Source organism: Vulpes lagopus, chromosome X, assembly GCF_018345385.1.
Source record: "Vulpes lagopus strain Blue_001 chromosome X, ASM1834538v1, whole genome shotgun sequence".
In the NCBI taxonomy this organism is placed as follows: domain Eukaryota; kingdom Metazoa; phylum Chordata; class Mammalia; order Carnivora; family Canidae; genus Vulpes; species Vulpes lagopus.
The window spans coordinates 17,026,849-17,603,564 of NC_054848.1; the positions used below are offsets into that span (position 1 = coordinate 17,026,849).

The following is a 576,716-nucleotide window of genomic DNA, read 5'->3' on the forward strand; positions in this document are numbered from 1 at the left end:
GTTCAATTCTCTCTCCCATAAGCAATTACTTGCAAGATCTTTGATAACCACATAGTTTTCTGGAAAGAGATTTCTAATTTCCAGTAATGGGAGACTTGGTTATTCTCACCAACCCGCCAGAAGAAAACAATGAAAAATATTCAGTGAAGACTTTTAAAAATCTCTTAAAAAGCAAAAAGAGCTGGGATGCCTGGGTGGCTCAGTGGTTGAGCTTCTGCTTTAGCTCAGGTTGTGATCCCAGGATCCTGGAATTGAGTCCCGAGTTGGGCTCTCCACAGGGAGCCTGCTACTCCCTCTGCCTGTATCTCTGCCTCTCTTTGTGTGTCTCTCATGAATAAATAAATACTAAAAAAAAAAAAAAGGCAAAAAGAGCTGACAAAAAGAAAATAAATCAGGAATTCAAACAGTTAAGTAAGCAAAGAAGTCAATTTTACCCTGGGGTCATTTACTCTTAATATATAAATGTTTATTCTGATGGTCTCACAGGACTAGGGGCATAGAGATCAAAGCCCAAGGCCCATAGAAGACAGGAAGTGTATTATGAGACTCTCCTCACAAAAAGCTATGACCTCAAAGAGCTGCACCCTCAAGGAAGGAATATGTGGTCTTTCAGACTAAAATCATGTCATTTTTGTGGTACAGGGAACTTAAAAACTGAACTTGGATTAAGGTGAACCTAGAGTGCTAGTAACTCCAGGCACCTGGTGAAAACAGATGCAAATTCTTTCCAAAGGAAGGTACTTTCATTCTATGATTTAAGTTATTCTTACAGATAATTTTAGTTACAATGACCAGCAAATATTCAGGGAAAACCAGGCACACAAGGGGAAAAGTACACATAAGCAAAACCCAGCAGAATCAATAAACAATAGAAATAGGCCCATAATAACTTTATATGTTGGAATTATCAAATATAGTCTATAAATAAACCATGTTTAACATAAAAATTAACAATATTTGACAAAGAAACAACTATGTTTCCATCTTTCTAGTCCCAACAATTATCAGTATTTTGTGCATAAGAGGCATTAAATGAATGGTTGTGGATTTAACTCAATAAACATCTAACCCTTTCCATGATATCAACTACTACACATTTTCATTCATTCTTATCCAAAAAGCATGATTGCTTATTCATGGACCACCATACAATAGTACACATTATGCATAAAGGGTGTTTGCTCTCAAAAATTTTCACATCTAGTGGGGAAGACATATACACAGACAGCCAAATATAATCTGGTAAGATTAGTACTCCCTCAAGGACTACAATAGGAGTAGATAATTAAATGTACTCACAAGACTCCAAGAGTCAGTCTTCCCAGTGCAGCTCCCCAGGTCCTTCTTATTCATCCAAAGATACAAAAGTTAGTATTATAAATCTTTGCAAACAGAGAACTCCATAAAAGTTTCCAGCAAATTCTTCTATGACCCTCTGGTCACATAACCACACCAGACTCTCTAACTGGTTATACCAGGTGTAAGGCATGAATAAATAGTCCCTAGATCAGGGACAAGACAAGGATGCTCACTCTCACCATTCATATTCAACATGGTACTAGAAGTTCTGGCAAGAGCAACCAGGCAAGGAAAAGAAACAAAAGGGATCAGAATCAAAAAGGAAGGAATAAAACTCTCCATTTGCAGATGACAACTTAAACCCTAAAGCTCCACCAAAAACTGTTAAGATTTGATTTTAAAAAATTCATTAAAGTTGCAGCATACAAATTCATCATTAAAAAGTCAGTAGTATTTCTACATTCTAGCAATGAATTATCTGAAAAAAGAAATAAAGAAAACAATGCCACTTATACTAGCATCGAAAACAATAAAATACTGACTTCCAGGTAAGATGGTGGTCTAGGAGGACCCTAAGCTCATCTTGTCCCATGTATACAACTAGATAACCCATCAATAACCCAGATAACCCAGAAAACAACCAGAAGACTGACTGAACAAACTACACAGCTAAATAGAGAGAAGAGGCCACATCAAGAGAGCAAAGATGTGGTCAGGAACTAAAGGTATCCATGGGACTCTCCGCAAGAGGGAGGGATGCTGTGGGCACAAAGAGGGAAGAGAAACAGATTTTCACACCAGCGTGCCCACATGGGGAGGACAAATCCCCATAACATTTGGGTTTGAAAATCAGCAGGGCCTAATTTCATAAGTCATAAAACATGGAACTTTAATATACACCAAGCTCTTGGGAGAGCCAGGAGGGTGAGAGGAAACTGAGTCCCTACCCTTAAAGAGATAGCACAAAAAAGAGACCTACAGAGATACAGCATAGAAGCAGCAGTTTGAAAACCACCTGAGATACATGAGAGGGAGATTTATTACAAATCACAGAGAGTGTGCTGGAGGGACAAGTATCCTTGGTAGACTTCTCCAGAACCAAGGAGCTGGTGGGAGCATTTCTCTCTCCTGCTCCCCCCCCCTCCAGCTTAGATACACGCACAGGAACTACTACTGTGCCAACACTCACTACCTAACTTACTAACAGTTCACCCCACCCCCATTTTCCTGCCACCACACCCCCTCCAGCTAGGCTTCAGCTCCAGGTCCCCTCCCCCACCAAACTTGTGCAAACCTTGCTATCACCTGGCATCCCATCCCTGTGCACTTCTATTAATCAGCTCCCCTCCAACCTAGCCTGCCTTGGTCCCTGGCACTACAGGTCTCCTGCTGCCAGCACACATCATACTGGCACAATGTACTCTACTCTTGTGTTCTTCTACTCTACTCTTGTGTTCTCCTACAGTTTGGTTCTACTGAACTTCTGGCAAACACCTGGTGTGACTCAACTTAAGCCCCAGAATGACCCACTAACAAAATAGGGACTAAACTCTGCCCACAACAGGCAAAGAGGGCATGACTAGATTGCATGCAGATGACTAGATTGAAGGAAAAAGTGGCTCAGCCACAGTAGTAGGGTGCACACAACACACATAGGAGACACTCCTGAAATGCCAGGTTCTGGTAAACAGGGGATATTGCACACAGAGCACTATAAGAACTCTTTTTCATAAGGCCACTGCTTTCAAGAGCAGGAGATGTAGGTGACTTTCCTAAAATACAGAAACAGAAACAGAGTCAGAAAAAACTGAGGAGACAGAGGAATATGTCCCAAATGAAAGAACAAGATAAAATCATGGTAAGAGAGCTAAACAAAATGGATGGAAGAAGTAATATGCCTTATAGAGTATTTAAAGTAATGGCTATAAAGATACAGGGATTGAGAAAAGGGTGGAGAACTTCAGTGAGACTCTCACAATGATACAGAAAAGATGAAAAGGAATCAATCAAACATGAAGAACTCAATACTGAATTTAAAAATATACTAGATGAAGTAAATAGTAGACTAGAAGAAGCAGAATAAAGGATCAGCAAACTGGAGGACAGAGCAATGGAAAATAATCAAGCTGAACAGGAGAGAGAAAAAATAAAAAATGCAAAGAGACTTAGGTAACTCAGTGACACCATCAAGCATAATAACATTTGCATTTCAGATTGTAGAAGGATAAGAGAGAAAAAATTAGGCAAATAATTTATTTGAAGAAATAATAGCTAAAAACTTCCTGAATCTGTGGAAGGAAACAGAAATCCAGATCCAGGAGGCAGAGAGAGCTCTCAAAAAAATCAAACCAAGGATGTCCAAGGCACACAGTAATTAAAATTGCAAAAAGTAGTGATAAAGAGAGAATTTTAAAAGCAGCAAGAGAAAAGAAAGGAGTTACATACAAGAGAAACCTATCAGCTGATCTTCAGTAGAAACTTTGCTTGCCAAAAGAAAGTGGCATGATATAATCAAGGCACGGAAAGGAAAAAATCTGCAGCCAAGAATATCTAGCAAGGCTATCACTCAGAATAGAGGGAGGGAGAACGCATTTCTCAGACAGAAGTTAAAGGATTCATGACCACTAAACTAGTACTACAAGAAATGATAAAAGCAGACTCTGAGTGGAAATAAAAGACAATAGAAATAAGAAAAGTAGGAAACACAAAAGCAGTAAAAATAAATATACCTATAAAGTCAATCAAGAAACTCATAATATAAAAGGATGTAAAGGATAACACCATATACCTAAAATGTGGGAGAAGAGGAGTAAAAAATGGGTTAAAACATAAGTAACCATCACCTAAATAAGATGACTAGATGCAAATGATGTTATATACAAATCAAACAGTAACCACAAATTAAAAACCAGTAATAGATGTGCAAACAATAAAGAGAAAGGAATCCAAGTAACTCATAAAAAGCCAACAAACCATGAGAAAAGAAAACAAGGGAAGGAAAGAACAGAACTACAAAAACTACAAAAACAGCCAGAAAACAAGTTTTAAAAATGGCAGTAAGTACATACCTATCAAGAATTACTTTGGATGTAAGGCAACCCACAGAATGGGAGAAGATATTTGCAAATGACACATCAGATAAAGGGCTAGTATCCAAGATCTATATAAAGAACTTATCAAACTGAACGCTCAAAACAAACAAACAAACAAACAAAACAAAACAATCCAGTCAAATGGGCAGAAGACCTGAACAGACATTTCTCCAAAGATCTATACAACAAGCACATGAAAAAAATGTTCCACATCACTTGTCATCAGAGAAATACAAATCAAATCACAATAAGATACCACTTTATACCAGTGAGAATGGCTAAAATTAACAAGACAGGAAGCAACAAATGTTTATGAGGATGTGGAGAAAGGGGAACTCTCTTACACTGTTGGTAGGAATGCAAGCTGGTATAGCCATTCTGGAAAACAGTGTGGAGGCTCCTCAAGAAGTTAAAAATAGAGCTACCCGACAATCCAGCAATTGTGCTATTGGGTAATTACCCTAAAGATACAAATGTAGTGAAAGGATGGGACACTGCACTCCAATGTTCATAGCAGCTATGTCCACAATAGCCAAACTGTGGAAGGAGCTAAGATGTCCATCAACAGATGAATGGTTAAAGATGTGGTATATATATGCAATGGAATATTACTCAGACATCAGAAAGGATGGACATCTACAATTTACATCAATGAGGATGGAACTGGAGGGTATCATGCTGAGTGAGATATGTCAATCAGAGAAAGACAATTAACATATGGTTTCACTCATATGTGGAATATAAGAAATAGTGAAAGGGATCATAAGAGAAGGGGGGACACTGTGGGGAAAAATTAGAGAGGAAGACAAACCGTGAGAGATCCCTAACTCTAGGAAACAAACAAATGGTTGCAGAAGGGGAAGTGGGTGGGGGGATAGGGTAACTGGATGATGGGCACTAAGGAGGGCACACAATGAGATGAGCATGGGCTATTATTCTATATGTTGCCATTGAATTTAAATTTTAAAAATGAGAAAAAATTACTTTAGATGTAAATGGATGAAATGGTCTAATCAAAAGACATCAGGTGACAGAATGAATAAAAAAAAACAAGACTCATCCATGTGCTGCTTACAAGAGACTCATGTCAGACCTAAAGACACATGCAGATTGAAAGTAAAGGGATAGAGAAGCATTTATCATGCAAATGGAAGTGAAAAGAAAGCAGGGGTAGCAATACTTATATTCAACAAAATAGATTTTACTTATTTTTAAAAAAAAATTATTTATTTGAGAGAGAGAAAGTAGGTACAAGGTAGGGGATGGGCAGTGGGAGAGAATCTTCAAGCAGACTCCCAGCTGACCTCAGAGCCAATGCAGGGCTCCATCCCATGACCCATAAGATCATGAAGTGAGCTGAAACCAAGAGTTAGATGCTTAACTGACTGAACAACCCAGGTGCCCCCAATAAAATTGACTTTAAAGACCATAACAAGAGACAAAGAAGGACACAATAATCATAATGGCAAAAAACCAACAAGAAGATGTAACAACTTATTTATGTACTCAGCATGGGAGCACCCAAATATATAAAGCAGCTATTAACAAACATAAAGGAGGGCACCTGGGTGGCTTACGCAGCATCCAACTCTTCATTTTGGATCAGGTCAGGATCTCAGAGTCAGGGGGTTAAAGCCTCACTTCAGCTCCTTCTTCATCAGGGAGTCTGCTGGAGATTCTCTCTCTTTCTGCCTTTCACCCACCCCTACTATCATGCACTCTCTCTCTCTCTCTAAAATAAATAAATAAATAAATAAATAAATAAATAAATAAATAAATAAATATTTAACACAAAACATAAAGGAGCAATCAATAGTGATACAATAATTATAGATGACTTTAACACCTCACTTAAATCAATAGATGGATTATCCAAATAGAAAGTCAACCAGGTAACAGTGGCTTTGAATGACACATTGGACCAGATGGCACTAACAGATATATTCAGAATATTCCATGCTAAAACAGCAGAATACACATTTTTTTTCAAGTGCACATGGAACATTCTGCAGAACAGATCACATGTTAAGCCACAGAATGAGTGTCAAAAGATTCAAATAGACTGGAATCATACCATGCATCTTTTTAAACCTATTAAAGTAGAAATCAACCACAAGAAAAAAATCTGGAAGCACAAATACATGGAGGTTAACTAACATGCTACTAAATAATGACAGAGTCAACTAAGAAACCAAGAAGAAATTAAAAAATACATGGAGACAAATGAAAATGAAAACACAATGGTCCAAAATCTTCAGAATGCAGCAAAAGCTGTTTTCAGAGGAAAGTTTATAGAAATACAGGCCTACGTAAAGGACAAAAAAAATCTCAAAGAAACAACTTAATCTTATACCTAAAGGAGCTAGAAAAAGAACAATCAAAAGCACAAATCAGTAAGAAGAAGGAAACAATAAAGATTACAGTAGGAAAAAAATGGAATAGAAACTAAAAAAATAATAGAACAGATCAATGAAACCAGGAACTGGATCATTGAGAAGATAAAAAAAACCCTGATAAACCTTTAGGTAGACTCAAATTCATCAAAGAGAGAGGAAGAGAGAGAGACAAAGGACTCAAATAAATAAAATCAGAAATGAAAGAGGAGAAATAACAACTGACACCACAGAAATACAATGGATAGTAAGAGAATATTAGGAAAATTATATGCCAAAAAACTGGACAATCTATAAGAAGTGGATAAATTCCTAGAAACATATAATCTCCCAAAATTGAATCAGGAAGACAGAAATTTTGAACATAACAACTACCAGTAATGAAATTGAATCAGGAATCAAAAAACTCCCAAAAAACAGAAGTCCAGGACCACACAGTTTCACAGGTGAATTCTACCAAACATTTAAAGAAGACTTTATACCAATTTTTTTCAAACTATTTCAAAAGATGAAGAGGAAGGAAAACTTCCGAATTAATTCTATGAGGACAGCATTACCCTGATGCCAAAAGCAGATAAAGACGATACAAAAAAGAGAACCATAAACCAATATCTCTGATGAACACAGATGCAAAAATCCTCAGTAATAATTAGCAAAAATCATTCACCACAATCAAGTGGGATTTATTCCTGGGATGCAAGGGTGGTTCAATATTTGCAAATAAATCAATGTGATATATAACATCAAAAAGAGAAAGGATAAAAACCATAGGATCATTTCAATAAACTCAAAAAAAGCATTTGACAAAGGACATCATCCATTCCTGATAAAAACCCTCAACAAAGTAGGTTTAGAGGGAACATACCTAAACATAATAAAGTCCTTATATAAAAAACCCACAGCTAACATCATTCTTAATGGGGAAAAACTGAGAGCTTTCCCCTAAGGTCAGGAACAAGATAAGGATATTCACTCTCACCACTTTTATTCAACATAGCACTGGAAGTCTTAGCCACAGTAATCAGACAACAAAAAGCAATAAAAAGCATCCAAACTGGTAAGGAAGAAGTACAATCTTCACAGTGGAGTTTCCTCAAAATGTTAAAAACAGAAGTATCTTATCATCCAGCAACTGCAGCACTGGGTATTTACCCAAATAATAGAAAAATACTACTACTAATAATAATAATAGAAAAATACTAATTCAAAGGGATTCGTGCACCTAAATGTTACAGCAGTATTATCTACAATAGCTAAATTATGGAAACAGCCCAAATGCTGAAGAGGGAGAGAGAATCTTAATCAGACTCCATGCTCAGTGCAGAACCCAATACAGGGCTCAATATCAACCCTGAGATCATTATGTGAGCTAAACCGCAGTCCAGTGCTTAACTGACTGAGCCACTTAGGCATTCCACAAAGCTACCTTTTAAAATGTCTTCTATGTGTTGGGTATTTAAGTGTGTTATTTAATTTTGACGATCACCCTGTGAGGTACCTATGTTATCTATGACTTGTAGATGAAGTACAGGCCCAGGGAGGCTACATAAGTTGGCTAATAAGAAGTAAGCACCAAATGCAGATCAACCTAACTCCATTGCCACTGCTCTACGACTATAGCAGATACTGTCAAGCCCCAGTCATATCCCTTCAGCACTTCTCAACTATTCCATGCACACCAATAACATTCCACTGTAAGGACCCATGATTCTTCATTTGCACAGGGCAACCAGGAGTACTAGGGATTTAACGTCCCAGCCAGGAAAGAGGAGAATGAAAGATAGATACCCCCTGCTTTCTTACCCCTTGGGCAGGACAATTCTGAAGCGTGTCCCAGAGGTTCCTAGTAAGACTCATATCACGCCTTTCCTATTGCTACTTCCTGGGATTACTTTCCCAATAAACCACTTGCATTTAAGTCCTGCAGGCAAGTCTTCTACTGGTGCAACCCAGCCTAGGGACCCTTGGTTTCCCTTCTAGCCTTAGTTCAGAAGCTTGGGTGGCTCAGCAGTTGAGTACCTGCTTTAGGCCCAAGGAGTGATCCTGGAGTCCCAGGGTTGAGTCCCACATCAGGTTCCCTGCATGGAACCTGCTTTTCTCTCTGCCTATGTCTCTGTCTCTCTTTGTGCGTGTCTCTCATGAATAAATAAATAAAATCTTTTTTTTTTAAAAGAAGTAATCTGAAAAGTAACCTTCAGTTCAGCCTTTCACTCACTGCAGTCTTCTATGATATCATTGACAGACAACCAACAAACTCTGCTTATAAATTTCTAGGAAAATAGTGCTGAATATCAGCATGACAATCTATTTTAACTGAGGATAGTGCTAGCTGTGAGCTAGTTCTTACTTTTATTGAGTAGACATACTCTTTCATGTAACCTAAAACTTCTCACTGCAGTTCAGCTCTCTAGAGCTAGGGCTAGGCTATTTCCTTTTCCACTTGCCAACCTTTTTCATATTCAAAGAGAGCTATCCAGTCCTCTGAAGTCTTCCCATTCTATTTTTTTCAATGTTTAATTGTGTAAAGTACCTGACTGAGAACCAAAATTCTGGAAACAACTTTTAAGAGGTATCCAACATAGTCACCCTTCTTAAAGCAAGGCTAGATCTAAATCATCAAAGACAGATGGTAAAACTATGCAAATCTGTGCTCAGTATAATTTTTTGCACTTTTTTTTCCTGGCTACTGTCCAGAATTATGTCCCCCTTTCCCCCACCCGCAGCTCTATTTCCTAAATATAAAGTAGAGAAAGAAGGCTAATTGGAATTCATCTATGGCATGGCAATTCACAGTAAAATATTAAAATTCATTTTTATGGGATTTTCAATTTTAGGGTTTGGCAATGATGAAAAGCACCCAGATCCCAGGAAAGAAAGAATGTGATTGCTATCTAATTCTAAGATCTTTCTAAGAGTAGAAAATGTATTTTTTCCTTTGAAAAAAACTATCCAAATTTGAAGAACTCAAAATTAACATGAAACTACTTCTTTCATAAGTGTTAGCATTATCAGCTTTCAAAAAAATGAACTACTCTCCATCATTATGTTCAAATTTACATCATTATGTAAATATCATCTATCCATCTCCTAAGCCTTTTACAACAAATTCATCTTTTATTCATCCTGTGATTGTGTACTGGGCATTGTGTGCCATGTCCAAGGTAGTCATTTTGGAGAAGGGTATCTTAAGAAATTTGCTTTCTTGGTTTTTTTATTAAGGTCTTGTAAAATTGCTGAACTTATCTCATGTAACTACAAAGTGTCCTTTTCATTAATTTTTCCAAGTATGTGTCTCTTAGGCTTATTCTAGCATCCGTCTTCTATTTATAAATAGATAAACTGTTAGCTTTTGATTAAGCTCAACCTGTAGTGGGATTGTAAAAATGTACCGAAATGTGCATATTCCCTCTAGAATGATACTCCCTTGTCCCATCATGTACATCAGGTACCTTCTTACTCTTCCCCTTCTCAACCATTCTTACTAAATTATCTTGTATGAACCACTTACATCTTAGACATAGTAAAAGAGAAAAACAAACTTTTATTTGATGTGAATTGAAAGGTCTTGTCCCCTGCCAAACGTATTTTAAAAATCAACTGAAAGATAGGGGAGATAGGTGGAGGCCCTCAAAATCACCTGTGATTAGTCAGACACATACACAGAATGCACATCCTGTTTTATAACTTTTATGAACCCTAGAAACCTCTAAGGATGTTCACAAGGCCAGTGTTGGCCTGACCATATCAGGATTAAGGGACTGTTTACAAAATCCAAATCTCTGGGATGCACAAGTGGAGATTCTGATTCTGTAGGTCTGGGTAAAGAATTAAGGCATGGAGAGAGGGAAGAAGAAAAGAAAGTTAACAAATAATTGTGATAAACTCTGGGTCCAATTTTTAGTGATGATGCATGGGTCAAACTTACGAAATTTCCTCTATCAAAGCCTACTCCACAAGTTTGTCTGCTTCTATAAAAGGCTGTGCAGAATACCAGAAGTCTCCTCATTATGAGGAGCATGCCTATTTGAGGGTGGAGGGTAGTAAGGATGAAAGAGTAATGTGATAATCATCCTGCATCACAGAAAGCCAAGTACAGTGTTACCCCAAGTCAGCTATCATTACAAGTCCAGTGGTTTCATATGAAACCTAGAATTCATAAAACGATCATAGCATTTAATTAAGACCCTGAGGATAGTTTTTAATCTTCATTCTCTCCCAAATGGACATTTGTTGAGGTTTCTCTGGAGCCTCACATCACATGGATTAGTTATAGTGCTATTGTTAAAGTATTTCCTAGATACTCTTGGAAAGGGGGAAAATGATTAGAAGACTGTAAAAAGTTTTTCAGTGGGGATCAAGGAAACGTTTTGCTATAAGAGAGCTGAAGTTTCAGGCCTAGTGGTCTTTCGTCCCTTTTGCTCCTGAGCTCCTTCCAGCCCTGCCTCATAGTCCCAACGAAGTATACACAAAGACATCCAACTAAAACCTTATAATTAGAGACATGGCATGATCCAAGGCCCATTTGTGTGTGTGAAGCACATGCTATCTTGCCTCTGACCCCACAGAGATGTTCCCCTGGTTCTGATGATTTAAATTGCTTCATACTCACAAATGTACTCTGTAAACTTCATCATTACCTTCTCCTCCTTGCCCTCCTCTTCCCTTAGTATTTTCCTCTTTGCACTTCTTTTTTTCTCTTTGCCCACTTGTGACTCTGTGTCTTTTTTTGTGACATTCTTGCAGCCTAATGCTGTCTCCTTACTCTTCATATACCTCTCATCCTTCACCCACACAAATATATCTCACATCTTCATATAACTCATTTTTCTTCCTCGGCCTTCCAGACTTTCCAAAAGGAATCACTCTCACAGCTGGGTGTCTGGCTGTTCTCTAATCTCTGGTTTTCCCTGTGAACATCTGATACAGGAGCCTGTTGTAACAATTTCATTCTGTGTAATTTAGTTGTACTATATTTTCTTAGAAAAAAGGCTCAAAACTCCATTATTCTACCTTGTTTCCTTTCTTTTTTCTCTACTTCTTTGATTAAATCAAAATGCATTTTAGAGCTTCTTTTCATTTTCTAATATTATAAACACAGAGGCAAAAAAAAAAAATAGTTTCCCTTGCTCCAAAAAGAATACAGAGCTGATAGCATGAGAGATTTAGTCCAATTTAAGTTCTATTGAAAGTACAGTGTAGGCTTGTGGTGTTCTATAAATAATAGCCACATTTCCCAAAGCTGTCTGTGGTTTATACAGAGGACCCCAATTAAACTCAAAACAGCTGAAAAAATAAACCTGTAAAACAAAATGCATTTATAGTGTACGAGTCAGGTTAGACTATGGAATAAGTCAAATTCTGATTTTCTTAAAGTCACTGAGCTTCCATGTTTTGCTGAGGTCAAATCCTAAATAATAAACCCATTTAATTTTACACACTCTTACAAAAAAGTTTTTGATTTTACAGGTACTTGGTGGTAATATTTTCATGAGATCACACATTTAGAACAATCAATTTGAATAAAATCTCGTCTCCGAAACCCTGAAAGTACAAATCCACCCTTTCAATCAACTCTTATTTAATAATTAATACATGAACCTCAACGCCGTATGTAAACCTTTGTAAGTTTCAAATACTGTATTAGGACCCAGGTCAAAAAGAGTGTGCTAAGTTTTCAACCCCTAATTCCCTGGTATATCTAGGTTAAACTGTGGAGAAGAGTGTTGGAAATTACCGTAATGAACACAGTGACTCTTGACTTTCATGAGCACGTTTATATTCTGGTTTACCAAGAGTAGAAGAGGAAATGTGGTAGCAGTGACTAGCTGACCTTTCAATGAAATTCAGCTAAGGCCAACATTAGCCTTAGTAGGCTAGGGTGTTCCTATTTAAGGAAGTGTCCTGATTTGACATATTAATTGCCAAATTAGTAACCAGTCTTTTTATAAATCTATCCCTTTTTCTAGTTCTGGTATAAGGAGTTTAAAAATTCTTTTGTGTCTCAGCAAAGAATGAATAAGAAAATTCTGTCTTTTAATTAACAGGACAAGTTCTCTGAATGATGTTCTATACAACAGTGTACTTGAATCATTCTTAGAGTTCTGAGTATGAGTCCTAGCGAATATTAGGCATTCACACTAGAACCCTCCCCTTCCTTTCCAATATAATCATCCCTTCCTCCATTTGCTTCCCTGGGTTTATCACCCCAAGAATATTGGCAATAAAGAGCTGGAAGTACTAAAATTGAATAGTTTTTTTTTTTCACTATCATCATGCCATCCATGCTACATCCATTTGCATGCCATGTTTTGTTTTGTTTTTTTTTTTTTTTTTTGTATGTCATCTTTTAAACCAACACTATTCTTTCGGGAAGGACACTGGACAATCTTCTAAATCTGATCTTGGATTTGTTCTAAGAGATTTCCCAAAATGACCTCAGAGATAGAATGGGTTGCCAATCCTTCCTATCCCTTAGTATTTGTGTTCAGTGTCCTGAAAAAAAATTGTCCATTTTGCCAAGTAGTTCACACTCATTTAGGCACATATCAGACAAGGAGAAAGATATCTTCTAATCCACTAGAGTTGAAGGACCAAAATGCAGTAAAATGCAAAAATGTAATAAAATTTAAGTTGTGAATATCTTGGAACTTGACGTGCAAATTATTTCTTAGTATTCATCACAGCAGTCTTCCCCAACATATTTAGTTGGTGAATAGCAGTCAGTGACACCTGGCCCTCTATGTCCATTTACATCATTTCATTAATTTGTTTCATCTAACTGTGCTTATCCCTTTCATTTTGGTTCTATTAGACTACTGAACTGTTTTCTTGCATTTTATCTAGCTTCCAGTCAATAGGCATTTATTCTTCATCCAATCAGCTTACTAGAAACTGGGATGGTATCTCTGCCTTCAACTTCCTTTTGAAACACTTATTACTTTTCCCCCTGTTTAAAATTGTGAAATATTCCTAATATACACATTTAGCCTGATGTAGATGAATGCAGTTCTGTAAAATAAAACAATGGACTGTGACAGTTCTTCAAAAAAAAAAAAGTCCTTTGAGATTAGCTCTCCTAGGAATCTATTCATTTTCATTCATATCTTTGGAATATTCTATATAAAACATAGTACACTGCTGATATGATCTCTGGATTGTTTTATTCTTTAATGAAAAAAAAACTAAAACTAAAGGAGAGAGATTATCCTACAGAGGTGACATTTGAGAGCATAGCTAAGATTTTAATTTCTGAGCACTGACAAGTTGCCTGTATATGGGGCAAGTAGTTTTTAATTCATTCAGTTATTCATAATGTTATTAAGCCCATATCTGAGCCAGATACTGTATGAGGCACTGAGGTACAGTTATTAAAGACAACCTTTCACTCAAGTAGCATCTATAGCCAGTACACGGAGAGACAAGAAAACAATTATAATGCCACATGTTGTTACAAGGTAAGAACAATCTAAGGACCAGGTGCCAGTTTTGGGGTTCGGAAAGGCCTTCTGAAGATTGAAGAAGTAGGAGTAAGGCAGGTAAGAGAGGAAGAATGATACTCTAAGCAAAGGGAACAGTATGTGCAAAGATATAGATGCTAACGGATAAATTTTATGTATGGGAGTAGTTAAATTTTAGGAAGGCCTCCATCCTCCAGGATGTTTAAAGTTGTAATTGGTGTGCTTGCTTCAGATTTCCCAAATAACTTACTTATGTTATGGATCAGTGTTAGAATTATGGATAACAAAATAGTATACCAAACAGGCTTTCTACTGTCTGCATATAAGGATAACTTTATATTTTCTACACCTGACTATTCTCAAGTGGTACTTGTTTGTAGATGCATTTAATGGGAATAAACAAGATGGTTATTTACCTGATAAACCAGGTTCTAATTATCAATACATGGGAGAAAAGATATATTCCTTAGGAAAATTATTCAGATAACACCATTGTCTTAGACTAGGGGTTCTCAAATTTGAACGTACACCAAAATTCCTTGGAGGCCTTGTTAAAATACAGACTGCCAAGCCCCAAACCGAGTTTTGATTCATCAGGTCTGGGTAGGGACTGAAAGTTTGCATTTCTAACAAGTTACCAGGTGATGCTGATGCTGCTGGCCCAAGACTACACTTGGAGAAACACTGGTCTACAGACTTCTTTGAAGACACTGAAGTCATAGGACTGAAAATATCAAATCACATGAACTATATGTTAACCATAAATCAGAGTTTAAAGCTCCCAAAATAACAGATTGCATCCAAGATGTTTTCCAACCTAAGCCTAGAGATGTTAAATCTCATTCACCTCCCAGGCCCCCACCTCCTTAGCTTTGTCCTCTGGGCTTCAGAAAGCAATGTGATTTAAATAATTTATTCCCATACTAAAAGCCTTGTTTTTTTGACAAGCACACTCTCTCCTGCACTCTGGTGCTTTCTGAAATATTCTGTTATGTAAGGAACAAATTACTCCCAAATTTAAGCAGATGTCAACAGCTATTACCCTTGTGAAAGCTGCTTGTGAAAGTGTGGAGAGTGATCTTTAATGTTTTCTCTTTCTGGTGAAGGGGAAATCAAGCAAAAGAAATGTCAGTGTGAGGGTCCAAATACTTGCAGTTGAATTTAAATAATGAAATAAAATGTCAATATTTTCAGGGAACATTTGTCTTAAGAAAAAAAGCTTTCTTTGCTTCCCAAGACATATATGGCATTTTGGTTAAATGAGCTTTTTGTTAGTATATCCACTGAGCACATTCACAGAAACCTTCAAACAAACCAAGGTTCAGAGTAGCCCTAGGTTTTTTTAAATGACAAAATGTCTGGGGTTAAACAAAACATAGGCAGTGAAGCTTCATTTTCACCTAGAAGAGTCTGTTCCCCACTTGCCTTATTATGAAACCCTGCTAGCTGAGGGAGCCTCTGGTACAATGACTCCGCAGTTATTTTAAGTAGCCGTGTGGGAGGAATGGGGGATGGGATGGACACAAGGTTGATAAATTCACTTACCCACCTCTAGAGGAGAGGAACTCTGGGCAGGATGCTGCCTTATTTACCAGGCAAAAAGTATAATCGATTAGATTTGGCCTAGGGAAAGATGGGAGGGAGGAGATAAAAGGAAAAAGAGAACACTAAATTGAAAGTATTTCCATTTGTCCATAGTTTTATTTTAAAGATTTTATTTATTTATTCATGAGAGACACACAAAGAGAGAGGCAGAGACATAGGCAGAGGGAGAAGCAGGCTCCCCTCAAGGAGCCCGATGTGGACCTCCATCCCGGATCCGGGGATCATGCCCTGAGCCGAAGACAGACACTCAACCACTGAGTACCCCCCAGGCATCCCTGTCCATAGTTTTTGAAGCAAAACCACAGAATAAGCAATAGAGTATTTTTTAAAAACCACTTTTAATGAATATATCACCACTTATTCATCTCTCTCCTGTTTCAGTGCTCTTGATAAATTGAACTGAAATATCTGTGTAGCTCTTATCATCTGTATGTAATTGGGGCTGTCAGAGGCATGATCAAGAGCACTCTGGGCCAAGCCAAGTTAAAAGCAACAGATTTCACATTGGGCCACATTTTCTTTTTACCTAGAAAACACTTACATACACAATCTGTGGATCTCTTGGTGAGGTGATTTCTCCTAAGAAAGGCCCATGCCAGAACTTCCCTGTGTCTACTTCCCTGTGTCCACTTGCCGAGGACTCCCCATTTCCTTGCTGCTGCCCCCATACCAGGTCATGAGCCTTGATAATCCCTGTAAGCCCTTCCAAGATCATTGGATTAGAGAAGGCAGGAAGAAACAAAAACAAATGAAATAGCCACCTTCTCAAATGTCAGGACCCTGACACTGGAATCATGAAATTTAAAAGTAGCCTCATTAATTTTAGATCCAAGCCATGGTGCCTAAAGAATACTATGATACTATAAATGTCATAATACTTAAAGAAAATGTCTCAGATAACAGAGAAGACATTTGTTAAATGTATAACATCAAAAATAAATGAAGTATATACAGATTAGTGTGAGTATCCACGCTATAGGGTTTAGGAGAATATAACCCCAATAATTATTTCTGTTTTTTAATATACTGCAAATTATCCATAACTAATGGCTTTATAGAATAAATTCTATGGCTATTAAACCACAATGATATCTATCGTATATCATAAATTTTAAGGTACAATATTTTACACATTTTTATGTCTAACAAATCAGGATGCATCTTACAGTGAATAGTGTATCATGATTTTATGGGCATTTAAAAAATTTAGTAGCACATAAAAAAACAATGCAGTTTATATTCAATGGTGTCTTTGATTTGGTAATATGTGTAATTACTTGTGACAGGGAAAAACTTTAGCATGAAGCATTTCAACTAACAAATCATATTCTGAGTGACTTACTACATTACAGAGTTAACAATATAGTAAGAGAGAGTCACAAATAAGTAAGCACAAAATTCAGTGTTATGGGAGCACAAAGGAAGTAGAAAGGCATCCTAATTCAGGGATCTGAGAAGGCTCATGGAGGAGGTGATTTTTGACATGAGTCTTGAAGGATGAGAAGGCTTCCATCATGCACATTTGATGCAGGTGGATATAGATGTAGAAGGTTGAAGAAGTAGGATCTAGCCTGGAGAAGAGGAGAAGCAAATCTGTACAGTATGGAAATTGTTTAGTAAATATCAGAGTTGTGATATCAACTGAATAACGAAACCAACTATCAAGCCCAGTTTGGGCAGGGGTGGGGGTGAGGGTGGGGTAAATTCAGATTGTTTGGGGGCAGAGTAAGGTTGAGGTATTTATATGATATAGTGGGCATTTGCTTTTTTTGAATGTTCATCCCATATTGAAGAATTTCCCCAAGAATTTTTTGTGTAAGTCTTGTTAGAAATAAGAGCCCATTTCCCAAAACAGAATCAAAAAGAGCTAAATATTGCTTGTGAGACCAGCCTTGGCCAAAAAAGACATGCCTGTCCTGGGGTTTGAATCTGAAGTCAGTGGTTCAAAAATACAAAGCCAGGGGAGAATTATTTTGCAGGTGATGGTAGTGGCAGGATCCAGTATCCATTAGAAATTGAAGTATTCACTATTCAGCATTCAGCAGTACTGCTGTCACCACACGGTTCTGCTGAATGATTTCAGCCAGAGTCCCAGCTACAAAACCTCCTTACAATCTTGCCATTTTTCCAACCCCGTTTTCCAGCTTTCCCAGGAATGCTGAGAGATAGACAATATATTTTTAATAGGTTGCTTTTCTACTTATATCCTTAAGACTTAGTTTCTGTGGTTTATAAAGAACCATAGGTACTACATACATCAGAAGATGTCTGACAAAGACTTGGAAAAGGAGCACAGAGCACAGGAGAGAAGTTGGCCTACAGAACTAAAGAGAGGAATCATTTGACTAGGACTGAAAACTAAAGGTAAGGGAGAAAATACAGATATAAACAGAGAAAACAGGGAGGAAGGGAATGTGGTTTTGGGGGGAGGATGGAGCAAGAGCATTTTGCATATGTGAGAGGGAAAAGAATAGGCAGAGAGTCACAGAAAGCACCTGTCCTGAGGGCCTACTATGTGTACTAAATATCTTGCATCTGCTAAGTTACTTAATATTTACAAATTTTGAGTTAGGTATTGCTATACTGACTTTACAGATGAGGAAAATGAGATGCATAGACATTTATTAAATAACTTTCTGAAAGTCCCATAAATTATAAGTGGTGTGATCAGGATTCAAACTCAGATTTGTCTGATTCCAACATCACATTGCCTCCATGCCAGAAGCAGAAAGTACTCTGGCATGGAAGCCAAAGATTAGGCCTTAGCACAAGAGTTCTCAACTCTGGTTTAGATAAGGAAACTGCTAACGCCTGAGTCCCATTCCAAGAATTTTCCATGTAATTGGCTTGAGGCATGGTCTAGGGATCTGGAATCTTAAAAGCTTCCCAAGTGATTCCAAAGTGCAGCCAAAGTTGAGAACCACTGTGGTAGGTGCTATTTCAGCAGAGAAGTGAAATGGGTTAAAGACTAAGTGAGAAATTAGGCTACAGGAGCAGCAAGCGATGACAGTGACATATTGCTAGAGAATAGTACAGTGAGAAGGAACAGGTTTGAAGGACGTGAGTTTCAAGTGGATTGAAAAGTAAATTGCAAGTAGACACAGAGAAAGTTAAGTGTAGACTATTCTTAAGCTATAAATATGGAGGTGAAAGGAGGTTGATAGATATGAGTAGCCCTTAGGAGGCCTATAGGAGAATATGCTTTGGGAAGATAAGAAGCAATCAGAACATCTGTAGGCTGAGAAAAAGGGGCCCTTAGGAAGTGAAAATTGCAGATAAAAGGGAGACGGTTGAAGTCCTGGAGGAGATGGGGTCTGGTATTGAAGAGGAGAGAAAGGTTAACTTTTGGAAAGGAAAAGACACTTTTTCCTTTAATAAAGGAAGAAAAGATACTTTTGTGTCTGAGGAGACTGAGATAGGTGGCAGGAAAGTAGTAGGGGGAGCTTGAGGGAAGTAAAAGCACAAGATTGGAATATGAGTATAAGGAACGGAATAGGGGAGTCAAAACAAAGGAATTGAATAGTATTCACCTAGAATGAGATAAAAGAATTTCGAGAGTAATTAATCATTAGGAACATGACTTTTGCAAACATACTTAAACATACTTGAGAGTTTTGAAAAGGTAAGAAAATGGATAAGGGAGTTTACTCAGAACTGGAGATTGCCCAGGCTCACTGGGTAGTCAAGAGAGTAAAGAACTCTGGGGTGCTACTGAGATCACATACAGATGTACATTTGAAATCTAAGCAAGACTTTTTACTTTTACATAAAATTTAGTATCTTAAAATTTACATGAGCCTCCATCCCTTAATTGGCACACAAAATATGCAAAATCCACACTATCACGTTGAAATCCAAAAGTATTCAATGATGGCAGATAATGATGACTCAGAGGAAAAAGCTGTGGTTTCAAATCATGAAATGATTAGAAATGATTAGACTAGTGGCCAGAGGCCGAAATAATTAATTTGGTAATTCGTCTTTCCTATTTTCAGATAGGCCACATATCGGGCACTGACCAAAACATACAAATTTAGATATAGATAAAAATCAGCCCAATAAATACAGAATGCTAATTCCATCAATTACGCCTTTTCTAATTCAACAAGGAAAGGAAGTTTCTCAAACATTGCTTAAACTGATACATCTGTTCCCTTCTCCTAATTCAGATCTCTTAAGGCTCAAACTTCCCAATTGTTTCTCAAATCTCATTCCAGCCACAAACCACTTCGCAATAAATGTTATTTGTGACAATGTTTTATTTAGTTTTTAAAGTAAGTTCTAAGCCTTATATGTGACAACATTTTAAAGAAATGTTCCTCCAGACAACCACGGTATTGAGCTTGATACTTAATATTCTTTGAAATGCTCTCTTTTGACTTCCAGGGATGATGGTGTAATAGGAGGACTCTAAGCTCACCTTGTCCCATGAATACAACTAGATAATACTCACATCAGTGTAAATAACCCAGAAAATGACCCAAAGACTGGCAGAACAAAGTCTCCACAGCTAAACAAATAAGAAGCCACATTGAAGTGGGTAGGAAGGGCGGAGACATGGTTGGGAGCCAAACAGAGCTGCAGGGCTCTCTGCCAGAAGGAGGGATACTGAGGGTGTGGAGTGGTTTAGAGAAATAGGTTATCACACTGAGGAACCCACATGGGAAAGATGAATCCCCATAACATTTGGCTTTGAAAACCAAATGGGCCAAATTTTGCACATTCTTACAATCAGCTGACTTAAAACCTAGAAATTTACAAATCAGTGGGCTCAACTCTGGGAGAGCCAGGAGGGTAAAAGGAAACTGAGTCCCCACCCATAAAGAGAAAGCACAACAAATAGCCCAGGGAGATACAGCATAGAAGCAGCAGTTTGAAATTTGCTGAGTTACTCTGGGGGGCGGAGGTGGGGGATTTGTTTGCTAATCTCAGATTGTATACAGGAGAGGCAGAAATAAAATCCATTTTCTCTTACATCAGCTCAATCTAGCTTCAACTGTGCCCTATCAGGTTCTCCAGCCTAGCAGGGCCTCCTCTCTGCCCACCTTGCCCTTGAAGTCCCTGGGTCCTAACTCAGTGCTTTGGATACATCAGCTAAGCTTTGTCCCTCAGGAGGCCAATGACCCAAGATTTTTCTGAAGAAAATTATTTAATCTGTTGCTCCAGAGAAGGAAGTTACTGAGAGTCATATTGCGGGGGGATGTCCCTTATATTTGGTATTACAAGTTTCACAGCCCATACTCTAGCAATATTTTGCCCTCTCCACCCCAACCTTGACATTTCTAACACTTTCTCCTACCCCAGAACCTCTGGCAGCTGTATTTATTCTCTTAGGATCCTACTATCTGTAGAGAAGGGGTGGACCCGGGTTTTGTGTAGCCCTGAAGCTTATATATTTAGGACCCTCTTTAAGAAAGAGGTACAAAACTACAAATACAGAATTAGGACCAGCATTGGTGGTATAGTGGTGAGCAAAGCAGTCTTCCGAAATTAAGCACGTGGCCTAAGAAAAAATCTATGCAGTTGAGGGGCCCTGAAGCTTACATTCTTTTCAGTAGATCCGCCTTTGCAATACGGACTATGGTACAATAGAAAGAATATAACAGAAAGAAAGAGTATTATATTTGGAGTAAGATTTCAAGCCCCCAATCTATTACTTGCCTGCCTAGAACATCTCCACAGTCAAAGAAGCTAGGGGAAATGTTAGATTCCAGAAACCTAGGGGCATAGGGACTTAGGTATCTCCACAAGAACACCATCCTTAGAAGGTTTGTTTGAGAATCTACTATGACAATTGATGTGAAGGGACTTAAACTGAAGAATGCTAATAAAATATCAATTGTGATTTTATCACACTCTACAAAGTCTGCTTCCATAGAAGTCTCTGTAGCTCCCTGGCCACTAGATAAGAGCTCAGAGAAGATGGTGGTGGACGTCAGGGGCACTGTCCTGCCCTCATGGCTGGACCATGGTGAGAGTCAAAGTCACCATTCTTACTTTTTTTCTTGATCCAGAATGATCTCTATACTAAGCAAATTTTAATTAAAAGGAAGTGGAATAGTAAGATATAATTTTTCACCTATAAAATTAGCATATAGGTGGGAGTATTACAGCTTTCTTGGAAAGCAATTTGAGAAACTGTTAAGAATTTAAAAGATGAACATGGATACCTATTTTAAGGAAATAATTAGGCCAATGAATATTTTGACAGAGTTATTTATCATTCTGAATAATTGGAAACCTAATTGTACAATGTCCAATATTGGGTGAATGAATAAATAATAGTATACTAAAATAATTACAGTGTATTCAGATAATGGGCTAATATGCATTCATTAAAATAATGCTTTAAAATATTCCTTTAAATGAATATTTTATAATGTTATAAAAAACTATGCACAGACTGAAATCTCAAGGTTGAAAGAAAATATAGTAAAAGATTAACACTGATTATCTGTAGGTATTGTTTTTTAAGTATTTACTTCCTTTTCTTTAATGTATTTTTCTAAACTTCTCACAATTTGATACATATCAGGATTATAACCAGGAAAAAATTAATTTAAAAACATGAAAAACTTGATCTGAAAATGGAGTTAACTATTGTTCATAAGAAGCTTGGTTTCAGATAGACTTCATTACCTGTATCAGTTAATAAGACTAAGACTTTGCTGGCAAGGGCCTGAGATCAGGTTTACTAGGATTTGAAAAAGGCCTCTGTCTGAGGGCAATAGACAGGAACAGCTTAGTTTTATAACACGGTAAAAGAACAGGCAAATGGAACCTGATTCTACCAGCCTGTCTGCATTTGAAATTGTGTGCTACTTGTATAACTGCTCATGCTTGGTTGACAGATCAAGGGGCACCCTGCAGGTCCTCACATGACAAGAACTTAGATGGTAATTTCAGGCCACAACAGATGGGAACTGCAAGCACAGGTTACTCAAAATATTAGTTGCTTTCTCTCTGTAGAGCTATGATGAGAGGGAAGAAGTTACAGACCTGCCGTAAGATAGTATTTGGTTTACTCTAGAATGCTCCTATCAGAGGAGGCTCAGAGGGCATAACACATACAAAGGCAGCTGTTCAATTAAGGCACTCACAAAAGACCATTGGGACCAAGGGCAGAAAATTACAGCCTGGCTAAAAGTTAAAGAAAAACATTGAGTTGGGGATTTCCATATAGATATACAATCAGAAGGCCCTATGAACACAAAATGTATATTGGGAAAAGCATGCTATACTATTGTTCTCCTTAGCAATTCAGGGCCTTAAATGACTAGGGATGAAATTTAAGTGGAAAACATTTAAAATATTGGTAGCATAATACTCAAAAGTCCTTAAATTTGACACTGAAAATTTCTTTAGGGATGAATTTTCCTTTTTACAACTAAGATGGTGCCAGATTTTATAGGCAACAAGAAAGAATATTTCAGTAGTGGAGTTAAAGTATGAAAAATGTTTTCCAGATCTTAATAAGATGATTGAATCTATGAATAGTATACTTTTAAATGAGTAAAAAGTGATGAAGTCATGAGATGTGAATTAAATTTAGAATACATGAAACCAATTGGGCTTTGAGGATCATGGCTCATATTTTTTCCCCTGAATTTAATGAAGACCTTTGAAATTTTCATACCTCTATCATTCAAAAGGCCTCTCAAAACATGCTTTATTATAGAAGGGTGACACATCGTAGTCATATAATTTATCAAGGTAAAGGAGAATAGTAACTGACAAATAGTAACTGACAAATGAGGGAAAAGAGAAGTCAAAATGAATCATTTAAAAGTTTGTAGATGCTTCTTTTTAATTTAGGATAAATTTGAAAAAGTTATTAAAGATAGATAGGTAAGGCTTTTATAAATAAGGATATTTACTCTTTGTATTTTTTAAACTTAATGTCTGATGTTTTGACATCTGCTGTCTGATCTTATAAATTAACTTTTTCTAAAAAATGATTTATTTTATATATAGAGAGAGGTGGGGGAGGGATAGAGGGAATGGGAGAGAGAGAGAGAGAGAAGCAGACTCTGCTGAGCCCAGAGCCCCATATGGGACTTGATTCCACAACCCTGAGATTATGAATTGAGCCAAAATCAAGAGTCAGACATTTAACCAACTGAGCCACCTACGCACCCCTAAATGGATCTTTCTTCTTTTAAAGATTTTATTTACTTACTTGACAGAGAGAGAGAGCACAAGCAGGGAGAGCAGCAGGCAGAGGGAGAGGGAGAAACAGGCTTCCCCCAGAGCAGGGAGCCTGATACAGGGCTCAATCCAAAGACCCTGGGATCATGACCCAAGCTGAAGGTAGATGCTTAACTGACTGACCCACCCAGGTGCCCCTAATTGGATGTTTCTTAAGCTTTAATTTGACTTATACAGAAAATCTTGAGTGTGGATATACTTTAAGCACTATACTTCACAAATTTGAAAGTTGGGACTTAGAAACTATATGGATTGCTCCCTTGAAGAAAGTAATTGTAAAACATTTTTTAGACTTGCCCTTTTTTTTTCAATTGCTCAAGCAGTTTAAGTGACACTTGTTTTGAGTGTGACACCAATACAGAGTCTGGACTGTGTACCTATGCTATGAAGTTGATTAGGGATACGGAGAATTTCTGAGCATGTTCCTTCTTTTAAAGTGTCTGTTTGATGTAGTAAATGTTTGTTTGGTACTATGTACCAAACACTAGAAGACTATGATGTATAAGACAGTCTACCCAAGTTGTTCATAGGTCATGTTCGCCTGCCTTACTCCCAATCCAGATACATAAGCAAAACGATAGTCTGCTTTGGTAATCATTGCCTCACTTCTTAATCCTCAACGTAATATCTTCCATGACTCAAACCCATGGCCATAGATGATTAGGCCACAGATGGATACATGGCCCAGACTGGGTGAACCAGTCAAATTCTATTCTGAGTATGAGAATTAAGACTCTGAATATTGAATCAATTAGGAATTGGGGGAACTTGAACCAAAAGGACATGTAAAATCAGAACTATAATCAACATCTTGGTAATTAAGCCTCTAGAATCAAGCCCAAAATTAATGATCTGACATTGCTTCCCACTAAGACATCTTCTCTAATCATGCTACTCCCACAAACAGCTATTCCCATTTATATCTATGGGTTTTTACTCATTTTTTTCTCCCATCACCTTTTCTTTTCTAAGTAAATAAAAAATTTTTCATCTTTCAAGAACAACCTGAAGCCCTACTTCTTGACCATTCTGGACAACTTATTTCTCAGAAACTCCAGTAGTAGTGGTAATGATAATTATAATAACAATGGCAATAATAGCCTGCCTTTATTGAGTATATACTATATTGAAGCACTGTTTCAAGTTCCATACATATATTACTTAATTTATAATAACCTCATGAGCTAGTACAATTATTATCACCATTTTATAGAAGAGAAAACTGAGGCAGAGAAAGTGAAGTAATTTGCCCACTAAGAGATGGTGCAGTACCTAAAGGCCACACATGTTAGATTTCATATACTGTCTCATCTTTACATATGCTCTCTCTTTTAATCCTTATAGCAACACTCATAAATAGGTTGTATTATCCTCATGCTGAAGATGAGAAAAATGAAACTCAGAGAAATAAAGGACATTATTCAAGGTTATACATAGGAGTATGCAGCACTTCAAAAGTAAAGCCTGGATAGCATACCTACACTCCCTTGATTCCTAAGCACTATATTACTTATAAGATTCTGACGATCAGGGCTACATCTTATCCTTTTGGATACAGTGCTCACAAAATAATTCAATAAACAGAAAATAAGATGCTCTAAAAACATTTTTTCTAACAAGGGACCTAAAAATAAATATTGGAATAAGTTAGCCAAAACAATAACTTATTTTTCTGCTTATGATGAAAATGAAAATTATACCTTCCTCTGAAACCATAAAGCTCCTAAAAGTTAATTAGCTTTGTGTTAATATTTTGATGCATCTCTGCACTTCTTAATCTAACTGCAAATTATTATTACATCAGCCATTCTGTCTGTGGCAAAATGAGGAAGGATAGCACAGCCCCCAAGGTTGCTTATCCTTGAAAGATTTTCAGCTTGATATGTTTCTTTCTGTCTTGGCTTATTTCAGCTAGGATAGAAAGAGAGGAATGATTATTGTGTGGGTGTTTTGCCTGATTTCCTTGCAGTAGAACCATATTTCATCCACCTATCGAGGGTTGAGAAACCTCAGCTTAGAAAAGGAGGTAAACACAACCCATTTTCAATAGAAAGGAAAGAGATCAAGTTATACCTGACATTCAAAGAGCCCAAGGGAGTCTACTCTCCACCAATTAGAAAAAATTGAGTCTAGTTCTTTCTGCAGCTATTCTAAAGAAAGGTTTAAGGGTGAAGTTTTCTGAACCTTCTGTTCTGTTGATGAATAATGGGAAGCCATTGTTTATATCAAGGGATTAGTGGAAATGAAGTATCGACTCTTGAGTTTGAATAGAAGTTGGCAGTCATTTAGGTTTAAATATCTTCCACAACTGGTCATTCCCTATACTTAAAATCATTCCAGAGAATACTTAGATTCCAGAGTTGGTTCATTCCATCTTTGGCATACTGGAGTGAAACATTTCTTCCCCTTTAGTCTCTCCATAGTAATAAATTATTACTCTTAATTTTGTCATAATTACTTGTTATCATTATATTTGTTACTATTTTATACACACATAAAATAATATAATAGTTGTATCTACTAACAAGATATTTGACAAATACTTCCCACACATATAAAACTATGATAATAGGTACTGTTTATTGAACCATGATGATGAGAGTTCATAAACATTAGTTATTTTATTTTTATTGAGCACTTAGGGGATTCTTGAGGCATAATACTAAGCATATTACAGATACTCATCAAATCATCACAATCATATTACAAGATAGATGTCATAATCTCTGTAATGCAGATGAGAAAACTGAGACTCAAAGAAATTCAGTCTTTCTCTGTCATATAGCTAAATAGTTGAGCCACGTCTCTTTAGGTCCTAAGTTGGTGCTCAAAATAAATAAGCAAGTCTGTACCACCTACCAAATCAATAGACTAGCTTTATACAAACTCTATATAAACTCTTTTGTTTATTGGAGTTCTGTCGACTCACAAGGCTTTACCTAGTATTGGACAGATTAACTGTGTATGTATTAAATGTTTGTGTATGTATGTCTAATAGTAGCTAAGTACTTAGAAAAAATATAAACCTCACATCACAAAAGCAGATATTTTGCCAATGCTGCTAGAAATCATTAGGGAGGTGTCCTCAGTTCATGCCATGTTGATGGACAGGAAAATGTCTGTTTTGTATGTCAACTACAATTTTTTAAAAAGAAGAAAGAAAATTCACAACCTTTATGACTGTAGTGAATATCCTTTCTTTCAGCTCAAGTACACCCCAAATCACTCTTTTATACTTTCTCTGTGCCAAGGTGCAGAGAGTCAATGATTTGACATTTAGTCAGCCCAATATATCTACCCAGAGTGGCATGTATCCTCATCACTACAAACAATAATATCTAAAGGTAAAAGAAAATAAGAAAAAGCTCATGTTCCATCAGATAGCACACAGACATACTTCAATTTTTTTCCTAGACTTTGAAACCCTATTAAATATGTAGTGATTCATTTTGATGTTGCTTCAGGTGTTCTTCCAGCCACTATGAGCATAATCTTGTCTCTACAGGAATCATATGTTTTAGTTTCCAATTCCACAAACCTGTAACCAGTGTTTTAAGTCAATGTTTTAAAATGTGATTACTTATTGTGTTACTATTTGGACCTCATTTGAAAAAGCTTGTTAGTTGTATGCTGTGATTGTTTGCTTGCAAATACACATAGCCTACTAAAAACCTTGCAAATTAAGGCAACTTCTTGGCAACAAAATTACTCACCAAGAATCTTGCAGATACAGAAAGGTTGTTTTTTTTTTTTTTTTTTTTTGTCTAGACATTATAGGAAAATTCCACCAACAGTCTATTCAGAGCTAAGGATTGAGCATAGTTTCCAAAAGTATGGTCCATCATCATTGTCTAGTGTCTAAGTTGCATAGAAAGTTGCTCCTGAACCACTTCACACCCATGATGATGGCTATACTAAAAACAATAGAAAATAACAAGTGTGGGAGAGGATTGGAGAAATTAGAGCCCTTGTATATTTCTGGAAGCATAAAATCATGCAGATGCTATGAAAAACTTGTAGTTTTTCAAAAAACTAAACACAGAATTACCATATGACCCAGCAATTCCACTCTTGTGTATAAACCCAAAGGAATTGAAAACAAGGACTAAAAAAGATACTGATACACTAATGTTCACTGCAACATTATCAACAATAGCCAAACGATGGAAGCAACCAAATGTCCATCACAGATGAATGGAGTGTATCCATACAATGGAATACTATTCAGCCTTAAAAAGGAATGAAGTACTAATACATGTTACAATACAGATGAACCTCAAAAACACGTTAAGTGAAACTAGCCAGAAACAAAAGGAGAAATACTGCATGATTCCATTATATGAGATATCTAGAATAGGCAAATTCATAGAGGCAGTAAGTAGATTAAGGATATTAACCTTAAGAGAAGGGGAAAGGGGAAAATAGGGAGTTATTACTTAATAATTTCAGAGATTGTCTTAGGAGTGATGAAAAGCTTTTGGAAATAAATCATGGCAAAAGTTGTACAACATTGTAAATGTAATTAATACTCAATTGTACATTTAGAAATGGTTAAAATTTTAATTTTTATGTTATATATATTGTATGTTATATATAATTTTACCACAGTTTAAAATATTAATAATGTACCCCAAACCATTGAATGGGTAAATTATATGGTGTGTGAATTATATCTCAATAAAGCTGTTAAAAAGAAAAAAATGCTACTGAATTAGCAATGGTAACTATGTTGACAATGACAAAGATGGTAATTCTAATAAAGGCAACAACTACCATTTGGCAAGCATCATGCAAGAGCATTACAAGGCTTTACTTCATAAGAGTTCCTTAAGTTAAACATAATGGTACTGTCTCTCTTCTCACATGAGGCACAGGGAGTTCAGGTAACTCATACAATTTGCTGAGGGTCAAGAGCTAATAGTGGTGAAGGGGATTTAAATTCAAAACTGTCTGAATCCAAAATTCCTTCTCAAACTTCCTCATGAGACCCATATTCCTTGAAATTTGGAGTATATGCTAAAATATGTTTCTATGACTCCCCATATTTGGGAGTCCCACTCTTTCACTCTAATAAAAGAAGTCTAATGCCTTCATGTGGGCATTTCAAGCTCCAGAATGATGTTGGTCTTGAGCCACATATATCTCTATGAGATAAAATCTGAGTAGGGATGAAAGATATGGGGATGACTATAGGCATGGTGGCCTAATAGGGATTAATTAGAGAGGAAGAATGTTGTTTAAGTTAAGAACTTGAGTTCTGTTGACAGATTGGGATTTCAATCATGCGTCTGCCACCTTCTAGCTGTGTAGTTTTATGCAAGTCACTAAACATCTTTAAGACTCAGTTATCTCATCTATAAAATGAAACTAATACCTCCACTTCTCAAGTCTGATGTGAGGATTAAGGCTAATAATGCCTATAAAGCATTTGGAACAGAGTCTGGCAGAGAATCCACACTCAATATATGGCACCTCTTGCTGTTACAGTAGATGATGGGATGGGTACTTCAGTAAAAGAGGCAGAAACTTTATTAGTGAGGTAAGACACAGAAATCAGAAGATGAGATAAAGTCAATATATTTTTTAAGATTTTTATTTATTTATTCATGTGAGACACAGAGAGAGAGGGAGAGAGGCAGAGACACAGGCAGAGGGAGAAGCAGGCTCCATGTAGGGAGCCCAATATGGGACTTGATCCCGGGACTCCAGGATCATGCCCTGGGCTGAAGGCAGGTGCTAAACTGCTGAGCCACCCAGGGATCCTCATAAAGTCAGTATTAAAAGAAAAAAAATATCCTGGTGTTTTTCTTGTGTTTTGCTGTAAAGAACAGAAAGAAATTAAAGTCTTTCTCCAGAGATACATAGGACTACAAGAATCTAAAGTTACCTTTGTGAATAGAAACAAAAACATGGTAGGAGAACAGTCAGGTGAAGAAACTGAGGGTACTTGTGGCAGGAGAAAAGGGGCAGAGGTGACAGATATAAGGGTAACTTTGTGTGGACTCTGGGACTTTATAGTAACAATACAAAATTGTTTTATCCCCACCTCTACACTCAGTGTATATGGAAGATAATTTTATAACTTTATCTCTCCCTGCCCCAATTTTTAATTTTTAGCAATGAACTGTATGTGCATGCCATTCCAGACATTATATACATAACTAAGATATCTAAGAGGTTACAAATATTATTATCATTAATAGTAGGAAGCACGTAGATTCCAAAGATGACTTAATCAGGAGTGAAAAATATATACTGGCCTCCTCAAGTCCTCCTCATGTCTCCTAGTAACAATCTAGGGATGAACTGAAGGGGTTTAGTAAGAACACTGGCAAACCCCATCCTGCCTTACTTTTTAAAATTACAAATATAACATTTACATATGGGAATAAAAATTCAAACCATAGAGAGGAAAATAAAAGGAAATCTTCATAATCTTTCTCCTTCCCATCTTTGTGCCACTCCCAATCGTAATCTCCAATTGTAATGGGCAGCTTTATGTTAATCTTTCTTTACTTCCCTTACTATATAAATCAGTGGTTCTCAAATTGCTGTCTACACAAATATTACCTGAAAAGCTTGCTGCTTGCTTAAAAAGAAGATTACAGGGCCTCACATTAAAAATTTCTGGGATATAGCCAAGGAACCTGAATTTATCAAAACTACCCACAGTGTGTTTGATTCAGGTATTTTATGGGATAAACTTTGAAAGAAAGTAAAAATATGAGAAAAAGAAAAAGTTGAGAAGATTGAACCATGCTAAATTCCTGGAAATAAGACAGGTATGAGGGTATAAAATTATGGAAAAAATGTAACATTTCCAAGAACTTTCTTTTTCTCCTTTATGTTATAGAAGATTTATTATTTTATTCCAGTCTTTTTATTCATTTTATAGTTTTGGCAATAATATTTTTAACCTCTATGTCACTCTTATTTGTGCTCTGATTACTCTTTTCTCTTAGCAGGTGAATTTTATTTTGTATATATAACCCCTTCTCAAATGTTTCTGAAGATAACTCATTAGAACTTTAAAAATATTTTTATTCTCTGAATTACTCGATTCTACTATAGACTAATTAGCTCTGTTTATTCACTTTTGTGCTGTTGATTTTCTCAAAAGTAGGATGATCTTTGGTGTCCTTTCATCATTCCCCAAAGCCACTTCTTTGAATAAGAGCTAACTAACAACCTACATTTGTGATTAGGACACCATAAATGGCAGCCCTCACTTCAGAGTACAGAAGCAAGGGGATAGACAAGTGGCCTGGATGCCAACACTCTTTCCTTTACCAAACCTCCTGATACCTTATAAACATTCACAGCTATCATTAGATACTCTCTCAAGATACACAATATACCTAAGTCACGCTTCATGCTTCATGCTTCATCATCACCATATACCTAAATCTATGTTTCAAATAGTCTATCAAATAAATTCAGGTGTTGACGTTCAGGAGAACATGATTAGATTGTCATTATATTTAATTCTTAGGAATTAACTTCTTAAATGGACATTTTTCTGGAAAAGCACAACCTACCAAAACTGGAACACGAAGAAATAGAAAACCCGAACAGGCTGATAACCAGGGAGGAAATTGAAGCAGTCATCAAAAACCTCCCAAGACACAAAAGTCCAGGGCCAGATGGCTTCCCAGGGGAATTCTATCAAACGTTTAAAGAAGAAACAATACTTATTCTACTAAAGCTGTTCCGAAAGATAGAAAGGGATGGAATACTTCCAAACTCGTTCTATGAGGCCAGCATCACCTTAATTCCAAAACCAGACAAAGACCCCACCAAAAAGGAGAATTATAGACCAATATCCCTGATGAACACAGATGCAAAAATTCTCAACAAGATACTAGCCAATAGGATCCAACAGTATATTAAGAAGATTATTCACCATGACCAAGTGGGATTTATCCCCAGGATGCAAAGCTGGTTCAATGCTCGTAAAGCAATCAACGTGATAGATCATATCAACAAGAGAAAACACAAGAACTATATGATCCTCTCAATAGATGCAGAGAAAGCATTTGACAAAATACAGCATCCATTCCCAATCAAAACTCTTCAGAGTGTAGGGATAAAGGGAACATTTCTTCAGCATCTTAAAAGCCATCTATGAAAAGCCCACAGCAAATATCATTCTCAATGGGGAAACACTGGGAGCCTTGACCCTAAGATCAGGAACAAGACAGGGATGTCCACTCTCACCACTGCTATTCAGCGTAGTACTAGAAGTCGCAGCCTCAGCAGTCAGGCAACAGAGAGAAATAAAAGGCATTCAAATTGGCAAAGAAGAAGTCAAACTCTCCCTCTTTGCAGATGACATGATACTCTACATAGAAAACCCAAAAGACTCCACCCCAAGATTGCTAGAACTCATACAGCAATTTGGCAGTGTGGCAGGATACAAAATCAATGACCAGAAGTCAGTGGCATTTCTATATGCTAACAATGAGACTGAAGAAAGAGAAATTAAGGAGTCAATCCCATTTACAATTGCACCCAAAAGCATAAGATACCTAGGAATAAACCTAACCAAAGAGGTAAAGGATGTATACCCTAAAAACTACAGAACACTTCTGAAAGAAATTGAGGAAGACCCAAAGAGATGGAAAAATATACCATGCTCATGGATTGGCAGAATTAATATTGTGAAAATGTCAATGCTACCCAGGGCAATTTACACGTTTAATGCAATCTCTATCAAAATACCATGGACTTTCTTCAGAGAGTTGGAACAAATCATCTTAAGATTTGTGTGGAATCAGAAAAGACCCCGAATAGCCAGGGTAATATTAAAACAGAAAACCATAGCTGGGGGCATCACAATGCCAGATTCCAGGTTGTACTACAAAGCTGTGATCATCAAGACAGTGCGGTACTGGCACAAAAAAAGACACATAGATCAATGGAACAGAGTAGCGAACCCAGAAATGGGCCCTCAACTCTATGGTCAACTAATATTCGACAAAGCAGGAAAGACTATCCACTGGAAAAAGGACAGTCTCCTCAGTAAATGGTGCTGGGAAAATTGGACATCCACATGCAGAAGAATGAAACTGGACCACTCTCTTTCACCATACACAAAGATAAACTCAAAATGGATGAGAGATCTAAATGTGAGACAAGATTCCATTAAAATCCTAGAGGAGAACACAGGCAACACCCTTTTTGAACTTGGCCACAGTAACTTCTTGCAAGATACATCTATGAAGGCAAGGGAAACAAAAGCAAAAATGAATTACTGGGACTTCATCAAGATGAAAAGCTTCTGCACAGCAAAAGAAACAGTCCACAAAACTAAAAGACAACCTACAGAATGGGAGAAGATATTTGCAAATGACCTATCAGATAAAGGGCTAGTATCCAAGATCTATAAAGAACTTATTCAACTCAACACCCAAGAAACAAACAATCCAATCATGAAATGGGCAAAAGACATGAACAGAAATCTCACAGAGGAAGACATAGACATGGCCAACAAGCACATGAGAAAATGCTCCACATCACTGGCCATCAGGGAAATACAAATCAAAACCACAATGAGATACCACCTCACACCAGTGAGAATGGGGAAAATTAACAAGGCAGGAAACAACACATGTTGGAGAGGATGTGGAGAAAGGGGAACCCTCTTGCACTGTTGGTGGGAATGTGAACTGGAGCAGCTACTCTGGAAAACTGTGTGGAGGTTCCTCAAAGAGTCAAAAATAGACCTGCCCTACGACCCAACAATTGCACTGCTGGGGATTTACCCCAAAGATACAAATGCAGTGAAAGACCAAGACACCTGCACCCCGATGTTTATAGCAGCAATGTCCACAGTAGCCAAACTGTGGAAGGAGCCTCAGTGTCCATCAAAAGATGAATGCATAAAGAAGTGTGGTCTATGCATACAATGGAATATTACTCAGCCATTATAAATGACAACTACCCATCATTTGCTTTGATGTGGATGGAATTGGAGGGTATTGTGCTGAGTGAAATAAGTCAGAGAAGGAAAAACATATGGTCTTATTCATTTGGGGAATATAAAAAATAGTGAAAGGGGATAAAGGGAAAAGGAGAGAAAATGAGTGAAAATATCAGTAAGGATGACAGAACATGAGAGACTCCTAACTATGGGAAACGAACAAGGGGTAGTGGAAAGGGAGGTGGGCAGGGGGTTGGGGTGACTGGGTGACGGGCACTGAGGGGAAAGGATGAGCACTGGGTGATATGCTATATGTTGGCAAATTGAACTCCAATAAAAAATTAACATTCTTGGTGTTGTTTTTTTATTAAATTCTTATTCTTCACAGAAATTTTAAGCTATTTGTTGATTTTTGTGAGGGTCACCTTTATTATGATTAATATAATAGAAATTATAATTAGAGCACATTTAAAACCATAAATTATCACATTATGCTGAAAATGAGCACATGCGTGAGGGCCTGTCTTAGTTTTGGCTCTCTCAGAAGCAGAGCCCAAGTAAAGGATCTGAGTGCAAGTAGTTTATTTGAGAAGTAATTCTAGAATGCTCAGTTAGAGAGAGGGGAGATAGGAAAGGGGAAAAAAAAACAATAAATGGTACATTATTGAGCAAGTTACTACTGTAGGTGGCTGGGACATAATTCTGCTGAAAAATCTTGGGGGACCATTACGTTATCCTTTAGCGTTATATACTATATGCTTCAGAGTGTCCACTCACTGATACTCTGGTTTTCCATTTCCCCTTCATTTATGAGGCCCAACAGTTTCCTTTACTAACCTGCAAACTTAGTTATGACTCTAAGGATGTTTGTAATGGTTTATTCAGATTTTTCAACTGTTAATGTTGTGGGAGAGTTTTGTTTATTTAATTTACCATATTGTCTAGTTCCACCCAAACAGAAATGTTAGGAAAGACCAAAAAAATCAACAAATTATATGAAAAGATATAAATATCTTAGAAGAATGCCTAGCATACTGTAAAAACCATCAAATGTTAGCAATTGCTAATACTGGAGACAGTAGTAATATAAGTCATAGAAATAGTGGAAGAAAAAGAAAAAAATTGATGGCGCTACTCTTGTTGCTGCTGAGAGGAAGAACAAGAAGGTTTGTTCCAACGGTATTCCATTTCATATTACTGCCACTGAAGCTCCATTCTCTGCAAACATCTCAGTTTGCATCATTGAACTTGACCAACACATACATATGAATTATGTGAGAAACCATTTTATCTCATTAGCAGGTGATATGAGAGTATCTTTGCAAGAAAAGAACAGTTTTATTAAAAGGGGCTTTGCTAAGCTCACTGTGAGGCAGAAGTAATTCTCAGATTGCTCAAGTTTCATCAGAAATGAGACAGGGTCACTGCATATTAAGTAAGAATAACTTTGGGAATTTCCTGGGGGAAAGATCAAGGAGATAAGGCCCTTGACTGTTGGAATGTCTGAAGAAAGATTTTTGAAAGAATCAAAGCACTGACTGGAGACTTACTTAAATATCCACAGTGTGTTGTGAACTAAAAATCCTCTCCCTAGCAGTCCCCTTTGAAATCCTTAATACAACTTACATTAGTCACTAACCATTTTATGTGAATGGAGTTTTAGTTTGGAGGAGATCAAAAAGAAATACTAAGGGATGGTTATATATCTGAGTAATGGTAGCAATTTCCCTCCTACTTGGGAGTAGAAGCAGTGGGATATTCTATGAGCTGCCCCTCCTAACTGAAAGATTAAACAGAGGGAAAAGGGCATTCTAGGGAGAAAGAGCAGCATGAGCATCTTCCTGGAACTAGGAGTAGATCAGTGAAGGTAGATCCCAGGCTACAGGGTGGTGGTTAGGCAAGAGGTATGACCAGAAGAAATGGCAGGAAAAAGATTACAAAGAGCTTTCAGTGCTGTCCCAAGGGTATAGAGTTTTTAATATAGATGATGAGGATTACCAAATAGTTTTCAAGCCCAAAATCTATTCCCATTTAATATTGTGGAATTAGTGACACAGTTTAGGATAATGCTTTGAGGGAACTAAGACCAAAAGCAGGCTAAGAAGCTAATTTGGGACTACTGCAGAGCCTCAGCCTGAGGAAAGTGAGAGTCTGGATAAAAGAAAGAGCAGCTGAGCTGAAGGTGATGGGAAGAATTTGAAAACTGTCTATAAGATAGAAATGACTAACTTTGGAATAGCAAGGTATTTGTTAGGTAAGCTAAGCTGTGGTAAATAATAGACCTGAATATATATAACAGTTCAAACAATATAAAAGTTTATTTCTTGCTCACACTGCTATCCAAGGAAGATGTTCCTTGACAGGTGGAGACTCCTTCATTTGGTGATTCAGGAATATGGGCTTCTTCAATCTTATGGTTCTACTCTCTAATAGAACTTCATGATAGCACAAGGGAAAACAGTGTGAAGAGGGAACACAACACATTCATTTTAATAGCTTTGGTCAGGAAATGGCTTAAAACACTTCCATACACATTCTATCCACTAGTACTTCATACCATGGCCACATCTTACTGTAGTGGAAGCTGAGAAATGCAGTATAGCTCCATACCCAGAGAGAAAAAGAAATGGATTTTGGAAAACATCAAGAAGTCTCAGTTCAATGAATAAGGGAAAGAAAGGACCTTGAAATAATTCTCAATATTCAGATTAGCTAACTGGATGAATGGTGATAACATTAAAGATTATAGGTTTGTTTGGAGAAAGATAGGGTAATGAGCTCAGTTTGGAACATGTTGAGTCAGAGAAGCCTATGAAATATCTGTTGGAGATATCCATTATATCTCTCTATGCATATCCATCCTAAGGATTAGAGACATACAACATTGGCAATTATGCTAATTTACTAAGTTTTATATAAGCTTTAAATGTGCACCCAACATATATAAGATTTATTTGAATCAAATCTCTGAAAGCTCTTCCATTGAATCCTTTGTTGGTCTACACTCACAGGCACAGATGGGGAAAACACAACTTAGTATTATTCCAAAGCAGGAAGCAAACTGATTTCCAATGAAAGCTAAACAATATGTCCTGGGCAGCCCAGGTGGCTCAGCAATTTAGCGCCGCCTTCAGTCCAGGTCGTGATCCTGGAGACCTGGGATCGAGTCCCATGTCGGGCTTCCTGCATGAAGCTTGCTTCTCCCTCTGCCTGTGTCTCTGCTTCTCTCTCTGTGTGTCTCTCATGAATAAATAAATAAAATCTTTTTGAAAAAAAAACAACAAAAAAACAATATGTCCTATTCAGAAGTGAATTATTACACACTGCACAGACATCCACAATAAAAAGAAAAGGTATTGGGAGCATTGTCCTGGTGTGGCTGTGCCTGATTACAAATCAGGGGGACCGGCAGAGTTGGGATACTTTGCTTACTTTTCATAGCTCTCCTTTTTAAAATATGCCCCATGTATCTGAGCAAGGTGAAGAGGAGCTATTAAAGTATCTGATGCTTGAGAACAGGCTCATCTCACTTCAGTTCTGATTTCTTCAAAGTAAATTGCCTCAACATGAAATGTAAGCCAACCATAAAGACAAATCTGAGTGTTATTAGGACAACTTGGTAAATCACTGAGATTTAAGTATCCTTTATGATTATCTTGTGGTTTGAAAGTGCTTTGTCACCTCCAAGTCAGAGGTTTTTCACTTGAATGATACAGGTGACTGGATGAATTAAAATATTTCCATCTTTCTTTTTTTAACTTTTAAGAAAATAATAAAGTGTATATATGTATTATTAATAAACCTAGATAATAACACTTAAATTGGGATTTTGTGTACCTTTGGTGAGTCAAACTTTGTTTCATTGTTGTGTGATAACAGCACAGGATGAGGGTGAAGTGGAGGCATTAAATGCCTTACTGGAATCATCACAAAACAGGCAGTTAAATAAGTCTACATGTTTCAACATATTCAGTCAAGGTCAGCTGGGATATATAATGTATTAATAAATGGCTATAAAACATGCTAAAGAATTACCCAAAATGTTATCATGTGAATTATAAAACAATAAGATCATGGGATCCCCGGGTGGCGCAGCGGTTTGGCGCCTGACTTTGGCCCAGGGCGCGATCCTGGAGACCCGGGATCGAATCCCACATCAGGCTCCCGGTGCATGGAGCCTGCTTCTCCCTCCGCCTGTGTCTCTGCCTCTCTCTCTCTCTGTGACTATCATAAAAAAAAAAAAAAAAGATCAAAAAAATCAACTATAAAATAAAAACCCTATGGAAACCTATATATCATAAAATATACCCAAGCAGTTGAGAGGGGAGGCAGGTGATAAGGAGAGGGGAAAGTATGTGTATATAATTCTTTTTGCTCTTAGGAAGAAAATCTCTGGCAGTGTAATAGTTTGAGTGTTAGAAAAGACAGCACAAACTGCCAAAATGATATAAATGAAAACACCTCTCTTGCTTTTCTTCACAGAACAAATATTTTTCTACTCGTACCAATGAAAACCCTAGACACTACAACAGCCAGCCAATCTGTGTTTACTTCTCCCTGTTATGTAACCTGTCTTTCCCCTAACTCTCATACTCCACAGGGGAGTCAGAGTTCTACAAACAGCCTAAGATGAAATCATCATTATTATGGCTTTTGCATGCCGAGTTGTGGCTTGGTCCCATAATTCCAAGGACTAAACCCATAGAGACAAAAAAGATTAGCAAAGGCTCTTTGCCACTCTAGCTGCAGGAGTCCACTTGGAGGGCTTCTCCACTGACTAACCCCCATGGAAACCCAGTGCCAGATTCTGTAGCGCTACAAAACACAAGGTTGCATTACATACTTCTTTATGTGGATGCCAGATGGAGCTGCCAGTAGGGGAAAACGACCAGATCTTGAATCTATATTTCTTCTAGGGTTTGAGGGAAAAAGGAAAACCCATCACATGTCAATTAATAACATGCCCTCAGTCCTTGTCCTTCTCCCACATTGGGAGTTCATTGCTCCAATTAATTTCTACCTCAATTAATATTCAACAAGTGTCTACAGTGACCTAGGCCCAGCTGGGGGTGGGGGACCAAATAAGGACAATCACTCCCTCTGTCCATGTTTCTAGTGTGGAATGTATTCATCAATATGGAAATTTCTAGCACCCCCACTGACCTTGAATAGCTGGTCTTCATGATCTCTTCAAAAGTAATTATTAAGCCATCTGCCTTATGTGGACATATATGACCCTAGAGGAATTCTAGTGCAAGTAAGAGGTACATCTGTCTGATACATCTGCCTTTGTCTGTGCCAAGGACCTTTTTATAGAGCTTTCTGTAATAAGATGTTTAGAGGATGTACAATCCTCTGAACAAAGTATAATCCTAACTATAGAAAAAAATGTATATTTAATTTTCCTTTGCAAAAAAGCAAAAAAGTAATAATGTTGACATTTAGAATGTATTCAGGCGAAAGTTTCAGATGAACAAGATTACCAAAAAAAAAAAAAAAAAGGCATAAAGAGATAGTCTAGTGTTCCCAGTTCTCTATGGGACAAAGCTAAGTTAAAGGATTTCTAAATATGAAGTGATGACAATTTTCTAAGTTTCCTTTGCTCTGAAATTTATTGCTTAATATTTCCCAGTGACAGGCACAGTGAGTGGTAGCCTCATGTATACTTTTCAAGATAACACAGCAAACCCAAATTAGCACTAGTCTGTTAGCTTTAGATCTATGTATGTAAATAAGGTTTTACCTGTATTTTCTATATTTGAAAACTTACCCATTGACAGGTAGATATGAAGATTGTTATAGAAGTCCACAACAAGTCTGAGGCATTTTTAAGCTCTTCTGAATCATTCTAAATTATTAATTTTGGCTTAAGTAATAAAAATTATCCACTCTCCACAGGAAATTAATTTTGTTACCTTTCTTAGGAATAAAAGCAAAGCTCTCTGGGATCTAGTGTTTTTGCTAGTACCTTCCAAAATGTCCATTGTTTACTCTGATTATCTCAAATTGAAAGTAAAAAGTTTGCATTACCAACAGCCCTTCTTCACAGTTAATGGGCAGCTCAATTTATCTTAAATAGCATACAATAGTATTCCACCTTTGCATAGTATTCCAGCCTTTATAGCCTGGCTATAACTAATTTGTTTACTGATATCTGGGGCTTAGAAAGTCAAATGTCCTTTCCTGGTATTTTAACTTGCAGATAAGCACAATACAGTAAAAGGTCAACGATTTGACATACTCTTATAGTCCACTACGTGTGGTTTCAGTGTGGGTTCCAGCAGAAAGAGATGACATTCTCAAACAGAGTAATTAAGGAGAATTTAAGGGTTGAACTATTTACAAAGGTGTGGGCCAAGTTTAGGAAAAGTAATATGGGATACTGCAGTGCCCCAGGGCTAGCAACATCAGGGACTCTAAGACCTAAAGAAACAAGGGAAGGGAGCCATTACTAGAAGCTGGGAACAGTATCTATATGCATTCAGCTGTGGCCTTCAGTTAAAGGGAAGCAGTAAACTGATGACCAGACAGAGGGAGCCAGGGAATAAACACTATCTCCTATTCTTCCTGCCTTCCTATTTTATGCAGGTGCCTCCATTGGCTAAATAGGAAGCCAAAGGACAAGAGAGCCTACTGAAGAGGCTCAGTAGGTCAGTAGCAGGCAGAGTGATACATGGATATGGGATAAAAAGGAGCACATGTAAGACATTCAGCCTAGAAGCCCTGCCTCACTGTTGGATGTTTTTGGACTCTGCTCTAATAATGCCAAGATCTCTTTATGTCACAGTGCGAAAGCCAAGATTATTACAGCATGTACTGTACTATGACTATAATAATTTAAGTAAACTATATAACAAATAGTATATCCTAAATGCAATCGTCTATAGTTATGATACACTAATAAACTGCTGTCTGAAAATTCATCATACCAGAGCTATATTGGTTCAATAGGTCAAAGGTATTTACCAATAACACATGAGAGATTCATGAAGTGAAATAATCCATTGTAGGAAATTAATGCGAAATTCTGAGGCTACACTAACGTATTCTGAGAAACTTAAATATATTTGTAACTTAATTTTTCATTCCTTATTTTTCCCAAAGTTACCCTGTATATGAAGTAATTATAACTCAAATTAAATGCATTGTTGATATTAACACAATTGGTTTAGTCCTGAATACAAAAAGTCATAATATGACAGAAATGTTCACTTAACTCTAGATCATATAGTTACCTGAATAATCAAATACTCCACTGGAATTTTTTTCTATAGAAATGATTCCAAATACTATCTATATGTATTATTTCTTCTGCAATAATGACTTTTGGACTTAACATATTCAACTAAGTCATGAGGTTTGGGTTAATTTACTCCTAAGCTTTCGTCTCTCTCTTCTATTTCTTGAGGCATCTCTGGGTAAATAACATTTTGAATAACTCATTCATCAGTTGGCTCTTCTACTATTATAATACCTCCATTAGTATCAGTTGATTCCCATTTCCTCTTATAAAACTGAATGAGGGGTCTCCATCTATAAAAGTCCAGCTATCCCTTGAAATCCTGTCCATTATAATAATCATTCAGTCTTCTCTGAAGAGTGCTAACTCTTCAAGTACTCCTCAAACAGAGCATTTGGCTGCTAATGTGATGCTACTCAGGGAGTCTTTAATGGCTGGCCAGGGAGCCAGCCCTCCTGACTGATACACTCTGCTGATCCACCACTGAAACTCCTCACAGAAATCTGTTTGTGTACTGAGGCAAAGCCCAGATGGTAGGTGGCCAGGACTTTGTAGTCCTTAAAAGGGTATTTCTCAGCCTTTTTTTTTTTTTTTTTTGATTACCACTCCTCACCTATGGAGACTTTTTAGACATATTTTTCGAAATAATATCTCCACATCAGGAAATTTTAATACCACAGATTCACTGTATATATTTATGTACTATGTGGCCCTTTGGAGGGTCACAAATCATATAATATCTAAGATGTTTTGGCCCCACCAAGAACCAATATGTACCTCCTTGGAAGTAAAAATCACCTCCATTGAGAAGGCATGCCTTACTTGGAGGTCTTGAAGGCCTCCACATTATAAGATATAGGTTTACTGGATTTCTACTTTATCTGGAAATGAAGGAAGAAGAGTGAGAATAATGGTGAAAAGAGATGAAAATAAAAGACTACCATGACTTTGACCTAAGGTCCTAATCAGTGAATGAATGATTTTTAAAAAGATTTTATTTATTTATTCATGGGAGACACAGAGAGAGACAGAGACATAGGCAGAGAGAGAAGCAGGGTCCATGCAGGGGGCCTGATGTGGGATTCAATCCCAGGACTCCAGGATCACGCCCTGGGCTGAAGGCATGGGCTCAACCACTGAGCCATCCAGGCGTCCCATGAATGAGAGATTTATTGGGTTTTGACTGTGCTGTATAGGTATGCAGATACAGGATAGGGGTAACTGAGTGGCTCATTTGGTTAACCGAAGGACTCTTGATTTTAGTTCACATCTTGATCTTAGGGTTGTGAGTTCAAGCCCTGCATTGGGCTCCACACTAGGCCTAGAGTCTACTTAAAAAAAAAAAAAAAACAGTGGGTGCCTGGGTGGCTTAGGTGGTTCAGCATCTGATTCTTGATTTCGGCTCAGGTCATGATCTCAGGATCATGAGATCGAGCCCCGTGTCAGGCGCTGGGCTCAGCAGGGAGTCTGCTGGAGATTTTCTTTCTCCCTTTCCCTCAGCCCATCTCCCCTGTTCTCTCCCTCTTTCTAAAATAAATAAAGCTTTAAAATAAATAAATATTTTTATAGATAAATAAATGATACAGGGTACAGTGTTTAAAAAAAGAGGTTCCATTCTTTAAACAACTATTCCATGTGCACAGGCCATCTTCTGATGTGCCCCATATATTTGCCATGAACTTCAATGTAATTAAACTAAGACCTCATTCTCTGGAGGACACTTCTGAAAAATACTTCTCTATATACAGATATGCTTACAAAGATGTGAAGAATCATAAAAATACAATGAAAACTCAGCCTTAGTCATTTTGCTAGAGTCAGAGGAAGGAATGCATGATCAGCTTTCTAAACAGGAGCTTCTAGGTTTGGTGCCAACCCAGGAAAAAGTAATTGCTACACCAGTAATACAATTCCCTTCATTTCCAATTTAGCAATATAAATATTCCTATTAATGCTTGCTCTGTCACCATAGTAACAATGAACTGTTCCTGGACCTGAATTTAAAATGAGTAACTAACAGCACTTGGAAAAGGAGATATGTCCTGGAAAAGTGATTCCCAGACACAGGTTAGTTGACCCTCCCACATCAGAATAACCTGCAGAGCCTGTCAAAACTACAGACCCAAAGGTTATAGCCAGACTTAGTAGAGAAGAATTTCCAGAAGTGAGGCCCAGGGATCAGCAATGTATTTTTCAAAAGCTTTTCAGTTGATTCTAATTCACAGCCAGATTTGGAAGGCACTGCGGGATAGTCGAAGGCATTCATTTGTTACAGAAACAAAGAAAAAAGCTAAACAGTGCTCTGATTCAGATTTTGCTAGTCATGAAATTTGTGATCTTGGGCCAAGCATTTAGAATCCCATTGACTTTACCCTCTTCTCTGTATATTTTCCAGCTTGTCCTTATTCTTAGCTTCCTCTCATCCATAAGTCCTTTACATTCAAGTTGCCTCAGGGCCTCTCTTAGACACCTTCTCTTTGTATATCTTTCAGCTTTTGCTGTCACTAACAATTTCCTTGCTCTTCCCTTTTGTTTCTTACTTCAAGTATCTGAGGGAAATTAAATTGATTCAATCCATCACTATCATCCCTGATGGATAATGTTCTCATAGGCCATTAGGACCACTAGGACCTTTATGCCACTGGACCACCAGACAGCCTGTAGTTCAGTTGGATGGTCTCCCCAGTCCAGACAGCTGATACTTGAGTTATTGGGATCACATGGTACAGAACAAGGTCATCTCAGTATCTAGAACTACTTAGGGCAATTTTCTTCAATAAACCTTATGTTTATGGTCATAGTTGCCAATCTGAGGCATTGCCTAAAATGATCCCTTCCTTCCTTAAAATTATATAATTTTTTTAATAAATAATATCCCAGCCAAGCACATAGATAATATGACAAGTATATACACCTTGATTCAGTGTTATAATTCTAAATAAGCCATATACTTCTTAAATGCCTTTAAGAAACCATAAGGCACCCAGTGTTATAATTCTAAATAAGCCATATACTTCTTAAATGCCTTTAAGAAACCATAAGGCACCCAGTGTTATAATTCTAAATAAGCCATATACTTCTTAAATGCCTTCAAGAAACCATAAGGCACCCATATTGGTTTTTTATTAGTTAAAGGCTGTCCTTGCTGTGTAGCAGTCTTTCTTACTTACTCCTTAATACATAAGATGTTATTGTGGTATCATTCATGAATATTTAAAACAATTACATTTACCTCTTTTTCTTTTGCTTCTGAAGAGGGGGATTCCATTACTATCCAAACCTTAACTCCTACACATGTGCCATGGATTTCACTTCCTCCTATCAGCTTTAGGACCTGAACTACCAATAATCTTTAACTATATTTATCTTTAACTTTTCTTTTCCCCTACTTCCTTCCTCTCAGCCTATACTCATGTACTATTCATTCCCATTTTCTTTATTTTTTTCATTCCCATTTTCAAAAGAGAACTTTCTTTAGACCAAAATTTCAATATGGCTGATGAGCCCATATTTCTTTCTTCATCCAGATTCTGAAAATAAGTGGTTTGCTCTCATGATGCTCCTCCCCAATTTTACACTCACTCTTTAATTCACTTTTGCCCCAACCATACATCTGAAAGTGACCACTGCCTGCCTATATTCTAAGCCCTTTGATTGCATTTTTTGTCCTTTTCTTACTTGAAATTTTACATTGCTGATTGGTCTTCTTAAAACTATCTCTTATTATGGCTTCCATGACATCATTCTTCCGTCAACAATATTTTGTTAACATTCAAAGTATTGTTTCAAGCAGTGATGTCTATCTCCTCTTACGTCTCCATTTCTAATGGATCACCTTTACAGACCATTCATATATGAGTCACTACCCTTTGACTACTATCTCTATTCATATCATAGTCTAGACACTGGTATTTCAACCAGATATTTCAAACTGTTTTGTGTAATATTTTTTCAACTTATATCTATGTCTTGACAAGAATTTAAAGATTCCACTTTGGGAGAATGTAGTTAGGGGCAGAGATTTCTTTTTTGCTTCCCCTTTCCTCCCAAGCACTTAGTCTCAGGTCAAATGCATCAACCAGATCCAGCACAAACTTGAAGACAGTTACTTGGATCCATTCCAAGTATAGTGGATTGTGTGTTGTTCCATTTAGATCCCTCTTCAGGACTGACAGTCCCATTCCCTCAGCTTCTGGTAATGCAGCTAAGAGACAGTCCTCAACTATTAGCCCTCTCCAAACTTGCCCTTGTTTGAAAAGAGCTGCTTCAATAAGGTCATGGGTATTTTCCAGGGGCAACGTGTATTCAATAAGCATAATGTGGAAGTATAAAGATATAGCCCCTTTGTTGCAGTAGTCCTATGGGGTTGGTTGAAGCCTCTTTGTGGAGTGTATTAACACTCAACTTCTCCCCGTCAGGTACGCTTTCTTCTCTGACCCTCCAGATATTGATCTGTAGAGCATCTTCCCTGAATAAACCCATTTTGCATGCTAATCTCTCTCTCTCTCTCTCAGGGTCTGCCTCACAGGGAAACCAACCTACAACTCTGAGTCATCTAGGCAGTCAATCTAATTGTTCACTATGTTCAGCTGATCAGCACTACATCTATACATATACTTTATGTTTCAACATCCCCTATGTTGCCAGGTCTCATAGAAGCCCACCTCCCACTTGGTTCCTTACAATTAAAAAGGTAAATAATAAAATTCAGTGCAGAGAGGCAATGTATGCAGAATACTTTGAAAAGTCATAAAAGAAACTTGAAAATATTCTAAGTGAATCAGGAAAGAAAATATATCAAAGAAAAGAAAGGCAAAGTGGTGTGCTCGCTTCGGCAGCACATATACCAAAGAAAAGAAAGGCAAAGTGGCATAAAGTTTTGAATTAAGGCAAGTTTTAGAAAGGAATAGCCCTCTACAACATCCTGTAGGTAGAATAAGCACATAGTGAATTTTTCAAGACAATTTCCATATTGGTAAAGCATGAGATAAAAGGGTGTTGACTGAAGAATCTTTATTCTACCTCAAACAGACTTTAAAGTGTAGGAAATCTACCATTAAGATAAACAAAAACAAAAACAAAAAAAAGGCCTAGCCTGTCTCTGATAGCCAGGAGACCTGGGACTTGCCCTTAAGAATGAATCCCTAGCTTTACAAAAGATTTAGTGCCAAATTTAAGGATGAAGAGATAGACAAATGTTCAAGCAGCTTCCAAATTGCCCTTGTTTCTTTTCTCTCTGCACAGTTGTGACCCAATCCTATTCACTCTCCAGGTACATCTATTTCCCAAGTCTCAGTTGTTGCCCTTGATTTCTCAGACCCTAAGAATCCTCCTTATAGCTTAATGCCATTGAAGATTGGTATTCCTATAACAGACTCTTTTTGACCCAGTTCCCAGAATCTCCCTCAAGAACAGTTATGACTTGTTTTAGGCTGTGCTGTTTGTTTAATCAGTTAAAAAGAAAAAAAAGAGTGTGGGTAAGATTATGCAGAGCACCACTCTACTAATGAAATATGCATGGATGAATGTTAACATTCATGTATTGTTTCAAGCAGTGATATCTATCTCCTCATGCTCATTTGCTTGAGTGTTGAAAAAAATGACCATCATAAGGCCAAAATCCAAATGCTAAAATAGCTCTTTGATTTGCAGCTGTGACCACTGTTTGCAGAATCACTTGGTTCTCCACCCTGCCGCTCAGAGACACGTTGTCCTCAAGCTATTGTTCAAACTGGGCTTTCCTGCACCCTCAAGATTTTTGCCAGCCCTGTCCAACAGCTGTTACTGTTTTCCAGCCATGCCCAACAATGTGGTCCTCTATAGCAGCTGTGATTCAGAGTATTTTTTAAAAAGCTTCCTCTGCCTTCTCAGTTTGTGGTCACTTCAGTTCTTCATTTAGTAGGGATTTGAGTATCCATTGCCTACCACTGTATAGTAAGACTGAGTTAGCACAAGCATTTCATCAATACATGGAGATTGACTGTTTTATGGCTTTTTAATTTATTTATGAAAGCTCTGGTTATGCATTAGTGCATAACTTGCTGGTATAAGCCACCAATTATAATTTATTATTACTATTATTATCTCTCATTTTTCTGGGGTTGACTTGGCTCAACTAGGTATTTCTTGCTCCGAGTTTCTCATTGGACTACATGCTAGTTTTTGGTCTCATCTCAATGTCTTCCTCACTCACATGTCTAGTAGTTTGTGGTGGCAGTTGACTGGGACCTCAACTGGAATTGTTAGCCGGGACAAGAACGTATGTCCCCTCCATATAGCAGTCAGATTCCAAGAGCAAGCATCCCAGAGACAGAGAGAGAGAGGAAGAGAGAGAGAGAGAGAGAGAGAGAGAGAGAGAGAGAGAGACATGAAAGCTCCACCATCTTTTATGACCTTGCCTTGAAAGTAACATGGCATCACTTTTGCTGTATCATTTTGGTCCATAGAGTCATAGAGGTCCACTCAGCTTCAGGAGGAGAACACATGGACTCCACTTCTCACTGAGACAGTGGTAAAATACATTGTAAGAAGAGAATGTAGAATGGGAGATATTGTTAAGGCCGCCATTGAAAAATAGAGTCCTTGACAATATATAACTTTTAAAAATTACACAATGATATTCACTGAATAATATTTTAGGGAATCCCTGGATGGCTCAGTGGTTTAGTGCCTGCCTTTGGCCCAGGGCATGGTCCCGGAGTCCTGGGATCGAGTCCCACATCAGGCTCCCTGCATGGAACCTGCTTCTCTCTCTGCCTATGTCTCTGTCGCTGTCTCTCTCTCTCTCTCTCTCTCTCTCTCTCTGTGTCTCCCATGAATAAATAAAATCTTTTAAAAAAAGAATAATATTTTAAAATACATATAATAATTACTGTTTAACATTAGACAGGACTTATAACCTGCTAAGGAAGATAAAAGCATGGTCAACTTTGGGTTGTTTCAAACCTATATGAAAATTGTTTTCTAATCCCATTGTTATGATCCACTGGTGTTTCTGCTGCTTTCCGATACAAAAAGCGGTCTGAGAGACAGTTTTAGTGCTTAAATTTGAGAATTTTGACATTTTGATGGTTAATGGAGGTTCAACAAGAAAAAATATGTAAAGCCAGAATGGTCTCAGAAAATTCACTGTGTGCTTATCCCACTTACAGAACGGTGTAGAGAACTGTTCCTTTCTAAAACTTCATTTAATACAGAGCTTTATTCCACTTTGCCTTTCTTACTTTTGATATATTTACCTTCCTGAAATACTTATAAGAACATTTTCAGAGTTGTAGAGTTGTTTTTATGCCTTTTCAAAGTGTTCTACATGTGTTGCCTCCATTTGATCCTCAGCAGTGCTGTCAGTCATTTGTAATGCCAAATAGAACAATTAAGTTACAGCTTTGTATTGTCATTGAAAATAATCATTTGCACACTAGCACCTGAGAAAATAAAAGATGGTAAATCAGTATCATGTAAAATCACAAGGCCATTAAAATGGCATCTAAAAATATGTATTACAAGGAAACGTGTACATAATATATTAAAATATACAAAACTATGTATATACACTGTAATGACTTTTGTTTCAATCACATACATATATTGGAAAAAAACTGCAAGAGGATATTAAGATTATGGTAATTTTATTTGCTTCTTTACACTATTCTGTATTTTCCAAGTTTTCTATAATGAACATATGTTCTAGTTTTAACTCAAAAATAAAAGTATACATTTAATTTTTTTAAGATTTTATTTATTTATTAATGAGAGACACAGAGAGAGAGGCAGAAACATAGGCAGAGGGAGAAACAGGCTCCACGCGAGGAGCCCAGTGTGGGACTCAATGCCGGACTCCAGGATCATGCCCTGAGCTGAAGACAGACGCTCAACCACTAAGCCTCCCAGGCATCCCAAAGTATACATTTTAAAGTGAAGATCAGAAAAAATAGTAAAGAAGAAACCCTCAATTGTGTACACTATTCATGGTGAGGTACCAGGTACCCTCGTCAGTCTTTTTTTTTTTTTTTTTTTTTTTTTTTTAAAGATATAATAGCTTTATTGCAAATTGAAACATCAAACATCTGCAAATTTTACATAAACATGTGGCCATGTGTACACATAATAAAAACCCAAGAGTGACACTTGTCTCAGTAAAAATGCAGACAGGTTCATGTTAAGCTTTAGCATTTATTTTTATGTCAAAGTTTTAAAATAAAGTAGCTCTCCTTTTATTCTCACTGAAGTCTTGTTTCAAGTTAGAATAAACAATTCATTGGCTTCAAACATTAACTTTTAGTTGTGTATTTTAAAACATACTCAGATAATTGTCAACTTTGGCCTCAAATGGAGGCTTTTTTTTTTTTTTTTTTAGGTTTATTTATTTATTTAAGAGAGAGAGAGAGAGCAGGGGAGGGGCAGATGGAGAGGAATAATCCTCAATCAGACTCCCAGCTGAGTGTGCAGCCTGACAGAGGTGAGGCTCAATCCCAGGGCCTGATCTGAAATTAGGAGTCAGCTGCTTAACTGACCCACTCAGGCACCCCCTGGTCAGTCTTTTTAATCTTAGTCATGAGAATAAATATAAGTGGTATCTTACTATAGCTTAAATTAGCACTTTACCCAATGAATTATGATGTTAAGCATCTTCTCATGTACTGACTTGCCATTGATACACTTTCTTTGAAGTGTCTGTTCAAATTTTCCCCCTTTCTACTGGATTGCTCGCTTTTTAAAGAGTTCTTCATATTTTTTACATATAGATCCTTTCTCAGATATATACTTTGTTAATATTTTGTGAATATTTTATCTCAGGGTGGCTCAGTGGTTAAGCTTCTACCTTTGGCTGGGTCATGATCCCAGAGTCCCGGGATCAAGCCCTGTATCATGTATCAGGCTCCCATGGGGAGTCTGCCTCTCCCTCTGCCTATGTCTCTGCCTCTCCCTTTCTGTCTCTCATGAATAAATAAATAAAATATTTAAAAAATATTGTTTATCCCAGTCTAGGGCTTATCTTTTCATTTTCTATCTTTCAAAAGAAAATGCTTTTTATCTTTTACGAAGTCCATTTTATTAATTAGTTGTTCTATGGATCAGGCATTTGGTGTTATATATAAGAAGCATTTGTCTAATCCAAGATCACAAGATTTTTCCTCTCTGTGTTCCTTTTTTTTTTTTAAAAGAGACTATTTTTAGAGCAGTTTTAATTCATAACAAAATTAAGAATACAGAAATTTCCCATACAGAATTCTCCCCTTTATTTGTACTTTTACTTTCTAAGGTTTCAATTACTCATGGTCAACCACAATTCAGAAGCAGGCAATCCTCCTTCTGATGTATCATCAGAAGATCAATAGTATTTGATTGAAATACTTATGAAACATATTTCTTAAATAATAAGACTTGAAAGTCAAAACAACTTCTTGATTCATAAGCTTCAGGATGGATGTTGTGTTAGCAGGGATGAAAATAACATTAATCTCATTGTACATCTCCATGAGAGCCCTTGTGTGACCAGATACATTATCAATGAGCAGCAATACTTTAAAAGAAATTTTTTCTGAACAGTAGGTCTCAACAGTGGGTTTAACATATTCAGTAAACTATGTTGTAAACTGATGTGTTGTCATCTAGGCTTTGTTGTTCCATTTGTAGAAAACAGTAGATTTAGCATAATTCCTAAAGGCACTAGGATTTAAAACAGTAAATGAGCATTGGCATCAACTTAAAGACACCAACTGCATTAGCCCCTAACAAGTGTCAGCCTGTCCTCTGAAACTTTGAATCCAGGCACTGACTTCTCCTCTCTAGCTAAGAAAGTCCCAGATGACATCCTTTTCCAATAGAAGGCTATTTGATTTGGACTAAAAATCTGTTATTTAGTGTAGCCACCTTTATTAGTTATCTTAGCTAGATTTTCTGGATCACTTGCTGCAGCTTCTAGATCAGCACTTGCTATTACACCTTATACTTTAATAATGTAGAAATGGCTTCTTTCCTTAAATCTCATGAACCAACCTTTGCTAGCTTCAAACTTTTCTTCTGCAGCTTCCTCCCCTCTCTCAGCCTTCACAGAATTGAAGAGTTAGGGCCTTGCTCTGGATTAGGCTTTGGCTTACAGGTATGTTGTGGCTGATTTGATCTTCTATCCAGACCACTTAAACTTTCTCCATATCAGCAATAAGGACTTTTTGTTTATCATTTGTGTATTCACTGTAGTAGGACTTTTAATTTCCTTTAAGAAGTTTTCTCTTTGGGGTGCCTAGGTGGCTCAGTAGATTAAGCATCTGCTTTAGGCTCAGGTCATGATCTCAGGGTCCTGGGATTGAGCCCTGCATTGGACTCCCTGCTCAGCAGGGAGTCTGCTTCTCCCTCTCCCTCTGTTGCTCCCCCAACTCATTCTCTCTCTCTCTCTCTCTCTCTCTCTCTCTCTGTCTCATTCTATCTCAAATAAATAAATAAAATCTTCAAAAAAAAAGAACTTTTCCCTTAATTCACAATTTGTCTAACAGTTTGGTGCAAGAAGCCTAGTTTTTGGCCAGTCTTGACTTTTGAGATGCCTTCCTCACTAAACTTAATCATATCTAGCTTTTGATTTAAGTAAAAGATGTGCAATTCCTCCTTTCACTTGAACACTTACATACAGGCCATTGTAGAGTCATTAATTGCCCTGATTCAATGTTGTTGTCTCTCGGGGAATACGGAAGCTCAAGAAGGAGACAGATGGGGGAAAGGTTGATTGTGGAGCAGCAAGAATACACCAACATTTACCAATTAAGTTCATTATCTTATATATCAGCATAGGTCAAATACCTTAAAATAATTACAATAATAACATCAAAGATCACTGATCAGGGGCACCTGGGTGGCTCAGTGGTTGAGTGTCTGCCCTTGGCTCAGGTCGTGATCCCAGGGTCCTGGGATCAAGTCCCACATCGGGCTCCCTGAGAGGAGCCTGTTTCTCCCTCTGCCTTTGTATTTGCCTCTCTCTCTGTGTCTCTCATGAATAAATAAAATCTTTTTAAAAAAGATCACTGATCACCATAACAAATATAATAATAATGAAAAAGTATGAAATATTGCAAGATTTACCAAAATGCTACATAAAGAAAGCAAATGCTGTTTGAAAAATGGCACCAATAGAGTCCCTTGACACAAAGTTGTCACAAAACTTCAGTGTGTAATAGAAAGCAGTATCTGTGAAACACAGTAAAATGAGGTGTGCCTGTTTAAGATAATACTATTGTATCAATGATAAATGTCCCCAGTTGTATAATTATATTGTTGCTATGTAAAAGAATGTCTTATTCCTGGGAGACACATGCTGAAGTACTTAGGGGGTGAAGAGATAGTATGTTTATAATTTCCTTGCAAATCATTCAGCAAATATAACAATTAAAACACAGATTAATTCATTCTTGCAATTTCTCTGTAGGTCTGAAATTTTTCAACATAAAAATTAAAAATTATAAAGTAAATAAAGGTACTAATCTTGAGAAACTTTCACACATGTGCGTCAGGAGATATGTACAAGTTTATAGCAGCAAATGTGCTCTTATATCATCAAAAAAAGTTAGACAACCCAAAAGTCCTTCAATAGTAAGAATAAACTATGGTACATGTGTTAAATGGAATACTACAGAGCAGTAAAAATGAATCCGCTTCAGTTAACACATAACGACGTAGATGAATCTCCAAAACATAATAACCAGAGAATGGAGGAAATAGCAAAAGATATTGTGCAGTATCATTCCAGTTATTTAAAGTTCAAAAACAGGCAAAACTAAACAACTATCAGGTAAAACTATAAGAAAAGCAAGGGCAAAAAGGTCATTTGTGTAATACAATAATCTATCATCTGAAAAAATTCAATAGCTTTATTTAAACTGAATATCTTGCTGCCCTTTACCAGTTGTGTTATTAACTCATTATAGGGCTGTGCTCAGTAAGCTTTAGAAATTTTGGTCTGGTCATTGCCTGTTTCAGCTCAGTTGTTGTTGTTGTTGTTGTTTTTCATTTGTTCCATATTCCAGTCATCTTAATGGGTGTTATAATTCATGAGAGTCAGGTGGCAAGACAGAAAAACCATAAACTATCCTGTTGACATCCCTGACTTCTATTCTGGATACACATATATTTGATCTTAGCCCTGGAAATAGGATATATGAGGTCAAAATAGCAATTTGTCCCTAGGGTCCTTAATTCTTTTTGCACTTACCTTCTCTTCTAGCACTATGCAAATTATAATGTGAAATATCTACCATTCACTGTCAAAACAGCGCCTCTCCCCAAGCAAAACCAGAAATGGCAGCACACTCACAGCCACAACTAAGATAGCCATTAATAAGCACCAGGAGACACACTTTGAGCTTGAAAATAGAGATAAACAGACTGGAGGTCAAGGTATCCAAACCATAACAAATGAGAAACATTTTAAAGAATTTGGCTATTAAACTGTATCTAGAGAAGGATGTGGGAACAAGATGCATTTGATAACTAAATTCAAATATCTAAAGAGATGTCACATGGAAGCTGGCTTTGATTTGTTCTTTAATACCCCAAGGGTCAGAACTTGGGCTGATGGGTGAAAGCTTCAAGAAAACAAATCTGAATCAATATAAGGGAGAGCCACCAGATATATAATAGCCTCTTAGGGAAATTAATTGGATATTTCAAGAAACATTCTAAAAGAGGTTAGCCAAGCAATACAATGAGATTTGTAGGGTAAAATGATTTGGTTTTGAGAGTCTGGCTTCTATGCAGATTCTAAGTAGGAGGATGTTGAACCTGAGTCACTTCCCTTGCTTGCCCACTAATTAGTTGTATAACCAGTATTTGGGGACTTACTTTTTTCTTCTTATAATGAGGCAAGAACTTGAGGAGAAGTTGATAGTAAAGTCACTGTCTTGATAGAGACGACAATCCCATATCAGGTTAGTTTACACTAATGAACGTTATGAAAGCAAATCCATTTCATTGAGGCCAATTTAATCTACTAACATTGGGACTCTCACACATATCAACAAGTTTTAGAGGATTTCTTCTCTGGGGAAACAAGAGTGAAAGAATAATGTACATATCACCACCTTGGAAATAAAAAACAGATTTAATCAAAGTGAAAGATTACATGGGAGCTATGCTTGATGCTCAAGGAAAATCAATTTGCCTTTAAGATGAATTACCCTCCAAGAGCAGCTTTATCTTTGCCTTCTATGAAATGTCAGTATATTACCTATAACTAAGTACTACATTTTCTTTTTTATTCATTTATTGTGTTACTAAAAAATACATAATGAGCAAAGTTAATTGGTCACATATTGCTCACATTCTGAGTCTTTAAAAGAGTACAGAGGAAACAGGGCACCTAGGTGGCTCAGTGGGTTAAGTGTCTGCCTTCAGTTCAGGTCATGATCTCAGGGTCCTGAGATCAAGGCCTGCACTGGGCTGCCCGCTCAGCAGGGAGTCTGCTTCACCCTCTCCCTTTGCCTCTCCCACTGAAGGCATGCGTGCTCACTTTCTCTTTCTCTCTCTCTCCCAATAAACAAAATCTTTAAAAAAGAGTACAGAGGAATAGCTTATGATATCCTTGATATCCCAGGAAGCAGAGAAGTCAGCTGTGTTTGTGTTACTGTTATAAATATTATAGAGGAAGAAAAATTCTTTTTCTAAGTATTAAGACTCAGGACTATGGACAATAAAGAAGCCATTTCCTGTCATACTGTTTCCATCATAATATTAGGAATAGAGTCACTCATATCTACTTTTCAGCTGCTTGGTAGTTTTTAGCAAATGGTTCTCATAGGAAATAGAATTCTAGTCAGATGATTCAATGAGGAGATTTTAATAAAGGACTACTTACAGATGTAAAGTAGGGTGAAGAGAAACAACAAGATAGGTTGAGACACCCAGACATGAGGCATAGCTGGAAGCCATTACCAACCCTAGGACTGAAAGGGAAAGGGAAGTAAAGAGTGTCAAAAAAACCAATAAGAGCTGGAACTATGAAGGAGGAGACATCCAGTGGAAGCTGTAGTCATGGAGAGACTGAACCACAGCCACAAACAAGGCATGAAGCAGTATCGAACAGGGAAGAGCTATCCCAATCTCTCTCTCTCTTCATGTCCTATAATCTCATGCTGGTGCCTTCCTTCAGCTGAACCAGTGAAGCAAACTCAGAAACTCAATACATGTTCAAAATTGTTTGTTGAATAACTATCTCCTAATTCCTATTTCAAATTTCTTCCCATAGTAGCATATTCTCATGTAGATGTGGTCTAGAAATGTTTGATGATGACTACCTAATCTGTAAATAATTTAGTCCATATGCCACTTGGGAGAGAAAAATGATCCATGGGATCACATTTATTATAATTTCATCTTCAGGAGCACCTGGCTCAATCAGTTAAGCATCTGCGTTTGGCTTAGATCATGATCCCAGGGTCCTGGGATTGAGCCCCACATTAAGTTCCCTGCTCAGTGGGGAGTCTGCTTCTCTCTTTACCTCTCTCCCCTGCTTGTGATCTCTCTCAAATACATAAATAGAATTTTTTTCATAAATAGAATTTTTAAAAATTAAAAGTTAAAAAATTAAAAATTAAAATTCATCTTCATTCCAAAATTAATTCAGCCTCTACTACCAGGTGCTGGAGACAGAAATGGTCTCAGATCTCATAGGTCTGGTCTTCTACAAATATTAAAATGTCCAGAGATATGCTCAGCAAAAAGAGGAGAATACAGACACTACATGCAGATATAAGCTTAACTATATATACATGTGTATTTAAGGTATGTGTGTATAGGTGTACATGTGTGTGCCTTTAGTGAGTATGCATATATATGTATATATGTTCTGGAATATCTCCATTTCCTTTCCCCAGTTGCTTCCCACAATTCACTCTCCACTATTCTCCACATGCTTTGCATCCTGGGAGGATGATCTATATAAATTACATCAATGGGTTTCCTCACTCTCTGCCTTCCGTTAAGTTCAGACAATGAGAAGAGCACTACCAGAAGATCAGAGGGCAGTAAAAGAGAAAGGCCAGGATATTTATTTGACTCCTTGTGAGGTCACTATGGGTGGCCATGTTCTCCATTAAAAATCACAATTCCTTTCTCTCCAGGTTCCAGTTACTGTTCTCTTCTCTTATTCCTTTAGTACTGATAGCACCTTGTTGTGAACATCTTCTGAGGTATTCCACTAACTCTGTGGTTTCCCTATACCTTGCCCCATATTGTAAATAGTACCTTCATTAAACTCTTTTCAGATTACCCAATTTGAATACTATCTGTTTCCAGCAGAGACCCTGACTAATACAACATGCCCTGACAACTAACAAGGATTAATAGTGTTCTTGCAGTCTATTACACCACTCTGGACTTTAAAAAAAAAACACATTTGTTTGGTAATAATCTAGGTCTATTAGACTAAGATCTTCAAGAGCAGGTATCATACCATATACATGATTGTAACATTTGCAAGCCTAAATAGCTCTTGCCCCATAGTTGGCACCCAACAATTATTCTGAGGAATTGAATTGAACTAAAATACAACATAGTTATTCCTAGGCTATGATCTTGAATGAATAAGATAAACATTATCTTAATCATGACATAAAAATCACATGATCCTAAAGAATGGAGGAATGTTAACTTGCTGAACATAATACCCATTTTAATGTCTTCTTCTTCATGCAGAAATAAATGGTGTTTAAGTGTATTATATAGCTTGCTGTGTAATTACATTAATCAGAGAGTGCCTCTTCTGTTGGTTCCTTTGTTGTTGCCATGGTAGCAACCACAGATTTGCAAGTAGAGAGTATACATAGAACCCATTCTTAATTACACGTGTAGCACTACATTTCAGAGAACACAATAAATATGGAGGTCATGGAGTATGTGGAAAAGAGATATGATGAAAAAAGATTTGCTCTCCAGTTTTTCTATCGCTTGATTATTCCTAAACCCTTTATTAGTATGACTCCCTATTACCCTTTCTCTTTCACTGCAGTAAAAAGGCCTATGCAGCCACCCACCAAATTATAATCCTTTACTCCTAAAATGATCCAGAACTGTCTCTGAAAAAAATGTCAATAGGAAATTAAATCCTGTCATAACAAAAATAGAGTGGAGTAAGTGTCCACTGATAGTTTTCTAAGAAAAATGACACCATTTCCCGTCTATTCATATCACAGCAAAGCATCAAAAGTCCTCCTTTCTAAACAGTCTTCGTATTACTAAGAGTTCTTATGTGTGCTTAAATACCTTGCTTGGCTATGTAGTGTGGGTAATAACATTCACTACTTACAAAGATATTGCCAAAATCAATTATGGCACATTTTAAAAAGAAACAAACCAAAAAGCAAAATACTGAGCTTAAAACAAGTTTTTCAATCAAAAGTTTTTCATTAAATCAAGACTAAATGATACCTTTCCTTTTTCTACTTCCACTTTTAAGATATTTCTTAAGACAACACATTCTTTGGAGGAACAAGAGGTGGTCTTTCCTTAATTCTAATTAAGTCTTTCCAAAGAAGAACTATATACTAATTCAACCTAGTTGAAAATATTTATTTAAGAGACAGCAAGAGAAAAAAAATAGACAGTGAGAGAGAGCACAAGCTGGAGTGGGGCATGCATGGCAGAGGAAAAGGAAGAAGCAGGCTCCCTATGCAGGGAGCCCTATGCAGGGCTTGATGATACCAGGACACTGAGATCATGACCTGAACTGAAGGCAGATGCTTAACTGACTGAGCCACCCAGCTGCCTCTGGTTTTATTTATTTTAAATAGTCCCATAGTTTAATCACATATTTTAGTATTACTTTTGTCCAATAAAAATTAGTCTTGGGACACCTGGGTGGCTCAGTGGTTGAGCGTCTGCCTTTGGCTCAGGTCGAGATCCTAGGATCCTGGGATACAGGTCCCACATCAGGCTCCCCAAGAGGAAGCATGCTTCTCCCTCTGCCTATGTCTCTGCCTCTCTCTGTGTCTCTCATGAATAAATAAATAAAATCTTTTTAAAAAATTAGTCTGATATGGGCAATAAATTGTCATTGTGCAACAACAGATTTGTTTTTGCCTCCTTTTGGTCTTCATCTCATCACTGTTGATCATTTGTTTATCCTTTTTATTAGGATTTTGCTAACAACTTAACCCTTTCCCAGACTCAAAGGATACTGAAATGAACAGTCCCAACTCTCCAAAAGCTCATGTCTATAATGCGATAGACTTAAAGTCAACTTGCAGGCCAGCTGTTTATGGCATATGAAAGTCTTAGTGGGAACCACTTAGCTCTGCTCCCTGTATTCGTTTATCCTCTAGCAGCCCAGCCTAAGATAGCTCTCATGGAACGGGTAGAGGAAGAAAAGGACAGGAAGTACATAAGGGCTCCTGAAGCCTAAGTTTTAAATTGGCCCACTGTATTTGTTGACCAAGGCAAATCACAAGGCCAAACCAGATTTAAGGGATAATTATATGGACTCCACCTCTTGATGAAAGTAGAGCAAAGTAACAGTGCAAAAGGTGTGGATGTAGGGAAGAGTGGACGAATGGGGCCATTTTTGCAACAGTACCAAATGCATAGTAAGACAACAAATACAACCTAGCAGGAATTGGAAAAGGGCAACTATAGTCTTAAAAGATGAGTAGAATTTGCCATAATAATGTATATTAAGAGACAAGTCAATACTAGTATAAAACAAGGAGTAAAAAACATACAATTGAGGAATATCTTGAGTCAAGTGTTTCCTTGTTACACGTCTCACTTAGCCACACCACTAAAAAGTAAAGTAAGACCTTTTTTCCTTGAGCTTTAGCTAAATTAAACTCTGATTAAAGTCAATTCAGGGGATGCCTGGGTGGATTAGTGGTTGAGCGGTTGACTTTGGCTCAGGGTGTGATCCTGGGGTTCTGGGATAGAGTCCCTGCAGGGAGTCTGCTTCTCCTTCTGCCTATGTCTCTGCCTCTCTCTGTGTGTCTCTCATGAATAAATAAATAAAATCCTTAAAAAAAATAAAGTCAATTCAGGTTTTATATTCCCAACCACTTTAGTACATAAAAGTTCTTACCTGTCAACAACTGAAGAACCACAAATATTCCAGAGATTAGCTTATAGGAAAGCCTCATTAGTATTTCTTTGCTGAACAAATTAATCAATTAATGAAAGATTTAATAAAATAACTTTCAAAGGCTTTAAAATTTTATTTATTTAAAACTTTATTAGGCCAGCTAGGGATTATGCCATAAAAACCTGCCCAACCTTGGGAGCCTCTTTATCCTCATAAGCTTGAAACTGATTTTCTTCTCCCATCAAGAGAAACCGAATAGCCTAGCCTTAGGGAACTCCATTTTTTCAGGCAGCAGGAGCAAAGAATCTCAGTGGAAATCTCAGTGGTACTAGATAAACTGAGCAGATCAAATAGCTGTAAAATCTCTGAAAACTAAACTGTCATTGGAACTGCAGACCACAAAAGTAGGCCAAGACCTGGGTGTCAAACCTAAACAGGATGAGTGCCTACTAAAAAAAAACAAAAGATTTAAATAGGATTCTTAGTTTCTGTACATAATAACAAAATGTGTAGGATAGTGTAAAAAAAAATCACCCATAATTCCAAGAAGTAACTTAAATGAGAAAAGAAAACCAACTAACACCAACCCCAGGATGAGTCAGAGGTTGGGATTATCAGAGAATGATGTTAAAGTAGCCATTAAAAAAGCTTCAACAATAAATTATAATTTCTCTTTTGAAAAATGAAAAAAGGGAAATCTTCAAAAAGAACCAAAAGTGGGGATCCCTGGGTGGCGCAGCGGTTTGGCGCCTGCCTTTGGCCCAGGGCGCGATCCTGGAGACCCGGGATCGAATCCCACGTCAGGCTCCCGGTGCATGGAGCCTGCTTCTCCCTCTGTCTGTGTCTCTGCCTCTCTCTCTCTCTCTGTGACTATCATAAAAAAAAAAAAACAATAAAAAAAAACCAAAAAGAACCGAAAGTTATAAATAACCAGATGTAAATACATAACTAATAAATACAATAACATTTTTTTACAAACCTTTTTGGGTGGGTTTAATAGTAAAGTTGAATGACATAGTGATAAAGTTGAATGACCTCAGTGAACTTGAGGTCAGATCAATAGAATTTACCTCATCTGAAAACAGAAAAATGAACAACCTCAGAGACTTGTGAGATAATGAGAAAAGATTCAAGACTGTTATTATCAGAGTCACAGAAAAGGAAAAGAAAAAGAAGGGGCTGAAAGAGTGTGAGAAAAAATAATGGCCGAAAATTTTCCCAATATGGCAAAAGACACAAAGGTACAGACTTAATAAATTCAGTACTGGGCAGCCTGGACGGCTCAGAGGTTTAGCGCCACCTTCAGCCCAGGGCATGATCCTGGAGTCCCGGGATCGAGTCCCATGTCAGGTTCCCTGCATGGAGCCTGCTTCTTCCTCTGCCTGTGTCTCTGCCTCTCCGTGTGTGTCTCTCATGAATAAATAAAATCTTTAAAAAAGAAAAGAAAAGAAAAAAAAGAAATTCAGTACTACCTAAGTAGGATAAATCCAAAAATATCTACACAAAGATGCATCGTGTTTAAACTTCTAGAAACTAGAGACAAAGAAAAAGTCTCTTGAAAATACACTAAGAGAAACAACAAATTACCTATATAGGACCTATATAGGACTACTTATTAAAAATCAATTAAAATCATTTAAAATTAAAATCTGAAATCATGAAAACCAGAAGAAAGTAGCAGACATTTTCTACATGCTAAAAGAAAAAAACTGTCAACTTCAAATTCTGTATCTGGTGAAAGTATCCTACAGGAATAAAGGGGAAATACAAATATCTCAGATGAAGGAAAACTAAAAGGATTTCTCATTAGTAAATCTATCTTTAAAGGATGGCTAAAGGATTGTTTCAAACAAAAAGGAAATTATAAAAGAAGGAATATTAGAGCATCAGGAAGAACGAAAAATAGAAAGAGTAAAATATGGTTATATAAAATAGATTATGCTCTGTAGACATTTTATAAATCATATATGAAATAACAACAAAAATTATAATACCTTCTGATACTCAAGACGATGGTATTTAAAAGTGGAGAGAGTAAGTGGAATGGTAAATGGAACAATAAATGGACATATGGTTTCATATTTCACTAGAAGTGATAAAATATTAATACCAGTGGATATTACGTATACATATATGTATACTCTAATACCCACATAAATTACTATAAAAACTAAAACATATACATTCAAAAATGATATAAATAAATCAAGATGAAATTTTAAGAAATATTCAAGTAACTCACAGGAAGGCAGGAAAGAAAAACAAAGAAAGAACTAGTGAAAACAAACAGAAAAAAATAATAAAATGGAATACTTAAGCTCTAAAATATGAATAATTATCTTACATGTACATAGTCTAAATAAACTGACCAAAAGACAGATTTACCAACGATATGTTTTTTACAAGAAACTGACTTCAAATTCAACAGCAAATGTAAGTTGAAAGTAAAAAGATGGAAAAAGATATACCATGCAAACATCAAAAACAAGAAGTGGCAATATGCATATCAGACAAAGTAGACTTCAAGCAAACAATACTACAAAAGACAAAGAGGGATACTACATAATGACATAATGACAAAATGATTACTACACCAGGAAGATAAAATGATATCAAATGTGAACATACCAAACAAGATAGTCTTACAATATATAAAGCAAAACTAATAGAGCTGAAAAGAAAAACAGACAATTCAAAATTATAGCTGGGTACATCAAAGCCTCCCTTTCAACAACAGAACTAATATAGAAAATCATCAAGGATGTAGAAAATCTGCACATCACATTCAATCAACAGGATCTAATTGACATATATAATATTCCATTCAACAACAGCAGAATATTCCACTTTTTTTTTCAAGCACCCATGTAATATTCAACAGATACATTATATCCTGGGCCAAAAAACAATCCTCAAAAAACTTCAAAAAAGTGAAACCATACAGACTGTTCTCTCACCATATAAAAATCAAGCTAGATAAAAGAAAGACAGCAGGAAAATATCTAAATACATAGAAATTCAATTAATCTAAGTTCCCACTGCAAGAAACTAGAAAAGGAAGAGCAAACTAAACCCAATGCAAACAAAGTTGGTACAGCCAGTCTAGAAAATCGTATGTGATATGAACAGAGAGATAGACACACAGATCAATGTAATCGAATAGGGAAAGTAGAAAAAAGGTCCCAAATCAATATGTTTAATTCATTTTTTTACAAAGGTACATAAGCAAAGCAATTCAAAACAGGAAAAATAGCTTTTTCAAGAAATGGTACTGAAGCAACTGGACACAAATGAGGGGGCAAACCCCTTGATTTAATTAGTCCTCAGACATAAAAATGTAACTCAAAACGGATAATGCATCTAAATGTAAAACTGTAAAACTTTTAGGGAAACACAAGAAAATCTTCAGAATCTAGGGCTAGGCAAAGAGTTCTTATACCTGATACCAAAAATACAATCCATAAAAGTAGAAACCTAATAAATTTATCCAAAACCCCACATCACATCAAGTACATGAAAAAATGTTCAACATCATTGATAAATGGGGAAATTCTCATTAAAATCATAATGAAGTACTATCATATACCCATTAGAATGACTAAAAAACAGTGACAACACCAGATGCCGGTGAGGATGTAGAGAAAATAGAATACTCACACATTGTTGGTATAAATGTAAAATGATACAACCACTCTAGAAAACAGTTTGGCAACTTCTTTGAAAAACTAAACATGTGATTACCATACAAGCCAGCAACTGCACTCTTAGGTATTCACCTCAGAGAAATAAAAACTTTTGTTCACCCAAAAACCTATACCCTAATGTTCATAGCAGCTTTATTCATAATAACCAGCAACTGGAAACAATGAAGATGTCTTTCAACAGGTAAGTGATTAAACAAACTATTGTATATCTGTACAATGAATACTACTCTGCAATAAGAAGGAATGGACTACTGATACACAAAACAACCTCAAAAAATTTCTAGGGAATTATGCTGAATAAAAAAAGCCAATCCTAAAAGGTTACATGCTACATAATTCAATTAATAACATTTTTAAATGATAAAATTATAGAAATGGAGAACAGAATATGTATCAGGATAGGGACTGAGTGGAATCCTTGTAGTGATCAAACTGGTTTTTTTTTTTCTTGACTTAAGTAGTGCTACATGAACACATGTGATAAAATTATATTGAACTAAATGTACACACACACACACACACACACACACACACACACACAGGAATGCTGGTAAAACTGGGGAAATCTGAATTAGACTAGTGGATTATTTCAATGTCAATATCCTCTGTGATACTGTAGTCTAGCTTTTCAAGATGTTACCATTTGGAGAAATTGGTAAAGAGTACACTGATTCCTCTGTACTATTCTTACAACTGCACGTAATGTACAATTGTCACAAAAAATATTTTTCGTTAAAAAAAGGATGCACAGGGCAGCCTGGGTGGCTCAGCGGTTTAGCGCCGCCTTAGGCCCAGGGCGTGATCCTGGAGACCTGGGATCGAGTTCGGCATGAGGCTCCCTGCATGGAGCCTGCTTCTCCCTCTGCCTGTGTCTCTGCCTCTCTCTCTCTCTCTCTCTCTCTCTCTCTCTCTCTCTCTCTGTCTCTCATGAATAAATGAATAAAATCTTAAAAAAAATTAAATCTAAAAAAGGCTACACAGAACTCACTGAGAGCAAGTAGAAAGTAATCTAGGCATTCTTTATCCTCCCTTAAACAAAGATTGGTATTTCTATTGGTATATATCCTCAGGACTTTCAAAACCTCTCATATTGCCACTTGTGTTTTGCCAACACATCCTCTATGAAGTAAAATGTACATAAGGCTTTGAAGTACTACGATTCTCAAGTAATATTAGCAGAAAGAAAAATATCTTCATATATCATGTCAGAGTAGAAAAAAGCTAAGGGTCTGAATCAATTGCCCATGGTTTCTCAGCAAAATATCAAACTCTTGAGGAACAGATTAGGCAGCAGTTTTAAAATAATTTTTTTCTTTTTCCTTTTTTCTTTTCCAAGATAATTTGATTCAGTGATTAAAACTGAGAATAAGGGAGGTGGGGCAAGATGGCAGAGGAGTAGGGTCCCCAAATCACCTGTCCCCACAAACTTACCTAGATAACTTTCAAATTATCCTGAAAACTTACGAATCTGACCTGAGATTTAAAGAGAGAACAGCCAGAACGCTACAGAAAGAAGAGTTTGCGCTTCTAACAAGTTAGAAAGGCAGAAGAAAAAAAAAAGAATCAAGTGGAGAAGGGGACCCCGCGAGCAGCCCAGCTAAGGGCTGCGGCGAAAGCTTCCAGGAGAGGAAAGCCCAGTCCCTGAGAAGCAGGAACTTTAAAAATCCGCACCGGATTGTTCCCGGACTGAGAGGCATTCACAGGGGCTCAGGCAGAACTGCAGGAGGGGCAGTGAGGCCTCTGGGTTCCCGGGGTCACTAACAGAGGGAGTGCGCCCAGAGGAGAGCGCAACACAGACTGTGGGCTCATCTCGGTAAAGGGATGGAGCGCGTGCCTGGCGGGGCCTCGGGAGCAACTCAGGCTGCGGCTCTGCCAGCTCTGCGTGGAGGGGGCTGTGGCCTGCTGCCCTCAGGAGCCTCAGCCCCGGGAGCACAATTCCAGCACCGCAGGCCCTGAATCCCAGGCCGCCGGGGGACACAGCCCAGTATCCGGCATTCCCCCCAGGACAGGCAGAGGCGGAGAGGCCACAGGACAGCGAGGATGCTCCTGCCGCAGGGCGCCGGCCACACTCAGAGCATCCAGGCCCCTGCAGACTGGGAGACTGCGGTAGTTACTGCTTGAGCTGACTCCAGGGCTGGAGAGCTGGCCGCAGCCAGTGTTGTTGCCCCTCCTGGTGTCACCCTGTGCCTGGGACGGAGCAGGGCCTCCAGGGAACAAGGGCTTCACAGGATAAACAGCTCCCACTGAGCCGTACACCTGGCAGCCGGCGGGGCAGCGCCCACAAGATGCACACACCTGAGAATCAGCAGAGGAGGCCCCTCCCAGAGAAGACCACCTGGAAGGACAGGGGAAGAGAAGGTTCTTGATCGAACAGCACTGGAAAGCTCCAGGGGAAGTTGAGTATATAGAACCAGAGGATACCCCTCCTTTTTTTTCCGACTACAACTCCTTTTTAGCCACTCTGCACTGAGCAAAATGACTAGAAAGAAGAACTCACCACAAAAGAAAGAATCAGAAACAGAACTCCCTCTCACAGAGTTACAGAATTTGGATTATAATTCGATGTCAGAAAGCCAATTCAGAAGCACAATTATAAAGCTACTGGTGGCTCTGGAAACAAGCATAAAGCATTCAAGAGACTTCATGACTGCAGAATTTAGATCTAATCAGGCCGAAATTAAAAATCAATTAAATGAGATGCAATCCAAACTGGAGGTCCTAACAATGAGAGTTAATGAGTTGGAAGAACGAGTGAGTGACATAGAAGACAAGTTGATGGCAAGGAAGGAAGTGGAGGAAAAAAGAGAAAAACAAAAGACCACGAGGAAAGGATAAGGGAAATAAATGATAGCCTCAGAAGGAAAAATCTACCTTTAATTGGGACTCCAGAGGGCGCCGAGAGGGACAGAGGAACAGAAAGCATATTTAAACAAATCATAGCTGAGAACTCCCTAACTTGGGGAGGGGAACAAGCATTCAGACCCAGGAGATACAGAGGTCCCCCCCAAAATCAATAAAAACCATTCAACACCTACACATTTAATAGTGAAACTTGCAAATTCCAAAGATAAAGAGAAAATCCTTAAAGCAGCAAGAGACAAGAGATCCCTAACTTATATGGGAAGAAATATCAGATTAATAGCAGACCTCTCCACAGAGACCTGGAAGGGCAGAAAAGGCTGGCAGGATATATTCAGGGTCCTAAATGAGAAGAACATGCAGCCAGGATACTTTATCCAGCAACCTCTCATTCAGAATAGAAGGAGAAATAAAGAGCTTCCAAGATAAGCAGAAGCTGAAAAAATACGTGACCACCAAACCAGCTCTGCAAGAGATATTAAGGGGGACTCTGTAAAAGAAAGAGGAAGCCCAAAGAAATAATCCACAAAAACAGGGACTGAATAGGTATTACAATGGCACTAAATTCATATCTTTCAACAGTAACTCTGAACGTGAACGGGCTTAGTGAATCCCATCAAAAGACACAGGGTTTCAGACTGCATAAAAAAGCAAGAATCATCTATTTGGTGTCTACAAGAGACTCATTTTAGACATAAGGACACTTCCAGCCTGAAAATAACAGGTTGGATGACCATTTACCATTCAAATGGTCCCCAGAAGAAAGCAGGGGTAGCAATCCTCATATCAGATAAATTAAAGTTTATCCCAAAGACTGTAGTAAGAGATGAAGACGGACACTATATCATACTTAAAGGATCCATCCAACAAAAGGACTTAACAATCATGAATATTTATGCCCCTGCTATGGGAACTACCAAGTATATCAATTAATAACCAAAGTAAAGACATACTTAGATAATAAGACACTAATACTGGGAGACTTCAACACGGCACTTTCTGCAAATGACAGATATTCAAAGCACAACATCTCCAAAGAAACAAGAACTTTAAATGATACACTGGACTAGGTGGATTTCACAGATATTTACAGAACTTTACATCCAAATGCAACTGAATACATATTCTTCTCAAGTGCACATGGAACTTTCTCCAGAATAGACCACACACTGGGTCACAAATCAGGTCTCAACTGATACCAAAAGATTGGGATTGTCCCCTGCATATTTTCAGACCATAATGCTTTGAAACTTGAACTCAGTCACAAGAAGAAATTTGGAAGAAACTCAAACACGTGGCAGTTAAAGAGCATCCTGCTAAAAGATGAAAGGGTCAACCAGGAAATTGGAGATGAATTAAAAAGATTCATGGAAACTAATGAGAATGAAGATACAACCATTCAAAATCTTTGGGATACATCAAAAGGAGTCCTGAGAGGGAAATACATAGCAATACAAGCATCCCTCAAAAAATTGGAAAAAAAACCTCAAATACACAAGCTAACCTTGCACCTAAAGGAACTGGAGAGAGAACAGCAAATAAAACCTACACCCAGCAGAATAAGAGTTAATAAAGATTTGAGCAGAACTCAATGAAATAGAGACCAGAAGAACTATGGAACAGATCAACAAAACCAGGAGCTGGTTCTTTGAAAGAATTATTTAGAAAGATAGATAAACCATTAGCCAGCCTTATTAAAAAAAAAAGATAAAAGCCTCTAATTAATGAAATCACAAATGAAAAAGGAGAGATCACAAGCAATACCAAGGAAATACAAATGATTTTAAAAACATGTTATGAGCAGCTATACGCCAATAAATTAGGCAATCTAGAAGAAATGGACTCATTTCTGGAAAACCACAAACTACGAAAACTGGAACAGGAAGAAACAGAAACCTGAACAGGCCGATAACCAGGGAGGAAATTGAAGCAGTCATCAAAAACCTCCCAAGACACAAAAGTCCAGGGCCAGATGGCTTCCCAGGGGAATTCTATCAAACGTTTCAAGAAGAAACCATACCTATTCTACTAAAGCTGTTCCGAAAGATAGAAAGGGATGGAATATTTCCAAACTCGTTCTATGAGGCCAGCATCACCTTAATTCCAAAACCAGACAAAGACCCCACCAAAAAGGAGAATTATAGACCAATATCCCTGATGAACACAGATGCAAAAATTCTCAACAAGATACTAGCCAATAGGATCCAACAATACATTAAGAAGATTATTCATCATGGCCAAGTGGGATTTATCCTCAGGATGCAAGCCTGGTTCAACACTCGTAAAGCAATCAACGTGATAGATCATATCAACAAGAGAAAACAAGAACCATATGATCCTCTCAATAGATGCAGAGAAAGCATTTGACAAAATACAGCATCCATTCCTGATCAAAACTCGTCAGAGTGTAGGGATAGAGGGAACATTCTTCAGCATCTTAAAAGCCATCTATGATAAGCCCACAGCAAATATCATTCTCAATGGGGAAACACTGGGAGCCTTGACCCTAAGATCAGGAACAAGACAGGGATGTCCACTGTCACCACTGCTATTCAACATAGTACTAGAAGTCGCAGCCTCAGCAGTCAGGCAACAGAGAGAAATAAAAGGCATTCAAATTGGCAAAGAAGAAGTCATACTCTCCCTCTTTGCAGATGACATGATACTCTACATAGAAAACCCAAAAGACTCCACCCCAAGATTGCTAGAACTCATACAGCAATTCAGCAGTGTGGCAGGATACAAAATCAATGCCCAGAAGTCAGTGGCATTTCTATACGCTAACAATGAGACTGAAGAAAGAGAAATTAAGGAGTCAATCCCATTTACAATTGCACCCAAAAGCATAAGATACCTAGGAATAAACCTAACCAAAGAGGTAAAGGATGTATACCCTAAAAACTACAGAACACTTCTGAAAGAAATTGAGGAGACACAAAGAGATGGAAAAATATTCCATGCTCATGGATTGGCAGAATTAGTATTGTGAAAATGTCAATGCTACCCAGGGCAATTTACACATTTAATGCAGTCCCTATCAAAATACCATGGACTTTCTTCAGAGAGTTGGAACAAATCATCTTAAGATTTGTGTGGAATCAGAAAAGACCCCGAATAGCCAGGGTAATATTAAAACAGAAAACCATAGCTGGGGGCATCACAATGCCAGATTCCAGGTTGTACTACAAAGCTGTGATCATCAAGACAGTGTGGTACTGGCACAAAAAAAGACACATAGATCAATGGATCAGAATAGAGAACCCAGAAATGGGCCCTCAACTCTATGGTCAACTAATATTCGACAAAGCAGGAAAGACTATCCACTGGAAAAAGGACAGTCTCTTCAGTAAATGGTGCCGGGAAAATTGGATAGCCACATGCAGAAGAATGAAACTAGACCATTCTCTTACACCATACACAAAGATAAACTCAAAATGAATGAAAGATCTAAATGTGAGACAAGATTCCATCAAAATCCTAGAGGAGAAAAAAAAATCCTAGAGGAGAACACAGGCAACACCCTTTTTGAACTTGGCCACAGTAACTTCTTGCAAGATACATCTATGAAGGCAAGGGAAACAAAAGCAAAAATGAATTACTGGGACTTCATCAAGATGAAAAGCTTCTGCACAGCAAAAGAAACAGTCCACAAAACTAAAAGACAACCTACAGAATGGGAGAAGATATTTGCAAATGACCTATCAGATAAAGGGCTAGTATCCAAGATCTATAAAGAACTTATTCAACTCAACACCCAAGAAACAAACAATCCAATCATGAAATGGGCAAAAGACATGAACAGAAATCTCACAGAGGAAGACATAGACATGGCCAACAAGCACATGAGAAAATGCTCCACATCCCTGGCCATCAGGGAAATACAAATCAAAACCACAATGAGATACCACCTCACACCAGTGAGAATGGGGAAAATTAATAAGATAGGAAACCACACATGTTGGAGAGGATGTGGGGAAAGGGGAACCCTCTTGCACTGTTGGTGGGAACGTGAACTGGAGCAGCCACTCTGGAAAACTGTGTGGAGGTTCCTCAAAGAGTTAAAAATAGAACTTCCCTATGACCCAGCAATTGCACTGCTGGGGATTTACCCCAAAGATACAGATGCAGTGAAACGACGGAACACCTGCACCCCGATGTTTACAGCAGCAATGTCCACCATAGCCAAACTGTGGAAGAAGACTCGGTGTCCATCAACAGATGAATGGATAAAGAAGCTGTGGTCTATGTATACAATGGAATATTCCTCAGCCATTAGAAACAACAAAGCCACCATTTGCTTCAACGTGGATGGAACTGGAGGGTATTATGCTGAGTGAAGTAAGTCAATTGGAAAAGGACAAACATTATATGGTCTCATTCATTTGGGGAATATAAAAAAATAGTGAAAGGGAATAAAGGGGAAAGAAGAGAAAATGAGTGGGAAATATCAGTGAGGGTGACAGAACATGAGAGACACCTAACTGGGAAATGAGCAAGGTGTTGTAGAGGGGAGATGGGCTGGGTGACAGGCACTGATGGGGGCATTTGACGGGATGAGGACTGGGTGTTATGCTATATGTTGGCAAATCAAACTCCAATAAAAATATACAAAAACATAAAATAAAATTGAAAATAAAAAAGTCAGGGGATCCCTGGGTGGCTCAGCGGTTTAGCACCTGCCTTCGGCCCAGGGCATGATCCTCGAGTCCCAGGATCGAGTCCCACATCAGGCTCACTGCATAGAGCCTGCTTCTCCCTCTGCCTGTGTCTCTGCCCCTCCCCCCCCTCTCATTAAATAAAATACAAAAATCAAAAGTTGAAAAGAGGTAGTAGACAGGCTCCTAGACTTAAGTGTCAAATCCACTGTTCTCTGTGTGAGTTTGGGCAGACCAACTCAATCTGTTTGCATCTCCATTTCCTGGTAAAAATTAAAGCATTACAGAAACCCCAAGATCCAGCTTGAAATTATTGTATGATCCTTTGAAATTTGAAATGTTGATGAAAGTAAAGCTAATGATGTTTCATCCCATTCCTTCATTAGACTTAATTTAATAAGGTTCTCCATGGTAACTTCAATTGGCAATCCAAGCATTCCCTTCAGCTGTGTAAATTATGCCCCTAATTCCAATATAACTGTTCAGGTTTCCTTACCAAGTCTCTAAGTGCAAATTAACTTTGAAGCAGCTTTCCAATACAGGCTCCATTACAATTCATACCAAACTGGTTCTATCGGCTTCAGATTTTTCTCCTTAATTTTTTTTCAGACACATGGAGTATAGTTTTACTGTTATTTTTATCCATTGCCTTTAGAGTTCTCTTTCTCATTCATTCCATCGAATGAAAGAATTTTAAAGTGTAAAGACACTGGAGAGAGGTTCAATCATATAGCAGCTTCAAGACTTAGGGGCTAATGCTTTTGGGGATCTTGCCTAATGGTATTCTGGGACTCACTATTGTCAAGATATGTGCAAAATGTCTTTGTTATATAACTCTTGCTTTAACAGACCACTCAGTTCCTTGAGAAAATCTAGACGAGGCAAACTCTCAGTGGTATTCATCTCTTCTTACAACCTGATACCTATCCTCTGCCAAAAACCTTAAGTACCTTATTGAATCTCCAAGTTAGAGCCTATTTTTCAAGGGGAAAACCTGGTTGTTGACCACAACTCAATGTATGGTGTCCATTCATGCCTTTGTGAGGTGCCTATTATGAAACTAGTCTGCTGTATTAGTCACGATTTCTACATTAATGTTTAACAAAGCAAATCCCTGCCCCTCCTCCATTTCTCAGTGGGTTACAACTATATAAATACAATTATCTATCCCTCTCTTATAGTTCTACAGATCAGCTGTTGGTCAAATGGACTGGACTACACTTGTCTAGCTTGGCTCCTGGCTGTGAGTGACTACATGTCTATTTTGCACATCTCTTTATTCTGTTAAACAGTTAATGTGTTTTTCACGGCAGAGGATAGGTTTGCAAGAGGGCTGGCAAGAACTTTCCATGTTTCTTTAAAGCCTGTAGCTGAGGGGCACCTGGATGGCTCAGCGGTTGAGTGTCTACCTTTGGCCCAGGTCGTGATCCCAGGGTCCAGGGACCACGTCCTACATTGGGCTCTGTGCATGGAGCCTGCTTCTCTTTCTGCCTATGTCTCTGCTTCTCTCTGTGTGTCTCTCATAAATAAATAAATAAATAAATAAATAAATAAATAAATAAAATCTTTAAAAAAAAAAAACCCTATAGCTGAAAACTGTCATACTCTCAATTCTGCCCACATTTTATTGACTAAAGCAAATCATATGACCAAGCCGAACATCAGTGCACAGAGGAAGTATATTCTATATATGGAGAATCCACGACAAGGACAGGGAGGGAAAGAAGAATTGTAAACAAATAATACCACAAGTCACTTCTGCTTACTAATTTAAAGAGAAAAAAAGTAAATTCAACTACTATTACTCCAATATGTTAAAGTTATTTCTTTTTCACATTTCTGTTAGTGAGAATCTGGGCTTTGGAAGAATACCCCCAGTTCCAGTGATCTTGTCATTCTTTCTTCCTGCCTAGACTCAGAGAGCCTAGTCCAACAGCCTGGGCTGACATTCTAGTGCTCCTAAGGTGTAAGGTGAGAAAGAGCCACTGACTTGGAGATCCAGTGAGGATATTTAGCTTTTGGGGCAGGGATGGGGGATCAGATCACGTGAGGAGATGAGTACCACTGAGAGTTTTCCTAGCCTTGATTTTCTCTAAAAACTGGGTGGTCTAATCAAGAGTCACAAAAAAGAAAATTTTGTAATGTATCAGGGTAACTCTTGAGAAGAGTGAGATGTGAGTCCCAGAAGAATATTGAGCAAGATCCCTCAAAAGTGCTAGCAGGTAAAAAACCTTGAAGCTGCTGTATGATTGATAAACTCTCTAATAAGGTGTCTACACCTTAAAATGAAAAATAGCTTTTCTGCACTCCTAGTTCCATTCCCTCCCATTCTCTCAACTGAGATTCAAAAAGACATAATTGTTTTCAGAGAATGTTAGGTCAGAGTTTGCACATATCTTTGGCTGAAGTGTGTCATTGACTACCAACACTTATCAGGCTCAGAACAGCCACTAAGGAATATTTTGGAAACTTGAGGGGGGATTTTTATTTTTCACAATGAATTGATGATAGCACAGGTATTTGGTAAGCCAGGGATGATAGATCTCTTACAATGAGCACTACACTGAACAACAACTATTCTATATTCTACATAAGTTTTTAATGTCTTATCAGTCTTATAGAAGAAAATCCCATTTGTAAGTATTTATACCTACAACCTAACTCCATGACACACAAAGTGTTTTTTGCAAGGTGTTAATTTGCACTTAATTTTCTAGAAATACAACTTTTGTATAAATTACAGTTAGACTGTATTTGTTTCCTGAGCTTTGTTTGAAACTTTACTAAGGGTTGTGTACCTTTCAGGAAACCCATGTCCCTAAGGCAATGCTGCATATATAGTTGAGTCATCAATACAACACACCTGCATCATTCTGCAGCTGTAGCTGGTATAGTCACATTGGTTATAATAAAGGATCCAAGCAATAAACATCATGTTTTAAAGTGTAGTCATGCCTAAATGCATATTGAAATATATTATAAATTTCATATTTCTATGTAGGGTATTATATTTAATAAAACATTGAAACTACTTTCCTTTTATTTCTCCTTTATATAACAGTTCATGTATTTTACTGCTTTTTAAAAACTTATCTACATAAGCATATTACATATGAATTACATTTCATGGTAATAAAGAGCATCTACAAAATTATTTGTTATAAAAAGGGAACAGGTTTTGATAGATTTGAGAACCCCCCTCTATGCCATCCTACTGTTTGTTTTCCCCCTATCTTTTCTTTTAAAATAATGCATAGTCACTGTCACTTTTTTGCATTTATTTTATTAATTATTAATTTCATGAGATTCACTCACTTTGTTTTGAATATTGGTAGTTTTTTTTAATATGGAATACTTCATGAATTTGCATGTCTTCCTTGCACAGGGGCCATGCTAATCTCTGTATCATTATAATTTTAGCATGTGTGCTACTGAAGCAAGAACTTGGCAATTTTTAATATTTTCATTCCCGTATGATATTCCACTGTAAAAAAAAACCTATAATTCACTTATCTATACTACTCTTATACCCCCAGTTTTAGTGAGAAATAATTAGCAAATATCACTGTGTAAATTTAAGGCTAACAACATGATGGTTTTCAGTGTCAGTTCTTGATTAACTATTTAGAATTATAAATTAATAAAATCAAATTTAATGAAGCAATCCTGATAAATGTCTAGGTTATCGTCAAGTCCAAAAATTCAAGTGTCAAGAATTTTTTTCTCTTAAGTATGTTTTGTACAAAATGTTTGTTTTTTTTAAATTTATTTATTTATGATAGTCACAAAGAAAGAGAGAGAGAGGCAGAGACACAGGCAGAGGGAGAAGCAGGCTCCATGCACCAGGAGCCCGATGTGGGACTCGATCCCGGGTCTCCAGGATTGCGCCCCGGGCCAAAGGCAGGCGCCAAACCACTGCGCCACCCAGGGATCCCTGTACAAAATGTTTTTGATCCCATTCCTTTTCTCCAGGTTTTCCCTTCTCTAAGTCATTATTATCTTACTTATGTCTTAGTCCTAATCAATATGTGTTAAAAGATCTTTCAGATGGCACCTGGGTGTCTCAGTTGGTTAAGCATCTGACTCTCAATTTCAGCTCAAGTCATGATCTCAAGGCTGTGAGATCAAGCCTCAAGTCCAGCTCTGCACTGGGCATGGAGCCTGCTTAAGATTCTCTCTCTGCCCCTCTTCTCATCTCTCTTGCCCCTCCCCCCCCAAGAAAGAACAAAACCACGAGTTAATCTGTATTTGATCCAATAGAAAATCATTCTATAATAATTTGAGTGCTTAAAACAGTCAAATTTTCTGGTTTCTTATTTCATTACTTCTGTCTTTAAAGTTATATCTGGGATCCCTGGGTGGCGCAGCGGTTTGGCGCCTGCCTTTGGCCCAGGGCGCGATCCTGGAGACCCGGGATCGAATCCCACGTCGGGCTCCCGGGGCATGGAGCCTGCTTCTCCCTCTGCCTGTGTCTCTGCCTCTCTCTCTCTCTCTCTGTGACTATCATAAATAAAAAAAATTAAAAAAAAAAAAATAAAAAAAAAAAAAAAAAAAAAAAATAAAGTTATATCTGACTTTTTTTGCCTATCTCTGAAAAGGTCCTATTCCTTTCTTAATGAATGTTTAATTTTTGTGATCTGGATTAAGATCATTGCTTTGGAAAGAAAGCATCTTTATTATATCTGATTCATCCTATATGAGTTTCATCCCAAATTATCTTCCTCTACACCAGCCAAACATATTACTATATGCTAGGCCAATTGTTAAATACTGGATATGAGGGAGGTAAAAAATTAATCTCCATTTCTGCTTTCAAGGAGCTTACCCTCATTGTTACATCAATTTGCATCCCCATTTCTTAACAAGAAATAGACGACAACTGTATTTGTATACATAGCAATATCATTAAAAGGCTACACACCAGCACATCAGTGTCTCACACATTGTTTAGTTCTTAGTATCATGGTTTGACATTTTCAGAACTCAGTAGAACCTGAAAAAAATAAGACTACAGAGTGTCTGTAAGTGTCCAAAGCCAGCACTTTAAAAAATGGAACTACATGTCATGAAAGTATTGTTGAATAAAATGAACTGCTTGTGCATGTCATTTAAATTGCCATTGCTTTCCTTCTCTATTTATTGTTCAATGATTATATATGAACCCAGGCCAAAGACGTAAGGTTCAAATAATTATTGCCTAGGAATGGGAGGGGATCTCAGTTTTGCAATAAAATAAATAATGGGTCTATAAAGATTACCCATATATTTGTATGTCTTTGTCTGGAACTTATGCTTTAGTCCAATTTATAAGCAAAAATTATGCCATCTTAACAGATGGCCCTACATGTAAATAACCCAAAGAACAGAAAGAATTGGTAGAGTATTACTAGGGATCTTCAGAAAGAAAGAATAGGGATGCTCAGAAAGAAAGAATAGGGAGCAACTATATAAACTCAGAGATTTATGCTAAGTATTTATTAGAATCACCTGCAGAGATTTAAATTTTTATACCAATGATTCAAATTTAGCTAATCTGGGGGAATGGCTTGGGTACTGGGATTTTTTAAAAGTTCCCCAGTAATTCCAAGATACAGCCAGTGTTGAGGCCTTCTGCACTAAACAAAACCTACAATACAACTCTATTACCAGTCATATTTAAGTGAATATTTAAGATCAATTATTTGAAAGATAATTTTCTCAAAGCAAAAAGCAATTCTGTCAGCATAAAAAACATTCTCCACACCTGTAGATAATACACAGTTTATTCCTGACTATTGATAACTCATTTTATCAAGATTATATTTCTTTTCACATTTTTAAAAAAATCTGACATAGACTAATTAAATGCAATAAAAACAGGTACTTCAAAATGTCAGTGAGGTGCTAAAGTTCCATTATTATGCTGTAACTCTAAGTATGCATTTTTCTAACTGCTAAAACTTTCATGGACATATTTTATGCTGAGAGTTTAGGCAGGGTTAGAGAGGACAACAAATAGTATCGTGGCTTTCCTCAAACTATTTAGATTACTGATATAATAATAAAAGCGTTTTTTTTGTTTTTGTCTCATTACCCAAATCTGTATCAGTTTAAAGATTAGTCATGTTAATAGCTAAGTAAAATCTTGATACAGGATGTCTAAAACAAAGGTCATTCCAATTGAGGGAGTGAAATAGTTGTGATGTATGCAATTCTACTTCAGCTCACCCCATTTGGAATCACTGAAAGCTAACTCCCTATAATTCTATGCTACTCATAATTGGGTCTGAAACAAGCAGCACAGGCAACATTTGGGAGTTTGTTAGAAATGCAGACTGTCAGGCCCCTCCCAGACCTACAGACTCAGAATTTGCTTTAACAAGATCCCCAAATGATGTACACTAAGGTTCCATGACCACTTTTGATGATTTGTATTCACATGAAAGTCTGCATGAATGACCACCTGCCCAAATTCTCTAAATTTGTCGAGTTACCAAAAAGCATATTTTAAGTAATAGTGTTGAATTTATCTAATTAATATAGTCAATACCTATATTCTTCTTAGCAGCATTTTAAGTAATGTATAGTTGGCCAAAAGCTAAAGGTCATTGAATAGTATAGTATTCTATGAACCTATTTTTAGCAACATATTTATAAGGAAGATAAATATGAATAAAATGACTTAATTATATTCTCAAATATAAGTATATTAATAAAGGATACGTTCATAAGTATATTCATTTAATGTATATTCTTAGTCTTTGAAAACAAATATTTTTTGGTAAATTGCTAAATTTGGAAAACTGGTCATTTGGTGAAATGCTCACTTAACAAATTAGGCTTTAGAGTAAATGGTATTTGGTACATTGATTTTCAGTGATCAGCCTCTTCCAGTGGGTAATACCTAGCATGGCAACTCTATTAGTTTTTGAACTATACTTCTCTTTTTTCACTGCGGTTTTAAAACCACATGAGTAAGCTGATTAATATTAAGGCAATATTAAGTAGGATTAAGAGCAGATCCGAGTTTGAGTACTCAATCCACTCCCTGTATGACCTTTATTAAATTATTTAACTCTCTAAGACTATGTTTCCCTAGTCCCCAGTACTGTTATAAAATTAATAATAATAAAAAAAAATTAATAATAATACAGAAATCCCTAGTGTGTATTATTTTCAAGTTTTTATTTAAATTCCAGTTAACATACAATGCGATATTAGTTTCAGGTGTAAAATTAACAACTCATCACTTCCATACAACACCCAGTGCTCATCACAAGTGCCCTCCTTAATCCTCATCACCTATTTAACCCATCTCCTTACCAACTTCCCCTCCAGCAACCCCATTTGTTCTCTATAGTTAAGAGTCTGTTTCCTGGTTTGACTCTCTTGATTTTTTTTTCCCTATGTTCATCTGTTTTGCAGCTGAAATTTCACATGAGTGAAGGCATAGAGTATTTGTCTTTCTCTGATTGACTTATGTTGCTTAGGATAATACTCTCTAGCTCCATCCATGTCATTGTAAATGGCAAGATTTCATTCTTTTTGATGGCTGAGTGATATCCCATTGTATATATACATACCACATCTTTATCCATTCATCAGTCGATGAACATTTGGCTCTTTGCATAATTTGGCTATTATTGATAATGCTGCTATAAATATTGGGGGGCACATGCCCCTTTGAATCTGTATTTTTTTTAACCTTTGGGTAAATACCTAGTAGTGCAATTGCTGGGTCATAGGGTAGTTCTATTTTTAATGTTGTGAGGAACCTCCATGCTGTTTTCCAGAGTGGCTGCACCAGTTTGCATTCCCAACAGTGTAAGAGGTTCCCCTTTCTCTGCATCTTTGCCAACACCTGTTGCTTCCTGTGTTGTTAATTTTAGCCATTCTGACTGTATGAGGTGCTATCTCATGATAGTTTTAATTTGTATTTCCCTAATGATGAGTGATGTTGAGCATCTTTTCATGTGTCTGTTAGCTATCTGTAGGTCTTCTTTGGAAAAATGTTTATAAATGTTTGCTGCCCATTTTTTAACTGAGTTATCTGGGTTTTTTTTTTTTTGGATATTGAGCTTTATAAATTTTTATATATTTTGGATACTAACCCTTTACTAGATATGTCATTTGCAAATATCTTCTCACATTCTATAGGTAGCCTTTTAGAGCTGTTGATTGTTTCTCCCTGTACAGAAGCTTTTTGTTTTGATGAAGTCCCAATAGTTTATTTTTGCTTTTGTTATCATTGCCTCAGACGACATATCTAATAAGAAGTTGCTATGGCCAATGTCAAAGAGGTTACTGCCTGTGTTATCCTCTATAGTTTTTATGTTTTTGGGTCTCACGTTTAGGTATTTAATCCATTTTGAATTTATTTTTGTGTATGGTGTAAAAAAGTGGTCCAGTTTCATTCTTTGACATGCTGCTGTCCAGTTTTCCAACGCCATTTGTTGAAGAGATTTTTTTTTCCAACAGATATTCTTTCCTGTTTTGTTGAAGATTAACTGACCATACAGTTGTGGGTTTGCTTCTTGGCTTTCTATTCTCTTCCATTGATCTATGTGTCTGTTTTTGTGCCAGTACGATACTCTCTTGATCATTACAGCTTTGTAATATAACCTGAAGTCCAGAATTCTGATGCCTCCAGCTTTGCTTTTCTTTTTCAAGGTGATTTTGGCTATTCAGGGTCTTTTGTAGTTCCATAAAAGTTTTAGGATTGTTTGCTCTAGCTCTGTAAAAAATGCTGGTGGTATTTTGATAGGAATTCTATTAAAAGTGTAGATTGCTTTGGGTAGTAGTATAGACATTTTAACAATATTTGTTCTTACAGTCCATGAGAATGGAACGCTTTTCCACTTCTTTGTGTTATCTTTAATTTCTTTCATCAGTGTTGTTTCCAGAGTACAAATATTTTACCTCTCTGTTTAAGTTTATTCCTAGGTATATTAAGGTTTTAGGTGCAATTATAAACGAGATTGAATCCTTGATATCTCCTTCTGTTGCTTTATTATTGATGTATAGAAATCCTACAGATTTCTGTACATTGATTTTGTATCCTAGGACTTTACTGAATTTGTATATCAGTTCTAATGGTTTTTTGGTGGAGTCTTTTGAGTTTTCTGTGGGAATATCATGTCATCTGCAAATAGTGACATTTTTATTTCTTCCTTGCCAATTTGGATGCCTTTTATTTCTTTTTGTTGTCTGATTACTGAGGCTAGGACTTCCATTACTACATTAAATAACAGTAGTAAGAGTGGGCATCCCTGTCTTGTCCTGACCAGAGAAGAAAAGCTCTCAATTTTTCCTCATTGAGGATGATATTAACTGTGGGTTTTTCATAGATGGCCTCTATTATGTTGAGATATGTTCCCTCTAAACCTACTTTGTTGAGAGTTTTTATCATGAATGGATGTTGAACTTTGTCAAATGCTTCTTTTGCATCTATTGAAAGGATCATGTGGTTCTTATCCTTTCTTTTATTAAAGTAGTATATCATATTGATTGATTTGTGAATGTTGAATCACTCTTGTAACTCAGGAATAAATCCCACTTGATTGTGGTGAATGATCCTTTTAATGTACTGTTGGATTCAATTTGCTAGTATTTTGTTGAGAATTTTTGCATCCATATTCATCAGGGATATTGGCCTGCAGTTCTCTTTTTTAGTGGAGTCTGGTTTTGGAATCAACAATGCTGGCTTTGTATAATGAGTTTGGAGGTTTAACTTCCATTTCTATTTTTGGAATAGTTTGAGAAGAATAGGTATTAACTCTTTTTTAAATGATTGGTAGAATTCCCCTGTGAAGCCATCTGGCGCTGAACTTTTGTTTGTTGGGAGATTTTTTTAAAAGATTTATTTATTTTAGAAAGGGAGGAAGAGAGAGAGCATGCACACAGGAGCAGGAGGAGCAGAGGGAGAGGGAGAGAGAATCTCAAGCAGAATCAACAAACAGAAAGAAATAGAAAACTTGAACAGACCAGTAATCAGGAAAGAATTGAATCAGTAATCAAAAATCTCTCAATCTTGGAACACCTGGGTGGCAATAAAATCTTTAAAAAAAATCTCCCAATCTGTGACTGGTTGTTGCAGTTGGTTTAGCATCTGACTCTTAGTTTCTGCTCGGGTCCTATCTCAGGGTGGTGAGATTAAGCCCCTCAATCAGGCTCTGTGCTCAGTGTTGATTCTGCTTGACCTTGTGGTCATGACATCCAGATAGTTTTGAATCTCAGTTGTTGCATTTTTTTTTCATTTCTGAATTGTTTTTCAATTCTTTTATCTCTGTGGTTAGGGTTTCCCTGATGTCTTTAATGCCCTTTTCTTTTCTCTTTTTTAAAGATTGTATTTATTTATTCATGAGAGACACAGAGAGAGAGGCAGGTACATAGGCAGAGAGAGAGAAGCAGGCTCCATGCAGGGAGCCTGATGTGGGACTCAATCCCGGGACTCTAAGATCACGCCCTGGGCCGAAGGCAGGCACTCAACCGCTGAGCCACCCAGGTGTCCCCCATGCCCTTTTCAAGCCCAGAAGAGTATGCTTATATTGTTGCTTTAAATTCTCCTTAAGACATGTTACTTATATCTATTTCAATCAATCTCTGGCCATCCCTTTTTCTTGTTTTTTCTTTTGGGATAAATTCCTCCATCTTGGCATTTTGTCTAGGTATCTGTCTGTTTCTCTGTGTTAGGAAAACCTGTTATACTTCCTGCCTCTGAGACTAATGGCTTTTTGAGAAAGAGGTCATATGGTGTCCACAGCCAGGCACTTCAGGGAGTCTTTGGTATGTATATGTAGTGCATGCATTCTGCTGCTGTCCTTTGGCTGCTTTATCCCTCAGGTCAGTCCTCTGCAGAAGCTCTCCTTGCCTGCAATGGGCAGTGTTTGGACCTAAGCTAGAGTGTGGCAAGTTTTAACCAGGTGTGCTCTTGTCTGCTTGTTAAATGAGACCTGATGCTACTTCCACTAGAACTGAAGAATTGCAGAACCCTATGGTCAGTAAATGTGGTGCACATGAGGGTTTCTGCTGCCCTTCTGGGGACGTGGCCTACTGTGCTGGTCTATAAGCATACTTGCTGAAGAAAAGCAGTACTAACAGAGTGCAGGAAGGTGGGACTTGTTGTAAGCAGAGTATGCAGCCAGTATTGGTGCTGTGCTATTTGCTGAAGTTTGTTAATACTGAGGGACAGGGGAGGGAAATGTGCCAGCCAGCTCCTTTGTCCCCAGACAGGGGACTTTGTGTTTTCTACTCTCAGGGAAGCACTCCCAGAAGAGTGAATAATTTCCCCTCATGTGTCCCAGGTGTTTTTCAGATCGCTATTTTCACACTATCTGCCTCTGGGTTGCTGACCTGCCTGGCACAGCACAGTACTCTTTGGGCTCTATCCCAGCCAAGCCTTCTGACATTTAAAAACTCTAAACTTTAGGGACCTGGTATGGCAGGGACCTGCACTGGTCTCGGGGATGTTCTCTCCATGCTGGGACTGATGCAGGTTTTACCTAGAAGGGTAACCATACCAGAGTGCAGGGGCAAGGGATTTAGAGCAAAGGAGACTAAACAGCCAGTATCTGGTTTAGCCACCCTCAGAAGGTGTCTCTGCATTTATGCTGAAGAGTAGGGGAGGGAAATGGTGCCCAGCAGCTGCTTCGTCCCTGGAGAGGTGTCTCTATGAATGCTACCTCTCACAGATGCAGGAAAAATGAATAGTCTCTCTTTCTGTACCTTATGCAATCCTCAGATTGTGCCATTTGCCCCATAGATGCTTGCCTGCCTTCTCTCCAAAAGTAGGGCAGTGCCCTTAGGGCTCTATCCCAGCCAACCCCACAGACCTCTAAATCTCCAGTCTTTGAGACCTGCTGGTTGCAAAAACTCACAAAAATCAGCCCTTCTCATTATCCCAGACAATGGCTTTGGGGAAGTATTCTCCTTGTGTGTATCCCAGTGTGCTCTATTTTCTCTCACCTTTCTCTGCAAACAGGGCCCCCTCCCCTCCACAGCACCCACAATCCATTTCTCCCCCAAACATGTCTCCACACTTCCTACCTTCCCCAACGTGGCCTCTTCTCTCCCATTAATTGTGAAGTTTGTTCTGTCAGTCCTCAGGTAGATTTCTTGGGTATTCCGAATGATATCTAGCTGTGTTTAAGAGACAAGGCAAGCCTAGGGCCCTCCTACTATACCACCATCTTAGCTCCTCTTGTGTGTATTAATAATAATATTAATAAGAAGAATACATATCCCATGTTAATCACTTTAATTCTTGTGTAATCATTCTGCCATCAAGGCATTTCATTTGTTTTTAGATGAAGAAAATAAAATGAGCAAAAAGTCACACTGATATTCTTCATCTTATTTCCTAACATGGAGAAGTGCTTGAATATCCATTTTCCCAGAAAAAATACTGGCAAAGATGATTGATGATCTGGGTCTTTTATCTTGTTTTTAATTTCCTCGGCTTGTATCTATGATCTCTGCTCCAGATGCAACATCTCTTTTCTAAGAGATTGTCAGTCATTCTAGGATGCAGAAAACAGTGCTATTTGCCTTTAGCACCCTCAGTACCCAATGACAGATTCTCCTACAGAATCTTAGCAAACAGAAGAATGGGGCCAAAAGAGATAAACAATTTGAGGCCAATGGTGTGACTAAGGTATGATTGGAGTACAAAAAAATTCTCAGGAAATTTCCATATCTAATTCAAATGAGAGGTAATTTTACCAGCTCTCATGCAGTTTAAAAGGGAAGAATTCAAGTAAAAAAGACAATTCAAGTTTCCATAACAATATATACTATAACCAATTCATTACCTGTGTTTTCTTAGGGAAAAAAGTGAAATGAGATTTCCTATCATGGGGAAATAAGAGTCTTACCCATCTTCAAATGATATGTCAAGATCAGCTCTGCTATTAGTTTTGAATTAAAAATAAATTATGTAGGCTCAGTGAACTGACTGACACCCTGTGTTAACATAATGCTTTCACCCTTTCTGATATCCATTCATCTTTTGATGGACACCGAGGCTCCTTCCACAGTTTGGCTATTGTGGACATTGCTGCTATAAACATTGGGGTGCAGGTGTCCTGCCGTTTCACTGCATCTGTATCTTTGGGGTAAATCCCCAGCAGTGCAATTGCTGGATCACAGGGTAGCTCTATTTTTAACTCTTGGAGGAACCTCCACACAGTTTTCCAGAGGGGCTGTACCAGTTCACATTCCCACCAACAGTGCAAGAGGGTTCCCCTTTCTCCACATCCTCTCCAACATTTGTTGTTTCCTGTGTTGTTAATTTTCCCCATTCTCACTGGTGTGAGGTGGTATCTCATTGAGGTTTTGATTTGTATTTTCCTGATGGCAAGTGATGTGGAGCATTTTCTCATGTGCTTGTTGGCCATGTCTGTGTCTTCTTTGGTGAAATTTCTGTTCATGTCTTTTGCCCATTTCATGATTGAATTGTTTGTTTCTTTACTGTTAAGTTTAATAAGTTCTTTACAGATCTTGGATACTAGCCCATTATCTGATATGTCATTTGCAAATATCTTCTCCCATTCTGTAGGTTATCTTTTAGTTTTGTGAGACTCCTAACTCTGGGAAATGAACAAGGGGTAGTGGAAGGGGAGGTGGGTGGGAGGATGAGGTGACTGGTGACAGGCACTGAGGGGGGCAATTGACAGGATGAGCACTGGGTGTTATGCTCTATGTTGGCAAATCAAGCTCCAATAAAAAATTACACAAAAAAAACTCATAAAGCTTTTACAATGTGCTACATCAAAGGCGGAGAAGGAAATTATCAAGTCATGTTTACTCTTTGCTGGGTACTTCACACAAGTTATATCATTTACCATAGCCCTGTGAGGCAGATGTTCTATCATTGATAAGAAATTAAGATTGAGGTTAAATGACTTGCCCCAAAACACAAAGCTGAAAAATGCAAAACTAAGCTCAAACAACAAGACTCTTTGCCTCTCAAGTTCATGTTCTTTGTAATGCTCTATGCAGCTCTCAGGGCCTAAAGTATACTGGAGAAAGCCCACCTGATTTCTTATGGCAAGAGGCGCAACCATAAGTTTTGGGCCATCAAAAACTAACATTACAATCACACAAATTATTTTACCTCTATTTCCTTATCTATAATATTAGAAGTTAGATTACAAGATTGTTAAGGCCTTCTGCCACTTCCAAAAGAATGTTATGTTATGTTACCTGGTACACAGAACAGTTTTATATACATGCCTTGCTCATTTATTTAATTGTTCATTCATTCATTCATTTAAAAACTTAATTTATTTAAAAATGCATTTAACAACTATATTTATTAAATATTCACTTCGTTTTCCTACATTGTTTCCATACCAATACTGTTTGTGCCTAAAGGATATTTTTTTTCTAAAGGATATTTTTTAAATCTTTAGGAAAATGCCAGCATAGATGGAGTCTGACCTGACATAGTCTCTAGCTACCAAATATACAAATAGCTATTTATATGAAGGTGGGTTGCTTATTAATCCTAGTACTAATGAAGTATTAATCCTGCTATTAATGAAGCTGAAATTTCTTCTCAGAATAATAATGGTAATAATAATAACAATAATAATAATAACTACCATTTATTCAAGATCTCTTTGGGAGAAGATGCTTTGTGTTCATTATGTCATTTTCATGGCTTATACATCAAATTCTTTTTGAGATATTTTATAAATATTGAATCAGCACAGGAATTTGATAAAAGTAATAAGATACAGAAGATGGGAAGTTTTACAGTCTCAAAATGTGCGGCAGATTCTGTCTTGTTCAGTGCCGAGTCAAGGCAGAAGTATTAGCTATATTATGATGACAAATGAAATGTCTATTTGTCAATGCTTTATGTTCATTGACAATTCTCTACTGATTCAAGTGTAAAATTTTCATGCATTTAATAGATGCATTTTGCCAGTAATATATAAAAACCATTAATAATTTACTTAATCCCTGCTCAGTTGAACCCCCAAAACCATAGCCCTGAGTAAATTTATTTCTAAGGAACAGACAGCCTTGGAATCAAGTGAAAAGAGTCACTATTGTATTATGTCAAAATATTTTAAGCTTGAAGCTGCCACCACATTCCTTTGATGAAATAGCAATCAGCCAGTTCCTGCCAAAAAGGAAAAGAATTAGTTGCATGCAGCAACCAACACAGCATTAAACACTACACATGGTAGAACTAATAGATTTGCTACTCATTGAGCCAGCAGAATGAGCTACATACCTGGGTTAGCAAATCTCAGGTTTTCAAAGTAATGATTAGAGCTGATTGAGTGTAACAAAAATGGATCCTCTGGTTATGAAACTTAAGGCAGGTACAAGAGATTTTTCTTTTATTCCCCCTGGAAAAAATAATTCATAAAAAGGAGGACATGATGTAGGAAAGGTTCTTTTAACAAAAACAGTTATTTATTTTCAATGGGAAATGTGCTATAGTGTGCACTTAATAGAACTTCAATATATTTCTCTTGTGTTTACCAAAATAATGGCCATTTGTACAGGGCTAGCTTGATATCTAAACAAAGCAGGCCTCACACCAGTGAGAATGGGGAAAATTAACAACACAGGAAACAACAAATGTTGGAGAGGATGTGGAGAAAGGGGAACCCTCTTGCACTGTTGGTGGGAATGTGAACTGGTGCAGCCACTCTGGAAAACAGTGTGGAGGTTCCTCAAAGAGTTAAAAATAGATCTGCCCTATGACCCAGCAATTGCACTGCTGGGGATTTACCCCAAAGATACAGATGCAGTGAAACACTGGGATACCTGCACCCCGATGTTTATAGCAGCAATGTCCACTGTGGAAGGACAATAGCCAAACTGTGGAAGGAGCCTCAGTGTCCATCGAAAGATGAATGGATAAAGAAGATGTGGTCTCTGTATACAATGGAATATTACTCAGCCATTAGAAACGGCAAATACCCACCATTTGCTTCGACGTGGATGGAACTGGAGGGTATTATGCTGAGTGAAATAAGTCAATAAGAGAAGGACAAACATTATATGGTCTCATTCACTTGGGGAATATAAAAAATAGTGAAAGGGAATATAGGGGAAAGGAGAGAAAATGAGTGGGAAATATCAGAGAGAGAGACAGAACATGAGAGACTCCTAACTCTAGGAAATGAACAAGGGGTGGTGGAAGGGGAGGTGGGCGAGGGGTGGGGGTGACTGGGTGACGGGCACTGAGGGGGGGCACTCGATGGGATGAGCACTGGGTGTTATGCTATATGTTGGCAAATTGAACTCAAATAAAAAAATAATAATAAACAAAGCAGGCAAGATCTTGTCGTGTTTCTCCCAACCATTGTTCCCACCAACCTAATAAAGGGCTTGAAATTGCACTAATTCTCCCTTTGAGTTAAGAAACATTATCTTAAAAAAAAAGTTATCTTCCACGGAATGCCTGTTAACATAAATTTAAAAGGTTGAAACATAAAAATCATCAATTGTCTTTAGTCCATAAACTCAAATAAATTCATGTGTTAATGTGTTAAATTGTTACAGTTACTGACATAGGACACAGAACAACTAATTCCGACAAGAAAAGGGCAAACAATGTATGAGGCCAAGTCCAAGGGCTACAAGTTAGAACAGTATAATTTAATGGGGAGACTGTGTCAGACAAGGGAAAGCACTGGTAAAAGAGAGGCATAGAAAGGAAGAAAGAAGGAAGACAGATGTGAACTGTGCCTATATTTCAATTTTGCCTTAGGAAAGCACTGGTAATTTTGTTTGGATGTATCCATATCACTATATTCTGCTTTGCATATTTTTTAAAATGTAAGCTTTCTCATTTGAAAATGATGGCCTTTCTGATTTTCCAGGATGAGATGCAGAATGAAAAACTCATCCTTATTTGACAATATGGGGAACTTCTGGTCCAAAAGAGAGAGGGCAAATAAAATAATATAGCTGCTGTTTAGAAAGAAGAGGTGAAGATGGCAATTGGGAGATTTGCCAATTATTATTATTTTCTTATTTTCTCCTGTCATTCGAGGGCACAAATGTGAATGCCTTTAGCTCTTGAGTAAGCCTTTGGGGCTCTCTATAAGCAGTTTTTAGTGGTGCACCATTGGGAACCATGAAAGACATATCGGATTCAGTTCTTGCTCTTAAAAACTTTTTCCCATACAGGACTTTGATATATCATTACAGATACAGAGCATTTGTCAGTTGATTACAGCTATTTTAAACTCACCTAAACAGTCTTGTTTGATTCTCATGGAAAGGTTTATTTGGTGTGCTTGGTTTTGAGTAGTTTTCTACTATAGGTGTAACATAAAGTGAGCCATGGTTTTAGCCATGGTTGCTTTTACTAGGGCACCCTGGCAAAACACAAGAAATTATGCTGGGAAAAAAGCATGTATGGTGGGAAAAAGTATGAAGGGTGGCAAGCAAGGGACAGTCAGAAATGTACCAAGATGAGGAGTAACTATCTTTTTTACAAAAAACAAAAAATCCATAGGTAATGAAAATATGAGTTTTGTAGAATATCTTCTGTTAAATCATTAATAAATCAATATCAATACCTGTTAAATCAATATCAACTGTTAAATCATTAATTTAAAAGGCACCGATTTAAAGTTATTAAGGATTCAGGATCTCAACAGTCCATGGTGCAAAGTCTCTGGCCTCCAGAGCAAAAAATTCTCCACAGTGACGACCTACCCTTTGCTTTTCTTTCTAAAAATGTGGGTTTTATCTGGTGTACATGAACTAAGGGTAGAGAATTTGGGAGATATATGGAATTGATAGTTCTATATTTTTTCTGCTAAATGTTTTTCAATCTTCTTGAACTAAGAATGTCAGTAAGGAGGCTCGGCCATTTCTTTGTCTCATGTAGAATGAGAATTCGGTATTTGCCAGTATGAGGGTTATTGGCCTAGAAAGCATCATGAGAAGGGCATTTCGGGTACACTTGTTACTATATGCCATTTTTATCTATTATGCAGTTCTCTTTTTACAAACCCTCGTATCAAGGACTGACTTTCAATAGATTGTAGCAAGGGAACTGCTCTACTACATACAAAACCCGACCCAGAAGCAAGTTGTTGGCAAATGGTTTTGCACAGGGTTCCCCATGAACATGCTTTGTGTGACTGGTAAGGGGGCAGCCCCCTTTCTGGCTAAACCCATTTCCCAGGAGGAGGGGCTCTTGGATCCGGCCACCTGGCAGGTGAGGATGAAGGGGGACAGCTATGAGGCCCCAAGGCACTGCCCTATTACTCTGCCTGGGAAGGATTCTGACTTAGAGGTGTTCAGTTATAATCCCACAGATGGATTTACCCATGTTTTAATTTACATTAAATCTTTCTGGAAGAAATCAGAAATGGGGGGAAATGAAGAAAAGAATAAAAAGAGAAAGGAAGCAGAGAGGAAAGGAGGCTGGTTCACAGGAAGGCAGGAAGGCTATAGTATTAACAGCTTAACCATTTTACCTATTTTTCAATACTGTAACTTTAGCTGGGAGAAGGAAGTTAAACAAGAGAGGATATTTCCAATGAAAAATAGTGTCCTAGGAATGCCTAGGTTGTTCAGTGGTTAAGCGTCTGCCTTCAGCTCAGGGCATGGTCCCGGAGTCAGGGGATTGAGTCCCACATTGGGATCCCCTCGAGGAGCCTGCTTCTCCCTCTGCTTATGTCTCTGCCTCTCTCTCTGTGTGTCTCTCATGAATAAATAAATAAAATCTTTTAAAACAAAAAGAAAGAAAAATAGTGTCCTAAATCAAAAAGGAAAGTAGGTTCTTCCTCTCTAATGTTAAAAAGAACTGCCCACTCTCCCATATCATTTGCAGTTGACCCATGTCTTAGATTAGGTTCCTAAAAGCAGCGCCTGAGATAGAAATTCTTGTGTAAGTGATTTATTGAGAGATTGCTCTCAGAAGGATCTTGTAAAAGGATAAAGGTGTAAAGATAGAGCAGAGGAAAAGCAAAGGGAAGATGTGGTGTCAGCTGGAGACTAACTTCAGCTTGATCCCCTAGAGAGTTCCAAACCTTGAATTTCATATTAAGACATGATGGCCAGGCTTTGGTACCTCAGTTTCTGTTAGTTATTGCCTGAAGACTGTCCTATGCCCCACAGGAAGGGGTGCTACTCTCCCAGGCAAGGCAGTTCCCCTCTCTCAAGGTCAGTTATTGCCAGAGAAGGGTGTGGCTGTGAGCCTTTAGCAGTTGACATTCACAGCAGCTAGCAAATGGATGCATTAGTTCAGTAAACAGGATCTGAGTGAGGCAGCATCTACTACCATCCCTTTAACTCTAAAACCAGAAAGCTAAATGGCACTAAGGGTTTAGAGCAGTAAAAACAGTATTATCATATGGATCCTTTTGGACTAGTGCTGCTACCTAATTTCCAGGGCTCTTATTTGAGTCCTTATATGGAAAAATTTCTCAGTCAATTATAGGAGCTATAATACAGCATTTTCCTATTAGCCATACCTCTGCAGCTCATGCTTTAGAAGAGATTCCTAATTGCAATCCCACAGGTATAATCTTAAAAATTAGAATATAGTTTGAATTACTCTCCAAAAGCCCTAATAGAGGAAAACTCAATAAGGATATAAAATTACACTTTGAGATCTCTTTTACACCAAGCTGTAAGAGCAAAAGATTTTGTTTTGTTTTGTTGTCTTTCTAACAGATTTTATTCTTGAAATAAGGGCTGTGTATTTATTATTCCCAGTTTGTATCATTTCTGGGAAGTCTTTTAACAAGATACTAAAACTAAGATTGTGATTTGATTTCTCTCCTTCAGCCCCTATACTGCCAATTCTGAGTCTTTCAATGAGAGTTCTATCCCCCCCATTCATTTGTCCCAATTGGCAGCTGTCACTAATCTCATACCTTCTCTACATTGGCTTTTTCTTATTTTCCATGTAAAATTTGAAGAAGAAAATGTTATATGACTATGAGAAAGGCAGGAGTAAGATTACCCTAACTTATTGAGTTGATCCCCCTTCTCGATTTCTAATAGTCTCAGATACTTGTCATGTTTTACTTAACCTATATTTTAATTTAAAAAAAAATGTCGATAGTACTTTTTTGTCTGAAATGATCCCTCTCCTGAAATGCTATATGCTAACTGTATTTCTGTCTTTAAAACTAATAAATAGGGGATCCCTGGGTGGCGCAGCGGTTTGGCGCCTGCCTTTGGCCCAGGGCGCGATCCTGGAGACCCGGGATCGAATCCCACATCAGGCTCCCGGTGCATGGAGCCTGCTTCTCCCTCCGCCTGTGTCTCTGCCTCTCTCTCTCTCTCTCTGTGACTATCATAAATAAATAAAAAATTAAAAAAAAATAAAAATTAAGATATTTAAATCTGTATATAAATTACATTTAAAAAAAAAAATAAATAAAACTAATAAATAAAAATGAGAACTAGTTGACCTTCGACTCCAAACCAGCTAGCCTAGGTAAAAAGGCCTTTCCATAAAAGTAATGTGGTAGGCAAACTTCTAAGATGATCCCAAATTATCCCTGCCTCCTCCACACTCTTGTGTAATCTTTTTCCCCCTTGAGAGTGGGCTGGACCTAGTGACTCACTTCTAATGAATAGAATATAACAAAAGCAACAGTATGTCACTTTTCAGATCAGGTTTCATAAAGATTCTGACTTCCATCTAGCTTTCCCTTTCTCATTCTCTTGCTTGTTTTCAGAGAAGATTGCTGCCATATTGTGAAATACTCTATTGAGAAGCTCATATGACAGGAACTAAGGGAGGCCCCTGGCCAACTGCCAGTGAGGAACTAAGTCTTTAGTCCAATGGCAAGAAACTAAATCCAAGATTGATGGGAAAATGACAGGAGGACCCTAACCTCATCCCACAGGTTCAACTAGATAATACTCACATCAATGTAAATAACCAAGAAAATGACCTTAATACTGGCAGAACAAACTCCCCAACTAAATGTAGAGAAGAAAACACATTTAAGAGTGTAGGAAGGGTGGAGATATAGTCACGAGCCAAACAGACCTGTGGGACTGTCTGCAGGAGGGAAGGACACCCTGATATAGAGAGGGGAGAGAAACAGACTGTCACACTGGGGAGCCTGCATAGGGAAGATGAATCCTCATAGCAGTTGGCTTTGAAAACCAGGAAGCTGAATTTCATGAGTTCTTACAACCAATGAGACATAAAACCTGGAATTTTAAAAATTAGTGTGGGATGCCTGGGTGGGTCAGTTGGTTAAGCCTCCTATTATTGATTTCACCTCAGGTCATGATCTCAGGGTTGTGAAATTAGCCCCGTGTTGGACTCCACACTCAGCAGAGAGTCTGCTTGAGATTTTCTCCCTTTCCCTCTGCCCTTCCTTGTGCGCTCTCTCTCTCTCTCTCTCTCTCTCTCTCTCTCTATGTAAATAAATCTTTTTTAAAAATTAGTGGGCTTTGTTCTGGGAGCACTCAGAGGGTGAGAGGAAACTGAGTCCCCACCCTTACACAGACAAGACGACAGTCTACAGAGAAAGAGCATAGAAGCAGCAGTTTGGAAAACAGCTGGGGAATATGGGAGTGAGAGTTTATTTATCTCAGAACATGTTCTGGAGGGACAGAGATCATTGTGGGACTGGTCCAGGAACAAAGGAACTGGCAGGCGTTATTTCCCTCCCCTGCTCCCCACCATAAACACACAGCCACCTACAGGAAACAGTGCAGCAACTACACTCCCCACCTAAGCTTGCTAGCCCTGCCCTCTGGGTGCTTTAGTGGATCTGCCCCCTCCAGCCAGGACTGCCTCAGGCTTGGTGATGAAGGTCCCCCCGCCCCCTGCAGAGGACCTGCACACAGACCTTATAAACACTGTGTGTCTCACCCCCATGCACCTTTTGAATCATCCTCCTCTTGACTAGAGCCCATCCAAAGGGGTACCACAAGCCTGGCAGTGTGCAATAAGCCCCCAAGAGTTGACAGAACCACTCCAAATAGATTTTTTTTCCCTGGAGAGAGAGAAAGATAACCACACATACCAGTCAGACTGCAGCCCCATCAATGGGCTGGGAGCAGATAGCTAGTCTGACTGCAGGCCCTGCCTACCAATGAAAGCTATTGCATCTTGCACATGCCTGGTCTGACTCAACTGTAGCCCAAGGCAACCCCAGACTGATCCACTAACAACACAAAGACTAAACACTGCCCACAACAGGCAAAGAGAGCCACTGCAGATCATTGAACAGAAGAAAAAAGTGGCTCAGCCACAATAGCATGGCATATACAACACACGTAAAAATACCTTTGAAGTGCCAAGTTCCAGTGAAGGGAGACATTGTACTACTGCAGGGCACTACAGGATCTCTTCTCCATGAGGCCACTACTTTCAAGAGCAAGAGATATAGATGACTCTCCTAACACACATAAAAAGACACAGAGAATTAGACAAAATGAGGAGACAGTGAATTATGTCTCAAATGAAAGAGGAGAAAAATCACAGAAAGACACCTAAGCCAAACGGAGATAAGTAACATGCCTGATAGAGAATTTAAAGTAATGATCTTTAAAATATTCATGGAAAAATGTAGAGGACTTCAGTGATAATTTTAACAAAGAGATAAAAAATAACCAATGAGAGATAAACACAATAAATGAAATTAAAAATACACTAGATGGAGGGGTGCCTGGGTGGCTCAGTCAATTAAATGGCCAGCTCTTGATATCAGTTCAGGTCATGACCTCAGGGTCCTAGAATTGAGGCCCATATTGGGCTTCATGCTCAGATAGGATTCTCTACCCCTCTCCTACTGCCCCTCCTCCACTCTCTCAAATAAATAATTTTTAAAAAAATAAATATACGAGTTGAAATAAATAGACTAGAGGAAGTAGAAGAATAGACCTGAAACCTGGAGGACAGAGCAGTAGAAAGTAATCAAGCCAATCAGGTGAGAGAAAAAAATATGCCAAATGACAACAGACTCAGGAAACTCAATGACACCATCAAGTGAAATAACATTTGCATTATAGGGACTCAAGAAGGAGAAGAAAAAGAAAAGGGGGCAGAAAAATTATTTGAAGAAATAATAGCTGATAACTTCCCTAATCTGGGGAAGAAAACAAATCCAGATACAGGAGGCACAGAGAACACCTAACAAAATCAACCTAAGGAAGTCTACACATAGTAGACTTACACACTTAATTACACATAGTAATTAAAATGGCAAACAAAAGAAGGAATAATAAAAGAGAATTTTAAAAGAAGCAAGAGAAAAGAAAACAGTTACACACAAGGGAAACCCCATAAGGTTATCAGCTGATTTTTCAGCAGAAACTTTATAAGCCAGGAGAGTGATATGATATATTCAGAGTGCCAGGGGGAAAAATCAGCAGCCAAGAAAACTTTATCTAGCAAGGCTATCATTCAGAATAGAAGGCTAGTTTCCCAGACAAACAAAATTTGAAGGAATTCATCACCACCAAACCAACTCTGTAAGAAACTTAAAGGAGAACCTTTGAGTTGAAAGACCAAAAGTACGGGTAGAAGCACAAAAGCAGTAAAAATAAGTATATCTGTAAAAACCAGTCAAGGCAGTCACAAAATAAATGGATGTAAAGGCCTTCCCAAAGTAAATTTACACAGTTATGGGGGAAACTGAGAGTTTTTCCTGCATCTGTTGGGTTTTTATTGCTTTTAACCTGAAATAATCTTTATGCCAAAGTGGCACATTTTGGAATGTCGCATCCTGTACCCCTTCACTTATATACATGTTCAGGTGCCTTCCTCCCTACTTCTTTATGCTTTTGGTTTGCCTAAATCTCCATAGCAAAACCAAAAGTTTTTAAGCCCCTTTCTGCAGTTCCAGAAGTACCATTTTCAACTCAGTTCTCTTGGCTCCCCATTTCCACTGTCTTCCTCATCCTGGCCCTATCTAGGCAGGGAAGCTTGGGTATGGAAAGACCAGGAGGAGCCCAAAGGCAAGCGACAAACTGGAACTTTCAAAGAACTTGTTTGTTTTGCATCAACATTTATTTATGTAGTCAACATCGGGATATCAGAGTAACTCTGCTGAGATCACATGGAGGTTCTTTGGAACTCAGTGCTCACTCACTATCAGCATAGGCCCTTTGTGCCCCTCTGACTTCTCACACCTCACAAGTTTATCTGTGACGTCACCTACTGTCATAGATAATGTTTATCTACCTTATGAAGAAGAAAATATTCCACACTGCTGAACCTTGGGTTTTCATACTACGGATGACATGACCCTCTCTGAACAGACCAGGAAGTCCCTTACTCCAAGCTAAGGACACAGTGTCTTATTGTTTTGTTGTTTTAAGTTGTGGTTAAAAAAGAGGCATCAACTATAATTTAAGAAATAATAATAATAAAAGAATGTAAAGTATAATAATACCATTTACCTAAAACACAGGGGAAGGAGGAGTAAATAATGGCTTCAAACTTAAGCAACCATCAACTTCATATAGATTGCTATATGCAGATGTTATATACAAACCAAACAGTAACCACAAATAAGAAATCAGTAATAGGCAAAAACTAAAGAGAAAGGAAACTAAGTATATCAATAAAGAAAGCCAACTAATCATGAGAGAAGATAGCAAGGGAAGAAAGGAAGAGAGAATACTATAAAAACACCCACTAAAAATGACAATAAACATATACTTATCAATAATTACTTTGAATGTAAATGAACTAAATGCTCTAATCAAAAGACACTGGATAACAGAATGAATAAAACTACAAGACTCAACTATGTGCTGTCTATGAGAGACTCATTTCAGATGTAAAGACACTGAGGATTCCAAGTGAAGGGATGGAAAACCATTTATCATGCAAAAGAAGTGAAATGAAAGCTGGGGTAGCAATACTTATATCCAAAAAATATATATTTTAAACAAAGATTATAACAAGAGACAAAGAAGGACACTATACAATAATAGACGGAACAATCCAACAAGAAGATATAACAATTTATTTATGCACCCAACATGGGAGCACCCAAATACATAAAGCAGCTATTAACAAACATAAAGGAAATAATCAATAGCAATACAGTATTAATAAGTGACTTTAACATCCCACTTAAATCAACGGATAGATACAAACAGAAAATGAACACAGAAACAGCGGCCTTGAATGACACACTGGACCAGATGGCACTAACATATATTCAGAACATTCCATCCTGGAACAGCAGAATACACATTCTTTCCAAGTGCACATGGAATGTTCTCCAAAATGGATCACTTGTTAGGCCACAGAACAAGTCATAACAGATTAAAGAAGATAGAAGTCATGCATCCTCTCTGATGACAATGTTGTGAAACTAGAAATCAATTATGAGAAAAAAATCTGGAAAAAACAAATAAATCAAGGTTAAATAACATGCTATTAAACAATGAATAAATCACCCAAGAAATCAAAGGGACAATCAAAAAACACATGAAAACAAATGAAGATGAAAATACAATGGTCCAAAATCTTTGGGATGCAGCAAAAGCTGTCCTATTGCATATGTTTATAGCAATACAGGCCTACTTCAAAAGCAAGAAAAATCTCAAAGAAACAACCTAACCTTATACTAAATGAACTAGAAAAAAGAACAAATAAAATCCCAAACCAGTAAAAGGAAGTTTAGAGCAAAAATAAACAAAATAGAAACTAATAAAATAAAAAATAACAGATCAATGAAGCCAGGAGCTGCTTCATTGAAAAGATCAACAAAATTGATAAATCATTACCCAGACTATCAAAAAAGAAAAAGAGAGACAGAGACTCAAACAAGCAAAATCACAAATGAAAGAGGAGAAATAACAACTGATACCACAGAAATACAAAGGATTGTAAGAGAATATTATAAAAAGTCATATGCCAACAAATTAGACAACCTAAAGGAAATGGATAAATGTAAGAAACATAAACTCCCAAAACTGAATCAGAAAGACATAGAAAATTTGAACAGACCAATTACCAGCAATGAAATGGAATCAGTCATCAAAAAACTCCTAACAAGCAGATGAATTCTACCAAACATTTAAAGCAGAATTAATACTGATTCTTCTCAAACTATTTAAAAAAAAATAGAAGAGGAAGGAAAACTTCCAAATTCATTCTACAAGACCAGCATTAACCTGATACCAAGACTAGATAAAGACACAACAAAAAGGGAAACTTACAGGTCAATGTCTCTGATATATATAGATGTGAAAATCTTCAACAAAATATTAGGAAACAGAATTCAATAATACAATGAAAATCATTCACTAACATCAAGTAGGATTTATTCCTGGGATGTAAAGGTGGTTCAATATTTGCAAATCAATCAATATGATACTCTGAAAACTATAAAACACTGATGAGGGACGCCTGGCTGGCTCAGCGATTGAGCGTCTGCCTTCCGCCCAGGGCGTGATCCTGAGGTCCCAGGATCGAGTCCCATGTTGGGCTTTCTGCATGGAGCCTGCTTCTCCCTCTGCCTGTGTCTCTGCCTCTCTCTTTCTCTGTATCTCTCATGAATAAATAAATAAAATATTTTTTAAAAAATAAAACACTGGTGAAAGAAATTGAAGATGACACAAACAAATGGGGAGACAGTCCATAATCAAGGATTGGAGGAACAAATATTGTTGAAATGTCCATACTACCCAAAGCAATGTAGAGATTTAATGCAATCCCTATCAAAATACCAGCAGCATTTTTCACAGAACTGGAACAAGTTATCCTAAAATTTGTATGGAACCACAAAAGACCTCATATAGCCAAAGCTACCTAGAAAAAGGAAGACAAAGGTGGAGATATCAGAATTCCAGATTTCAAGTTATACTACAAAGCTGTAGTAATCAAAACAGCATAGTAGTGGCACAAAAATGGACATATAATCAACAGAACAGAATAGAAAGCCCAAAAATAAACCTACCACTTAAGGTCAAATAATCTTAGACAAAGCAGTAAAGAATATGTAATGGAATAAAGATAATCTCTTCAACAAATGGTGTTGTCAAAACTGGACAGCTATATGAAAAAGAATGAAAATGGACGACTACCTCACATCATATACAAAAATAAATTCAAATGCATTAAAGACCTAAATGTGAGACCTAAAACCATAAAAATTCCACAAGAGAGCACAGGCAGTAATTTCCCTGACACTGGCCATAACATTTTTCTAGATATGCATCCTAAAACAGGGAAAACAAAATCAAATAAACAAACAAACAAACACCTACTGAGACTATATCAAAATAAGAAGTTTCTGCACAACAAAGGAACAAAACAAAATGTCAACAAAACAAAAAGACAGCCTACTGAATGGAAGAAGATATTCAAATGACATATCCAATAATGGGTTACCATCCAAAATACATAAAGAACTTATACAATTCAATACCCCAAAAACAAATAATCCAATTAAAGTCAGAAGAAGAACAGACATTTCTCCAAAGTATATATACAGATGACCAACAGATACATGAAAAGATGCTCATCATCACTAATCATCAGGGAAATGCAAATCAAAAACACAATAAACAATCATCTCACATCTGTCAGCATGGCTGAAATAAAAAAACACAGGGATCAACAAGTGTTGGCAAGAATGTGGAGAAAAAGGAACCCTTTTACACTATTGGTGGGAATGCAAATTAGTGCAGCCACTGTGGAAAACATGGAGATTCCCCAAAAAATTAAAGATAGAATTACATAGGGTCCAGTAAATCTACTACTAGGCATTTACTCAAAAAATATGAAAATGCTAATTCAAAAATATATATGCACTTCTATGTTTATTGCAGCATTATTTATAAGGGTCCATTATGGAAGAAGCTCAAGTATCCATGCATAGATAAATGCATAAAGAAGAACTGGAATATATATATATACACACACATATATATATGGAATATATATATATGAATATTACTCAGCCATAGAAGAGAATGAAATCTTATCATTTGCAACATCATCAATCAGAAGGACAAATATATGATATATGATTTCACTCATGTAGAAATGAACAAACATAGGAAGAAACAAAAGAAACAAACAGGAAAACAGAGACAAACCAAAATACAGACTCTTAACTATAGAGAACAAATAGATGGTTACCAGAGGGGAAGTAGGTGGTGGTGGGGATAGGTGAAATAGGTAAAGCAGATTAAGAGTACACTTTCTTGGGCAGCCCAGGTGGCTCAGCGGTTTAGCGCCGCCTTCAGTCCAGGGTGTGACCCTGGAGACCTGGGATGGAGTCCCACGTTGGGCTCCCTGCGTGGAGCCTGCTTCTCCCTCTGCCTGTTTCTCCTTCTGCCTCTCTCTCTCTGTCTCTCATGAATAAATAAATAAAATCTTTAAAAAAAAAGAGTACACTTCCTTGATGAGCACTGCATAATATATAGAATTCTTGAATCACTATATTGTACATACACCTGAAACTAATTTAAGACTGTTTATTAACTATACTAGAATTAAAATAAAATTTAAAAAATAAAAATAAAAGGAAGTATAAGGAAGAAAAAAAGAACTGTATCCTATCAACAACTACTTGAGTAAGCTTGAAAACATGTACTCACCTCCAGTTGAGCCTTAAGACAAATACAGCCCCTGCCAACACCTTGATTGCAGCCTTTTGAGAGACCCTGAGATAGAAAGCCCAACTATTACCAGATTCCTGACCCACAGAAACTATGAGATAATAAGTAATATTGTCTTGAGGCATCAATTTTAAGAGTAATTTGTTATGAAGCATAGGTAATTAATACACAAAACTTCAATAATTTTTTTCTATTGTAAATTTGTCTTACATCCTTCCTTCTATCCTTAAAATGAAGCATATAAGTTTTTCACAAGTATTTTTGGCAGGTAATGACATAAATGTTGACAGTGATTGACTATTTGGATTCAAATTACCATTACTATTTTCACAGGAAATATAGGAGCTTTATGTAAATGTAGAAAGAAAAAGCCTAAATTTGATATAGAACATTCCCAAAATGTGAACTGAGAGCTCTTTTGCTTAAAATACAGATAAAAGCAATGTTCTTATATGCTGTCTTAAATTTTAGTGACTTTTGTTTAAATTTTTACAAATTCTTGAGCACCAGTGATGATACATTCATTTTTTCTCAAAGACATCCTGATGAAGCACTAAGCATTTTCACAATGCCAAAAAAATTAAATATTGCTGAAAAAGAAAAGAAACAAAAAAAGGAATCTAAGAGGCTAAAAAGCAGAGTAGTAAGTAGAATATTTGCAAGTCTTATATAGTAACTATTTTTGTTGCCTATCATCATGTAGCAAATATATATGAGTCCTTGTGATATTTTAAAAATTATTTTTGAGAGACTTTTAAAGGCATGATTCATGAAAGTTAGCTTGATCCTTAATGATAATAAGTTTTTTTGAATTACTTTGGAATTTCTCTAATCCTGGTTTCAGCCATTCAAGAGTCAGATGTGGGTGAAGTCAACAATATACTCTAGCTACAGAACTCAGACTTAGCTTCTAGATTATTTATTCCTCTTCCTATACAGTCATTCTAAAATTAAACAAAATAAAATCCCTAACTTTTAAGAAAAGGATTCCAAATTTGAAAGTACTCATATAGGCTATCTCATTCTGGACCTTTAGGCATTACCTTCACTGGATTTCAAAGTCATGTATCTTTTTTGTGGCTTTCAAATGGCAAGAAATAGGCTTTAATTGGTAGCGTTATGATTAGTTATTTGAGACAAAATATCCTACCATAAAATGAAATAACCAAATAGGCAAACATTCTTGTACCATATTGGAAATTTTCTACAAATAGAGTGGGTGCATTCTGTTGAACACTATTATTTCTAGGCACTGAAATTACAAGGATGGATAAGATACTTGAATAGATAGCTACAATTTTAAGTATGCACAGATATGTACAATTACTTACACAACACAGAAGAGAAAGTCTTACTAAATGAGAAATAATTATCCAGGTAAATGTGTATGTGTTGGTTTGGGGAGGCGGTTGTTGAGACAATTCCAGAAAGAGGTGACAGCATGAGCTATGGTTCAAAAGCAAGAAACTGTATGTTATGTTCCAGGAATCTACACCAGACCAGAAAACACAAAATTCCCTAGCAACCCTGGCAAATAATTTTCACTCATTTCCAAGGAGGAACTAAAATATTGTACCAAAACCTCTCCCTTCTAGCCCCATACATCTGTTACAGTTGATTGTTTATGTTGAAATTTATTATATGAAGAAATATACATAAACCTCATGTAATTCAAAAGGTTTGATAATTTTCAACAATCTTTTTGCTATATCTATCAAGTCTTAAATTACAAAATACCTTCATAATTATAGATTTATATCTAGACTGGGTCAATCGTATTTGAATCTTCTAATTGTGAATAAGGAGCTGTTAGAGGGCCAGACCAGGTAAACATCAGAATACTTTTTCAGAAAAGGTTTTTTTTTTTCTGGGTGTGCTATAAGTTATCCAGGATTTTTGTAAGCATTTTCCTTATTCTACCCCAAATATAGCTACTCTACTCCAAGTATGCTTTTCTAAAGCAAATACTGCCAGTTATACCCAAAAGATATTTCCTTAGCTGCCTGATTATTTCTCTGCCACCATTTATTATTTATATCACAGCCTTTCAACTTTTAGGTCATACTTAGAAATGTTGTCATGGGGACAGACTCTCCTTGGCCTTGTATTTGGCCCAGACAATAATCTCATGCCAATAAACGTAAGACAGCAGTGAAAGATATAATGAAATATAATTAAAATCCCCCACATTGAATGTTTGTTTATAGTAATCGCCTTGATTATTTATCTGTTTATTTTTGTCACTGCCCCAAAACATTATTTGTAGCCAATTTAGTGAAAGAATGGTGGAGCACATTTTTTATTGTTCATGAACTTTCTAGTAACTCATTTTTCTGCTGTAGAAAGATTTTATCATTCCATTTTTTTTTGAGAGAGAGAGAGAAAGAGAGAAAGAGATGGAGGAGGGACAGAGGGAGGAGAGGCAGAATCTTAAGCAGTCTCCATGCCCAGTGTGGAGCTGGATGCAGGACTTAATCTCACAATCCTGAGATCATGACCTAAGCAGAAATCAAGAGTCAGAGGCTTAGCCAACTGAGCCACCCAGGTGTCCCTAAAGGTAATGTATTTTAAAAATGGGATTTTTTTCCTGCCTGGGATGTAATACTAAAACTACCAATGAAATGCTACAACAAATTATAGTTATATTTAATCAAGTCCTACTCTTAGATTTAATTTTTTAATTTCTCATTATAAACTCATTATTTTAGGTAGAGGAGAATCATTTAGCTAAAAATTGTAATCTCCTTCCTCTTTCCATTTGAGTTTTTATAAAAGAGGACTTAAGAATTTACTAGACTTCAAAGCAAAAATGTTAACAAAATAAGATTGTTTTCCATTATATTTAATTGCAAATTATGTGATTATGTATATGACAGATTATATAGACCTAATTATGTCCCAACCAAATTAATAAGGTGGATCTGAGCTCTGTCCCTTGACATCAATTTTATAAAGGGCTTCTACTGTATTTTATGGGAACCTTACTCAAAATTATACTTCACCCTTAAGACAAGTAGCATTGATCTCATTAGTCTCAGGTGAAAGTTTTTAAATTTCTTTTTAGATTTTATTTATTTATCTGAGAGAGCACAAGCAGGAGGAGTAACAGAGAGCATGGAAAAGCAGGTTCCCTGAGGAGCAGGGAGCCCAATGAGCAGAAAGCCGGATGTGGGGCTTGATCCCAGGACCTAGGATCATGATCTAAGCCAAAGGCAGACGCTTAACTGACTGAGCCATCTATGCAACCCTCAGGTGAAAGTTTTAATTTATACTATTCATTTGCATGACTAAAACTTTAAGTAGAAATGACCATATATTTCTTGGGAGGTCAAATGTACTATCAAATTACTGTAGACTGTACCATATGAGTGCATATTTGCACAATTCCTTTCTCAGAAACCCATAGAAATGAATAAAATAAACTAAAAATAAGAAGAAAATTCCATCCAAAATAAGGCAATGAACCCCATCCCCCACACACATTTCCCTTGAAACTGATCTTGGAGAAGTATCTGTCATATACAATAAAATTTGAATCAAATTAAAAGAGATCTCCAAGATTGATGCACAGTGAAGGATGAAGTTATCAGGTCATAAATGAGAGACTGTTGAAGAATCCTACCAAAATCTCTGAACCTGGAAATGAGGTCTGAGGAATGTTGGCAGGCCACAGTAGAAGCATTCATTCCACTACAAGCCAGTTTCCACACGGCAGTATTACAAGGGAGACAGAAGTAAAGTCTACCATGTGGTTAAATGACTTTTTTGTTTTTCCATATTTTGCCTTTGAGCCAATCAGGATAGCATGGAGATGAGGTGGGACACAAAAAATCTAGGAAATAGCAATGTACTAACCAGCTAAAATACAGTTAAGGCAAAAGGAGAAAAGAGTAGCTTTGTAGTCAAAATATACAGCTGCTTTAATAGAGTTCACTTAGTGAAGGTAAATAACACCAAATAAACAACAATGAAAGAAAGTATTTGAGCTTATAGTCCTTACACAAGAATCAAGAGAAACAATTAAAATTCTCTGTTTTCATCCCTCACCCCCCTCAAACATTGAATAATAATGTGGAACAGAGAGTAGAAAACCAAAAATTTGTGGGGAACCATTTAAATTACAGCAGGCAATTGTCTGTTGCCTCAGCTCACTAGCATTGCATTTCAAACAACTGAATGACAATACTGAAAAATATATGCCTTCCAGCTCAAGCTCTAACAGAATGATTCAAGTAGTGCCAGGAAAAAGATGGTAAGATTCAGCAGAATAAACATCCATATATTTTTCAGTGACTAAAATATTTGGATACCATTGTACGGATTACTAAAAAAATAATAAGCTGAAAAAAGCTAGAAAACCTTTACAAAAATACAAATCATATACCAATTAGAGGAAGGATTATTCAAGGAAAGTAAAAAAGTAGCCCAGAGCTATTTTTCACTGTTACAGAAATAAAAAATTCTTTGAAATAAGAAATCCAAAAAAGTACTAATTAAGACATTAACACAACTAGATTTTTTAAAAACTAATACATTTAAAGCAAAAGAAGAGAAAAATATCAATAAAGACTAAAAATCATATGACAAAAAATAATATACAAAAACAATAATAAATCATGAACAAATGAATTTGTCCTGTGAATAAAAGATTGGCTTAACATTAGAAAACTGACTAGAAGACTAAGGTTTAACTACAGAGTGTCATTGCAACTGATGTAGAAAGCACGGATGATAATATTCAATATCCATTCAGAATAAAATCTCTAAGCCAAAAGTTAAAAAATCTAAAAGTAGAAGGGAACTTAATGTGCTTAAAAAAAACTATAGTAAATATCATACTAAGTAGTAAAACATGAAATCATGCATAGGTTAAAAGTGAAAGGATGATATAAAAAATATCAGGGTAAATTGAGACCAACAACATTCATGATCAGATGACTCAAAATCTAAAATATTAATTCTCTTTATGTTGATGATCTATAAGCTCAATAAAATTTCAATCAATTAAAATTGTTTTTATTTGCAGAACATGAAAGTTTATTCTAAAATTGGTATGAAATAGAAAAGGGCTAAGATTAGTCCAAAAACAAAAAAAGGAAGAAAAACTCTTTTCAAAAAACACAATGGAGAATTTGCCCTACCAAATATCCATAATTCTTAAAAATCTATGCTAGGGGCGCCTGGGTGGCTCAGTCAGTTAAACATCTGCTTTTGGCTCAGGTCATGATCCCAGGGTCCTGGGATCCAGCTCTGCGCCAGGACTCCCTGCTCTTCGGGGAGCTTGCTTCATCCTTTCCCTCCACTGCTCCCTCTGCTTGTGCAAATAAAATCTTTTAAAAATGAAAATAAAATATAAAAAGCTACACTAATTTAAATATTGTAGCACTGGTTCAGAGACAGATACATAGAACCATATAATAGAACAGATCCTCACATACATAGAAACCTGATATTTGTCATCACAGCGGGAAAAAGAAGTTTTGAATAAATGGTGATGGGATAAATAGTTATTCATATGGGAAAAAAGAATTTAGATCTCTGATACAACATATCACACATAAATATCATTTCCAGGTAGGGTAAATATTTAAGAAAAAAATTAAACTTTTAGAAAAAATATGGGGATATATAACAACCTTGGGGTAAAGAAGAGTTTGTTAAACAACTAAAAAAAAGTAATAAACCATAAAGGAAAATTTAATAAATTTTATTACATCAAAATGAAACATCTCTTGCAAATCAAAACCACAATGAGATACCACCACAGATCTCTAAGGATGGCTAGTATCAAAAAGACAATAAATAATAAAATTTGGAATGGATGTGGAGAAAAGAAGACCCTGGTACACTGGTAGTGGGAATGTAAATTGGTACAGCCATTATGGAAAATAGTATGAAGTTTCCTCAAAAAATTAAAAATAGAACTACCATATGTTCTAGCAATTCCACTTTTAGGTAAAGAACTAAAATCAGGATTTCAAATAGACACTTGTGCACCCATGTTCATTGCAGCATTATTTACAAGAGCCAAAATGTGGAAACAACCTAAATGTCCATCAGCAGAAAAATTGGATAAGGAAAATGTGGTATGTACATACACTGGAATAGTATTCATCCTTTAAACAGAAAAAAATCCTGCCATTTTCAACAAGGATGAACCTGAAGTACATTATGCACACAAAGGAGGACAAATACTATACAATTACATGTGGAATCCAAAATATTTAAGCTTATGGAAACAGAGTAGAATGGCAGGTTGCCAGGGGCTGGGGAAGGGAGAATTGGGGAAGTGATCCTCAAAGGGGAAGAAAGTTTCAGTTATGCAAGATAAATAAGTTCTGGAGATCTACTATAATGCACAGTGCTTATATCTAACAATACCTAATTGAATACTAAAAATTTGGTAAAAATTTTGGTAAAAAAAAATTTGGTAAAAAAATTTGGTAAAAAAAAAGCAGATCTTTTGTTGTGTTCTTAACACACAAAGATATAACAATAATAAAAATAGTAAATGGGTTGGAGGAAACTTTGGGAGAAGACAAATACATTGAAGGCACTGATGGTGGTAATGGTTTCACAGGTTTACATTTATCTACAATCTCATGAGTTGCATACGTTAAATACATACTTCTCTTTATCTGTCGATCTTAACTCAATAAATTGACTAAAAAATAAAATAAACTATAATACTTATATAAAGAACCCTTAAAAATCAACAACAACCAACGACACTTGGTTGGATCAGTCTGTTAAGTATCTGCCTTGGGCTCAGGTCCTGATTTTGGGGTCCTGGGATGGAGCCCTGCATCAGGCTCGCTGCTCAATGGAGATTCTGCTTCTCCTTCTCCTCCCTTCTGCTCATGCTCACTCTCTCTCTCAAATAAATAAATAAATCATCTTTTAAAAATCAATAACCCAATAGAAAACAAGCAAAATTTTTAAGAGACATCTAACCAGAAGAATGTATGTAAAAAACAGGTCTCTCAATTGAATACTATATAAACCAAAATGATAAACTATTTCAGATTCAACACTGGCAAAAATTAATGTCTGACACATCAGGGATTGTAAGAGAAATGGAGAAAAGACAGTTTTTATACTCTACAGGCTGAAATGGAAATTGATATGATCATTCTGAAAAATAACGTTACCTTATCTGTAAACTAGAAGGTATACATACCCTATAATCCAACAATTCTACTCATACATAGATTCAACGGAGAAACTTTTATAAATTTGTATGAGGAAACATATACAAAGTTCTTTTTTTATCTTTTTTCTTTATTTTTTTATTTTTTTAATTAATTTTTTATTGGTGTTCAATTTACCAACATACAGAATAACACCCAGTGCTCATCCCGTCAAGTGTCCCCCTCAGTGTCCGTCACCCATTCACCCCCCCCCCCCCCCCGCCCTCCTCCCCCTCCACCACCCCTAGTTCATTTCCCAGAGTTAGGAGTCTTTATGTTCTGTCTCCCCTTCTGATATTTCCCATACATTTCCTCTCCCTTCCCTTACATTCCCTTTCACTATTATTTATATTCCCCAAATGAATGAGAACATACACTGTTTGTCCTTCTCTGATTGACTTACTTCACTCAGCATATACAAAGTTCATAACAACATTGTAATAGATAATTCAAATGTTGTACAGTAAAATGGACATACTCTGGTATACTTATACAATGGGATGAACTGCTACCACTGTAAACTTGAGTCAATGTAAAAAAAATGCCATTGAATGAAGAAAACTAAGATGCAAAAGGATACACAGTAAGTTATTATTTATTCAAAGTTCTAAAACCAGTAAAAATAAACATATTTTTCAGGATTTCATATATATATGATAAAACTATAATGAAAAAGTAGAGTAAAAAACTCACAATTCCGGGGATCCCTGGGTGGCGCAGCGGTTTGGCGCCTGCCTTTGGCCCAGGGCGCGATCCTGGAGACCCAGGATCGAATCCCACGTCAGGCTCCCGGTGCATGGAGCCTGCTTCTCCCTCTGCCTGTGTCTCTGCCTCTCTCTCTCTCTCTCTCTCTCTCTGTGACTATCATAAATAAATAAAAATTAAAAAAAAAAACTCACAATTCCTGGTAGTAGTTACTCTGGTTGGGGTTCTGGGTGAATAGGGGTTGTATTCAGAAAATGGCACAAATAGAGCTCCAAAGTACTGGTAATGCTGTTTCATAAGTTGGGAAGTCAGTATACTGATATCCATTTTACTATAATTCTTTAGGATTTATATATACTTTGTATATATTCTCTTATTATTTCATGACAAAAGTGAATTTTAAAAATCTATGGAGTTATTGAGAAACTTAATAAGGACTGTGCAAGATCTACATAACAAAACTATAAAACTACAGAGGGACAGAAGAAGGACTCAACAAATGAAGAGTCACATTTTTCCTGGGTAGAAATATTCAGTAATGAAAAGATGTTAATTGTGACCTTAAAAATCTAAGCATTTTATAAAAACCTATTCCCAAACTCTAAACAATTACAAAGTATACCTACAAAACAAACTTGTGAAAAGAACCAGGAATTTTAAGAATAATTATAAAATACATAAGGATGCACTTATTACACATCAGAATGTAAAATTTAATATATATCTTGGTAATTAAAGTAGCATGTTACTGATTAGGAATAGACCAAGAGATAAAATGAATAAATTGGTCAGGCCTAATATCTATGAAAATTTAGCACATGAACATGGTGGGATTTCAAGCTTGTAAGGAAAACATCAATTGTCAAAAAATGGAGTTGAAACTGGTTTGCCAAGTAGAAAAGAAAAATACATGTTAAAAGCAATTGTTAAACTGAAACAAACTTAAGATGAATAAAATATTTTAATATAAAGTATAAAACAAAAATATTAGAAGAATTTATAAAAGAATATTCTAATCTTCAGGTGATACTGATATGACACAGAAGCCATAGTAATTTTAAAAAACACTGATTTTTATGACCACAGGTTTAAAAGAGAAACAAGAAACAGAGCAAAATATTTGTAATGTGTATTTTTTTAAAAAGTACTTTGGCAAAATATAAGAAAATAAGAACAATAGCCAGTAATAATAGTATAAAAGACATGAACAGGTAATTTATCAGAGAAATGGATCGTAAAACCACATCAGTAATCAATGAACTAAATTAAGAGTTTTCTTTCATTTACTAGAATAACCAAAATTAAAATGTGCAATGACACCCAGTGATGACAAGGGTATGAGAATGAGGCACTCTCGGACACTGTTGTTAGGAGTGTAAATCAGTACATGTGTTGGGCAATAATTCAGAATTCTCTATTAGACTGTGAAATAAGAATTATTCATGACTCAGTAATTTCACTTTTAGAAATTTATTCTATAAAACTCTTGTGGAATTGCACAAAACATATGTACAATACATATTGCAGCATTGTTGTGATCGTGATAAGATATACTGAACCTACATGTCCATTAACAGGAAGGGGTAAATAAGTAACCAAACATCCATATAATGGAACATTATACCACCATAATAAAGAATGAGGTATAGCTACCTGTACTGATATGGAAAGCCATCCATGATACATTATAAATGGCACCAAAAATGCATTATATGCACCTGTATATGCTATATGCTATATACATGCATACATATATAAAGTCAAGTTGTTTACAACTGCAACAACTGCCTTGCCTCCACTAAGGGAAAACAGAGAGAATCTTAGGGAAACCAAATCAGAAACAAACAAAAAATCACGGAGACACTGAAATTTGGAAAAATCTCACCTCCAGACTTCTGATTATATGAGATAATAAATATCCTAATTAAGTCAATTTTAGTCAGGTCTCCTGCAACTTAGCCAGAAAGTTCATAACCATCGTAGGCGGTTTATCAACACAACTGTAAATCAATATTAGTACCATGATAATATAAAAGTAACTGATGCGGGCAGCCCCAATGGCTCAGCTGTTTAGCGCCTGCCTTTGGCCCGGGGCGCGATCCTGGAGCACGGAATCGAGTCCCGCGTCGGGATCCCTGCATGGAGCCTGCTTCTCCCTCTGCCTGTCTGTCTGTCTGTCTGTCTGTCTGTCTCTCTCTCTCTGCCTCTCATGAATAAATAAATAAAAATATTTAAAAAAATTAAAGTAACTGATGGGATATTTTGGTATTACATGCACATGGCCATTCCTAAGAAAGTCCAAGGGACAGAATGGAGAATGAATCTACCTGCATTTTTCATGGTTTCTTTTATGGAAATAAGATTAATAAATTAAGACAAATCTCTTAAATTCAGACATCAGGTAACATTATATATATTATAAATATAAATTTTAAAACATGAAGAGTTATTACTTCTAAAAAAATTACTTGTATAATTTGTTGAAAAGGATGAGAACTTTAGGAGGTATTTTTCCTTTCAAAGTCATTTTGCTTAATACCACACATCACACTTTATTAGTGATACTTTTAAATCTTTATGTCCCAGCTTGAATTCCTTAAAAAAAGCAATCTGATACAAGGGTTTACATGCAGGTGGTTTATTTTGAGGAAATGGAAAGGCTGAAATAGTGAAGAAAAGAAAGCCAATCGAAGAGTGCTTTATTGAGCTACCTAGTGCTGTTGGTAACTTGGGTCTGAAATCCACTGGGAACCCTGCCAGGAAATATGTAGAATGCACTGTATATTTGTATCCTCAAGGCCTTCCTGAGGCTTCGTGTCCTTCAACAGTAAAATGAGAATTTTTTCTTTCCATGAATCTCAAAATCACATACAGCTCTAAAATTTGTATTTATGTATAAACACAAATGCTGCTTTGACTGACCAAAAACAATATAACAAAATTCATTCAGTAAGCATGAGTAATTTATTCATGTATTTTGAAATAAATGCCAAACTCCTAGAATACTGTTGCATATAATAATGCACAAAGGGAAATACAGTCAAAAACAAAACAAAACCTTTAACTTGCCAGGTTTGGGGGCTTTTTTTTCTATTATAAAGTATCTTCTATGCCCAGACAGGGCTGGGAAATAAACCCAAGTGATGATTGTAGTAAGAGCTAAGAATAGTTTATTCTTCAGTTGAGGATGTTTTGGGATATTTTCACTCTGCCAATAAATATTTCATTATATTTTAAATATAAATTGATTCAGTCATAATAACTATGTGGAATCAAAGGAAAAGAAAAGAAATAGAAACTGCTATGTCTAAAATAAAAATTTGTTGATGCATCTGGTGGTTCAGTTGGTTAAGCATCTGTCTTCGGCTCAGGTCATGATCTCAGGGTCCTGGGATCAAGCCTTGCAATTCTCCTTCTCCCTCTGCCTGCCACTCTCCCGGATTGTGTGTGCCCTCTCTCTCTCTGTGTCAAATAAATAAAATATTAAGTAAATGAATGAGTGAATGTTTGTTACCGTGATTCCAATTTGAAAGAAGCTTTATCACAACTAACATTAAAGTATTTGGAAGTGTTTATTACAGTTGTTTATAACTGCTTTCTTTTTATGTATAAATGTTACATTATTATCTAATTATTTCAATCCACTGTTTCATGTTCATACTAACTTACTTTAATACTTACCATTCTACATGGGTATTTATTATAACTTTATAGGTTACAGTAATAGTACAATGTCTTCTAGCTTATTAATTCAATTTCATATCAAAAAATCATAAACTTTTTATTAATATGCTTATGAAAATTTCCTTTTCTTAAGAAACAAAGTAGTTTATATATATTCCCTACATTTTTGGCAATTACTTTTATATTCATAATTAAGAATGACTTATGGGAGCATTTAAGAAAATTTTATTTTTATATTTGAATAATGAGAGAAATTTCACAGTGCATACCATTTCTTTGGTCAGAATTTATCATATTACCTGATGATTCTGAATTGGTATTTATGTGTCTGTTAAGGTTAAAAAATGTTTTAAATTTCTGAGATTTTAATTTTCTTTAATGATATTAACTACTCCTCTATTTTTAAAAATATTTTACTTATTTATTTTGAGAGAGAGCACCTAGGCAGGCAGAGGCAGAGGCATAAGGAGAGAAAGAATCTCAAGCAGACTCCATGCCAAGTGCAGAGCCTAACTCAGGGCTTGATCCTACAACCTCAAAATCATAACCGAGCAGAAATCAAGAGTCAGACACTCAACTGACCAAGGTATCCAGGTACTTCAACTATTCCTATATTTTAATTATTGAAAGAAAATCTGTGAAATAATCTCCATAAAACTACCCAAGCAGATTTGATGTACTCTCTATATACTTACACTGTAACTGTTCTACTTATCATTGATCATAATCTATTATCTCCCAAATCATCTTGGAATTTAGTGGACATCTTGTATATTATAGATAAGGCCTGAGTAGCATGACCTAAAAAGAATTTTATTCTAATACCAACAGTCTTTACAGTGTTCAGGGTTTATTAATATTGCATGAAATTCTCTAATGTGAAAAGAATGTATTCTAGTATGTGGATACTTTTGAAGGTGAGTGTAAATCTTCTCTTAAGCAATGAAACAAACCAAAGATTTATATGTTCACTGTGATGTGTCTCACATTTTGCCCCATTAAAGTCCTTTCCCAGTGCTAATCTTTTCCTAATCCATAAGGTAATGCAAAGTAGTCTGTTTTTGTGTGCTGCTGAAAGGGCCTCATAACTGAACTCACAACAAAACTCAACTGTGGCAGAATTATTTTCATTTTTCTATAGATTTGTATTTTGGAGAAGTGTCACCTAGGGAATTTTGAAAAACAGCACAAGCATGAAACAGGAGTCTGCATCTCATTAAGAATTTGGGATTTTATATGAATTGTTTCTGACAAATGTTTGTCAGATGAACATTTATATGTGATGGTTAGGAGGAATCATGAAAGGAAAACAGCTGTGCTAGAAACCTCTTAGTCTCTAAACCACTGGAAAAACATAAAAATGTTTAGACTTTTAGCAATTCACTTTACAGCTCTATACAGATCAACACTTATATAGTCTAGGGTCTGAAAAAATGGAGACCCTCCCAGAAGTTTCTCTTTTTATCATGTAAGTTTTTCAATTAAAATAAATCTATTTAATGCAGTACTCTAATTTTCTTTTTAATTCTCCTCTCTACTTCAACAAATCTTGAATTATCCAATAAACAAATTAAGTATATGCTACGACACTAATACAAGAGCAGTATCCAAAAACCCTTTGTGAAAAAATCTGATATTTGATATCTGGGCCCACTCCCCTTGCATTAAAGTAGAATTGGCAAAGTTACAACTTTGATGGAATTCCTTCCTTTAGTATTAACACAATTTGTTTTTACGTATTTATCAGGGTGGGGCATCATATTCTTCTTTGTTTAGAACTTCTAATTGTTGTCTTCATTTTTAAAGTTTTCTTATAGATATTTTCAAACAGATACCAAAGTAGAGAGAATAGTACAATGAACCTACATATACTTATCACCCAGCTGCAACAATCTATAACTCTTGATAATTATTTCATCTATAATTTCACCCACTCTCACTCCCCACCCACCATTATGTAGCATATCTCACATATTATATCATTTTATTTGTAAATATTTAACTGTATATCTCTAAAAAATACTTTTTTGAAAAAATCAAATCTTCAGAAAAATTATAAAAATAGCGCAATGAATACCAGTATTTCTTTACTAAGATTACCAACTATTAATATTTTGCCATGTTTACTTTACCTTTTTCTATATAGTATATAAATATATATGTAAACGTATTCCAATTATCTGCTAAGTCATATATGAGTACATTCAAGTTGCAGATATCATAACCCTTTACCCTGAGAGTTCAGCATGTATCTCTTAAGAATAAGGATACTCACTCATATAACCATATTACAATGATCAAACTCAGAAAATGTAACATTGATACAACACTATTATTTAATTAATAGTTCACATTCAAATTTCTCCAATTTTCCCAAAAATGATCTTTCTAGTAAATATTTTCCAACCTTGATCTAATCCAGGATTGCATTTAGTTATGATATTCTTTTAATCTCCTTTAATTGGAAATAATTCCTTGGTCTTTTTATTTTTCATGACATTGACATTTTTGAAAAGATCAATTGTTCTGGGAATGTTCCTCAATTGTCTTACTATAGCATTGATATCAACCATCTTCACCCCTGTTCTCTTAGGCCTTTGACTTCTTTTGTGTTTGTGGATGCCATAGAGACAGATGAAAGTGTCTTCACTTAGAATCTCTTTGATGTGGAAAAATGAAATGTGTTTGGGTTTGTAGGGAAGCAGAAAGGCAATGTGGAGAAGGAAATAGGAGTGGATACTGTTAAGAGAATAAGCTCAAAGTCATTAAGATTTGAAGTCATTAAGATTCAAACACTTAATGTTTTCATTATAAGCTTTTTCAACTGCTTCTTTCTGTTACTATTTTTAGAACTTCACTCGACAAGTGCTCCAAAAAGAACATTTTAATAAGTAAGTGTGTGAATCGGATAAGATTTGGTGAACAGCTGAGACCATTGCTTGTAATACACTAGTTTGCCTTCTACTTGCCCTAGGCTGCCTTGGCCTCTTAAATCTATTCTTCCACTGCAGTCAGAGGAACTTGTTTAAAAACACAACCATGACTATGCTATTCCCCTGCTGAAACATCAAAAATGAGATAAAGTTCAAGCTTCATGGCATAGTACAAAAAATCTTTCATTATCTGATATATTCTAGCTACCATTCCAGTTTCTCATATTTCTTTCTGAACTTCCCAAAGAGGAATATATATGCCCAGAGGTATGAGACACTATGCCAGAGAGATCAGTATTAGTGCAGTTTCCTAGAACTTCAACTTTATATAGTGGTAAGGAATTGTGGCACACTGTATTTTCCAAAGATGGATGCCAAAATATGTCTCATCCTATACACTCTTCTTAAATGTGAAAGTTGACAATCTTCCCATCAAGAGATAGCTCTATGTTACTTTCCTGTGAAAGAAACAAGAGAATGAGAGAGTGTATGTGTGTGTGTGTGTGTGTGTGTGTGAATATCTTTCAGAATTATCATACCTACAAACTTAGTAAATCCAATTATGATTCTAGACCACTCCTTTTCAACATGAGAGGCACATACCCCAGGGGATTTTCAAGGCTATCCACTAGGATATTGAGGAAAATATTAGAATTTGTATATATACATATATACACACATATATATACACAAATTTATATATATTTATTTTACTGTTACGCATCTTTAATTTATAGTTTATATTTTTTAACTTTTTAAAATTATTTTTAAATTTTTAATGCAGGCTCCATGGCAGGTCATGGAGCCCAATGCAGGGCTTGAACTCGTGACCCTGAGATCAAGACCTGTGCTGAGATCAAGAGTCAGGCACTTAACTGACTGAGCCACCCAAGTGCCCCTATATTTTATATTTAAAAAATATAAAACTATAGTATCAGATACTGTAGCTATTAGTCACACATAGCTACTGAACACTTGAAATGTGACTACTCTGAACTAAGATGTTAAAAGTTCAAATATACACCAGATTTCAAACTTATTTAAAAATGTAAAATACCTCAGTATAATTTTATATTGATGTCATTTGAAATGATATTTTTGATATATTGGCTTAATTAAAACATTAAAATTAATTATTTTTATTTTCTTAATTTGGCTACTAGAAAAATTTTTTTAAAGATTTTATTTATTTATTCATGAGAGACACAGAGAGACAGAGACATAGGCAGAGGGAGAAGCAGGCTCCCTATGGGGAGCCTGGGATCATGACCTGAGCTGAAGGCAGATGCTTAACCACTGAGCTACGCAGGCACCCCAGCTACTAGAAAATTTAAAATTACATATGTAGTTCTCATTGTGTATATTTCTATTTGACAGTGCTGACATATAATAACAGTTTTACAGTTTAGGGGCCCAGGACAAGCCATCCCAAAATGTGCCACTTTAGTATATTGAGTATTTTGAATTAAAGTTACTTAAAGAAACAGCCAAATGTAGGAAGACCACTTTGACCCTCCTCTGTCTTCAGAAAGCAGGAAATAAATCTCCCAGGTGAAAGGTACTTTCCTATAATAGGAGGTAAAGAGACATTCTTATCATCAGGGGTATGGAATTCAAAGCCAAGAAGGCCGTGTGAACAAACCTTGTTACTTTTATTAATTTACTATCCCAGGCCACATACTGTTCAGAATTCCTCACTATTTGAAGCTCCTAAAGTTTTCTTTGTCCTATAAATTCCTCACAGATATGTTTGTCTAAAATGTATAAAAACTGCATGCCTTGGTCATTTCTTTGGGTCTCAATTTCATAACTAGGCCTCCATGTACACATAGTAAAACTTTAGCTTTTTCTTCTGTTAATCTGTCTCATATTACTTTAATTCTTAGACCAGCTAGAAGAATCTTGAAGGACAGAAAAACATTCCCTCCCCATCATTAGTAATGATATATATTTTTAAAGTAATAAACCTGTATTGGGGAGATCCATATTTATACATTTTTATGATAGGAGTAGGCAATTAGAGATGTTTGGGAAATACTGATCTAGAAAGCCAATTGGGAAATCCCTTTTTAATAATGTAGGATCCAAGGAACCAAAAGAAAAGAAACATCTATCTCCATCTTTTCACCTTTCCTTCTCACAAATCTTCCAAAAATATTCGTTATTCTATAAATCAATCCTCCCCTCCTAGGAAGGCCCTATTTGCAGTGCTTTCTACTCTATGGTTTGCTCCATGTATCCTACTGGTAAAGCTGTTAGTGTAGGTCTTTCTTACTAACCAGCTGTCTCATACAAAAGTTGTTCTCTTAGGTGACCTCAGTTCAGGAAATGGCTACTTATTTGGGGGGCCCAAAGCACAAGGAATGTAGGGCCCCTTGTTAAAAAATTATTAAACATTTAAAGAGAGTAGAAGCAAAGCATTAAATTAAGTGCAAGGCCCTTCTGAGCCCTTGACCCTGTCCAACTACATAGGTCACATGCCCATGAATCTGACGCTGCCTCAGGTCATATACTTTCTCAGAGCTTCCAGGTGTTCTTAGTTCTTTCATACCCCCCAGATAATTACTGTGAGGTGCTGAGAATTCCCCATCCTAATTTAGCAGGATGATTATAGGTCTTTATAATTATAGTTCCTGAAGTAAAGGCGCTGGTCTTTCATTAAGCTGCTAAAACCATATGTTTTCTTAAGTCTTCTCTTGAGTCTCTTGGACTGTCTCTGGACGGAGCATTCCTGGTCACAGCAAAGAGAAAGTTTTTATTGTCTTCACAAGAAATATATCTCATTCCCTTAGCATTCTTGGCAGTTATTTAATTAAATTTGAAGTAGAATGTTTTTTATATTGAGTATGAGACAATGTTTTAATGGTAATTATTTCTTCCCCACAATATAAGGCCTAAATGACCTAAGGAATTTTAAAAGAAATGTAGAGGGCTGTCATTCTCACTATTTCATTAAATTTAAGAAATACTAACAAATTTAATGTCATTATTATATGAAATTTTCATCCCAATTTAAAATATCATTATTATGTCAGCTGCTTAAGGATGATAAAAGGAAAGTACTGATGTTTCTCTTGAATTTAAAAAAGTGAGTTTTTATTAACAGAATACAAAAAATTGGTTCTAATTAACTTTGTGCAAATAAATCAGTCATGATTGCACTACAATAATATATATTGATAATTTTTGTTCATAAACTGACCTGCAATAAAGTATACCTTCTGAAAGTAAAGGAAGTTGAAAACTACACTTCTCATTGTGGAACAGAATAGCAGCTAGTGCAAGGGAATAAGTATGGATAATGGAGGTGTGAACATAGAAAAATGCTACCATAGCATGTTTCCTAACACTGTGGAAAAGCACGTGGTGAGGATGATGTCCATCTCAGGCGTAACATAAAGCAATTAAAATTCTGTGGAGTATCATGATTAACATGACTATTCCTTACACAAAGCATTATAAATAAATAAGATTAATCTGCATATATTGCCTAAGTAAATAATCCAACTTATCACTACAATTGAACTTCCAAGCTAAAGTGAATTAAGTAAAAAAAGAATGGGTCTTAGCAGGCTGCATTTTCTTTAGATAGATGACTCATTTTTCACATGGTGGTTGATTATTCTGTGACACATGGAAGACAGCAGGTGAATGTGAATGAGAAAGGTCACTCTGTCCAAAGTAGGAAAAATAGCTGTGATATGATTTTCATAACAGTCAATCATATTTATCCACAGAAATGTGGAAAGTGACAAAATCAAAATTAATATGAAACACTTCCCACTGGATATCTAGGGAAAAAGGAAAAAAAAAAAACCTTCTTCCTGAAGATCAATCCAGCATCTCCAGTGGCCATTTAGTTCTAATTCCAATAAATTGATCACAATCATCTTATTTTAGTTATGTATTATAAATGTGCTGAACATGGTTTGGGAGGAAAATCTATTTATCCAAAGGCATTCTATCACAATAGGTTAGATAGGGTGAATGAAATAGGTCTGATTTAATTATAGCACTCGAAGAATTGGTGTCTACTACTTGTTAAGCATTAGAAAAAATATATATACAATATGGTCTCTAATTTTATTCTAAATATTCATCTTCATTCTGAGTTCTGACATTACAATTTTTTTAAAGATTTCATTTATTCATGAGAGATACAGAGAGAGAGAGAGAGAGAGAGAGGTAGAGACACAGGCAGAGGGAGAAGCAGGTTCCATGCAGGGAGCCTTACATGGGTCTCGATCCCAGGTCTCTAGGATCAGGCCCTGGGCTTAAGGCGGCACTAAACCGCTGAGCCACCCGGGCTGCCCTGACATTACAATTTTTTCACTCCAAAATTCAGTTCCAAGGGACAAATTTTTAAGAGGTCAAGATCATGGTCCAAATGTTAGTACTTGGCACATATCATAATTCACAAAATACTAAAATGGAAGAGACAATAATGACTTTATTTATTTTATGACATATAGAAGGACACTAAGGCCTGAAGGGTTAAATTGACTACTAGAATATGTCAACAGCAGAGAAGAGCCTAAACTTGGGCCTCTGAGATCCTAATATACATTTTTTATATGAATTAGGTTGCTTTTGTTACTTTTGAAAGAAACATTACTATACTTTCTCCTTGTAGGACTTTGGTCAAGTCAGATAGACACTTGATTAAATCCTAAATTCTGATTTCTCTCCACCTTACACAGTAGCACTAACAACAACAAAAGCTAAGCTATAAAATATTTGATATCAACCAAAATCAACCTTTTCTTCCTTGATCCATTTCAATTTAGATTTTCGAATATTATTATCTCTGGAGCCTCATCTGAGAAGAGGTAAAAGAAGCAAGGCCTGGTTAGAGAACAATGGAGACCTACCTACATACAAGTCCACAAACCAGACCTACCTTCAAGTCCACAAACTCTCAGTCCTCCTAACTATTTTCCTGAGAAAAGGCCAAGAAATGTTGCAATTTCTCCTATGGTTTATACCAAAGCTACTCAAGACATCTATTTAGACTGATTCTTTGGCTATGTGGTTGTCATAAGTCGACTACAGGGTTTCACCAACAACTGTAAACACCACAATTACCATAGGGCCTCTTTTAGCTGCTACTTCTTGGCTCATGTATCATTTCTACACCATCAGTCTCTTTCCAGCAATTAACATCGAGCAAGTATTTTTTAACGTCTTTTGTGTGTCAGGAATTGTGCTGGCACTGAAGATATATGGATAAATAAGAAAAACAGGGATGCCTGGGTGGCTCAGCAGTTGGGCACCTGCCTTCGGCTCAGGTCGTGATCCTGGGACCAGGATCAAGTCCCACATTGGGCTCCTTGCAGGGAGCCTGCTTCTCCCTCTGCCTGTGTCTCTGCCTTTCTCTCTCAGTCTGTGTCTCTCATGAATAAATAAATAAATCTTAAAAAAAAAAAAAGAAAAATCAGGTACCATCTCCATGAAGCTAACATCCTAATCTGGCATGAAACAAAACAAGAAACTAAAAAGTAATATGACAGTGCCTGAATAAACTTCCAAAGGTGGCTTAATTGCAGTAAAGGGGTCAAGGAAAATATTTCTAAGAAGATCATATTTGAGCTAATCCCTAAAAGGTTAGGAAGTTGATGTGGCTGGCTTATAGAAAGTACAGTATTGTGACATGAAATGGAAGTAGGAGACAGAGGCAAGCCTGATCATGTAAAGCTTTAAAGGCTGTTGAAGGAGGTTCCTATTGGATTAGTGCAATAGAAAGCCACTGAAGGGGTTATGGAAGGATTGGCTTTTTATAATCTCAAAATACAAAACTGAACAAAACCATAGTTATTATTTTGTTTAAATATTTTATTATAGAGATAAGGAGAGGTAAGCCTATAAAGACAAAGTGACTAACAGAGTAAATCAATAACAAAGCAGAGCCTAAACTTGGGTCTCTGAGCTCTAGAGAAAGACAAAAAAAAGGTAAATGACAGGAAAAAGTGAAGAAGAGATATTTTTAGGTCATTATATAAAAGTAACAAGTAACCATGGGATAAATAAGATTCTTGAAGATTGCCTGAAAATGTTCAGGCAAAGCAATAGCTAAAGAGCTCAATCCCAAGGTCCGAGAAACTGTAGCACTTTTTCTCTGGCAAAGGCAACATGGACATTTGGTATTTTTAGCTCATCATGCTCCATAAAAAATCCTAGTTTCCCATAGTAATCCACTATGATTATAATAGATAAACTCTGCGCTATCTCCATACACTTTTAGCCATAACCATCTCTTATGATTCTGCTTCCAATGTTTGCTACCTACTACATATAACTCAACAGTGATATTAAATAAAGTTTGGAAGTTTTAATTTCTTAATTATTCTCAAACATGTTTCCAAATGCCAGAGTAAATTTATAATGATAAACATTAGTGGTTAATATTTGTTGACAGCTATCACTAAGTGCTGAAGAAAAAATATATTTTAAGTAATTGATTATTTCACATATTCTAAAGAAAACAAGGTTTAGTTCAACAGAAATTTATTTATTTATAAATTTACTTATTTTCCTAAAGCCCCTTTATGCTTTTAGCATGCTGGGCAATCATGTTTATTAGTTATTTCTCAAACAATACTTATAACTACTTTAGCACCCTACACATATTTTTATGTGAACTTTTTTAAAAATTCAAGTATAATTAACATAGAGTGTTCTATTAGTTTCAGGTGTACAATATGGTGATTCAACACTTCCATACATCACCCGGTGCTCATCACAAGTGCAATCCTTAATCCCCATCACCTATTTCACCCATCCACCCACCCACCTCTCCTCTGGTAACCATCAGCTTGTTCTCTATAGCTAAGAGTCTGTTTCTTTGTCTCTCTTTTTTTCCCCTTGCTTATCTGTTTTGTTTCTCAAATTCAATATATGAGTGAAATCATATGGTATTTGTCTTTCTCTGACTGGCTCATTTTGCATAATACTCTGTAGCCCCATCTATGCCATTGCAAATAGAAAGATTTCATTCTCTTTTATGGCTGAGCAATAGTCCATTGTGTGTGTGTATACACACATCTTCTTTACCCATTTATCAGTTGATCGACACTTGGACTGTTTCCATAATTTGGCTATTGTAGATAATGCTGCTATAAACATCAGGGTGCATGTATCCCTTTGAATTAGTATTTTTGTATTCTTTGGGTAAACACCTAATAATGCAATTGCTGGATCATAGGGCAGTTCTATATTTAACATTTTGAGGGACCTCCATATTGTTTTCCACAGTGCCTGTATCAGTTTGTGTTCCTACCAACAGTGCAAGAGTGTTCTTTTTTTTCCACTTCCTTACCAATACCTGTTGTTTTGTGTGTTGTTGATTTTAGCCATTCTGACAGGGGTATCCTACACATATTTTAGAAATAGAAGAGAATTATTAACAGGGACTGGAGTATAGGATGTCATCACTCTGAAATAACTAAGATAGACTAGAATTTTCTGAAAGCGAGAACAACCTTTGGTCCATAAATGCTACCTTAACACCCTAGAAAAAGCAAGCTTACTAGGCTTCCACAGCACAGAAGTGATCCACAACTTCTGACATATCCTTTCTTTGGGAGTAATCTGAGAAATAGGCAATTCTTACTCCAATTTTCTAGACAAGTCATTGTGTTTTATTTCTAGGCTGATGGAACATCTAAATTAGGGTATGTATGTACACTTTTATAATTTTTTTATGTAAAAATTATGCACTGAAAATATGTGTACATTTATCTTTATATATGTGTATGATTTTATTTGTGAGATAATTTCCTAGAATTGTCATTACTGAGGTCAATAGATAAAGTACTTGTTTTTAAATTTACAGTATATATTCCATAATGATTTAATAGTCACTTTACTGCTTTAATTGGTATGTAAGGTATCACAAGAATTGCTTTGTCTTCTATAATCAGCATTGTATTTCTGGTTTCCTACTAAGCAACAAGCAGTTGCAATAATTACCATCAAATAACCTTCAATATAAAGGAACAATTAAGTAAATAATGGTACATACACAAAGTGGAATATTGTGTAGTCATTTCAAAAATAGAGACTCTGAAAATGTCCAAGACACATTGTTTTTGAGTTACAAAATGGTGTGACCACACTCACACACACACACACACAAAAATTTTGATGGAAAAATATTAGAAGTATTTCTTACTAGGTAAGAGGATTATAGGCAATACTGCATTTCTACTAGATTACTGATGCTCTATGAGATATTCAGAAAGAGTTACTATATCTTTTTTTAAGTAAGCTCTACACTCAACGAACTCATGACCCTGAGATCGAGTCACGTGCTCTAGCAACTGAGCCAGCCACGCACCCCAAGAGTTACTACATCTCAATAATAAAATATAAGATTGTACATGTTGAAGGTTAAATTTGGTATGAATGGATTAAAATCCTACTTACTTAACAAAAAATACAAATAGGGGCATCTGGGTAGCTCAGTGGTTGAGCATCTGCCTTTGGCTCAGGTCGTGATCCTGGAATCCTGGGATTAAGTCCTGAATCAGGCTCCCCATAGGGAGCCTGCTTATTCCTCTCCCTATGTCTCTGCCTCTGTTTCTGTCTCTCATGAATAAATAAATAAACTCTTTTTTAAAAAACTACAAGTAAGAGGATTAAAATATAGAACTGAGAAAATCTAAGCAAAAAAAAAAAAAAGCATAAAAAAAGGAGACAAGAAAAAAAGAGAAGAAAATTAGACTTGGAGCTAGAAGTCTATTATCTGTGAATTAGGAAATCCAGAAATAGAGAAGGAGGATAATAGAAAAAAATGATTGAAGAAATAATACAAGAAAATTCACAATTAAAGAACACAAGGTTTCTTCAAGGACCCAAGGAGTGCTCAACACAGTGAATGAGAGACCAATATCAAAGCATGTTATAATGAAACTTCAGAACACCAAGCATAAAAGTATGATTCCAAGAGCTTCTGGAAAGAAAATACATCATATATATAAAACACCGGAAATTAGAATGCCAATGCACTTCTTAAAACAATGAGAAGCTAGAAGACAGACACTGCCTTCAAAATTCTGAACAAAAATGATTTCCAACTTAAAATATTATACATAGCCAATCAAATGTGACAGTTGTATAAAGATATTTTCAGACAGGTAAGAACTCAAAATAAAATATACCTTTCATGTCCCCCTTTTCCAAAAATTAATGGAGGATGTACACCACCAAAAGTGGAACAAATCAAGAAAGAAGACATGGGTTCCAAAAAAATAATGAAATCACTCCATACAGGAGGGGAGTGAAGGAAATTCCAAGGATGATGACTAAGGGAAGTTTCCAGAGAGGACTGGGCAGCAAACCCAGAAATCAAACAATCAGGAAGAGAAAGGACAGTGGGTTTCAAGAAGGGATCTCCAAAGGAAGAGAGATCCCCACATCTACCACCTCAATGATTGCCAACGTTAATTCAGATAATCTAGCTGGCTAGGGGCGTGTCCTCTTCCTCTTTCACTACTTCGTGTGTGTCCCTCTCAAAGCTGTGTCAATTGAAGAGGATGAACTTCCCCAATACAGGATGACCATTCTTCAGTCAAGTCACTGCATTCCCCTAGTGGAATCTCTGAAGAAGATCTCAAGTCCATTTGCAAAAGAGCATAAATAAGTTAGTGAAGTTTCCAAGACTCCAAATGAGGTACTGCATAGGTAGCAGTCTGCCTTTAGGAAAAAAAATTGCCTAATAAGAGAATTATTTTGTCAACCAAATGGCATTTACTTTGCTGTCAAATGTATGTTCTTCAAATGTTTTATTCTATGGTGAAAGATCTGGGGATTAAAAATGCAAAGCAACTTGTGCTTAGAGTTACCTACTTTGAAGGTTTGAAACACCGAATCCTTCACTGTCAGAGCTAAGGATCTTCCTGTAGTACTGCTAATTCAGTCCTACCACGGAACACTCAAAACAGAGTATTCTGCCTTGCCCTCAGAACGGACTGACCATGCTCATTGTTTTCAAGTGTGTTTTGTAAAGGGAAATACATGGGAAGAAAGGAAGGATGCTTGATCAACAGTTCTTATTCCACCCAGTGTCTATAAGAACTGTCCTTCAATTCTCAGCTTTAACAACTTAATTTTAAAATACAAATATATGTGTGAGTGTATGTGTACATATATACTTAAAACACAACAATATGACAAGCAGTGAACTACAGATATCAAAATACCCAAATAATCTATGCTAAAAGATTTTAGTCTAACGGAAAAAGTGATAATATATTATTATAAGATTGGTGAGTGTAATAAAAGAGCATATGACAAAAAGATTTAACTGAATCCAGCCACAAATACAAAACCTATTGCTATTCAGAGCTCTGTCCTTTTTTTGAGGGGGGTAGGGACAGAGAGAGAATTTTAAGTAGTCTCAACACCCAGCGCAGAGCCCAGGGCTCAATCTCACAACCCGGAGATCATGACCTGAACCTACATCAAGAGTCTGATGCTTAACCGACTAAGCCACCCAGGTACCCCTCACAGCTCTGTCTTCTCAAACAACATATCTACTTAAGCAAAAAGCATGCTGTGAGTCAACAAACAAGGCTACACTGCTTTCACTGCCTAGTTTAATCATCAGTAGGCCAGAAAACAAACATACAGACCCTTCAAAAATACACTATTTGTACACACTCCTAAGCAATTGTATTTACTAGACATAGATATATCCTAAGACCCAGTTTTTCTTTGCATATTCAAAATAATCAGTCTGGCCTAGAATTTTATACCTAGCCAATCAAATAAGAAAGCCATAAAAAATTTTCTACATGTCTAACTCCTAAAACCCAGATCTGTCTTTGTTGATGTGTCATATTTCACAGCTCCGCTGCATTACCATTTTAATTTGTGGCTATACGGTTTGATATTCTATTCATTGAAAAATATGTGAGAGAATAAATCTTTTTACTATAACTGACTTTAAATGGAATTAAGGTACACTGAGAGATGTGCTAATTTTGTAATGGACAGCATGTAGTCTGATTTATGACAACCATAAACCGAAAGAGTTTTTTTTTAATTTTTATTTATTTATGATAGTCACAGAGAGAGAGAGAGAGGCAGAGACATAGGCAGAGGGAGAAGCAGGCTCCATGCACCGGGAGCCCGATGTGGGATTTGATCCCGGGTGTCCAGGATCGCGCCCTGGGCCAAAGGCAGGTGTCAAACCACTGCATCACCCAGGGATCCCTGAAAGAGTTTTTTTTAAGGATTTATTTATTTATTCATGAGACACACACAGAGAGAGAGAGAAAGAGAGAGAGAGAGAGAGGCAGAGACATAGAGGGAGAAGCAGGCTCCTCACAGGGAGCCCAATACAGGATTTGATCCCAGATCCTGGTATCACACCCTGAGCTGAAGGCAGACGCTCAACCACTGAGCCACACAGGCATCCCCCAAAAGAGTTTAAATAGTCAATAATTGATATAAACAAATATTGTGATAGTACTGAACATCTCTCTGGCTCAGAAAATTTTCATTGAATCCAAATCTTAAATGAGTTTGAAAACCAGACAAATGATTTGACAATAAAGATTTGAGTTGTCTTTATTCTGAAAGCTAAAAAAAAATATTGAGAGTTCCTGTCTCAATATTTTCCACTCACATCAATGACCTTGATATCCAAGATAGAACTTAGGAAGATAAGAATAATGCTAAGGTAGTTCCCAAAATTAAAGAAATATATAGAGTAGTGATTTCTTAGAACAGTTAAACATCATTGCTATAATTCTATTATGACAGATACTTTATTTTCATCCTAAACTTATCATCCTGAATGAATGAATGAATGAATGAACAGATGGATGGTTAGAGTTTCTAGGGTAGATGGATGGAACACTAGCTACCCAATTAACCTCTTAACTTAAAAAGAACATCTTTGGGGAACCTGCATGGCTCATTTGGTTAAGCTTCTGACCAGTGAATTAGGCTCAGGTCATTATCTCAGGGTCATGAGATCAAGCACCATACTCAGTAGGGAGTTCTGCTTGAGGTTATCTCCCTCTGCCCCTCCCTCCACTCACTCTCATGCTCTCTCATGTGAAAACTGGGATTTAAGTTAATGTCAGAGTTAACTTCTTCCTGACAGTTTCTACTGGGTCCTAGACACTACAAGCTTTTGCCTTGTTAGTTGTATTAACATAGAAGGGGGACAGGAGATAAAGCCAAGATACCAAAGGTGTGAAATATGACAATAAACCCCCTCATAAAGATGGGATCCAAAGGTGTATAATAGGTAAGAAAGTCAAATCAAAACTAAACTAAAAAACTACATTTAGAAAGGACAGCAAAACAAAACAAAACAAACAAAAACACTTGTTAATCTTGGTAATCTTGACCCTGAAACTAGGTGGAATGGAAAAAAATCTCCCCTGAAAACTCATACATAACCATAAACTGGTTACCTCAAGAATTCGTAGTCTAAATTCATATTATCTGCAAGGCCAAAAAAATACGTTGAGCAAAGAATGTAATTTATTTTTTTATTTTTTAAAGAATGTAATTTAAAGTGACTCAGACATCCCCAATAAAGATGGCAGAGTACAAAGAATCTGAACTTCCCTTATCCAACAGATATACCAAGGCTGCAACTATCTATAGAGCAACTCTAAGAATGAGTTGAAGACTGGCAGAACAGCTCTTCCACACCCAAAGATATAAAGAAAAAACATATCAAGAAGGGTTAGAGGCAAATAGAAGTGATCTGATGGGGGCCCCTTCCCTGCACAGTGACCCACCTGTGGAAGAAATACCACAGTGGGGGAGGTCCTCCCTGAGGAGCAAGGGGTTCAAACTCAACATCAGGCAGCTCCTGCTGGGGTATCTGCACTGGGAAGATGAGCTCCCATAATGTCTAGTTTTGAAAAGTAGTGGTGCATAGCTTTAGGAAAGCCAAAGGGCTACAGGAAACCAAGACTTGGCTCTTAACAGACCCACACATACTCACTCACTCCAAGACCGTCATGTAGTCAGCAGTTTGAAAAGTATCAGGGCCATATCTAAAGGAGATTTATTGACTAATTTTGTGGCAAGTGCTGAAGGGGCAGGAATCTGTAGGAACTTTCTCTGGGAACAGAAGCACTGGCAGGTGCAATTTTTCTTGCCCCCTTCTGCCTAACTGGACTGACTCTGACAAGCATCGTATTTGACACTCCATCTACCCTGCTAGTACCCAATTGTCCCATAAATGCATTTCCCTGATCACCCCACCCAACACATCCACCCTGACAGGCATCCCTCCAAAGCAGCTCCCACCTCATCATACGTGGTGGACAGATTTGGCTGGGACTACCACCTCTCCAAAAGTTGCTGCTATACCACCACACCCTACAGGTAGCCTCAGCTAGAAATGGTACCTTTCTAAAGAGGCTCCTAGGGAAGTGGGGGAGGGGGAAGCCACTCACTAGGATATCTGCAACAGTGGCATCCAGGCCTTGTGGCCAGCCAGACTCGAGGCTAGATCCACCAACAAGTGAGCCTGTAGCACCCACAAATAGGCCTCTCAACCAGCTGCACTAAGGTGCCAGATTTACTGAGCAGCCTACCTACACCAGTTGCATCCCACCACAATAGGAAGGTACACACAGCCCTCAACGGGGACACCCTTGGAGGGCCTGGTTCTAGTGACAAGGGGAATGGTGCTTCTGAACCATACAAGACACATATTAAATAAGAACACTATTTCAAGACTAGGAGATGAAGTTGATCAACCTAATACATAGAAGCAAACAAAGAGAGGTGGGCTAAATAAGGAGACAGAGAAATATCTCTAAATGAAAGACCAAGACAAAACTTCAGAAAAAAAAAACTAAACAAAATGAAGATAGGGAATCTACCTAATAAATAATTCAAAGCAGTGGTCATGAAGATGCTCACCAAATTATGAATGAATGAACAGAGTGAGAACTTCAACAAATAGAATATATTAAAAAGAAGCAAAGTAGAAGAATACAATAACTGAAATGAAAAATACATGAGATGGAGTCAATAGCTGATTAGATAATGCAAAAGAATGGATTAGTGATCTAAAAGACAGGGTAATGGAAATCATCCAAGCCGAATAGCAAAAAGATAAATAATTTTTAAAATGAGGATAGTTAAGGGACCTCTAGGACAAAATCAAGTGTACTAACATTTGTATTACAGGCATCTCATGAGAAAAGAGAGAAGAAGGGGCAGAAAACTTATTTAAAGAAATAGAGGGGGAGGGGCAAGATGGCGGCAGAGTAGGGTCCCCAAATCACCTGTCCCCACCAAATTACCTAGATAACCTTCAAATCATCCTGAAAATCTACGAATTCGGCCTGAGATTTAAAGAGAGACGAGCTGGAATGCTACAGTGAGAAGAGTTCGCGCTTCTAGCAGGTAGGAAGACGGGAAAAAAGAAATAAAGACACAAAAGGCCTCCAAGGGGGAGGGGCCTGCGAGGAGCCGGGCTGAGGCCGGGGCAAGTGTCCCCAGGACAGGAGAGCCCCGTCCCCGGAGGAGCAGGAGCTGCACCAACCTTCCCCGCGGAAAGGCCTCCCGGGGAATTGGAGCAGGATCCCCAGAAAGGCGGGGATGCCCTCGGGCTCCCGGGGACAGTAACAGAGGAACTGCGCCCCGGGGAGAGTGCGCCGAGCTCCCTAAGGGCTGCAGCGCTCGGCGGGACCCGGAGCAGCTCGGAGGGGCTCGGGCGGCGGCTCCGCGGAGGGGGCTGCGCGGCTCCGGGAACAGCTCGGAGGGGCTCGGGCGGAGGAAGAAGCTCCGCGGAGGGGGCGGCGCGGCTCCGGGAACAGCTCGGAGGGGCTCGGGCGGCGGCTCCGCGGAGGGGGCTGCGGGGCGGGAGCGTTAATCCAACAGCGCAGGCCCCGGAGCACAGGGCACCAGGACACAGCCCAGGATCCGGCCTCCCCCGGGACAGGCAGAGGCCGGGAGGGCCCAGGACAGGGAGGACGCTCCTGCCCCGAGCTGAGCAGATCAGCGGCCCCGCCCGGGAGCCTCCAGGCCCTGCAGACGGAGAGCCCCGGGAGGGCCCAGGACAGGGAGGACGCTCCTGCCCCGAGCTGAGCAGATCAGCGGCCCCGCCCGGGAGCCTCCAGGCCCTGCAGACGGAGAGCCCCGGAGTGACTGTGGGAGCTGAATCCAGGTTTCCAGAGCTGCCGTAGCCACTGTGGCTTCCTCCCGGGCCCTCACGGGGTGAACAACCCCCACTGAGCCCTGCACCAGGCAGGGGCAGAGCAGCTCCCCCAAGTGCTAACACCTGAGAATCAGCACAGCAGGCCCCTCCCCCAGAAGACCAGGGAAACGGACCAGTTCCAGGGGAAGTCAAGGGACTTAAAGTATACAGAATCGGAAGATACTCCCCCGTGGTTTTTGTTTTTTTTTTCTTTCTTTTTGATTTCTGATTGCTTCCCCCACCCCTTTTTTTCACCTTTCTTTCTCTTTTTCTTCTCTTTTTTCCTTTTTTTCCTTCTTTTTCTTTTTTCTTTTTCTCTTTTCTTTCCTTCTCTCTCTCTTTTTCTCCTTTTCCCAATACAACTTGTTTTTGGCCACTCTGCACTGAGCAAAATGACTAGAAGGAAAACCTCACCTCAAAAGAAAGAATCAGAAACAGTCCTCTCTCCCACAGAGTTACAAAATTTGGATTACAATTCAATGTCAGAAAGCCAATTCAGAAGCACTATTATACAGCTACTGGTGGCTCTAGAAAAAAGCATAAAGGACTCAAGAGACTTCCTGACTGCAGAATTTAGATCCAATCAGGCAGAAATTAAAAATCAATTGAATGAGATGCAATCCAAACTAGAAGTCCTAACGACGAGGGTTAACGAGGTGGAAGAACGAGTGAGTGACATAGAAGACAAGTTGATGGCAAAGAGGGAAACTGAGGAAAAAAGAGAGACAAATAAAAGACCATGAAGACAGATTAAGGGAAATTAACGACAGCCTGAGGAAGAAAAACCTACCTTTAATTGGGGTTCCCGAGGGCACCAAAAGGGACAGAGGGCCAGAATATGTATTTGAACAAATCCTAGCTGAAAACTTTCCTAATCTGGGAAGAGAAACAGGCATTCAGATCCAGGAAATAGAGAGATTCCCCCCCTAAAATCAATAAAAACCGTTCAACACCTCGACATCTAATAGTGAAGCTTGCAAATTCCAAAGATAAGGAGAAGATCCTTAAAGCAGCAAAAGACAAAAAGTCCCTGACTTTTATGGGGAGGAGTATTAGGGTAACAGGAGACCTCTCCACAGAGACCTGGCAGGCCAGAAGGGGCTAGCAGGATATATTCAGGGTCCTAAATGAGAAGAACATGCAACCAAGAATACTTTATCCAGCAAGGCTCTCATTCAAAATGGAAGGAGAGATAAAGAGCTTCCAAGACAGGCAGGAACTGAAAGAATATGTGACCTCCAAACCAGCTCTGCAAGAAATTTTAAGGGGGACTCTTAAAATTCCCCTTTAAGAAGAAGTTCAGTGGAACAATCCATAAAAACAAGGACTGAATAGATATCATGATGACACTAAACTCGTATCTATCAATAGTAACTCTGAACGTGAACGGGCTTAATGACCCCATCAAAAGGCGCAGGGTTTCAGACTGGATAAAAAAGCAGGACCTATCTATTTGCTGTCTACAAGAGACTCGTTTTAGACAGAAGGACACCTACAACCTGAAAATAAAAGGTTGGAGAACCACTTAACATTCAAATGGTCCTCAAAAGAAAGCAGGGGTAGCCATCCTTATATCAGATAAACTAAAATTTACCCCGAAGACTATAGTGAGAGATGAAGAGGGACACTATATCATACTCAAATGATCTATCCAACAAGAGGACTTAACAATCCTCAATATATATGCCCTGAATGTGGGAGCTGCCAAATATTTAAACTGAGTAATAACCAAAGTGAAGAAATACTTAGATAATAATACACTTACACTTGGTGACTTCAATCTAGCTCTTTCTACCCTCAATAGGTCTTCTAAGCACAACATATCCAAAGAAACGAGAGCTTTAAATGATACACTGGACCAGATGGATTTCACAGATATCTACAGAACTTTACATCCAAACTCAACTGAATACACATTTTTCTCAAGTGCACATGGAACTTTCTCCAGAATAGACCACATACTGGGTCACAAATCGGGTCCGAACCGATACCAAAAGATTGGGATTGTCCCCTGCATATTCTCAGACCATAATGCCTTGAAATTAGAACTAAATCACAACAAGAAGTTTGGAAGGACCTCAAACACCTGGAGGTTAAGGACCATCCTGCTAAAAGATGAAAGGGTCAACCAGGAAATTAAGGAAGAATTAAAAAGATTCATGGAAACTAATGAGAATGAAGATACAACTGTTCAAAATCTTTGGGATGCAGCAAAAGCAGTCCTGAGGGGGAAATACATTGCAATACAAGCATCCATTCAAAAACTTGAAAGAACTCAAATACAAAAGCTCACCTTACACATAAAGGAACTAGAGAAAAAACAGCAAATGGACCCTACACCCAGCAGAAGAAGAGAGTTAATTAATATTCGAGCAGAACTCAACGACATCGAGACCAGAAGAACTGTGGAACAGATCAACAGAACCAGGAGTTGGTTCTTTGAAAGAATTAATAAGATAGATAAACCATTAGCCAGCCTTATTAAAAAGAAGAGAGAGAAGACTCAAATTAATAAAATCATGAATGAGAATGGAGAGATCACTACCAACACCAAGGAAATACAAACGATTTTAAAAACCTATTATGAACAGCTCTACACCAATACATTAGGCAACCTAGAAGAAATGGACGCATTCCTGGAAAGCCACAAACTACCAAAACTGGAACAGGAAGAAATAGAAAACCCGAAGAGGCCGATAACCAGGGAGGAAATTGAAGCAGTCATCAAAAACCTCCCAAGACACAAGAGTCCAGGGCCAGATGGCTTCCCAGGGGAATTCTATCACACGTTTAAAGAAGAAATCATACTATTCTACTAAAGCTGTTTGGAAAGATAGAACGAGATGGAGTACTTCCAAATTTGTTCTATGAGGACAGCGTCACCTTAATTCCAAAACCAAAGACCCCACCAAAAAGGAGAATTACAGACCAATATCCCTGATGAACATGGATGCAAAAATTCTCAATAAGATACTAGCAAATAGGATCCAACAACACAATAAGAAAATTATTCACCATGACCAAGTAGGATTTATCCCCGGGACACAAGGCTGGTTCAACACTCATAAAACAATCAATGTGATTCATCATTTCAGCAAGAGAAAAACCAAGAACCATATGATCTTCTCATTAGATGCAGAGAAAGCATTTGACAAAATACAGCATCCATTCCTGATCAAAACTCGTCAGAGTGTAGGGATAGAGGGAACTTTCCTCGACATCTTAAAAGCCATCTACGAAAGGCCCACAGCAAATATCATTCCTAATGGGGAAGCACTGGGAGCCTTTCCCCTAAGATCAGGAACAAGACAGGGATGTCCACTCTCACCACTGCTATTCAACATAGTATTGGAAGTCCTAGCCTCAGCAATCAGACAACAAAAAAACATTAAAGGCATTCAAATTGGCAAAGAAGAAGTCAAACTCTCCCTCTTCGCCGATGACGTGATACTCTACATAGAAAACCCAAAAGCCTCCACCCCAAGATTGCTAGAATTCATACAGCAATTTGGTAGCGTGGCAGGATAGAAAATCAATGCACAGAAATCAATGGCATTTGTATACACTAACAATGAGACTGAAGAAAGAGAAATTAAGGAGTCAATCCCATTTACAATTGCACCCAAAAGCATAAGATACCTAGGAATAAACCTAACCAAAGAGGTAAAGGATCTATACCCTAAAAACTATAGAACACTTCTGAAAGAAATTGAGGAAGACACAAAGAGATGGAAAAATATTCCATGCTCATGGATTGAAAGAATTAATATTGTGAAAATGTCAATGTTACCCAGGGCAATTTACACGTTTAATGCAATCCCTATCAAAATACCATGGGCTTTCTTCAGAGAGTTAGAACAAATTATTTTAAGATTTGTGTGGAATCAGAAAAGACCCCGAATAGCCAGGGCAATTTTAAAAAAGAAAACCATAGCTGGTGGCATCACAATGCCCGATTTCAGGTTGTACTACAAAGCTGTGGTCATCAAGACAGTGTGGTACTGGCACAAAAACAGACACAGAGATCAATGGAACAGAATAGAGAACTCAGAAGTGCACCCTGAACTTTATGGTCAACTAATATTCGATAAAGGAGGAAAGACTATCCCCTGGAAGAAAGACAGTCTCTTCAATAAATGGTGCTGGGAAAATTGGACATCCACATGTAGAAGAATGAAACTAGATCACTCTCTTTCACCATACACAAAGATAAACTCAAAATGGATGAAAGATCTAAATGTGAGACAAGATTCCATCAAAATCCTAGGGGAGAACACAGGCAACACCCTTTTTGAACTTGGCCACAGTAACTTCTTGCAAGATACATCCATGAAGGCAAAAGAAACAAAAGCAAAAATGAACTATTGGGACTTCATCAAGATAAGAAGCTTTTGCACAGCAAAGGATACAGTCAACAAAACTAAAAGACAACCTACAGAATGGGAGAAGATATCTGCAAATGACATATCAGATAAAGGGCTAGTTTCCAAAATCTATAAAGAACTTATTAAACTCAACACCAAAGAAACAAACAATCCAATCATGAAATGGGCAAAAGACACGAAGAGAAATCTCACAGAGGAAGACATGGACATGGCCAACATGCACATGAGAAAATGCTCTGCATCACTTGCCATCAGGGAAATACAAATCAAAACCACAATGAGATACCACCTCACACCAGTGAGAATGGGGAAAATTAACAAGGCAGGAAACAACACATGTTGGAGAGGATGTGGAGAAAGGGGAACCCTCTTGCACTGTTGGTGGGAATGTGAACTGGAGCAGCTACTCTGGAAAACTGTGTGGAGGTTCCTCAAAGAGTCAAAAATAGACCTGCCCTACGACCCAGCAATTGCACTGTTGGGGATTTACCCCAAAGATTCAGATGCAATGAAATGCCGGGACACCTGGACCCCGATGTTTCTAGCAGCAATGTCCACAATAGCCAAACCGTGGAAGGAGCCTCGGTGTCCATCGAAAGATGAATGGATAAAGAAGATGTGGTTTATGTATACAATGGAATATTACTCAGCCATTAGAAATGACAAATACCCACCATTTGTTTCGACGTCGATGGAATTGGAGGGTATTATGCTGAGTGAAGTAAGTCAATCGGAGAAGGACAAACAGTGTATGTTCTCATTCATTTGGGGAATATAAATAATAGTGAAAGGGAATGTAAGGGAAGGGAGAGGAAATGTATGGGAAATATCAGAAGGGGAGACAGAACATAAAGACTCCTAACTCTGGGAAATGAACTAGGGGTGGTGGAGAGGGAGGAGGGCGGGGGGTGGGGGTGAATGGGTGACGGGCACTGAGGGGGACACTTGATGGGATGAGCACTGGGTGTTATTCTATATGTTGGTAAATTGAACACCAATAAAAAATTAATTAAAAAAAAGAAAACTTATTTAAAGAAATATTAGCTAAAAACTTCCTGTTATAAGCTGGAGAAGGAAGCAGACATCCAAGTCCAGGAAGCACAGAGTCTCAAGATTAGAAGGTGAACCCCAAAATGTAAACAATAAGACATTTAAAAATTAAAATGTCAAAAATTAAAGATAAAGAATCTTAAAAGTAGCAAGAGACAATGACTATCTCGGTACAAGGGAACATATATAATATTATAAGCTAATTTTTTTTAGAGAAACTCTACAGGACAGAAGAGAAAATCATGATATATTCAAAGTGCTGAATAAAAAAGAAAAACTGCAATCACGAATACTCTATCAAGAAAAATTACCATTCACAATTAAAGGAGAGATAAGGTGTTTCCCAGAAAAACAAAAGATAAGAGTTCATTACCACTAAACTGACCTTAGAAGAAATGTTAAAGGGACATCTTTTTTTAAAAGATTTTATTTATTTATTCATGAGAGACACACAGAGAGAGAGAGAGACAGATACACAGGCAGAGGGAGAAGCAGGCTCCAGGCAAGGAGCCCAATGCAGGACTGGATCCAGGGGCTCCAGGATCACGCCCTGAGGCAAAGGCAGGTGCCAAACTGCTGAGCCACCCAGAGATCCCTAAAGGGACATCTTTAAGCAGAAAAGGCCATAAAGAGAAGTAAGGTTGTGATGAAAGAAGAAAATCTCACTGTTAAAAGCAAACCCATAGTAAAGGTAGTAGATCAATCACTTATAAATCTAGTATAAGGATTAAAAGAAAAGTAGTAAAATCAACTACATGTCCAATAATTAGTGGGATGCACAGAATAAAAAAGAGGCAACATATGAAATTAAATACATAAAATATGGGAGGAGTAATAAAAATGTAGTGCTTCTAGTATGTGTTTGAATGTAAGTGGCCCTCAATTTAATACAGACTGCTGTATAATCTTGAAAAAGAAGAAAAAAAAACCTGAAGGTATCATGGTCCCAGATTGCAAGATGTACTACAAAGCTTTGGTAATCAAAACAGTGTGGTACTGGCATAAAAATAGACATATAAATCAACATAACAGAATAGAGAGCCCAAAAATAAACCCACCATTATAAAGTCAATTATCTTAGACAAAACAGGAAAGAATATGCAATGAGAAAAAGATAGTCTCCTCAACCAAAGGTGTTGGGGAAACTGCTCAGCTACATGCAAAACAATGAAACTGGGCAAAACAATGAAGCTGGGCCACTTTCTCTCACCAAACACAAAAATAAATAAAAAAGGGATTAAAGACCTAAATATGATGGGATGCCTCAGTGACTCAGCAGTTGAGCGTCTGGCTACAGCTCAGAATGGATCCCAGGTCCAGGAATTGAGTCCCACTTCAGGCTCCCTTCAAGGAACCCCGCTTCTCCCTCTGTCTGTGTCTCTACCTCTCTCTCCATGTCTCTCAAAAATAAATAAATAAATTTTTAAAAAAAGACCTAAATGTGAAACCTGAAATCATAAAAATCCTAGAAGACAGCATATAGGTATTATCCCTCTCATTAGATGCAAGGAAAGCCATTTGACAAAATACAGCATCCATTCCTGATCAAAACTCGTCAGAGTGTAGGGATAGAGGGAACTTTCCTCGACATCTTAAAAGCCATCTACGAAAGGCCCACAGCAAATATCATTCCTAATGGGGAAGCACTGGGAGCCTTTCCCCTAAGATCAGGAACAAGACAGGGATGTCCACTCTCACCACTGCTATTCAACATAGTATTGGAAGTCCTAGCCTCAGCAATCAGACAACAAAAAAACATTAAAGGCATTCAAATTGGCAAAGAAGAAGTCAAACTCTCCCTCTTCGCCGATGACGTGATACTCTACATAGAAAACCCAAAAGCCTCCACCCCAAGATTGCTAGAATTCATACAGCAATTTGGTAGCGTGGCAGGATAGAAAATCAATGCACAGAAATCAATGGCATTTGTATACACTAACAATGAGACTGAAGAAAGAGAAATTAAGGAGTCAATCCCATTTACAATTGCACCCAAAAGCATAAGATACCTAGGAATAAACCTAACCAAAGAGGTAAAGGATCTATACCCTAAAAACTATAGAACACTTCTGAAAGAAATTGAGGAAGACACAAAGAGATGGAAAAATATTCCATGCTCATGGATTGCAAGAATTAATATTGTGAAAATGTCAATGTTACCCAGGGCAATTTACACGTTTAATGCAATCCCTATCAAAATACCATGGGCTTTCTTCAGAGAGTTAGAACAAATTATTTTAAGATTTGTGTGGAATCAGAAAAGACCCCGAATAGCCAGGGCAATTTTAAAAAAGAAAACCATAGCTGGTGGCATCACAATGCCCGATTTCAGGTTGTACTACAAAGCTGTGGTCATCAAGACAGTGTGGTACTGGCACAAAAACAGACACAGAGATCAATGGAACAGAATAGAGAACTCAGAAGTGCACCCTGAACTTTATGGTCAACTAATATTCGATAAAGGAGGAAAGACTATCCCCTGGAAGAAAGACAGTCTCTTCAATAAATGGTGCTGGGAAAATTGGACATCCACATGTAGAAGAATGAAACTAGATCACTCTCTTTCACCATACACAAAGACAAACTCAAAATGGATGAAAGATCTAAATGTGAGACAAGATTCCATCAAAATCCTAGGGGAGAACACAGGCAACACCCTTTTTGAACTTGGCCACAGTAACTTCTTGCAAGATACATCCACGAAGGCAAAAGAAACAAAAGCAAAAATGAACTATTGGGACTTCATCAAGATAAGAAGCTTTTGCACAGCAAAGGATACAGTCAACAAAACTAAAAGACAACCTACAGAATGGGAGAAGATATCTGCAAATGACATATCAGATAAAGGGCTAGTTTCCAAAATCTATAAAGAACTTATTAAACTCAACACCAAAGAAACAAACAATCCAATCATGAAATGGGCAAAAGACACGAAGAGAAATCTCACAGAGGAAGACATGGACATGGCCAACATGCACATGAGAAAATGCTCTGCATCACTTGCCATCAGGGAAATACAAATCAAAACCACAATGAGATACCACCTCACACCAGTGAGAATGGGGAAAATTAACAAGGCAGGAAACAACACATGTTGGAGAGGATGTGGAGAAAGGGGAACCCTCTTGCACTGTTGGTGGGAATGTGAACTGGAGCAGCTACTCTGGAAAACTGTGTGGAGGTTCCTCAAAGAGTCAAAAATAGACCTGCCCTACGACCCAGCAATTGCACTGTTGGGGATTTACCCCAAAGATTCAGATGCAATGAAATGCCGGGACACCTGGACCCCGATGTTTCTAGCAGCAATGTCCACAATAGCCAAACCGTGGAAGGAGCCTCGGTGTCCATCGAAAGATGAATGGATAAAGAAGCTGTGGTCTATGTATACAATGGAATATTACTCAGCCATTAGAAATGACAAATACCCACCATTTGTTTCGACGTCGATGGAATTGGAGGGTATTATGCTGAGTGAAGTAAGTCAATCGGAGAAGGACAAACAGTGTATGTTCTCATTCATTTGGGGAATATAAATAATAGTGAAAGGGAATGTAAGGGAAGGGAGAGGAAATGTATGGGAAATATCAGAAGGGGAGACAGAACATAAAGACTCCTAACTCTGGGAAATGAACTAGGGGTGGTGGAGAGGGAGGAGGGCGGGGGGTGGGGGTGAATGGGTGACGGGCACTGAGGGGGACACTTGATGGGATGAGCACTGGGTGTTATTCTATATGTTGGTAAATTGAACACCAATAAAAAATTAATTAAAAAAAAGAAAACTTATTTAAAGAAATATTAGCTAAAAACTTCCTGTTATAAGCTGGAGAAGGAAGCAGACATCCAAGTCCAGGAAGCACAGAGTCTCAAGATTAGAAGGTGAACCCCAAAATGTAAACAATAAGACATTTAAAAATTAAAATGTCAAAAATTAAAGATAAAGAATCTTAAAAGTAGCAAGAGACAATGACTATCTCGGTACAAGGGAACATATATAATATTATAAGCTAATTTTTTTTAGAGAAACTCTACAGGACAGAAGAGAAAATCATGATATATTCAAAGTGCTGAATAAAAAAGAAAAACTGCAATCACGAATACTCTATCAAGAAAAATTACCATTCACAATTAAAGGAGAGATAAGGTGTTTCCCAGAAAAACAAAAGATAAGAGTTCATTACCACTAAACTGACCTTAGAAGAAATGTTAAAGGGACATCTTTTTTTAAAGATTTTATTTATTTATTCATGAGAGACACACAGAGAGAGAGAGAGACAGATACACAGGCAGAGGGAGAAGCAGGCTCCAGGCAAGGAGCCCAATGCAGGACTGGATCCAGGGGCTCCAGGATCACGCCCTGAGGCAAAGGCAGGTGCCAAACTGCTGAGCCACCCAGAGATCCCTAAAGGGACATCTTTAAGCAGAAAAGGCCATAAAGAGAAGTAAGGTTGTGATGAAAGAAGAAAATCTCACTGTTAAAAGCAAACCCATAGTAAAGGTAGTAGATCAATCACTTATAAATCTAGTATAAGGATTAAAAGAAAAGTAGTAAAATCAACTACATGTCCAATAATTAGTGGGATGCACAGAATAAAAAAGAGGCAACATATGAAATTAAATACATAAAATATGGGAGGAGTAATAAAAATGTAGTGCTTCTAGTATGTGTTTGAATGTAAGTGGCCCTCAATTTAATACAGACTGCTGTATAATCTTGAAAAAGAAGAAAAAAAAACCTGAAGGTATCATGGTCCCAGATTGCAAGATGTACTACAAAGCTTTGGTAATCAAAACAGTGTGGTACTGGCATAAAAATAGACATATAAATCAACATAACAGAATAGAGAGCCCAAAAATAAACCCACCATTATAAAGTCAATTATCTTAGACAAAACAGGAAAGAATATGCAATGAGAAAAAGATAGTCTCCTCAACCAAAGGTGTTGGGGAAACTGCTCAGCTACATGCAAAACAATGAAACTGGGCAAAACAATGAAGCTGGGCCACTTTCTCTCACCAAACACAAAAATAAATAAAAAAGGGATTAAAGACCTAAATATGATGGGATGCCTCAGTGACTCAGCAGTTGAGCGTCTGGCTACAGCTCAGAATGGATCCCAGGTCCAGGAATTGAGTCCCACTTCAGGCTCCCTTCAAGGAACCCGCTTCTCCCTCTGTCTGTGTCTCTACCTCTCTCTCCATGTCTCTCAAAAATAAATAAATAAATTTTTAAAAAAAGACCTAAATGTGAAACCTGAAATCATAAAAATCCTAGAAGACAGCATATAGGTATTAATTTCTCTGACATCAGCCATAGCAACATTTTTCTACATATGTCTCCTGAGCCAAGGGAATAAGAACAAAAATAAATTACTGAGACAATATCAAAATTAAAAGTTTCAAATAAATAAATAGCTTCTGCACATAGGAAATAATGAACAAAATGAAAAGATATGAATGGGAGAAGGCATTTGCAAATGACATATTCAATAAAGGGTTAGTATCCAAAATAGATAAAGAACTTCCACAACATAACACCCAAAACATCAAATAATCCAATTAAAAAATGAGAAGACGTGAGCAAATTACAAGAGAGCAAGAGGAGAACAAAGGAAGAGAGAAGACTTCCAAAAACAACCAGAAAACAGTTTAAAAAATGAAATTAGCACATACCTATCAATAATTACTTTAAATATGGAAGCGCTAAATGCCTCAACCAAAAGACATAAGCTGACTGAATGGACATAATCAAAAATCCCAATAAACAAAAGTACAGGACCAGACAGCTTCATTGGTGATTCTATCAAATGTTCAAAGAAAATTTAATAACTATCCCTCTCAAACTCTTCCAAAATGCTAAAGAGGAGGGAATGATTCAAAGCTCATTTTACAAGGCCAGCATTACCTTCATACCAAAACCAGACAAGGATAGCAAGAAACTTACAGGCCAACATCCCTAATGAACAAAGTATTAGTAAATGGAATTCAATAGTACATTAAAAGGATCACAGGCCATAATCAATTGGGATTTATTCCAGGGGTGCAAGATGATTCAATATCCACAAATCAATCAATGTTATATACCCTATTAACAAAATAAAGGATAAAAATATGATGATGGTTTCAAGAGATGTACAAAAAGCATTTGACAAAAAAGTCAACATCCATTTATGATTTAAAACTCTCAACAAAGTGGATATAGGAATAATATACCTGAACATAATAAGGATTATATATGACAAACCCACAGCTAACACCATATTCAAGCTAAAAAGCTTTCCATGAGTTTTTCTCTAAGATCAGGAATAAGACATGAATGCCAACTCTTGTCACTTTTATTCAACATAGTAATGGAAGTCCTAGCCACAGTGGCCAAACAAGAAAAAGAAGGGGCATCCAAGAAGGAAGGAAAGTTATATTTCCAAATGACATAATACTATATATAGAAAACCTTAGGGGGGGGATCCCTGGGTGGCGCAGCGGTTTGGCGCCTGCCTTTGGCCCAGGGCGTGATCCTGGAGACCCGGGATCGAATCCCACGTCAGGCTCCCGGTGCATGGAGCCTGCTTCTCCCTCTGCCTGTGTCTCTGCCTCTCTCTCTCTCTCTCTCACTGTGTGCCTATCATAAATAAATAAAAGAAAAAAAAAGAAAAAAAAAGAAAACCTTAGGGGTGCCTCAGTGGCTCAGTTGGTTAAGCATCTGCCTAAAGCTCAGGCCATGATCTCAGGATCCTGAGATCGAGCCCCACTTGGGCTTCCTGCTCAGTAGGGAGCCTACTAGTCTCCCTCTCCCTCTGCCCCTCCTCCCTGATCATGCACTCTCTTTCTCTGTCTCAAATAAATAAATAAAATCTTTTTAAAAATGTAAAAACTCAACCAAAGAACTGTTAGAATGAATTCAGTAAAATTACAAAACACTAAATTCATATACAGAAATCTGCTGCATTTCTATGCACTACTAATAAACTGCTAGAAAAATTAAGAAAACAATCCCATTTACAATTGCATCAAAAAGAATAAAATACCCAGGAATAAATTTATCCAAGGAGTTGAAAGACCCATATTCTCAAAACTATAAGATAATGACAAAAGAAATTGAAGATGACATGAAAAAATGGAAAGATACACCATACTCATACACTGGAAGAATTAATATTGTGAAAATGTCCATACTATTGAAAGTAATCTACATATTCAGTGCAATCTCTATCACAATTCCAATGTCATTTTTCACAGAATTAGAACAAATAATACTAAAATTTCCATGGAACCCACAAAATACTCTAAATACCCAAATCTTTTTTTTTTTTTTTTTTTTTAATTTATGATAGTCACACAGAGAGAGAGAGAGAGAGAGGCAGAGACACAGGCAGAGGGAGAAGCAGGCTCCATGCACGGGGAGCCCGACGTGGGATTCGATCCTGGGTCTCCAGGATCGCGCCCTAGGGCAAAGGCAGGCGCTAAACCGCTGCGCCACCCAGGGATCCCTAAATACCCAAATCTTGAAGAAGAACAAAACTAGACATGTCACACTCCCAGATTTCAAACGACATTACAAAGCTACTAGTAAACAAAACAGTATGGTATTGGTGCAAAAAGAGACACATAGATCAATGGAACAAAAGAGAAAGCCCAGAAGTAAATCCATATTTCTATGCTCAGTTAATCTATAACAAGAGGCAAGAATATAAAATGGGGTAAATCCCCAGCATTGCAATTGCTGGGTCGTAGGGCAGGTCTCATTCATTTGGGGAATATAAAAAATAGTGAAAGGGAATAAAGGGGAAAGGAGAAAAAATGAGTGGGAAATATCAGAAAGGGAGACAGAACATGAAAGACTCCTAACTCTAGGAAACGAACTAGGGCTGGTGGAAGGGGAGGTGGGCGGGGGGTGGGAGTGACTGGGTGACGGGCACTGAGGTGGGCACTTGACGGGATGAGCACTGGGTGTTATTCTGTATGTTGGCAAATTGAACACCAATACAAAATAAATTTATAAATTTTTTAAAAGAATATAAAATGGGGAATTGACAGTCTCTTCAATAAATGGTGCTGGAAAAACTGAACAGCTACATGTAAAAGACTGAAAATTTCTTACACCAAATATAAAAATTAACTGAAAATGAATTAAAGACCTTTAACTGACATTGCTGTAGAATGCAGAGGCGTGAATATGCAGTGGTTCAGAGTTTATGGTAAATCGCAACACTTCAGCACTCCAAGCAAGGCAACCACTTCTCCCTGTGTGACCCTAGGGATTCTCAGTCTGCCCGCTGCTAGAGCTCAGCTCTGCTCCCCCACCAGGGCACTGCTCAGTTCCCCAGGCCTGAACCTGGCTATGTTTTAAACCTCTAATAAACCTCTAATACCTCAGAATCTGTGCTCTGCTGTCTACAGAAGACTGGCAGTAATGTAATTCTCTCCTTTACCCCCTGTTGATGGTTTTGAGCAATAGTTTTCTTTTGCAGTTCCCTGTGCACGTTTTCACTTTTTTTCCCCACTTTTGTTCTCTCTTCCCCCTCCCTTGCTACTCCCTCCTTGGTCAGGGCTCCCTCCCCTGGGGACTCCCCACCAGTTTTTTCTCCCATGGATCAATTTTCCACAGTTCCTACTTTCCGTAGGTCATTTTTCTAGTTTGTAGATGTGCAGCTTCATTCACCAAGACTTCAGATTGATTTCATAGGTTTCAGAATGATTTGATATTTATCTTGCTGTGTTCAAGTGAGGAGGCAGGCTTAGGGTCACTGTACTCCTCTACCATCTTACCTCTCCCCAATCAAGAACCTCAGCTTTAAGTTCATACCTATACAAAAGTGAACTCAAAATGTGTGATGGATCTAAATGCAAAATGTAAAACTATAAATATTTTTAGGAAAAAAAAAAACAGAAAATCTTTGGGATTTAGTTTAAGTAGAGAATTCTTAGACTTGATACTAAAAGCATGACACATAAACCATAAAACTGATAAATTGAACCTCATGAATAAAAACTTTTGATCTGTGAAAGACAACATGAAGAGAATGAAAAGACAAACGTATAGACTCAGAATGTGCAACACATATATCCAACAAAGGACTAATATCTAGAATGTATAAAGAATTCTCAAAAAAACTTTTCTTAAAAGTCAAAGGTATGAAAACAAACAATACAACTGGAATATGAGCAAAGATATAAATAAGTCAGAGTAAATCTTAAGTATTCTTAACTACCACCACAACAAGAAAATGGTAAGAATGTAAGATGATGGGTGTATTAACTAATCTTATTGTGGTAATTATTTTTCAGTACATACTTTTTTCACATCATCATGTTGTAAACCTTAACCTTACACAATGTTATATGTTAATTATATCTCAACAAAGCTGGGAAAAAATCAATGTAATTGACTGTATTGACAGACTAAAGAAGAAAAGTAACATATCTTAGTAGGTGCAGAAAAAGTATTTGACAAAATGTAATATCTATTAACAATAATAATAATAAAAAAAATACCAGGTTCAGCCCTGGTGGCTTAGCGGTTTAGCGCCACCTTCAGCCCAGGGTGTTATCCTGGAGACCCGGGATCAAGTCCCACGTCGGGCTCCCTGCATGGAGCCTGCTTCTCTCTCTCTGTCTCTCTCCCTCTCTCTCTTTGTGTATCTCTAATAAATAAATAAATAAATAAATAAATAAATAAATAAATAAATAAATAATATTTTTAAAAAATAAAATAAAATAAATTTAAAAATACCTCATACCTCAGCACTTTGGGAATAAAAGTCAACTCCATTTATTTGAGGGAGTTACTCCCAGTTAACATGCTCAATGATGAAAGACTGTTTCTTCATAAGATGAAGAAAAAGTCAAAGGCACTTACACTTATTCAGCAGCATACTGGGAGTCCTATCCAATACAGTAAGTCAAGAAAAAGAACAAGATCTCCAGACTAGAAAGAAACAAAGCTAACAATAAGGTCAAATAATATGGTGTCTATATAGAAATCCTTAAAGACTTTACAAAGGAGCTCCTAGACCTAATAAGTGACTTGAACAAGGTTGCAGGATATAAGGTCAATGTAAAAAATCACTTATAGGGGAGAAGGGAAGATAGCAGAAGAGTAGGGGATCCTCGTTTCATCTGCTCCCCTGAATTCAGCTAGATATCTATCTAATCATTCTGAACATCTGTGAATTCAATCTGAGCTCTAAGAAAAGAATTGCTGCACTTCTACAAATAGAAAATTGACCACTTTTTGCAAGGTAGGAGGTGCAGAGAAGTGAATCTGAAGGGTTATATCTGAAGATAAACCACTGGGGTGGCGGGGGTGATGGTGGGGGGGTGGTGGAAGAGAGCCTCTAGAACCGGCTATAGGAAAGTGATACAGCAGCAGAAAACAAAATCAGAACTTTTAGAAGTCTGCTCCTGTGAGGGATGTCCCTGCCTGAAAGGTGCTCAGGTGGCTAAGTGGGGCAGAATCCTAAGTGGGACAGTGTAGTCTCAGGATCTCTGGGGTCACAGAAAGAACGGGGGTGCCTGAGTGTGGCAGAGTTCGCAAGCATTGAAGAGGGGAAGCTGGCTACAATTAGTGAGCCTTGGAGTGGCCTCTCAGCTAGGTGTTGCCATAAACCCTGAATCTCAGCATCATCTGGAGACCGCTTTCTAAGCAGGGACCCAGGAAGCAGGAAGCAGCAAAAGCACTGAAAGACCCTACTCTTTCTCCCAGGAGGAGCAGTGCAGGTGCAGTAGAATAGGCAACCACTTCTAGAGTAGGGACCCAGAAAGCAGTGGAGCTGTGGTGAGACCCCCTCCCTCCTCTGGGAAGATTAGTACGTGTGTGTACTGCAGGAGTCTGTGGAGTTTGGCACATACAAAAGTGACTGACTACTTTTCCATGAGCGTGCACTGAAGGGCTGAGATCATTCAGCTCCAGAGCTGGAGATTGAGGTGCAGTGATTTTTATTTTTTTCATCCTCTAAAGCAGCACAAAAAGCCGTCAGGGAATAAAAACCACAAAGAGCAACCAGAAGCAGCTTACACTGAGCCTAGCCCCTTGGTAAGGGGCAGTGCAACTCCATTCAGGCAAAGACACCTTCCCCCAGAAGACTAGCAGGAACATCAGGCTAATACCAAGCTTAAGGATCATACAGAACTGAAAAACTCCTGTGCTAGGGGAAAATAGTATAAAGAATTTGAGGGTTTTTCTCATGATTCTTTAGTCTGTCAGTTTAAAATTTTCCTTTTTTTTCTTTTTTTCCCTTTTGATATAGCATCTTATTTTATCAACTCTTTTTTAAGTCTTTTTTTAATTTTCATTTTTACATTTATATTTTAGAAATATATTTCTTCATTTTTGGCTTCCTTTCACTGTATTCAATTTTATTTTTGTATATATATAAATTTTTCTTCTACAATTTTGGGATTAAGTGCCTTGTAAAAAACAGGCCAAGGGCAGCCCTGGTGGCGCAGCGGTTTAGCGCCGCCTGCAGCCAAGGGCATGATCCTGGAGACCCCGGATCGAGTCCCACATCAGGCTCTCTGTATGATGCCTGCGTCTCCCTCTGCCTGTGTCTCTGCCTCTCTAAATAAATAAATAAATAAATAAATAAATAAATAAATAAATAAAATCTTTAAAAAAATTTTTTTAAAAAAACAGACCAAAATACACCCAGGACCAAGTGTATCACCCTCTCCTGTCTACCTATTTGATTATATTCCCTTTGTCCCCCCCTTTTTTTGGTTTCTGGTCTTCTCTGATTTGCCTAGTATATATTTCACTGGGGTCATGGTTAATATTTTTATTTCTTTGTTGTTCTCTAGTTCATCCAATCTTCTCTAGACAAAATTACCAGAAGGAAAAATTCCCAGAAAAAATAACAAGAGGTAGTACTCACTGCCAAAGACTTAATAAATATGGATATTGGTGGAGCTAGAGTTCAGAACAATGATTATAAAGATACTATCTTGGCTTGAAAAAAAATATAGAAGACACTAGGGAATCCCTTTCTGGAGAAATAAAAGAACTAATATCTAATAAGGCTGAAATCAAAAAGGTTGATTGCTGAGATGCAATCAACAATGGAGGCTCTTAATGCTAGAATAAATGAGGCAGAAGAGAGACTAAGTGATATAAAAATAAAAGTATGGAGAATAAAGAAACTGAGCACAAGAGAGATAAGCAATTACTGGATTATGGGAGGTGGATTTGAAAGATCAGCAAACACCAAAAAGTGAAAAAATATTAGAATCTGGGGTCCCAGAGGAAGAGGAAAGTGAAAGAGGGCAGAAGGTATATTTGAGCAAATTATACCTGAGAATTTCCCTAATATGAGGAGGAAATAGGCATTCAAGATCAGGAGGCACAGAGAACCCCTTCAAAATCAATAAAAATAGATCAAAAACCTGATATATAATAGTGAAGCTTACAAAATTCTGAGAAAAAGAAAATTCTGAAAGCAGCTCGAGACAAGAGGTCCTTAACCTATAAAAGTAGGAACATTAGATTGGCAGCAGACCTATCCAGAGATGTGGCAGGCCAGAAAGGGCTAGCATGATATATTCAGGGTACTAAATGAGAAAAACATGTAGCCAAGAATACTTTATCCAACAAGGTGGTCACTCAGATGGAAAGAAAAATAAAGAGCTTCTTTTTTTAAAAAAAAAAAATATTTATTCATGAGAGACACAGAGAGAGAGGCAGAGACATAGGCAAAGGGAAAAGCAGGCTTCCCATGGGGAACCCAATGTGTGACTAGATCCCAGTACCCCGGGATCATGACCTGAGCCAAAGGCAGACACTCAACCACTGAGCTACCCAGGAGTCCTGAGATAAAGAGCTTCTAAGACAAATAGGAGCTAAAAGAATTTGTGATCACTAAACCAATCCTGCAAGAAATATTAAAAGGGATCCTGTAAGTGAAGAGAGAGCCCAAAACTAACACAGACCAGAAAGGAACAGAGACAATACACAAAAACAGTGATTTTACAGGTAATAAAATGGCACAAATTCATATATTTCAACAGTTACTCCGAATGTAAATGGGCTAAATGTTCCAATCAAAAAAGATAGGGTATCAGATTGGATTAAAAAAAGAAAGTCTCATAGATACGTGGTCTACAAGAGACACATTTTAGACCCAGAGACACCTCCAGATTGAAAGTGAAGAAGTGGAGAACAATTTATCATGATAATGAACATCAAAAGAAAGTTGGGGTAGCAATCCTTATATCAGAAAAGTTAGATTTTAAACCAAATACTGTATGAAGGGAAGAAGAGGGACACTATATCATACTTAAATGGTCTATCCAACAAGAAGATCTAACAATTATAAATATTTATGCTCCTAACTTGGGAGCAGCTAATTATATATGCCCATTAATAACAAAATTAAAGAAATACATTGATAATAACACAATATAAGTAGGGGACTTTCACACCCCACTCACAGCAATAGACAGATCATCTAAGCAGAATATCAACAAGGAAACAAGGGCTTTGAATGATACACTGGACCAGATAGATGTCACAGATATATACAGAGAATTTCATCCTAAAGCAACAGAATACATTCTTCTCGAGTGCCCATAGAACACTTTCCAAAATAGATCACATACTGGGTCACAAATCAGGTCTCAACTGGTGCCAAAAGACTGGGATTATTCCCTGCATATTTTCAGACAACAATATTTTGAAACTGGAATTCAATCACACGAGGAAATTTGAAAGGAACTCAAATAGTTGGAGGTTAAAGAATGACTGGGTCAACCAGGAAATTTAAGGGGAATCTTAAAAACTCATGGAAACAAATGAAAATGAAAATACAACTGTTCAAAAACTTTTGGGATGCAGCAAAGGCAGTCCTAAGAGGGAAGTACATAGTAATACGAGTCTTTCTCATGAAACTAGAAAAGTCTCAAAAACACAAGCTAACCTTACACCTAAAGGTGCTGGGGAAAGAACAGCAAATAGAGCCTAAACCAAGCAGAAGACAAGAAATAATAAAGATTAGAACAAAAATAAATGAAATAGAAACCAAAAGAACAGATCAATGAAACCAGAAGCTCATTCTTTGAAAGAATTAATAAGATTGACAAATCCCTAGCCACACTTATCAAAAAGAAAAGAGAGAGGACCCAAATTAATAAAATCATGAATGGAAGAGGAAATATCATGACCAACACTAAGGAAATACAAACAATTATAAGAACATATTGTGTGCAACTATATATCAACAAATTAGACAATCTAGAAGAGATGGATGCATTCCTAGAAATGTATAAACTACTAAAACTGAAACAAAAAGAAATAGAGGGATCCCTGGGTGGCACAGTGGTTTGGCACCTGCCTTTGGCCCAGGGCGCGATCCTGGAGACCCGGGATCGAATCCCACGTCGGGCTCCCGGTGCATGGAGCCTGCTTCTCCCTCTGCCTGTGTCTCTGCCTCTCTCTCTCTCTGTGTGACTATCATAAATAATAAATAAAAATTAAAAAAATTTAAAAAAAGAAATAGAAAACCTGAACAAAAATAAATTGAAGCAGAAATAAAAAATCTCCCAATAAACAAGAGTCCAGGGCCTAATGGCCTCCCAGAGGAATTCTACCAAACATTTAAAGAAGAACTAATACCCACTCTTCTGAAGCTATTTCAAAAAAATAGAAAGGGAAGGAAAAGTTCCAAACTTGGTCTATAAGGCCAGCATTACCTTGATCCTTAAACTAGACAAAGACCCCACTAAAAAGGAATTACAGAACAAAATCCCTGATGAACGTGAATTTCAAAATTCTCACCAGGATACTAGCTAGTAGGATCCAACAATACATTATAACGATTATTCACTGCGACCAAGTGGGATTTATTCCTGGGCTGTAAGGGTGGTTCAACATTTGTAAATCAATTAATGTGATACATCACATCAATAAAAGAAAGGACAAGAACCATATGATCCTCTCAACTGATCAAAAGCTTTTTGATAAAATACAGCATGCATCCTTTCTTGATTAAAACTCTCCATAGTGTAGGGATAGAGGGAACATATCTCAATATCATAAAAACCATCTATAAAAAGCCCACAGCAAACATCATTCTCAATGGGGAAAAACTGAGACCTTGGCTGCAGAAACTTCTTGCTAGACACATCTCTAAGGGCAAGGAAAAGAAAAGCAAAAATGAACTATTGGTACTTCATCAAGATTAAAAGCTTCTACACAGCAAAGGAAACAGTCAACAAAATTAAAGGCAACCTCTAGAATGGGAGAAGGTATTTGCAAATGACGTATCAGATAAAGGGCTAGTATCCAAGATTTATAAAGAACTTACCAAATTCAACATCCCAAACCCAAATAATACAGTCAAGAAATGGGAAGAAGATATGAACAGACTTTTCTCCAAAGAAGACATACAAATGGCCAACAGACACATGAAAAAATGCTCCACATCACTTGGCATCAGAGAAATACAAATCAAAACCACAATGAGATACCACCTCACACCAGTCAGAATGGCTAAAATTAACAAGTCTGGAAACAACAAATGTTGGCACAGATGCTGAGAGAAAGGAACCATCTTACACTGTTGGTGGGATTACAAGCTGGTACAGCCACTCCAAAAAATAGTATGCACGTTCCTCAAGAAGTTAAAAATAGAGCTAGCCTATAACCCAGCATTGCTCTCCTGGGTATTTACCCCAAAGATACAAATGTCATGATTAGCAGGGGCACATACATCCCAATGTTCATAGCAGCAGTGTTCACAATAGCCAAACTGTGGAAAGAGCCAAGATGTCCGTTGGCAGATAAATGGTTAAAGAAGACATAGTATATATACAATGGAATATTACTCAGCCATCAGAAAGGATGAATACTTACCACTTACATTGACATGGATGGAACCAGAGGGTATTATGTGGAGTGAAATATGTCAATCAGAGAAAGACAATTCTATAGTTTCAGTCATACGTGGCATATAAGAAGTAGTGCAGAGGATCATAGGGGAAGGGAGGGAAAACTGAATGGGAAGTCATCAGTCATCAGAGAGAGACAAATCATGAGAGACTCTTAACTATAGGAAACAAACTAAGAGTCACTGGAGGGGAGGTTGGTGGGGGAAGGGGTAACTGGGTGATGGGTAATAAAGAGGGCAAGTGATGTGATGAGCACTGGGTGTTGTACATAACTGATGAATTACTGAACTCTGCATTTGAAACTAATGTTGTACTATATGTTGGCTAATTGAATTTAAATTTAAAAATTACTTATATTTCATATACTAGCAATGAACAATTAGAATATAAGATTAATTAATAGTACCATAATACTGAAATACTTATGGTTAATCTAACAAATTACATGTAAAAAGTCTAAACTCAACTCTACTTCATCACCTATTATTTATCAATGAAACTAATACAGCCAGCTTTCTGCCTTTATCCCTACTGAAAATTCTCTCATTATGTTCTAGAAAACCTGCTAATTATCAAATATGACTGGGCATTTTCGGTTCCTATCCACTTAGGTCTCTTTGTGTTTGGCATATTAGTAAATTAGCTCCTCCTTGAAATTCTTCTCTTGCTATCTTTTATGTTACTATTCCTCTTAACATGTTCTCTGTTCACCCAGCAACTCCACTATCATAGTTTTAACTGCCAAAGTATCATGGAGTGATATTTACATACCTAGCTGTCTGATACACAGTTTTAATCAGATGCCCCAGCATTATCTCAAATTCGCCATGTATATTTACCTTCTTATCCTTCTCCCAAACCTTCTACTTTTTTTCATTCTGTAACTCCTTTGTAAGCAGTACAATCACTTATCTACCTCAGTTAGAAACCTGTGAGTCTCTTTCTCACAGCCCACATCCCATCAATCACCAAACCCTGCTAAATATTTCTGGAACTCATCCCTTTTCTTTTCAAATTCAAGCCCTCACAATCTTTCACCTATATTATTATAAGACTGCTTTCCCTATCTTAAATAGTACACTCCTCAAATTCATCCTCATCCCAATTCAAATGATCTATCTAAAATGCAAACCGAACCCTGTCATTGCTTTGCTTAAAACTTTTTGAGGGCTTCCTTTACTTCAAATTCTGTAATATGGAAAATTCAGTCTTCTACTATCTAGCTACCAATGTGAAATATTGGGGTTCAGGAGCAAATGGTCAAGAAGAAATTCTTGAGATGTCTTTGGTACAAAAAAGGTGATTTAATTAAAGCATGGGGACAGGATCCATGGGCAGAAAGAGCTGCACTGGGGTTGTGAGGAGTGACTGATTATATACTTTTAAGTTGGGAAGGGGGTAGGGATAGCATAAGTCTCTAAAGAATTTGAAAGCAAGGTTTTCAGGACCTTGAGGGGCTAGCTGCTATTAAGATAAGGTCATTTTTACTACTGTATAGTAAAACATTAGTCATGAGACTCTTCAGATGTATATCAGTGGACCATATGTTTGGAGGATGATTGCTAACATATTATCTTGGGGGGGTATTAAGATAAAGGAAGTTTCCAAAAGGATTTTTATATGTTACAGAAGACTTACAGGATCCTGGAGGTAGGGCTAAGGTTGCTTTTCACCTTTAGCAAAGTTAACATCGAGGCAGTTGAGTTCCTTGAGGAAGGTCACTCTGCCTATCTTAAGTACTTATCAATGGGCTGCACGTTATAGGGAAATTTAATTTTTTTCTACACTTCTTTTGCCTTTCTTCTCTACATCAGCTACTGCTTGCTTTTTTCTGACATATTCTGTCACTCTTATTCACTATGCCTCTGTGACACATAAACGTTTACATTTCCTCCCACATACCATGTACTTTCTGTTTTTAAGTTTTTGCTTCAACCATCCTTTCTGCCTACTTTCTACTCATTCTCTTAGATTCAGCTTAGGAAAACTTCTCTGAGCCCTCTGGGATGGAATAGATGCCAACCCTCTTCTGTTTCATAATAGCCTGTCCATACAGCTCTTTTACCGTAGGAATCTCTTTGATTGACTAGACTGTGCAGTATTTTAAAACTTGGGTTTATATCTCATTTATCTTTGTATCCACAACATTTAACATATAACCTGTGATTCAGTAAATGTTTATCAAGTGAACTGAATGACTGCTTGTTGGGTTTACTTACATGAAGCTGAACTTGGCAATATAATTAACCCCCTAACAATTTTAATCATTCTACCATAGGACACATTTCTTGTACATTAAAGGAATATAAAACATTACACACTGGTTTTGAAATTAAACTTGTGAAAACTACCATTCCAATGATAACAAGGGTAAGAACTCAATTAAGAAAGTACTTTCAGAGCAGCCTCGGTGGCTCAGTGGTTTAGTGCCGCCTTCAGCCCAGGGCCTGATCCTGGAGACTCAGGATCGAGTCCCATGTCGGGTTCCCTGCATGGAGCTTCTCCCTCTGCCTGTGTCTCTGCCTCTCTCTCTCTCCTCTCTGTGTTTCTCATGAATAAATAAATAAAATCTTAAAAAAAAAGTACTTTCACCTTCTGTATTTTTCCATGAACTTGCTTTAGCAACCTGGTCAAATAACTGATATTGCTCCATTGATAATAACACTGTTCTGAAGCATAGATGTTCCACTATACAAAGTAACATTTATTGAGTACATAATCTAGGAACTGAGAATACAAAGATAAAATTAATTCTCAAGGGAGCTCACAATTTCCTGAGTACTAAAGAGAAATGAGCAAATAATTGGGAAGAGCATCTTATTTTTAGCTATCAGGTAAGGAGGCAGAGTTGATGGATTTTTTTTTTTTTGTATACCTTTTTAGCATCAATTTGTTTCTGGCCTACAGATTCACCATAATAAATAAATTCATTGGTCAGAAGGAAAACAGCTAGGGATTATGCATAGGTAAGAAAAAATTTTAAGCAGTTACTAGGAAAACAAAAACAAAAAAATTTAAAAGCACAAGCCGAAAATGAGAACAAATAACCAAAAACCAAAACTGACCTTAGAGTGCATGTCTTATAGATAGTAATGCAGTAATATTACCATTCTAGATGAAGGACAGTTCCAGATTTATCAGTGATTGTGATGGTAAAGAAGTGCTTGTTTTACTAATAAAGGCTCTGAATTAAACTGCTAATATTAGAGTTTCTGCTTTGGACTTTCATGGGGCATGAATTATTTCCCAGGGTTGAAACAGTCATCATAAATTCTATGTGGAAGAAATACAGAAGATGGATAATTATTCCACTCTCTTTTTCTAAAAGATAATTATTCAGTTCTGTCACCAGGCATCACATTTCTCTTTCAATTAGGTCAAGTTGTCTCCACAGAGCAACGAAAACACACGTTCATTCATTTTGCCAATGAACTTGCAGAATGATTGCGTAAGCTTTCCATTTTCTATTTCTCTGTTTTAATAAAGAAAACAAAATTATTATATATAAGACAATTTTCTATTAAAAGATATTTCTTTAAACAGTATCATTTTTGCAAAGTCAAGCAGTCTGTCTTCATCAAACAGGCAATTTAATTTGCTATGTGACTTTTTTATCATCAAGCAACCAGCTTGGACTTTTAAAAAAATTTTATTTATTTATTTGAAAGAGAGTAAAAATGAGTGAAGGAGAGAAGGAGCAGGGGGAGGGGCATAAAAGGGAGAAGCAAACTCCCCACTGAGCAGGGAGCTAGATGAAGGGCTCTATCTTAATCCTGGCACTCTAGGATCACAATCAGAGCTGAAGTCAGATGCTCAACTGACTGAGCCACCCAGACACCTCCCAACTTGGACTTTTTTAAAAAAGTTAATCCCAAATTTAAATACCAGGATTTTACTCCTGCCACCTTTATTTAACATAGTAGTGTAAATCCAAGTCACAGCCATCAGACAACAAAAAGAAATAAAAGGAATCCAAACTGGTAAGGAAGAAGTAAAATTTTCGCTATTTGAAGATGACATAATACTATATATACAAAACCTAAAAGACTCCACCAAAAAACTATTAGAACTGATACATGAATTGAGTAAACTTGCAGGATACAAAATTAATGTGCAGGAATCTGTTGCATTTCTATTTACTAATAATGAAGCAGAGGAAAGAGAAATTAAGAAAACAATCTTAAAATTGCATCAAAAATAATAAGAGATAGGAATAAATTTAACCAAATAAGTGAAAGACCTGTACTCTGAAAACTATAAAACATTGATGAAAGAAACTGAAGATGTCACAAGAAACAGAAAGACAGTCTATGCTCATGGATTGGAAGAACAAATATTATTAAAATGTCTATACTACCTAAAACAATCTACACATTTAATGCAATCCCTTTCAAAATATCAACAGCATTTTTCACAGAACTGGAAAAAAACAATCCTAAAATTTGTACCTCGATTTAATACCTCGATTATGAGATTCACTCCAATTACAGAGATATAAAGTGTAAAAATTTGTGCTTTGGAATTGATGAGATTGACAATGGGATTTACCCTTGAATCTGTTAGAAATCCTTGAGCCTTGGGGTGCTTCACTGGCTCAATCAGTAGAGCATGCGACCCTTGATCTAGGGGTCATGAGTTCAAGCCCCACATTGGGTATGGAGATTACTTAAAAATAAAATCTTAAAGAAAAAAAAGGAAATCCTCAAGCCTAGGTTGGTGCTGTCTTCTCATACTGAAGATTTACCACTTGCCATGGGCCATTCCAACTTTGAACCATTTTGTGCTTTTTTTGTGGGGGGTGTCAGGGCTGGGAGTTTATTGATGTACAATTTACATGTAATATTTCAGCTGTACAACATGGTAATTTGACATTTATACACATTATGAAATGATCACCACACTAAGTCTAGTTGCCATCTATAACCATATAAAGTCAATATAGTAGCATTGACTATACTCCCCATGCTGTACATTACATCCCTATGACTTATTTCTTGTATAAATGGAAGTTGTACTTGAACTCTTGCACCCACCTCATCTCCCATAAGATCTGCCTTCTCCCCGGGAAGCCACCAATCTGTTCTCTGTACCTATGTGTCTAGGTTTTTTAAATTCCATGTGTTTTTTAAATTCCATATATAAGTGAAATCATGTGGTATTTGTCTTTCTCTGACTTATTTCACTTAGCATCCTCAAGGTCCATCCATGTTGTCACAAATGGCAAGATTTCATTCTTTTGACATACTTCTATGGCTGAGTAATAGTATTCCATTGTATACATATACCACATCTTCTTCAACAATACATCCACTTTGGTTGTTTCCATATCTTGGTTATTGTGATTAATGTTGCAATGAACATAGGGGTGCATGTATCTTTTTGAATTAGTATTTTCATTTTCATCAAATAGATACCCAGTAGTGGAATTGCAGGATCGTATGGTAGTTCTATTTTTAATTTTTTTAAGGAATTTCCTTACTATTTTCCATAGGAGCTGCACCAATTTACATTCCCACCAACAGTGCATGAGGGTTTCCCTTTTCTCCACAAACTTGCCAGCACTTGTTTTTGTTTTTATTTTTTGTTTTTTGGTTTTTTTTTTTGGTCTTCTTTTGATAACACCCATCCTTACAGGTGTGAGGTAATCTCTCACTATGGTTTTGATTTGCATTTCCCTGATGATTAGTGATGTTGAACATCTTTTCATGTGTCTCCTGGCCATCTGTATCTTCTTTGAAAAAAATGTCTATTTAGATCCTCTGCCCATATTTTAGATTGTTTTTTATGGTATTTCATTTTATGAGTTCTTTATATATTTTGGATAATCACACCTTACTGAACACATGATTTGCAAATATCTTCTACCATTCAGTATGCTGCCTTTTTGTTCTTGTTTATGGTTTCCTTCATGGTGCAAAAGACTTTTCTGTTTGATGTAGTTCCATTTCTAAAAATTTCTGACTTTGTTTTAGCCTGAGGAGATGGATTTTTTTTTAAATGTTGCTAAGACCAATGTCCAAGAGTTTAGTGCCTACATTTTCTTGTAGTAGGTTTATAGTTTCAGGTCTTAATTCAGGTCTTTAATTCATTTTGAGTTTTTATATGTGTTGTAAGACAGTGGTTCAGTTTCATTCTTTTGCATGTAGCTGTCATTTTCTCAGCATCAATTGTTAAAGAAAACTGTTCCTTCCCCATTGCATATTCTTGCCCCCTTTGTTGAATCTACCATATTTACATAGATTTATTTCTGGGCTCTCTGTTTTGTTCTGTTAATCTATGTGTCTGTTTTTGTGCCACTACCATACTATTTTGATAATTATAGTTTTGTAGCATATTTTGAAACCAGGGAACATGGTACCTCTGATTTTGTTCTTCTTTCTCAAGATTGTTTTGGGTATTCTGGGTCTTTTGTGGTACCATATAAATTTTAGAATTATCTGTTCTAGTGTTATGAAAAATGACTGGAAGTGATAAGGATTGCATTAAAAATGTAGATTGCTTTACACAGTATGGACATCTTAATATTAATTCTTTCAATCCATGAGCATAAAATATCACTTACATTATTTGTGTTTTCTTCAATTTCTTTCATCCATGCCTTATTGTTTTCAGTGTACTGGCCTTGCATCTCCTTGGTTAAATTTATTCCTAGGTATTTGTTTCTGATATGACTGTAAATAGGATTATTTTCTTGATTTTTTTCTGGTAGTTTGCTTTTTAAATTTTTTTCAAGATTTATTTATTTGAGCAAGAGAAATGATGAGGGGGAGGAGGGTCAGAGGGAGAAGCAGATTCCCTGCTGAATTGGGAGCCCAATGTGGGGCTCAATCCCAGGACTCCAGGATCATGACCCAAGCCGAAGGCAGACTACCAACCAAACAAGCCACCCAGGTGCCCCAATAGTTTGTTAGTATATAGAAATGCAACAGATTTTTTAATATTAATTTTATATCCTGCAACTTTACTTAACTCATCCATTAGTTTCAACAGTTTTTTGGTGGTCTTTAAGATTTTGTATATATAGTATCATGTAATCTGTAAATAATGACAATTTTACTTCTTTCTTTCCAATGTGATTGCTTTCATTTATTTTTCTTACCTAAATGCTGTGGTTAGGACTTCTAATACTATGTTGAATTAAATTAGAGCGAGTAGACATCCTTGTCTTATTCCTGATCTTAGATAAAAAGCTTTCAGTTTTTCACCATCAAGTATTATATTAGCTCTGAGTTTATCACATGTGGCCTTTATTACATTGACATGCATTTGCTCTACATCTACTTTTTAAAGAGTTTTTCTCATAAATGGATGTTGAATTGTGTCAAATGCTTTTTATGTTTCTATTGAGATGGTTATATGATGATTATCTTTCATTTTATTGTGGCATATCACATTGATTTGTGGATGTTGAGACATCCCTGTAACCCCTGAAATAAATTCCACTTAATCATGCTGTATCATGTTTTTAATTTATAGTTGAATCTGGTTTGCTAATATTTTCTTGAAGATTTTTGCATCTATGTTTATCAGAAACATTGGCCTATAATTTCTTCCCTTTCTCTCTCTCTCTATCTCTTTCCTTCTTTATTTTGTGGTATCCTTGTCTGGTTTTGTTATCTGGGTAATGCTGGTCCCATAAAATACACTGATGTATTTTATTTAAAGGCAGATTTTTTTGTAGAGATACTTTGGTCTTGTTTTTTGATCCACTCTGACAATATTTGTCTTTTAATTGGTACAATCAGACCACTGATGTTAAAGTGATTGATGTAATTGGAATAATAGCATATTTATTGTTGTTTTCTATGTATTGCCCTATTCTTTGTTTCTATTTTTGTCTTCCACTCTTTTTCTGCCTTTTGTGGTATACTTGGGTCTTATTATTTTATCCACTTTGACAGTCTCAGCCTTTAAGTTAGTGGTTGAAATATACACTTATAATTAATTCCAGTACATGTTCAAATAACACTCTAACTCCTGAGGTAGAGTGAGTGCCTTATAGTATAATATTACCAATTCATCCCTTTTACATCCCTTATAACACTGCTGTCATTTATTTCACTTATACATAAGCTATAATCACCCCATATATTCAGTTTGGGAAGTTTTACTCATCTATGTTCAAGCTCACTAACCCCTTGGCTATGTCATGTCTACTAATGAATCTGCCAAAGGTATTCTTCATTTTTGTTTGCATTTCTAGAATTTCCTTTTGATTCTTTCTTAGCTTCCATTCATCTATTTACATTACCTATTTATTTTTGCACATACCCACTTTTCTGCTACAGCCCTGAGGATATTAACACTTGTTATTTTAAATTCTCACTGTGATAATTCCAAAATCTCTGCCATATCTGGGTCATTTTCTGATGCTTGACTCTTTAGAGTGATTTTTTTGGTTTATATTTTTGTTTCATTTTGCCGTCTTGCATGCCTTGTTTTTGTTTTTGTTTTTTATTTATGAAAGCCAAACACAATGTGTCAGGAAAGGAACTGAGGTGAACAGGCCTGTAGTATAAGGTTTTACATTTATCTGACAAGGAGGCAGGCTGCATTTATGATGTACTATAACTATAGGTATGGGAGACTAAGACTTCCTGTAGCTCCCTTGTCTTTGTCTTCTCTGTTGTCTTTGTGTTTCCCCAGAAATTCCCTCTTAAATACAGCCTGAGCCTTATAGTTTCTTAAGCTGCAATCCCCTATTATTACAGAAGAGCCATATTGATATTATGGAAAGATGTGGGAGAAGGAGAAGCATTATGTATCCCTAGAAAGAGATCTTCATCTTTTACTTGGCCTGTGTTTCTGGGCTGTAACCTTCAGGAGAGCTTCCCAGCTCTTTGCCCTTCTTTAAGTGAAACAGGACGGCTAGAGGGGGCTGGAGATGGGTATTTCCCTTCTTCCATATTGTTAGGCTCTGGTAAAATCCATGTAGATTAGGATCTGGTAAAATAGTTTCTCTGAAGACAAGGTCTTTATTAATGAGAACATAATGCTCTGGGCATATTTCAAAATAATAACTTCTCCTTCTTTTGCCAAAATCAAAAGGGGATTTTTCTCCAATCTCTACCCTGAGAATCTGGTAGGCTCCTGGAAATACAACTCACAGAAGTATGGATGCCCCCCGCCACCCCAGGGCTGAGTCCTTAGGAGTTTTTATCTCTTAAGGTAGTCCATTCTTGGTCTCCAGCAATTTGTCAATGATCCTTTATGTGTTCCTACCAGATTTCAACTGCAGCTTCTGATACTAGTAAGCTTTGATCCTGTGTTCCTCTGTCTCTCCAGTTAAATGATCTATCATTTGCCCTGTGACTACAATTCTCTGATCTAGGATACATTGTTGATTTCCAGTCTCTTCAGTTTTTTTCTTGTAAGGATAGAAATGACAACTTCTAAGCCCTTTACATGTTGGACTTGAAACTGGAAGTGGATTGTGAGGATTTTTTTTAGCTATTCTTCCAATCTCTTTCAATTGGTGTATATAAACATTTTACACTTATTTATCGATATGTTATGGCTTAAGCTGTCCATTTTATTATTTGTTTTGTTTTTCATTTCTCTTATTCTCTTTTACTTCCTAGTGGGGTATTTGAACATTTTTAAGGGTTCTTTCCTGATAAATTTATACTGTTTTTGAATGCATTTCTTTGTATAGTTTTCTTAGCATTTGCTCTAGGTATTATAATATACATACATAACGTCACAATGTGCTTTTTTCAACATTTTACCACTTTGAGTTAAGTATAGAAACATGACTTCCATTTAAGTCCCTTTATCCTCATCACTTTAAAAATATATTTGTTTAAGTATGTCCTGTACATATGTTAAGCACCACAGCAGCTGGTGTTATAATTTTTGCTTCAACCTTCAAATATGATTTAAGAAATTCATGAGAAGTAGGATAATCTGTTATATTTACCCCTATTTTTACAAATGCAATTTCTTTCTTTTCTGAAGTTCTAAGCCTTCTGTTATCATTGCCTTTCTGATTAGGGAAGTTACTTTAGCCATTTCTTAATGGAAGATTTGCTAACAAATATTTATCTTAGTTTTCCATTGTCCCCAGAATGTCTTTTTGCCCCTTCATTCCTGAAGGATATTTTTGTCAGATATAAAGCTTGCTGTTGACAACTCTAATTCAGTGCTTAAAAAATGTGCCACTTACTCTGATCTCCATAATCTCATATTAGAAATCTGCCGAAATACCAAATACTGTTTCCCTTTAATGGAACATTTCTCTCTGGCTGTTTTCAAGATTTTTTTTTTCCTTTGTCTTTAGTATTCAGAAGACTAATTATGATGTGTCATGACATGAACTTTTGTCGGTTTATTTTATTTGGGGTTTGCTCAGCTTTTTGAATCTGTAGTTTTCTTTTGCCAAAGTTGGATCATTTTCAGCCATTATTCCTTGGAATAATATTTCAGTCCAACTGTTTCTCTCCACTCTTTTTGGAAGTCTGATGACATAAATGTTGTCTTTTGCTATTGTCCCATAGGTCCCTAAGACTGTTTGATTTTTTTCAATCTGTTTTCTCTCTGATGTTGAGATAGGATAAATTCTACTTTCCTGTAGTTCACTTATTCCGTTTTCTCTACTACTAACCCATTGAGTTTTTCATTTTGATTATTGTATTTTTAATTCTATCATTTCTATTTTTTGCTACAGTTTCTTTCTCTTTGGTGAGATTTTCAATTTTTAAAGAGAATTCATAATTGCTTACCATATTTTTGTGATGCCTGCTTTTAAAATTTTGTCAGATAATTTCACCATCTGACTCCTTTTGATGTGATTAATATACATCCATTTATTGTTTTTTATCTTTAATATTTTATTTTCCTGGTTCTTGCTGTACTGATTTTTTAAAAATTATATGCTTAACATGTTGGAAATTGCCTTATGAGACTATGGATTCTATTTGATCTTCTTTACTTTATCAGGCAGTCCACCTGTTGAGGTATAACTTCCAAACCTGGTGAAGTATATGTTATGCTTTCCACTGGGTCCTGCCAACTCCACCCTGGCAAAAGTGGGGGCACTGACTCACACTGCTTCATTGCAGATAAGTGGGGTGGAAGGTTAGCTCCTCCTTCATTCCTGCTGATACCTTTTCAGTGAAAGTAGGACACTGGCAGGTGGGTGTAGAGGCTCAGCTTTCTACTGGGCCCCTTTGACGCTATTAGTGAAGGAAGAGAAGTGCTGTCTAGCCTTGCTTAACACCACATCATTCACTCTCAATTCTACTGGGTAAGTTTGAAAGTTCAGCTCTGTACTGGCTTTACTGACATCAAAGGTAGGTGGAAAGTGGAGAGCTTACTAGCCCTAACTTGAACCACCTTATTCAGTCTCATTGATCCCAGATGGGGTAGAGACTCAACTTTCCACTGAGCCCTGTGACATGGAGGGGGAAGTAAAGCCTAGTATTGACAAGCCCCAACCCCCACCATCTCATTAAGCCTCAGTATTGCTAAATATGACTAGAGGCCCAGCTTACATCTGAACTACACTGAAACTATCCTGTTGGGGGAATCTGAGCACTGCCTGCTCTGCCAGGTGGTAGATGGAAAATCCTCTCACTACTCAGCCCCACCAACAGAACCCTGGAGGGGAATTAGAGCAGCGCCTGCTTCCACCAGGTGGGGATGGAAGATCAACTGCCCAAGTGGGCCAACCATTACTGCTTCTACAAGAAAATCAGGCTAACTGCCATGGTTTCAGATCCCCACTCAGCTTGCTAACGCCACCTAGTGGAGAAATCAGAATGCCACTTGCACCAAGTAGAACACCACTGAAACCATGGGGGAGGAGGTGTACTAGTTCCCTTGCTGGTTGTCTGGTACAGAGTGGGTATTGTCAAAACGGCTTTCTGTTCTTAGGCCACCTTTTTCTGGTTTCTTTGGCTAGAGAATACAAAAAGGTTTTACTTAAAACTTTTTTTTGCCTTCGCCTGTTGGCAGTTCTAGGTTGGAGGCTTCTGCCATGTCCTGACCAAAACTTTTGGGAGGCAACCAGGAAACCCATTATGTCCTTCCTCAATGCACAAGGTACCTAGGCTGTCACCCTTCTTCTTTCTACTCTTCAGGTTCTCTCTCTCTCTCACTCTCTGATTGTGCCATGTTCAAGTATTTTTAGTTTTAAGAGGGAAAACCTAGAATGAAGCTACTTCATCTTGCTAGAACAAGCAGTCTCCCAAAGAGTTGTTTTAAGAAGACAATGTTTTCTGTTTGTACCATACTAGAATTTTTTTTTAAACCAGGATTCAATACTTAATTTTACCAAATTCTTTCCTTCTATGTATTTGGAGGTTTATATGTGTTTTGACCTTCAATTTGCTGATTAGGGTTAGGATGGATACTTATAAAAACTGCAAATGATGGCATGAAGGAGGCAAGATGGGTGTATTGACCGCCAATTTTTTAAATCTAAAAATGGATTTTAAAATTTACCAGTATTGTGGAGAACCTGAAATAAGTACTAAAGGCTTTGATATTTGATGGTTTTAAGATATACAATTGATGTCTAGAAGGTGCTAAAGAATCTAGTGAAGCTAGAGTCCACCAGTGAAGCTGGAGACCTCCCGAACAGAAGTATATACAACTTTATCAGGAGTTATTTCAATGCTTATATGTGCAATATATTAATATCACAGCTGCTCTGTCAAGTGTCTCCCAATATTTTGTTTTAGCTGACATCAACATGCTGTTCCTCCATATCTCATTTGACAACTGCTTAAAGCCTTTTTCATTTCTCAATGTTTTAGAGATATATAAAAATTATGATGGAGGCAACACTCAACCTTTAATTGGTTCCTATCAAAAATCCATCCTAATTTCCTATTGTACAAAATTATAAGATAGAGTTTCATTATTGGATATGTTACAAACCACAAACAGACCAATACTGATCAACTAAATACACAGCCTAAAATTAAAACACAAATATATGCCTTTAAAATCATGTATTAACTAAAATGAAACACAATGTATAAAAACTTGATTCATAACATTTCCTCTCAGGGATATTTCAAAAACAAAAAAGAAAGAATGGACTACACAATTACACCTGAACATAGACAAACCTCAAAAATACACTGAATAAAAGGCAAGACACAAGAAAATGCATACTGTATAATTTTGCTTATCTGAAATTCTAGAATGGACAAAACTAATCTATGATGATAGATAGCAGATCATGGTCATTGCAAGGTACATCGACTGAGATGGGGGCACAAGGCAACTTTTTATGGTGATGGGAATGTTCTGGGTCTTAATAATTGTACAGGTCATATAAGTTTATGCATTTGTCAAAACTGAACAGTACATATATAGTATTTAGCTAATATATTTAAATTGTACGTTAATAAAAAGAAAATCCAAGATCTATATATAAGACTAAAAGACTGAGAAAGTATACTGGCTTACTAAGTTTCCTCCTCTCACAAATTAAATAAAAGCCTTGAAGCTGTAGGGCAAAGCAGGGAGGAAAACTTAAAGACTAAAAACAACAACAGCCAGGTGTAGTGGAGGACAGTGACCTTTCCTCCAGGTGCTAAATACAATCCTGCCTTAAGTATATTTAAGAGAGCATAAAGAATCCTGGGTAGGGGTAACTGGGTGGCTCAGTCAGTTGGGCATCCAACTCTTGACCCTGGCTCAGGTCACAGTCTTGGGGTCATGAGATCAAGCCTCACATTGGGCTCTGTACTGGGTATAGAGCCTGCTTAAGATTCTCTCCCTCTCCTTTTGCCCCTCCACCCCCTTTTCACAGATGTGCTCTCTCTCCCCAACTAAAAAAGAAATCCAGCATAGAGACCAAGGAGATGGGGCAGCCCAGGTGGCTCAGCGGTTTAGCACCGCCTTCAGCTCAGGGTGTGATCCTGGAGACCCGGGATCGAGTACCACGTTGGGCTCCCTGCATGGAGCCTGCTTCTCCCTCTGCCTGTGTCTCTGCCTCTGTGTGTGTGTCTCATGAATAAATAAACAAACAAATAAATAAATAAATAATCTATCTAAAATAAAAGGACCAAGAAGATGGCAAACCTTTAAGAAAAATCCTCCAAACTATTAAGAGTACAATATCTATTGTTTGTCCATATTAGAGAGGGCCAGAGAAAACCTCTGAATTTCCATGGGACAGCATCTGGAAGTTTCTAAAGAGCTAAATAGCTAAGAAGAGAAATAGTTAATGAACCTTCAAGAGATCTACAGGTGATACTAATGACCACCAAACTAGAGGAATGTGTAGTCAGGGCTCTAGTAAGATATATAGTTTGATTTTAGCAGATGTCAGTATGTAGGGGATAGGCCCAGGGATTAGACAGAAGGAGTTACATTATAGAGTATGTCAGTTTAGGACATAACCAAATCAAGAATAACAGGGAGATATGCCCACTTTATGGAAACTTTCATATATTTGTTTAAGCTTCCTTCCAGCTTTACCTCTACCTTGGAGAGCAGAAGACAAAACTTGTGAATTTTCTTAAGAAAAATAACAAAGGTGACCAACTTAACCTGATTGTGACCAAATAGAACTTCCTCAGATATAATTTTTCTGTCACTAGGTAAAATTTTCTGGGGACTTGATTTAGAGATTATATCTAATTATATAAAAAGTAAAGTTTCTCCTTCTGTATGTGTGTTAAACTTACAGAGAAGTTGCAAAAGTACTACAGAAAACTCCCTCATATCCCTTATCTATCAACCTGCTTTCCCTATAATTAACATTTTATATAACCATAGTTTGATTATCACAAACAGGAAGTTAACATTGGTACAATATTATTAACTACAGACCTTTATCCAAAATTCACACATTTTTGCATGTCTTTTTTTCTGTTCCAGGATCCTATCTGGGATCCCATATAGCTATCAAAAATGAGTTTGCAACCTGAGAAATATGTACTCATTAGCTAAATATGTACTCATTTCTCCAACAGCTTTAAACTGAATTGAAAATTTTGATCAATTCTGGGCAGCCTGGGTGGCTCAGTGGTTTAGCGTCTGCCTTCGGCCCAGAGCCTGATCCTGAAGACCTGGGATGGAGTCCCACGTCAGGCTCCCTGCATGGAGCCTGCTTCTCCCTCTCCCTATGTCTCTGCCTCTCTCTCTGTATGTGTAAATAAATGAATAAATAAATAAAATTTTAAAAAGAAAATTTTGATCAACTCTCATGAACATTTTCAATGATGATTATGTATGTACAAATACTTCCCCCAAAAATCTTTATATGATAAGTATATGGGAAACAACATATTGTATGGTCATTTCTTCTGTTTCAGTGAGCCCCTACACTCGGTTTGATTGCGACAAACAACTTTATAGGAGGTTTGCCTTCTACTTCAATGACTCTTATTTGTTCTGGGAAAATCTTTTATGTATCTCTATAGGTAATAACAAATTTTTCTTGAATAATGATGCTATCACAAGTTTTTCTTCTGAAATAACCAAACCTTTTGCTCATGATGTTGATGTGTCAGTACATCAACTCTCAGTTATCTTGAATAGCAAAATGTCTTGGTCATATTTGTTGCCTGGCTTTGAGGCATGCGAACTTACTGCCTTTAATCACAGATTAATGCAACAAAAAGTGTCTGTACCTGATAAAACAGCTCACCCCAATTCAAATTACCACTGATGATATTGGTCTTCCTTCCAAACTACTTGATAGTAGAGCTTAGTTGCTATCTACGTTTGAGGAAGTCATTACGTATCAGTGAATTTGAAAACACAGATCTTGAAGGCATTTGGGTGGCTCAGTGGTTGAACGTCTGCCTTTGGCTCAGGTCGTGGTCCCAGGATCCTGGGATTAAGTCCCACATCGGGCTCCCCACACGAAGCCTGCCTCTCCCTCTGTCTATGTCTCTGCCTCTGTGTGTGTGTGTGTGTGTGTGTGTGTGTGTCATGAATAAATAAATAAAATCTTTTTTAAAAAAACAGGCTTTGATTACTCATTTGGGAAAAGAAAAATCACTAAAGCAGAACATCAAAGTCAAACTGTCATAGATTTCCTTGCTTGAGACTATTTTCCTAGACATTTTATGGGGAAAATGTGGCACAAGTTCCACTTACCTTAAGCTTTTGGTTTCCTCTACCAATCTAGATGGATTTCTTCCAAGGCCTTGACTATGTAAGATGATGAAGGGTAGCAAAATATGCCACCCCAAAATATTCTGCTTGGTATACTGATTATTTTGACCTGAAGATGCTTAAAAAGAGCAAATGCAGAAAGAGGTTTTCTCTGAACTCCCCTTATCTGCTATAAAGTTAAATCCTCCAGGGGATCCCGGGATGGCTCAGTGGTTTAGTGCCTGCCTTCAGCCCAGGGCGTGGTCCTGGAGTCCCTGGATGAGTCCCACATCAGGCTCCCTGCATGGAGCCTGCTTCTCTCTCTGCCTATGTCTCTGCCTCTCTCTCTCTGTGTGTGTGTCTCTCATGAATAAAGAAATAAATAATCTTTTAAAAAAGTTAAATTCTCCAAAAGGAATTCAATTGTCAAATCCCCTCCCCAGAATTTCATCAAGCAGAGACAACTGACTCTTATCACAGGAGAAAAAGCTGGAAGTCCACACCACACTCAGATAAACTTTGTCACAAATGCTCATACCTCCCAACTATTCTCCTAAGGGCCTACCTTTCCTAAAAATCATTTACTCTCCCCTAAGAGGTCTACAATCTGCTTCCTCTTTTCCTATTCAGATAGTATTTAGTCCTGAATTCTAAAGCTACCTTTCTTAATTAATTTGTCTTTGGTTACAGGGGTCTCAGCTAAGAACTCAGAAGGCTAGAGGGAAAATCGTTTTTCCTCTCCTATACAGTGAAAATGGCAGTTATACTTAATCTGCAGAAACCAACTTCTAAGAAGCACAACTGAAGTGTTAGCAAACGATTTAATTCTTTAAAGTGAATGTAAAACACGGTTGTATAAATGGCAGGTATCAGTTGGAGTCATCTTTGTCAAATGGATATAAGAAATCTTTGTAGGAATGTTTGCTTTAGTTTGCTTATTCTGTGATTTACGCCAACAGAATAATTAGTGTTAAAAAGATTTTCCATTTTTATATGAATATTGAGCCAAAATTCAGTAAGATTCCATTAGAGTCCAAGTATATTTTTAATACTAAAAATCAGGTATATTCATGTTAACAGAATACTTCTGATTATGCTAAACGGTTTCTAAAAGAGACCTAATGCCTTGCTATTTTCATTATATGTGCTACTGAAGTGAGCAATGCCTTGCTATTTTCACATATTTATACCAAGAAAAATTGGGTAATCAATACAATATTGAAAAGCCATAATAAAAGAGGAACACACTGCAAATTAGAAAATAATATCCCTTCCACAAAAGCAAGATCAGAATGAGAACCTCATGTAATTTCTGAATAGTATCTTTTTAAGAAGGCTCCCTGCCCACTGTGGAGCTCAACACAAGGCTTGAACTCACAACCCTGAGATCAAGACCTGAGCTGAGTTGAAGAATCGGATGCTTAATTGACTGAGCCACCCAGGCATTCCTATTTCTGAATAATATTTTTTAAACTAAATATTGCATTTAGTCAATTCCATCATCTTCCTAATCTATCTTTCCCTATTAACTACAACTTTATCTTCCTGTTCAGGAATATATTTTGTATGTTGTTGGACCTTCTTTTTCCATGAGATTATGCATACCAGAAATTGTGCCATTAAGAAAGTGAAGTTCTACATTTTCTAAGCATGGCACAATATTTTTCTGAGGAAAATACATATAATAATCCTATGACTTCTGTCTCCCCCTGCCATGTGAAGATTCTGACAATGCCATGTAGGAACTACAGGTACCTAGATTGATATGGGGAAACTTGAACCACAGTTTACTTTCATCCAGCCTGCAGAAAGTGTATTTCTATATATGGAGAACAAAAGCAAGGTTTAATCTTTTAAAACAATTTTGTTTTACGCAGGTGCTCATTTAAATATGCTGATAGTGCAGTACCTGACTGGCTCAGTCCCAAGAGTTTATGATTCCTGATTTTGGGGTCATGAGTTCAAGCCCCATGTTGGATATAGAGTTCACTTAAATTAAAACTTTTTTAAAAATTGAATATGTTGATAGTGAAGTGCTATATAGTAATTCAAACATTTGCCTTTCCATTATCTCCCTTCCTCTTCTAATCTTTACTCATAATCCTGACAAAAGAAATAGTTTATGAGTGATGATCTTTTATTTACCTTTCTATACCTACACTGGAAAAAAATACATAATAACTGAATAATTTGCATGTCTCATTTTACAAACATAATTTTACTTGATTATTATGTGTTCTACCTTAAACTTCCATAGGGTGATATCTTAAACATGTAAATTTAAGATAAAATAATATAGAAGCTTATATGGAAACATTAGTAAAATGCAGATAAACATATTCCTTTAAGAATCATAACCAAAGAAATATAATTGATTAGTGCTAAGCCTTCATAATATTTATCTTTGGGATGCTGATATAATTCAAAATATTCTGGAAACTTTTAAAATATTGCCTTCAGTAATTTTATGTGGCATGCTTTAAAAAATGTCCATTTTATAGCTATTCTTTATTTTCTTCCTTAACCAAAAATAGTATTAGCTAATTGGAACATCAACTTTACTGGGCAGACATGGCCTCAAATGAATTTTGACTATCAAAATTATCCTTAATGATAAAAAGGGTTGCCAATTTTGAGGATATTTAGAAGACTGTGCTATGAATTCTATGTAATCTGAAAAATAATATCTTACATGTATGTAGTTTATAATGATTTTGAATGTGTTTTCTCATTTGAGCCTTATGACAATTTTAAGAGATAGGAATCCCCATTTTGCAGATTAAAATACTGAGGGTTAGTAGAATTATATGATTTTCCCAATATTACAGAGCACTGAACCTCAAGTTTAGAAAGAAGGCCCAACTCTTCTCACTCCTAATTTAGCTCTCTAAGTACATCATATTGACTTGCAATTCTATATATCCTGGGAAGCTTATGATTTTTCTTATAACTTTATATGAAATTTATTTTAATAGAAGTTGTAATAACATAATTATGCAGCTGCTCTATGAGGTAATTTTGATAAAAACATATACTTTAATGAAAATCAATGTTTGCTACTGAAAACATCCTTAACTTTGCCTTTGAATTAACACATTCAGATTAATACATAAGCAGATGTAAAGCCTCAAATCATTATTTCTAAATTTCTGGACATCTGGTACTATAAGAAACATTGTATTAGAACAACCAATCCTTGATACCAACTTAAAATCTGGACACATTCAAAGGAAAATAAATAATAATTCACTCTTTCCCTTAATGGTCATAATCTACCATGAAATAAACCAAAAAATAAGATTGCTTTTGTAGAATATAAAAGTAGCCACACACCAATGGAAAAGGCTTGGTAATTATGCCTTCATACAGGACTTTAGCTAAAAGTTATTTGCTTGGGAAACAAGAAAATGCTGTCAGAATCTCATTATCAATGGATTCCAGTTTCTTCTATCCCATTCCAAATCCCATGAAAATTGGGTTAACTTATAATTGTATGACACGGGAAAAAGTTTACCTCCTGTAACTAAAAAGATGTGCTGCTTCAGTCAAGCTTAGAAATAATATATTGTTCTAAAAATAAGGTTTCTGACTTAGAAGACATATGGTGAATCTTCATGAAAATCAGGGAGAGAGGAGGAGTTGTCATGAAATGTGCTCCATTAGAATTGCCAGGGGGACAGACTGTACTTTCCTACTAACAAATGTCCCTTTTTTAATGTGGTTGTCCCTATATTTTCTTATTACATGCAGAAGTCCTTTACTTTCCCCCTGTGAATATGTAAAATGCTTTTCTTTTGAATTCCTAGAATTTGTTTCTATTTACTTATTAAAATTCAAAAGATATATACCCATTGCATATAAAAATGGAATTTAAAAAAAAAATGCTAGGAAGGAGATAACAATTCTATCCTTGAGGTGTAGAGGAGTTATTTGGAAAAGGCTCCATAGAGGAAGCCACATTTCAATAAAGTCTTGATGAGTGAGAAGAGTACTAGATGAAGAGATAAGAGAAGGAAGAGTGTTTTCTGATGTGGTAAAAAAAAAAAAAAAAAAAAAGTATTCTAGGAAATGACCAGAAATAGAGAGGTAAAACTAGACTGGGGTCAGGCTGTAAATTATTTCAACCACCATGCAATGAATTTCAGTCTTTATGCTCTAGTCAGTCACAGCAGAGACTTCTGGTTTTACTTAAAATATTTTTATATGTTTGCTAAAATACATACACAAGATTTAATAATCAAGTAGTATAAAAGGATTTAAATGAGAAAACCATAGTCCTTTGCCCCTCTCATGTACTCCCATTTTAAGTCATTTAAGCTGACTGTCACTATTAATAAATTTGCTAATTAGGACATTATCCATGGACTTTCCACCACAGCAGAACAGGATTCAACTAATTTATAACATACCTCTACTGTTCATTCATTCCCCCAATATGATTATTTTCAGCTTCTGAATAGCTTACCATTGTATCTTTAAGGAATATATTTAGATGTTTATTTTCTTTTCCATCAATTCTATAAAGTATCCCATGACTCTTTCCCACATAAGATGAATATACCAGCACTCTCACTTTTCTCCTTTAGTTTTCTTCCCTCCTTGAAATCAACTTTATCCAAGATTAATATACCCACTTCTGTAATTTTTTAAATTATATTTGCTGAAAATATCTTTTTCCATGCTTTTACTTTTCAACCTGCCTGTATCATTATGTTTAGAGCTTTTGATAGACCACATATAGTTGTGTTATGTTTTTTAATTCACTCTGCAAATCTTTTAATTGGTGTACTTACATCATTTGTATGTAAGGTAATTATTAGGTTGGAGCTTAAGTCTGCTGGTTTATTTTTTGTTTTATGTTTGTTCTGTTTTTCATTTATTTTCTTTTTCCTGTCTTCCTATAGGTTACATGAATATTTTTTTAGAAACTCATTTTATCAATACTGTTTTTGAGTGTATATCTCATATGGCTTTTCAGTGGTTGTTCTAGATATCATATATACATAACTTATTATAGACTACTGGTATCATCATTTTACCATTTAAACTGAAGTTTAGAAACCTTACCTCTCTTTGTATGACTTTACTCTCCTCCATTTATACTGTAATAATCTTATATATATCCTCTACATACATTGAAAACTAATTCAGAACAGTATTATAATTTTTGCTTCAACAATCAACCATAATTTAGAAAACTCAAAAGGAGAAGGCAAGTTCATATTGTATTTACCCATATTTTTGCTTACCATGTTCTTTCTTCCTTCTGGAGGTTCCTTCTTTTATCATTTCCTTTCTGTTTAGAGAATTTCCTTTAGCCATTTTTTTTAGAGTAGATCTGCTAGCTAAAGTTCTTAGTTTTCTTTCATTTGAAGATATGTTGATTTATCCCTCATTCTTGGAAGATATTTTTGCTGTATATAGAATTCTGAATTCTGGGTTGACAGCCCTTTCAGCATTTGAAAAATGTTGTAACACTTTCTGCACTCTATAGTTTCCTTCCTTTTTTTGCCTTTTATAAGTATTTTTTTATTGTGATAAAATAGACATAACAAAACTTACAACTTTAACGATTTTAAGTGTTAAATTCAGTGCCAGTGGCATTAAGTACATTCACAATGTGGTACAACTATCACCACTATCCACTTCTCAAACTTATCCATTAGAAAATCAACCCCCATACTTCCCTCCCCTACCACCTAATAACCACTATTCCGCTCTATGAATTTTCCTATTCTAGGTACCTCATATAGGTGAAATTATAATAGTATTCCTTTTGTGTCTGGCTTCTTTTTTACTTAGCATGGTGTTTTCAAAGTTCGTCCATGTTGTAGCATGTGTTGTAACTCCAAATCTTTTTTTTAAAGATTTTATTTATTTATTTATTTATTTATTTATTTATTTATTTATGAGAGAGAGAGAGAGAGAGAGAGAGAGGAAGAGACACAGGCAGAGGGAGAAGCAGGCTCCATGCAGGATGCCCGATGTGAGACTCGATCCTGGGTCTCCAGGATCATGCCCTGGGCTGAAGTTGGTGCTAAACCACTGAGCCACCTTGGCGGCCCAAACGCCAAATCTTTTTAAGGCTGAAAAACATTCCATTGTATGTATATGCCATATTTTTTTATATATCCATCTGTTGATGAACATTTGGGTTGTTTCTACCTTTTGACTATTGTGAATAACTTTGCTGTGAACATTGGTATACAAGTATCTGATTGAGTCTCTGCTTTCAATTTTTTGGGTATATACTAGAAGTAGAATTGCTAAATCATATGATAATTCTATTTTTAATATTTTGGGGAACTACCAGACTGTTCTCCACAGTGGTTGTACCATTTCATATTCCCATCAGCAATGCACAAGAGTTTTCATTTCTCCACATCCTCATCAGTTATTTTCTTTTTTCATAGCTGCCCACCTAATGAGTGTAAAGTTGTATCTCATTGTGGTTTTCATGTGCACTCCCTTAATGATTAGTGATGGTGAGCATTTTTTCATTTGCTTTTTGGCCATTGTATATCTTCTTGGGAGAAATGTCTATTCAAGTCCTCTGCCCATTTTTTAGATGGGTTGTTGTTGTTGTTGTTTAACTTGTAGGAGTTCTTTTTTATATCCTGGATATTAATTCCTTTTTTAATATTTTATTTTTAAGTAATCTGCACACCCAATGTGGGGCTCAAACTCACAACCCTGAAATCAAGAGTCACATGCTCTACCAATTGAGCCAGCTAGGTGCTCCTGGATATTAATTCCTGATCAGATATATGATTTGTAAACATTTTTGCCATTCTGTGAGTTGTCTTCTCACTTTATAATGTTTTTTAACGCACAAATGTTTTTAATTCATCTATTTTTTTATTTCATTGACAGTGATTTTGTTGTCATATGTAAGAAATCATTGCCAAATTCAATATCATGGAGATTGTCTCCAGTGTTTTCTTCTAAGAGTTTTATTTTTAGCTCTTACATTTATGTCTTTGATCTATTTTGTGTTAGTTTGTGTGTGTGTGTGCGTGTGTGTGTGTGTGTGTGTTAGTTTTTATATACAGTACAAGGTAAGGATCCATATTCATGTTCTTGCATTTAATTTTTGGGGCGTTTATTGTTGTTGCTGTTGCTTATTAATGTTTCTGTGGGGGGAAAAAGAACTTGGAGTTTCCAGGTAGCCATTTCGCTGACATCCTTCTGGACTCTGGTTCCTGATAAGAAATCAGCTACCAAATTATTTTCCCCCTATTGGTAAGGTATTGCTTCTATCTGGCTGACATATTTTTTCTTTGCTTTTATTTTTCAGGAATTTGACCATGGCATGTCTTGGTGTAGATCTGTTTGGTTAACTTGTTTGGAATTCATTGTCTCTTGAATTTATAGGTTTATGTCGTTTGCTATATTTGGAAAGTTTTTAGCCATTATTTCTTTGAGTCCTTTTTCAACTCTGCCCTCTTTCCCCTCTCCTATAGGACTCCAACAACATGATTGTGGGATCTATTATTTTTGTACCATAGGTCCCTGAGCCTCTGTTCTTTTTTTTTAAATATTTTTCCTCTTTGTTGTTAAAATTTAATAATTTCTACTATTCTATCTTCCAGCTAACTGATTCTTTCCTCAGTCCCCTCCATTCTGCAATTTAGCCTATACGTTTTTTATTATATTTTTTCAGTTTTAAATTTCATTTGTTTCTTCTTTGTTTTCTATTTATTTGTTGACATTTTCTCATATTTTATCATATGTTTCAAATGTATTTTAATTATTTATTGATGCATTTTTAAGATAGCTGCTTTAAAATGTCAGATAATTCTAACATTTTTGTTATCTTTTTTTCCAGTCAATTTGTTATCTTCCTGGTTCTTGGTATGACAAGTGAATTTCATTTGAAATCTGAACATTTTGTGTATCATGTTATGACTCTCTGGATCTAATAATATAAACCTTCTCTTTTAGTTATGACACTGTTCCTGCAGAGGAAGCTAGGGTGCTGGCTTCTTTCTGCCAGGGCTAATAAACGTCCAGTTCCCTATACAGTCTTGATTGACACCTTAGAGTGAGGCTTCTCATTACTTCTGGGCCATGGATGGAGTTCTAACTTCCCTACAGGTTTCTACTAATACCTATGAGGCTGGGAAGGGTAGGAGTTATTTCAATACTTAAGCTCACTATTTGGTCTCTGCTGATATCATGAAGTGGGAGGTATTCTCATTATTATTGGACAGTGATCAAACTCTTTTGACTCTCTACAAGGACTTCTCTGACACCACCCCAGAAGGAAAGGAGACACTCTGTTACTGCTGGGTAGAGGTAGCAATTCAGGCTCCACTGACAACGGAAAAAGAGGGGGGGTCATTACTGCCTGGCAAGGATGAGTGTCCCAGTTCCTGGCTTTCTCTCACACCACCATTGAAAGGATATCGGAATGCCCTGCTACAGCCTAGCAAAGTAAAAGTCTTGGCTCCTTACTTCGCCTTTGCTGGCATAGGTGTGGACGGGGTCACAGTTTTTCTGTGGTATTTGGCTGGAGCAGAGTAGTTATTATTTCAGTGTTTTCTACCTTGCTAAGCTGCCCCTTTCCTGATCACTCAGCTAGAGATCAGGCTCTTCTTGGGACTTGTTTGTTTGTGTCTTCCATGTTTCCAGGGTGCCAGCTTCTTCAGCTCTGTGTTATATGAGCAAAAAATTCAAAACCCAGAGAACTCACCAGGGTGTCATTCTTTGGGTCTGAGTTCCCATGCTACTTTACTTTGTTCTTTTTCTTTCAAAGTCTTCTTATGTCTGTTTTATATATAATGTCCACAGGTTTTAGTCTAATTTAGTGGGAGGAATAAGGAAAGGTATCTCTACTTGATCTTTCTGGAAAAAGAAGCCCTCTCCTTAATTTATAAATATAAATCAGATCATGTTACTGACCTGTTTACAAATTTTAATGGCTTTTCACTGCACTTTAAGCTAGTTACCACATAGACTTATAAGATCCTGTATTCTCCAACTCCATCCTATTTCTCTGGCCTCTTATGCCTTTGCCCATTCACTGTTTCAGCCATACTGATTTCCTTTCTGTTCCTCAATCGCCTCTAACTCTTTACTGCCACAAGAACTTCACCCATGATTTTACTTCCCCTTCCCTTGAATAAGCTATTTCTGATCTTTACCTGCTTGATTTTTTCTTCCTTTTTAAAAAAGATATGTATGTATGTCTGTATGTATGTATTTTACTTGAGAGAAATAGAGCTCGAGTGGGGGCCATGAGACAGAGAAAATCTCCAGCAGATTCTGTGCTCAGTGCAGAGTTCTATGCAGGGCTCGATCTCATGACCCTGACATCATGACCTGAGCCAAAATCAAGAGTCACATGCTCAACCGATTGAGCCACCCAAACCGCTCCTACTTGTATTCTTCTATCTTAAGACTGTGCCTAAAAGTCACCTATTCAGAGAAATCTTCTCTCATCACCTTAATGAATTTCCTCTCTCCCTCATTCCAACAATTCTCTATCACTACACCTTGTACATTTCATATCAGTACTTTCTATGATTTGCATTTATATATATATATATTGTTTGTTTGTTTACTAGTACAGTGTACATTTCCCACCACGTTGTAACTCTACAGGATCAGGAGTCATATCCATTATATTCATTAGTTTACCTATGGTGCTTAGCCCATTACCCAATATAAAATTGTATATTACATTGCCATCTTATAATCTAGAAAGATCCTTATTTATTTATTCTTTTGGTATACATTCATATTTCTGTATTGTGGAATATACCCAAAATACCTTTGTACATGTCTATCATTTAGCTAGCTACATTATATCAAAAATATCTATTGGTATGCTTTGGTTTATGGGACTGGAAAACAGCAACCATGTTTTGCTCATTTTTCTAATACTGCTTAGCACAGGGCATATAGAGAGTAGATGCTCTTTTTGAAAAATCAATAAATGATAGCTTTGCATTATGCTACAAAGTCTTTGAAACAGTGCTGAAGAAAAACTAATGAAACCAAAATATTTTCAGTACTTAGATCACCAGAATCACTAAGTTTCCTTTCAAAATCACGAAAATGTCAAAAATAGTGACAAACTTACATGCCTTTCTCTCTTTCTGGATACAGTTCCTGGTCAGTGAAAATAAGTGATTTGTTCCACATGATATGAGCATCCATTATACGCCAATTTTCCTGGAAGTAAATAAAGCCCATTTCAGAGAAAAAGACAAAAATCTATGGAGAAAGAAAGCAATCTTCCTTTCCCACTCCCTGTCTTCAATCATCTGTAGTCTGTCAGTTATTAACCAAGGATTAAATAATTTGCCATCTACTTGAGCACCTTTTACATTTAAAAAATATGATCTATAGGGATGTACCTGTGAATTTACAAACAGGACCTCTGAACTTATCTAGCACCAATTGTATCAGTTCACATTTGCCACTAGCAAGGAAGACTGCTAAATGTTCAGAGAAAAATGAACCTACCATGAAGGAATTCCCTAAAATCTTTTTTTTGTAAAAAAATAAAGCTCAGAAGAAAGTATTTAGATCAGGGGTTTTTTTTTATCTTGCAACATTAATACAGATTTTTTTGAATTAATTATGTGGTTAACTTAGGGAGCCCAAATAATTAGGGAAAATGCAATCTTTTCCAATTTGAAATCGAGGTACTGGTGCTGCTGCTGCTGCTGGTAATTTACTAGGCCAGGGCTGGACTGGCCTAGTTTATTCAGGCATAGGCTCAACAGAGCTCACTCTTTGGGGGAGTATTTATGGACTTCCTAGATCAGATCTGTGCCAAGTGGTCAAGTAGTACCTCAGCAACAACATGGTGACAGCTGCTAGGTTGGCTTATCACACTTCCATAAATTCAGCTGGTAAGGTGAAAACAACCCCAAATGGATTTAGAAAAGTTATTTACACAGCAATGCAAGATCAGCATGCCCTCAGCTTCACATGTCCCTAGTCCCAGGATGATACCAAACCGGAGGGGCCAAATGATAGATGATACAAGTGGTGGTGCTCTGTCACCAAAGAGCAAACTCTAAACTACAGCTGAACAGTTCTTTAGTCTGAAGCTATACCTGAAGCTGATGCCTCACTGGAACCAGCATGGCAAATGAGAAATGGACTTGGGATAGCTCCTCACAAGATTGTGTTGCCGTGTTCCAGAGAAGATCACAGGGCATTCTGCCAAGACATGTGTCATACTGAGGTTGAGTCTTGTCTACATGACCTATGTAGAGATATACAAAATCACCAGAATGCCATGACAAAGCTGTTCTACAATCTCACGAGGAGAGAAGGATTTCAAAGCTAGCTTAGTTTAAAAGGTGCTATCAATCTATAAGCGGCAAAAACATAATCACCTTAGAGTAGGGATCATCATTAGTGTCTGAGACTTTATTCCAAAAGAGTAATGCATGTAAGGTGGTAAATTGGAGAATCATTACCATTCATTGGGGAGCCATCTGAACAAGATAAACACATAGGTGGGCTATGAGGAAGGACAGAGGAAAACCTGACTCATGAAAAAGTTAATGCTCTGTATACCAAGCCCCCCTCCCATTCTGACATCCAGTTCTTTCACAGATCTTAATAAGAGCATGAAAGATATCTAAATTTATAAAACCATCAGATTCTTCTCAGTTCTTATTGGAACAACATAATTTTGGTGCTTCCCACAGTTTTCCATGCCTTTCTACCAGAAATTATTTTATCACGGGGCTACCATATCACTGCATTCTCTTGGTTCCTCCAATAATTCACTGATTTTCTCTTTTTCTTTTGTGGGCCTCCTCCATGGGCATCTTACACTCCCCCTGTCTCATTCATATTCTTGTTTTAGTATGACTCTCAAATCTTTATCTTCAGTTCAAATTGAGTTTCAGATTCATATCTGTGAATGCAGAAACTAGCTACTGCAAATCCCTTCTTGGCTGTCCATAGGCCTCTCATGTTTAGAATGTCCAATACAGAACTAATATCTCAGATTACTTCTGCCTCCCAAATCTGCTGCTTCTATTTTATTTTAGGGGGAGAAGAAATAATTTATTCACTCACTCAAGCTAGAATCCTGGGAATCATTTTCAATATTGTTCTTTTCCTAACCTCTCATTTCTAATCAATCACCAAGCTCTGAATATTTATTTATTTAATCTATCCCCTTCTCTCCATCTCTACCTCTACTATTCTATTTCTGTCCCAAGACATCTATTCACTAGTCTATTGTCACATCTTCCAAATCGACCCTCCCCATAATGTCCCTCTCAAATCTATGCTCTCCATGGTTGCCAGTCAATGTAAAACATAAATATATAAATATGAGCAGTTCATTGCTGAAAATTCTTAGATGGCTCTATCTTTAAGTTATGTTTTAATTTGAGTTTTTTCCCCTGATCTGGCTATTATCTACCCCTCCCATTCTATCTACTGTCACCTCTCACTTTGCTTTTCAAATTCAGCCTTCTAGGTATCTCCACACAGTACTCTGTAACTTTGTTCACACTGAACTGCTTACAAGGTCTTTTCTGTATTTGTTCGGTTGCCATCCTTTAAGACCTACAATAGTCATTATCTCCTCCAAATAGTCTTCCCCTCAGTAGTTAGGTACTCCTCTGCACATAGTACTGGGCACATCTATCATGGCACTTATCACATTATCCTATTATATTAACAGTGAATGTTTCTGCTCCCCTTAACAGGTTATGAGCATCTTGGGTTATCTTTGCATTCACAAAATCAAACTAATTTTTTTGATCAAGGCATACAATTTGGGCCAGCATATTGGTAATGTTCAAAAAATTTTTGTTGAAAACTTTTATATGCTCTTAATTAATGGCTGCAAAGTACACCAGACATTTCCCAGATAGGCAAGGGCTTAATGTGTTAAAAAAAAAAAAAAAACAAACTAGGTTTCCTAATCTAGGTGGACTCTGGGATTTTTATTATATTATGATTATTAGTACAGCAGGGAATATCTGGAAAGAGTCCTTAAAAAACTCTATTGGGATAACCTAAACTCAAGCCATTTTCTCTTTACTGAGAGATGATTGCTGTGAATCTTGGTCTGCAAAGGACATGGCTTGATTTAATACAGTTTACCCTAGAGGCAGAACAGCAAAGAAAGAATTCTACTAATTTAATTATAGTCTCTGGTGCTTCTCCCTGATAATCTAAAGGGAGGTTTGGCCCAGAGCAGCACACTTATGGCCCTATTTACATTTAAAGGTCTCTTCCTACTTGATTCCTTGACTACTGGAAGCATGGATAGATTGTTATCCGGTAGTTATATCAGAGGCTTTGGTTATTTACTCATAGCAGTTAGTTGAAATTGCACTACAAAAAAAGAAAAAAGAAAAAGAAAGCATTGTTCCAGAAATTTTGCCAGGCCTTCTCTGAAGTAATTTTCGTACACTGTTTTTGAGAATAACTTGTATTTTGTTTTATCATTACCAGTCTTATCAGAATTGCCTAGCTAATTTTTCTGATCAGGTATACAACTTTGTGCCAGCAAAGAACACCTACTTTTGAAATTACAGTTAATGGTGGAAAATAGAGGGCTCCTATCCTTTCCTGTATTTTAGGACATGGACTACCCTCATACCTGTTCTCTCTGTGTTGTCACTTCTCACTTATCATTCAAAAGGAAAAGATAAGACATTTTGTCTATATGTTAAATAGCTTAAAACATTAAAATATGTCTTGCATGGCAGTCTAAGGTCTGACTCAGAGCTAGCTTCTTAGTAAAAGAAATGGGAACTGACAATTAAGGGCTCTATAAAATAACGTAGGTTGGAAAATGTGGAGGTTAGAGATATTCAGCTTGTAACTCTTAGAAGAAACATTCACATTATTTACTCCTGTCTATGGCCTCAAAGAGACAAAGGCTTGAAGGTCTTTCCAGTGGAATGCTTCCTTCCCTATCTGACTCAAACCCTAAGAGTCAGAACCATTAATCACCTGGATTCCAGTCAGAGGACCTTCGTAAATTCTACAACTCAAGTACTTTAGACTCATACATATTCTACAAAATCTCAACTGAAAAGATCTTGGTCAAGAGACTTTAATTTTTTCCTGAAATCTAGAGGGAGAAGAATGAAAAGGCAAAACTGTAACAATTGGATTAAAAGATTATTTAAAATGATCTTTTTTGGATATGGCTGCAAACATCTCACAAGTTTTAGTTCTCCAATTAATTTAATTAACTTAGCATTTACCCTCTGCCTGCTTCCCAAAAGAATCCAAGTTTGTTTCCAAAGAATCAGTTTGGCTTTTCTGTCTAGGCTGTTAAACTATGTATGATATCACATCATTTATATGTTTTGATGTGTATTTTATGACAACATACCTTTTACCCTTAATCTTTGGGATTGTGTTGTACATCAAGAGAAAGCAAAGTTAGGCTGCCACAGTTTGTATGTAATGACGTGACATTATACTTACAAACATGGGGCAAGACATTAACATTTTGAACAATAGGCAGAATATAAAAGCTAGTTTATTTGAAAGGTTGTGGAAAGAAAATTGCAGGTAAGATTTAGCAGAGTCATTTGGAGTTAAGAAAAAAAGGGTGAAGGCAATGATGATTTATTCCTTTTTCTTCTCTTTATATTAAGGATATTTGAGTGAATAGCCAGTTATGCTCTGAACTAATTAAATGAAGTAATTAATGCCTATTATATTGTCAAAATTAAAGGCAAATTATTGTGTGTGTGTGTGTGTGTGTGTGTGTGTGTGTTTTGTAGGGGAAACCTAATGGAGGAGAACTTAGGACAAATACCCAAGGCCTTGGTGAACTCTATAAGATAGTCCACACCAACATTTTGGCTCAGTCATTCTTAGTTCTTAGAATTATTTTAGTTATCTCAGGTGATCGGACTAAATTCCTTACTGTAACATAAATAGAAGAATATGTACAACTTAATTCTGATGTAGGGTCTTCCTTAAAATCCTCTCTCCCTGGGATCTTTTTCCTTCATCTTCTTTGGCACCAATCTTTTCATGAAATACGTATTTTTTTTTATTTTACTGCCTCCTGATCTTTGACATTTTTTGATTGATACTTTATTCATTATGCAAACAATATCTCACTCTAAACTTGCTTGCAATATATAGTCCGGTTGCTAGTCATGCAAGCCCAGTTAGAATATGCAGTTTGGCATTTCAGCCAAGTTTGGTCACTTCCTACATTCTCACAGTTGCTGACCAGGAAACTTATGGTGAGTGTCAGACTCCTTTGTGGTTAAACTTTCAAACAAGACATACTCAGTAAACATTCAATGTACCTTCTCCTTCCAAAGTACTGTTAAGTTTACAATACTGTTATAAATCTTACTAGTCTTAAAAGCTCATATTCTGAAATCACCTTAACTTGGTATTACAATCATGCATCGTGACCTCAGACAAATTACCCTCTTTAAGCCTTATTCATTAATTCATTCAACATTTATTGAACAGTGTGTAATAAGCTCTGGGAAGAGGAAGTGAATGTGATAGCCAAGGTTTTCTCATCTGTAAAATGTGGCTGATGACAGAGCTGTTTTGAGGATAAAATGTATGTAACATACGTAGCACACTGCTCAATATATGTTGTTATTATTAGCAGTGATTATTTTGATAAAGTAACTTTTCACATCTCCCTATGACTGTAACTTCCAATGATTCACAATGGATTTGTATCCATTCCTTTTCTGAACATAAAGCGACTCTATAAATTGCTGATGCTAAAAATCATCTTTTCTAGAAAATACTGATGCAATATTCTGAGACTCAATTGGAATATAAGCACTCCAAAATGCCTTTCACACCTGATTAGCCAAGAAAAAACTGTAAATCACAACCATGATCTGGATTGTGAATGGAAGGTGCTATACCGGTATACTCTGAAGCTAGACTTGTCTAAATAACCTTCTAAATTTCTTCCCATATACTTTTAAGTTTGGATTATTAGAAAAATAAGCAAGCATACAGACGGGCCATCTTAAGTTTTACCTGGCTTGTATCACTAGCCTGAAAACCTCAAAATATTTTAACTACTGTGGTTTCAGTTCTTTGTGTGTGGGGGCAAGGGGGGAGAGGGGGGTGTCAACTCAAGCCAGTTGAGAAAAGTGGCAGTTCGCGCAATAGAACTAGAGAAAATGGGTTACTGTGGGAAGCAAATCAATGGCAAAACCAATCAACATTAGTGAAATTGTCACAGAAATAAAATGAGTTTCTCTCTTATTCAATGGGTCTATTTTAGAAGGACAAAAAAAAAAAACACCCATGTCTCATGGTGGTAGAGAGTTTAGAGAGTTTGCATCTATATTTTCTAGGATTATCTGTCATTTAAACTGAAGCCTCATTAGGCAACTGTCTTTTACTAAGGGTTGCGTAGTAGCCTTTATAAGATTTTTGAAGAACATGAGTTTTGAAGGATCGTGTTTAACATTTGCCACTCATTTTAAATCCCAGCGTTAGCCCCTCAGTATTCATACAGGATTATCTGAAAACAAAGGGACATCCCCTAAAATAGGTACTGGGCGCTCACGGCTTTGAAGGGGTTGGCCGAAAACCCGACAGTGAGCCCTTCAAATGGCACGTGGGGCCGAGCCTGTCTCGGTGTCAGCGCGACCGGCGCCTGCAGGTTCCAGGCTGCACGCCTGACTTCCCAGGCCCGGGGCACCACCGGGGCGGTCCGACAGCACCGGCCCTGCTGCCTCGTCATCGCTGCGTTTCTGGCTGGCGGCGCGGGCTCCCGTCCGCGGCATTCCACGCCCCCGAGTGAGCAGGCGTGCGCGGGGCTCGGGGATCACCTCGGAAGCCCACTCAAGCCGCGGGGAGGGCGTGAGCGAGGAAAGCCCGCGCTCTCGCTGTAACCCCCGCGCTCGCCGGTGGCCCCCCTCCCCCCCGGCGGCGGGGCCACAGGTACCTCCTCAGCCGCCTGAGCATTCAGCGTTCAACTGGTGGGCGGCCCGTCCCGCAGCCTCCACGTCCGCTGAGAGGCCCCCTCCGAGCCGCCCGCAACTGACTGACTGCCCCGGGGCCGGGACTCGCGCCGACGCCGCTGCGCAAGCGCTCCTAGCGCGCCTCTGTCCCGGGGCGGCTCGCCGGGCGGGAACGCGAAGCCGCCAGCGGCTCGCACCTGCCTGACTGACAGGCAGACCCCGGGCTCGGGCCTCGTGCCGGAGCGCGCACGCGCCTCGCGCGCCTGCCGTCGGCCCCGGGGGCGGGACCGCGCGGCAGCGAGCAGGCGGGGGGCTTGTGGCGCGCGCGCCCCGCACCCGAGGGCTGCGGAGAGATATTTTGGGTGGCAGGAGGCCCCTCGTCATTTCCGCCGGGCAGCTTGTGGTGCCCGGGGCTTCACTCCCGCGCGCGAGGCGAGCGGGCAAGTTGGTTGCGGGCGTGCGGCGGCGGCTCCTTTTCTCAGCGCCTCGACCCTCGGCAGTGCAAGCCATGAACTGAAGCCCTGGAGGGACGGAGAGCCGAGCCGAGCCGAGCGGCGGAGCAACAGCAGCACCCGCCACTGCGGGGACCGAGCAGAGAGTCCGCACCGAGCCGCGACCCCGGAGCGGTTCTCTCCCCGTCGCCGCTCCCGCCGCTGCTGTCCGCCGTTTGCTGAGAGACACTGCAGCCGCGAGACCCGACACACAAAAGCCGTCTCTCGCCACCCGCCCAGCGAGGCAGCGGCCGGCGACGGACCCCACCTGAGGGCGACTCGGGCTGCCGAGTTCGTTTTGTGTCTCATCTCTGTGCCCCGCGCGGTAGCGACCCCGCGCCCATGGCTCTGATCATGGAACCGGTGAGCAAATGGTCTCCGAGTCAAGTAGTGGACTGGATGAAAGGTAATGCCCGCTGTGCGGAGGCGAGGCGGTCCCGGGCGCGGGGTCCCGGCGCGCGACACGGAAGGGCGCCTGCCGCGGCCGAGCCCGCCATCGGGGCTTCTGCTGCCTGCTGGTGGGGCGCTGGGGGGAAGGGGGCGGAGGTCCTCCGGGCCGGCGGGGGCTCGGGATCCCGACCTCCTATTGTCTTCGGGGGTCGCTCCCCAGCTAGAGAGGGGCGCGGAGAGCGCTGGGGTTGCCGGCGCGCCCGGGTACGGTTAGAAGGCGGCCCGCGGAATGCCGGCACCTCTGGCCTCCTCCTCGCTCCTCACGGCGCCCCTAGGCCGGGAGGACGTGGCGACCCTTGTCTCTCTGCTCGGGGAGGAGCCCCCCGGGACCTGCTCCTTTGCTCGTTCCTTCCCGGGCCCCTTTGTTCCTGGAAAACCTAACGCCCCCTCGGTGGCCGCTCCTGCCAGGTGCCTTTTGCGGCGGCAACTCTCCCTACAACTTTTAAGCCCATATAATGGGGTCAGGACGTGGCTGCCCGGGTTTGGACCCGGGGAACTCCCCCAGTTCGGGCTGAGGATGCTCGGCGGATGCGCTACTTTGGGGGAAAGGAAAACATGCTTCCCCTGGGACAGCATCCGCGCTGGTATCTGTGGGCTCCCTCCTGCGCAAATGCCCGGCCCCCTCCCCTCCCGACCCCCAAGTCCTTTGCCTCCTCCTCTTCACGCCAGTTGACATTTTGGACGTCAAGGCTTTTTATTAGGTGCTCAACGCCAGGGGTAAGGTGATGCGCATTCAAGTGCCCCCTCATTTCTTCCATCTTGAAGGCTCGCCCCTTTTTTTCCCTGGCAATTTCTAACAACCACAGTTGTAGACACTCGCCCTCCTAGTCGCAAACGTGGGCTTTTTCTTTAGTCCCTGGGCTTTCCTGCCTCACTGTCTCCCTCTGTTGTCTGAGTTAAGGGGCTTGTAGAAGACCCCCCACCAACCCCCGCCCAGGACCGCTGCCTCCCCACCAACCACCAAGATTCCTAAGATTTGGGGAATGCTGACAGGGATGGATGGGATGACATAAAGAATTCCTGGCCACACTTGGGAGAGGTTAGAGCTTTGCTTCTGGTTCTTCCTAGGCACACACTCTAGGTAGATTAGTCAGGGGCCAGAGGCTTATCATTTGCGAAAATGCGCGTTGCGAAGCCGAGGGAGCCCTTCTGGGGGCTTGCTCAGCAGACTGACTTTCTAAGCTCCACGTACTTAAGAACGAAAGGTTGGGTGATTGGAAATGATTAAGACTGACTGAGAGAAACTCATTTTATTTCCTCCTTGTCTGGACCTTTTTGGCCTCTTGCTTATTCTTATGGATTTTCCTTTATGCATTTGCTTTCCTTTTAATTCCCTTACTTGCCCCCTTTATTTTTCATTTAATTAGGTCTTTTATCGTTTCCAGTATGTGAAAAGTGCTTCGTAACTGCAAAGAACAGTACACACGAGAGTGTATTGAATTAAGTAGAATTAATTATCAACTGCCCCCCTGTGTGCGGTGCATTGTGCTAAGGTGCCATGGGTGCCATGACTAAGATAAAGTCCTGCAGTGGCTCATCTTTTCTGTTTCTTCTCTTCGTATTTGCTATTGAAATTACGCTTTCCTAGATTCCCACCAACCCCCAACCCCTTTGGATTGTCAGAGACAAACATCTGTCTTCTCAGTCATGGAAGAAAGAGCCAGGCTGTAAGCAAGAAGCAAGAATCTTCATTAAAACCCTTTCTTTGAATTTGCTTAAAAGGTTACTTTGTTTTGACTCTGTTACTGAAATACTAAACAGAAAGCTATCTTGGCTCCACGGAAGTCTGATTACCTTCAGAGACTACCTCTCACAAATTCCCATGATGCTTGAGTGAGTGATGCATACTCCATCTTCTTCACCTCCACCCTCCCAGTATAATCTTGCAGTTTCTTCTTTCCCAACAGTTTAGGTCCAATGAAGCAAGTAGAACATATGATGCACATATTCTGACACACGTTATTAAATTTCCAGTACAGTAGTCCTTTAAAAATCTTTCCAGCCCTTTAAAAATTTCTCCAGCCTAAAATGCAGCATCTTTGAAGTTGGGCTAACGTTGTTAGCTGTGATTTTAAATGATTGTTATGTGTAAGTTGAGTAACTTATTTTCATACCTGTTGGTGATAAATTTTAGAGCTATTTGAAAAAAAAATCAAGCAAGTAGCCAAGATAGAATTTACACATTTTTGTACACATTAGACTGGAAGAGAAAAACTGATATCATTATCTGTATATTTTAAGTCTCAAACTGCTTACTGCTGAAATTTTTATGATCTTCATATAAATTTAAGATAACAGAAAATAAGATTTTAAAGAATAGTTGGTTGAAATGAACAGTTCCTCAACTTGTAATTACACTGCTACCTTAATTAATTTATCCTCCCTACCTCTTTCCCCAAATGAACTTTATAAGTAAACACATAAAAAAAAGCCTTTTCATCCTTTCTTCAGATGCAGTTATGTTTAAAAGTCAACTAATTTAGGCTGTAGCTTTGGAATAGCCAAACTTTGGTGTTGTATAATGTATAGTGTTACAAAGGCAATAACACAGAATGAACAAGACTTGAACAACTGCAACATTGTGGGAGTTCTTCAAAGCATGCTCCTAATGTGACAGTTTCATCATCTTTAACATTTAAAGCATATAGCATATGCTTTTAGCTAGTCACAATCATAAATAGTTATGACTCTATTTAGTAAGGTACATGCGTTATGCTCTTTCTAGGGCGTTTTTCTCCTCACTAAACAGAAAAGGAGACATTAAGCATATAAAAATGGCATGGCTATATGTTTATGCTTCCAGACAATTTATATAAGTGGTATAGAAATTCAGCAGAGAAGGAGATGAAGGAAAAAAATGAGCTGATGAGATTAAGCTTCAGTAGCATGTATTCAAAATTATTTACGAAGGACCATTTGTGCATTGCAATTCATTTTGATCTTTTATATTAAAATATATTTGAGAGAGTCAAGCATTAAATTTATATATTAATTATTGCTAAAGATATAAGGAAACACTTGCAATTTTTTGCTCACCCCCGACTCCACTATTTGTAAAATCCAATACCCACTGAGTTTTCATCTAACAATAAAATATTGCTGTGACACAGTGTCAATGTTAGTTCCAGTAAATATATGAACTTCCCATGAGTCAGTAAAATAAACAGTTACATTCCAGATATCTTATAGTACATCAGGCTATTTGGAAATATAGAACTTCAAAATTAATTTTATAAAAATATTTTTTGAAAAAATCAAAGACTCCTCATTTAACATTTGAAACAACCCTTTTTTTCAGTAGGAAATTACATGCAATCCTCTTGCAGTTTTGACAAAATTATAAAATGTAAGCCTTTTTAGAGTAAAAGCAAAGCCTTTATTAGAAAAGCTGTAGGTAGAAAAGTAGGCCAATAACAGTTTCTAATTTTTGCTCAGTGTATTACTTTAAAACACATCATATCTCAGCTCTTATCTATTCACTTGAAGGGCCTATACAATACTTTGTAACCTGCAGTTGTTTGCATTTACTTTTTGTCCACTGAAATACAGCAAAAGTGTCTGAACACTTCAGGCCCCTATTATTAGCTTCATTATTAATTTTTCTTGTCCATGTCACACCCAATAATTCTAGTTTTCTTCTCACACTTTTTCCAACTTGGAAACTCCTTCAAATATCTATATGACTAAGATAAAGTTATTTTCTGCGAGCAGCTCCCTTCATGACATTTTTTCTAGTGATCTTGAATCCCTTTCTTGATAAAATAAAATGAATTATTGTTTTCAGAGTCAACCAACAGACCCTGCGCTGCTGGTCCTCTCTTATGGTCTCTGTGACTTAGCTCTTTCTACTCTTATAGGATGATACCTAAAATCTAAATTTTTAAGATATCCTTTTCTCAAACCATGCCACAATTAACTGTTCTGCCCTTTTCTGTTTGCTACAAACCATTTTCTTTGAAAACCATCCACTGACTTCTACATTCTGTCTTGATGACTCAGCCATCTTCAGGATAGAAAATGAAATACATTATTTTAGGTATGAAAAACAAAGATAAAACCATCACTTTGCATACAGCTATACAAAAGACTAAAATGCAATGATGAAATAAGGTCTATTTATTACAAAAATTAAATGCTACAAAGGAGAATGTATCTGGTAAGATATTTTGACAGGCACATTGTTCTCAAGTAGTCCCCCCCCCATAGGACCTAGAGCTGAGGTTGAAATTTATTTTATTAAGATGAAGGAAAAAGTCAAGTTTTTCAGTTAATCTGTCTGAGGTGGGGGGGAGAGGAATAATTTTCTGTCAGGAACATGAAAAGTATGCATTGTAAGAAAAAAATATATTAAACTTACATGATCAAACTGGTCCTATAATTTTGAAAAATTATTTTTTTTTCCTCAATCATAGTATGACTAGATAGTCACCAACAATTACCTACTCTGGATTTGACATTTTTTGAAACTGAATACTTCACACAAAGAAAAAATTTGCCTTTTCTGTATGTAGAGTTTAGTTCACAAGAAATATTTTATTTATACTGCTATTAACATTTGCTTCTTAACACTCATGATTTAGTGCAGATTAGGAAAAAATAATATGTTTATGTAGATATATTTTGGTGCTTAGAGATTATTTACTCAATACTTCTATATAGAAGGGGTTTTAATGGATTGTTTTAAATAAATTATTCTCTGCTTTGGGGAAATTAGCCTCTGTAAGGGATGGCAGTGACATTGACACACCTAAGCCAAAACAGAGACAGCTCCCAAATAGAACATTTGCTAAATTTTAAAAATGTTTGTAGTATGTATACAAGAACCAGTGGAAAGACAAGATGATGCTTTTAATAAGTCAGGAAGGAATCCATGAAAAAGGTGGGGTTTTAGCAACTCTTTATACAATTTGTTTAACTAAGGCATATTCTAGATGGATGTAGTTTAAAGGCACCGCAAGAGACTTTGGAGTTGAGATGGGGTGATTAACCAGAACGGTTGTGTCTAGGTTTGTCTGGTTGAAGGAGAGAGGTGGGCAGCAGAGGGAAAGCAAGGGAGGAGCCATGAGTAGGTGGCACAAAAGTACAAGAACAAATCTGCATTTCACAAAGACAATAAAACTCTCATCATGTCCTGAGTTTAAATAAATACCACATTATAAAACTTTGGTTGCCAAAAATAAGCCCACAAAGAATGTGTATTGAATTAGTACAGCTGTTTCAAATCTGTTTCTCAGGAATAATTTGGAAATAATGTTAAAGTGAGTTATTTTGAAGATTAATTACATCATTAACATTGTGTCGTTGGATATTTAGAATTTTACACATCCAAATTGTTATATGAAGAATGAAGATAGGCTTTTAAATATTGATATTGTTCTTAAAGCAATGATAAAATATCATTTTCATGTATACCAGAATGATCTCAGATTAGGACTTAAATTTGTTCTTAATGACTTTTAGCTTTCTATGTGATTTCCCTACAGCACCTCAACACATAAGGTTTATTGTGAAAAATGAAGGATTAGTTTCTTTAAAGAGTACTAGAAGGATGGATCATCTGTACTAATTTAAGAGAAGGAAGGGAGAGTAAATAACTTGAAAAAATGTAGCTTAAGCTTTTTATCTTTTAAGATTTTGTCATAGTTTAGTGTCTGTCTAAAGAAAAGCAAGTGTAGTCTTCACTACAGGATCATTGTGTTGAATAACATTCAGTGAGTGAATTCACAGTTTTCATGCATAGCATAGGCTTGTGTTCCCCAAAATGGAACATTTCTGTGGTTGTGGGAGCTAAATGATCAAAAGAAGACAAAGAGTTGATTTTTGCTAAGCATTATAAAACATTGTTTTTGAATTAAATATAGATATTAAATTCATGGTGTAGAAAGCAAAATTGGCATGATTTTAAAGATGAGACTAGAGGCTTAACAGGAATGTTAGGCTTCCAGCAAGCTGTTTCAAGCTGCATTTCCCAGACCTTCCAGGGTTATGAGTAAACTTCATTCAGCAATTATGGATACATATATCAGTGGAAAAATTTGAGAAGTGCTGGCTTGGGTTTAGAAGAGGTAAAGTTAGTGTATTTCCTACTTTTCTCCTATTACAAGGAACAAAATATTATCTTTTCAGTCAAGGTCATGATAATTATAGCATATTACTTTTTTGTTCGTTGATTTGTTTTCTTGATCCATAATCCTATAGTCAGGATAAACTTCTTGGGAATGTTTCTCATCTGATCCTATCCTCTCACTTCTCACTTCCATCAGCTTAAAAAGTTCAATGGCTTTTCATTGTTTTTAGGATAAAAATCAAAGTCCTTGATATGGCACGTAAGACCATTGAAGGTTTGGCTTTTGCCTTTGAAGTAAGCCTTGTTCCTAGCACTAGTTACACTGACCTTTCGATCTTGTTTGCCTACTCCTGGGCCTTTGCACTTAATACAGGTTTTCTTGTCTCTTTTCTTCACCCAGTTAAGTCCTACTCATTCATCTAATCTCAGTCCTTCCCTTCTGTGCCTCAGAATAGCCTTCTCCATTCCCCAAGTCACATCAAATCCTCAGTTATGCTCTCTTGGTACCATTTACATCTTTGTCCCATATGCCAATTTTATTTTTACATTAATTTCTATGGTTATTTGTTGAGGGCAGGGACCTCATCTTATTTGCATTAACAATGCATAAGAAAGTATGTGATGAAGAGTAGGCATTCAGAAAATATTTGTTGAAGGAAGGGATACATAAATATTCACAAATTACTGGTCTGTCAGCAAATCTGCTTTCCTAAATGACAAAGCATGTAAAGTCTCTTACAATGCTCTAGTGGATAATTCAATGCCAAGTTGTATATTGTGTGCCAGAATACAGTAGAAGTGGGTTGCTTTAATTCATACTTGTGTTTCTCTAGTCAATTCAGTGACCTAAATCATGGTTTAGATTCATTTCGTTAAGAAATGTTAATATTTTCAATGAATCTACAATACTTCTGTGTTTAAGCTATAAATATTATTTGCTGATGTCACTTAATAGGCCAACACAATAGGCAAACATTACTTAAAAATTAAAACATACTCCTGAAGAATTTATTTTTTCATACAAATTTTCTAATTGTTTCTTCATTCCAGTGTTTTTAAAAGAACTCTATTTTGGAATTGATAGTAGAGTGAAACTGATAAAATGCCTTAGGTTTCTCCTCTTATAAAAGAAAAAAAAACTCATGTAAGAAGTTAAAATGTATTTTTCTGTTGTGAGTAGAAAATACCCTTAGTTAATGTGGATGATAAAATGGAAAAATAGCTTTTTTATTTAATAAGAACCATTATCTTTATTATAATTAATGTTGAATTTATATTTTATTAATAGGAATAAAACTAAGATATCTAAAAATGTCTCTTAAATCAGCATTTCTTATATAATTTTCCATCCCTTCTGATTTTGAAAAATGAATTTTAATTTTTTAAAGTAAATATAAATTTGAGCTTATTTTTGAAGGGTACTTATTAAGAACCTACATAGGGACTTATTGTAAAGTGTAACTTTTTTAATATATGTGCCTCATATGGATTTCTTTGTTAATTACATGCTACTGGAAAATCAAGTAGCAAGTAATAGGAGATTTTTCTAATAAAGCAAGTCCCTCCTCACAAATTTATAATGGTTACAGTATAAATCAGAATAAGCAAAATTTTTAAGACTTTAACTTAGCTTTTTGCAGATGTTAACTTTTAATAAAACAGTCTTAACCTCAGGCCTTAACCTAAGACCTTCAGTCTTAACCTTTCAAGCTAGTACTATAAAACAATGTGTTGTAATTGTGCCCTGATTACAAAATAACTACTCGATATGATAGAAGTTTTTAGACTTTAAAGATGTATTTAATTTCTTATTTGATTTCAATTTAAATCACAATCATTCTAATAAAAATTTTCATTAACTTAATCTTACTCTTGGAATTTCAGGAAAGAAAGGGTTATGGGTATTTGCATAGATTTATTGAATCTTAAATTTTACTAAGCACAGTACCTGCTATTTTAGTTTTCTGTGTTCATCTGTTGAATACTTTATCACAAAGTATTCACAAAGTAAAAATGTTTTAAAAACCAAGATTTTAAAAAAAATAAAATAAAAGCCAAGATTTCTTAAATAAGCCAAAATTCACAATGGCATTAATGTATTATAATTTGCCAAGATGAAAACGCCATTATATCCATTACTGAGTATCCAAAGAAAACAAAAATACTTATTTGAAAAGTTATGTGCCACGATGTTTATTGCAGCATTATTTACAATAGCCAAGATATGGAAGTAATCTAAGTGTTCATCAACAGATGAATGCATAAAGAAGATATGATACACACAGACACACACACAGGAGTATTACTCAGCTATAAAAAAGAATGAGATTTTACCATTTATGATAACATGAATGGACCTAGAAAATACTGTGTTAAGTGAAATAAGTCAGAGAACGACAAATATATGATTTCACTTACATGTGGAATCTGGAAAACAAAAAAGCAAACAAAAATACACAGACTCAGAAATACAGAGAACAAACCATGGAGATGAAAAGTACAGCATAAACTATGAAGTCAATAATATTGTAATAATATTTTATGGTGATGGATAGTGACTACAATTATAGTGGTGATCATTGTATAATGTATAGAATTGTTGAATCATTATGTTGTACACCTGAAACTATTAAAAGATGTCATTTATACTTCAATAAAAATGTTTTAAAAAATTACATAATTAGTATCAAGTATTACACACTTATCTCTCTTTTTTTTTTTTTTTTAGAGAGGGGAGAGAGAGAGAAAGAGAAGGAACAGAGGGAGAGAGAATCTTAAGCAGGCTCCTCACCGAGTACAGACCCCAACACAGGGCTCATCTCAAGACCCTGAGCTCATGACCTGAGCTGATATCAAGAGTCAGGCACTTAACCAGCTGAGCCACCCAGGCATCCCAACACACTTATCTCTTTTATATTTACTTGACATTAATATTCATGTAAATTAGTCTGATTAAGTAGATTGGAAAGCATTGTGATAAGGTAATAATAAGAAGATACTACATTGTTAGTTGCTCTTTAATTTTGCCCAATATCCTTTTTGTTTGTTTGTTTGGGTTTTTTATTTTGTTTTAGCTACATCTGCTATTTTTAAAATGGGCTTGCAACATGTTTTTTCTTAAATAATATCTACAACAAATCAATGGAGGGCTGGCTTTGATCCTGGATTTTACTTTTTTCAACTTGCTTATCATAAAGGAATCTATTTTCTAGCAAACTGTTAGACTTACAATGTGACTAACCAATAAAATATTGGCCTTAAGTAATTATGCTAAATTATTAATTTCAACATTAGCTGAATTCTTATTATAATTTTGCTATGTTGGGATGCCTGGGTGGCTCAGCAGTTGAGTGTCTGCCTTTGGTTCAGGGCATGATCCTGGGGTCCCGGGATCGAGTCCCACATCGGGCTCCCTGCATGGAGTCTACTTCTTCCTCTGCCTGTGTCTCTGCCTCTGTGTGTGTGTCTTATTAATAAATAAATACATAATCTTTAAAAAATAATATTGGTATGTTTCACATATATATACATGGGAGTTTATTTCATATCTTTTTGCCCCCAACCATCCATATTTTCAAAATGTTTGACACTCCTGGGGATTTGTATTTTTTTTTTCCTGGCAGAGCAGAAAATTCATATTTTAATTTCATGTAATTCATTTATAAGCTTTCAAAACAAACCACTGAGCTGTTAAAAATATATAAAAGAGAAAGGTTATAGAGGGTTTTTTTGTTAATGGAGCTTAAAATAGACGTAGTCTCGTTGCTGGTTTTTCTAACCACTTGCCAGAACCTACAGGATTTTGAGTTCAATGTGATAAAGAACCAATGTGCATGGAAGGGCTTAGCTGCTTCTTCCTGATTTCCCTCCATAGTAGTGCCATGGTGAGTCTGGTGGCAGTCTCTGTTGACATCATTATTGCATTAAATCAGTAGCAGAGGTTTTCTAATCTAAAAGACTGTTCCTGGGCATCCCAGGTGGCTCAGCGGTTTAGCGCTGCCTTCAGCCCAGGGCCTGATCCTGGAGACTGGGGATCGAGTCCCACATCGGGCTCCCTGCGTGGAGCCTGCTTCTCCCTCTACCTGTGTCTCTGCCTCTCTCTCTCTCTCTCTCTGTGTCTCTCATGGATAAATAAATAAAATCTTTAAAAATTTTTTAAAAAATAAAAGACTGTTCCTTTGCCTTCTAGCTATCAGATCTGAGGCTTTCAGTTTGATGTTCCATTGTCACAGAGAGAAGTTCGCTCTATGAAATATTTGGGAGTAGATAATTTTTCTTTCTAGTCTGTCTCTAAACATAATACTTTAAATATATTTATGGTAAAAACATGTTAATTCAGATCTCGTTTATTTGGGATTTGTGATAATTACAGTAGGTTCTTATTGAAGTTTACTCCTAATATGTGAAGGAAGGGTTTGCTGATTGATCTAATAACACAAACAAGGTTGAAAAGAAATTGTTTGACCCAGGAGGGGATGATGTTTTCAAGTACTGTACTCTGCCAGGAGCCATTTCCATACTGGAAATATGCTAGCTAGAAGTGAGTTGTATTTTAAGTTAGAATTTCTGCATACTTGGAATCATAATTTTTTAGTTTTTTGGAATATTTTTGTAAACATTCTATGATACAGCTTGGTTCTTCCCTTAATTTGCCAAAATGAGGAAGGTCTCATGTACTTCACATCTATTATTAGTAGTAATGCTTAAAATAAGATAACAAACTGTTATTGACACCCTTTTACAGGTAAAGTGCAGAGAAATTAAATAGTTCAACAGTGATTGTACAGCTGTTTAGTGATGGAATTAGGTTGGACCTCAACTTTTTTTTCCCCTGTTGAATTGGGTTTACACTTCAGTAGGTGAAGGACACAATTCAGGTTTGTACATAATTATCTTCAGACTTGACTTTTTAAGTTTTTAAAATTCCATTAGTTAACATAGTGTAATATTAGTCTCGTGTACAATATAGTGATTCAACACTTCCATATCACGCTTGACTTCTAAAACATTTACTAAATTCTCTACCCTGTAAAAATTGGCACCATATAGGGTATATACTAAAGAGCACTTTGGAATCAGATGCCCAGGTTACTTATATCCAGACTCTATTACTTCCTAGATGTGTGATTTTTGAGGGAGAATTTAAGTAACTTGCCAGATTTATTCATTTTTGTAAAATAGGGGTGATACTATTACCTACCTCATAGGTTTGTGGTATACTTAGAACAATGCCTGGTACATAATATGTGCATGGTAAATGCCATTTTTTTAAAATTAAGGAAATGATTGCATTCTTTGGCAATCTTCAGAGACACAACTACGAATAGACAATATTTATTGAGTATTTAGTACATAGCATGTACTGTGCTAGGTGCTTTCTCTGCATTATCTTATGCCTATCCTAGCCCTGAAATGTTGGAATTATCACTGTTTTACAAATGAAGAAACTTTTGCTTAGAAACATTGAATAACTTATTCTGTATACCCAAATACTCATTTAGCGGGTATTCAATGAATATTTTAAAGAATTAATAAATCATAAGTAGAAGAAGCAGAATTTGAACAGATTACTAACTGGCTCCAAAACATGTAATATTTCCACCTTGCCATTCTACCAGAGGTAGATGTGAAATGAGAAGAATCCTGGGAATACTTTCAAAGATGTGGATGTCCAGTCTACCAGACCTAAATTCTGTAGTGCATAGCAAGGTGGACTGTGGTTCTTGGGTCCTTTTGGCCTCTAGAAGGTGTGTGTGTGTGTGTGTGTGTGTGTGTGTGTGTGTGTTGAGGTGTTTCCGCTCAGAATAGTACTTTAGCCAGTGACAAAGATGCCACATATAATTATAGTCTTGGTGACATTTTCCTGTTTTGATGACATTTTCCTGTTTTGACGTGAACCTCAGGAGTTTGATTCTCACCTTTGCTGAGTCTAGACCTAAACAAAAGATTTACTTGAGTCCACTGCTACTACCAACCCAGTGCTAGATGTTTTGTTCTAAAAGGATTGTTAATGTAAAAATACAAGTTGCCTGATAATAGATGTTCATAAATGCTTTACATTTTACTAAAAATAATGGCTTCTGTTATATTCCTTTGTTCAACTTTACTTAGTGGTAGTTAGCGTTGCTGCCTGCCTTTCACTAGTGCTTCTTTGAACAGCAGACTTTATTCAGTGCATGCCTATAGCTTTGAAACCCTTACCTACTAGATGGTAATTATTCCCCCAAAATTGTTTTGTTTTGGCAACTCCTTTATCATAGACCAAATTGTGATATGATGTAGTATAACAGTAGAGTGAATCACAAAATGAACTTAAGTGTTAAAGAAAATTTAATCATAATCAGTCAAAAACTATTGTGAAGTCAATGCAAAATATGGAGTGGTCAAGTTGAGGTACAGATGTTTGATCAATTGAGTGTAAAGTGATAATGATAGGTAAAATTTTATCTGCATTATATTTTAAATTGATATACATGCTTTTGCTTATATACATAAAATATATATTCTAGCAAGTCTTTAGGAACTTACTTAAAAGCTGGATTTGTTCAGAGTAACACAAAAATGATATTTATTTCTCTTTGTTTTGCTTTAATGCAATTGAAGTGAGTTTGCTTTAGATTGGAAGTTTTAAAATAAGGGAAAACGACTTACATTGTTCTTTACTTGTGGAAAGAATGATTTGAAGTGTCTCACTATTTATGAAAGTTATCACAATACCCAGGACAATAGGCAAAAACAAAAACAAAACTGTGGTAATTACCAGCTATTTTGAAGTAGCCTTAGCATTCTTGTCCACTTGATTATATGAAGTACTTTTCCTCTTCCAAAGTACTAATTATCTTTTAAAATCCATATAAATTAAAATTAATTTTGTTTGGGGATATTTTTGAGAATTTTATCACTTTCCTTGAAATAATTCTCAACATCCTGTGTTAATAAGCGGTCTGGTAGAGATAGACTTTTAAATATGGTAACACCATGAATCTCCATCTGCATTAATTTTAAGATGTGTCTAATTTGATATTTAAAGGAAATGGTTTCTAATTTTGGGATTTTTTTCACATGAGGCTGCTTTGTCACTTTATTCTTATATTTTTGACCAACACACACAGAAAGTAAATACAGCAGAAAAATACCTACAGATCTAATAACATTTTTCTCCTAGTGACACACCAGTATTGAGATCACAAAAAAATTAAGGCTGGTATGTATTTATGAAAAGTAAGGACTTAAAAATATACACATCACATATACCCACCCCCTATTACATGATTGTCACACCAAAATTTATTTCTTTATATCACTAAATATCTAGTGGTTCAGATTTCTAATTTCATAAGTGTCATAAACATTTCTACAGTTTTTTTTTTCTTAAATCAGGATCCAAATAAAGTTCACACATTGTAATCTACCTTACTCTTTTTTCCCTACATCATTTCTCTAGGATCCAAAACCCTCTGTATCTACCTTATATAATGTCTCCTGAAATAAAGTTCATAGGTAATATAGCCTACCTACTAATATAATTCTTAAAAATTCACTGTAATGACCATATTGTAATAAAAAAGAAAAATAATTTGTAAAAATAAAATAGGTTTTTATTTCTATTTTATTTTTAAAAATGATTTTATTTATTTATTTGAGAGAAAGAGAGCACAAGCAGGGGGAGCAGCAGGGAGAGGGAGAGAAGGCTCCCCACAGAGCAGGGATCATGGCCCTCGCTGAAGGCAGGTGCTTAACTGACTGAGCCACACAGGTGCCCTAAAATAGGATTTTTATGTGTAGGTACTCAATATGACTATACCAGGATAAACTAATTGATATTTTTTCCTGCTTATAAAGAGCATATCTGGATTTAAGAGAATCAATAAGTTCGGAAGTCATTCCATAGAAGTACAAGAAAATGAAAGAGCAGATGAAATGAAAGACACTGGAATAAAAATGAGTATTAGGGGAAGTAGTACAAGTGAGGCTCATTTGATATGTCATCCTAATGATTCCTATTGAATATTTTAAAGTCATGTGGGAAGGAAACACAGCTTTTCAGAGAAATTGGAGACTCTAGGAATAGGGACAGAATATTTAAGATGAGCCTGGAGCATCTTGTATTGCCAAAAAATAAGGAAGTGCTAAAAAAAAAAACCCACAATGATTAGAGCATGTCAAAGACTTGGGAGCCATTCTGAAAGAGTTCTCAATGGCTAAAACTGCAACAATTTGAGGAACAAAAGTAGTATTGGATTATAACTCAATACATAAATATCCATGAATCCATACTGATGTAAATAACCATCTGAATAAATAAATGAGGGGAGAAAAGAAAAATCTACAGAGAATTCTAAATAATTTATATAAATGATCCTCTCTCAAAAAGGTGGCATGTAATTCCCCACCCCTTGATTGTGGGCTGCACCTGGTGACTCGTTTCCAAAGAGTAGAGTGTGGGAAGGGGAAACATAACTTTACAGTGGAGAAACCTAGCAAACCCTGTGTTGGCCAGATGTCAGGGTTTGCATCATCAGTGATAAGTCATGCTGATGATAGAATGCATCCTTAATATGATAGGTTGAAAACGTCACTTCATCCATGTAGTCTTCCTCTCCCAAACCTATAAACCCCGTCTAACTATGAGATAAACATTAGACACAAATTAAGGACATTTTACAAAATACCTAACCAGTACTCCTCAGAATTGTTAAGGTCATCAAAAAAACAAGGGAAATGCGAAAAACAGACTAGAAGAGGCTAAGCAGACATGATTGTTCGTATTATGTTGTCCTGGATAAGATCCTGGAGCAGAGAAAACATATTAGGAAAGAACTAGTGAAATCTAAATGTAGTGGGTTTTTTTTAAGATTTTATGTATTTATTCATGAGAGACACACAGAGAGGCAGAGACACGGGCAGAGGGAGAAGCAGGCTTCATGCAGGGAGCCTGATGTGGGACTCAATCCCGGGACTCCAGGATCACGCCCTGGGCTGAAGGCGGTGCTAAACCGCTGAACCACCCAGGCTGCCCTAACTGTAGTGTTTTTAGTTAATAGCAATATACCAGTGTTGGCCCATTAGTTGTGACAAATGTATCATAGTAATATGAGCTGTTAGTAATAGAATATGGATAAGAATAATAGAACACACACACACACACACACACACACACACATACACACAGTAACTTTCCTGTAGATGTAAAGCTATTCTGAAATCAAAAGTTTATTTAAATAAAAAATAGAGTTTAACTTATTTTCAAATTTGGTAATACCAAAATATAAGCAATATGTCATGTGTAAACTAGCTTTGGCTTGTGTCTATAAGTGTTAATAATAAGCTCTTTTGAATGCAAACAAACAAGTTATGGAATACAGGTAGTTCCTGAGTGTGCACCTGTTGTGTCTGTCTAGGAATAATTTGGTAACTGGATCATTATGATAACTCCAAACTCCTCACAATTTTCAAAAGACTCCCAACAGGCAACATTGGCCCTGTCTTGACATCAAGATCTCTCTGGTTTACCTCTTCTCTCCTGTGTAAACCTCATATTATTCTACACGTGAAAAAATAATTTTCTTGGGTAATTGGTTCACCTAGTTTTCCCTCTACTGAAATTAATGTTTTACTTGACTAGCTTTTTTAAACCTTTTGCTAATCAGGAAATGTGTTTAAGAAAAGGAAACTGAATGTGCATGGGACAGGATGAAGACCACAAATAGCTTCATGTTCTTATTTTACCTCACAAACAGATTTGCAGTTAAACTCTTGGACAGAAGAGTGTGCTATTCTAAACCTTGTTAACAAATCCTGATTTCCAATACTCCTCCTAATTGTAGTTTCCTGCAGACACTGTCTAGGAATGTTAAACAAGGTGTGAAAATTTTTGAGCAAATGTTGTGGTTTATAATAATTGATTTTAAGCTGAATATATAAATGTGTGTGTAAATATATGCACATATTTACTTAGGGCAGATATTTGCCTCAGACAAATATACTGAAATTGAATATAACTAAATGACCTTTTCTCACTGTTTTTCTGCAAAGGTGTAAACATTTTTCTTTTTGTCATTAAATGTAACACCTTCTTTTCATTGTACTGTGGGGTCATGGTAGTGTGTTAGTACTTGGATTTGGATATGAGGGTAGTTGTAACTTAAGGCCTCCTTTGGTCATATCTCTAAGAAATTATATTTGAAAATAGAACTATTATTGTAATACTTACACTTTATTCCTGTATCTTTTTGGTTAGGATCTTCCATATTTTCTAGTTTACTAGTGTGTACATTCTAAAAGGATCAAGCTCTGCTAATTAAGTACGTAAAACTATGACCAGGAATTTAATGCATTAATCTGATAGCTCTTCTTCTCTTGCCACAATAAATTGAAATGTTATAATTATCACAGTTTCAACTTACTTATTCTTTGTGATTAGTCCATGTCTATAAAAGTGTGAAGCTCTGCTGATGTTGATATGAATGTCTTAGAATTGTCTTCCTGGCCTGTTACTAAATGTCTTTTTTTTTTCTGACCTTATGTATGCTCTGTAAGTACCAGCCAAGATATGCATTAATGTGTTCTCTGTGAAATGCTTCTGCTTTTTTTATACAAAGTGGTATTTCTTAATCTCCCCTTACAGGAATGAAGGAGAGTTTGTCTGTTTTGTTTTGTTTTGTTTTGGTAAGGTAAAATGCTTTGCCTGCAAAAAAAAATCTTAAAAAAAAACAGCTTCTTTAGATTATACGTTAAATATCAAGGATTTGAACCTATCTTTGAATATGTGACTGGAAAGGATGGATTAACTTTCCGAGATTCTTCAATATCTATTGCAGGTTAGAATCTGTCTCAGAATGGGTGAATAACATTTAGATTTAACTTATTTTCACCACTTTTTTAAACCACTTTTCATTCAGTGAGACTTTTCATAACAAAATTGTACAGATTTAGGATGACTACCTATTTCAATAATACTGTCTTACAATAATTAAAAACAGAATGTTAGAATGAATGTGTCATTTGCATGACTTTCAAAATACAGATGGCTTAGAAGTAGACTTGGAAGCTTTTTTTAGAGTGCAGATGGACACAAGTTCTTCAGCGTAATTAATTAAGAGTAATCATTGTATAGTAACCACTGTCTTGTAGGCTGCTGTGAATTTAGTATTCTACTTTCTCAAATAAAAATGCCAAATGATGCTTTTTAAGGCTGCTGAAAACATCTTTATCACCTGTACCCGTGCCAAAAGACTCACTCTTCCACCTACCACCTCTCACAGATGGATACAAAAAGATTAAAGGGACAAGCATCTAGTAGGAAGCACTGTATGTGGAAGACAATACAAATTATCTGTAGTATTGAGTTGACACTGGAAGTCTCTCCAGTTGTAGTCCAACCTCAGCTCTGTCCTCTATTTGCCATATGTGTTTAATTCATCTCTTCTCAGGCCCACAATTTCCTTATTTAAAAATGGGGATAGGGAAAATAAACTTCATAGAGAATTCTGAAGAATAGTCAGTCAAGATGCAGTCCACTTAGAAATGGAGTTAACATTTTGACACTGGCAAATAACAGTTTATTAATCACTGAACATGATTTTAAAATGATCTTTATGGGAAGGTCATTTTAAGAATTATATTTCAATTTAGAAAAAATTACTGGATATAGCTCACATATGTTTGCCTTACGACATGGCATTCAAAGAAGATTATACTGATTTTAAAATGTATCTGGGGTATGGATTTCAGGTAGCTAATTCTCTCTCTGACAGCTTTATTGGAGCATTTCTAACCAGACCAGTTTTTTCTTGAGTCAAATGATCACTTAAGTAATTCAGCCTAATAATTAGAATGCTGTATCTCACTCTTTCTGCCAGAGAAAGCAATACAAAGGCTCTACAGTACTGCTGTTGCTGTCTGTCATACCTGCAGAAGTCTGAACCAGTGTAAGCCTCCTCTTAGGAGGAGACTCTGGATATTATGGTTCCTCATACTTCTCAGCATTATTTAATCAGAAGGTTCACTATCATTAAAATTTCATCTCTCAGGCTTTGTCAGAAGCTTGCAATATAAGAGTTTTGTCATCACAGGCATATACATGACGATCAGTATTATTAAACACTGAATCTCTGCAGTGAAAATGACAGGCACTTATGAGCACTAGAACTCCATTTAAGTGATAAGAATGCATTGACTTTTCATAGGATAAACAGTCAATTGTAAGAAACAAATGAACCAATTCATTTGAGCTCGGATCACTGAAAACTAGAGAGAATCACTGGCAAAACAATGCCTTTTCTCATTCATGTGTCACAAGCAGTATTTGGGTTGAGGACAATTGAAAAGCATTAAGACAACAAATTAGTTCCCATGTTGTATAGATTGGTTGTTGGAAAATGTACTTTCCCAAAGCTAATATGCTGGCTTTTTTTTTTAATTACCAGTATTTTTTTCTCCTTAGAGTTCACATTTTGGCCTACATTTGTGTTTTTCTTGGAAAAATGCTCTGTATATCCAACATTGGTGCACTTTGTGTAGATTATGTCAACTCACATATAAAATTTGGTTTAGAGGAATTTCTGAAATACAGAAATTAAGAGTCTCCTCCTAGAATAACAGTGTAACAGTTTTTGGCTTTAAAGCTTTTGAGAAATCACCATGATTTCGTTGTTATTGCTACTTCATCCATCTTTTTGATATTGATATGTTCTAAATGACAGGGAACAAGAATGCCAGATTTTATTTTTTTCATTCAAACTTTGAAAATCATTTGGATTTTTTCTTTAGTTGGCCCCAAGCCATCTATAACTCATTCCTAAAAACCATGTAAAATTTAAACAAAATGAATGCCTTTTTAAAAAAGTGATATCATGAGACAGCACTGCTTCTTATCAGAGTTACCTAGGGAAAATCATTTGAATTTCTGGTTTTCTTCACTATAAAAGAAAGTTGGGTGATATGTTCTCTGCCAGAACTCTTTTAAGTTTCTGTGATTCTAAATTTTTTAATAAAAATTTATTTATCTATTTTAGAGAAAGTATGCATGAGTGGGAGGAGGGGCAGAGGGAGAAAGAATCCTCAAGCAGACTCCCCGCTGAATACGGAGCCCAGTGTGGGGCTCAATCCCAGGATCCATGAGATCATGACCAGAGCCAAAACCAAGAGTCAGTTGCCCAACTGACTGAGCCATGCAGGCGCCCCTGTGATTCTGAATTTTTAATTCATTGTCATATTTGTTTTAGAAGCAATGAATGGTGAGCATTCCTTTAATTTTTATATATCTACTTTAATGACTCCTAGAGATACTTGGGCCTTCTGAATTTTTAGAACATATAATTTTATCCCGTAAATGTAGTGCCAGGCACAAAACTATATGTGCTTTACATAAAGACTTGCTATGCAACAAAAGCAGAAGGTGTATTTTTGATGTTTTAGGTGGATCTGAACCCCCAAGTTTAGGCCATCAGTGTCAGATTATCTTTTACAAATTTTGGATTGGCAAATTCCGAAGATGTTAAGTTACAAATCCTCTACTTTTTCCTTTTTTTCTTCTTTTTCCATTTTCTATAATCTTACATTACCGAAAACTATAACCATTGCAAATTAGGAAGCAGACCATGCAGCAAATAACTTCTAACCCCTTGGATAAGTCTTTCTCTGCCTGCCCCATGGTAATACTTAAAAAAATTTTTTTCAGGTAGTTCTAACGTCCTACTATATAAAGATGAAACTATGTATTACAAATGCACTCAAAAAAACAAGGAATGCCTAAATTAAAGTGGTAAGTATAAGTTGTAGAGTATCTGACAAAAACTAGTACTTTTTGTTCGTGATGTTCATTGTTAAATTATATTTGTAAAATTATGGTTTGTGTAATGCAATAGGTCTCTCAGTTAAGTTTAGATATGTGCAGATGCATCACACAGATTTGTATCATGGATGTACTTCCCTTAAATTCTTAGCAAACTTCATAGCTGTTTTATAGACCTTTAACATTTATGGTTTTAATTATACTTAATAAGCAAATTTGAAACACAAACTCAAATACAGTTCTCATATGTGTTATTGAAACACATCATTAGTTAAAACAGTTTATAACATTTTTTATAAAAGAATATGCTTAGTTTCTCTGTACACTGACACTCTTGTTCTCTGTGAAATGAATTGATAGAAAGTTAAAACCTGGAAGAACTTTCAGAAGTCTCTTGGTCCTATGCCATCACCATATTACATGCAAGCAGCTAAGCTCAGAGAGGTTAAAGGACTTGTTTAACATCACATATCTTTCTAGTAGCAAAATTAGTATGACAAAGAACTCAATGTATAAAAGCTCAGGGATAGTATGTTGCATAGATCTTTTCATTGTTTATAAATAAGGACATCTCTGTTAAGAACAAAAGAGAATGAGTTTTTTTTGATGACTGATGTCAAAGCTAGAGAATGTCTTAATTAACACATACAACAAGTCTACCTCACAGAATAATCCTCTCATTAACAATGTTTAGTTTAGATTTCATTTTACTATAATCAAATGTAAGATTTTGAGAATACCGAACCCCATTTACAGGGAGTTAAAATGCTATGAACTCCTGAAAAAACTTCTCCTGATCATCTTCTAAAGCTCATTTTCTGAGGTTTTGCAGACTGGTAGTGTAGTCCAGTGCAACAGGAGTAAACCCAAATCCAAACACACACTAGATTTTTATGGTCTGTTTAGAGCTGAGTAAGTGGTTTGCTATGTTGAACAATCTGTTACAATTCACTTATTTTAATAATTTGCCATTTTAATTATGAACAATATACATGCACCTAAAACTCAAGATGTGGAATAATTTTTGACCCTCTATTCTTTAACTGTCTATATTAATTAATGTAACCTTATTTACATTACTGGGATTAATATATTAGAATAAATTGGTCCCTATCAAATACAAATAGCTATCCTGATATGGCAAAAAATACGTTTGAAAGATCAAGGCCACTGAATTATTTTAAAATTTGTTCATAGAGCTTGCTTACTTTGAAATCCTCCTTTGCACCTATTTTAAATATTGCTTTTTTTCCTAATACCTACTATACTTAATATAGTAGGTATTACATCATTTATACTGTTCTTGTCTCTTTCCAACATTCCTGTTTCAGTGTTAAAGTCTTAATAGTTGGAATCTCTAATTTAAAAGAATATTTATTTAAAATCTAGAGTATAGCAGTGTAACATGCATTTATCAATGATTTGATATGGCATGTAAATTACATGACCATAGTGAGATTTCTAGAAAAAAATGTTAATAAATATATGGATGCCAAATAGGGAAAAGTGACTAAATAAAAGTATTTAACAAAATGGAAACAAATACATTAATGGATTTTTTCAGGTTTAATGTGTGTAGGTCTCATGTGTGCTGTCAGGTATTCAATAACTGGATGAAAATGGAAAGTACTCTTTCTTTCACTGTTGAAGTATCATTGTGTGTTTTTTATTATAAATTTCTTTCTAATGAAATTTATTGTCTTTTAGGAATTACTCTTAATTTTTAGGTATTTTCGAGATTTGTAACCCTTTTAAGAAAGGCAAAATTATGTAACTTAATCACTTGAGAATGAACTGTGGCATTATGCACATATTCTGATAGCTACTGTCAAAGATGGGGTAATAACAATTTTCCTTTTCTTGCCACCATAAGAAATGTGGTCACCTCAGGACAAGCACTGAGTCATACTCCTGGGGCCAGTAGGAAAAGTTTGCTCCATTGGCAGCCACCTGGGCTCTTCATGTTCCATGACAAATGGCAAACTGGCACATGGTGTAACTGAAAAGTTTCTCAAATGTCTAAGTCCCAGAAAAAATTAAGGAGTGTAAAAACTGAAGTCTATAACTTATTTTGAACCCGTAGATTTGAATTCTTATTTTAGGTATATTTGTTGTAAAAATTTGTAATTGTGTTTTAACTTAGCTAAATTTATATTACAGTTTGTTAACGGTAAAGTTAAAGTGCCTTGTACAGTAAAGAGCAAAATAATTGTGCCTTGTTTTTACATTTTTTTAACGTGTTAACCAGCCTAAATAACCCAAACAACACTGGGCTATGACCCTTAATTTTTTTTCCTATCTGTTGATATACAGCTGTTAATTTAGCCTAGATAATTGCTGGACTTCTCATTTAAATGTATAATTAAAGTATTTATTTATACAGTTATGAAGAACAGTAAAACAATATTAGAAAATTTGATCGAGTGCCCTGGTAAATACCAATAAAATTTTGAACCACAGAAACTACCCCCTGCCACCTACTCAACAACCTTAAAGCATAAAAGCTCTTTTAAGAGTATTTTACTAATATGACTGTCAATATCCATATGATTAAAATAAGCACCTTTTAAAAACAAAAACTTTAATTGAATAGCTTCTTTTTGAATGTACATCCCCAAGTTATACCTTATATATTTGTTTATGAAAGTTAATTATATATCTTTCAAATAAAAGGAAATTTGTTTTAGAGACATTTTCCCCCTCTGTAGTCCTACTTGAAACATGTATTGTGCTAATTATAACAAAGCTATTTCTGTATATTTAGATAATACTCGCATTTACATATGGGTTGTTTAGTTTTTCACAGTAAAATATAATATGTTGCTACATAATTTGGTATTTGTTAAAGTGGCCCTATACATTGGAGCCTATCATAAAACCTTGTTAGGATAGTGCAGTTGAGGGACGCTTGGGTGGCTCAGCCGTTGAGCATCTGCCTTCAGCTCGGGCATGATCCTGGGATTCTGGGATCGAGTCCCACATCAGGCTCCTCACAGGGAGTTTGCTTCTCCCTCTGCCTGTGTCTTTGCCTCTATCTGTGTGTGTCTCTCATGAACAAATAAATAAAATCTTAAAAAATAAAGGATAGTACAGTTGAGGTACCTGGCTCCCTCAGTTGCTGGAGCACGTGACTCTTGTGACTCTTGATGTCAGGGTTTTTTTTTTAAGATTTTATTTATTTATTCATGAGAGACACACAGAGATAGAGAGAGAGAGAGAGAGAGAGAGGCAGAGACACAGGCAGAGGGAGGAGCAGGCTCCCTGCAAGGAGCCCGATGTGGGACTCGATCCCAGGATGCTGGGATCACGACCTGAGCCAAAGGCAGATACTCAACTGCTGAGCCACCCAGGTGTCCCTTGATGTCAGGCTTTTTAGTTTGAACCCCTCTTTGGGCATAGAGTTTACTTTAAAAAACAAAAAGGATAGTGCATTTATTCTTTTCCTTAGGTGATTAGAATGTGCCTATTATAAATCTGAATTTTGTCAGAATTTTTTACATTGTTTAATCACACTACTTTGAATGCCTGTCAGGCCTAAACACTATGACTATTGTATAACTAACCACGTCCAGTAATCTACTGGAGTGGTCATTCTATTACACAAGCCACTCCAGTAGTCACTACATTAATAGTGGGGAAAATGTGGGCTTTGAAGCCAAATACACTTGGATGTCAAGCCAGCCATAACTAGCTTTAAATTTCAGCTTTGCTACTTACTGATTGTATGGGTTTGGGCATATAATAACCTCCTGAGTTTCAGTTTTCTCCTTTTTAAAATAAGCAAATAACAACATCTACCTCTTAAAGAGCATTGAGGTTTAAAAGAAGTGATCTATGTAAAAGCCAAACCTCAGTTATTGGTACTTAGTAAGTTCTAAGTAAACATTGGCCATTATTATTACCACAACCAACAGCACCTATAAAAGAGGTTGTAGTCTGGTTGATAATATATGTACAGATCATAGTGGGAACTGGGAAAGTATTGGTTATTATTGTTACTGCCAGGTATCATGCCAGTGGCCTACAAACAGTTACTATAATTGATGAAGAATGTAAATAGACTTTTTTGAGCCACTCCAATTTAACTTCATTGAAATTACATAATGAAACTGGAGAAAAATAAAAGACTACTGAGAAGATGACTATAGACATAAAGATTGCAGAAACACTTGGTTTATATTGAAGTCAGAAAAAAAATCTGCAAAGAATGGACCACCAACTCAACATACAAAAATTTCTGATTATGCAGCTCATGACTTGATATTCTTGGATAACTCTGTTCTAACCATTTAAAAAGTCATACTTCTGAAATGGAGAACTCCATATATTTCCATTTGGCTATATGCAATATTTTATTCAGACTTACCAACATCTGAGTTTTAGAAGACTTTAAGAATAGCATCTGGCATATCTGTGCAATAAATACTTGTCAAATGAACGAAAGAATGAATGAAATCAACTCAGCTATTATAACCCAATCTAAGATAATGACTACTGTTAAACTTCTGTTTCATATGTAGATTTAGGGACAGGGACAGGAATATTTTTCTTCTCTTCCTCCCTTTTAAGACCTAAGAAAGATACATTTTTTAAAAATATCAAGAGCAGACATTTTCCCTTTATATGTTTGTATAGATTAAACAATTTATTGAAAGCTTTTCTTCTATGAAAAGTTCAAAGGCTGCTGCCTGAGTGAAAAACCAGAGCAAAATATATGAAGAAAACATCATTTTTTTAAAAAAGATTTTATTTATGTATTTATTTTAGACAAAGAGAGGGAGGGCAGGGGGAAGATCAGAGGGAAAGGTTCAGGCAGACTGGGCTGAGCACAGAGCCTGACACGGGACTTGATCCCGCGACCCCGGAGACCATGACCTGAGCCAAAAGCCAGAGTCTACGGCTTAACCAACTGAGTCACCCAGGTACCCCAGAAAACATCATTTTTAAATGAATACATTTTCTTAGTTATTTTTGGGCAGATATCTAAATTTGGAAACTTTATTATGAATGAGAAGAGTAGATGAAAGGAACATTTTATTTTATTATTTTTTTATATGAAAGGAACATTTTAAAACTAATATATATTTTATCACTCCCTTCTTCCTTAGTTCTTTACAAGTGTTTTGTTTGTACGAGTATGCAAATAAGTTTTAAAATCTTTTAGTTCTGGTCACCTGGGTGGCTCAGTGGTTGAGCATCTGCCTTTGGCTCAAGTCATGATCCCAGGGTCCTGGGATCTAGTTCCACATCAGTCCTCCCCACAGGGAGCCTGCATCTCCCTCTGCCTCTCTGTGTCTCTCATGAATAAATAAATAAAATCTAAAAAATAAAAAAAAATCTTTTAGTTCTGCTTTTAAATTTTTTTATTTACTTACTTGAGATACACAGAGATAAGCAAGAGAGAGCACATGAGCAGGGGAGAAGTGGAGGCAGAAGGATAAGCAGGATCCCCCCTGAGCAGGGAGCCTGACTTGAGGCTTGATCCGAGGACCCTGGTATCATGACCTGAACCTAAGGTACACACTTAACCAACTGAGTCACCCAGGTGCTTTTTATGTCATGTTTTAAGAACACTTTGGAATTGAAACACAGCTATACCTGTTCAAGCTTATTCCTTTTGGCCAAGATGTATCTCTTCTGAGCAGTGATTTATTAAGTTAGGAAGCCCATTACAAGCTTGGATGTTAGCAATACTAATAGTATTAGAATGAATGAGTTTAGAAAACTGGGTTAAGAAATAGTCAGGAAAGGGGTGCCTCACTGGCTCAGGCGACAGAGCATGTGACTCTTGATCTTGGGATTGTGAGTTTGAGCCCCACATTGGGTGTAGAGATTACTTAAATAAGTAAACTTTTAAAAAAGAAAAGAAATTATCAGGAAAAAGGCTGGAGGTCCACTAAGAGGATAGTTTTAGAATAGTTGAAATTTGTAAAAGACCATAACCTTTTGAGTTTTTATGTTCTGTGGTCAGAAATAGAGGGTTTTAAAATCGGAAATAATGTATGTTCCTTATTACTGATACTTAAGTAAGTACAAACATTTAACCAAAATGAGCTACTAAGATCTGGACCAGAGATAATTCATTTTGGCCTTTTTCAAAGCCAGATAAATCACTTGTGGGTTCAGGAAGTAAGAAATATGTGTTTGGTCTTCCTTCCTTCCTTTTTTCATTCAGAGCTTCTAAAACTCATAATTCCCTAAGTGATGAGAGCAATAAAGGTGTCTTGTTCTATTAATGAGCCAACCTGGAGTACACCTAAGGTTGGTGGCTGGTTGCCAGTGGAGCCAACCTTGTGTTTGGAGGGTTGGAACTTTCAGTCTATCCCCTAACTTCTGGGGAGGGGAGAGGGTTTCAGATGGAGTTAAGTCAACAATGGCCAGTGATTTAATCAATCCTGCCTATGCAATGAAGCCTCCATAAAGACCTGAAAGGACAGGGTTTAAAGAACTTCCAGGTTTTGAATGTGTGGAGATTTGAGGAGAGTGGCCAGCTCAGAGAACAAGGAAGCTCTGTGCCCTTTCCCCATACTCTTTCCTGTGCATCTCTTCCACGGGGCTGTTCCTGAGTTGTAATAAAGCAGTAATCTAGTAAGTAAAATGTTTCCAGAGTTCTGTGAACTGCTCTAGCAAATTAAACCCAGGGACAATCAGAGTCATGGGAACCTCTTATACACAGTTGATTGAAAGCAGAAGTTAACAACCTGGACTTGGGATCGGTATACTGATTTGAAGGGAATCTTGGAACATCCAGTTACAAACTGAGCACAAACAGTTCAGCCAGAAGCACAGGTAACAACTTGGGTTTGCATTAGCCTCTGAAGTAGAGGGTAATCTTGTGAGACTGAGTTTTTTACATGTGGAATCTGTATAGTGTCAAAATTGAGTTGAATTCTCTGATACCCTGCTGCATTTAAAGAAGTCTTTTTTTACTCTGATAACAGAAAACAGCAAAAACATGGCTGCTACATTTTGTGTAGCTTTTTACTATGTTGTATATCGTTGTGCAGGTTTTGCACTGTACAACTCAAGTGTCCTTGGCTATGTAAAGGAAACTTCATAAAATTACTGGTTTTTCTTATCCAATAAAATTGAGGAAAATTAGAATAAATCATTTATATTTTGGAATGATTTTGTTTATGTTCATATTTAGATTGAGCAACAAATGCTTATGTCAAAGGATGTATTTGAATTTATGACAGTATTTAACAGGTTTAATATTTTTAAAGAACTGTGTTTATTTCTATTTATTTCTATTTTTAATTTAGCAACTAATCTGAAATTTTATGGCAAATGAGCATATTGATTATACTACAACATTTTAAAAATAAAAATATATTTTTTGATATCCCAGAACATGGACATTTGGTTAGCTCTTAAATATTATATGCTACAATAGAAGATCATACTAAAATAGTAGTGAAATTTTCATATTTACTTGACAATTTAATTTTTTGTCCTTGGTTTACCATTCTATTTATGTTTAGGACATAATTCCTAAATCTGTTAAATCCTTAAGGTAATGATTGAGCATATCAATCATCAAACCTATAAACCTATCAAATTTATTTAAAAAAATGAAGAGCCAGGAAAACAATGAAAAAGAAAACCTATAAGGGGATTAGCTTTATTAGACATTAAAACATTATAAAGTTCCTATAATAAAAACAGCATGATGCTGCCACATGAATTAACAAATAGAAAACCTAAACTAGACCCCAGTACATACAGAAATTTACTATATGATAAAGATAAGAGTAGATTCATACCTCATACCCTATACAAGAATAACCTCCAAATGAATTACAAATGTAAATGTAGATTTATAAAGATTTATAAAGAAAAGGGAATTAACTGGTGATTGTTTACTACATAAAGGTTTTAGAAGGAAAAACCCCTACATAAAATTTAAAGAAATCTTACAAATTTAACTAGAAATCTATGTTGAGTTTTGAAATAAAGGAAAAGAGAGATTCATTATGCAAACATGTAATTGAGTACCTTCTGTGAACTAAGTTCTGCTCTGGAATGGCATATGTAGTTCCATAGCTGGTCTTACTAAGTATCTGAAATTAAATGTAGAATTATATCATAAGGGTCATTATATGACTCCAGTATATGACTTTACATTCATTATACAGCTGCTATATTTTACTTAAACCACATGCTACTTGTCATAACAAAGGTTACATACAATGGAGTATCACTCAGCCATCAAAAAGAATGGAATCTTGCCATTTGCAGCGACTTGGATAGAGCTAGAGAGTATTATGCTAAGCGAAATAAGTCAGTCAGAAAGACAAGTACCATATGATTTCACTCATGTGGAATTTAGGAAACAGAAACAGATGAACGTGTGGGAAGGGAAGAAAAAGAGAAGGAAAGAGGGGGAGGCAAACCATAAGAGACTCTTAAGGATAGAGAACAAACAGGGTTGCTGGAGAGATGAGTGGAGGATGGGCCTAGATGGATTATGGGCATTAGGGAGTGCGCTTGTTGTCTTGAGTACTAGGTGTTTATATGATGTAAGTAATGAATCACTGAATTCTACTCCTTAAAGCAGTATTACACTGTATGTTAACTAACTAAAATGTAAATAAAAATTTGGGGAAAAAAAACTATAAAAATAAAAAATAAACTGTGGTACATTTTAACTGCTTCCAGAAAATAGCATTATGTAACATACTATTCCACATAGGGTCTTTCTTGGCAGCTTCTATACTCATAAATAGGAACATGCAGCCACATGTACATAAAGTCAGCTAGATACCAAGATTAGCTTAATTGGTTAAAGAATCAGTGCACTTAATTACTAACCTTTCACAGAATTTGCTTTGAAAGAAAAAAAAGACTGATTCTGGGATCCATATTTAAGATGCAATACATTTCTAAAAGAAACATTGGCTCACTAGAGTTAACTTCTTAAGGAGTAGATGGACAGAGATTTTTAGCAAAAGTTAGGGCTTATGTGTGTAGTTTGAAAAAGTCCTCTAAGTATCTTTTATCAAAAAAATACTAAATTTTAAATAGCTCTGTCATTTTTCCCCCAGTCTATGGCTACTCAGTGTTGTATCTTGCTTCGGAAGATCTTTTCTATCCCACTATTCTTACATCTTTTCCTGTATTTTATTCCCCTATATTTGTTTTTATTTTTGAACCTGAATTTAGCTTTTCGATATGAAAAAAATTTTAAGTACAATACATAGGTAAGGGGTCTAACTTTAGATTTTTACCAAATGGGTAGCCAGTTAGTTGTTCTAACACAATTTATTAGAATAGTCTCTCTTTTCCTCCCAGTTATTTTAATTTCCAACTTTATAAAAAATTTAAATGATAAACTTCAATCATGTAAACTAAAACTCACATGGACAGGTCTGTTTATGGATTCTCCTTCTGTGTTTCATTTATCTGTTTATTTTTTCAGGGCAATTAGTCTTGCTTTATAGAACATTTGTTGTCTGAATGTCAACCCCCGCCCCACCATATTATAGGTTAATTTGGGGAAAATTCATATCCCATTCACTCTTGGTTCTTCACATCTAAGAATGTATGTGTCCTCTATTTACTTGGATCTTCTTTTATAGCCTTCAGTGACATCTGATAGCTTTTTAAAAAATAAACGTTTTCGGGCACCTGGACGGCTCAGTCCGTTTAAGTGTTTCCTTTTGGCTCAGGCCATGAGCCCAGGGTCCTGGGATCAGCTCCCTGCTCAGCGGGGAGTCTTCTTCTCCCTCTTCTTCTGACCCTTCTCTTTCACTCTCTCTCTCTCTCAAATAAATAAATAAATAAATAAATAAATAAATAAAATCTTAAATAAATAGTCTTCTACATTTCTTTTTAGGTTTATTCCTAAGTAGCTTGTGATTTTTATTCCTATTGTCAGTGGAATTTTTTTTATTACATTTTCCATTTGGTTTTGGTAGGGAAGTTATCATATACTGGCCTGCTATTTGGCCACTTTAATAAACTTGCTTATTAGTCTAATAGTTTTTCAGTTGATTTTCTTGAATTTTCTAAGTAGATAAACATATATGTTGAAAGTTTTTTATTCTTACTGTCTCTAACTCTTCTTTTTCTTTCCTTTTTATGTTGGCTAGGGCCATTGCTCGGTGTTGAATATTCTTGACCTTAGCGAAAATGCTTCTTGAGTTTCATTTTTATATTGATCATATGATTATGATTGTTCTAAATGTGTCTCTGCATTTGACAGGGTCTGGTTAACTGATACATTAAGTTTAAATTTGTGATTAAATATTCTAATTAAAATAATATCCCATATATAAATCTTAACAATTGGTTTAGAAAAGTTAGTTTAAGGAAATGATCATTAATGGCCTCTGAGGCTTAAGGATGTTGCTTCCCACCTACTATGAAGCAAATTTATGTTGAGGATGATTTATAGATATTTTGACTTAGTTTATCAAGTAACTGGCTTTCAGATTGTATGATGAAAATATGTATTTTTTAAGATTTTATTTATATATTCATGATAGACATAGGGAGAGAGAGAGAGAGAGGCGCAGAGACACAGGCAGAGGGAGAAGCAGGCTCCATGCAGGGAGCCCAACACGGGACTCAATCCCGGGTCTCCAGGATCAGGCCCTGGGCTGAAGGCAGCACTAAACCGCTGAGCCACCGGGCTTCCCTAAAAATATAATTTTAGCTGTATAACATTTAATTCTATTTTGAGTTGGTTTCCGTTTATATGTATTGATGATATACCATTAACATTTAAATTATTGAACCATTAGGGTCCCTAACTATGTGCCCCTATTATTATGTAGAATTTTTCTGGAAACTATTTTTTTGTATTCCTCTGGATTCATAAAGTAAGCCTCTGAGAGTTAAGTGCAGTGTTGAGACTTTTGGACTACTCTCTCACTCCATTCTTTTGTGTCAAGGCTAGAAGAAAGAAAAGATGGGAGTAGGAGAGTCAGTGTCCCGTCTTTCTTCAGTTTATAGAAATAGTGATTTGAAGTACAAGCTTGCAATCTTCTTGAGATGCTCTAAGTATATGAGGAATATTAATCTTATTACCATATAAAGCCTTCTTTTAAAAAAGAAAAGGGAAGTGTTGTCTGTGTTATCCTCCATTTTTTTCTTAATAATCAAAGTGTGTAAGAACCATAAGTTGAAAACGTCATTACTCTGCTTCTCATTGTAACCCTTTTTGATTTTGATTTTGTGGCTTTACTAGGTTATAGTCATAGATTAACACTACTCTTTTTCCATTTGATGGACTCTGCCAAGACTTCTAGCTGTGGAACATGGATTAGAAATTTATTATTTTCTAAAATAAATCTAAGAGCTGTAAGATATTTTGAAACAAATGTAAAACTGTAGTTAATGTAATCTTAAAAATTACTAGTAGATTGAAATGTATGATAAATAAATAAATCTTATTTCAGAAAAAAAAATAACCCTAATTTAGGGTGTTATTATCTACCTACGTTTGAACTAGTTAACCTCAAGGCTGGAATACATTGTATGTGTTGGAGAAAAGATGTCATATTAAAGCATTGGGATAGTTATTGATGTGGGAAATAAAAGCTACAGCCCATTGACAAGTCCTTGAAATAGGCAGAGTGAGCTTCCTCTAGTGACTCAGCTGCACTGATGCTGACACTTTGCTAAGGGCAAAAGGCAATCTTAGCCCAACCTCCAGGACCCTGTAAGTCTACTTTAACATATAAAAATTCCTTTGGTAACTTCCTTTATCTCTACTCCCAAGATACATGCTGGCAATCATCCCCCAAGCATATGGCCCACCAATATACATCTGAAGGGTCTCATGACTAAGGTTTTATTAGATGGTAATAAATGGCCCTTTCCCAACAATAGCTAGCACCCTCAAGTTCCTGGAAACTGCTTCAAAATTACTTAGAGACTTATACTATCCCTAACCTGCTCCCAGCTTGAGAGTATGTATGTAACAGGCCACTCCTCATAACTCCGGTACAGTTCTTTCCACCCACAGGTCCTGTCCCCATGCTTTAATAAAACCACCTTTTTGTTCCAAAGACATCTCAAAAATTCTTTCTTGGCTGTCGGCTTCAAACCCTGATGTCTTTCCTACATCAGTTATGATAGACTCGAATGACCATATTTCCTCCCAGGGAGGGCCACTTTCTCTAGATTAGTTCTATTCCACTTCCTATGGTAGGCTTTTATCATTTTCAGTTTCTTTTTCTTTTTTTCCACTCTTACTGTGTTCTTATAAGATAGCACCAACTACATGCCTTTCCTATTCAAACAAAAATAATTTTGGTTGTGTTTTCTTCCTTTTTGACAAAGTTCAGGATTGCCATGAAAAGTAATGAAATCAGCTCTTTTTATATATAACACTTTCCTGGGATGACATGACTCAGTTTTGAATAGAAATGCAAGGCTCCATTTTGAATTCCTTACCTTTTTGGGGGTTATAGCTCTGGGAGGTCAGGAACAGAGTGCTTTGTTCATCACTAGTGGTGTCCAAAACTTTCACAGGTATTTAAAGTTGCCTTTATCATTATTGAATGAATCACATTCCTCCTAAATGGCTTTTAATCTGGGATGCTGTAACTAAAGAGAACATGTTTCGTAGGAGGCTACTGACAATGAAAAGTAATTGTAGGTTTTCTTGCATTGTTATATATTTTAGTATATTTCATATTTTCTTTATTCAAATGTGAAATTCTTACTCATTCTAGGTTCCTTCAAAAAAATTGCCATTTCTGGAATTCAGGGGCTTGCTGTGAAAAGTTATGAAAAACGAACTATTGCCTTTGGGGAAGGAGCCGTTTTGACTCAACTGTAAAATTAAGATAGACAATAATAATCTTATACACTTGAAAATATATACCAATATTTTTATCTTTCACCAGCATTTGTAATGCTTATTACAGTTAATTTTATTTTTTATAACCTTTGCAAAACAGTGCAGGAAATAGCTCTTAGCTCTTAAGATGACTCTTGGTAAGTGCTTATTAGTTCTTTCACAGATTGATTTACAGCTATCTGGAATATAGGCCTGTGTTGCAGTCAATGGTGGTATATTTATATATATATGCAAATCCTGAATCACTTGGGGTCTTTCCATGGAAATTCACCAATGGAGAGACTTAAGATTGAAATAAAAGCTTGATAGAAGACTGTTTGCACAGCTGCTTTCAAGCAGAGGCCAGACTCTTCATAGGAGGGTGAGTGAATGTGCTCTTGTCCTAGCTCAGAAGTTTTGGGGTAGCATTTTGCATAATATACAGTCATTATATGTGGTGAGGTTTTGCCCTTGCCCTAACCTCCCTAAACCCCACATTTTTTTTCTTAGTCTCCTTTCCCTGGAAGAGCTAATTGTTTATTCTTTGTGTCTTGTGGAGGTAATTTTTTTTTAAAACTGTCTTCTCATATCTAGTGATCTTAAATCACAACGAGCTAGACAGTTTTTCAACTCTGAGAACTGAGTAAAGATGATGTCCATGTATTTTTTTCTTCTTATAGACTATTGCCTATGAAGCTAGGCTTTTGAGCAGTAATTTAATCAGGAGAATCACAATGACATTAAAGCTCCATTAACTGTTGGATTGCCAACAATATGAATCTAGGATTAAATTATGACTTGGAACTTTGCAAATGTCATCTAAAAGTTAATTCTTAAATTCCTGGCAAGCACTTGCAATTTGCTAAGAAACAGATGTTGTGGAGGTTAATTTGTGACTAGAGAAGCAATGTTGTCTCTGCAGTAGGAGTGAGTGCAAGACTTTTTTTAAAGTGGGGCTGTCAAATTGTTAGACACAGTACTAGTCAAGGCCCTGAAGCCCTCCCTCACCCACTTTCTGATTCATATGTATATCTGCATAACTTTTTTCTCTTTTCTAATTTTCCAGTATTTCTGATTCTGACCCTCATGAAGGAATTTGTAGAGTCTGAAGAGAACACAGGGAGAGCAGTGCTTACTGATTGGCAACAGGAAAAACCCTACTTCTAACAGACTATGATTGCAGGAGAATGCTATCATAATGAAGTAGAATTTACTGAGCAGAGAGGAATTATGATCAATATTAGAAAATTCTCATATTGTTGGAGCTCTTTGAGAAATGCTTAACGATATGGAACATGAGTTTGTATTGTTTGTGGTTTCTTTCCCTTTATTTTTGAAAAACTTCTGCACTCTTTTGTAATTGATTACAGTTGTTATGGATGAGACTAATTGTGCTCTTTTAGCCTGATGAATTTATCCATGGACTTCACATTTTGGAAAATTAGGAAGTTCTAAATACATATCCTTAAGACATGCAATTAAGGATTTATTTAAATAAGCATAATTACAATTAGTTTGGAGTAGCCTTTTTTCTTTCCACTTACTTAAAATAATATGTCTAGCTTATAGTGTAAGAAGTTTGTTTCTTTGTGGTTTATAAATTCATGATGAATGTTAGTTGATCCTTGGGTATCATTATAAATGTGTTTCCAAATTGGGATTGGTAAGCCCATAAAGAACATGACTAGATATTTAGTGATATAAACCTACTTGTGTCTTTGTGTATTATTAGTCATAATAATTGTCCTGTTTGATACTGACCTCATCACTTGTTGAAAAAAACCAAGTCTCTTTTTGCCTCTGACAAGCGTCACTCTGGTAGTGGCCATTGTTACTTGAGAGCTTGTTAGAAATACAAAATCTCAGACTCTATGCCAGACCAACTGAATCAGAATCTGCATTTTTTCAAAGATTTTTATTTATTTATTTGAGAGAGAGAGAGAACGGGAATGAGCAAGCAAGCACTCGTCCCTGTGCACAAGGAGGGGGCAGAGGGGAAGAGAGAGGGAGAAGCTGGCTCTGAGCTGAGCTAAGCAGGGAGCCCAAGCTGGGCTCCATCTCAGGACCCTGAGATCATGACCTGAGCCAAAATCAAGAGTCTGATGCTCAACTGACTGAGCCAACCAGGTGCTCCCATAATCTACATTTTAATGAGATCCTCAGATGTTTTGTGTATACATGTAATTTGAGAAGCAGTGGAAAACTGACATTGTTTTGAATTATAATTAGTAGAATTATTTTGAAGAGGACTTAGGAATTTTAGGGGAAAAAGTCAGCCCCTCCAAGTAGCCTATTTCCCTAGGTCCAGTAAAATTTACATCATAGACTAATAAAAGTTATTTAGCTTTTAATACAATTATATGCTATTACATATTGATTCTGGTACATGATGGAAAATGAGTAAGAAATTCAATATCACCACATGTTTCCATTAGATAACCTAGAAATGGCTATGGGATAAATGTAGGATTCTTTTTATCTTGAAAATGAATCCTTATGAATACATTTTTCCCAAAGATTTGTTTATTTTAGAGAAAGAGTGTGCAAGTACACACAGGGAGGAGGAACAGAGGGAGAGGAAGAGAGAGAATCTCAAGCTGACTCCACATTGAGCATAGAGCCTGATGCGGGGCTCAGTCTCACAACCCTGACATCATGACCTGAGCTGAAATCAAGAACTGGACATTCAACCAGCTGAGCAATCCTAGCACCCCAAATCCTTATGAATACATTATTATTTTTTTTAGTAAATCTTTTTTTTAAGATTTTATTTATTTATTCATGATAGACACAGAGAGAGATAGGCAGAGGCAGAGACACAGGCAGAGGGAGAAGCAGGCTCCATGCAGGGAGCCTGACGTGGGACTCGATCCCGGGTCTCCAGGATCACGCCCTGAGCTGAAGGCGGCACTAAACCACTGAGCCACCCGGGCTGCCCATGAATACATTTTTACTTTGTGTTAGAAGGTCAAAATTCATACTCTATTTTAATTTTAATATTAAGTAAAACTATATGATATGAAAACATTAGATGGAAAATACATGTTGACTGAAAATTAAATTGGGCATAATATCTTAAAACCTGTTTTAGGAGACATAAAGATTTTAAAACACTGAAGGTTTCTTTTTTGCTTGACCCTATGTATGATATTATTGATTAGTTAATAATGCTGACATTGATTTATGGTAGGAAAGTGTGTGTGTGTGTGTGTGTGTGTGTGTGTGTGTAACAGTGAAGGAAGCTCCAAACAGTGGCACGACTCCAGGGTGTCCCCACCACTAACTCCATCTCCTCCCACCCCCTACAAGAGACAACCCCCTTCTTCACATGAGCATGTCCTCCCTGCAGGAAGTGACTCTGTCCCAACATTCAAACAGGATTGATAAAATCTTTGTACTACTATACTTTCTAATTTTATCTGGATGGCATTGGGTACAAAATTCTTTTTTTCCTCTTGGTTTGTCTAATGCATGATTTTTTAAATAAAATTTAAAATTCACACATAGCTGAAAATTTTTTGGCATGTCTTAACATTTAGCAGTGTTGTTTAGACATTAAATGAAAACAGTAAAAAAAAATGGCAGCTGTATTAACAAGTCCAATTGTGATTAGGCAAAAATTTTTTTAAGTAGGCTCTATGCCCAATGTGGGGCTTCAACTCAACCCCAAGATCAAGGGTTGAATGCTCTACAAACTGAGCCAGCCAGGTGCCCTTAGACAAATTATTTTTCATGAAGAATTATCTTGGGTAAGATATCATATTGATGAGTTCTATGTAGGATTTACTGAATCTAGTAAATCATTGGCTTTGATGGTTTCTTCATAGGCAATTAAAAGGAAAGTTGTGTTTCTGTTAAAGCAATTGGATTACACCTGGACATAGTATGTGTAGTCATATATGATATAGTGATTTACACCTGTGGTGTTCTTATACCCATAATACTTCCCCAAATGCCTAAGTACAGTTTGAAAGTGGAAAGTTTAGGCTATTTAAGATTAATCTGAAAAAAGATGAATCTGTTAGTTAACATTATTTTTCTCATTGTGGCAAAATATGTATAGTTTATAATTTTTACCATTAAAATTTCAATTGTAAGGTACATATAAAATTGAATTTATTATCACTAATTTTTAAGTGTGCAGTTCAATGATGTTTAAATGCATTTGCATTGTTGTGTTACTGTCACCACCATCTATCCACAGAACTCTTTTCATCTTGCAAAACTGGAACTCTGTACCCATTAAACACTAATTCCTTATTCCCCTTGGAAACCACCCTTCTACTTTATGTCTTTATGAATTCCAGGTACCTCATGTAGGTGGAATCATTCAATATTTGCCCTTTTTGTGACCTGTTTATTTCACTTAGCATAATGACTTCTTGATTCGTCTGTCTTACAGCATGTGTCAGAATTGTCTAACTTTTTAAGACTGAATAATACTGCATTATATCTATATACACACACATACATGCTATGTATTGTTTGTCCATTTGTCTGTGGACACTTGGGATGCTTCCTTTTGGCTGTTGTGAATATTGCTGCTGTGAACATGGGTGTACAGATATCTTTTCAAGACCTTGTTTTTCAATTTTTTTGGATATATATCCAGAAGTGGAATTGCTGGATCATATAGTAGTTCTGTTTTTACATTTTTGTTTAGAGTAACTACCATACTGTTTTTCATAGCATCTGCACCATTTTACATCCCACTAACACTATATAAGAAATCCAGTCTATCCACATCTTTGCCAATGCTTATCATTTTCTAGGTTTATTATTTTTTAGATTTTTTTGGGGGGGAGGAGGGGAGTTTGTTGTTAGTATAGTAGCCATCTAATGGATGTGAGGTGATATCTCATTGTGATTTTGACTTGCATTTCCTTAATGATTAGTGATGTTGAGCATCTTTTCATGGGCTTATTGGTCATCTGTATATCTTCTTTGGAGAAATATCTGTGTAAGATTTTTTTGCCATTTTTATTTGAGTTGTTTATTTTCATTGCTGTTGAAATGAAATTATAGGAATTCTTTATATATTATCAATATTAGTCCCCCATCAGATTTATTATTTGCAGATATCTTCTCCCATTCTGTGGGTTGCCCTTTTCTCTGTTTATAGCGTCCTCTACTAAATAAAAGTTTTTAATTTTGATAAAGTTATTTTATCTATTTTTTGTTTTGTTTCCTGTGACATACTTTTTATTTTTTAATTTTTTTTAAATTTTTTTTTATTATTTATTTATGATAGTCATACAGAGAGGGAGAGAGGCAGAGACACAGGCAGAGGGAGAAGCAGGCTCCATGCACCGGGAGCCCGACGTGGGATTCGATCCCGGGTCTCCAGGATCGCGCCCTGGGCCAAAGGCAGGCGCCAAACTGCTGCGCCACCCAGGGATCCCCTGTGACATACTTTTTAAAGTCAAAATCTATAAACATGATTTTCAAGATATGAAGTATGGCAACGTGTATCTTTCATTTTATTTTATTTTTTAAGTAGGCTCCATGTTCAGTGTGGGGCTTGAACTCATGACCCCAAGATCAAGAGTCACATGCTCTACCAACCGAGCCAGCCAGGTACCCCAGAACTCTCTCATTTTATATTGTCATTATGTTGAATAAACATACAGTATGCATCTCCAAAACATCTTAGGCACCTTTTGACTAAAACTATCAGTTTTCCAAAGATGATTCAAATACAACTCACTTGTTTATTTCTTACCATTATGAAAGAGAAACCCTGCTAGCTATTTTCTTCATAGTATTATAACCCCCGTTGATAAATTGTAACCTCTTTAAAGCCAGTAAATACAAATATTTTTATGATAACAAGTTGTTATTTGGAATACAATATAATTTTTGGGAAAAAATACATTTCAGCATTGCTGTATGAAGCACTCCAATGGGAACTTGTATTTATTGAAGCTGTTTATTGAAGGCAGTGTTCATTATATCACACAAGGATTTCTTCCCTTAAGATGTCTTTTTTTCTGGTTTTAGTATCAGGAATGGATGAGTTTCTCTGAAAAGCTGGCTTGCTTTTATCTAATGAATATTTTTAACTATGTACCTAATGCTATTTTCCTCTTTATCATCTTCTAGATAATTCTCAGCCAGTGTTCTACCTCTTCCCACACTTTAGCAAGTGTAGTGTTCTTCATTGGTATGAATTTCTTGTATTACCATTATTTCTGGCTCCAATTTCATGACTAATGGTATTTTCCTTTAACTATATTTTTCTTATCTACTTTTAATTTGTGTTACCTTTCTGAATTGTGCATGGGTGGGTGTGTAAACAGCATACTGGAATCCATTTTGATACAAAGTATAATTTAAATACATGTTTTTCAAAACAATATATTTAAAGTTTTAAATGGAAAATGAAAAAATATTATTGGCATAACATCTTTTGGTATGGTACAGGGGATCAGTTTAGGAACAATCCTTTTAAGGATTGAAAACAACCCTTTCCACCCTTCCTCAACTTCCTCTAATTTAGTTCAGGCTTTAAGGGCAGGGATTTGGAGTCAGACTTGGGTGTTGACCTTGCCTTACTATTTATTAAGCTGTGGGATTCTGCGTATGGTCTCTAAAATCTCAATTTTTTGTCTGTAAAATCAAGATAACAATATGTAATTTATAAGGTTGTTCTAAGGATTTGAATGAGAAAATATTTGTGAAGTGCTTGAAATAGTGCTTGGCACATGGTGAGCACAAAAAATAAATGGAAGGTATTACTGTTAATCATCATCAGTTCTTCCATTTGGAAATAATGGAAGATTATTGCCAGCTTAGTATTTTCTAGAAGAAATTAGGACAGAGTAAATGAGAACAGGCCCAGAAGAAAATTACCCTTCTTTTCTCGATTTTATTTGGTTTGATTAGAATTCTCATGGAAAGAAATCATATACTATTTGCTATAGAGCAACTGCTTGCTTGTAGGAGGAGGGTGACTAAAGGATGACACTGAGAAACATAGAAGAGGAGTCCTCAAGGGAGCATGTATTGCATTGATTTCAGTGACATCTGAGAACTATATGCAATGTTACTCATTTCATTCATTTGAATGCAGCCTCAGGTTAGATGTCAGCCAGGTTTTGTGCTCTGTGTTCAATTCACCAGAGTATATTAGCATGGAATTCAATTAGTCCTTTATAATTGTTTTTTTAGAGTGGAGGAGAGGCAGAGGGCGAAGGAGAGAGAGAATCTCAAGCAGGTATCATGCCCAGTGAGAGCCTGACATGGGGCTTGATCTCATGACCCTGAGATCATGACCGGAGCCAAAATCAAGAATTGGACACTTAACTGACTGACCCACCCAGGCGCCCCCAGTCCTTGGTAGTTTTAAATAATTTCTTTCATATAGGTCTGGAAGAGTATGATTTTATTAGTCACTTTATTGTTAAGATACATTTTTTTAGTCTTGAAATAGTCTGATATAGTAAAAATAGTTTGAAATTCAGAATCCTCTGGGACTAGGTTTTAATCCTTGATCTGCCAGTCAGTTACTCACTATTTAAACTTAGGAAGCTACTTAATTCACAAGGGTTTTGTTCCTTCATTTCTAAAATTGGTATCACAATAGTCCCTTTGACTGGCATGACACCTCCCTATCTACTCTCCATCCTCACCAATACTGCATAATCTCCTGAAAGAATATTCCACACATAAGCCCTCCACTTTCTCACCCATAAACTCTATGTCCTGTCTGACTTCTATTTCAATCATTATAATACTCTCTGGTGAAAGTCACTGATAATCCCCTAATTGTCAAATTCAGAGTGGGTTTTGAACTCTAGTAATCTGATCCATAGGTTGGAGAGTTCTTTTGTTTTTTGTTTTTGTATTGTTTTGTTTTGTTTACCACAGTCCTTTACCGCCAGTCTTGAAACATTTTCTTCCATTGGTTTCGATGACACCACCCTTTCATTTTTTTTCATTCCTTTCTGGCTACACTTCCTTAGTTTTCTTTGTATATTTGCCTGTAGCAAGCCTTTCTATTTGGGGTTTTCTTAAAGTTCAGTTCTAAATCCTCTTTTCACTCTACTCATTTTCCTTGTTTAGTCTCAGTAATACTCATTGCTTCAATTTTCTACCTAGATGCCAGTGACTTTCAAATATATTTCCCCAGAACAGACTTTTGACTGACTACTCAACATTGCTTACCTGCCTGTCTCAAAGAAACTATAATCTCAGTATGTCCAGGAGAGAGCCAGCTACCCTTAACTACGTCTTTGGTGTTTCCCTTGTCTATGAATAATGCTACTGTTAATCCAATTCTGTAATCCAGAAATATAGGCATCATCTTCCTTCCTATGGCCACCCCTCCATCATATATAATCCAGTATTAACTCCTGCATGGTTTTTCTTCTTTCCAGTCTTATCTTCCTTTCCTGCCATGATCCTTGGACAAACTACTAGCATCTAATAATTACATTATTTCGCATGTAACCCAACCTGCCTCTCTTGGCAGCTTCCAATTCATTTGCTATACTACAGCTGAAGTAATGTTCACAAAACATGGGATAATTTTAATGCTGCCTCTTTCAAATCCTTCAGTCCCTTCCATTGCTCTTAGGGTCACACTGCATCATCTCACCCCTGGACTGTTTCTCTAACCCTATCCTGCTCCATTCTTTTATCTCTGTATTTCAGCCAAACTACTTTCAGTTTTTCCAATGTGCGGTATTTCTTTTTGTAGCACAGGGTCTTTGCATATGTGTTTCTTTTGCCTGCATTGCCCATTCCTCCTCTTTGCCTAGGTAGCAATTTTTAAGCTTATGAATCATAATGTAGCCATTGATTCCTCAAGTAAACCTTCCATTCCTGACTTGTTACTCCAGCATAGGGTTAAGTCTCCTTTTTTGTTTCTCACAGCACAGTGTATTTTCTTCCTTCATACCAGTTATTATGGCCAGAATTTATACATCTGTTTTGTCAATTAAATGATTAATGATTAATGGTCATCTTCAGTATTATATAAACTCCAGAAAGTCAGTGGCCATGTCAGTCTTTGCTCAGCATGTGATTCCCAGTGCCTAGCACATAGTAATCACCTCTATAAATATTGATTAAATAAAGGACTGACTATATATCAGATGCTCTCTGTGCTCAGTGCTGTATGAAGGAATCAGTGATGCTACCCTTCAGGGTTCTCTAATCTGTTGGGGGGAATAAGACACTAATACAAAGATTACAACAAAACAGCATGAGTAATAAGTACCATAAGTGTAATATCTGTAGATTTAAAGAGAAGAGAGATCCATTTGATTTAATGATCAAGACCTGACAGGATTTCAACAACTAAATATGTAGAATATGTAAATATTCTTCTGGGTAATAGGAATAATCACATTAAGGAAAAGTTGAGTTGTTCAGTTTGGCTGTAGCATAGGATATATGAATGTGTAAGAGATAATGTCAGAAAAAAATAGTTTGGGGCCAGAACTTGGAGGCTCTTGAATGCTTGAATGAAAGATACAAGGCTAGATGGCCTTAAGCTTCCTTAAACAAACCAACAAGTAAAAAATGATTATCTATTAAGTCCTAAACTGAAAGACATCACTAATCTGTAGGTTTGCAACTAATTTCTTATGCTTGGTCTACCTGTGATTCTTTATTAAAGTTATTTTCCTATTAATAAAATATTCTTAGCAAAGACTGTGAAGATTTGGCAAAGAGATAGTTTCAGTGTTACTTAAAACTATCTGAAGTGGACTGTTAATTTGAGGGAGAAAGTGTTATCTTCGAAAAATATTTTATATGAATTCTTAAGTATATAATAGCCTAAGCTTTGTGATAAAACTAGTCTTTGTTTACTGAACACATCATTAAAATCATTTTAGATTGTTTTTAAAAATGAAAATATGTAAGTACAGAATAACTAATAATACATAGAGTTTATTTCATGTTTATATAAAGAGCATTTTAAATGCTCTTGTAACCTATCCTAAAATAGGTTAACTTGTAACCTATCCTAAAATTCACTTTGAGAAAAACTGCTTGTCCAGCTGCTTTACCACATTATGAATTTAAAACTTTAGAAATTAAAAATTATAAAACCATTCAAACATTGTTTTGTGTGATGTGCATATTTTAAGGTTGCTATCTCAGATTACCATATATCAGTATTTTAAAACTGAGCACTTTTAAGCAACTTGATAGTGCGTCCATGGGTTACTTTGTCCTCTTTAGTTGACTTTGGTGTAGTGTATCACTGGATATGTTTTAAGTACTTTTTTGTGAGTATTCTGATTTGATAAGTCATAACAAAAACTCAATTTTTATGTAGTCAAATATATCTGTCTTTTTCTTTACAGTTTCTGGCTCTCATTTGATACAGAACCAGACTTCTTCTAGTACCTTTTTATTTTTTAACATTCAATCTTGAGTCTGTTAGGTCTCCTAACACTGTCTCCTGGTTTCAATGCTGATAAAGTTTTCTTCTTTACTTTTGCTTTCTCTTGGTCATTTTGTAGGGAGGGGAGTTTTAAACCAGACATTTCTTTGAAATTCATTTTGAAGTTGCCTGGCATTTAAAATCTACTCTGGTTTAAAATGAATAACCAGAAACAGATTGTAAGGAAGTTGAATTCTTTAGAGAAATTGAACAATCGTATATTGTTACCCAGTCAAGATTTTTTTTTAGTCTCTTAAAAACAACATTAAATTATTAGAGAAACAAAGTAGGTCTGAGAAGAGTAGATATGACAACAATCAGCATAGTGAGGCTTGGGCTTCTCAGAAGTCCTCCAGAGACCACAGGCAGTGACTGGTTTTCTAATGCATCAGTCTACATACCCTGTATCCTATAACAGCTTCTTGGGGGAGAATTGTATTCATAGCCTTTCAGCTCTGCCATCAGCAGAGCAAATGAGTCTTTTCAAAGGTAGTTAAATGCATTAGTGTACACTGCCCCAAACTTAGTAGGTGTTTAATAAATAGTTGCTGAATAGAATGCTGGAAACACTGTTCCCTGGTCTGGATCTTTTATATCAAACACCATGAGAAAACATCAGAAGGAAAATTTTTCAGTGAAATTTGGAGTTTAATAGTATTTTCCAAATGTTTGTAAATACACTGGAGTATTTACAAGAGTAAATACACTTTTACTTAGTAAGAGTGATGGGCAGCTCATCTCTGAATCACAACAAGAATTATAAGGCTAGGGCAGCCTGGGTGGCTCAGTGGTTTAGCACCGCCTTCAGCCCAGGGTGTGATCCTGGAGACCCCGGATCAAGTCCCACGTCGGGCTCCCTGCATGGAAGCCTGCTTCTCCCTCTACCTGTGTCTCTGCCTCTGTGTGTGTGTGTGTGTGTGTCTCTCATGAATAAATAAATAAAATCTTTAAAAAAAAGAATTATAAGGTTATATCATCTGAGAACTATATCGGAATTGTTAAACAAATTTTAACTACATAAGTTCTAGAGCAAAATATCATTTTTCTAGAATAGTTCAGGAATTTGATTTACTAAATATTCTGGGTATCTGTTAAGTAGCTTGTATAATGATATAGGTTAGCCAGTTTTCCAATAATTAAAATACAATAAAGTCATTTAGTGCCAAAATGCTATTGAATATAATTTCATCCTTTTCAGATGGTTTAGGAAGTATCATAAGATCTAAAATAGGAATTATCTTTTGCTAGATCATTTATTGTTATATACTATAGAAGTATATAACTTCTATATAGAAGTGCATAAAAGAAGTATATAACTTCTATATAGAAGTGCATAGAAGAAAAGTATGGTTATATGAGCTTTCTGTCTGTTCGTAATGTAGAAAATGCTTTTATTGTCTATAGTAATTGTTGCAGTTGATACACAAATGCTAACTGATCATAACATTCAAGACCCCTTCCCCCAAAAAAGCCTTAAAAATAATAAAAAAGATTTTTGAATTTAAACCTTTTGGCAGGAAGACTCTTTGACATTTTTGAATTGGGCACTGGCTTGATCAAAGAGTGTTTTGAAAGATCTGACAGTGATAGACTGGACAGACTGCTGCCAGGGGGAGCAGATGGGCTTCGGGGCAGACTTCAGCACGAGGAAGCTGGTGACAATGAGATCAGAAATGAAAGGACAGAGGAAGAGCTATTTTAAATGAAGAAATGATGTTTCTTACTAACTGACAAGATAAGAGATTAAATTGGGGAATCATCTAAGATGATTCTGAGACTAGAAAAATGGTGGTAGAAATAGAGAAATAACTTGCTTAGGAGAATGAGATTGTAAATGAGGCAATTGAGTCTGGTGTGATTTTGGTCTTTGGTGATCTTGTAAAAAAAGCAGTGTCAGTGAAATTAAAAAAAGGGACTGAAAACTACATTAAAATTAAGACTTTCTGCCTCAAATTATCATTCATGTATTTGAGTCCAGCAGAAGGATACTGGATTAATATGTGCTTGTTTTAATTTCTTGACCTTATTTTGCAGAAGGGACCAAGGTCCTCACAAATCTTCATTTGTTGATCTTTGTTCTTCACAGTAAATAGTGGCAATTGGAACTCTTAAAAATGAATTTACATTTTTATTTTTTGCTGTAAATATTAGAGTGTTCTGTATATATAAGAGCACATGTATTATGTATAAAATGGTGTAAAAAGTAAAATTTCCTGGAGCAGGGATAGAGTCATCTTCATAATACCATTTTCTAAGTGGATTTTTAAGATTTTGAACATTAGGGCTCCTAGGCAGCTCAGTCAGTTAAGTGTCCAACTCTTGGTTTCATCTCAGGTCATGCTCTCCTAGTCCTGGGACCCAGCCCTGCCTCAGGTGCCACATTCAGTGCAGAATCTGATTCAGATTCTGTCTCCTTCCTCCTCTGCCCCTCCCCACTCACACATGCTCTCTCTCAAATAAAAAAATTTTTAAAAGATTTTAAACATTAAATATAATAATTTGTACCTTTTGTATCTATGTCCACATATAGTGGATTAATTTATTTACTTCATCTTTTGTAATATTGTTGATTTACTAGAAATTTGTATATCCTTAGGACGTCTTTCAAATGTCATCATTTTGTAAATGATTAATTATTTTTGGAACATCTGTCTAGATCCATGATTATGTTCATTCCTCTTTCCTGCAGATGATGGAAAGCAGTATAATTCGCTGAAAAAAATCAAAGACGCATGTCATAGTAATGATTTCAAACCTTCTTTTTAATTGTTTTAAGGCATGGCTTTAGACAAAATGATGCATATAGTTTGTTTAATATCTCATTTAACAAAAGTGCACAATCTTCTTCATGGTATGCTTGTGTGGTTTAGAGTATTGATCAAAATTTATTTTCTGTATGTTTTCTTAAGAAAAATAGCAATTTGTAAGTGAAAGTTATAAAATTTACTTATAATCATTTAGAACATAGGTCAACAAGAAAGGATACAATTTGGTGGAAAGTAAAGAAATAATCCATGTCACATTAGAGCTTAAATAAAAGAGGTAGATAATGACACTTTTAAAATCTGGTATGGGGCAATGGGTGGTTCAGTGGTTAAGCATCTGCCTTTGCTCGGGTTGTGATCCTGGAGTCCTGGGACCAGACCCCCATCGGGCTCCCTGCAGGGAACTTGCTTCTCCCTCTGCCTATATCTCTGTGCCCTTCTCTGTGTTTCTCATGAATAAACAAAATTCTTTTAAAAAATAATATAAAATCTGGTATATTATTTGTTCTCATGTATTGAATAAATGTTACAGTTTTGAAGACTAGTCATAATCACTGAAGAACTTCTCATTCTTGAAAATGGGACAGCTCTACTTTAAATAAAATAGTTTGAGTGAGTAAGGCGGTTTTAGCTGTTACATGTATGCTGTGTAGACCTTAGAATGATGAAGTTTGGGCCTTTAGCCTAATATTATAACATATTCATTTTTGTGATTTTTGTAGATGGCTTTTTAGCTTTTTAGACCATATTTTCTCCATACACAGATTTGAGATGTTGATTTTGACCTTTCAGTCAAAACAAAAACTCTAAAATATTATAAAGTCATTTATTATTTATAATTCAGGTAAGAAAACATGTATATAAAAGCACCTTAGAGTTCATAGATATGCATATTAACACAAAGTGATAGTCTTATAATTTTATTATAATATCCTAGCTGTATATTTGCCAAGTATTTTACATTTTAAATAATAGGAGCCAAGATACTTCCTATAGTATGGGGTAATATACCTTGATAGTTAAATTAGGCACCAATTAATGAGATCTCTCCCTTATTTCTCCCCTGCCACATATTATGTCACTTGGTCTGTAACCGTAATAAGGATGCTGATGGCATTGGTGCTCTAGGAGATCCCTTATCATTCCTTTACTCAAAATGTTGTCTCCTATTATTCTGCAATGTATTAAGACCTGAGTGTCTCAAAATGCCATGTACCAAATGTTCTTTCTCTCCACTCTCATTTTTAGATTTAGCTCTTACTTAAAACGTTCCTGATTTTCTCTGACCAGGTGATACGTAATAAAATTACATGTTGATTTGTTCATTTTACACTTATCGATTCCTACTCTATGTTAGTCACTATGCTAAGCCCTGGATTTTCATTCAGAAGACACAGTTCCTACCTTCACGGAATTTCCAAAGTATTGGGCATATGCAGATGAGAACAAACTATAATACAATGTGGCTATTGTTGTAATGAAGGTCTGTACTGTAGAGTGGGAGATTGGGAAGTGTAGAGTGTGTCTGGAATGGGTCTGTATAGGAAGGCAAAGTCAAGATTGGGAAGGGCCTTGAACACTGTATAAAGGAATTCGGATTTTATTTTGTCATAAATATGAGGAAACTGAAAAGTCTTGAGATAAAGAATGGCATCAGAATTTTTATGTCGGGAGAGATGAATTGAAAGGGATAGTGACTTGCAGCAGGAAACTCATAAAACTGCGTTAGTCTAGATGAGAGGTATTTGTGACCTGATTTAAGATTAAGACCTTTTAGTTTTTGGTAATTACCTCATTTTCTTGGTACTCCTTACTTAAAATCTGGAGAGAAGTAATCTTGTTAATCCTGTTCACCATTTGTTCATCTTTTGTATCAGGTTATTTCATAGGCAGTTGAAGCTGACCCAATCTGTAGCCTGTCTTTTCACTTATGAAGTGCCCTGAGTAATCTTGAAAAATGTATATCCAGTCTGGATTTCACATTTGTATTTGAGTTAAATCTAAATGTTAATGGATCAGGGAGTACATTGCAGGTGATGTAAAAAGGTAAGGGGCTTGTGTCTGAAGGGAATAACAAACAAGTGGAGAATACAGGATTAAAGAAATCAAGGAAAGTTTTTTGTTGTGTTTGTTTTTTAAGATGGCAGAGGTTCTAATATAGGAGCTGATGGCTAGGAAATGGCTAAAATAAGAGAGTGTTTAATTTTTTTAATTGTTGAAGTAGTGTTAAGGTGGCAAAAGATGGGGTTCCAGAGAGCACAGGAAGATCAATAAGTCTTGTATAGGAAGGAAAGATAACTCTCCCTCTGCAGTGGAGTTAGAAAAGAAAGGAGGAGTGAGGTATAGGTAAGGTTAGAAGTGGGGAGAACCTGCTTGTTAGCACACTTAATGAAATAGGCAACAAAGAGAACTAATTGAGAAGTGAGGTAAAGATTTCCAATAATTGCTGAGGAAAATTCAAAGAGGAACCTAGCAACTAGGAATATCATGGAGTGGGGTTTTTTTCTTCCTGCCATCCATTTGTGGGCTGAAAAAAAGTGGATGATTGAACTAGTCCAGAGTTGGAGTGGACTTAGCTTGTGACTTGATAGGAGTTAAGCTTATTTTGTTTTATTTTTTCTGTGTATTTGGTTCAACTGGTTTTTCATTCTGGTCTTCCATAATTTTCTTCTGCAGGTCTTGATGACTGTCTACAGCAGTACATTAAGAACTTCGAGAGGGAGAAGATCAGTGGGGACCAGCTGCTGCGCATTACACACCAGGAGCTAGAGGATCTGGGGGTCAGCCGCATTGGCCATCAGGAGCTCATCTTGGAAGCAGTCGATCTTCTATGTGCGCTGGTAAGGACATTAATTGGTGCGAAAGGAAACTTGCATTATGTCCTTCTAAAATCTTTTCCTTTTTTAGTTTATTTCCTTCTTTTTTCTTCTCTATTTAAAAATAATTTACATGCAAGTAGGAAAAACTCCCCTAATTCTCAACTGACTGGAAATGGTATTTTCCTCCTTTGTTAAATTTGGTATAAAATATACTGCCAAATTAAAAATTAAGGAGGCTTATAACTCAACCAGTGATATTACATTTAGTTACTTCAGAAACTTTATGTTAGAGCTCACTAAGGGAGGTTTCACAGCATCATTTGGAATATACAATTGTATATAATCAGTTATAAAGTCCATTCCCTTCTAAAAGTTTTGATTTAGCTTCTTAAATATTAAGAAATCCTATTTTAGAAAAATCACTCTTAAAATAATCAAATTATTTGAATGTTCTAAGTGTATACATCCAGTAAAAACTGAGTATTGTACATTATATGGTTACTTTTGTCAATATACAAGAGAAATCAAGTGTCAAAATAATCCTACAAGATTCTGATAATAAATTAAATATTCTGAAAGGAACATGGATATTTTTTTCCATGTTAGGTAAGATGACACCTGATTGGTTTTAAATTCTTACAGATATTTGTAAAGGGGCTAGAACTACAACGAGAAAAAAATACATCAGTATAATAATATAATAATCTGTGATTTAAATTTGGCTCAGTCCATTACTGACACTTGTGGGCAAGTAATTTCATCATAATCTTGGTTTGTTTATTTATTTTTGTTTTTTAAATCTTTTATTTATGAGAGAGAGAGAGAGAGAGAGAGAGAGAGAGAGAGAGAGGTGGGAGCGGCAAGGAGCAGAAGGAAAGGGGAAAAAAAACAAATGCCCCACTGAGCACAGAGCCTGATGCAGGGCTCAATACAACTCAGATCATGACCTGAGCTGAAATCAGGAGATCAAGAGTTGGACACTGAACTGACTGAGCTGCCCAGTAGCCCCACCTTGGTTTTTTATTTTTAAGATTTTATTTATTATTTATGAGAGACACAGAGAGAGAGGCAGAGACATAGGCAAAGGGAGAAGTAGGCTTCCTGTGGGGAGCACAATGCGGGACTCGATCCTAGGACCCTGGGATCATGACCTGAGCCAAAGGCAGATGCTCAACCACTGAGCTACTCAGGCACCCCCACCTTGGGTTTTTAATATAAAATGGAGATAATAACAATTGCCTCTTGGAGGTGTTGTGAAAAGCAAATGAGATGGTATTTGTGTAGTGCCTGATTCAGTGCCTGGCACACAGTAGGCATTGAATAAGTAGTTAACTATTAAAATGGTGATATGTAATAAGAAATGAGTAGATAATTATACATAATTCAATAATCAATTAATACACTCAGCACTTGTGTGTCCGATGTAAGATGTAGTTCCTGCCCTCTTGAAAAGCCTATGGGGGAGGAGTGACATAACAAATAATCACAATATCGTAGTATAATTAGTAAAATAAAAGTATGAGCTAAGTGTATGGGGGCACAGAAGGGAAAACAACTAGCTTTAACTATGGCAGGTGGGTTCATATTGCAAAAGAGATGATATTTAAGGAGCCTAGAGAAGGATGAGCATGTGTTTGGAAGACAAGAGGGAATGGCACTCCATGTAGATAAAACAACACATGCACAGGCACACAGAATAAAGAGCATGCCTGGTGGGTTTGAACATGGTTATCTATTTGAGATGACAAAAATAAATGGGAAACAGTGGCAGAAAATTAGCCTTTAAAAGATAGAATTGAGGGATGCCTGGGTGGCTCAGCAGTTTAGAGCCTGCCTTTGGCCCAGGGCATGATCCTGGAGTCCTGGGATTGAGTCTCACATCAGGCTCCCTGCATGGAGCCTGCTTCTCCCTCTGCCTGTGTGTCTGCCTCTGTGTGTGTGTGTGTGTGTGTGTGTGTGTGTCTTATAAATAAATAAATAAATAAATAAATAAATAAATAAATAAATAATCTTTTTAAAAAATAAAAAATAAAAGATAGAATAGGCCCAGACTATAAAGTACCTAAACATCATGATAAGAGATTTATACTTTCTAGTGTGAATATTGGGAAACCATATAGGAATGATCAAATATTTGTTTAAAAAGGTAGTGAAGAAATGGGTAGGAAATATCAGAAAGGGAGACAGAACATAAAGACTCTTAACTCTGGGAAATGTACTAGGGGTGGTGGAAGGGGAGGAGGGCGGGGGTTGGGGGTGAATGAGTGATGGGCACTGAGGGGGGCACTTGATGGGATGAGCACTGGGTGTTTTTCTGTATGTTGGTAAATTGAACACCAATAAAAATTAATTAAAAAAATAAATTTATTATAAAAAATAAAATAAATATAACTACTACAAAAAAAAAGGTAGTGAAAAGGAGGTAATGGAGTGGGCACAATCTGAAGACCAGATGAACAATTCAGAAGTGTTTTAAATAATCAACTTAGGGGGATCCCTGGGTGGCTCAGCGGTTTAGCATTTGCCTTTGGCCCAGGGCGCGATCCTGGAGTCCAGGGATCGAGTCCCACATCAGGCTCCCAGCATGGGCCTGCTTCTCCCTCCTCCTGTGTCTCGGCCTCTCTCTGTCTCTATGTCTATCATAAATAAATAAATCTTTAAAAAAATAAGCTATTAGTAGGTTTGAACTAAAGATGTGCAACAGGAATAGAGAGGATCTGATGAATATGAGGGGTGAGATAAAGGGAGGAGTTGAGAAAGTCCATATTTTCTAGCTGCAGAGATAGAGTAGATAATTTTGCAATAATGAAGATGAGCAATAATAGCAAGAACAGATTTAGGTGGGAATATAAATTGAGTTTTAGATTGGTTGGATTTGAGGCATCTCTGAGTTATCCAGAAAAAGATACTCATCAAAAGTTGAACATACGAATTTGGAGTTTGAGAAGTGGCTGAAGATAGAGATTTGGTAGTCTCCAGGATATAAAGATTGAATCCATAGAGAGAGAGGAGATCACCCAGGGAGGGCCTGTAGAATGTAATAAAAAAAGGACTCAGCTCTACACTGGGGATGGGAAGGAAGAAGAGGAGGCTGCAGAGGAGACTTATGGAGTGATTGGAGAAGTATAAAGACAGCTTCAAAAGAATTGTCACAAAAGCAATGGGGAATGAGTGTTATTTTCATTAAGGAACATCAATAATATCATCACATTTCACTAAAAGCCAATAGGATAGGCAAGGAAAAACAACCTGACTGAGGGGTACCTAGCTGGCTCACTTGAAGAGGATGCTACTCTTGATTCTCAGGGTCATGAGTTCAAGCCCCATGTTGGGTGTGGAGCCTACATTTAAAAAATTGTCCTGACTGAAAACAATTTCTAAAGTAGAGTACTATCTGAAACCACACTGATTGAATATTTACCTCCCATTTATACATCTCAGTCTTAACCTTAATTGTCATTTCCTCAAAAATACATTCTCTGATTATTCCCTCACCATTGGTGGAGGTAAGCTACTTACTGTTATTCTCTTAACTCTCGTCTCATTTTGTAATTACATATTTATGTGTGTATTTATCAGTTTAATGTCTGATTCTTCTGCTAGACTGTAAGCTTTGTGGGAAAAGTAATTGTGCTTATTAAATACCTAGTGTGTAGCATAGATACCTGGCAGTAGTGGATGCTGAATAAATATATTTTGCAAGTGGTGTAAGAGGCTTGACATGTTTTTCCGTGATAGTTTGGGGATCTTCTTATTTCCCTATTCCTGAGATCAGAGAAATCAGCTTAGAGTAGAACACTCTAACTCATATCAGAATCAGATCACAGAAATCATGCTTGATGTAACAGATATTACTCAAGGTAAGGTAGGAGTCCTCACTGTTTTTGCATACTGGTCTCCAGATCTGAGTCAGTGCGGCCATGAAGGTACAACAGAAGTGGCTTGGAGATTGATGCATCATCTAGCAGTTCTCTATTTGCCACACCTTTTTTTGAAGAGAGGGAGAGAATGGGGAGGGGCAGAGGGAGAGAGGGAGAATCTTCAGCAGACTCCATGCCCACCAGGGACTCCAGTGTGGGGCTCCATCTCATAACCCTGAGATCATGACCTGGGCTGAAATCAAGAGTCAGATGCTTAACCAACTGAGCCACCCAGGTGCCCTATTTGCCGCCTCTTTTATAACAGTAAATAGTTGGGTATGTCAGAGTTTGAAGTTCAGGATGTTATGTCTCATAAGCAGGACTCTTCGGAGATAAACCACTTGTGTGCTGGGCTTCTGACAAGATTGGTGATTACAGCACTACCTACAAGTAGTCTGGACCTCCAGACTTTAGAGTTTGGCCCATGAACGATCTCTGCTGACCTAAACTTACTTAGAAAGATGGCGTGAGAGATACATGTCTAGACCATTTCAGTGTTCTCAGCATAGAGCTGTGGTAAATCTCTTAGATGCTGAGTTTTAATTCTTCCATAGTTCTGCATTTAAACACCACAGTGTTGCATCATTTTCTTGGGAAAAAAAAACACATTAAATTCATTCTTTCTGTGTTTATTCAGCAATAAATTGGTCACATTCCCCAAAGAGGACAAATATTAAACTTCCCTTCTACCACTTCCTAATGACTATACATCAGTAAGTTAGAAGTGCAGATATCGAGGCACCTGGATGGCTCAGTGGTTGAGCATTGACCTTTGGCTCAGGTCATGATCTCGGGGTCCTAGGATCGAGTCCAACATCCAACTCCCTGCAGGGAGCCTGCTTCTTCCTCTCTGCCTCTCTCTGTGTCTCTCATGAATGAATAAACAAAATCTTTTTTTAAGTGCGGATATCTTCCATTTTGTGTAATAAATATTTTCCAGTGAATATAAAGTGAATTTCTGAGCAATGAATTCTGATTTATGTTCACATACCATTATTAAATTAGGAGGTGAGATCCCTCATCAACAAGCTGAGTTGACTAGACCAGGAGGTGTGCTATTGGGAATGGGGTATTGTGTCTTTTCTCTTTGAAACTTAACTGTCTCTATTGGCTTTCTACTTTACTTTTTTTCTTACATCTACTGTTTTTATTTCTTCTTTTAACAATTATATATATTTATGCTCAGACAGTGATGCTACAAGAATTGCAAAGGTGTAAAAAGCATACTTGGTGTTAAGATGTATACAATCTAGTAAAGAAGACAATAGTCAGATAATATAGATTTAAAGAAAATCTCAGGGGAGTGCAGAAGGAAATGATGAAAACTAGTGTGGGATTCAGGAAGTGTAGGTGGGATTTGCATTGGGACTTGCAGGATGAGTAGAATGTTTGCCAGACAAAAAGTTGGGGAAAAGTTTTCTAGGCAGAAGAAATATTATGTGTAAAGACAGAATTGTGAGAGAGTATGAAATATTCAGAGAAAAATGACAGTTTTGATTTGACTGGTGCAGAGTGGGAAGTGATAGGAAGAAAGGCAACTTACATTTTGTATCACATTAGAATTTTTTGCTTAGGTTTTTTATGCTCTCTGCCCAGTACTTAGCACATAGAGGATATTAAATTAATGTTATCTTACTGAATGAAGTTTTCTTCTGCCTTTTCCCAGAGAACTGTAACTTTTTTCTCTTGCCTCTGACTGAAGTTTCTGTTCCTTGTAAAAGGGAGACACAGAAAAATTACCAAATTCCTCTGCTTCTTTCAAGCTATGGAATATTTTCATCTGCCTTATTTTAAAGTTAGTGGGGAAGAAATGTTATGGCATTTCATGAAAATCAAAGGTTTATTTAGTAACTTGTTCATTCATGCAACATATATTTATTTAAGCACCAGCTATATTATCGTACCATGTTATTCTAGAAAGAAGCTGTTCATGATTTGGAGGTGTGTTAACTCTTTCCTGCTGTTATGCTATCATTTAGTGTGCTTCAATAGAGAGCACAGTATATTAACTGAAATAGTAAAGCATAAATAAAATATATAGTTCAATGTATAGCCCTTAATTTATGCTCTGACAATAAACCTTGTTATTGGGAAGTATAAGTGAATCATTTATGACAGGATAAGAACAGTTTTCATTTCATTCTTCATGTACTTTTCATATAATAGGTATTTTGCATGAAAATTTGGATGTCTGCAATTGCTAGGATTTGTTTCTTTGCAACATAATTGCTTGGTTCATTCATCTCAAAATAATTCATTTCTAAAAAATATTCATTAATGCAATCCTTTTACGACTCACTCATATTTATAAAGCAAAGTATTATAAAACCTAAACACCTGCTACATGATGCAATCAAATTAAGGGCTCTGAATAAAATAACATTGACATTGTAAAATACGTGGTGCCAATATTGAATATTTTTTTGTTAAGTGTTTAGGGAATTTGCCACTAGTGAGGATACAGCCAGCTTGATCTTTTAAAATGTTAAGTGTATTCTTCATTTCTTTCCTGTGCTTTTGCACACATCTAATTAATACAGAAGAACAGTATGAACTTAGCACCAATTATTTAAGAATAGACTGGCTATGTTGAATGAGTGTAGCCACAACTGGTTCTTGACAGACAGTATATAAACAAATATGTAACATATAGGACAAAGAAAATAACTAACTACATTTCATGTCCTAGCTTTTGTTTTCGTGGTATAGTCCTTTCTATAGTAGTCATGCATATTTGTCCCAATGCATATCCAGTACAAAACAAGTCTGTATTACATAAATCTGCACTTTTTAAAAGTTGAGGGAATAGGTAGGAGAGGAAGATAGTGGCAGAGTAGGAGGACCCTAAATTTGTCTCATCCCAGGAACACAACTAGATAACTATTCAATCATCCTAAATACTCCAGAAATTGACCTGAAGGGGTATAGAACAAGCTCCACAAATAAAAGGGAGAGAAGAGGCCACATCAAGATGGTAAGAAATGTGGTAACATGGTTTAGGGGAGAAACAGCTCACAGTGCTGCAGAGGGGAGGGAGCCATGGGCCCAGAGAAGGGCTACAGAGAAAGGAGCACATAGGGGAACTGTACACAAGGAAATAATTTCCCCAAAGCCATTGGCTTGGAAAACGAGAGGGGCTGAATTTTGTGAGTTCTTGGCAACCAGCAGGGCTTAAAGCCTAGAGTTTTAAAGGTCAGTAGGCTTTGCTGGGATAGAGCCCTGCGGACACTGCCCTGCTCCTGAAGAGAAGGCAGACAAACAACCTGGGGCGGGGGGAGACAGCCTGGAATTAGCAATATGAGGAATGCCTGGGGCTGACAGGGGAGAAATTATCCACTTGGTGTAGCACAGAGAGGCAGCTCTCACAGAGACATCTCTCTCTCCCAGAACAAAGGAGCTGGCTAGTGCCATTTCCCTCCTCCACCTCTCAGCAGGGACACTGGCTGCCTAACTGGCTTACACCAGGCCCCACCTCCCTGCACTCTTGACTTTTCAGTCAAGTTCACCTCAATTCTAGTGCAGTAGGACCCTCGCACAGAAGACTAGGACAAACCCCTGCCCACACCACATCTTTCAGCCAGAGAGTCCCACAGGGTCTCAGTTCTGGTGGAACTGGTATCAGATCTCATTTGACAAGCAGATCAGGGCACACCTAATTAAAACTCTCCATATTCAGGCCAAGGACCAAACACTGCCCACAGTAGGCTAGGAGAGCCTGTGAAGACAACTGACCTGAAGGATAGAACAGCCAAAACACAACTCAGTGAATTCAGCACACACCAGAGACACTCCCTGAAGTGCCAGGCCCTGGGCATTACATGACCTCTTCTTTATAACTCCATTACTTTCAGGGGCAGGAGACACAACTGACTTTTCTAACACAGAGAAGAAGGCAGAGACTTAGACAAAATGCCAAGATCTCAGAGAGACTTAACCCAAATGAAAGAAGAAGGTACAGCCATGACCAGAGATCAAAGCAAAACTGATAAAAGTAACATGCCTGATGGAGAATGAAAAGTGACAATCATAAGGATACTCATTGGCCTTGAAAAAAGAATGGAAAACATCAGTGAGACCATTACCACAGAGATAAAAGTGTTACAAAAGAATCTGAAATAAAGAATGCAATAAACAAAATCAGAAACAGGCTTGGTGCAATGAACAGCAGGCTAGAAAAGCAGAGGAATGAATTAGTGGCCTAGAAGACAAAATAATAGGAGGTAATGAAGCTGAACAAAGAAGAGAAGGATTATGCAACACAAGAAAAGACTTCGAGAATCAATGTCTCCATCAAGCATAATAACATTCATATTATGGGAATCCCAGAAAAAGAAAACAGAAAAGGAGGCAGAAAACTTATTTGAGAAGTAATAGCTGAAGTTTTCAGCTGGGTAAAGAAAATGAACATCTAGATCCAGGAGGCACAGAAAACTCTGATCAAAATGAACAAAAGCAAGCCAACACCAAAACATATTATAGTTAAATTTGTAGAATACAGTGATAAAGAAAAAGTCTTAAAAGCAGCAAGACAAAAGAAGTCCCTAATTTACAGAGGACCCATATGGCTAGGTAGAGATTTCTCAACAGAAACATGGGATGCCAGAAGACAATGGCAGGATATATTCAAAGTGCTGAATGGGAAAAATCTGCAGCCAAGAATACTCTATCCAGCAAAGCTATCATTCAGAGTTGAAGAAGAGATAAAGAGTTTCCCAGACAAACAAAAACTAAAGGAGTTCATGACCACTAAACCAGCTCTACAAGAAATATTGAGGGGATTCTGAGTGGAAAAGAGAGACCAAAAATACAAAGACAAGAAAGGATAAGGAAACCTCCAGACACAACAGCAAAACAAGTAATAATATGGCACTAAATAGGTATCTATCAATAGTTACTTTGAATGTAAATGGACTAAATGCTCCAATCAAAAGACATGGGGTGTCAGAATGAATAAAAAAACAAGACCTATCTATATACTGCCTACAAGAGACTCATTTTAGACCTAAACACATCTACAGATTGAAATTGAGGGGATGAAGAAAAAAATATCATGCAAATGGATATCAAAAGAAAGAAAGAGTAGCAATACTTATATCAGAAAAATTAGACTTTAAAACAAAGACTGTAAAAAGAGACCATGAAGGGCACTGTGTTATCATAAAGAGGACAATCCAACAAAAAGATATGTAAAATTGTTAAGTACTTATGCACCCGAATGGGAGCACCCACATATGTAAAACAATTAGTTACAAATATAAACAAACCAGTTGATAATAACACAATAATAGTAGGGGATGTTAGCACTTCACTTACATCAATGGACAGATCATTGAAACAGAAAACAAACAAGGAAACAATGAATTTGAATGACACACTAGACCAGATGGACTTAACAGATATATTCAGAACATTTCATCTGAAAAAAAAAGCAGAATACACATTCTTTTCAAGTGGACATGGAATATTCTTTGGAATAGTTCACATATTAGATCACAAAACAGGCCTTAATAAGCACAAAGAGATTGAAATCATACCACGCACCTTTTTTTGATCATAACACTGTGAAGCTAGAAGTCAACCAGAAGAAAACACTTGGAAATACAAATACATGGAGGTTTAAGCTGTGTGCTACTAAACAATGAATGAGTCAGCCAGGAAATCAAAGAAGAAATTAAAAAATACATGGAAACAAATGAAAATGAAAACACAATGGTCCAAAACCTTTGGAATGCAGCAAAAGTGGTCCTAAAAGGGATGTATATAGCAATACAGACTTACCTCAAAGCAGGGAAAACCTCAAATAAACAACCTAACCTTACACATAAGGATATAGAAAAAGAACCAAAAAAATGAAGGCAAAAGCCAGCAGAAGAAGGAAAATAATAAAAATTAGAGCAGAAATAAATGATATAGAAACTAAGAAAACAGAACAGATCATTGAACCTGGAGCTGGTTCTTTGAAAAAACTAATAAAATTGAGAAGCCTCTAGACCAACTTATTGAAGAAGAAAAGAGAAAGCACCTTAATAAATAAAATCACAAATGAAAGGGGAGAAATAACCACCACAGAAATACAGTTATTGGGAGAATATTATGAAAAATTATATGCCAATACATTGGACAACCTGGAAGAAATGGGTAAATTTTTGGAAATATATAAATTTACAAAACTGAAACAGGAAGAAATAAAAACCTTGAACAGAACAATGATCAACAAAGAAATTGAATCGGTAATCAAAAATCTCCCAACACAAAAGTCCAGGGCCAGATGGCTTCAAAGGGAATTCTACCGAACATTTAAAGAAGAGTTTATACCTATTCTTCTGAAACTCTTCCCAAAAAAGAAAAGGAAGGAAAACCAAATTCATTCTATGAGGCCAGCATTACCTGATACCAAAACCAGATAAAGACTATCTACTACAGGCCAATATCTCTGACGAACATAATTTTTTTTAATTTTTATTTATTTATGATAGTCACACAGAGAGAGAGAGAGAGAGAGAGGCAGAGACACAGGCAGAGGGAGAAGCAGGCTCCATGCACCGGGAGCCCGACGTGGGATTCGATCCCGGGTCTCCAGGATCGCGCCCTGGGCCAAAGGCAGGCGCCAAACCGCTGCGCCACCCAGGGATCCCTCTCTGACGAACATAGATGCAAAAATCGTCAACAGAATACTAGCAAACTGAATCAAACAATACATTTAAAAAATCATTCACCATGGTCAAGTGGGAGTTATTCCTGGGTTGCAAGGGTGGTTCAATATTTGCAAATCAATCAACGTGATAACATCACATTATTAGAAAAAAGGGATAAGAAACAAATGACTATTTCAATAGATGCAGAAAAAGGATTTGACAATGTACAATATCCATTCGTAATAAAAACAAAGTAGTAAGTTTAGAGAGAACATACCTCAACATATTGAGGCCATCTATGAAAAATCCACAACTAACCTCATCCTCGATAGGGAAAAACTGAGAGCTTTTCCTATTCAGTCAGAAACAAGACAGGGATGTCCACTCTCATCACTGTTATTTATTTTTATTTAAGGTTTTATTTATTCATGAGAGACACAGAGAGAGAGAGGCAGAGACACAGGTAGAGGGAGAAGCAGGATCCCTGGAGGGAGCCTGTTGCGGAACTTGATCCCAGGACTCTGAGATCATGACCCGAGCAAAAGGCAGACACTCAACCACTGAGCCACCCAGGGGCCCCTCATCACTGTTATTTAACATAGTACTAGAATACCTAGCAACAGCAGTCCGGCAACATTAAGAAATAAAAGGTATCCCGAGACGCCGGGATCAAATCCCACATCAGGCTCCCTGCATGGAGCCTGTTTCTCCGCCTCTCTCTCTCTGTGTGTGTCTCTCATGAATAAATAAATAAATAAAATCTTCCCCAAAAAAGGCATCCAAATTGGCAAGGAAGAAGTCAAAATTTTGTTTATTTGCAGATGACATGATACTTTATGTAGAAAACCCAAAAGACTCCATCAAAAACCTGCTAGAACTGATACAGGAATTCAGTAAAGTCACAGGATACAAATCAACATATAGAAATGTGTTGCATTTCTATACACCAACAAGGAAGCAGCAGAAAGAGAAATTAAAGAATCCATCTCATTTACAGTTGCAGCAAAAACAATAAGATACTAGGAATAAACCTAACCGAAGAGGTACAAGATCCGTACTCTGAAAACTATAAAACACTCATGAAAGAAATTGAAGATGACACAAAGAAATGGAAAGACATTCCATGGTCATAGATCAAAAGAACAAGTCTTGTTAAAATGTCTGTACTGCTCAAAGCAATCCACACATTTAATGCAGTCTATCAAAATATCACAAACATTTTTCACAGAACTGGAACATACAATCCTAAAATATATGGAACCACAAAAGACTCCTAATAGCCACAGAAGTCCTGAAAAAGAAGAGCAAAGCTGGAAGCATCACAATTCCAGACTTCCAGTTATATTACACAGCTGTAGTAATCAAAACAGTATGATATTAGCACAAAAATAGACACAGAAATCAATGGAACAGAATAGAAAACCCAAAAATGAACCCACAACTATATGGTCAATTAATCTTTGACAAAGCAGGAAAGGAATATCAAGTGGAAAAAGTCTCTTCAACAAATAGTTTTGGAAAAACTGAACAGCAACATGCAAAAACATGTAAGAAACTGGACCAATTTCTTACACCATACACAAATAAATTGAAAATGGATTAAACACCTAAATGTGAAACCTGAAACCATAAAAAACATAGAGGAGAACATAGGTAGTAACATCGGCCATAGCAGCTTCTTTATAGGTATGTCTCCTGAAGCAAGAGAAAAAGGCGAAAGTAAACTATTGGGACTTTATCAAGTTAAAAAAAGCTTCTGCACAACAAAGGATGCAATAAACAAAACTAAAAGGCAACCTACAGAATGTGAGGAAATAATTGCAAGTGACATATCCGACAAAGGGTTAGTATCCAAAATATATAAAGAACTTAGAAAATTCAACACTCAAAAAACAAATAATCCTAACTCTGGGAAACGAACTAGGGGTGGTGGAAGGGGAGAAGGGCGGGGGGTGGGGGTGACTGGGTGGCAGGTACTGAGGTGGGCACTTGACGGGATGAGCACTGGGTGTTATTCTGTATGTTGGCAAATTAAACACCAATAAAAGTTAATTAAAAAAAATTTAAAAAAAAATAAAAAATAAAAAATAAACAATCAAAAAAAAATAATAAATAAATAAATAAATAAAAAACAAATAATCCAATTAAAAAATGGGTAGAAGACATGAACAGACATTTTTCCAAAGAAAATATCCAGATGGCCAACAGACATATGAAAAGTTATCACCATCACTTACCATCAGGGGAAAGCAAATCAAAACCACAATGAGCTATCACCTTACACCTATACACCTGTCAGAATAGCTAAAATCAACAACCCAGGAAACAACAGGTATTGGTGAGGATGTAAAGAAAAGAGAAACCTCCTGCACTGTTGGTGGGGATGCAAACAGGTGCAGCCACTCCGGAAAACAGTGTAGAGGTTCCTCAATATAAGTTAAAAATAGAACAACCCTATGATCCAGCAATCACATTACTAGGTATTTACCCAAAAAATATAAAAATACTAATTCAGAGGGATTCGTGCACCCTGATGTTTATATCAGCATTATCTAAATAACCAAATTATGGAAAGAGCTCAATTTTCCATTGACTGACAAATGGATATAGAAGTGCTATATAATACAATGGATTATTAACTCAGACATTAAAAGGAATGAAATCTGGGTGGCTCAGTGGTTGAGCGTCTGCCTTTGGCTTAGGTCGTGATCCCCAGGTCCTAGGATCAAGTCCCACCTCCGGCTTCTCGCAGAGAGCCTTCTTCTCCCTCTGCCTATGTCTCTGCCTCTCTGTCTGTGTCTCTCATGAATAAATAAAGTCTTTTTTAAAAAATTAAAATAAATAAATAAATAAATAAATAAATAAATAAATAAATAAATAAATAAATAAATAAAAGGAAGCGAGTCTTACCTCTAGGAAACAAACTGAGGGTTGCTGCAGGGAAGGTGGAGGGGGACCTGTGGTAACTGAGTGATAGGCATTAAGGAGGGCACATGATGTGATGAGCACTGGGTGTTATATGCAACTGATGAATTATTACAGTGTACAGCTAATAAAATTTAAATTTAAAAAAATAATATTTTTAAAAAGAATGAAATCTTGTCATTCTCAACGACATGGATGGACCTAGAGTGTATTATGCTAAGTGAAATAGAGAAAGACAAATACCATATGATTTCAATCATATCATATGTGGAATTTAAGAAACAAAACAAGCAAAGGGGACAAAATAAGAGAGAGAGAAAAACCAAGAAAAAGACTCTTAACTGTAGAGAATGAACTAAAGGTTACCAGAGGGGAGGTGGGTGAGAGGATAGGTGAAATAGGTGATGGGGATTAAGGAAGGCACTTGTCGTTATGAGCTTACCAGGTGATGTATGGAATTGTTGAATCACTATATTGTACACCTGAAATTAATATAACACTATGTTAACTAACTGGAATTTAAATTAAAAACAACAAACAAACAAATAAATAAATAACTCTTAAAAAATAAAATTTGAGTCAGTATTTACTGTCTGCATATTTCTGGACCAAAGCAAAGGGGTGCTTGATTCACTTGTCACTTCTTGGTATAGGAGGCAAGGGAGCATGATTTACTGGTGACTTAGTAAGACAGCACACCATCTGCTTTCATGAAGGAAATAGGAAGAAGATCTGTGTGTTGTCAGTAATTGATTTTGAACTATTTAGAATTGAGAGCTGTGATGATAAAAATTAACTTGAGATCAACTAATCTATCCCTTGTGTTAAAATAGTACGACACAGATACTGTTGTATACAGACAAGCTTCTAACCTATTTTTATAGTCTTACAGAATTTTCTTTTTTTTTTTTTAAGTAGGCTCCATGCCCAGCACGGAGCCCAACGTGGGGCTTGAACTCACAATCCTGAGATCAAGACCTGACCTGAGATTGAAAGTCAGATGCTTAATTGACTGAGCCACCCAGGCGCCCTATAGTCTTAAAGAACTTTCTTTAAAATGCTTTTGAGTTATTGGTTTAACTAGTTTTATTTCATTTTATTTCTTTTTATTGACTTAACTAGAATTAGTTTTAAGAATATCCCTCTCTATCATCCACTACATATCTTTTGTCTCTTCTTGCCCACTGCATTCCTCAGTCCTCCTCATTTTTCACCTCCAGTCCATGTAGGATATTTCTTTAGTAGGTTTCCAGGTTAGAAGTTCTCTCAGGGTATCCTTCCAGGTTTTATCTACAAGCTTTTTTTTTTATTTCCTAATTCTTGAGTTGTATTTTAAAAAATAATTTTAGCATTATCTTAAATTTTGAAGGTTTCAATGTATTTTTACTTTGCTTTCACATTTTTATTTGCAAGATCTGTATTCATTTTAAATTATTCTGAACTTTTCTCAGAAAATATCTGAGATGCTAGTATTGTATATAAAGATAAATTAACTTCTGTGGTGGCTAATAGCTATAGAGTGAAAGTTACATTACAGGTTGATTGATTAGTTTCCTCTCTAATGAACTAACCACTTGATCATCTCTAAGAAATTATTATGTTTATAAACAAATGTTTCCTCATGAAAATCATTAATATACAAAAATGAAAATACTTTTATACTTCAGGGAAAATGCCTTAACACGGGGGAAAACTTCTGAAGATACTTTCAGGAAAGCAATTTAGAAGTGTCTTTGAAATTTAGTTCATAGAGTCTCCAAAGGGCAGCTGAGAATGAGCTTTGGAAGGGACCAGCAGGTGTTCCTGACTTTGGAGGAGGCCTTTAGCTTCCTCCAGCAAGTGAGTAATGTACATATTCAGATGTGATTAAAGATCTTTGTAGGGGGAGATTAGTTTTGATTATCCAGGTGGACCACAAATCCAATCACAAGTGTCCTCATGAGGGAGAGGCAAAAGGGGATTTGGTACACACAGAAGATGTGGCCATGTGACCTCAGAGACAGAGACAGGAGTTAACAGTGGCCACAAACCAAGGAATGTCAAGAGCTACCAGAGGCAGGAATTCAAGCCTCCGAAAGAAACGTGGACCTGCCAACATTATGATTTTTATCCCACTGGTAGTGATTTTTGGATTTCTGATCTCCAAAGTAAATTTCTGTTGTTTTAAGCCAAATAAATGAATAAATAAGTTGATATGATTATAAATTGTTCTTACCTAGTCATTAAAGAGTATCTTTAATAAACGTGTAAAAGGATTTCCTTCTTAACATACTGATAAGCTGGGTAAAATCTCCCAAATGTTTCGCAGATAATCTACCCTCAGATGCAAGAGAATCTGAATAGAATGTTGTTTTATTTGCACAAACAAAACCTTTTGACTTGAGAGAATACTACAATTCAAATTTAGTAGTGAATGTTTAATATACTGAATTAAAAAAAAAAAACAGACCCATGGCTCCAAAAGGAAATGTTCTTTTAATAAAAAAAATGTAAATTTTTAGCAAAGAACATTCAGACTTTTATTACTATGAAACCTTCAATGATAACATACATAACTTGGTATTTATTTATTTATATTTTTAATTTCTTTTTACATAACTTGGCATTTGATGTTTATGTGTCCAAACCCTCCACTAGTCCCTCCTTCGTTTTCTCTTCCAATTTTCTTAAATTATCATAGAAGAAATAACGTCAAATTTCATATAAAGTAATTACTCAGTTATTGTTGACTTAATACAGCTAAATTTATTGTGCGATTTGCTTCTCTTTTTCATATCCCTAGTATTTTATCTACCATTTTGCTTAGGCATCCCCTCACATATGGCCTTGTGACATAGTCCCATTCAGAATTCTGTCTAAGCTCTGTTAAGCACACGAGAAAAATCTCTCTGTGCCTCATTGTCATCAACTATGAAAGGAGAATAAATCAAACTTAGAATTCATTTGGGCCTCAGAGGCTATCTAAACTTGTTTGGGTTTTATGGTTTTCTATAAGGTAATAATACTTTTAATTTTACACATGACAATACTGTACACGCTAAGTAGTTTGATGAAGGTCATCCTTTGAGCAGGTTGACCAGCCTTTCTTGGAGGTGTTCTACAGTGCACAATTAACTCTTTTAAAATTTTATTATAACTTAGGAAGTCTTTCCTTAAAGTTTATTTGTGGAGATCCTACAGTGTTTTGCATTGAATGTGTTTTTGTAAAAAATCTTAGATATATTTATTCATATAACTTCTTCCTGCATTAATTTATAGACACAATATTTAAGGTGAAATAGTAAATACCACTGCAAATTCAAAAGTGAGACCAAGGAACTATAAGAAAACAAACATCAAAAAGTCAGTATGATTGTTTTTGATGTGCTTCATATTTGACTGTGAGCTAGTGCAACCATGGCAAAAATAGAAATAAGTCCAGTGTCCTAATTTGTATTATAAAAAGGAGAAAGTAAAAAAAAAAAAAAAAAAAAAAAAAAGGAGAAAGTATATTGGTTCCAATGAGGAATCAGAGGTTTTTTTTGGTACCATATTATAGAAGAAATTTCTTATATAAGTCATTATGGAGAAGACACAGAATAAAGCTGTATTGCATATGATTTATTTCTTTTTCATTTTATCATTGGGTTGTGCTTTTTTTCCTCACTTTGGCAAAGCAGAATTTTTCGTAGCATCTACATTCATGACTACACATATGCAAATAGAATAGATACTAAACAGTAATTACTGGGGCAACTGGGTGGCTCAGTAGGTTAAGTGTCTGCCTTCAGGGTCTGCTGGGGTACTGGGATCAAGCCCTGTGTTAGGCTCCCTGCTGAGCCAGAAGCCTGCTTCTCTCTCTTCCCCTGTGCCACTCCCCAACTCGTGCTCGCTCTCTCTCCCACCCCCCTCTCCCTCTCTCTCAAATAAATAATATCTCTGAATAAAAAAAAATAAGGATAAAAATGAATTTCACAAGTAAATGAATTTAAGTTTGGGTTAAAAAAACACTTATGAGTCCCAGTAATCTTTCTTTCCTGCATGGCATAGTTCCAAGATATAATACTCTGATCTTTTCACGTTCATACTAGCTCTTAACACATTTTATTGTAATTTCTTTATCTGACATTTGCCCAGATCCTCACTTGACTGTGGGTTCTGCTAGGCCAGGAATCCTATCTTAGTCAATACAAATTTTGTTGCTTGTACATAGTAACCTACTCAGTAAATATTTTAGTGAATGAATATAATACTGACTTTAAGCATATTTGTTTTCTCTCTTTTTATAATTCAGAATTATGGCTTGGAAACAGAAAATCTAAAAACCCTTTCTCACAAGCTGAATGCATCTGCCAAAAATCTACAGAATTTTATAACAGGGAGGAGAAGGAGTGGCCATTATGATGGGAGAACCAGCCGAAAATTGCCAAATGACTTTCTGACTTCGGTTGTGGATCTCATAGGAGCAGCCAAGAGTCTGCTTGCCTGGTTGGACAGGTAAGATCTTCCACATGTTTCATAAGTAATCCTCCTCAGACACTATCTTGAATGTAACATCATTTCATATGTTCTTGTAAAAGAATTGGACAGAGGAATATCAAGTTGCAAATGTCTAATTATCATTCACCACAGTGTAAGTAGGGTTATCATCAAATAGACATTAATCATTTGTGAATTTTTATATCTAAGTAGCCAGTTAATAATTAGTGCCTGACAATTTCAGAATACATTAATTGCTTTACAAGCAAAGTCATTTTTAGCTGTCATAACAAGATTGATAGTACTATTTTATCTCCTAATTTTCTTTATTTTTTGTATTAATTAGTCATATTTAAGGGAGTGACCATTAGGATTCTATTTACTGTTTTAAATGAGTAATTAGACACTGACACTTTAATAGCATGCATTGCATGTCTCCTTGCCTTGCTTTATTCATTCTTTATTATTACACTGCACAGTCTTGGATATCACAAACATAGTTTTAGATTTTTTTCCTAGTTAATTTTTATTTGTCTTGGAACACATAAAATAACAAAAGTTTTCATGATATAAAATGAAAAAAGATTAAAATCGAATATGTGGTTAAACATTGTAATGGTGAATCACAGTTGTTTTTTAAAAAAATTAAGCTCTTTCATTTTTAGAATTTTTTGTAAGGGATATGTACTATGGTGATTAAATAACCAAATTTTATTTTTTTATTTTTTTTAAAGATTTTATTTATTCATTCATGAGAGACACACACAGAGAGAAGCAGAGACATAGGCAGAGGGAGAAGCAGGCTCCACGCAGGGAGCCCGATGTGGGACTCGATCCCGAGACCCCAGGATCACACCCTGGGCTGAAGGCAGGCGCTCAACCGCTGAGCCACCCAGGCATCCCAAATAACCAAATTTTAAAATACATTTTATCTCTCATAAGAAACTCCAGTAATAAACAATTTTACCAGAATTCTTTCTTGAGTGAATGTCAGTGAGATATATATTATATATAATATTTTGGCTTTTTAAAAATATGAGGCCTTTTTTTATGATCCAATCTTACTTATGACCATGGATGCCAATCCTAAAAATGTATGTTAGCAAGCGAGGCAGAGAATGATACAAAAATCATGACTGAATGCAGTTATAATTTAACATTAGAAAAACCTATTAATGTATTTCATAAAATATGAGGCCTTATGTAAAACTAAAATACTTATATTTTTAAGGTAAAAGTTAAGGTAACTTAACTTTATATTATCTGAATTTATATATATTAATAATAACATAATTGATACTAAATCCAAATCTTAATATTAAGTTCTGGGTTATTAGTTTTTTGGTAATTAATTGGTGGACATAGCATATTTCTCTTGCATTTATGACATCATTAAAATTTAATTCTCATAATTATCTAAACTACATTTATCAATCATTTAAAGTAGTTACACTTTAAGTAACTTTAAGTATTAATTCTACAAATTTCATAATGGTCAATAAGTAAAATATATTTAAAATATGGCTTAATCCTTAAGTAATATACTTGTTTCAGAAGGCTTCTCAGTAATTAGAACACATACTCGATTATAGTTTATATGCTCTTATACTATGACCTGCTCTATAATTGTGAATTTGCTCAGCCTCAATATTTGTATATAGTAAATTTCATTTTATGTTCTTTTTACACTAGTACTTGTCAAATAAATGAATACGTAGAATGTTTTTACTTTTTAGTGGCAGATAAGACTATAATATAAAATCATATAAATAGCTTCTAGAACACTATGGTAGTTTCTGATATTTTATTGTTTTATATAATTTTTTATGGTGACTTTTTTATCATCTAAAAAGATGCTTTTAGTAAATGACAATTTACCTACAAACACATGAGTATGCATACACATACAAAAACATATACAAACACATGCATAACAATCCCTGAAGTCAATCAATGATGTTTTGTTTATTTCATAGGAAGAAAAAACGTGATTTAAAGCCTGAGGGAAATAATTTAAGTCATCTGTTTGGCTTCCATTGCTGCAAAAGTTTTCACAATGCTTATTTTGTATTCCGTCATACCATGGTGATCGAAATCAAAGACCATTTAATATTTTGACCATAAAAATGAAATATGTACCTGGAAGGAAAAAAAAGACAACTTTGTGATAACTTTAAAATCACCTGCTGAGACTGTAAATTGAACAAAGAAACTGAAATTTATATTTTGAAGATCTTTCACAGAAAAGTTCAGCTCTAGGCTGGCTTGCCTATAATGATGATGCTTTATTTATTAACAAGCTTAAGTTTTAGAAGGGAAAAGAGAAAAAAATTTTCCATGCTAAGGCATTTGGACTTATGCTGAAGACCTTGAGAACTTGTTTAATAGGGTCATTGAGTTTAGACCTGTGGATCTTGATGATTACTAGGGCTATAGTGTTGGGAAAAATTAAAGAAGAATAAGGATGGGAGAAGGAAAACTAACTTAAGAGCTATTTTAGAAATTAATGCTGCTGCTATTGTTGATGATTTTGATGTTGATACCTCCAGCCACATTCATTTAATCAAAGCAACCCTAGGAGGGTTGTCTCCATTTTACAGTAAGAAAAACTAGCACTTTTAGAGGTTAATTTCAAAACCAAATGGCAAGTAAGTGGTAGAACTATGATTCAACAACACAGTTGATCCTGCTGTTTACTTAAGTTTTTAATTAGAGGAGCAGAAGTGATGATAGAAGAATATTAGAGATATTTATGCAGATAAATAATATTCTGGGACAGATAAGATCTAAAGACTACAGGAGGCATCTAGGTATCTGACTTGGCTGGCCCACTGGATGGTGATGCTATTATCAAAATAGGAACAGGTTATGGTGGAAGATGAACACTGAGTTGAGTGTGAGGCATGATAAATTGTGAAAAGGTCTTTAGAGTATTGCTGCTGAGAAAAAATATCATTGATAGAGATTTGGGAATAGGTGATAAAGTCATGGATATATTAATATTGGTGGTCTAAGGAGAGTTTTAGAATGGTTTCCTTTTATCCTGCTCTATTTGTCTTCTGTACCACTTATACCCTTCTAACACCATATAATTTACTTATGTATTATTATTTATATCTGATTTTATTATGTATGCTTTAAGAGAACAGGGATATTCATCTGATTTGTTCACACTGTTACAATTATCTAGAAGACTTCTTGGCTTATAGTGGGTGCTTTTTGAGTAAATGAAGAGAACTGGGATAAGGAATGAGCTCTGTGAACCACCAACAACTGAAAGATGAGTAGAAAAAGTGCAGCTTGTGGGTAAAATGAGAAGGCATAACCAAAGAGGTAGGAGAGAATTAGATGAGAGGAGTGTCATGGAAGCAAAGGTAGTAAAGAGGTGTTTGTTTGTTTGTGGGGTTTTTTTTAATATTTCAGTATTTTATTTTTTCCAACTTTATTGAGCCATAATTGACAAATAACTATGTATGTTCAATGTGTACAGTATGATGATTTGATACACACATATATTATGAAGTGATTACTGTGGTATTAATACATCCAGGTTAGTTAATACATCCATCACCTCATATAATTACTTTTTTGTGTGAGTGGTGAGAACGTTTAAGATGGGAGTAAAGAGTTTTAGCGGGAAAAGGAAGTGGTCAGTAGGGTCAAATGCTACTGAGTGATTAGGTAGGGTAAGGACTGCAAGTGTATAGTGAATCAGGGAATCAGGATATATGTGACCATACTAGCAATAGTTTAGTGGTTTTATTTAGAAGTCATGAAAACTGAAATACATGAGTTGGTTATGAGTTAAAGGTGAGAACTCCTCTTTAAAGAATTTTTTCTGTGAAATGGTTTGCAGTTCAAAATAGTTTTATATGGGATCCCTGGGTGGCTCGGCGGTTTAGCGCCTGCCTTTGGCCCGGGGCACGATCCTGGAGTCCTGGGATCGAGTCCCGTGTCGGGCTCCCAGCATGGAGCCTGCTTCTCCCTCCTCTCTGTCTCTGCCTCTCTCTTTCTCTCTCTATGTCTATCGTAAATAAATAAATCTTTAAAAAATAGTTTATATAATGTTAACTTCCACTTTTTACAGATTCTTAATCTTTTAATGGTAATAGAAAAGAGGTAAATAATGAATGCTGTTTCTATAATTGGGAGCTTGACTTTGCTTCCTCCTTTGCCATGGGTTATATGAATATCTTATCTATAATATCTATCTTAAGATAGATATTATATGAATATCTATCTTAATATATGATATTAATATGAATATCTTATTATATGATATCTTATGAATATCTTAATATCTTAATATATTAGCCAGTTCCTTGGCTAATATAAATTTCAGAAGATCCTGAAATCAGTTTAAATATAGTAATGCTTTATCTGTAACCATGCCAGGTGAAATGTTTAGGCTGGTTTTTTTTTCCTGACAAGTAACCCAGACTAATAATCAGAGATTATTAGTGGGTATGTACTTAAGTTATATTCTTATTCCTTTCAAAGAAATAAAATATTTTTAGGTAGCAGCAAGAACACAAGACAACACTTCATATGTCCTCTTGTTTCATTGTGTCCTACAAGATACACAGGAAACAAAAAACATTAATTGTTGCTAGAATAACCAAAAGAGCAGTGTTATCCATGACCATTACTGTGAATCCTGGCCAAAATGCATCGTGAAATAGTGCAAAGGAGCAGAAGGCTGAGAAAGAGTTGAATTTCGGTTCTGCCTGTAGTCCTGGATAATCTTGAACCTTAACTCTGTTTTTATTTTCTTTTTTTTAAAGATTTTATTTATTTATTTGACAGAGAGAGGGAGCACAAGCAGGGGGAGCAGGAGACTGAGGGAGAGGGAGAAGCAGGCTCCCTGCTGAGCAGAGAACTAGATGCCAGACTCTGTCCCAGGACCCTGGGATTATGACCCAAGCTGAAGGCAAATGCTTTTACCAACTGAGCCACCCAGGCACCCCTTATTTTCTTTTTAGAATAGGATGTAAAACCTGCACAATTTGAAGTTCTTTGAAGCACTAAAATTCTATGATTCATTGATCGTGTTCACCAAAGCCTTATGAGGAATATATCCAATTTATTTCCTTTTAAATAATATCAAATGATGAACACTAACAACATTTGTTAGTTACTTGTAGAATCATGATTTAATTCCCTACATCTTCTCTAAATAAATTTAGTTAATATTTTAAAGTTCTAGAACAAAAGGCACCTGGGTGGCTCAGTGGTTGAGCATCTGCCTTTGGCTCAGGTTGTGATCCTGAGGTCCTGGGATTGAGTCCCACATCAGGCTTCCCTCGAGGAGCCTGCTTCTCCCTCTACCTATGTCTCTGCCTTTCTCCCTGTGTCTCTCATGAATGAATAAATAAAATCCTTAAAAAACAATAAAAATAAAGTTCTAGAACAAAACTAACTTCTTTATGCCTTCTTTATAAAAGGTAGGAATGTATCTTGTCTTGTTTATTTTTGTTTACTTTTGAAGAACTTAGAACTTATGTACTTAATTATAAAAGTTCCATAGAAATGGTGTTGATCAAAAATTCTTAATATTTTGATCTGTTAGTATAGATTTATTTTAATTTAAACAGTGATAAATATTTTGGCATTAAATTTTTTATTGCATTTTAGGGAGAACTTGCATGCACAACAATATGATATGGGTTTATTGCAATTTTTATATTTTATGTCACTTGAAGAAGAAGAAAGGAACAGAAAGAATATGCGAAAATCTTTAATTAGTTGTAGATATTGAACTAGATGCTTTATATATATCAACTAATTGAATTCTCATGAAGCAGGTATCATTATCCCCATTTTACATATGAAACAGTAAATGACTTGCCTAAAGTCATTTGTCTAACGTGAAAATTGAAATTTGAATCTATTTTTGTTTGATACCAAAGCTCTTCTTGTTTTTCAATTGTTACATTCGTTTGTCATGCTACATCTCCATTCAAATGTTGACTAATTCTTAAAAATTTTGAGAAACTTATTCTTAGGAATGCAACATATATAAACATTTATTTTCATTTTTGTATTTCTCTCCAAGTGGTAATACACAAGAGTGCCACTTTCCCACTTTTGGCCTGGATATTTAAAAATCACTATATAGAATTTTTATTTATAGAAATTTTAGTTTGCATTCTACTTTGAAGGCATAAATGAGATATTTTTAATATCATTGAAAACCTTTTGGGGTGCCTGGGTGGCTCAGTGGTTTAAGCATCTGACTCTTGATTTCTGCTCTGGTGATGATCTCAGGGTTTGTGAGATTGAGCCCCACTTCGGGCTCCTCACTGGGCTTGAGGACTAATTAAGATTCTCTCTTTCCCTCTCCCTCTGCCTCCATCTCTCCCACCCCCCCACCCATTAACACACGTGCAGTCTCACTCTCTTGAAACAAACAAACAACCCTTTTGGATGTTTAAGACTTTAAAGTTAGGGAAAAATATTTACAATTTCACAAAAATTTCAATTTCAGTGGAGCTTTCATTCAAATAAAACTCATTTTCAAAAACCAGCTCTTTACGTTTTTAAAATCATATAAAATCTAAGGGTAACAAAATTGCTTTTATTTCCCTCCCATTTTAAATATTTACTTGAATGAAGTAGCAGACTTTCCCAGAGGAAAAGCTTCAGAAATGAATCACCATTTGGTAGCTTTACTGTTTATTTTCAAAGCATGGTTTACTCATCTATTTTTAACTTGTATCCTGCTGTTCTTCACACCTCAGTTTTCCTGCAGTTTTATATGGTTTTGCCAAGTCAATCTATACTTGGAGGCTTATGGATCACTGTATGTATCACATTGTACAGTAACATCATTAACAGTGTCCATAAGTATTGTTTATAGAAAAAGCTTGTTATTTATAGTGAAAGTTCATTATTTTCTCTCATTCTTAGCATTAGCACCTAATTGTAATTATTTCTAAAATACGTTTCAAACCCATTCTATTTTGAAGAGATCAATGAGATACCTTTTATGTCATTAAAAAAATTTTAAATCTTTAAGTCATAAGAGTAGGGTGATAAGGCAAAAATATTTTCTTTGAAATCATTTGCCTTATCTTAAAAAATAGTTGAACTGATTTCTTCTTCCATGATGGGAAACTATAAAACAGAAATTAATTATGTACCAGGAAAAAAATTACAAAAACCAAACTACTTCAGACACTACCAGATACTGTGGTACATTGTTGCTTGGTCTTTCCTCTCACATACTCACTGCTCTCACTTGGCATGTCTTGTTCCAGAGATAAGTACTAATGTTAGCACTGCCACTGTTTATGGACTGTGCTCAGGCTCAGCTGTGCCAACCTGAGAAATAGCAAGGCATTCCAGATATCCTTATTAACTTCTAAACTTTTTAGTTTTCCTTATTGACTTCTAATTTGTTTAGCATTTCTAAACCACTAATAACTTTTCCATAAATGTAATACTTCTGTTTGAAAAGAACATACAAAAAATACTTTCTTAGAGGGTCATACACCTTTGCACTCAAAAGAGTTATAAGCATTGTATTATCCATATGGTGATTTAAGGGGAATAGTTGCTTAACTTTTAGGATCTAAATAGAATAGTTCCTGTAATGGCCATTTATTGATCAGCCAAGGATTTTTTTTTTAATTTTCTGGCATCAGAAAGCTTTCCTGTGATGAATTTAATTTCCTTTACTTGGAGTCACTTTGTTCATTTTTATAAGTAGCCTGAGCTCTAGCTTAGGGTTGTTGTTTTTTTTTTTTTTTCAGACTGAAGAATAAATTTCTCTTTTTTGTTCTGTTCATGAACTGATTGTGCTCATAAACTCTACAGAGATCTATTTCTTTATCTAGATGATCATTAAGTCACAATTAAATAATCATCTTTGGTAACTCAAAAAGATTGGAACCCTGTCTGTCAGTCATCATTTATTTACATATGTGTCTAGGCAAAATAATCATACCAAACATTAATATCTTCAGGATGAGATTGGTTCTTTAGTGTGGTTATACATGATTTGCCTTTAAAATAAAAATTTCAGGGAAATTCACTACAAGAAAAAAAAATCAGTGTTTTCCTTGGTGTGTGTGTAGAGTTGCCCTCCCCCCGAGTTTTCTTGATATTTAATCTTGAGCTAGAAACTTGTCTTACTTGAAATATGAGTGGTCAGGAAAGTGGAAAACATGCCTTAGAATTCGGTTTGCTACAGGCATTCAGTCATCGAATAGATGTTTCTTTTTATATATTTTGAAGATTAAATTTATGGGAAAAATCATGCTATATTTCATCTTATCACTTTTGAATGAAGTTTTCAGATTTTATTAACAGACTTTGACCTTTTCAAACCTAGGAACCCAAACTCTTTCTACTCATGCCAGAAGTATGTTGAGTTCTTAATTAAAATGCCAATTTTTATGCTTCAGTGCAGCAAAAAATGGCCTTTAGTTACATTTTTTTTTTTTAGTTACATTTTTTTTTTTTAGTTACATTTTTTAAATGATTTTGTCTTAGGAGGGTTTATACTTTACATCTTTTAAAAAATGGTTTTATTGAGGCCTAATTTACATTCTGTAAGATACACCTATGCAACATTTCTACAATCCAGTTTTAGAAAACTTCCATAAGAATAGATTTTTCAAAGCTGATTCCTCACTAAGAGGTTAATTTTTTTAAACTGAGAATGTAGATTAATTCATTATATATTTTTTCAATTAACTTTATTTGAAATCTTAATGTCTCTTTCTGTTTTAGTAAATCATGGTGAAAAACAATACTGAGTTTTGGAATGTAGATTAGTGTAAGACAGCCCATAATAGGCTGTGGTATATAGAATCATTTTGAAAACAGTATGTTAAAAACCCAGGAGAAGGAAAGGATCATTTAATAAATAGTATGGGACACCTGATAAAGCCTTTGGAAAATAATGATAGAATGCTACCTGTTGTTTACTAAAACATTTTAAGTATATCATTTATTTAAATGGAAAATAAATCCGTAGGAAAACTGGAGAAAATATAGACAAAAAATGGCTCTAGTAGAAAGACTTAAGTATTTAAAAATAAGGAATAAAATACAAATGAATATCCCAATTGACTTTTGCCACACAAAAAATGGCTCTAGTAGAAAGACTTAAGTATTTAAAAATAAGGAATAAAATACAAATGAATATCCCAATTGACTTTTGCCACATAAAACTGAAAAATGTGACAAGGTATAAGACAGATGACAAACTGGGAAAAATAAATACTTGCAACAAACATATCAGAAGCAGAGTGTTAACATGTATTATGTGCATATTACCTTTATATTTTAAAAATACCAAAGTGTAATAGATGAGCACATAGACATTTCAAAAAAGAGGAAACATTGCTGATAAGATGTATGTGCCAAACAACAGAGCTTCAGAGCTCTGAAGTGAAAACTGATGGAACAAGAAGAAAAAGACAAATCCACAATTATAATTGGATACTTTATATCCACTCTCTCATAACTGATAAAACTACCAGACATAAAGTCAGCAAGGATTAGAAGAACTGAATAAACACTAAACAACATTATACAATTGACATTTTTAGAGTACTTCATCCAAGAAGAGCAGAATACAAATTCTTGTCAAGTACCCATTGGAACAGTCACCAAGATAGACCACTTCTGCATCATAAAGCATATTTTGAAACATTTAAAAGAATTAAAATCCAGCTAGTATGTGTTTTTAACCATAATGTAATCAAACTAGAAATCAAACAACACATTTCCAAGTAATCCATGGATAAAAGAGGAAGTCTCAAGGCAAGTAAAAAACATATTAAACAGAACGAGAAGAGAACAAATCATAAATTTCGTGATACACAGATAGAAACAGTGATAAAAGGAAATTTATAGCACTGAATGCTTATATCAGAAAAAAAGATTTCATCAATCAACTAAGCTTCCATCTTAGGAAATTGCTAATCAATATGTATTAATTTTTAGTTAAGCAAGATGAAAAAGTTCTAGAGGCCTGCTATAAAACATTGTACCTGTAGTTAATACTGTACCTGTAGTTAACAATACTATCTTGTACACTTAAGGTTTTACAAAGGGTAAATCTTGTGTTAACTATTATTATAGTAAAAGAAAATAAAAAATAAGGGCAAAATACGCCTAAAAGCAAGCAGAACAGGGTATAATGACAAAGGGTCAAAAGATCAATGAAACTGAAAACAGAAACACAGTGGAGAAGTCAATTAAAATAAAAGGATCATGAGGGAACACTACAAATAGTTCATACATAAATTGGACAGATGAAATTGACCAATTCCAATTCCTTGAGAATCACAAACTATGAACACTTACCTAAGATGAAATAGATACTCTGAATAATCCTCTGAGTATTAAAGAAATTGAATTTTACTTAGAAGCGTTTTATGGTGGGGTATAAAAAGTCCAGGCCCAGATGATTTCCTTGGTGAATTCACATCACTATATGTTTCAAGAGGAAATAACACCAATGCACCAATCTGTTCCAGAAAATAGATGACTAGGTAATTCTTCCTATCCCATTTTATGAGATGATCATGATCCTGATCCCAATATTTGAAAACAGCACAAAAAAGAAAACTATGAACCAGTATATCTCATGAACTTACATGTTAACTTGTTAACTTACATGTTAAAATCCTCCACAAAATATTGGTAAACCAAATCTAACCATATATAAATAAAATTATACACCACAGCTAAGTGGAATTTATATCAGGTATGCAAGGCTGCATCAACACTTAAAAATAAATCAGTATAATCCACCACATCAATGGATTAAAGAATGAAAATCATATGATCATAACAGTTAATGTAAAAAGAGCATATGATAAAATCCTATACCCATTCATTAGAAGAATTCTCAGAAAGGTAGAAACAGATTGGTAATACCTGAACTTGATATAAAACACAAATAAAATGCAACAGCTAAACTTATATTTCCATTATGAAGAACTAAACACTTTCCTCCTAAGACTGTGAATAGGTAATGCTGTCTGCTCTCACCCCTCCTATTTAATAATCTATTGAAAGTCACATCCACTGCAGTAGGCAAGAAAAGGAAATAAAAGGCCTGGAGATTGGAATGAAAAAATAAAATTTTCCCTATTCTCAGATTATACATATCATTGGGTAGAAAATTCCAAGCTATCTACAAAACATCTGTTAGAACTAGTAAGTAAGTAGCAAGTGGGATACAAAGTCCACATACAAAATTAATTATATTCCTATATACCAACAATGAATAATTGAAAACCAAAATTTAAAACATAGTACAATTTACAGTTGCTTCAAAAGTAGTGAGTTGCCTACACATAAATTTAGCGAAATATCTACAGGATCAGTATATGAAAACTATAAAACACTGATGTAGGATATCAAGCAAGATATAAATAAATGAAGATACATACTGTACTCTGTGTTCGTAGATTGAAAGCTTCAGTAAAAATGTTAATTCTCATGTCTTCTTACAGGTATGATGAAATTCATATAAAAATACCAGCAGGGTTTATTTTTTACAGCCACAGACTGTATGATTCTAAATTTATATTAAAAAAGCAAACTGAAAAGTTCATTACTTTTGAAAAAGAAATAGCCCAGTTTTAAGTATTATATAAAAATACTAATCAAAACCAGTATTAGTTGACAGGATAGAAACCAAGAGAGTCCAGACCATTCCTTTATAGGCCTGGTTAGCTGATTTTTGACAGTGGAAAATGGATAGCCTTTCAGCAAATGGTATTGGAGCACTTAAATAGGCATAGGGAAGAAAGTGAAACTTGACCCAGACCTCACACCTTATATAAAAATTGACTCAAAAGTGGACCACAGATCTAAAGATAAAATATAAAACTGTAAAACTTCCATAAGGAAATATGACTTACGGTCAGTTGAAGATTATCTGAGATGTAGGACTAAAGGTATAATCCAGAAAAAAATCAAGTTTGACCTCATTAAAATTAAAAACCTGTTATATTAAACAGATTCTGTTAAGAGGACGGAAAGACAAGCCATAGACTGAGAAGAAATATTACAGGTCACCTATTCAACAAAACTTGCATACAAAATGTGTTAGGAACTCTCTAAACTCAATAGTAGGAATACCAAAAGTCCAAACAGCAAATGGGCAAAAGGCATGAGGAGACATTTCACTAAAGGATATATATATATCAATAGCAAATATGCACGTGAAGATGTCATCATCATTACTGATTAGAAACCCATTCAGGAAATATGGTTAACTATTAGATATAGGTAATATATAACATAAATATGGATAAACACCTTGGAGGGATTAAAGACCTAAATATGTGACCTGAAACCATAAAAATCCTAAAAAAGAGCATAGGCATTATTTTCTCTGACGTTGGCCATAGCACTTCTTTCTAGATATGTCGCCTGAGACAAGGGAAACAAAAGTAAAAATAAACTGTTGGGACTACATCAAAATAAAAAGTTTCTGCACAGCAAAGGAAACAACAAAACTAAAAGGCATCTTATGGAATGGGAGAAGATATTTGCAAATAATGTATCTGGTAAAGAGTTAGTATCCAAAATATACAAAAATTTATAAAACTCAACAGCCCCAAATCAAATAATCCAATTAAAAAATGGGTCGAAGACATGAACAGATATTTTTCAAAAGAAGACATCCAGATGGCCAATAGACACAGAAAAAGATGCTCAACATCACTGATCATCAGGAAAATGCTAATCAAAACTACAATGAAATACCGCCTCACACCTGTCAAAATGGCTAAGATCAACAATATTAGAAACAACAGGTGTTGGTGACGATGTATAGAAAAAGGAACACTGGCACACCTTTGGTGAGAATTCAAAGTGGTGCAGGCAAGGTAGGATGCAGTATGGAAATACCTCAACAACTAAAAATACAATTACCATAGGATCCAGTAATTCCTCTACTAGATATTTACCCAAAGAATATGAAAACACTAATTCAAAAAGATAGAGGCATCTCTACGTTTATTGCAGCATTATTTACAATAACAGAAGCAACTGCAGTATCAATGGATAGAGGAATGGATGAAGCAGAACAATGGAATATGATTCAGCCATAATAAGAATGAATTTTTAAATTTTTTATTGGAGTTCAATTTGCCAACATATAGCATAACACCCAGTGCTCATCCCGCCAAGTGCCCCCCTCAGTGCCCGGCACCCAGTCACCCAAACCCCCCCCACCTCCCCTTCCACTACCTCTTGTTCATTTCCCAGACTTAGGTGTCTCTCATGTTTTGTCACCCTCACTGATATTTCACTCATTTTCTCTCCTTTCCCTTTATTCCCTTTCACTATTTTTTATATTCCTCAAATGAATGAAACCATATAATGTTTGCCCTTTTCCGATTGACTTATTTCACTCAGCATAATACCCTCCAGTTCCATCCACGTCGAAGCAAATGGTGGGTATTTGTCGTTTCTAATGGCTGAGGAATATTCCATTGTATCCATAGACCACATCTTCTTTATCCATTCATCTTTCGATGGACACCGAGGCTCCTTCCACAGTCTGGCTATTGTGGACATTGCTGCTATAAACATTGGGGTGCAGGTGTTCGGCGTTTCACTGCATCTGTATCTTTGGGGTAAATCCCCAGCAGTGCAATTGCTGGGTCAGGGCAGATCTATTTTTAACTCTTTGAGGAACCTCCACACAGTTTTCCAGAGTGGCTGCACCAGTTCACATTCCCACCAACAGAGCAAGAGGGTTCCCCTTTCTCCGCATCCTCTCCAACATGTGTTGTTTCCTGCCTTGTTAATATTCCCCATTCTCACTGGTGTGAGGTGGTATCTCATTGTGGTTTTGATTTGTATTTCCCTGATGGCCAGGGATGCGGAGCATTTTCTCATGTGCTTCTTGGCCATGTCTATGTCTTCCTCTGTGAGATTTCTGTTCATGTCTTTTGCCCATTTCATGATTGGATTGTTTGTTTCCTGGGTGTTGAGTTGAATAAGTTCCTTATAGATCTTGGATACTAGCCCTTTATCTGATATGTCATTTGCAAATATCTTCTCCCATTATGTAGGTTGTCTGTTAGTTTTGTTGACTGTTTCTTTTGCTGTGCAGAAGTTTTTTATCTTGATGAAGTCCCAGTAATTCATTTTTGCTTTTGTTTCTCTTGCCTTCATGGATGTATCTTTGCGAGAAGTTGCTGCGACCAAGTTCAAAAAGGGTGTTGCCTGTGTTGTCCTCTAGGATTTTGATGGATTCTTGTCTCACATTTAGACCTTTCATCCATTTTGAGTTTATCTTTGTGTATGGTATAAGAGAATGGTCTAGTTTCATTCTTCTGCATGTGGCTGTCCAATTTTCCCAGCACCATTTATTGAAGAGACTGTCTTTTTTCCAGTGGATAATCTTTCCTGCTTTCTCGAATATTAGTTGACCATAAAGTTGAGGGTCCACTTCTGGATTCTCTATTCTGTTCCATTTATCTGTGTGTCTGTTTTTGTGCCAGTACCACACTGTCTTGATGATCACAGCTTTGTAGTACAACCTAGAATCTGGCATTGTGATGCCCCCATCTATGGTTTTTTGTTTTAATATTCCCCTGGCTATTCGGGGTCTTTTCTGATTCCACACAAATCTTAAGATGATTTGTTCCAACTCTCTGAAGAAAGTCCATGGTATTTTGATAGGGATTGCATTAAATGTGTAAATTGCCCTGGGTAGCATTGACATTTTCACAATATTAATTCTTCCAATCCATGAGCATGGAATATTTTTCCATCTCTTTGTGTCTTCCTCAATTTCTTTCAGAAGTGTTCTATAGTTTTTAGGGTGTAGATCCTTAACCTCTTTGGTTAGGTTTATTCCTAGGTATCTTATGAGGTGTATTCCTAGGTATCTTATGAGAATGAAATTTTGTCATTTTGAACAACATGAATGGACCTAGAGGATATAATGCTAAGTCAGATAACTCAGAGAAAGATAAATACCATATAATTTCATCCATTTGAAATTTAAGAAACAAAACAAATGAGCAAAGGGTAAAAAAAGGACCAAAGCAAAGAACAGATTCTTAACATTAGGGAACGAACTAATGGTTACCAGAAGCTAAGTCAGTGGAGGGATGGATGAAACAGAGGGTAGGATTTAAAGAGTGTACTTGTCATGATGAGCAGCAGGTTGTTAAAATAAAAAAAGAAAAATATCTTGGGGAAATTCAAATTACATAGCTAATAGAATGGCCAACATCAAAAATACATAAATGAAAAATAGGTTTAAAAAGTATAACCAAAAAACGATATCTCTTAGATGGACCCATGTGAGAATGGGAGGTGCTTGAGTTGTAGAGTTTCCTAGAAGAAAACAATTATTTATAACCAAGAAGCAGTTCCATATATACACATTCTTAGTAAATTGCCTGAAAAGATATCAAATAGAAGGTCTAAAGCACTAAGGATTCAATAATTTGACTAAATTTTCACCTTCATACCTTCTTTCATATTAGTGATTTTATTTTCTTTTTATTAAATGGAGCTTCCCAAATCCTATCAGTGTTGGCCTTACAAAACCTGATGAGCATTCACAGATGAGAACCCATAAGAAGTAATGGAAAATCGCTGTGGATTCGTTTGGTGACAAAACACTTACTAAGAAAGACTGCTGCTATTTGTCGACATAACAATCTTGTAAATATAAGCCTTAAATCAGAATATATTTATTATTTATGTTCTAAACTTGAAAAAGGATGTGAAGTGACATAAATAAGCAGTTTAGAACAAAATAAAACTTACTAAGTAAGTCCATAGAAGCAGTGTATTAGTATTTAAGTCTGTGGTGTGTAGGTTCAGATATCCTTGGTTTGAATACCCGTGTTTCCACTTATTATTGTTCCTTCCCTTTTTGTATCTCAGCATTCTCATCTGTAAAATGGGAATAATAGTACCTACTACATAAGAGTTTTTGTGAAGATAATTGGCTACGTGTAAAGCATTTAAAACAGTAACTGGCACATAAGTCCTCAGTAAGTGTTAGTTATCATTACTAGCTCTGACTTATATTTCAAGAAGATACTGTATTCATAGTCCTCATTTGAAAGTAAACTAAAATGTTGTCTTTACCTAAAGTTCAACTTTATTTGTTGTTTTTAGTTGTGGTGAAGAGACCTTATAAATACCAAATAAATACTGAGAACTAAAAAAAGAAATTTGATGAAAAGAAAACATTATTTGGGGGGGGCACCTAGGTGGTATAGTCAGTTAAGCATCCAAGTTTTGATTTCAGCTCAGGTCGCAATCTCAGGGTTATGAGATCAAGTCCTACATCAGTCTGCTTGAGATTCTCTTTCTCCCTCTGCTCCTCCCTTCTACATACTCTTTCTCTTTCTAAAATGAATAAATAAATATTTAAAGAAAAAAAGCAAAGCAAACATTGTTTTTTGAATTTAATTCTCTTCTAAGCTGTTTCCTGAATTTTTTTTCTTAAATATGTCCTGAATATTTTTTATCACTTTGTAAACTTAAGAACAACTCATTTCCTATTATTCAAGATCTTAACTTAAAAGTCTATTGCATTTGGGAACTTTTCAAAATTTGTTCCTATTAATCACAATTTTCCTTTTCCCTTTGTAGGTCACCATTTGCTGCTGTCACAGACTATTCAGTTACAAGGAATAATGTCATACAGCTCTGCTTGGAACTGACAACAATTGTGCAACAGGTATTAGACGACAACCTTTCCTTCTGTTAATTTATTATCTTTTTCGTATTCTAACAATGCAGAGTATTCCTTTTTACCAAGAGTAAACCAGTAAGATACTGGTTTGGGAGTTTCTCACGCAAAGATAAATGGTTCTAAATAAACCATATATGTGGTTTGGGAAACTATTCATGTAGCCTAATAAATAAGCATTTTATTTACCAGAAGATGTAAAAGTCAACTCCACCTCCAGAGAAATCATTATAAGATCATAAGTCTTGGGGCACCTAGGTGGCTCAGTTGGTTAAGCATCTGCCTTTGGCTCAAGTCATGATCCCAGGGTTCTGGGATGGAGCCCCATGTCGGACTCCCTGCTCAGCAGGGGGTCTGCTTCTCCCTCTCTCTCTGCCACTCCCCCTCCTTTTGTACTCTCTTCTCTGTCTCTCTCAAATAAATGAAATAAATCTTTAAAAAAATCGTAAGTCTGGTAGTCTCACATTTTAGTGAGGAAGATTGTATTGCCTTTCACAAAATGAAATTGCCCCATTTAGATAAAAATCTAAAACTTTTGCTCTAAGACACTGTTCTTTATTAGTACAACTATTAGTTTCACTTATATATTGCACATATGAAAGAATATACGTAATAGCTTTTAACAGTGGTCTATTTACATGACCTGGTTTTTTGCTTTGAATACTATCCAACCCAGGGATCCCCAAATCAAATGCCTTCAGGAGTACCATAGCTAATCTAAATGTTTGAATCAAGCTTGGCATAAGATAAGGAGAAACGTTAGAGTGGTGAATTGACTAGTACATATTTTACAATATTTATTAAATGTAATAACAAAACACATCTAAGAAGTCTGAAGCCCGCAGTTATCATGCTGTGTAAGCCCCAATGTCAGCCTGTTGCCACTGCTTTCTCGGGTGTCTGCATTTGTTAACCTAGCCAGCGATGCAGAAAGAAAGCAGACAATAAAATAAGATGATACCGATGATTATTGGAGAAGTTGATGTTTGATGTTTTAATTTATTCTGCTCCCTGTCCTTTATTACCAGGGATAATTATAGGAAGGAGAATAACTTTGTGACTTTCAATTGTGGAACACATCATGATTATATCATGGCAGTGAGAAAGTCAGCAACTCCTTGTAACTCAGAGACATGGGTGGAGATTGTGAACATTTTTATGAGTTTTGAGATACCCTAACAGTCTCACTGCATGTCTTTATATTTGATATCAGTAAATTTAACTTCTGAATTTCAAAAATCTCAACTGGATAATGGGGAGAAGAGTGGAATTTTAGGACAGGGGTCAACAAACTTTTTGTAAAAGGTCAAATAATAAGTATTTAAGGTTTTGTAGGCTATGTAGTGTGGGCTATCAGGGTCTGTTGTAACTACTCAACTCTGTCGTTAGAGTGCAAAAGCAGCCTTAGACAATGTGTAAATGAATGGGGGTGGCTATGTGCCTGTAAAACTTGTTTTGCAAAAAAAAAAGCTGTAGGTTGGTTTTGGCCCATGGGCCATCTTTGGCTGACCTGTGTTGTAGGGCAGTGCTAGCCCAGTGTGCTCTCTGGACCAGTAGCATTATCATCACATGAAAACCTGTTAGAAATTCGAATATTGGTATACATCCCAAATGTACTGTGTGGAGGGCCCAGGAATCTGCATGTTTGCTAGTTTTTGAAGTGATTCTGGTTCTCCTACATTTTTCTAGGGCCCAGGGGTAAAAGCAATAATATAATCTATGGGTTATTTTTCTTATAGCTCTTTGTTATCAATGATGTTTCTTAAAATTTATTTTCTAAAACTCTATTTTTTAAAGGCATTAAACTAAACCAAAGATTTGAGATTTGGATAACAGATTATTAGTTTCTTCCTTTTTACTATGAGAGAGAAATTCTGTCTGATTTAGGGATACATATTACACAGTATTTGTATGATAACCTTGCATAGCCTTTTAGTATAGATATGTGCTCAGTAGCAATCTATATTAAACAATCCCAATAATACAGAATTATTAAGTGCTACATGACCAGATCAGTGATAACTGTATTATGTGTGTTATTTAGGCTTCTTATTTATACATGAGACTCAAAACAGTTGACATGGTGGAATTAAATGTGAGGATTAAAAGTTTATTTTTCAACTTTGTATATATGAGAAACTCTTATTTATTGTCAGTTCTATGAGAATGCAATCCATCTGATATCAGCTTGCAAAATAACTTCATTTACAAGCATAATTATGACAGAAAGTGGGTGTTTTTCAATTCTTGAGACTCCTCCAAACATCTGGACCTGGATAGCCTATTTAAAGTTTACTTTTGAGTAATTGGCCAATTCTCCATTGCCTTATAAACCAAGACTGCAAATCTAAATGACAATTATGATGTTTTCTTGGCAATCCTAAGGAAGAGTACTCAGGTGTATTCATTTTCTCTTAATTAATATACGATGTTTTCCCACATCAAAAGGGGATCAACAAAGTGATCTTGAAAGAAAATTAGCTTTACTTTAAGTATATAGAGTGAGGTTAGAATTCACAGACTCCAGAGCATACCTTTGTCATTCTAACCTTCAAATGTTACATTGAGAAGAATGGCCAAAATGATTTTTAGTGAATTAAGGTCTCCTGTAGAGAGATTGTCTGGTAGTGAAAGTATGGTTTGTGTCAGATGTGACTAGCTCCCACCCTGCTATTTTAAGAACCTACCATCTAAATAACAGGTGGTTCAGCTTTTGTTTCCAGTATGTATGAATACCTGCTATTGACAACTACTTCACAATGAACGTTTGCCATTATGATATTGCCCACAGATGCTTGTTTGTGCTCTCAGCAGGACCTTTAACAGCTGCACTCTGTGGTTCTACATTCTTCTTAGGAATTTGCTTCAAGGCATTAATGGTTTAAGTGTTTCTGTTTACAGGTCAGGAAACATTAGGTAGAATAGAGAGACATACTTTCAGAAGTTGAACTTTATGTATATTCTGACTTGACCACATACAGAATTATTAAAAACACTCCAAATAATTGAAATACTCCAAATATGCTCAGATGTAGAAGGACCTTCTGTACTCTCCACCCACTGTACACTCTGTTTAAAAGAGGATGCCTTACCCTTCTTAGGACATTTTGCTCTAACATTACTTGTATCTATTTTTTAAAGTTCAGTAGCTCATAACATTTGTCACAGTTCCTTTTATGTCACTCTCGTTTTCCCATCATATGTCCTATTCCATGTGTCACCTTTAAGATGTTTTTGAACAAAACCTCTTTAGCTAGCTGGTTTTGGTTCTTGCCTTGCCCACACCATCTCAACTTGTACCTGACCATTTATCTTAATTCATCTACTTTAATTAGGTCTTTTCTGTTGTACCCTTTTTAAAAAAGATTTTATTTATTTATTTGAGAGAGACAGAGAGAGAGGGAGAGCGTGCACACAGGAGCAGGGGGAGGGGCAGACTCCGTGGAGCCCTGATGTGGGACTCAATCCCAGGACCCTGGGATCACGACCTGAGCCAAAGGCAGACACTTAACCATCTGAGCGACCCAAGTGTCCCTTTTCTGTTGTACCTTAAAGGAAATGTTAAGTTACCAGTTTCTCTTAACAAAATACATCTTAAAAAAATAAAAAATAAAAAATAAAACATCTTCATGACATCCTGATTTAATTTACTTATAAGTATAGGATCTGTCATTTTCATACTGGTCATCCCAAAGCTCAGCTTTAATTTTGTTACTTTTAGCAATTTTCTTCTAATTTCCAAATTGATTACAAACTCCTTTCTTTGGAATTTAAGAAGGTTCCAAGTGTATGGTCCTACCATAATATCAGTGTTATCTTCCAGTACTCCCACATATTTTAATTGGAGTCTAGTTTGTGTGGACAATTTATTGTTGATAAAATAGATTTTGTAGTCTCATCTTCTTATGGTGTGGATTCTCCTCAGAACATGCCCATATATCTAATTTCAACCTGGTAAAATTATATTCTATTCTTTAAGGCCTCTAGGAAGTGCCTTATTCATGAAACTGTTATTATTTCCTACAGTTCTTTGTACCATCTTTGTACCTAGACCATTTATTTTTAATGTAACTATTGATAAGGTTGAGATCAAATATACCACCTCACTGTTTGTCATCTATGTTTCCCATTTGTTCTTTGTTCTTTCTTTTTTTGGTTTTTATTATTTTTTTTATGATTCCATTTTGTCCTCTTTGTTGACTTACTAGCTGTAATTCTTTACTGTGTGGGCAGATGTAGAAATCCCTTGAACTTACTTTACATAGCCTTTCACATCTCACCTGTGTCAGTTATATATTCTGCTGTGAATAATAATGATCTAACTTCCATTAGATTATGAACTCCTTGAAGACAAAAATGGTGTCTTGCTCATTTTCATATATAGTAGGTGCTCATTACATACCTGTTAAAATAAATTGACCTGAGACCAAATTATCTATTCCCTGTAGCTAGCACATGCTCAAGAAAAAGTTGGAATTAAATGCTTGAATTGTTACTCATTTTATTTCATCTCCTGTGTGAATGCTGTAGTTCTGTTTCTGCTAGTTATGTAAAGACTCCCAGAGATATCCGAGATACCTATCACTTCACATCTTAGTTTATTCATGAGTTAAAATAAGAGGATTGATCCTCATAACCACTTTCCAATGCTAGAATGAAAGTGAACAAAGCTTCTGAAACAACTTCTATGCAAACACAGAATACTAACAAAACATGTCTTTTAGAGGAAACTTAATTATAAGCATGATGTATTAGTGTCTGTAAATCATCTTTGAAATAATCCGTTATTTTTCTACTGTTATGTGATATCATATCTTTGGCACCAAGTTTTTCTGGGTTCTGGTCTGTTATTACCTATCATGGCAATAGGAATGAGGTTGATGGATAAAATAATGAAATAAAATAAGTGTTTATTTCTTGATAATGAAACTATGAGTGATTTTATTTCATTTAGACTCTACTTCTCTATATTTTCCAAATTTTCTAAAATGAATATGAGTTGTCAGGAAAAAAATGAATGCTATATACATTAAAGGAATACTACTTTGTTTGATAAAAGAGCACAGCATAGACGAATACTTATTATATTTTAAAATAAATGGTGTAGTTTACAGTCAGTGTCCATCTAATGGTCTCATTCAGCCCTTGTATATACACTAATCACTGCATTCACTCAGAATTGTATACAATATCTGAAGACAGGAATTAAGCTACCAGTAAAAGAGGCCAATTTGAATAAGCAAAGTGTAGATTTAAAAAAAAATATCTAGGGCATGCATTTATTACCAGGCTTTCAAGAAATCTCATCTGAACAGTTATGATGATAGTTATGCTTTGAAATATGCTGTACTTCAAATTATTTTTCACTCAACTTTAATTATTTTTATTCCCTTTGCAGCAAGAGGAGATGATCAATATCTAAAAATAAACTGTCACAAATAGCTTTTTTTTCCCCTTCTTAACACAAAGGGGTGGTACTATGAAATAGGTGGAAAGTGCTTCTTGATATTGGCTACTCATGTTTAAAGGGGTGCTAACATTAGAGGAGAAAGAGAATATAAATTTATTTTAACAAGCTCAATTTGGGGGAATTTACTTAATCTACTCTGTTTTACTTATTTACAGTTGTGATGGGTTTAAAGAGGTCCCTCCCCCAACACTTTCCTTTCCATATAAGATTGGTTGTAATAACACATTACAGAAAAAGGGGGAACTAGTTTTAAAATTGTAAATGGAAAGAATTCTCAACTGAAGATTCATTTAGAGCACTGTCAGCAACTGAATCAGGAAAATGAGACAGGTACCCATGCATTTCTTGCCAGTATTGAAATAATTTCTATGATGCCTGCCCTAACCGGTAGCAACTTGATCTAAAATTATTCTACTGTGCCATTTTTATATTTTCCACTTCAAACACAAAAATGATTATGCTAGTTAAGAAATAGACATGAAGGTATCAGTTTGCAAGATGAAGCATTGGTAGAATTCAGAATACTTGGGGCAAGGGACTCAGGATAGGGCTAGTGAGTATTGGGAGACTTGAGGCTTAGCCCTGTTGCTTCATGAGCATTTCACCTTGGATAAACCATGTGCATTTGATTGTACCATCTATAAACAGAAGTAATTCTATTGTGAGAATCAAACTAGATGTATTAAAAATGGTTCAAAAATGTTAAGTGGAAAACAAAAGGAAAGTAATATTTATAAAATAAGTGAGAAATAAAGAGACTTGTTAAAAAGAATTAGAATAACTTTGTTTTAAATAATGAATATACACAAATTTTTTCTCCGTTTAGTGTTAGTTTCCTTTAGCTGCATATACAGTGAAATCTGAATTACATGCTGAGAGAAAATTTCAACAGGTCCTGAAACATTTTAGATTAGATTTTGAAATGTTAAACCAGAAGGGAAAACGTCCTTTTAAAATTCTGGTTCTGGTAATATATTTTTACCTGAAATGTCTTGTCTAAATTGTATATATTAGAATGTTTTGATGTTTTCTTAATGAGCTTGCTCATTTTTCAGCTTTTTTATTTTTTTTAAGATTTTATTTATTTATTCACAAGAGACACAGACTGAGGCAGAGATATAGGCAGAGGGAGGAGAAGCAGGCTCCATGCAGGGAGCCTGATGTGGGGACTTGATCCCAGGACTCCAGGATCACACCCTGAGCCAAGGCAGATAGATGCTTAACTGCTGAGCCACCCAGGCATCCCTTTTCAACCTTTTTAGATCCATTTTCCCTGTCCATGGGTATCACTGGCTATTTGGATAGTGTTTGAAACATTGCTTTAGCTTACCATTCCCAGCTAAAAGTTGGGTTAAGAGGGGAAAAGATCAGTAGTCACTTCTGAAAAGTATTGCAAAGAAAAAGGAAATTCTAAAGCCTTTCTTAAAATATCCCATTTTAGGTATGTAATTATTAATACTACTCAGTAAACACTTTCCTTCCCTATAAAATTTGAAGAAATAGCATGTATTGTTCAAAAAATCTTAACTGAGAGAATCATCATCAAGAACTGAAAGTTTATTTGGATGTTGAAAGAGGTTTTATGGTCTTTATTTGCATTCATTCCATTGATGTGTACCATCAGTATAAAGGTTTATATGTAGTACATCTTGTAGTATAATTTTTTCTATATCTTTAAAATTACAAAAGTAATATCTACTTTATAGAAAAATTGGAGCAACGAAAAAAAAAACACTGCTTGTAATCTTCTACTCAAAGATAATCCCTGTTATCATCTTGCCTATTTGATTTCACATTTAGTATTCTACCATAATTTTTAAATTTTACTTCGTTGTTCATATTACGACTCTTTAAAAAATCCAGTATAATTAGCATACAGTGTTATATTGTTTTCAGATGTACAATATAGTAATCCAACAATTCTATACATTACTCAGTATTCATCATGCTTGTACTCTTAATCTCCATCACCTATTTCACCCATCCCCCGACCTATCTCCCCTCTGGTAACCATCAGTTTGTTCTCTGTTTAAAGAGTCCGTTTGTCTCCCTTTTTATGTGTTCGTTTTGTTTTCTTAAATTCCATGTGTGAGTGAAATGATATGGTATTTGTCTTTCTCTGACTAACTTATTTCAGTTAGTGTTATATCCTCTAGCTTTACCCATGTTGTTGCAAATGGCAAGATTTCAATTGTTTTTATGACTAATATTGAATTGTAAATATATATACCACTAATTCTTTATCCATTCATCTATCAGTGGACAGTTGGGCTGATTCCATATCTTGGCTATTGTAAGTAATGCTGAAATAAACATAGGGGCACATGTATCTTGTTGAATTAGTGTTTTTATATTCTATAGGACTTTGGGTTTTTTAAAGTTTATAAAATAACAATATTCATTAATTTTTTAAAATACAGAAAACTATAAAGAAGAATATTTACAGACATCCCAATCTAAGCACCAGAAACAACTGTGCTATTGCTCTGAGCTTTACTATAATAAATATCTGCATTTAGGGATCCCTGGGTGGCGCAGCGGTTTGGCGCCTGCCTTTGGCCCAGGGCGTGATCCTGGAGACCCGGGATCGAATCCCACGTCGGGCTCCCAGTGCATGGAGCCTGCTTCTCCCTCTGCCTGTGTCTCTGCCTCTCTCTCTCTCTCTGTGACTATCATAAATAAATAATTAAAAAAAAATTTAAAAAATAAATAAATAAATATCTGCATTTAAGTTGTTAGTCTGACTTCCTTACAATTCATCTGTTCCATTATGCAGTACATTTACCTGTCAGATATATTTTATTTCTTTTATTTTTTAAATTGAATTGTTATTATTTTTCTTATTTTTAAAATTGAAGTGTAATTGACATAAAATATCCTATTAGTTTCAAGTATGCAGCATAGTGATTTGGTATTTCTATGCATGATGAAATGAGCCTCACAGTAAGTCTAGTTGCCATCTGTCACCGTGCAGTTATTACAGTATTATTGACTATATCTCCTATGCTGTACATTATATTCCCATGACTTACTTATTTTATAACTGGAAGATTGTACCTCTTAATCCCCTTTACTTATTTTGCTTGTCTTCCTGACTTCTCCCCACTCTGGTAACCAATGGTATGTTTCCTGTATCTATGAGTCCATTTCTGTTTTGTTTTGGTTTTTGTTTGCTTGATTTTTTAGATTTCACATATAAGAGAAATCATATAGGATTTGTCTTTCTCTCTCTGACTTATTGCAATTAGCATAATGCCCTCTAGGACTATCCATGTTGTTACATATGGCAAGATTTCATTCTCTTTTATGGTCGTGTAATATTCCATTGTGTATGTATACACACACACACACACACACACACACACACACAGAACATCTTTATCTACTCATCTATGGATAGAGATTTAGTTTGCTTCCTTATCTCAGCTATTGTAAAGAATGCTGCAGTGAACATAGGGGTACACATATCTCTTCAAATTGGTGTTACATTTTCTTTGGATAAATACCCAGAATTGGAATTGGCAACTTGAACAGTGTTATTTTATTTTTAAGTCTTTATTCAAGAAAATGAAAAAATATTCTTCAAAGATCAATATTGAAAGTGTTTATTTTTAATGGACAACTCCCTCTAAATTATGTATGTGTGTTTTCCAATCACTTTTCTTACCTTTACACTATTTTAAATACAAATCAATAAAAGTAAATTATTTACAAAGTATTTTCTAAATGTTCATTTTTAAATAAAAATATAAATGAGCATATTAAGTATATTGCTCTTTTTAAAACATATTCCTGCTTGAATTTAATCTGTCCTGTTTTAAGCAGGTTATTGAGTTATTTACTCAAGATAAATACTTGAGAGAAAAGAAGAGCCTTTTTGGGACTTATTGAATGGCTATTTGTGGTTTAGATTCTTAGAGCATATATTTGTGAATATTAAAAAATAAAAATTAAAAACAAAGGTTGCAGAATTTTTAAAAATTCTGCAAAAATAGCCTAAAGGTGATTTTTAAATTTTCATTACAGATTTATAGAAGGAAATTTGGCCTATAAATTTTCTGACAATAGCTATTGTATTTTGCTTCATTATATTTTATCTGTATTAATAGTACCTCCTTTACCTTCTTGGTTGATATTTTATTTGTTTTGTTTTGTTTTTTAAGAAAACATTCACCGAAAACAAAATTAAAAAAAAAAGAAAGAGAAAAACATTCACCCACTATGGAGCCCAACATGAGTCTTGAATTCACAACACTGAGATCAAGACCTGAGCTGAGATCAAGAGTTGGACGCTTAACCATCTGAGCCACCCACTCACCTCTTGGTTGACATTTTATATCATTTACTCTTACATTTTATGGAAAAATAGTGTAGTGGGCTTTGACATAAAGTATATCTGAGTTCATCATCCTGGCTCTGCCTTTTGACACCCTGTATGAACTTGGAAAATTGCTTCACATTTCTGATACACTTTTGTTTTATCTGTAAAAGTGGATCATACCTTGTTGGATTATAGTAGGGTTGTTGTGAATAATGGAAATTGATCTAGCCCATAAACTGGCATTCAGTGGGAGATTAATAAATGGCCATTTTATTTTTTTATAATAAATTTATTTTTTATTGGTGTTCAATTTGCCAACTTACAGAATAACACCCAGTGCTCATCCCGTCAAGTGCCCCCCTCAGTGCCTGTCACTCATTCACCCCCACCCCCCGCCCTCCTCCCCTTCCACCACCCCTAGTTCGTTTCCCAGAGTTAGGAGTCTTCATGTTCTGTCTCCCTTTCTGATATTTCCCACACACTTCTTCTCCCTTCCCTTATATTCCCTTTCACTATTATTTATATTCCCCAAATGAATGAGACCATATAATGTTTGTCCTTCTCCGATTGACTTACTTCACTCAGCATAATACCTTCCAGTTCCATCCATGTTGAAGCAAATGGTGGGTGTTTGCATTTCTAATGGCTGAGTAATATTCCATTGTATACATAAACCTCATCTTCTTTATAAATGGCCATTTTAGTTACCTTCTAAAGCAAAAGAGCCCTTAGTAACTCTAAACTCAGGTAGTTTTTACTCTGCAAAAATATGAAGGAGTGATGTTCTGCTTACTTTTGATTTTGAGTAGCAGTAAAGAAAGACCTATTTCTAGAACAAGTGCTTTTTTAAAAAGGACTTTGGTTTAATTTGGGATGTTCTTTAGATTTTAATGCAAAGTGATTATTGTGCCTCATATTCTGGAAGATATTTTGATGTAATACAGGAGTGAATTTTGATCACCTGTGAACTTGCCATCCCTATCCCATATTCACATTACCTAGAGTTGAAAACGGAGAACTCAAAACATGTAAAGGTACAATGCCCACAAATACTCAGTCCTACAGAATGCATGTTGTAAAAGGGTTAGGTTATTAAGATTCAAGTAGTAAATCTATGTAAAATTCTAAAGTGAGGAGATAAATTTTACTGGGGTAGGCATGGTATATATTCTGTGGTTCATGTAGTCAGTATTAAACCCTATAAAAGTCGAGCCAAGATAGCCTCTCATTCATCTCAGATAGAACTTTAAATACTATTTTTGCTATATTAGGGTTAGTGTTTAAACCTTCCTGAATCAGACATTCTAGGTGACCTGAAAATTGGACTGAGACTCTTGAGATTGAAACTGGGGCATTTCAGACAGAAAACAGGACAAGTTTTATGTGTAAATTTTAAACAATATGGATTATATTACTTAGCATACTTGTTGATGGAAATATGAAAGGTCATTCTGGGTTTTTTACTTTGTATTTAAACAAACAGTGTATTTAGTTCATTATAATTATACTTAATCCTTTTTTCTTCAGCTGTTTTAGTTGATTATGAAGTAGCAAAACCATTATCTTTTAAAATTTCTCTATATAATCCTAATATAGTGAATCAGAAGTTAAATTTAAAACTATTAGGCATAGTGCCTAGATAACTTGAGGACTTTTAGTCCAAAGACAAATATAAAACTAAAAATATATAAAATTTGGAAAGCTGAAATTATATTATATATGTATGCCTGTATCTCTTAAAAGTCCTAGAATATAGTCTTATAATCAAAATAAATATAAATACACACACACACACACACAAATCCTCATTCTTGAGGTAAAAATATAAAATGTCTATTGGTAGTAGGCCTTTTCTGAAGGCCAGAATGAAAAGATAAATCAGAGTGGTGAGATTACTCCATGCTAAGACACTAGAAAAGCACTATTTAGAACACTGGGATATAACCACTTATTATTCTTCCAGCTTTCTGACACTGGCCTGACTTGTGAACAAAAACTTAAAAACTTGCATATATTATGTGAAAATTATACTGAAATAGACTGTTTTAATAGCTTTATTCTTTTGAAAACGTAGACTATATCATATTACATGAGCATCCTGCCAAAATACTTTAAGATATAGGCAGTATCACCATCAGCAATAACAGAAGAACTAGGGGTATGGTATATTATACTAATCCAATTATTTTACATGGCAAATGACAGGATACTATTTCTCAGACGTTTGTTTTCTTTTGTATATTTTAAAATTTATGTAAAACTTCATATATATATACAAAAGAATGCATGTAATATATATAATGAATAATAATCATAAATCAAATACTCATGAATCTGTCATCTAATAAGTAAAACATTAACAATATTGTTTTAGTACATTTGTGCTAAAGCACCCTGTTCTCAGGGTGTCTATTGGGTTTTTTCCCTTAATATAGGGCTTTTAAAAATATTTTATTTATTTATTTATTTATTTATTTATTTATTTATTTATTTTGGAAAGATAGTGTGAGTCAGGGGTAGGGCTAGGGAGGAGAAGGAGAGGGGCAAGCAGACTCCACATTGAGCATGGAACCTAATACGGGGCTCAGTCTCATGACCCTGAGGTCATGACCTGAGCTGAAATCAAGATCAGACATTTAACCAATGGAGCCACAAGGTTCCCCTTCTTAAAATAGTATTATATACTTTTCTAAACATCTCATTTAATTATGCTTGTCTTTGAGCTTTGTAAAAATTATATCACTGTGCATATTACTTTTTTCACTTGATTTGTGTTTCTGAACTCATTTACGTTTTGTCCATTTACTGTAGTTCATTCACTTTTGCTCCATATAATACATAACTGTGTATATACTCCAATATATTTATTCATTTTCCTGACCATGGACATTTGAATATATACCTACTTTCAAATATATTACATGGGAGGGTAATTGCTATATTATACAGTATGCACATGCTCATTTTTATAATTGTATCACATCCTGTTCTGAAAGTTTTATTGCTTATTTATGTAATGTACTTTCATTGTCTTCCTACTCTCTGAATTACAATATGTTTGCCATGCTGTCCTATGATGTATTTCACCTTTCAAGAGGCTATTAAAAGTTTTTCACAAAGACCCTAAAAAGATAGAACTTTTACCATTATTGCTATGTTATGTACATGGAAGCAAATAGACAAAGATGGGTTACATGATTCTTATCCCTACAGGTGATAAAATAGACTTCAGAAGAGAGTCCCTGATATGTTACCATTTGTCTTGTACCATGATGATTCTTTTTAAAGAATGAAATCAAGAGTAACACCAATCCATTTAAGAAAAGATTTGCTGTGGGAGACTTGCTGAAGGCAGGTATCTGCCTTATGCATCTCTGTGTCCGCAGTACCTGGCAAACAAATGTTTGTTGAAAGAATAAAAGGACTCATTTTCCCCTTAAAATCCCACCAAAAAAGGGCTACAGATTGTAGATTTAGTGCTGTTAACTTACTGTAATGCTGATGAAGACCTAAAGAGAACTAACACACACACATACACACACACAAAAATTATTTTCAAAGTTGATGAATTCCAGCTATATTGTCATTATTACAAATACACAATTATTCCTTTAAATTTTAAGGCCTCTTCTTCCTACTCCTTCTCCTATTAATCCTTGCAACTCCAGGAAGATGAGTGGGGGAGGCAGGAAACAGTGGTGACAGTACCTGTCTCTTCCATGAGACAGGTAATGAGCTAGTGAATTGTGGAGGAGAGAGGAGAGAAGAGGAGAGAAGTTAGGTTCTCATGGAGAGGACCAGAACCTAGGAGGAGAGGGCTGGTTTTGGAGCTAGAAAAGGTTACCATTACTGTCCAGTCTGCTCAGCCTCCTCCAATAAATCCATGTGTACGTTTCTGAATATCAAGTAGAAAGCTTTTCTAGCTTAAAAATTTCAGTTTTGATTTGATACCATATTTGGAAACCTCAGCCATAAAGGAATATAGAATATAATGCTGTGAGACTATGTAATGCCAGAGTGGGAGTTCTAAAAGTACCTAAGCAAGAAAAATCAAAAGATTTGATTAGATACTTTTATTGGTTCTGGTTCTGTAACTATTTTATGTGTCTTGCTACAGTTTAAGTGCTATCCCTAAAGGCATTTAGAAATGCCTTTTGAAATGTCTACAGTGGCACTATTCAGCAGTTACTAATAATATAACTGTTAATTTCCATTTCTTACTGTTTTCCACAGCCCTCCTCACCCTACTAAATATCTCGCTAGGCTTTCTGTTTCTTCCGTTTTAACTGTCTACAGAAGTATTTTCCTGCTCTCTCCCAACTGAACTGCCTTTTATAATTGAAATGTATATTGCCCTGGGCTCTTCTGTTCATTTTTTGTTCTCCTTCCTCAAACCATATCTAAATCCTTCAAACCATATCTAAATAACTAATTCTTTATGACATTTTAAAAAATTATTAGCAAGAACAAAAGGTCTATATGAAGTTTAATGGGCAGGGAATAATAACACTGCTATTTTGAGATTGTCCAAGTGCTTTTACAACATATTATCAGCATCATATTTGTTCTTCACAATAATCTAGTGAAGGAGGTAAACCAGATGTCATTATCTCAATTTTCTAAGTGAGTAATGGAATTTCAGAGAGGAAAAATGACATAGTGAGTGACATGGCCAGGGCTTAGATCCATGCTTTAACATTGTTTGTAATGCTTTCTGCTCATTGTTCCTCAAGTTTGGCTTTACCTTAGATTTAAGTGAGGAGTTTTTTAAAAGCACTGGTATCTGTGCCCCATAAGACTTGTTAAATTAGGCTCTTTATCGTGAGGGTTGGCATCAGTAGTTTCTAAATGATGCCTCCAATGATTCTAATATGGAGCCAAAATTGATAACAACTATGCTCATACTTAACTGGTTTAGTATGTGATGAGTATGAGATGAAAAGATAATGTATGTGTTCAAGAATAGTGTTTTCTCAAAGGCTGGTCCATGAGTATGATTTACCTGGGGAAGCTTGTTAAGATGCAGATTTCCCAGACTCCACCATAGGTTGAATGACTGAGAACCGTAGATCAGTAGGTCCAAGTATTTATAGGTAATAATAGCCCAGAGGCCACACACTTATAAAAGAGGCTAGTTAAAGTTTTGATTTTAAAACTCTAGTTATCAATTGTTCATAGTCAGTGTCATAAATGCATATCCAAAAGGATTAAACATGTTCTTTATCAAGCATAAGATATTAATGAAAAATATCATTGTGCATTTGTAATAAATGGAAAATCAGTGTTAGAAACTAATGTTAAACTAACCAGGGTTATTAAAATAAAAAGAAATAATAATAACATTTTAGCATGTTATGAATCCTTATGCATTACATGGATTATCATCAAATCATTACAAACATACATTTTCACACTCATGAAATATTAAAGCATACTGAAAAAATATAGAGAGCTACTAGTTGTAGGCACCAATTTTCTAAGGCATTTGTCTCTGCTAACAAAGTAGCTTTTAATAACCCAGGCCCTTTGGGTTGGATCAGAATGACCCCCAGTATCAGACAGATAATTCAGGTGAAATTAGGCTCTAAAACAAGTGAAATAATGGACTGAAATTATAATTTATAGTGGCAGGTTGAAGAACTGGTCAGAATTAAGTAATTAGGACAAGTGAATGAATTAGACAAATAAAATGAGGCAAAAATTATATATAAAAACAAAATAGTGAAAGACTAGATTTGCACAAAGTTAAGAGAATGTAATCTGAGGCTGCCTGCAAACTGCAGTATGTGAAACTGGCTGGCTCAATCTCTAGAGCAAGTGACTCTCAATCTCAGGGTTGTGAGTTCAAGCCACACATTGAACCTAGAGCTTACATTAAAAAATCATGGGATAGGGATGTCTGGGTGGCTCAGCGGTTGAGCATCTGCCTTCTTCAGCTCAGGGTGTGATCCCAGGGTTCCAGGATTGAGTCCTGCCTCAGGCCCTCTGCATGGAGTCTGCTTCTCCCTCTGCCTATGTCTCTGCCTTCTCTCTGTGTCTCTCATGAATGAATAAATAAAAAATCTTTTTAAAAAATCATGGGATAGTTATTGCATAAAACTCTGCATTGGTTAGGTCTTCATTTTCATGTATGTTCTAGTTTTTCTCCTAGTATTTGGTGGAAGATTGTATTAGTCAAGTTAAACTAGATTATGCTGCAATAGTAAACAACCTGGAAATATTTGTGCTTTTACTATCACTCATGTCTAGTGCTGATGCTTCATGTCCATCCTAGATTGATATAGCTCTATTCCACATTCTCCTCACCTCAAGTCCCAGACTAGCCTCTTATTGAACACTATTGGTCATCACAGCAGAGAGGAAAAAACATGATGTGACAATGCACCAGTTCTTAATGTTTCTGCATGCAAGTGAGACACAGCACTTCTGCTCATATTTCACTGGACAAAGTAAGTCATATAGCCGTGGCTGACTTCAGTGGCTACAAGAAGTTTACCTTTTTCTTTAAAAAATGGAATGCATATGTAGAAATCATAATACAAATTTGACACAAGAATGAATCTATAAAGAATTCTAGTATAGCATTATGCTAGAATTCGAAGGACAGTAATCTTGTTTATTTGAAAATGAGGAAAGTACCATAAAATTAAATTATGTGGAAAAACTTAAATATCCAAAACTTATGTTAGTAAAAGTTGAGTTTGAGAATTTCTTCTCTCTCCTCAATGACGTGTTTATGTGCATTGGTGTGTCTCTTAGTATTTTAAGTATAACCTACTGCAATATTGGTGGTAGGTTTGGTGAAAGAGGGAAGACCTTTTGAAGTTCTTCAAAGCATAATATTCAGTCTTATAATGACTCAGTGTTACTACTAGGAAGTCCTAAGTGGATAGTGATTATTTATGATAATGATTTTTGAGGGTGTACAAAATTAAGCCTAGATGTAGGCTTTACTATTACTTGGATAATTTGGTATTTATTAGAATTTAAGTATATTATTGTCATCAGTGATCTAAAAATTTTTATTGAGCGCCTATCAATGTTACCTTTTCAGATGTAGCACATAGTGAAAAGAAATGCTTCCATTTTGTCCAAGAATATGCAATCTAATTAGATAAAAGGGACAAAGATATATGGACTAAGGAATTTTTAAAACTGATACTTGGAATTTGTTTCAGATATACCGTAATTTCCATTTATTTTCTGGCAACCTAGTGAATGATCTTGAGCTGATGAAGTAATGTTTAATTTATATTTTCATTTATGATGGGTCATGGTATTTATCTTTGCTTGAACTCCTTAGTTGAATTTTTCACAAGGGAAAAATTGTCTCTCATCACTTAGACCCTATAGATTTTCTTTCCTTTATTATATATTAGATGGTCATTACAGTAAATAACTTGAACATCTGGAAGCTAGAGAGGCTCTTTATTAAAAAGAAATATTAGCTTTATGGTATGAATATAAAATTATTGATATCTTTTAAATAATATGAATCTTCATTCATGCAGGAAAAGCCCAATTATTTTGTTGAAAATATCTGCTGAGATCATGCAGATTAACGTTTAAAACTGAAACTCAGTCTATTTTGGTACAAAATCAGAGTGTAAAGAAACTAAATGTACTGTATTAGTTTGGCAATTGGAAATTAAAAAAAAAAAAAAAGGCTTTAGGGCAGCTCAGGTAGCTCAGCGGTTTAGCACTGCCTTCAGCCCAGGGCTTGATCCTGGAGACCCGGGATTGAGCTCCACATTGGGCTCCCTGTGTGAAGCCTGCTTCTCCCTCTGTCTGTGTCTCTGCCTCTCTCTCTCTCTCTCTCTCACTCTCTCTCTCTCTCTCATGAATAAATAAATAAAATATTTTTAAAAATAAATAAATAAATAATTTAAAAGACTTTAAGTTTCATTTTTGTACCTAATCTCAAGCCAATGTGAATGTTTATTATGGAACATGAAAATAAAGAATCAATGGACTCAAATATCCATAACTGATAAATTCAGACTATATAGAATATACAGAGCACTTTGAGAAATCAAAAGAGACAGTACAGTTCCTTCTTTGAAAATACTGACCATCTAATGGGAGAGAATAAGACTAACAGATTTCTGATGGAAACATAAAATATGTGCAGTTAGTATGTAGTACATAGGCCTTTCAAAAATATTTAGGTTTTGACTCAAGACCTGCAGGGTAAACAAACTTAGCTCATGGTGGAGATTAGCTCACTGCTTCTTCAGGTTGTCCAAACGAAGTTATTAAAGTTACAGAGATCACAGTCTTACCCTAATGAGTTTTCTAGTTATTAATACCTTGATTTGACATTTATACTTTTTTATTCCTTTTGACACTTCAATCTTAATAAGCCTCAGTGGTTTTTGGATTTGTCACAGAGCTATTTGAATGCTGAAAAAAACAATCACCTTTACTTCTATGTACATTGCCAAGTCTCTATGTGCTAAAAGATTAGTTTTCACACCCATTCAACATTTGGAACAGTGGTCTTTCATTGTGAAGTGAAGACTAGAGTGATTAAAGCCAGGTTGAGGGGGTGTCTGGTTGTCCAGGTCAGTTAGGCATCTGATTTAGGATTTCAGCTCGGTTTGTGATCTCAGAGTCTTTGTGATCAAGCCCCATGTCTGGCTCTGCTCTCGGTGGGGTGTCTGCTTTCCTTCTCCTTCTCCCGCTGCCCTCCACTTGTGCTCTCTCTTAATCTCTCAAATAAATTAATTAATCAATTAATATTTTTAAAAAGCCAGATGGGGCTTCATTTTAGATAGCCTCTTGGGGGAAGAGAACTGGAGCAGAATTTTGAAAAGCAATATGGTGCAAGGTGCAAAAGAATATGGTTATGTTCACTGATAGAAAAACTATAGATGACCATAAGGTCATGCCCAGTGAGTTCTCCTTCCATCTCTTGTTTATTGCTCTTCGTATGTTACAACTCAATACCTTATTTAACCTAATGAAAATCTTAGCCAATTCTTTTAAAATGGGTCATTTTAGTGGAACCTAGGTGGCTCAGTCGGGTAAGCATCTGCCTTCAGCTCAGGTCATGTTCCTGGGGGTCCTAGGATTGAGCCCCACGTCAGGCTCCCTGCTCAATGGGGAGCCTGCTTCTCCCTCTCCCTCTGCCTGCAGCTCCCCTTGCTTGTGCTCTCTCTATCTCTCTCTCTCTCTCTCTCTTCCTGTCAAAGAAATAAATAAAATCTTTTTTTTAATGGGTCATTTAAAAATTTCAAGAGGGGTGCCTGGGTAGCTCAGTCAGTTAAGCATCTGACTCTTGGTCTCAACTCAGGTTATCATCTCCCAGTTGTGAGATCAAGCCCTGCTTCAGGACCTGCCCTCAGCAGAGGAGTCTGCTTCAGATTCTTTCTCCCTCTCCCTCTGCTTTTCCCTGCACCTCTCATGCTCTCTCTCTCTAAAATAGATAAATAAATAATGTCTTTAAAATTTCAAGAGATACCATCCTTCATGAACTTTCCTCTTCTCATTCCCAAAATGACAGCAAGAAGGCAAGTTTGTGGTCATTAAGGCAGTCAAAATGTTGAAAGAGTTGCAAAGGAGGTACTTGTGGGGTGGTTGGTTATACCTCTGCCTGCCTTGTTTCCCAAGGACATTTATATATCTGAAATTACAGCTAAACAGTAGCATTTTGATAACACATTCAAGAAGACCAATGGCTGTCTATTCACTATGGACATTCTTTTCACTCAGGACACTCAGTCAGCTTTTGCTCTTTGATAAATCCAAATTTAGTTTGAACTTTTATCTTCCATCCATTGCAAATCTTTTACCTCTGGCACTGCTTTCTCTGTGCCCTCAAAGCTAGGTGATGACGACTTTGAATCTCTTTTAATAGCTCTTTTCTATATATCATCCTACAGAGAGAATTGCTTTCATTGTACTATGCTGCTACTGTAGATGTCACAATAGACTGGAATCTGCTGTTGTGGAAGGAAAAAAAGCAAAGCGTCTGGTCAATAACTTGGAACTAAACTCCTTTATGTCTTTCTTTTCAGATGTTGCTTTTATTGTTATTTGTTTGAAAATCTTGTTAAATGGCTTCCCATTTTATAACTGTTGGAAGGGCCATAGTATATTTCTCTAGACCCGACCGTCCGGCTAGCATGGTGACCACTAGCTGCACGTGGCGACTGAAATATAAATTTAAATTAATTAAAAATAAATAAAATTACAAATCCAGTTCCTCCTTTGCACATTTTAATTGCTCAGGAGCCACACATGTCTAAAAGCTACTGAATTTCAAGCATCACAGACATAGAACATAATTATAATAATTCTCTTATCTCTGTAACACACCATTTTCCCCCTTTACTCCTGGCCACACAACTAACCCTTCCTTCCTGCTCCTAAATGTAAGCATTGTCTGAACTTCTGTCCTCCACTATCTTCTGACTATAAATGTTCTTTTATATGTTTATAATGTTAAATGTTTATAATGAATTTGTTGTTGTTTTCTTTTGTAACTATATCTTCAATGTAAATACTCCCAGATCTGGCTCTAATTTAGATCCATTTCAGTTTATTCAGTTGTTTGCTGGACAGCTTTGTATCAAATTTCCTTCCAGCCACTTCTAATTTCACATGCCTAAAATACAATTATTTTATTCTCCCCAAAACCTCTCCTAACATCTCTACTTGGCCATTCACCCATTTGCTCAGATTGGAACCCCTGGAGTAATGTTTAACATTCCCTTTTTTTTAAGATTTTATTTATTCATGGGAGACACCGAAAAGCAGAGACGTAGGCAGAGGGAGAAGTAGGCTCCCTGTGGGGAGCCTGCTGCAGAACTCAATCCCAGAAACCCGGGATCATGACCTGAGCCAAAGGCAGATGCTCAAACACTGAGCCACCCAGGTACCCCAGTGTTTAACTTTCCTCTCCCCATTATTCTCTGTGTCTCATGAATCAGTCACCCAATTCTCATTCCTGGCTTTATGTGTATCAGCCACCTCTCCTCAACTCACTTTCCATCATCATAATAGCCTCAGTTCAAGCTTTGATTACACAGTACATTTTCCATTCAAAGAACATTCCAACTGATCTTGCTTCTTCCAGTTTTTTTCCCTTCCAAATCCACAACTTCTTCCCCATTGTTTTCATAAAACGTGTATTAATCATATACTTACCATCCACAGACATCTCTGAGCACTTCCTATATCAGAGTAAAGTACATATTCCTCCATCCTCCCTAGAGATGAATGTGTTCTTGGTGTATCTAGGAAGATACACAGCTTTACAGAGATTCCTTATGTGAGACATGATTGGAAAGTGACTCTTGTAACTGAGGGAAAGGAAAAAGAACCATGAGAAAGGGAACAAGAAGAGATGGCTGTTAGAGTTGTTAGCCGGACCAGAGTTTGAACTCCACTCCTCCTCCAGCCATGGCACTGTGTAAGCTATCCTGACTTCAACCCCTCCTGAAATATAGTCACCAGAAATTATCAGTTGACCAAATTAAGCAGTATCCTGGTAGAATGGGACTTCAAACTAGATTATTACAGAAAAATAAAAATTTTATTCCTTTCAAAACAAAATTTCTCCAGGGACATCTGGATTGCTCAGTAGTTGAGTGTCTATCTTCAGTTCAGGGCATGAGTCCAGGGTCCGGGATCAAGTCCCGCATCAGGTTCCTTGCAGGGAGCCTGCTTCTCTCTCTGCCTGTGTCTCTGCCTCTCTCTGTGTCTCTCATGAATAAATAAATAAAATCTTTAATTAACAACAAAAATATTTTTCCAGACTAGCATTGGTAGCTGTCCACAATATGACCTCATGTTATTTCTAGACCTTTTTTCCTGTTGCATTCATTCCATGTGTCTTATGCTCTAGGCTGATGTGCTTACTTCTCATTATGCCTTTGCTCATTGTGTTCACACAAACTGAAATGGTCTTTCCCTGTGAACCCCCAGTTTCCAAATTCAAAAGCTATTTAAGGTCAGTAAAATATTTCCTCCAGAAGTTCATTCCAGAGTTAGGATTTATCTTCTTTTTTGTGGGATCTTCTGTTAACATTTGTCATGTACCTTATATTATTATTTGAATATATTCTCCACTAAATAATGGAATAATGGTGGCCAAGGGCCAAGTTTAATTTATCTTTGATTACTTAATAATGCCTGACAGTGAGTTCCATTTACAAGATGCCCCAAAAACCTTTTTTGGTGAATGTAATTGTGACTCCAGTAAATGAATGAGTGAATGAATAAAACTAACATTAACGCATATGAATCAATCACTTAAGCATTGAAGACATTTTGGTAGCTTGACAATAGAATATATGAAGTATTTCGTGTGAAGGTACTGTCATTAAAGGTTTGCATAGATGTATCATTTATTTAAGAAATATTATTTATAAAAAAAGAATATTTATTTAACAGGGAGAGAGAGAGAGAGAGCACAAGCAGGGGGAGTGGCACCACTAGATAAATCATTTAAATATTACATGTAAGCAGAAAAATATTTTTAAGGGCGCTTGAATAGCTCAGTCAGTTAAGCATCTGCCTCTTAATTTAGGCTCAGGTCATGATGTCAGGGTCATGAGCTAGAGCCTGGCCTTGGGATCTGAGCTGGGCATAGAGTCTGCTTGAAATTCTTTCCCTCTTCCTCTGCCCTTCCCCCGTAGATGCACACATGTTCTCTCTCAAAAAAAAAAAAAACACGAAAACAATATTTTTGTATTATTTGTACAAATATACTATAATATACCAAAAATAGACATGAAAATTTATGGCATTTACAGTTATAAAGTTCCATGAAATATAATTGCATACAGCATTACAGATATACACTATTTCTCTTCACTCTCTTGCTTTATGTATTCAATAATAATAACCTATGAACTATTCCTATGACTATAATACACAATTGATGAGAAATATTACTTATACTGAACATCATGACCCCAGGATGCTTAAAATGTGTTGAAAAAGTATCATGAAAAAAGAGCATCAACAGTAAGTAACACAGGATAGAAGTGTTTCTATGTGTTCTGCTCAATAAGGCAGTTGCATCACTGTTTCACAAAAACAATAACTGATTATGATCCTGTGTAGGCACATAGCTCATCTGTGGGAGATGGTTTCTGTGCATGCTTACAGTCTTCAAAAAAAATGATCAAAAATGAAGACACACTCATTATCTTTAGGAATATTGTCTTGTTAGGAATTTGATGCATTTAAATGTATATCACATGATTTGTAGAAGCATTATATGGAAAGGGATAAAGAAGAAATTGCAAGTGTCATTTTGCATGCACAGTAAAAGACAGCATGAGCTACTGAAGAATTCCTGGGAGTATATAGTGGCATTGCTCTAAATCCAATTTTAAAAATCTAAATTTAATCCTAACCTAAAAATAAGTAGAACGTCAGAGATGTACCTTTCCTTGGCATGAATTGGTTCTTAAAAATGTGGATTTCTCCATATTCAGTGCTATTTTCTTTTTTAAAACTTGGGGTATGATCTTTTGGGAAAATATTTGGCCCTAAGTGTTAATAAAGCTCACACTTGAGAAGCGAATATTTTTTATTCACTTCTTGATGGAAATAAAATAACTTATTAATAAAATGAATCCCCTTAAGGTACCAGGGCTATTTAAATATTTAGCATGATAAAATGAACTCCTTAACACGATAGCTTAACTAAATAGAACACAGTCATTTAGTTTCTGTCCTTCTCTTTTACATAAAGTAGCAGGTTAATATATACTTTTTTGTATTGTTCTGTTCTGTTTGGTTTTTATTATGGCATGTCCCACCCTTTTGAAAGCCTTGGGCTTTGAATAATGAACAGGTTGATCAGGCTGAAAGAAGATAGAGATGTAAACAAGTAGAAGCAGTTATTCAAAGTAGTGAGCAGTTAAAGAAAGAAATAAGTTTAATAAGAGGGAAAAAAAGAAAAGCCAATCAATAAATTGGGGGAATGTGAAACAAAAGCAGGTAGTTCTGAGTTGTTTAGAATTGTTTCAAGTGAGCCAGCAGGTACTGTTTTTAAATCAGTTTACTGTCTTACAGGTTCTATATATTTGATTGTTTTTTATTTGATTTGGCTTGACACTTTTCTATCACAGGCTACCTATAAAATAGATTGTTTTTCAAAATACCATCTTTATCAAAATCATACTGGAGCCCCCACTGCAGGTTTACTCCATCTGTGTATTTGGGTTGAACCTGGGAATCTATATTTTAATCCACTTTCCATGTGATTCTTACAAATATACAGAACTAAAATCTGAAAATTACTGCAGTAGCTTAACAGTTTTTGAGTGTCGTTTTATTGCTTTTGCAGTAATGTCACCTTTATTTTCTTTACCTAAAAACTTACTTTTTCCAAGACCCAATGAAAAGCCATCTTTCCTGATTTTTTTCAGGCAGTTAGTTGTTTCCTCCCCTGCTCCCCCAGCCCTATGATCCTGCCTTTATTATAGTAATTGTGAGTGTCCCAAATATGTTAGTGTGGATTTAAGCTTTAATAAGTTCACATGTGGGAATATGCTATAAACATAGTGCAGACATCCTTTGAAAATTTAATTATTCCAATTTCTTTCATAGTTATTTGGTTTTGTTTATTTCAAATAGTAAGTTTTTAATTTTAATATTTATGACAGTTTTTTAGACTGATGGAAAACCTTGTCCTTCTCAGTCACCCGATGTATCTCTTCTAGACTTCGTCTTGTTGGGGTCATGCCACAATTGTCAAGAATGCATCAGTACTTTATTCTTTGAATAATCTTAAAGCTCACATTATAGATGTAATCCTTTTAGGCACTGAGGAACAGCAGCTGGTAAATGTGTTTACAAAGTTTGAAATCTAACTTGAGCAATGTATGTAGCACAACACAGTGGTCACTTTGCATTTTAATGAGAAATATATCAGTAGTTTAAAATTTTAAATAATTGGCCTTTCACATGTTGATTTCTATATTTTTGTGGCATTCATACTTGTAAAGTTATTGAAACTTAAACTTCATGAAGACTTTGGGATTCTACATATTTTAACTTCTTTCTGTGAATGCCTGACTCTTTAAACTTTGCTTTTCTAAGTCAGGACCCATATTTCATTCATCTTTGTACCCTGAACATAGTTGATTAATATTTGCTGGAAGAAGAGGAAAAGTACATCTGTTAAATGTTATCTAATTTGTTTAAGTATTACACAACTGTTAATCTATTTGGATGTATTTGGTACATATAAAATTTAGCATCACCTGTGTTAATACATGTAATAAATAATATGTACTTTACTGTTTCCATCAGTTGCAGCTATTATTTTTTTAGATTCCCAAATTGCTCTGTCTTTGGCCAGTAAGAATTTCTTCATGTTGACTTCTGAGTCTCGCTGGCATGATTTTTGTAGAGTTTAATAGTCTCTTTCTATATGTGTCACAGTACAATCCAGGCTCATCTTGTACATTTCCTACCCCAGATTTGGAATCCATCTTTTTCCTTGAAGGTCCAGGAAATGGTATTTGAAAATCACTAACTGTGAAGAATTTATTCATTACTCAGTTGAAAGTTTATGTCTTTTTAGTGGATGAAAGTAAGAAATATATACAGATGTGTATACATAATACATCAAGAGACCCTAGGTTCTACTTACCTTCTTTTATGTTTCTACTTTGTCTCATGCTAAAATTACTTAGGACACCAAAAATGATAGAATGATCACATGTGCTAATAGTATCACTGTTTGATTGCTTCATCCTATGAAATTCAATAGTTTCAGCAAAACAGTAACAGACTAACAACACTACTACCAACAAACAATATGATCACTGACAATAGTATAAGATTTTGTTTAACAGTGCTTTTTGTTATTTCACACTAGGGATGTGCAGGTAAAGTGTTATATTTTGAAGAACTTGAAATAGTTTTTCTCTGTGTGATTATTGTATCACTAGCAGGATATACATTTAGATCATATTTACCTTCTTCCTTGAGGGGAATCCCTTTGAATTTTGCAAATTTAATCATATTCTCTGATTCTGGGAAGGTAGGTAAATAATCAAACTTGCATCCATTATAAATGCTGAAATAAGTTGTACAGGCAGCTTTGGGAAACTGGGCAACTTTCCAGCTTTTCCCAAATCATCTCTCACCAATGTAATTGTGTTTGGAAATAATTCTGTAAAATTGGACTCTTCCAAATTCAGATGTAAGTACAATGCATTTTCCTAGTATAAATGCTTTATCTATACCTTGTTTCCTCTGTACACATAATTCATACTTAATTTACAGAGACATAGCTATGGCTATATTTATAACAAACTTCTTCTTTGGCACAGAAGTCCTAAAGTATGACAAGACCCAATCCTTAAGTATTTCTATTAGTTTGTGAAATAAATCAGACCTAAATTTAAATTTAGAACTTTTGCCCCTTGTTTGTTTCCCAGAGTTAAGAGTCTCTTACTGAGGGGTGCACTGGATGGAATGAGCATTGGGTGTTATACCGTATGTTGGCAAATCAAACTCCAATGAAAAAATATGCAAAAAAAATAAAACTTTTGCCGCTGATAAAAATATATAATACTTCTGACAAGGTATTGCATTATCAAATGGCATTATCAAAAACTATATTTAGGGACACCTGGTGGCTCAGTGGTTGAGCATCTTCCTTTGAACCAGGGCGTGATCCCAGAGTTCTGGGATCGAGTCCCACATCAGGCTTCCTGCATGGAGCCTACCTCTCCCTCTGCCTAGGTCTCTGCCTCTCATTCTGTGTCTCTCATGAATAAATAAAATCTTTTTTGGAAACATCTATGTTCAACAAGCGTCCTTTTTTTAATTAAATTCAGGGGAAAAAATGAAATGGACTATCATTCCTTAAAATATGTTGTATTTTGAAACATGGTTATTCTTTCAAAATTAGATTGTCAAATAGTAATTAGTTAACTATATATTTTGAAGTAAAGGTAATTAGTTTAAATTTTTAAAATAAAGACATAGAACAATGATAATTCATGGCTCAAATGTATTTATTACTTACTGTATGCCAAATACTGTGCTAAGCTAAGCCATTTATCCATTTTCTGATTTAATCCTCACAACACCCTTTTGGGTTGCTACTAATAACATGCCCATTTTATAAACTTTTTAAGAAAAAAATGAGCCATAGAAACAAAGTTTCTAAGCCAAGATCTCTTTGCTATGTTTTGGCTCATTATAAGTCTAGCAATTGCAGGAAAAAAGACAATGGATTTTTAAAAACAATTTTTTATTATTTCAAGGATCCAATTTTAGGTAAAAACTATGAACTTCAGATTAGTAGTGTATACCAATTTTAAATACATAATATAAAAGATTTAATAGCCTGGATGGTTGAAAATATAAAAGCATTTTTGAGATTAAGATATGACTATTGAAATAAATATTAGTGTTTTTTCTAATGTTCTGGTGTATAATAAATTAGTATTTGAAATGTTGGAAATATTTTTAAAAATATTTATCACATAAAAATTTAGATAGAAAATGGTTACAATAATTTTTCTAATATTTGATTTTATATATGTTTAATGTATATTATTCTTTTTCATATGTGTGTAAAATTTAAAAATATAGTTAAGCAAAACTTAGACTATCTCTGTAACTAACCATCAGAGCTAACTACTATGAATATTTTGGCATATAACGTTCCAGATTTTTTTCCTATTCTTATTGCTGTTTTTACTTGAATTGTCAAGACTTTTTCAAATTGTAGTTCATTTCCTAAGAAAGTATTTTAAAAAGAATGTGTGGTTTTTTTAAAAACTAATGTATATGTTTCTTTTTTTAAAGGATTGTACTGTGTATGAAACAGAGAATAAAATTCTTCACGTGGTAAGTATGCTTGGATTTATTTTCATCTTCATTAAAAATATTTCTTTAACTAGTAATTAAGTAAAAAGCTATAGTCTATAAAAATGAGCTCTGTTTATCTTATAGAAAAAGTACAAAAGAATATAAAAAGAATAAAAACAGTTATATTAGTTACAACCATTCTTTTGTATGCTAATAGGAAAATATGATACAATGTGATACAAATTTTAAGATTGTAATATGTAGCAAGGTTGGAATATAATGAACCTAGAGAAAAGGGAACTTTAAATCAGAATTTTTTACTGTTCATTTGTGACAAAAAGAGAGAAAAGTATTTGGTTGTATAGTGGGATAAACAACCTATCATCATTTGGATGAAATACTTAATAAAATAATTAATCTGCCTTTGATCAGATTCTGTACTCACCAAACAACCTTCCAAATTTTAATTTGGCAATATTTGTTTAATCAGTTAATAACTTTGAAGATATTTTATTATGAGAAATGGAATGTCAGTACATTATACTTTAGAGAAAGTTATTCCTTTCTTGTTAATGAACAGTTTGCTGCTTTTCGTAAATCCGTAACTTGGTGTTCAAGTTATGTCCTCAGAGGTGAAGACCTCTGTTAGAAATGAGTGACAACATAAATACCATTGAAGAAGTTTAGAAATGAATGCAATATATTACTTTGGCAATTTCACATTCCAGCTAGTGAGAATTAAAGATGCTGTCTGATGATGATTGAGACTGTGGATGGCATTAACCAATCAGTTTAGCTTAGAAAGCACTTGTATTTTCTTTTTTTTAGAGTTATTTTATTTTTTATTAACATTTTTGAAGTTTTTATTTAAATTCCAGTTAGATAACATACAGTGTAATATTACTTTCAGATGTACAATATAGTTATTCCACACTTCCATACAATATCCAGTGCTCATCACGACAAGTGCACTCCTTCATCTCCCTCACCTATTTTATCCATCCCCCAACCCACCTCCCCTCCAGGAACCATCAGATTGTTCTGTGTAGTTAAGAGTCTGTTTTTTGGTTTGCCTCTCTTTTTTCCCCTCCTTTGCCTGTTAGTTCAGTTTCTTAAATTCCACATACAAGTGAAATCATGTGATATTTGTCTATTTCCACTTCTCCATTCCTGGCTTTTTAATGGGCTAGTCTGCAGTAGAAGGTTATATACTTGCATGTTACTTTTCTCAAAGTAAGATTCTTTTTAAAAACTAATAAAATTGTATAGTATATCACTTGGTATATGATACTAGAATTCTTTCTTTAAAACAAAATATTCAAAAAAGTCTCTGTCCAGATTTCCTGTTGTGTGGAGGAAATCATGTTAAGTCTAAACCATCTGAACCCTAATTCTAACTTTGTTATCTACATGACCTTAGTCAAGTGCTTTAACTTTCTTTAAGATTCTTTTGAAGTAAATTTTAACAATTAAAAATATTTATTCCTGTAATTGACACATAACATTATATTAGTTTCAGGCATATAACATAATGATTTGATATTTGTAGGAGACTTTGCTCTTATTATGTAAAATGAGAATATTAATATCTTCTAAGTACAATTGTTTATAATCACATGACCTTCTTTCCAGTATTTGTGTTTTTATTTCCCTTTTTTTATGTACACCAGAAAATAAAAAGCCTGAATTTTGATATAACTTGTTTAGAATCAAATTGTGACTGATTTTGAGTGTTCTTCTTATTTCTATGGTAGTTGAGTCAGAGTACTCATACAAATGTGTAGCTTGAGATTTGCACTAGAACATCAACTGTCATAGCCCAGACTCAATTCCTATACCTTTATTTTGTCTAGAGGGTAGTGGAGGCTAATTATGAAGAGAAAAAAGAACTTAATCATGAAAACCTGCTATTTCCTAGGAGTTCCATAGGCAATTATAAGCATCAGAGTACTCTTCAACAGCTGGACAAACTGAGATAGCTTAGAAAAGTTGTGAGGTGTGTCTTTTCTTGAAATAGATCTTTATTTAAGGATGAGTAAAGAAAAAGAATGGGAAAGAGAAGTATCCTCTCATATATCAGAAGAAAATTCTTCCTCATGTAGTAAGTCTATTTAGAACATCTATTTAATGATCTCAATAAAATCGAAAGAATATTGTTTGCATTAAAATAGAATACCATACTCTAAAGAAGGCAAAGCCACTACAAAATGAGCACAAAATGAACTAAAAAAACAATCCTTAAAACTAAGAACACGGAAATAGAAATTGAACCATGCTGAAAGCAGTAAAAGCATGGTTATTGCAGAAAATTGAAACAATGAGAAATAAACTTTATTGACACTCAGATTTTTAGTAAACTAGTAAAAAGTCAAAAAATGAGAGAAGATAATGGCTATAGAGAATAGGTTTTGATTACTCCACCTTCAACTAATTATTAATTTCTAAGGAAGAAAACAATAGTAAACAATGAAGGATATAATAGAAAATTTAGGAGTAAAAATTGGTAAAATTGAATTTCTCAACCAAGTCAAAGAGTGAATTGGAAAGATAACAGTTTCAAGGTATTTTCTGGTAATATTTTACAGTTTTATGGCTAGAAGCAACTACATTCATTTAACCAGTGGGAAGAGACACATGAAAGGTTTTGACTTCAAAGAAACAAAAATTATATTGTATTGAGATGTGTACTGTGAAACCATAAGTGCCAGAAAACAATGAAACAAAAGACCTAAATCTTTTAAGAAAAGTAGTGCCCCAAAATATTTATATCAAAATTATCATTCATGTGTGAAAGCAACAAAAAGATATTTTTAGATCAACAAGATCACTAAAGTACCTTTTTGAAAAATGTATTTGAGTAAGTTTAACAAATAAATTAAGCAAAAGTTTCCAATTCTAGAATAGGAAACTTGTGGTAGCAAAGAGCTAGAGTGAAAAACAAGACCAGATGCCATTCATGCTGTTATAACAAAAATACCCTAGATTATGGGGCCTAACCAACAAACATTTCACATACTTCTGGAAGCTGGCAGTCCAAGATTCGGTGGCTACAGATTCTGTGTCTAGTGAGGGCCTGTTCCCTGGTTAATAGAGGGTCTTTACAGGTGAGAGAGTTGAGGGAAACCTCTGGAATCTCTTTTATAAGGACACTAATCAAATCCAATTAAAAGGGCTCTGCTCTTATGACCTAGTCACCTCTCGATGACTCCACTCCCAAAAAACATCACTTAGGGGATTAGGTTTCAACATAAGAATTTAGAAGGAGGCACAGACATTGAGTCTATAATAGATAGTGAGGAATAAAAAAATGTATGCATGCTGTTTTTAAATGAAGGTTATTGGGACTCCTGGGTGGCTCAGCGGTTTAGCACCACCTTCAGCCCAGGGCATGATCCTGGAGTCCTGGGATCCAGTCCTGTGTCGGGCTCCCTGCATGGAGCCTGCTTCTCCCTCTGCTTATGTCTCTGCTGCTCTCTCTGTGTCTCTCATGAATAAATAAAATAAAATCTTTTAAAAGATTTTTTTAAAATAAAAAATAAAAAAATAAATGAAGGTTATTAAGTAAATCAAATAAGGGGAGGTGGTGGAGGATAGGGTAACTGGGTGACAGGCACTAAGGAGGGCACTTGATAGGATGAGCACTTGGTGTTATATGTTAGCAAATTGAATTTAAATTAAAAAATTAAATAAATGAAATAGATAAGTATCATTAGATAAATCAGAAAGGTAATACAAATATCACTGGATTTATATATTTCTTAAAGAGGTAAGTTCTGCATCCCCAACTTAAATCACAAAGACTACCATTACTTCCCAGTGGCTATTTTCCCCAGAAAACAAGGAATCCCTCTGACATAGTAATGAAGTACAAATTTTCACATATTAATTCATAAACACAAATACATACACATACAAAAACACACATTAAAAATGTTCAAATCCTGATGAGAATCGAATGAAATTATAATGGACATACCTTACTGTTATGCATGTACATTCTTTTTTTTTTTGCATGTACATTCTTTAAACCTTTTTAAGTTTTAGGCAATTTTAAGGCTCAGAAACATTAATACTGGTATTATGTAGTATTTATAGTATGTCTCAGGCACAATTTCAAAAAGTGCTGTATATAATCTAATCATTTGTACTCATAACAACCTTATGAGATAGATTTTATTACTATCCTCTCCATTTTACAGATGAGGAAACAAAGCACAGGAAGGTTAGTTGACTTTCTTGAAGTGACACAGTTGGAAAGGATTTAAGACAGGATTTAACTTGGGCAGTCTGGCTCCAGAGTCTATATTCCTAAACTATCATGAGAATCTGGTCTAAAAAATTATACAACACAATAAGATTTTCTGTAGCAAGAATTTAGAGTAGCATAATGTATAACAGCGAAAAATATGATAGAATAGGGTAATGTGTCAGTAAATTATGGTACAATTATGAGATAAAATATTTATTATTCATAGTCACTATTTGAAATTATATTTGAATGTATAATTTATGAATAAATTATATTTATGAATATACCTAAAATATTTATGTTCCAGTGTTCAAAAAAAGATTCTAAATAATAATGTTAAGTAAAAACCAGATTAAAAGCATGATATATACAAGTCATCATTGTTGAAAATTTTAAAAGAAAATATTCTGTTAATATTTATTGTGTTTACTTAATAAGATAATAGCTGATTTTTTAAAAAAATTTTAAAATATCTTCCCAATTTTCTTCAATTAGTTTGCATTGCTTTTTAAAAATTTTTGTTTCTTTTTTAAAGATTTTATTTATTTATTCATGAGAGACACAGAGTGAGTCAGAGACATAGGCAGAAGGAGAGGCAGGCTCCCTGCAGGGAGCATGATGCAGGACTCAATCCTAGGACCCCGGGATCATGTCCTGAGCCAAAGGCAGACACTCAACCACTGAGCCACCCCAGTGCCCTACATTGCTTTTTTAAAAATTAAGTATTTTATTTATTTGACAGAGAATGAGAGAGAGCACAAGCAGGGGAGGGAGAGGGAGAGAGGGAGAAGCAGACCCCCTGCTGAGCAGGGAGCCTGATGCAGCTCTATCTCAGGACCCTGAGATCATGACCAAAGTCAAATCCAGACACTTAACCAACTGAGCCACCAGGGTGCCCTTGCATTGCTTTTATAATAAAAATTACAGAAGTATGTATTCTATTAGATTCATAATCTTGATGGCTTTCAGTGGATAATTTTATGGTACACACATTAGATTTCCTGTTGCTCACAGTTCTTTAAGATGGGAGTTTTTTATGCTTAAAATTCAAAAGTAGGAGACTCAGAAGACCAAAAAGCTGGATGGAAAAGAGGGTTGGTTGGTTGATTGTTGTGGTAGACAGAGATGTCTGGGAATCTGAAATGTGAGAATGAACAAAAGGAAACTGGATAACTTGGGTTTCCTTGGAGTTTGTCATTAAGTATAATGGAACTGACAGCAAAGTGCAGTCGTAAAGGGCAAAAAGGAAATGCAGATGATGAGTCCACTATACATCTGAGTGATTATTGGCTTATGATAAGCAGGAAGGTATTTCCTCTCTCTTGATCTGATATTTCCCTCTCAGTTAGGCTTTGGCCCTGATGACACCTTCCCTGATATGTTGGAGCCCATCTGTTTTTGCTCTGCACAGATGCTGGTTTTATAAACAGTAAATCAGGTACAGGAAATCTGGAGTTTTCTTGGGTTCCATATCCTACTTTTTTTCCCCATCTTTCACTAAGTCTTTGAATCTGGAGAGAGAAGCACTCCTGACAAGCCATTTGAGACCTTGTGCTTTGGCAAACTTAAACTGTGCTTATCACAGCCCTGCTGCTCTCGTTGGTGGGCCTGGAACACTTGTCAGCTTTGGTGAACTCCTGGAAATCTCAGGTCAGACGTGATCACGAAAGTCACATTGTTTAAATCTGATTGTACTGAGCTCAAATATACAGCTTTTACACTGACCAACAGTGTGGTCTTATATATGGCACTTACTTTGTACTGGCATTTTATCCTCATTGCTTTCATAAAAATAACGAAAAGAATAAATACAATGAATGCCTATTTTATTATGTTAGTATTAAGATTATCTTTTTGTTATATAGTACTTTACAGTTTATAGGAAGGACATTCTCATAAATGCTCTTTTCTCTCTTTTCTCTTTTTCCTCCAAGCTATTCTTTTTCTTTACTAATTTAGGTTTGATCATGAATTAGGCTTATTTTGGCATGTTGACTACTTGTTTTATTTCATAAATATTCATGTAATTTTTTTCCTATCTTTAAATGTATGTGTTCTTTACTCCTAAACTCCATCTGGGCTGAGAGTATTGTGCCTTCTCTGGTATCTAGACCAGAAATGGCTAAAACTACACAGAACCAACAGATCTAAGGGAAGAGCCTCGAGGAGAAAATAAAGAGCTTATTTGAGACTGCCCCACCATCTACATTCTATTATTTATGTAAGCATAGCTTTCTTCTGATTACCCTAAAGCTTGAGGATATAAGTAGTAGGACAGCAGCATCCCATAATAAAATAAAAATGATATTGCTATTTTATCTTTAAAGATTTCTTTAAAATAGTGGCACTCTAATGACATCATAAAAATAATTTTACATTGGTCTTCAAAAGGTCCCTAATGCTTTGAAAAGGAAACTTTGGCAATTATAGCCAGACTCTCTCTTAAAGCTGTGGTTTGGAGTTGTTGCAAGTGGAGATTTTTCTTTTAAATGTATGGTTCATATTTTAGTTGTAACTGTAGCATTCAGACATGCAGATTATGGGCTATCTCACTAAAACAGGAATTCTAATACTGAATTTTATAGGTGAAAAGCATTAATAAGAGGCTTCTTTGTTTTCACAGTTAATGTGACCCTTCTGTATTGGCCTCCTTCACTGTCTTTGTGCTCAGCCTGAAGAAGCATGCTAACACTATTACTGAAATAGGCATTGATTTCTTGAGTGTTGTATTAGACTATCTTCAGGTTTTGACATTTTGATGGTTAATTGCCTTATAAATTATTTTAACTGTAACTTAACTTCTCCACAATCAATGTCTTATGGAGGAACTAAGAAATCAGAATATAATGGAGGTAAAAAATGTTTGTCTTTTCTAGTACAAAAAGAAAGTGTGTGTATATACTAAAGTGAATGTGGCCATACATAATGAATTATGATAATCTCTTTTTATTTTTTAATATTTTATTTTTTATTCATTAGAGACACACACAGAGAGACAGGCAGAGACATAGGCAGAGGGGAGAAGCAGGCTCCACACTGGGAGCCCGATGTGGGACTCAATCCAGGGACTCCAGGATCAGACCCTGGGCCAAAGGCAGGCGCTAAACCACTGAGCCACCCAGGCATCCCAAGATAATCTCTTTTTAATGTGTTTTATTATGATTTGGATAGACATTATGTACATCAGTACGTTTATATGGATATTCTTACTAACATTACATTTGCTGATCACATTATGCATTATAAAATGCTTACACAGACTAACTCTGACTGTGCAGTCCTCGTTCTCAAAGAATATTTGTTTTTGTTGGGGAGTCAAGTGAGGCAGAGTAATGTAGTAGAAAGAGTACCAATTTGAGAGTTAAAGAGATTTGGTGTCCTGACCTCATTCTGGCACTTGCTAGCTGTGAACAAACTAAATTAGCCTTTCTGATTAAGTTGGAGGATTGGAGTATCTGTGTTTTTCTAAGGTCTAAATGCCATAATTCTTTGGTGATAACTCACAAAATCAGTAAAAAACAGTATGGTCACATGAAGTGATAAATTGAAGGGCCATCTTCATCTGAGACCACTCTTTTTTTTAATAATAAATTTATTTTTTATTGGTGTTCAATTTGCCAACATACAGAATAACACCCAGTGCTCATCCCGTCAAGTGCCGCCCTCAGTGCCCGTCACCCATTCACCCCCACCCCCCGCCCTCCTCCCCTTCCACCACCCCTAGTTCATTTCCCAGAGTTAGGAGTCTTCATGTTCTGTCTCCCTTTCTGATATTTCCTACCCATTTCTTCTCCCTTCCCTTCTATTCCCTTTCACGATTATTTATATTCCCCAAATGAATGAGACCATATAATGTTTGTCCTTCTCCGATTGACTTATTTCACTCAGCATAATACCCTCCAGTTTCATCCATGTTGAAGCAAATGGTGGGTATTTGTCGTTTCTAATGGCTGAGTAATATTCCATTGTATACATAGACCACATCTTCTTTATCCATTCATCTTTCGATGGACACCGAGGCTCCTTCCACAGTTTGGCTATTGTGGACATTGCTGCTAGAAACATCGGGGTGCAGGTGTCCCGGCGTTTCATTGCATCTGAATCTTTGGGGTAAATCCCCAGTAGTGCAATTGCTGAGTCATAGGGCAGGTCTATTTTTAACTCTTTGAGGAACCTCCACACAGTTTTCCAGAGTGGCTGCACCAGTTCACATTCCCACCAACAGTGCAAGAGGGTTCCCTTTTCTCCGCATCCTCTCCGACATTTGTTGTTTCCTGCCTTGTTAATTTTCCCCATTCTCACTGGTGTGAGGTGGTATCTCATTGTGGTTTTGATTTGTATTTCCCTGATGGCAAGTGATGCGAAGCATTTTCTCATGTGCGTGTTGGTCATGTCTATGTCCTCCTCTGTGAGATTTCTGTTTATGTCTTTTGCCCATTTCATGATTGGATTGTTTGTTTCTTTGGTGTTGAGTTTAATAAGTTCTTTATAGATCTTGGATACTAGCCCTTTATCTGATACGTCATTTGCAAATATCTTCTCCCATTCTGTAGGTTGTGTTTTAGTTTCTTATCTTAATGAAGTCCCAATAGTTCATCTTTGCTTTTGTTTCTTTTGCCTTCGTGGATGTATCTTGCAAGAAGTTACTGTGGCCGAGTTCAAAACGGTTTTGCCTGTGTTCTTCTCTAGGATTTTGATGGAATCTTGTCTCACATTTAGATCTTTCATCCATTTTGAGTTTATCTTTGTGTATGGTGAAAGAGAGTGGTCTAGTTTCATTCTTCTGCATGTGGATGTCCAATTTTCCCAGCACCATTTATTGAAGAGACTGTCTTTATTCCAGGGGATAGTCTTTCCTCCTTTATCGAATATTAGTTGACCATAAAGTTGAGGGTCCACTTCTGGATTCTCTATTCTGTTCCATTGATCTCTGTGTCTGTTTTTGTGCCAGTACCACACTGTCTTGATGACCACAGCTTTGTAGTACAACCTGAAATCTGGCATTTTGATGCCCCCAGCTGTGGTTTTCTTTTTTAAAATTCCCCTGGCTATTCGGGGTCTTTTCTGATTCCACACAGATCTTAAAATAATTTGTTCTAACTCTCTGAAGAAAGCCCATGGTATTTTGATAGGGATTGCATTAAACGTGTAAATTGCCCTGGGTAACATTGACATTTTCACAATATTAATTCTGCCAATCCATGAGCATGGAATGTTTTTCCATCTCTTTGTGTCTTCCTCAATTTCTTTCAGAAGTGTTCTATAGTTTTTAGGGTATAGATCCTTTACCTCTTTGGTTAGGTTTATTCCTAAGTATCTTATGGTTTTGGGTGCAATTGTAAATGGGATTGAGTCCTTAATTTCTCCTTCTTCAGTCTCATTGTTAGTGTATAGAAATGCCACTGACTTCTGGGCATTGATTTTGTATCCTGCCACACTGCCATGAGACCATTCTATATATGATCAAAGACAGTATGGATTTTTTTTTTGGACACTGGATTTTTTTAACTATAGTTGCAGTCACTGTAAATTTCTTCATCAAGGTAATAGAATCAGTCTGGACAGAAATCAAACTGTAACTTAAACAAGTTTAATCTAAATAATTATTAAACAGGGGTGCCTGGGTGGCTCAGTTGGTTAAGCATCCAACTATTGATTTTAGTTCAGGTCATAGTCTCAGGGTCGTGGGATCGAACTTCCTGTCAGGCTCCCCACTCAGCCTAGAGTCTGTTACTTTCCCTCTGATCTCTCTCTCAAATAAATAAATAAAATATTTTTAGATAGATAGATAGATAGATTAGATAGATAGATAGATAGATAGATAGATAGATAATTAAACTATGATAGAAGGGTACCTATACAGATGTAAAGAAAATGTAAAGTGTTCCCTAGGACGGGGTGAAGGAGGAGTATATTCAAGGAAGAACAACTAATAGGCAGACACCCTCCCACCAACCAAGGATTTCAGGCTGAAGGTCAGAACTCATTGGAACCAGAGGGTTGCATCTTCACTGGGTTGCCTAAGTCAGAGCTGGTCCACTGTTACCAGGCAAATAGGAAACAATCTTCCAGGATATAAGCAAGTGATGCTGGTGGGAGGGCTCACAGAGGGTGGGGTGGTACTGTGGGTATGAGGCTGAGAGGACCCGATGATGGTGATCCCTGAGCCCAGGCCGAGGCTTCAAGGTTACTGAGGGACTGCAGGGTCTGGGCACCACAGGATGTTCTCACACACATCCATCACTGATGGACCATGCAGTAGGAACAAGACAAAATAAAATGCAACACTAGGGAACGTGAAAGAGAAGCCTCCTTCCCCCTGTAATGTTTGTTTAGCGCCCTCTACTGATAAGATCTTAACAGTGTGCTTTCTGTAAAGCAGACATGCCAGAAGAGTCCCGACCATATCACAGGGCAAGCATTGAAGGGTGAATTTAGAGCTGAGAGCCAGTAAATCCATAATTGGCACAATGCAATCAGCTCTTTCCTCCCCAAAAACCACATTGGCAATTTTTAATTTCTCAACTATAAATGAAGACATTGCTCCCTGGTCTCAGCTATTTGTTCCCTTTCTGCCCGTAAACTATATATATAGTGCCTGGATTTTCATGAAGTTTGTCTAATCATAATGAACTTCTTCAGTCTTGCTATTCAAGTCTAAAGGAAAATGGCATCCTCTTCCTAATAACCTACATCTTAGTTGAGCCACTGGTATGGCCAGACCCTTGTTAATTTTGAGCCTCGAAAGTAGCACGACCCCTAATAAATGTTCTCTCAACTACCTGGGGACCCACTGCAAGTGGGCCTACCTCTATTTCTTGCCCTTGAGAGAACAGACAAATAGAATGGAGATTTTCCCAGATCAAATTCTGGTTTCCAGATGACTGTTTCCCTATCAGAAACCAGAGGAGAGTGGAGCCTCCTGTCTCAACTTTAATTCAGACCAGGATGTCTCAGGAATGCCATTGGAAGTAAGTTGGAAGTATCATGGGTCCACTTCTTGTTCATCAGACCAGGTATACACATTTGGGACTGATGTTCTCTCACTATTTGGTACTGACCTCATCATTTGCAGATGATGGTTATTTTAAAGTGTTATCGCCTCCTCTCCATTATCAGGAACACAAGGACAGCATGCTTAATGTCAGTGATAATAAGCACAAAGCCAAACTGATCACCTGCAACACTCCCGGTTGTGAAATGCTTGAACATAATAGTTCGCATTTGAATCATTAGAAGATACTTAGTGATTGTTGAGTGGATGAATGGCTTTATAAAATGGTGGTGATGGTTTCTTTTCATTTTGTTAGTTGTTAGTTGTGTTTTTTTCTCCACCATCAGAATTTGAAACCTAAAGGAATTGCAGAGTTTTCTAGGTCTTGTTGGAACAAATTTCATGTAACTTTCATTTATTTGTTCCTTACAGTTGCACTCTGAAGCTATTTGAAACTCTTAATCTTTACTGTATACAAATAGAATTTTTAATTTAGGTTAAAATTGAAATTTTATTCTATTGTATTAGTTTTAAGTTTAAAAAACTGTCTCCCGGGGATCCCTGGGTGGCTCAGCGGTTTAGCGCCTGCCTTCAGTCCGGGGCGTGATCCTGGAGTCCCGGGATCGAGTCCCACATCAAGCTCCCTGCATGGGGCCTGCTTCTCCCTCTGCCTGTGTCTCTGCCTCTCTCTCTCTCTCTGTGCGTCTGTCATGAATAAATAAATAAAATCTTTAAAAAAAAGTCTCCCCTTCAATTCTCTTTATTCAATATGAGCAAGAAATTCTTCCTGTGTTGGAGAATGTTTATGTGGAATAATAGTTTTGAATACCAATCTAAATTCTGTTTGTGGATTTTATTTTCAAAGTTACCTATGATTGTTCACTCCTTGCATCTTGTTAGGGAACCATCATAACTAGAAGTACAAAATTATGGGATGCCTGAGTGGTTCAGCTGGTTAAGCATCTGCCTTCAGCTCAGGACATGATCCCAGGGTCCTAGCATTGAGCCCCACATTAGGCTCCCCACTCAGTGGGGAGCCTGCTTCTCTCTCTCTCCCTCTGCCACTCCCCCTGCTTATGTTCTCTTTCTTTCTCTCTCTCTCTCTCTCACATAAATAAAATATTTTTTAAAAAGTAGAAAATTGTTAGCTCAACAGAGATCTGTTAAGTACTAAGATACTAAGAATACTATATTTCTGAATGAGGCTTTTACCATTTAGAGTTCTCACTAATATTAAAATAAATGTGTACTGTTTTATAAAACAAAACCTGTCTTGTTCAAAAATACAATGCAAATGCTGCCCTAAATTGGCATAGAATTGCATGATTTATAATACTGAATTATACTAATATACAAACCAAATTAAAAAATTAAAACATGCTTTGTCCTCTAAACTATTTTAATTGAAATATTATTTATATTAATAACTTTTAAAGTGTATATAATATCAAAATAAAACTTTTGTTACTATTTCCATTTTATTGATAAGAAAACCTGAATCATTTAAGCTGTTCTTAAATTGTACCTTTCATATTATTGTTGCCTTCTTAAAATGTTTATACATCCGTTTGTTGTTTCTCCATTTTATCTTGGCTTTTATATTCTTGTCCCTTGTATATATGTATATACCCAAAACAAAACATGTCCTTTTGTAAAATCTTTTTTTTTTTTTGGTAAAATCTTTTGTTAAGCTTATGAGCCTGAAGTTCTTTCATATGTCAAATGAATTTCTAATTTTCTAATCTAAAGATAGTTCCATTCATTTCCCCCAGAACACTCAGAATAACTGACCCAGTACTTCACTTATTTGGAAAAACATAAATAAAAATATTTTCAGTAGCTCATTCATGTCTAAGTATGCTCCGATGCTAGCCCACATAGGAAAAACTTCTTTCCTATCCCTTAGCCTTTCACTATTGTTTGTACCTAGAGTACTTTCGGTGTTTCCTTTTTAAAATACAATAGCTGAAACTTCACATATTAATTTTAAAAGTATTTAATAAAGTCAGCAGTAATGAAATAATGCTGTTACTACTAGTTAATATATTAGCGAAAGGTTGCTGTTTCTCAAATCTCCACAGTGACTAAAGTGTTGCTTTTACAACTGTTTTAAACATTCTTTTTTTTTTTAATTTATTTATGATAGTCACAGAGAGAGAGAGAGAGAGGCAGAGACACAGGCTGAGGAAGAAGCAGGCTCCATGCACCGGGAGCCTGATGTGGGATTCGATCCTGGGTCTCCAGGATCGCGCCCTGGGCCAAAGGCAGGCACCAAACCGTTGCGCCACCCAGGGATCCCTACAACTGTTTTAAAACCATTTTGTACTAAACGTGCTGTGCCCAGATTTTTTTTTCCCTTTAGAACTTTAGTTTTGGGTGAACCAGCCATACACATATGTGCAAATATATATAAAATATAGTATGTATATAGAACATAATATGAAAACTTTCCATTTCATTCTGAAATATGTAATATTATATTAACCCATGACTGAAATTAGCATGAACAACTGTAGAGAAAAAAAGTCACAGTACCACTAATTCTAGCCCAGTACCCTTTTTTGTTTTAAAAGGTTCTTGAGTCAGAGTTAGCATTGTTCATCAACTGCTATTTAGTCACTATTTTTTTTGTCACCATCTTGGGTAGCTTATAACAGAATCCAAGGATCAATTATAATACTCATTGCCATTGCCATTTTATGTTTCCTTTAGCTTTATTAAAGGTGTATTATTTACTGGGCTTTGATTCTAGGTTCAAATTTTTCTTTCTGTTTTTAGAATTTAAATTTTTTTGGCATGAATATTGCAAAAATAGCAGAAAAATACCCTTAGTACAAGTGATTACCAGGTCATCTTCTAGCTAGAATAGAGTTGTTCTTTTGCTGCTAAAATAACTTTAAGTTTTCCCAGAGAGCTGTGCCTTTCAGTCTCAAATCTACTACTCCTTATCTAAACTGCATTCTAAATTGCAAGAATGCTTCAGGATTGCCTTGTATTTCATTACACTACATAATTTAAGTGTGCTATATAACATCCATTTAATACATACTTAGGTTTTAAGCAATACAAAGTGAATTTGATCAAAAACAAGTTGAAACTTAAGGACTGAAATAAGAGATTGTAAGCATAAAGATGAAGAATTCAAGTCCTTCTTCTGCCAAGGCAATGACTTTGATCTGTTTATTTAGCCTTGCTTTCTCTTCTGCTATGCTGGCTATAATAATATCTACTTCAGGAAATTGTTATAAGGATAAATGAGATAATGAATATGAAGTATAACTGGCCCTTTAACAATGCACCAAACTGATACACAGTTGAAAACCTGTGAATAAACTTTTGACTCCCAACAAAACCTTTAACTATTAAATAGCCTACTGTTGACCAGAAGCCTTACCTATGAGATAAATTGGTGATCAACTTATAGTTTGTATGTCATATAGTATATATAGTGTAGTCTTACAATAAAGTAAGTTGCAGAAAAGAAAATGTTATTAAGGAAATACTAAGGAAAATACATTTACAGTACTGTACTCTAAAGATTCTGCACATAAGTGGACCCACACAGTTCAAACCCATGTTGCTCAAAGGTCAACTATTTCACATTGTGCCAGACATGTGGTAGGTACTCTGTAATATTGATGTTCACTTATAATGACAAAATAGAGGATATATTTTCTTACCATCTTATGGTTAATTTTCTTTTTCTAGAATATACTATGAAGTAGTATAATACCCAGTAGATAATAATGTGCTTTAAAATGATAACAACATAATACCACATGATTTTACTGAATGTGCAAATTTACTTTTTACAAGAATGCGTTAAATAACTTCCCTGGAACTTTGCCTAGTATTCTTAATGTGGTTTCCTGCAGTGGCTTGATGTATGATGCAGTAATGAGTACAGAATTAGCATATAAAGCCAGACCATTTTATACTCCTTCTAATTGGCTTACTTAGTCAAGTGCCAAATACTACAATATAAAGATTCTAGTACATTATCTCTAAAACAGGCAACAAGGTTCTAGTGGAGTTTCTTTTCTAAGTCTTCCCATTATTTTTTTTCAAGATCTTTAATCTGTAAAGTCAACATTTTACTCATCTTTTGTATTCCAGCAGACCTTGCACATAGCAAGTATTTGGCAAACAAAATTGCTCAAGAAGAGGAATCTGAGAAAATGATTTGCAACTTAATACAGTGAATTTAATTGGTATTTTCTTTTTTGTAAACACATCTACAGTCTAGTATTTCTGCCTTTCCTTCTTCTACCGCACTTCTAAGGGCTTCCAGTGCCTGAATAGGAAAGCTACTTTTGCTCATTACCAGTGTGTTCTATGAGGCCCTGAATGTTGTAATGTACACATATTGAGCCATTTATATACATCCATTACTTTCCTATCTATTTATGCACTGGATTCTTGAAATACTTCAATTTGTAGAAACTATAAAGGTTTCTTTTTAGTATACTGATTTAGATTAACATGTATTTATATGTTATATATATATATATGTCATATATATATCATTTAGATTATCATGTAATCCAAGTATCCTATTTAGAAACTCTTAAGAATCAACTACATTATCTCTCCTCTTGAGATAAAGAGAAAACAGGAATGAAAATGTACCCACACATGAGAGGAAAGGAATAGCCAAAAGATTTAAATCTGCCCCAAAGTGTTTTCTTTCCTTTCAAACAGCAGCGATTTAAAATGCAGCTGCTTGTTGTGTTAAGTGCTGCCATTCATTTCTTTTCCCCATGGCTGCTGATGAATATTTTCAAGAGGAATTAAAACACACACACACACACACACACACACACACACACAGAGGCACACACAACTGGGGTCCCAGGATATGCTACATAATATGTGAGACCTAGTGTAAAATGAAAATGTCAAGTCCATTCCTTGTTCAAGAACAATGGAGAATTCCAAGAGCACAACAGCAGAGTATAATACTAAGTGCAGGCCCCTGTGCAACTGCACAGGTCACGTGCCTCCATCTGGCCCTGTAGGATTCCCAAGTTCTGGGAGATGTTCTTCCTCTTGGCACTATGCTTAGCAGCTCTTCAGGGTAAATACGTTCATTATATCTGAGCATTGTGATTTGAACATCAGAGAGAGTAAAGAGATGTGAACTCTCCCATCATGGCCTTGCAGTGTGATTACTGGTCATTATAACATGGTCAACAAAGGCATGTAATGAAGAATAAGGAGATAATTCATCTCATGAGTAAGGAATAAGCCCTTTGAAGGTAGAGAAAGCAACAGGGGAAAAATAAGCATTTATTTAGTATGTTATTTGGATAGAAGCCATATTAGGCTCTTTTTCATACATTAATACATACATTAACCTGATTAGTCATATGAACCATATAAAGCAATTTTTATTATCCTGTTTTCTACAAGAGGAAGTTGAGCCTCAAGGATATAAAATAACTTGCTAAGAGTTACACAGCAAGTAACTGGCAGTGTAGTGATTGCCCACATCTGTCTTCATATCAAGCCCATGTTTTTTCCATGGATATTGGTATCTTGCCGGCTGATGTCTGGCTCTGGAGGCTGATGGCTGCAATAAAAGTGCAGCCTTGAGAAGCAGATACAAACAGGAGTGTGATTACAAGGGAAATTTAGCTTGGCAGTTTGTTTGGTGTGAGGAAGCGGAACCTAACACAGACTGAGAGGCCATGGGCCATGCACAGAATGCAGCAAATAAAAAGAGAGTCCTTATTATATTGACCAGGCAGAGAGAACTGTGCTCCCTTACAAAAGAGCAATGCAGTGGTCACAGGACAAATGTAACATGTTGGAAATGGACAGAAGATGACACCTTGATTGCTGCAAAATAATAGCCCTTCCTACAGTAAAGGTAAAATAATAGTAACAATAATAAATAATAAACCAAACTATGGACACCAGGTTTTAGTAAGTACAGTGAGAGTCTGAAGTGTCTAAAGGCTGGTATATTTGAGGAGAGTATACTCCAAGCTCCATTCACTTAATGTTCCACTTTCTCTATAATTTTACCATGTCTCTTAACTGTATCATTATGGATATAACATATTTTAAATCTATTCTATAAGCAGCATGAATGGATTTATCCTAACCTAAAGTACTGGCTTTCTATCCTCAGTCCAGCCACTCTACTAAGTGTTAAATCTCATTTTCTTTTCAGTTTACTCAGTTCAAAGTCATTGTATATAAGTTATAAATATATAAGTTTATAAGTTATAAGTTACAGGATCTCTCTACCTGGTGTGGGTGGTAGGGGGGGCAGCGAGAAAGAGAAGTCAGAGATAAGTAGGACATGGTTCCCGCCTCCAGAGGGCTTCAGAATGAAATTATACAATTTCAGACTTCATAGAATGCTGAGAAACCAGTATAGAGGAAATGGCAAACTTTGCCTGGAGGAGGTAGGAAACTTTATATACCAAGGTAACCTTGAGCAGTAAAGTCTAAACAAATAAGTAGGAGGAGTTCACTGAGGAGATTTGGAAGATTCATCTTCCTGGTCGTTACTGGATTTTTCTTTTAACTTTTCTGATCATGATCATCAATGTTTTGGAAATTATTGAGTTAAGTTCAATCCAATGGTTGTTTTCAAGAAGTTCTCAGATGATTAAGATTGTTTAGAAACAGTCATTTGATTTTAGGTCGGATGAATCAAATAATAAAAACAATACATAGCCATAACTCTCTTTAATACTTCAGCGTTTAGTTCCTATATCCATAATTTAGAATATAAATGTAGGGTGTGTGTATGTGTGTGTGTGTGTGTGTGTGTGTGTGTGTTCTCCTGAATACCTTTCTTAGGCACATTTTGTAGAATAAAATGTCAACTACTTCTACCATTTCTTTTATTTATCCTTGTAAGAACATTAAAACAAAAAGTGATTCATATGTTATATACAACCTGTGATTACCATAATTTCTTTACTTTCAGTGTAAAACTCTTTCTGGAGTCTGTGACCACATCATATCCCTGTCATCGGATCCTCTGGTTTCACAGTCTGCACACCTGGAAGTGATTCAGCTGGCAAACATCAAACCAAGTGAAGGGCTGGTAAGAGCTACCATGTTTGTCAAAGCTGCCATCCATCAGCGGACAGCTAATGATGTGGGAAAAGCAGCCTCCAAATATGGGAATCTATAAATTCTAACAAACTTTAAATATTTTGGTATTTTTTTCTAGAGGTAAATTAAAGTAGTGGGAGTTTGTCACGATAAGAAGTTTTATGAAGATAAATGAAAATGAAAGAGAATTTAAAATGGCAATTTCTAAATTACCTTGTTTACTTTGGTAACAAATTAGCTTTTATTACATTCTTTCACCCTGCCCCCTACCAAAGTTCTTTAGGTTTAAAGGAAGTTTAAGAGTTTTATACTAAGGGATCCCTGGGTGGCGCAGCGGTTTGGCGCCTGCCTTTGGACCAGGGCGCGATCCTCGAGACCCGGAATCGAATCCCACATCGGGCTCCCGGTGCATGGAGCCTGCTTCTCCCTCTGCCTGTGTCTCTGCCTCTCTCTCTCTGTGACTATCATAAATAAATAAAAATTAAAAAAAAATTTAAAAAAAAGAGTTTTATACTAAGAATCAGTGTTACTTGCCCATGCAAATAGGTGTTTTGTTTGTTTTGCTTTGGTTTGTCATGGTTTTAATAGGGCACTTTTCCCTTAAGTTGTGTAAGCCAAACAAACACGATATTGTTTATAACTCACATCCATTATTTCTTACAAGAGTGAGTAAGCAGGTGGATTTTGCCAAAACTAGGCTGACATCTAGGAGATGTATTTTTTTATTGTGTAATAATGAAGATAATCATATATATTTTGTTCACTTGATTAAAGTTGTATTGTTATAAATTTAAACCAAAGGAGAGTTTTTTCTTTAATAGGCCTCTAGAAAGAAAGCATATAAAATTATTATTAATGAGAGAGAGACAATAAACAAGAAACTGGCTAGAGAACATCTTACCCAATACACAACTAAGATTTGTTAGTTTGGTGCTGCAGTGTTTCCACTTTCTCGCTGTGGATGAATTTTCCTGGGATATAATTATTGATATTTTAGAACATAGAAATCTTGGAAATAATATAATTCAACTAATATATTCTAAAAGATCTCTAAGTTTAACTTTTTATGTGGCTTTTCTTCAATTCATAACTGATTTTTCAGAGTGAGGCCATCTATTCGACAGAGTGACTTTCTACTGATATTTGGCAAATTACTTTTGGTAACTATAGTTTCTCCATGCTTTTGTGGCTTTTATCAGTGTTTTCCTGGGAAGATGGAAATCAGTATTTCAGACATAGCTAGCAAGTATGTCATCATCATAGCTTCTGAGTGCAATCAAAATTTTTATTTTTAGATTTTAAGTCTTAAGAGCTTATTTTTTAGCATTCATAAACTTATTTGAAGTTAAATTTATGATTTTAAATTCTTACTGTTCCTTTTGGTTATCTTTACACAATCCAGTTTCATTTAAAGCATCTTTCAAACTATAATATTAAAATTTTTCCTTTCTGTATTCCCCTTTTCAGTGGTTATAAAGGAAAAAGAATCTCTCTCAGCATGATTTGTGGAGTGAGAAATCAGGAATTAATACATACTCTATTAGACTAGGAGTCAGGACACTGGGATACAAATTACTTACATAAAATATAACTGCGAGTGTGATCTTAAGGAGATGGAGGAGTAAATTTAACCTTCTTGGCCTTGCTATTTTCATGTGTAGAATGTTGGGGACAGAAAGGGAGAGTGAGCTAGATCAGCCTTAAGGTTTCCTCTACCTCTATGAGTTTGCAGTGCTAAGGACAGTATTTGGAGAAAAGAGGAGCCTGATTTTTCCCCCACTAATTTCCACTGAAATCGTGAGAAATAGTAACCATGTCAAGTGAGTCAATTCAGTGCTAATTAAAGGACTTTAAGAAATCTTCATATGTTTTTAGTGAAAGGTATAGCCCTAGACACATCTTTTATTTTTTAAATTTGAAAGAGGTAGATGTAAGTCTGCTCTTTGAAACAGATTCAGTTAGTCTGAGAAAGATCTGGAAGAGAAAAGAAAATACATGTGTGCTTAGGGTTTGCCAAGGGTTTTCTCACAACTCTTTAGATACTTTCTTATTTTTGCAAATGAGAACAATGGAATCACAGATTTTCACCAATTTGCCCTATGTCACATACGTGATATACAATAGAGGTCAATCTCAGTGAAGTATACCTTAACTAAGCTTTTCCTATTATCACACATCTAAAGTTGGAATCGCCAAAGGGAAGTACAAGAGGTTTAGGAGGGTAACTTTAAAACCGGAACCATCTAGAGAAACAATTTTTAAAGGACACTTGGCAGCATTTCATTGGGAAAATATTTCCAAGGGGGGGAAGAAAAAACCAAAATGTTGACTATTAATAAAAAGTGAAATAAAATTTATCTTGTGATTCATGTTAAAGAGATGCCCAAATAGAAATTTTATATGATATTTTTTTCATTTTAAAAATCAGATACCATTAAGCAAGTTTAATCAGTCATATTTGGAATAAATAGATCTAAGGACTTTGGTAACATTTTTTAGCATGTGCGCTTAGACATAGGAAATGTCTTAATGGTAAATGAAGGAAAATAGAGGTGGGAGAGTACCAAGCTTTAGGGAAGTTTAATTAGCTTAAAACATCTGCAGGTCTTCTGCCAGTTTCAGAACAACATCTTTCATAGGCAAAAGGTAATTGCTTGGTTCTTCCACTGATAAACTGGATAGATTATTCATTAGCTTTCCACCTAATTAATCAGATCCCCTGGGATTTCTTAGTTCAAGAGACCTAAGCGTTATAACGAATGATGGGAAACATAGTTATGATTAAAACCTGCAACTAGCCTCTAAAATGCTTTTAAATGACTATGATTAGCAGAAAATTAAAGGAGGGAGAATGAAAGCTATTAGAACATAACAAAACTAGATTGGAACCAAGAAATGAGTTGAATAGAGAGGAAGGGGTTCGGAGGGACATCCCCTGGGGAAGCCTCTTGGCCTCAGAGAGCTCTTTTGCTATTAGACTTGGATTATCCTCAAATATGCCTTACTCCATTGACTTGATTGTGAGGTTGCTTTGGTGCACATTGGTCAACTGACATTCGGAGACCGAGTGAAGCAAATGTCATTTTGGCAAGCTAAGCAGGAGAGAAGGAGCTATTCAAGTCAGCTCCAGAATTAATTGGTTTTTTTTAAAGGAAGAAAGAATTAAGGTTTTGATGAAATGAAAGGCCAGATTTGTCTCACTTCCAGAGAAAAAGCCATTTGAATTACATGTCCTCCTGCTGTTTGACCTTTTCTCAGAGGTGAACAAGTGATCAGCTGTAGTACTGTGGACTCTTCATTATTTGGAAGATGATTAATTTGAAACTCATCCAAGCAACTTGCTTCTTTTACTTTCTTTGAGTACCTGACTTTTTTGGCCATTTTTTCTCATTAATACTACCAGAGGGAGGTAAAAAGAATGAAGTCAATTTTGATTATTAAAAGCATTTATTAAGCAAATGGTTTATTAAGCAAATGGTTTATTAAGGTTAGAAATGAAAATATTGCATAAAACAGTATCTGCATTCTTTGAGGCATTTAAAATTGCTTCCATGAGGTTGCTAGAATTGAACTTGGTATACATAGTTATATCCTCCTTTATTTAAGCATTTAAAAAAATTTTATCCATCTGAAAAAAATTTACTTTAATATAAATCATAGAACATTTTATTATATATAAACAATGATGAGATATTCTTCCTTTAAATAACAGATACCTGCTTTAGCTTACAATTGCCACTTTGAGGTTCCTGATGTGTGTAATAATTGCACACTTATTTTACTTCCAGAGGCACAACTAGATTATGTCCATGAGTTTTTATTATGGCTATATTGCTTTTTTTAAACATTTATCCTAGGATATTAGACTTTCTCTATAACCTAATCATTAATGAAACTATTTAGAGCTCTTGTCACACCTTAATTCATAATCAGTAATGATCAGTGTTGCAAGAAATGTAGAGAGAAACAAAATCTTTTTCAGAGAAGATGAGTCAATAAAATAAATTTGTGTAATATGAAACACAGGTACTCTTTATAACCACACTGCACATAGTACATGTGTGCTAAAGAGGTCTCAATCTCTTAGAATAGATGTTAAACAGTGAATGGTTGACTTTAATACCTACAGTTGCCAAATATTATGTTATAATAAGAAAAGTGAAGGTGCACAACTCTCCTGTTAATGAACTGATAAATCAGGAGCCTCAACACACTCTAGTGGTGTTGAGTGTGTGGTCTGAAGTCAGACTACCTAGGCTTGGAACCTAGCCTCATCGCCTTGGGTAGACTCCCCAGCTTCTCTGGGCCTCAGTTTTCTTATCTCTAAGACAGAAGTAATGATAGTTTATACCACATAGGCTATTGTGAAATAAATATGAAACACTTAAAACAGTCCTTGGCACGTTGTAACCAGTTGATATCTGTGATGATAGTGATAGAGAATGATAAGCCATGATGACTGTTTTGTATGTCCAAGTGATACATACTGTTTCTTTCCCTGTCTTTTCTCACTTTATTCTCTCACAGTCCTTCTGTGTAAAAATAACTGAAATAAAGCAGTGTTTAGCTCTTACAAATATAATTAAGATCCTTTATTAATCTGATGTGATTTTGTTAATTCCTGGAGGCAAATGATGGCAAGAATCTTGTCCTCTTCTAGATTCTATAAGAGCACCGTTATATTTACCACCACCCCCCATAAATGATGGGATAAGTATTAGCTTAAGGGACATCTGGGTGGTTCAGTGGTTGAGTGTCTACCTTCAACTCAGAGCATGATTCTGGGGTCCTGGGATCAAGTTCCACCTCGGGCTCCCTGTAGGGAGCCTGCTTTTCCCTCTGCCTATGTCTCTGCCTCTCTCTCTGTATTTCTTATGAATAAATAAATAAGATCTTTTTTTAAAAAAAAGTATTAACTTAAAAAGTAAGTATGCTGTAGACTTGTCACTGGAGTAAGGTTGAATATTACCATATGGTCATAGGCAACAACTACTAGACAATTTCTTAATTAATTTCTATATGCACTTCTGTTGAGGTTATTTTATATGAAATAATGAAGTTGCACTTAAAACACTAGAGTTTACAGGTAAACGAACACCTTTTAAATTACATTCATTTTGTTTCACTTTAATCATCCAGGCTCAATCATTTTTGGAACAGGTACCAACGTTTTAGACATAAGACATTACTGAAATGACTTAAGAATTCAAGCCTACTCAGTTTTTTAATAGTGCCATCCCATGAACTTTACTGCTTCTTGTTTTTATTTCTTACTTATTTTCAACGGAGATACATGTACATTTACTTATCTAAATATATAAGTAGGCAAATTGAATTTAAATAAAATATTTTTAAATAAATGTATAATTAACCGAAAGGTATGGGAAATTAATATTTTAGTAATTGCCTACATAAGTACTAAAATTAGTGCTTTTCTGAAATATTGTTGGTTATTGTTAAATCCATTATATTGTAGGCTTTGAGTTTATTAAAATTCATATTTTTTATTTTTGAAATCAATATTTTAAAATGCAAAGCACTAGTGTATGTAAAACTTCGGTAATTTTTTTTCCCAAAGAAAAAAGTAACAGAATCTTCCTTCGGGAGGAAAAAAGGCCATTCCATGAATCATCTTTTTTTCTTACTTACTTAAATGAAAATATTTTAATATTTACAATGTGAATATTTTCTTGTGATTTTTTTTCAAGTTCTATCACTATCTATAATTTAAAGTTTTTGTTTGGGATGCCTGGGTGGCTGAGCAGTTGAGCGCCTGCCTTTGGCTCAGGGCGTAATCCCACATTCCAGTCCCACATCAGGCTCCTTGCATGCAGCCTGCTTCTCCCTCTGCCTGTGTCTCTCATAAATAAGTAAATAAAATCTTTTTTAAAAATTAAGTCTTCGTTTGTTCATAAAGCTTACATAATTTCAGGATTTCTGGATAACCTTTCTATTGTAATCAAGCATTTTCTAAAATAGCTTTATTAAATGGAAAGTGGAACCTCACTCTCTTTTTTAGGAGGAGGGCTTGCCACACATTAACTCTTAATTATTGATATATAAGTGATTGGATATAATTTTTAAACTTTATCAATGAGAGGGCACCTGGATGGCTCAGTGGTTGAGCATCTGCCTTTGGCTCAGGTCATGATCCCAGAGTCCTGGGATGAAGTCCCACATCGGGCTCCCCGCAGGGAGCCTACTTCTCCCTCTGCCAGTGTCTCTGCCTCTCTCTCTGTCTCTCATAAATAAGTAAATAAAATCTCTAAAAAACTTCATAAATGAAAATAAAGGCAGGAAATATAGGATTCCGTAATAGAGCTATAGAAAAGTTTATATTAACAATATTTTATTACTCTTCTTCTCAAGTAGTACTTGAAGTGGCTCTATAGAAACCATATTTGAATTTCCGATTATAACTTTTACTTTGCCACAGAACAAATAATAAGGACAGTTGGGGGAGTGAGTTGTGTTCTTTCTCCAGAATACTGAATTACCATTCTACAATTTATAAGTGTCACAGGCAATTTACTTATCAAGTAATTATTTGGTTGAGTACAGGCTTCTTCAGGCAAACTTTAGAAACCAGAACGTTCAGATAAGAATTGTTTTACTAGTTTAAAGATAGCATCATTGAATATGGATTCATGGAGCATGTGGCAATTTTGATAGGATAAATTTTTTTTGTAAATGGGATTATAATATACTTGAAAACATTCCAATCACTTCACTTTTTTTCTGATGCTGTCTTTTTCTTAGGGTATGTATATTAAATCAACATATGATGGCCTCCATGTAATTACTGGAACTACAGAAAATGTAAGTATTGTAACATTTCAGACTATAGTGTGTGTTTTGCTTTTTATTATTAAACAACTTATATATCTCACATAATTGAAATTGACTTCTGAGGACATGAACAAATAAGGAGAAAAAAATAAAAAGACACATTGAGTTAGTAAGTGCTGGTTTGGGAAGAATTTCAGTCATTTTATTTAGTTTAGAGTAACTATTTACCTAGAGTAAATCAGATGTTTTCTGTTCATAGCCAGAGATCTGTCTTTGTTATTTTCTGGTTTATGACAAGTTATTTTGACATCTAAAAGAATCTACTTCCATCTGTCAAATAGGTTAGTTATATTAAGAAACTTATAGAAGAAAGAAACATCAGATAATTCAGTCTTTCTGAATACTGCATTATAATTCAGCTCAATTCAGTGAAGAGCCAGCATGATAGAGCTCACTGGTTTTCACAACAGGGTCCCTCCCTGGATCAACAGCATCAGCCTCCCTTGGCAACTTGCTGGAGATACAAAGTCTCAGATTCCACCCCAGAACTACTAAATCAGAAATTCTGGAGACCAGCCTGTTTCTTAATAAGAGATTTTGTTTTAACAGGTGCTTCTGAGACATTCTCAAATTTGAGAACCACTGCAAGTCAGTGGGTCAGAGTCACCAGGCTCCAGAGTCCTACAATTAGTTCTGCATCTTTTTTTTAGTTCTGCATCTTAATGGTAGTATAATTTTTGGCAAGTCACTGACCCTATTATTGCTTTAGTTTCCTCAGCTATAAATAGAAAATATCTGCACCACACACCTCACTAGGTTGGTGTGAAAATCAAATAACCTAATAGATGTGAAAGGCTGTGCTATAAAGAGCTACAGAAATGTGAAGCGATCGTGTTGAGTCTGAACATGTCACTAAAATAGATTTGAATAGTATAATAAATCATTATTCCTCCCTTCAGTTGTCCCAGACTTCCATCTTGCTCTTAAGAAGGTGCTGAGCTTTGAATATTGCTTCTTTTAGAAATTCTGACAGGTTACATGTTTATGCTGTATTCCTTCAAGGAAGATTGGGGTGGAATTGGTTAATCTCGAGTTTTCATAGATCTCAGTATTTTACCAGCATTTTCTTTTTAAAAAAAATCAACATTCTCTTCATCTAATTCACTTACTATGTTAATCATTTATTGACTTTTTTCCCACTTACTTCTCTTGGTTTCTTGAGAATAGTAAAAACACATAATATACATTGCAGTTGGATTGCTGTACTGGCTTCACATTTGGTATTAAATATGGGGTCAAAATATCAGTTATATGCATATTAGCAACTAGTTACAATTTTAAAATGGAGTGAGATAATGTATACTATGCTCCTGATCACTAATTGATCATTCTAATTTATTTGTACATTCCTCCAATCGTTCATTTATCTATTTGTTCTTGTAACAGACTTTTGCTTCATATCTGCTATGTTCCAGGCATAGGGCTAGGTCTTGAAAGAATTTTTAAATTAGGGGTGTGTGTGTGTGTGTGTGTGTGTGTGTAAACAGGTAGTAAAATTTGTATAGATAAAGGAAAGAATCATCAATGACACCAAATGAAACCAGAGAAGTAATCACAGATATGATTTTGAACTGTATCTTGAAGAATTGATAGAAATGCATCTCTGAATTGTGTGGGGTCTATATAAAAAAGTTGAGCACTATGTACTCCTCATATTCATTACTCAGTAATATTTGCTAAATGGGTGAGTGATCATATAAAGATGCAGCCTATGAGTAGTAAGGATATGAACCATATATTAATGGCTCATCATTTAATTCTTTTTTCTCGAAAATATTTCACTGGTTTTGGTACCTCAGTCATTTATCATTAGGAGATCTGTGCTCAGTCTTAGTAAAGCTGCTCACTAAAGTGGTTAAGTTATTTTGCTTTGCTCTGCCCTACTTTCTTAGTTTTCTCTTATGTAAAATGAGAAGTTTGGACAAAATGATCTCTAGGGTCCCATTTAACATTGAAAGTCTGTAATTTATATGACTTACTCCTTTTTTTCCTTATCTATGAAAGAAGTTGCTTCAGTTTCTTTCAATTTTGTATGCCAACTATCATTTTCTTTTACATCATGACTGGAACCATTGGCTTGATATTTTTCTTCTATACTCTTCTTTAAAAAGATCAATTGTGAGCCAGATAGCACAGCGACTGAGTATAGTTATAGCCCTATTACAGTAATAATTACAAGCCTTTCAGAATTGTAGCATGGTACTTGTCTGATTTGTTAATATGCCTAACTCCCAAAGGTGCTATAAAAAATTTTTTTTCTTGTTGTGATACCATTCTTAGGGTTGAGCTCATATCCTAGATGAACTACCCTCTTAAGAGTATACTTATATTATTACTTGATTAACTGGAATTCTCTGGAATATCATCTTATCTTGAATTCTGACCTATGACAGATCATTCTTTTGTGAATTTCAAAATTTGTTGAATTGAGGTTAATATTGCATCAAGACTTTGTTTTGAAATAATTGGAAACTGGAAGTGAATAAATAAATTGGAAATCACGTTTAAAGTAAATTCTGCTTTCTATTATTAGTTATCTATACAGTGCCAATAATACATTAAACACTAGTAATCATTTTTAATTTTTTAAAGATTAATTTCTTGATCTAATTTAAAGAGGTGAACTTATTGTAGTATTTTCAGGTGAAGGAAATGACTGGTAAAATTTATGTTCTTTATCATTTCTGTTATGTTAATTTTAGTCACCTGCAGATCGGTGCAAGAAAATCCATGCTGGCGACGAAGTGATTCAAGTTAATCATCAGACTGTGGTATGTATAATTACCTTATGAGTCAGTGGGAGGAACTGATATAAAGATTTGCTAAAGCTTTCAATGAATACCAATAAAATGAAATGGCTGTTTGTACAAAATGATCGAATAGCCTTCTTTAAGATAGTTGAATGAATATTCTTAATTATTGGACAGACGATAAGGCATAGTTTTTAAAAAACATAGTTTTAATATAAGGCTTGGAAATACTAGTGTTGGCTGAGGTTAGATGTGCATTTCTATATAGACAGGTGCAAGATAATGTTATATACCCCATGAACCAAGATAATAATTTGGGGCTAGAAATTAATGTGATGATGCACAGAAATTCAACATTTCCTGGATAAAATTTACAAGTTTTACTCTACAAACTATGGAATTACCTAGTAGGTATGTTTTGTAAGGGCATACATTCATTCATCTACTTTAACATTGATTTGCTCACTGAAGTGTCTGTTAGATTGGCTTATTTTAAATGTCAGTTTTTTGAACAATTTAAACATTAATAGCCAAGTTGGCCCGTCATTTCCCTAAAGGGGACAACAGTTTTTGTTTTAAAACTGTTGCATGTAGCTACATAAGTTCATGAAATTTTCTTGCTCTGCAAACCTCACAAATCCCTTTCCAGGCTAAGATCTTGACAGTGGATTTTTGTGTCAATGGTAGACTTTCAAGGGCTATTTTTCTTATTGTTAGGTTTAGAAAATGAACATCACATGATTTTCACTTTGGGCTGTTTTCTGTCTCAGTTGATTTACTTTTGTCTTCTATATCTGCCAAAATAAAGTGTATTCTCTAAAACAAATTAAGTTAAAATAATCTGTTTATTAATATAACAAACTTCATTTGAAAAAAATGTGTTTTTTGGTAAATATTCTACTATAGCTCACTGACCCTTCATAGTGGATAATTGTTTCCTAGTGTACCTTTTAATTAAATTTGTTTTTGCCCATTCTAGCGATAGAAGAAACTTTTAGAAGGAAAGGCTATATTTTGGGGGTAAGACTGGTGTGAAAAACTCCAGTCCTTTAAAAAAAAGAAAAAAGAAAAACTCCAGTCTTTCTCATTGATTCTGATGTGAAGGTAGAAGCCATTTCATTTTTGGCCTTGAGTAAACTGAGAACTTTGTAATATTGTGGAGAGGCTCCTGAACACTGATAATTAAAGTTACACTGTTTCTTCAATGGGTTCATTAACTAAGTGAATTAAAGTTAATCAAAGTTTAAAAAATTAAACATGTAGGTGTTAGGTTAATAGTAATTAATGCAGAATTCTGGTCATCAGCAAAGCCTTTCCACACTATGACAAGTTTTGATAATGAGAAGGTTGTCATTACTAGAAACTATACAAAGTGGTTGTCCTAACTAAAGTTTCTTGTCCTCTAGGATGAGGCTGTGGGCAGTGGGATAAAGCAGCTGCTTCAGTAGACAAACAGCTTCTCCCTTTTGTAATGCTCATGCTGCCTCCATTTTTGCAATGTGACCTGAACAAATATGACATCTGTTCAATAGTTGGGACCAATTTCCAGTTGGTCAATTCTAAGTGGGTAGAAATTAGTCTCTAAGGAAAAATAAAATTGTTTAAAGGATACTCTTTCTGGTGCAAAGATTCTGATGTTTGCCAAATGAATATGAAAGTCCTTAAAGGACTGCAAGTGAACTAATAAAATCTATATGGGTTGGTGATACTTAAATACTGTGAGAATGTATAAATACATCTTTGCATCACAGGAATATTCTAAAATATTGAAAGTGACATAGAATGATGGTTGGGAGAACTTGCTTCCAGTTTTTGCTCTGAAATTGACTGATGGCTTTAAGTGAATCATAGTAACTATTTAAGCAAAAGCTTATCTTTTTATAATAATAATAATAATAACAACCAACGTTTACTGAGTTCTTACAGGTGCCAAGCATCATGTTAAGTACTTTACATATTTTATGTCACTTACTACTTAAAATAATTATACAAAGAAGGTGTATGTGGAAATTGAGACTCAGAATTAATAACTCACCTGCAACTCTGACTCCAAGGCCTTCGTTTTTTGGATTGGGTGGGGGAAGGGCAGCAAGGGTAAGAGAAGAGGAAAGGAAATGAGAATTTACGTAACTAGGGCAGTGTATCAACTGAAGTGAAATTAGAAATGGGTTAGAAATTTAACTTTTTTGCTACTTCCTCACTCTTTTCCTTCAGATAGATACGTAAAACACCTATCACAATGTCAGGCACACATTAAGAGCTCAATAAAAATTAACTTTCCAACCTCCCTTCTTCCCTTTTACCTGCAACAACTCTTGAGCCAACTGGAGTCTGGTCTTAGCAGACTGCTACTAGAACCTCCAAATTGATTTTGGATGATAATAGAGACATTCTCTGACAGGAGAATATGTTGAATTCTCTAAAAGTAGCCATCCTTACTAATGTGATCAATTACCAGATTGTCTTCTTTGTGTTCAAATGAGAGGCCTATTTGTGTAAGAATGGCTCATTTTATTAAGTGCAGCCTAGTCTGCTCTCTCTTTCTTGCTTTTGCCTCCTTTGTGGTCTGTACAGTGCTTTTAACTTCTGACTAGATAATATACAAAAATGATGAAATGGAAATTATCTGGTTTTTTTTAACTATAAAAGATTTGGTAGGTAGGTAAATTAGTTGAAACAAGTATAAATTATTTGTAGTCTACAGTTACCCCTTCTGTCCCTCCATTAATTACCAGAGACAGTAGGGGTTGGTTATGATATAATTACTACATTAAGGTGTGGCCTGATACATTTGGAATACTTATCTAATATTATTTTTAATCAAGTAATTGACCAGAATAGTGAGATAATTGCCAATATTGTTCTATACCAATTTAGACTCGATAGTGAAGACTAAAGTTCAATCTTATATTTTGAATGTTATTAGCCTAGTTAGTATTTTTCTATAAATTTCCTACTGCTAAAGGTAGTAATATATAATATAAAATCTGACAACTTTTCTTATTTTAAAATACATAGAGAAGCAGTTTGAAATTTTTCCCTAAGGGTCTGAGAAAGTTGAATGACTCACAGATAAATTCAAGTACTATTTTTTGAAATTGCTAGTATGGTATATCTTTGAGATGTCCAATTAGATGTATGTATTTTCTAGTTTGCTCTCTTTTCAAAAAGTATATTTTCTTATTTGAAACGAAACTGGAAGTTTTATGTCATTTTTTCATATTGCTATATTCTTTATTATAAATGGCTTTTAAGCTTTGCAAATCAACATACTTCTGTGGCTGAGAAACTGTGGCTGCCAGGTAGGAAGAAGAAAAAATCATGAACATCCAAGCAAAGCAGACTGAGTCCTATTGCATGTCTTCCCCGCCAGTGAAGATCCAACTCCTCAAAGCTGCTGGAATCTCCCAAGATTTTTTCCACTTCATCTGACACTACATCCCTCTCTCTGGGAGATACCTCGGCATAGTTTGAACCAGCAACTCTGCCCTCATGATGCACTTTTAACACGTATTTTTAGCTGATGAGACTATTTATAGTTATTAAATCTATTGGGGCATATTCCTAATGAATCTGTTAAATTTTATGTTAATACTGTTTTTGGTGTGTAAGTGTTTTAAAGATTCAATCCATACTAAAAACAGATATTTTCTTCTTAGGAATACCAATTAAAAGGAGGGGGTATGTGGTGGTTGAATCCAGCATTTGGAAAATTTCCTCTTATTTTGTGTAAATATTAAAACATATTCACTATTACTTTGAAAGGTCTCTTGAAACCTGGTGACTACCCTCTGGCACAAAATATATGTAGCCATAAAGGCTACTGGGATGGAAAAATAACTAGGTTGGGATAGTCAAAAAGATTGCAGCAAATAGGATGTTGGACAATGATTAGTGAGAAATGGAAGATGAGTACTATAAGCTAATGGTCTTTGTTATCCCTCAAATGGTAAACATTTGCTCAACAAGACTTACAGGTGGTGGCAGTGGTGGCTGGAGGAAGGGAACATATTAAAGGACTGTTGAGTCATCTGGAAAGGTCATTCTAACTTCATTTATATAATTATCAAAGGTATCTCCCTTAGTCTTTCTTATTCTCACCACTAGTCTATCCTTTTTGACTTTGTCCTCACCCTCTTGTTCCTTCAACCCCAGAAGAGTACTATTTACAAGGGAAGCCAGCATTATCAGAACGGATGCAAAATGTGGTGACACATTAAAGCCCAGCTCCCCCTTCCCCTCCTTCCCTCTCACCCTACCTCCCAGTCCCTGCACTTCAGCAGAAAGGAGTGGTTCATTGAATGGAATGAATACCAGGATATTGACTAACACCAGATGTGCCCTTTCCTTTCTTTCTCTCTTTTTAAATTTACTAAAATGTTGACTTTGTTCTTTAACATTTTTTTCTAACTCCGTTTTCTTCTCCTTTCCTTTACCATCCTTATCACTTCTCACTTGACTGTTTTTCCTCCATTCTTCACCTTGTTCACATTTTTATTCTTTATTCTTCTGTTCTTCCTTCTCAAATGAGGAAGTATTTGTCTTATAATTTCTTATGCCCAAAATGTTGAAAACTGAGACCTCAAATGCAGTATTTCTGGTGCATCTCATGTCTTATTCCTGTAAACACAAGATGTTGCTGGAGTACCGAGATTGAATATATTAGCATGGTGTTTAACATTTTGCTTAATGAATGATTATGAAAATACCATAAAATAACTCTGTTAGGGTTCTAAGAAATTGGTATTCAAAACAGGAAGTGAATTGTTCTCTTTTGGAAGGAAAAAATCATGAAGAGTCATTTATCAAAAATTACAGGAAACTGCATCATAGACTTCAATTACTCATAATAATATTTTATTTCAAGTTCTGCCTTACATAGTAGATCGTTTATGAGATTATCATAGTTTTTTTCTATTTTGCATTAAACATTTCATATTTGATAAGAATATGTGGAAACTGATTTTGAAGTGCCACATATTGCTATAAACTATATAATATTTTATTTTGCCTAGAGAAATCAATTCATTACTTTATTATCCAATATAGTATTTTATGAGTTTTATATTACCAACTGAAGTTTATTACATTGTCTTTATATAAAAGAGATAAGTTGTATGATGCCTTAACAATGGTAACTTGCTGTTAACCAATTTATTTTCTCTGCAGATTTCTACATCCTGACTTATTTCTTAATTCTATACTTTTTACTAGCTTCACCAGGAAAAATGGAATGGCCTTTGAAAATGGTTACTCCTGATTTATTTTTATTAGTAGTATATATACATCTTTGTTATCAATATATGGTAAATATGATCTAGTTATTTATATGGAATTTTAAGAGTTTTTTTATAAGTGATTATTATGTATGTTTCAAATGTGTCTATTGGCTGATGTTCTTACCTGCTTCAGGTTATTAAGTGTGTGACTCACTTGCAAATCAGTATCAATAACTGTAGCCCTTTTCCTACCCCTATGGAAAAGGCAAAAAGTCAACTGGTCACAATTGCCTAACTCACTTTCCGTCTGTAGTAGGGGTGGGCAATTAGTGGATAACTGTCTGAAAAAGATAAAAATTATTGCATGAAAGGTAAACACATTAAAGCACCATAACATAGGAAATTCAAGAGATAATGATAATAATCTTACATTCTTTTCAGGTTATTTAGCCCTAGGATTCAAATGTAGGCTTCATCCACTAAATTAATATTCTGATCAGCCTCATGGCTGAAATCTTAGGTAATGTAACCACTGATTACTTTTACATTTCTCTCATCTTATAACCCTAATACTGGGCAATAAAGAATTTTTTTAAATTGGAACGAATGGCCGAGAGTTCAGTATGGCCCCATTTGGAGCTGACATTGAGTTACTTTTTTTGTCTGAGTTGTTGGATTTCTGGTAAAATGATTTCTAAAGATAACTGCTACAGTGAAAGTATTTTTAGCCATTATGGAAGTTCTTAAATTAAATTTTTTATTAATAAAGGTTTAGAATGCTATTTAGCTATATATATATATATATATATATATATATATATATATGCATATATACTCATGCTTTGGTTTTGTCTTGATACATATGGACATCTGTTGCAGTATTTGTATTTTCAAGTAAACATGTCTGTTAAATGTCTGACAGTAAATGATATAAACATTCATAGCAAAAATTGTACATTTTTAAGCATGTCACTTTTTGAATAGCAGAGTTTTGGTTACTTTTAATTATTTTCTCCATGTGGATGCCTAAATTAAATTTAAGCATGATTTTTCATAAGTACAGATGTTTTCATTATTCTTTCTCAAAATTCTTATAAGTAGGACCTGTAGATTTTTAGATTACAGTGCTTTGTTTCATCCTCTAACTTTGTTGACTATAACTCTTTATTTTAAGATGCAAATTTCTGTATCTTTGCAAGAAGAACAGAAATGAAATATAGGAAGGAATGGCTGAAACATAATAATTTCCTAATATGTAAACATAAAATTGTTGTAAAATTTAACTCACGTAAATATCTTTAAAGCTTTTAGTTAAAAACCTGTATTATTATGGTTCTTTGAAAATATGTTCTTAATTTTGAGGGGGTTAGGATCTATGATGTGATCAAAGATTCTCCCCAAAAGCCTTTCACGGTAATGTGATTGTCTTCTTCCTCCATCTATCCCTTGCAGAGGCTTTCAGATTCACTCAATTTTACGTTTTGGAATGAAATAAAAACAACATTGGCTTTGATTCAGTTTTCTATAGCATATACGAATATAAACCATTAAGTCCCCAAAATAAACCTTTGGCCTTCAGAGACCACAACATTACAAAATACCATATGGAAATGGAAGAAGGGAAAGAGAGCTGTATGCTCAAGATGCTAAACTGTACCCACAGTTTTTTAATCAGCTGGCCACAGAAGCAGAGACACCAGCAATAGAAAGGCTGCAGTTAGGATGCGTGATAGATAACAGGAGATGATGCAAGTAACAGGATATGTAAATGTGTCACTTTTGGTGAAAACTATGTGGGTGAGTCCTAAAACATAAAGGAAAAAATGATGACTGTTTTCCTCCCACGAGCTTCCCCGTGAGGCAACCAAGAAATTCCCATGTAGCTCTACACAACTTATTAGTTATGGAGGAAAAGACTCCAGGAAGAAGGTGTGCAATAGGTAAAAGTACTAGTTTATTGTAGTCCTCAAGTTGGCTTTCTGTCTTGGACTACTTGTTCATTCTATAGCGGTGAGAAATTATGTTCTTTGTGCTTTCTCTTTAAATATAGTGCACACATTGTATATATGACTATGAAATTCACATGAAAATATTAAGCACAAAAACATACATGTAAATCAAATGTAAGCAACTCAGCATGGCCCAAGTTTTACAGCAAAATTAAGCCACAAAAAAATGCCTTAAAAAAACAAATGCCAAATCGAACTTCAATTAAAAAATATATTTAAAAATGCCTTGGCATCCTCTTTCACTGGATAAATGCCTTTTAATGTTAAGGAGGATGTGAGATGAAGAGTCATTCAATGAATAAAAATGTAAAATTGTAGGGGTTTTCCCCTAATGAAAATAATACTTTTAATTCCCATGTTCCTTTTCAAATGCTTATTCCTTTTATCTTGTCCCAAGATTACCTTTTCTAAACTAATGTTTGTAAAAATATCAATATTAAGGTTTTATATAAAATAGTTACACCTTAGGACATTTCTGAATACTGTGGATTACCTAATTACTTAATGCTAGAATTTAAATCACTTTTTTGTGTATAGTTACTTAACCAAATGCATACCTTTTAGCTTATATTCATTTGTATATGAACCATGTGCAAATCTCTGTTTCTTATCAGTAAATGAGTGGAAAGGCAGAATTAGGATATTTCCAAATATACTATAATTTAATATCATAAGACCTTCTCATTAGTATTTTGTGGAAAAAAAAATTTAAGTGAAGGTGAAGTTTGGTACCCAAGGTTTATAGTTCTAGGATCCTTGAAAGATATTGTATATCAAAATTCATTACTTCTGAAATGTTTATAACTATGACATTTCTTTCACATAGCTTGTTTTGCTAAAGAAAGAGACAGTCACAGATATAAAATGTTGAATTTATTAGTTATTTCAATAACTTTTTAGAAATGTGAAGGACATTGTAATAAATATCTCAGCAACAAAAGATATGGTAAAGACAGAGTGTCATTAGTCACAGCATAGTGGGTTGTGTATTGAATTAAGTATCTAAAGTGCTTTTAAAAAGAGTAGAAGGATGTTTGGGTATAGCATGGCTCATGTCATCAGACATTCATATAGGCACACCTCAAGTCTCTTTGAAATTTCCTTTGTGAAGAGGTATAATTTATACATTACAACTTGTGGGTAAGAGTTTGTGTATACACAGGAGCATGTATAAATGTTAATGAATCTGTTACTTTGTCTTGTGAAGGATAATAACTTTAAAAATAGTTTAAGAAATGTCCTATCTTCCTGTCTAGGTATAGAGATGCTTTCTTGTAACTCCAAATACAGCTGTGACAAAGGTAAAGAAGTTCTGGGTTGATAGGCTTAAATTCTTACCTTAATGCTTATTTTAACTTTGGCTTCTTGGGACCATAGCATAGAGTTTCTTTTCATATGTTGGTCAACTAATTCACCAGGTGTTTGGGAATTAGGGTAGGGCATGTCCTAAAGGGGTCAGAGACTACTTCTTCCCTCTATGTACCAAGAGGAAAGGAAGCCACTCATCTCTTCAGCACCAACCCCAAAGCCTCTTGTGCACCTAATCTGGGCAACTCAGTGTCCAAGGACCTGCCACTTATGTTGCCCTTCACCCAAGGAATTACAAGCCCCATCTACAAGAAAGCAGAACCTCTGGCTTTTAACACTTTTGGGATACCTTAAAGACTTTCTTGGGAAATTTTAATCTGATTTGTGTTGTATGTAAAATACATTTCAGTGTGCAAGTTGGGGATTACATCTAAACTAGTAAATAATATGACTTGCCATTGCTTAGAGACACTGGCTTGTGCTACCTCAGATGGTCAGGAAGATAATATTACTAGTTCAACATATGTGAAAAACATTATCTATAACTAATAATACATAATTTGTATAAGATGCATATGGTGGCTTTTAAGAGATTCATTCTGGCCCATGAGCTTAATATGAATGAAATATTCTAATAAATGTTGAGAAACTTGGACTACTTATAACCACTATAAAACATTTTTCTGGTAGAAAAAAAAACTTAAAAGTGTTCATATAATGTGTATGATAAAGCAGAGTCTTTCTATGATGAAATAGGAACTTTATCCACTATTATATTCCTTTTCATAATCACATCACTATGACTTTAGGTCTGGGGTATCCAAGATGCAAATACTATTTTTTCAAATGTTCACTTATAAGAAAGTTTACTTGGTAGTTTAGTGTAAGGAACGTCTATTATAGCTTTAGTATCATCAGGTATATTCATTTAGAGAAAAATTTTATACATCTTAGTTTTACATACTAAACTAAACTCCCATTGGAGTTTCAAGGCACTTTATTGTCTCTGAAACACTTACATTCTCGGGTAACCATGATACCACTAGTCAAGTTTTTAACAGATATTAAGTATCTACCATTTGTAAAGCTTGCAGGTATATCCAGACAAATAAGACTCTGTTTTTAATTGTTTAAAAAAAACCCTCAAAATCCAGTTTTGTGAGGGTAGGTGGAGAGGAAGGGTGTGAGGAAAAATATATAACTTTAATAAGAGGTAGTATGTGAAAAAATGCCACTAGAGAGATAGAGTGTGCTATGAGAGTTACAGGAGGAAAATAGGGTTCTTTCTAGATGTTGAGAGGCTTTATGACGGATATTGCATTTACTGCGAGCCGTTATAGATAGGTAAGATTTTGTAGGTGGAAGAAAAATTAGAAGCAGAAGGAAGAATGCTTTTGCAGAGACATGGCCGAGGAAGAAAGTCGCATTTGAGAAGAGTGTATAGTTCAATCCACCACCTCTTCCACACATAGAGAACTAAAAGTTGCTAAAAACAGTGATACTTTTTCTCACACCTCTTTCCACTCCACATCTCCTTCATCTGTTGACCTCCTAAGAAACTCAGCTTATGCTAATAGGAAGCCTTTCCTGAACCCACAAGGATGGATTAAATGCCCCTTTTGGGGACCCCCATTGCACCCTCTACTCACCTTATTTGAAGTTCTTCTCTTTACTGTGTTTCTTCAACAGCTTATCTCTTCTGTTGCTCATGCTCTTTAATGAGGCTCAGGCTACTGAGGGGGGCACTTGAGGGGATGAACACTGGGTGTTATTCTGTATGTTGGCAAATTTAACACGAATAAAAAATAAATTTATTATTTAAAAAAGTGAGGCTCAGGCTGATGTATGCACCATTGCATGCATACTACGTAGAAAGTACCTGATAAATAAACTGACTATAAGTTTTATCATTAATCTTAAAAACATTAAGCACCTAAAATATTCTGGACATGGGCGAGTCACTACCTTCAAGAGGCTCATGGTGTAGCACAGCAGCTCTCAAAATTGGTTCCCAGACCAGTATCCTCAGCCCCTCTTGAGAACTTGCTTTAAAAATGCGAATTCCACCTGAGACCTACTGGATCAAAAACTGAGAGTTAAACACAGCAAGCTGTTTTAATAAGCTTTCCAGGTGATTCTAACACATGCTAAAGTTTGAGAGGCACATTAAAGAGAAATAGTAGACAGCTGTGGCCATATTGACAAAGGAGATTTTTGAGGGGGTGATGCTTTAATTGGGCCTTTAGAGAGCTTTTTGAAGGATTTTAAGGAAAGAACACTTCCTCGCTGTAGCAGTATTTCAGAGCTACAAAAGACTAGAGGCAGAAGACCAGTTAGGACTTTATTTTAGGTCCAGCAATCAGGTAAAGCAAGCCAGAACTAGGGTGGTAAGAAGAGACATTAGTTACTAGGATCTATTCTTTAGGACACGTGGATTTAAGAGATGGGACATGGTTGTAGGTGACCTCGTACTCCAAATTTGAGAGGATGATGGGGAACTTTTTATTGATGTTGAATGAGTTTGATTTTCAAAATGTTGCATTCATTTGAATTACCAATGGGATATTTAGAGGGTGGGGCATGCTTGCTCTCCTATTGTGCTTTAGAATCAAACAGACTTGAATATGAAATCTGGCTTTGCCATGTAAACAAATTTGTAATATTGACTGAGAAAACCTAATCTCTTTTTGCTTCAAGTTCTTCACATGTGAACTGGGTTAAATAGTTTCCCTCATAAGGCTGTTAAGGATGAAAATACAAATAAAAGCAACATAACAAAGATATGAAGAATATAGCCTAGTGAATTATTGTTGCTTGATTATTCCGTAGCTATTAGTATGGATGAACTGAACTGTTGGAAGTATGTCACCAGAGTTCTAGGAAGTAGGGATGATTAGATTTGGGATATATATATATATATATATATATATATATATATATATATATACAAAGTTGGTAGTGGAAGCTTGGGAAAGAGATCATTGTAGGAAGACAGCATGCAATTTTAGAAAGGGGTCCAACATTTAGCCTAGGGTAAACACCTGCTTTTATCAGTTGTGAAGAGAAAGAAAAGATGGAGAACAAGCAGAGATGTCCAGAACCTAATCTTTTGTATCATCTATTTGCATTTTCCTACCCATTCTGCAACTTAGAGTTGGAATATCTTTGATTATTACAATATTTTTTCTTCAGTTGTATCCTTAAGCCTTTATCTCTTGAAATTTTGTACCTTATTTAATTCCTTTCTGAAAAAAAAAAAATTCCTTTCTGTATTAGTGGATTAGCCTCTTATATTAGCCACCACTAGGATCTCTTCCCCCTTCTTTCAGATCTCCCTTTATCTCCTAGTACAGAAAGGCTTTTATTGAAGCCAATGTAAAGAATACATTACAATCATTTTTTTAAATTACTTTTATTTCCTTACATGGTTTCTAATTTGGGTCTGTCACACAATATTTTTAAACTATAGCCAGAAACAAATTAGAAAATGGAAAGCCAATCTTGAAAAATGATTATTTTGTGTATTTTCACGTGTGTACCATTACCTTTAGCTCCTAATATTACCTTTAGCTCCTTTAACTCTCAAATTTCCTGAAGTTCTAACTCACATACTTGCCTCTTTATATCATACCAACTACCCATGTCCCCCTATAATCTGCCAACCATAAGTATCTCAACAGGTAAAGACAAATAATTTCAAGAATTCACTACACTTTATAATATGGCTGAAGATGTGTTAGGATATCACATAGCCAAAGCTGGGAATCATTTTTCCCAGAACTTTAGTATTGTGTCATATTTGCCCTTGAATAGAGCATGGTACAACCCAATATGGATACAATTGTTAAGAATTAGATATAGTAGACAATATAGAACCTAATGAAGAAATGAACCAAATTAGAGAGTTTGAGATAGATCTAAGGAAAAGGACTATTTGAATGAGAGACATGAAGTCCAGTTGCTGTTTAGGAATATACAAGCCCTGGATGGGACTGATAGAGCCAAAACCTATGTATGTTATTGAGAAAAATGTCACACATGGGCTGTGAATTACTCAGCCAACTTCATTCCCATTCAGTAATTAATATGTGAACCTGATTTAACGTTCAAGTATCTGCTGAAATCATTCATTAAACCAAAAAATCAACAGATAATACAGTTCTTATTAAGCACTGTTGAGTAACAAATTTTTTGCTAATTATCTGAAAGTATAATTAACAGAGCAGATATGATTCCCCCATCACCACCTTTTCGTGTTTTAAATAGTGTTGTCTTTCTGGCTCTATACTTTTTGTGGAAATTGTCCCTATGTAACAAACAGTCCTCATTAAGTAATTCATAAAATTCATGATTTTCTACTATTCATGGACTAAGTCTATTTATTTTATTAATTTTGCTGTATATAATAATAATGTATTTATCACTAAAAGTTCAGGAAATAGAAGTATAAAGAAGAAAATATATACTGTAGTCCTTACTCCCCTTTAATGTAACACTGTTAATGATGTTGTATATCTATGATTTTCATATTTATATAAAAATTTTTTTAGAAAAGTAGAGTTGTTACATTTGCTGTTTTGGAACTTCTTTTCCACACAATTTTTATACCTCTTACTAATGGACATTTACATCAATTTTTGGTTGGTTTAAACAGCACTGTGACACACATGATGCACATGTATCTCTGCTTTTATCCAAGTCATTTCCTTATGGTAGTGGAAGTAGAGTTGGGGAATCAGAGGTACATACTTTATATGGGTCATCATGGATATTTGTTTACTTTTGTTTAAAATATTGCTAATGTTATGTCAGTGAAAGTGGGAAGGCTGATTGATAAATAGTAAAATGTGTGTTGCATGTAAATATTGAATCACTAAATTCTACACCTAAAACTCATATTACACATATGGTAACTAACTGGAATTTACATAAAAAATTGAAAAACAAACTGAAAAAACTAGTGAAATTACAAACTTTTCTGCTATAAAATTAAATTCAGCTATAAAATTAAAATCTAACTAAATTACTGCCTTCTTATCAAAAAACAATTCTACTTTCTCATGGAAAAATAATTTTATTTTTGGGGATTTCATATTCAAAAAGAGCATACAAAAATTGTGAAAGAACAAGATAAATTAAATTGCAGTGAACATTATACAGGAAAACACCATCTAGCTTTAGAAATTCCCAGCTAGTCACAATGATCATATCAGAATAAAATGGAAAGAAATTGGTGGATAGAAGTGTGTAATTCATTGTTGAGAATACATATCCTGAAAGAAAAAGATGGCCATCGTATTGACTGTTTTAGTCTAGTTAGTAATTATTTGAATAAATAAAATAAATGATAAAATGTGGCTATCATTAATAAGTTGTTCATAAACTCTTTGTATAAACAGCATGGTTTCTTTTCCAAACCTTGATCTCAAAAATCTGCTCACATATTTTTTTGGCAAGCAAAATGAACACTTGGATTTGAATTCACTTTGCTTTGACTCTTGGCTTATAGAAATGGCTGCAGAGACACTACTTAGCTATTGGAGGAATCAAGCTCAATGTAATACACCTTTGGGCACATAATAATCCCCACTTACATGTAATGGGAGATATTTGACCAATTTCATTACTTTAGTTATCTGCACTAATGTGATTTTTTTAAACTGGCAGCCTCTTATTCTTGTTAGGCAAGTATCATAATGATCATTTTGATTCATATCTGAGACCCCTGAGTTTTTAAGCATTGTAGCATCTCAGTTCTTTTTTGTCCTCTTTCTCTTCAGTAGAGGTTATGATTTAAATGAATGCCCACTCATTATAAAAACCAGCAGCTCCCATTATCCCACAGTGGCTGCAGTCCAGAGTACCTCTTCATCATAGTCTCAGGATCTGGGATTCTTTCAGTGGAAGTGCTTATTCTTTTCAGCTTGGTCATTATCTTCCAGGCAAAAACATGATGAATAACAGACAAGGGCACCCATTCCCTTGCACTTGGATGCCTAAGAAGAAACTAGATTACAGTTCAGACAATTTGCTAAATCCTGCTTGTGATCCAGGATAAATTTTGATCCAATGTATTTATATAATATCCTGGAAAATTCTAATCCATTAGAGTTGGGATAAAAGCTTCTCTCTTTTAAGTGTGAAATGTGTTCTTTTAACCTTAAAACAATAGCCATTTTTAATGTGTTTCTTTAAGGCATAGTTAGAGGATTTCAGTTACCTGATAACTGCATAACTAGTCCATATTCAAGCAAACTAACAAATTATTCTATGTTTAAAAGCTTAAAAGGATGATGAGAGAAGTAACTTAACACAGAAAACAGCTGAGTCCAGTTTCAGGACATTTATCAAGTACTTGGGTTTAATTATACAATACGTTTTGAGGTGATACTCAAATAGAATGGCTTCATTAAATTCAGCACATTATACTGTAAGTTAATAGGGTTGTTTAGAACACATTTCCAATAGCTGCTGTATGGAAGTAGTGTTGTCATTTTTATTCTATCCTTATAGTGTGGTAAAAGGTTAATTGTGTTGATGCTGTCTTCCATGCATCGGAATGCTGCCTTGGTTTGTTAGTACCAGCTATCAGTAGTATGAAGTCAGTCTAATTTAGGGACACTTGTACCACATAGCTCCAAAAGATGGTGATGAGAAAGCATGTGGTATAGCTTGCAAGCTCAGGACATTGCCAAATCCTTGTTTTCAAGCATGTGGATTTTTGAATTGTATTTGTGAACAGAGCTTGGATCTAGGCCTTGCACAGCATTAACAATGACATAATTTCTTTAAACTCTAAATTACTCCATTGGTAGGATATCGTTTTAGTCTCTGCTTTGATATGGTAAATGTCCATTATGTTATTTCATAATAATATGGACTCTAATGCAATGACATGGTTAATCAATTCAGAGATAAAATTTTTTTGAGTATTTATCTCCTAAAAATTGATAGGATGGTACACCAATTATGTGATTTTCTTTCTTTCTTTTTTTTTACTAATCTTATTAAAGGGGGAGAACATTAAATCTTTGAGTACTGTACCTCAATTTTATTGTAATGATTTTGCTGGTTACCAGGTGGGGTGGCAGTTGAAAAATTTGGTGAATGCACTACGAGAGGACCCGAGTGGTGTTATCTTAACTTTGAAAAAGCGACCTCAGAGCATGCTTACCTCAGCACCAGCTTTACTGAAAAATATGAGATGGAAGCCCCTTGCTCTGCAGGTAATGAAGCTTAATCATAAGTCATACACCATCATTTTAGCCATAGATTATCTCAGTAATGCTTCTTTATTGTGCCTCATCTCAGCAGCATATGGATTAATCTTGTATGCTTTTGAAAATTGGTTTGTGAAATTATCTCTTCACAGCTTATCCTAATAGGCTTAATTGTGATGAAATCTGTAAGTTACTATAACTAAAACCCAAATGATAAAGATCTCTGCCTTAATTTGTAAACATATAAAGCATAATTACAAAAAAAAGTTATTTCAAGCCAAAATATGGATAGAGATGAAAATGAGAGGTTTCATTTTGAGATGTAATCTTCTATTTAAAAGTTACACTCTCCTACTTCTTGAAGAAACCAGATGAAAGTTTATAGAATTCTTTTAAATCAGGTCATAAGATAGCAATAGTTATTTATAAACAGTAGGTAAAGGAAGTTTTACATAGTAATTAAAATATACCTACTACATTCCTTCTGACTGATCATTTTTTCTTTTCCACCTTGTTGGGTGGCAAAATAGGGAAATTATTGCTTTAGAACTTCTGCATTTTTCTTCAGCATGAAATTGCTCTAAAATATTACTCTTTGGATGTTGATAAATTATATTCATTAAGAAGCACAGTTATCTAGGAAGTTATAAAAATATTATTCTGATTAATGAAAGACAAGGAAGTAATATATCTCCTTACATTTCAGTCAATATAATCTTTAATTGCATCATAAAAGAAATTTTGTCTTTCACAAAACCTACATTTTTAAAACAGGAGACTGTTACCTTTCTTAGAGGTCTAATTTTTTAAAATTGTAATTGGCCACTGAACTAGAACATTGCCCATTGTTCAGATTCTTAAAAAAAGCAGTATATGTAAATGCCATTGTACCACTGCAATGTAAATTATTCCTAAGTTCTATATTAGTACCTTAAACCATTCTTAGATTTTTTTCCCCTAAAATTCTAAAATCTCCATTACACATGAATGGCCTTATGGATTATAATGATTTCTCATTGTTTAAGACTTTACTATTTATTGACCTCAAAGTTGCATTATATTTAAATAACATAAAAATATATAAAATGCTCTAACATTAAAGTATTTAAATTCTTAATGTTAATCTCTCATTTTTCAAATGAATATATGTAAACTGTATTAATATGTCCAAACACATTTGATTTGCAGTATATGTCTATTATCAAATATTTTCAATGTCATTAAAGCAGAATTCAATGTTTTTTGACTCATTAATCATAGATTAGCAGATCAGACTTCCCATCACATCATTTTATTTTCTCGCTGTATTATAAGTTGCTTTGTTGTTCCACTCTGTAGTTTTCCTATTGACATGTCTTCCTCAAAGATCCTGAGAGGTGGGAACACTGAAGAAGAGTCCCACGATTTCAGCCATTAGGTTTTTCTATATATATGTGTGTAGTTAAATTTAACAACTCTCTCTAATCCCTTCTATTTCACCTTGAACACCAAAAAGACACTGTTTTCTTATTGATCCATGAACTCTGAGGGAATAACTCTAGGAAATAAATTGATGATTTGGTCCCTTTTTAGATTTTTTTCCACAAGCACAAACTGGAGAATTAAGGTAATGACACTATCCAGTTAATCACTTTTATGTAAAATGCTGAAATAATTGAATAATTATAGAAAAAAAGAATAATAATTCTTTTTTTGCCACACATTTAGTGTGTATATTCAAAGCTGGGAAACAAAGACTTCAATTGTTTTATATTATCTCACATCATGTCTTAATTATAATTATAATATGTTATTAGGATACTGTTTCTAGGTCCATTGCTAATTGCCAAAATATGCCTCACCAGATCACTAATTATATTTCTTCCTCATTGCTTGTTCAGTTACTGAGTATATTTATAAATTTACTTTTCCAGATTGTTGAAATCAGAAAAAAGAAAATCAGTATTTCCATAAGTGCTTATATGCATCAACATTTTTTAAATTTGTTATATCAATTGGATTTAGTTCCACCAAAATGTGTTGTCCAAGCCCAACTCCTTATTGATAAACAATACTGTTGGGAGGGCAGGGGACTTCCTTACAACTTCTTTAAAAAATGCTTCAGTGGTTGACTTTTTACAGAGCAGAAGAGTATTAGTTTTAATTAAACACTTCCTAATGGTGGTAAAGCAAGGTCTTAGTGGTAAGAGCAATGGGTAAGTCCTCTAACATACTATATACCACCATCACAAAATATCCCTGAAATTTTGAAGACCTGAAATTGTACCATTATAGAGTTGTTTCTTGATCTTACAGCTTTGGCCTACTCTAAAATACAGAGACACCGGAAGCATAATGGGAACTATCTGGTCACGGTTTTTTAGAGTGTAGATTAACCAAAGATGGACAAAACCTGATGGTACCAGAATCTATAGATTAAAGGTAGACTGCCTCCAGAGGGGGTAAAGTCAAAGAAATAATGATATAAGAAGGTCTCACAGGCAGTTTTGGATTCCTTTGTGAGTTTGCCTGAGGGCACATATTTTTTCTAGTGTCAAAGAAAGGACCTCAGATGTGAAATTTAGAGCTTAATGCAGTAATAATCCTCTGTGCAAACACAAGTACCAGTCTTATTATATTCTTGCTTCTTGTATGTGTCCAAATACATTGGAGCTAAAATGCCCATTAACTCACTTAAATATAAATCTTCAGTGTTCACACCCGGAGAATTGGACCTTAGGTTATTTTTTTCCATACTAATAGTCTACTAAGAATGATTTAAATAGAGGTTAAAAAAAGAAATAATTTATGTCATTTATTTAATTTAGTATGTCTATTTCAACTTTTTCTTCTCTACCAGGCTTAATTTACCTACTAGCATTTTCAAATAAAATATGGCAAAGTTTGTGTAGTGTGGAGGCAGACACTAATACTTGCATCTTAAAAAAGGAAAACTGTATTCTAACAAGAAATAATTATTTTTTAAACTAACAAGAAAATAATTTGTACCTACACAAATAAAATTTAATCTTGTCTACCCTAAGGTAGAAGATTGTTAAAGCATACCATGTTTTCATAAAAGAAGTTTTATTTCTAAAAATATTTTTAAAGGATAGTAACTTCTGTTATCAATCAACTATAATGACAAATTTGGATTTGGATTTTCTTGTGACAATAATTCATGAAATTATAGCCAAATAAACAAAAGCATACAATTCAACTTCATGCTCACAGAGCAATTTCATTAGTACATTTCATGAAACTTGGCAGTTCTTTTTTTAAATTTCTGATTTCTCAAACATTTTGCAATAGAATTGAGAGACTTAGAGATACCTTAGTCAAATACTACAAACATATTTAATCTGGAGTTGAATTCTCTTGTCATCTGCACCCATATATAAATAGTAGAGATGTTTTACCTGAGATAGAATCTTTTATTCTGTGAAACAAACGAGGGATTTCTTGCTTTCCAAGACTGTTTTTAAAAATGTGTTCTTGGTAGCACCTCTACTAATGTCCTGGATTTTGGTGACCTTAGTAATTGCTTATGGTCAAATTCTTCCAATTTAATTTAAAAAAATCCCGGGGAACTCTGAATAAACTTCAAGGTATATTTTTGATGTTTGTGGTTTTAAGTTAGTGTAAGTAGGTCACAGGCATGCGTGGGTGTTGTCATTTTCTTCTTACAAGATGCATGGGAGGATTAGCAGGACACTAGCAAGAATGTTGATTGAAATCATCACTGGGAATCAGCAATTTTTTAAAAACATTAAAGAACAGCTTTTTTGGTGAGAATGCATCTCAGATGATCACTATGATCAATGTTGGAATTCAGTATACTGGTACAGGTTTAATTAAACACATTTTTATATGAAATAACATCAAGCTGTATCATTAGAATTATGTTCCTAAGTTGCATTCTAATCTCTTATATTTGTGTGAGAGTTTCTTGTGTCGTTTTGTGCTTTTTACTTAAAATGTTATTGCTTAGCATTATCTTGATGCCATTTTTACAGGATATTTAACTTTGAGCAGAAAAAGAAATGGAAAGCAAATAGTCATAACAGTGATTTTGTCTATCAACTGGTATAACAACTGAAGAACATTAATTGATTATGTAACATTTCCAATACATACAGATATGAATGGTTACAGTATTCTGTGAAAACCAAAACATAAATAACAAAATTGTTTTAATATCAAAGTTATGGGTCAGGGTGACCAAAAAAAAACATTGCTAACAAAATTTATGTTTCTGAGAGTTTTGTTTTAAAAGCATGTTTTGAAGAGGAAGATAACCAGTATTAGGTATGATACTAGAGAAGAAAATACATCTTAACTAAAAATGTAATTGTGCTGCCTGAGAGGCAGAAACAATGATATGTTTTACATGCTCAAATTAGTAAATAGCTGCAAGCAATTGTCACATCACATTTTTGTTCAGCAGTGTTTAAGCAAATTAATTAAAGTATCTAAATCACATTTGTGTTTTTCAGCCAAATGCTTTCAAATGTTACGCTGACTACAGATAATCACCTAAAATGCAAAAATTATTTTTCAGTTTCTTCATTCTTTAGTTTCTCATTCTTTAATTAATATCTTAAAATGATGTTTACTGTAATTTAACAAAAACTGGAAGTCCATTTTTAGTGTTGCAGTATTAACTATTCCAATAAGACTGGACAGCACAAGAATAAATACACTCACGGTAGTCTCAGTACAATGTGCAAAATTTGATGACTCAGTGGATAAAGCCATTTCGTAGTATATGACTCTGGTCTATATTTCTTGTATATCATGTAACTACGTATTTTTATGCACATATATCTGTATTTTTAAACCTATACAGATATGGTTTCCTGATCAAATTAATGATCAGAAAAAAAATGTTTTCTTTGCGTTTGACAGGAAAGATTACATGCTTATAAAAGAAGACTCAAATCTTTTGTATTAATGAATTTAGATTCTATAAAAACTGTGAAAAAACTGGGTGGGAGCATTTTGAATACATGCGGTTCCTTTGCTTAGGTTCTTTTCAAATAATTTACTACTTAAGAAAAGCTTTCCCAGGGAAAAGAATGCCCAATAATTTTTCAGATTAGACCTAACATTCTTATATGGTCAAACTTACAAATTGTATACAGTGTCTTGCCTCCCAAAATCCAGCATACATTTTTTTCTGGAGCATTTGTATAGATGATTAAGAACAAAGTCGCTAACATAAAACAATATTCTGGTACTTGTGTTGGGAATTATAATAAAAATGTGTTTGAACTGAGTAAGAACTTTGTGTAACTGTTCTGTGCTAGAATAATGGGGTATTGTGATCCACCTGAGTCTGTGCTTATTCCCAAGAGTAACTAAAATAAGTGGCCAGGTTTTCTACTTGATGTAATCATTCATTTTTCAATGGGTACTTCCCCCCTGTAAGGCAAAGCAAGCTCTTTGTGATCTTTGCATTCGTGAATTTTAGAGAGAACTACATAATATGTAACAAACTGTTTTAATCTTTAATGTTGGGGCTGTCTTTATGTCACTGGTGTCATTCAAGACTTTCTATAGCTCTATGAAAGCCAGATCACTTACCAGACAGAGAAACAACTAAATTAAGATAAGGTTGCCAAGAGTTGTTAAAATGTCAAATGTTTTGAGTCAAATCTCAATGTTAAATGTAGTTTCTTAAGTATGGAAGTTCTTTTCTCTTATTTAAGACCAGTGGAGTTTCAGAGGTATACCTTCCAGATGTACTCAGTTACCTTAAAGACGTTAGAAGTGGGGACATAAGGAAAAGACCTGAGCCATATTTAAAGAGGATTTAAAGTGAGATTTCGGTGATTCCTTACAAAGGCTGAAAATTTTGTCTTATAATAATTGCAATCTTTCAATGCTATTTAAACTGGATGAGTAGGATACCATTACTAAAGTTATCACACATGATTCAGAGGAAGATTTATGCAGTACCATATTGTAGGATACAATTTGAAAGCCTTTATGTGGTTCAAACTGACAATATGAAAAAAATGTATGTGTATGTTTTACCTAGTAGATTTCTAGTAGTAGTCCCGTTGACTGTAGTAAGTTATCATTAACTGACTTTAGGTTATCAATGTATATTTGAAGAGATGCATATGAGCATTTTATTTAGAATCTGGATATTTTCAGAGATGCATGCCCTGAGAAATCTATCAGAGTTGTTTTAGCAGAGAAATAACATATATGCAAATGCCTCTTCCCTTTCAGAGTCTCACTGAATCTGTGGAAGGATAGCTTTATGTCTATTTACATATGAAAACCAAATGTTATGACAAGCTCCTTCCAGGAAAAATACCTGTTTGCATAGAATCTAAAATGGATCCCTATCATATGTGATTGCATCCTATAGCAGATCTAAGTTATACAGAAGCTTCATGCTCACTTGAGTAACAAGACGCAGTCTTAAAATAACCTTGTATTTCAGTGACGATAATTCTTAATTCTCTTTCCATATTTTGCCAATATAAGAGAAAGCATCAAAGTGGCAAAAAGGTAAAATAAAATTTTACCCTTTTTTTCTACATTTTTCCTTAAATTAGAAATTCTTCATAGTACAGTAGTAACTGCTTTTCTTTTATTATGTTATGAACAAATGATGAAAAGTAAATGTTGCCAAGATAGGAAAAACTATCTTTCTGCATTATGCGAAAATATTTGGATATTTTTTTCTGAAGCTAAGAAATATGCCTATTAAAATGTGAATTGGATGCTGAGAGAACTCCTTTTTTTGATATGAGGGAAGATGTATTTGTCGCTTTTTGTGTATTTTAAGACCCTTAAATGGTTATTGGTGGTGGTTGTAATTTTAATGCCACTCGTTACAACTAGGAATTTCTTGCTGGCGATTTCAGCTAATAGCATCATTTATTCTGTGCTTCATTTAGTCAAATTTTGCTTATCTTTCTATGTTCTTTAATGCCTTTTTCATTTTTTAGTCATTTAATTTTGTATTCTTTCAGTTCTTGTTCAAAGGTAGAAATATTTTCAAAAAAATTATAATTTTATTTTAAATTATCATAAAGACTTCTTTGGGGTTAAGTAGCCATTTCCATTTTCCCATGAAGCTTCTACTTTAGCATACTTTATTTTTTCATTGCTTAATGTATAATTTTTAAATAAGATTCTCAAGAAGAATGTTTACTTTTTAGTGTGGATTAGCTTGACGAAAGTAACACAATTAGTAGACAAAAATATATTAAATATATTTAGTATTTACTGTGTGTTTTATTTGGTACAAAGCGTACTGATTAGCCAGATAATATCTGCATGATAAACCAGTTGAAATGGTTTTCTGTGATTTATCAGTAAATACAACTAACCAGTTGAGTTAAACAATAGGATTGACTAATTTGTTTTCTCTGAAAGACTAAGTTGTTTTTTCAACCACTTTAATTCATTGAACCAGCTGGCACAATCAAACCTGTTACCCGTGTAAACATATTTAAGAGTCTTTTTCTTCCACATATTTACTAATTTAGCTCATCATGCTAACTGATGATATAGCAACTCTTTTCTTGAAAATAGAAACCCAGAGAAAATAGCAATTTGAAGGAAGCCAACATGGCTAATATTTAAGTTTACTAGAAGGGGAAAGGCACATGTACCCTAAGGAATCCTAGTAAGAATCCCAGTAGAATCCTAATAATAATCCAGGCAAAATAAAATATTCTGTTTGTCCTTACCTCACACTTCCTGGGGCTATTTAAAATATACTTGTAACCACTAACTATTATTTCTTCTTTCTTCCTTCCATCCTTCCTTTCTTCCTCTTGGTCTGGGGAAGGCAGAGATGGATACTAACCAAGAAAGATGATCTTTAGTCCCATAGATAGTAAAATAAAAGAAAGGAGTCTTCAGAATAGAAATAGTGACCCTAAAATAAAAGAAAGAGAATAAAAGTGTGTTATTTAATAGCTTATGTTTTTATTTTTTTTAATTAATTTTTATTGGTGTTCAATTTACCAAGAACCTGTTCTTAAGTTGACTTGCAATATTAGAATATTTTAAAATAAGAGATGTTAGAGCATTTTAAAAGCATAGTGAATGTAAGTTTTTCTCTTACAGTATATCTGTTAATAAATTTTGGAAAGTAATGTACTGCATAATGGATTTTTTTCTTATTTCTATAATAATGAAACATAGACTTATTTTTTATGTCGTCTGTATTTAATACCAAGATGTCCTGACAAAGAGGAAAGCAATTATAAACAGAATCACATCACGGTGATTATATATATAGTGTGTCTAAAGACTTGATCTAAAAAAACTATCATTCAGAGAATGTTGTACAGGCATTTAATACATCACTAGAAACAATACAATTCTTCGTTTTCTCAGGCTGCATGGTGTTCATCCATACAGATGACTCTTGATCACCTACATTATCTCACAATTTCCCATTGCCAAGATTTTTGTAACTAAAAGACACACATAATTTAACTGGACACTCTTTCAAAATCAGCATAAACATAAGTCTACTGCATACTCCAAATAGTATTTCAAAATCCCTTAACACGTATAGTTTCTGACTTCTTTTATATCATATGAGATAGAATTTTGTAGAGTTCCAAAATAAATTATCAATTCTTTTTCCCTTCTATCTTTAATTTCTAATTTCACATAGATTAAAACTTAGCCATCATTTTGGCAGGATGTATGATTTCAACCTATTAAGGTGAGCTGTGCAATAAGGAAGATAAAATCCACGAACTGAGTCATAAACTATGTAGCCTACCCTAGTTGCCTACATTGTACATTGTATTTATGCTTGGTTTTTTTTAACATTTTGTTTATCTGTACAAAAGCACTGTCACAATATAAAATAGCTGTAATAGGCCATTTTTTGTCCAGTGATACATGTTAAAGTAATAGAACTGTGGGTCTATATAGATATGCTAAAAGTGTTTGCATATTGGCTAAAATGGCAACATCTTATGTGAAGATATAGTTCATTTTGTGATCATTACTTTTATGTTTGCGATTACACTAAAATTCTTATTTTTAATGTTATTGTATATATAGGTAATCAGTAGGATCTGTAAGATAAACATGAAAATTTGTGAATTTTAGTCTCACTTTAGGATAATTTTTCAAACCAAAAGATCATTTCCAAATGCTGTGAAGCTTAGAATTGGAAGTGCTCTTGAGTTAATGCATCCTGGTGTATCACTTAATTCAGCAAATATGCTATCTTAATTGTTCTAAGTATTTAATACTTAAACAGGCATGAAAATGCAATCTATAGTTGTGTATCTAAACATTATTTTAAACAATGATAAATGTGTGTGCCTATGAAAGGTGAAATGATTGTGTTACATTAATCACCATACTTTTGAAGATGTACCATAAAATGACCTTGAGAAGACAGTTAGTTGTGTTTATATTTATGAAAAAAGAAAGTATTTTCTCGTATTGGCCTTTCATCCTCCATTTTTGTAACCTTTTCTGAGAATCTGTGACATTCTGCTAACTTAAGAGAATGGTATATCTTTTTGGGAAAAAAATACAAAATATCTTTCTTGTATATATCAATCAGGATGTGAGTGAGCTAATTCTTTTGAAAGTTACTCTTTATTATCTTCCCTTCAAAGGTGGGATTCCAACAAAGCAAATTTAATTTAAATAAGCTTCTGACTGTGAAATAAATCTTACCGTTATGAAACACTACATGGTGCTTTCACCTTATAAATAGCTTATACGTGGTTATGCCGTAGAATAAGGTGAGTTGAGAACTAAGTGGGAACCTCAAAAGTAATAAACTAGTTATTTTGGAGATTCCAAGGAATATCCAGGTACTAAATAATACGCTTCTTGATTTCAGCCAAGTTCAAAAGCTTTGCAGAAATAGATAATTTTAAAATGATAACTATGTGTCGTTGTTGTTGTTGTTTTGTGTGTTGTTTGTGTGCGTATGTATTTTCTTTTTCATTTTAACCAGCCTCTTATACCTAGAAGTCCCACAAGCAGCGTTGCTACGCCTTCCAGCACCATCAGTACACCAACCAAAAGAGACAGTTCTGCTCTCCAGGATCTCTACATCCCCCCTCCTCCTGCAGAACCATATATTCCCAGGTATAAAACCAACCATCATGTTGTTCTGGGCAACTTCTATCTAAAGACTAGTCTAACTGTATGTAAACCGTGAAGTAAATTGTCAAGGAACACCTGAAATATTTTCTTAGATAGTAATTCTGAATGCATTCTGGAAAACTATTGCACTGTAGAGAACACACTTTGATTAGTAGTTAACAACAACTACTCTGTATTAAACACTATACATGAAGTATCTTGTAAACATTATCTCATATAATAGGAAAGAGTTGGAAAGTAATAATAAATAGCAATTAAGATTCTTTTAATAAGTAAAGAATAAGTGAGGGTCTTTGGTTAAGAAGCCCCAGGAAATCCCAAGTTACTCTGAAGCATTCCATACTTTTTGCTAAAGGAGAAAATTACAGGTAACTTTTATGCCTTCTTAAATATGTGCAGCAAGGGAGCTTTTGGGAAGAAGGGTAGATGATAAGAAGGGAGAGTATTCTTTTTCCCCTAATACTTCTGTATCTACAATTTCTCCTTTATTAGTTCATTAATGTTTCTGTCAGAAAGTAGAAAGAATTTGCAAGAGAATGAGTTGCCTTTAGAGTCTATTTTCTGAGGCTGTATCTCTATTTCATTTCCAGATTCCTATTTGAAATTCCTGGCAGGTGTGGAAGATTACAACTTTGTGCCATAATGCATTCTGTCCAAAAGCATTGTGATATCCAGCCTTGTGGAATATAAAAATTATGGAAAAGGGCCACCACTAAATGGGAATAATTGATACCAGTCACAAAGAATTTGGCTCCATTTTTAAATTAGTTGTGCAGTCATTCAAAAACAGTAATTTAAGGTCTCTTTTCAAGCCACACTTCATATTAAATTTCTTCAGTATATAAAAGAACTGAAATTCCTTGTTTTCATTAATTTTCATTATCCTTCAGTGTACCTAATGTTCCATTCTCTCAGATATGATGGTACTGACATTTTACGATCTAAATGTTACATGACAACATGGTGTGCCTGCAAATACTGTATTGTTGCCTAGTAATAAAACTGTAGTCCATTTTATAAACATTTTAGTTCTTAATTTTGAAAATTAAATGTAGCTGTGGGAACATGGTTTATGAGAAAATATAATTTACTAAGCTAGGATTTCACAAATCTTTCTAGTATATAATTTACAGTCTTACATTAAATTTATAATCAGATGTACAGATCTTTCTGATATCCTAGCCAAACACAAGTTGCATTTTGATTCTATTAAGATGGTGTCAGACTTTCTGAATACCCTTGCATGAGGAGCAATAAAAACGTGTGTTTTGAATAGTGACTCTTTTGGTTTGTTTTCAATATAGTTGGAAATATTTTTATTTCGATGCAAATGATTATTTCAGAGACCTCATTCCAAGGGCTACATATACAGATAAACATCAGAAAATTGTTTTTATCAAGTCTCTGCAGTTTTATAATCTTCTTTCTTTTTCTCTTGGTTAGGGAGGAAATTATTATAAAGAAAATATATCCTATAAAGAAAGTGTTTAAAATACACTTCAAAAGACAAAAGAATGAAATGATTGAGTTCTGTCCTCTCAGTATGGTGGAGATAAGATTATGGCAATATATTGAAGCCAACAAAAAGCTTGAACGTGCTATTTAGAAACACTAAAGATACAAGAAGTTAAAGTATCAACATCGTGGTACTTGTTTTGTCAGTATTGCTTGAAAGCTTCATACTTTTCAGTGAAATTCATAATCACTTTAATTGATCCTTAGTCTAGTGTGTAATTTAATAGAATTTTCTAGGTATATTTTGAGTCAAATTATTATTCAAGTCACACAGTCATTTAATATAGCACAGTCAGAACAATCCATATATCAGAGTTCCTTTTTATGCATCTTTGTACATATAAATTATCTGCATTTTCTGGTTTGACTTGAAGTTATGGTATACATACAGCCTTGGCACTTTTATCTCATTCTCTCATTTTGATATTAAATGTGGTTCACTTAATTTAACTCATCTGAACATTTCTTTTTGCCTATATTTAAAAATCATGTTTATGTAGGATAGGCATGTTAGTGTTCATTTCAATTGTAAATAATAAAAATCTCTCTCATTTTAAAACCAAAAAAAAAAACCTTAAAAATGTTAGGGCTAGTTGTCAGGTAGAGATTCTTTCATGGGCTTGCAATTGAACACATTTATTCCAGAAGAAAATGTAGTTGAAAAAGTACCTTTTTCTCTAAAAAGTACCTTTTTTCTCCAAAACACTCATGTATGTGGAGTGAGTGAAATTTGGTCAGTTTTTAATTATATGTCTTATGACTTTACATAGTTTCATTACCACAGCATATAGTGCATTTACACACTTAACTGAATTTCTTTTTCTATGACAAAAATCAAGAATGTGTATATCTTTGCACAACTCTCAAGTGCAAACACTGATTTCTCTCATTAATTTTACTCTGAGCCATTAAATATTAAGAAAATCCATTAAAGCAGTATTCTAACTTTTCATCTGTTTCCTTAAATCCTTTTCAGAGTGAAAGCATAGATTTGTTACACACATAACGTTAAAAAAGTTTATTTTAATTTGTACAGCAAGACAAATTAACACATTGAGTTATTCAGGGACTCGTGATGTGAGTACATACACACAAGCACACATACAGAGATACAGACACAAATATGCACACACACACACAATACATATATCAATTCATTCTACCGCAAAGATTTTTTTTTTGGTTTGTACGTTTCTTAATTCAACTTTATTTGCATGCATTTCATATAGACACATCTAATAAATCTTCCTTGTTGGTATGAGGCCCTCCTCTAACCATTACAGAGTAATACCAGCCCTTGCAATTTTCTGCCATGGGGATGTCCATATAAATAGAGCACGGTGAATTAACTAGAGCTGAATCACCCTCTAATCTCAGCTGCATTAGCATTCATGTCACAGGCCTGATAGAAATGTCTGCCCATTTATAGATAGGCAAAACCTTACTCCAGTGCTACAGGTTTGTTAGGGCTGTTTTCAAGCTAATTGCAGTGTCAATCTCTTTTTGATAGAGGACTAACAGTAATAAACAGCATCAGGCAATATGTTCAGGAAAAATGTTTAGCTTGCTGAAAATAAAATTCTGTCTGGATTATGTATTTGTTTTCTTCGTGTTGCCTAAGAACTAGCTATCCAGTTACAATTTAACAATAAGTAATACTTTTATTTTTAAAAAATAAGGGTGAATAGCATTGTAAATGGCAGTCTCGGCTTGTGACAAGTTAAATACATGAGGCAACTTGCTGATTCAATCAGTCTTGAGCATATTATTTACTACTTTCAGCATATTTCAAATACTAGGAATGTAGCTCTCTTCATTTGGACAGACCTAAATCTAGACATTTGCATATACCTACAAAAGTGTAGTACCCTAGTACACAAGTATAGAAGTATAATACTCTTGCTGAACTGTAACTCATATTTTGGAATTGACATTAGATTTATAAGCCCATCACAATTTTATAAGACATAATATCAATTAAAATTTTGGTTTTTTATCTGTCTTGTTATAATTTAGTTAGTTCCGTTGATTTAAGATTTCAGTCTTAGCACTTAACATAAAATTAAATTTTTATCTGGTTTGATAGCATTCATGGCACTGTTTAGGGTAGAACTGAAAACAATTAAGAGCTAGGAGGAAATAAAATTAATGATCTGCAAGGGAAAGAACATTGCATTTACATTCATAGTGGTGTTCTAGAGGACAGGCTTTTCTAACAAAAAAACTTCATAGCTAGTCAGTGAAACATATCATAAAATAAACAAGTTCAATTTAACCCATCCAAAGTGGAGTATTTCTACCAAAATACTACTCATTAGGGGCCCAGTTGCTTGGGCTATGTAAATTAATACTATATGTGAGTAACAGTTTTAGGGATCCCATAAATGATGAGATTTTTCTTTTCTAGAATCCTATAGAAGAAATCAACCTGCATCATGCTAAATTCCATATTTTGTCAGGTTCCTCTACCCTATCTCCATAAGAAATGTGTAATGAAATTTTTATCTATCCATTTAGAATTAGTTCTATGAATGTATATTTTATTTTTTATTTATTCATGACAGACACACACACACACACAGAGAGAGAGAGAGAGAGAGAGAGACAGAGAGAGAGACAGGCAGAGGGAGAAGCAGGCTCCATGCCAGGAGCCCGACACGGGACTCGATCCTGGGTCTCTAGGATCGCGCCCTGGGCCAAAGGCAGGCGCCAAACCACTGGGCCACCCAGGGATCCCCTATGAATGTATATTTTTATTAAATGGGATCCATAGATTTTAAATACTGAAAGTCTATTCAATAAGGTCTATTTTAAACTAATAACAAGCTATCTGAAATTCTTAAGAATACCAGTTTATAGAATGCTAATTTGGTTCTTAAGGCTGCTAATATCCTTACGAGATGGTAGTTTTTAAACACATCCTTGTTTTTAAGCAGCACAAATACTACTATGCATCAAGTAGTTAACCTGGCACAAAAAAAAAAAAAACTATACTGTTAGCGTTGTTAAACTTACACGTACTGAATTGAGCACTAAATTTATGTGCTGACATGATTTTCCTCTGTATGACATAGTACAGTGGAAATGGAGTAGAGCAGGAGTTAGAAGATCCAGGGTTCATGTCCAATGTTGTTATTTATTAGCTGTATGGTGTTTAGGCAAGTCATTTGACCTCTCTGATCCTCAGCATTTATTTTGCTGCAATATAGGAATAACTAAAAATTGCCCTTTAAACCTCAAAGAAAGTTTGGAAAGATCAGAAGTTATATTGTATGAAACGGATATTATGAACTGTGTTACACCCTCTCTGCCATTTTACCACCCTAACACTTTCCTACATCCTTCTCCTTTAATTTTTCCCTTTCTTTAGAGATGAAAAAGGAAACCTTCCTTGTGAAGACCTCAGAGGACATATGGTTGGCAAGCCGGTGCATAAAGGATCTGAATCACCAAATTCATTTCTGGATCAGGAATATCGAAAGAGGTTTAATATTGTCGAGGAAGATACTGTCTTGTATTGCTATGAATATGAGAAAGGAAGATCAAGTAGTCAAGGAAGACGAGAAAGCACCCCAACTTATGGTAAGAGTTCTTTTCTTACATATGTCTCGCATGAGAACCTCTATTTCTTTTCATAGGCTTTTGGGTTATGAAAATGACTTGATTTACTTGATAGCTTTTGAATCTTTACAATTGATCTGTGTCTGTCATGTACTTCTAAGTGGAATCTCAACAATATGAAGCATGATATTAAAAATTATTCTAAATTTTCCAAAGATAGCTAAGAATGGTAGGTAGCATTTTAGCTAGTTAATGACTTAAGGAGACCTTGAATCACATGTAATTTTTGTAACATTAGATATTGCCACTTTTCCTTTTTTAAAGAAAGATGAATGCTTCCTATTAACTTGACTTGTATAAAATTAACTCCTTATTCCTCAGGGATTAAAAAAAAACTTCAGATAAACTTTCTGAAGGAAATCTCACCTCAATTTTTGTGTTTTTAAGAAGTTGGAAAATTTGAGTGGAAGTGGATTCTAAATAGGAAACACACATTGTATTTAAATCAGAGATGGCCTTAGAGTTACCACATCCCTAGGACTTTTCATCTTTGACTTCTGCTTTTCCATGTATGACCAAGAGAGTAACCCAGTCACAAATACTTTAAATTTATACATTGTATACGAAGATTTGCAGATTAATTTGCCTAAAGTTAAAGTAGTAAAGCTATGATCCCATTGCAAGAATGAATGGATTTAATTGGAACTCTATGCTCCTCCTTTTCCAGTTTTCAAACTAATCATTTTAGTGAGGAGCATAGAGAAGGGGAAAGACATGATCCTTGATAATTAGTACTGATGATCAGTGGGAGCTGAGCAGGACAGACAGTTGCTTTTAGCTTTTTTTTTTTCCCACGTGCCCCCCTTCCTTGTCCACCATGGCCATATGTCTCCCTCCTGTGGTCCCAAATGACTGGTCATCATGTACCATATTACATGTGCCTTATTTCCTTACAGCTTTTTGGTAATAATTATGAGAATATGTATGAGAAGGTTTGCCCAAAATGGTCCTAAAGAATAGTAACCATACTTAGCTTACCTTGTGTTATTCTCTGTACATGTGCCTTTTTATCATAATAATAAGTAATGATTTTTTTTAACATAGCTCCTCAGTTAAACTATTCTGCTGGCACTTTTTTTAAACTGTCATAATTTGAAGGTATTTGCACCTTTGCTTTTTCCCCCATTATAATATAAATGTCTGCAGTACAGAGCAGTATAGAGGCCTGCCATCCTTGTTATTCCTACCCCTGCTTTATCACGTAAATCTTAATTTTACTCATTCATTCCAAATACTTATTGACTACCTAGTGTTGGATAGGCAGTAATGTATATCAACTCTTTTTTATCTCTTAGAATGTTTTGGCTGCTTTTACTTATTTTTAAGTAGATAATGATGTTTAAGGGGAAATCATAGTCACCAGATGAAGTAGATTACCAATAACTGTATAAAGAATGTTTACTTGGTTCTTACTTGAATGGCTATGAGTTGTCAGTCCCTTCAGACTACAGTTTTAAACCACCTAGTGTCATCATGTTGCATCCTAGTTGTCATCATATATATAAGTATATATATATATAAGTATATATATAAGAATATATATATATATATATATATATATATATATATATATATATTCTTAAAATAGGGATAGGAAGTTTTTTAAAAAGTTCTTTTACTGGGGCAGCCTGGTGGCGCAGCGGTTTGGCGCCGCCTGCAGCCTGGGGTGTGATCCTGGAGACCAGGAATCGAGTCCCACATCGGGCTCCCTGCATGGAGCCTGCTTCTCCCTCTGCCTGTGTCTCTGCCTCTCTCTCTCTGTCTGTCTATGAATAAATAAATAAAATCTTTAAAAAAAAAAAAAAAAAGTTCTTTTACTGGGCAGCCCGGGTGGCTCAGTGGTTTAGTGCCACCTTCACCTTCAGCCCAGGGCATGATCCTGGAGACCCGGGATCGAGTCCCACGTCAGGCTCCCCGCATGGAGCCTGCCTCTCCCTCTGCCTGTGTCTCTGCCTCTCTTTCTCTCTCTCTCTCTGTCTCTCATGAATAAATAAATAAAATCTTTAAAAAAATAAAAAGTTATTTTACTTTTGATCCTAGAAGGTTGTTTGTTTTTATAACGTTTGAACATGAAATATGATCTGAACCATCAGTGGAAATACTTACAGATACTTCAGTGAAGATTTTCTAGCACAGCCTGTAGGTTGTGTCAGGTAACCAGTGAGTTAATGTATTAAAACCTTTTTAAAATCAGATCATAAGTAATAAATTCTGCCTGTCACGCACATTAATTTGTGTCCTTAATTTTCCCAAAGATTAATTCACTTCTTAATTCATTCAGTTAATATTTGTTGTGTACATAAAGTCATCCAGTCACTGTAGACTCAAAGGTGAATAAAACATAAATTTTCCTTAGAAGGTAATCATAACCAAGAGGGAAGAAACAAAGAGATGCATTGTAATAACTTTAGGTAAGTAGGAGTATGTGAACAGAGTAGTACAGTAGCCTGGGAGCTGAAACCCCAGAGTCTTCTTGGGAAGTCACATTAAAAAAGTGACATTTATGAGGAGTTTTAAATGATAAATAGTCATCCCCTAGGGTTTCTAAATATTAGTTATCCCCAAACCTAGATCTGAGATCTGGGGGTTAGTGTAAAATCTCTCAGCCTAGACCTGAAAGGTCCCAATACAGGTTATCCCAAAACTTGATAAGCAATTATCAATGACTTTTTTATTTAATCTATAAAGTGGTTCCATTACATAGACTTCCAAGTGTGACAGTATTTTCTTAGATTTTAAAAATAATGATAATAGGGGCACCTGGGTGGCTCAGTCAGTTAAGTGTCTGACTCATGGTTTCATCTCAGGTCATGATCTCAGGGTCCTGGGATCAAGCCCTGCATCAGGCTCCAGGCTCAGTGGGGAGTCTGCTTCTCCATTTCCCTCTTCCCCTCTCCCCCTCTTGCACTCTCTCTCTCTGTCTCTCACAGATAAATAAATCATTAAATAAATAAGTAATGACAAAAATACATGATTCTGTTGAAGCATATTATAAAAAAGCCTAAAGTACAAAAATGTTCATGTTTCATATTTTCTAGAAATGACAGTAATTTAACATGTTAGCACTTGTGTGATGCCTTAAAATGTAGTGAATAAGTCCTTTATGCTTACAGTGCTCAACTTACTTCATAGTCACAAATAACCTTATCTTATATATGAGCTTAGCCACCATTCTCTCCTATTAACTCCCCAGATTACCTCTTTTTTTTTTCAAAGAGGTTTAGAGTTAAGATTGTAAGAGTATAGATAGGATTTTGAGAAGCAAAGGAGAAACAGGATTCAGTTCTTATTATGTGCTTTTGGTTAAATATGTATATACTTATCAACTATCTTAGTATATTCATATTTTATAGTTAGATATATAAGACAAAAATATTTAGGGAAGCTCTGTCATTGAACACAATGGCAAGGAAACACACATATAAAGAAAAATACTCGAAAATATCCTAATTTAGGGAAGCTCTGTCATTGGACACAATGGCAAAGAAACACACATATAAAGAAAAATACCCGAAAATATCCTGGACTTTAAAATACATTTTTTAACCAAGGTTCTCATTTAATATCATAGACCCACTAGTTGTTGCTAAGAATGAGTTAAGAGAAGAACAATTACTTGCCCGAATCTATCAGAAAAGTGTAATATGGATAGACAGCAGATGGCCCTTCTAGAAATAAGTCAGTAATACCTGTTAGCTTTTATATATGCCAGGCACTGTGCTAAGCATTTCAAAGGCATTGACCCATTTAATCCTTGCAACAATTCAATGAAGTTGGTGCTCATAGAATCCTTGTTTTACTGATGGGTTAAATAACTTACTCAACTGGTAAGTGGTAGAGCTGGGATTAAATACCCATGGATTTTTGTGGGACTCTACCAATGGTATTAGCTAACTAAATGTGATGACAGTAACTTGCTAAATTGTAGAGAAATAATTTCCAGAAATTGTATCACTCTTTGCAAATTCAAGCATTTGATTTCAGGCAAGCAGAAGTAGGTCTGATTTTGTATGTTCTTGTATATTTCTGTATTTATTGTTACTAAACTGAACATGTTTTTACATAACCATGGCCCTGACAGACCTTAGGAAAAGGTAGCTAAATTGAGGGGTAAAATTAGCAATAATGTGTTATGTACTTTTAAAATCCAAGAACATAAAATGGGTTTTACTTTCCTAAAAAGATAGATGAGACGAATTTCTGGAAACACAGATACAGTGGAGGAAGCAGCTTAGATCAGTGGTTACTAGCACTGGCTGTGGCATCAACCCTACATGGTAATCCTGTCTTTTATCTAGTGTGAGTTTGGGGATGTTGGTCTCAATTTTCTCCCTTGTTAAATGAAGATGATAACACCTGTCTTATAGACTTTTTGTAAGAATTACATGACAACACATTGCAAGTTGCCTGGAAAGTGCCCAGTATGTGCTAGGTATTTATTTCCATTGTTGTCACTGTTGCATAAACTTTAGTGTTGTTAAGAGAATACATATTAAGTATTCTCATCTCACAGAAAACAAGGTAACTCTGTGAGGTGATGGATGTGTTAAAATAGCTTGATTGTGGTCCTCATTTCATAATTCTCTTTATATCAAATAATCACATTGTATACCTTAAATATATACAATTCATAGAATACCTCAATATAGCTGGGGAAAAAAAACAAAAGAAAATAAAGATCTCAACATGTAAATAGGAATAATATCAGCCATTTAAATTCTTTGAAGAATTAGATGGGGTGAATAGACGATGCAGTTTTTTAAAAAATAAATGTGAAAATTAGAAGAGGGGAAAGAGGACAGCATTAAATCACTTTAACTATTTGGTCTCATATGCTCATACTTCAAAGGTAAAGGTTCAAATTTGATGAAATCAGTTGCTTGGCAACTTTCCAGAATGGCCATATTCCCCATCAACTTTCCCTTTCACTGTTCACAGACTCTTTGCCCTTGCTATTCCAGCATACCACATTTCTATGCATAGAAACCCGCTAAAAGGTGGACACAGTTGGCTGAGTCCTTTTGTGGCTGTTGAGTGCTCATATTTTATAAGAATAGGAGGAACACATATTTTACAATAATATCACATAATAGTATTGGTTTGAAAGAATCCAGACCTTTTCCAATTTATTGAGAATCCAGGACCTCACAAAAAACACGTGAATGAGGGCAAGGCTGTTATTTTAGAAATGTTCCACATGTTATTTGTATACATTGTGCATTGAGGAAAATTAATTTCCATAACATTATACCTAACATTTTCCCCTCGAATAGCTGGGACAAGAGAAAACTACCATGTCCCATTTATCCACATGAATAGCAAATGGCTTGAAATGACTTCAAACAGCATGGTGAAGAACCTATGGGCAATGACACTATGAACTACTCTATCACTGTGAGGAGAGGAAATTATCTGTAGGCTCCAGAGTCTCTTATCACACTGCAACATCGTCTTTGTCTTATAATCTCATTCTACTTTTTGGCCAGTTAAATTATAATTAATAACATTATTCAAAACATTTCTTAAAGCATCACGTATACACGATACAGTCATACTTCTTTATTTTGGAATACTTCTCTCCTTCCTATGATTTTTAAATGTAAATTGTCTTCCTAATCAGATAAAAGTTCAGCTGTCATTCATCAGCTATGCTTTTAGAAAGAAAAGAAATTGAGATACTAACCACACAAAATGTCTTTGTTCCAGTAAAATGTACCACTTCCAAACCAGAACTAACCACAGTATTAGAAATTATTGAATCAAAAATGTAGAAATATGAGACGTATACTATAGTCACAGGAATTCTTCTACCTTTGGACTTAATTTGTACGGTTCATAAAGACTGCGTGTTGATTAGCTTCACAAAATAATTTTGAACATCAAACTGATGGTGATAAGGGACCATGTAATAATGGATAGAAAAGTAGTTCAGCAATATTTTTAGAGAAATAGAAACTTGTCTGTTCCTAATGTTAATATCAGAGTAAGCAGTGAGGGAAGGCACTCTTCCCTAATTTGTGTGATTTTACTTATAGAAATAGCAGAGCGTGTGTTTTGAAGTCAGAGGGATCTGAGTTTGGTGTCACAGGTTGGCCTTTAATAACTGATTGACCTTGAACTTGAGCCTTACCTCACTATGTTTTTGTTGCCTTTTTTTAAAAGATTGTATTTATTTATTCATGAGAGACACAGAGAGGCAGAGACATAGGCAGAGGGAGAAGCAGGCTCCCTGTGGGGAGCTCGATGTGGGACTTGATCCTAGGACTCCGGGATCATGCCCTGAGCCAAAGGCAGATGCTCAACCACTGAGCCACCCAGGTGCCCCTGTTTCTGTCTCCTTGTCTGTAAAATGGAATGGCAATATTACTTGTGGTGTTTCTATAAGGGTTAAATGAGATAATGTATGTCTGGCACTTAGGGCTATTCTTGCCGCATGGAAAGTACTCAAGAAATAGTGTCCAAATGGTATAATGAATTATTCCTGGTTATAAATGAAAATGTCCCAAAGATTTTCAAGTGCCTGTGGATCAATTAACACTTATCCTCTCCCTATGGAGGGATTTAATAAAGGACAAAGGGGCCGAAAGTATTTCCTTGTTTTGGTCCCTTTACCTACCCAATAACCAGCCACTTAAATCATAGCAGTTAAAAGAAATATGAATAGAATTGGTCCATTTCTTTTGGTTTGGTTTTGAAAACCAGAAGGAAGAGCATTCAAATAGGTAATAACGCTAAAAACTGCCCTGATCCAAATCTTCTTTTAAGTTCCATTGTGGAAACCACTAGCTCATATTCTGGACAGAAGGGCCTGAGTAGAACCTCACAGCATCAGAATTCTGAAAACAGTTTGGATCTTTTTAGGTTTAAGATTAATTGCTAGGGGAAGAAAAGGAGAACAAAAATGATATATAAATAAAATACTTGGAGACTCTCAAAAAAATAAAACCAGGCAAGAAAACAATCATCCTGAACAAATTAAAGTGCTAGGCGATGGATAAAATAGTAAGATTAAGGAAAAGGAACTCTTAACCAAGTTCCAGAGTATCAGTATTTGGGTAACATGGAAAGATTAGCAAACCCAAGTCAACAAAACTGATGCAACTGTCAGAGGAAAGAAGTCACTCAAAATGAATTCATCAACAGAAAGATATGAACTAGATGAAATAGTGATTCCCTTAAAGACAAAATGGGAAGCCAAGAGTAGAAACAGCCTAAGTCAGTGATTCTCAACTGGGGTCAGTATTGCCCTCCAGGGAAGATTTTCAATTTGGGGGAACATTTATAGTTGTCATAACTAGAGGTGGAAATGCTACTGGTATCTACTGGGTAGAGGCCCAGGATGCTAGTACACATCCTACAAAGAACAGAACAGCTCCCAGCTATAAAGAATAATCCAATCCACAATGTCAAAAGTTCTGCTATTGAGAAACCCTTAACTAACTTAAGAAGAATCAACTGCACACAGATTTAATATGGAAGCAGGTATATATGAGTATAAAATAAAAGAGCCCTTGTATGACACCGGGCCAGTTACCTTTTTTTTAATTCAAAGAATCTCTGAAATTATTGCCCTGCAAGGAGAGACCTACATTTAGTCACAATACAGTCTCTGGGCAGAAGTAATATAATGTTGTGTCTGCTCTACAATAGAAAACCTAATCATGGTATTCCCTGGAGCAGGAGAGGACCCATTGTCCCTAGTTGAAATCAAAATGCATTTTTCCATATGGAAAAAATATAATAAATGGCAGCTAGGTAAAATTTAAGAGTGGTTAGTGTGAGCTTTCACATCACAATGTGGATTAAGAATCCATCATTTTCCCAAATATGTTCTTCAGATGTCTAGTTCTGAAAAAGGATGTTTTTAAAAGAAAGAAGTTATCTGGTTAAATAAGATTGGGAAGCTCTGAATATTTTATCCCCTTCTTGGCGATTAATAAGTGCACATTAGCATACTAAATGCTTTGAAGGTCTTCTTGAATTTGGGTTAGCTTATTGTTTCCTGAATGTATTTGTACATTGTATCTTTGTCAGTTTTGGTCACAAAATACTTATTAACCTCTCAATGGAACTAATGTTTGATGGAATATATTTTGGAAAATGCTAAAATAGACTTTTGCAGCTCCTCTTAAAGATCCATACCAATGATAAAAGTTTGTGTTTTAAGTTCCAAACCTCTAACTTAATAGATAAGCATTTTGAAAGGCCTCTATTCTATTTCTTTTTTCCTTTGAGAAGGGGAGAAAGGAGAGGAGTGGGAAAAGAAAGAATCTTAAGGAGGCTCCATGCCTAGTGCAGAGCCTGATGCAGGGCTCCATCTCACAACCCTGAGATCATGACCTGAGCCAAAATCAAGAACCAGATGTTTAACTGCAGGCAACCTGGAAAAGCGTCTACTCTTAGGTCAAAGCATACCCAAGCAGATGGCTTGCTGAATGTTGTTTTCATTTCTATCTTGCAGAAAAGCCATTTTCTAGAATAAATCTTATTTGCGATAAAAAGTCCAAACTCAAGTAATAAATACTAACTGGAAAGATCAGTGCATGGTGTTCTATCCTCCAGGCTCCTTGTAGAATTAATGGTATCACTGCAAAACAATTTGCCAGAAATCATGGAGGAAATAGATCCCTTGGGGGGGGGGGAGAAACAAGGGAGGGTAGAAAATGTCAAATATTACAAAGAGTTCTGTTAAAGAAGAGATAACTAAAGATTGTACATTGATTATTTAATGACTAGAGATATTAGAACAAAAAATTAAGACAGTATACAATCATTTAAAAGTATACATGTGATAACCTAGCATTATTTTATAAGTAAGCTTATAAGTTGACACATCATGTCAAAGCAATATTTTTTCCATCTTTGTTAAGATGATGGATAGGAAATACAAAGCTACATCCACAGTTTATTTTCCAATCGTCTATTAGTACTTCACATAACTTCTAAGAACTTTTTGCAAGAGTAGCAAACTGGCTGGGAGGACACTTAAACAAAAGCAATATTCATACATGTCACTAAATTGTTTTTGAAGATAAAAGAATTGGATTTTTGTGTAATGCAATGGTCTTGAATTTGTCACCAAGGCAATCTGATGTAGCAAAGAGAGCACTGGGACAGGAAGTTAAAAGTATATTCCTGGACTGACTCCAACACTGACTACTGATGAAATCCTGAGGAATTAACTTTGGTGTGTCTTTTCAGTTTTTCATCTCTACCTTTCTTGCTAGTTTTACTGACTTGTGTATTCCCAAAGGAAAAAGTATGTGAAAGGAATAAAGTTATTACAAGATGTCATTCTGTTTATTTCAAAAGAGAGTCTTCAATTGATGGTCTTAATCATTGTCTTTTTCACTCTTCGTGAGAAAAGAGGACTCTCTTCCATATGTTGATAAGATTTTCAAGACACTGCTTTACTAAGATTTTTTGTAAAATATGGTGACTAATATTACACTGTATGTTAACTAACTGGATTTTAAACAAAAACTTGAAACTACAGAAAAAATAAAAGAGAGGGCTTTAATTTGTAGTTGTTTAACTTGAAAATGGAATATTTTTAACCAATAATATTTACATAGTCATGTCATTTTTCTTGTCCACAACTGTATTAATGCTGAGCACAGCATGGGGCAATAGTATTTTAGCATAGCTCATTTTTTTTACCCACCAGAGCCTTCAGAGGAGGACCCAGAAGTCTTTTGCCGCTTAAACAGTAAACCATCTGAATCTTTCCCAGTCCTCACACCCCTCTAATGTAGAAGAAGTAACTCTATGCACAGTGGCAGACATTTCAACATATAAAAACCTGTCTTTCCAAACTCTAATGTATACGGCCCAGTTGTTCTCTTGGTAGAATGCTTACAAAAGGCAATCTGCTTCAAAATATAATAGGCCTTGAAAACAAGTCTTAAAAGTTCCATATAATTTTTGATACAGTTAAAAATTTTCTCCAATAATTTTTACATTACTCCCAATTTAAAGTCTAGATCACTTTTAGAAAGCAATAGGAAAATTTACAAACAAGATGTAGCTTATTCTTTGAAATGAGATTTTGTTTTTGTTCTCCATTAATGAAACTGAGAAGAGCTCAAGTTAGTAATAATTGGGTTTCTATTTGATTTTGATTATTTAAGGCCTTAAAGCCAATATTTAAATAATCATCACATTGAAATGTTTACGATCCAACTTTTTCCCAAGCTCTTTTATCTAAAAATGAAATTTAAAAAAATATGGCCCTAAAGATCAAAGTGCCTGTTTTTACTTATTTTATTAGATCCAGATATGTTGCCTTTATTCTTAAAAAATTACTGACTTTCCATTCAGTTCCGTTTTATTCCTCTTTAAATGTGTGATTGTCTACCTTAAATTACCTCGGGATGTTTTCCTAGAAATGCAGTCAACCATCTGAAAGTAATTTTTCTGTCTGGTATGGGGGGAGTTTGATGGGTGGGTATATGTGGCATGCTTGTAGCTTAACATTCCTTACTACACTCATTTTCATCAAAATATTGGCTAAAATATTCAGAACAGATGTGTATATGTGTGTGCGTATGTATATATTTTTTCTCCTTAGACTAGAGAAAGCTTTTTTTTTTTTTTTTTTGTGAGCGTTAAAGGGTATGTCAGAATTCAGTAGAAATTCTCTAAAGTCTTTTTTTGACTCTTTGGCAACTGTAAGAGAGACGATTGCTTCTCAGATGCTGCTTATCACCCTAAAATTTAATGATTTTAGCATGTCTGAGGACGGAATTAAGAAGGGGGGTAAATACAATTGAAGAAGGCAGCAATTCAGTAGTATTTCAACAGACCTCATGGGTAGCCTAACATGGGAATGTTTCTACATATCAGGAAGCAGGATGCCTAGTTCTTTTTTTTTTTTTTTTTTAACTTTTATTGGTGTTTAATTTACCAACATACACAGAATCGGATGCCTAGTTCTAACGTGATTACCAAACTGCTCTCTAAGGCTTAGTTTGTTAGAAATGAAGGAGGTTGGTAAGGTTGACATCCTACATTAATAGAAATGAAGGAGGTTGGTAAGGTTGACATCCTACATTAATAGAAATGAAGGAGGTTGGTAAGGTTGACATCCTACATTAAAAGGAAGCGAGAAAGGGAAGGGATGGGAAGGAAAAATGAGGGGGAGGGGAAGAAAAGTTGACAGGAAGGAAGGATAAAGAAACTATATGTGTGAGGAAGGTCCCCTGTTTACTTTCTTAACAAATAACCAGTCACTAAGTATTGAACAGTGACTGTGTTTAAGGCACTGTACTATGCGCTGGAGATACCACAGTAAACAGAGAAATTTTCTTGGTGAAATTTACATTCTAGAAGAGAGGCTGAATTGAAGCAACTAATTTAATGAATATTTATTTGACTATAAATGGCACACTATGAGGAAAAACTATACAGAAAATGAGAATAAATACATAGAAACCCAACCTAGAGTAAGAGGTCAAGAAGAGCATCCCTGAAGAAATGACATTTTTGCTTAGCTCTCAAGAGTGTATGCGAATTTAGCATGAGAAGAGAAGAGGCAAACCAGAGGAGGACAATCCTGGGTGCCAGATAAAGGAAATGTTTCAAAGAAGGGAGTAATCCTCTGGTCAGATGCTACACATAAGTCAGAAAAGTCAGAGGTTCTAAGAATTGTCTATTGGATTTAGCAACATGAAGGTGCGAGTGACCTTGACGATAGCAATTTTGGTATAGTTTGAGGGCAAGAGCCTAATCAGAGAAGGTTCAAGAAAGAAAGAGGAGGCGATTCCACATAAAAGTGAGATCCTACACTATTTGTCTTTCTGTGTCTGGCTTATTGCATTTAGCATAATGTCCTTCAGATTCATCCATCATTACAATTTTAGCATTTCTATCTTTTTAAGGCTGAATATTACTCTGTTGTATACATATACTATATTTTCTTTATCCACTCATCCATTAATGGATACTTAGATTATTTCCCTGTCTTAGCTATTATGAATAATGCTACAGTGAATATGGGATCAAAGATACAGTATCTTTGAGATACTAATTTCATTTTCTTTGGATATGTACCCAGAAGTAGGGTTGCTGGATCATATGGTAGCTCTGTGTTGTTTTTGAGGAACCTCAATACTGTTTTCCATTTTATATTTGAAATTTGAGAACAGGTCTCAAGTATTCTCACCACACATATACACACATACAGATGGTAACCATGTGACCTGAAGGATGTGTTAACTGTATTGTAGTCATCATTTTACAGTGTATATGTGTATTATGTCATCACATTGCACACCTTAAAAAGTCATGTTGTACAACTTTAATATATAATATTTTTATGTCTCGATCATACCTTAATAAAGCTAGAAAAAAAGGAAAGGAATTAGAAACAGAGAATATAAATGAGTTTTATATTCTAGGAGTTTTTCTGTAATGGAGAGCAGAGGAATGAAGTGGTAGCTGAGTGGCAGTTTGCTGGTGAAGAGAGGTGGTGTTTTTGTTTTTTAAAGATTGAAGAAATTACAGCATGTTTATTTGCTATTTGGAATCATTGGGTATTAAGGGAAGAATTTATGCTGCAGGAGAAATAATTGAGCATTGCACAGGAGATGCCTTTGAGTAAGTAAGAGGGACTCAGATTCAGCAAACGGCCCAGTAATTTGGGGGTATCCCTAATGTCCAGCATCATTCCATTCAAGCATTCAAAAAAATTTTTAATCAATACCTGCTCTGGGTCAGTGTCTTTGCCAAAAGCACTCATAACAAAGATACCTAAGACCTAATTTCTACCAAAAAGTAGAAAAACCTTTAACAGACAGATATAATATAATAACATATAATAATGCATATATACCAAAAACACTATGAAAAATACCAGAAGGGTGAGCAATTAGCTCCACCAAAGGGCACTGGAGCATTTGCAGTAGCACCAAATATATGCTTTATTATCTAAGGGAAATGCCAGTTTATTTTCAAGCAATTCTGTACAGTAAAATTAAAACATAGCAATTTCATTTTAAAATAAGTACTTTAGATCATTATAAAGTACTCCATCATTGTCAGTATTCTTTTTTTAAGATTTTATTTATTTAATTTTATGTATTTTAGAGAGAGAGGGCACAAGTAGGGGGAGGAGAAGAGGGGAGGAGAATCTCAAGCAGACTCTACATTGAGCATGGAGCCTGATGTGAGCTCGATCTCACAACCTCGAAACCATAAGCCAAGCTGAAACCAAGAGTTTGGATGCTTAACCAGCTGAGCCATCCAAGCGCCCCTCATTGTCAGTATTCTTAAAATTATATTTAGTGTTCTATTTATGTTTAATTATAGCTATATATAGTCATAATAAAAAAACCATTTGCCATCAATTTCAGAATAAAAATGCAAACAAAATCAAAATTAATTATCTTTTAACTCTATATTTATTAGAATACAGTAAGAAAGGCAGTGCATAATACTTGCCTCTATGAAAACCCAACTTAGAAAGAAAGCTCCAGATGTGCAACAGATATGAAAAGCCAGGTAACAAAATAGTTTAACTGTGAGACACTAGCACAGAGATATCACAAGGCTTATAATAGGGTGTCAAATGTACTCTACAATTAATAAATGATTTATGGTTGGAGGAATAAAATTAAGAGGAAGTGGCCAGCAGGATTTTTGAATGGGCTCTTTTTTACTATATTCTTGGCTATTGTTATTAATTTTTATCATGAATTAGTAAATACAAGTGTTACTACATAAAGAGATGTCTTAACATTTTTCAGATTATCTTTCAGAGATTTATTATTAGTATAAGTACATTTCCATAAGGAATGAGTCAAATGTGTTTAAAAAGCCTTTAAAAGTCATTACAAATGTAAAAACACTTTATATATATTAATAATAGTGTAAATTTGATTTAAATCAAACAATAATGCTTATAGTACTCTTTTTTTTAACCAGTTGTACTGCAGCAATAAACCATAAAGTTCTTTTTCCATTTGAACTTTGCTGTTTTGTGAAATTAAAGTCCTGCTAGACATAGGCAGTGGCAAACATCTCCATACTGCAATTCAAGATCTCTGTATTTGGAATTAGAAATTATTTAAGCCATTGTCTTTTTTTAATTTGCCAAGGACTGCTGTTTATATGAGTGTTACCTCATTCTGTTTTATTAAGTCTCTTTCAATTTTTCAACACAATTAAAAAATTTATGAAAGTAGTAATACTTATAAGCAACATTATTTCTTATAACTAAACAAATAATACTTTTTAAAATAATTATTTTTCCTTGCATTGATAAATTCATAGCTTTATAACTACTAAAAGCAAAAGCCCTGATGTCCTCCAGAAGTGAATGTTAATTAAGATTTTTATCTCAATTTTTTTAATTCAATACCTTTTTCTCAATTTTACCTTAGCCATATACAACATACTCTACTAATAAGTCACCAGAAAGTCAGTGTTTAATCTTCTGCAAATTTTTCCTTATGGTTAATAATATAACCAGACATATCAAAGGCTTAATTACATGCCTCAATGACTTAGTTCCTTGAGAATCTTGGAGGAGATTTACCAGATGCAACGAAATACAATTACGTATTTCATATTCCATATGTGAAGTATGTTTCTTCTTGTTCTTGTGCATATATATTTGACTCCAAATAACCAATCAATTCTTTGAAAAGTATCAAACTACTTTATATGTACATATAATAACATATAGAGCAAGAAAAACAACTGCTTATTTATTGGATTGTTACTTTCCAAAGGATTTTCTTGGTGGGATGTAGAAACAGGGTTAGAGCTGTTAATTGCTTCAGTTTCAGTGTGCACGTGCTGAGATGGAGTTTATTTTAAAAAACAGAATCTAAAGAAATAAGTTGTAGGAGTTTTGAAAACACAGAATTCAGAACATTGAAAGTCTGGAGGATTGATTCTGTCAGGCAGTTGAATAGACATGACAAAACTAAATCTTTCTTGAAAGCTTTACTCAACCCTGGGAAGGAAGGATATATTGACCTGCATCAGCTCTCCCAAAGCTCTCCCTTTGTAAAAGTGCAAAGATCTACTCAGAATTTTGGAATTGTGATTATTTATAAAGGTGTTTGCACACCTTGAAAGGAAGCCACATTTAAATAAACACTACATTTATTGGCTCATTAATAATTTTATCATATTTAGTTCATCTTCAGACTTTCAAAGAGCTTAGCAAAATATATTAGGTAAACTGTCACTGTACATAATATAAATCCATAAGGTTACCTTTTCCTTAGGAACAGAATTAGGAGTATTCTAAAAGAATTTTTTTAAATACATGGACTGATCATAGTAATTGGTCGTGAAATTTAGCTGGGAAAGGAGGGAAATGAAGAGGATATACAGTGACCAAGAGGTGCTGGAAGGTGGGAACATCAGTAGATTAAGGAGGAGGATTTTTGGACTTGGAATACTATGAGGATGGCACTAGAAATAGGTGCCAGTTGGTAGGTGGTAGTTGAGGTGGTAGTTGAAAAGTGGGATCTAGAAGGGACTACAGCCTTTGCAGTTGACAAGTTAAGCATATGACCACAGGAATGGATGGAAGGAGAAAACCTCAAGAAACTGAGAGACCAGAATATTGGCGAGTGAATATTGAAGTCATCAAGAATTATGGGCAGAAGTGGTGTTTAAGTGCCTGGGTTTCAACCCCAACTGTGTGTCATTGGGCCAGTTACATAACCTGTCTCAGTTTCTTCATCTGGTAAAATGAAGGTAATGATAATATATTTCTCACAGCGGGGATCCCTGGGTGGCGCTGCGGTTTGGCGCCTGCCTTTGGCCCAGGGCGCGATCCTGGAGACCCGGGATCGAGTCCCACGTCGGGCTCCCGGTGCTTGGAGCCTGCTTCTCCCTCTGCCTATGTCTCTGCCTCTCTCTCTCTCTCTCTCTCTCTCTCTCTGTGACTATCATAAATTAAAAAAATAAAAATAAATAAATCTATTAAAAAATATATTTCTCACAGTTACGAGGATTAAACAATGTAATACGTAGAAAACCCTTAGACAGTATTTGGCATATGGTAAATGATATGTAAGTGTTAGTACTGTTACCAAGAGCATCATAACCAATCATTATTATGATCCAGTCCCGTATGAGTTTTGGCTTTTCATTCATTTAAAATGTATTCAGCGGTTATTATATGCCAGGCATTGTGCTAGATATCCTTTTTAAACTTTTGTATGCTTTTCTTTGACTCTTTTGTGTTTCAAGAATTTCAAGTTGATCAAAAATAATATACTGCAGCCTCACCAAAAAGTTATCCTTAAAGTCTATGCCATGAGTTCTGCTTGCTAAAGTAAAATGCTATTTAGTAAGAACACAGAGGGAAACAGGACAGGCCAAAGCAGTGATTCCTTGGATCTGGAAACCAGACTTGTTCACAATAGCAAGAGATGCTTGGGGGCAGACCCAGCTATAGGCCATAAAAGGGATGCTGGCCATATTGCTAAAGCATGGTGGTATATCCAAAAGGTATTTATTATGATAGGAGTTAGGAGGCAGTAAGGATGGGAAGTTCACATTGTAGCCTTCCAGCATGCCACAGTGGGTTAACGTCCTTGCAGGCAGGTTAAACACAAGGGGCTAGTATCGTGGAGAATGGCTATCAAGATGTAGACGTGTGGGCACTGGGGAATAAGACAGAGATCCAGTGACTGAAGAGAAAGTAAAAATCCCTAAAATGTGATACTCTTTGTAAAGGACCATATCCTTAAAGTCTGGGGCTCCTAAGAGAGCAAACCTAGGCTGTTCTTTATTATTTATGAAAGGATGCCTTAAGATTGCATTATCACCTGGCCAATTGCCACAGGCAGTTTCACCTTCTGGCTCAAAACACACATTTTTCATCTACACAAATGCCAACCGTAACGTTGCATATGAGTGAGTGTGTTTTGCAGACTGCAGCTAAAAATCAGTGTTAAGTATGAGCGGACATGGGGAAGAAAAACAATGATGTGAATTTTGTTCTCTGTGTTTAGGCAAGCTACGACCTATATCTATGCCAGTGGAATATAATTGGGTGGGGGACTATGAAGATCCAAATAAGATGAAGAGAGATAGTAGAAGAGGTAAGTGTTCTAGAATTTCAGTGTAGGCTGGGTTGTTGGAACAAAAAGCAAATTTAAATGTTCGTTAAATAGGTTGTCATGGCTTCAGGGGAAAACGTCATTCTCTCACTGACTTTATGATACACCCAAACCAACTCAGAACAACGTTTGACTGTCTTGATATATTATTAAATAGATATCTTCTCTGAATGTCTCTTAAGGGATTCAGGGTAGATAAGTACAGTGTAAAAAAAATAAATAAATATCTGATTGTTATGTGAAAGTCACTATTTGGAAAACAAGGTCAGAAGTGTGAAACTGCATCAAAGAATTAAGTTCGGTGAATAGGAAGTTTGTGATCAGTCCCCATTGGTCCGCAATGCAACCTCACTACATTTGTATGAGTACAATCTTAAAATGAGTATTGATGTCCATGAGTAAAGTTAATGGAAACTTGGCCAGTGACTCTAATGAAAACCATATAGAAATGGAAAAAAAAAAAACGCTTTGCTTTTTTTTCTCTTCTGTTTGCTGTTCAGGGTTATCTTCTTACTTGGGGGTGGGCTACACTTGAAGTATCTACCAAAAGTAAGTTTTTATGTTCACTTATCCTGCTATTGAGGTGAGCAGTAAAAAGAGCCACTGAAAGACTCACTACTAAATGGGATTCGACCTGCTGTGGCTATGGTGGGCTACTTCAGCTTTCTGAAACAGAGAACCATAAAGTTGTAGATGAAAAATAAAACCAAGCAAAAAACTATTCATAGGACCTCAGCTCACTAAGCTTCCTTCATAATTTAGCTAACCAATTTGCCTGTTAACTTCTAGCCAGTGTACAGAATTTACCACACAGGGATAAGCAAGCATGAATATCTGCTTCGTTAGTCTACTTAATTAACACTTATTTCATGGAGTGAGCATTTCAGAAAATGTTGGCAAATACAGGAACATTGACAGATTCCTTTACATCTATGTATTCATTCCATTTTCCAAACTTCAGTTTTCTAACTTCATTTGTGTTACAGAATTAATCAAGAAAACAATGAAAAGAGAAACATAGATCATATGCCATTGCTGAGTCACTATTTTGGGACTTCATATAATAGCGATAACTTGGGGGGAAATGCCTTATGAAGTCCTAAGTGCTGGCTATTCAGTGAATGCTATCAGTTTAAGCAGAGATTCTATGAACTAAGTTTCCTGACCTTTGGTTCAAACTGTGGGCTTTAACTTCTGCAAGGATGCTAGTCTTTTATAGGTCAGTGTTTGTCATCAATTTTTAGCTGAATCCCTCTGGGGGAACTTCTTAGAACTTTTATAAGCTGCACACACCAGAACTTCTAATTCAAGTTTTGCAGTGATTCTCATATAGTTGGTCCAGAGATAAAACTTGTAGAAATAATCTGTGGGATATTTCTTATTGCCCTGTGATCCCAAATTATTAAGATGCTCTGTATTTTTACTACATAGGTATTTTATAAATTAAATTAAGTTACATTTCTGAAATGAAATCTAATAGCACAATTAGGAAAGAGTGGTAAATTTGGAATATTTGCATATTTACATTCGTGTATTCATCTCTTTTTATATAGAAAACTCTCTCCTCCGATATATGAGCAATGAAAAAATTGCTCAAGAAGAATACATGTTTCAGAGAAACAGCAAAAAAGACACAGGGAAGAAGTCTAAAAAGAAGAGTGATAAGAGTAATAGCCCGACTCACTATTCATTACTACCTAGTTTGCAAATGGATGCATTGAGACAAGACATCATGGGCACGCCTGTGCCGGAGACCACACTGTACCATGTAAGTAAAATTCCAAAGACTCTGTGCTATAATTTTTATTGGGAGCCTGGCAAATGACTCTTTTGGGTAGATTCCAGATTACTTATCTTTATCCTATTGCCAGATTTTCATAAAAGATCCTAAGTTTAGGAATGTCTTTAAAAATCTTGATGGCTTATTGATTTATTCTTCAGTTCATATATTCAGTGAATGCATATGTTGTAGCAGGTTTGATTTTTTAATGAAATAACATGCTCAGAATTGATGGAGAATAATAATTAGCTGGTTAATCATCTATAATAATAAATATTAGGTGGATAGCTATAAAATTCAACATTAAAAATAGGATTTTTAATATATTCATGAGCATCTCCTCCTAGACTTGGAGTACGGTGCTTGAGGTAAAAATGAGAACACATAGTTAGCATATGGAGAGAAAGACACACCAAGAGCTCCAATGTAAATTGATTGTTGTGGTGGGTAGGTGCAAGAAGTATAGGAGGAACATGGGAGAGGAGGGCCTTAGCTTTCTGGGGAAGTGAGAAGAAGCTTAGAATGGGGAGTATTTGAGTGAAGAGTGAAAGATAAGTAGCAGTATTTGGGGGGGAAGGTATATGGAAGTGTACCACAAATGTGTGAGAATATGGTATGTTCCAGGGACTTCATGTTGCTCAGAATTGCCAGTTCATTCAAAATAGAGGGAAAACACATGAGGATGGGGGGGGTAGATGGGCCTACAGAGGTAGGCAGGGCTTAGATCAGGAGTTTTATAAGAAAATACTTAGGCTAATTATTGCAGTGATCAAAAAAAAAAAAAACTACTGAAGAACTTTGAGCTGGGGATTCAAATGATGAGATTGGCTTGTTGGATCTCTCTGTTGCAGAGTACTGGGGAAGAGGTAGGAGGCCAAAGTCAGAGCCATTACGCCCAGGCCAGGCAGATGATAAGAAACTAGGACAGTGACAGTATGGAGGCTGAGAATCTTGTTAGCCAGAACATTCAGTTGATGAAATCAACCCATTGTATGTCATTTTGTTGAAAAGGGAATTTATCATGCCAATGGAATGAACTATGGCTTCTTACTAGGAACCCTTAAAAAACATGCATTACAAGTTCTAAAGTAATGTGAACAACTGTGCTTGGTGGTCAGAGTATCAAAAAATTTCAATCTGTCAATGCAGTGGAAGGTATACCATCTAAGGATACAAAATGTGAGAGATTTAGTAACTTATACTTGAGTTACTTTTCCGAGCCAGTCTTTTAAATCATCTGCTTACTTCCTCTAGAGCTCTCTCATAAAACCAGAGTATAGAAAAATCTTTTCATTCATCTGGGTTAAAGAGAGCAATTAGCACTTCTAGCTGCTCCTTCTCTACCCACCCCCCAGCCTCTTCCTCTCTAAGAGAATAGTGCCCATATGAAAACCTGCTCCCCTAAGTGACTGACAAATCCAGTGACGATGTTTGCCACAGCCATTTGTAGTCGGTATGAAATCAGTATTCTCAACTGTATGAAGGGGGTCACTTTTGCTGTCACTAGTCAGAAATTCCATCTGAATATTGAGCTCCCTATAGAATCTGGTGCTCCAGTCCTAAGTAATGTTGTCCGAACAAAGACCTAAACATGAGACAGCTGGTCTGTTTAAGAGGGAACTTCCCAGGGCTGGAAAAGGAAGAAGAGGCCACTTCACCCAGAGCATGTAAACTATTAAAGAGTTTAGATTTATCCTAAGAGGAGCAGTAAGCCATTGAAAGCACATTTAAACACTCAGCCTTTGCCATCCTGTCAAGCACATCTGGATAGGAGTATACTGTTTGAGGAAGGCAAATAGATGAATATTGTGGATTTTGAGCTATTAATTTATGGAAGATAGTAAAAGGTGAATCAAACTGATAATCAGGAATATCCTGAATATTGAATATTGTAGAGGAGTATAAACTGTTACCACTTCTCTGAAGGGCATTATTTAGTTATATGTATCAAGAACCAGGTGTAGTAACTTCACTTCTAGAAGTTTATTCTAAGAAAGATATGAGTCTACTTTTGACTCCTACTTTTATGTTACCTGAGTCTGTAAGAAGGTGATACTTATTCCAACTACCTTTTGACAAAGGAACAGGGTATAGTAAGGAATATTGTTAATTGTTGGGGAGGGGGAAGTCTTCTCATGTAACACTGACTCTAGGATTAGTAGGCTTGACACTTCTAACTCTATTCTCAGGTTTAAAAGAAGCTAAATAATTGTTAGCCCCAAAGTGCATGCCTAACCAATGTTCAAAAAAACAAAACCTGTATTAGTGGTGTTTTCATTAGGCTCTCAGTTCCCCTGAGGACCTTATAAGGCTCGCACTAATTTAGTACCTTCACAGTTATCAAGAGAGCTTCCACATTTGTTCATTTGTTACGTCTTTCAACTTCACAATAACCACATTGGCAAATGGCAAAACTCAGAAAGGTTAAATGATTTATTTACCCAAAGCTGTGTTGCCAAAAAGTGTGAGAGTAAGGACTAGAGATCCCAGATCACCTACTTCAGTGGTGTTTGCACACTCTCCCCTGCTTTTCTGTGCATGGAAGGCATTCCTTACACAAATGAATTTATGCTTTAACGACCAATTGCGTGAATTTTGAAAAAAGCTTCACTTTAAGAAACATGTGCCTTCATATGTTGATTTTAATAACATTTTCAGTATCTGGATTGACTTGTACCCAGATTTCTCTTTTGCTCTGTGTTACTATTTTTCATTAAGTTCAGGAAAACATACAGATCTGCTGCTGTTATAAAGCACAAGTAGTTATTTGGCATAATCTATTGCTGAGACTATAGATCATTGTAGTTAAAATTGTCTGGACCTTGGAGGCAAAACAACATATGCTTAAAGTATTGCTTTTTATATTTCACAGGAATTCTTGGTTTTTTAATCTGTTTATGCACACCTATTTAAAAATTAAAGGATTTTTCCTTTCGTTAAATTGCCTGGAAACACAAGATCAATATCAATATTTAATCACTTTCATGAGGAACCACTAATCATTCTTACTAATTATTCCTTTGGATAACACAGCCATTTTTAATGAACTAGGGCTTAAGTGGAAGAGGGCTCTAAAGATTTGAGTCCTGAGTGTCGTAGGCTGCTATCTCTGCTGTGATATACTAGCTCCCTGTGGTCTGATTTCACATTTAGACAAAATCTAGTTGAATTTAATAGTAGGATTATATCAACATTAAATACCTTGTAAAGAACTTACCAAAAAAATGTAGTCTATGTGGTGGGGGTTGGGGAGGGGTGGAGAAGAGAGGTTCCCCATAAGCAGACCTAGATTATAATCCCCATTGGTCTATTTTGGAAAGCAGCCCAATAAAAATACACAAAGCAAAGCAAATACAGTTTGATCTCACTGTTTGACTCATTCCTCTTAGCAGTTATAGCAGAAATGTGTATATAATAATAAAGAAGATTGAGAAGTTTATGGTATCATAAAATATACAGTTTTTTATTAGTTCTATGTATTATTCAAGTATTTTTTTTTTCTTAAACTTGTCTAACAGGCACTCACTTACTATGTCCTGACTACCCTGGTCATCCACCAGTCTTTGCTACCTCTTTCCTTTTTTGACATGCTGTGCCCTGTACTGAAACTGCTTTTTTTTATACCTTTTCCCCCCGGCTGACTCCCATCTAAACCTGAAATTACAGAGGGGCTTTGCCTGATCACTACCCTCTAAACTCAGTTCAGCTTCACCTATTATAGCCTCTTAGCACCCTCTATATTTTCTTCAAAACCTTTTTTGATTTATGATTATATACTCATTTATGTGACTATATGCGTGGTGTCTTTCTCCTTTGTACATAGTAGGGAGGGCATGTCTGTGTTCATGACAAGAAAGGGAAGTTTTTCCATCTTGTTCAGCACTATATTTCAATGCGGAATATAGGTATTGTATCTTATAAATGCTCAGTAAACATGAGACAAATAAATGATTGACTGAATGTGACAAGAACTTCACCGCCTTTCTCAGGCTCTCTCATTTGATGTCCTCAGCCTGCAGACAGCCACCTCCATGTCCTGCCCAACACAAACAGGCCTTCAGTTGGAGTGTATGAATAGTGGAAGTTGCCAGGAACTTATTACCATAGGTTCAGTGTCCCATGTGCCTGTGGAGAGAGCCCTTGGACTCTGAATACCTTGTCATGTTTATCTAGTCCATATTACTAAATCCTGCTTTGCTTTATCGATTAACATTCCATTTCACTCCAACGATTGGAACCCTGCCCTTACTGGCACCTCTGCCAAGGAGCATCTGGCTTGGTTTACTGCTACAGAAGACAGGCCATGTGGAATCTACCTCTGGCTACCCACCCATTTTAGAGTATTGGAAACACCTCGTGACTTACACTTACCATGTTGGGCTTCTTATCAAAGCATGTCCCAGTTTGCACCTTTAATCAGGGTGATTTACAAGACTTCTCTGCTTCACAGGTGCCATTAGGGCAACAGGATTAGCTCTCCCTCAGCCCCCACCCCACCTCCTCTACTCCAGCTCAGAGATTCAGTCCCAGCTTGTTCTTGCTTTCTTCCTATCACTGCCATCTCATTATGGAGGTCACAATATTCTGTCAGCCAAGCATGTTGTGGTATTTTTCAAAAGACTATAACTTTATTTTACCTACTCACTGATTCTCTGTCTGAAAATATAGGAGTCGTTAGCTGGCAAAGCCCTCATCTGACTTTGAGAGCAGAGGAATAAAAGGCAGGCAGCAGTGTGTATATGTGTGTGTGAGAGAGAGACAGACAGACAGAAATTTAAATGTAGTGATAAAAGCCTTTAAATAAAGAATGATTAGATTCAGGTTTTTTTTTCCTTAATAAGATATACATATGACAACTTGCTCTCACATTAAAGCTGCTAAAAAAATCCATAAACAAAATAATAACTTATTTTAAATCTATGTGCTGAGATGCCAAAACAGGTAAAATTTGATTATGGATCCAGGCAACCTGCATGTATACTTCCATAAACTGATTAATGTGATTTTAGATGGCTTATTTAAAACAAATTTCGAGCAGGTGCTCCAAAATCTGGATAATTTCCTAACACTCCAACATTTATATGGTTTGTCTTTGTTTAGGATATAAAAGCAAACACTCAGTTGTTGTTTTATGTCTAATAAATACTTTTAGCCATCCTCATCAACTTGTGAAGGTATTTTTGGTGGAACTCCTGGAAGAAGGAGGTGGGGAGCTGTTAAAAGACATTTTTTTTAATTTTACAAGTAGATGAACATTATGCAACAGACATGCTTCTAGGTAATTTACACGTCTTAACTCATTTCATCCTCATAACAGCCCTGTGAAAAAGGTTTTGGCGTTATTCCCATTTTATAGATTAGGAAGCTGAGGCCCTGGATTAAATAAATAATAAGTGATAGAGCTGGGATTTGAAAATTAGCAGTCGGCCTCATAGCATACTGTCTTGCCCCTCAGAAAAACCCACATAATTTAACAGAAACTCTATAGCAATTCTAGTAGTGTTAACCATCTGTAAAGCTCAATCTAAGTGCTATGGAATATATATTAACTAATAATAATATTGGAACTGCTGCTACTAATAGTAGCTGTCATTGATTCATTGCTTACTAAGTTCCTATACTAAGAATTTATACACATTATCTCATTGAATCCTCAAGTTGACCTTGTGAGGTTGCTACTATTATTATTTCTATTTTGCAGAACTGAAACACAGAGTTTACCTCACTTGTCACACAGCTAGAAAACAGCAGACTTGAAACACAAGTGCAACCAGTCTGGCTCCAAATTTCACATTTTTAGATGAATAAAGCCATTTCTACTATGAGTAATATTTTACCATCTATTAGAGAAGACAGCTACTATTTTCATTATGATGCAAAGTATGCTATATTGTCAGGATATAAACATTTATAATTAAATTTATCTGCAGTCATAAAGGTTGGTTTGTCTAATTGCTACCTGACTTGGCTGCATTATTTCAGGATCAATGAAACTGAAATAAAACTAAAGTTTAGTGGCTAAAAAGCCATCTCTGACCCAACAGTTATTTATAATAACCACTTTCTCTGCATTTTGACTTAACCCATCTGGACAACGGCTATAGTACAGTGTGACATGATGTTTCTCTTCACCATGGTATATGCAGACATGTGAGATGTCCATTGTAAACATTATTGTACTCGTATTTTAGATACTCTCTGATTCCTGTGGATGACTTGGTTATTTCTAGAGTGTTAATGTCACAGTTAGTAAAGCCCTGCATACTGTGAAAAGCATTTACTGTTGGGCAATTTTACTAGAGCAGTGATTCTCCATATATAGGCTGTCCTTGGCAAAGGGCTCCTAGTGGCTGAGGCTTGATGCACAAATGGAGGTCCTTTCTTTGATTCTTATGGGCAAATAACACATAATTGCACAGACTTCCATTTTCACCTGTGACTAGATATTGCTTAATAATAACATACTACATTATTTTAAAAGGTTACAAATGGAATAATCATAAAACAATGCATTAATAGAATTTACCGAACATTCTAGTTCACTGTTTCTCCAAAAAGCCTGGTATCCATGTAACTAATGGTGCAGTCACACTCTTACTGCACAAGCACAAGTGCAGATGATTCGGGTTCCCACCATTTTCGGGAGGAATGCTGTAATGATATGCCATTAGGATTTGTTTTAAGTTATCTGTAGTTTTCAGTTACTGTTTCTTTTTCATTATAAACTACTGTTAGACTTCATCGCTTTTGGTTTTCATTTGTTTTAGGTTGTTTGCTTTACTATGTAGCATGTTGTGATTTGTATTACTGACAATTTTCTAAAAATGGTATTATGAATCATCCATACCCAACAGTACTTATATAGTCATTAAGCGGAGACCAGTGGTCCATGAGGACTATTGGCATGTCTTAGGGGCCACAATCAAAAACTGCTAAGATGCCCTGCTTCAGACTGAAGCCATTCTTTTCAGTTTCATTTTTGAACAAATAAGGGTTTCATTCTGCTAGTTCCTGGTTAGATAATGGCTGCCAGGAAGCCAAACACAAAATCTGGCTTCATTAGTGAGGCATCATGCAAAACAGGACTCAAAAGAATTGAATTAGGAATTTATTAAGTTGAAATTTATTAAGTTTGAGTCTTATTACAAATTCCTTGTTGCCTTTGAAAAAAATAAAGTAAGACCTAAATTCTGATGAGAGGTCTTTGGCTTGGTTGTTAAGGTCAATATTTAGGGGCGTACCTGCCTTGATCAGAGAAGTCAAAGAAGCCCCATTCTCTCGTGTTATAGACCTATGTCTTCCAGCTATATAGCCTCACAAAAAATATCCTCAACCTTTTTTTGGCAGTAGGCCTTTTTAGCTCCCATAATCATATTACCCACATTATTTCACCACCATAACTCATTTAATAAAACATCTCAAGTTTAATAAAACTCCAGGTAAAACTACTTTACCTCAGAACTCTTTAAGGCCTCTTTTGATTGAAGAATTATAATCTATACCAAATTATTTTCTTTGCTCAACTCCTAAAATATATTACCCCCTTGACAGTTTTAGTATCCTGTAATTCCACAATGTAGACCTAATGATTTGCTGCATATACCCAAATGTCATACAAAGATTCCTCCTAACAAACTCCATGTCTGCATCTCATGGCCCATATCTTACGTGAGAATGAAGTTTAGGGCACACTTACTAACTACTATTATGTTCTAGTTTCTTGAAGAAAACTTTTCCAAGAAGAGTGTTAAATTGTTTGCAGCTTCCATGGACTCTTCATTGGCTTTTGGCTTAGACAGCAACTGTCAGTGGGCCAAAGTACACAAACACAACCTAGAATCTCAGTTCTAAATGCTATTGCTAAATCTGGTTTTTAACATCTCTGCAAATATCAGGCTAGGCCAAGAACAGGATCCTAATAGACCTGAACCCAAAACCATCTGGAATGTTGAGAAATAGATTCATGTTTCAGTTCCTTTTCTTAATATGTAAATAATTTTTTTAAAAGATTTTATTTATTTATTCATGAGAGACACAGAGAGAAAGAGGTAGAGACACAAGCAGAGGGAGAAGGAGGCTTCATGCAAGGAGCCTGATGCGGGACTCGATCCCGAGACCTGGGCTGAAGGCAGACGCTCAACCCCTGAGCCACACAGGCATCCCTGTAAATAATTTTAAATTAACTAGATGCAAAGTTTCTTGCTATAAGAAATAGGAGATTAAGTTATCTTCTCATATTTTCTTTTATTGTCATAAATTTGAAGTGGCCTCAGGAGACAGTGGTTCTTGTATCTAACCACCTCTGAATAAAAGGGCTCAGCACTAAAGAAGAGAATTGCCTTTTCTAAGATTCAGATGGCTAAGAATAATGCTGTACTTATAGAACATGAGTCTGAAGCCAGCTGTATGAACCTAGACACATTTCTGAACCTCAATTTCTCATTGGTAAAAAGAGGATAATACTTACCTAACCTAGCTGCTTCACAATTAAATCATACATTGTATATAAAGTTTTTTTCCTGTGCTGGGCACATAGGAGATATTCTTAATGTCATAAGGAAAAGAAATTAATTCATCTACATGGAGAGGAATTTACTTCCCAAGGAGCAAATTAGAAAGCTATCTAGGACTAAAACATACATCTTCTTTGGCCATTAATGAGTGTATTAGTCAGGATTCAATCAGTGAAGAAGCGCTAAGTAATGTGGAATAAAGGGCTAGACCCTGCTCAGTTAAGGAGCTGGTTAAGATACCTCAGCAGAGACAGTGGTCCTGAATATCTGGATGTGAAGCCAGGGAGAGAAAGATAAACTAGAACCCATGAGCACAAACTGGAATGTTCCATCCAACATTAAAACAAAGCTGGTGTCTTCCACTGTGGCCATTCACAGGCTCCTGGCCCAGGACCTAGCAGAGCTGAAGTTGTGGATCCAACCACTGACCCGAGCCAACAAGCAGCACAACAGGACAATGTGTGTGCTCTGCAGCGCTGAGTGATGTGCTGCTCCAGCCTTCAGGGCATAAGGGCTGCTATTTCACTCGTATTCTCCAAAAGTCACACAAATTTATTTGTGGCCAGCCCTAACTAGAACCGTACAGAGCAGAGAAGGGAATTCTGAGACACATAGTTCCAGCTTTCCCAGGCTGACACAATCAGAAGCCACCACATCAAGGTCTCCTTTTCTGTGGCCACTATAGGTGCCTACCAGGTAAAATCTGCTTTGCAAATTCTCTAGTGACAGTCCGCATGAAAATCGGTGGTAAAGTGCAAAATTCTAAATTATCATGAATCTGGAGTGGACTCAAGGCACAGCCCACATCTATGAAGGTATCATCCGTACAGCCCACTGACTTAATTTTCCAAAGCATATATTGGAAAATATTACTTCAAATTGTCATTTATCTATCTTCAGTCAAGAGATTGACTAATAGAATCAATAATTTGGATAACATGTCTAATTTACCTAAAGAGGTTTCTACTTAATACAACACATTCACCAACTCCTTAAAGAATTCCTTTCATACTCTGAGGAGGAGTACCACAAGGCCCATATACCTTGATCATGTTACCTTTGCCAGTTTGTTGAACCTCCTTCACGTAGTTGTGTTTTAGCATCACATCCTCATTTTCTATCAGACAGCTGCCATGAGAAACAGCCATATGAAATCCACTTCTTTGTTTGCTATAAAAATAGTTTTAAGGCTATTGTATCTTATATTCCTTTGCGCCCCCCGCCATAGATGTTTTTTAATTATATAAGAGCTTTGGCTCCCTGTGATAATAGTTTATGTGAAGTATCTGATACTGTGTCTGGCACTATGGTACTGCACCGATATTCTTAGTATCTTTCCTCCAACCATACTCCCAAAACGTCCATACCACTGGGGTGAGAACAAACCCAACCTAATCTAGGTGCATTTAAGGCAATCAGTTCTGGAGAAGTGGCAGCACACATCAGGCCCTGAAGAAATCTAATTTTTCATATCTGAGCTTGCATAAAATGCTTTCTTTCTCTTACTCAGTTTTCTCATTTATAAGATGAGCATAGCACTGCAGAGAGAACTCTGGAAAATGCCATCTAAATTGATAGCGTAATGATTTGATTCCTGCTGCAAACACAGAATTTAAAAAAAAAAAAAACTTCCCATCAAGTCCTTTTTTTCCCTTCTGTTAGATAAAAACAGTTTTGCTTTCTTAGTCTCAAAATCATGTCCTACTACATGGTTTAGAATAGAAGAGAAAGAAGAGTATGATCTTTCTCAAGTATTTTATTATAAAATGAATTGCATATATAGTGACTTTTAAAACTTTCTAAATTTAACTTTTATTTTTATCCACCATCCTCCTTGATTTTCTGATAAGAAAAAAAATCTCCAGATCAAGAAAACTGCAGCAAAACTAGCAAATGTAGAAACATTTGAAGTGGTTGTCTTGGAGAGTTTGTCTACTCTCTAAAAGCAAAAATCTCAGAATAAGAGCTTAATATAAACATACTCTTAGCCATAAAGGTATTTAGATAAAAGCTAGCACTCTTGAAATGAATTACACTGACATGGCAAGAATTTCATGACAAGAAAATCTGTACAATATATCAGAGCAACAAACCTAAAAATAAAGGTATCCAGAAAAAGCTGTTAGTTTCATACTCTTCTAAGTAAAGCTAGGAAGTCAATAGCCAGGAAAATTTTTCAATAATTATGATGCAGTTATATCATTGCTGACAGTGTTATCATGCCATATACAGTAGCCTCATTTGAGATTTTTAGGTTTTGTGAATTCTTTATAGAGGTGATTACTTTTATATTATTTATTTCTCCTTTTTTTATATATAATTTATTTCCTTGTCACTGAGTAGTCTTCAGATAGAAAATCTGGTTCTCTCAGTTTTTCCTGATCATAAACATTTCTTTGTCATGAAAGATGGGCAAGCCTACCCTGATTTCTCTGACACCCAGATGTCGACAGTTTGTCAAATAGAAGTGTCAGGAGCAAGAACTGCCCTCGTTCTGCTTTTCACCTGTTTAGACTTTCTGCCTCTGATTCATGCAAAATCTGTGTTAATTGTACACATTAGTCAAGCACCCCAAAATAGCTGTATCTAATATGGCTGGCGATAAGTTACTTCCATACATGGTGGAGCTTAAGTATAAACTTAAGTGCCTTTCAATGAATAATCTAGCATTAAGTGTTAAGACTGACACTGATTATGGATATACATAATTAATAAAACGTCAACAATTGGATGTACATTGGCGACCAGCCATTTTTCCCATTTTTAAGTCAGAATCATGTTAGTGAACTGTGAGATATTCTCAGAGTATCTGGTCCAAATCCCTGATGTTGCAGATGAAGAAATAGAGGTCAAGAGTAATTCAGTGGCTTGACCACAATCACAGAGCTGGAATATAGACTGGAACATGTAGAACTAGAAGTCAGGTCTCTTGATTCCTATCCCAATTGCTGCAGGGGTAAGGTACCAAGTATTCCATCCTTGCTGAAGCATAAGCATTCGAAGTGTGTCACTCCAGCTGACGTGTTGAGAATAAACTGAAGGGGCTGAAGTAAGTGTGAAAGCAAAGAGACAAGATAGGATCTGGTCGATTCCAGTGAGAGATGATAGTGGCTTAGTCCTGGACTCTAAAGTGGAAGTGGAGAAGAGGTTGGACTCTGGATATGTTTTGAAGGGAGAATGGACAGGATGTGCTGACAGATTGCATGTGAGATGTCATAATGCATAGCCTCTGTGTCCTGCACACACAGGTGGTTTAGGAACTGTTTGATTCATGCTTTCAACAGATAATTATATATCAGGTCCTGTGCTAGGAGCTGAGTATAGCGTGGTGAGCTAAAGCAGATGGCTTCTGCCTTTATAGAAATTAATGCAGTAGTTAGAAACCACATCTTGAGAAAGCGAACCAAGTAATTTTAAGGCATTGCATAATAATCAGCAGTGTATCAGGTGAAAAATTGCATAACACAATGAATCAGCTCCAGGAGATTTCTCCTGTGTAAAGAATTAGTGGAGAGGTAGGCTTGCCTTATTTGGATCACTGATTTTCCTCATCAGTATTGACATAGGGTTTTTTAATTGCACTGAGTTCAATTAACACTATTAATAGGTTTGAATAAAATGTGACTGCAGTCCCATCCTTGTCTAACTTGGCTGAGCCTTAGTTTCTATTTCATTTGCAAAATTAAAATGTTAACATGAGAGCTCCTCTCATGAAGATATTATGATTAATGGTCACCCCCCCAAGAAAGAAGAAAAACCCTGCAAATCTCTATTTTAATCCACAGAGCAATATAACTTGCTAATTAAAATAAAATTGACAAAAGCATGAAAATTAGAAATTGGTTAAATGTTTCCAGTTTGAATTATCTCCATTAATAATAAAATGTTACCCTTAGTATCTTTCTGTTTTATAGAATCCTTTCTTTCCACATAGCAATGTACTTATATCACATGTCATGAGAGGTTTTCATAAGTGGAAATCTTCATGTCATAAGCCGTTTTTCTTTACTCTCACACTGTTACTATGACTACAGAGTACTTATTTGGGAGGCAGTATTGCACAGAGCGATTAGAACAGGTTTTGGGACTGACAGACCTGGGATTGAATTTTAATTCTGCCACTATCTCTGTGGTCCTGAGCAAGCTGTTTACACATCCTGTGTCTCAATTTTCTTTTCTTTAAAATGGTCTTAATGATAACCACTTTCAAGGTTTATTGTCAGGTTTAAGGTCAATAACTGATATAAAGTCCCTAAGACAGTGTGGACACGGAAGCCCTCAGTAAATGATCATTATTGTGACCAAGAATGCCAGTTCCTGTTTCCCAAGAATGGTGATTCTTTTTTTAAAAAGATTTTCTTTTATTTGAGAGAGAATGAGCAAGAGAGAACAGGTAGGGGGGAGGGGCAGAGAGAGAGGGAGAAGCAGACCCCCTGCTGAACAGGGAGCCCCATGTGGTGCAGAACTCTGAGATCATGACCTGAACCAAAGGCAGACACTTAACTGACTAAGCCACCCATCCAGATGCCCCCCAAGGGTTGTGATTCTTGTTACCCTTCTCAACTACTCACCACTAATCACTCTTCTTCCTACCTTACCACCCCATAGGAAAAGAGATATCACCTAATGGGATCCTGAATAGGATTCAATCATTTCCTTCCTTCAGAATCTGATACATGTGATATTCTTTTGATGAAATGTTGATTCTGCCCAACCTAATGAGTTTGACCTCTAAATTCCACCCCCTAATTACTGCCTTTTTATTCTTTGGATGCTAATTTATTAGCATGCTTATTATTTTGAAAAGCACGCTTATTTTTGAGTGCCTGCAGAAGCATTTTCTGTCAATATAAAGTCAGGTTAACCTTATTGACAGAATCCAGAGCAACCTCACCCCACTGTACCCAGAGACCTCGTGTGCGTCCAAAGTCTCCCCCGTCTCCCATGCAGCAGAATGTGCAAGGCTACCACAAACAGCAAACTTGTTCAATTTATGCCCTTATTTCTTGTAAGTGGAAGATTTCTTGATTTAATATTTAGTCCCATTAGCATCTTACCCCACTTCTTCATATTTAGACTTTTTTTCTGCCAGCAGCAATAATGAGAAAGTAAGGCAAAATGCTTTTCTTTGTGAAATATTTAAATCTTAAAAGCATTTGTTTATTTATTTAAAAATTAAATATGTGAAAGTAGCTATCATTTATCCCGAGTGTTTGAAATTGCTAAGCACCTTCTTTTCTTATGTATAAGAAAATAAGCTATTGGTTTGACTAGTCAGTGCAGAAATGTTGGAACTTTGCAGAAAATTACAGTAAGAGGAAGTTGCTATATTGCAACAAGAGAGTATTTTGATTGCAAATTTTTCCATAAGTGTAGCAATTTGCAACTTGAGAAGAATTTAATAGTAGCTGAGCTTTCAAAATGTAACACAGAACCTGTCATTTTCTTCCACAATTAAAATAAGTGCTTCTGAAAGTTTCAGGATAAGAATGACCCAAATTACCCTCCCCCACACTTCCTCATCCAAAAGAGGGGGGAATGGAGTTTGAACAGAACATCTGTGGACAAAATGAAAGATAAATGGTCTTTTCAGGCAAACGTCTGAAAAAGGGATCTTTTATAGCCAAACAGAATACTATTGCATGCATCGCCATGGTTAAGTAGAGGATCAACAATACTTTCATAATGGCCTTTTATTTTAGCACATTCTATTTTTATGGGGAGAATTATGATTTCAACACATCCATTCATAATTCATCATATAATTATTTGCATATTTATCTTTTGACACAGATTTAATGTCCTTTTGCCAGCCATATCTTGAATTCAAATTTAAACCATTAAGTGCACTAAGACTGTCTCAGTGCAAGTAATGCTAAAGGAGAGTGGACAAAAAGGAATATTTCTTATCTACCAAAAGAAACAGCCTACTAAAGTACAGACCTATACATGGATTATTGGAGAAAGGATACCTAGCTTGTTTATCTCCCCTGTGGCAGGACTTCTTCAGGTTAAAACAATCACCTGATTAAGACCACATCCTATGCTCTTTGCTGATGGTTTGCTCAACGTCCATTCACTCAACCAGTATTTATTGAGTACTTCCTCTGTACTAGGCCCTGTTCTAGGCAGAAGATGAAACAGTGCATAAAATAGACAGAATTTCCCTTAATGCCATTTATATTTGGAGGGAAGGCTGAGCAATAAACAAGAAATATAAGTACTTTCAGTAATGCTGAGTGCTAAGGAGAGAAATAAAGCAGAGAAGGGAAACAGGAAGCATTGAGGGCAACGAGAGTAACAATTTTAGATAGGGAAGTCTGGGAAGAGTTTACTAAAAAGAAAGCATTTGAGTAACGATCTGAAGAAGATAAGGGAGTGAGCCCCAACAACATCTGGGCCAAGAACATCTCAGACAAAAGGAACGGCAAGAGTAAAGTCCCTAAGGTGTGACTCTGCTTGGCCTGCTCTAGCTGCAGCATGTGTGACTGGAGCAAAGTTAGCAAAGGTAGGGGGAGCAGGAGGCAGATGGGCCAGGCCATGCAGGTCCTTCGAGAACATTGCAAGGATTTTTGCATTGATTCAAAGTAGAATAAGAAGCCAGTTGAAGTTTTGTGTAGAAGAATAACACGGTTCAAATCATATTTTAACAAGATCACTCTGGCTCTTGTGTTAAAAATAGAGAAGGTAAGAGCAGAGGCAGGGAGGACAATGGGGAAATGGACTTGCTATTTACTAAGGTACAGAAGACCAGGAGAGGAGCAGATTGGCTGATAGGTGGTGGATATCATAAGCTCAGTTTTGTACACGTTAAACTGAGTTAGGAAACCTGCAACTCACACGAGAACTCCTAGCTAACCATATGAAGTGGTACGTTACTAAAGATGAGAGTTTGTAGACATTCTTAGGGAGAAAATCCAAAGAACTTTCACCTAGATGCTTACTACAGTAAACAGAAAGTATTAGTGAGGGCATTAAAAGTATTTTATTGAGTGGCGCCTGGGTGGCTCAGTCAGTTAAATGTCTGACTCTTGGTTTCGACTCAGGTCATGATCTCAGGGTCCTAGGATAGAGCCCCACGTCGGACTCCTCACTCAGCGGAGAGTCTGCTTAAGGATTTTTCTGCCTCTCCTTTGCCCCTTCCCCTGATCTTGTGCACAGTCTCTCTCATTCTCTCTCTCTCTCTCTCTCTCTCTCTCTCTCTCTCTCTCTCTCTCTCAATAAATAAATAAAAAATATTTTAAAAAGAAAGAGTTTATTGAAAGATAATTTAGGAAATAAGCTAAAAACATAATTTCAAGGCAGTTAATCTTCACAAATGCTTACAAAAGAAATGGGATGTCTGTGTGGCTCAGTGGTTGAGTGTCTGCCTTCAGCTCAGGGCATAATCCCAGGATCCAGGATCAAATCCCACATCAGCCTCCCTGTGAGGAGCCTGCTTTTCCTTCTGCCTATGTCCGCCTCTCTCTCTCTCTGTGTGTCTCTCATAAATAAATAAATAAAATCATTAAAAACAAAAACAAAACAAATGCTTAGAAAGGAAATCTATTTTTGTGGTCAGTAAGCATTATGAGCTTATGCTTTAAATACACACACACATACACACACACACACACTCACACACTCACCCTACTCCAAACACATAAAAAGTTATAATCAGGGATCCCTGGGTGGCGCAGCGGTTTGGCGCCTGCCTTTGGCCCAGGGCGCGGTCCTGGAGACCCGGGATCGAATCCCACGTCGGGCTCCCGGTGCATGGAGCCTGCTTCTCCCTCTGCCTGTGTCTCTGCCTCTCTCTCTCTCTCTCTCTGTGACTATCATAAATAAATAAAAATTTAAAAAAAAAGTTATAATCATGGTCAAAAGTAAGATCTAGTCCCCAAGGACCAGAAAAAAAGAACAAAATTGCTCAGTTATGAATGAGAACTAAAACCACATACCTGGTAGACTCTGAGTCCAGAAAGACTTAAAAATGGCTGAGAGTCCACTGTAATGGGTATCAGGGAACAAATAGACTGCAGCCATGTCAGGAAACTGAGGACTGACTCATTGAGTGAAAAAACTGAGAAAGCAAGCAGAGCTTCCTTACCCATGAGTGAGGAGATTAAATAAAAAAACAGCTACTGACCAGAGCTATGACTTGTACATAGGTGATTCTTTCCTTACTAAGTACAAACTATGGAAAATCCACAAAGCACTTAAAATAAATTTTGAAATAATAATGGAATGATTAAGAACAGTGGATATGCAAAAGAGCCAATACCCACTAGACATCCTGGATATGTAAAATATAGTCAGTGAAGTAAATACTCTGTAAATAGGATAAACTTTAGACTGGATGCAATAAGAGAGAGAATTAAAAAATTAGAAGATATCAGAATGAATTTACCTAAAAAGCATTGCAAAAATATAAAGGATAAAAAATATGAAAGATACATGGATGATAAATTGGGGGGTGTCAACATATGTCTAGAGGGGAAAAAAAGACTGGTTAAGAAACCATTTGAAGACATAGTGCCTGAATATTCAAAATTAAAGAAATAATACCTTCAAGGACAACACAATGAATTTAAAATAGGATTTTTAAAGATTTTATTTATTTATTCATGAGAGACAGAGAGGGAGGCAGAGACATAGGCAGAGGGAGAAGCAGGCTCCTCACAGGGAGCCCGATGTGGGACCCGATCCCAGAACCCCGGCATCACGTCCTGAGGCAAAGACAGTTGCTCAACCACTGAGCCACCCAGGCGTCCCAAAAATAGGATTATTTAAAAGAAATTACAACCTAAACACTTCATGGTACAATTGCAGACTATCAGGGATAAAGATATTTTAAAAGCTACCAAGAGACTAAACATAACTTGTGACAAATGACAGAGTAGCTACAGATGTCTTAAGAGTAGCAATAAATGCCAAAAGAAAATAAAGTAATATATTCAAATTGTTGAGGGAAAATTATTTTCAACTCAGTATTCTATGCCCAGCTAGGCTATTATTTGAGAGTAAAGGATTTTTATATTTTCAAACATAAAAACCTAGAAGGGTTTGCTACTCAATAGACTGTTATGAAAGAACTTCTAAAGAATATACTTGAGAATGAACCTGGAAGAAGGATGATCTGAAGCTAATAAGAAAAATAAAAAAATAAAATATATTGTAAATTCCACTATCATGAGAAAAGCATTCATCATCATGAAAACAAAGATTCCAGGCGTCTTTTTTTTCTTTTTCAGTCATTGCACCTTATATGATCTTCTGTGTTAGCCATTACAGTCATAGGTCTCTTCTTAATGTCTTGCTTACATTAAATTTCTCATGATATCATTAGAATCTGAAAAAAAAGTGATACCAATTAAATATTTGTCACTCAGAATGAATAATTCCATCAGTGCTACTAGAAAAGACTACACAGGATTCTAAATTTGCACTTCAGGAGTACTTAATCACCCCACCACTGATGACATGAGGAAACCTTCACTGTCAGTAGCTTATTTATGCATATGAACAATATGAATCATTGTTCATATTTTAATACATAGTTAATACATAATTTTAATACAAGTTTGTAAGAACTCTTTTGAATAGGAGGCTTTTTCAGAGGTTCCCAAGATCACCCACATATTCCATGATTCACTGGAAGGTCTCACAAGACTCCACATGTAGTTCTACCCACAGCTAAGATTTACTGCAGTAACACAGCAAGGAGGTATAGTCAGAGCAGTAAGGAAAAAAGACACCTATGGGATCTGGAGAAATCTTTGTTCAGGCTTCCTCTGCTCTCTCCTTGTGACAGATCATGCAGAGTGCAATTTCACCCAAGCAGCAAAAATGCAGTCACGTGTATAGTGTCTCTGCCCAGGGAAGCCCATTAAAGACTCAGCACCGAAGGCTTTTATTGGATTGGTCATAGAGACATCCTCTGTCTAGCAACTACAAAAATTCTAGATTCCCCAAAGAAAAACAGGTGTTTAGTCCCTGGGTGGGCAAAACAGTCTTGTTGCTTAGTGAAGCTCTCATCAGTATAGGGAACTGCCAGCCGAGTTCCCAGATGGAAGCTGATGTCTAACCTTGCAAGCAGACCCTTCTGAGATAAGAGCCTGAAGCCTGCTGTACTAACTCTCTTCTCAAGAGACCTTTTTCCTTAATTATAGTTTTCACTGCTTTTCCTATTACTTTCAAAAATACATATAATTGACCTTTGAACAACACAAGTTATTCATTTTTATGTGAATTCCATTGTGTCCACTTTTTTTCAATAAATATAATGGAAAAAATTTTAGAGATGGGTGACAATTTGAAAAAAACTCAGACAAACCACATTGCCTAGAAATACTGAAAAAAAGAAAAAGTTGTAAGTATACAGTATATAATACATACAACATACAAAATATATGTTAATCAACTGTTCACATTATCAGTAAGCTTTCTGGTCAACAGTAGGCTATTAGTAAAGTTTTGGAGGAGTCAAAAGTTACAGGGTTGGTGCTCCTAACCCCCAACATTGTAACATTGTTCAAGGCTCAACTGTAGCTCAATTCCTTTTTTTATTTTAGAAAATGTCATGTCACTCAGAAAAATAAACTCTCTTTTAAGATAATTTCATTGTAATATTTACAAAAGACATCTATGGCTGTGCTTCTTTGAATGTTGGATAAATCTGTATTGTGTGCCTTGGAGTTCTTGGGTTTCAACAATAAGTACACTGATTATACTCTGCAATCACAGTCAGTATGAAAATATATCTATGCATATATCTTTTCTATGAAAAGATAATCTTATTAAAAGAAAACCTGGAGAACATAAAATATTTTTTGTGTAGATTTTAAAGTAGACCTCCAGGATCTCAGGAATAGCATACAAAAAGTATAGGAGGTACCTTATATAACTCAATTATTTTGAGCTGTCTGTAATACATATAGTTCCCTAAAAACAAACCACACACCTTTGTCATTGTTAAGAATAATGAATTGTAAGATTACAATGAGTACTTGAGGAAACACAAAAGGAAAAAAATCATTTTACAGACAAACACTTTAGGGAAAATAACTATATATAAATTACCTATACTTGAGCACAGCCTGAGTTACTATTTGAGCTCTTTTTTTGAAACAAAAGCGCACTCAAGACAATCAACACAGCATAACGGATTTTATCTTTTGTTTTCTCTCCAAAATTGATTATGGATTTCTGTAGCCATGTATCCTGCAAAATTTTGTAAACACACACACCTCATACAGACATGTTTCTATTGCTTTGAGGACAATTATTTCTTAGTTATACTGTACATGAGCAAATTATTGGATCCTTATCTTTAGGCCTGGTATCCATCCATAATACCATATTCATGAGAATTAAGTAAACCATACACAAAATAAGAAAATTTCTATATTAGTAGAATGTTATTTTATGAACAAAGATACCAAATAAGAAAGTATGTCACAGAATACAAATGTATTTATTGTATGAAACCAAGACCAGCGAATTTTACGTAAACAAAATCCAATTACTCCTTACAGGCATACCTTTGTAAAGAAAAAGAAGATCCTGATACCTAAAATTCATTTTGAAGGAGTATATGTGAATGAAATTGCACATGCTATCTCTGTACCCCGTTAGCTAGCTAATCATGTGAACATAATTAACCTCATTATACCACTGAACGACAAGGTAGCTTAGTAGACTGACTGACTGGAACCAGTGATTTGTAGTCATTGAAAGCTAGACCAGTTGTGGATTTTTCCCTTAAGAAAAAAAGCTAGACCAGTTGTGGATTTTTCCCTTAAGACATTAAGCCTTTCTGATACTTAGTATAGAGCAGACAGATAGACAGGTTTAGCTAGACCAGTATGATAGAGAGAGCATGGCTCAGTGTAATGATTATAATGATGTCTCCTGAAAACTGAGTGAGAAAGAAAAAGGCACAAAAGGGTGGTAAGGTCGACAAATTGGATGCTTCCTTGGAGATTTTCTAAAAATGACTAGGTTGAAGCTATTGGGCTACATAAAATGTCAGTAATAGAGGCAGTGGTTGAAGTGTACTTAACAAACCTGGTCATGGGAATAGGGAGCTGAGGAGAAGAGAAGTAAAGATCATTGGAGATGATGAACTGAAGAGCCAAGGTACTGACATCACTTATATGAAGATAACTTCCCAGTACTAGTGACAGGAATAGGCATGACAAGAAAATATTCATCCAAGTGCTGTTGGCTTATGGAAAGGGAATGAACTTCACAGTAACAAGTGAGAGTCCTATTTGACTTTGTGAGACTCAAACGACCTATTGCCTGGGAAAGCAATATATATGAGCAATATATATATGTAAAAGCCCTGAGTTTCACCACTGCCCTGATTTCTCTTACTACAAAAGAAAGACAATGATAATATCCTCTCCTGCTTTGTGGGAGATTAGAAAGTTAAGTGACATGATATATATGAATTTGTTTTGAGTCTTTGGAAAAAGAAGATGCTTTCTCTGACCTGGGTTCTGAGTCATTGTTCAGTTCTTGAGAGTTCTGTGCAGCATGCTGGCACTGTGGATGGCACCCTGAGTATCAAATAATAATAACCTTCCCTTTCTTTGATTTCAGACATTTCAGCAGTCCTCACTGCAACATAAATCAAAGAAGAAAAACAAAGGTAAGAAAAGGAAAGGAAATGAAATACATAGCTGCTTAGTTTGCACTGTGATAATCGTCAGCATCTTTCACCCATCCTCTCTTGCCTGAACCCACTGTGGTTTGGAAGAACACAGTCCCCTAGCAAGAGCTACCAAGACCAGCTTCTCTTTCAGGTCAATTGTGATGAAGGGGTTCCTTTTACAATAAATAGTCTCAACTGGTTTTGAGACTGCGATTACACATTTCTGATTACATTGCATGTCACTTAGATGGGAGGAAAGATATCAAAGATTTCCATAGTTTTATATTCTGAGATGATAAAAATAAGAATTTTTAAGGTTGTTAAGCCCCAGACTTATCTTTATGAGCTATAGATTAATCTTCTACCTTCACACTTGTATAAAATTTAAAAAGCATTTTTACCTACTATGATCTTTAGGTCCTATAGCTGGCAAGAGCAAAAGACGGATTTCTTGCAAAGATCTTGGCCGGGGTGACTGTGAAGGTTGGCTTTGGAAAAAGAAAGATGCAAAGAGTTATTTTTCACAGAAATGGAAGAAATATTGGTTTGTCCTAAAGGATGCATCCCTGTATTGGTATATTAATGAGGAGGTAAGACAAAGCAGGTTTTATTTTCTCATTCATTTTCTGTCTTTAACCCAAAGAATCACCATTTGGGGACTTCTATTTTAAAACTATATAACCACCTTAATGTTAATTCAAGAGAGTTCCGCTAGTTATTTTTTAATCTGCCTTTATTAAAATGACTGCATTTGGGGGGTTTGGGAAGATAGTTGTCTAAATTATTTGAATGTGGCAACATATCTGAAACACAGATAAAATTTTGTGTGTCTAATTCAAAATGTCAAACTAATTCCGGCAATAGCTTAACTAGAAGGATTATATATGGAATTTGAAGTAGACTTTCAAATGTCTCACTTTTGCGTAAAGTTTAAATTTTTTCTGTTTGGTTTTTTTTTTTTTGAGGGGGAAAGTTCTTTAAGAATTTAAGTAAATTAAGAGCACATGAATTTATTTGTTTTTCCTAAAGAATACATGAACTAGAAGACTAGTTTTAAAAATCTGCAAATATCCATTTCATTTGGACCATTTGAGGGATGGGGAGAGGGAAGTGTATATAATATATTTAAGTTGTTCTTAGGATTTCCTGTTTCATTTGCAGTAAACACATCTTTATCCAGAGTAGTTATATCATGACCTACCACCTATCACAACAGATACACAAGAGTATACCTTACTCGTTGTTTGACTCTGCATTTATTTTTATTCTTTTGCCATAGACATCTTTCAGTTCACCTTATTAAGAGTTTTTTAACAATAACTTCTATTGTTCATTTGTTTTCTCAAAAAATGTACATGGTTTAATATGGTGTGCTGGCCACATAGTCTTATAGGAATACTATTATGTTAAGACATGCATCAATTTGCATTTGAAGATTAATTTTTGAAGTATAATTTAACATAATTATACTTATAAAATGTCTAGAGGAGTTATGTTTGTCATGTTTAAGAGAATAGACTTAACCCACCTGGGTTACTACGCATCACTTTCCTCCTCTGCAAAAAGGGGAAGTAATAATAGTGCCTAGCTCACTGAGTTATCATATGGATGAAATCAATCGGTTCATGTAAAGCCCACTTAGAATAATGCCTAGCATACACTCAGTACTCAATACACATATGCTGTTAGTAATATTTTTCAAATTGATTTATTCATTTGTAAAATCTTAAAGTAAGGTTTTGCTATTTAAAATAAATGCCTACATTATATAGAAGGATTTAGTTATTTTCTGCACTTTTGATATTATTTGTTCCAATTACACAATTACCTAAAAAGTCTTCTATTTCACTAAGTGTATCTTATTTTAGATATAAAAAACAATTTTACTAATATTTTCATTTAACATCAAATACTTTTTATATGCCAATCAAACAGTATCAAAATATAGTCTTTGTTTCTCTTTAAGTTCACTTGTAGATTTGTCTGCTGTATGCTATATTATATTCTTTCAAAGTGTAAGTGATAAAAAACTGAGGCCCTTTTTTATTGAACAGTAGCTATGTTTCAGAGTTGTTACTATGTTAGCCTTCTGAGAAGTGAATGAATAATTCCATAGTATACATTACAAGAAGAACACAGTGTGATTTTTTTAGGAGAAATGTAAAAATCCCTCATCACATTACAGGAAGATCATATCTACTCCAAAAATATTTTAAATTGTTCAAAATTTAGAATTTTTAAATTAAAGATATCCAGGTTGATATGACAGACATTGAAGTTGAAAAAGAGATTTGAAACTATTGTGTTTACCCCAAGATTGGAAGAAAAAAATACTCAAATACTGGAAAATATTGAAAAAGTTATAATACTCTCTTTTTTTGTAACACACATTTCAGTCACTATCCGTAATACCATATTTTTATTAAGTTTTACATTTTACGTACACAATGAAAGAATTGAGAATCTGCATTTTTTTCTTTAAGATAGCAGATGGGGGTGTAATCTCACTTGAACTTGATATATAAGGAGGCATGAACTGATATAGCACAGATCAAAGTTTGGGGGAGTAAAAGTCTGGGAGCTTGGATGAAAGGGTCAACAACAATGACTTAGCCAAAGGTAGTCTTAGCCTAGTTGAAATAAGTTGTATCTAACATAAGATTTTGGATAATTCTCCTGTCTTGTTTTTCCATGCCACATTAGAGTAGGAGGATTTTATGGATTTCATTCAATTGTCCAAGTAGAAGATGACCATGTATATAAATAGCATGCATACCAAGTTAGATGTTTGAAGATCAAATTAACTTATTTCATTTATAAAATCTTGAATACACAGCATATTTAATTCAGGTTTGATTAAAAAAACTTTCTGGAGGTGGAAAAGGAATTAGTAAACTTCAATATATGTCACATCTGAACGTTAAAAATTACAGAAAATTATGAATGGTGAACATGGACTGAAGTTATTTTATATGTTATAAAAGTATATATACATCCTGGTGAGAAAACTACTTATGAAACGTTTCACTTTGACAATTTAAAGAATTTTCTATCTACATTCTACTATAAGAAAGACTTTTCAAAATTTCTGTGTCTATCTTAATTTGTAGTATTTCAAATGCTCAAAATATATCTCCAGTTTATTTTTTTATTTTTTTTTAATATATCTCCAGTTTAATGGAATATAACAAGTTAGAGTTAAACTCTAATCTCTAAAATGTCAAATTTAAGAAAATTTTTTGTATTTTTTTTATTGGAGTTCGATTTGCCAACATACAGTATAACACCCAATGCTAAATTTAAGAAATTAAATGAACAAACTTATTAGTATAGATTTTTAAAGACATGATTATATTATATTATCTGCTTCAACCCTTTGTATATAATACCCTAAATAAAAGTGTTGCTTCTTTAGGATGAAAAAGCAGAAGGATTCATCAGTCTGCCTGAATTTAAAATTGATAGAGCCAGTGAATGCCGCAAGAAATAGTAAGTTGGTTTTATTTGGGGAGAGGGAGAGAAAGGAAGGTTTTTTTTTTTTTTTAATTTCTAGCTTTTAAATTAGAGGGTGCTTGTCTAATGCTTTCAAATTGAGGTAATAAGAAAGCAGTTTTGTGGGCAGAAAATTGAATTTTTTACTGATTTCTGTCATCATGGCAGAAGCATTATATATGTGAACTCAGGTTAGATGCTGAGGTAATTTTACCCATAAAAATTATTTGGTTCTAACTTATTTCCCAATTTGAAATAAAGTAAGTGTACTTTGTTTCCTTTTACAGTGCATTCAAAGCCTGTCATCCTAAAATCAAAAGCTTTTATTTTGCTGCTGAGCATCTTGATGATATGAACAGGTAAAGTGTTACTTAAATTTCAAAGCACTTAGAAAGTCAGTTAGGCTTAGAATTCTAAGTTTTCCACATTAATGTTAGAGAATAATGTCACTGTGATTGATCACTTTAAAATAAAATGGACTCAGGCATAGCTGCATCTAGCCATACCTAATTTCAGAGAACATCATTTTAAAAGTCAGAATAAACTTGTTGACTGTTTATCAGATTTACAAAAAAATGTGACTGAATCCATATATAGACCTAAAAAATTTACTGTAAAAAAGTTTTTTAAAGACCATTTGAAGATTCTGTCTTCAAATTTATTCCCAGGTGGGGACAGGGAGATAATCACCCAAAAATCTGACTTTTCCAGGTGCTAAGTATTTATGACACAACATCCATCTCAAAATTCAGTCCTAAGCAAAGTTAATATTTCTATCACCTTTCTTCTATCACTGGACAAAACTATTCAGCCAAATGCTTTAATGGCTACATGATTATTTGGGGCTTTGAGGGTGGAAATATACATATATTATATATATGTATATATATAATATGTATTTCTCTATCATCTACAACATTCTGCTCCAGGTTTCCACTTTAACTTTTCCTTTTCCTCCTTCTCTCGTGTCTAGATCTATAGAAATTGGATTTGAGATTCAGATTTTTCCTTCTTACAAGTCTTCAGCAGGCAGTGCATATGACATATATAAGTTGCCAACAGTTAGGGAGAGGCAGCATAGCACAGTGATTAAAAGCATAGACTTTGGAACCAGACTGTCCAAATGTCAGCTCTCGCACTTACTAGCTGTGTGACCTTGGCTGTAGAACTGGACCTCTTGGGCAGCCCCGGTGGCTCAGCACTTTAGCACTGCCTTTAGCCCAGGGCATGATCCTGGAGACCAGGGATCGAGTCCCACATCAGGCTACCTGCATGGAGCCTGCTTCTCCCTCTGCCTGTGTCTCTACCTCTGTGTGTGTGTGTGTGTGTCTCATGAATAAATAAATAAAATCTTTTAAAAAATAAAAAAAAGAACTGGACCTCTTTATGCCAGGTATTGACCCCTTTAAAAAATGGACATAATAACCATCTCCACCCAAAGGACTTTTGTGAGGAGCAAATGAGCACACATAAAGGGCTTAGAACAGTCTGTGCTCAATTGTAAGTGCTATTTAAGTGTTTGCTGGTAATATATATTCCTTTTATATACTTTGGACTCTTATTCCATTTACCTTTCTTTGTGTGTTTCCAAAAAATTAGCATCCAGGTATTTTTTCAAAAAATTATTTATTTGAAAGAAAGAGAGTTCAGGGGGGTAGGGGGCAGAGGGAGAGAGAAAAAAAAATCTTAGGTAGATTCCACACTGAGTGCGTCACAGAGCCTGATGCAGAGGCTCAATCTCACAAGCCTGAGATCATGACCTGAACTGAAAGCAAAAGTCAGACACTTAACTGACTGTACCATACCACCCAGGTGCCTCAGTATCCAGATATTTTTAAGCACAAGATTGTGCAACTTTACAAATGTGCTTGAGCATACTAAATGAACATTTGATGTGCTTTTATAAATGATCTTGGGTTTTTTTGACACTTGGGAGTAAAAGCATGGTTTGTCCAAAGCAAGGATATGAATACACAGAAATGGCAAACAGATGTAGAGAACACTTGATAAACTATTTTATTATTAATAAGGGGACTGAGTCTTTCTTGTACTTCCCATAATCTTCTTTTGATTTATGTTCCCATTCTTGAAATTTCACACTAGGCAATTGGAATTTGGAGAGCCTTTTCTCCTTAATGTGTTCTCAAAATGAAAATGTTTATTCACATGCTTATGAGGTGAGAGAGAGGTTGTGATGCTCTATTTTGTGTTTTAATAATTTTATAATTCTACTGTTCTAGTTCCTCACTATTTTATCACATGTTGAGCTCAGTGCCCTTGGGATGAATATGAAGAGTTTACATCATGGCCAAACTGAATAAGTGGTAAAAATGAGTATTATTCTATCTTATAAGATGGATAAAATCACCTCTAAGAATTAGCATAACTTAATTATTCATGAAACATGCTAATCAGGGTCTCTTTAAGGCATAGAAAATGCCTTTTCATGAACTATAAAACCGTTCCTTGTCTCCACTCCCTGCCCTGTTTTAGCAATAACTTCAAAAGTGTGTCATGATACTCTTCTTCCCTAATACTCCTATAGATGTATCCGGTTCAGAATATCATGGAAGAAACTAAGCCAATCCATGTGTTTCATTTTGTTGTTTTTTTCTAAGCAGCGAGTCAAAGGGAAAAAATGGATCTGATCAAATATGTCATCTCTACATGATACATTTAAGAGTGCTGTTTTATGTGAGCCTTGCTAGGTACACTATAACCTTCAAAATTACATTGTCTTGAAATAGTAAATCTTTTTGAAAACTTAAGTATAATGAACTTTTGTTTTAATTTTTCTTTTTTTATAATCATATTCCCAATGTCTACTTTCAATAGGCAAATTATTTGTTAATAGAAAGGAGGAATGTCATTGCTAGAAATAAACAGAGGATTACTGGTGGGAGAGATGCCCTCCAACAATTTTGTTCATTAGCCTGATTGTTACATAATCTGGGCATTGGTTCATTCTATAGATAATCCTTTAAAGAAATGTACCTAAGTCTTCAAGAGATTTTATAATACTATAATTATGCTAATTATTACATAAATATAAGCTTTATCTGGTTATTTCTTCATCTCTAAAGCACTATCGTATGTATATTTAAAATATAGTTTGAGTTTTGACAGAACCTAGTAATTGGAATGAAAAAAGTACTCCTTAAATTTAATTTTTTTTAAGATTTTATTTATTTACTTGAAAGAGAGAGAGCACAAGCAAGGGAAAGGGCAGATGGAGAAGGAGAAGCAGACTCCCTGCTAAGCAGGGAGCCTGACACGAGGCTCTATCTCAGGATCCTAGGATCACAACTTTAGCCAAAGGCAGATAGATTCTTAACCAACTGAGGCACCCAGGTGTCCCTTAAATTTAATTTTTATGTAAAAAATCTCTGTGTGTATACATACATTACCCAAATTTATTTATTTATATATATATATACCCAAATACATATATACCCAAATTTATTTACATATATACCCAAATATATATATATATATATATATATATATATATATATATATATATATATAATACACACACACACACACACACACTCTTGGAATATTAAGATCTCACCTTCTATTTTTTGAACAGATATAAGTTTGTGAGGTAATTTGCAAAAACACTTTTGAGGCCCCCACCACCATCCATCTGTTTCCTCCTCAGAAATGAGCACTGAAACATGAAAAAAAAAATTTGCCAGTCTGTGAAATCTGTGGGAAGAAAATAAAACATCATGTTTCTCAAGTATTCTGAGACTTATTTACTGAATTTATTTGGCCTATATATTCCTTATCATGTCAGTATGCATGTCCTTATAATTGTGAGGATTCACCCATTTCTATTTGGCAATTACTTTTTGTACATTTCTCCCGTAGTTCTTACTCATTTTTTCCTCTCCTTACATTATTCTCTGTTAATTGTTGACAAGTTCATGGGAAAGTTCACTTTAGGCTCAATTTCCCCATACCTATATTGTCTTGTTTTATAACATTAGTGATATAGTAAGGTGCTGGGTGTAGATCTAATATTAAAGCATTTCCTCATCATTAAATCCAATGCTTGTATCCCTAACCAGCTTTTCTTAAAATAGCCTCCCCCACCCCTAGCCCCTTTGACTTTCTAATTTTTTTCCTAGCTGTTTTTGTAAATGGCACTTGATACTAACTTTACATATGTTTATTTGTGTCTCTTTTAATTGTCTGTTGCCTTCTCTAAGATGTAGCTCTGTGGAGGCAGGTACTTTGTTTCTCTGAATTCTTGGTGCTTGGAACAAGACCTAACAGACATGGTTCTCATTAAATATTTCTTGACTCAGTTAATGCATATATATAGGTAAGCCTATAGGCTTTTAGCTGAGGCCATAAGGACAAGTTTATCCAAGACAGCACAAACAGTTGTATGGTGTTCAGCCTTTTGTGCCTATACACACTGGCCTGAGTTTAGCCACACACTTTCTGAAGAGTTTTTATCATGAAAAGAATTTTTCTTCCTAAAAGTAGTTGAATTTTTCAATTGTCTTATGACATTTAGCAATTCTGGAACTCACTAAAGGCAGAAATTATGTCTTATTCATTTTTGTGCCCCCAAAACATAGCTCATTGTTCAGCATGTAGCAGGCACTTAGTAAATTTGTTGAACTGAAAAATCAAGGAAGCCTCTTTTTAGTTTCTTGATTCATCTCATAAAGGCCTCATTGTTCTTTAAACTTCTGACAAAATGAAATTTCAGTGGTGGTTTTTAAAATAGTCAATAGGAGGTACTGGATTAAAATCCAGTAATATATGTTCCTCTAATGCTCTTATCATCATTTTCACCCAAAAAGCACCAGACAAATCTTTCCCAAAAGTGCTAAGAGTTATCTTGTAGTGCAAATTCAACCTCTTTCTCACCACGAATGACCTATAGGCTAAATTTCAATTTTGACCTTTTACTAGTGATTAGAGTCATTTTTTAAAGATTATTCATCACGAAGTTGACTTCTTAACTTATCATTTGTGATTTTCTGGAGTATATGAGTGTACTCTATCCTACTGAATTTATTTGATCAATCTTCATTTTATTCCCTTTCTATTCCAGTCCTTTCTTCATTTCCCAAAAATACTTAGATGATAATTACATTGTAGGTTTTATCAAAATAAAGTTGAGCTTTAGGTGACTTATTCTTAAAATTAAAGTTTAAATTTCCATGGATGTGATTTTGTTAAAGAGAGACACAACTTTCCTCCCCTTTCAAGATATTCTGTCTGCTGCACAGTGAATACCACTGGGCATAAATGCTGAAATACACGACTCACTTCAAAGGACATCATCTTCCATTTGGCACAGGAGATAAACTCTTGGGAGAAAAAGTTCTCAAACACAATTTTTTCTTAAAAATACATCTTTTTAAAGATTTTATTTATTTGAGAGAGAGAGAGAGAGAGAGAACGAGCATTGGGGAGGGGAAGAGGAGGAGCAGACTCACCACTGAGCAGAGACCCCAATGTGGGGCTCAATCCCAGAACCTTGGGGTCATGACCTGAGCCGAAGGCATACGGTTAATCAACTGAGCCACCCAGGCACCCCTTAAAATGTATCTTAATCAGATTATTCCATAGTTTAATGATGTTAACTATACTATTCATTCCAAACTTAAGGTAGTTTGGAAGAGGGGTTCTTCCTTAATTTCTGATTTGGGAAAATATATGGATCATAGCTCAGAATGGACCAATGGAAATTTGTCAGGTTAATTTAAAGATTTTATGAGTTAATAATCAGATGCAGTGTGAACAGCTGGAATAATGAACACAGGGAGAGACCTGGTGGGACAAAAGAAAAAAGATGGAGATTGAAACAATGCAGGCCCCTCCACTGGCAATAGTAGTGCTACTGAGAGAGGAAAGAACTAAGATTTATTTTTAAGTTACTATTGCTTGTGGAAATAGATTTTCAGGATGTATACAGAGGTTAAAATTATGTTTGCTCATTTTGTCTTTAGAAAACCTAATTCCTTCGTATTTAGAGACGAATTTCTAAAGTACTCCTAAGATATGTTTCCCCCCAGATCATTAAACTTAAATGACCTTCATCACAACTAATATTTAATAGTAAAATTTATTTTGACAGGCAAGGTCCATAACTTTTTCCCTCATCAGTACATATTGTATGATATTAAATACCTATAAAAGAGCATTTGTTCTGAAGACACAGTCAGCAGCAATATTTGGAGTGCTTCTAAATTTGGAGCAACAGAATTAATAGGGCTCTGATCATCTTAAAACCCTCTATATTACGGATATTAACAGGTTTGCCTAAGACTTTTCTATCGAAATAGCATCTTTAATGTGAGAGCAATTTATACTACAGCAAATTATAGCTCTTTGAAGACTCGATGTGTCAAGAGAAACAAAGACATCTTTTATGTAAAATTATCTCATATATTCTTAAATATCTTAAAATAAATATTTTTATTTTATTAATATTTTATTAAATTTTGTACTTTAGGGGTGCCTGGGTGGCTCAGTCAGTTAAGCATCTGACTCTTGATTTCACCTCAGGTCACAATCTCAGGGTGAGATTGAGCTCTGCCTCAGGTTCCATGCTGGACATGGCTTCTGGCTTCTGCTTAAGATTCTCTTTCCCTCCACTGCTCCCCCCTCCCTCTCTAAAAAAATAATAATGTTTTTTTATTTTAATTCCTGTATAGTTAACATACTGTGTTACTAGTTTCAGGTGTACAATATAGTGATTCAGCAATTCTGTACATTGCTCAGTGCTCATCAGGACAAGAGCCCTCCTTAATCCCCATCACCTATTTCCCCCATCCCCTGAACTCCTCCCCACTGGTAGCCAACAGTGTGTTCTCTAGAGTTAAGAGTCTGTTCCCTGGTTTGTCTCTGTCTTTCTTGCCCTTCACTAATTTATTTTGTTTCTTAAATTCCACATATGAGTGAAATGATACAGTATCTGTCTTTCTCTGACTGATTTATTTCATCCATTTAACAAAATACACTCTAGCTCCATCCATGTAATTGCAAATGGCAAGGTTTTTTTTTCTTTTTTCTTTTTCTTTTTTTGCAAATGGCAAGATTTCTTTCTTTCCTTATGCTAAATAAGATTCCATTGTATATATACTACATCTTCTTTATTCTTAAAATAAATATTTTAAGAAGTAAAATATAAGAAATTAAGTTGTGATGTTACTGATTTTAATATTTGTTTTTTCAGATGGCTTAACAGAATCAATATGCTGACTGCAGGATATGCAGAAAGAGAGAGGATTAAGCAAGAACAAGGTAAAGGAATTTTTTTTTTTTACAGTCTGTGGGGTTTTTGTTTTGTTTTCTTTTGCTGTTATCCTAAACAGTGATTCACTACTATCATTTGAATGAAAATGCATACCTCACGCTGTGGTTATTTCTCTTCTGGGCACTTTGAATCCAAACCATATCATCTTATAAGTAAAATTTAGTAAACTCAACAGATGGGGAATAAACTCAGAAAGCTTTAGAGTACCTAATGTGGAGTTTGTTGCTGTTTCTCTCAATGTATTTCCCATGGAGGAAAAAAATCTTAAAAAGTCTATAATTGGTCGTAAATACTGAACAAAGTTCAAGTCCTTATTGGTGTGTTGTTTTCTTTTTCTGTTTAGCAGTTTCATAGACATTTAAGTGGACTTTTATGCAAAGAGCTCAGATGGATGACCCCTTCTTCCATAAATTATCTCAATTGATTATGTTCTTCAGTTCTGTTAATCTGTAACTCTCTGATCTTATAGAATTTTTTTAAGATTTTATTTATTTATTCATGAGAGACAGAGAGAGAGAGAGAGAGAGAGAGAGAGAGATGGGGGGAGAGAGGCAGAGACACAGGCAGAGGGAGAAGCAGACTCCATGCAGGGAGCCTGACGTGGGACTCGATCCTGGGACCCCGATCATGCCCTGGGCCAAAGCGGGTGCTAAACCACTAAGCCACCTGGGCTGCCCTGATCTTATGGAACTTGCCTCTAAAGTCATTCAGATTTACAAAACACAATGTCATTATGCAGAATTAAAATTCTAATGAAAGCTGTAGTCACCATTCCAAAGTTGCTTTACATTTACTTTTTTTGTTTTGTTTTTTTATTTTTGTTTTTATTTATTTTTTATTTTTTTCTTAAGTACTATGTGCCTTTTTTTGTATATTTTGTATTGGAGTTCAATTTACCAACTTATAGTATAACACCCAGTGCTCATCTCATAAAGTGCCCCCCTCAGTGCCCGTCACCCAGTCACCCCATCCCCCTGCCCACCTCCCCTTCCACTACCCCTTGTGCATTTCCCAGAGTTAGGAGTCTCTCATGTTCTGTCACCCTCTCTGATATTTCCCACTCATTTTCTCTCCTTTCACCTTTAATCCCTTTCACTATTTTTTATATTCCCCAAATGAATGGTTTTTATTTAAATTTAATTTGCCAATATACAGTATAACACCCATTTTTTTGCATTTCAAAAACTATTCTTCCTTTGATTTTTTTAACCATTTAAAAATGTAAACACCATTCTTGATCCACAGGCCATATAAAAACAGAGTGCACATACATTTCCAAAAAGTGTTTATTGTACATCCCTTGGAATCATCAATAGGTTTTGGAAATCTTTTGAGACTTCCTCAAGTCAGAGGAATTCCACAGACTGATATACATGCAAACATATTTCTAGTTGTGTTTCCAGTGGGCATGGCCTGTTTGTTTATGTGGAGATTCTAAAAACCTTCTGTTTCCTCTCAGAGGAAAACCTCAGCCAAAACTTTTCTAAACATCTAAAAGCTAAAGGTTAGAGAGATCTAAAGAAGATAACCAGATCCCAAAACCAATCTGTCAGCAAATGTTTAAGGCAGGGATTGGGAAACTTTCTGTGAGGAGCCAAGTAGTTAATATTTGAGGCTTTGCAAGCCCATGAGATTTCTGTCTAAACTGCTCAAAGTCTGCCATTACAGTACGAAAGCAGCTGTACATACATGAGGGATGTGGCTGGGCTCTAATAAAGCTTTGTTTATGGACATTGAGATTAAATTTCAGATCATTTTTTGCATTTCAAAAAATAGTCTTCCTTTGATTTTTTTAACCATTTAAAAATGTAAACACCATTCTTGATCCACAGGCCGTATAAAAACAGACAGAGAGCCTCATTTAGCCTGCAGGCCTTAGTTTACCAACCCCTGGTTTAGAGCCTCTGGGTGAGGGAATGACGATGGGTAGAATACTGAGGAGTAAGGAGTCAGGGTAGGAAGATTTCAAAAAAAGTAAAACATGGTTCCTGCCAATAGGAATATACCATTTTGTTGAGGATCTCAAAGTCACACACTTGAAATTGCTTAAGAAAAATTAAAGAAAAACAAAAAAAATTAAACAGCAACATAAAGTCAATGAGTACTAATGATTGTACAACTGCAACTGACTTTAAAAATGTGCTAAGTGGATACAAACTTTAAAAAAAAGTCTGGTAAGGAGACTGGCTGATTAATGAGGAAACAACTTACTGGAGGAAATGATTGTAAGCCTGATGTAAAGTCAGCAGCAGAGGAGAAGAGAAAATGTTTCATTCAATATGAAGCTTTTCTATGTAATGCCTTCAACTAGCACTCTGATTAAATTAGGGTGAAATAGGCATCCATCCTTCCTGAAATTACACTGAATTCTAGTAGAAAAGGTACTCTTAATATAATAGAGAAAATGAAATGTAAGAAAGTACAAATCAAGTTCTGTAGAAATTAGACTGGAGAGATTGCTTCCAGGAGGGGAATAGGGAAAGGCTTTATGTCGATACCATTATTTGATCTCATTCTCACAGGATGAGAAGGCAGTAAAGTAAAGGGAGTAACAAAATAAAACATTCCTGAGAGTGGAAGCAGCATGGATACTTCCACAAATAACATGGAAGCAATCTCCCATCAAGTCAGTGTGCAAAGGCAAATCCCAGCCAGGACTATGAAGTGTCAGGCCAGTTGATAAGCCACATTTCTTCATTGTTAAAAGTTTGTTTAAGGAATAAACCTTTCATGCTTCAACTTAATTTATAGGCCTAAAATTGTGTTAATAGCACTAAAAAAAAAAACCTAGCCTTTCTTTTCAGATTTTTTTAAAGGCATAAGACGGTTCTTTATAGGCGCATACAGATTTGTTTCTGATTTTAAGATACAAGAATTAAAAGTGAGCAATGTACTGATAGGAAAATGAATCTTTGAAAAAAAGTTAATTTACATGAATGAGGAATCTTGGATTTCCAGGCTTAACCCTTGTATTTCATCACTTTGAAGCTTAACATGGTCTTGATTTTAGTGAATTTTCTTTGTACTTGGTATAATATAGCCTAATTTCATTAAGGATTAAAGAACTGGTAAGTTATATTGCACATGCAGGTTCCAATAAGTATTCAGTCTATGGATTCATGCCACCTGATCATGTGAGTATATATTTTAGTGCCTTCTGGAGTGGTAGACACTCATTGGCAGAAAAGCTAATAGTTAATAATTCACGTCTCTCTTGCTAGCACAACGCAACCAGAATCTCTGATATAATTTGCATTTTCACATAGAATATGTATTCCTTAGGCATTCTGACATAGGTCAGAAACATGAAACTTCCTACCTTCTGCATAATTAGGTCTCATGGTATTCTATATAGAAAACAACTGGATTCATGTGTCTACTTCACACTTCTGTAGAGTTATTTGACATCTCCTGAGTACCGTTCTTAGTACTGAAGTTTAAACTTCATACAAAATATAGCTCCTCGAGGGTTGGGAATCTTTGACAAACATGCAAAGGAGGAACTGCCAAACACTGTTTTTATTTAAGTACCCAGTGCAGCTTGGAAGTGACTCTTGCATTGATTTAAATAAACGTTTAGTGAATTGCTGTCTTTAGCTACAGAAGTATAAAGGATGTGGGCTTCTCTTTCATTATTTGTTGTTGTACTTAGAGAAAACAGGGTTACACTAAATTATGCCAAGATCACAATTTGGCCAGTTGTCTGCTAATCATTTTTCTATATTTTTCCACCTTCAAGTCAAACATTCATGACACATTATTTTCTGTCATACATAAGGACTTTCTAAAGCTTTAATGACATAAAAACGAATGAAATATATTGTATTTTTGGTAGTTCTAGATAAAAAAGTCATTTTTTCCAATTATCTTTTTTATATCAACCTGAGAAGTAACGTGAAAATCTTCCTGTTCTATTGACAGCACTGTTTATTCATGATTAGTTACTTATGAAATTGAGTAGCATACAAGAGACATTAAAAGCTCCATTTATTTTGTGCTAAATAGAAAACTAAGAAAAATAAATTAATTTGCTCTTAAAATGCAAATCAAACTGGTTTCAGCCTTTGAGCAAACAGGTGCCTGTACTTTTCCACACAAACCCCAAGTAAACCATGACTGAATTTTCTGTGGAGTTACCTCTCCGGCATTGGTCTCTCAAAGATACACAATGTACTGTGAGAAATAAAGTTAATTTACAAAGTGGGAATTCAGTCTTTTCTTTGGCAACCCAAGAAAACGATTGATGGTACTTTTTAGTAAACCAAGAATTACATGGAATAGTGGACTATAATTCTTCCTAATTCAGCTGAGGAGGAAAAGTAAAGAGAGACTTTCCCACATCTGTCACTTGTAATGGTAGCTATAGAGATCTTGATAAAATGGTGATCATCTCCTTCTCAACATGCTAATAAGGACCACTTGAGGTGCTAATTCCTTGAGATCCCCCAATGTATCAGTGCAAAGGTCAAGAAGAAACTCAACACAGGTGCCACAGTTTCAGGAAATAGTGGGAAGGGCAAGAGCAAAGTAATCTTGGCCAAACCATTGCTTGGGGGTGTGATGTGGGGAGTGCTTAATCTCTTCACCTCCAGGAATGACTTCCCTGTAGTATTTCAAGCTCCCACATAACTACCTAACCCAGGTCCCAGAGCTTCAGAATTCACTTTTCATTGCTGAAACTTGTAAGAAGAAAAAAAAAACTAATGTCCAAGGAGTTAAACACAAGGCACTTACCTCCTGTGTGACTGCCCTACTGCCCTAGCATGCTACCTATAAATCCTCCCAAGATCAGGGGTCCTAATAATTTTTTGAGTGCTATCAAGGTGCAAAGCACTTGAACATATGTTACCTTATTTAATACCCACACACACATACACAAAACTCTGAAAGGCAGTTATCATTAGCCCCCCTTTTCCAGATGTCAAAACAGACTCAGATTTAGTAACCATTATAAGAACACAGAGATGGTAAGTGGTACAGCCAAGAATTGAATCCACATCTGCCCAACTATATAGTTCATGCTTTCCCCCACCATTTTTGGGTACCTCTCTGGGCAACTACATCAATTCATATTTGAGGGGAAACTCAGTACACCAGTTGTCACCAGCATGGTCCGCTGTAAGTACCAGACACAAATTTAGATTAACTAGTTTCTGCTTATCTTTTAGTCAGAGGGAATAATTAAAATAGGAATAGCATTTTCAAAGTTTTTCTATTTTGAGATCTGAACATAATAATCTTCATTGCTAAATAATTGCTCTTCAGGATAGCCAGAGTTAATAGAGGAGCCGGGGGCGGGGAGGCTTAAAGAATCATGAATATAAGTCAAATTAAATTCTCCCATTATGTCATACAAAAAAGCCCTAGTGACAGTCCTCCAAGGTTTAGAGCAAGATGATTTCTTAGTTCAAATCCCAGCACTACAACTTCCTATTCAACTATAGTAAGTCTTCAATAAATGTTAGCTATACTTATTAATAAGCACCATGAGAAAAATATATATAAATATTACAGTGTAGGAATTCCTGGGTGGAGAGAAGTTCCTGCAAAAATAGGTGCCATGATTTTTCACCTAAATCGGAATATCACTTAAGCCTTATGATGGTTCTTTTGTAATTTGGATTTTCATAATGAGGAACATTTGCTCTAATACTTTTTCTCTTATCATCTGAAATGCATATGGGTAGTACTTGTAGGTTTTTCCTTGTAAATTTTATAAAGAATTACCCCAGAGTTAAGAGTGGTTGAGATGTTAGTGAAACACATTCTGATTCTTGGCCTTTATGCTCTATTTTACTTACTCAACTGATTTATCTCTGAGAGTTTTTTCCCTTCCCTCTTGCCTGAGGTCTGCCAAATCTAGCGGCTTACATTTTCTACCCTTTTAAGTAGTTCTGGAAGTTTGGAACTTACGGCCCACATCAGCAAATTTGCCCTTTTGCATTTGGCAAGAATCAGGGTTTGCCATGTGTTTCCAAGTAGAGGTGGGAGTATGGTGTTATAGAGATTCATGTCAGCATGACTCTGGAAACAGAGATTGTTAGATAACCGGTGAACTAAAGCCAGAAAAGAGAATTGAGAACGTTATTTTTGGAGCTGTTTATATCTGTAGAGATCTACAGCAGTATATATATTGCTTTTCTTTGAGTGTTCATCTTTAGGGTGAAATGATACACCTTTGAGAGGCATCATGTGATATCATTCATTAATTGAAGATTTGGGATAATTTGGCCTGGAATCTAAAGCACCCTAAACCTGATTTGCCTTATGCAGTGTCTTTTTCGTACCTCCTTAAAATTATAGCTATGTATAACTGCTTGCTTTAAAGGCTGGAATGAGGTGATTGTATTCTTCCTTCTTCCTCAAAATCCAGCTGAAAATAAAAGTCGGTGGGCCTGGAGTAGGAGGTGCTGGGGAGCAGGATGTAGGAGTGCAATTTAAATTTCCTTATGTTAGCTGGTAGTATCTGTTCCTGAAAATATGACTAGAAACATTTAATAGAATGCTGTTGTATCCTTGTGTGTGAATTTACAGATTACTGGAGTGAGAGTGACAAGGAAGAAGCAGATACTCCATCAACACCCAAACAGGACAGCCCTCCACCCCCCTACGATACATACCCGCGGCCTCCCTCTGTAAGTTGACCACAGGCATGGAAATAATTTGATATCAAAATCTTTGACCTGAAGCATCCCTTTGTATGTTAAAAATAATTATATAGTGAATTGCATGTCAGACCTCAGGATTCCCAAGAGGAAAGAAAATAGAGAATGTAAAATCAATAAGGGGGAAAATTTTTAAGTATGCAAAGACTGTTGAATCAGGAGAAACAGTCACCACAGAGTCCAGATATAATAAGTATTGGCCCATGTTTATTTTTTTAAAAAATCCTATTTGTGTCAGAGTAGCTTTCATGGAAATATCAGCAACAAAAAAAGATTTCTTATAAAAAGATGTATAAATGGACCTTATGTATTTCCACACTAATAAAGTCCATTCCTGTGGCCTTCAGAAACAACTCCTAAAATTTGATACTATATCTGTATTGGACATGTTTTAACATACAGCTTTGTACACAGTCATGGGATCTGGTTTAATGTCTGTGTATATATGGTACTCCAGACTTCTTTAACCTGTGTAAATTAGTCTGTGTATAGACTGTACTTTAATCTTTTAATGGGATAAACACCTGTCCTGGTTTTCTTGGGACTATCCTACTTTATGCCCATTTCCCATCAGAATTATTAAGAACATCTCAGTAGTGTCCCAGTTTCCACAATGCATTGCCTGCCTGGTTATGGCATCATAAGAGTCACTTCTGCCTATCTTGGGACTGAGTCTTCCATGTAGGAGATGGAAGCTGAATTTAGGTGACAACAGCAGCCAACCTAATTCCAACTCCATATTACTCTAGAGGATTTTAAATAAGAAAGGCGCTACACAAGATGTTGGTATAATTTGAGGCCACTTCTCAACCTTGGCTGTGCAAAAGCATCATCTCTGGAACATTTTTAAAATGCAGGTGCTCAAATCCTATGCAGACATTAAATCAGAATATCTGGAACTACAAACAGCTCACTGGACTAGACTGTGGACCTTTTGAGCACAGGGACACTGTTGGATTGATCTGCATATCCCCATGGCCTTGCACAGCACTGGCACTTATTTATTAAATGCCTAATAAATATTTCTGAAGTAAATGAATGGGTGCTTTTGGCCGACAACTAAAAGGGAAGCCACAGTTTTAATAACAACATTTGATAGCAATGTCTCTTACCGAAGAATGGTTCCTAAATGTGTGCGTGTTTCTTTAATAAATGCTGCAGTTTACTGAGTGCAGCAGAATGCAAGGATGAGCGAGAGAAATGAAATCATGAAGTCAGTGACAAGACATAGCTCATACCATATTTTCCCTTTTTCCCTAAAACACCAGGGCCTGAATAATTCCTTGAAAATATTTCTAAAAGAGGAAGTAAGGGAAGCTGCTGCTTCAGGGAACAGCTCTTTAATCATAGCAACTTGGGGGTTGCTATGCAAGAAGGAAACCATTTACATGTTATTAACATGTGGGAAAATAAACTGCCCCCAGAAGATGCCACTTAAGTTCCCTTCCTTTACCCAGAGGGGCAGCATGTGCTTTCGCCTCAGCCAGGCTTGTCCTGGCCACAGCCTCAGCCCCATTTGCCATGATCACATTTGACACATCTGGCTCCTCTTGCCAGAAAGGAGGCGGGGCTGATCTTGTCAGCCCCCAGAGCTAGAGTAAGCCTTGTCCCCAGTAGGGGTGCCTGCAAGACTTTCACAGCATTCACTTGATGCCAGTCCTTTTTCTTGGTTGTGCTTTGTGCTATTATACTACATACTCCCAAGCTTTAAATCCCAAGAATAAAAATATCCCATTTTTCTTTTGTGTTTATGTGCCCTGAGGTGCCCATGCTCAAGGCAAATGCTGATCCCCATCAGGATATAATCTCATCTTGCCTCTATAGTTTTAACTCTCCATAAAGTGCCACAAATTGACAAGACCCTACGAAAGCTTTTCCTTGGGGCCCATGGGAGCAGACATTCTCCTGCGAGGAAGAGGAGGGGTTCTGTCTGATTATAAGCATCCTGTTTTCACACCCAAAGGCCTCTCCTCACCCTCATCCCCAAACCCCACACAATCGGGAAATACAGATTTGGCAACAATTGTCCGGGGTTTCAAATGCATAGAGATTTTTAAAACTCCAGATTTTCTTTCGTTGCTGAATATTTCTTACATAAGCACTCAGATTTTCTTATGCTTCATTGTTGTAGAATTTTGCTTTGCATATTAATAGGTCAGATTTTTAATGAGAGTCTGGTAGAGCTACATTTCAACCCTCCTCATCTCAGTCCCTCAAAAGATCAGCTGAGGCCCGACTTTGAGATGTCCGTAAACTTGACTAGTCATTCACTTGACTGGTAAATGTTAGCTGGTGGAAATCTAACATGTGCCTTGCTGACAGAGGTGGCCTGTTACCTCTGTGGAGGCTGATCAGAGGCTCCTTTCCACAGATGAGTTGTGCCAGTCCTTACGTGGAAGCGAAACACAGCCGGCTCTCTTCCACAGAGACCTCTCAATCACAGTCCTCCCACGAGGAGTTTCGCCAGGAAGTGACCGGGAGCAGTGCAGTGTCCCCCATTCGCAAGACAGCCAGTCAGCGCCGCTCCTGGCAGGATTTAATCGAGACACCCCTGACAAGCTCAGGATTACACTATCTTCAGACTCTGCCCCTGGAGGATTCTGTCTTCTCCGACTCCGCGGCCATCTCCCCGGAGCACAGGAGGCAGTCCACTCTTCCAACTCAGAAGTGCCACCTCCAGGATCACTATGGGCCGTACCCCTTAGCTGAGAGCGAGAGGATGCAAGTGTTAAATGGAAATGGGGGCAAGCCTCGAAGTTTTACTCTGCCTCGAGATAGTGGGTTCAACCACTGCTGTCTGAACGCGCCGGTTAGTGCCTGTGACCCACAGGATGACGTGCAGCCCACAGAGGTGGAGGAAGAGGAGGAGGAGGAGGAGGAGGAAGGGGAGGCAGCAGGGGAAAACATAGGAGACAAAAGTAAGTATGTTGGAGATGCTTAGCCTGTGTACACAGAGTCCTAACCTTTTCAAACTTCTTATTTTAAGAAAATATAATTTTGTTTCCCTTTTTTCTTAAAATAATGGTCTTGCTGCACAGGAAGTTAAGGTATCCCTTGCTGCTTTACTTTCAGAACTTGTGTAACATGGGGGACAAAAAGTGAACAAGGAACCCTATATCCCAGGACACCCAAAGCTAGAGCAAATGGTTTTCTCCAATTACTCACTTCCCTCTTCAGGTTAATGCTAGTCATTTCTTTTTCTTCCTCCTCTCATCCAAAAACTTCTCCCTTACATACATCATCCCTTTGGTCCACAGTAATTGCCCCCTGAGTTTGCGTTAAGAAACTAAATGCTTCAAGCAGGGTGTTAGGAGAACCTTGGTTGAATATATAAGTGAACACATGCATATATATATATATATATATATATATATATATATATACACACACACACACACACACACACACACACACACAAACTCTTACCATCATTAAAAGATTTAAAGAAAAAAATCAGAAGAGTTTTTCCAAAAATAAATTTCAAATGACTCTTCTGTCAACTCCAAATAGCTGAAATAACCAGTTTCCAAAAGCATTTATTTACTTTCAAGGTATGTATGTTGATTGCAAAAGTCAGTTTATGTGAATCAACCCTTAAGAGAGACAAAGTCAATTAAGTAATCTTCTGATTTGTTGGCATTAAGACTATGTTTACTGATTATCAAGTCCTTTATTCAACATGCCCTTCCAAGCATCTATTTATAATTAACATGCTACACCACTCCAGAAACCCAGGCTAGTTTCAGGGAAAGGCTAGAACTCAGTTATATTACTTAGAAAGAAAAATCTGAGTTTGGCTCTAAGTCCTAAATGTAAAATTACCGCCCCCCCCCCCCCCGCAAAATAGTGTTAAAGTAGTAATATAAAACTGTTTTGCATGTCTTTATTCAAAACAAATTTTGGGCCAGTTAGTGCAGATGTCCCAAGCCAGTGTTGATGAAACCACAGTTGCTGGTTTGGTCCCAGTAGGGCGTTAGATTTCTCTTTTTAAAGGATACAGGCAGACTATATTCCTCAGCCCATTTTGTGAGTATACAAGACTTTGATTGTGGAATATAGAACTGTTAAGTTCTTCATCACAACTGGAAAAACAACTCAAAACTCACAAAGGACCAGCAGGTCAGGAGCCTCTTACCCATGTTAAACTTGGCTTATTTAAAATAAGGGTCATTTTGGAGATTATTAACAAAAAAATACAGTAGACTTCCTTTTATGGTATGGATCTTCGTTGAATTATTCAATGGGAATTAAATCATATCTTCTACCATCAAAATATGAGTTGCTTGTAATAAAATTCATATGGTAAAGTAGTTTCCATGTGAAGTGTGTTTTAGCCATGATCTTTCTGAGGAGCATTACAAAAGGTATACTATTGGTGCAGGAAAAGGTAATTACCATCTATTACCTGCTAAGGCCTCCCAGCATTCACATTCATCAGAGATTATGGAAGAGTCTGGTGGGAGAAATATCTAGGAGCCATGTTAAGCCTCTATAGGATTTCTGGAAAGTATGACAATACATTTTTACTGTTATGATGTTTACCAGAATTAGTACATTGTTTTTCTAAAATTTAACTAAAGAGGAGTTAGAAACTTCGTTTCAACTGTCATCCAGGTGCTGCACAACTGCTATAACTATGTGAGGTTTGTTCAGTATTATACAAACATATTGGGGAAAAATACTTTTATCTTTGCCATTTAAAAATAGATTGTGTTGACATTTGCACATCCCCCTGGAATAGAGAATTCTGTTCAGAAAACATCCTCACGGCTGCAGGTAGACGTCACGGATGCTACCTTTTCGCATAAGCCAGTTACTTCCGGGTTCCTCCTGGCCATGTGTGAGGGAGTTCGGGAAAGGAGAAGGCGCGTCCCAGGGCCCAAAAGGAAAACCCGAGCCCAAAGAGCATCTGTAGTTAGATGGCTTTCGAGTTTGTTCTTCCAGTGTCTTTTTTGCTGTTCTGTTGATTGGGTTTGTTTTTACCGTATAGATGCACTCCTGAGTTGGTGCAGTTTTCCTTCACATTCCCAAATGAGTCAAGAGGGCAGTTATTTGATACTTTCCATCTCTTTCAGTGGCTTTTTTTGTAGAATAATTGGGTTAAGGCAGAACAACCTGAGGAAGTGTGTCCATAAATCTAGCATTGCATGTTTTGTCTAGGTTCAATATCATGGGACAATGGATGCTATTCAGCCAGTTCTACTTCACTAGAGGTGGCTATGCACTCTTTCAGGGCCCCATTTCTTTCTGGGTATTTCCCCCCAAATCTTGCCACTTGTTGATATGTCAGTGTTCTTTGGACCTTTCTCAGCAGAGCAGTGCATTTGATGGTTGCCTAGTAGAAGATGCTTTTTATTTAAAGGAATGTGTGTTTGCCTTCCTAATGATGGATTTACTGCATTGCTGTTTTTAGCATTGAGGAGTGTGCATTTTGATGAAAACATCATTTGAGGAACATCAGCTTTAAAATCAGTGTTTTCAAAAGAATCTTTAAGGCCTAGTTAAGGGGAGTCGTGTTCGTGACTGCCCTGGGTTGGCCATTAGGAGCAAGTATTCCAAGCTTCTTATTCAAGTTAAGCTACTGCGTGTTAGTTATATCAACAAAGCAAAAATTATACTCACGAAAGAAGCAGGGGCCGTCCCATCAATCTCAGACTTATGACAGGCCCTCCAACAGGGAGCACTCACCATGTTGCCCACAGGTTGGCAGGCACTCTGTTTGTCACAGTCGAAGTACAGCAGTGGTATGTTACTAACTGTCCTGCTCGAGGCCAGCATTGGGTTTGACCTAGTAAGGTGAATTTGCACTAATCCAGTATAGATCTGCAGAGGAAATAAGTTACATGTCTCTGGCTCCAAATATTTGTTCTCAGTTTACCAAGAAATTTAAAATAGGAAGTGTCAGGCAAGTAGGCAGGAGTAATGGAAGAAAATGTGAAAATATAACCTATCTTCTGCTTTGTAGATGAAGAGTTATGTCATCAGCCAAACTCCTCTCTTACCATTTATATTTACCTTAACTTTATATAATATGTTATATATCATATAGTGCTTACAAGTTTACAAAGCAGTCTAAATAGCAAGCTGTACCTAAATCAGTGACTTAGATGTGTTTTTTTTTCAATTTCTCAGCTTATGAGGTGTAAATTTAGCCTTCTTTAGAACAGTCTTCAATCTGTGTTCTCATGGTTGGACTACATTTTTTCTTATTTTGAAATTCAATTATTTAACTGAATCATACTATGATTTTTCACAGGCTGAACTCATTTTGATGTAAAATGGATGGTATTAAAAGTACACAGATGAGACCTGTCTTGTTTTCCTTTGACTGAAAAGTCAGCTTGCATATTAATTATCCTGACCTACTTCACTGGCATTTGGGAAAAGACAAGTAATTTCCTATTATCCCAATTAGCAGTTCCAAAGCTTACTGAGATGTGGGCCTTATAATACCTCAGTTAAATTAAATTATAAATTATGTCAGCCTATGCAGCTTCCAAGGAATATAAATCATAAAAGTGTGGACAAAATATAAAGATATACTTCATTCAGAAATCATCTGCCATAACACTAAAATACTGTTTTGTTTTGGTTAATGCAGTTTGAAGTCTACTTAGAATAGCTCTCTTTTCTTTGCCATACTAGGCAGTTTAGATAAGGTTTTCAAAAACTGTATCCTTTTAATTCTGCTGATTTCCCTCTTGGCAGTTATAAGGATACTCTTTACTAGCCATGCATTCTTGGTGCCTCCAGGTACTCAGTTAAGTTATAATGTGCTCTTTTTCATTGTCTTAGAGATAACCTACCAGTATTCTCGCTTAATTTACACATTTATTAGCTTGGTCTTAGAAATCTAAAGCAAAACCTAGGGTCTGGTTTTTTGTGGGGGATTTTGGGGGTTTTTTTGTTTTTTTCCAGAGGAGGGAGGGTGGATAAAATCTGTTACCTTATAGATAAAATGCACATCAGGTTATCCAGCCAAGATATTTACTGATGCTTTCAAAATGAGGTTTTCTGAGAAATGTATTTTAAAGTTATTTTTTAATCTAACCTCCTTTGCACAACATCAATATGTTAAAAGCTGTGTAAAATATGCAGCTCAATGGCCTAATATCTTAAATTATCTAGCAGAGAGGATAGATAATGACTAACAATATAGTGCAGAAGAAGATAGATTAATCCTCTTCAATCGTTTTAAGGGTCCTAGAGTAATTTTCTGAAGAGCCTCTAAAAGCCATGAATTTTATTTTTAAGAACATCCAGGTACAAAGTATGTGGGCAAGGGGAAGATACTCCCAGAATATGAAATTGTGCAGGAGGGGAAATAAAGGATCAAGTTGAAAATAAAAGCATTGATGCACGTTTTACTGTTTTATTGATTGTTGAGATCACTTATGCACAAACACAAAGAATTTAGAAGGACATAATCATCAATAGTATCTTCAATTATAGTTCAGGTCTAAAGGAAACAGATGGAAAGGCTGTATGAGCAACATGAATAAAAAAGACATGCATTAAAGAGAGAAAAAATAACAGAGAACCTTAAATACCGCTCTTTTGTGAAGTTTAAGGGCATTATTCTTGGCTGGTTATGTAACAAGTATATATAAAAAACACAGAAAAATCTAGAAAGTAGTAAACAAATGTTCTCTTAATACCATATTTTCTGATTTTGAAGATTAGATATAAAATAGATTCTAACTATATGCTGATACTGGTTATAGGTTGGATTTGTAATCATACCTCCCTCAATTTTTGACTTAAATATGAGGAAAAATTATCAGGAAGTTCAGAGGTGGGTTGTTCTGAATTGAATCTTGTAGCTCTGTAGCATCAGGCTTCTATTAACTTTTCTGTAATGCGAACAGCTCTAAGCATCACTTCTTATAAGACACCGTGCAGAGAGCCAAAGACCAGCCAGGGATGCCCTATCTTTAGTCCTGTTTGTAAGATCAAGGAAAACTTTTCCTAGATCCTTCCAGCAGACTTAGCTCCATATTTCATTGGCCAGGGTTGTATCATATGCGCAAATAGCAAGGGAAATAGAATAATTAGGAGTAGGTAAGACTAACCCTGATTTGTTTTTAAGATCATAAGGAAAAAAGATGTACCAAACTGCTTGTCATTACTATCCACAGGAGCCTCTCCACTATTATGTATGTCCTCAAATTTGTTCAAGCAACGTGGCACTCTTTTAACATATATATGCAAACATACACACAAGATCACATCACATCATTTAAGTCTCAGCACTAATGAAATGTTAGATAGCTAAAAGGAGATAAATATTATGTAAACCTGAAAATATATCAAGTTAGATATAATTATTGTTGACTTTTGAAATGAAGAAGCATATTTTCCTGTAAACGCTAAGTGATTGGAATTTAGAATACAGTCTCCAGAGATATCCCTCATTTAAATCCTTGCTTTGTCACTCTTCCGCTTGCAAGTGGTGGTATGATGGATCAAGATATTTAACACCTCTGGACCTCAGTGTCTTCACTGTTACATCATGCGGTAACAGTATCTACCTTACATCATGTGGTAAAATAATACATGAGGTTACATAAGAATCAAATAAGGTAAGACCAGAAAGCACTTAGTTTCCATATCTGACACACCATAAGTCTTCCAATAATTTTTTATAATTATGTAATTTATGTAGATTTTATGCATATTTGGATTTAGGCAATGAGGGCAATTATAATACTTAAATAGTGAATTAATCCTAGCAAACCTCAGTAAATAACATTTACCTGACTACGTGCCCTAACTTTGTTCAGTTCCAACTATTGAGTCGAACCATATGAATTGCTGATTTGTAGGTCAAAATGATGAAATATCAGCATTTTTGTACATTTCAACATAATACATTAGCCATATCCTAGGAGCTAAAATAGAAATGTCCCTCATTTTACATTATCATTCACTATTCCTTTCCTTTTTGACTTTGAACATTTGGGAACTCAAAAGAAACCTTGTATTCCAAATAGCAATAACTTTATATATGTTTACTGAAATATGTGTTTATAGATGCCATTCAGGACTTCATTCACATATTTTTCCCTCCAAGAGTTCTATCCTAATAACCTAATCCGATCCAATGGACCCCTCACCACCATAACCACCACTAATCATTCTCTGATATATTACCCTGTTTTATAATCTTCACAGCTTTATCACTCTGAGTATGATATCAAATATTGTCCACAGATTTTTTCCATCTCCTCCCACCAGAATATAGGTTTCTGAAGAGCAGGGATTTTATTCTTATTTTGTACACCCGGTGCCTAAAACAACATGTGGCCCATGGTAGGCCAGACACTATTGGATGAATGAATAAATAATAGTAACCCCTTTTGTCACCAGTTCTTTTCCATTTTAGTATGTAATCGTTACAGCTGAAGTTAATGTTTTATCCATCGTGTGGCATAAAACAGGAATAAAACCATTGCAAAATTCTTCATTTTGGGTATTTTGTAAAGAGAAGGACAATATTGCATGTTCAGCATACCCTCTTCATGCTGGACACCACAAAGCTGGGATGCAGATAACTAGAATTACTGCTCTTTGTGTTATGGCTCATTTAGAGTCACCTTCTCTACTATTGAAACTGTACTTTCCTGATTTAATCCCATTTCAAATATGAAAGCCAGAAGAATATGACATGTGAGAGAATCAATTCATTGTTGGAAACCAGATCTTCCAACAGCCCTGGACAATTGTTTTTCCTAACAAAATCTGCTGTCTATGGAAGGAAGGCTGGCTCCATTGGTGGATGAAGCCACCTAACTTCATCTTGTTTCATTTGTAAAACGTGTTGAAATTGCAACTTGTACTTGAATGAATGAATAACCAATAGCCCTGCAGTAGCCAGGAAAATAATCTCAGGAATGTTAATAAGCAATGAAGCCAGATTTAAATGGCAAAACAATGCTAGATGCTACAGAGTCACACCAGCAGAAGATGTGGCCGAATAAGAATGACAACCCCTCCCCAGCATAGGGAAGACAAGTTAGGATTTATAGCCTGTTTTACCAAGAAAGCTGATTAGGTTCAGCCAGTTTTACTTGCTACTATTTTCACATATCAGGAAAGCAAACCACTTTTCTTCAGGTCAGTAATAGTGTATTGTCAGTATCTCAGTGGAGTAATTTCTAGCTTGTTTTTATGAGAACCTGTCATTAGTTCAGTCTCCTTTTACCTTAGTCACCCTTGTCAGAGAAAGCTGAAGATCCTAAATGCTTCCCTTTTTTTCCCTCTGCATATGAAATCTACCTTCTATGGTTACCAACTACTGAAAGATGGTAGATTAAGATATAACAAGATTGCACCAAAGAACATATCTTGGAAGTTCCTAAATGTCCCCATGTTTTTCTTTTATTGTTTTAATTGAAAAGTAATAACTTCTTTATTGCTAAATAAAATAATAGTGAAAATAAAGAATAACTCTCTCTCCTTTCTTACTCTCCAGAGGTAACTTCTGTTCAAGGTTAAGGTTTTAAAAATTAATTCTTGTATGAATTTGTGTTCTTCATGTGTCTTTTTCCTGTCACTCCGTGTGAAAAGGGAGGTGGGATATAGTTTAGTTGGTTCTCAGGTAGTTTTTCCTCAGAAATTCTTTTGATATCACCATAGTTTCTAATAGAAACAACAGTCCTTTGAGATAACTTACATACCACCTCAGAACCTGGGCAAAATCCCAGCATGTCACCCTAGAAAATGCAGCAGTTACCTGTTGACCTTTTAAAAAACAATGGGAGGAGAAATATGAGAAGAAAGAAATGACAATGGCTGTACATGCACACTTCCACCCTCTGATATGCACTCCCATACTCATCTATCAGAAGCTCAGTTGCCTACCTTCCTAATGCCTTGGTGCCATATGACTTTTGTCCAGCCTTTTTTATGACGGTCTTCTAGTAATGTTACCTTATCCCAAAGCTCTGTGCTGAAAACAACTAAGCCAGAGACAGCTAGCTAAAAAGCATAGCAAGTCTAGCCTCCAAATACTAGAATGTAGAATGCAGAGATGGGCTTCAGAACCACTGTGTCTGGTCCTCAGAGTTTACCTGTAGCTTTTGGTTTTAAGTTATAAAACACTAACCTTTCTACTAAACCATCCTTCTATTTTTTTCCGGTGTTCTCACTAGCTCTATTCTTCTGATCTTTCTTATGTTATGCCACAGGCACATCTTAATGCTAATAGTTGGTCTTTAATAGCTCTATCTATTATACTCTGAAACTTTTCCTCTAATGGAAAAACTCTTATTATGTCATTCGATAAGGAAAAAGTGCCTATTACTATATATTTTAAATGCAAAAGTGACAGTTGGTCATAAAGCAAGTATTTTAATATTTAAACCTCATACTTGATAACTTCTACAAGGTTCTTACCTCAGGAATGTAATATGACAATTTCATATGCATGTGTTTCTATTACAAGCACAAAGTATGCCAATGAAATCAAGTTTCTATTTCACAAAAATTATAGACTACATGAAAATAAGAATGACAGTTATTAAATTCATGGATTCAGTTCAGAGCTACAAGTTCTTTAACTTTCTCAGTTATGGATTCCCTAACATTTCAATATTTAGACTTAGCTTTACTAAAATGTAAACCAAACCTCCATCTTGTACCTTTGGTTTGCTGTATCAATATGTAGTCTAATTAGTTCTAAGCATGTATTCATTTATTCATATTCATTAATTTGACCTTTTTTGTTTATTTACTACATACCAGATACTATCGTAAGAGTATATCTTCCATAGCTCTTCCATAAGTCTACTTACAACAAAAATTTATGAATTATCTTTGAGAAATAAGAAAGATCCTTCTTTCTGATGACATGAAACAGATAAGTATGCAACATCTTTATTATCTTGTGCCAGTCATTTTCCCAAGTAACCAATTAATAATATTATAAAATAATTCTTTGAGAAATGGCACAACATATTGTGTTCATCTTAAGGTACTTATAGCTCATGTAAAATTGATAAAACTGGTTAGAATCAGATGAGATCACTTTTAGAGCTATTTCTGCTTTGACTCATTCCTTAAACATTATCGTTGGGGAAAATGCATTCTGGTTGCTCAGTTATACTGATGAACACAAATCAGATGTCTAACAATCTTCATTGATTTGTACTATGCAACTAGGAAGCATCTTCTTAGTCATCAAAGGAATATTAATCTATGATCAGTATAATATTATAGTCACTCTCATACTATATTGGCATAGTATTATACTAACCATAGATTAATATTTTTTTGATGATTGAAAAGATGCTTCCTAATTTTACAGCATTGTCTAATTTTAGGTAAACCTGAACCTTAGCATTTTAAACAATTTTGAACTTTCTTCCACATTTATACTCCCTAATCTTCCATGATTTTGAATGTGATATTTTTATTCTGCTATTTCTTTTTTGGTAAAGCATTCATAGAATATTTTGACATGCCAAAGATCTATAAATTTAAGACCTCCAAATTTTCTCATCCATGACTTTATTAGCTTCTTTAACTATAATTTTTTCCTTAGATTATTGTTGTGGTTGTGGTTGGCCTAATTTAGAGTCTATTCTGTAAGTTATAAAATGGAAATTTTAAAACAGTCATTCACTTTAGGATTCGTGGTGAGAGAAAATAGCCCACAACTTGATATCACTGAACTTATACTTGATACCTTTTACCTTGAGCATCTCTGCTGTTTTCTCCTTATTCTTTAACAATGCCAACACACGCGGGAGGGGCGGGTTTTGCATGTCTTTTCTAAAAAGAACAGGGAGGAGGGCAGCTTGGAATCCGCGTGGCTTTAATACAACCTTTCTGCCAACTCTGATAGTAAGTCCCACCCCCTCACTTTGTACTCTATTGTCTTCTTACACCAGGTGTAGTTGCTGGGCATCCATCTCTTGATTTAGCATCCTGGGTTCTAAGACTATTTTATTAACCTGATTAGAAAGATTTTTGCCCCAGCACTGGAGGTAGGAAAGATGTTTACCATTCCAAAGATAATTCTGTACAAATGCTGAACATCTTTGTTGAATAATTAAGTGAAAAGTTTGGCTTAACTTTGAATGTTTCTTTAAACGTGTAACACCATTTTGGCATTTTTTTGGGTACACGCTGCAGCGAATAGTGTCTCTCTGATTAATACTATAGACCTCATTTAAATGTTTTATATTAAGGTAAAGTATTCATTTAATATATCAATGGTTTTTTATTGGAGGTGTACAATATGTGCAATGCTGTAGGTAAATATGCATAATAATTAACCATCTCACCACAGAACTTGGAGCTTGAACTATTCATTTTCTCCACTTAATACAGAAATATTCTTTATACACTTGAAAAATTGTTATTGAGACTCTGCTTGAATATTCTAGGCACTCAGAGCGTACTGCCCCCAGGCAGGGGAATTCATGTTTGACAGCTCTAATTAAAAATTCACCCTCGTATTGATACCAAAGCTGACTTTCTATAAGTTTTCCACTCGTGGATCTTGACATTGCAACTTAGAAAACTACAGAGCGAGTATGTAAATGGCTGATAGGTGCAAGAGGGCTAAGATAGTCTTTGAAGTTTCAGAGAACCTAGAGGCTGGAAGGTGGGGGGGGAGGGCTTTTTTATTGAAATGAGGGGAAAACGGTCCAGTGGCTACATTTGCCTGTGAATGGATTAACTGGTTTGGTCAGTTTAGCGGGTTCCCCATTCCTCAGTGTTTAAGAGTGGGCTGAGTAACCAGCTACCAGTCAGGACTACCCAAGCTAGTTGGACACTTGAACCTGATGGCTTCTTCCATCTCTAGACTTTTACAGTCCTCTCCAGCATAATGGCCTTGATTTTGCTCAGGCCATAGTGCCCTGTACATTGTACGTGCCCAAAATTATACAGTGGAATTCTGTTATCTAACGTATTTTGTGTTGTCTCATCTCTGAACTGAACGTATATAACCACTTTAACTCTGTGACATGAATTCTAGATAACTCACTGTCCTGGTGACCTTCATCTGTACGCCCTGTTTCTTTTTAGTGTCCCCATGCCGAGTGTATTGAAACTATCACAGTACTTTATTCATAAGGATGTCATGTGAAATTTCATCACATGCGAGACATGATGCCCTTGGCTTTCCTCTTGTCTCCTAAAGACACTGTCCAGAAAGGAAAAGTCAGTTTAAAATGCTTCATTTTTATTAAATCCACATTGGTCCTTCAGTTGAAATAAAAAAATTAAACTCCTCCCAGTCAGACTCTATTCTAAAATGTTTCCATGGATCTATATCAGATTTATCATTTAGTTCTCTGTAAAACCCATGCTGGGCTTTGTTTGTTCGGAGAAGAGAACTCTCTTTAAGCAGTAAGTCTTGAGGGATTCTGACAGTGGCCCTAAGATAATTTCCAGAAAGTTTCTTCAGTTCCTAAAATTTTTCTGCTGGTTCAAAGAGACCACAAAGAGGGTATTAGTAGTCCCTGACCCCGAGAAGCACTTCTTTTTGAATTTCCTAGTATGAAGACTCTTCTCCATGCAGGAAAAGCCTAAAATATTTTTGAAGCCATATGTTTCTACTTTCTTGTGTCATTTATTTTTCCTTAAAAAAAAAACTCTGTTTTTTTGACAACCCTCAGCTGAACGTTTGCCTTCCTGATGCTCTTCTTACAAGAATCAGTATTATTTTTTGTTTGTTCATTTCTAGTCACCTCTTCTTCAATGTTTTATAGAAATCTTCCTCTACCTTAAGCGTTTGCTAAGGAATCTCCCTGTAACTACCTTGACTTCACCTGCATCTCCTTTCCCTCTTATTGGGGGACATTTTACATTTGTATTACTGGAATTTCATTTTTTTAACTACTGACCATTAAAAACTGGTATTTGTCTGAAGTTTTAAAGTAATATTTCTTATTTGGCTATGTGTTTTTTCTCTTCACCACTAGAAAAGCAAAAACAAAACTCAAAATTCTAGGGCTTCTTCTATTCCCCTGCATGTCTGGAGTGCCACTTAGTTCTCCTCTGTGGTTCAGTGTTAGATCCCAAATACATTTTACTCATGTCTTTGTATGTTTGATTCATGAAATGATCAGGGTCTTAATGCATGCAGCAATTATTTACATGTATTAATCTCATTTCTAATGCATTCCTCTTACAGTTAGTATGTTGGTGATAAACTAAAATATTAGAGCTTAAATGATATCATCTTGTTATTTCCTCTTCAGAAAGTTTCATAGATACCGAGCCACCAGCTGTTATTTTACAAATAAGGGGGAAAGTGGATATAAAAATCAGGGGACCACATTACAACAATTTGCAAGATTTTTAATCTTTGTTCTTGTATCCCTCAATTGATACCAGAATGTGTCACAATAGAGTATTAGAACCATAGATACCTTGGCCTTCTACAAAAGTTAATAAAAAGTATGGAAATAAGAATACCAGAGATCTCTACTAACTTACTGTTTTAGACCAGAGTCCTATCCCTGATCAGCCATATTTCTTGGTCAACTGCATTCCGTAGTTCCTAAGAATTATCATTTCTACACTGTAACCCAGCTGACATCCCCTATAAGTCATAGCTTCAAATTATAGAAACAATTTGCATTCACACCTCTTCATATTAAGCCTTTTTAATAAAACAATAATGTCTTGGTATAGTAAAAAAAAAAACTATATTATCAGTTTCTGCTCTAAAAAGATTAGGGGTGGCATTCGAATATTTCTGTTTATTGTATTACTTGCTATAATATGCCCAGTGCTAGATATGTGCTGACTATATATACAGGACAAGGCTATTTCTTGAAGGTGATCTCTTTGTTACAGTTTTTAGAGAATACATGGAGAGATTTTATAATGTATGCTTTAATGAAAAGTAATAGTGAGTTCCATTGTCCATGTTCCTTGAGATTTTCACACAAAACCAGGGCTGCATCCCTCCCAACTGAATATTAACATAGTTGATGGTAAAAACAAACTAGATTTAGCCCTTCAAAAATACATGCCTAAAGTTCGTTGAGCATGTGGGTATTAAACAAGGTTTCTAGACTGCACTTCATTGTTATGGAACCAAGACTAAATAAATATTAAAGAAAACTATTTTAGGGATTTATAGCTTGCAGAATACTGTGTATTCCATTGGAAGAAGAAAGACATAGGTGTCCAAAAATTGGTTTCTGATCAATTATAATATGGAGAATGAAAAAGAGTGGAATCACTTTTCTTCTATAATTCTAGCCAAAATTCAGCATTTCCACCTATTAATCTGAGCCGTGAGTTTATAAATAACTTTCAGGTTTTTAGAGTTTAATAAATACACCCCAATAGTGATAATGAGACAGCCAGATGATACAAGTGACTCACTGTTTAAATATCAGTAATATTTCCGCTGCTGACATCAAATCACAGTCTTCAGTTTATGAAATGTGTAGGGAAGTTCTATGCATGACTGGTATTCAGAAATATCTTTTTAATATATTGAGATGATTAACAAAAAACAGGAGCTTTAAGCTAATTAAACTATTTTCACAAAATGCAGAGCTATTCTATTTCACTGTGTCTTAAGTTAAAAAAAGAAAAAGAAGGAAAAAAGACATAATGCAGTTTCTTTTACTTGATAGTCATCAAAAACCTACTAAACAGGGTTTGGTTAGCATCCCAAAGGTGAGTCATAAAAGCAGTCATAAACCAGATGTTTTTAACACATCATAAACCAGATGTTTTTAACACATATATATCTGACCAATGACTAAAAACTCCAGAACACTTTTTTTCCAGTTGAGTTTAACAGAGTTAAATTGATGAGTATTGTGCATATAAAGTTAAAATTCTTATGGCTAAAGAATAGGAGCAATCTAGAATCTTCTTCTGATATAAAAAGGAATAGGCTGCCCTTGAGTTTCCAATCATGACTTATCTATTGGTTTCCAAGTTAAGTACAGTTATGATGTATCAAAAATTTATTTGCCTAACCAAGCTTTTATTCAATCCATTGCTCAATTTCTAAAATCTCTATCTGACATGCTTGTATATTACTGCCAGTAGCTCATAATTCAAGTAGTTACTGCACAATTAAATGAAAACGTGAGTTTATAAAGCCATTAGGTTTGAGAAAGGTAGAGTACTAATCCCTATGCTGTAGTTGTCTCTAATGAGTGACTGAATCTTTAGACAAACTACTTAATTGATCCAGTGATATAAGAAATTGGAGATTTTTAGTGGTTGGAAAATGCTTATTTAGACCTAAGGTGATCTCAATCCAGCTTTCAAAGATTAATAAAATAAAAGTATGTTATATTCTGAAAGTTAAAATGGAATGAACAAATGGGTAAATCACTCAAATCTTTGAGTAAATTTTGGCTACTCTTTTTCTGTTAAATTCTCAATATTTTATAAATACTAAGATAAATAGATATGTAATATGGCATTTCAAAATGGTAAGATGGGGCAGCCCCAGTGGCGCAGTGGTTTAGCGCCGCCTGCAGCCCAGGGTGTGATCCTGGGGACCCAGGATCGAGTCCCACATCGGGCTTCCTGCATGGAGCCTGCTTCTCCCTCTGCCTGTGTCTCTGCCTCACTCTCACTCTCTCTGAATGAATAAATAAATAAATCTTTAAAAAAATGGTAAGATAGTTAAGTAATAGTTATGTCATAATAGCAACTATTTTTTTCTAATCTCTGTGGTACAGAAACCTAGCCATTCAAAATCTTCCTAAAGACTAAATTTTAGACATAGCAGTAAACCCACATAAGCAATTTGGCTGCAACCCCTTCCAACATCTCAGTGTAGCAAGGTGATAAGTTTTTTTTTGTTGTTGTTGTTGTTTTTTTTTTTTTTTTTTTTGCAGTTCCTTCTAATCAGCCTCTGTCAACAGAGGACCTTGAGAGAGTATAGTTGTAGCTGTATTTATAATAAAAAACTCACCCTCAGTCTTAGTAAAATTCTGACTCACCTCATCTACTCCTAGTATGAATGACATGTGAATAACTTGACAATCTAGGTCATTCAAACAAAATACCCTTTAGCAGTGGCTAAACTATCACTTCATATAAGGTCTAGATCATTCTTTCTTGACATAACAATGCCATAAATAGCATCTTTTGACCTCTGTGACCTACCTTCCTAAGGTTCTCTCCTCTGACACATAGTTCACATCAAAGACTTGATGTAGATCCTCTTAACTAAAATTGATAATCTAATGAGGTAAAGCTTCTTGCCCGGTTGTTCAGTAGAGCTCTTTATTCAATGTTCAGCTTACATCTCACATTCTTAGACATTAAATTAAAATGTATTTCGGTGATTTAATTCAATTCAAGCAATATTTATGAAGCAGCCAAAGTGTTCTGAATACCCACTCTGTTAAGTGCTGGAAAAACAAAGATATTTTTTTAAAATCACATAATCAGTGTTTGTCATCTCATGGGAGCAAAAAACATCCAAATGTAACAGTATAGCATGTTAAGTGTTTTAAAAGGTAAACATGTGTTAAGTTCCGCAGGAGCACTTAAGAAGTCTTGATTATTTCTACCTTGCGAAATAAGGCAAGACTTCACAAAAGCTGTGACATTTGAGCTGGATAAGTAAAATTTTACCAAGAAGGGATCCCTGGGTGGCGCAGCGGTTTGGCGCCTGCCTTTGGCCCAGGGCGTGATCCTGGAGACCCGGGATCGAATCCCACATCGGGCTCCCGGTGCATGGAGCCTGCTTCTCCCTCTGCCTGTGTCTCTGCCTCTCTCTCTCTCTCTGTGACTATCATAAATAAATTTTTAAAAAATTAAAAAAAAATTTACCAAGAAGAAAAGAAGGGGGGGGGCTGCATTCTACATGTTTAAAAAAAAAAAAAAAGGTAGCACCAGCAAGGGCAGAAATAGAAAAAAAGAATAATTTAGAGAAATATGGCATGTATATAGATGAGTAGAGATGAGATAAAAACTTATGCTAGAACTAGAATAAGAAGGCCCTGGTATATCCATACCCATAAGTTTGGGTTGTATCAAAAAAAAAAAAAAAACATGATGGAGAGCCTATGGAGATCTCATTAGGAAGATGACATAATCAGATGCAAGTTTCAGCAAGGTCACTCTGATGGCAATGTAGATGCATCGGTGTGGGAGAATACAAGTGATAGGGTTAGACATTTAGTTAGAAAATTATTTCAGCAGTTCAAATGAGAGAAGCAAATGTGTAGGCAAAAAGTTATCTGCTAACAGAAAATCAACAGGTAAAGACTTGAAGACTTTAATGGAAGTATGGAGCACGCCCCAATGGGGAATTGGAAATTGAGCTAACCAAGCACTAATAAGAGGTCTGCCAAGTAGTCTTGAGTGACCAAAACTCAGAAAACAAATTTAGAATGGTGCCAGTCAGCATGGATATACAATTTTCTCTAGAATTGCTTAGTGGCCAGGCAGGAGTAAAAAAGCAGATGGTTGATTATTGTAAAGTATATGAGTAGTGCATTTTCAAGAGGGTGAGGGAATTGAAGGGTCTTGTCAGAGTGGTCCAGATTGGATAAGGAAGTGAAATCAGCACGGGGCTGCATTCTTGAGATCAAAGATTAGATACAGTGGAAGAGACAGAAGGAGCAGAAATGGGAATCAGGGAAAGCTGTAATACTTCAGAGGTGACATGGTTCACCATGATGATAAGCTGAAATGCGTGATGTTTTTGGATTTGAAAGCAAGATCCAACACAGAGGGCACTTATTTCAAAACAGTCTTCAATATCTCACTTTTATGTTTGCATCTTGAAGAAATAATACTTAGAATACCTTGCCACATTAGTATTTAAAGTAAGCTATCTAATTGCAAAAGGGAAATACCCATTGATATGGGAAATAAATCGCATTTATATTAATATGATTTATTACATATTTCAGTTTAGTGAAATATATTCGATGAACATAACCTGAATTATAAGGAAATGAAAATTGAAGCTGTTTTAACATGCTACCTCAATGCTAAAGTCAGTGTCAATTAACCTGGTTCATTCAGGTTTACAGCATCATTAACTGATCAATCTTTGAATAAAATAATTTTAAAGATGATATCAAGGACACTGAATGGAATGACTGAATACCATGTATTTATCCTTTACTTTCACTGGTGTCTCAAGAAAACTCTTTTTTCCTTCCTGTGAACTATACCTGTCTGTTGAATGAAAGACATTTTAGTGATTTATCTTTTCTATAAAGGTATGCTACATAGTCTGGACTTGAAATACAATCTGCGAAGCCAGGCATGCCCATAAATCTGAATCTTTCATTCTTTTCCCATGTAGAAAGAAAAGATGTTTTCCCACATGGAAAAAACACTAAAATAGAATTGCCTTCCCTGAGGGAAAGCCAATACATCTGTAGTATGGTGCATTTTGTTTAAATCTCGTATGTTTATTGAACAGCAATCTATCCAAATAACACCTAACTTTTTTTTTAAAATGAGTGCTAACTACTAGCTAATGTCCTTGCATAATGTAACTCATTTCATCCTTACAACAATCCTAAGAAGTAAATGCTGACTGTCCTCATCTTCTAGAAGAGGAAACAGTTTAAAGAACATGTGTGATCCAGGACTCCCAGCTAGTGAGCAGCAGAGCTGAGATTCAGGCTAAGACATCCTGATGGCAAAGTGAATGCTCTCAACCACTTACTGCCGCCCCCCAGATATATCACTTTAATTCAGGTTAAAATTTAGCAAAATGTTTACTTTTTCTGTAGACCTATATAAAAGAAACTAAAATTTTTAGGTTTTATTACAGCAGATCAAGATCACCATTAATATGCTCCATCAAGTGAAGCGAAAACTTATGCATCACTTTACCTTTTATTACTAAAAATTGTAATTTGTGTAGTTTCCAATTTTAACTTAACACTATCCAAAAATCATGTACCATGACATCTGTCAACAGTGAAACAATTCCACCCCATGAGTCAAAACTCTTTCTTCATATTTTAAAGCTTGGCAGGATTCCTTTCACAGCTCTTTGTGCCAAGGTAATATTGGGATATTAGAAAAAAAAATAACTACTTGCAAAGAATCCAGTCTTGAGACCAATTTGAAAAGTATCTCATGTGGCACCCCAAGTTTATTGCAGTTTTTCCTTTCAGGTTCTTCTTTATCCATCTTCATTGAAACAATCTAAATATTTCTGCCCCCCCCCTTTTTTAATCAGCTAAAGGATCTTTTTTATTTATTTATTTTTTAGTCTTTTGGTGGAGGTAGGGAGTGGAAGAAAAGCCACAGATTTAGGAGTACAGTCAGGAGATGCCACTGATCTTCCCAGTTCCTCTTCGCAGATGCCAAGTCTGAGGTATTGTAGGTTACTTGGTTTTCTCTCATGATAAAACATTACTTCCCAGGGCACCTGGGTGGCTCAGCTTGTTAAGCTTCTCCCTTCTGCTCAGGTCATGGTCTCTGGGTCCTGGGATCCAGCCCCACGTTGGGCTCCCTGCTGATCAGGGAGTCTGCTTCTCCCTCTCCCTCTGCTACTCCCCTTGCTTGGCTCTCTCTATCTCTATCTCAAATCAATACATTTTAAAAATAAAGAATCTTTAAAACATTACTTCCTATCATCTCTTACAAATCCAAAAAGTCAATTCACGTGCCTTGTAAGGAACTATTAACAAATGCAACATTCACACTTTCATCTGTTTCCAACTTCTAATTTCTCACTTGTACTACGCAGTAGGTAGTATTAAAATTCATTACTAAAGTGAACTCTAGTGAAAATCTCACAGTTTCTGCATATTCTTTTAAAATATTGTACGTAGAAGCACTTTACAAAGTGGAAAGCAAAATAGAAATGTGTTGGTATCACACTCCTTGTTATTACCAAGCTAACAAGCTAAATTGATTTGCCTTCAGAATGTTTACACTAAATTGAAGAAAAGTAAAAGTTGTTCAGGGCTATTTCTTAGGGTTTTTTAAAAAGGAATTCTAATTAGATTATATGAGTTTTATAAAAACAATTATGCCTCTGTTAAACTCCTAGGTCCTATTTAAGAAAACCAAATTCAGAACTAGTAAATAAATTACGACTTTGAACCCAGAACTGGCTTTTAATTTAACATTTTAGTAGTTAATTGGTGTGGGTATCCATAACCCACCTTCCTTAGCAGATTGCCATGGCAACTCCTGAGGTATAGTACCAGTACCCTGAAGCTTCAGGCTTTGTCAACGCTAAATACAGAAGCTGCATTTGATTTTAGCTTGTCTGTTTCTATGGGGAGCAATGTACCACAGTTCTTTACACTTCCCAGGCTTACTTTTTCATTACCATGGAGACCAGATCTGCCCACACAACCAAGATCTGAAGCCATGCCTAGTATGGCTAAAACTAAGGCCTTGGGAACCAAGGCCTTCTATAATTAAAGTGCATTGTTTTGTTAAAGAAGAGTTCCTGCTTCTGCTTTTGAAGTATATTGATTTTCCACAAAGAGAAAACAGGCTTTCTAGTCCTGTGCTAAAGATTTACAATAAAGACAAAGAAAATGTCATCATGACATTTTCCTTGGTCAGGTTATGGTTTTGTGTATATTTATGGTGTATACTCTGCATAGTCAGTTACTACAGAGTAATGTTTCATTTCAAATTATGTGACAGTATTACCTAATAGTTAACACATTTAATGTACACTTTATGGTGGTCTTAAAATGCTGCTTTTAATTTTAGTGTGGGATTGTGTAAATTTGTTTCTAAAGCCAGTATTTGTATTTTTTAAATTAGTTCTTCACTTGCTCACAATAAAATCTGTGTGAGAAAAGTTATTCTAGAAATTTGGTAATAACTATACAGGGATTTAACAAGAAAGGATTGGTGTAATTTATCACTATAAATCCAATATAGCACATCCAGATACAGCTGATGAATTATCTATGGAAGATCATACACACTAGTATAACTATATACTAATGTATCCTTGTTTTCAGCTTTTCAATTTTATATTATTGTGGTAGTAACATGGTCATACACACACACACACACACACACACACACACGTATCACAAAAAGGGCCAAAGTTCTACAGAGTTTTTGATGCTCATATTTGTTAATTACACCATAGCTGCTGTTGGAGACTCTGCTGTACACCTCCCCACCCAGTGGCCCCAGTCAAAACAGATGGTAAAGGAGTCTTTAACTGGAACTTGAGAATCCCAAATTCACCCTTTGATTTGCACATCGTTACAAATTCCTATCTTTAATTTGATGGGGGTTTTTTAACCCTAGAGAAGGTAGCATATGTCCTTGTGTTAAGGTAAACACACTAAATAGGAATTTTTTTTAAAGCCTGGCTCCAATGAAATATGGATTGTCCTTAATTTTTTCAGAATATTATGAATAAGCACCATAAAGTTGCTATGAATTAATTAATTAATTAATTTACGAGTAGAAAACAAATTTATTAGTATAATTAGATTTTTTGTTTTGTTCACTAGCAGGAAGTTAGCAATTCATTGCTATATTCTAATACAAATTAAGTTGTATGATACAGAGAACCTTCTGACATTTCAAACAGTAGAATTTTGCAAAATGAGCTATCATCCTATTGAAGTCCCTGTGTGATTCTCGTTTTCTGTAATTACACTGATGAGTGTGAAATTCAACATGAGATGCTAAATGTTAAACACAGATATAGCTGGAAACCTTTTGCAGTAGCTATAAAGTCATTTGTATTTGTCCATAAGAACAGTAAGAGTCAGCATATCTCTAACTCTTTAGTAAAACTTTCTTTAAAAGGGCAGTGCCATACAATTTTGTCAGGAGGGGGAAAAATGAAACTCCTATATAATACGGCATTTTTTAAAAGTAGTCTTCATGTGTTCTTAGATTCTATAGTTTTCCATCCCAAAAGCAAGATGAGTTTGCTGATCCAAAATGTAATAAACAGTAATTTCAAGGCAACTAATATTGAGTTTAAAGACTTACTATTCTACCCTCTGAGTTTTTTGCTAAGATGATTGTGATAAGCTGTTTACATCCATGCTGTATTTCTAAGAAACATGATTTTATAGTGATTTTTACCAAAATAATGTTTTTTTCTTATAATGGACACAATACATTTTGAGTACCTAAAAATGTAATAATTTTAATATTATACTATGCAGAAGACTTTAACAATGGGAATTTATGAGAATAGTTTATGGTGTAAGTACTATAGATAGAAAAATAAGAGAGAATATGAAAATTATTCACTAAAGTGAGAGATTAGATGTATAATATATTCAAGGTAAAGAAAAATAGGAATTCTGATAAGTAGCTGTTACAATACAATTTTAGGCTCTTATAAACGTCTCTTGAATTTTCTCTTTGATATTTCTTGGCACTTGTTTTGCTGGGAAAGTTATTTTTGGTTGTCCTTATTGCTACAAAATTTAGTTGGCACACGGTGCCCCTAAAGCAGTTCCTCCTTGCCAGTGTTGTTAATGAGGAAATGATCCCAAATATCAGGCTGGTATGCCAAGGAGGTCAGTAACAAAGCAGTGACATTTAGAAGTTAGTGAAGAGGTAAAATCAATATTGCAACTTTTTTTTTAATATTGCAACTTTTTGTAATATTATAAGCTCATCCAGAAGTAAGCAGAAGTCCACCTCAAGCTTCTACAATCATAAGCAATGTTACATCATGAAAGGAGATAATGTCTTTAAATTTTTAACTTAAGAATTACTTTTTCTTACTCTACTCCCAAATACACACACACACACACACACACACACACACACACACACCCCTACACATGCTTTGATGTATTCTTGTCAAAAAGGATTTACTATTTTACTCACTTTTGAAGATCAATACCTCTTTTTCTCCTTACTTAGTCTCAAGTGGATATTGTGATACTGGAGCTGATACTGAATGATACTCTTTAAAAAGTAATTCCACCGATGTCAAGATGGCAGTACTTTGAGGATAGTATATGAGTTTAATACAAGAATAAGAGTAGGGCAGACTCTATAAAGCACAAGCTCACAAAGATCTTCGTTACTGCTAATTTGAAAAATATATATGTCTTCATTTATTCTAATCAAATTTTCAAGAATTAGGTTGTGCCATTAATTGTCTAGTTACTAAAGAAACAGGCAATAGTACAATTTGCAGAGGATAAAAATTTATCAATTACAGGTCATTTTTGCTAATCAGCAACTTGGAAGAGGATATACAGCAAAGTCTTGTTTACTTTGAGTAGATTCTGATGGATTGAACATACTAAATGTATCTTTACAACCCCCATTCCCCAAGAACAGATACCCTTACCTGTTATTCCACCAAAATGTCTGATTTGGAGCATTCAAGTCAAGTGTGACAGGCAAATCAAAGAGCTTGGGTCATGGAAGTATAATCAGTGTTCTGAAGACATTTTTACCACCCAGTCACATAAGCAGTTCATGTCTAGATAAGATTGGAACTGCTTCTTTTTTTTTTTTTTGGAACTGCTTCTTAATGCTTATGAGGTAGCAAAGAGAATGTCATAAAAGGGTTAGAAGTACCATAGAAGAACCCACTGAAAGAAATAAACAAGAAACCAATTGAGATGTATCTGGTCCCAGTTTGCCTTTTTATTTTGGCAGACCAGATATAGTAACAAATGAAATGTTGTGTCAATATCATTTACCTTTTCACCCCATTGGAAGTTCTCGTCAGTGAGTTATTTCATACCAATTATCATCCAGAGTGAATATGATTTAATTATACCCTTTTACTATAACTATATAAGGTTGTGGTAGAGGTTGAAAATTCTCATAAATTAGGGTGCCTGGCTGGCTCAATCAGAAGAACATGTAACTCTTGATCTCCAGGTTGTGAGTTCAAGCCCCATGTTGGGTATGGGGATTACTTAAATGAACTTTAAAAAAAAATCTCATAAATTAAAAAATATGCATGGGGTACCTAGGTGGCTCTGTTGGTTGAGCATCAGACTTTTGGTTTCAGCTCAGGTCATGAGATCGTGGGTCGAGATCTCAGGGTCGTGAGATTGAGCCCTTACCAAGTTCTGTACTTAGCATGGAGTCTGCTTAAGATTCTCTCTCCCTCTCCCTCTGCCCCTCCTGCTCATGTTCTTACTCTCTAAAATAAATAAATAAATCTCTAAAAAATATTTGCATTATGCATCTCTAAAGTGCTTGGTATAAAAAATCTATTTCTTATAGTGGGTTCATGCCTCAGACTTCAACTATGTTACCTCTGGAGCTATTTTGTCTGGAAATGAAAATTTTAGAGACTATTCTAAAATAAGTAATCATTAATCATAAGACGGTGCCAACAGTGATGCCTGAGTGGCTCAGCTGGTTGAGCATCTACCTTCAGCTCAGGTCGTGATCCCAGAGTCCTGGGATGAAGCCCTGCTTCAGGCTTCCTGATTAACAGGAGGCCTGCTTCTCCCTCTCCCTCTGCCCCTTCCTGTGCTTCATGCTCTCTTGCTCTCTTTCTCTCAAAATAAATAGCAATAAGTAAAATCTTTTTTTAAAAAGTATAGGTTGCAACAGCAACCCATTCTGCCAGTGAGCTGCCATCCACCCACATTGCTGAAAGAAAAATTTGCCAGGAATGGTTGACTTTTTATTAAGGTGTCTCATTGGAATTTAATATGATTTTTAATAATAATCTCAAATAATCTTATCTATGAACTATTGGAAAATATGGATGAATTAGCATGGAATGGTTTAAGAGTGATCTAAATGTTTTATACGGTAGAAAAGAAACTTTTCCTCTGCCTTATTAGGTCTTCTGCCTGGGGGCTGTATATTAAACTGACTAATGACAGATTAACAGAAGAAAATGTATGTAAATTTTATCTTCTGTCAGCATTTTAATTTTATCTGCACAGAGGCCTTCAAAGAATAGAAGTGGTTAGACCTGGAAGCTTATATACCATTTTAACAAAGGGCAATGAGTTGTAGAGAAATGACAAGATAAAGGAAAGGGGTTTGGGCTTCTAGGACCATAAATTGTGGAAAAGTAAATATATGAGAGAAAGTAATGCAAGATAAGGGTTATTTTAGTAAGGTTTGTTTGTGCAAACCTATATTAATGTCAATTTTCTGTCTTCAATGATAAGGGTGTTCTTCTCCTGACATGGAAGAGGAGAGGAAGAACACCTTCATAAAGAAAAATTTATGTCCTGCTTTTAGCCAGATCAGGAAACAGCCAAAGGTCTTTCTATGTTTGCTGCTTCTTAATTACCTTCAGCTCAAAATAATTCTTGTGCCCAAGTGGCATATTTTGGGGTGGCATATTATGATCCCCTTCAGTTTTAAAGTCTATTGTAAGCATCACAACTCAGCACATACATATATACATTTGTTTTAACTATCTTCTTTAAATGTGCCCTGACTTTCAAATGTTTTTATTTTCTATGTATTCCAAATGAATTTAATCAATTAAAATTAATATGCCTATACATCATTAATGTAATCATATATTATGATTACATATAATATACATTAGGATAATTGTATATAGTCCTATAATTGAGTCTAAATATGTATATATATATATTTGTACTTAATAAAGTAGAGCTTAATTTTATTGGTAATCCTTAACTATAAAATTTTAAGACAGAAATGGAGAAAGGGTTGTGCAACTATGCCATGAACTCTCAAATTAGACTACCATCTTTGTATATCCCTAACATCTGATATAGTATATACACCCATACCCATTAAATCCTCATTGAACAATGCATTGTATAAAAATGAATTCCTCCCATTTTCTTTCTTTTTTTTTTTTTTTTTGAGGAGTAGCAGAGGGAGTGGGAGAGAGAGAATCTTAAGCAGGCTCCATGCCCAGCACAGAACCTGATTCAGGGCTAGATCTCATGACGTTGAGATCATGACCTGAGCCAAAATCAAGAGTCAGACACTAAACCGACTGAGCCATCCTGGAGCCCCCCCAACCTCCCATTTTCTTTCTTTTTTTTACGATTTTTTTTATTTATTTATTAATGAGAGACAGAGAGAGAGAGGCAGAGAGACAGATAGAGGGAGAAGCAGGCTCTATGCAGGGAGCTCGACGTGGGATTCGATCCCGGGTCTCCAGGATCAGGCCCTGGGCTGAAGGCGACCCTAAACCACTGAGCCACCCGGGCCACCCCCATTTTCTATTTTAAAATCTGATTGGTGATATTTAGGATGACAATAGAATGTAGCCAAATTCCAGAATGCATTTTTCTGAAATATCTATAGACACTTCATTGAAAATAAACTGGTGGTAAATTGAATTAACATATCAAGTACTTCTGTGACTATTAAATCTAAAAGACCTCTTCAACTGTTGCTAATATATGTTACATTTATTTTTTTAAAAAAGATCTTATTTATCCATTCATGAGAGACACAGAGAGAGAGGCAGAGGAAGAAGTAGGCTCCATGCAGGGAGCCTGACATGGGACTTGATCCTGAGTCTCCAGGATCACACCCTAGGCTAGAGGCGTCGCTAAACCCCTGAGCCACCCGGGCTGCCCTATATGTTACATTTAAAGGGTACTTTGGATGGCCTTTATTTCGGATAGTGATTTATAATGCAAGTAGAACAAGCCAGAATGGGTGGTATACTCGTAATAACTAATTAAGTCCTAAATGCACTCCAGTGTCATAGTATAGCAATAGGTACGTTAAGATGAGATACTACTTTCATAAGGAAATACTCTATCTCTTGTGAATTACACACAGAGGATAGAACTGTGATTTGGCAATTTAGAAGAACATTCTAATTATCCGGAAACAGTATTTCCTTATCTGTTTTGCCTGTGGCTAAGTTTATCAAATATTTTATTTTACATGGAATTGCTAATTAAAGAATGTGAACAAATTATGTTATCTTTTACTATTTATCACTCTGTTTAAAAAAGAATACTTTGTCATGAAAATTTTCCTTCTCATTCATAAAGTAAAAATAACAACTTTTCCAGTTCCTTCCCCCTATGGGATTAAATAAAAAATAGGCAAACAGTATTTTTTTTTTACATCTGATATCCTGTCTTTTTTAATTTAAACTTTTACAAGAAAATAGGCCCTCAAAACTAAAGCCACAATTAACAAATCTCTGTCTGAACATTCTGAACCAAGGTATCAACGCACTCTTTCATACTGAAACTAGACAATTATCACCAATTATCAGTTAGATATTCCTGTTTTTCAAAAAGAAAAACCTAAATCTGAATACACATTTAAAAGGTGAGGCTCCGGATAATAATGTTAAACAAGTTTGTTTTGTTTTGTTTTTGAAGCACACAAAAGGGTTCTCCTCTCCCGGAACTGTACAATGTACCTTGGATATCTTCTCTTGATCTTCTCTTGGTGACCTTTGTTTATCTGCAAGCAGCTTAAGACCAGTAATCAGTGGCCTTGCCCTTAAATTTGCTCTCAATCTCACTGATAATGGAGTAGATAGAACTAAATTTTCTTTTAGAACTTAGAAGTAGGAATCTCTGTAAGTGCTCTCCCAGCTTAAGCACCTCTTATTTCCATTTTCGTATGTTTTATTCTCTTTCATTCATTAAGGAAAAGATTTTTGCAACCTATTTTGAATTCAAACTTAATCATTCTCTTGCAGATGTTTGCGCCTATGTCCTTACCCTACAATCTAATTCTCAGGCATTTGATTGAAGGATCATCAGCTACTCCCAGGAGGCACACTATTAGAAGGCTGATTACATTTCTGAAATTTATGTCTCTAGAATCTCTATTTCTCCTTATTATTTGCATGATCCTTAGTGGGGAGATTTTAAAATTTATAAAACAAAAAAGGGAAAGAAACATCCTCCTCAACAATTGCTACAAAACACAGTTTGTGAAGAACTTGTATAGGAAGTGGATCCAGACTGGAGTAAGTTATCTTATACATGATTCAACATGGCATTACCTCTGGGTTCACCTTTCAAATCTCAAGGGGTTTAGTAATAGGGAAATGGGATCTGTTTCTTTTTATCCAGCTGGGCTGGTGGCCTTACAACTAGAGGTTTCAGTGATGAGTGGAAATTCAATAAATTATTTGTTAAGTAATATGTCAAACATTACTGATTTTCTTGAGGCAGCACAGTATGTTATTGTTGTTTCAAAATGTAATTGGTTAAAAGCTTGCTAAATAGTCAAGTTTATTTTAATAGTAGGATGCTGGGAAGATTTCTATAGTTAGGATACTGGCCAAAAGAAAGCAAAACCACCAAGGGCCATATAATTTAAGGCGTGTGTTCTTTTTAAGGAATATGTAATTTCCACCTGTTCTTTTTAAAAAGAAAAAAAATTAGTCTCACTAAAATAAATTAGTTTTAACTGGTTTGGATATTGTGACTATTGGGGGATAAATGAAGTTGTCAGCTGCAAAGAAGAGAAGTAGAAATAGGGAGTGAGAGAAAGAAAGGCCAGTGCAAATACAAAGGGAGTGAAAAAAAAGAGGGTGTTGAGAACCGGAAGGGTACTTGAAGGAGTTCAAGAGACCTATAAGTATGAGAGTCCCAGAAGTCCAAGGTAGGCTTTCATGGAACAGTATCATTTACGAAGTGGGTGGCTTTGTGTTTTAGAGATTTCCTGTCGATTAGTCACATACTACTCCATCATATTCGCCCCGCCTGCCTGCCACTGCTGTTCATCGTTGAGATTCAGAATGCACGGGCAGACAGTTAATTCAGTGGGCTTGGGCCTGGAAGTATTTCTATAGTCATTCTATCTGCCTCAAATATAAAGAGGACCTATTTAACACTACAGAAAAATAAAGATTTAAAGAATCTATTCAAGCAGTTTACCAAGGCCTCCTTTATCTTGCTGTATTCTCTCTGTAGACCGAGATGTTTGCATCTATTTCCTTGGCAAAAATCTTGAAATTGTTTGTGCTGTGACATGTAGTGTTGTACTTGTAGAACTTGTGACTTACATACTTGTATATGCAGTATGGACTGCCACCAGCCAGATCAGCCCTACCCATGGAATAGCCCCCACCCGATGGGTCTGGCCTCATGCAGGAGGTCACAGGCTCCTGACATCCATGCCCAGAGATTTGGATTCCATAGATGAGAGGTAGGGCCCAGAAATCTGTGTTTAACAAGCAAACCTCCACCCCTAAGATTTGCTAGCCAGTGGCCTGACCACTGCTAGATGAATGAACACCTCTCCCTGAGGAGTCAGCTTCTCTTCTACTAATCCGTGTGGACTGGGAGCTAGTGGAAGCCATCCTCCCCCCACCATCCAGCACTTGGGCAAGATGCTCACCTGAGAAGGGGTTTGCAGTCTCTCCGGGTGCAATCCAGCAGTCCTATAGAAACAATATCATAAATGTCATTAAATGTGACTTAATTTGAGCTCTTGGTCAGATTTAGTATGGGTTAGATGCTCTAGAAATTCAGCCCCTCATGAAACATTGTTTCTGAGGGGAAGAGAGGAATTACAACTTACAAACTGTTTGAATTGGATAGACAAATTAGGAACAGTTTAAATTTAGAAACGACCTTGTGTCCAAGGTAGATTGCCTCTGATTTTGCTGTCTGAAACTCCTTGACCTTATGAAGTTAAGTGGTAGGAGCCAGAGCTCGCATTCTGGTACTGTAATTTCCTAAAATGCCATATTGGCTTTTATTTCATTTGACCTACCTATGCTTACTGAGTTCCAAGTCCCTTTTCTGCAAAAGAAGGATATGCTGTGAGAAATATAGTTCTGCTGATTTCTGAACTGCGCTGCATCCTGTTATCTAGATACTGTGCTGTGAGCAACATGCACCCTTCCATTTTCTGAGGGAGGTGGTAATGAACAACACGCTTTATCTGTTCCCTCTCCCACTTCATTGCTGCTTGATCTAACTCAAAAAAGGATGCTACAGGATGTTGGAGATAAAAATCTGCCTCGGGCTAGAAAGAAAAAGATACTGCTGATTTGTGCCTGATGACAATATTTGGATGCCCCAAAACCCAAAATAAAATGAACCGAAAGAGACTACAGTTTCTTTTATCCCGATTGTTCTTTGTCTCCCAGGTCATTCAAAAATCTCAGTCTCTTGCTGTTTCCTAGTTCCTTCCCACGTGGCTTAGGCTCAGGGGTAAAGTCCTCATTTCATCACATTTACCCTGTAAGGGCTTTTCATTTCTCTCCACTTCGTACTGGTCAGCATGCGGCCTCCTTGTCGGAGCCACATGAGCTGTGCTCTTCCGTGTCGCTCATCAACACATGGCAGCATATGTATCAGGGCGCTTAGGTGGAAGGCAGGCCGGGAAATTTTTCCTCATGCTTCTTGGTTGGCTGAATTTGAGGGAGGATCTCCTATAGAAATGCAGTTTAATTTTCTTGAAAGACTGATCATTTTACAATGAGCACACTTTCACCATAAACTTCTCTGAGTAGAGTTACAGATGTGCACATACAAGTACAGAAGCGGGAAAAGATGTATCCGCGCTGTGTGTTATTTTGTATACGTGAGATTGGCATTTCCAAATAACCAAGCGTAAAACAAAAACTGTCCCGTTTATGGCCGAGTAGACTTGCATGCCAACAGAGAGACATGATGGTATTAAAACCATATGCAATTCTAGCCAGTTTTTTTCTCTTTTCTCTTCATGGGTATTGCATGATGGTATTTCTAATACAGATACTAATGTGCTTTGGAAATAATGGCACTCGCAGGTCTTTCATCATATTGTATCACTGCTTTATCATATTAGGCTAATACACTGCGAGAGTTGGTAGAACCTCTCCATGCCAAATCGGATCCACTTCTGTTGGCACTCAACCCATTGGACTCACAGATTGATAAGCTAATGTTTAGAGAATTTAGATCGGAGAGAGTCGGCACGGCGCAGACTCAGCATCAACCTCTTGCAAGCAACTAAACTGGCCTCGTCCTTGCTGTTTATAACAGAAAACTGACTTTTAAAAAGCTTAGATCATCAAGTGTTTTGGATTGGGGGCCTCCCTAAAGGGATGTTAAGAGGGGCAGGCCACTCTTGAGAAGAATGCAAGCTTCCTACACTGGGACTTGCTTCCTACACTGGGAGCATAAGATCAAAGCCCATCAAGATGGAGCACAGTGACAGAAAACTGCGGTTCTGTGGGAGAACAGAAGGGGAAGGGCACTGCTGGGGAGGGGCTGTGTGTGGTGACACTTCGGTTGTGTTCCCCTGACACCAGGAAAGGAGAGGGATCAGCTCCGATAACTAGAAAACCCTGGCTATTTAATGGACTCTTTGGTGGCCTCTCTAAGGCAAAGCAGAGGAAGCAAAGTCTGTGTATTAAGTGTATTTTGCATTTTTAAAACTTGACGTGCTGTATTGTACTAAACTAAGTGTAATCTTTTAAGGCAAGGTATACCCAACCTGCTCTGAAATTTACTCTGTTGATTCTATTACCAAGTGTATTCAGGTGCAACACAGAGACTGCTTTCGGTGACACTAATGAAGAAAAATCCTCATGCCAGGCTTTATTAGATTCCTCAGCTAAAATCCTAACTTTCTCCTTATTTCTTGGCACTTGTATACAAATGGTGTTGCCTCATAGGACAGGCATGAGCTATTCTTTTTCTGTAAAATTTTCCGAAACTATAGGCTGTGGTTCTCACTTTTGAAAAAGTATTTTGTCTGGATGTCTTTCAAACTAGCTTCAGATATTATTTAATACTATGTAACTGGGTCCCCTGTGGCTCAATATTGCTTATTTTCCTTCTGTAGTGGATGTGAACTTTCCTTAATTTAGTTGGATGAAGACACTCTGTAATAATTTCAATGCTAATCAATGGATATTCATACTGTGCAATGAACAAAGAATTTAACATTGTATTTGGAAATGTTCTTTCTCCTTCCTGTCGCCGCACTGTGTGGTACTGCCTAATGTGAATACTTGTAAAAATATAAATTCCTTAAAAATAAAAATATGATCAGTTGGTATCAAATCTTTTTAGATAGCTAAATAATTTGCAAAGTATGCTTGATAGTAAATATCTTTCCAAAGAGAAGTAATCTCTGCTTCTTTCTCACAAATGGAATTTGTGTTGTGAATAAAAATCACATTGATCTGCCTTATATTTGCCTCTGTGCTCTAACCATTTTACTGTGTTGTTTAAGTATATATAAAAATGATGGTTGTGGTATTTAGAAATCCATCGAAAAGCTTTTTGTTGGCATTCAATATTAGTGGGATTATCTTGGGTCATTCTCTCTGTTTAAGTCATAGTAAAATGTTATGATAAGAAGAATTTTCGTTTTTTCTCATTAAGGCATATGGGGACTCCACAGTAATTTTGGAATACAATCATGTCTTAGCTTTGGTTTTAAACTGTCCTCTTTATGCATTCCTGCCTGAGAGCCAGGTACTTTGACCTCCATGTCTCTGCTAGTTAAATTTTCTAAATTCTATGGGCAAATCTAGAATCTGTCATTTATGTTTGTGATTGACCCTCAAAGAACCTTCCCTGTGGATCAATAAATCAATGCCAAGGACACCAGGACTTTGCCATCTGAACTATCCATCATAAAAACTGCGGCAGTGCCCTGAAAACTCAACCACTGTCTTATTTATGGCATTAAACCACACAATTTGGCAGAAATTACATGCTTAGAGAATGAAGCATAGAATAAACTTCAGTTCTGTCTCTCTTTAGTCACATCTTTTTGGAAGTAAGCTTTCCTGTTGTGCAGAAGGGATTGACTGACACTACTATGGGCTATACTTAATTTCAATAAAGCACAAGGTCATTCTTAACATGGATGGACTTCCCATGTTCTTCTCTAAAAAGGATTCACTCAAGCTGTTCTGTTAAAGGAAAGGGTTTTTTTCTTACTTGAAATCATTTTTTCTTCATCATTTTGCTTAAAAGATGGAAATTACTTCTAATTATGAAAAGGGTGGTTGAGTACAGAGCAACAAGTAAAAGCCAGCTTTTAAAATCTTCTGCTTTTTTTCTGCTATAACAAACTGCCCTCCCTCCAGTTTTACAATGCTAGGCATAGCTATTGACTTATATAAAAGCATGAATTAAGAGATCTAATATTTAATTGTAAGACAATTCAAATTACAGGGTAGACTCCTGAATACATAATCATCTTTAGCATAAAACCTAGAAACATTAAACCTGTCTACATTGAACCCATTAAAAGTTTAATTGTCACGTTACACATAAATAAGTTGTTTATCATGGCGCGTGCTAGTAAATTAGTATTCACAGAAAATATTCCCGTGTCTCAATGCAAATGTTAATTGCCCTTCATGACAAGAATAGTGCTCCACATACGTGACACCCTCAGCCTGGAAGCCTCAGAACCCTCTGCCGCTGCACAAGAACAAATGCCTCTCACATCTGACCGGTGACTAATGCTACTATGTCCAGCCTTCTCTCCCACTTGTGACTTCGCTTTTCCCAGCCTTATGTGCTCATGACCCAGCTGTGTTGTGGAAGGAACAACTATTTCCACGAGGACATCATTGTCCAATTTTAAGAGAGCACAGTTCCCTTCCAAAACATGTACCAGAAATGATTATCTGCTGTCGGCTTGGCTCTTCAAGAGCCCAGTTGGTATATGCACCTCATTTTGCTCTGTTTTCATTTTCTCCTCTCCTTCAGCATTGTCATTGCAGGGGCAGGGAAACGGGGAGGACACCAGGATGAAATTTTAGGTCTCCAAGTTTGTATTCTGCTCTCCTTGACGTTCACCAAAGAAATCCTGAACAAAATGACACAATAAACTGTCTTAAAAACTACACAGTCATGTGATAGGGAGCCCTCTCTGGAGTAGTTCACATATAAAGGAGAGAAACCCGTCCCTCACTTTAAATGTTGGGTGCAAAAGGCATGGTGCCTGGTAGGAGACTGGGAAGGGCAAATGAGAGGGAGGTGTATTCTGCTCAGGGAAAGTCACAGTTAGGGTCTCCGTACATACGGTACATATGGGACCATTAAGGTACAGGAGGAAAAAACATTGGAATTCCTCCTCAGGTTTTATAACTCGTCCTTTCAAATTTATTTTCTGTGTCTGCTTTATAACATGCATATCTATTAATATAGAGTAATACGTGTATGTACGTTATTAACAATAGAAGTGTTTTAACTGGTAAAGATGCACAATCAAAAAAGTTTGGAAACCACTGAGCCTGAATGTAGAGAAACACGTCAACCAAAGACATTTTAGTATCTGAGAGATGCATGATCATCTGCTGATAAGCCATTGGCAAGGAAGTTTCGACTAATTGCATATTATTTTGCATTAGCTAATGTTTTTCTTTGAGCTTTTCTTTATCACCACCCGGGAGTCACATGCAACCTGAAACAACCAGACAGTGAATTGTTGTGATACCACATTCCTAGAGTCACCATATTTCATAGTGTAGTTAGAGTATAAATGAGACAAGAGAGGGTCTTCTTTCATCCCTGCCAAGTAGGACACAGCCAGAAATGACCTGCTCCCCTGACACAGAATACAAGTTAATCCATCAGTAACTTCATTGTGATCCTCAAATCTATCAGCCAATGAAATTTTGTATTGGAAAGAGAACTTTGTATGTTCGCTTTGTTTTAATAAAATTGGGAGAGTAAGTCATCTGACACAGGACTAATTTATACATTGTAAATAAACCTCAGTAAAATTTGGGAGGGAATTTATTCCTGCACAGACCCCCCAGTTCCTGAGTAAATTGGATACAAATTAAAATTTCATTGTAGCAGCAATACATATCCTCATTAGGAATTGCAGAAGGTTCCTAAGAAGGTTCCTATGTACAGCCAGTGGTTCGCATGTGGTCTTCTACACTTTGCCAACTTTCAGAAAACATTCCTTCAAATTGCAAAAGAGCTGGCGTCCTGCCAGTGCTCCAAATGGCTGAACTGCTATACTGAAGGAAAGTCAGTTGGGAAGCAGAACTCAGCAACTGCTTGCTTCATCTTCCAAAGCAAGCCTCTTCTAGAAGAAGAAAAGCCAAAGTCTAAAATACAAACAAACAAACAAACAAAACCAGAAGAGAAGTGAGGAGAAGAAGAAGAGGGCAAAAAAGAGAAGAAAATAACGGTGCTTTCATATTTTTAGTTGCAACAGTAGCCCCAGTTGACTTAATTGGTATTCATCTGAGAAAAAAATCAAGGAAACCAATTGAAAATTATAAAAGAAAATAAAGGTCTGTTTTTGTCTTGAATGTTGAGTTCTGTGTTGTTTTGCCTGTTGAGCACAGTGAATCAGATTTATAATGTGACTTTGCTTCTCACCCCCGTCCTTTGAAAATAAAAGGACTCTTTGTCTAGTCTTAAAATGTTAAGTAATTGGTGGCATTTTGTGGTAGCCTGGCATCTCAATCCCTCATCCTTTTTCATCCCACTACTGTGTCTTGTGGTGTTGCGTATGTGTATGATGTGTATGGACTGGGGGGAGGAGAGCCTTACTTATCTCTAATAGGAGCCGCACTATTCCATTAGTATACTTGGAAACGTTTCTGTGTTCCGTCTCATTGTGATTCCTTGTTCACGTGCTGACCAGAGATAAATCTATACTGAATTCTTCTTAACAGCTGTCAAACCAGATTCTTCGCAGAATTATGTTGTCCTTTAATGGCAAGGGGTGGGGGGGACTTTCCATTTGTATTTATTTAATAACTGTGTGTGTGTGTCACTTTTTAATATTGAATCTTTACTTGTCCTTCTTAAAGTAGGACCACATTGAAATTTTACAAAAAGCCAGTCCCCTGGCCCAGTATTCCACAAACTTTAAGAACTGGGGAGAAAGAAAACTGGGTAAGAATGGTCTTGAATAAAATATATACTCCCTACAGTAGTAGATAATATGGAAGGTTATCTTAAAATCAAAATTAACTATATAAAATATAAAAATACTTCCGCCTCCCTTAAATCCTAAACCTGAATTCTGAGTTCCTTTCTCTCTTCACAGTCTTTCAAGAGCTGAACTAATCCATTAGGGCCACCTGATACATTAACTGCTGTAATTCACATCAGTTAGGCCTCCCAGCCTCCCTCCCACCGACCCCAACTCTCTGAAATTACACCTGGCTTTAGATGCAGTCTTGCCCTAAGGCACAAAGAATGATGACTACCAAATAATTCCTTGGGGTCCTTTCTTGGCCTATGATTTATGAAATGGAATTATGCTGTTCAAATGTATCCTTGTTTTTACATCTCCCATGTAGTTACTCTGAATGGCCTTACGATTTGGGGCCTGATTTTGTGCCTTCCCGGCTCCAAACCATTGCCAGTCATAATTCACTATCTTATTTTGATCTTGCTCTTAACCCGCAAAGCAATTCCTCCTTTTCACAGCCCTCCATCCCCCAAAATCCTCTAGGTGTTGCAGACATCCAAGGATGAGCCAACAGAGAATTAAAAAGCTGTTGTTTAAAAGGGATTTTGGTATTTTTATAGTTCTAACTTAGGCATATGATTAGGAAGTTAAAAACTCGTTAGAGAGGAATTAATGATAGCATGTGCTGATGATAACAAGGAACTTTCTAATGGAAGGACTCAATAGCCATTCCGACCATTAGTTACTAACCTCCACAGCAGCGCCAAAAATTGAATGTGAACTGACATGAAGCTACTATTTTACTGCTAAAGGTGATCCTTTCAAGTTCAGGTGCTGTGTTTATGGGCTTTGGGAGCAGTTTAGGTACACTCTCAAACATTTTTTTAGAATGCTGCTTTTTAAGGAATTCTCACAGATTCATCAACTCCTGCTGTTAAATACGGTTCAAATGACCACGGACAAAATCGGCAGTATGGAATTCTTGTTAAAAATCATGGATTCTGGAGCCAGACTGCCCAGCTGCAATTCTGGCTCTGCCACTTACACTTACTAAGTATGTCCTTGAGCAAGGTGCTTCCCTGCTATAAAATGAAAATCAAATAGATCTATTCTCAGCATTGTGAGAATTAAAAGAGACCATGAATGTTAATCATTTACCCTTCTGCCTGGCACATATAAATGTTAACTACTGTTATTATCGATTAGCAACTCGGGAGTCTTTTTTTTTTTTTTAAACTATGTCAGCAAGCCTAAAATATTCACATGGACCATGGTGGAATGAACAACATTCCATATTTACTCCTTGAGCCAATATAATTAGTATTCCTCAAATAGTACTCTTTGGCTCTCTATTAAAGGAAACGTGACCTAACCCTAATCCTATCCACCACTCAGAGCAAAATCCAAGTTTATCTTTGTTTATCATTATTGAGAAAGAGATGATACCAGGATTCAGGCAATTAAAGAACAAGATTGGAGTTTGATTTATTCAAATAGATCTAAGGTCCTTTCCTGAACTAGACTCCAATTTTTTTCTCTCAAAAATATTGGATTATTTCCTTCATCTTACAAATGCTTACAAATAGATCTATTTACAAATAGATCTTACAAATGCTAAGTAGCGTCTCCTAGTATGTGCCAGGTTTTTCCTTACATTTGCATGTAAACATTCTCATATTTCACCTTAATTAAAGCATTATTATTCATGATAATTTATGGTCATTTACTAGATTTACAATGTGGCAGGCATTACTATGGCAGTCACATGAAACCTAATAATCCTCTATGGTGCATTATTGGAAGATTTTTATAATCAAATATAACTCCAGTGAATGCCATTCCATCTTATGCAGTCTGGAAAAATGTAAAAATCAGTTCATTCAGTATTGCTAAACCAGGAGAGCTCTATTAATCAGCACTTCTATGCTTCTCAGTATAATGATAAGGGATATTCATTAATGTGTTAAAATATTAAAGTACGTGCAGGATTGTTTCTGTGTTGTGTACCTTTTGTACTCTATCTTTGAACTTAATGGACTCAAGATATGTACGGTGATTTGCTATTAAGAGAATATTGTTAATCAAACATCGTATTATCTGACCATTCTAAAAAAACTTACCCAATATAACTAGCAGCTGTGGGGATTTTTTAATGTAATAATGTGTTTTCCCAATCATTCATTATCCTGTTTTTCAGATGGTTTGGATTTTTTTTTTTAGTAGATTTTTGGAGTGTCCATTAACTGTCCATTACACTGGATTCATTTCTCTCTTTTTTTGAACATTGCAGGTGAAAGTAGGGAAGAAAAGTTAGGCGATTCATTGCAAGATTTATACAGGGCATTGGAGCAAGCCAGTCTGTCACCGCTGGGAGAACATCGTATTTCAACTAAGATGGAATACAAGCTATCCTTTATAAAGAGATGTAATGACCCTGTGATGAATGACAAACTACACAGGCTGAGAATTCTCAAAAGCACTTTAAAGGTAAGATATGAAATAGAAGGAGAAATTCCTTAGAGATTCATTCTTGAGCTCGGTGAATTACCAGATAGTCTAAATGAAAAAATACAAAATGGAGAGGGGGTGGGGGTGGGTAGGTAGAGGGGAAGAAGCAAGCTCGGCTGTTCTGTAGTGTTGTAAGTACATTGGTTAAGAGGAAATCACCTTAACTTTTCGTTATCATCTCAAAGCATTGGCTAAATGCTAAGTGACTTAGTTCTAGGAGAAAACCGGGCGTAATTAAATTTTTTATTTAAAAAATGTGGGACTGGTGTTATTCCTTTGTCTTTCATTTTCCTAAGATAAATATGCCATGTTATTGGCATATTAATATTGTTATTAATATAGTTATTAAAAGAACACAGCATGCATGCAGAATGCAATAGTGGGCACTAAAAGGCTTTGAGATCTTTCGTAAATATCTTTCTTTGATATCTCCTGCAGCACATTTGGAGTGAAGCCACAGTGATTCATGTTCCATATACAAATTTTATAATTGTGCTGTTTACGCTATCAGTTCCCAACTCACATGTTTCTTTCTTTTTCTACACTTCCATAAGTGCTTACATTATCTGTAGTCTCCTTATTATGCCACCTCCAGATTGAGGAGGAGGTGGTGAAGAGAGGGGAACAGAGAGGCAGGAGGTTGAAGAGGGAGGCAGGAAACAGAGCCCCCTCACCGTGTGTGTATGAGGGGAGAGGGCCAGCTGTACAAATTCTCCCCAAGTGGGCCTTCCAACCTTGAAAAGTCATAAACACAAAAGAACTACCATACAGAGTATGTGGCGCAGGAATTTCAGGAAACAAAAGGTCAAAGGGCTCCTTTGGGAAATATTTCAGATCCATGGAGTGCTGCTGAGGTTTGGTGATTTTGAAGCATTGATGAGTACCAAAGAGATAAACAAAATAGAAAATGCCTGATTATAAAAAGTTTCCAGTAGCAAGCAGCCAGGTTTTCAGAGTCAGTTAGCTTGTAGTTGGTATTCCTGCGAGCACTATTGCAAATCTGTGGGGCAACTTAATGGCCTTTTGGTAACTAAGGCAAGAATTTGAAAGAGCTATAATAGTAATAAGAATAATTCTGCTAGGGGTGCCTGGGGGGCTCAGTCAGCTAAACATCCGACTCTTGATTTTGGCTCTGGTCATGATCTCAGGGTCCTGACATGGAGCCCCACATCTAGCTCTACACTCAGCCCAGAGTTTGCCTATCCCTCTCCCTCTGCTCCCCCCACTCTCATGATCCCTCTCTTAAATAAATAAATAAATAAATAAATAAATAAATAAATAAATAAAATATTTATTTCTTTAGATTCTGCTAAATCTAAATCTTTATTTAGAATGATTCTGCTGACCAGCCCTATTCCAAAGATAACCTCACCTTCCCACCTTACAGAGCTCCCCACCCCATTCAGATCCAAACTGTCTGCTTGTAAAAACAGGCATTTGGATGCGGGTCAGGCTCACATATTTTGAAGACCTGCTCCTGTCTTGTTCTCTCAGCCCCTCAGCCCTGTCTTTTATGCTCCACATCCCCAAAAGCATTTACTTCCAGTAGCAAAGAATTTGAGCTCCTGCCAATGTTCAGTTCATTGAGTATTGGTGAATCACTAGGTGTGTGAGGCTGTGCTCCACTCTCTGGAACAAAGATGATGAAAAACAACTGTGAAGAAATGCCCCTCATTGATAAAACCAAACCATAGAGCCCTATACTTTTCAGAGTGGGAAATTAGGAGGATGGAAATTGTAACTGCCCAAGCAACCCTGGATGTGTGTAGTCCCTGGAACCATAACAGGCCCCTCACCAAGCACAAGGTTACCCCCAACCTCCTCAGCCCCAGTCCTGCTGTCCCCATCTGACCCCAAGGACCAGAACAACTGCTTAGGCACCTTGCTGTATTTCCCTCCCAGCTCTCCCTTCCCACTTCCCACAAAACACTCCCTAGACTTCCCTGCCCCTTCCTTGAATGCTTAAAAGACAGGCCTTAGCTCCTCAGACTGTCTTACCCTCTCATCTTCATCCCTCCTCCCACTGGGAAGACTCACTTCTCCCACAGGAGATAGCTGTGCTGTGTTGAGCTCCCCCAAAATGAACCTCATTCTTCAGCTGACAGCTGCTGGCCTCCAACAGAGAAGGGAGGGCTCCTTTGCATTGCAGACCCCCAGTGCTACAGGAAGGGAGCCATGACCTTCATACATCAAGAGTTACTATTTGTGGTGACAGGAGGGCTGTGCTCTTTCTCATACAAGTATGAGGAGCTAACCATCTAGCAGGAAGGATAGGACAGTGCAAAAGCAACTCAACACATAGTATGTAAGTCCACTCAGTGGCAGTGATAAAGTGTTAGGAGGACATAAATGAGGGAGAAAACATTTTGGGGGGATTGTTGATGGAAGGCTTTAAGAAATGAGAGGCATCTGAACTGGATGTTAAAGAATGAGGAAGGTTTCCTTAGACAGAGATGGGAAACATGATCAGCCAAGAGAAACTAACCACACAGACTGGGCAATACAGGCCTACCTTGGGTGTATAAAAAAGCACACTAGGATTTGAGTCTAAATCTCTGGGTTTGAGCATACCAGAGCCATTTCTTATGGGCTTCTCAAGATTTATTAACTTTTTATTTTAAATGCGAATGAAAGTCTGTACCCACCTTAACTGTTGAATCCTTTTGCTTTTCAGGCCAGAGAAGGGGAAGTAGCCATTATTGATAAAGTCCTAGACAATCCAGACTTGACATCTAAAGAATTCCAACAATGGAAGCAGATGTACCTCGATCTTTTCTTGGATATCTGTCAAAACACCACCTCAAATGACCCATTAAGTCTTTCTTCTGAAGTAGATGCAATCACTTCCTCTCTCACACATACTCACTCATACATTGAAACACATGTGTAAGTGTATTCTGTCCTCTGGCCATCTGGTACCTTCTGGTACTTTGATCAAGTATATGAGGTAGTTTTATATCAGTGTGTGGAACACTTGACAAGCTATACTTTAATGTTACCAAACTATATGAAACAAACCATATATGGTCATAATACCACTGTCTTTAATGAGCATTTGTATATTTTATATGCAGTTAGTGCTCAGCTTATGTTTACCATGTGCAAAATCAACTGTCTTCAATGACTTAAAATTAACTTTTGCAAACAACTCTGAAGACAGGTGGTCTTCAAGTAGTAAAACCACAAAAAGGCAGTTTTCTATCTAAGGTCATCTTTTCTCCCTTTAAGTTAATTTTATATAAACAAGACTTCAAAAGTAAATCACATTTTTTCAGGTGCAGACATCCTTGTGGGTGGGAAAGAATTTAAACCTTTTTTATATTTATTAAAATGTTCTAAGAATTTTCTTAAACATTGCACAAAGTTTAATGCTGTAGTTTTATTTTTGTGAAATGTAGATGTGCATACAAGAGTTAAGCAAAATAGAGGAGCATCAACATAAGAAAAGTTCAGGTATCTAATATTCGTCTTAACAGTCTGTTAACTTGTGAAAGCTGGTTAATGGAAATACTATTCCAAATCTATGGGGACACTTAATGGTGTATCAGGGCAAAGCTTTGTAAGATGTTTTTGTAACTAAGACCAAAATTGAAGATAGAGCTGCTTTATTTTCTTGGTTTAAATCTTCCTTTATTTTTGTAGTGATGAAATGCTGATTGTGTACAGAGGAATTTGAGAGTGGATTTTGTAAAACACAGCTAATTCACCCAGAAAGGCAGCTAACAGATATATATATATATATATATATATATATATATATATATATATATATATAGAATTTCAGCCCAACTCATGTTTTTAAACTCCAGCTACTAAAAAACAAGGGATAAACAGAAATGAATCAACTTTCCAGTTAGTTTCCAATTTTCCCCCAGTCCATTAATTACACTTATGTAATTATATTTAAGGCAGGAAAGTAAAATACATTTAGATACAGGCCAATGTGTGTTCTAATACAGAAAACAATGTTGAAAAATAAAAATGTGCCTCTCTCCTGAGGAGCAAGAGGATAATGGTCATTCAGAAATATATTACACTGAATTATATGAGAGAAAGAATTTATAGAGGTTTTTCCTAGCTTCATGAATTGTTCTATAGAGTGGATGAAGTCTGTGAAAAAGTCCTCTTCATATATTTTTCATTTATAAGTATCTCGTTTTTGAAAGTGATCACAGCATGATAATGACTGTGCTGCTTTTTAGTGTCTGGCTGCATAACGTACAAGTCACAATTTGCTGTTTTTTTTTAGGAGGAGGAAGGGACCCTCCTTTACTATTCTATATTCTAAAATCTACTTCTAATCAGCTTTATACTGTTGCCTGTACAGCTCAGTGAATGTACTTTCATCTCTAAGAGTTCAGATATATGCCAGTGAATATTTTTGCTGTAGAGGAGAAAGTAAAAACTCCACAGCAGGGATCTTTTTCTTTGCTTTTGAAACCAACATTGAATCACTATCGTTTTGCAGACTTTGCACACTGTACAGGAGAGTGGCCTTTCTACAGCACATTTTCAGTAATCCTATATTTAGTCAAAATGGATGAGAAATCACGTATTAATGTTTGTATGGAATTTTGGGTCTAGTGTAATATTTTTATCATTTAAAAAAACCTATTTGTAAAAACATTTATTTACTGCATGGATATTGACGTACATTAAATTTGTGGAATTTTGTATATGTAAAAACAACAACAACAAAAAAAAACAAAACCTCTTGTCCTAAAATGAAGTGTGCTTGTTACAGGTGTTTAGACTTGTTGATGTTTACTAGACCAAATGTGTACATTCATTTAAAAATATCTGTATCTGATGGATGTGTCATGAATACAGCGGCAAGGTTATGCCCTGTAAACAACGAGCAGTTGATGGAAAGACTAGCTGTGTTACTACTAAAGCAGCTTTTACTTTTGTAAAGTCAGCTCTGTTGTTTTAAATGGTAAAAATTAAACTAATGAATTTTAAAAGACTCGTGATTAGCTTAGCATGAAAGAGACCTTTTAACACTATATTTATCTGTACATTTTATTGCATTAGTTTCAAATCTAGGAGAGAGGCAGTACTGTAAACTGAAGTGAAATAAATTTAGCTCTTAATGAATCCTTATAAAGCACCTACTTTATTCATACAGAGTCCTCACCACATTTCTTTGAGACCTAATCACAGAGCCACCGCCCCCTACTCCCTTCTCTAGTCGGGAGCTCTAACTTTGCCACTCCATCCGCAGTACAAGCCAGAAGCAGCAGCTGTTCAGTGTGTGCCAGTATCTTTTCTGAGACCCTGCAAAATCAAACTCCTTTCCCGTTTAGCTGACACAAACTTGAAAATTTCACCTACTCTTCTTTCCTTTCTGCTGATTCTTGGGAGGTTGGGGTGGGGAAGGGACCGCCAAAAGTGTGTGTGTGTGTGTGTGTGTGTGTGTGTGTGTGTGTGTGTTACAACTATAACCTACTGGCATGTCTGCATAATGAACTTTTAAAGAAGATGAAAGAAAAAAAAATAAAGAAGATGAAAGAAATAGGATTGGGTTTTGCTAGATGTTCCACATAACCCGAAGAACCTGATTATTATGGCTAAGGACTGCTGAAATAAAACTGAAAACCAATGATCTGCCTAAAGCCAGGGCAAAAGCAGGCCAGGGGTAAGGATGAGGGACAGAAAAACTTAACGCAGGCCACTTTCTCAAAAACAAAACAAAACTTAGAGATTTTTTTCCCCTTCTCAGTTCTACATTTATATTAAACCATCAGAGCAGAAGCATACATAGTTCTGAATCCTGAAATCATAGTTCTCCTTATAATGATTCCACACTATTTACTGAAGGCACTTTCCTTCTCTATTTATTCAGATAATGCCATCTTTTCCGACTATTACAACCCGTATAGCTAACAATTTTCTGGGTTTTGCATATAACTTCTTGCGGCACATTTTTGGCCTTGTTTGTTTGGCACAAAAGGAATCACTGGTTAGCACCCAGGGAAACACTTTAACTATCAGAGGGACAACAGGGTCGTATTGTATTTTTAAAAGTCTACCTCTAGACCAGCATGAGCCGTCCCAGAAGTGCTCAGCTTAGGGGGAATGTTCTTGCAGCAAGGTCTCGTGTGCATCCTTAAACTTCAGAAGCCGCTCTGCCCCCCCAGTCCCGTTCTTAGGGCAAGCCCACGCGTCACTCTGTAAGCCTGCCCAGGCGCGACTTTCTCTCCTCCGTCGCCGAAGACCGCACTACCCCATTAAGCCCAGCACTAAATCCGGCGCCCCTGCGCGCCCGCCCTCCCTCTCCTCGTCCCCGCCCTCAGCCAGCTGCAGCACCGCGCACTGGAGGCCGCTCCAGGCCCAGGGTAGCGCGCAGCCAATGTCCTCCCAGCGGTCCAGGTCGAGGTCGTAGCCCACCACGTTGCGGGTAGGCACCTGCCTCGACTCCCGCCACTTGAGGCCGCCCAGCAGCAGCGCCGTCTCCTCCACCACGGCCAGCCCGTAGCAGAAGCGATCGTAGGGCAGCGGTCGCAGCCGGGTCCACTGGTCCGTGCCGGGGTCATAGCGTTCGATCTCCGAGAAGGGCTCATAGCGCCCCAGAAAGGCGAACACCGCGCCGCGCAGCACGGCCATGTGGTGCCCGAAGCGGGCGGTGCTCATGGGCGCCCTCTTGCTCCACGCTCGCTCCCCGGGGCCGAGGGCGTACACGTCCCGGAGGCTGCTCGCGCCGCCCTCGCCGCTTCCCGCCTTGCCCCCGGAGATGTACACGACGCCACGGTCCCCGACGGCCCCTGCGTGGCCGTGCAGCGCCCGCGGCAGCGCCGCGGCCGCCGTCCAGCGGTCCCGGCGCAGGTCATACATCTCCACGGACGCCAGCGCCTCGCCGTCCGCGCCCAGACCCCCGACGGCCAGCAGCCCCTCGGCCACCGCGCCGCACCAGAAATGGGCCCGCGCTTCCCGCATAGCGGGCAGCGCGGTCCAAGCGTGGAAGCGCGGGTCGTAGCGGTGCACCTCCGCCGTGACCGGCCGCGGGCCATCGGCCAGCGGCGAGGAGGCGGCCTCCGGGGGGCTCTCCCCGCCCAGGACGAACAGGAAATTGCCTGCGGTGCACACGCTGTGCCCCAGGAGCGGTGCAGGCAGCCGCGTGAGACTGCGCCAGCGGTGGTTGTACACGTCGAAGGCCAGCACGTCCTGGGTGAGCTCCCAGTCCTCCTCCTCTTCCACCTGCTCCTCCTCCTCCTCCTCCTCCTCCTCTTCCTCCTGGGGCTCCGGCGCGGCGCCCCTGCCCCTGGCTACCCTCTGGGGGACCACGACCTCCTCGGTCACCGCCTCCCGAGCCCTGCGCCCCCCTACCAGCAAGATGCGGGTCTGGGGACTGCGGACGCTGGTCTGCTCGCCCTGCAACAGCGGCTGGCGGGAGGGCGCCCGGTGGTAGTTGAGGGCCTGGATGATGAGGCCCTTGACCCGCGCGGGCAGGTCGAGGCCAGAGCCCGAGTACACGCGCCGCAGCACGTCGGCAGGGACAAGGCCGAAGCGAACGCGCTCGAGCAGCGAGGTGCAGTGGGCCAGGCGTTCGGCCTCGGGCTCCTGCCGCAGCCAGGCCAGTGCCAGGCCCAGCAGCCAGGCCTCGGGCACCCGCGCCAGGTCGGCGGCACCCAGCAGAGCCTTCAGCGACGTGGGGTTCAGCTCCAGCAGCCCCGCGGGGCCGGCGCCGCGCAGCAGCAGCTCCCTCAGGTGGCGCGCGATACAGCGCTCCGCGGCGCCCAGCGTGTGCAGCAGGCCGAAGCGCGCCGCCACGTTGGCGGCGAAGCAGCAGTTGTCGGGAGCCAGCTGGCGCTCCAGGTAGCGGCCGCACAGCGCCAGGGCCTCGGTCACCTGTAGGTAGCTGGCGGCCTCCAGCGTGTCTTCCACCGTGTCCATGGAGAGCGGCAGCCAGGCGGTGTAGATGAAGTCCAGCAGGCGCTGCAGGCCGGCCGCCGACGGCACGTGCAGGTGAATCACGCTTGCCCTGGATTCCCGGGTGTGGCTCTTGAACAGGGCCCTGAAGTAGTCGCTGGAACACGCCAGGAGCGACCTGTGGGCCGGGAACTCGCTGCCCTCCGCCTCCAGCGTCACGTCACACAGGAAGCCCTCGGCGCGCAGGGCCTGATAGCCGGTGAGCAGCGCGCCGCCATGAGCTTTACAGTAAGACAGGAAATAACTCATGGTGCCCAGGCGGGAGGCGGCCGGGCCGGCGCGGGGGCCCACCGGGGACGGCCAGAGGCATCGCGGGGCACCCGGCCCCAGGACCGAGTCCGCGAGCCCCAGAGCCCCTAGCGGGGGCCCATTTTGCCTGCTCGGCCGAAAGCCCCGGGCACCTTCAACCGGGCCTGCAGATACCCCTGTACTCTCAGAGCAAACCCGGTCGGGCGATGGTTTCCAGAAGCTGCTAGTTGCGCAGGGCACGCAGTTGGGAGGCTTCCGGAGGGAGCGGGGTTTGCTTTGGGCGGCTGCCGAGGCTGCCAGCGCGTTCCCCAAAGCGCCCTCCCCGTCCCCGTCGGGGGAGCCCACACCTGCGCGCCGGGGGCACCATCACCTGGAAGGGCCGAGCTGCGGGGGCACTGATTCTGAGGGGTGCCCGATCTCCGACGGCGCTGATGCGCGGATGTGGCCCGGCTCGGGGCGGCCCGGGAGCGCGGGGCGAGGGCTCTGGCCTCCCGGGGGTGGACGAGGAGGACGGGCGCTGCGGGCACCCGCGAGGGCCGGGGACAACTGCGTATGGGGCGGGGAGGGGGGTGAGCTTGTTCCGCCCGGAGGATCAAATCAAAGCCTGGGGGATTAAGGAGGGGGGGCGCGGGTCAGCGCGGCGAGTCGGAGGCATGATCGGGCGGGCGCCGTACATAACATGCCGGTAGCTCACCGCGACAGGAATAGCGCGCGGCTTCGGCCTCCGCGGCCCGCCCCGCCCCGCGCCCCGGCTGCTGGCCGCGAACCCAGGGCCGCGGCGCTGGAGGGAGCGCCCCGGGCCCGGCCCCGACTGCGGTGACCCGACGAGCCGCCGCTCACCAGGGGCTCTCGGGAACTCGGCCAGGGCTGCGGGAGGCGCTCACTGGAGCGGCGCGAGTCTCCGGCGCCCTCGGACCTGGTGGTGTCTGGGGGGAGGCGGCCGGCCGGGCGGGGGGGGGGATGTCGACCCCAGGTGCGTTGGCGCCTGGGAAAGGAGCCCCGGGCTCAAACTCGCCGCCTCGAGAGGGGCCCTAATTCATCCGGCGGGGGCGGGGATTACGCGGCGACTTTGCGCGCCGACACCCAGGAGGCCGCTGCGCGCAGAGGAGCTGCGGGCGGGAACCGCGCCGGGGGCCCGGGCTCCCTGCCAGCGGCGCTCCGGACCGTGCCCCTCACCTGGACTCACCCTTGCGAGATGCTGGGCCTACTCTGCGCCCTGCCCGAGGCGGCCCGCGTCTCCCGGGCTGGCCGCTCTCACGGTCTGCGCTGGGGAATTTGCTCCCACCCCCGCTCCCTGACCCCAGCCGAGCTCTCCCTTCCTGTTCTTGGATCCTGCCCAACCCATCCCTTGGCAAAGTGGACAAGGAAATTATAGGTGACTTGGGTTTTCTGCCTTTGAATGACCACTTCCTTTAAGAAAATAATTCGTTCCAGTTTCTCTCCCTGACTTTCCAGACTGTGACCTAATTACTGCCTGCTGCATCCTCAACGCGGTGACGAGATAATGGGCAGTAAGGTCGCAGAGCTGGGGACAAGTTCGTCGGGCCCCTTTTCGTGAAGTTATTTATAAGATGCACCGAACACAGAAATGATGACTAAAACTGCCCAATCTTGAGACATTAGGAAAGCATTTCTCCATCTCCTCCATCCTGCTCTTAAATAACTAAATGATTAATATAACTGTTCTTTCTTGCCAATTTGGAGCTTCTGTGTTTTGCTTTCATCTAGAATTGATTTTTCTATTTTCTAATGCAACCCCTCTGGCAATCTGCTTTAAGTGAACCATTTGAGGGCATCTGAAATAACTCTCATTTCTGACAGTTGGGATGGTGTTTCATAAGAAAAAAAAAAGTCCAAGGAAGTATAAAAATGTATCGTTTTCTGCCTCGTATGCCATCCGTACTTACAAGGTCTCCAATTAGAATTCTTGAAGTGCATAAAAATATTAGTAAAATGATCCTGCTTTCTTGTCAAAGATGGAATTGCTTTATGACTTAAATTAGCCAAATTATAAAATGCAGGCAGAGGCTCAAGTTAAGGGCTTGCTTAAACTCCAGAGGCTAAAAATACTCCAATTTGAATTCCTAATGTTAAAACTACAGATGGATTCAGGCGGGTGCTGGTTGGTTTTTTTTTTTTTTTTTAAGTACTAAAATTCTTAGTTCGAAAATAAAATACCACTTTGGTTCAGTGTGCACAGATCTGAATGGTGAAATTAAATGGCCTTTACTCGACCTAAAAGAAATTTGCTAGAAGGGGCATTGCAGATCATTTAGCCAAACTCTCTCCTTTTTCTCTGCAATTTCTTGTATTTCTTTTCAGACAAATGTGGCAAATGAGCCCCAGAGAGAGTACAATTTGTCTGGGTGACTTGCATATTGAGTTACAGAGTCTGGACGGGAATCCAGGGCTCTCTCCCCACTATATTATGTGACCCTGTATGATAAAAATAAAATAGTGCAACACACCATCAGATTGCTTAAACCTAATTTCAGAGTGATAAAGTTTGAATACAGTTTTTTAAACAGATTTTTTTAACCCTCAAATTGATCACATCTCTTCAGATCTGTCCATCATCATACATTCAGGTTGAATCCAAAGTGTCACACATACTCGAGAATAAAGATGCTGTGGAAGGCTTTACATCTTGACATCAAAATTCAATTGTACACAACAAGCAGGTGTTCGTTGCTGGCACAACATGCCACCTTTACGTACTTTGCTGTTGAGGATACGATGAACTGTGTTAACAGAAGAAATTTTCATATTGGATGTGTTTCCAAGGTTTTGTCTAGAAATGTAATTATCAGTCCATCCAAGAACATTCTTGTCCTTTGAGTAACGTTTGTGGAAAGGATCAAGATTTTAATTTTTGTGCAACTGTAAGTATGCTAAATAACATTTCAGTGTGTGCTTTCTTAGTTGCTGCGATAGATGTATGTCTTAAGTTGGATGCCCTAGAAGGAAGCAGCCTCTGCAACCCAACCTGAAATGCATGGTGATGAGCACATGTGGTAGGATACAATCCTCACGTTAAAAATGATCTGCTATGGGGATCCCTGGGTGGCACAGCGGTTTGGCGCCTGCCTTTGGCCCAGGGCGCGATCCTGGAAACCTGGGATGAAATCCCACGTCGGGCTCCCGGTGCATGGAGCCTGCTTCTCCCTCTGCCTGTGTCTCTGCCTCTCTCTCTCTCTCTCTCTCTCTCTCTCTCTGTGACTATCATAAATAATAAAATAAAAATTTTAAAAAAAATTTAAAAAAAATGATCTGCTATGAGTGGCCTTCCCTCTTTAGACTATAAGCTCCCCAAGGGCAAGGACTGTTTCTTGATTTTTTTTTAACCTCTAGCCCCTATCACAGTCCTTGGTGTAAGTATCGTTTGAGTTGAACGGATCTGGGGAATGGTACCTAGTGGGAGGTGTAAAGGGTTATTAAGAGGAATTTGACTGGGACAATTAGTTTCTTATCTCCTGTTCTCTTTCTTCCCTTCACATGGCTGGGGTTGAAGACACATCCTGGTCAGCTGTGAGCTAACAACCCTAGGAATCAAATAAATGGGTAACTGTCAGTGGTGCCTCACTGGACCCAATGCTCCTGAGAAGCTCAGACCACCTCATAGGGCCCCCACTGCAGGCCACTGCTGCCGTGCAGCCTGGGTCCTTCACCCAGATCAGCTGCACACAGCTCTCGAATCTAGTCAGACGTGCTACTGCCTCTCCTCGCTGGATAAGGGGCCCCAGAGCCCCCTGCAGCTGCTCTGTGCCTCAGTTCATACGGCTGGGCTTCTCCTGACAGCCCAGCTACACACCCCAGCATGCCTGGTGGTGAAATTTGCCCTGAACCCCTAACCCCTCATCAAGACTGTGACCTGCTGTCAACATTCCCTTCCATACATCTGCCCCTCCTGTGAGAGAACCTAGAGCTGAAGCCCTCCAAGCACCCACCTGACTTTAAGGTGGCACCACTAGGAAGCCATGATGCTCCCCTTGGCCTCAATCAGTCCTGTCTAGCTCAACCTAAGTTTCTTTTTTTTTAACCTAAATTTCATAGTTGTCACCTCTAAAAGAATTGTGTATGTTTTAAAAAGTAAAAAACTGCAAATATCCACGTATAAGAGACACACATTTTTTTTTTTTTTTTGCAAATGCAATGTGCTTTCCTTGGTGACAGCTTTATGGAGATACAGTACACATGCCATACAACTCACTAATTTAAAGTGTACAGTTCACTGGTTCTTAGCATATTTACAGTTACGCAACCAACACTGGAATCTAATTTGGGGACATCTTCATCCCCTCATACAGAAACCCTGTGCCCTTTAACTAGGCTTCTCTATACCATTAGGCCCCCAGCCTTAGGCAAGCATTAATCTACTTTCTATCTCTGCAGTTTCTGTGCATTTCATATAAATGCACTCATACAATACTTGGTCTTTTGTGACTCATTTCTTTGACTTAGCATGTTTTCAAGGTGCAGTCATTGTAATGCACTTTTGAGGAAGAAAATGATTATGAATAGTAATAACATTGGGAACCTTTTCTCAAAACCACAAAACTCTAAAATATGCCTATTTGATATTTAAGATACAGTTTTTGGAAAGTTATCTGCTTATCTATCATTGGCTGCTTTCAATCCCAATATGCTTCCTTCCAATGCATGGTTTCTGGCAGTCTCCATAGAAAGCCTACAATTAGGAATGGACACATGTATGTTAGCTAATTGTGAAAACATGGTTATAAACAGTAACACACACCCAGTAGAGAAAAACTCCTCTGTTACCTTCACCCTGTTCCAAGACCACTGTTTGTGTACATGAAATGTATTTTATCTTTGTGGCATGCAGTTCAAGTGAAAGAATTTCAAGGGGCATTGTGTGTCTGTGTGTTTGTGTGTTTTAATCACGTGATTTTGGTGTTCTGCCCCAGCTGACAGTCTAAGAAGCACCATAGCAGTGAGGAAGGACTCAGCTTTGGGGTCAGACAGACCTGAGTTTCACTTCCAGATCCGCCCCATGTGACTTTAAGCAAGTAACTTAGATTTTTTTTTTTTTGGTTTTTTAGAAATTTATTTTTTTAAGTAACTTAGATTCTTTAAGTGTAGTTTTATTGTTTTTAAAAGGAAGATAATAACTATACACTCATAACACTGTTAAAATTAGATTATATATACATATATGTATATAATGTATATATATGTGTGTATATATATATGTATATATATATGACTGCTCGTGGCATAAGTACACGTAGCAGATGTGAGTTTTTCCTGCTTTTCCCTCCCTTGACTAAAGCTTTCTGAAAATTTATAACCCCACAGCCTAAGTACACAACAAGTGTAATAGAGTAGTGGTTTTCAGTGGTCCTCCTGCACTATCGCCTAGGAACCTGTTAAGAAGTGTAAATTCTTGGCCGCACCTCAAACCTATTGCATCAAAAGCTCCAAACAGTGGGGCCCAGCGATCTGCTTCTCTAAGCCCTTCCAGTGACATGAAGCACTCAAAAGTATGAGAACCACTGTCATAGAGCATTGTTAATTTCTGCTACATCCTGAAATCACCATTCTCAGTAGCAACTTGTTCTGGGTGTGATGACAACATTTTCCAAAGAGAGGAAGCCCACTAGCTCCAAAAGGTCAGAGGTCAGAGACCCGGATGGGAAAAATTAGTGGCCTCTGCCTCATGTCATATGACCGGTCATATTAACAAAAATAGATTGTGGACTTGTTTGCCCTTTCATACGCCTACAAGATGTTGATATTAAGAACGTATCACTGGAGCATAAGATATGATAACCTGCTAAGCAACATATTTTCTCAAACACCTGATTGAATACTCAAATCAGAAGCCCTGATTTCCTATCTGGAGCCACATTTTAAGAGGCTCTCAGATGAATCACGAGATGTCCAAAGAGGCCAGCCAGAAGGAGGAGAGGGTCTGGAAACATTCTTTCTTTCACAAAGGAAGCAGGTAAAGGAGGTGAAGATTTTAGGCTAAAACAGAAGAATCCTCTAGTGGTTAAAGAATCTCTGTTGTCAACTTTCTGAAAGGCAAGAGAGACAAAAGTGGTCTTGTGGCTACGGAGGGAAGACCCTAGGAACAGGAAGTAGAAGTTACAAAGAGAAATTTGGCCACAGCATAAATGAGAACCTTCTAGCGATTTGGATCCTTGAAAGAAAATGTACAAATAGAAGTAGAATATACCAGGCCATACGAAGAGTTGCCTGAACCTTGAAGAATATCGGGGACTCGTCCAAGGTGACCCAGCAAACCTTGTCAGAGCCCCACCCACGCACAGCCAACCCAGCCATTTTTCCTCCCAGCAGCCAGCGCCTGCGTCTCTTTGTGGGCAGGACTGCCTGGGCCCCTGGAGTCCGCCTTGCCAGTGCACCTGAACAAAAGCAAAAGTACCCAAAAATTTACATCTCCTGAGGGCCACCCTTGACAGCTCCATTTCCAGGTGTGACCCACACTGTTCCCAGAGTTCCCCCTAAAGGATTGAGCCAAAGCTACCTTCTGTGGCTTGGTGACTTCCTTCCTTTCCCAGTCTCACCTCCCTACCTATTTTTTTCTGGGAATACTTCCTAATAAATGACTTTCACAAGGGTCCTCATCTCAGAAGGAACGTCTGCCTCTGGGAAACCCAGAACAAGCTATATAACTGGGAAATTTCTCAGACACAGCAGATGTGCTGTGTGGATAGATGTGTGTATCTGGTGGCACAGCAGGCCTGGAAGTCAAGACAGCCTGATGCCAGGGCTGGACATCTCCACTCCCACCCAGGTGGGCTGTCAGGGCTCTTGCAGAGAGCTCAGTGAACTCCAGGGACCTTCTAAACCCAGAATGCCACATTTTCGTGCCACTGGCCCCTTAAGCCTCCTCTGCAGGTGCCGTCTAAGTTCGACCTTTACCCGAAGTCTTTGTTCTATAGGATTGATTGGGTTCCTCAGTGCCACGCCCCCCACCTCAGGCTGGCTGGTGCCCACTGGCCTCACCACCTCTAGCTTCCATCCGCAGCTCATGTGCTGCCTTGAACAGCCCAGCTGTTTCCTTCCAATTCTCCTCTCCTTCTTATATGGAATGGCCTCGTGTCCCTTCACCCAACAACAGTTCACAGCTGATGTCCCACTTTCATTTGTGTTCGTGCATGTGGCTTGCCAGGCTTGGCTGCTACTGCGCTTTGCCACTAAAGGGGCAGTTGATGACTCTGATAACTTTCTCTTAAATAAGAGCGGTATGAACCATCCGTGGTTCTGATCAGGTGGTTGGAGACTGCTGGAATCAGAATCTGCAGAGCTCATTAAAATGCAGGTTCCTGGGCCACACCCCAGACCAATTGGATCATAATCCCCAGGCACAGAGCAAGGACATCAACCCTTGTGATAAGCCTCCTGGGTGTTTCTAACTCACTCTGAGCCTGTGCTACTCACAGTGTGGTCAGCTGACCCACAGCACAACCTCACCTGGGAACCTGTTAGAGATGCACATTCTCAAACCCGGTCCCAGACCTCCAGAATCAGAAACTCTGGGGACAGAACCCAACCATCTGTGCTTTATCAAGACCTCCAAGGGATTCTAGTGCAGCCTAAGGTTTGAGAAACATTGTTCTCAGGTTCAAGAACCGCTCATGTAGAATTTTCAATTCGTTCATTCGAAAATATCCTGTTTCATATGTGGTAGGCAGTGATGGCACAATGGTGGCAGGTCCTGCCCTAGAAAAACCTCATCCTTAATGGATTCCATGTCATGTCAGTGCTTCTAGATTCCCAAGAAAATTCAGCCTTCTTGATCCTTTTCACTAGGTTTTTGCCACTTCTACCTCATTTGGCAATAAGCTGTCCACCAGCTCCCAAATGACTATTGCTGAGGTCCACTCTGGGGCTGGCAAAGGGGGGTCCCAGAAGAGGAAGGAATGCACCGTATCAGTAGATCACACCCTGCACCAGGCCTGCAATCACATCACAATGAATTGGGTTGGCTCTTAGCATCTGATCCCAAAGCACCAGCTGTCAACCACTTACAGATGTGTACAGACAACAAAACCCATGGCTTTTGATGGTTGGGCGTTCTTCAGAAAGATGAAACAGCATTCTGATGTCAACATCAGGGTCTCTTATGCATCTTTCAAAATGGCTGCATAGTACAGACCAAGTCACACAATGGAAAGTGGTTCAGATATGTCATCTGAGCACGACCAGAAATAAAATAATGGAACACCTTTGGGGTGGTAGTAAATTCCTCCAATCACCCAGGCCTCCTTAAGGAGTTGCAGAGCTTGGGACCTCAGATGCTTTTTTGTTAACCAGCGCTCTTCCATGGAGATATTATACTCTTTCCTGAGCTTTCCCTGTATCTGACACATGGCCAACGTGTCAGCTGCGCCAATTACTTCTGCTATTTTCAGAACCTTTTTCTAATGATGCCGGTCAGTGACTAATACGGAAAATTTCTGCACAAGATCCTGCCAACAGTGGAGAGCTTACAGGATAGTTTGCTCTCAACTGCTTATAATCTTCTTAAAGGTATCCGTAACAGCCTTAAAATCTCGTGGCATTTGTCCATTTGTCAAGGAAAATTCTGCAGAAATGTCTACTAAGAGTCACCTCTACAATCATGGGCAAGAAATAGTAATTAGACAAGTGATTGTTCTCTGAGCAGCGTTGAATGCTGTCACTCAGGAGGTTCCAGTTTGAATTCCAAGCAGGAGACATTTCCCACTAGAGCAATCATCTGATTGCCTGCTCTGCCCTGCCCTCTCACCCTGCAAAGAGCACGTTACCACCAGAGTTATGAGTTCATGGGGGCAAGAGTGGTATTTCCAGAGTAAGCTTGTACAGCTTACTGTACAAGGTCCACACACCACCATTCTAGAGGCAACGAGAATAACTCTGGCCTCAGCCTCCTTTAATGGTTCGGTACAGATGGCACCAGCCCTCTCCCTGGAGATGGTGGGAGAACCTAGTATTACCCCAGTAACTGTGAAGAAATGCAGAAGACTTAGATCTCTCCTAGTAACTCCTTGTTCCAATGTCTACATCTGCTGATGCCCCCATAGCACTCAGGTTTTGCCTCCTGGGGCTGTTCACTGTTTTCTATTGTGTTCTCATGTTCTCACCCATCTGTGGATGAGAAGCCGCTAAGCCTTCATTCTCCCCCCTTGATTTCTCATACAACCTGTGGGAAACTAAGAAACTTTTACAGAAGACTGGGGTAGGATGGGCACACAGCACAACGTAGAGTAGCAGATAAAACCCATACCTATTCCAGTTTTTTAGAATTGCCAACACCTGCCAATTCATGCTCTCCAGGGACCATTATGCCACATAGGACCCTGTCTCCTTCCTTCTCCTCTCCTGCCCCACGAACCCCCTGTCTCCCAGACTGGTTTAGAAATCCAAAAGACATGTCATTTCACTGTTGAGAACATTTCAGCTTTCTCTTTGTGGCACTTTTGCCTGGCCAGACCTGACCATGGTGTGTGCATGCATGTGTGTGTGTGTGTGTGTGTGTGTGTGTGTGTGTGTTAAAGTATACATAACATAAAATTTATCCTTTTAACCATTTTTAAGTGTACAGTTTAGTGGCATTAAGTACATTCACATTGTTGTGCAATCACCACCACCATCTATCTCTGGAACTTTTTCATCATGTCAAACAAATTCTGTATACACTAGACACTAACTCCTCAATTCTCTCCCCCCCCCCCCAGCCCCTGCTACCTCTACTTTCTGTCTCTAGGAGTTTGACTATTCCAGGTACTTCATACAAGCAGAGTCATATAGTATTTGGACTTTTGCGTTTGGCTTATTTCACTTAGCATAGTGTCTTCAGGGTTCATCAATGTTGTAACACATGTCAGAATTTCCTTCCTTTTTATGGATGAGTAATTTTCTGTTGTATGGTTAAATTACATTTTGTTTGTCCATTCATCTGTCGATAGACATTTGAGTAGTTTCCACCTTCTGGCTATTTGTGAATAATGCTGCTGTGAACCTGGGTGTACAAATATCTCTTATAGTCTCTGCTTTCAGTTCTTTTGTGTATATACTCAGAAGAGGGATTGCTGGGTCATATGGTAATTTTGTTTAATTTTTGAAGAACTGCCATATTATTTTCCACAGCGATGCACAAGGGTTTCAGTTTCCTCACATCTTTGCCAACACTTGTTCTTTGTTTTTATTTTTGATAATAGCCATCCTGATGGGTGTGAGGTGGCATCCCATCGTAGTTTTGCTTTGCATTTTTCTAATAATTAGTGATGTTGAGCATCTTTCATGGGCTTATTGGGCATCTGTATATTTTCTTTGAAGAACTGTCTATTCAAGTCTTTTGTCCAGTTTTAAATTGGGTTGTTTGGGTTTTTGCTGTTAAGTTGTAAGAACTATTTATATTTTCTAGATATTAATCCTTCATGAGATAAGTGATTAGCAAATACTCCCTTCCATTCCGTGGGTTGCTTTTTCACTCTGTTAATAGTGTCTTTTGATGCATACAAGTTTTTAATTTTCTTTAAGTCCAATTTATTTTTTTCTTCTGATGCTTGTGCTTTTGGTGTCATATCCAAGAAATCATTGCCAAATCTAAATTTATTAAGACTTTCCTCATGTTTTATAGTTTTACCCCTTAATTTTAGGTCTTTGATCTGTTTTGAGTTGAGTCCAAGTTCATTCTTTTGCATGTGAATATCCAGCTTTCCCAGAACCATTTGTTGAAAATATTGTCCATTCTCCATTGAATGGTCTTGGCGTCCTTGTCAAAAATCATTTGACCATATATGCAAGGGTTTATTTCTGGGCTCTCTATTCTATTCCAGCCGTTTATGTTTTGATTACTATAGCTTTGTAGTAAGTTTTAGAGTCAGGTAGTGCAAGTCCTCCAACTTTGTTCTTTTTCAGATTATTTTGCTATTTGGGGTCCCATGAAATTCTATATGAAAAACAGGATAGAGTTTTCTGTTTCTACAAGAAACATCATTGGGATTTTGGTAGAGCTTGCATTGAATCTGTAGATGGCTTCGAGTAGTATGGCCATTTTAACAATATTAAGTCTTCTAATCCATGAACATGGGGTATCTTTCCATATAATGGTATCCTTTTTAAATTTATTTTAGCAGTGTTTTGTAGTTTTCAGTATACATGTCTTTCACCATCTTGGTTTAGTTCCTAAGTATTTTATTCTGTTTGAGGCCACTGTAAGTAAAATTGCTTTTTTAACTTCCTTTTTTGGAATGTTCGTTATTAATGCATAGAAAAGACACTGATTGTTCCCTGTTCATTTTGTATCCTATAACTTTGCTGGATGCACTTATTGGTTCTAAGTATGTGTGTGTGTGTGTGTGTGTGTGTGTGTGTGTGTGTGTGTGTAATCTTCGGACTTTCTACACATAAGATCATGTCATCTTTGAACAGAGATAATTTTACTTCATTTTCTTTTTCTTGCTTAGTTGCTCTGGCTAGAACTTTCAATTTCAGTGGAGAATGCAGGTGTCCCTGTTTTGTTCCATGATTATATCTGGGGCCTCCCTTTTATATTCAGAGAAACCTTCAAAGCATTTTACAGAAATGCCTGGGTGGCTCAGTCAGTTAAGCAACTGCCTTCAGCTCGGGTCATGATCCCTGGGTTCCAGGATGGAGCCCCACATCAGGCTCCCTGCTCTGTGGGGGATCTGTTTCTCCCTCTCCCTCTGCCCTTCCCTCTGTTCATGCTCTCTCTCTTGCTTTCTCTCTCAAGTAATTTTTTAAGTATTTTTATACATATGTCCCTGACTGACAGCCTGCACTGTGCAGAGGAGATGTGGAGTCCGGCAGAAAGTAAACACCAGGGCAGACTTGGAAATGGTCTAAACTTTGAATGCACTCCTAGTGCCTGGAAGTGATTATGTAGGAAGCATTCCCAGAAAAAATTACTAAGGTAGAGGTGAAGGGGGCCTGGGAATGAAAGGAGGCCAAAGGTACAGCAACCAGCAAATCCACAGAGGATAACTTGGGCTTAGTCCTGAGGAATCACTGGGACAAGAGAGGTTATTCCTCACAATTGTCCCCATTGGGAGCACAGGGACTGGAGTGTTGATACTCCTGGGTGTCAGTCATTGGTCAAGGGCCAAGTACCTCTGGGGACACTTCCAGCTCTTTCTTTGAACAGGCAAAGCAAAGGCCAGCAGCCGGAGACAGTCCTCCAGCAAGGAGATGCAGTTGCTGCTGTTGAGAATGAAAGCACCCCCACCAGAAGCACAAAATGGTGAAGGAAGCCAACATATATGGGTGGAGCACTGACTACATCTCCTATGCCCACATCAGACTAACAGGCCAGCAACATCTGCTTATATAGGGAGGCTCTGAGACCCCAGCATTCCCACCCTAGGAGAATACTGGATGAGTGTATCCATGGTCCCAGTATTGCCAGCTATTAATGACATCATAAGGATAAGACACATCTTACCCACATAATTCTTGACATCAAATATTGATAGACTGGTTGCCCACTAAGCACTGAACAAACTTGTCCTCAGGGGCTGCATGGCTAAGCATTGGTGACCCAAAGACACTGCTTGATGCCCAAAGATCAGTAAACATACACATCACAGGGCCAAATTGACAGGTGTTTTGAGGAAGTTGGAACACACTTTCCATCCTCTGTCCACCCACTAGGGCAGTGGTCAGCCAGCACCCCCCAACCCCCACCCTCCTGAGGGACATTGTAGACCAACCTTACTGAAGGATGGCAAGCTCTTGGCACACTTCTATCCAAATGAAACGGCATGGACCTGCCCTTTTTGTTCTGTCTCACCCTAATCTGTCCCTATCTCCCTCATTGATATTTCCCCTGAGTCTAGCAACTGGTTGCAACTCCATGGGCAACTCACCGCATCCCCCCCCCCATGCTTTTTTGCCTGCAAAAAAGATCTAATACAGTGTTAAAAGGGTGAGCTCTGCAGCCATTGTGCCGGGGTTCAAATCCTGACTCTATCACTCTCAAGTCATTTAATAAGGGACAATTTTTGTGGTCTTCCAGTTTTAGCCTTTTCATCCTGGATACACAGATTAAGGGGTAAGGAAGGTGTTAATTCATAACAGCACTTGGTACATTATAAATAATAAACATAGATGTTCCCCCTAAATTCATTAGGGAAATACACATAGCCCTAGAAAAATGACTTTCATTCCAGAATTTTCAAATATTGTTCATTCTGTCTCAGTGCAAGTACGCAAACATCTTAGAGAAAAGCATAGGGTGGCCCTTGAACTATGATATTTAATAGCAAGGATTGATTGGTACGATATTTTAAGTTACTAAGCAACCATTCATTAGTAATCTATGCTTCTGTAGGAAGGAAAAATCATTACATGGGAGGGATCAGTAGGTTCATGCCCTATAATGACATTTCTCCCAGGATCCCTCCAAGGCACTCACACTTACTTAGGGGCAGAGTGGGACCTGGAACCCAGTTTTCCAGAACCCCCTGGAATAAGATTCTGCAAGTGATGGGAAATGCTGCAACACATACACACAAAAGGCAAAAAACCAGCAGCAAGTGAGATTATCCTTGCAGTCATGTTCTCAGATCAAAATCAACAGCACAAAGGAATTTCAAAAAATACTTCTTTTTAGCCACAAACCTCCAGGGAATGAGCTCGTGTGGCATAGCAGTTTAATAGATAGTAAACACTGAAGAGTTTTACAAATTGACGTTGTAAACAGGACACATGATATAAGCCTGTGACCATTAATTGGAGGGTTCATCATCCCATGCCATGGTGACCTGGTAATGACACTCTGTGTCAGTGTTCACATTAAGGGTTGTGCAGACCAGCCAGCATGTCTTACAGTGGACTCATTGCATAATAAAATATAATGAGTACTGTTAGCAGTTTTCTTTCTTTTTTTTATTATTTATTTATGATAGTCATACAGAGAGAGAGAGAGAGGCAGAGACACAGGCAGAGGGAGAAGCAGGCTCCATGCACCGGGAGCCCGACGTGGGATTCGATCCCGGGTCTCCAGGATCGCGCCCTGGGCCAAAGGCAGGCACCAAACCGCTGCGCCACCCAGGGATCCCTGTTAGCAGTTTTCTAACATACACTGATTTTCCCCTTAAATAAACTATGCTGTTAATTTTCCCTATCTCTATTCAAAGATACAGAAATTCCAAATTTTTTACCAAAACAAAAAAAGCAAAAGTACCTAAGTCCTTTCATTCAGTAACAACCACTGCTATCACTGGGGGTTATTACTGAATGGAGCATATTTATATTCGTATAGACTTAGGATAAATAATTTTGCATGAGTGGGATCACACCACATGCTATTTTGAGGCCAAATTTTTCACTTAATTATGTTATGGGGATATTCCAAAGCAAATATATATATGGGTATATATATACCCTTTCTAATATTTGTGTAGTATTGTTTATATGAATATAGCAAAGTTTAACAAATTCTCTTCTAATAGGTATTTAGATTACTTCCTTGTTTTCATTCTTAAAAACTAAGCTACAGGGAGCATCCTTATACAAATCTCTCTGCATTGCTGTGTGATTAGTTCCTTGGGATAAAGTCCATAAACGTAATTCCTAGATTAGAAAGAATGCATTTTTTAAAGGGAGACATATATATATGCATATATATATGCATATATATATATATATATATGCAAATACAAGTCTGGAAGGGTATGAGCCAGAGTACTATCTGTAATCATAACCAAGTGAACTAGATCACTTTGTCCTCATTTATATTTTTGGTTTTCATAGGGCTATTGATATTTTTCTCCTATGTTTTTAATATACATAGAACTATCAACTAAAACCTAGTTATGGTTAAGAAAAATACTTGGGATAATCACAGGAATATAGATGAAAGGATAAGAGATAAAGAAAGTGAAAAAGAAGTGAATATATGTGGAAGACAAGTAATGATGATCCAGTATAAGGATAACTGATGTTCTCAAAATAGAGAAGCCCACTAATGAAAGAAGGTGTGCTCATCAGGATTATACCAGAAAATCTTCCTGGGGACGCCTGGATGGCTCAGTCGGTTAAATGTCTAGCTCTTGATTTGGCTCAGGTCATTATCTCAGGGTTGTGGGATTGAGGCCCATATAAGGCTCTGTGCTCAGTGAGGGAGGAGTCTGCTGGAGATTCTTTCCCCCCCACCCTCCCCACCCCCACTTATGTGCTCTCTCTCTCTCTCTCTCTCTCTCTCTCTCTCTCTCTTCTCTCTCTCTCTCTCTCTCTCTCTCTCCCTCCCTCAAATAAATCTTGAGGGAAAAAAAAGAAGAAAACCTCCCTGAAATAAAGAAATAAATGAATTTTCTTGAAAGGTAACACTTCATTCTAGGGAAATATACAGAACATTGAACAATGAAACACATTTTCTTTTTGAGTTTCAACTATGAAATAAAGACAAAAAATTCAAGTGTCCAAGAAGACAATGAGAATAGCCACAAGGGGAAATAATAATCGAGCTGCCTTAGACTTATTCATACCCATCACCCTTCAAATCTGTATGTAGGAACTTAGTCTAAGGAAGTAATTAGATGAGTTTCAAGACTTACATACAAGGATGTTTAATGGGTTATTTATAACTTTTTTCTTCAAATATGTGAAATTCAAGGAAGATTTAAATGGTAGAATACTAGGTAACTTTTAAGGTTATTTTTTAAAGAATATTTAATAACATGGGGAAATGCCCATGATTGTCAAGTGAAAGAGTCACGTTACATAAGAGTAATGACAGTATTATTCTAACTAAGTCTGTGCACATAGGGAGGAAATCAAAGACCAGAAGGATGTACATTAAAATGAAGACTAGTTATATCTAGTAGAGCATTACAGGGATATTTTTCTCATTTTACCTTTTTGCATATACCAAGTTTTCTACAATGACAAGTACTGCTTCTATACTGGGGAGAAAATGATAAATTTTATTTAAAATATAATCAATAACACTAAAGAATCTTGCCATGATGTTACTGGTAGCAAATCAGAAAGATTTCAAATGTAGAATTATGAGATTTGGGGCTTGTTTCTCTAACTAAACTTGGAAAACTTAGCTGATCCTATTTGCAAGCAATTAGCCTGGGGATGTATTGATGAAAGAAATAAAGCTTTGAAAACTTCAAGTCCTGAGCCTGCTCATGGTCATCATTAACCAGCTTTACTTGGATTATGTTTCAGATGAAATGTCACTCGGGCTGTAAATTTAAGCAGACTACATTAGATGGGAATATAGAACATCTCTGTACACTTGGATGAGCTCCATTTGCTTCATGGTATGAATAAATGTATCTGTAAAATAAACCTCTGAAAAAAAAATCTAGTTTCTGACTGTTGTCAGGACATACACCACCAGTGACACGTGGTGTGCATCAAAAAATAGCATTTATTGAGGGAAAATGTATACAAGAGGAGAAGAAAGCAAGTGCAAACCTCCCGAAGTGGCATTATCCCACTCCTTACCATGACCATCGTTCCAATAGAGAGGGCCCTCCTCTCCCCAGATACTCTCTATACTGTAGTTCCAGGGTCAGGAACTATGTAACATAGTGGAAGTTTCCTGGGTGGACTAGTAGCCTCACTAGAAAGGGGAAGCCTCCAGACCCAGTAGCTGGTAGCAGCCTGTCCTTTCCTTGAGCTAATTAGACTTGCTGAGCCAGATTGTCCCTCATCTCCCATAAGTTGGGAGGAAATCAGGCCCCATAGCCATCCAGATGAGTCTTGTCATCGCTCGTGTTTGATGCATTTAGAGCTAAGACCAAGTTTCTCAAAACTACTAGATATCTGGATTGCCACACAAATTTCCTCCACCAAATAGGAAATAAGAGCTATTCTTCTATTTGGAAACCTGTCACTTGCTGTGTGGAAACCCAAGATTTCCCACAAGACCTTGCCCAAATGTCTGCCCATCCAAAGTCCTCCCTTCCATTCGCAGCTAAAAGTGAATTCTTATCTTGTGGTCTCCAGTTGGAGGCTCTTCCAGCTTCCACACTCCAGTTGGATGACACCAGTGATGGCTTCTGAGGCTCACTCCAGCTCCTTGGTGGCCTCTTCTGGTGATATTTTTTTTTCCTCTGGTGATATTTTAAATTTCAAAACCATTTTAGTCATTTAGTCAGCCCTTGATCTGTTATCATGAATCTGCTGTTTCTTTTATTTGAGTCTTGGGATTTTACAAAATAATTTTCCATTTCATGCATTTCATTTATTTTTTTAACTGCCTTGTTCTTCCATAGTGAAGCAACATGTTAAACTGGAAATATGCAAAAAAGATTCTCAACATTGTTATGCCCTAAAATCTATTGAACACAAAAGCCCTCTCTCAGCTCTTAGTGACCTTCCAAAAATAGTGCAGAGTTGTTTTTTTCCTTTTCACAAGAATTCCTTTTATGATAAGCTTAACATTTCTGCAAAGAAAATGTTACAATACCAGAAACTTGTAAGTTGACATTTACTTAGTTTTTACAAGAGGAATACTTAAAATTTACACAAGGCTTACATCTGAACATCTTCAAGTTTTGTAGGTATAAATCTCAAAGGGTAACTCTAAACACTTAAGGCCACTACATTTTCACAAGTAAATAGAAATGTGTCTGCATGACTAGTTCTAAATCAATATGCTCAAATCCTTGGAACTTCGCCACGTTATGATCCCAGGTAGCCACCTGCTTGCCAGGGGGATAATACTGAGCGAGCCATGTGCCCAGAGTGATTCACCCTGAGAAGCAACATGTGTGAGCAGTTAATTATTCATTTCCCCATTCCATAAAATGTGCCCATAGACTCCCTCAGGAATTTTGCATGAGTAATTTAAAGGAAGCTGCACCCTGGACCCATTCCCAGCCTTTCATTATGAGGATCGTTGTACAAAGTAGCAACATTTTACAACCCCTCACTTAATAGTGGTCCTGTTCTTCACAGTTGTCCTTTGGGAGTAAAAGAGACCGAGAGCTCCAGTGTCTTCGGCAACATGCAAAACTGTTTTTGAAAATCTAAAAACAAAACAGAACTAGAAAGTATGAAGGAGAAAATAAAAATTATTCCCATTTACACATCCAGAAGAAAATGTTAGTATCTTGGCATGTTTGCTCCCAGAGTTTCCTCCTCCCTTACCACACCCCCACCTTCCTAATCTCTTTCTGTCTTTCTTATATTTTCTTTTTTATAGAAAAACTAACCTTCTTTTGTCAACACAATACATGCATATTTCAAAGTTGACAGTAACCCACAAAACACCATCTTGAAGCAGTTATCACTGATATTAAGAAGGTTCCAGATAACTGCCTAGGCTCATGCAAAAAGATGGGTAACTAGATAGACACAGAGAGGCTTTTAAGAAAATGCTATTGTTTAAAATAAGAATAAAAGAGTTAAATGCTACTTTAATTTCTTATTTTTCTTTTGTTAAAGAAAAACTAGCCTTCTTTTGTTAACACAATATATACATGCTTACTTTGAAGAATTCAAATAGTTTAGAAGCGCATACTCCATCATATAGTGGCATATGCACACAAAAAATTAGGTAATCGATGTTTTAAATGGTTAAGTGTTTTAACATTTACATCCTTGGTGCATGCATCCAGAGAGCTGTGAGAGTGTTCCAGTGATACTTGAGAAAATTGGTTGCAGCTTTTGGATGGGTTGGGAATACATTGTTTTTGCTATTTAAAATAATAGAATATAAGCTCCCTTTATCTGAACATTTGCTGTCCCACATGTTTTCAGGAATGGATTAGATGCAGATAGCAAGGGAGGTCTGCATTCACAAAATGAATGTTGAGAGATTGAGAGGCATCTGCCAAGAATTCCTTCCCAGCGTTAAGGAGCCTGTTGAAAAACTGCCTCTTCCTTGCCTTGTTTTAGCTGCCTCCTGACACAACATGTACATAAGCCAAAAGGGGGGAAATCGTGGGGTGATGGTATGAAATACTTGGGAAAATAAATACATGAACATTTTTTTAGGATTGTTAGAAAAAAGTGTTCAAGGGAAAACTCAAGGCTGTATGGAGTGTCAGCTCAAATTCTCACCAAAAAAATAACAATGCAGAGAGAATGACAGTTTGCAACCAGAAATGATGTGAGCCAGGTTCTTCAAATAACCAGATTTTTGCAGGTCACCATCAACCACAGCCAGTCAAGGACAGGTCTAAAGGAAAACCCCTGTCCTGGTGGAGCACAACTCGGAACAGCTCCAAGCTCAGATGCCATTAACCAGGTCTCCACACAGGCCTTGACATTCTTCACAACAGCCACGAAGCAGTCCACCGATTATGCAAAGTTCAAAAGGAGTCAAGCAGCATAGAATGATCCAAGAGGAGAATTTCTTGTGGAGATAGGTGATCCGGAAAATCAGCTCTACCCTTCTGTTTCAAATATACAGAGGTCAAAACACACACATTTTCCTTAACTCGGAGAAAAGTCTCTGTAAGAATGACTTACAAATGCCCATCCGGTAAAGGTAAATTACATCTGGCCTGAAATATTCACAAAAGAGCCCCAGGCACTTAACACCAAACACAGGCATACAAAGAATTTCAGCAAGAATAATGCTTTTAATTAAGCACTTACAAACCATGGTCAGGGCATTTATTCCATGACCACATTTGTAAGCCTAGATGATCTCAGAATTCACTCAGCATATATTGAGTTACCGGAGGGAACCAATAGTAACTTTAAAGTGGAAATTATACTGTTCAGCAAACCTTGATTGCATCTGTAGCTGTAAGGAATGAGGTAATGTGATGCAGTAGTCTTTGTTTATCTCTGCCTGAAAAGTGTGTCTGTTCTAGGAATATTGGAAGTGGGCCGAGGTTAGTCCTGTCATAACAATTGAGGCCATATGTCTCGATATTGACAGATTGCTCTGTTTTCACTAGATATATACAATGGAGGCAGTTGATTCTGCAAAATTAGTATGTGAAACTATGTATTCTCTGAAGTAACTTCTCATTTCTGGATTTGGTATGCGATCACCATTTTGTTCTGTTTAAATAAACCTAACTCTATTCATAGACACAGAATTTTTCTGTCTGCACACTTAGCCTTCAAATTATTTCCTTTATTTAGAATTCCTTCCATTTTTCTCTGAAAATAGGCACATCTCTTTCAAATCCTTTTGTAACAAAAGATTTATTTATCTTAGAGAGTGGGGGAAGGGTAGAGGCAGAGAGACAAGCCCAAGCAGGCTCCCCACTGAGCATGAAGCCCAACGCGGGGCTCTATCTCATGACCCTGAAATCACGACCCGAGCTGAAACCAAGAGTCAGTCACTTAACCGATGGCCGCACCCAGTCGCCCCTCTTTCAGATCCTTTTAAACCTTGTCTTAAAACCTTCCTACACTGAAGTTATCTCTCCTGGTCTTGTTGAAGAATACTTATTGAGCTCTCACCATGTGATGGGCGCAGAGTTGTTCTCCAGAATGGGCCAGAAAGTCTCAAGATTGGCTAGATCAGAGGGAGACAGATAATATACCAAGCAAGAGCCACACAGTGTAATGGGCCCCAGATCCAAGCATCACAGGGTCTCTGTGAGCACTTGGTGAAAGGCACTGATCTCTATCAAGTCCCAGGATTTTTCCTGATGCCCTGAATGTTGCTAGTATCCATTCTAAAGACAAGACATCATGTACCCAACATTCTAAGGTCAAGGAATTTTCACAAGTTGAGGAAAGCCAAGTTGGCTTGCTGAGAGGCAGTAGTTCAGACCCATCCTATCCTCCAAATCTGCATAATTCTACCAAGAGTGGGACATGTTGGAGGACTTTTGAGTTACCGCAGTGTTCAGAAAGTGGCCAGTTTCTCTTTGCATCTGTTGAAGGGAAGAGAATCACTGGTTACACAAGTGTTGGCAGGAAAGGTCAACTGACCTTTGTCACTTGGCTACTGGCTTAGCCATTGGACTTGTCAGTCGGCCCCCAGCTTCCTTGAACAAGGGCAAAGAGAACATGCAAATGGTGACAGGGCTGAGAAAGGAGCTGGTGACAGACTTGCTTGCCTACCCACCATTTGGGACAGGGAGGATTGGGGAGCTTTCTATGGGTTAAGTGGACCCCTTGGAAGGTAGCTGGGCATGAGACATGTTGCTGGTCTTTTCCACCAAAGGGATGTGCTGCAGAAAGGAGCCAAAGGGTAAACCATTTCTGTGGAGGTGAACAGTGGGAATGAAGGTGGTCCAGGTAAAGGCTGGTCTCCCAAGCCAGGAAAGAATGCAGTAGGGAAGACTCATAGATCCTCTGAAGGAGCCACGTAGAGCCATATGTACTCCATGAGACTCAGATAGCAAGGAGCCTGCTGAAACAGTGTCTGTTGTTGTGTGCTAGTGTTGGCCAGAGAAGCAGGGAAAACCAAAGAAGAGGAATGTCAACTTAATCAGTAAAGAAAGGGACAATTGCTCTTTTCCTTTGCCTTTCCTCTGACCTAACAAGCAGAGAAGTTAGTGTCTACAACAAGGAGGAAGAGAATGTGTGTAAAGAGACCATGCGCCATCCCCCACTCCACGCCTGACCTAGGAGTAGAGAGATCAGATGAATTTCCAATTGACCTTGAGATTGAAATTTGAGAGTGAAGAGGACTGACTATTTAAACCAAATGGGAATTATTCTGGTAATCAAAAGTGACTGGTCAAGATGTTTCTAAGGACCTGCTACCTGGTGGAGAAGGAGGAGGTAGTAATTGGTCAAAAACCAAGCAAACAGATGGAGAGTCCTCAACAAACCAGTTCCATCTGTTTAGAGGGCAAGGGAAGGCTTCCCAATGAAAGTGGTACTTTGTGATAAACGTGAGTGCTGCTTATGGATAATTCTGCTTTTTGTCATTCTTGACACCTGGAAAGAGCTTACATTTCTGCCCCCTTGATGTTAGGCAGGGCCTTGGCTTCATGACTGTTCTGCCAGTGGGTTGTTAATGCAAGTAATACCTGTCACTTCTAGACCAGAGCAATCACTCATTGATGTGAGACCCAGCTATGGTGGGGTTGGAAGCCCTGCTGATATGGGGGTGCATTCCTCAGCCACTTGAGGAGGAAAGCTGCCCTGGAGAGGGGGCTAGGCCTGCAAAGGACCTGGTGTGAAAGAAAAACAAATAGTTGTCAAGTCTTAAGCTACTGAGATGGAGAGTTGGTCAATGATGCATAGGGTCGCCCATCCTGGCCGATACACAAGTTAACTGAGGCCCAAATGGTAAAGAGCAGTCAACCATTGGAAGGAGGATGTGGGGAAAGTGTTAGAAGCTGTGGGAATAGCATGTGTGAAATCTAGGAGGTGAGAAAAATAATGGAACATCCTGTGACCCAGGGAAGTACAGAAAGCTAATGGATGGTGGGATGAGTAGTTTGGAGAGATGAGGTGCTAGGAACCAGATTGTAAGGACCTTGTCAGCCATATGTAAGAGTGGGTGCAGTTGTTAGATCATGATTTCTGTATGGACCAGGCTATAATTTATCTTCTCCAGTGAATCCACTGTGGGGTTTGTGGGACAGCAGGTAGCAAATGCTGTAGATGCCTTTGCTCCCCAATTGCATCCTAACTTCCAGATTTTTTCTTGGGTAAGCTTTTACTCCCCTCACTAATTTTCTTTAGGGTCCAAAGAAGGGTATCAGATACTTGCAAATTGGACATTAATTGGAAAACTAAAGTGGCTGGCCCTGCATAGAGACTTTAAGAGCATTTATCAAATGAATGAAAGCAGGAATGAATAGAAGGCTGTTTTAATACAGCCACTAAACTGAATGCATCTCTTGGTTTCATAAATACAAGTGGAGAAATCTCCATTATTTTTATTTTGATGAATGCCTCCAACTCTGTGCTCATTAAAGCATGGCCCACATGCTATCTGCATGCTCCAGTAATTCATGCAATTTATAAAGGATTAATAAACTATATCATATCATGATTTTGCATAATTCTCTTGAATCATGCTTCTCCTCACTGGAGTTGATATTCATAGTTTCCTCAGATCCCTATTGTTCTTCGTAGCTTGGTTTGTGAAATTACCTCATCTTTTAAACAGAAATTAATGAGCAGTCTTTGTCCCTTGAACCTGGAAGTACTGCTCAAGCCTCCAAAAGTTAAAAGTAGATGATTGAGGGGCACCTGAGTGGTGCAGTCAGTAAAGCATCCGACTTTGTTTCAGTTTAGGTTGTGATCTCAGGGTCATGATATCAAGCCCCACACTCAGGGCAGAGTCTGCTGGAGATTCTTTCTCTCTCTCTCCTTCTGCCCCTCCTGCTTATGTTCTCTCTCTCTCTAAATAAATAGATAAATCCAAAAAAGTAAAAATAGAGAAGTGGCCTTTTAAGCACCATGAGCACCAGATGCAGGGGGGAAAACATTAGGCCCACAGCTGAGAAATTTTATATACATTTGAAACTGAAAACTGGAAAGGAGAAAATGTCAAAAGAGTGATTATTATACGAAGTTCTCCTATGCAAGTTATTTATGGTGCTTCTTCTAAAACTCCTGACCCTGGAATCAATTTCTAAATCAGTTGGAAACCAATTTTATCCTGAGTGCAACTCATACATTCTCATCCAGAGCCAGCTGGCACCTCTCCATTGTTCTTTTGTCACCCTTCCATGGCTTTTGTGTCTGGATGTGGACAAGGGAAGATGGTTAGTTGTGCCTTCTCATTTGCTTTATGCCCAGGACAGATCTTAGAGACACTTATCATCCCCGTGGTTCAACCTAATTATCCATACCAATTCTTTGAGCCTTCTTTTTCTTTAAAAAATTTCTTTTATTGTGGAAGATTTTAAATCATGGGCCAGACAGAACAGTAGAATGATCGCCCACATACCCAACCACTCAGCTTCACCATTACCAACTCATGGCTGATCTTGTTTTATCTATATACCCATTCAGACATTCTCGCCCATAAAATGTTGAAATCAATTCCACTTCGTTTGTAAATATTTCAGAAAGATAAGATCTTATCTTTGAATAAGAAAATCACTACTCTTCCTCCCGATTCTCTTAGATGGTGACAACAGAAAATTAAGCAGGGGAGCTATTTTGAGTCTATTCTTTTCAGGCTGCTCTGAGGCACATATCTTGTCACACTACCCATATATCCCATCTCAGGAACTCTACTCTTACTGGTAGGCAGGAAAAAAAGATAATGCACATGCATCATTCAGCCAGCCTTGGTCCTCTTCTGGTCCATGGCAGGATCATTAGGGACCCAAATGCTCTTCATCAACTAAGTTTTTGCTTGTTTTTTTTCCTAGGTAAATTCCTGTTATGGATTTCTGGTTTAATCCACTTTGATCTGAGAGCTTACTTTGTACAATTTCCATCTTTGACATATTGAGACTCATTTATGCTCCAGAATGTTGGTCTGTTTTGGTTAATGTTTCATGAGATTTCTGCAGATATTCTACAAATGTCAATTAGATCATGTGGGTTGGTAGTGTATTTAAATTTTTTATGTCTCTATTGATTTTTTCCTACTCATTCTAGCAATTAATGAGAGAAGTTGAAATTTGTGCAAATAAGATTGTTGATCCGTCTTTACTTTTAGCTGTCTTTACTTTACTTGAAGCTATGTTATTAAAAGTACATTCACAATTAGGATCACTATGCTTTCCTGTTGAGCTGATTCTTTTGTTATTATGGATCATCCTCTTTATCTCTAGTAATACTTTTTTCCCTAAAGTCTACTTTAGCATTAATATAGCCAAAGAGGGGATGGCTGTGTGGCTCAGTGGTTGAGCATCTGCCTTTGGCTCAGGCATGGTCCTGGGTCCAGGGATAGAGTCCTGCATTGGGCTCCCTGCAGGGAGCTTGTTTCTCCCTCTATGTGTATGCCTCTCTCTCTCTCTGGCTCTCATGAATAAATAAATAAAATCTACATATATATAAAGATCGCCAGAGAGTTTTCTTTCAATGTATCCTTCCCATACTTTTATTTTTAATTTTTCTGTGCTCTGATATTTAGTTTGCCTTTGTATTATCATTAGGGCATTCAATCCATTTACATTTAATGTAATTATGATACAGTTCAGTTTAAGTCTTCCAAGTTACCTCTATTCTTAACCTCTCTCATTGCCCCAGAACTTTGCAAAAAGCCTGTTGGAAAAATTTAATAAGGAAAACTGTCTATATGTTTGGGACTCCTCCTGATTTCAGTCATGCCAGCCCACACAACTGTTAGAAGACTCCCTGGGAAAAAAAAAAAGAAGACTCCCTGGTTTCTTTTTACCCCTATAACATCTCTGCATATGGCAAGCCTGATTGATCCTCAGTTCTTGCCCACACTTGGTAAATTCCCACTGAGAGGAGAGCAGTTGTGTTTCTCTGCTTACTTAAGAATGGCTCTTCGTCTTTGGAATTTTATTTAATGAAAAAAACTGGAACAGAGAATAAGTGAAATGTGAGGCCCTGTAAAATAGTCCAAATTTCCATATATCCTATATCTATAGTCACAAAGTGTTTAACACCTTGTCACATTTGCTTAATCTTTTTGCAGAACACTCACATAAGTTGCAGATATAGTCATTACATCTAAATGCCCCAGCATGCATCTACTAAATATACTCTCCTCCATACTCACAAGACCATTGTCACACTAAAGAAATGTAATGTTGCTACTGTAATATTATCTAGAATACATTTCATGTTCTAACTTCTCCAATTGTATCCAAAATATTGTTTGTATTTTTTTAATCTAGGATCACAAGAATACACTATAAGTGACTGTCCTTCCCACTACATCATATCAGGAGGAACATGGTATCAGTTTATCTCGTTACTGGAGGTGCTCGATTTGATCATTTGTCTAAAGTGGGGTCTACCAGATGTCTCTACTTTTGTCCCTTTGAAATTAATCAGTAATGTGTGAGGTGATACTTTGAGATTATATGAATATCTTGTTACTCATCAGCATCTCACTCATTGGTTTTAGCATCCATTGATGATTTCCATGAATCAATGACTACATTGTTGATTGTGAAGTGGCGATATTTTAATGCTATCCTTTCTGCTGTATGTCTAAGCTGACGTTCTTTTGTATATTGTATATATAGTATTACTCTAGAGTCATTGATTTTCTTTTGTTGTAACCCATTTCTATCGTTAATCATTGTGGTCCTCAAATTATTCAAAATTTGGCCAATGGGAGTCCCTTCCAGCCAGTGCTTATGCCCTTTTGATGTGTCCCCATTGTTCTGGAGTATGTTCTTGCTTTCTGCACCACAAGATGCTTTCAGCTCACCTTGTACCTTCCCTGCCCCATGCCTGGAATCAGCCATTTCTCCAAGAAGAGTGGTGGTCTTCATGGTGGTGGTCAGCAGTCAGTGGTACATAGGATGTCCAAACCCAGTGGCAGATCTAATGATGTTTATGTGGTTTCAGTGCTGGCATGTGATTTTGGGCATCTTTCTTGGCTGCATAGCCTCCCAAGCCTTATTTTCTGGCCCTACTGGGAATGTTATGAGCCACTTGATACCAGTTAATCATTCCTTGTGCATTTAAATGAGCCAGAATGTCTGTTGCTTACAGCCAAGAACCTTGATTGATACAAGCACCAAATGATTCACATAATAAGACTGAACTCCTTGTTCTCTGGGTGGCAGTACATAATCGAGAGCCTGTAAAAAAAGTGTGATGTGATAATGGCTCATAAGAGTAGATTGGATAAAAATGAATTTAATAGTGCTTTTCAGTTTCCTGGCACTTTAAGCATCATCTTTAATACCCTTGACATGTTTGAGAGATGTACTATTTTCCTCATTTGAAAGATGGGAATTTGAGGTAAATGTTGTAAGAACATGTATTAGAACTGAACTGGTAGAAGATAAAAGATGTACTGAAAACTCAAAAAAAAAAAAAAGAAAAGAAAAATACAGCCAAATGTGGGGTTTTTGGTAGTCACTTCAAGAAGCCAAATCAACAAAAGCATCCAAATGTTACTATGTTAAGCTAGGATCTCTTGTTCCTGACTGGTCATTTATCTGAAAAGAATTTTATATTGAATTCATGAAGATATACTAGCAATCATTAAAGGGGACTGTACTGAGAATACAGTAAGAGCCTGAAGTAAAAAGAAATGGGATGTAAAGTACTGAGATAGAACATGAATCTTAAATGATGGTGCTTTGTCACAGCCAATTGAATTAAAAATCTGATCTACATTAACTTCATTCTCTCTTTGTAAATTCCCCATAACTACTTTTGACATTCTCATATGCTTTGTCTTGGCTCAGTGATTCTCCATGAGGGTGATCTGCCTGGAGGAAGCATGTAGTAGTATGTACTATTCCAGGTGTAATACTCACTACTTGCTGTGTAACAAATTACCCCCACATCTTAGTGGCTTAAACAGCACATGTTTATGAACTCACAGTTTCTGTGGGTCACGAATCTAGGCATGCCTTGGTTGGGTCCTTTGCTTCATGGTCTTTGACGAGGCTGCAATCAAGGTGCTGGCCCAGGGTCTTTAGTCTCATCTGAATGTTCAACCTCTTTACAAAACTTTTCTACGGTTGTTAGCAACATTCTGTTCTCTGCTGGCTGTTGGCTGAGGCTGCTGTCAGCTTCTCCCACATGGCCACTTACTTTATCAAAACATGCAAACTGAGAAGTCAGTAGATAGAGTCTGTTGCAAGACAGAAGTCACAATCATTTATAACCTAATCATGAAAGTGACATCCTATCACCTTTCCTGTAATTTTTGGTTAGAAGCAAGTAAAAGATCCCATCCACACTCATGGGGAGAGGATTGCACGAAGGTGTGAACACCAGGAGGTGAGGATCACTGGGGGCCGTCTTAGAAAAGCACACTACCACACCAAGGACACTGTTCTGAGTGGGATATTGGGACAGTCCTTCAAAAATGGGCTATTCCCAATGAGATAGAAAGCAAATTTTGGGCTTACTACAATCCATGATATCCCTGAACCATTCTCCCTTGACTTGTGGCATGTCACAAGACGAGACTAGAGAAACTGATTGCTGAACATTGTTGTTGTTTACTTTTGAGGATAGATATTTCTTAAAACACACATTTTAATAAGTCAGTCATCATTTAACAAAGACTTTAGTTGAGGGACTAAATCTTATTCAGCCCAGGACCATGTGTGCAGGGAGGCAGGGGAAGGATAGAGAGATGTCCCGTATTTTTGCTGCATGTGAATATAAAATACTCATCAGCGTAAAAATATTGTCATTCATCCTCCTGGAATTCCTTGCCACCATCCCACCACCCCACCCCCTGCTGTGTTTTCTATTTACATATTTTCCTGTTACCTAGTGCTTACCTCTAATTTCTCTAATGAAGGGCTCTGTACCTCATCAGGAATCTCCTTCTTTAAGCAAATTGCTTGCTTTTACTCTTTGAAATATTCCACACACTTTTCCTAAGCCATAGTTTTCCTCCTATGATCCTATTTTTCCTTAAAAATACAAGCCCCACAGCTGTGAGTAATGGAAGTTGCCAGAAAGAAGAGGCTGAAGCCTACCAAATCTGGAAGGCTGCTTCATCTGGTTGGTTGGGAAACATAAGATACAATGGGTAAATAAGTTCCTCCTTATCCCAAGAGAATTGTCCCCACTCTACCCCCAGCCTATGAGGGGATAGTGGTAGTGGTGCTGAGGTGGCTGTTCCTGGGGACTTTAGTGACACACCAAAGATGTGAGAAGCACAGGACTTGGGGCAAGAGCACCAAGACCATCATATACCCCTGAGAGGAGGAGCTCAGGAGGGGTCAGTTGCAAGACTTTCCACCTACTCAGCTGTGACAGGGTAGGATGTGAAGGCCTTAAACTGCCAATGAGAAAAGAATAATATACCTGCTTTTTACCATGAAGGAAACCATCAGCAAAAAAAAAAAAAAAAAAGGCAACCTACTGAATGGAAGAAGATAGTTTCAAACAATATATCCAAAATACATAAAGAATTCATGTAACTCAATAACAAAAAAAAAACACACCCTAAACAACCTATTTTAAAAATGAGTGGAGGATCTGAATAGACATTTTGCCAAAGAAGACCTAGGGATGTCCAATAGACACATGAAAAAAATGCTCATCATCACTAATCACCTGGGAAATGTAAATCAAAACCACAATGAGATATCACCTCACACCTGTCAGAATAGCTCTTATCAAAAAGAAAAAAATAAGTCATTTGTGAGGATGTGAAGAAAAGGGAACCCTTGTGCACTAATGGTAGGAATGTTAATTGGTGCACTACCATGGAAAATAATATGGAGATTTCTCAAAAAATTAAAAATAGAACTACCCTAGGATCCAGTAATACCACTACTGAATATGTATCTAAAAGAAATGAAAACACCAATTTGAAGAGATATACACATCCCTATGGCAGCATTATTTACAATAGCCAAGATATGGAAGCAACCTAAGTGTCCATCAAAAGATGAATGGATAAAGAAGATGTGATACATATATACAATGGGATACTACTCAGCCTTAAAAAAAGAATGAGATTTTGCCACTGGTGGCAACATGGATGGACCTAGAGAGTACTATGCTAAGTGAAATAAGTCAGACAGAGAAAGACAGATACAATATGATTTCACTTACATGTAGAATCTAAAAAACAAAACAAATGAACAAATAAAACAGATACATATTCATAGATACAGAGAACAAATTAGCAATTGTGAGAGGGGAGGGTAGTGGTGGGACGATGAAATAAGGTAAAGGAGATTAAAAGGTACAAACTTTCAATTATAAAATAATTAAGTCATGGGGATGCAGTGTACAGCATAGGGAATATAGTGAATAGTATTGGAATTAATTTGTATGGTAATAGAGGGTAACTTGACCTATTGACGTGATCATTTTGTGATACGTAAAAATTTCAAATCAATATGTTATATACCTGAAACTAGTATGCACTTGACCCTTGAACAGATTTCAACTGCATGGGTCCACTTATGCATATTTTTTTTATAAATACAGGATAGTACTATAGTACTCTTCCTTATGATTTTCTTTTTTTAAAGATTTATTTTATTTATTTGAGAGAGACATTGAACAGGGGGGAGAAACAGAGGGAGAGAGAGAATCCTCAAGCAGACTCCCCCCCCCCAAGTATGGAGCCCTATGTGAGGCTTGATCCTAAGACCCCAAGATCATGACCTGATCTGAAATCAAGAGTTGGTCGTTTAACTGACTGAGCCACCCAGGAACCTCGCCCCATGATTTTTTTTTTTCTGCCCTGTGATTTTTTTTAATGACATTTCTTTTCTCTAGCTTACGTTATCATAAAAATATACAGTGTAATGCACGTAACATACAAAATATATGCATGGATTATTTATGTTATCAGTAAGGCTTCTGGTCAACAATAGGCTCTTAGTGGGGTGCCTGGCTGGCTCAGTCAGTAGAGCATGCGACTCTTGATCTTGGGGTTGTGAGTTCAAGCCCCACTTTGGGTGTAGAGATCACGTAAAAAGTTTTTAAATCTTGAAAAAAAAACCCAGTAGGCTATGAGTAAAGTTTTGGGGAGTCCAAAGTTAAATGCAGATTTTTTACTGCACATGAGTCAGCACCCCTGCATTGTTCAAGGATCAACTGTAATATTGTATGTCAACTATAATCCAGTTTTTAAATGTTTTTTAAAAAGAATTCAATGTTGGGGCACTTGTCTGGCTCAGTTGGTTGAGCATCTGCCTTTGGCTCAGGTCATGGTCCCAGGGTCCTGGGATTGAGCCCCACAGGGGGCTTCCTGCTCAGTGGGGAGTCTGCTTCTCCCTCTGCCCCTTCCCCTGCTCATGCTTGTGCTCGCTCTCTCTAAAATAAATACATAAAATCTTTAAAGAAAAAAAAAGAATTCTATGTTGAAACACTGGAAAGTGGAGAAGGAGTGTTAGGAGGTGATGTGAAAATATGAGCATCCTCCTTGTTCATAGCAGGGAGTTAATACTGTCTAAACTTGGAACACGTAGTTAAAATATTCCAACTTTAACCACTTAATATTTAGAATCTTCTTTCTTAAACTCAGGAGTCAGGAAATAATATCTTGTTGTGAAGAAATATTGATTAGGAATTCTCTAGTTTCACGTCAGTTTCTTCTTTTCTGTGATATTTAAGTAAAATTAAGAGTAACATTTTAATTAAAAGAGCATCTCATTCTTTTTATTTTATTTTATTTTATTTTTTCATGAGGGACACAGAGAGAGAAGAGAGGCAGAGACACAGGCGGAGGGAGAAGCAGGCTCCATGCAGGAAGCCCGATGTGGGACTCCATCCCGGGACTCCAGGATCATGCCCTGGGCTGAAGTCGGGCACTAAACCGCTGAGCCACCCAGGGATCCCCTCATTCTTATTTTAATTAAGAAATGACATTCTCTTAAAAGCCTCCCTATCTGTGTCTATCTATGTATATATGTATCTTTGCATGAGCCTAGGCAGTTATATGGAACCTAGGATAGAGTCCTGCATCGTGCTCCCCACGGGGAGTCTGCTTTTCCCTCTGACTATGTCTCTGCCTCTCTCTGTGTGTCTCTCATGAATATATAAAATCTTTTCTTAAAGAAAAGTATATTTAGAAAAATGAAATAAATAGGGCAATTTTCTAATAATGATTATTGGCCAATGGAAGAGCTGCCTCAGCAGAATCCAGTGGTCAGAGGAAGGAGATGGAAGCTTCAGTGGAGTTGGCATTTGGGGGTGAGTAAAAGAGTAAGTGGAACCCTAGGTGCCTCACCTCCTAAGTCCAAACACGAGGGACTGGGGACAGCTTTCTCTGGTGTGTGAGACTCCGAAAGCAGGTGTGGCCCTGAAGCTATAGATGGAGCAACGGGAAGGGAACAAACGTTCTCAAAGTGGGCATCTGTTCATGCTCTCTCTGCTTAAGATTCTGTAGCTCTGGAAGCAGAGAGGGGTCTGTTGCATTTCCGGCGTGCGGTGCTTCCTTTGCTACCGTGAACACACTCACTCACTGCAGCGCTGGTTCTGTGCATGTGAGCTGCAGTTTCTGTTGAAGACTCAGCACATGGATCTTCTTATTCCCTTTCCTCTAAATGCTGATGAACATGAAGTTGAACTGGTGCTACTCTCAGAGAAAACATTTTCCATTTAATAATTGGGAACACCGATCCTCTGAATGTTAACGGTACACATTTCACCGTGTATCCCCACCGGGCTGCAGCTGAGCTAGGACCGCAGCGCAGTCCCGGTCCTCTTGCCTGGACTCCCTTGCACCTTTAACAGGCTTTCTGGCATTTGCTTACTAATTTGCAATAGCAGCTTTTTGATTCAGACAATAAATCTGGAATAAACTTTTTCTAAGTCATTTCAGTGAATAGTTGAGTAGTTAGAGTTCAGATAAGGAGGGGTCCCTGGGTGCATTAAACCTTGACCACGTGGTAGGCCTGGGTGCTGGGGATGTAGTAATCAACACAATAAACAGGATGCTGCCCTCATAGCCTTGTAGCTAGTGAGAGAAGGAGACAATAAAGCAGTAAAGAAATAAAATGTATACCCCTGCAAAGTGTGATAAAGACGGAGAGGAAAATAACAGGATGTTTTTGGAGATAATCATGCAGGGATGGGGGAGCTGGAGCGGGCAGGGAGCCCTTTTGAGAAGGTAAGATTTTATTTTTGTTTTTGTTTTTATGGAACATTTTGTTTTGAGTTTTCTATGGAAATGTTTAAAGAGCAAAAAAGCACTAAGAAGAAAATAACAGCCGCCCACATTTCCACCATCCAGAAATAACCTTGTAGCACTCCAACATTGTTACTTGCAATTAAAGCTTGTAAAAGATCTCCTGCCCCTTGGAGAGCTCAGGGCAGCCTGGCTCAGTGTCCTGACTGGCTAAGAAATAAAGGAGCTGAGGGATGACTGAGGAAGTGGCTGAGGGGGAGGGAAGCAAATAGGGTGGACCCACAGGGGGTTGGCGTCATTGAATGGGTGATGATGATGTCACGAAGGAGCTCAGAAGGGTGTGTGTGTGAAATAGGTGGGAGGTGGGGAAGGGAGACCAAGAATGCAGTAATTTTGCCATGAAACCCCTAAGTGGAGCTGTCAAGTAGGCCACTGGAGAGAAGATTCTGGGGCACAGAAGAGAGGATATTTATTAGGGATGTTGTGTACAGATGCTATTTAAAGCAGGGGAATGGAAGAGATTGCCTGGAAAGAAAGCTTAGAGAGAAAAGAAATGGGGTCGGGACTCAACCCCAAGAAAAGACAACATGAAAATGAATGAGAGAAATAGCAGCTGGGCTGAAAGAAGGAAAATGACTAGCCACAGGAGTAGGAGGAAAACCTGGTAAGTTCTCTGGCAGGCAAAACAATGGCCCCCAAACATCTATGTCCTCATTCCTGCAACCTGTGAAACTTTAGCTCAAATGGCCAAAGGGACTCTGCAGATGGAGCTAAGATTCTGGACCTTAGATGGGAGGCATCTTGGATTTCCAGGTGGGCCCATGGGTCCTCGAAGTAGAAGAGGGAGGCTATGGTAGAGGAAGAGGCTAGAGAGAGTCAACGTGTAAAGAGACTTGATCCACTGTTGCGGGCTTGGGAGATGGAGGAAGGGGCTGTGAGCCAAGCAAGGTAGCTGGGCAGCTCCTAGAAGCCGGCAGGTGCCCTCGGCTGCCAACCCATGAGGAAGTTGCACCCTTGGCCCTACAACTACAGGGAACTGAACTTTGCTGCCAACTTCCCTGAGTGTTCCCCACAGCTTCTGGAAAAGGAACCCAGCCAACACCTCAATTGAAGCCTGGAGGGACCTGTGCCAGACTGCCGACCTCCTTAACGGTAAGATAATACATTGTGCTGTTTGAAGCCTCCAAGTTGATGGTAAATTGTTACAGCATTTAGTGCTCGAAACAATATTAGCTCTTATCCTTACCCTTTTTGAGACTGTCTTACTGTTTAACTCATGAAAGTAGTGATTCTCTTTTGGTGGCTGTAGTAATGTGAGGATTGCTTCTCTTGTTTGTGGCCTGGGGCGGGGTGGGGGTTCCTTACAAGGTTCACCAGACTACCCTACCCATCCCCGAGAGCATCAGGGAGGGGTGGTTGATGAGTCTCCCATTAGGTCAGCGTGCCTTAATTGGTCACGCAGTTCCCAGCGGATGGCATGGCGATGCCACCTGCACAGTGCACAAGGTATGCCGCTGTGTCACTCCCTCAGTTCTATTTAGGCCATCTGGAGTCTGCCATCAGAGTCCCTACCCACGCCCCCCCACCCGCCCCCTGCTAATGCTGCCTTCTCAGAGAAGCAGAGAGGAGTTGCATACAAAGTAACACGAGTGTTGAGACACTTTGTGCTCCCTGCCTGAATGTCAGGCTTTGACAACTACGCTTTCCCTATTGTTCTCCCAACATGGGTAATGTCATAGTTCCTGACAGCTGGAATCTACTCGTCTGTTAGAGCCACCCAGGGATAAGCTGCAGCCCATTGTCTTAGAGCAGTGTTTCTCAACCCTTGCTGCACATTAAAAGCAGCTGGGAAGTTTTTTGAAAATACTGATATTTGGGCCCCATTCTAAACCAAGTGAACCAGGACCTCTGGGAGTGGGGCCTGGGCACAGGTACATTTTGAAAGCTCTCTGGGTGATTCCAAAGCAAAGTGTTATTGGCGAAGCACCACTGTGCAACATTTTCCTTTTACTCCTGAGAGTGAGGGAGGCAGTCTTTATATCCAGGCATCCATTAAAGTCTGAAGCCCACAGAGCTGGACAGTGTCCACATTGCAAAGATCATCCATAGGGACTGGGAAGAAACATCTAAAGACAAATGTCTCCAAGTCGGGGTGGAGGACTCAGGTGCAGCCACGTTGCTGGCAATACTGTGCTCTGTGTCATCTGGGAGACTGGCCAGGCCTAAAGCTTGGAAGACAGATATTTCACTCTTTCTTTCATAAGCTTTATTGAGGATGCTCATTTTTCTTTTTTAGCTAAGCAAGAAAAGTTCATTGATTCTAGTTTCACAACGTGGCAGACAAAATGCTCTCCATAGGTCTTAGTCAGCTTGGGCTGCTGTAACAAAATACCACCGACTGGGGACTTAAGTGACAGCGACAGACATTTATTTCTCACAGTTCTGGAGGCAGGGGAGTCCACGATGAAGGGGCCAGCCATTTCAGTTCCGTCTGAGAACTCTCTTCCTGGTTTACAGATGGCCATGTTCTTATTGTGTCCTTGCATGACTAAGAGAGTAAGCTCTGGGGTCTCCTCTCCGTATGTGGGCACTCGTCCCGTCATGGGAACTCCACCCTCATGACATCATCTGAACCTGTTTACCTCCCAGAGGCCTCCTGTCCTCATACTATCACAATGGGTCTTAGGGCTTGAACGCATGAACTTTGAGGGAACATATTTAATCCATAGCACCGTTTTATCATACAATTTCCTGCGAATCTATAAATTAAAATGGTCAGTGTCCTGGTATCTCCAGAAATCCGAGAAGCCAGCACTTAATAAAAGTGGTAGGAACCTGCGTCTTTGGAGTCTTTGGCTAAGCCTGACAGGATGGCTGTGGTAGGCAGAATGTCCCTGCCCCCGAAGATGTCCATGCCCTCATCTCTGGAACCCATGACTGCGTTACTCTATCTTACAAAGGGGGCTTTACAAGTATAATTAAGAATTAAGGCTATAGGCCTTCAAATAGGGAGATTATCCTGGGTTTTCCAGGCAGTTCCGATCTAATCACAGAAATCCTTAAAAGCAAAGAACCTTCTCTGACCAGTGGCAGAAAAGACACCGCAAGAGGGAAGTCAGAGAGCCTTGAAGCAGGAGGTGTGCACCATCACCACAGTAAAAATGGAGGAGGCCACATGATAAAGATGTGACATCCTGAAGGAGCAGAGAGAGGTTCTCAGGTGACATCCAGCAAAGACATGGGGACGTCAAGGCACTAACGACAAAGAACTGAATTCTGCCAACAACCTGAACAGGCATGGGAGCAGATTCTTCTCCAGGATGTCCAAAAGAGAGCTCCAGCTACCAGACCCCTTGACCTCAGCCTTGAGACCTATTCCAGTAGAAGGAGGGGTGCCACCCAGATCTCTGACCTACAGAACCATGAGGTGATAAATTCATATCGTTTCAAACGGCTAATGTGTTGGTGACTCCTTAAACAAGAGAAAACTAATGTAAGTGCAAGACATATTTTGAACTGTTGCTCCACTGATAAACAACCTCAGTGATTGTTGAACACAAACCACAAGATGAGAGATGCAGAGCTGGGCAAGCTCTGGTGGCCAGTGTACCCCCGGAACATTTAGACCAACTGTTGACTTCCTAAAGATGAGCTGTGATGATGACAGCATGGATGAGCTTCTTCTGCACAAAGTCCTTGAAACATGGTAAAGGGAAATGCTGACGGGTGTCAGAAATTGCTATGCCTGGCCAGCCCTCTTGTAAAAATACGATGCAGAACTATGATGATTGCAAAAAAAATGTTCAAAATGAAATGCATGATTTGGAAAAGAGGTTTAACTATCATCAAGACAATTTTCCCCTATAATAGACCTATGAGAACAGTAGGGACTTCTGAGCAATCTATCTTGGTCATTTCCCATGGATGTTATGTTAAGCAGCCAAACACACCCCCAGCCTTTATGTTCTCCTCAATTTCCCAGCAACAGATTTCTAGCTCCTAGCCAAGGGTCTCATTAGGAAATGCCTGCATTTTAGAGTCATAGCATGATCCTTTAAAAGACTTCCTTCTGGGCATATTTTAGTAATTCCACCTACAGAAACCAACTCTACTTACCTTAAGCAGAAAATTAATTTATTGCAGTAATTTATTGAATAGCTCACAGAATTAACAGGAAGGTTGGAGAATTGGCTCTGAAAGGGGGCAGGAAACAAAGGACGCCCAACAGTTGGATCCGTTACTAAAACTGTATCGTAGGAAGACTAGATTAAAGAAACCATGTCTGAGCCCCCAATGCTGTTACCCCTGACTCTGTCACCTCTGGATGCTGGCTACTGTGCCTGTAACTGCAAACAGTTCTAAACTATTCCCTCTTTTTGTCTCCAGATCCAAAATCCTGAGTGGAAGGATTGAATTTTTCTCAGCTTGGATAATATGCAAAAAAAAATTCCAGCTACCAAGGGTCAGTAAAAGCACATATTTTCATTTCCTTGGTAGGGAGCAGGACTGTTCCTCCCTCCAAAATTCAGGCTGCCTGCCATTGCTCAGACATGAGAAAGGGTGCAAGGTGGAGAGGGTTCTCCACCCCTTTCGTTGTACAACATCCCTGAAGATTCATTTTTGCATGTGTCTGAAAAAATACACACACACACACACACACACTCCCTCTGCAAATAATGCAACCTACTCTATTCCCTAAAAAAATAACCCAGTATTTCCTCAGTTATTTCTTCTGTCCCTTGCCTGAGGCATCCAAGTGATAGATACTTCTGTCCTAATCCCTTCTAAACCACTGGCCCGCTCTGTGTGCAGTAGCAGGGCAATCACTTAAAAATGTGTAAATAAACACATGGCACGATGAGGAAGAGAATCTGGGTAGAGGCTCTGGTCCTTGTTTCTATACCTGATTTTGAGGTATTTACAACTTCCTTCCTCCATTAAGCCTTCAGGTTCCCATTCCCCTCAAACCTGCTTCGGCTGGCTGGCTGGCTGCTGCAGTAAGCTGGTAAATGTTTAACCATCAGCTCTGGGGGGGTGGGGGATATCTGTTATAAATTTTGCCAACATAAAGGATATTTAGCCTAATTTACCAATAATAATAAAATATGCAATGTTCTTTATTGTAAGTTCCATACTGCTGGTTGATGGTCAAAGTTTAGGTTTTTCAGGGGTACCTGGGTGGCTCAGAGGGTTAAGCATTGGACTCTTGAACTCCGCTCAAGTCTTGTTATTAGGGTCGTAAGTTCAAACCCTTCGCTGAGCTCCACACTAGGCATGGGGCCTACTTAAAAAAAAAAAAAAAAGCTTAGCGTTTTTGGAATGAAACATTTCGTTGTTTGTTGTTGTTGTTGTTTTTGCCACTTGTAGTTACAATTCAACCATGATTTGACAAAAACAGACTACGAATGAAGGCTTGATTACTATTCCAGCTCAGCCAAGAAGTTGCTCAAGTCATTAATAAATGTAATTCTGATATGGATATTGGCTGATAATTCTGTTTGCATTAGCAAGGAAGACGGTAGGCAAAAATAAAGATACATGACAATTTCATTTGTTCATCAATGACACGAACAGCTGCTTTACTGTATCAAATAAGCTTTGAAATATTAGAAGACTGTTTCCTCAGATTTCTGTGATAAATATATACCAATCATCTAGAATTTTAAGTTTTATCTCTGTGTGAAAAATATTCTTTAGACTAAGTTATCATTAGTTATTATTTGTGCACAGTTGATCAAAATGGCATAAATATAAGTACTGATAATCATAAAACAATAAAGCAAATTTTAATAGAAATCACATCTCCTGCCATCAGGGAAATACAAATCAAAACCACAATGAAATACGACCTCACACCAGTAAGATTGGGGAAAATTAACAAGGCAGGAAACCACAAATGTTGGAGAGGATGCGGAGAAAGGGGAAGCCTCTTGCACTGTTGGTGGGAATGTGAACTGGTGCAGCCACTCTGGAAAACTGCAGTGGAGGTTCCTCAAAGAGTTAAAAATAGATCTGCCCTACGACCCAGCAATTGCACTGTTGGGGATTTACCCCAAAGATTCAGATGCAATGAAACGCCGGGACACCTGCACCCCGATGTTTCTATCAGCAATGTCCACAGTAGCCAAACTGTGGAAGGAGCCTCGGTGTCCATCGAAAGATGAATGGATAAAGAAGCTGTGGTCTATGTATACAATGGAATATTCCTCAGCAATTAGAAACGACAAATACCCACCATTTGCTTCGACATGGATGGAACTGGAGGGTATTATGCTGAGTGAAGTAAGTCAATCGGAGAAGGACAAACATTATATGGTCTCATTCACTTGGGGAATATCAATAATAGTGAAAGGGAATAGAGGGGAAGGGAGAAGAAATGGGTAGGAAATATCAGAAAGGGAGTCAGAGCATGGAAGACTCCTAACTCTGGGAAATGAACTAGGGGTGGTGGAAGGGGAGGAGGGTGGGTGGTGGGGGTGACTGGTTGGCGGGCACTGAGGGGGGCACTTGACGGGATGAGCACTGGGTGTTATTCTGTATGATGGCAAATTGAACACCAATAAAAAATAAATTTATTATTAAAAAAATCACATCTCTTAGTAATATGGAAGGGGCTGATTTTTTTTTAAGATTTTATTATTTATTCATGATAGACATAGAGAGAGAGAGGCAGAGACACAGGCAGAGGGAGAAGCAGGCTCCATGCAGGGAACCCGACATAGGACTTGATCCCCGGACCCCAGGATCACATCCTAGGCCAAAGGCAGGCGTTAAACCGCTGAGCCACCCAGGGATCCCCCTGGAAGGGGCTGATTTTTAAAAACTCATTCATATATCCGTCCATGACTATGAATGGGGCAGGGTTCAGCAGCAATTGAACAATTTATTTCTATTTTTCCATTGTTAGAGATGTGGGTACTGAGAAATCTTGCTCACATAAATAAGTATATAGGTATGGAACAATTCTGTCCCTCAATTTGTTGAAGTCTTTCCAAATTCGTGCTAAAAGCTACATAGCGATCTAGCAACAAATACTATTTTCAGTGATGTTACAGCTCCCAGCTCATAGGTTTTTCAGTGTTATCAAAAGCAAATAATTAGAACTGTACGACTTGAGAAATAAATTGTCATCTACACTTGGAATCATTTATTTTCTCCATTTCTGAGAGTCTTCTAAAAAGATATTACTGTGGGATCCCTGGGTGGCTCAGCGGTTTGGCGCCTGCCTTCAGCCCAGGGCATGATCCTGGAGACCCAGGATTGAGTCCCGTGTTGGGCTCCCTGCATGGAGCCTGCTTCTCCCTCTGCCTCTGTCTCTGCCTCTCTCTCTCTCTCTCTCTCTCTCTCTCTCTCTCATGAATAAATAAATAAAATCTTTTAAAAAAGATATTAATGTGACTTACAATATTATTAATATTACTTAATATTACTTGTTGCCCTTTCTGCAGTAGTCATCTCACTTAGCCTTCATAGTCAGAAAAGTTCAGCAAATGTTTTTAGCTATTTGTTGTTACAGTATTATTTATAGGTTATCTTGATATTGCCATGTGCTTTAATTATATTTTCATCAAAAGCTTGGAACTGCAGCTTTATTTTAGCTCACTCAAGTTTTGGGAAATGTCTGCCATTTCATCTATTTGGGAAAGCCCATTCTCACTGTCAAACCAAGTCATCGGTCATATTTACCTCTTTTTCCCTGAGACATTTCATACTGAGTTGGCCTTCTCGCAGTGTTGTGGCCTCAAGGTAGCTGGTCTTCTTACAGGGAGGCTGTTTTGCAAGAAGCGCGAAGCAGAAAAGTGCCTGGCCAGTTAAGGGTTACACATAAAACTGGTATGGTATTACTTCTGCCCTATTCTGTGATCAGAACAGTCACAGAGCCCACCCAGATTCAAAGGGTTGGAGAAACAGACTCTGCCTCTCGCCGAGGAAGTATCAAGTTCCTATTTCAGAACACTATAGGGATGGGAGGTACTGCATCCGTCCTTGAAAAAGAAAACCAGTCTGCCACAGCCTGTTTCTGAGAATGTGTTTAGGAGCTGAGGAAACAACCCCGAGAATGGGTTCCCATAGGCATTACCATGAGGTAGACTCCATTTATTTTCTGACCATTCTGACTAAGGGGCTGCAGTAACTTTCAGGGTCTTCAGGAATTAATGCTACCTTAGACCCAGTGTCCAATAATCCCCCAGACGTGTATGTGTTTCCCTTTCCCCAGTGCATGTTTCCCATGGTAAACCACAGAGTATCTCTGATGAGGGCCAGAAGAAAGACTCAAAAAGTGCTGGGGAGGTCTTTGCAGGGTCCCCACTTGAAGAAGCTGTGGTCTGGAAGGGGGATGACTCAGGTTTTAGAATGGATGAGAGGCCTCAACCAGGTATTTTTATTTTCTGGTGCATATCTAACCTCTGTTAACCAGATAAGGAGTTTTGTTGTTGTTTTAAAAGCTAAATAGGGCCTTAGTAGACTACCCAAGATCTTCAGCCCTGGTGATCCTGTGATCAACCCATTACTGCCAAAGAACCTCATGGCTCAGCATCTTCTGATTCCCACGCCAGTAACCATGATCATCTTGCTTCTGGTGGTGAAGTCGTGTCCCCTGGCCTTTGTCGCAGAGATATATTCCTAACACATTGATAGCAGGAAGCCATTTGTACATACCATCTCCTGTCAGGAATTCTGGCCTATAGAGAAGATGCCTTCCCTTCACCAATTTATTTCTCAAGGCCACAGGGAGGGGGTTGTCTTTTGAGGTTTCTCAAGTGACATCAGTAATGGAAACAAAAATGAATCAACACAAGCATTACAATGTCTGTAAGTCTTTAGAATCCTTGCAGATGAATTTTTTGGATCTCAGCCTCATTTAAGATGAGCCACAACTGACTCTAGGTTTCAGTATACCAGACAGGTAAATTCTTAGAGATATTTGCAGCCTCTCAAGCTCCCCTACTAGATCCAGAACCTCTGGGAAGTGGGCCCATATTGATTAATTCAGCCCAATAGAAAGTTGTGCTTTTCCGTTTTGGGTCTAATACCCTCATTTCTACATATTCACCAGATTTTTGCTGATTATAAGTGAACAGCCTGCAATTATCTTGAGGCACAAGGCTTCTGGTTCTGGAGTGACTTGATTGGCCACCGGAACATGCTGATCTGATTCTAGTGATAGGAAGTGTAGACGTCGAGAATTGGCTTTCTACTGCATTACTTCCTTTAGGAAGTTAAGAGACAGAAATTGCATAGTAATTTGGAAAGTTTAAAGGATCACTCACTAGTGACAGGAGGTTAGATACTAAATAGCATGGACAGCTGGAAAGAATACAGGAATAGTGGATATAGAGAGCAGCCACTACCTCGAGGCTAAGTCTGAATGCCTAAGGAAGGAACGAATCTGAAAGAGGCCTCATCCACCGAGACTGAGATTCCAACTTTGGTAGGGAGAGTCAGGCTGTGGAGAAATTCGCTGAGGTGCCACAGAATAGCTATGTCAGGCTGGAAACCAACTGCCAGAGTGTTGGTGAGGCTCAGTAGGAAGCTGCCTATTGGGATGCTGGTGGCACTTCCCAGGAGACCACCAGCAGGGATGCATAGACACTTGCTGGACGGTGAATCCCCGTGGGTGTCTTGCACCTCGCTGGCTCCTGTGCGCTGAGGATGGAAGAAGAAGAAGCCCACCAGTGTCAGAGAAAAAAGCCCCTTCCCCCCTGCTGTGGCCTCACAGTTCCCATCAACTGCCGTCACTTAACAGCATGCAAGAGGGCAAAAGAGAAATGCTTACCAGGTCTGACTCTAGAAGACCATAAGTGGATAAGTGGGTAAATGGCATGGGAATGACTTCACCAAACAAAGGACTTCCCCCAACAATCCCTTGATGTTAACTGGATCCACAACCGATGATCCTGCCATCTTTTCATGCATATTTTCCCTCTGGTCCTCATTGCCCTTTTTTATTCAGCTTTATTTCTTTGGTCAACCATTCCATTGCCCTGCCCTGGTTAAACCCACCTCTGCTTAGTCCACTGTTGTACTCACACAGCCTCATGTGGCTGGACGGTTGGAATCGGGGTACTAAACAAAGTCACCTGTAACATAGGAGGCGATGATTAGAGAATGGATGTTTGGATCTGAGATTATGAAGGAATTGTAGTTTTTAGTAGTAATAATATAAGGTCTCTGTATGACCATGAGAATGAGCACAGCGTCGACAACCAGAGAGAGGTCAAGGATCTGAGAAGCTAGGATATAGGAAGGAAGACACAAATTCACATACTTCCTATACATAAATCCTAAAGAAACAAAACAGTGCTAGAGAGATCAATAGAGAGCCGGGAGGCGAAATCTTCAAGAAGTGAGGGAGAGTGAACAAGTGCAACAAGTAGGGCCAGTGGGAATGTGGGCGGCTGACAGGAGATTCAGACTGCGGAGGGCCAGGGAGTGGGGCTTGAGAAAGGAGGGAAGCGGGATGAAGAATGGTCTGGAACTGGTCATGAGGAGCAAAGAAGACTCTACCCACCTCCATGTTCTGTACTATGTGAAAGATGAAAGTAAAAATAAAAGCAGCCACTATTTGTGAGGGATGAACAGGAAGTAATGCCCTCTGGAGAAAGTCAGGCCTTCATTACAACATGCCCTGTGCTCCGTTCTGCAGGCCCGTGCTCAGGGTTTGTTCAGAAAAGAGACTGAGGACAGTGGAGGTTTTGCTGATTACCAACGAGGGGTTGCAGAGGGCACTTCAAAGGAGGCAGAGAGGCTGGGAGGTGGAAACTGAGTCAGGGATATGCAGCACCCCATGAGATTCAAGCAGAGAACAGGAGGGTGACATGTTGGTCTGAGCTGCTTGTCATGAAGGAAGGGACGGGCATTTAGGGCACAGTGAGGCTAGTCGTGGCGGTCTTAATGCAGATGCTGGTGAAGGGGTGTGCATTAGGGGAAGGTGAGAGACGTGGAGGCCTACAGCTGCTTGCCTCTTCTCTCCTGCCAGGAGGAAAATGATCCCACCTCTTGGGGGAAGGTTTCGTTCTTGACGCTGCTGGTGGAGATGTGGCAGTCTTATGAGGAATCAGTCCTCAGGACATTATTCCAAGTGACCATAGATATTTAATCTGCTGGGCTTCCAGTGGCTGCTGCTGGATATGTGAGTTATCCAATGCCCTTCCAGGATTGGAAGGAAATAGAGGGCTGAGTATGACAGAACCATCACCAAATCGTACCATAGAGAAGTTTGGTTAGGACACCAGTGTACCACTGCCCAGTACTCAGTCTTGCCTCAGACACTGCCGCCATCAAATTGGGCAGGCCACTTCCATCAGTCTGGAACGAATTCTAAATAATGAACTGTCCCTGCTCCTTTGCCATTCTCAAATGGCCTGCCTCCCTGCATGTGACCATGCCCTGGCACTCCATGGAAGCAAGTATCTGTCCTTTCACCCTCTCATCCTCTCAGGGAGGCTGAGAAAGATAGAGAATGATCAAACCTCTCAATGTAAGAAATGAGTACACTTGCTGGTCAAACAGGAAAATCTATCCCAGCTAATAACTCACGGGCTCCCATATTCATCTCCATGGAAGAATGGTCCTGATACTAGTTGAAATAAGGCTCATCTGTGAGTAACAAAAACCTTGAAGTACAAGAAAGTGGTTTTGTTTCCCTCCTGTAAAAATGGAGGTGGTCCTAGAGGAGTCTGGTGGCTCTGTAGGCTCCTGTCAACACAGCTTCTACTGCATGGCCCAGGACGGCTGCTGCTGCTCCTGCCCTTACAGCTGCAGTGCAGCTAGAAGGCAAGAGGTACAGCAAAGGAAGAGGCAGTTGACCTCTCCCTTCAGGCACACTGAGCAGGAGTTATAAACACAGCTTTTGCCTAATGACCCTTAGCAGGAATTTCGTCCTCAGATCCTGTGAGCTGCAAAAGGGGTGGCTGTGCAGGTCAAGTTTAGAGGTTTTATTGCTGAGGAAGAGGAGAAAGAATGAGTACTGAGGGACCCCTAGCTCTCTCTGTCCACTTTGAAGACATTTTGACATTTGGCAGCCATGAAACTGCCTTCTATGTTTTCTAGACTCCCGGCACTCCCAGGGCTCGGACTTGCTGTCGTGGTATGGAAGCCACTTGGTGGAAAGGACTTGCTTGCCACCCTTCAACCTCAGGCCTTCTCAGGACCTCATATAATGATCCCCTTGACCGCATTTCAACCGCTGGTGCTTTTCCTCCCAATTCCTTCTGGATGCTCTTACCTCCTTTGCCAGGTTCACTGCAGAGCCTAGCAGCCGACCAAGTCAGCGGTACTTAAACTGTGTTCAAGTTCTCTTTCTCTCTCACTCTTTTTATCACTTTGTTCAAGGGAGCTTTCTTATTGAACTGATACATAAGCCCCAAGTCGTGTACAGTTTTGCAATGACATAAACAAGAATGATGAAAAGTCAGGGGTACTTTGGGGCCACAGCTTGTAACCATGAGGATTTTTATTGCAAGGTTCAAAAAATTCTAATAGATGAAATTGCCTTTACAGAAAAGAGAAATTAGGGTCTGATCAACTGTTTTTCGAGGGATACATTCATCTATTTTAAAAATAAAAACAAGCCTTCAGTGTTAATAGTCATCTTATATGTTAATTATATATGGAGAGCAAATAACATTAATCATGTAGTAATTATCCATATTTATACAGATATACTTCATATTTATTTATATAGATCTAGGTTTAGTTACTACAGATAAATATATGCCTTCCTGGCTTTATCTCTATATCATTATGATGAAAATGGAGTTTGAAAAATATGCAGGAGGGGGAATGGGAGAGAGTTGTGAAATGAATTGAGATAAGATGTCCTATAGAATTTCTATTTTAAAAATGGTTTTCATCATCGGTACTGTTTCAAAGTGTAGAGGAAATAAAAAGAGAGAAAAGGATGCAACTCCCCTATCCATGTCTTTGACCCTTCACTCATTTGTAGTGGGAAAACACCAGAAATGATTCACCCTCTGGATTAAAGTAATGATGGATATTTAGCCAGTCACATCTTCAGTAGAAAATGTGTCTGTGATCTACAATTTTTTTTAATGTTTTGTACATAAAAGTCATAAGGGGCCCTGGGGCCTCACCTCTTGGCTTGTACATTTCAGCACAAATAACTTAGCTTCCAACCTGCCAATCACCGCCCTCCTTTGTCCAGGGCTTTCTCTGGCCTGCAACATGCACTCCACCTGCTGCTGCAACGGACAGCCCTCAATCAGGGATAGATGGAAGTTGGCGCATAGATACCCCAGCCCCCTTGTTTGAACTGGGATCGCCCTGGGCCCTGTATTGTCTTCAGACTTCCAGAGCTTCCCCTGTGGAGTTAGGCTTCAGTTACCCATAGTCGTAACTGGCTTCCCAGCCTCCCTCCTCAGCTGCCTTCCCGGCCTTGCGTCATCTGCCCAGACCCCTGTGGGTGTCTCCCTCTCCACCCAAACAAGGTACCTTCCATCGAATCCTTGTCCCAGGGTCTTCTGCTAGGAAAGGAAACGAAGACAGAGCAAACAAACAAACAAACAAACAAAAAAATGCTTATTTATGTGCTTACTACCCTGAACTTTTGCCTAATTCATAACTTAGTGGAATCTGGCTTATGGGGCGGGGGGGTGTTCCATTGAGTCCAAATGATTTGATCATGATTTAAACCACAAGCTACATAGATTCATCTTAAATCACTGTTGGTAACTGCTCCCTGTAATTTTGCTCCGTGTGTACTCGTCACATATGGCCCTTAATAGCCCCCTCAAACACAGCCTTCACAGCTCTTGTTGGAAAGTGCCTACATGAAGGGACTCTGCTGCATGGTGCTCTTTCCTCCAATACGCCTGGGCCTGCACAGGATTGAGGCTCGCTGCCTATTGATTTGGCTGTAGTTTTAGTTTTGAAAACACATGCAGCATTTTAAGTGATTGTTACTCTAATGAAGCAGCCAGGATTTTAATGCAGATCAATCTGAGTTTGGACACCGACGGAGCTCCTAACTGTGTGCAGAACTGTGGAGTTGGCCCCTGAAAGCAGGAGGGAGGGCTGCTCAGAGCTGCTCTGTGGGCTGTGGCTGTGTTAATCTCACTGGAGTAAGGAGAGCAAATAAGGGATTAAGAAAGGGCTGGTGCCTGAGTCACCCCAGGGCAGTTCCAGGTCACATGTGCATCGAGGCGATGTGACATTTAGATGTCTCGGGTCACCCCAAGCCAGATTATCTTTTAGTCCTTCCTTGGCTCCTCACATGCACTTGGAAGCTCTCATGCATCCTCCTTACCCTTCAGAAAAAAATAGATGATGAGTGTTTGATTGTGCACGAAACAGATAGGCTTCCCCTGCTCAGCCAGACCTCAGAAGCCACAGAATCTTCAGTGACCTGACTATGGGGCTCTGGAAGCAAATGCTCTCTGTCCTTCTTTCCTCTCTGTCCCTCTCTCATGTTCTTTCTCATTATCTCTCCCTCCTTCCTTCCTACACACCTTTCTCTTTACTACTTCTTAAGTAGCAAGAAAGCCCTGCAGCTTAAAAGCATGTGCTGTAACATATCTTTGGGTAAAGCAGGCAACACCTGGCCACCCCTCAGACTTTCTTTGCAGCTCCCCCCCTCTCTGATCCACCCACCTTGGGTCTGAGTCTCTGTAGAGTTTTAAGTACATAGTTATCAGCCCGAATGGGTCAAGTCTCTCAAGGAAGAATCAGTTGTCCTACAAATCTGATTCCCAGAACCACAGCAAGTGATTTCAGCTTATTTACTGGGATCAAAAGTTGGCAAATAACCATGATGTCTGAGGACGAGAGACTATTACATAATCATCCTTTGGCAGAGATAATGAGGTCACATGTTTGCCCGTCTAATCACTGATCAGGGACATGTTTGATTGCAGATAATGTGCTCGCTGGCCCACAACTTAATTACTGAATATCTGAATCAACGGAGCTTTCAGATGTAGGTCTTGCCTAATGGTGCATCTGTTAGAGATCATTGCCTCCGTTCAGCCTCTAAACGAAAGGTCTGGGGGATACAGTGGGTCATTGCCAGTGCTGTTCTCCATGACCTCTCATTGAAAAACATGCCAGTTCCCACGGTTTGTTTTCCAGCCAGCAATAGGCATTATTGTTTTATATCCAGGGCCAAATGGAAGGAATGGTTCCAGGGAGGCAGATAGTGGTAAAGCCTCTGGTGGACGCACACTCTCCAAGGAAATTAATGCCACAGTCATTACAGCATATCTGCAGCCAGAGTCCAGTTATCCGAATCGGAAGGTTCCAGAGCAGAGAGGAGGGAGTTCCTTTCCCAGATGGTAAAGAAAATATGTTGGGAAAAGTCTAGGGAAATAAGCAATTAAGTAAAGTAGGACCAAAATGTTGAACTGTGGGTGGGGGTCCCAGCAGTCGACCAGTATCAAACTACAGAATTTGGAGCCCAGTGGGTCTCACTAAGGGACATCTCTCCTGACTCTTTCCTCCTTCCCTATTCCTCACCCCATGTGAGTGTGGTTTGCCTGGATTCCAAACGGAGCCCCCAACCCTCCTCCTCGGTCGACATTATCATAACCACAGTGCCTGGCAAAGACTTCAAGATTTCAGAAAAAAATAAGTTTGGAGTGAGGGCTGGGTGGGTTTTTTTTGGTGTTTTATGTTTGTTTATGATTTAAGGAGTCTTGGTTTGTACACAATTATTGAATCCCTAGGGACAGGTATGCTGGTTTCCTTGCCTGCAAATTTAAATAAATGCAGCATGCCATGTTAAAGAAATTATAATAAAGTTGGATTCACCCAGATTTTAGAATACTAAGCAAATACCTAATTTTTCAATACTGAGCAGAAATGTCCATGGCCTCATGGGTATCCGGCCTCCTGGGAGTTAAGATATTTCCTTTGGCTCCCACTGAATGCAGGAAAGCTCAGCTCCTGCTGGGTGAGGAGAGTGAGGATTGCCTGAGCCCAAGAATCTTTCTCTGTGTGGTCAGAGCCAGAAAACACTGTATAAAATGAAGCCCCCCGGAAAAGTTATAAGTAAGGCATGAAACCTCCCCCCTCCCCATGCCTTTTTTTCTTTTAATTAAAGCTGTAAAGCAGTGTGGCTTGTGTGTGTGGACTGAACGTTGGTGTGTTTCAGAACGCTTCTGAACAGATTCCTCCAGGACCCTGTCTTGTCTAGTGCATCATAGATGCGTGAGCAATATTAAAAAGCAGGAATTGCTTCCAGAGAAGCCTAGAATTATTTTGTCTAGAGACCATAAGCAACCCACACTGAGGTAAAGTCCTGCCTGCACCCCCACCCCCACCATTGCTTTTCCCAACTCAGGATGACATTTGAAAATGAGGTTTTAGAGTGCAGACCTGCTTTTGCTTTGCAGCTCATCTGCAGGCATCCGAGGCCTAAGGGGAAAGCCCCATTCCCTGTGGAATCTGCATCTTGAATATATCCTCACCGAACCAGGGGAAGAATTGGCCATAAAAAAGAGCCTTGTTATCTGATGGTGCAGTCTCTCCTAGTCAAGGGTGGCATTGAATTATTTTGCACAGAAGTCAAATGTTATGGGAGTGATTTTTCTTCCTTTAATAAACAAGCATTGGGTTGAAGGATATGAGGCCAAGTGCATCCCAGAATCTGAAAATGATTGCTTAATTGAGGTTGTTTTTCTTTCTCTGAAGAACACCTTTAGGTGATGGTGTTGTTAAGGCCATAATCTTATTTTACAGCTGAATCCCCTCTTTTATAATCAGCATATATATTTTTTTGACAGTGTGATTTGCCTTCAGTGCAGAATCTAAGCAGGTTTGGTCATTTGCTTAGAGAAAAAATGAACTCAGTATAAGAACTTGAACGGTTTTCTTCACCTAGCAACACGCTGGTGGGTCGTGTTCTCCCCAAGTGGTTGTTCTGTGTGGGGCTTGTTGACTGAATACACAATGGCGTCTGAATGCTATAGTAATATATCCTCTCCCTTAGAGAGGCACAGAAATGTCATTAATGGTGTGAGGAGGCAAGGAACTAGCTGTGGGCCACCGTGATGCCTACGTTCAGCAGCAGGTTAAAATCCCAAGGGAGCATCAATCACCAAGTTAAGTGTCGTTTCTAGTTCAAGCTAGATTGCAAAGCACTGGGATAATGCCACACGCCTTCAAGGGGAACTGGTTGTAATTGATCCACCTGAGGTCCTTGAATCCAGACAAGCTCTGTTCTCATTCCTCATGAACCTTTCCAGGTGTTACCTCCGAGGGGAGAGCCCTAATTCTAGGTCAGCACAAGAATGTCAGAGTGGTAGCTCCATGGGATGGTACATTCAGATTACTAGGGTTCCTTACCAGAAATGAGAGGCCTGGGCAGCCCCGGTGGCACAGCGGTTTAGCACCGCCTGCAGCCTGGGGTGTGATCCTGGAGACCCAGGATCGAGTCCCACATCGGGCCTCCTGCAGGGAGCCTGCTTCTCCCTCTGCCTGTGTCTCTGCCTCTCTCTTCGCTCTCTCTGAATGAATAAATAAATAAATAAATCTTTAAAAGAAAAAAAAGAAATGAGAGGCCTTTTGTAAATCCTTTACCTGTTCTAGTTAGAAATGAGAAATTCATGAGTCATCATCATCCCCATGCCCTGGGCCTAACTTTTAAAATTTGACTTTGTCGTTCAGCTACTCAGGAAGTAACCTTGGAAGCAAGGCTAATTACCTTCCAATCTGTGCTCTTAAAATGTAAAGATCATAAAAAATGAGTGGTTGGGAAGATTTTGGAGAGCCCTGCTTATTCCAGATGGCTTCTACTCCAAAGGGAGAAGCTTTTCAAGTGTCTCACACAGGCCTGAACCCCGCGGGGGGCCTTCTCTTTCCCTCACTGGAGCACTGTATAGGAACATCTCATATGGGGAGGGAGTGGGGAGAGGGCATGTGAGGAGGGGTTTGAAGCAAGGTGATCTTTTGGGTGAATGTGCTGTGCTCCTCCCAGCACTTAGCATAGAGCTTGCCATAGAGTAGGCAGCCAGGCAGTGTGGGCAGAGCGACTGTGATCACACTCGAACATCCCCACCTGTCAGCAGAACATCTGACACTTGTACCATTTACAGCACTTGTACTAAAAACGCTATTGTACCTTATGCTTAACTTTAATTGCTCAAACTGATGTCATTTCTAGTTTTGTTCTCTCTCTCCTAATGAACCTTCAACGACTTGTATCTTGTTTCTTCCCCACGGAAAAGTGGCATAATAATTGGTTGATTACAAACGCGTAAGATAAATAAGGCTGTTTCAACGTGATATATGGGTTTTTTAAGAGCCATTTAGCATGAGGCATGTGAATTTTTTTTTAAAAGAACTTCATTGAAAAGAAACTCTGTCTTCTCCTACATTATATGTGCTGTCCAATGAATGACAGGCTGTGGAACTTGCTAACTCCCAAATACAGAGAATTTGCTCCTTAACAAAACAAAATATATAGTAAATGAGAAGCTCTCCACAAATCCGCTGAATTTGGCTGATGCCTCTGGTCTGTATTATGCTGCACGTATGACTTGAGAGACCATAGGAAAATGTGAAGACAGTTTTTATGACATCCAACCAGAATGTCATTTTGAAACTGAACATGAATCATTTATATATAAACAAAGGGAACACTGAGATTATAAACAACAGCGGACAACCACCACCCTACCCAACTACCCTAATTAGGAAGGAGCGGAATGGCAACACAATGCCCTGTTATTTAGGACCTGTTCTGCTGACAGAGGATTAGGCCAGCAGATTTTGTTCTGACTGATATTTGCCCTCTGTGCATCTATATTAGATTCGGACCACCAGGCTAAGCCACAGCCCAGAGAGATACCTAGGCCCCACAGCCAGATGGATACCCTTTCAGGAAAACCTAAACTCATCAGGCCCTACTGAACCTACAGCCAGTCACATGTGCCTGATAGTCTTGCTTTGGGAAACTGATCTCTACGAAACAGAAAAGCTAAAGACTGATTTTTGCTTGAGATATTTAGAGGTACATCTGATTTTTTTAAAGATTTTATTTATTCATTCATGAGAGACAGAGAGAGAGAAAGAGAGAGGCAGAGGGAGAAGCAGGCTCCATGCAGGGAGCCCGACTCGGGCCTCAATCCTAAGTCTCCAGGATCATGCCCTGGGCTGAAGGTGGCGCTAAACCGCTGAGCCACCCGGGCTGCCCTGAATTTTTTTTTTTTTTTTTAACAGGAGGCACTGAAGCAAGGAACAAAGTCACAGTGCTGGGGTCTCTGCATACCAGATAGGTGACACACTTACCTTTAAAACAATGCAGTCTCCAGAACCAGGTTCCTCAAATCTTCACACTGTGAAGTTGCTGGCATCTGGGAAGATCAGAAGACTCTAGAGGGACATGGGTGACTCTTTTTGGTTTATGATGGTGTTGGCCACTGATTATGTTACATAGAGACTCTCCATCTTAGCAACAGGAGACACATTTCACCTTTCTTTGGACACCTAAGGTATGATCTGCCCCTCTCTGGTTCCGATCTTTCAGGTTTATTTTGTTGTGCCTTTTAATGAACTCTGTCTCATCTGGGCAAAGGGAATTTCTAGGCCTCTATGGAAGTACAACACATTCACCACAAAGGTCATCCTTGGAGGAGGACTATCAACGATGCCCAGTTCCTAAGGCGCTATTCTTTTACATTTTTTTATTTAAATTCAATTTGCCAACATATAGTATAACACCCAGTGCTCATCCCATCAAGTCATAAGGCACTGTTTAACCCCCTTTATAGCGACCAGTCAGCCCTAGTTTTACCCATGGTACCCAGTTATTTAGGAGAAACCCCCATGTAAGCAATTTGGGATCTGGCTGGCTCTTTTTTATTTTTTTAAGATTAATTTATTTATTTCAGAGAGAGAGTGAAAGTGAGAGTGCAAGTGGGGGAAGGGGCAGAGGGAGAGAATCTTCAAGCAGACTCCCCACTGAGCGTGGAGCCCAAATGCAGGGCTCCATCTCACCACCCACGAGATCATGAGCTGAGCTGAAACCAAGAGCCAGACACTTAACCGAACAAGCCACCAGGCACCCCTGGCTGGCTCTTATATCTCATTTCTCTCCATGAAGAGGAATATGTAGCTATCTGAAGATACGAAAATTGATTTAGTCTAGATTCACATTTTATATTTACTCAAGTATTTGAACTCATAAAAAGTTTATTGATATAATTTAGGATGTGAAGAACTAAAATACATTCCAAATATTGACCAAAATAGTGTGTGAAGTATAGAGAACTTCCTATCAAAATCATTGTCATGCATATTGCCCTATCCCTCTCTGTAAAATCCAGTTCCTCCTCCAGTTGGTGAATTCTTCAGCTAATTTGCTTTGCCAGGTGCCAAACAGGAAGGTAAAGTAAGAAGTGAAGCCAACGAGAAGGCAGAGATACAAATGTACAAACAAGACATTCCTGCTAGAGGCTTAGGCATTCAGGAGGTTCATAATCTTCATACAAATATATAAAATTTTTTCATGAGCTATTTTTATTTGAATCCATTCTCTTTCTCTTCAGTTCTTCACATCAAACCTGCAAAAGAAAAGCCAAAAGAAGCATTAGTTTTGTTTTCGTAAGATATAATGTAGGGATAGCTTGAAAATCAATGTGATAGGTAAAAGTCAAAATTGGAGACATCATTTTCACTTGGAAACTTCATCTCTTGATTCCATGAATATAAAGTGAACTATGAGTAGGTGTGACCATCCGCTTTGACTCTAGTGATTTAAATAATTCCAAACTAAATTAGGATGGCTTCCTTCTGGAATAATTAGAGTATAATGCTAACCTTATGTGTGTGACTTGCAAGACCTTTGGTGCCTGTGGTAAATTTGCAGTCGTGGCCCCAATTCTCCACCCCTCCGCACAGCCATCCCCATTGCCATGTAATTTTCCTACGATCATAGGTGGGGTATAATTCCTCACATCTGAGTCTGGCCATGAACTTGCTTCAGCCAACAGAATGAGGCAGAAGTGATGGTCTGTCAGTTCTGACCCTGAACCTGAACAGGTGTCACATGTGTTTGGTAACTCTCTTGCACATCTGCCATTGGCCCACCCGCTGATCCCAGGAAAAGGATGAGAAGCATGTGCAGCTGAGCCACCCCAGCTAACACGTCCCCACCAGGCCCCATTAGCACAGAGCCTCCAGCTAATAGAGATGCCTAAGTGAGGGGGATCTCTGGGTGGCTCAGAGGTTTAGCATCTGCCTTCAGTCCAGAGCATGGTCCTGGAGTCCCAGGATCGAGTCCCACATCGGGCTCCCTGCATGGAGCCTGCTTCTCCCTCTGCCTGTGTCTCTGTCTCTCTGTCTCATAAATAAATAAAATCTTTAAAAAAAAAAAAGATGCCTAAGTGAGCCCAGCCTAAATCAGCTGAGCCAGGAACATACGAGCTAGGATAATAAATGACTTTGTTCTAAGCCATTGGATTTGGGTGATGGGGAGTTGGTTATGCACCCGTAGCTAATGCATATGGTGCCATTTCTTTTAAAATCTCTTGTAATGTAAAGATCTTTTGACATCATTTACACATTTGTTTCCCATTATTCCTGGGTGTCATTCCTTGTGTTACTTCCTTATGTGAACAAGATGAATCTTTTCTAACAAGTGGAATGCTCACATTTGTTTATTGTCAGTGGCTGGAGAAAGAAAACTCCACAAACAAAGGTCCCTCGCTGCTGTGGCAGACACTAGGGCTGGCTTCTCTCCATTCCCACGCTCAACTACCTTAACCCTCGTTTTCCTCTACTACAGAGGCCAAGTACTCTCCCTGCCGGTATCTCTTCGAGGTAGGGGTAGCCATGGGACCCAGTCATGGCCAGTGAGCCCTGAGGAGAGCCCTGTAGCAGAGGTCTTCTAGAATGCTTGGCTTTCCAGTGTTCTTAGAGCACATTTTGTCATTTACCATTTACAGCATTGCTGTAATGCAGTTTTTGTTTATATGGCCATACCGTGTTTTCTCGCACTTCACTTTATCGCACTTTGCAGATACTGCACTTTTGACAAACTGAAGGGCTGTGGCACCCCTGTGTTGAGCAGGTCTGTGGGCATTTTTCCAATAACATTTGCTCACTTGGCATCTCTGTCACATTTTGGTAATTCTCACAATATTTCAGATATTTTCATTATTATATTTGTTATGGCGATCTGTGACCAGTGATCTTTGATGTTACTGTTGTAATTGTTTTGGGGTGCCATGCACCATGCCCAGATAAGGTAGCAAACTTAACAGATGTTTGTGTGTGTTCTGACTATTCCACTGACCAGTCCTTCCCTGGTCTCTCTCACCTCAGGCCTCCCTATTCCCTGAGACATAACAATATTGCAGTTAGGCCAGTTGATAACCCTACAGTGGCCACTAACTATTCAAGAGAAAAGAAGAGTCATTCGATGCCACAAACTTAACTGTTGCCTTATTTTAAGAAACTGCCACAGTCACCCCAGCCTGCAGCAACCACCATGCTGATCTGTCAGCAGCCATCAACGTCAAGGCAAGCCCCTCCACCAGCAAAAAGAGTACAACTTGCTGAAAGCTCAGATGATGGTTAGCAGGTTTTAAGCAATAATGTATCTTATTTAAGGCATGTACCTCGGTTTTATTTTGGGCCTAATGCTATTGCACACTTAATGGACTGCAAAATAGTGTATACATGACTTTTAGAAGCACTGGGAAACCAAAAAAATTCATTTCAGTCACTTTTTTTGCAGTGGTCTGGAACCAAACCCACAATGTCTCCAAAATCCACCTGTACTCACTGTTGAGATGAAATATGTAGAGGTCAAAAGGCAAAGTGAGTAACTCAAAGTCTCATAGCTGGTAAATAGAGAAGCTGGGATTTGAACTCAGGTGTTTTGATTCTGGGGCTTTTTCCAGACCACTAACAGGAAAGTTCTGGATGGTTCTCAAGCCAGAGGAAAAGATAGGGAAAGATTCATAAAGATATAGCTGAAAACATTAATAGCAGTCAGCACAGGTGCTCATATTTCTTTAGCATTTTTTTTTTAGAAACTCTATTCTCAGTCCATGCTGGCCACCAAGAGGAAGCAAGATACCAACTCTTCCCGGCCCCAGACTTCTGGCTGAAATGCCTTTTGTTGGCCAGTAACTTCCTAGCCTCATCTGGGCCCTCCAGCCAGTCCGTATCTGACCACTCTTCCTCGTGCACCCCGTGCTCTGAGTTTGCTGGACGCTCACTGCTTCTGTAATGTGAGGGGAGCCCTCAGGCCTCTCCCTCTGTGCTTACAACTGTGTACCCCCTCTTCACTGCTGTGACTCTCACATAACACACTGCATTGCAATTATCTGTTATATATGCATCCTGTCTCTCCTCTCATGGCTTCCCTACATAGCTGTCCTGCCACTAGGCTCTCACCTCCGGGAGCCTGTGAATACTTCCCTATTCATATTTACATCCCCCTGCCGACCACAGCACCTGGCCCACGGCACGGCCCAGAGGACTGACGAGTGGACCACTGGGTAAGCGAGAGCAGGATGAGAAGTGGAGTTGGAGTTATAGCCAAAGCCACGTTTGTCAATGTGAGGCAGCAGGAATGAGCGAGGGGCCACACGGTACACCAGGAGTGTTGATTTGATGTGCTGCATCCCCATGGTGCTGTCACATCTGCCTGAGGCCCTGGCTATAGCCCCATTGCAGTACACTCAAGCCATTTGCTGTGGTGACTGTGCTGGGTGACATATGGCCAGTCACTCTGGCTTAGTGAGAGGCCTATGACAATCTGCCCTCGAAGCTGAGACATTCCTTCAGCTCCTCTGAGCAGCATGGAAAGAGTGATGAGTCATAGCAAATTGTCACTGAAGTATGTTCTAGGAGGTGTGATTTCACTCCAAGAAGTGTCCAGACTGAGAAGTGCCATCTGCAACCCAGAAATGGGAACCATTTCTGTGACAAGCTTGATATGGACTTTGACCACCACCTATATGCCCCAGGTGGATGAAATTGTGGCCATACTGAGAAGTATGAGATGAGCCATTTGCAATGATCCTCCAGTGACTATTTAGAAGCCCTGAAGCACCCCTCACAGTGGGGCTCAGCTTGTGGTCCTCTGTCCCTGACAGTTTTGGAAACACAAGGAAATGTTGACCGAGTCTTCCCAGATCATCGTCACCACTGTAAGAGGCCCAGATGATTTAGGAAAACAAACATATGCAATTCTTTCTGCAACACTATTTGCGGGGGATCTGTGCTCTTCCCCTTCCCTTGCTGTGCCTGCCAGCCATGGGAAGCTTGAGGAAGCTGGTGGAAGACGGGACCCCTGTACCCAAATCATCGGCCTATGCATCATATGGGGGTGGGGAAATAGCTAATGACAATGGTGCCAGTTTTGACCACCTGCTGTGTGCCACTTCACACAATTACTTCATTTAATCTGCAGTGGGATCTCAGTTCTCCCTTGTAGAAGGAGCCAGGCAGGAGACAGCAGATGAGACAGAGGACTCACAGCAGTTGTCCTTCTGCAGACCATCCTGCCCACCCCCCAGGCTTTCCCTCTCCCTCCCGGGTCCCAGTGAAATCTAAGAGGACCCAGCAACATTGGACACAGGGCAGTGCTGATGGCTACGGTCACATATGGTCCTTGCTGCACTGCCAAGCCCCCAAAGGACCGGAGTCTCCATCCTTGGCCTTGTGGGACTCAGTGTGTTCTTGAAATACCTGTCAGTTTCCAGAATACAAGAATGCAGAAATTCAGAGACACGGGGTCAGCGTTCAATTTTAGACATGGGAACAATGGGAAGGGATCCAGAGCTAAAAGTGTGCATGCGACAAAGCACACTTGTTTTTCGGGTTGTTGGAATGCAAGTGTGTTGGGTGGCATCCCAGGCCACACTGCTTTGCAGCCTAGCCAGCTGTGTGCTCTTCTTCTGTAGGCACATTTGTGAGAACGATGGGGAATATGAGGCACTTTATTGAAAAGTCACTCTTCAGGTATCCCACACAACTTTTGTACCCAAATCCAAAAGACATAGAGGCCCCACTTGTAGCTTAAGCTTGGGAAGGACACACGTTGGCTGGTACAGGGGTGATACACCAGATATCTCCCTTGTGTCACCCTAGATCCAGGCTGAGGAACATGTGATGTTTATGCCTTGCCATGACCCATTTATAGCTGTGTTAGTCATAGTGGCCATGGCCCCTCATACATCATTTATGAAATGGAGTCCACTCAACACTTGTCTGCATTTAGTCCTTTAACCAGACACTCGGGGACTGTGTGGTGATTACTTCCTCCTGCGTGCTGCTCAATCACAGACCATAAACACAGTGACACTCAAAAGTAGTCAAGAGAAAGGGTGTACCTCATATTCTCTCTGGTTCCATATGCGATGGCTGGCCATGCACCCAGAGCAAACTGACTGAAGCTTTGGAATTGGCTAAAGGGCATTGGTAGGGTCCTCTGAAATTTGTAAAGCACGTTCGCGCACATTGGCCCATGGAAATGACCACATGGAGAGGAAGGTGGTGCGAGCTACAACTGGGGTTCCTGTGGAACCTCACACACCAGGGTCGGGCAAACAAGAGGAAGCACACAGCCTGGAATTGCATTCAGGTGAACTCCAAGCCCAGAATTCTCTTTTATCCCAAACAGCCACTTACAAAGTTAAAAAAACAAAACTCTAAGTAAAAACTTTAAAAACTTTTTTCTTAAAACCATGAAGCACCCACCCAAATTGGCTTTTGGGCATCATGAAGCCTCTGATGGAGAAAGTGAAAACTGAAATGTTTCTACCAACAACTAGTAAAAGCGGAGAAGATGAGAAAAAGCATAAAGAGCAGGACTTTTTTTTTTTTTAATTCTGCCCCTAAAATCCAGGTTCAAGCAGCATTCTGTGCTGGACATGGAGAATTTGAGTAAGGAAAAGGTAAATTGCGTGTCCAGGTCAAATCCCACTAAAACAAGTTCAGAAGGGTTGTTGTTGTTGCTTTTAATCCTATCATATTGAGAATTTGTGGTAACTGGATAATCAAGCCAGAGTTGACGGCTGGCAGCTGAGACAACACTGACTTTGTTTGGGGAGATCTAAGTGGAGAAATGGGCATCATCCAAGACCCATCACCACTGGCAGCTCCTGGTTTTGTGGTCAGTCTCTCTCCATCCAGCAGAGCACAGACCTCCCTGTGTCTAGGGGGCCAGTGACTTCACTGGACAAACACTGACCCAAGACCCACCACATGAAGCAGAGCTCACTAACACCTAAGGTAGACAAAGCAATGGAACAAATGGAGTAGACTGCTGTCTTATCAAGAAATTCTCACAGTTTCCAAAGATGGCAGGATCCTTCTGTGTTGTTTAGGCATGAGCATTCAAAGCCTAGAGACAATGGTGCTTGCATCAGAAATACCCAACATCCTCTGAGAACCATCTGGCAACAGTCAGTGGCAGTCACAGGTTCTGGAACATCCAAATGGTAAACCAATTACTTGACATAAGGTTAACAGAACCGATAAAATAAATATAGTCCTCTCTGTCTCTCTCCCGCAAGGCATCCTGGAATCACATTGCCATGGAGATCACCTTAGAGCTGACCAACTGTTTGTTTTTACACTAGCCAATGATGGTACCAAGTGGTATTCAAATAAAAACCTGGCGTTTGATGTTCCATCAGGCAAAGCTAGAACTACAAAGCTTGAAAACTATTTTTGAAGATGAACAGAACTAGAATTGTCATATTGCTCCTCATTTTAGAAATTAGGCAATTAAAATCCAGTGGAGTTGACTCAATTGTCCAAGATCACACAAACTAGTTAATGGCTGGTCCAGGATTAGAAAGCCTGTCTGGAGCTCTTTCCCCCATGCTTCTTTTCAAAACTCTAATAAAATGAGCACAAGTTTGGTCTACTAATTGTGTCACAAACTGGCATAGTACACGTTGAGAATTGCTTCATTAAAGTCCTTTATCCCAGTGTATTTTGTGCTGGTGGTTTAAATGACAGGTTTCTTTGTTGTAATACCTGGACGGAGTTCTAGTTACTGGACCTTCTGTGTGCCTGGGGGTGGGGAAGGACTTTGGCTGCCGAGGGGCCTGACGGGTTTTGGGAATGATGTAACTTATATGACTGGTGATGGTTCCAAGACTGTATGCACTTCTCAAACTCATCCAATTGTACTTTATTGTATGTAAATTATACTTTAATAAATCTGACATTTACAAAAAAAAAAAATGAGCACAAGTAATCTGTACATACTGACGGTATTGGAGGCACCTTGCAGAAACAACTGATACAAAAAAATATACCTGTAGTGTATCAATAAGTTGATTTAGTTCTTTTACTTGTTCTAACGGACCCCAATATTTAACTTAAAAATATTTCTTTCCTTCTCAGAATTTAGAGGGGTTTCTTTTTAACATTTTTGTAGAGTAAACGTACAAATCTTAAGTGAACAACTTGATGGATTTTTTCTATGTATGTGTGTATATAGCATATATGGCTTTTATTTTTACATAGTTTTCAATACTACTGTATCTGCCAACATATCCTCAAGGATTGGTTGGTTTGTTTCTTTGTTTGGGAAATACTAGTTCCAAGAGACAATAAAACACATTTCACTTTTGAAAGAAAAGGAGAGGAAGGAAAAAAAGGAAACTTTCTATGGTCAGATAAATAGAGAAATACTAGGTTAAACAAAGATAAACCATTTTCTTCGGTTTAGGGCTCCTCACAGCTTTATATTTTTCTTTTTTTTATTTAAATTTTAGTTAACATACAGTGCAATATTGGTTTCAGGAGTAGAATTCAGTGATTCATCGCTTACATACAACACCCAGTGCTCATCACAAGTGCCCTTCTGAATATCCACCCCCCAACTTGCCCATCCCTTACCCACCTCCCTCCATCAACCCTCAGTTTGTTCTCTATTATTAAGAGTCTCTTATGGCTTGTTTCCCTCTCTCCTTTTTTCCCCCTTCCCATATGTTCATCTGTTTTCCTTCTCGAATTCCACATATGAGTGAGATCATCCAGTATTTGTCTTTCTCTGACTAACATTTCATTTAGCATAATACTCCCTAGTTCCATCCACATCATTGCAAATGGCGAGATCTCATTCTTCTTGATGGCTAAGTAATATTCCAACACACACACACCACTTATTCTTTATCCATTCGTCAGTTGATGGACATCTGATCTCTCTCCAGAGTTTGGTTATTCCTGATAATGCTGCTGTAAAAAAAAAAAAAAAAAAAAAAAAAAAAAATGCTGCTGTAAACATCGGAGTGCATGTACCGCTTTGTATCTGTATTTTTTTATCCTTCGGATAAATACCTAGTAGTGCAATTGCTGGGTCATAGGGTAGCTCTATTTTTAACTTTTTGAGGAACCTCCATACTATTCTCCAGAGTGGCTGCACCAGTTTGCATTCCCAGCAACAGTGCAAGAGGGTTCCTCTTTCTCCACATCCTCACCAACATCTGTTGTTTCTTGTGTTATAAATTTTGACAGGCGTGAGGTGGTATCTCATCGTGGGTTTTTTTTTTTTTTGTATTCTTTTTATTGGAGTTCGATTTGCCAACATATAGCATAACACCCAGTGCTCATCCCGTCATCATTGTGGTTTTGGTTTGTATTTCTCTGATTTGTATTTCTCTTTTCATTAATCATTCGTTATATCACAAATAGTGTCAGTAGTAGTCATGTCTTCTGCCAATTTCTTTTTTTTTTAATTTTTTTTATTTATGATAGTCACAGAGAGAGAGGCAGAGACATAGGCAGAGGGAGAAGCAGGCTCCATGCACCGGGAGCCTGATGTGGGATTCGATCCCGGGTCTCCAGGATCGCGCCCTGGGCCAAAGGCAGGCGCCAAACCGCAGCGCCACCCAGGGATCCCCTTCTGCCAATTTCTTAACTTGGTTATTTGTTTTTTGGGTGTTGAGTTTGTAAGTTCTTTATAGATTTTGGATACTAGCCCTTTATCAGATATATCATTTTCAAATATCTTCTCCCATTCCATAGGCTGCCTTTTAAAAAGTTTTGTTGATTGTTTCCTTTGCTGTGCAGAAGCTTTTTATCTTGATGAAGTCCCAATAGTTCATTTTTGCTTTTGTTTCCTTTGCCTCCAGAGATGTGTCTATTAAGAAGTTGCTGTAGCTGAGCTCAAAGAGGTTGCTGCCTGTGATTTCCTCTAGGATTTTGATGGTTTTCTGTCTCACATTTAGGTCTTTCATCCATTTTGAATTTATTTTTATGTATGGTGTAATAAAGTGGTCCAGTTTTATTCTTCTGCATGTTGCCATCCAGTTTTCCCAACACTATTTGCTAAAGAGACTTTTTTCCACTGGACATTGTTTCCTGCTTTGTCAGAGACTAGTTGACCAAAAAAAAAAAAAAAAAAAAAAAGACTAGTTGACCATAGAGTTGAGAGTTCATTTCCAGGTTGTCTATTCTATCCCACTGATCTGTGTGTCTGTTTTTGTGGCAGTACCATACTGTCTTGATGATCACAGCTTAGTAATATAGCTTGAATTCCAGAATCATGATGCTTCCAGCTTTGTTTTTCTTTTTTGGCCATTCGGATCTCTTGCGATTCCATAAAAATTTTAGGATTGTTTGTTCTAGCTCTGTTAAAAAAAATCTGGTGGTATTTTGATAAGGATTGCATTCGATGTGTAGATTGCTTTAGGTAGTATAGACATTTTAACAGTGTTCTTCCAATCCATGAGCATGGAATTCTTTTTCATTTCTTTGTGTCATCTTCAATTCTTTCATAAGTGTTCCAGAGTTCTCAGAGTACACATCTTTTACCCTCAGAGCTTTAAATATACAGATGTATATTGTATGTTTTGGGTGGTGGGGATGACACCAGGTAGCATTTTCAAAATTACTTTATTACTGCACCATTCTTCCAGTAGTCTACTGTTCGTATTCTTTTTCATTAATCATTCATTATATCACAAATAGTGTCTGTAGTATTTTATCAGGTGGATACACCAGAGTTTACTTAATCAGAATCTTGTTAATGGGTATTTGGGCTTTTAATCACTTTTGCTATCATAAATGAACATAACTTTTTCCACATGAACATTTTCTTTAGGACAGCTTCCATCAAGGCCTAACTGGGTGGGGGAAGATAGAAATTTTTAATGGCTTGAACTTTCTTCATTTCCTAAGCCCCACACCCTCATTGTGTAGATTAGCGGGATGCCTCCTATTCAGAAGACACTCCATATCTATTGAGGGAATAAGCAAGTGTCTGTTTCATGATCATTTTCCCACTCATCATGGTGAATATTATAAGAGGAAAATTGTTAACTCTTTTTTCATTGAGCATGCTTTTGATTACTAGTGAGGCTGCACATTTTCTCATGCTTCTCTAATTATACATCCACTTTTGTGAATTGTGAGCTCATTTCCTTTATCTGTTTATCTATTAAGGTGTTAGTGTTTTGGTTCCCAATTTTCATGGGCTCTTTATATAATTGCACATTTCATGCAAAACAATTTTCTTGTTAGAGCTTGCTGTTTAATGTTTGGATTTTTTTCAAGTACAGACATTTTTTAAAATTAGCAAGCTTTTGAGGGATGATTCTGCTGGCTCTTCTTTTTTAATTAAAGTTTTAAAAATTCTTTTGTTTTAGTTGACATGCAATGTTACATTAGCTTCAGGTGTACAACATATGTGATTTGGCAACTGTATACATTATGCTGTGCTCACCACAAGTGTAGCTGCCATCTCACCATACATCATTTTTACAATATCACTGCCTATATGGCTTTTACTTCTTTAGGAAGTTATCTGGGGAAGGTTAAACCAATGCCTTCATTCTTTTTCCCAAATCATTCCAACCATAATTTTAAATTAGTTATAGCCAAATCCTACCTTTTGAAACCATCATCAAAGAACTTTAATTCTGTCATCTTAAAAGTGATAAAAGGTCAAAAAAGAAGGATGTTCATGGGAAGGAAAGAAGCATCACTTTGGAGATGTGAGGTCTCGATATAGGTTTTTGGAAATCACTCCCAAAGCTGTAGGGCAGGTTGTTTTTAAACTATCCAGAACAAGAAGTGTAAACTTGGCTGCAAATTAGAATCACCTGGAGAGTTTTTAAAACTCTCAAGGCCCAGGTTGCCCCCAGACCAATGACATCAGTCTCTGGGGGTGTGAGCAGTATTCTTGAGAGCTCCCAAGGCCTCTGATGTGCAGGCAGGGTTGAGAACTGCTGGCCTAGAAGGGCTTCTCAGAGTTTAATGTCCATAGGAAGCACCTAGGGATCTCGTTAAACTGCAGATTCCTTCTCTAGGGGTCTGGGTGGGGCTTAGGTTGTGCGTTTCTAGCAACCTTCCAAGAGATGCCATCGCTTTTAGTCCATAGACCACAGTCTAGAGGAGTCATTCTCTCACTGTGTGAGGTGGTATCTTGTCCCCTCCCACAGACATTTGGCAACATGTAGAGACATTTTAGGCTATTACATCCAGAAGGAAGAGGTGCCACTGGCATCTGGTGGGTAGAGGCCAGGGATACTCTAAGCATCCCACAGGGCCTGAGACAGCCCCCACCCCAAAGAGTTATCCCACCCAAATGTGAAGATTGATGAGGTCAAGAAACACTTCTGTGAAAGAAAATGATCCCAAACCTGAGTTGGGACAGCTGTGTGCTCTGGTGTGATGAGTGGTCCCTTCTGGGGCATTTCTGATAAAACATATGAATGATTTTCTGATCAACTTTAATCAGATTAAGAGCCCCTTCTGGGAAATTAGATTTACCTGCCTCACTAAATCAGCCTTGTAACAGAGTTTAATGACCACTTCTACTTGGTCTAACAATGTTATCTAACCACATTATTTCCTATTCCAAGTTTGTGAACTAGCCTTTTGAAGCTTCTTTAAGCAACTTTTTTTTTTGTTTTATTGAATATAGTTGGCACCCAGTGTTACGTTAGTTTCAGGTGTACAACATGATGATTCAACAAGTCTATATGTTGTGCTGTGCTCACAAGTGTAGCTACCGTCTTCCCCATGCAACACCATGACAATACTACTGACTATGTTCCCAGTGCTGTACCTTTCATCCCCATGACATACATTTCCTAACTGGAAACCTCCCACTCCCCTTCTTTAAGCAACTTTGAAGTAAAGCTTTGACATGTACTTGCAATCAGTTCATCAGAGAAAACCCTTCCACACCTTTTGCCTTGCCGGCCTCCAAACTGTTTCCCAGGTGGGATCTTGTTTATATGTTCAGCTCATGTTTACTGAGTGCCTACTGTGGGGGCATTTTAGCATGAACTCTCACCTTCAGATCCTGACTCTTCCTGCTTCCTAGCCATGTCACCGTGGTCAAGTACTCCTCTGTAGTGCAGGAAACTAAGAGTATCAAGCTTATAGGGTTGTTGGGAGCATAACTTATTAAAGCAATTAGCAGAGCACCTCTATGTATTTAAAAAAAAAGAAAAGCTTACAAGTTCCACAAAAATCTTATAAGTCAACACATCCCTTACTCCCCTCTGCCCTCCAAGCAGGATTCAGTCATTGTCATCTTGGCTGGAGGCTCATTGTGGTGCTGATGGTTGGTGGAGGTCTAAGTGGCTGGAGTAGAGAATCAAAAGGAGTTAACGGAGTCAAAATTACAGAAACAGAAGGGCTTGGGGTCACCAGCGGATAATTGGGTTTGGGGGAAATAATGAGAGATTTGGGGTAAGTCTCTAGGGTGAAGGGATCTTGCACTGGAAATGAATCAAGAGACTTTTGGAGTAGTTTTACTGTGTGTTTTACAATGTAAATCCTTCTTAGATGAAGATCTGCATTCATTTTTGAGGCCATTTTTGGCAACCAATTTACGCTTCTTTTGGATGTGGCTTGGGACTTAAATGTGCGTAAATGGTTTTAAAGGTGAGCACCAAAATGCCTGGCTTTAATTTGGTTACATCATATGTCAGAAAATGTATTAGGTACTGTGGATACACTAGGGGACAAGTTATCCCTCTTCAAGGAACTGAACATCTGGAAGAACAGTCAGATAATAAAATAAATGGTGGCTGCTGTGGGTGCTATTCAGTTAAGGGGCCATGGAAGGGCTTTTCAGAAATTGTATTTAAACTGAGACTTAGGGGCACCTGGGTGGCTCAGAGGTTGAGCACCTGCCTTTGGCTCACGTAGTGATCCTGGGGTCCTGGGATCAAGTCTCACATCGGGCTCCGCACAGGGGGTTTGCCTCTCCTCTTGTCTATCTATGTCTCTCATGAATGAATGAATGAATGAATGAATGAATGAATAAAATCTTTAAAAATAAATAAAATCTATTTAAAAAATAATCTGAGACCTAATGAGGGGTAGGAACTAACCAGCTAATGGGTATAGGAGAAAGACTTGAAAAGAATATTCTGAGTATGTGTAGCAGCCTCATGTTAGCGTGGCACCTCCATGAACCAGGAGCAGTTCACTAGGTTTGGAACAAGAAATGCTCTGAGCAGGCAGCAATGCAAGATGGGGGAACACTGGTGAGTATAAGCCAGTTAATACCGGCCCCAGGGGTAATGGGGAGCCACTGAAGGGTGTTCAGCAGGGCAGTGACATTATCAGTTTTGTGGTTTTTCTGTTTCTTTCTTTTTTTTTTTTTTGAAAGCTCTGTTGACTGTAGGGCTCTGGCAACTAAAACCAAGTGAGAAAAGGCTCTGAGAAGTGAAATGCACAGGTCACTTTGACAGCTGTGGGCCACTAATGCTCCAGTTGTTCAGTGAGGTCACCTGTGTGACAGCAACAAGAATGGCGGATGAATGGAATTTGCAAACCTTCTTGCAAGGTGAAAAGAGGGGTCAAACATGTCAGACCCTCCTAGCACTTGTCCAGGGGCTCTTGCCTGAGGATTGCGAAAGGAGGCCATTCACCATTAGCGAAGGCCCAAAGGCTCCTTGGTGAAGCATTTCAGCTCCAGATAGGAGAATTTCATCAAGGGCTTAGGTAAATTCCCATGGGCCACACAAGTGTTACTTCGAGAACTAAATACGAAACAAATCGCAAGTGACCACAGACTGCTGGGCAGGCCCTGGGAACTCATACTGAGCTCTCACCTGTCAGTTCACAGTGTTTTGTGAGCTGGGAAGAATCTGAGCTTAAATAGAGCAGAAATGGACAGTCTCTCGGATCCCATGGCTTAATTTATTGAATAGGGGAAAGAAGCCTTGGGAGGGAGACAGATCCGCTCCTAACGATTTAACCATTAATAAAGCTCTGCTATAAATGGAACTCGGGAGAGAAGGTAGCGTGGCAGAGGGCACAGGAGTGGGCCCCATTAGACAAAATAGGTCAGGCAGGGAGAAAGTGGTCGTGTCTCCTGACGAGTTACGGTGATCAGAGATGACAGGCCTTGTCGTTTTTTTAGCTGATAGAAAAGGGATAGAGAATGAAGAAGAGGTTTCTTTCTTGCTGTTGCCTTTCTTAGAAGATGGCTGTTTCAAAGAGGATCCTGAAGAGAAAAGAACTGATAATATTGATCAGTTCAGAGCTTTGTGCTTAAAAATCTGTGTGTGTGTGTGTGTGTTCAGAGACATAAGTTTTTAAAGGAAAAAAAAATCTGTGATTTTCCTAGGGAGTCCCTGTGGCCAGGTCGCTGCCTTTTATCTGGGGTTAATGAAACCCACACTCCTTAAGGAGGGTGGCCTTGCCATTGGTTTGATTGTGATACTCTGTTTGTTTCCTCACTTCTTATTTTCTTTTTCTTGTTCTTTCACTCTCAGAAATCAAAAGCAAGAGCAAGAAAACATCGTAATATGGGAACAAGCCAAGGAGAGAGAACAGCATGCAAAAGGTAAACTTTATCCCTCAAACATGGGATTTTTAGTTCTCTGTTGAGTTTGCTTTCCCTCAGAGGTTCTGCTTTTTTCTCCCTCCTTCTGGAGCACTGCCTCCCTAACGACTCAAGGAAGTGAAGAAAAACCTTTCCGGAGTGCTTGGAGTGTACACTTTGCTTATACGCTGTCTGGTTTCTGAAGGCTTCCTCTGTTAAAAAACATCAGGGAAACTGGCTTCACATTTGGAAATAATCTTTCTAATCTTCCCAAAGATAAACAACATTTGGTGTTTTAAATAAATATAAGAAATTGTGGGTGGTAAGGATCGGTTGGGGTTGAAAGAAAAACAAATATTGGAATGTTAAGGCTGAGTGACTTTGGGCAAACCTCACTTCTCTGGACTCCAGTGTTCTCGTTGGTTTAGAAAAAAAGGTACTATTGGAGAGATCTCCCAGATGGTCCCCGGTGAATCTTGCCTCCTGGTGTTCATACCCGTATGTAGTCCTGTCTAATACTGAATAGGGCTGACTAGGGCAATCAATAGGATATTACCGAAATGACGAAGTGTGACTTCTAAGGCTAGGTCATACAAGCCACCGCAGGTTCCGCCTTGCTCTCTCTTGGATCACTTCCTCTGGGGGAAGCCAGCTGCCATGTTGTGAGGGCATTCAAGCAGCCCAGTGGTGAGGTGTACATGGAAAGACACTAAGGTCTCCTGATAATAGTCATTATCCATTAACCAGTGCCATGAGTACACCATCTTAGAAGTGGATCTTTCAGTCTTAGCCAAAGCTTTAAATGACTATGGTCCCACCTGACATTTTGACAGCAACTTCATGAGGGACTCCAGGCCAGAACCACCCAGCTCAACCACTTCTAGATCCCTAATGCACAGAAACTCTGAGATAATACTTCTTATTGTTTTAAGCTGCAGGGTTTGGGGTAATTTGTTACACAGCAATAGACAATACAGTTGCTCAATCGCTAAATTATGGAAAGATCACAAATGCCCATCAACTGATGAATGAATAAAAAAGAAGTAGTATATCTATATAATGGAATATTACTCAGCCATAAAAAAGAATGAAATCTTGCCATTTGTAACGATGTGGATGGAGCTAGGGAGTACTATACTAAGTGAAACAAGTCAGAAAAATACAAATACCATATGATTTCACTCATATGTAGAATTTAAGAAACAAAACAAACAAACATAGGGGGAAAAAGAGAGAGGAAAACCAAAAAACAGACTCTTAACTCTAGAAAACAAACTGCTGGTTACCAGAAGGGAGGTGGGGGGGGGGAGAAATGGGGGAAATAGGTGATGGGGAGTAAGGAGGGCACTTGTCTTGATGAGCACCAGGTGTTGTATGTTAACTGTTGAATCACTAAATTCTACACCCAAAACTAATATTGCACCATATGTTAACTAACTGGAATTTAAATAAAAACTTACATGTATGTGTATGTATAATACATATATACATATGTGTATACATGTATTACATGTACACACGCATATATATGTAATATAGTTGCTATAAGTCAAGTGTAGCTCTTGTATTTTATGTGTCAATGAATAGGTGTTATTGATGGGAATCACAAGAAATGGCACTTATGTCAGAAACCAGATCCTTAGCCAGAGGCTAGGAACAGACTGCTTTGGGCATTTCTGAAATGGTGAGTAGCCAGACATTAGAGATCTGGCATCCTGAGAACTCATGGATTCAATTTTGCGGGAGCAGGCCAACATAGCTGACTGATCTTGAACCAAAGCTTACAGTGCAACAGTTCAGCACTCAGCAATCAGTGCTTTGCACATCATACCAAAAACATAACCCTCCTTGCATTGTGTTTATACCCAGAGGCTGAACAAGTTAAAAGAAACTCCAATGGAATGGGACTTACTTGGACTCTTCTCTTGGTGAGTCACTCCAAAGGGTGTGATTGGGATTATTTGGAGAGAACAGCAGCCCTGACAGTTTTTAGAGTGAGACGGATTGGGACAGGGCTTAAAAGTTGCTAAATTCATGGTTAAAGTCAAGTGACTCTCCAGGGTAGGGGACATACAGCAAAGCAGGGAGCATAGAGGGGACCTACTGGGCTGGGTTGGAATAAGTAACACAGATGATCCCCTGACCTATGAGAATACAACTCTACATATTGCTGGCTAAACACATATCCGCAGCACTGAGAAGGCACAGCACACTCACTAGAGGGTGTCTTCGGCCCATGTCAAGCCCAGTATGGCTATTGTTCTGGACTCAATGGCATTCTGGGTAACACTATCTCTTCCCCATGTCCTATCCCAAACAGAAGCTGTGGCTCACCATTGGATCACCCTATACATAAGTGTACATCTGTGCTCCATGCCTTTCCAAGAAGGCTTGGCTCTTTCCCACATTTGGGGACTTTCATCCCAGCAACGTTGACATTCAACCAAAGAAATACTTTCCTAATCAACAAACATTTCCATTTGGTTTGTCCTGGGAAGACCTTAGAAACATTCACTAACTTGGTCCTTATGACCCAAGCTGCACACTAGACTCACCTTCGGGTCTTGTGAAATATACACCTCCCTCAGAGAATTAATTGGTCAGAAGTGGGGTTCAGACAAGCCCAGGTGACCCTAGTGCAGCCCACACTGAGTATCTCAAGTCTAACTACATCCAGCAACTCATTGCTGCCTGACTCCAAGACTACGATAACTAGAATAAAAAGAAGTGATTCCCACCCAAAGCCCAAGGCTAGGCAACACAGTTGTTCAGAAACTGGCTTCAGTTCTTATGTCATAGTATTTGAGAAAAGCTATACAATTGCCTATCAATCAGCCAAGTAGCTGTGATCCTGGTCCTGTCTTGTATTGGACTTGTAAAGTGTTCAAATTTAGAACCCCTTTTGTGTTTTCCTTCCACTTCCTGGACATACATAACAGTATGCTTGAATGAAGATTTATCAAACCCGACTTTTTGGTCTCTGCATATATCCAAAACATGGCAAGGCCTTCCTTAGAAATATTTCTATAGAGATTGGAAAAATGATTTTTTTCTTATTTCTTCCCAACCATTGCATCCAGAGATCTCTTGGTAGTATTTCTTGCAACCGCATGGGAATCTAGAATTATCTCTCAGTAAAAAAGTTTTAAAAGAAAACTACATAGTAAACTGGATTTGGCCTGTGGGACCTAGTTTGCCAACCCTTGGATTGTAACAGTGTCCAAACTTCATAAACAGTTACAGAAATTAATGCTGAACCAGTGAGGTTAAGTGACTGGTAGGTAAGTTGATGCCACTGCCAGAATTCCTGGCCCCTTAGCAGCGTCCTTCTTAATTTACACAGCACATTTCACCTCCATGGAGCTCATCCTATCTGCCACATGGAGAGTCAGCCTGGGGTAATGGGTTAAGAGCCAGTCAGCCCGAATTTGAATCCCAGTTGTCCTGTTGTCTAGTTATGCTACTTTGGAGGAAGTCACATAACCTGTCTGTGCCTCAGGTTTGTCCCCTGTGAAATGGAGCTTATGTATTCTAACTCATTTACTAATCACAAGGTGACATACTTGGCATGGTGCCTGACCCTCAGAAACCCTATTCTAAGCATTTATGATTGTTGCTTCATTGATGCTTTGTGTATCTGAATTTCAGCAAAGAGGTTTGACCAAGTTGCTTACTATACCTTTAGATACTAGCTATAAAACTATGGATCAGATGATGGGTTAGTTAGAAATTCTCAATGTCCAGACCTAAACAATCTAGATTACTGGCTCGAGGTCGGTGGTTCTCAAAGTGTGGTCCCCAAACCAGCAGCAGCAGCCCGTGGGAACTTGTCAGAAATGCAGATTCTCGTGCCCACCCTAGACCCACTGAATCAGAAACTCTGGGGGTGGGACTCAGCAGTCTGAGTTTCAGGAGGCCCTCCACGTGATGCCAAGGCCCTGAGAAACTTTGATGACCGCTGCTGGAGGCCAATCTAAATGGTTTCCACTGCCACAGCCTACGGGATGCTGTCCTTGGTGCTGCCTTGTCCTCGCTCTCCTTGGAATCTCCGTTAAAGTTAGGGATGAGCTTGCTTCTTAAACTGGCAGATCAGACAGGCAAAGCCAGCCCCAAGGGAGAACTGTACCACTCGATGCTAGAATACAGACCTGAAATGATGTCATTCGGCTGGAAGTGCCAGCTAGACTTCACAAAGCTGTTTTGATTTTTAACAGAGATAGCTTTATTTTCACCTAACCCAAGTTTCTAACTCAACTTTCTTGGCATTTTAACTCCTAACTTGGGTGAAGCTGTCAGTGGTGATGCGGGTAATCCAGACACTGTGCTCCTAGTTAGCAGCGTGGCCAGGGCTGCAAGATTGACTCCGAGTGCGAGAGCAAAGCCCTGACTACCACCTCTTGGTGTTTCATAATTTGATCATGGGAAGGGGTGCCACCCAGGAGGGAAAATGGAGTCTGGAGTCAATTGTGAAAGATTGGTAGTGAGATGGTTAGGAGGTTCAGGGGAGGCATACTGGCGTTCGCCATCTGTGCTGCTCTCCAAACACCGTCTCAGCTATTTTGTCTTATCTGAGCCACCAGCTCTTCTACTCATGTACAGGGAGTCCCTGCCAGCCAGGGGCTCTGAAACCAGCTGGGTTGGTGGTGTGGCCCGTTCCTGGCAGTGGAAGCAGGTCTATAATTGGCCCATAATTGAATTGGATTTGGCTCAGACTCCCAGGCTCTCTCTCCCCTGACAGATAACCAGCAGTAAACTTCATATATGATTCTACAGGGAATCCAGGATGCCATTTCTTGGCTGTTGGTGACAGTGGAGAGCTTTCCAGGAGAGTGTACCTTTAGGGAGATGATTTTGGGGGTTTCTTAAAGTGAAGTCTTCCCCGGGGGCATTTGTTTGCCACCTAGTCTTTCTGAAATGAAGATATTTCAACCTGATTTTCAAATCTGGGATCCTGTGTGTGTGTGTGTGTGTGTGTGTGTGTGTGTATTGTATGTTTATACATATATAAAGGATACAATATGGGGCACCTGGCTGGCTCAGTCAATAGATCATGCAGCTCTTGATCTCAGGGTCATAAGTTCAAGCCCCACGTTGACTGTGCAGCCTACTTTTAAAAATTAAATAAATAAAAATGATACAATATGATTTTTTAAGGTTAGGCAGCAAGAAAACCGTAAATAGAAATAAAAGTTCGTATTTTGTCACCCTCTCTAATTTTTCCCACTCGTTTTCCAAGCATGAGAGACTCCTAACTCTGGGAAACGAACAAAGGGTAGTGGAAGGGGAGGCAGGCAGGGGGATGGGGTGACTGGGTGACGGGCACTGAGGGGGGCACTTGACAGGATGAGAGCACTGAGTGCTATACTATATGTTGGCAAATCGAACTTCAATTAAAAATATATATATAAATATATATATAAAAGACAACTGGAGGGGATGGGGTGGGGCTGGGGGGAGGTAAAGCTGGTTATCTGTATGATGTGGGACATTAATAGCTGCAAAACACGCCTTTTTAAAATAAACCAACAACCTTAAATTGGAAAAAAAAAAAAGTTCAGAGAGTACATTTCCTTTGGGCTATATCTATTCATAGAAGTGGATAGATTAATCCTAGGTGTCTTTTCAATGAGAAAAGTCCTCCTGGGTATAAGCAGAGCAAGCCATTACCTGTTCAGTTCTGGCCCATGGCACGGGTTGTAACTAACCCTTCTTTGGCACCTGCTGTAGACTGTGCGGCGATCCTACTTCTCTAATTTAAAGAGATTGCACCCGTTTGTTTGTTTTTTCCAGATGCTCTTAACTAGGCTTAATTAATAGTCTTAAAATGAACTTTCTCTGGAAGGAGATGACACATCCCACAATCTTCTCCCCTGTGTGAAGTTGGAAGTCACATAAGAAGGAACTGCAAATTCATTGCCCTTCCTGTCTCATGGAACTGCTGTGAGCCTCAAAAGCGAACATAGAAGTACTTTGGAAGTCTTAAAATCAAGTACAAGGGCTTGTTAATGTTATTGCTGCTATTAGTCTCTCGTTAAAAGATGTGATTTCGGTAAAACTTAAAACTCCAAATAAGCCTCTATTTCCTCATCGCCTGGCTCGTGGTGCCCTCTTAAGTGGCTTATTCACAGTGGCCAAGCTGCCATGTTGTTGGGCACATGTGTTTATTAATGCCTGCCTACCTGTTTCACTCTTATTACAAAGTGGACATTACTTAATGATCAAGTTAAGCAACATCAGAAAGAGGCAGAAAACACTCCTAGGAAGTAATAACAGGTATAAATTGGATGTGAATGGGCATGAGCCAGGAGAAGACGTCATAGAGAAGACACCTAGGGCACTTTCTGGATCTTTATATTGATATGGATCTTGTTTTCATTTCTAGACCAGACTCCGATAAAACATAGTCTGTGCACCAAAGGTTACTAAAAAGATGAGATACCTCTTTTTGGCCATCAAGCCCATTCGAAATGCTCAGTAAAATGGTGTCTCAAATGCATTGTTTCACTTTTCCTTGATAACAGAAGGCAGCTTGGCCTCCCAAATATTTCTTAAACTGATTTTCTTCAGGGAAAAGTCTGAAATTACAAACCAGGTATATTTGCTGCTTTAAAATGGTAGGAGGAGGAGTGGAAATCCCTTGAAGCTTCCAAAACAAAATGAAAGCACTTGAGTGAAATGTTTGTAATTTTACTGTGGAGACAAGGGCTTTGGAAACTGGAGCTGCTGCGGGTTTGGAAAAGTGGGACTGCAGTGCCTCCTCCTGGAGAAGGAGCTCACACGCAGCTTAGGAATCCTCTCACAAACTGGCTCAGGCTTGGATGACGCAAGGTAGGTGGTGGCGGAGAAAGAGAGCTTCTCGGAGGCTTGCAGGTGATTCGGTGAGCTCCTGTTAGTCACAGACAATTAGTAGAGTTTCATTTTCAGTGAGCTCTTTTATATTCCCTGGGAAAATCTGCAGAGCTACTCTTTAGAGAGCATTTCATTTAAAAACCAACCAACCAATCGCTGCCCTTGGTAGAAGAGGGTAGAAGACAGAGGGTGTAGGCAAGAAGTGGGGACTATGAAGGGAATGAACACTCTCTGGATGCTGGTTCATGCCAGATGCCCCATCGGAGTCAACTCCATGTCTTTATGGCTCCATCTCAAGATTGGTATCCTCACTCCTACTTAGATGTGTGGCTCAGAGTGCCCAGCAACTTGCACAAGGTCACAGAGTTACTACATGATACAGCTGGACGTGGAGTGCAGCTGTGCCCACTCTAGCACATCCACTGCCTAATGCCTTCGATTAGGTTCCTTCCCCTGGTAACATGCTGTCATCAGTAATAATAGCTACCACTGGGCTCAGGACTTTATGCGCACTGTGGCATTTGGTGTTTCTCAATCTCATCATTACTGACATTTCTTGTGGGGGGCTGTCCTGCACATTGTGGGATAGTCAGTGGCACCCCTGGCTTCAACCTACTAGGTGCCAGTGGTATCTGCCCTGAGGGGTGACAACTAAAAATTTCTCCAGACATTGCAATATGTCCCTTAGGGTCAGGAGCAAAATCACCCCTGTGAGGTAGGGATTTTTTCCTTATTTTTCAGACAAAGACACAGAGCGATTATGCCAAATCACAGACCAAGGGAATAGCAAAGCCGGGGCCTGAACCTATACCCAAGTTCCCTCTAAAGTGTTTGCTCATCAACCTTCTTTTCGAATATTTGTTTTCTAACATCCTCTCTAGAATCTTCGTCGCCTATATTCAAAGGCTGTGTCTTGTTGCGTCATTCCTGCTGCACCCTTTACAAGCTAATGCCCCCGCTCACGTCCTCCCCTGGCCGGACCGTGAGCTCCCGCAGGGGCACCGTCCTCGGCGCCTACTCTAACACTGCAGGGCCTGGCAGATGTTCACTTACTAAATGAGTCTTTCCCATACTTTACTCATTCCCATTGAAATCCGGTTCGAGCTGTTAACTTGCATTATGAAGAAAAAGGTTAATTCAGCTAAAGTAAATTCCAAGTAACTCATGTACAAAATGATTAAAAGATGAAAAGCAATTGAGTCTGAATAAACGGATGTTTGAGCACTCAGAATTTAATAAACCTGTTTGGTAAGTTCTCAGGAATGAATCATTGCCTCTGCAACTAAAGGGCAGCCGTGATTCCTATCATCTGTGTCCAAAATGGGGGGGGGGGGGGCGAGGCGAGAGCTAGGCAGTGCAATAGCCTCCGAGTTGTTAAGGATTAGGCTGTGCCTGCTGCGTGTCAGGGCAGGTTTTCTGCGGTGGGAGGAAGAGCCACCGGTGACTTGGGGGCAGTGGGACTCGCTTGCGCTCTGCTGCTTTTCCAGCAGTCAGGACGAATTGCTCTGAGCAGTCTTTCTGCCACCTGCCTGGACCAAAGCGACTCCAATCTGTGGACTGCTTGATAGAAATTTCCCTCAGTGAGGAGCCAATTGACCGGCCCCGCCTGGGATTAAAGCAGCCACCACCTGGCCGGCTGCATAAAGCCCTAAAGCAGAGGCTGTGGAGCCGCGGCCTCCCAGGCAGGGAGCGGTGGCCCCGGAGCACAAGCGAGTCTTGACTTGCTCCTCGTGATTCCTTCCCCTTCTCAAATGCCACAACGTGCGGAGGGAGTTAAAACGAGCAGTGTTGTCACGACGCAGCCAAGCCTGATTAGACAGCCTGGAATTCACTTCCCCGGTTTTCTGTGTGGGCTGCACGCAGCGGGAGAGGGAACAAGAGAAAAGCCTTCACGGGTAGGAGCCGGCTGCCTCGTGATGACACAGCGACGCCTGCCAAGCCCTCGCTCGCCCCCGGAGCGCAGGCGGCCTCCACCGAGGCCTGGCATTCCTCTGCTGCCGTTTGTCAGCAGCGAGCCGGGCCCCCGTGGTCCCCAGCACTGCCACTGTCGCTGCTGTCCCATCCCTTTCTCCGTTCCTTCCTTCCCTTCCTTCCTCTGCCTTTCTCTCAATCCTCCTCTCTTTCACACTCTCTGATATTTATGGACATCAACCCTTCCTCTTCTTCAAGACCTTTAAAAAAAGCAAATTACTTGTGCTTCCATGCAGCGTTCTGTGCATTCAACTGAAGCCAGGCAGACACCGATTCATATCCGAGTCGACAACGCTGATACCCTCCACATTTGGCACATGCTCCTTGCTTAATGAGTGCTTGTTGAATGAATTAATGAATGAATGAGTTCATGCACGAATGAATGAATGAGCAAACGAACGAATGAATAAACCAATGAGTCAGAGTTAGAGGATCACCTCTTTGTGAAGAGCTTAGCCTTTGCTTGTTTTACTCTGACCTGACACAGTGAAATATTTGCAAACCCTGGAAGATTCAACTAAGAGAAGTTGTTCAGAGAGTGCAGTGGGTGACAGTGATTAAAAGGAGAGGCTGTGGAGTATGACAGACGACAATCTGCATCTCCTCTCTGTGGCCTGCAAGCGGGGTACCCCTGGTCAAGTTCGTAAAGTCTCCTGGCCTTCTTTTCCTTAAGTGTCTGAGCAGCATCGTGTATACTCCAGGTAGTCAGCACAAGCAGTGAATGAACTAACGTAGGCGAAGCACGAGCCGTGGCGTCGGGCATCCCCTGAGCACACACTCCGTGGTCACGCCAATGAGGGCAACGAAAAGGATGACGTTGACGTTGGTGCCGGTGATTACAAATGCTTAGCATTCAGATTTTAAAGACTTGATGAGCCGCTAAGATGACCTACTGCTTTCTGATACATTTAAGATGAAAAAAGAACCTATAAAAAATAGTTGTGTTTAAGGCCTAATACTATTACTGGGGAATATTCTATGTATACCATCTACCATAAATATATTTCGTTTACCAGCTGACAAAAGAATCCTATTCAAGAGGGTTTTATTTTTATTCCTAAGTCTCTGTGACTATAAAGAGATAATAAATACTGGGCAATTATTTATTATTCTTTTTATTAATGTTTTAATTTCTGTAAAATACAATACACTGATTGTTTGGAAAGGCAAACAAGTCAGTCCCGACATAAACCTTCAAACTGGGAAAATCAGGATTACTTACTCTCAGCACTACTAACATTTGGGACTAGATAATTCTTTGCTTGGGGCTGGCAGGGAGGAGCCTGTCCTGGGCACTGGGGGACATTTACTAGTATCTCTGGCGTCTGTGCACTAGATGACGGTAGCAGCCCATACCTCCTCCCAGGTGTGATAACTCAAGCTGTCTGCAGACACTGGCACCCCGTACCAATCCCCACACTTCTGAGATGGCGTACTGAGTTCCAGTGTGTTGCAAGCATGGCAAGTGCTGCCAGTCAGAAGTGTCCTTTAGCCCATGGAAATCTATGTGCCCATGTCCAGGGTTCTACAGTTGGGTCCTCAGTCACCTCCACCTTCCACCAAGCTGACTGGAGCAGATGTGCTTCTCTGGTCTCAGGTCTACCCCCTGAATGCTCTCTCACTGATTCCAGCTCTCCCCCACTAGTTCACACACTAGGCCCTCCAGATCTCTGTTTTAAGAGAAACCATCCAGATAGCTTCTGTGTATTTGCTGTGGAGAGGCTCTTAAAGCAACTGCCACAATCAACTCAAAGGCTTCTTATGTTCACCCACAAGAGCACTTGGCACCCACACAGTTTGTAACCAGGGCCTAGAATAATAGCTTTGATGGTCAGGAAAACAAATGAATAAAACCTTGATGGAGTTCAGAACTGCGGCAGAACTCATCTTTATCCTAACCAAGTGGAGAACCAAAAAAAAAAAAAAGAGCATCACAAATCAAAGGAAAAATGGCTTCACTAGAGAGTGAAACATCTCAGGATAAAGCCATTTCCTTCAAAAAAAAAAGTGAAGAGAGCTTCTGTAATTGAGTCAAAGTGGGGAACATTTTTAAATTGAAGACAGAAATTTCCAGCAAATCAAAGAAGATATTTAGAGAAGTTTTTTTTTTCTTTTTTTTAAATTTAGTTCTGTGTAGCAACCATAAATCAGTCCTTTGTCTTCTGGAAAAGGGAAAAGGTTATGAAATCATGATAAGCCAAGCACTATGAGAAATAAATCATCTTAACTCTGAAGGCCACAAAGCAACATAAAAAATATTCTTCTGAGAAAATGTAGTGTGGAAAAAGCAAGATATGAAATCATACGCGTGCTGTGAATGACGCTATGTAAAGAAAAAGTAAAAGGAGAACCAGTTCCCATCTTTGCATAATTACCCTGCCCTGGGTGCCATGCCCACCTACACTTTCTTAAATCTCTCCATCTCCCTGATCCTTCACAGCTACCCTATGAGGAAGACACCGCTTTCTGCTTTTTATGAAATGAGGGGATAGAGACCCTGAGCTCTAAATTGCAAAGGTAGAAGGTAATGAGACCAAACCTTCCATGCCCTGATAACCCCAAATCCCATATCAGCAACTTTGTCGTATTGTATCTTATATGTAAACGTAGAGGAAATACTGGAGGGGCAGCTATCAAAATGAGTATAATGCTAAAATGGTGATCTTATGGGTGATTATTTTCTATTTCCCACCTTCTGTTTTGTTATAGTATATACGAATTGATTTTTAAGGCATATTACATCTTACTTTTTGAAAGGAAAGATATTTCCATTTACACATCAATTTAATCATCTGCCGCATATGTAGGTATCAATTAAGTTTAAAATAATAAAGGGCATGGTTTCCAAAAATAGAGCTGCTAATATTGATTTGATTGGTTGGTTACTGATTTGAGACCTTTCTTCTTTAATGTAGGTGTCTAGAACCGTAAATTTCCCTCTAAGCACTGCTTTCACCACATCCCACAAGTTTGGTATATTGTCTTTTTGGTTTTGTTTGTCTCAAAGTATTTTCTGATTTCCCTCGTGATTTCTTCTTTCATTCATTGGTTTATTCAGGAGTGTGGTATTTAAGTTTCACAACTTGGGGATTTCCCAAACTTTCTTCTATAACTGATTTCTACTTTCATTCTACTGTGGTCCAAGAACATACTTTGCATGATTTCAGTCCATTGAAACTTATTGGGACTTGCTTTATGGCCTAACCTGTGGCTTGTCCTGACAATATGCCATGTACACTTGAGAAGAATGTGTTTTCTTCTGTTGTTGGGTGGAATGTTTTATAAATGTCTCTTAGGTATAGTTGGTTGATAGTATTATTCAAGTCTTCTATTTCTGCTGTAGATTGAATGTTTGTATCCATGCAAATTCATATGGTGAAATGTAATCCCAATGTGACGGCATTTGGAGGTGGGGCCTTTGCGAGGTGACTAGGTCATGAGAGGGGAGCCCTGTTGAATGGGATTCATGCCCTTATAAAGGAGACCCCAGAGAGCTCCCTTATCCCTTCCACTATGTGAGGATCCAGTTAGATAATGGCCATCTATAAGGAAGCAGACTCCTAACTCTGGGAAATGAACTAGGGGTGGTGGAAGGGGAGGTGGGCGGGGGGTGGGGGTGCCTGGGTGGCAGGCACTGAGGTGGGCACTTGACGGGATGAGAAAATATTCTGTATTTTGGCAAATTGAACGCCAATAAAAAATAAATTTATTATTAAAAAAAATAAACCAGGAAGCAGGGCCTCATCAGACCCCAAATCTGTCGGCATCTCTATCTTAGACTTCTCAGTTTCCTGAGCTGTGAAAAAATAAATTTCTATTATTTATAAGCCCCCCAGTCCAAGGTATACTGCTATATAGCATCCCCAAAAGACTAAGTTTCCTTGTTGATCTTCTGTCTACTTCTGTCCACTGTTGAAAGTGGGGTATTAAATTATCCTGTTCTTATTGTTGAACTCTTTCTTCCTTTAATTTTGTAAGTCTCTGAATCATGTATTTCAGGGGTCTGTTGTTAGGTACTAAATGCACTTTTCATCAGATGTCTGGGTACATCAATTTGCCCTCCTGCCAACACTCAAAATTAGCCCTTGAATCAGCAGGAACAATGGTGATGCATAGTAGTTAACATTTAAGAGTAATGAACACCTTATGTTCTCTTCTAGCAGAAATGACATCTCTCTGGATGAATGGTTGGTAAATATGTCTTATCTGGACCTAGATGGTCTTTGAAAAATAAATCCAAATAACTCTTGATAAGTAAATTATTTTCTTCTGGTTTTACATGTTTTTCTCCCTTTGAAGACTGTGAACCAAAGGTGACATCTTCTCCAAATTTTTGGTTTCCCAGAGGAATAATGAAGTTAAAATCAGTGAATTCAAGTCAAATTTCTGAGACCTTGACTGATTAAGCAATTCCAAGGTCTCAAATCAGTAACCAACCAATCAAATCAATATTAGCAGCTCTATTTTTGGAAACCATGCCCTTTATTATTTTAAACTTAATTGATACCTACATATGCGGCTTTCAGACCGCATATTTCAATGTTACTTTCAGACCTGGCAAGAAAAGCTAGTCTTGCTTTTAAATAGTAATCCCCATTAGAATACAAGGACTTGGGGAGTCTAGCAAGAACACATTTTTAGGGACCACCAAACTTGCTATGGTCACAGCACCAGTAACATTCTACAGACATGCCTTATATGCTCATGACATATCAGGTGCCCCCCCACCAGCCTTTAAGCTATATCCTGAAAAAAAAAAAAGAAGCTATATCCTAGCATCATAAAGAAGGTATAAACAAGGAAACCAATACATCACTTTGGTAAATATTGTGATGGCGTAAACAGAAGATGCTAGGGGTGGGGCAGAGTGCTGGAAGAAGGCATACCTCCTCTATCAGGGCATTATGATGGTTCTTGTCAAATTCACAAACTCCAGAAGCAAGGCTGGTTGGCTGATGTGGGGTATGGGATAGAGGCCAGCTCGAGATCATGGGGCTGTGTATGACCACACAAGCATTGCGGATCATTTGAACTCACTCTCCATGCCCTACCACAGTGTTTCTCAGAGAATGGTCCAATACCCACTGGTTGACCTCAAAAGTCTTCCTAATGCAAAAATGCGAGTGCTTTCTTCAGTTCTTAATGGCAGATGGGGATTAAGTCCATGCATAGCCAAAAGCTATTAAGTGAATTATTAGGAATCATTAAATTTCGTATCTTTCTGAAGCCCTGATTTAGTATGTAACCATGAAGTCTGGCTGCCACACAACATGTGGCCATACTGTAATGTCCAACACAGAGAGGAAGAATTCCTGCAGCTTCAGAACAACAGTTTCTCTCTAGTGCTTCATGGGTCCCAGGACTTTAAATTGCTGCTGTTTGTGCTCATTAACATAATTGTAGATTTATTCTTAGGGTTTGCCTTTGTTAACCATTTTTCTTGTGATTGCTGTATTGCTACCACTTTGATACTTATTTTGTTCCTCCCCAATGCTTTGTTAACACTGAGTTCTTTATAAAAAAAAAAAAAACACTGAGTTTTTTTTACCACTGGAAGAAGAGAAGAGATGGTGTGGGCTGGTTGAACGATCTTGTTTTGCTCCGCTCCAGAAGTTTAAGGATGTTGCCCTAGAGGAACTGTTTGATCTCACTAGGCTTGTCTATTAATGATGTTCTGGACATTCCATATGTCCAGAGGCTAATTCTGGGCCTCTATTAAACCATCCATTCCCACTACCTCCTTCAAACTGTCCCTGACACAAAATCATCACAAGTTACCCCTCTCATAAATCATAACATCAGTTATCTTTCCTGCCTACTTAGAGGATCATAAACAGTCATTGGATATCTTGAATCACTGAGCTGCTGTCTAATTCTTGAGTTGCCTTTTGAAGTATTTTATCTTTCCACCAAGATCAAAGTATCCCTAGAGTGGAGACCAAGTTTGACATCTATATATCTTAGCACATAATGAAGAAAATGCCACGGTACAGAGCTAGAGGCTCTTTACTGGGCACCTGTGGTCTGATCTGAGGATAGAGAGGGAACAGAAAAGGACACCCAGCTTGCTGGACACCAGCCCTGAGCAGTCCTTTGGGTTCTCCAGATCCCTATCTATGAAGTCTGAGGTGGAATCTGCTATAGCTATAAAGAAACAAGCCAATGGTAGCTTCTGACTGTAGACATAGGAGATTCCTGATCAAGCAGCAAAGACAAAGAGGTAGCCCAGAAGGAGGAAATCAGGCCAACCAGTAAGAGGCTAAATGATGGCTGGTCCAGGATATTTATGCCTTATGAGTCCACTGAATGAATCAATGTTAAAAAAGGCTCTCCCTCTGTGACCACAAACCATGACCATGGAAGTCTCAAAATCTGACATAATTGTGGGAGAAGAATTAGTACATCAAAAGCAAACCAGCCTACTACCTCTGCTACAAGAAATAAAGGTCATTCCTTGGCTTAAAACAATGACTGTACTCATTTGGAATTCAGATCAATTACCGTGACAACGTTAGGTTTTCACATTCCTGTAAGAATAAGGAAAAATAGGCCTCTCTGAGTGGTTTTGCATTATTAGAATTTGTTCAGGGAAAAAGAATCATTATAGTCTTCTCTGAGAAAATGAAGTAAGAAAAATCTTGTCCTGGCTATCGGGTAACTTTTCGGTATTTTATTGAGTTGATATTGTTCCCCATTGCTGTAACCATAGATCCAAGGCTGCACACTCACTGCCAGATAACACTTCAAGATCCTCTCTGAGCTCATTTTAAAACAGCATTCCTCTGAATCTTCAAAACCAAGTTCTGCTGAAACCGTAACCAGGGTTAAATTTAGGTCGACATGGATTTCATAAGAGCAAAGTCCTTTAAAGTTTACATTAAAGATTCATGTGTCTAACTGGCCTTGGTTGGGTGATGATAATAAATATTACACAACGTTTAGTTCCCTTCCCCGGGGTTTCTCACAAGAAAGTTCTGCAGCTTCATCCCAAGCATATTGCAGTATTTCATCTCAGCTTGGCTATATAAGCAGGGCAGAGTGTAATGATGCTCATCATCAACTTGTTTCATTCTGTCATAAATAATAAGTGTTTGTCACCGCACCTCAGGTCAGTTCCTGCTTGCGTCACTTGGGCCCTGGCCAGGTTCCTGGGATTCTTTCTAGAGTCATAGAATCCACTGTATTTTATTCTTACTCCTTTGTTCTTTTATGTAACTGTGCTGAAAACACTAGATACTGTGTTGTGTTATTTTAACTCAAAACAGCTCCTCTTTCTCTGTACCATAAAGAAATCTCTTCCGTAGAGCTAACTTGGAAATGTTCTAGTAAGCCGGCATAAGCGTGACACAAGTAACATTGCCATTACACTTGGGATTATCTCAGAGAATGTTCTATTCTTCGTTATGTCTACAGGAGAAGGCTCGGCAGGGCTCCAGTGCTGTGCTTGCCTTGACCTACATGGCCAGAGGTCGCCTTGACCTACATGGCCAGAGGTCACCCTGACACCCATAGGGAGCGTGTGATACCTCTGTAAGGTACGGTGGGAGGAAGGGGTGAAGTAGAATAACACGTAAGTGACAGCACTAACTTTGAAGTCACATGCCCTCTTGAGGATGCATGACAGACAGGGAAAACCAGTCTTTCTGTAAGATTCATCTCAAGAATGGGAGCAATAAGTGGGTATCAGAAGCGATGGATGTGATGCTCTTCATACAGTATCTGGCACATGGTATATGATTAACACACGTCTCTACTGCTCAGCACATAGGGGATACTCAGCAAATATTGAAGAAATGAGTGAGTTGATGAACAAACGAATGAATGGGCAGTCAGCCAGATAAAGACCTGTTTTGTGTTACCAATGTAGATTCCTGTCTTCTGAACTTAAACTTCTGCTTAAGAAACGGAATAAACTGTGCATGGTGGGATTCAGTAATGTTGGATAAAGTAGATGTGCTCTCAGGTTCCCAGGAGAGAGCTGGAAAGAGAGGACAGGCCGATTCCACACGCCCCCTGCTGGCAAAATTCGCAAACCAGTCCGCACCTGTCAGGTCTGCAGACGCGGGGCAGGGCTGAGCCCTCACCAGAGGGTCATGATTGAACAGATCCATTAACAATAAAAATAAGGTCACAGGCCCTGCCTCCACTGCCTCCTTGGGAGGGTGGCAGGTACAGTTTTGAGCCTGCTCTTCCCTCATGCACATTCTGAGTCATCACTGGGGCCCCTTGGTCTGCTCTGCACACATCTGGGTTATTCCTGTCAAGGCCTGAACTGATCCCTACCCTCTTTACACTTCCAGACCTCCTCAACACCTTGCTCCCATGAGCCTCTCCTCAAGACTAAGTTCATCACTCTTCGTGGCATCTGGGTGGGGAAACTGAGGCGTGGAATGAGGGACCCCAAGATGAAAAGCTCCCCAGGGCCCACTCCCAACCCTGCCCTCCCCCAGCAAAGAAGGTGACCAGAAAGGGGTTGGCAGACAAACATCCTCTATGGCTCTCCAGCTGGTTATGAAATATGACAGGCCCCGAAGCTTGGCTTTACCAGAAAATCTTTGCATCAGAAAAACTGGTCTAAACTGAAGGCCCTGGAGCTTAATGAATGCTTCTGGAATTCCAGACTCCCTCTGGGGAAGGCTTCCGTAACCCATTTTATAGCAGTCTTTTTAAGTGGAAGGAAATAATTTTTCACTCACCTTCTTTCTTCCAACTACTGCTCAGCTTTGGGGACGTACTTCAGTTCGCTTTTAATGTTCTGGATCTCTGATAGGTTGACCGCAGGTCCTGGAAGTTTCTTCGCTCCTGGCATTGGCTTCTTCTCCTCATCCGAGGTGGGAGGAGCACCCTGAAGAGAAAGAAAAGAAAGAAGGGATGGGCTTTCTGAAAAAAAAAAAGGCATTTGGGCTCTCTGTCACTTGTTCCTGCGCTGTTGAGACACCCTCGGAGCTTCCAGAAGATCTGAAGTTTGTAGACGAATATGAAATAAAGTTGGAAGAAGAAAACAAGTCATCTCCATGTGACTTAGAAAACACAGGAGTACTATTCAATGCCTGAAAACCAACAAACATTATGACTAGTTAGGATTTGTGTTTCCAGGAGAAGCACCTTACGAGAGCGAATTTAATTTCGTATCTTAGGATCCTAATATGCCTGCACAGCAGAGATTTGTAGAATGTTAGTACACAGTTGGCTCTAACAATGACTTAGTCCAGAAGCTTAAAAATATTTTTCTTTGGGGTGCAGTAGCTGCCAGCCTTTGTTCCAATAACATCTCTGGGAAGCATAAACAAACTAGTATTTATATAAGCAAAACCTTCTTGAATGTGGGTGGGATGAGGTGGAGTCACAGAGGAGGCCCAGTTCTCCCTCCCAGCTTTAGGAGCTATTTGAAATTTCCTATTATTTAATGTTTTTATATTGTTGCAGCTTTAGGGCGAGACCACATCCTATATGGTTTTTTTTGTGGCTCCTCTAATGCCTGGTACAGATGTGCACACTTGCCCATTATTGTTTAGCTGATTAATCCCAAGAATGTACCATAATGGCAAATATACACCTGTGTACATACGCCAAACATACATATTAACAGTGACTGTAACAATGAGATCAGTGGCTGTATGTGGCTCCTACAACCCCCAAGTCATTACTATAGAAAAAAGTTGCTTATGAGCTCATTGTTCCTATGGTAGAGGTGGGGAGCTTATTCTCTGGCCCTAGAAGAGAGATGTTGGAGGAACATTTGATCACCGTGGCAGCCACAGGAGCACGCCTCTCCGATCAGTTTTCTCCGGCAGGGTAATTAGATGACTGGCCCCAGCTGCTTCGCCCTACAAGCCGCCCATCACCACACTGAGATCACACTTCCCACGGCTGCTCTGCTCGTGCCCAATGACTGAGTGTCACAGGATCCTGAGGCCAGCCTGTTCCCGGGAGACAAGAGGCTCTTGGGAAGGAACTTCAGTTCGAGAATTTTCCTTAGAACAGCAGTGAGGTCTAAGAGGTCTCGCCCCCATCCGCTGTCCCACTCTTCTTCACCCACATCACATCCAACCACCCTCCCATTCTTCCTTACAAGTGGTTTCGCCAATAAATATCTTGTATGTCCAAGCCTATCGTTCTGTGGGCTTCTTGGAGGACCCAAACTAACACAGTCAAGATGTGGGACTGGCAGGGCTTCATCTGTTTGGCCAACAACTGAGTAAACCAATACAGTTTCAGGGAAAAGGAGTAAGAAACCACACCTTTGCCTGTGGTTCAAGCCCTATGCCCATACTTGTTGCCAGCCTAACCAGGCAGCCCTGTGACCTGGGTATTCAAGCTAATGCTGGGCTTTGCCTCCATCTGGCTCCTACATCTAGTTCTCAAAATGTCTGGAACCTACAGGGAAAGGGAAGAAACTGTTCAAGAGTCCCAACCTCTAACCAATTATTTGGTAGTCATGTCCTTTATAGAATTGCCTGTTTGAGGGGTGAGTAGAAATATAAAATATTAACGTGCTGTTCTTCTAAGGACTAATGGTTTCTCCTGTAGTCATTTTCTTTGAATGTTGGCACAGCACTGATGAAAGAGCTAATGTGTCACCCACACAAAATGATAAAGTGATTCAGTGTAGACTGTACCTGTTGTAAATATCTGGAAAATAATGTTTCCTCAGGCCAACGTACAGAGCCATAGGATTGGCTTCCTTTTATCAAGGATACACATTTATCATTTATAAATGCAGATTTAGAAGCAATAATTAAAACTATTAAACATCCACTTGGAGCACCAGGTATTCAAAAGTGTTCTTTGCTAGGCTTTTGGAAAGAGGTTTTAAACAAGGCTATAAATTGGTTTTTTTTTTAAATATGTGTAGCACTGAAATGAAGAATGTTTCCTCACTTATGAATGTTCCCATGGTTGTTAGGTGGGTAGATCTTAATAAAGAAGCATGAAGAAGAAAAATGTCTCTAATTCCTTCTGTTAAGTTCCTGGGTACATCACATTCACTGTGTTTGTAATATCAAAATGTGCTATATTGGCACATTTAACGCATAAAGCTGCTGTGTGTAGTTATGTGTCTATATGCAAAGATTTACTATGTGAACATACACAGATAGAGGATGATAATATTTAATATTAGTCACTTCCAAATTATTAAAACCTCAATGTACTGGGCTTTTTTTTATAAGGTAAGACTTTTAGCACTTGATTTGGCATGGTCACATATGATGGAAATTATAAATGGATATATTCAATAAGTAGACATGACATTGACTCAAGAAGGGGTTAATGGTGGTGCATATTCTTAATTGAAACTTCTCTCCTATTTTAAAAAATGGGAATCAGATCCTATTTCTTCTATAAGTTTATTATAAGAATTATAATAAATAAAGGCATGAGTTGGCAGGGCTCCAGATGGCTCCATTTGGCTAATGCATAATACTTTTTTTTTTCCTTTTGTACATAGATATTTGAACTGAGAAGGGACATGGAAGACTTTCTTTGGTTGAGATAAAGAGAGCTCGAGAGAGAGGGCTTATCAGCCGGTGCACTTTACCAGTTTTGGGAATGGCTGTTGTCAAGGGAAACATTCCCCTGGGGGCAGTGACAAAGTATTTGTAAAATGTGGCGAAATGGTGAACCATTTTCTGGATATCTTGCTTCCATCTCCCCCTTTACTACCAGACACCCTATTGAGATCTCCCCTAACCTCCCCTCTGTGCGGTGATGGAGTCTGCTGTGCTCGTCTGTGCTCAGACACTGAGGACTTAGTACTAAGAGCAACCACACTGCTAGCTGTTCTAAGTTACAAAGGCTAACTCATTGAATTCTCACACCAATGCAATAAATCTGCTATTGTCCCTGTTGTATAGTTGAGGAAACTGAGGCCCAGGGCAGGGAGGGAAAGAGTAAGAAAATTGCCCACGGCCTCACAGCTAGGCAGTAGTGAGACCGGAATTAAGCAGTGTGTTTGCATCTTGTAAGGGCACAAGGTGGAGAGGGAAATAATTAACAGAACGGACCAACATGCTATTTTCTGGTTTAATAATGATGGAATTACGGTCAAAAAAAGAGATTTGAGAGGCAGAATGGAGGCTTGTCAATACCCTTCAAATCACTCGAGGCAAGCAGCTGCCTTGTATTATCCAAAAGATGGGCCCTGCTTGTAAGGATTTGGCTGTAAGGCCTCTATGTCGGGCACATGCCAACACTGGCTGGGCCGAGCAGACGGAGGGTGCGCTCCAGCTCTGTGAGCAGAGTAAAGGGCTCACAGAGACCATAGGTGGGCTGAAGACCCAGCCAGTGCTCACAGGCCTTGTCAGACAGCCAAAGGCTGATCCTGGCTTCCTGCTGGGGTACATCCTCTTCACATAGGAGATGGCGTCAGGACTGAGATGGGGGAGCTACTGGCTGTGATCGAGGTGGCCTATTGTGTTCAGGGATGCTGTGTTATAATCTCCATTTTATACAGTGATTATCTTAATGCAAGGCTAGGCAACAAATCCCAAAGCTAAGTATGTAAGCAATTCCAGGTTTGCGAACTAGAAAATTTTTTGGAAGTGTGGCTGTAGAAGTTATTTTTATTTCAGATTCCATTTTTCCCTCCAAACTACAGGACAAAAGGGGGCAAACCCACAAAATCCTACTTAATGCCCCTTGTAGCCAAGCCAAGCTGCCTAACTGTTCCCCATGCAATGTTGTTTCCATGAGAAACTCACTCCAAGGTCCGGGCCAGACTTTGAGTCATTAGATCCTAACCCTACCTAAGACCCCACAAGCCCCGAGAGAGCTCATTTCTGCTCTTACAGAAACAGAATACCACCCTCCCAGCCCATGGAGCCCCATGAGAAAGGTACAGCTCACTTCAAGAAACACTCCTGGGGTCTCTGGATCTCTGTGGATACCTCACTCCCTTCATCCTGTGCAGAATATTGATTAGCCATCTGTACATGTGGCTTATCAGAAAGTAGGTGTTCACAAACAGGCTATATCAGTTCTTGTCTATTTTAGAATGTGCTGGAACCATCAGACAAGTGTGAGAGCAAAGTGCTTTCCCAACCCTCTGACTGGGACACTTGTAAGGAGGAAAGCACCAGTTGTACAGTGGAGAACTGAGGGTCATCTTTACCGCAGAGGGAAGATGAGATGCAACCCTCCAAAACAACTGTTACATCCGTCAGTTTAGTGAGAAAACCGGGTCAAGCTACCTTCTGACCGACTGGCATGGGAGTGACAGACACAGCTTAAGGAAGCATGGGAAGAAAACCTAATTACAGAGGTGTGGGAAGAATTTCACTGCCCTTTCTTCAACCTCCCCATGCCTATTTCTTACAATACGCCAGATAATAGGCCTGGGAGTCCTTCATGAAAATTAGATAATTAGATCAATTGATGGCCAATCATTTACTGAACGCTTGCTAGGCTGTGCCATTTCCATTATATCGCTGAGTCCTCTCAGCAAAGCTCTGAGGACAAGAGTGAATCCTATTTGGCAGACACAGACTCAGAAATGCTTGACCAAAATCCCAGAGGGAGGGCTCATAATCAGGAGTGAACTAGATAGCCAAGTCAGCAGCGTCAGAGTTTGAAATTATGTACCAGAAATGCAGGGTAGTGCTGGGTCGTTTCAACTTGTATGTTCAAAATTTTTATTCATCAAAGGTGACTAAGTGGTGGAAATTCCAGACCTTGGTGGTGTCACTCAAATACTCCAACTTCTTCTTTGAAAACTTATCTTTCTATTGATAGGAGGCTGGAACTACTAACTTAGGACCATGTCAGGAATTATTTACAGGAAGAAGAGGTTAGATGAGGGACAACCAAAGTTCTATTAGGAAGCTTTGAAATGGTGATAGGTGTTCTTTGAGGGCAAATACCAAAGAGGTCACCTACAAAAGTTAAAAAAAAAAAAGCCTTTTTAAAAAGATTAAATACAGTTAGCTATGCCCTGTGGCCTTGTTTAATTCCATTTTCCTTGTCTTATGTGAATGACATGGTCTGAAACCTGAATTTTTTTTTCAGTATCAGACCTTCCAGGTTTCATCAGAAAAGGCACAGCTGGTGAAGAAATGCAGACTTTGGGGCGGGATGGAGGGGTTCCTCGATTTAATGCACTTACTCATTTTAGCCTCCATTTCAGCCGAGCAGGCATCCGAATTTGGAGGAGAGGTAAAGAATCAGCGGGAGGAAAAAAAGACAGAAATTGATGGACTCCTTTGCAAAGTCCTCTTTTCAAAGGAAATACCCAGAGATTGGGGCTTTTTGTTTGAATCCACAAGTAATTTAACGTGCTTATTACCTGAGCTCCCACAGGGGTTTGTCACTCATCAGAAGCTGTACTAAAGACATTCTAGTAGGTTCAGTATAAGCCCTGAGTGAAACCTTACTGAGCTAGTGACTGTTGTCAGACCAGGAGCATGTGAGAGGCTATTCCCCCAGCACACACACGCGCACACACTTCCTCAATCAACAAACTACATGTTAAACTCAGCATCTTCAAGTAACTGTGCCAGGCACTTAAAGAGCTGAGGGGCAGTGAGGAGCAGTGTGTTTCATGGCTAAGAGTCAAAGAAATGGATCTACTGGGTGGTGACTCCTTGACCCACATTCATTCACGCCTCCCTTGTCCTGGAGAGCCAAGCCTTGCCTTGCCTCTGCCCCGCTCTCATCCGGAGGCTGGAGGGGAAAGAGAGGGCTGAGCTCTGCCAGCTAAATTCTCCTCACCTCCTCCGTTTCCGGAGTACACTCTTTTCTTCTGGGAGGTTGCCCAGCTCCCGGCCGAAAGGCTCCCATTGGGATGTTGATATTTGCCTAAAAGAAAAAAGCAGGGAAGATTTAGCTCAAAAAAGTAAGTTGCAATGGCACTCAGAGACCATAATCATTGCGAGGAGAAATGCATCTAGAAAGTACATCCCTAAAGCTTTTTACCTCAAGAAAATTGCCATAATGACAGAATAAAAATATGCAAAGGAAAATGTGACTTCCATTTATTACAAATTTCTGGAACTCATCCTTAGGTCTGTGCAGTGATTTCACAATTCCCTGTTGAATAGAAGAATTTTAAGACACTTTGTTCCGGCTGTTGCCCTCCTGTGATGCTTAATATTTTTCTCTCCCTCAGATGGGGAAGGAACACATAATGATAGGAAAGGAGGAAACAGCATCCACAGAAGCCATTCCACTCCTTAGCCCTCCTTCAGCTTCCTTCAGATTCACCCTAGGAGGGCCGCATTCACACCTGCTAAACCACCTCCTCCTTTCCATAATGTCTATGATTTTTTTCAGCACTTCTTGAGATCTCTATAATTGATGCTCCTCTACCTTCTCCCCAGTACACCACTGTGCAGATCAGTGCATAAGGAGAGTGCTGGAAAGTCAAGTTCATTGGTGTCACACTTCATAGATTTTTGTCCTTTATGAAGATAATGTGTGAGGTGCCCGGGTGACTCAATCGTTTCAACGGCAGCCTTTGGCTCAGGTCATGATCCCGGAGTCCTGGGATCAAGCCCCACATCCGGCTTCCTGCTCAGCTGGAACCTGCTTCTCCTCCTCCCTCTCCCTCTGACACTCTCCCGGCTTGTGCTCTGTCTCAAACAAATAAAATATTTTTTAAAAAAGATTCTCTGAAAAAAAAAAAAAAAAAGATTCTCTGTCTCCTTCTGCCCCTCCCCTCCACCAGTGCTCTCTCTCTAAAAAGAAAACAAAAACTTTTTTTAAGGTCGAACATAATTTTTCCACTTACGATAAAGTGTATGAGTTTTTGGATATGAGTAATTGGGTATTTAGACCTGAAAAGTTGAAATTGCACTTTGATGTTATGCAGGAAAATGATGCCCAAGCAAAGGGAACGAAATATTTTACTACCTGGTGATACAGTTTGGGCAATTTTGGTACCACATCAAACAAAATTATTAGGAAACGTGGTAGATCCATTTGGAACTGTCTGATATGAGCTCTGTTGCCAGAGGAATGTTTAACTCAAGATAGGAAATATCCAGGGTCCATGTTCAGGCAGCCTGGCAGATCTGTGTTCTCCCCAGAGCAGGAAGTGGTGATTTCCTCCTAGGGTCTTTAAAACTCTCTTTCCTACTAGAATAAAGCCGATCCTACAGAAAGGAAACAGATCCAAAGTGTTCATAGAGAGTATCAAAACAGGTACATCACCATTCCTAGGGCCAAGAAGCCAAAGAGTATTTTTATCGGTGTGTACAATGTATACCAGAATATAGGTGCAACACAATTTTAGACGGAAGCATTTTGGAAAGTCTAAGGCTGAGCCTTCTATGCTATGCCTCTGCTTACTGGAAATATCAGGTGGTCTAGAGTGGGAGGAGGGAGGGGCATAAGGCAAGGGAGAAAATACGTCTTCTGTGGTGGCAATATTTGGTAGGATACCTCATGAATTCCGGGATACTCCTCTTTTAATATCTCTGAAATCAAAATGTGTCTTACAACCAATGGTTTCTTAAATTTTTAATTGGCACATTTTTATTTTTTGGCAGGCCATAAAATAATGGTATTTTACAGTTGGCAGCATCTTAGATTGGATGAACACTCATTAGGGTCCTGAAATAAGATCAAAACCATGAAAATAAGACCTGCAGATGATTATCTATATTGAAGCAATAACTATCTCCATTACTACACTTTGATTGAAAAAGGGGGGAAAAAAGAAAAAGGGGGGAAAAGTAGGTACAAGGACTTCGGGGGGAGAAGGTTAACTGGCTAAAAGTTTAATTAGATCATCTCTACCCTGACCCATTTATTAAGCATCTACAGACGGCATCTTCCTAGTAGTGAGTTGAGGTTCACATAGAGTTTCTGAAAGACTTTATTGCTAAACGAACCTATGTGATCAAGTGTGCATGCTCTATAGTGGGTTGTGGGTTTTCAGTAAAGGAACACATAAGGTCATCCAGGATAATGTATTCGGGTAAAACACATGCTATGGGAACACCACCTTTTCTTGCTCAGAGTTTAATTTTAGCAGTGCATGTCGCCTCTCCACGGTAAACGGGTGGCTTCTGCTAGGGAAAAGAGCCCAGTGCTAGGAGTTGTTACAGATTCTCTGTACTTGAAAAAGTGACAACTGTTCTGGGTCTCATCTTTCCCATTTGTAATATGAATGTTAGGCTTTGCCAGTGGTTTTCAGGCCTTTCAGCTCTGGAACCCTTTCTTCAAGTAAAGTACTGTGAGCTAAAATGCAAACCAGGTAGAGGTAGAGCTGCTCTGGCTAAGGTGGAAGGGAGTGCAGGACCCCATCTGATTTCCCCAAACCCTGGGCCGTGAGCAGTTCCTTCCAGCGTGTGTGGGGCAGGGGGGCAATCTGACAACCATTGAAAGAGATCACCCCTAAGTGGATGAGTATTGACATGTACTTACAACGTTCGTTCTTCCTATTGTTAAGTTGTCTGTAATTTACTCTCAACTAACATAGGGGATGTGATATTTTATATGTTCAGCCTGGTCTAAACTGCAGCTCTAGAGAATTCTGTTGCTCTAAATGGGAGTTTATTCTCTCAGTAGGGTGGGTGGTCATTAGGTGATAAAATATCACTAAGACCACGTTCCCACGATTGCTACTCCAAGTCCTTCCATTAAGCCAAACACCCACTAACATCTGAGGTCTTGACATTTGAAGAAATGTCAAAAATAGGTGAAATAATGGCATGAGCATTAGAAATGGCTCTTGTTGAAGAAATTAGAGGAGGTTAGGGTCTGTAGACTGGTTAAAATGTTTTAGAGACAACCCCCACCACCACCACCACCGCCACCGAACAGAGTGTGAGAATCTGATGGCCTGTAGATTGCATCTGCAGAGACAGAGCTCGGGGAGCGATCCCTAAATGGGCCTGTCTCCAGCCACCGATAACAAGGGTTTCCCGCTGGGTGCTGCCAACTAGGGGCACGGAATCCCCACCTGCCTCATGTGAGCCTTTTATGTGACGCGACAGTCACTTGAAGCACTTGAAGGAACGAGAGCTGAGGCTTCCTGGAGCCCGCAGACAGACTGCACGGGCCGGTTTGTGCCTGCTTGCTAATGAATGTGCGTTTAGCAAACGGTCGGTACATGTGGCAGAGCTGGGTTTTGGACTGGCTAAGCCGGCGTGACACTGGGGACCGTAACTACTCCCCTGGCCACCCACCACACAGTACTTTCGCCACCCCCAAACCCCGATTCAGCCTAGGGCCTACATCCTCGCAACAGACTTCTGAGGTTTGAGGTTCGTACCATCACCTTTGTTTTGCTGATGAAGAAACTGAGCCGGGGCAGCCTGGGGGGGGGGGGGCTCAGCGGTTTAGCCGCCTTCAGCCCAGGGCGTGATCCTGGAGACCCAGGATCGAGTCCCACGTCGGGCTCCCTGCATGGAGCCTGCTTCCCCCTCTGCCTGTGTCTCTGCCTCTCTCCTCTCTCTCTCTCTCTCTCTCTGTGTGTGTCTCTCATGAATAAATAAATAAAATCTTTAAAAAAAAGAAAAAGAAACTGAGCCTCAGAGAAGTTAGGTGTCACACAAAGAGTTGGAGGAAAAGCCAGGTTTCCGAATCAGAGCTTCTGATCTTAAGGACAGATCTTTTCACTCCATCAAGCCCTCTCCAAAGAGCACTTTTTTACCTGAACAAAATGAGCTCTAACCACTCTAAAATTCTCAAAACTGTCAGAAAAATTACAGGGTTACACTTTGAGAATGGCCTTGGAAAACGGGCACACAAAGTGGATAATCCCAAAATCGGTGTCAGAGAAAAGCCACATTGAAAAATGAACCATTAACTCACTGACTTGATGCTTTTTCATCTTTAAGGCATCCCTCAAGAAACCAGGAACCTAAATGGTTTTTTTTGACAGCAAATATTGACAGGATCCAAAGCAGCCCAAGAACGCGTCAGATATCCAGCCATTAGCGTACACCTGAAGGGAGTGTCAGAGAGTGCTTTGTAAATGATTAGAGACAGTTCATTAATATAATTGTAGGGTGGTGATATCTGAGTGACAAATTACAGACTAAATTATAGCCATAAGAAAAATTCCTTACAACTTGAATTTAATGAAAATACATAGACCTTAGCTCTCTTTTTTATTCCATTGGCTAGAGAATCATGTCATAATCTTGTTTTTCACTGACTCAACTCTGTTTGAACGCAAATAAAATACCCTTTCAATGATTAACATTTTCATCTGCAAATTGGGTATGATATTCACTATTCAAAATGGATTTTGAATACTGGGTACATTTTTATGAAAGAAAATGGAGTCAATCCAGGTCATTGGTGGTAGACTTTCTCTGTGTTGAGTTGACTCCACATCATTGATGTTATTAGACTTTTTCTAGATTTGTTTATTCTATAAGATTGCACTTCCTTCTCTTTATAGACTCTGTATAAATGCAAAGGAAGCAGGCTTTCGTTTCTTCCTTTCATAACACATTCCCTTGCATTTCTTTTCCTCCCTTAAGTTTTATTCATCTTAGATATTTTTAAATATGCCCCTGACGCAGCAAGCCCAGCGCATAGCTTTCCCAAGCTATACATAATTTGGTACATCCTCGAAGTTGGGAATGGAAAAAAATCTACTAGATCATCTTTTGCCAGAACAGGATACAGTTCCCTGATAATGGACCTATCTGATGTGAAATGAATAGTACACTTGATCTCACCAGGCGAAGAAAAGTAGAAAGAATTCCCTGTAAGTTAATTCCACTACTCCCTTAATTATTTGTATTGTTCTCCTGCTTGGCTCCAGGCATTGAGCCTGAGGATTCTGGAAACAATATTCCCTCCACAGTCCCTCCTGTGTGACTTACAATGGAGTGACATCTTCTTTCCCCAGTGGGTTGGATTCTGATAGCTCTCCGCCCCTGGGCACTGACAATCCCTATCTACTTTGCTTTCCTCTGCCAGTGTTCTCTTGTCTCTCCCTCCCTGTTGGCACCCATTCTGGCTCTCCCTTCAGTGTTGAGGCTTTTGGAGTTTCCTCCCATTGCATATTTGTTTCAGATAACCGTCCCCCCACCCCAACACACACACTGATTCTATCTTTAGTTTTCAGAGGTCTCCAGCCACTCAGGCCAGAATCTATAGCCATCCCCCTGCCTCATGCCATCCTCCCAGGCCACAGGCAGAGGGAAACCCTGCAGGGTTGCATTTTGCAGTATTCCTTTCTGTACCTTCCTATTCTTGGTATCCTAGACCTCTGAACGGAGCAAGGTATGACATTTTGATATTTCTCTCTTTTTTTAAAAGATTTATTTATTTATGATAGACATAGAGAGAGAGAGGCAGAGACACAGGAGGAGGGAGAAGCAGGCTCCATGCCGGGAGCCCGACGTGGGACTCGATCCCGGAACTCCAGGATCGTGCCCTGGGCCAAAGGCAGGCGCTAAACCGCTGAGCCACCCAGGGATCCCCGAGATTTCTCTTTTTTTAAAAAAAAGATTTTATTTATTTATTCATGAGAGACAGAGAAAGGCAGAGACATAGGCAGAGGGAGAAGCAATCTCTCTGCAGGGAGCCCGATGCATATCCCGGTCTCAATCCCGGACCCTGGGATCACGCCCTGAGTCAGAGGCAGATGCTCAACCGCTGAGCCACCCAGGCATCACCATTTTGAGATTTCTAGCATCTTCACAGAGACTTTCAGAAAGAAGTTTCTCAATAGCTGATTAGAAAATGAGATTCTTGGGGCACCTGGGTGTCTCAGTCGGTTAAACAACTGCCTTTGGCTCAGGTCATGATCCCGGCATCCTGGGACTGAATCCCACATCTAGCTCCCTGCTCAGCGGGGAGTCTGCTTCTCCCTCCCCCTGCTCTTGTGCGCTCTCTCTTGATCTCTTTCTCTCTCCCCCACCCGTAAATAAATAAATACATCTTTTTAAAAATGCGATTCTTATTTGATATATTAGCCTAAATTAAGAGAGACAGATGAACCTACCAACTAAAATGTAGTCCAACCTATTTTAAAATACAGTTCTCTACCATTAGAATATAACTTCTTTGTCTTTAGGGATTCTTGAAATCTGGAAAAGATTCAGAACATACAAAACTTACCCACTCAACACAATCTTGAGAATCTTCTCACTCAGCCACTGTCCATCGCCCATGGTGTTTCATACTGAAAATCTTTCTTTTCTCTCTCTCTCTCCCTCTCTCTTCTCATCACATTACTCTCTTCAGTAATTTCCTGAATGACCCAACTGTCGTCTTGTCATCCAGGGAAAAGCAGATTTCAAGAATGTACTATATGGCTATTAAGTTAATGTGTACAGTTGGTTGAGGGCAGGTCATAATTCTGAGGTACTTAGAAAGGTCAGCCTCAAAAATAAAAAAAATGACATCTCTTGGCCAACATGGACTACTTGCTTCATGTTACCAATGTGGAGCCCTGTTCAGAGCAGTAAAGATTATCAGCTGGAGGTAGCATGAGCCCACTCTAGAGTTAGTCTTTTAACATTCATCATCTCCCTACATGTTAAAGAAACCAGAGTTAGAAGTAATAAACACTGTATTACAGTGGTTTACATAAGAAAGAAGCAGTAGATCCATGATCAGAGAAAAGGCCTTGACTCTACATTAAAACAAGTGGCAAATGAAAATTCATTTTTAACTTTTAAATTTAAATAAGATATGAAAGGAAGATATGTATCATGATATTATCTTTAGCTTTAACCAATGTATTTGATTAACTGGCCGAACATGGGTAGTGACAGTTTATTCCTTTGTGCCAAAGATTGTCATGTAACTGAAATTCTTTATAAACCAGACTCCTAGGGGACCTGCGTGGCTCAGTGGTTGAGCATCTGCTTTTGGCTCAGGTCGTGATCGTGGAGTCCTAGGACCAGGTTTCACATCAGGCTCCCAGCAGGGAGCCTGCTTCTCTCTGTGTGTCTCTCATGGATAAATAAATAAAATCTTTTTAAAAAATTTAAACTAGAAATCCTAGTCAGGAAGCACTTAGAATCTCTGACACCTGTCTATAAAGACTTTGGTCAGGGTGTTTTCTTCTTCCATGGAGCCTTTATGCCCTGGGCATTGGGGGGTAGAAGAGCAATGATAATGAGTAGGAAAGTGAAAGAAATATTAAAGCTCAGAGCATCATGATATTCTGTTCTATACAGGGATTGGGTAGCAACGGACAAGTTCCCATAAGAGGCTATATATATACTAAGGATGTAGTAGGGTGCATATAATCATTCCTTTAAAATGTATAATAAGAGTTAGGTTCAGTTTCACAAGCAGGTTGGTTAAGTGAAGTAAACAGAGAGGTGGGAATTCAGTGGCCATGGCCGTTTGTATTTTGAGACCGTGTTCGTCACTGAGTCACTTTACTTCGTACTTTTCACTCCCAGCCAGCTCACGTTTAAGATTAATTTAATCAGGTAGGCTATTACCTTCTTCCCTACGATGCTGGCACTCTTTCTCAATGTCACTTGAGCTCTTTAAAAGGGAGGACCCGGCTTGGTACTTATGATTACCTATTAGATGGTCCCACCCACTCCTCCGTCCTCGCTCTGCATGCCAGAGTGGGGATGGTAAGTAATGAGACTAGAGAATGTTGCCGGAGTGGTTCCACACATGGGCTTTGGGACGGACGATTTGAGTTTGGGTCCCGACTCTCCTACTTAGAAGCTGTGTGATCCTGGGTGAGTTCTTTCACTTCTCTAAACCTTTCATTATAATCCATGGAGATCTCACTGCACTGCACCAAGTACATAGTAAACCCTGAAGAAACTGTGACTATTATCATCCTAATAATAAACCTTAGAAGCTATTCTCAGGAAGTTCATAGACTATTAGAAGCTGCACAGAGGCTTGGAGGCCATTTAATCCAACACCTTCCCTTTGCACATCAGAGGACCAGAGGGGTGAAGTCACAGAGCAGAGCTAAGACTAAGGCACAGAACTCTTTTCCATTCAACCATGAAGTTCTCAGCTCTCATAAGAGAAGACAAATAATATTCAGCTCACTTGGGTCAATGGTGGAGAGAAAAGCCAGTGGTGACCTAGAGAACATTGGCTCTGGGTGGGCTGAGGCCCTAGGAAAGGCCCATGGTGGTTTCCAAAGGGGGTGCATTCAGGAGGAAGAGGAGTGTCCAGTGTCAGTTGGTCTCATTAGAGACTTCCTGAACAGATCACTGATGGGATTGGATTTCCCAACAGCTCAAGCTTTCCCTACCTGTCACATCAAATGTTTTCACCTGAAGGGATCAGCCACTACACTGACTGTGCTGATGTTACCTTGGTTGCAACTCCATCCCCATCAATAACGGGGTTTAACAAGCAGCCTGGAGAGTACAGAATAAGGGTCAGTAAACTATGGCCCATAGACCAAACCCAACCTGCCACCTGTTTTTATAAATAAAGTTGCATTGGCACACAGCCATTCATTCATTTAGGTACTGCCTATGTCTGCTTTTGTGCTATGATGGCAGAGTTGGGTAGTTAAAACAGAGACCCAATGATATGCAAACCCTAAAATATTTACTATTTTGCCCTTTATAGAAAAGATTTGTCAGTATCTGGTACACGGCCTTATAGCTACTTAGGAGACAAAGGCCCTGTCCAGGCAAAGAAAGGATCAACTGATTTCTTCAGGGTCTTTTTATGTCCCTGGCATAAATGTGATTTCATTAGCACAACTGAAGAGAAACACCAACTTAGATAGAATCCCCATACAATCCAAAGACCACCTTTTCCATGTGGGTCTGAAAGACAGCTGTCCAAGTCCCCTAAGGATAGGCCTAGTTTCTGGCCTCCCTGTTAATCTGGGGTGTGGAGGGGATGGAACCAGTTGAAGAGAAACCAAGCATTACTTGGGCAGTTAAGAAAGCCATCTCTTAAGGAATTGTGTGCTATAAACCAGGCACTTGCCATTCATTATTTTATTCATTATAACAATCCTTTCAAGTAGTGTGATCGTCCCCATTTTACAGAAGGGTAAACTAAGGGTGACCTAACGTCACAGAGTGAGTGCCAGGCAGAGATTTGTAACCATTTGGCTCCATGTGGTCTGATGCGCATAGATGCAGTAGTTCAACTGTCTAAATGCCTAACTATATTAAGTGTAGCTGACAGTGGCTTAAGTTTGCTCAACCCAGACAAAATAGAGATCTAAGTCATTATTTTCTAGCAGTTTGTGCTGCAAAATACTATGCTAGAAAATAATCATTTGAAAATTCCTGTATGTTTAGAAAACTCTGCCTATATCACCACTTTCTTGGAAACACACAAAGCCATTAGCAAGTTATGGACTCTGAGAAATCCTGCAGTAAAGATCCTATCCAACCTCCCCACCCCCCAAATTTAGTGTTCCTCAAACACTCTGTCGTGGAACCTTTTAATTAACAAATGGCATTCCAGAAAACTAGTATTCCAAGAGACACACTTTGGGAACTGTTGAACTAGATGATGGTAATGATGATGGTGGTGATGATTGATGAGTGATGATAACAGCTAATATTTATTAAGCAATCACCAGGAGCTGGGCATTAGCCTAGGCATTCACAGGTATTAATTCATTTAACTCTCATGGCAATCCTATGAGACCAGTACTATATTTAATTCCCCACTTGATAGATGAGAAAAGCAAGGCACAAAGAGGATAAACAACTTGCCGAAAGACACACAGCTAGTAAGGCCTGGAGACAAGCTCCTCGAACAGGGGGTTTGGCTATCAATTCATCATTGCATGGCCTGCACTTTGCACAGTGCCTGTCACAAAGCATATACCCAGGAAATGAGGTTGAAACACACTGGAAATGAGATCCTAATAAAAAGGAGAAGCAACTAGAACGTGTTGAATAGAACATTTAAGATCTTTAAGTGCTATTTAAACAAGGAGGAAATAAAAATAAAAAAATAAACAAGGAGGGTACTCCCTCATCATGTGGGGTTTCTATTCCCGACATGACTGTTTGTACCCTAGATAATGTTACTACTATAAACCATTTTTAATACTGTAACCATTTTCATATTCTATTTAATAAACCTGACTTTAGGTTAATGCAGAGATCATAGAAAAATATCAGACAATGCAGATCCTATTTAGCCACGAGAAATAACATTTCATTTGAAGGTGCATTAAATTAGGCTTTTTGAGTGGCATAAAATATACGGAAAGAGGCAAAACCACATCCATAAGGAAGCACTCTATTGCCTTTGTTGGTAGAGTGGATGGAATTTTTTAAATGCAGTAAAATAACAGTTACTGAGAAGAGTCCATAGCAACTTTTTAAATATTACAGGCCTAAAAATATATCAAGGTCAAAATTAGTAGATAAGATACTGGTGAATTTTCAGTGTAGATTTGAGGGAAGCCAGAAAGCACTGAGGAAGAAAAATCAACACACTTTCAGCTTTGAAAGGAAGAGAAGCAAAGATAGCCTGAGAGAAGACTATGTTTTTGTGTCCTGCAAAATAAAAAGGAAATTTTATGTTTAACACTTTGGGAGCTTCAAATGCAGTGATTAAATTATATTATTTCTCATGACATTAACAAAGAACATTCCTGAATGATAATTATTATGATAACAGTTGACACTTAATGAGGGCTTCCTGTGCTGTTTTAAGTACCTTGTATGTGTAGCTCTGGGACGTGAGCACTGTTATTATCTCCATTTCATAGATGTGGAAACAGAGGTAGAGAGACAAAGTTTTCCCATGATTCCACACCAGTATGGATTAACTAGATGGTTAACTTTTACTTCAAACTCCAGTAAAGAAGGTTCAAAGGCTCAAGGATGCCCACAGGTCTGGGAGGCAAAATAAACTCCACTACTGACATCAAGGTATGTCAGAGATTCACTAGGTGGACACAGAAGGGCGGGCCAAAGGTGGCAATGTGGAGTTGGATCCTTGACAATAAGCTCTTCCTTGGTAGTTCATTCTATGACAAGTGTCCAGGGGTTGTAATATATCTTGCCACTTAAGAAGCCCATCCACATAAGGCTGTGCATTAATCTTGACAGGTAACAGTATGTTGTCCCTCCACCCACCTCTACCACTGGCATGTGCTAGGATCTCTAACCCCACAATCTGGCCACATGCACATCCCTCCAAAATATGGTCAATCGCTTATGCTCATGCTGTGATGGTGCATCAGATATTCAGGAACTGAATATCCCAAATATTCAGAAACTGTGCCACATGTCCTGTGGTATTCAGAAAAGTCCAGGAAAAAAATGTAAACATCCCTTTAGCACAGATGACTCCATGCTGGTGGAAGAGAAAGATGGAATTTTGCAATAAAACATCATGCCCAGCATCACAGCGTGGGAGCCACTGGAAGAGTTAAACACAGAAACCCTAAGACAATAACAAATTAAGTATTGAGTCAAAACAAATATTGAAAGTTACCTTCACAATTGTATTTGTGTTCCAAAATGCCTATTTCTCCCTCTCCTCTTTTGGAGTGACTCTTAAGTCAGTTGAAGTAAGCAAAGAATTTGTTTGCTGAGAAGGTATGAGGAGGCGTAACAGCACACAGTCTTCACGCGATAAATAAATACCTAACCCTGAGGAAGAACACTTGACAAGAGAGGATGTTTTCTAAATAGATGGGTCAATAAAATCCGTTAGATATAAAAATGGAAAGTGAATTCTTAAATTCCCATCAATGAGCATATCAAAAACCTACCTCGAAAAACAGATCAAAAAGATAAGCACTGCATTTTGGTAGATGGTCATTTAATTCTCATTCATAACTTTGATCGTCTCACACTTCAGTGCAATTGAACAAAAGTAGTTTCTCCCTCCTCAGTGGTACCTTCCCAGCCTCAGATCCGGTCTCATTCGTGCCCTAGGAGTCGGTCTTTTCTTGAAGTGAATCACCAAACTACGGGTGAACAATCCTAAAAAGTCTGATGTATTAAGCAAACAGGCGAAGAGTCGCAGAGCTAACGTTAAAACACAAATATGCCTCCTTACCTGGATGGCTCTGACATTGGAAACCGGCTGTTTCGACATATTCACGGGGTCTTATCCCTAAAAAAACAAGTGAGAAACTGTTAGAGGTGGCGGCATCCAGATTGGCCAACTTGATAAATTAGAACTTAACTCATGATTCAACTGGGCAGTCACCCCTTTCGGTGGCCCTCTATTCTTTCAGTCTCAGTTTCTGAGGTTACTTAGAGACCCCCCTCCCTAATGCCTTGGGGAGAGGGAACACTAGAGGGCCCCGATAAATCATTCAGGAGGAGAAATGCTGAGAGGCCTCGCCCCTGATCTAATGATAGGCGATCAGAAACTTGAAAGGCCCTATCATCTCCTTCCCTGCCCTCCTGCCCCCACTGCCCAGAGCAGCAGAGCTAAGAGGTTGTGGGAATAAAACCCCTTTGTGTGGGGCCTCGGGAGCTCTGTCTCCGCTTGAAACTGAACTTCTGCTCCCAAGGAGCGGTTGCCAGGGCTGGGTGTCAGCCCGTTGGGAGCTCGTCCTCCGCCCTGAAGGCCGGCTGCGCTGGGTCCTCACTCCTGGCCGCCCCCCTCCCGGAGCACGTGTGTGCTGGGCCCGGGCCTCGGAGGGCGCCCTGAGGACGGCCACGGTCCCCCCCTCCCGCGAGCGTAGGCCGCCGCCAGCCCCCCGCAAGCAAGGACTCCCGGGACCCGACATTTCCCAGATGCAGCAGTGCTTCCTCCCCAAAGGACTTGGGCTTGCTCTCGGACGGGGCCACCCGACTTACAGCAGGTGGCTTGGTGGCCCAGGTTTGCAGGTGCCAGGGGGACAGGGAACAGCCCGCCTCTGGCCTGCCACCGCGCACGCAAGTACTGTCAGAGCTGGGTCTGTCAAATGCGGACAGGCCCGGCGGAAAAAGGTAAAAAAAAAAAAAAAAAAAATTCAGTGAACCGAAAACATGCTGCTCTTTAAACCCAAACTATAAAATGGGTGGACTGACCTTCCTCTACTGACTGGTGTAAATGCGTGTGCTACCCTGGGAGCAAAAAGGAACACCGACAAGCAGTGTGGGCGCTTGTGACAAGTCCTGTGTCACGTGGCCTGGGTCAACACTTCCAGGCCCTTTGCCTCTTCCTAAGATTTTACCTGATTCTTAGGCTGTGGTGAGAATCAAAATGGCATAGAGGTCCCAAAACTGTCTTGGGAACTCGAAAGCGGGATGCAAATAGTTATTGTTTCATTGCCATTGTCCACAGCTCCATGACTTTTCAGTACTTTATTGATCTACGGCTTCAAGTACAGAGTAAGAATTGATGTAGCGACAACGCCCCTCACCACTTGTACATACGAAGGATCTGACAACTCTGAAAAACATTTAGTTTTTTGAGATCTTTCAAAGTCCTGGCTCTATTATAGGAAGTTAAACAATCACACAATTTTTAAAACTCTCTAATACATCCAAATGTAAGTCTTTGGAGTCACATACATGAAAACAGTGAGGTTTTTTTTTAAGTTTCTTTTTTTTAAGATTTTATTTATTTATTCATCAGAGACCCAGACAGAGAGAGAGGCAGAGACACAGGCAGAGGGAGAAGCAGGCTCCATGCAGGGAGCCTGATGCGGGACTCGATCCCAGATCCCGGGGTTACGCCTTGAGCCGAAGGCAGACGCTCAACCCCTGAGCCACCCAGGCACCCCTTTTCTTTACGTTTCACCTGAATGTTTTGGTCATATATAGATATAGCCTGCATCTAGAAGGGTCAAGGTAGAAATATCTTTGCTTTGGTTAAAAAGTAACAACAAATTGAACAATTAGGAATGTATTTTTTTTCTCTATGGTATATTTCAAATAGATTTCAGTCTTTCCCTGCAGTGTCAAAGAGTCAATGAAGGCTTTAATTTTTGGATCTAGGATACATAGTTCAATATCAAAAGGAAAAGCTTGGTAGTTTAATTTTTAATGTTTTTTTTCCTCAAAAGCTCTTAGAAGTCATGCAAAGCAATAATTCTCACAGGACTTTAAACATCTCAGCATATACCTTCCTATGTGCATGTACAACTACAGTTTAACCAGCATCACTTGGGAACTTACAAAAAGTTTTTGTATTCAATTGGAAACAGAGTAAGTAGGAAATGTCTTTTGTTATTACAATAGCATGTTGAAATGTAAAAAACAAATCAGATAATGAATGATTGTGTTATTTATATTGCACTCATTTTTAAAAATTAGGCTGATTTTGTTTTTTTCACCAAACTATTGGATTGCTTTGCTTTCTTGTGGACCTCTGAGCCTAAAGGATAGATATTATACCATGGACCTCGTCTCCTGTGTAACCTGGGCATGATCTTGTTTGCATATAATTCCTTCTGAACATATATGTCAATCTGCAATAGAGACATCTTTAGAAAGTTGGTCAGATCCCAGCTCTCATTCCTTGCAAACAGGCTATATAACATTTGTGTAAATCAGTCCTGGAGCCGTTCCTGCTGTCCTCATTATTCGCAGAGAAATCAGGGCAAAGCACACTGATGAATAAAAATAGACAGTGTTCCCTGGCTGCTTCCCCAGCCCTGCATTCACCTCCGTTAGGGATGCAGCGGAGAATGCACTTTCCTTCTTTATCTGCATGCCTCATCCGGCGACCAAAAAAGAAAGCTATGTCTTAGATGCACAACTCTACTCACAGCCGACCCCAGCCTTTCATCCAAAGAGGTACCCTTTAGCGTACTCTGTTACTGCGTCTCCTGGCTCTGGCTAAAATTGGGAAACACGGAAAGTTTGACAAGACGTATATTGACTTTTACAAAGCCTATACTATAATGGAAATGCTTGCCAGCTTAGCACAGTCATGTTGGGTTTTCCTGGAAGATCTGCAAGCCGGTGGGAAACTTTAATGGTCTGTATGCTGAGTCATATACAATATACCTCTGCTGGTTTTTTGATTGGGCGGCACCTAATATCTGACTTCTAAATAAGACTCTTTCACTTACCAAAAATTGGTCAACATTGATATCACTGATTTAATAAGTGAGGATTCAGAGTAAAATAAATCAATATTTGGATAGAAGGGGCTTTATTTGTTCTTTTTAAAAGTCTACTAAATGGCTAAAGCTCAATCTCAACGGGAATTATCTTCTGTCCTGCAGCTAAAAATAATTCCCGAGAAGGGTGTAGAAAGATGTTCAGCTGTCTGAACTGACTAACTCCTTATTCACTTTGCCTGAAATATGCCGAGAGGCAAGCGGCACTCATGGTTGCCGTGTCTCAGAACCTGGTGCCCACACGGAGGGACAAGTGCTGCCCTCCACCCTGCCGGGTACAGGGAACACTGTGACCAACGTGGGGCTCTTCGACAAGACAGTTTTGTAATTCTAATCGATCTGTATGGTGATAGAACTTTATCACTGAGGCCAAGCCTGACGCCGGGGGAGAGGGGAAAAGCACTTTAAACTTGTACTGGGTAATAACTCTGGCAATAATTTGCATTTAGGTAAATCAGGGAGCTAGCCTGGTAGCTTTTCTCTACTGCACATTCTCCTGCATATTTCTAGGCTTACAGCTCGATTCGGTCTGCAGCTGCCCGACTGTGGCCCTGGCCATAGGAATGAAAATGACATAGTGCTCAGGGTCACAGTCCTATGTGGACCGTGGAAATTTTCTTCATGTCACTGTCAATGAAAACTACTTTGAGTTCAGTATTCTTTCAGATAGCCGCCCCCATACACACACACACACACACACACACACACACACACACACACACACTTTCTAAAACAGAATCAGCAACACCACCAGTGAACAGTGAATTTACAAGGAAGCTACATCCACTAGTTACAAGCCTACAAAGTTCTAAGTAGTCACTTCAAGTTAGGTATCAAGGAAATTTCCTTCAGAAAGCCCGGTCGCCCGAGCTGGGTCCTCCTGCTTACCTGCTCTACGTATTTGTGTGCTGCCTAAGGAAAGTCCCAGGCAGCAGGTGCACGGATACAAGGCTCCTCAGAAGGTGGAAGGGACGCCCGGTGTCCTCTGAGCTGCGATCTCAATTCCGATGCTTTGCATGTGGCTGAAATAGCTCAAGCGCTCGGTGCCTCTCTCGGTACTGAGAGCTGCTCCCCGCTCGGGGCTGGAGGGAAACTCGACTTAAGGCTAAGTGTTAAAGAGAATTCCTGTCATAGCTCACAGTTGTTCTTCCTAAATATAGAGTTTGATACAAGCCATATACTGGCTGCCTCCGAAAGGCCTGACCGTGCTGAAAGCAGGGCTCAGATGTCAGCCGGAAGGTGGCTGCGGAATCTTACTGCCCTCCTAATCTTCCAGAAGGTGCTGGCTGCGCTTTCTCACATGTTCTGAGGGGGCACAGTGAAGTTTGGAAAGTAGGAAAAGTTTCTATCTTTAGCCTTATTACCTGGAGGCCAGAAGATGAGGAGTGTTCGGTACAGATGAGAGAAGCGACGTGGCCCCGAGCTTCTCGGCAGGGGCCCCGACGCCCAGCAGTACTGGGGCCCTCGCTGGGTCACTTAGGGGCTGTTGAAATTCTGTTGTGAGCAGCAGTCAACAAATGCTCCCCAAATGATGATAATCATAACGTTATGTCAAACTATAAGACATCGCCCTCTTTGTAGGTCATAAATGGTTCCAGATCATTCAACTCAAATGTGGTTCGGGGGCTGAGTCCTTGCTGTCTCTGCTCTGCTGCCTCTGCTGGTGACAAGGACAACCACAGAGCACAAGAGACAACGGCACAAAACAACACTAAGAGGAAATCTCTGGTTTCAAGTTCTGATGGGGCTAGGACCAAGTATGAGGCAAGACACTTCTTTAAACAGGACGCTCCCAAGTCCCAAGGCACACGCTCGTTATTTTTGCTTTGGTTTGATTTTTGGCAGTTGAGGGTTGTTTTTTCTTTTACCTGGGCTCATCATTTTTAACACTGTTTTTCTTAATAACTTAATTTGCTTTGCTTCTTCAGTCTCTGAAACTACCTTTGCCTAGAAGTTCCCTTCAGTAGAAGGACCAAACAGAGCGAGCACACTTATCACTTAAAATTCATCCCCTGGATGAAGGTGACTCCATGTCTGAGTCCCTGACGGTGTGGTTGGCCACTGAGTCCCTGACAGTGTGGTCGGCCACTGAGCCACCACCAGCATCCATCTCCTCTCAGCCCTCTCGTGAAGTGAGGAAAAGAGGTTCCGGTTCATAGGAGCCCCTGAAGTCATGTTACTGTTCCCTGCAGCTGAATGCATTCCAAACGGAAGCAACTAGCTTGTTTTCAGGGTGGTAAAAAGAAAACCAACGTTCTGTAATCAGGAGCTCAGCAGATAATCGTGGTTCATCTCCGTTTGGAGCTCACCATTCCATTCTATTTGTGTGCTGTTTAAAAGAATCCTTATGGGATGCCCAGGTGGCTCAGTGGTTGAGTGTCTGCCTTTGGCCCAGGGTCTGATCCCGGAGTCCCGAGATCGAGTCCCACATCGGGCTCCCTGCATGGAGCCTGCTTCTCCCTCTGCCTATGTCTCTGCCTCTCTCTGTGTGTCTCTTATGAATAAATAAATTAAATATTTTTAAAAGAGAACCCGTAAAGTTCATGAGGTTTATGAAGTCAAAAAGCCCCAGCCAATTTCTAGTTCTTTACTCAGCGTCTCTCAACAAGTCAGTTTTACACCCTCATGCTTCTTACTTCCTGTTCCCAAGATGGCTGCCACAGCTCCAAGAATCAGAATCTTGCACTAGCATCCAAAGGAAAAAAAACAACAGGGATGGTGGGGAAAGGGGCTTTCCTCTTCTCAGGTAAGAAACTCTCCCAGAAGCCTTAGCAGACTTCCTTTACAGTTCATTAGCTGAACTAGATCTCATGGTTGCAAAGAAGAAATGAGAAAAATCTTCATTTTATAAATGACAAAACACATTGAAAAAGGTAAAGTCACAGGACTAAGAAGTGTCCATTTGGAACCCTAGTCTAGGTCTTTAGGCTCTGAATTCCAGAGGATTCTGCTTGTTCCTCTATGCATGAGCCATCAGAAAGAGCCAGGCTGAAAAAAAAAAAAAGCCAGGCTGCTCATACCATTGCCTCATCCCTAAATGTCCTCATGGATAAGATTCTTATCATGTGCCCCAAATTACAGCCTTCTTTTGGGGTCCTCTTGCTCAGTTCTACTCTATCATAGAACTGCCTACAGTTTCGGCAAAGAGTAAAAGAAATCATATAGAAAATTTTAAATGAACTAATAGATAATTATCCATACCATTATGTGTAAAGCTATAACCCAAAAAAAACTTTATAGGCTGACGGAGAGAAGAAAAATCAATAAATGAAGAATGATTAACTAGAAGCAAAGAATTATGAAAAAGAAACTAGCTATGGTCTATGAAAACGCTTTATTTTGCCATTACATTTACTTCTATGTTGAGTTTTAATTTTTGACACTGTAACTGTGAACAAATTAATGCTTGTTTTTAATACAGGAAAGCAGGTGACAAGGTTTGTCCCCTGGGGTGCATGCTATGTGATGACTTCCTTCCTTCTGTGATTTCTTGAGCTGAACCACTTCTCTTTAGCCACAGTCCTTCGTGGTGATGGAGCAGCCCTGTCTATGACTCTTTCCTTGGAATTTACCTTACTTCCATGAGTAGCCATGGAAGAATCATTTTTACAAAAAGAAGTGATGTGCAGAGTTATAACTCTACCCACATGAAAAAAAATCTTCTACGGGTCATGTGGGTGGCTCAGTCAGTTGAGCGTCTGACTTGATTTTAGCTCAGGTTGTGATCTCAGGGTCCTGGGATGGAGCTCCACATCGGCCTCCCCACCCATCTGGGAGTCTGCTGCTCTCTCTCTCCTGCCCCCCTCTGACCTTCCTTCTGCGCACACACGCACACGCGCATGCACGCACGCACACACACTGTCTCAAATAAATAAATAATTAAAAAAAAAACCTTTTACATAATTATGCGGAACAGTTTAGCAGCTCCTTGTCTACAGACTTCTCATTTCAAAAAGGGACCTTTGTTTCACCTTTGTACAGCTCAACAGCTTTTTCCCCCAAAGTATTTTCCTTACAGAGATAAAAGAGCTGTCTAAGCTTCAGAAGTGAAATTCAGACCTCCATCTCCAGAAATGTGGTGTCGGTTTCTCTGTCCTCAGAGAAAATTGCTGGCATCCACCTCTCTGTCACTCCCAGCTGGGAGAATAAGATGCCATTCATTCATTCATGCATCCAGCTATCACTTATGTTGTTAAGTGCTTGCTCTGATTCTGGCACTGTGTTAGATACTGCGGGCTTAGAAATGCGTAAGAGATAGTTCTGTGTTCTAGGAGCCTGCTCACCATGGTCTGGTGGAGAAGTAAACAACAACATGATTATTGGACTTGTGTGCTATCTTCAAACTGTTATCAGAATTCACAGGAAAGTTGCCCCTATGTTAACTCCCATGACCCTAAAGGCTTCACAGAGAAGGACATGTTTATGCTGAGTGTCCCGATCTTCTACTAAATGCCAGCACTGTTCTGTCCCCACTGTCACTGAGGTGAAAAGAGTAAATAAGCCTATGTTCCTGCTCTCAGAGCTTACAGTGCGGGACAGAGGGTGCAGACAAAGCCAAGTAAACAATTAAACAAGATCATTGTAAATCTGATTCAGTGGCTGAGGAAGAGGCTAAGCTGGGGAGGTGGGCGCAGGAGCAGCATCTCTCCAAAAATAAGTGAGATGATAAGGTGAGAAAAGAATATTTAAGCAGCGGGGACTGCGTGTGCAAAGGCCCCGGGATGGGAAAGTATGTTCTCAGGACTCAAAGAAAAACAATGCAGCCCAAACATAGAGAAGAATGGCATGAGACAAGGTGAGAAAGAAAGGAGAGGCTAGCAGGGCCTTCGGAGGCCATTTTGAGAAGAGATGCTGATTTTCTTCCAAGTTTAGTAGAAACCCTTAGGAGGCTTTAAGCAGCAGAGTTGCCTGATTGCAGCTTTGATGAGCTCACTTTTGTTGCCATGTGGAAAGAGGACTGGATGAGAAAGAGCAGGGAAGAAGGGAGAACCATTAAAAGGCTAGAGATGATGGTGCCCTGGACAAAAGCGATGGCAGTGAAGAGAGAGACAAGAAAAGAGGTTCAAAGGGTATTTTAGTAATAGAGTCAAAAGTACCTTGCCGAGGTGCCCGGGTGGCTCAGTCGGTTAAGCGTCTGACTCTTGGTTTCAGCTCAGGTGTGATCTCAGGATCATGGGTTGGAGCCCTGCGTCCTGCTCTGTGCTCAGTGGGAATCTGCTTCTCTTCCTCTCTCCCTCTCCTTCTACCCCTCCTCCCTAAAAAAACTAGCCTTGCTAACTGATTGGATGTGGAAGGATGAAAAAGAGAAACATGGTGCTTTGAGGGAGGAATGAACTAATGAGACACATCCGAAGGACATAGATAGAGCCTAGGACATAGTGAGCTCTCAGATGGGCATGAAGAATTAGAAAGCCAGTGCTGACCCCAGAGGAAGTGTTTCCATAGACTGTGGGGGCTGCAAAAACCAGGTCACCACAGGTTGTGGCACAAATGAAGAGTTGAGGCTGTGAGCGGATCCACCTCCTGTAGCCCCATGACTAGGAACAGAGAAAAAGGATAATTGTTGGGTTTCTCCAGATTTCCAATAGGGAGAGAATTCAGGGGGCTGTATCTTCTAACAGTCTCAACAACATTTCAACCTGTTTAGAAGCCAAAGTGATGGGGATGATAAAGGTCTAAAGGAGGTCACTGATGAGCAAAGTCCAGAGGAGAGGAGGCAGGAACACATATCCTTTCCTCTAAGGAGGAGCTAAACTGATCCCAAAAAGGTCATAAGAGGGTCTATGAGGCTGGGGAGGAGGAACAGGTAAAACGGAGGCCACCTGACAGCCCGCCTCACCTTTCTAAGGGTCTTCAGTCATAGAGAACAGGGAAGAGCTGAAAGGACCACCCAGCAGTGTTGAGGCTCCACCTGAGGCTGGAAACTTCGCTGCCTCGGAGATGGCTGTTCTGTCAACGTGGTGACTGCTTTGCGGGGGTGTCAGTTCTAAAGAACATGTGTCTTCAGTTGGGTTCCTCCAGAAGCAGATCTTGAAATGAGGATTTGTGTATAAGTGATTAATTAGGAAAATGTTTCCAGGAATTACTGGGGGAACAAAGATGGGATCTCAAGTTCCCCGAAAAGGTATCTTCCTTCTGATCCTGCAAGAGAGCTCTGGAGTGTGAAAACTTATGCCAGAGAGCTATTCTAACCCAGGTCACAGAGCGGAGTGGTCACACTCCTGCACCTGTCTGGCATAAGCTCAGGGCTGCCCGGTGAGGGGCGGGGAGTTCCCAGGCTATGGGCTCCCTTGGCCAGCTGGAAAGGCATGCTCCAGGGCCCCCCAGGCAGGCCTCCAAAGGAGCACTAAGGTGTTGGAAACCAATGTCCAATGAAGCCAGAGGCAGACAACAAAGGAGGACATGGGAACTGAGGGGACTTGGGCTCGGCTCCGTCATCATCTGCCCAACGTGGCTATCTTTTATGGCACCAAGGCCTCAGCAAAGTTGTCCTGAACTACACTGGCACCTTGTTTCTAAAAAGCTTAGTTTCTTTGAAACAATCTTACAAAGTTATGTTTTTGCAGTGTTGAGCACTTCTGTTTCTTTTTAGTCATTTTCTAATGAGTGTTGAAATGGACTATTTTTGCAGAGTTTCGGCAGCCTGTAAATGTATTTAGAATTACTTTTTTTCCTGCACTGTCACATAAGACCTCTATAACCTGGCTCTTTTTAAAAAATGAGGCAACACTAATCCCTTTGGTGACACAGGGTAGATGGAGGAGGGTCCTCCTCCAGGATCGGAAGCAGTACCAGTAGCCATCCCACACATGCACCAGAGATCTGGAACATGATAGAAACATTACTGCAGCCTGTGTGCCCTTGAACAAAATTTTTACCCAACTGGAATTTTACCCAAGGTCAGGATCTATAAAACTGGAGAGAACCACAATTTCACCATACACTATGCAGAGCTGTTTCCCCACTCTTCTTTCCTTCTTGCCCTGCAAAGGTGGGGTTTTTTTCTAACCTAGATCTTTTTTTTTTAAGATTGTATTAACTCTAGGAAATAAACTGAGGGTAGATGGAAGGGAGGTCGGTAGGGGGATGGGGTAACTGGATGAGGAGTATTAGGAGGGCACATGATGTGATGAGCACAGGGTGTTACATGCAACTGATAAATCAATGAACACGACATCTGAAACTAAGTATGTACTTTACGTTAGCCAATTGAAATTAAATTTAAAAATTAAAAATAAAATAAAAGTAAACCAAAGATTTTATTTATTTGAGAGAGAGAGAGCAGGCACATGAGTGGGGAGGGGCAGAAGGAGGGGGAGGGGCAGAGGGAGTAGTAGCAGACTCTCTGCTGAGCGCCCCCCCCCCCCCCCCCCCCCCCCGACCCAGACCCCCCACCCCCACCCCAACCCTGGGATCATGACCTAAGCCAAAGGCAGATGCTTAACTGGCTGAGCCACCCAGGTGCCCCTTCTTTGAACGTAAATAAGGCAATACACTTCTAAACAACTGGGGCCTCCTAGAAAGGAGTAAGCCCCTGACGTTCAGCACGTTGCAGAGGCAGTGCTGTGCTTTCAGCACACTGTCTCTTCTTCCTGGCACGTAAGACTCTATATTTTCCAGGCTCACTCAATTGGATCAGGCCATGTGACTGAGTTCTGACCTAGAGGATGTAGGCCCAATTTCTACAAGCCATGCACCAGTGCCCACTTGCAGATTGTTTGTTACTAGTTTGCAATGACCTAATACAGAAATTTTTAAGTAAGAAATTAGGGACTTTTATGGCAATTTGACATTACCACTATATCCAATCAGCATTTCCTTTTCCTAGTAACTCATTTTTGTTGTATTTTTATCAAAGTATTGGTATGTGTTTGATTAGAAAATTTCATCCTGATAGGGCGCCTGGGTGGCTCAATCAGTTAAGTGGCTGACTCTTGACTTGGGCTCAGGTCATGATCTCGGTCCTGGGATGGAGCCCGGAGTTGTTGGGCTTCGTGCTCAATGGGGAGTCTACTTGAGGATTCTCTTTCTCCCTCTCCCTCTCCCCCTCAACTCACTTACACTCACACTTGCATGCTCTCTCAGATAAATACAAATATCTTTTTAAAAAAATGTCATCCTAAAAAAAAAAAAATGTCAAACCTACCTAAGGAGGTTTGAGAAGCACTGCCAGAAGCTATTCCAAGCCTGGCCTTCAAAAGCACCCTGTGCAATCCAGACCTGTCTCCCCCATCTGTAGCAATCTTAGAAGCCATTGGTCCTAGATGTCATAGCTACAAGATGGAAAAGAATCACTATACCCACATCAGACTCTGATATGAATGATGAATAAAAGTTTGCCATGTAAGTCTACAGAAATTTGGGCTTGTAACTGGCACAGCCCAGGATTATTTAACTTGAACAAGGGATTATTGCCCCTTTCTGGGAATTGGACCAGCTGGGGCTGAAGGACCTTCTTCCAAGATGGGTGTTTTACTCCCATGTCTGGTGCCCTTTGTCAGGGATGGCCGGAAGGCAGGGTCAGCTGGAACTGACAACCAGAATGCCTACATGTGGCCTCTCTAGGATAGTGCCCTCAGGGTAGTTGGCTTTTTACATGGAGGTTCAGGGTTCCAAGAGCAAGGGATCTCGTAAGAAGAACAGAGGCCGCATGACCTTTTATATCTTGCCTTGGAAGTCACATGGCAACACTCCTGCTGTCCTCTGTGCCAAAGCAGTCACAGATCTGCACAAATTCAAGGAAAAGGGATGCGGACCTGCCTCTCTATAAATGCCATAAAATTTCTGGCCATATTTTAAAGCCACCTCACCATAATTATAATTTGGGGTTCTGGTTCCAGATTATTTTATATTCCTTTCAAACCATCTGAGCCATAGCCTTATCCATAGCAGGCATCCGCTAAGTGTATATCAATGATAAGGAGAGGGGAGAGCCAGGGATATTGCTCCTGCTTTAGGGATAACTGAGTACGTGGTCCTGGGAATTTGAGTTTGCAATAGTTCATGGATTTGAAAATTCAAATTTTTCACATTTTAACAACTCTGAAATTGACACTTGTTAAAATTTATGGCATCTTATAGTGATGTTTAGCATTTCCTTTTCTTTCTTAGAGGTACATAAGATGACCATGTACCATCCAACCAGTAGCTTATCAGTTGGAATGCAATAAATGCCAGGGCCTCAATATCTATAAGATGGAGCCCTAACTAATGGGAAGCAATCAAGGAAAGTAAATGATGGGAAAATGCCTGCTGCCTCCGAGCTGAAACTGATGAACGAGCAAAGGAGGCCCAATGGAGAGCTTGCAGTCATTGCAGTAAGACACTCCTCCCGTTGTAAGGGACCCAGAAGGACATCATACCCCAACTCTTATCCAATGCCTGCCTCAACACCACACTTGCTGCAAATATACGAGGTATCTAGACACCCCATGCACCCCATCCTGTGACAGAGAAGGCCATAAGCCTTGAAGAGGGGCAGCTGACGCTCATATTTGGGCTCTGCCATTTCCTCTCTCTGAATTTCAATGTCATCATCTATAAAATGGATAATTATAATGATACCTACCACCAAATGAGCCAGTAGAAAAAAGATACGAAGCCATAATATTGATGGCGACCCATCAATATTATTTTTCTTCTCTTTTCCTTCAGTAAAGTCTCACTCTGTTTCCAACTTCTCTGCTTTCTTAAAGTCTTTAGATAGTCCTCTTTGTTACTTTGTGGGCCTTGAGTCTCTGCTTTGTGAAACAAATTATTGAGAATGTTCTCAGACTATTTCATATTCCAAAGCCATAATCTTCCAAGCCTGAAGAATCTGACAAAATGGGCCCATTTTAACCTAGTAATATTGCCATCAAGTCAGCCATGGCCTGACCTCCCCCCTCTTTCTGGAGGTTTTCCCAACTGTCTCCCTAAGCCATTCAAACCAGGGGGAATCAACCATGTCAAAGAGGCTCCAAACTCAGAGGAAGAAAACAGCCTCAACTCATTCATTTGTTCATTCAGTCGTTCAACAAATACCTTTTGAACATCTACCATGTGCCACAAACTGCACTAAATCACGAAAATAAAGCAAGGAAGATGACAGGCATAGAACCCATCCTCATAGAGTTCATGGTCTATGAAACACTATTAAACACAAAGTCACTACAAAGAGGGATGGCTGCCCTCAAGCTAGAGAAAACTGAATCTAGCTAGAGAATCAGAAAAGGAATCTGCAGGCTCAGTGGGTGGCTCAGTGGTTGAGTGTCTGCCTTTGGCTCAGGTCGTGATCCCAGGGTCCTGAGATCGAATCCCACATCAGTTCCCTGCATGGAGTCTGCTTCTCCCTCTGCCTGTGTCTCTGCCTCTCTCTCTCTCTCTCTCTCTCTCTCTCTCTCTCTCTATGTCTCTTATGAATAAATAAATAAAATCTTTTTTAAAAAAAAGCCAACGAAAGGACGCACAGTGAGCAATTTGCCTTTGTGGGCAACTGAGGCTCCATCCTGCTGGGGACTCTTCAAGAAACTGTGGAATACACCTCAGAGTCACCTCACCAGAGGACAGGGAACCTCAGGTATTTACCCAATGGCTCTGCCCTCCATTCCTTAAGGCCTGCTTCCAGGAGCATTAGCACACACTCGTACATAGACTTCTGAGTTGTATCACCATCAGGGTTTCTTGGCCTGGCACTACTGATATTTGGAGCCAGATTGTTCTTTGTGTGTGGTGAGGTGGTGCGGGTGGGGGGGGCATCCTGTGCATTCCAGGCAATTCGGCAGCATCCCTGGCCTTCTACCCACTGGATGCCAGTAGCATTCCCACACACAGCGAAGCGTGACAACCAGAAACATCTCTGGATACTGTCAAGTGTCCCCTAGTCTACATGCACCTGAGCGAGGCTCCAGTGCCAGAAGATTCCCTTAGTTCAAGGAAGAAAAAGATGCTGGCAATGAGGACTAAGCAGGGGGGACATTGGGCTGGGCCCCTACTGTAGCCACTGCAGCTTCCCTAAGGATGCGATGGTGGCTAAGCTGTGACTTCAAGAGGGAGTAGGAATTGCCCTTCGGAAGTGGAAAACAAGACCGGCAGCACGCTTGTTTTGCTGACGATGGACCCCAGCAGCCCGCACAATGCCCAGTGACATGTAGTAGGAGCTCAG

General features: G+C 37.6%; 3 protein-coding genes, 1 long non-coding RNA gene and 1 pseudogene across 9 annotated transcripts; 1 reads left to right on the plus strand and 4 right to left on the minus strand.

The window, feature by feature from the left end:
- Positions 1–73,823: 73,823 nt before the first annotated feature.
- LOC121483660 lies at positions 73,824–73,923 on the minus strand (annotated as a pseudogene).
- Positions 73,924–183,337: 109,414 nt separating this feature from the next.
- Positions 183,338–456,478, plus strand: CNKSR2 (connector enhancer of kinase suppressor of Ras 2). 5 transcript variants are annotated; one of them, XM_041741833.1, is made up of 22 exons: positions 183,344–183,889; positions 232,429–232,592; positions 250,325–250,527; positions 267,115–267,202; positions 294,799–294,840; positions 312,991–313,110; positions 319,881–319,940; positions 322,673–322,741; positions 338,336–338,482; positions 348,426–348,559; positions 353,463–353,674; positions 370,693–370,782; positions 372,354–372,568; positions 393,682–393,730; positions 394,151–394,323; positions 397,149–397,222; positions 397,513–397,584; positions 404,433–404,500; positions 411,048–411,148; positions 413,550–414,096; positions 451,164–451,360; positions 454,056–456,478. In XM_041741833.1, exons 1-22 carry the CDS (start codon positions 183,826–183,828, stop codon positions 454,269–454,271), a joined length of 3,105 nt encoding a protein of 1,034 aa, XP_041597767.1. In that variant the 5' UTR covers positions 183,344–183,825; the 3' UTR covers positions 454,272–456,478. The 5 variants fall into 5 exon arrangements, with proteins under 5 accessions (XP_041597768.1, XP_041597771.1, XP_041597767.1 ...); XM_041741834.1 differs by lacking the exon at positions 370,693–370,782 and having other exon boundaries at positions 183,338–183,889; XM_041741838.1 differs by lacking the exons at positions 451,164–451,360; positions 454,056–456,478 and adding an exon at positions 443,807–445,778 and having other exon boundaries at positions 183,346–183,889.
- On the minus strand, positions 389,761–400,902 carry LOC121483375. The gene is made up of 4 exons (XR_005985733.1): positions 400,800–400,902; positions 394,135–394,221; positions 393,572–393,699; positions 389,761–390,424 (listed from the first exon to the last, which is right to left on the minus strand). It is a non-coding gene; the product is annotated as an uncharacterized LOC121483375 (long non-coding RNA).
- On the minus strand, positions 456,355–459,562 carry KLHL34 (kelch like family member 34). Its single transcript, XM_041741839.1, has one exon. The coding sequence runs from the start codon at positions 459,557–459,559 to the stop codon at positions 457,604–457,606; it is 1,956 nt and encodes a 651-aa protein (XP_041597773.1). The 5' UTR covers positions 459,560–459,562; the 3' UTR covers positions 456,355–457,603.
- Positions 459,563–512,255: 52,693 nt separating this feature from the next.
- Positions 512,256–566,671, minus strand: SMPX (small muscle protein X-linked). Of its 2 annotated transcripts, none has more exons than XM_041742149.1 (5): positions 566,462–566,669; positions 562,567–562,623; positions 550,375–550,461; positions 544,365–544,513; positions 512,256–512,644 (listed from the first exon to the last, which is right to left on the minus strand). In XM_041742149.1, the coding sequence occupies exons 2-4, from the start codon at positions 562,603–562,605 to the stop codon at positions 544,379–544,381; spliced, it is 261 nt and encodes an 86-aa protein (XP_041598083.1). In that variant the 5' UTR covers positions 562,606–562,623; positions 566,462–566,669; the 3' UTR covers positions 512,256–512,644; positions 544,365–544,378. The 2 variants fall into 2 exon arrangements, with proteins under 2 accessions (XP_041598083.1, XP_041598084.1); XM_041742150.1 differs by lacking the exon at positions 512,256–512,644 and adding an exon at positions 520,161–520,292 and having other exon boundaries at positions 566,462–566,671.
- Between the last annotated feature and the right edge of the window lie 10,045 nt (positions 566,672–576,716).

What these genes read in the sequence shown, in the direction of transcription:
- KLHL34 (XM_041741839.1), bottom strand. Translation starts at nt 459,559, where the DNA reads ATGAGTTATTTCCTGTCTTACTGTAAAGCTCATGGCGGCGCGCTGCTC.
- SMPX (XM_041742149.1), bottom strand. Translation starts at nt 562,605, where the DNA reads ATGTCGAAACAGCCGGTTTCCAATGTCAGAGCCATCCAG. An exon ending in CCAATGTCAGAGCCATCCAG is followed by an intron (nt 550,462 to 562,566) that starts GTAAGGAGGCAT and finishes TTTTTCTTTTAG; the next exon opens with GCAAATATCAACATCCCAAT. An exon ending in GTACTCCGGAAACGGAGGAG is followed by an intron (nt 544,514 to 550,374) that starts GTGAGGAGAATT and finishes CTTTCTCTTCAG; the next exon opens with GGTGCTCCTCCCACCTCGGA.
- CNKSR2 (XM_041741833.1), top strand. Translation starts at nt 183,826, where the DNA reads ATGGCTCTGATCATGGAACCGGTGAGCAAATGGTCTCCGAGTCAAGTA. An exon ending in AAGTTAATCATCAGACTGTG is followed by an intron (nt 322,742 to 338,335) that starts GTATGTATAATT and finishes GCTGGTTACCAG; the next exon opens with GTGGGGTGGCAGTTGAAAAA. An exon ending in AGAAAGCACCCCAACTTATG is followed by an intron (nt 353,675 to 370,692) that starts GTAAGAGTTCTT and finishes CTCTGTGTTTAG; the next exon opens with GCAAGCTACGACCTATATCT.